At 43.7% G+C, this 492,407-nt stretch overlaps 3 protein-coding genes and 4 long non-coding RNA genes across 11 annotated transcripts; 5 read left to right on the forward strand and 2 right to left on the reverse strand.

Annotated features, from left to right (window-relative positions):
• Window positions 1-33,775: 33,775 nt before the first annotated feature.
• Window positions 33,776-409,111, forward strand: EXOC4 (exocyst complex component 4). Of its 2 annotated transcripts, none has more exons than XM_084525713.1 (18): window positions 33,776-33,890; window positions 51,350-51,539; window positions 54,620-54,814; window positions 72,465-72,649; window positions 74,834-74,958; window positions 84,318-84,561; window positions 91,784-91,961; window positions 130,422-130,567; window positions 134,585-134,673; window positions 208,228-208,324; window positions 303,924-304,143; window positions 343,246-343,382; window positions 350,992-351,147; window positions 361,176-361,354; window positions 379,708-379,849; window positions 382,494-382,672; window positions 384,574-384,733; window positions 407,856-409,111. In XM_084525713.1, exons 1-18 carry the CDS (start codon window positions 33,805-33,807, stop codon window positions 408,091-408,093), a joined length of 2,946 nt encoding a protein of 981 aa, XP_084381839.1. In that variant the 5' UTR covers window positions 33,776-33,804; the 3' UTR covers window positions 408,094-409,111. The 2 variants fall into 2 exon arrangements, with proteins under 2 accessions (XP_084381839.1, XP_084381840.1); XM_084525714.1 differs by having other exon boundaries at window positions 74,834-74,943.
• On the forward strand, window positions 42,239-44,406 carry LOC311430368. Its single transcript, XR_014688741.1, has 3 exons — window positions 42,239-42,353; window positions 43,086-43,283; window positions 43,814-44,406. It is a non-coding gene; the product is annotated as an uncharacterized lncRNA (long non-coding RNA).
• LOC311430098 lies at window positions 141,339-156,100 on the forward strand. 2 transcript variants are annotated; one of them, XR_014688559.1, is made up of 3 exons: window positions 141,339-141,850; window positions 144,118-144,238; window positions 155,028-156,100. It is a non-coding gene; the product is annotated as an uncharacterized lncRNA (long non-coding RNA). The 2 variants fall into 2 exon arrangements; XR_014688560.1 differs by lacking the exons at window positions 141,339-141,850; window positions 155,028-156,100 and adding an exon at window positions 143,614-143,976 and having other exon boundaries at window positions 144,118-144,561.
• Window positions 264,546-266,864, forward strand: LOC311431697. Its single transcript, XR_014689582.1, has 2 exons — window positions 264,546-264,649; window positions 264,739-266,864. It is a non-coding gene; the product is annotated as an uncharacterized lncRNA (long non-coding RNA).
• An 8,405-nt stretch (window positions 409,112-417,516) lies between the features above and the next one.
• LRGUK (leucine rich repeats and guanylate kinase domain containing) lies at window positions 417,517-467,412 on the forward strand. Of its 3 annotated transcripts, XM_084531145.1 has the most exons (21): window positions 417,517-417,759; window positions 418,883-418,990; window positions 419,670-419,751; window positions 420,800-420,900; window positions 421,699-421,780; window positions 425,127-425,251; window positions 428,259-428,402; window positions 431,203-431,283; window positions 433,664-433,750; window positions 435,269-435,375; window positions 439,561-439,680; window positions 442,717-442,813; window positions 443,962-444,075; window positions 448,069-448,270; window positions 449,214-449,327; window positions 452,426-452,583; window positions 455,317-455,405; window positions 460,435-460,569; window positions 462,493-462,519; window positions 466,027-466,196; window positions 466,604-467,412. In XM_084531145.1, the coding sequence occupies exons 1-21, from the start codon at window positions 417,583-417,585 to the stop codon at window positions 466,753-466,755; spliced, it is 2,472 nt and encodes an 823-aa protein (XP_084387271.1). In that variant the 5' UTR covers window positions 417,517-417,582; the 3' UTR covers window positions 466,756-467,412. The 3 variants fall into 3 exon arrangements, 2 of the variants coding, with proteins under 2 accessions (XP_084387271.1, XP_084387272.1); XM_084531146.1 differs by lacking the exon at window positions 462,493-462,519; XR_014696528.1 differs by lacking the exons at window positions 460,435-460,569; window positions 462,493-462,519; window positions 466,027-466,196; window positions 466,604-467,412 and having other exon boundaries at window positions 452,449-452,583.
• Window positions 467,413-473,082: 5,670 nt separating this feature from the next.
• Window positions 473,083-473,275, reverse strand: LOC311430233. The gene is made up of 2 exons (XR_014688625.1): window positions 473,158-473,275; window positions 473,083-473,127 (listed from the first exon to the last, which is right to left on the reverse strand). It is a non-coding gene; the product is annotated as an uncharacterized lncRNA (long non-coding RNA).
• A 663-nt stretch (window positions 473,276-473,938) lies between these two features.
• SLC35B4 (solute carrier family 35 member B4) lies at window positions 473,939-484,646 on the reverse strand. Its single transcript, XM_084506772.1, has 10 exons — window positions 484,452-484,646; window positions 480,726-480,839; window positions 479,733-479,835; window positions 478,758-478,807; window positions 477,821-477,902; window positions 476,907-476,967; window positions 476,143-476,252; window positions 475,674-475,749; window positions 475,265-475,340; window positions 473,939-474,474 (listed from the first exon to the last, which is right to left on the reverse strand). Exons 1-10 carry the CDS (start codon window positions 484,526-484,528, stop codon window positions 474,228-474,230), a joined length of 996 nt encoding a protein of 331 aa, XP_084362898.1. The 5' UTR covers window positions 484,529-484,646; the 3' UTR covers window positions 473,939-474,227.
• Between the last annotated feature and the right edge of the window lie 7,761 nt (window positions 484,647-492,407).

The following is a 492,407-nucleotide window of genomic DNA, read 5'->3' on the forward strand; positions in this document are numbered from 1 at the left end:
CAACAAAAGCAGGACAATGACACAGTTTTTATTGGACAGAGAAAGAAATAGAGATTTTCCTTAAAGACATTGCATTTCAGACAACGCAGCAGGGATACCAAGAATTAAAAGCATGAGCTGCCACCACTTTTGTAAGAATTAAGGATCCTTAGATGAGGCAGTAATAGGGTCAGAAGTGTCATGGGCTTCACACCTGCACACACATGTCCCTAGGTTGTGCTTCCACCACATTGCACATGAGGTGCTTGCAACCCTTCTCCCATGGAGCATCAGACCCAGGTCTTGGTTTATAATGCTGTGAATTCAGAAATAAATAAATAAATAAATAAATAAATAAATAAAATAAATAAGGGCAGATCTGCAAGGCTTGCCTTAATAACACATAACACCAAAGTGTTATGTGCTTTTCCTTTCTTTTTCTCCTCCTTCCTGCACATTTTTCCTTGCCTCTTCCAAGCCCCACTGCTGTGGTACTATATCAGGTTCTGTACATATATTTAAATGTAATAAGATAGATTACAAGAATTGATTTTCCCCAGGGTCGGGTCGATAAGACTGTATAAGCAGGGAATATACAATGGTTCAAAAAGAGCTTGCTGTAGTAGATTAATTAATGATATGCAGTATAGAAACATCCAAGTAACCATAGCTCTTCTCAGCTCACCTGAGCTATTAGCTGAATCTCTTGCGGGATTGAACGGCTCGCTGCCAACCTAACAATATACAAATTTCTCTCAGAGACATCACAGCAGTGCCAGAGCTTTTGAAGATGCAGAGGTTACTTTGCCCTTACTCTTTCAAGGAGAAATCACAGTGTGAAGTAAATAAACTTTTGAACAGCACAGCACTGACCTGCCTAATCTGTATTGCAATCTAATAGGGAAAATAAAAACCTGCTGTAAATTCTTATGCACTTTTTATTTCCCATAGATATTCAGCTTTTGGAGACAACAGGAAAAAAAAGGACACTGCTTTTTGGCAGTTTGGGAAGAAAAATATACTGGACCATCTGTATGGACTAATATATTTTTATTAGTTGGGCTTGATGAACTTAGAGATCTTTTCCAACCTAAATCATTCTATTAAAGTGGTCTGATGCTTAAAGGAGGGTTAGGAAGTGTAAGTCCAGCTCTAGAAAATACATGATTTACAGCTGGAATCTCCTGGAGGGAGGAGAGAAAGGTGGGGTGCATGCTGTGCCTCCGTCCCTGGCTCAACCTCCACTTCATGTGCTCAAAACCAATGGGGTTGCATAGCTCTAGGGCTGGGTGCCTTCATGGGTTTGTGGATCTGGCCCAGATCTTATGGTCCTTGCTCCAATGAAACAGCCCAAACAAGGGTCCTGGCGAGCACCCAAAAATGTTTAGAAAGGCTTGATTCTGTCAGAAAATTTCATAAAACATGGGTGATTTTTTTTTTTCAAAATGATGTTTTTCTGAAAATATGAAACAATGAAAATAAAATAAAATAAAATAAAATAAAATAAAATAAAATAAAATAAAATAAAATAAAATAAAATAAAATAAAATAAAATAAAATAAAATAAAATAAAATAAAATAAAATATCTTGGTGCAATCAACCTTACCAGTGAACCAAGGCATATAGTTTCCCAATTTCAGTGTGGCAGCAACTTTTAAAGACGCAGTGATTTTGAAGCTTCTTATGTCAATGCCAAATCACTTGCAGGATTTCTGCAAGATCTCATAAATATCACCTATCAATGAGTCTAGTCCAACAGTGAACTGCACTGGAGAGAGGGGTGAAGAGATGTAATTGCCAAAAGAGCTACAGCAAAGGGCAAGATCTGATATAAGATGCAAACAAAGAGATAAACGGTCGGGAGATGTGGGTTTGAACATGGGAAAGGGCTGGTGCTGCCCATGGTTGGGAAGGAGAAAACTGAGCCAACCTCCCAAATCCTGGAGAAGTCTCCCACCTTTGGGGGTCTCACTTCACTCTTACAAGCTTGGTTCCTAGTTCTGTCTCTCTGAAATTGTCTTTTGTTAAACCAACTCTTAAAATGCCACCTTTGATGGAGAAATGAAGAAATCAACAGCATCTAACCTTTCCTATTTAAATCTTAACCAGCATTTTCCCAAAGGTTCTCATTATATTTTGGTGGCCAGTTCTGTATTCTCACCTCTGCTGTAGCTTTTTTCCGTTCTTCACTGTTTTTTCCCCCAATAAAACATTTGTTTCTAAAGCTTTCGAAGTTGTCCATAAGAGGAAAAGGCGTGGAGCTTTTTCACAGACCAAAGCCTTCTTGTTGAAGAAGTTACCTTACCAACAAAAACGGTTTACAAGTTTTGCCTAACGTGACTCTGACAGATTGTGCAGTCAGGATTATTTCTGTATTTGGGAAGTTTAATTCAGGATTATTTCTGATTTCAGGAAGGACAGCGTGCAGCAGCATGGAATTGGGGCAGGCTGGACACGAACGAAGCACAGAGCTCTAACACTGGGTTTCCACACCAGCCCTGATTCAGCAAGCTCATTCACTGAGCAGGAAGATTTCCCTAACAGGTTGCTTGACCTTTTCATTACCATTATTTATGGGCCAGTAATGTGCAGCATCTTTTCAACTCTTAAATGAGCACTGCTGGGTGAAAGGTTGATATTTTAAGGGAACTTTCTTCTGCTTAAAGTTTATTATCGCCAAATGTAATGCTGTCGACATCTGACATTTATGGACGACGTTTAACCTCTAATAATCTCTGAGTATCTTGCAAATGAATGAGCCAGATGCTCAGCTGCTAAAAGTTTTCAGACCTTTACTGATATCACCGGAGCCATCCTAATTCACACCAAGTGACTGATGAGGCAAGGTATGTGGCAAAGCGAGGTGACAGCCTCAGTCAGAATAAGTGATTCAGCTGGAGGAAACAAAGTTTGGGACACATAGCTCCTCCTTTATGACTTTGCATGATCTCCAGGACAGCCGGGAACCCCCAAATATTTCTTGTTTCTTCCAACTTTCTCAGGTTGCTGAATAAATTCATCACCATTTCCTCTCCCCTCACCTCCTTCGTACCCTTAGTCACAGGAGCTCAATGCACCTAAGATAAATATCTCTGAAGTTTCTGCCTGCAGGAGGTTTGTGCTCTAGGGAGGGAAGCTGGTCTGGGATCAAAGTGTTTCTTCATGTATGGTGACAGGTTCAAACAAACAGGTAAATATTCCCAGAGCCTGGTTGTATTTAATATTAATATTTTGGATATAAATATACAGTGATTTTTGCTGTCTCCAGACCATGTAATTCATAAAACATCAGAATCCTTTTTCTGGTATTGATGTGAAAACTACTCTAACCCTATATGACAGAGGTTGGGAGAGCTTTGGGAAGACCCCTGACTGCTCAGGGCTGGTGGTCTGCAATTACATTTGCTACCTAAGAGAAAGTAAAACCAACTCCATGCCTGGGAAGAAGTAGAGAGGAAAAGGACTATCACCCACCACCATGCAGCATGAATCCTGTCAGTGAACGAGGTCCCAGCATCTTTCCAGCTCCTGGTTTTCACACATTGCCTGCTAGAGAACAGGCAAGCCACCTGCAAGCTGTGATCACATCCCCTTCACCTTGTGACTGTCTGGCTCACCTCACTTTTTGGATGAAGCTGTTGAACGTGGTATGTCTGTGGTATATCCCAATCTCTTCTGTCTCTCCATCGAGTCCTGGCACTGGTCTCGGTTGTGTTGGCACCCACAGCCCTGGCATTGGACTTCTCTCCGATGCCTTTCTTGGCCAGGGCTGTCTGGCTGTTTCATCCAAATTCTCCCCTTTGCACACACCTGAAATAGCTCTGGTGGCTAAAAACCATCCGTAAGGAGTTCCTTACTCAAACATAATCCAAACACCCTCAGACACTCTCACTCAGACATACTCAGGCATACTGCAAAGCACAAAAGCCCTACAGAGACGAGCTGTCATGCACTGTCTCAGTGTCGATGCCATCTCATGAGCTTGGCCGCAGTCTTGATCCGAGATGAAATCCTGATGAAATCTGACTTGTCCGCACAGGGAACCAGCTTTCTTGAAGCATTCCCATTTTAAAATGCCTTCTGACACATCCCTAGCCCCTGCTCTGGGGTCCCCTGAACAAAAAGCCGTTCAAAATCAATAGCCTCTTGGATAGGAATCCATTTGTAGTACTGAAGCAGAGCCAAGCGGGGGAATAATTTGTTGTCACTACTTTCCAGATGTAGATTATTGCCAATAGAGTAAAATACAGCATCTTGGAGATATGTGCAAGCTTGCTATCAGCAGTGCAGATCAAGGACCAGAAACACTCTGGCTTTTAGGGCTGCACTCACAGGTAGGTGTTGGCTCTCCATTGTGGACTCTTCCCTTGGCCATGCTCCAAATTTTAAAGCATCAGGCTCCTAAAAGCTTTCAAGTCTTGCAAGTAAATTGAAGGGGTTTCCTTTTTTCACCAGATTTCTGAAAGTGATCAGCGAGAGGCCCAGAAAGTTGGCTCTGAGATGCCAGTGGAAACATCTCCCTGGAGCAGCAGCCACCCAGGTACAAGCACTTTTTTTTTTTTTCTGCCAGATAATTGTGGTTTGATCCTGTTGGGTTTTTGCTTTTTGCCATTTTCCAATCAGAACTGCACAGACTGAAATGCACGTTACACTTTGACAAATGAGTGGCAAATCTTGCTGCAGAGGTGCCAGAAGTGCTGCCACCAGCAGTGCCCTCTGCCAGAGGACAACCACTGGAATCCCTTCTCCAGCAAAGCCGTGGTGCCCACCTCAAAATATTGATCACAATCCATCTCAGCCTTTCTATAATTTTGTCCCAGGCTAAAATCAGGCTAGGCACAAGCTTTCAAGGTCACCTCCAGTACATTGGTGCAATATGAACTTTTACCAGTCCTCTAGAACTTTCCCAATGCTATGAGATCTATGAAAAATCAACATTTAATGGTTTAGAGAGCTTTTCAGCTATTTTTTAATAATCCTAGGAGCTTGGTACATGGTCTGTCAATGTAAGTATGCCTAACTTTTATATTTGCTGTTTAATATGCCTCCTAGTTGCTCTTAAAATCAAAAGTATTTCCTCATTACACTAGGACATGGATATAAAATCTGACTTCTTTCTATTAAAAATGAATATTTATGAAACTTTTCATTTTTTCTGAATCACAATCACCAATTTTATTAGCCTTATTTGGTATTGCACATATCCTAAAGGTTTCATTTGTTTCTTATATCTTTACATTAGCATTGTTATTAAGACATCTTTCTGTCCTTACTTCCCCAAGCCATAGATTTATTGTTGATATCCTTAAATTCTCTTACGAGTTGCCAATACCTTCTAGCTGGTAATACATGCTATCGGCCATTAACTGAAACTCTCCAATTGTGCTTTTTCCCCAAATCCCAATATAAGCAGGGCCTTGCTACAATTTAGCATGCAGGATTTTGTGTAGTTCCTTGCTCTTTGTCCTGTTTTTCTCCTTGCATAGTGCTGGCGTATGCTCTCCCCATGGCATGTGTGAAAATGCAGTAGAGCATCATAGCGTTGCTGAAAGCATCCCCAGTGCTGGGTGCTGCAGTTTTTCAGGAGCTCAGAAATGTGTGAGTAGACAAAACCCATCAGACTTTGTTGAACACCAAAATGCCAATTACAAACTAACAGAATTCATTATCTGCAAGGAGGATTCATTAGCTGCCAAGGAAGTCTGTTCTGGTGCTCACTCGCAGAAGCAGGATATTGAAGAAGAAGCACTTTTAGTCTGAGTGATATTTGAGGGATATTTGTTCTTACATACTTAAGATCTTTTCTATGCACTTACAAAATGCAGGTCCTTTCATAAGTAGGAAGAGATCAAACCCCATTTTTTTTTTTCAGTGAAACAACCCAATTTTCCCAATTTTTTCTGCGTCTCTTTCCAACAGAGGCCTTGCAATTGAAATACACTTCATATTAAAGCCAGAGTCACAGCTGACAACATAAATTGGAGTAACAAAACCACTGGGATGCCTTTCGGATGGGGATCATTACAGCACATTTGATGCAGACCTGAGGTTCTTTACATAACATGCTACTCCATCTAGGAAACATTCAATTTTTCTTTTCCTCCCAAAGGTGATTTTACTTCGTGTTTTCATTCTGGGTTTCGAGAGCCAATGGTGGTAGCATGACATGAAATTTAGCAGCTGTGCATACATTCTAAGGTTGTCCACTTTGCTCTGGCTAAATTAATTATTCCCCACTTGCAACTGCAAATGGAAAAATAATTGTATATATATTATATATATATATAGCTGCTAAGCAAAAAGCTCCATTTAATTTGATTTATTTTATGTCCGTGTTGGACTAAGTGTACTTACATATTGCTGCATGTTCCCAGCATGTCACATTAGGGTAACACAGTCTGGTAGGCTGGATATTATCAGCTCAGGCCATGGTGGTATCCAACATGACATGTTATGACATGGAGCACTTCATTACGCACCGGAGTGTTTAACTTTGCACACAGACACGTCTCTATTTAGACCAGAGCACTCTTACAGTGGTTGTGCTATCAACAGGCACTCCTTAGCCACATCTCCACAGTAAACCAGGTGAGCTGGGAAGCTAATTTTTGTATTTTTTTTTTCTGCCAGGTGGAGAGGTTTCTCTAGCACATGGCTCAAAGCTGCTAACTAGCTCCTGGTCAGCATTGCCTTTGGGGAAGCCAGTTTTTCTCCACTGCCTGTAGGGACAGGCAAAGATAGAAAATGTGAGTAAATGCCCATCTGCCTGAACAATTTGGTATTTGGATCACAGAATTACAGAATCACAGAGTTGTAGGGGTTGGAAGGGACCTCCAGAGATCATCGGGTCCAGCCCCCCTGCCAAAGAGGTTCCCTAGAGCAGGCTGCCCAGGTAGGCATCCAGACGGGCCTTGAATATCTCCAGAGGAGACCCCACAACCTCCCTGGGCAGCCTGTCCCAGTGCTCCGTCACCCTCACCGTGAAGAAGTTCTTTCATGTGTTGGTGAGGAACTTTCTGTGCTTCATTTTGTGGCCATTGCCCCTTGTCCTGTCCCCATAAACCACTGAAAAGAGGTTGGCCAGATCCTAATCCAAGGAAAGTTGGGAAAAAAAAAAGGCACTGGCACCTCCTCATCGAAACATGCTGTTCTTGCTCCGACAGACACTTCAGAATTGCAGACTGAAATGGTTGCAAGGCAGATTGTCTAGGTTATACCATTATTACCTAAATTGCCCACTCGTGGAAGCAGCAAATGCAGTGCTGGGAACGTGGCCGAGGGGGAATTAAGTGTGAAACACCTCCTACACTGTGAGCTACCTGACTCCAGCTGGATGGAGTGCGAGTGGGAGCTATTGCTTTCTGCTAGTTGACATTTGAAATTATCACTACTATTTGTCACTCTTTTAGTCATAAAACAAGTTACTGAGCGTTTTGCAGAAAAGAGATGTACCTTGCACGAAATAGATACACTCGGGACGCTTGCAATGAAATCAGCAATCCATTACACGAGCGCTTTTCCCCGGCTGAGACTACCAAGCAGAACCTGTGCTGTAAAATTAAGCACGTCATAACCTGCTCTGTAGCATCTGACCTCCTCAGAAGTCATGAAAAGCCAGTCAAGCGTTTCAGCCTGGGAAGAAGAGGACACAGCTCAGGAAACTCCCGACAGCTCAGCCGCTCTGCATCTGTTGCGTACCTCAGCCTACGTTGCTCCGAGTGCCTTGTCACCGGTGCTGCGATGGCAAATTTTTATGGATTGATGAAGCAAAGATAGGCGGTGGCATATTGATTTAGGAAAGGTGGGAAGGTAATTTGGCTGTCAGGCCGAATGAGGGAGGGGTGGGATTTTGTGGCATTAAGTGGGATAGGGGAGGAAAGGGAAGTCAAACACGATCTTCAGCCGGGATGCAAGAAAAAGAATGGTATTGCTAAGTGTATTAGTTAACAGAGGTAATGGAAAGGGTTTAGAGAAAAGTGACTCCTCTGGGAGTCGTTTCAATCTGAAATGTACAGTTTCAGAAGTGCCCCAGTGGAAATTCAGATAAAGTTGTAAACAACAGCAAATGAGTGGAAGACAAAAATGAACGGCGGAATAAATGCAGCCCTGACTATGAGCTGAGGTCTGCAAAGCAGATAAATAATGCAAGGAGTTGGTGCTTCCCAACCAAAATAATGCTCAGCCTGGGACCTCAGGAAGGTGAAGGTGCAAGTCAGAAGCTTTGGACAGGGGAACAGAAGAGAGATGCCAGCAAGCCACTGAGGTACAGGACAGTTTTAGTCCTGCTTGAGACCAAAACTGCCAGTTGATAGGAAAAAATAAAAATAATAAAAATAAAACAAACAAAAACATCTGGAGAAAGAGTCCAAAATATGACAACAATGGGGAAGGGAATAGATTCAGAGAGAGAAGTACTCAGCACCCACGGAGGTGTCACCAAGTCACAGAAGCCAAAAGAAAGCAAGGACTCAAAGGGTTTGTGACGGGAGATGAAAATGAAGCAAAGTTTTGGACATTCATTCAGGTGGAAATAATTCCAAAGCAGTTTCCATGGAGACAGAGGATGTTGGATGGGAGTGGGTAAATGGGGAGGGAAAAATGAGTGCGGGAGAGGACAGAAAGAAGCGATGAGAGATGGAACCACAGCTGGAAAGGCAGATTAAGAATAATCTTTGTGGAGGTCAGGGTGTTCTGAAAGTGAAACAGAAGTAGGTGAGGGAGAAAAAAATGTTTGTAGAGCAGACAAGAGAGAGCCAAGGAAGTTGGAGCTGATTTTGAGACCTGAAAGTGAGGAAGTGTGAAAAGTTAATTAAGTTCAGACCAACATGAGAGCTGCACAGCTGCAGAAAGAGCATGCTGCATTTGTGCACATCCTGGCCAAAGTTTTAGGGAGAGACACATTTGCGCACAGATGAATTTTTCAACCAAACTCTTTTCTGGTTTATTCCCATCTGATGCCCATTCCGCCATCAGCTGACCATGGCAGTGTCTGCTTGCTGGCAGCTGTGGGGCGTCCCAAGTCCCTCAGTGCCCAAAGTGCAGTCCAGATTTTGTTTGGCGAGCCTGGGTTACCGTATGTTGTGCCCAGACAGAAAAATGAGCTCTCTTCTTCTGTGTGCAGCAGAAAAATGGGCAGCAGTGGTTCAGTAGCGTGGTGGCCGAGGAGAAGCAATCTCCCCAGGGCCTTGAGAAGAGAGGGGAGGACTTCCTGAAGGATGGAGAGCAGAATTCATCAAGGGCTTCCTCGAAGCCAGCAGGCAGGGAGCTTTCCAAGGAGGGGAAAAGCCAACCGAGTGGCCACCACCTCCCTCATTCCCCTGCAACTCACAGGATCGGATGGCTGGAGATGCGAGCCCTGAGACTACAACTGCTCCACGTGGACAACAGCGAGGTCTCAGCCAGGATTTCCCTGATCTATCCCAGCGAGGACTCCACACAGCAGCCAGCACGGACAATATTCATTTCACCCTGCCTGTTACCAAAAGCTAACACGCTGGCAGTCACTTAAAGGCAGAAAAGTGCCCCTTGGTGGCTTCCAGCTCTGGGGCATGGCCAGGATGAAGATGCTATGGGAAGAGCGTGCCACCCGTAAATCCCATTACACGCTCTGCGGTTAGCCCCAAGTGCCAACAGCGTGCCACGCGGCTCGTGCTGCCATGACCAAAGCAAGGTGCTAAATTGCTCTGATTTAGCTGAAATCGCTAGTATATCTGACTAAAAAATACATGATTATAACTGCTCCTTTGTGTGTCTTTCCATGTTCATTTGAAAGAAGTATGGCAGATCATAAAACACAGCAACATCCCCCAAGCCCAGAGGGTTTAATGAAGAATTAAGGAGATTGTAACTGCATAGCTGAAATAATAGGGAGGAAATTGAATTATTCCACCCATATTAAATGCATATATTCGTGAGCATTTCTGCCAAAATTACTTTGCTAACCCGTGGTGTGAAATACAGTCTGTTTTCACATGGGTGCATTAAACAAAGATGCCTGCTACAGTACAACAGCTTTGAAGAGAATGGAAAGGCATCAGGATGAAAAAGCGCTCCCGACGTATGGTTATATCAGCTCTAAATTGTCTCACAGCTGTTTCTAGCTCCATTAGATGGAAGACTGGGTAATTTATAGAAGTCATTTTTAACAATTTGATTGTTGGTATATATCTGCTGAATTGATTGGCTGGGGAGACAGATCTTTATTTTTATAATAGCAATAACATCCTTTGCAGATTACTGCTCAATTTATCCCTGATGTTAACGGTGCTAGCTATCAACTATCCATTTATATTATGCTGTTATTTCTTAATTATCAGTCTACTTGTAGAGGAGAGGTGAGTCCAGGGTGCGTGAGATTGGCTGGGCTGGACACGAAGCCCCAGAAGCCGGGCGTCTGTCTCGTTCCCTTTTGATATGCTCACAGCTCTGGCCAAGATCAATGGGAATTAAACACTCAGGCTCTCAGGCTAGGGCTTTTTTTCTTTTTTTCATGTAGAAGTTTACTAATCTTCTGTGAGCTAGAGTGATATTTCCCACCGAAGTCAATGGGAGTTTGGTTACAGACGAGAGCGACGTACGTAACGTACCCAGTGCTGCACCCAACAATCGTGGAGGCAATCATCCTGAAAAAGTGTTAGCTTCCTACTCAAGTCAGAAGTCTTTGATAATCTTTGATATGGGAATTGGTAATGACCAGAGCAGTGGGATTTGTAATCCCTGATATCCCTGATGGTGTCTTGAAGGGCAGCCAGTGGTAGTTGGCTCCCAAGAGGCTCAGCTGTGCCTGGGAAGAGTTTGCTCCCAGCCTCTCAGAGCCAGGATGTGGTTTGTACCTCGAAGCTTAAATACATATATTCTTTTCTGATCCCTTTTGGGAATGTGCGTTTATTTCCACTGCATATTTTAAATTAGCGCAAGGGTGTCAAATTAGAAGTGTTGGAGTGCGGATTAGCTATGAAATCTTTGATAACGTACTTCTTTTCCTCAGCGTTGAATTTGTTGGTTCTCGGTTTTGTCTCTTTGCTCTCACATGGTGGGAAAGGATGGGAAGTGTCACTCTGCTTTCCATAGACTATTTGGTTTTCTGCAGATTTCTCTCATCATTAAATAGATATACTATATAATTCTGAGGTACTCAGAACAGCAGAGATTTACTATATAATAATTCTGCTTTTTCAATCACTTCAGAAGAGACACCACTCTAGCCGAATAGATAAAAGCTCAGGACTTCCCCAAACACCAAGCTAAGTGCCCGTGTTTTGTGCTGCTCAAACTGCAGTACTCACAAGCTGAGATTCCTCTTACAGGTGCTACTTTTGAAAGCCAAATCCCAGGAATGGCGCTCCGTTTTTTCCTGACCTTGGTGAGTGTTTTGTTAAAGCAACAGGTTGGCAAGAGGTCATTCAGTCTTTATTCTGGCAACCAAGGGGCTCTCTGAAATATTTCACTTTTATTGGAATGAAAGGATGGAGGAAAGCAGACCCTCCCCCTGGGATGGCTGCAGGTAGATAGCAGACTTGCTGAAAATTAATGGAAAGAGGACAATTTGTTCTCGTTTGGGGCTTTGGAAATTGAGAAGCAAGAAGGAAGAGCTGCTGGACGAGCGGCCACTCATTCTCCATTTGCTCGAGGGATGAGTTAATATTAGCATTGTAGCGAGCACTTACAAATTCCAGAGTCATTTACCTTCCGTGCTATTTCTGGCAAGGTCTTATCCCTCCCTTTTCATGTCGCACCCAAGTTTCTTCTGCTCAGACAGCCAGTGACACCGCTAATTTATGTCATACAATCTTCATTCTCTTTCATCTTTTCCTCAAGGGGGGAGCTGTTACATGTTGGGATGTATTTGGTTTTCAGAGGTTTTTATTAACCCTTACATTTTTTGAGGATAGCCGGGAGCAGGACCAGAGACTTGCCCCCCCCCCTTTTTTTGTTTTATAAGCATGGATTCTCTTTCTATTAAAAAGAATAGTGTCCACAAAGCTTAAATGTCACCAAGCGCAGCGGGTTTATAGTGACATCAAAGGCTTGAATATACACACGGGCAAGCTCCCCTGGAGTTTATCAGTGCAAATCAAAACAGTCTCCACTCGGCTGGTAATCTGTGGCTTGTAAGTGATACTCAAATCCAATTTATTAAAAACACATTAGTTTTTCAAGCACACCGGATTCCTGATTAATTTCCAGCACCGTGGGTTATTTAATGCTGTAGGTTTCATTGTCATTTTTGATTTTCCACAGAGTGCCTGATTGATAGAAGCTATTGTGAGCCTGTTCTTTGAGCACATTGTTCTTGTCAAATAACAATACAAATCTTATTGATGAAAAGTCAGTGTGTCTTTTATATATGGCAAAATCATCATGCAAGCTCTGGGACCATGTGCTGAGCATATGCACAAATGAATGAAGGATGGTAAATTACGCCAAAAAAGTTTAATATTGTAGAGGAGTTGCCATGCCAGTTGAATAGCTGAATTCAGCTGGTGTAACGCACCCCAGCAATCCATGACTCAGATGTTAATCAGTGCTAGATGCTCTTTTTATTTTTATGCTGCTGCTGAATGTTGCAAAATCAAGTGTCTTGTACCAAGAGTGCAAATCAATTTTAAATTAAATTAGCCTTTTGTTTGGAGGGCACTTGGGATTTGTTTGGGTTTTGATAGCTGCCCCTAGCAATGGTTTTTTAAATCGCAGGTGGCAGAGGTGAAAATAAGCCCTCCCTCCTGGTCTTCTGGCTCATCCCTCTGCCCCCAATAGGATTGCACCTTGCACAAAACAATCTCTGGGCACCCCAAGGACCCAAACTCTTCCCATGTGCTCTTCCCTCTGCACTGAGGTGCCTCAAGTGAAGGGAGAGCAAATTGCATCTTGCAGGAGCAGTAAGACCCTCGAGCATGAAAAGCAGAACTGACAGTGGCTCTGTGTTTCTGTCAAAGTCACCTCGCCACTCCTGGGCTGTGACACTGATTTAGCTCGTCTAGCTGCAGATGTAAAGGTCAGGCAAGCTGGAAGTGGAGCTGTAGTCCTAGAGGAAGAGGTTTCTCCCATACAGAGTGCTGATGCTTTTCACAGGAGGGGAAGTTACCTATGGATATCAATGCACACTTTCCCAGGTCTGTCAGCTAATGATGTCCTACGAGCTACAGAAGTATTTTCCTTTATAATATATATCCTTTACCTTATCCTATATATATCCTTTAGGGATAAACACCAATGTATTGTTGAAAAGTAGGTAGTAAACTTTATGTCTCTAAAAATGGACAGTCAGCCATTGACACTGTCAGGTTAGTCCTAGAACAGGTATGGGGTCTATTTACCTCTTCCTCTGCCAGGTCTCTCACCCAGGTTAAAAATCTGTAGAAGGATTATTTCTGTTTTCAAATCAAATTCCAGAAGCTCTGCTCAAGCATTTGTTCTTGTCAAGAGCAATGGGTTCACACAAACAGACATGCAAACACAATTCAGTTTTCCATCCCCACTCTTGCAGGCTCATCTTTCTCCTGGCTTTGCTCATGAACTTTTGTGGATGTTTCTGCTAAGAAAAAGTCTAGAGTCCTTCAAATAAATCCAGTCCTAGCCTTTTATATGAGCCTCATGTTCATCATTCTTACCTTTTTACCAACCTATCGCTCTGGCAAGCAAACTGTCCTTTCTTGAGGCAATGCCAAAAAGATTGTACCATGCTGAAGGAGTTGCTGGAAGCACTTGGCACCAGGAGATCCTCTGCACTATGGAGCAGTGTCAGCTTTGTGCACAGGGAACTGCAGCCAGCAGCCCCAAGATAACTTCCAGAAGCAACTGTATGGAGATCACTGGAGAAAATGTAATTTAGCTGAGGATGAGGAAACTGAGAGATTGACTAACATTGCTTTCCAAAAATGAACAGAAAGAGAGAGAGAAGAGGAAATCTTTCCCTAAATGTGGCATGTTTTAGACCTGAGCAATTTATTAGAGGTTTTAGCACATGCCATGGCCTCTCTCTGTTTATATGCCTCAGCCTGAAGTTTGTTCATGTCAGAGACCACCTTGCTGGCTGAGTTAGGAAAGAAGAGCCGGAACCTGTCATAGCCAAATAGACAACAATGACCTCATGGGATGATGCTGCCAAAGTTATTTTATCAGCTAATAAAAGGAAGGAACAATTTGTCTGATTTCTATGAGTGGATCTATCTCAGCTTGACTTTTGGCAGTTCCTACTTTCTGACCCCCAAGACCCAAGATGAAGCTTTCTTGGCCCACCAAGCTACCCATGGAGGTGACAAAAAAATCTATTACTTCCACTGCTGTCAGCCAGGGCAGGCTTGTGTTTTGGAGCTGAAAAGCAAGGTTTGCTTCCTTGCTGCTTGGGTATACGAGGGATTTACTGCATCTATTTGCCAAACATGGGTTTGTTAGGAGGACGTCTGACTCAGAATAAGAAAAATGGCTGGAGCAGCACACTACCCGTGGAAGAAAATGGCTTAAACTTCATCAGCTACAAGTCAGCATCCTTGACTCCAGACTCAGCTCCTGCATGCAGATTCTGAACTTTCCCTTATGAATCACCCCCTTTCCACAGTTGCTTTAAGCTTTGACATGAAGTTGTATAAATCTCCTGCTAAAGTCCGTGATTTTCCCAGTGCTGGTAAAGGAAGAACATTAATTACCTGAAATTGTCTCTGCTCCACCGAGGCACAGCATTTGCCTACAGCATAGCTGATTTTCTGGTATGAAAGCAATTCCAGCAGATGCCTTCCTTCCCTCTTTACTGCTACCTGTGCTTCTCAAAAAATCCCCCCTGCATCCCCTAGCATGCAATCCCCTAAATTCTAGATTAATCAAGATATAAATTACACTCCTGAGAGAGAAAAATCTCCGTGTCTTGGAAAAAAAAAACACCCTCACCAGTGTGCTGCAGTCCAGTGCTTAGGCTTCGACAGGCATGCAATGAACTAAGACCCAACAGATTGCCTCCTTTTAAACTGAGACACAGCAATGCATCAAACATGCAAATCTGCTCTGTTGCTGCAGCTCCTTTCTAGGATATTTGCCCAAGGGAGCTCAGCAGCTGTCTGCCAGAGCCTTTGATAGTTTTAGCACAGAAAATCTATTATTCATCCCCACACACGCACACCGAACCAAGGATTAATTTAGCTTCAAAGTTGAGCAAGGATATTCCAGTGCTATTCTAAACAACAGAGGAATCGCCAGCTGAAAGAAGAGGGAATGGGCAGGGGCAGCTTTTAGAAGAGGCAAAGCTTGATGTCTGCTAGTGCTGTGCCACTTCCTACTGGATTGACGTCTTCCCAACAAGATGTTGATGCAAGTGTGCTGACTGCCCTTTGTTACTGGAGATGCTCCCTCCTTCCAACCCTCTCTGTATACATCTCCTCTTGATATCCCCAAGCCTTTTGCGTGTTTTCTCACCCAAGACACCTTTAGGAATGCCTTAGTCCCTTAGATCTTCATGCATTTCTATGCTGTCCATCCAGATGCAGATTTGGGTGCAGAGCTTGTGTCTACGGTTTTGAGCACTCTATGACCAGTCTATGTGAGTATTTCAGTGTTTAACCCATCTTTTCAGACCGGTTCCTTTCATTATTTCCCCAATTTTACAAACAGACATCAGTGAAACAGAAGAAATGAGAGTCACAGAATGGCTGAGGTTGAAAGGGACCTCGGGAGGTCATCAGACCCAACCCTGGTGTCTGAAGTAAAGAGGTGTCATTGGAAGTCTGGCTGAGCAGATGCCTACATCCCTATGTCCTCGGTCAAATTGACATGAGGGCCTCTACAGGGTTGCACAACACTTTGTTTTTTCATTTTGCAGTACCCTTATTTAGCCTGCCCCATCACACAGCTTCCCATATGCCCCTTGCTGTCTTACTCTATTTGAGTGGTGGGAGGTGTGGCACATAGAGGTGGGAAAAAGTGAGCTGGGACATGAGAGAAAAAGGTTGTGTGAGAGAGGGACACTTGTAGAACTACCTGAAAGTGCTTTTTCTTGGAGCTGGGAAGATGAAGGAGAAGGGTGGTGGAGCAGAGATCCCTCCTGATTAGAGCCATTTTCCATCTGAGCCATGGGAGTTTTTTGGCTAACAGAGATGAAACGGCCAATACCCCATCATGCTGATGTCCCCAAATAATATCTCAAATAATCAATGTTCACAGCACGCTTAGGCCTCAAGAAGGCACTTTGAGGTCACAGCACTTCAGGAGACCATGAGAATCTCATAAAACAAACGAGAATAAATTAAAAAAAGGCTGTGTGGGGTCCTCTACACTGGGGTCCTTCCTAAACAGGACAGATGAGGCTGGTATCTCTCAGTAAAAGCTTTTTGACATTCTGATGCATCCTTTTTAATTTATCAATAAAACCCTATTTATTTGATCATCTGAATTTCCCTGAAATCCTGATTTCCCCAGAGCATCTTGATAAGAGTACAAAACTAGACAAGGAAAAAAAAAAAAAAAAGGAGAACGCACCATTTTTTCTCTCTTTAATGAGTTCATTTGCTGGCGTTCAACTCACAGATTTGCTATTAATGTTAAATTAGCTAGTGAAATTAGCTAATTATGTAAAATGTGTACAATACTCTCCATTTGGGACAATTGGCAAAGAAAGGCTACTCAGCTAAACTGGTGAAGAACTACTTTTCGGACCAAATGGACTAGAAATACTGGCAATATTCAGATCACTCAGTGTCCTCCATCTTGCATCCCAATGAATATGTGGTTCTGAGGGAGCTGGATTCATATGTCATATATTTCTATATTCTTAATGCACTTGGCTACAGGTCATGCATATGTCTGCATCTACTTTGTACATTTAAGTAAATGTCAGAGTCCCTGTTAGTCCAGCAGCACGAGGGACATCTGGACTCTCCTGATTCTGCCACCACTCGGTGGCCCAAACCTGTGAAAGTCCTTGTGATGTTTTTATGTTTCTGCTGCCCTTGGTATCGATGTTTTCTATTTAGACTGCCAGCTGCTCAAGGCTGGGCATGCAACTCTCTTTAGGGGACATCAGCACAGTGTGATGATACAAAGATGCTGAAATGAGCCCTTGGGAAGCTAGAAACCAGTCCAAGAAGAACACCAGTTGATCAGGGACAACTGGTAAACCTAATTAGCTCTGCAGAAAAAGGTCATTTAGAGCCAAAGTATGTTTACCTGCCTTCACTGTGGCATTTAGATACCTGTATCTTACTCAACAGCATGGAAATCAGCATCTTACCTAAGTGCCAGGCTACTATACAAGCACCAGTGTATGCTGGGCACCCACAAATCTGATGTCCTGAAGATTTTGAGTGGCTCACTTGAAGCTCACGACTTCAAAAACTGTGGACTGGCATAAATGTGATGTATACAGGAGAAATAGGTCTCCTAACACTAAAACAACTGCTTCTGAAAAGGGCAAAAAGTGCTCCCAGAGTAGCAGAAAGGGGTTTTCAGCTTAGGCAAGCATAGCCAAAAGCAAGTCAATGTAACTCCTGGAGTTAACAAGCTGTAATGACTCACTGTATCCCTCTGTGTCTTTTGCATTCAGGGATGATACAGAACTTTGTTTGACTGGCATTTGTTGACATTTTAGCATAAATTTACACTTTCTCAAGTCTGTGAAAGCCAGAAAATCTCATTAAAAAACGATATTGATACACCGTTGTGCCACCTTGCTCAGGATGCAAATTCAGTTTCTCCTTGTTGCCGTACCCTGTTGAGCAAACATATGTCATGGCCTTTGAATATGAAACCGGCAGATGTCTAATTGACCTGAATAAATTTCCAGCATATACCAGAATGGGTCAATGAAGGTCTTAGAATCCCTCTCCCCCCCCAGTTCTAATCAAAACTAATGAGATGAACGAGTGAATGCAGAGATGAGTTACGTGGCACAGAAATGCAGGGAAGATTCGTATCTAGAACCACAGGCAATTAATTCAAACGTGGTTTTCTCTTCTGAAGCTCCAGAAAACTTTGCTTGGTTGCGTGGCAGGGAAGAGGCTGAAACAGAGCCATGTGAGCAGAGCCAAGAAGTTGTCCAGGTGGATCCCATCCCAGCAAAGGAATGAAAGATTTTTCTCTTACCTGTCAAAGAAGAAGGTACTGGAGGTAGACTCGTCATGAAATGAAGTTCCATCAAATATTTTATCCAGAAAGCCACTAAACCCTGCAGAACAGAAGCCTTCTGCTAGTAATGAGCCGTCTGCACTTGGGGGAAAGAAGAACCAGACATAACCCAAATGTGGTCGTCAGACTCTGGCTTCCTCTTGCAACCTCCAAACACGAATGTGTCCTCACAGCCCAGAAGACCTCCGAATCCAGATGTAGCTGGAATGTACATTGAAACATTTATAAAAGCAGCTCTGTCTTGTCAAACCTCAATACCAGACACAGGAAAATTAATGATGCAGTCATGTGAGGGAGGAACTGGATCCTGTGTGTGTGAGTAGAGATGGGTGAAGGCAACACACGTATTTTCAGTTGCATGGTTGGGAATGAGGGAAGGGAGAACCACTCAGTGTTTTCCCATTGTATTTATTTATTCCATCCTTAGGTCCAGCCCTGGGAGGCTGGTGGGATGCACAGTCCCAGCTCTTGGCAGGCTGAGCCTTGTGGTAAAACAGTGAGTGCAACAGCTCGGTGGCTTTAAGGGTTCACCAAAGGTGGATGTCTTGGTTGCCAGTCATCAGCTCTTCCATAAAACACTTATAGCATAAGACAGGAACATTAAAAAAAAAAAAAAAAAAAAAAAAAAAAAAAAAAAAAAAAAAAGCTTTGAGAGCATGGGCCTGGGGTTTTCACCAGCTTTTCACCACCTCTCACTACCTACACCCATGAGTGCACCCAATTCAGCCAAGGCCGATGTTTCTTCTTGGTACAGCAATACCCAGCTGTGTTGGCAGTGCAGAGCACAAAGCTGGACAAACTCTGAACACGTTTTCTGCTTGCCTTGAATAACTTAGTTTCCTTGGTAGCTGAAGAGACAACTCTGGACTTTCTGAAGGTCTTTGTGTGTGAGAATCAACTTATGTGTGATGCTGTAAAGACTCAGAGAGAAGGAAGAGAGTAAATATTCAGTTTATGACACAGATAACGGGCAGAAGATAAATGAGACCGGTGTACAGCGGGCTATGGGAATTCAGAGCATGGTGTGTGCTAGACAAGGAGGTACTGCAAAGGGCAACGCTCTTGTTAACACACCCCTGACACCATGGGGCTGAATTTTGCTACAGCTGGTGAGGTCTACAAGGAAATAGTGACAGAGCTCAGCAAACTCTGCATAGCTTTCATGCATGAATCTCACAAAAAATAGGAGTTTCCACTTGATGATTTTAGTTGCCAAGACTTTTTGTTGGTGGTGGTGGTTTTTATTTATTTATTTGTTTGTTTATTATGAAACCAGGCTGACCTGAATAAGTAGTTAGCATTTTATTTCTTTTTGTGCATCCAACATTTGTGGACCACGGCCCTCATACCAAACCTTAACCACCATGTAAATTCACAGTGCCAGATTGGTCATAACTAAACCATTAAACTTCTGAAGCATTTATTGTTTGGGTACAGTGCACCTTCCCAGCAAGAGTGAAGTCCAGTTCCCAAGAACTGAGCAGGTAATTCAAACAAAAATAGGAGAAACTGGAGAAAGAAGTGCTTGGGCAGTATAGGTTCCTGCTTCAGAGCCCATAAGGCATCAGCACTCAAGAAATGTGGGGTGGATCCTGAAGATGTCCCTCGCAACTGAAATCAGAGTATTCTCTGTAAATTCACAGCTTCTGCCAAATTTTATCAGGTTGAAGTGGAGCTAAATTTACCATTTCATCAGTTTTTCTTTCAGATGTGGGGTCCTGTGATTTAAGCAACCCAACGCACCGCAAGGTGAAATGTCCTCTGAGCCTGCTGGGAAAGTCTGCATCAACTTTTGACCACAAAATTTTGGAGCTGCCATGTAAGGTGAGTATGCCCCTGGGAGATTTAACCACGTCCTTTTTGTCACGGCTTCCAAAGCAGAAAGAAAAATTGGCCGACTGACAGAAATCTGCCAGGTTTGATCAGGGAGCCACGAGCTGAGAGATGGCAAAGCACATAAATGGGGGTGTTTTCTGTTTCCTGTATTATTGCTGCATTAGAAGTGTCAATCCAACACAGGAACTCAGAAAGCAGAGAGACAGCACATTCAGATTTAGCAAAGCCCATTACAGCTACAAAGGCTCAGGAGAGATGTCCCAGCAAGCCAGTGATGTAATAACTACAAGAAAATGTATTTTCAAAAAGATAGGCCCTTAGCTAAACTGTATGCACCAGGGGATCTCTCTGCAGAAAGCCTCAGTTATTACTTTCTTAAAATCCTTATTACATTTCCAGCTCTATAAAAACTGAGTAATTACTGTCTTCAATTACCTCTCGGCGCCAACTCGATTAATGTCCTTTATGCCGCTTGCTTTTTGAACTGTTGGAAAGAAAAGATGATCTGGGTCAACTCTATAAATGGTCCTTCCAACGTCTTGTTCGCTGAGAAGTTGGGACTTGAGTTTTCAGAGAAATGTCATCACTTGATTGCTCTCAGAAGGTGTAATGGATGGACAGAGGGAGCTGGACATCCAATACGGGGGTCCAAAACTGTGATGAGATGCCAGTGGGTCAGCCATGCAAGGTGGTTTGTTCTCTCTCTCCTGTTCAAATGCCCTTGCTCTAAACCTCTGAGATCTAGGCTAGAGAGATGGCACTAAGTGGGAGGATCAATGGTTGTCTGCGCTGGCTTTAATAATTAAAGCTATTGAGCCATTATGTCTTGGATCAACAAACAGGGCTAACAGGTCACTCTTCCCAGCCTTGTAAATTGATTATTTTTCAACAGACAATATTAGGGTCAGGGAGCTTGACCGACCTGCCTCCCAGGTCTTGGTATAAACAACAGCTGATTGGGACCATCTGGTCATGACTGGGCTCTGGCCATTCATTATTCTCTGCAGGAAAATACTGCTCCATTGGAAGAGAGCAGAGCATCAGCACTGAGCTTTCATTCCCCTTGAGAAGGTCCCTGCTCCATGGAATGGGGCAGTGTGTAGGATTTGTGGCTCATGGAGTTGTTCCCAACCTCTTAGGACTCAGGATCTGATATTTTTTTATAGTTTTAAATGTTGTCTTCTGCATAGCCTTCATTTTGGGAATTGTGAGCTGCAAATAGTGGGGCAAAATGCTCTAAAACTTCAACCTTTGGTCTCCTGCTTCAGTGGCCAGTGGTGATTTACTGAAAAAAAAGAAAAACAAGAATTTTTTGAATGGCCTGGAAAGGGGTGGGATGGAAGAGGACCATGGCTGCTCCACCAGCACCAGGGATGCTCCTAAATGACTCAATCTATCCAAAACAAAACAAAACAAAACACTGCAATGTGGCCACCTGCCCCATGGAGATCCTTTCCTAGCCCCATTGATATTTGGCTGGTTGCTGGGAGGAAAGCTGAGCCAAACACCTAAAAAAGCAAAGGATGAAGCCACCTGGAGGGTTGCCAGCTCCTTCCCTCAGCACCGCAGCAGTGATCCATGAACCACTTCCAGGATCCAGCTTAGGTCTTCCCCTCAAACTGCAGACTTCCTTCTTCCTTGTAAAATCAGCCAAGCAATTATCCTGCTTTCCCGATCCAGGCTCTTTCTTGGGCGCGCATCACTTCTCCAAGGGTTTCCATGCTGCTGGCTCCAGAGTCCCATGAGGACCCGTCTGTCCTCCACACACAAAAGCCTCCAGCTAAGGATCCCACTGCTTTATGCCAGCTGATTTTTGGAGTCGTCTGGGTCAAGATTTGAAAAAATGAAATGAAATGAAATAAATAAAATAAAATAAAATAAAATAAAATAAAATAAAATAAAATAAAATAAAATAAACCAAGAAGCTGCCCAGCTCCTGTAACACCAATCACCAGTAGCACTAATTGCAGGGGTTCTGCATGTACTAACCACTGCAATTTTTGCTGTGCAATTTTTGCTGTGTCTCAGGCAGGGTTTGCAGCTGGCACTGCAGCACTCACACTGTGGATGCTGCCCTATTCTCTGTCCCCGGGATAGCTTTTAAAGCTCGTACAGGCATACCTACATGGTCTGCAGCCACTCTCTGATTACAGCATCGATGTTTCCATTATAATACAGGCCTTTGAGACACATTCCAAAAAACCTGTGCCCTCCTCCTGCCTGTTTCCATGTGGCAGCAGAAGGTAAGCATAAGAAGTTCTTTGCAGCCACTGAGGATTAAAGTTGCTTTGTAATGCCACATCCAGATATGAGCTGCCAAAGGTCTTCTTTGCATAAAGGATTTTCAAGCAGAGACAATCTGAAATTTGCTCCTTGCGGTACAGTCAAACAATCCCCAGCAGAATATTATTCAGCGCTTGGGTTTCGTCGCGTTATAATTTCACCTGTCTGTATTTTGATGGTCGTTTCCTGGTGTTTAACTCACAGCTCCCTGGTACATTGGCAATGCTCTCATTCCTTCGTCAGCCCCCCAGTGCAACTTTCCGAAATCAAAGCTTTCCTCACCCCCCCTTCTCAGCCTGAATTTCCTCTCTTTCCCTTTGATACCTGCATGGGTTTGGAGCATGGGAATTTTACATGCCAGGTCTTAACTTTCTTGTTCATTCGTTTTGCTTGTTTTGACAGAGGACCCTTGTGAAAGTGTATTCTGCTGTCTTTCTGTTCTCCCAGGTAGCACAGGCAGGGTGGCACATTCACTACCAGGGATGTCAGCCTGGCATTTTTTGTTGCAGAGAGAAAAAAAAAAAAAAAAAGTCTATTTTTTCCAAATATTGCAAAGTCAAATAGAAAAGAGCTGTTGTAAAGGAAAAGCTTGGGTACATAACAAGCATGTTTGTGTTCTTCCCCTGCAGATCCTTAATAGTGCAGGTGGCATTAGTCCCTTCCCCAGCCCCAGCACCAGAGCTGCTGCCATGTGCGCAGCCCAGGCGTGCACTTCTCAGTCACCCAGCCCCAAGGAGTTCACCTAAATTCCTGGCCTGAGCGTTCAATCAGCTCCTCGGGTGGGTTTTACAATTCAAAAAACATCAGCCTGGGAGTGAAGAGAGAATCTTTCCTTCTCCTGAGCCCTCACAGACTTCAGTCTGGAGTTGGAAGTTCCCCAGGAGAGGAAGGGTTTGAAGCACTGCTCCAGGCGAGGCAGGGATGAGCGCCCTGACCCCTGTGCTACCACAGGAGACCACTTCTCTCTTTGACAGGGATTCAAGCAGTCAGCAGCCAACCTACGTGGTCATCTATATGTTTGTTGGATGGGTAAAGGGTAACTTAACATGCAATTTTTTTTAAGCGAGAGACAGAAAATCCCTTCATCCTGGGTGACAGCAAGGGCGGTGAGGAGCTCTGCTGGGATAAAAACGCTTCTGGACTGCAAAATGAAAACTTCATGTATTGAGGGATAGTTACTGGTGGAAATTTAGGCTCCGTACCTGCAAGGATTTTGAAGGTGAGATTTTTCCTGCATCCCAAGGGCCATCATTGTGCCTGAAGTCACACAGGGAGAACATGCAGAGGAGAGAGCAGGATCTGTATCACCAGAGGTCGCAGGTGTGTGCCAGCCTCCCTGCCCCACTTACCCTGCTGCTGGCTTGGTGATCCTGGAGACCCCAGGGCATTTGCTGCATTCACTGCTCATTCCCAGCACAGGGAGAGCTGAGCACCTGAGAGTGGCCTGGAAGGACAGGGAAAGGAAAAAACAAAGGAAAAAGCCTCTGGATTTGGTTTTCATTCTGCAGCATGTTGATTTATATTTCGAGCTGGGTATAAGATGGTCATAGATATTCTTGCCCCTTCTTGCCTCCATGACAGCAAAGGAATGTTGTCTTTGTAAGCACTGAAGGCAGAAATATATCGAGGAATATATCTACCCCTGTGGCTTTTCCTGCCGTCACATCCCGGAGATTTCTGGACTCACTGAACCAAAACCACTTCAGACAAATGGTTTCTTACTGAAAAGGCAGCAGCAGTTTTCCAAAGGTTCCCAAAATTTACTGAGCTTGTAATGACGGCAGCCGGTTGCTGAGACTGTGATTGAGCAATCAAGATGTTCATAACCCAAGGTTATGCACTTATTGCTTTTTTCCCTTGGAAAAATGAAAGTTGGTATTTGTTATACTATACCTTCTCCCATTCCTTTTTACCTTGAAGAGAAAAGCACACCAACAAAGGTTGTTCAGTGTCCTGGTCTTTTCAACTCTCTTCTTATCGTAAGCCTGAATCCATTCCACGTTCTGTCTCGGGTTTGTGTCATCCCCTGCAAGCCCACACACATGGTTGGGCTCTCCCTGGAAGGGCTCCCAGAACAGATTTGCCATGGGGACACCTTGCTAGGAACAAGGGGAACTGTAGAAGAGTGCAAACCTGGCCTGAATGCTTCTTCTCATCATGGCTCTCGGCAAGACATGCAGGTCCTGGACCTGTGGATAAAACATGGAGAAATTCATAGCCAGATTTGTCAAGTCACGTGCATTGCTTGCAAGATGCAAAGAGTTCGCCTCCTGCACTCTGTTCATCCAAAGCCAGGTCTGTATTTCATGAAGGTGTAGCATAATCCCCATTTTTTGTGAATATCCGGGACACCAGAAGGGGTTGTTGCATGCTGGCGCAGTGACATAGAGAATGTGAGCACCTTTGGATGAACCCAACATTTCATCTGCAATATCCTTCACATCACACGGCCTCAGATTGCATGGTGCAAGTAGCTACAGGGGCAGAAGGTGGCTGAGAGGTCTGGAGACCTTCTGGCAAAGTCAGATAACCCCCAGCGGGTCGTTGTGAGGGGTGGGGCAGTGCCCGGTGTGAGTTACACAAGAAGTTGGATGAGGTCATCCCGGTGTTCGCCTCTCACCTTAAGAGCAAAACTAATGTAAATCCCATAATTTACATTTCAGCCTCCGCTGAGGTGTGCTTTATTCCCCCAGTTAATTATATTACATAAATCTGCACTATACCAAGGTGGCCTCTGCCCTGATGAGTTTATAATTTAAAAAGATGAGGCACGTGAGTTTGAGAAGGAAAAGGAGATAGCACAGAAATGTGCAGCCAATGATCTGTAAATCTGAATTGTGACACTATAATTCTAAAAATATCGGTGGTGTTTAGTGGATGGGATTAGTAAAACATAAAGATGAAGGAAGAGAGGACACAACAGAAGATGAGCGGGGGAAGAATAGGGAATGGAGGGTTGTGTGACAAGTGAAAAAAGAGCAAAAGAAGCAGCTGAATGGGAGTCTTCAGCACTTGTGACAGATAGCTATTAGTTGTGCTGGCCTAATTTTTCACCAGATCCCTGGAGCTGGCTACTCCTTGAAACGTTTTTCTTCTCCAAAGCCATAAAAATAGGAGGAAAAGGTATCCCATGGATGGTTGGCCTTGCCTTTCCTTAAGGGAAATTGTCAAAAAAACAACACCATTCCCACCGATACCATGTTTAAAGAAGGGATGATAAAGTGTTTTTATTTTTGTTTGTATTTTTTTAGTTTGTTTTTGCTTTACATTTCACTTTATAGATGTATAATAGATTGCCCTCCATTTTTGAGCAAATACTAAATGAGCATTTAGTATTGCATTGCCAGTCTTTAAATGGGAATTGCAAAACCTTCCTGCATCGTTCAGAAATCACGTAGTTACACCACCATCTCTGGGAACTTTTCTGGTGCTTAAATTTCTCTGGCTTAAACCAAGCAACATCATAAAGCAAACCTCCAAGAGAACCATCATTTTTATTTTGCAAAGGCCACCTGTACCACATTTCTGTAAGGTTACGGGCTGGCTCTACTCTGCTGACATCTCTTAATCCATTGTCAGGTCTTCTGGTGGCTGCGAGAGCATTCAATAAACACTGCAAACTGCAGCGATCTTCCATCCTAACCCGTCTGTCTCAAGCCCTGCACCAGTGGTGATGGAGCTGTGGGGTTCATCTGCAAGTATCTGTCTTGCTGATTTTGTCCTTCTTGCTGACAATAACAGCAAAAATTAAAGACATCTATCTTCAGCCTTATTCAGTGCCTGCATAACAGGGCTGTACAATAAAGTTGATTTAAGTCTGTTCCCATAGATTTGGTGCTTCAGTTAGCTCTTTATCACGGTGCTTTCAAAGCTGCAGTGGCTGTAGCTCACTGAGCATCCTCGTTCCCTGACTACCCACCACTACCTCACGACAAGGCGTATTCTGGAGTTATTGCTACTGCCATCTCACAGACTGGTTGCTCCTGAACAGCTTCCAGTCTGTATTTTGGAGCTGCTGGATGGATATGGCCAAAGATTTCGGTTTTGTCCAGCCTGAGATTCGGGTTGGTGGCCACTTCTGGACTCCCCTTGGCCACCAAATGGGAGTGATTCAGAGGGATGGCATCACAGGTCAGGGTGACAAAACCAACAGAAGCTGACCGGCCCCATTGAAGGAAGCATGGAGTGTGCATGGCCAAAAAACACAGCAGTACATCTGGAGCAGGCTGCTGCTCTGGTACGGTGGTATTACAAGGCAGAAAACCTGCAGGTTTTTTCTCTTAGAGGACCTCTCCCAAAGCAACTGTTTTTCTCTCTGATATTTTGTCTCAGGATAAGGTCAAACACTGGGGACACTCAGATTTTGGCCATGCACAGCACTGTTTAAAGCCCTTACAGTGGCACCGACTCCCCGAAATGTCCTTCAACTTGGCCACCCTTCAACCGTGTTGTGCTGCAGACTGAGTCTAGATCATTCTGATTCCTTCTTCTCCTTGGCAGCAAAACTTTAAGACTGTAAGGTAAATGGGGCTTGTTGTTGTTTGCTTGATTTTAGTACCACTGGGTCAGAGCTTCTTCTGTAAAACGGGGATTATGATGTTTGCCAGTGATATATTTACTTTGTCAAAAGTGCTATAGAAGTACAACAACTGTCATATTATCCTTCTCTTATATCACTTCATAGTAAATTAAATTTGAGGCCAAAAGGACTGTTCAGCTGCTGAAAGTTATGCCCCATTTTCTGCAAGGGAAGCCTCGAAATTGGATGTCTGATGTCTCATTTTGGAAGGATTGATACCACTGCTGCTTTTCTTGAAAATACAAGTGCGTTGCTGGTACTGGGAGTTTTACTTACTTCAGTTCAAATTTTTGTTGTTTCTCTTGCCTGCAGCTGCTAGTTACACAAAGCAGAAAATATCCAAAGCTGCATTCAGTAGGATGAAATACTTCTGTGAGCAGTGGAATTTATGAAATCTTATCTCCAATGGGTTTGTATGCTTGTCTGGCTACAGTTTAATAAGGTGGAGAGCTGATCTAAGTTTTTTTTTTCTTGGGTTGAGGGATTTGTTACCTCTCCATCCCACGTGAATTTGCTGGAGAACAGCAGCTAAGCATGTTGTTCCACCTCAGTGTAGGCAGGGACTTTCATTTCTGTCTGGGCACATATTTTCTCCAAAACTGTAGAAACTTACCGGCTCAGTTATAACCTGAGGCAAGGGTTGACACACAACAGATCCAAAAGTCATTATGTGGAGACTGATGGTCAGACAGACATGGTGAACTTACAGAGCTGGGTCAAAATAAGGACCTCATAGGTAGGCTTTAGGAACTCTCTAAAGAAAAGATGGGGGAAAAAGGCAAAATTAAGCATGACAGAGTCAGGACATGTTGCTTTTCATATTTTTTACACACTCAGGCTTTCCATAGTTCCAAATGAAGATGAGGCTTAGAGATTTGAGTTTCAACCAAGCATCACGCAGCCTGCTGTCATTCACAGTATAAGGAGAAGGAGGCTGAAGACTTCTAATCTGGAAGGTAGCGGAGGACCACGGGATGCCAGACATCAAATGGGAGGATTGTCTGAGCAGTAAGAGGAAAGGCACCACCAGTAAGTCATGTCTAGGCTTCCTAAGCCAAGATTTGGGGCACCTACAGTACCCAGTAATGGTGGAAAACCTGATTTCATTCTACATTTATTGTCACTGCCAGAAAATTGTCTGTTTGAATAAAGTTCTCATGGAAAAGTATAAATGGTCTTTGCTTTCAAGCTCTTGGAATGTGAATGCACATGATGGGGCTCAAGTTTCACAGGAATTTGTAACTTTTAACTGTGTTAAGGCATAACTAGGTAAGAAAGTTGGTTTACCACCTTGCAATGTATTGTTTCTCAGGGACTGATATCAATTAACAAAGCAAGCCACAAAATTAATAACAAAAAATGATTATTCTGTATTCAATTACAGGGTTTCTGTCCCCACCTCATTCTGGTCAGGTCTGAAACTGAAATAAGGCACCAACTGCATGAGCAAACTGTCAAATTGTCTGCTTCAGTCTTGTCTCTCTGTATGATTACAGACTGTACAATTGCAAAACCAGCATTCCCTTAGTGAAGATAAATCAAATAAAGAGGAAAACATAAACCCCAATAATCTGTTTTTTAAGTTTACAGAAGGAGAACAGCTCATCTTCTTCTTTCACAATGTGTTACCTGCATATGAAGAGAAATACCTCACATTTCTGCTCTGATTTCTTCCAAGGACTGCATTGCCATAGGTTCTGTGGCTTTGACACTGGAAAAGCAGCAGTACTTTTCCACTTAGCTTAATCTTAGTTACTATTTTTTCCTGCAGCAGCAGTACACAGTGCAAATTGGGAAATGTCAGGAGGCAAAAAAAAAACAATAAGGAGGCATTTGAATCATATCTCTGCCTTGATTCCCAGCATTAAGCCAGGCGATGACTTCTCCTGCCCCATGGGTTGCTTACTTCTTATTCACAAGCCAAGACAGAAGGGATTGATGGCAGCTACGTGCTGGGAAGAGATACTGACTGTTGTCATATAAAAAAAATAAATAAAATAACCCGAAACACCTTTAGCTCAGACTTACATAATGGTAAATAGGAATAACAAGGTCATTCAGACAAATGACTAACTGTAGAGCCAAATCCTGTTGTTTCAGCACACTTTTTTTTTTTTTTTTTTTTTTTCAGTTCTTACTCACGCAGATTTGTAAAGACTGCTAAAGCTTCAGAAGAAAAAATAGAATTAAATATCTTGCAAGGAGTGGGGGTCTGGGGCCTAATTCTTTGACCGTGGACCAATTTCAGTGTAATGCAGCTGATGTCCGGGTGACAAACTCTGCAAGAAGAGGAAATATATTTTATTAAACTGACTGATGTATGCCAACTGAATTATGCTTGCTTTATAAAAGTACAATTGCTCCTACAGACTTAGATGGAAACTCTGGCCTTCACTCTGCTCCCATTTACACTGATGCAAGTCAAAGGTAATTTCATTATAACTAATATAAACGCATTACAGACAAGGAAATTACACCTGTAAGATATCGGTGTGAGCTGAACCCTTCTCTGACATTTCTAGTAATGTTTGAAATGAAATAATGATGTAAAATTTGGTATTTTTTAAAATGTTAAACCTGTGGATGAGGAGCCTGTGTGTACAACGATGCTGAGCACTGGTAAATCTGTTAGACTTAGGAATTCATAAGTGACTCCTAGAAAATACCGGTGGATAAATTATGAAAAAGATTGCAGGTAAAGCTGTCTTGGGAAAGGGGTAAAGCCATCCCCTAAAGTGACATACGTGTTGTGTGTAGAAGAGTTCTTTTGCCAGTGGAGATTTTAATGGCTATCTGATGGAAATAGACCATATTTGCAAAAGACTTTGTCTGTCTTTGCCTATTTAGGTTTCCTTTTGGCATAGCTCTCTGCCACTGCGGTGGTCCCATGGGTGACTGGCCCAGTGGATGCGAAACAACAGAGTGTGTGCTCGCCTCCGCACCTAGCCTTTTCGTTTTTATTCCTTACAATGGGAGGATAGGGAGGAGGAGTGAAGCCATCTGTGCTTCCCAGTTCATTTTGGTTCAGGGGAATTCTTTCCTGAACCCCTCTGCATTATGACACTGATTAGTTTATCATCTAGAAAACGTTTTGGCCACTTTGGGCTTTATTTTATTTGAGGACTCAAGGAATCACTCATTTTACCAGATATACCTCATAGTAGTAAAATGCTCTGTGAAAAAAACGTGAAAAGAAAATGTACATTTCTGATCCCCTACCTCCAATCCATTGCTTTTCAGGTTGAGATCTTTCTCACAAACTGTGTATAGAGAAAATGCTGTTCTTGTAACCCTTCATCCTCATTGTATCATATATTATTAATGAAGAGAGATCTTGGTGTTCATGTGCTGCATCAGGTCTATTGTGTCATTTTTTTTTTTTCCTTTTGTTTAAAGAAAACATAAATTTGCACCCATGCCTCTGTTTCAGTCAGTAGTGAATAGCTCATAAAAGGAACAAGGCTGTGGTTTGGCAATTAGAGATGAGGGCTGAAAGTCAGTAAGGTTACAGTTCTGGGGGAGATTTGTCGTTGTTTGTCCTGATGAAGTTCCTCCTAAATGAGGTGATTATTGTAGCTGTCAGGAATGAAAAGGCAGGACACATTGATTTCATCCCCACTGCAATCTCCAGGACGTGCCGGTACAGAGCAGTCAATACAAATTGCCAATTAACAAAAAAACAATATTGGCAAGTCGGCAGTTTGTGAAAAAACTCCCTCCAGCCAGCTCATAAAACTCACGCCATTCAGATCACCATCCTCGAGCAAAGGCATTAGCAAACCTCCCCAGAAAATCAACAAAGATAAGCTTTTTGGCATAGCTGGATTGCAAATTGCAGAGCTAAGAGCCTGTCTGCACAGGGGAAATGGAGCAGAACTGCTATAAAGGAACACACGTCACGTGCGCTACCTATCTTGAGATAAAAATCACTTTACTTTGGAGTAATTTTTCTGCTCTGAAAACACACCGGTTATTCAGGAATAAAGTACCTTTTATTTCAGAATTAAAGTGCCTGTGCTTGAACTTATTCTGCCATTTTGCTAATTAAAATAGATACAACCATTGATAAGATAAAGATTCTTCCACAATAGCTACTGTGGAAGAATAGCCCCTTGCAAATAAGCCCGAGGAATACCGTGCTTCCAATTACCTTATATTTCAAATCCAGTTTGCATAAATGGATACCGTCAACTTACCTGCAGACTTCAGCATTTTTCCTGCAATTAAAATAATTAATGTGCAGCTTTGGGCTGAAGAAACAGCTCCAGAATAGCAACCAGGAGTAACGTCTTTGACATGATGGAGTGAGCCTGGTTCAGAAAACACTTAGTGACTATTAGTACCTGGATAACTGCTACTGCATTTGCTAAGAAATTCCTGCCCCTGTAATGATAACCCAGGTCCTGAGTGGTGTTTTTAACACGGGCTCTCAAAGCACTTCACTGGGGAGATATCTTTAGCCTTCATTTCCAAACGGAGAAAGGCAGGCAGCAGTTGTAAGATAACTTTTTTTGACATCACATACAAAAAAACAACCTTTTTTTTTTTTTTTTTTTTTTTTTATTTTATTTATTTCTAACTCCTGAACACAGCAGCGTACACCTTGCTGTTTTTAAAGAGGGATGGTACTGTGGCAAGACAGGGAGCTTATGGATAGTGAAAGAAGCAGACCCGACAAGGAAGCTGGCCTTCAGTAAATGCTGAAGATCTGAAAACTTCAGTAAATGTCAAAGTTGTGTCAATTCCCTGCTGTTTTGTGAACTGACACTGGTTTGTCAGCTCCAGCTGCATGAAGGGGTGAAAATGCAGAAGGCAACATTGGTCTGGTTTCCTTTCACAGCAGGCTTCCCATCAGTACCAAATGCAAGATTGCCTGGGCTATTTCAGCTCACCACACCTCACTGCCTGCCTGGAAAAAACAGGGTAAAGCCATTTTTAAAAAGCACTGTGACTTAAATTAACTTACATGATGCTTTGGTAACCCCATGAGGGTGTCATCAGCCTGTATGAGGCTCTAATGCACAGCCAGTATTTGTAGTGTGAGCTGGTTCATAGAACCCTAAAACCATTAGGGTTGGAAAAGACCTCCAAGATCATCTGGTCCAACTATCCCCTGACCACCAATGTCACCCATTAATCCATGTCCCTAAATTCCAAGTTCAACTTTTCCTTGAACACCGCCAGGGGTGGTGACAACACCACCTTCCTTGGGAATTTGTCCCAGTGCCTGACTGCTCTTTCTGAGCAGAAATGTCTCCTCATTTCCAACCTGAACCTTCCCTGGCACAGCTTGAGGCCATTCCCTCTAGTCCTATTACTAGTTATCTGTAAGAAGAGGCTGACCCCCAGCTCCCCACTCCTTCCTTTCAGGGAGCTGAAGAGAGCAATAAGGTCTGCCCTGACCCTCCTCTTCTCCAGACCAAACACCCCCAGCTCCCTCAGCCGCTTCTCACAGGATTCCCCAGCTTTGTGGCCCTTCTCTGGACTCACTCGAGCACCTCCATGTCCTTTTAGTGAGGGGCCCAAAGCTGAACCCAGCACTCAAGGTGTGGCCTCACCAGAGCAGAGTACAGGGGGATGATCACTTCCCTAGCCCTGCTGGCCACACCATTCCTGATACAAGCCAGGATGCCGTTGGCCTTCTTGGCCACCTGGGCTCACTTCTGGCTCATAATAAAGCAAGCATCGACCAGCATCCCCATATCTTTTTCCTTGGCACAGCTTTCCAGCCACCCTGCCCCAAGCCTGTATTGCTGCATGGGGTCATTGTGGCCAAAGTAGGACACTGCACTCTCAGCAGCCAACACATTTTTTTCATTTTCATTCCTTCATAGGAGTGTAGCCACCTCATTTGGCTCACAGTGGATGTGACTGAGGCCAAGGCCACCTCATGCCACCATGTCAGGGGTTTGGGAGCACTACCGGGCTTCTGTCAGGGGGATGAGGGCAGACGTGGCCCTTTACAACCCCATTTTATGTAATTTTCAGGAAAAATAAAAGACTTCTGGGTTTTGTGCTTTTTGTGGATACACCTGTCAACCATTTTGATAATCTCCTGACTGGTTAATGGATTTTAACCTTGTTTAAAAGACCCTGTGCTGCTGCAGGTGCTGCCTGCCTGCAGTTTGGGGCAATTTCCGAGCGGTGTCTTTTTATTTTGGAAGCCTTCAGAGCTGTTTTGACAAAAATAACCATTAAAAAGAGGAGAATTGTTGCATTCAGGACAGAATTAGGGGGGGAAATGAAGTTTTAATGAGAACAAGGGGGACAAGGCGCGGAGGATGAGGTCAGCAAGTCACTGGCCTGCCCCATCCATGTCACCCCCTCACTACAAGAAGGACGTGGAGGTGCTCGAGTGAGTCCAGAGAAGGGCAAGGAAGCTGGTGAGGGGTCTGGAGAACAAGCCTTATGAGGAGCGGCTGAGGGAGCTGGGCTTGTTCAGCCTGGAGAAAAGGAGGCTCAGGGGTGACCTTATTGCTCTTTATAAGTACATTAAAGGAGGCTGTAGCGAGGTGGGGGTTGGTCTGTTCTCCCATGTTCCTGGTAACAGGACGAGGGAGAATGGACTAAAGTTGCACCAGGGGAGGCTTAGGTTGGATGTTAGGAAGAACTTCTTTACTGAAAGGGTTGTGAGGTGTTGGGTTGGGCTGCCCAGGGAAGTGGTTGAGTCACCATCCCTGGAGGTCTTTAAAAGATGTTTAGATGTAGAGCTTAGGGATATGGTTTAGTGGAGGACTGGTTAGTGTTAGGTCAGATTGGGACTCGATGATTTTGGAGGTCGCTTCCATCCTAGCTGATTCTGTGATTCACCTGATGGTGAACTGGGCCGGCTCCACGCCCACAAAAACTACAACTCCCAGAACACCCCGCGGCCCTCCCCGCACGGCGCACAGCACCTTGAATCCCCTTCCGCGCTTTCTATTGGGCCGCATCCCCTCATCCTCCCGCCCCCCTCTCCTCTCATTGGCTGCGCCGCGCTAGCGGGGATGGTTGCGTGCTGCTTTGAGGGGGGAGCAAGATGGCGGCGGGCGAGTCGGCGGGGCGCTACCGGAGCGCGATGAGCAGGAGCAAGGACCCCTCGGGGCTGCTCATCTCCGTCATCAGGTAGGGGCGGCCCGGCCCAGCCCGCCCGTACGGCTCCCGGGGCCGCTGCTGAGGGAGGGGACGGTCCCCTTCTGCTCCTGAGACCCCACCTGGGGCCTGCGTTCAGCTCTGGGCCCCAGCAGCAGGACAGGGATGTGGCAGAGAGAGGCCAGAGGAGGCCGCGGGGGTGCTGAGGGGATGGAGCCCCTCTGGTGTAGGGACAGGCTGAGGGAGATGGGGGTGTTCAGCCTGGAGAAGGCTCCGGGGAGAGCTCCCAGCGGGCTGCCAGGGCCTGAGGGGGCTGCAGGAGGGCTGGGGAGAGACTGGGTGTCAGGGGGTGTGGTGATAGGACAGGGGAATGGCTCTAATCTAACATAGATTAGCTAAAAGGGAGAAATTCTTACATCTGAGGGTGGTGAGGCCTTGTCCCAGGCTGCCCCGAGGAGCTGTGGCTGCCCCATCCCTGGCAGTGCCCAAGGCCAGGCTGGATGGAGCTTTGGGCACCCTCATTTTATGGAAAGTTCCAACCCCTATGGCAAGGGATTGGAGCTGAATGACTTCACATCCTTTCCAACCCAGACCGTGCTGTCATTCGTCTCCCATTTCCACCTTGCTGTCTCCAGCATCCTGGGGTCACAGGAGCAAGGCTACAGCAAGCCCTAGCTTTGTGTCCTACTGGGAGGGTCAGGGCACTGCTTCCCTACTGCTCTGGAGTCTGTAGTTGACCCTTGTCCACAGTCACGCAGCAGCACTGGGTGGAGTAAGGCTGGCTGGAGAAGTGAAAGGACTAGGAAGTACTTTGTGGAGATGCTGTCCTGTTTTAGGATGCGATAGTGGAAAAAGCACCACCCCAACAAGTCTTACTGCCTTGCAGGGGACGCAAAGAAATCAGTCGTGTCTTGTCCTGTTTTGGGAATTGATTTCAGTCTGCCCTTATTCCTTTACTATGCTGGAGGATGGCTCTGTGATATACTTGGATCCAAGCACGGACCTGGCAGTGTGTTAGTTTCCCTCTGTGCCTTTTTCAGCTGCTTACAAATCATTTTTGGGCTGCTTACAACCAGTGAGTTGGCGGCTGATTTCCCCCTGAAGCTTTTAAATGCACATCTTACACGCTTCAAATTGGGCGTAAGCAGTCATACTGCTCTGTTACTATGCATTGAGTGAACTTTCAAACTTCACTTCTCCACCAGAAACTGCTAGAAACTGTGGTTTTTCTACTACTTTGGAGAAGTTAGAGTGGTAATAATTCCGTACCTAGCACATTTCACGATCTAATTTAAAAGTATTGTGTGAGCCGTAGTGTTTAGGACAAAATCCCCTTCCTTTTCATTATTTCTGAAAACCGCTCTTTCAGATCTTGCAGAACTTGAGGTAGATGGCAAGGGAGAAAAGCGGGAGGTTCACATGACTGCTTTGCCTTCCCGGGGTCACCGCCGCAGCCTTGGAAGCGCGTGGTAATAGGTAACAAAGCATCGCGCTGAAAAATGAATGAAAGGAGATGGCTGGCACGGCCAGGCCTGTCTCCAGCTCGTTAGTTTTGTAAGAAAACCAGTTAGGAAAACAGATTTGTTTAGGCTGGAGCTGTGTGTACACGCAAGGCCAGCTTTCCTGCAGGTTGCTGTGTACGCTGATGTGACACGGCGTAAACGTGATAGCAGTGTGCTTTGATAACTTCTTACTTTTGATATAACAAGTGCTGAATAGCCAAGTATGAGGTTATTAAAATTTATATTTAGGCCTACAAACTCTCCTGGGTGCACTCGTTTATGAGTTCCCAAGGAATGCTTGCATAACAAATACCTGAATCGTTGTGAAAACTGCCACAATTTGGGCTTCCTACCTGGATCCTGAGCTCTTACTCTGCACTTGCACGTTGTAAGTGTACATAGTGTGGATTTAAAGTGTGGTGTGCTCGTTAATTCTTGGTCAACCTCAAGTTTGAGTGATCTGGAGAGACAAATGTGGTGAGCTGTTGATAGATTGCTGTATTTTCTGTAAATTAGGGTTATTTGTGGGTAGTGGAAGAATGAATTATGTAAATGCATCGTTGCAGCATTTCCTCTAGTCTTACTTTTTTTGACGTGTTTTCTGTAATTCCCAATAGAAACTGAAGAATTGTAAGGGCCACCTTTACATCTAGGTCTTGATTTTGATAAATCTTAACTCCTAATTTAATTTATGATATAAGAATGAGCTTATATGACTGTGTTCACCAAAAAAGAAACCATCTTTGTCTAATAATCTTTGGCTCACGGGCACCGAGAGCTGAGGTAGGTTACGTCCAGCGTTTGGGTGCAACCTTGAGGTTATCGACTTCATGAAATTAAAGTTGTTCAGTAGGCCAGCGTGATAATTAAACCTCCAAAATTTAATTAGAGCTTGCTTTGGGTGTAGTGCTTGAGGTGTCCTGCTGGGCCAGACCACGCGAGCCTGGAAGTGGAACATTTTTTGTTGTGTTCGTAAAATGCTGTTGCAAAGACATCGAAACCTTTCTCTTTCTTTATTCATCTTCAGCAAGATGTTAGGGATTTTAACAGCCTGCTGTTAGTTTGAAATGCAGCAAAGTTTTCTTTCCTTGATAATTTTGTTCCCAAACACTTTGCAGGGATTCTCCTGCCAGCCCTGGGAGCTTTACCCTTGTGTTTCCCTATTGAGAAGGCTGCTGAGTTCTCCTCGTGGCTGTGCGGAAGGCCCCTGGAAGAAAGCTGTGTGTGAAAAACAGCAAAACTTTGCATTCTTCTGCCTCAAACAAACCAAACCAGAGGGGTTACTTCAAGCATTGCTGTATTGTACTTGATTGTAGCAGAGCTGGCTGTGTTTTTCAGGAAGAAATGCTGTTTAGGTCAGCAATATCGAGTCTGTTTTAGTCTATAAAATGCTTTGAAACATGGAGATTGGTGTTTTATAAATACAAATGATTTTATTAATGAAGGGATATATTTTTATGTCTACTGAAACTAAGGAGCTCTCTACTGCAAGAGGATAATGAATTTATTTGCCTCTGATGCCAGATTTAGGGACTCTGAGCTTCCTAGGGGCAGAACCAGTCTCCTTTTCAGTGAGAGTATTTGGGGCCAGATCCTTGGCAAAGCCCTACCGTGTTAGAGCAGCACTGAAATCACGTGAGAAGTGGTCTTTTTTTGCAGGCTCTGATCTGAAACGAGAGCTGCTGCTTCAGGAAAGTCGACTGCGTACGAGCCCATGGAGCAGAGGGTGTCTCGTGGCAGGGCTGGGGGTTGCTCTGTTGCACCAAGTGGCCGTGCAGCCTTGAAAAGGAGCCTGAGGAAGTTTCTGACCTCCTCTGAGCCTCCAATAACGCTCCTAAAGTGTGTCTCTGTGCAGTGTGGGAGCTCGGGAATGTTCCCGGTCTCTGTGGTGTTGCTTTTCAGCTACTCTGAGCGCAGATGAGTGTGAGATGGAGGAGGAAGAACTGTCCCGCTGCCAGGCCCTTATCTCTCCCCGTGAAGTGTCAGCTTTTCCTGTTGTGCTGTTCTTTGGGAACTGTTTCCTGTAGGATTCCTGAAGTGACAGAGTTCACCGTGGTTCTCCAGTTACTACCAAGAACAGAGAGCGATTTCGGGTGGCTTGTGGCCAGAATAACTGTCTTGTAGCCCACAGGTGGGATGTTTTTTAGGGGAATGGTGCCACATCTGCACTCCTGTGGGGCTGCTGTCAGGGGGGAGCGATGTGCTGAGCTGTTCCCAAAGGCCAGGAGCTGCCGGCAGGGCTGAGTGGCGAGGTGGGGACTCTGTGGGGTTGCTGTGGGGTTACACTGGGTGCTTGGGCATGGTTTGCTTCTTCACAGAGTCACAGCATGGCTCGGGTTGGAAGGGACCTTAAAGATTATCCAACTCCCCTGCTGTGGGCAGGGATCCCACCCAAACTCGTGTTTTGGGGGAGAAACTGGCATTTCTCCTAAAGAAGATGTGGGTTTTGGAGTATGGCTGTGTTCTTAACAGTAAGTCTTCTAGAAATAGGGAGTGTTTGGGAAGCCTGATGAATATTTGCAGAGCATGCTAATAAAATCCACCTCTGCTGTGGCTTGGGCAGCCTTTGTCTTCTCCCTGTGCCCTTAGATGAGAGTGTGAGTTGTTGCTTCGGATTCCTGAAGAAAAACCCCCTTCGTAAGACCAAAAGGGACACCAGGAGCTTTCGGTGCAGTGCTCACCACGTGGGCTTTCACGCTGCCTTTCTAAAAAAGCAGCGCAAAGAATGGAGGAAACTCTGTTCATCCGCTCGAGGACAACCGAGGGAATATATGCATTAATCTCTCCGAGGACAGACACGTGTACGTACATTGATTTTGCTTAACCTTTTGTTTTGTTCGGAGCTGCTCGAAGCAGCTTTTGTAGTCTGAAACAAGCAAGCTGGCATTTAGCAAACGCTCATTTTTTTTTTTTTTTTTTCTGAAAGATCCTGTCAGATTTTTAATTGGTGAACGGCTGCCTTTTATTTATTGTTAGGCGTTCCTCCTCCCAATTAAAGGTGGCTGTTTTTTAAAGCTGGCCTTTAATAGCTGCTTTAATTGGGAGGAAACAAACTTTGGCAGTGACTCTGGAAGACCTTATTGAAATCTTGTAGCGAAGCTTTCACACTGGCAAACACACATGACAGATGTCAAGGAGAAGTAAAAGTGAGGCAGGACGTAGCGTGCTTCCTCCTTTCGTGCCTGCAGAAGTTGGAAGTGCAGGCAGAACCCTCAAACATACTTTATTTTTTCCCAAACAAAATTCTTCTTTTCCCTTTTAATAGTTTCTGGCCATTATTTTCATAACGTTTACAGTGAGCTTCGTTAAACGGCTTCTTCCTAACGACCTGGTGTTTGATCTTCTCCTTGTGTCGAAGGCAATAGAAGCGGTATCCCCGGTTGTGATGTAGAGCGGGGAAGATGGATGTGCAGCTGATGCCCTCGCTCTTACAGCTGGGAAATAGCTGCCACGAGAAATAAAGCCAAGTTATTCTGATCTGTGTGGATGGTAATGGTCTCTTAAAACCGCTTTTATTGCTAATAGTGTTTTCCAACGTTATGAAAAGCAGCAGTTCTACAAGATAAGTAGCTCAGAAACGCATGGAGAACAAATTGCGTATGGCAGAACGTGGTCCTAAACGATAAATCTTCCTGGAGTGGTCTTGGGACACTTGTGTGTAGTGTGTGAGTGGTAAGTGTGGGGCTGGGTGCAGGTTTTTGGTTCTGTTTAATGTGTTCTGGTTGTGTTTAACAGCAGGTTGGGGTGCCCAGTGTATGCAGGTGTGACTGTGCCATGGAAAGCTTGAGGGACCACCCCGTGCAGAGCTGGGGCAGAGCCTGCCCTTAAAAAACAGGGAAGCAGAAACGGGTGGTTTTGTGAATAACCGGTTGTGAGTCCTGTGGTTTCTCCTCTTTCGAAGACGTCTCCTCTGACAGCTCTTCCTTCCAGGGAAGTGCTGAAACCTCCAAGTTAATAAGGAAATTTCCAAAGCCTTCTATTTGTGGGGCTGCCCTTCTGCTGCTGGGTGGTCGCAAGGATGGCTTCATGGCACAGGGAGGCCAGCAGCTCCAAAACACTCACCTCTTCCTCCTCCAGGTCAAGGCAGCATTGTACAGCTTGTACTCCTGCAGATTTTTGACCCTGTTGGTGCTTAGGACTTCATTTTTCTCCCGGGAGCTGGTGGTTCACCTAACAGCAGTGCTGAATTTTGGGGTCGTAGGCCAATAAAAGGTAGGAAATTAGTACCTGATGCCCAAGCAGAGCAGTAGCTCCATCACTCAGCTCGTCCCTGGCAGTGTAACTGGATTTTGTGGCTGCCTGTCACTTCTCCAAGGTGGAAAATGATCCACAGGTGATGCTGGTTGGGTTTTGCCTGGGTGGGGAACATTTTTGTATTAAGATTCAGCTGCAGGAGACATGTAAAAGTGCGTGACTTCTCTTCACATTGTCATCCCAAGTGTCTGCAGTCTCTTTTTTTCCCCTTTTCCTTTTTTTTTTTTTTCGTTCTTCAGAAATCAGCTGATCGCTAACTAGACCCGCGTTGTTTGCACTGGCCTGGGGAAATTTGATTAAAGGGTGGTTAATTTAGCAAAATAAAGAAAGTCCTGATGATATTTACTTAGGTGGCTGTAGCTGCTCAGCCTCGTCGCCGCAGCTCTCGCGCAAGTCCTCGCTGATAAAAGATGATCAATTTCTGTCGAAAATGCTCTAACCGACTGTGTAAGCAGCATGAAAGATTAATAGGATGTAAGTAGAGGAGGAATATGTTTTATAATGCTCTGTTTACTTTCTGTGTTTAACAGCCTTTTGAAGAGACTCAGCTCCGCGTTGCCTCGCAGCGAAGGAGCGAGCTCCTGCCCTGTTTGCACAACAGAGATCTGTGTGTGGAGGCTGGAAACCCACCCAGTATGGCTCTTGGACTGTGCTGGCCTCTGGATTTCACTTTTAATTTTGTTTTAAGGGGGAGATCTGTTGTAATTTTATAATCAATTCACAACGATAGCCCGTTTGCCATACCTGTTGACTTGCACGGTGCAATTTTTGGCTACCTTCCTTCCAGCATCTCGTTGTTGTCTCAAAGGGAGGTTTTTTTATCTCCTGAGCCCTTTGATTCACTTCTTCAAATCCAGAATTTCTGAGGAGCAATCAACTCGCTGTGAAAACAAGGAGAAAGCATTTAGCGTGTTGTTACACAGTTAAATTTTTAAAAACCTTTTGGATTTCTTCTCCTTCCCAGAGCGTATCAGGCTGGGTTTTGTTTCATAGAGCAACAACTTTTTGCAGCGCCTCTGCAGAGGTTTTCCCAGCACGTGTTATCAGCTTGTGTGTTTTGAGGTTAAATAGTGCTGGAAGCTGTAGATCGCCCCACTTGGGACTCGTCTTTAAGACAACAGTTTTCAATTATAAAAGTCAAATAAGCCCTCCTGGTTTAATGAATGTCTGGAAATGTACAGAGAGGCGCAGGCAGCGGGCTGCTGGATGGTCGTGCTTGTCCCAGGGTGCCATACAAGCTGTTTTTGTCGTGCCTTGTAGAAATACAGCCACGTGTGGGATCTCGTGGGGTGGCCCACGGGCTGCGGCATGGCAGGCAGGAGGGGAATGCCCTGACGGGCTCTTTGCCCGTGCAGGATTTTTGTTTTTCTGTACACCCATAAAAACAAGGAGAAAGTGATTTTCAGAACGGACCAGATTTTGTTGTGTTTCCTCACCTGTTTTGTTCTGATTAGCTCAGAGCTTACAGCGAGTTTCACGGTGGCATCTTCAAAATGCGTGCTTGGTCTTAGGTGCTGCTTGGCATTGTCAGAAGCTTATCCTTGAAATAATCCCTTAAAATTCAAGGAATGATCCTTGAAATTACCACCATCAGCCCCCTGTGCCGTGTTCTGTTCCCTACTGCAGCTACCTGCATTCTGGGGGAGGAGGAGATAGGAACAGGTCGGTGCATTTTACCCTCAAGTCTTTCTTCTTGCAGAGCACTTGTGTTCATCTTCCACACGTCTGCGAAGCTGATGCTTGATTCTCCCAACAACCTGCACTCCGAGCTTGCTGCTGCCTCCATCCCGTGATAATTTACAACTTGACATTGCCCAAGAAGTGGCTGGTTACCCCTGCATCTGCTGGCCAGCTCTCATCTTGTTTATTTATTTATTTATTTATTTTTTCCCCCTTTCCAGCGCATCCTGACCTCTTATCTCTCCCTCACCTGCTGTTGTTTGTTGTCTGTCGGATTTCCTGCTGCAAAGAGCCTGGGTTGTCGTTCTGTGGGGCTGCTTGGTGCCTCGGCGGGGCTGGCCTGCAGGTGTTAGTGAGTAGAACTGCCTGGGAACGAGCCCAGTGGTTAAAACCTCAGTCATAAAGCAAACGCTGTAATTGCTGTGTGGCCACGGCCATCAGCAAGAGACGCCTTGTGAGAAGTAACTGGATTCTAATGGGTTTCTTTCTACTCTTCTTTGTGTATTTTTTTCTTTTAAATAGTGAAGTCTCCTTGGCGCGCTGCAGCCATTTCCTGCAGAGAGGAGACTGGTCTTCCTAGACATCCACAGCGCTCTGCTGAAATGATTATTTGTTGCTTCTAGCAACTGCTTTCCCCGTTTAACTCCAGAAGCGCTTTGTTGGTCAAAAATTGTGTTGGCGAAGGCCGTGCTTCGATTTTTTTTTTTGTCCCTGCATGTTACAGAGGCTTATTGTGTTCTGATTTGTGTTTTAGGCCCTTGGTATGGTGTAAAATGAAAAAAAAAAAAATAAATCCCTCCTCTCTGCTTCCTTCCTGAAGGGTGTTTCGATGTGTGCAGAGGATACCCCAAGCTCTCTGTATTATTGGGGCTTCAAAAGTGTTTCAGGGTGAGGAAGTGGAAGGCTTAACAAGACATGAGATCCAGGGCAGAGCCACACAGACACAGGAGGCAGAAAATTTACTGGGATTGCTGTTAAAATTGGAGCTTTGTTTGCTCCCCCGGGTGATGCAGCGCTCCGTTCAATTACGCTTGGCTAAAATGTTCATTTTCTCGATCAGGTGAGAAATATTGAAATTTGTTCTGCTTGCCTTTCTCCGTGGTGTTTCCCACCGTCTTTAATGAGTGTTTTCGTGTGAGTAAGCAGCACTGGGTGAAGGCAAGTGAACTGCACTTTTAAAAAAACTTGATCCAGACGTGATGGGAGATTGCTCCCAAATTTCCAGACCGTACCTGTACGTCCTGCAGTACTCTTACCATCTTTTAATCCAAACGTTTGCATGTGTCTGATCCAATTTTGGGGCGCACAGGAGGAAGGGGGCTCTACAGAGATGCTCAGATGCTGAAAACGTGCAGCAGTGGTCAGCTGTGGGGACTGAGCTCTCTTAAATAAATCTCGGAGCTCCCCACATGAGCTGCCCGGCGTGTTGCAGGTGCCAGCTTTTCATTAATGCTCTTTCACTTTCATTTAATAACTTTCATTTAATAAAAAAGAAAACCAACGACGGAAGCATAATGCCCCCATACAGCTACGGCAATGATCTTCCTGTGAAACAATTTCTCCAGCCACGAAATTGATGCTTAAGACTCCGTTTACTATCCGTAGCTGAGCAGTAATCATACTTAACAGGGCTGGCTTTAGGGTGGGTAAAAGAGGCAGTTCATCCACCCAGCCTAGCTGGAGGCATCAGAGAAAGCGAATTTGCAGAAATGAAGCAGTTATTATTCATTAGCATTAAGTTTTCTCCTAAAATTGATGCTTAATCTAATCCTGTCAGTGCTTTATTGGGCAGGTAGGAAGCTGACAGCGGGCTGGCGAAAGAAATTACCCCCCTAGAAAACAGAGGAAAGCTCCTGATCATGCAGAGCTCGTAGGGGAATAGGAGACTGATCGGTGTAAATGGAAATTCTCGTGGAGTCACAGATCTGATTGTTGCTGGAGCTGCGACTTTGAGATTGCTGCCTGGGCCCGTGAATGAATGGTCCTAGAGGTGAATGTTAACTTCTGTTTGCAGCGGTGCAAAATACGGGGATGACAAAATGCAGGGTTTAAGGGGAAAAAACAAAAGCACTCTAGCAGAGGAAGCTGCAGCAAGGGTGCTGGGCATCTGGAGGTGAGGAATTGGGGGATACCTCTCACTGGTGGTGGTGTTGGTCTCTGTGGAGTAAAATGGGAGCTGGGATGTGCACCCCTGCTTTGGGGCTGGAGCGTATTTGGTGCTCAAAAACGTGATTATAAAGGGAGGTGAGTTGCTTCATGGTTCTGTAGCTGATCTTCTCTGTCCTCCCGTAGGTACCTGTTGGGCCCTGTCATGTGTAGGACTGCTGCATTCGTTTGCTGCTGGAGAGCTTTGTAAACCTCCTGCTCTTTCAGTTCACAGCAACACAAGGAATTTATTAGCTTGGGAAGAAGCTGGCTCATTTTCTGGGCTTTTACATTGTAAAGCTGTGTCAGGTTTCTTGCAGGGCTTGAATGCTGGGAAGTTTGCAAGCCCTTTTTTCTTCTTCCTCCCCAAATTAGTGCATCACGCTGTAGGAGATTCACAGAAGAGGTGAGATAGCATGGAAGCTGTGCAGTCCAGGCACCTGCACAGCTCGGATTTGTCTTTGAAAAACACAAAGAAATAGCCAGCACGGAGTCAGCAGCGTGAGAATAACTTGGTGTGCTTTGGGTGGAGGTGTCTGGTGCTGCTGGGGTGCTGGGGCCAGGCTAATTACGTTGTTCTTAAACTAGGTTTCTTTTATCCCCGCTTAATGTGTTGTGTTTTCAAAGCACGGGATACACTTCCCACTGTAAATAAGATTATGGACTGTAGTATTTTCTGCATTCCAAAACTGAGCGTCTTTCTCAAAGCTCTTTAGTGTTTTAGTAGCAAAACTCTTTCGTTTTGTAGCTTGGGGCGAAAAAGCAGAGACTTTGGAGATGGTGGAAAAAACAGTTTTAATGAACCAAGTGGGGCTTTGCAGCTTGTAAGTACCACGTGGAGTGGTTCTGGGCAGCATACCTAGGTCAGAAACCCTGCCTCCCAGCCTTCTGAACCTCCCTTCAGCTTTTGATGACTGCAGCGTGTGGGATTGCTGGAAGCAACAGGTAAAAGGTGGGTTCAAACGTACTGCGGGTCCTGTTCCTTCATCTGCAGTGCCGAGGAAGGAGCAGGGCTCTTCTGGAGCTGCGGGGTTCCTGCGTTCAGCTTTCCAGGTACAGTTGGTAGCACAAATGGTAGAGCTGGCAATTGCATCTGCTCAGTGTGAACGCATTTTCTTCTGTATTTACTGTTGGAAAAAAGATATTCCCGTCTGATGTGGAGCTGCTTCAGGCGTCTCGCCGAGTGACGGTGTGTCAGGACTCCTCTGGAAGCCTTTCCACCTGCTCCCTGTGCTGGTTGTTAAGAGTTGGATGCAGGAAAGCAGAGATGAGAAATGCTTGTGATCTGAAGATCAAATTTCTCTGAAATGAATAGTCCCAAAGGGCTTTTTTTTTATTATTAATCTAATTCCAGTGTAAATTCACTGACCCTGGGGGAAGGAGCAAGGTTCGCTTCTTTCTTGTAGGAAACGTGTCGTACATCCCATGATAAAACGTCTTTGGGATTGTGTCTGATCTTCTCCTCTCTCCCGTCTTTCCAGGTGGAAGCGACTCGAGTGAATTAAGCATTTGGCATTCGTGTAATCTGTATTTTAACTATGTAAAATCAGAAGGCAATGAGATTTGGCTCAATGAATTTCTGTTTTACTGTAGCATAAAAACGGCTCTTAGCAGACGAACATCCAGTTGGAATTCTTCTAATCCTGTTGAGCTCTCGCTAATGAGACAGGCACATGCAGCCATCCAGCTGCCAAGTACAAATTGCAGGTATTCTACAGGAGAGGCGGATTCTCATTTAGCAAAATGGAAATGAAAAAACAACTGAACTGATGAGGGAACCCTTCTGGAGATCCTCGCCGAGTTCATAACCTGCACGTACTCGGTATCTAGGCTGGCGTTTCGTCTGTTTGTGATGTGTTTTGAAAGCTTTTGCTTTTCAAGGAGTTCCGAAAAGCTAATGTATATTTATCACCGTTTCATAATCCCGTCCTGTTTTGTAATTCCCCCTTCAAAGTTCTTTCTGCTGAGTTCCCTTCCCAAACAATTTTGATCCTTTCTAGTTGGCAAACAGTGTGTTGACTTTTCTTCTTCCTTACCGCACATTTTAATCGAACTGAAACAAGCAAAGATGCCCTTGGCTTACTTTTTTTTGCAGCGTTAGCAGGAACCTGTATAATCTCCAGAATATTAAGTATTCCTCGCTTTGCTCTTTGCTGTGCAGAGCAAGAAAAAGAAATGGCTCCCGTACCAAGGGGCTTAGGAAATTGAGGTGCACAGAGTAATTTCTCAGATTCAATGTGACACGATGCCTTATTTGTACTTACAGGTGCTGCTGGGCTTCAAGGATTTAATGTTGTGGGTTTTAAGGAGAAAAATACACGGTAATGAATTACGGGAGTAGAGAGAAGGGGGTGAGGTGGTTCTGGATGAAGTAGGTGAAACGAAGGCTCAGCAGATTGATGTAGTGACTTGGGAAGAACATGAGCAGCAAGGGCTTGCTGATGGCTGTAAGCAGCTGAAAGCACTCGTGCTCCTTTAAAATATGCTGTGGAAGTTTGTATCTTACAGCCCCGGTGGACAAAGAAGTAAGTTGTTACCTGGGAAAAGTGTAATACGATTTCTTAAAAAATCAAGAGGAAGCATTTTCAGTTTTATGGCACGCTTGGTTCTGACATTGTGGCTCAAACCAGCTTTATTTCAGCTTATTTATATGTTGCTGCTCATATCCTAAAAACGTGGCCTTTGCTTTTTTCTACGTGCTCTTTGGTTCTTGAGTACACGATCACGGGATGCATCACACATAAGCTGCTTTTCTGTTCCCCAGCCATTAATCTAGACACTTGTAATGACTGGAAACAACCAAGTCCTAAAACCCAAACCTTAACGTTTCGGAAACTTCACAGACTTTCAGTACTGTAAATGAAAAAGCCTCTGCTGCTCTGCTCCTTTTAGCTCTTGGGTTCGTATTGGTATTTTATTCTATTTATGAAAAAATCATCTACAGGTATCTAAGGCAAGCTCACGTGGGTGCAGAGAAGAACTGTGAGGTTTAATTTACTTGCTTAGTGTAGAGTTATGTATCCCTTTAGGCGTAATAAGTGGTCCCTTTCATAAACTAGACAGGAGGAGAGGGCCCTGGATGCAGGTAAATTTTCTGGTCAAAGTGATGAGTAGGGTATTTTGGTGGTGCTTGTTTCCACAATATTTTCCCCAAGCAGGTAATCAAAGCAAACAGGAGGTTCCCAGTGCAGGTGTTAATTCTGGGCAGATTTCCCAGGTGCTGCGGTCCGACGGAGCCAGCTGGAAATCTTGGAAGGTGGCAGCTGACGGAGCCTGAATCTGCCATCGAGTTCCACTCAGGCAGCACCCTTGCAGGTCAGGATCTCAGGCTGGAGAAGCGTGTGACAGGCTGCTAATGGGGTCGTGTCCTTGGTGAGTGCATCCCTGGGGTGTGCACACACAGCAGGGTTACACCATCATCTGTAACTCTTCCCTTCTCCCCCGTCCTGCTTGGTTTAACCTGGAACTTGGTAAGAGTTGGAGCACTGTTGCCTCGTCTTTGTGCGTATTTGGACCTCATGGTGTCCAGTGCCCCTTCTATTTCCCTGGTGCCCACAGGTGTAGGGTTAGGGGTGTGGGAGGATGCATTCCAGCTGATTTCCTTCAATATTTTTTGCCCTGTCTGTGAGCAACACTTGGATCCCTTCTTTGCAACCTGCTGGTGCTGTGAGATTTGTGCAACAGGATTCAGGAGTTCACTACCTACAGTGTAAGCACACCTACTTTATGGCTTTTTAAGCAGGTTTCCTGTGAGTTTCACCAAGTGCCCCTAGTGCTATTGGTACACGATTTAGTAAAAATTTGCTTTGCATTTGCATGATTCACCTCCTTTCTGATTCCTGCAAGCCTCAGATGCACACCTCCTGTCAGCCTTTCCTTTTCCAAACTCAAACCTCGACCTCAGCAGAGAATAGCAGCGGTGTTGCCTTCCTTGTTGTGCTTCCAAGACCAACTGAAGAGAGAAGAGACCCGAGCTGCACAGATCTCCCAGGCTGTGGGCACAGTAAGGTTTTATGCAGCAGCAGAGCGAGGCCTTTGTTGTGTTCTCATCTCCTTGGATTCCGGGCTGCTGCTGCGCTCATGTTTTCAGAAAACTGTAAGTGCAAAAAAGCCGTTGGCAACTGGATTCCCAGTGTGTGCTGCTGAGATTCCAGAAGTCTGGGTGGACAAACTGGGGCTTTGAGACCTCCATCTTCCCATTACCCTTGGTTTTAGTAAGGATTACTGATGTTTTCATGCCACTGCTGGCTGTGATGTGGTTTAAATAACGAGGTCTTTGGAGCCTAGTCAGTGGGTGTGAGAAGGTGAGTAGTGCTCAGCCAGATGGGCTTTTTTTTTAAACCCCTAAAGCTTCTTGATTCTGCTCAAGGTGACAGCAGATTTCTTCTATATATTTAAGAAGAAAAATAGCAAAATATCAACTAAAATTGATACTTTTAGTTGCTATCCTTACTTTGGTAGGATTAAACTTGTTGCATCTAATAAAGGCAAATATACCACCAAGGTACACTCGCCTCATCCTTTTTTCAACACGTTCTGTGGTTTCTAAGGTGTGGGTCCAGCTGTGACCTCACGTTTTCTTGCTGGCTTCCAAAATGTTTTGGTTTTGGGTGTGCAGATGTGTAGTGTTTTTAGCAAAAAGTAGTCATTCAACAAAGAGCAATTTCAAGTCAGTTGCAAGGATGAAGACAAGTGGGCGGCACTGTCTGAATCTGCTTAAAAGCATGAATACGACTGGAAGTTGTTAGGAATTAAACGTTAAAAGGAGCCTAAAAAAAGACTTGTGATTCCTCGGATATTACAGCGATGTAGCTGTAACCTTGTGGAATGGTTTTGAGCTCCTGTAGCTACTGCAGGTGGATTACTAAAGCCTGAGCAGCTCTGGTGAGTCAACAATTTTGAAGTTTAATTAAAACCAGAAACTTTACTAGCTGATGGTACAGGCAAAGTTGGTTCAGCTCGCGCAGTGTCTGCAGTGATCCACGATTCTCCGTCGATCCGTAGTGAGAGAGGATGGATGTTTTCATTAACCACGGGGACAGGCGATATTCTTCAGCTTCCAGCTCAAACGATACGTCAGCTCCTAAGGAGATACCTTTGTGTCTGGGGTGACCACGCTGAAGCACAGCCTTTTAGCAAAAATCAGCAGTTTTTTCACAAAGAAGGGGCTCATCTGCAAAAGCTCATAATGCAGTGAGATTTACTGCCAGATTCATTCTTTCAGTTGCTTTCTATTCATCTCTTATAGCATGATCCCAGACTTCTCTGCAGAATTAAACCATGTGTTTAATTCTGCATTCTGTGTGTGCTGAGCTTTGTTTTCTGCCACATTTTTCTACCTTCCTTTGTCTGAAGTGTTTGCCTGACCTCTGCCAGCAGCCTTGGAGCGTCTCACCAGTGCTCAGTGCCTGTAACCACAGCTCACAGCTTTGAGGAGCCCGTGCTGTGCGTTCCCCAGGTAAGGTGAAGAAACCAGGCTCCGAGGATCTGCCTGGGCAGCCCGGTGGCTGCAGGGCAGCTGTTTCCATTTGGACGTGGACGTGCAGCTCTGCAGCGTGGGGATGTTCTGAGCACCACAGTATTTTTCATAGGACAGAGGCTGTAATCCAGGTTTCTTAATCCCAGGTTGATTTTTCCAACCACCCCACCATCGTTCTTTCTTTCCAGGTCCGTTTTGCACAATCCTAAATCACTTTGCATACAATAGTATGTAATAGTATGAAGTGATTTCTGAGGCAATGTGATTTAATGCACAACCAGGATCAGAATCCTGATGCAGTAACACTGGAAAGCGTTCCCATTTCTACAGCAACCACAGAGCATGGAACTTGAAATCCTACAAACAGTGTCTGTAGTGCCTGATCAGCCCTTCTGCTGCTGCCAGCTGAAAGGGAAAAGATGTGAGAACTGCGTAAAACAAAACACAGCACCTGGGTGCGTTGTCTTTTGGGGTTTTGTACATTGTGGGCTGTAATTCCCCTGATCTCCTCAGTACTGGGGTAGGACAAGCATCTTTGTGGTCCTGTCCTCCATCTGGCGGTGCAGATTTGCTTGCTCACTTGAGTTTTTTAGCTGCTCTTTCTGGGCTGATGATCTCCTGTGAAATGTTTTTTCTTCTCCCTTTTTAAAGATGGAGCCCTTGCGTGGGTGGCACAGCCTGTTGTTTCTCTTTGTAGGCAAGAATTGGTCGCGAACTGGAGGTTTTGGCTGCGTCTCTGCTGCCTTTGAGGGAGAGGGAACGTTTCTTGTGTGCTCGTGTGAAGTTCCTTGTTTGCATTCATTTGGGAAGAGCTCTTGCACTTGAGCTCCTACTCCATCTGAGATTCGAGAATTCACAGAAATCTCTCAAACATTAACCCTTTGTGTGTCCCACATGTCACTGGAGCTATTTGTAGATACCCCATAAAGCAAATTTACCCTTCTCCACTCAAACTGCTTAAAAAGTCCTAAAAAAAATCAAGCAGTTCTCTATTTCTCCTAGCACGTGTCTTTGTTCCTACTGGCCGTGGGATTGGGAACAGTGGCTATTTCACTGTTTTACTCTTAATGCTCTTAAGTGTAGCACATGCATAATCTTAAAAAGATGCCTCTGCTTGGCTGAGGGCTGACCTTTCATAATTTAAAAGGAATAATGCTCCCTGGGCATTCATGCTCTGCTGGGGTTGTTTTTTAAGGGCATCTGGCTTCCAGCAAGTCAACGTTCAGGACTTCTTGGAAAGTTGTGCTTGCTTCACATTGCTCAAGTGTGTGAGCCAAAAGGGCTTGTATGTTTTTTTTTGTTTGTTTGTTTCTCTTATTTAACCTCAGAAGTTCTTTAAAGGGGTTCAGAAGTTTTCAAGAGAGCTACAGAATCCATCACGCTGGTTCTTAAGGCTGTGATACACCAGAGTTTGGGTCGTAACTACTGCAACTGATCCTAAATGACTTTTCTCTTTTTCACCATGAAATATCCAGTTTCCTCTTGCTGTATTGCTGATTTAAGACAAAAGGTTTTAAGGACTGTGCCTATCTGTCCCAGGGATAAAGGAAAAGGAAAATTCAGGGTGCCTTTTTTGCACGACCTAGCTTTTTGAGTGCTCTGTATGAAATAAGAAAGTGTTTTTCTTGCTGTTGCTGTCTCCTGGCCCTTTCCAGTAGTGCCACCGAGTTACTGCATGTGTGAGCTGCTGGATCTGGTGGCAGGATGGGTCTCCAGTGGGGGTGAGTGAGGTGTAAAGAGTGAGGGAGAGAAAATTGCACAGATCTTTGTGCAAATCTGAGAAATTTGGAGTGCTACCAAGAAACTTGCCCTCTCCATGCCTGGTTTGATTTCAAAATTTTCCATTTTCAAGCTGAAAAATTTCTATTGGAATTGAAATTTTCAACAGCTTCCTGGGAATCTCAAACTTCACGGCTTTAAAATAAAATACATTCTTAATGGCTGATGTTACTCAGGTTACAATCAGGAGGTGAGTGTGGTGGACATAAGGGCACGTGGCACTCCTTCCCTGGAGTGGTGCCATGTGTGAGAGCAGAGTGGCTGTTGGAAGGTGTGGGTAGGCTTTTGATGGGTTTCTGTCTGTTCTGGTTATATTCCTGGTGGGCTTTGGCAAGTAAGTAGTAGCTGCAGCATTCAGTTGCGATGGTCTCCAAGTCAAAAATAGCATTTCTTCTTTGTAGTGCTCTGTAAGTAATAAATCGGGATGTATTTCAGATGTTATAGTGTGCCCAGCCAGTAGTGCAGCGTAAAGAGAAAAAGCTCCAAAAAATCTGAAAATGGGGGAAGTAACAAAACACAATGCTTCATTTTTTCCTTAGTGCATTGTTCTTTTTTACCAGAATAGTTCACCAGAAATAATCTTCCCTCACTGATGTGTAAGAGGGATAGATAATTCCAAAATAACCCTATTTTTGTCCTCTTTGTGCCCGTAGGACTCTATCTACAAGTGATGACGTTGAGGACCGAGAGACCGAGAAGGGCCGCCTGGAAGAAGCCTACGAGAAATGCGACCGGGACTTGGACGAGCTCATTGTCCAGCACTACACCGAGCTCACCACTGCCATCCGCACGTACCAGAGCATCACGGAGCGCATCACCAACTCCCGCAACAAGATCAAGCAGGTGAAGAGTGATGCCACGTGTCTTGCTCCGTTTTCATTTCCTTGATAACCTGTACAAACGTGTGCAACTCCTCTTTTTTCCTGCATACTGTTTTTTTTATTGTTAGTGTAATGTGAGCTTACAATTTAACCTTTTATTTCTTTCCCTTTTTCCAGCTACATCCTGAACTGAACTAAAAATTGAATTGGGAAAGCTCTGCTAGCTACGAACTGTGATGCATCCAGTCCTAATACAGTGGCCCCAGCCTATCTCTTACTGGTAGTTTGTTTTCCATAGGATCTCTTCTTGTTCTCTGAGAGCACAAGTAATTAAAGAGCAGAACGGGAGGTGGATAAGAAGAGGAAAAGTTTGCAGTGCCCTCTGTTCATTTACTGTCTGGGCAAGTTGCTATCGGTTTTTGAAGTCTAAAGGCTGCTAAGCTAACACCTTGCCATCGAATCTGTTCATGTTTTTTATACGTTGGCCTCCAACAACCTCCTAAATAGCCTGGGTGATTCATCACCTTGCTTCTTGCTCAGAGAATATGAATTTTGGCACTATTTCCAAACTCAGTTCTGTTGTGTGAACGTACATGAACTCTGTGCCCCCGTGTATTTCTGTATTTTGAGTGCTCACACTTTAGTAGTGTGCCAGTAAATAACTCTGGCACTCTTTGTTGTGGACTTGTTCCATCTGCTCTCTCCCTGCAGCTCTGATTGCTGTAGCAGTAGATTAGTTTTTTGGTCTCCTGCCCTGCCTTTTACTTCCTGTGTGGTTTGCTTTACCTAAACTTTGCAAACTGGGTACCAGAATTGTTCTGTCTTTTTATTTTCCTGACCCTGGGGAGGTCTCAGCTTAAAACCTTTCACCGCATTGCTTTAGGAGCAGGAGGCTGTGACCCTTCTGGGGCTACGTACTGACCCTTCTGGCTTTTAAAATTCACTTAGCATTTTCAAAGAGAATGACACCATCCTGATGTTTTCCAAGGGTAAGAGTTCAGCCTAGGATTTATGTACAAAGCACAGCGCTTTGAAAGCACAGATCAATTGCACTAAATTTGAAATAAACTATAGCTGGTGGCCTGTTTTCACACAGTACACTAAGCTTTGCAGAGGTCAAAACAAACATATTGGGGGGTGACCTTTTGGTCCAGCGTGGAAGAATGACTGTAAGGGTGAAGAACCTTTTGGTATTTAAGTTTTCTTATTAGTTTTGGTCAACGTGTATTGAAGTAGCTTTGACCTAATCTCATGGGAGGCCCCAGATCTGGTTTGTCATCAATCTGTGTTATAGTATCAGTCTTTTGATCTTCCCCTTTCGTGGGAGGTGGGTGATTGCACAGGCGTTTACTCGCATTAGGACCTGTGGAGATGATAGATAGTCCAGATCCCTCTGTGTATCTGCCTTCAGTAGTTAATTCTTGTATGGGTACCTGTTGGGAAAGGCTTGCTTCTTGTCTTGGTTTTGAATCTAGCTTTCAAAGTGTAAAACTGAGTTATAAAGCAGAAACAATTGGGTCTGCCAGAAGGTTGGTTCTGAAAGATTTCGTTCGTTCCTTCCCCTTCTCCCAAAAGTAGAGAGAGTTCATCATCTTTCTTGCAGGGACAGGAGTAGCAATGTCCTGTGAGATTCCTTCTAGCCCTGCAATTGTTTTACTGACCCAGTTTTGCTCTGTGTTGCATTAGTCCACTGATGCTGGTGTGCTAGGTCAGTGAAACATTTTAAATTAAAGTATTGAACAGGGAGGGATTATGCCTGAAATGAGCTCTCTATGCATTTTAGTTTGCCTTTGCTTGTGCAGCGAGTTAGGACACTCTTAAATGAGCTTTTTTGTTGGCTGAGAGTTTTTCTGTGTTACAAACTGAAATGTCTTCCTGAAAAGAATAATGCTATTGTATTGAAATCTGAGTCTATTCTAACTCCAGATGGAAGCTGTCCTGTGTAGCTTAATTACCAGATGTTTGTATTTTGCTCTGTGTGTTTGGGATGTGCCCATCTAAATGCTGACTGCCTTGAGATGGACAAGGTAGGAGAACGTGCAACTGAAGTAGGACTTCTGGAGAGCTCTGAAGGCTGATTTTTTTAAAAATAAATTGCAAGGCCTACTTCTCGTAGCCTCTCTTCATGTGTAATTCAGTGAGAGTTCAGCCTGAGAAAAGGTTGGACCCTGAGTATTCAGAACTTCTCACAAAAACAAGGAGTGTGAAAGCAATGTGCGAAGCTGTGTTGTTAATTGCTTCCACGTTTTAATATGTGATTATTGGTTTGCATTATGCTATCAAAGTTAGGTGATAATGACCTTATCGGGGGGGTTTTGGGAGAACCTGAAAGCAGGGGATGTAAGCAGTGGATATCACCAGAGAGAATGGAGAAGGAAAAACTCCTGATACTTCTTATTAGGCATGGCAATGGGGGAATAGGAAGAGACTTTGCCACTTAGAGCAGCAGCTGACAGGTGATGGCATGAGGCTTCAAAGCAAACTGGATGGCAAACAGCAAGGTGCTTCTCATTGTTAAGTAGTAGAAATGCTGAACTACATCCTAACAGCTATTTGTTCCATCGAAACTGCATTTTGTAAAACCAAACTTGACACTGCTGAAGGTATTAGAGAAGTGGTTGTACTGTTGGATAATCAGGCTTCAAGAAACGGACGTGTGACTCGGAGAAAGGAGAAGACATGCCAGAAGATTGACTAGACAGATGGAAAATGTTTACAGCAGAAAAATTAGTAGTGGCTTATTTGCTTTCACTGCGAATCGGAGTCTTGCTGTATGCCAAAATACTGAATTGATTTTTGGAAAACCCACAAATCAGTCTTTGGTCGCAGTTAATAGGATTCTGTATTTGTTCATGTTATCAAACTTCCTTTAAATTTTCACTAGTGATGTGAAACTTGTACTAAAAACATTTAACTTTGAAAACAGTTCCCGTTTCTTGGAGCTAAAGGAGTAACCAGTAATTTTAAAGAACTTGCTTTTTGTTATTGTCTTATGATATCGTTGGAATTCCTAATAGAGTAAATGTGGGAAAGGGCTGATTAGTGTTAGAAGCACAAGTTACAGGGGCAGATTTAATTAATCTTTTGACATGTTGCTTGTAGGTGAAGGAGAATCTGTTATCGTGCAAGATGCTGCTGCACTGCAAGAGGGATGAGTTGCGCAAGTTGTGGATTGAAGGGATCGAACACAAACACGTCCTGAACTTGCTGGATGAGATTGAGAACATCAAGCAAGTGCCCCAGAAGCTGGAACAGTGCATGGCCAGCAAGCACTACCTCAACGCAACAGACATGCTGGTAAGATTTGGTACCTTATCCTGGGAAAGTACCCACAAGAAACATAACTGGTCAGCTCTCAGATCATCTACAGGCGGATCTGCCATCTGTGTTTTCTTTATTATTTGTTATTTTTCCCTGCTGAGCTCCTTGTTTTGCCACTTGCTGCTTTCTTGTACTGAAATTTCTGGTTTTGTCTTCATCCTCCTCGACTGGACTTCAAGTCACAGTCTCTGATCGTGTTCGACTATCTCCTCTTTTTGTGCTTTCAGAGCTGTCTGTACCTGTTGACTTCTCTTGATACTGATGCTTTCTATAACCAGCTGTTTCTTTACCCACTTGATCTGCACATAAGAGTCCTACTGCTTTTGGAGCCTGATATTTCTCTGTAAGCTTTTTCTCTCAGCTCTTTACTGTAGCTTTCTAAACATTCTTAAGTCTCCTCCTGAACTGATCTGTATGCTAACATGATTGCCACTGGCTGTCCTTTCTTTTAAAGCGAATTTCCCAGATGTCTGCCTTTATCATCTCCTTTCTTTACATCTTACCATTTTTTTCAAAACCATTTTTGGTATGGAAGAGCTGTCCTGTTTCCCTCCTGTTTCTGGGAGCGCATCTCCCAGAATACACTCACAACTCTGGTCATTACTCAGAGTGTTTTTCACCACTGAGGTGTGGTTACCTCTTACTATCTTTCTCTAGGTCTTTTATCAGGACTTTTGATCCCTTTTCCTCATATCCAGCTTTTTTTTCACTTGTTTTTCTCCCTTCCTTCAAGTATTTTTCCCTTCATTTCCATCTCTTTTACAAACACACCTTTCCATTCCAGTCTTATAGTGGAGGTAGGAGTTTCGTGAACGTCTGTAATAAATGTCTGTCTTGCTCTTGTTCCTAAGCTTAACAAACATGTTTCTTAACCAGGTCCTTTCTTTCCTGGAGCTGTCTCCTACCAGTAACTAAAAACTTCACAAGGGGAGTGATGCTCAGTCCTGACATTGGGTACTGAGTCCAGTTCTGGCTCCCCACTACATGGGAGAGAAAGGCTTACTGGAGCAATTACTTCAAAGGGCCGTAAAGATGGTTAAGAGGCAGGAAAATCACTCCTCTGAGTAGAGGCTGAGAGTGCAGGGACTGCTTAGTCTGGGGAAGAGAAACCTGAGGAAGATCTTATCAATGTTTATAAATATCTGATGGGAGGGTGCAAAGGAAACAGAGCCAGACTTTCCTCGGTGTTGCCCAGAGGCGGGATAGGAGACAATGGGCATGGGCTGAAACACAGGAAATTCTGTCTGAACAAAAGAAAACACTTTTTTTTCTTACTTGCAAGAATGGTTGAACAGTGGAACAGGCTGCCCAGAGAGATGGTGGAGTCTCCACCCATGAAAAACTTTTGAGACCAGAATAGATGCAGTCCTGGGCACCCTGCAGTAGCTGACCCTGCATGAAGAGTGGGCTTGGATTAGATGAATGGAGGCCCTTGCCAGCCTCAACTATTCTGTGATTCAGAAGTGAGGGCAAAAGGGATATGTCTGTTCATTTTCCCTTTTATTTTTATTTTTTTTTTTTCGAGAGAACGCCTTTATTAAGTCATCACCCTCTTTTTTATTCTCTTAGTCAACTTTACTGTCTTTTGTATTTCTCACAGCTTCAGTCTTAGCTGTGCCTCTTCACTTTTCTTTTTTCACTAAGCCATTATTCAGGATGAAGAGCTGGAAATCTTAGTGTTGTCGCCTCTTAATCCTAGAGCCCGAACTAGAACTTTAATTTCCTTCTTTCCATTTTCTCTTATTTTACTTTAAATAAGACTTTCTAAAACTCACTCTGTTCCTTCTGAAGTGTGTTCAACAGTTGGATGTCAGTCTTCTCATCCTTTTCTCTGTTGGCACGTGTAAGCCTATCAGGATTTTTGTTGTTGCTGTCATATTTTCTTGCCTGATTTCACTTTACTTTTACTGACTTCACTGATCTTCACCTTCCTGTCCTTTTCTGTTGCGCACGTCCTGTTTTCATGACGCATCTGGTGCAGTCATCTTTCTGTACTGTGGTCACAGTTTTCCCTTTTGTCCTTTTCAAAAGCATCTTCCAGGGACATGCTCAATTTTATTCTCCCTTTCTTCAAATTCTCACTTTCCTTCATTCTCACTTTGCTTCAGATATGAGCTACTGTCATATATCTTTCATACGTTCTGTAAGACATCTGGAATGGGCAATATATCCATTTCTGTTCTGTAATATTGTGTGGAATTTTGTGATACTTTACAAAGCGTACCATAAAATGCATTAAATTCCTCAAAATGAATCAGCAATGGAAGGACTGAAGCAGCATATCTGGGTGCAGTCAGGTTCTGCCAAAAGTTTCATCAGGTTTCTGGGGTAGATTAGAGTGAGGTGTTAGTCTGATAGCTTTAATTATGAGATGAAGAAGGAGATCTGAGTTAAGGGATTCAGTTTAGGGGGGGATGTAGTACTCAATGTTAACATTGGTATTGGTTGAAATGATAGTATGATAGCAGTTTTTGTTTGTTTGTTTTTTTTTTCTTTTTACTGATGGAGTTGACTTTAATCAGCATAAAAAGACAGGTTGCTTGTTGTGATTTTAAGCAAAAACTCTTTCCATAGGTAAGTTCCAGAAAAATAATTAAATTTCTATCTGGAATATAAGATAGGAAGTGGAAAAAGAGAAATAACATGATTTAGGAATATACTTAATCTCTTTCATAATCTTAAATATTTCAGAAATGTTTTGAAATGCACATTTATGATATGTTATCAGTTTGCAATACATCATGTGCAATTTTTAGGTGGATGTATACACACGTACCTGCATACACATAACTCTGTGTGTGTGTGTGTAAGTGAGTTTGCCTAAGGCCATGTGATACAGCCAGTATTAGGCCTCCCTAAGTACAAACTTCTTCAGCATGCCACTCTTTTTTTCTCCACAATGGAGTATCTGTTCTGGGAAATCAAATAATAATGATGCAAAAAGCTGCTGTTTAGATTTATTTTTTTTTTAAATCAAGGAATGCATAGAAAACTGAAGTGAAGATTGAACACACTCTTTCAACTGTTCATTTACCCTTGCAATTTTCATTTGAAGACAAGTGCACCTGTAATAAAGCAATGGTAATCTACCTGCCTTCGGAGCCTTTTCACGTACAGAAATTGCTGTGGGCTCATTGGTTTTTGCCATCTCCTGCTAACAGCACCTCTGCAAGACTGTGGTGCTGTAATCGCTCACTGGCTGCAGGATAATTCCTTTCTCCTTTTTTATGATAGGAATATTTTGTGAAATAATAAACTGTCGGGTGTGCAGAGTGTTTATAGATCTTGGTCCTTTTGTTTCTCTCCTCAAGGTATACAGATGCTCCTGGCTTATAAAAAGCCCAAAGTGATCCGACAATGAGCTTGTATCCCTCACATTGAAATCGGAGCACTGATTAATACTGTTGCCTGTAGCCTTGTGATATGTACAGTCTAAATTAGACCTTTGCAGCCGTTGTGCTGGGTTGATGCAAGCCCACTAATAGCATAATTTCTGCTTGCTGCATCGCGTTTCTGCAGTCTGTTCTTTGTATTCCACTCACATTAATTGAAGTAATTTTGCCACTGAAGCGTGTTTCAAACCTCTGCATTTAAATTGAAATTTTAATTCCCTTATTGTTTGGAAAAGACGGTTGAAGATGGCTTGTTACAGGTTTCATTATCACTCAAAACTCTCCAGCTGCTGGTTCTAATGTGCAATGACTGAGCAGTGCCGGGAAGAATTATTAATGTAAGAATGGCAGCTTTTCCCAGTAGCATGAACAAAATGCAAAGGTGTTTTATGACGGCTTACATTTGTATGAAGTTAAAAATTTTAAGTGGCTGCTTTTTTGTTGCTCATTCTCTGTCTGTCTAGGGTAGTGCAAATGAACTTCTAAAATCATGTGTCCTGTCTGTATGTTAGGCACTCCTGTGAGTAGGGCCAGTAGGGTTTACTGTTCTGTAATTGCAGATTACACTCTTTAAAAGCATCTGGTTCCAACCTCCCTTGAACTGTTAAGCTCTGGAGAAATTAGGATGGTCCAGAGCACACACAACCCCTGTTTGAGACTAAGTTTCAATTATTTTCAACTTCTGCACGTTTTTTTGAAGTATGAGTCTGTACGCCTATCTGTAAAGGATCTGTTTTGTGACACACATCATTGCTAGAAGTGAAATCCACTTTAACGTGGCAATGGAGTGCATGTGCACACGTGTATGTGCATTTTCTGTTTAACAAAACATGATCGGGTGCTGAGAAGACTTCTGACACAACAGGAGCTTCATAAGAAGGCGGCGTGTGGTCTTGAAGAAGAAGAGCAGAACTGGTGGTAGAGGCAAGTTGGGGCTGGGTTACAGCTTGGCACTTGGCCTGGAAGCATGAGCTTGGTCGCTGGAAGGCAGGAATCTGAATTACTCAGCTCTGAGGCTGGATGAGAAGACCTACACAGGCTACACGACTCTATAGCCAAGCCAAAACTTGAGGCAGAAGGCACGGCAGGATGGACAGCGGGCACGGCCAGAAGGATTCTTGCTTGATGGAGCAGTTCTAGGTCCAGTTTCCTTCAGTGCTGGGTTCTGTATTGAAAGGCAACGCTTTCTGGCGAGGGGCTTCGTAATTAACTCAGGTAGCATAGAGGTCTGTGGTGTTGATCTGGTAGTTCTGGCTCTGCTGTTGACCCATGCAGCGCCCATCGGGAGGAATTAATATTTTCCATTTGTTTAAGTAATCTAAGAGATGAAATGCTAAAAAACATTTGAAGGAAGAAATGTTGTTGAATCAAGTAATTAAAGGTCATATCATAATACAATTAAATGAAAATTGCTCGGGCTACTTTCTTTGCGTTTCCTGGCTTTTAAGTGTCTAGCTTTGCAATTTTAATGAGCTCATATCACTTTGTCAAAGTATATAGAGTTTTTTTTTTTTTTTTTTTTTTTTAAAAAAACTTAAGTCTGCTAGACCATGAAAAGCTTGCTCTGAACTTGATTTCTTATTGTCAGAGCACAGTTCCTTCGAGGGTGGGATCGTATTAGGTAAAAGATGGTGAAGCTGCAGAAATATATCCACAGGATAAGAGTGAGGATTACTGCCATACCCAGTTGAAAATTGTTATTTTTTTTTTTTTTTTATTAAGAGGATGACAAAGCAAAGAAGAGCATCGTGTGGAAAGAAGGAAGTATGAAGCCCACTGACTAGTGTTCGTTTCAGTTTAATATCCCACTTAGTTATGTTACAGAGCTCGGAGGTGACGTGGATGTTTTACTCATGAGCACATCCTTTTCCTTTAGTCGAGGCATTTTTGTCCAAAGTAATAAAAAGTTGGAGAGCGAGTAATTTGTTCCTCAAGAAGTAGGCCAGGGAACACTCCAACGACTCCTTTTCTTTCTTGTTTCCCTGTTAACAGACTTCTATTTCAGCTTCCTTCTGCGAGGGAAAGAGTAGAAGGTCTCCTGTTCTTCTTTCTGAAGTGAGTAATCACATCAAGCTTTGCTCAGAGCTGGCCTCTTTCTTAGTGCAAATTTGCATTGTTGCCAGTTTGTTCAGTTTCCTGAGCGGAGCGAGTGGCCATTATGATTGCTGCGTTCAATTAACTTCCCTCCAGCTGTACGGGAGAGGAGATGGGGCTGCAGGTAAATCAGGTTGCTCTCAGTTGCGTGCAGAGTTCGCCACTTGCATCCTCACCGTGTGTCATGCGCAGCTCTGCAGGCTGCTTTGTTAAGATCTGTAGGGTTAATATATGTAATTTTTTTAGAGTTTATTTGGTGTGACATCTAACCCTTATAGAAGGGTTATTCCAATCAAATCTAACCCTTGTAGAAGGGTTATTCCAGTAAAATCTAACCCTCATATAAGGGTTATTTCAGTCTAAACTAGAGATGCTGACCAGCCCTGATGTCTGCATGCCAAAGCATTTTACACAAAATTGGATATTTTCTTTTTTTCTGCCTGCAGAGCTTTACAACACAACTGGGTCACTCTAGTGTGTGAGAGCAAGGTCAGAATGAGAAGAGATTTTAATACAAAGAAACGCTGTGCAAAAATGATCGTAAAGCTACCGAGGCAGTCAGAAGGGCGAGGTGGCGTAGGGAAAGGAAATAGATGAGAAGTTAACCATGGGTAAGATACTTGGAGGATGGTGCATGAGGACAAGGAATTTAGCTTGCTGTGGAGAGGGGAGTCAAACAAGGAGCTTAAAACCTTGAACATCTCAGGATCAGAGAAAGGCTGTTGGGGTGTGCACGTACACAAGCACATGTTTGGCCTTTTCTTGCCCATCTTGTAGCGGATGTGTCCTTCTTGATAACAATTTCCCCTGCTGTTCGCATTAATCCTCAACAATGGTGTTTGGGGTGATTGACATGTTCCCAGAAAACATTGGGTGTTCGTAACCCGTTGAGGAAAATTTGCTTTTCATTATTTGAATGTGGCTGCTGCCTGTGGCTCTCCGTAGCGTGGGATGAGGAGAGGCTTTCAATTACAGTACGGTGCAGTGAGCTCTCTTCTGAGGCTGTAAGTAGTTTGGAATAATGACATTAAAAACATGCAACTGAGTTCTTGGTATGCATTTTATTTACCGTCTGCCTTTCTTTCAGCTGGAACAATGAAAATCAATAAAAGCAGTCTTTCATTTTGTTTCTGCATTTCTTATTGCAGTGCTGGGATCCAAGCACTGCTGTGGAAGAGCTTTATTTCCACTGAAGTCATTAATTACAAAATGTAAGAGACTTTGGGATTCTATAGAAAGTTTTCTATTACAAAACTTAAATTTTGGCCCTGCTTCAAATTCTTTCATTTGAATTGCAAAAATAGTAATAGCTTTCATTACTTCTTGCCTTGAAGTCTTTCCATAGCTAACGTTGTGTCTTGTCGTTGTAGACTCGATTGATTACAAAGAAGCCTTTCAGAAAACAGAATTGAGAAGATGGCACCTCAAGGGTTGTATCTGATTTTGGATTTGATGTGTGTCAGCATTTCTGCTTAAAGGAACTAATTTGTACTAGCTTGTAATGATTGGCAAACCTTACGATTTCTGTTAACTGTATGGTTGAGGTACAGAAGAGAAAGCAAGCAGCTTTGTTTTTCTTAAGCTGCTGCATGGATGGGATATGTTCTAGTGATTCGAGCACAAACATGGAAGCAGTGAGCTTTTTTCTCTCCTTCCTGCTGATTCATTTTGAATGCTGTACCTTTACTCAGATGACAGAGTTCATTAGCATTAGTTATTTGCCCCGAAGGAGCATTGTAAAGCTTAAGTAATTAAGTTTGGAAGAGTACTTGTAAGTTCCTTATATGAGAAGCATTGGTGCTATTTACTGCTAGAAGATTTTTCACCTCTATTCTATCTTTTTCCTTTTTTTCTAATTTGAAAAAAAAAAAACACACACCTTGCTAGGCTATGCTTGAAGACACTAGAAAATGGAAGTTTTCTTTCCCTTTGCAACACCTTATCATTTTTCACTTACTACGCTTATCAATAACTTCATCTCATTCTTTTCATCCTATAATTTCCATTATCCGAGGCAGTCTGTTGCATTAAACTGTTAGTGCCTAATAGTGCTTCATTTGCATTGACACGTGCTTGACCTCGGCCCCTCCGCTCTTAGTTAATGCACCAACAAGCATCGATACGTCTCTGGAGTATTATCCCGTGGCTGTTAGCTCAACTAATAACAACCATTCATTTAAGCTGATGAAAGTTTATTAAATAGCAAACACACGCCGTAATGAAGGTGGAATAGAGGTGTCGAGCAGCGTTTTGTGGTGAGGTTCAGCCACGCTGCCCTTAATGAAACAGGAGAAGTATTTGTAGTATTATGGTCTATGCTTTGGGGAATGGACGTTTCTGAACGTTAAGCTTCATCTTTCCTGATCACAGATGCAGTGATGAGAAGTTCTTTGCTCAAGGCAATTGTCCCTGCCATGTAATGATGCATCCTTTCTTTGGAGTGATCTCTTAACAGCTGGAGAGTTTTTGTGTTCTCGTTTACGCTGGCTGCCTTTTTACCTCGTGAACCTAGGCATCTTACTTACCTTCAGGTTAATATTTCTTTTGCCTTTGATATTGTTGGTAATTTTTATTATTGACGTATTTTATGGAGTTCATTCCGTGAGACATTTACATTCTTATTGCTTTATCTTTGAATATAGCTGATGTTTTTCCAGTAGTCACTGGTCTTTCCATGAATTCTTTTAACTCTGGATTGTGCAAACATAATAGTGAAACACTGCAACAAACACCAACAGAAATTGTTGGAAGACCTAGTGGGTTATGGAACAATATAAAATATAATCTAGATAAATTTGCATTTTTAATGCAACTTTAAAGCCAGTGAATGGTGGGTGAAGAGGAACAATAAATTTAGTTTTCAGTAAAGCGTTTGAAACACTTGGGGTGAATTTAGCCTGGAAGTCTTCCAATGAAGGAAACTGATTTATGGCGGGTGAAGTTGGCATAATGCTACCACGTAACCTTCAAAGTGGCATGAAAGATGAAACATCCTCGCGTAGACCCGGAGGAAAACTTATGCTGAACAGCTCATAAATGAAGATCTATAGACAACGTGCCAGTTTGAGAAGGCAGTGGTTGTATAAGACTACAGTTTAATGTTGCCTCCTGTGACATCTTTATGAATTCTGTAATAAAAACAAGTTAGTAAATTAGTAGGTGAAGAGCTAATTGGAAGGAGTTAAAGATTCCTTTAACAACAGAGCGATGGGACAGGGAGTGTGAAGGATTGGAAATGTCATCTTGAAGACAGCAAGAGATCAATTTGGGGAACTGCAGGTTTGCATTAAAAATAAAAGTCCTGGTGTTTTACTTCAGTGCATTAGGCCCTCATTGTTCTAGGCATCATTCATATAGGCAGAAGACGTTTGGGATGGATGGTCCTGAAAAAAAAACACATCTCTTAACACTTCTCTTAATTGCCATTAAGGCTGAATGAGGACGTATTAAATCAGACAAAATATGGAAGTGAAAAGTAGAAGGAAGAGCCTTTTCAGATTATTTTTACTGCTTTCACAGCACCTGTAACAGTATCTCCAGTTATCAACAGATCTCTGCCTCAAATTTCTGTCGTTTTTTAAACCAGTTTAAGCTTTTGGCCTCGGCGGTGTCCTGTGGCAATGAGGTATGGAGCTGAGCTGTGCGAGCCTCTTGTAGATGGTATCAAATCTTTGATTTGCTAATTGCAGCGGAGTGCTCAGGAGCTGCTGAGGATTCGAGGCACGGAGCTCTCGCAAGCACCCCGGCGATACGTGCCTCATCTCCAGCGAGTTGTCACTCTAATGGAAGACATCTCGGGCAGTCCTGTGATGCAGATAGAGGTACTTTGACTTTCCTGTTTCGGGGAAGTCATTTAACCATACCACTGTGGAGATTGCTTGGGTTTTGCTTTAAGGTCCAAGTGAGCAGTTGGATAATCCTCTCGTGGTTTTTAGGCAGCCTGTTCCTTGAGCACTGCTGCTGGTTTCAGCACTTTATTACTAGAAAGACATTGATGAATTACAGCAAGTAGAGGAGGAAGTAGAATGATTGATGGGTGACAGGACTGGGGAAAAATTGAAAGAATTAAATTTATGTAGGTGGACTAAAGGACAGCAAGCGAGGGATGTAATTCTATAAATATTTTAAGTTTGTAAAGGAAAGTAGTAAGTTAGCTTGGGTCACCACCATTTGCATAAACACTTCAGAAAAGCAAAGGATGATTGCACTTTGTACTAACGTGTTTGTAACAGGTTTGCTTTAATGCTTTCATAGGAGCAGTAGTCTTACGAGCAAAAGATAGAAAGGCAAAGTTTGCAAAATATAATTAAGGCAATACTAGAGCCACAGGGAAATGGCTTTGCCATATAATTGACCTCCTCCCAGCTTGTATCCGATAATATACAGAGACATGTTTTTTCTTTAAAGGAAGCAAGACCAGATGGGATGGTTGGTTCAGAATTGTGTACTTCAGCTTACTGGAACTTTATTCTGTGGAATACACTTCTGCTTTGTTAAGGCATTAAAAAAGTGTTGTTCCTCTGCCCTCACGGATACTTTCTTACTGTTTGGTGTTGTGTTGCACATTGGCTGCTTGCTGCCTCTTGTGGAGGTGGTTGCATTTCAGTCGTGTTAGGTGAATGTACAGGTGAGAATTTGGATAAAAGGTCCTACAATTTAGAGAAAACAAACCTCGTAAAGAAAAAATAGCCCTCTTAACCCATTTTATGTCTGTATTTATCCCTTTCTTCCCCCACTGAAGGAGCTTACAGTGAGTTAGGACTAGCTGTTTTCTTGCAACCTGAGCGTTGTATTTCGTGTGTAGCTCAGAAGCCATCAATCTTCTCCCCCTTTCTTCATCAGTGGTCAGCAAATCCTTTCACCTCAAGAAGGGAATTGACCTCAGCCATTTCCAAAATACTGCTGAAGGGGTTGCTTTCTCTATTTCTCCATCTCTTATAGTTCTTCTTATGCTTTTAGCTTGTTAATTCTTCTGAGATTGCTTAAAGGTGAGTAAAATTGCTAGCAATTTCTTCCATCATCTTAATATCCAGTGTGTTAATCAACAGTCGCTACTGTTCATCATGAGGATTTTACAGCTGTTCATTAATCCTCACATCCTGTGTGCCTTTTCCCCTTTTCCTGAAGGGGAAAGAGGCAGTGACAGTCAGGAATAGCTCTGATCTGTGCATGTTTTCCATGTTTGTTTGTTTGTTTGCTTTTTTTTCTTTATCTAAAGGCTCCCTGCTTTGGGACTGGGTGCTCCTGTAATTCCAGGGACATTTTAGCTGGATGATGCTGCCTTGTCCTGATACCACACTTTCTGCTGCCCACTGACCTGTGGCAACTTGATAGCAAACAATTGCCAATCCTTGGATTTCTTAAATGCAGCTTGGATGCAGGTTTTTCATATGTTCCAATATTTGGATGTGCCATCCTTAAGGACAGCAACTTATTAGCTTCATTCTAATTCACCTTGCTACCAAAATATGGAGCAAGTTTATGGATGAAATACAGTTTACTTGATAAGGCTTACGTCAAGCTTCTAATTAAAAACTATAAATGCAATTTTAGAGTAGGCTTAATCAGTTACTCATTATATGTTTCCAGCACTGGAGGTACAAAATACTCAACAAGCTCCTGCTTTCTGGATGTCAGAACCTTTCCTCCATCATCCCTGGAAAAGAGGAGTTTTGCAGGCAAAACAGGCTCAATTTGGGGAACTCTTGGTTAATTTATTGCCAGTTAACACAAACTCGTGATTGCTGATATGGATATTTGAGGTAGGGACAGAGGAAGAGGGGACAATCAACAAAAGCCATTTAAATAAACACATTTCTTCATTATTCTCCAGGTGCATCTTCAGTCAAGCAGCTTTACTCCCTTCCATTCTTTCAACTTGTTTTCTCCCTGGTGTATGCTCAGTCTGTCCCAATTCTTCCAGTGAGGCAATGGGTGGCACAGAAACCTGGTGTCGCCCATAAGGGCTTCTCTCTCTGAACTTTTCCCTTGTAGGTTTTTTCTTTCTGCTGCTTTGCTTCTTATGGGTTTCCTCTGCAGCACTTGGGTTCTTCAGGTTTTCCTCTACTGCTGTTTTCCTGAGGATGCCTGCTCTGACATGGGTCACCCCCATGCCACAGATCCTCAGAGCTTTGTCATGGAGTGCCTCCTCCAGGAATGTGTCTCCTGCTGCTAGCAGCTGCTCCAACCTATTTAAGAAACAGCAGCAGAGCCACGTGCTACCCCAAACCACAACGAACCTCTGCAAAATTCCCTGGGTCAGTTCCTTTAGACATGCATGCTTAGGGTTAGAAAGTTGGGGGATCATTTCTCCGTGTGCTTCTCAGTTTATTGTGTTAAATTCTTTGAACAGAGACCATCATTCTTAGGTCCTTTACCTTCTTGCCCAATGCCAAATCCCAGCAGATGAGCGTGAGTACCTTGCTGTTTCTTAGACTATGGCAAACGTCCCAGGTTAGGTCCTTATCTCACGCAAGTCAGGTGTAATTGAATTCACTGAACTGCTTGCTTAGATCTGGCTATACCCGTTTCAACTGTTTTGTAGTCGTTTTCCTTCCCTGTACCTTTTCAAAAGCAAGTTCCTTGTAAAAGCAGTAGATCAATTCTCCCTCTTTTAAATGTCAGCTTTGTCTTTATTCATCCGGTGAGGCAGGCTGCTGCTATTTGTTTGCTGTTTTATTCAGAGGGTTCAGCTTTTTCCCATTTGTCATACTGAGTTTGTGTATGACTTGACTTTTTTTTTCTCCTTCAAATTGTGACCTACCACATTGTTTTCTTTTAACCTTTCTCAGTTGTTTGTTCTTCGTGTTTTTGCATCTGGCATCTGAACTGAGAGCAGGCTGGTGTCCCGGATGGAAAGATTTCGGGTTCCTGGTTTGTATAACCATTATTCTGCTTTGCCACCATGAAGAAGCACCTACTTGAGGGCTTTCATTTCATATCTGCTTATAGACTTCCAAGATTGTGAAGGTCTAGAATTAAAACAAATAAATAAATCCTCTTTTCACCCCTGGTTTCCCATACTTTCTGGAAAACTAAAATACTGCTGAGAAACCTCTTAAGGGATCATGCAGTTTTAACTGGGAGCATATTTCCTAACTTTGGCCAAAGTTACTCAGACTTTTAATAAATATCTTGCTGGTACTTAGGTTATGTGTTGTAAAATGCTAAATCAAAACCTTCCAAATTGGATGTTATGATAGGCAAATGTTTAACTACATCTTCTTTTTAAGGCAATTAAACTCTGCTATAAACTGATTGTGACCTTTAAACAAGCTGCGTAATGGTTCTGGTGCCGTAGTTATTTTCTGTAAACTTACAATTTTTAGCTCATACAGATCAGAGCTCTTTTTTCAGGTTTGTTTCATTGATCCTTATTTTCTAAAGGGTCACTGTATACTACCGTACTTTAGAGATGAGTAGATTTTAACATCAAAGATGAATATCTGATTATCTAACCCAAATTCTATTTTAGTGCTGGCTGATTTTTTGTCTTCTTTCACCAAATACAGTAATTTTGTGTTTAGGTATGGCTGTCTATGAGAGAACCAGACTTCTTTCAGAGGTTAAAAAAAAAAAAATTAGAAAAAGGTGGTGGTGGGGCTTACCTCCCATTTCTTTTGGTACCATTTGCTTGTGGCAAATCAGCTTTTCAAAGAAGAATATCAAGATATTTGTCTGTTGATTCACCTGCCAGGTGTTCTCTCTTGCTGTAGCTCCTCTCGATACCCCTAGCAGTGCCAAAAGAAAAATGTTGAGTTCTGCACCTAAAATCGTCTTTTTGCACAGGTAGTGCATAGACTACAGACTGCGGTCTGATTTTTTTGGGTGTAATGTAAGTGGTACAAATAATTAAAGTGAACAGCTCCTGTTTGTGTCTGAGGACTCCAGATAACTGTAATAAATGAGTAGAAAAAAATCATACAACTTAAATACATATATTTAAGCTTCCTATTAGAGAAGGAGGGAGCCAGTTGCCTTTTAAAATGTAAAAAGCTACTTTTATGTTTGGGAATGGGGCTAGCAGTATAAAAGCATTCAACCCAACACTTGGATTTCTTTCTAGAGTGCACCTTTTTATTGATCTTTATAAGTAAGCAGAGGAGCAGCATCTGCACTAAAAGAGAAAAATCCAGAATTAAGAGTTTTTTCACCAAAGTCAAGGTTCTCTGTAACTGGGGGAATGGCTACTAACTTGAGAAAGAGATGTGCTTCTTGTGGACTAGTTGCACTCCGACCTGCTGTGTGCAGGCTGTCTCCTGCTCACCCATCTTCTCCTCCACACTGCAGTTTGAAATGAGGAAAGGTAAAGAACAACTGGTGGAAATGATGTGCCCAAGCTGAGTGATGAGTTGGTGATACAACAGGAAACAAAACTGTGATTTTCAAAGGTATTTTATCATACATTTGGGTTTCTTGCATAATACATGTGGTGGTGTGATACCAGCCGAGTGGGGGCATAAAATTCAGGTCTTGATTTAAGCCTTGCTAATGACACACACGTTGGTCTGGTCCCTGTCAAGGAGTTTAATTAAAACCACTGCATTTCTAGTCTTGCTGTCAGGGATGATGTGGGTCATCCTCGAGGCATTGGCTGTGCTCTCAGCTGGCACACCGTGGTGGCTTTCCAAGTCCCTTTGTAACCTCACTGCTTCTCCAGATGGCTGTCTGTCTTGTTAACATGCCCTAGGCGTGTGCTTCACTTCCAAAGAAAACTGATTGTAAATGACTTCGGTTTGTATTTCCAGGTAGTCAACAGAGCTCCTGCTCTTTCTGCTCATTCAGTGCTTCCCCTTCACTTCCATCCATCTCCGTAACTCTTCATCTCCCCACTTCTAGAGAAGGAAGCCTTCTTGGTTCAGAGCACATCAGATGCAGTTGTTTGCTGAAAATGAGTTGTGAGAAGTCATCTCTTGCAGGATAGGAGGGTGAAACAGGTTTGCCAGTGTGGTGGTTTGTTTTTTTTTGTTTGCAACAGCTGCATTTTCACATCTGCCTGCAGTGGTTTTTAAGTTTTGGGTGTTCTTTGTAGCCACCTTTTGCATTGTTTTAATTGCTTACGGTCCTGCTCTGGTAGATTATCCAGCATACAAATTAGCAAAGCGTTCTCATCTTGTATTCTTGTATTCAGGGATATAATCTAGGGTGGTGGTCTATAGCTTGCTTTTTGCCAGGATTTATGTAATCTTTAAGCAGGTAAAACTAAACAAGATATTTTTTTTTTAATGTAACATCTGTACTAGCTGTAACCTAAACCAGTTGGAGGCCTTGCTTTGGCTTCTGTGAGTTTGGATTGAGGCTGTAGCTACTTTCCATACCCAAACTGTTCTGAACATAAAAAAGCTTTTGTCTTGAGCTCTGTCTTGATAATTGGTGGTAAAAGGAAATGAAGTATTAGAAAAGAAACCAGCATTTATGTGAGCCTTGCCTGGAGTGGGGCTACAATAAGTAATGTTGAAACTTGCCTGTGTTACTTCCCAGTGTGGGTCAACCATTGGGAAAGGGGCATTTATCAGGGACATAACTTCCATCTTGCCTGACCCCAAATGCGGAGTGTCAGAAAGGACATGAAAACAAACAAACAAAAAAAGTCCAACAGCAAACCCTGCAAAAAAACAAACCTGCTTTTTCCAGGAGAAGCAAGTTTGGTACATAACAACGTGGGGTTTTGTTTAAGTGCACTAAATGATTGACTGTTCTGTTTGTTTCTCAGGAGGCATATTTGGGAGCTGCATGTTGGTTTTAATGATTAGTTTTGAGAGTAACTTCTTGTAACTGGGAAGGTAAAAATAGAGCCGAATGTTTTGAGGGGAAAGCTTTAAATTTTGCTGCGTGTGTTTTTGACAATACTTTTACTGGATGTCTGGGAACCTTTTTAATGCCATTTTCCTCTGTGCTTTCAGTTCTTTCCTCGTTGCATTTTCATCTCAGCTTCTCAGTTTGACAAATGTTGTTCCTGATTTTGCTCCTGCTTTGGTGAAATTGCTGACAGCTTTCAGGACAGCGCTGAGTGCCTGTGACTTCCCTGAAGTGACTGGGGCTTAAAGCACCTTTAGGATTGGGAAATTTGGGATACGTTCCCACCTGCCAAAGGAAGGAGATAAAATTAGCACTTGGGTTTACTTCTACTGAAGGTTTCCAAGCTGTGTCTGCACTTTTTGTTGACCCTTCTGTCTTTGTATGTCAAGCTCTTTGGGGAGAAGTGAATTTGTTTTTTTTTTTTTTTTTTGCTTCATCTGTGGTAGAGTTTTGTGGCCAAATGTAAATAACTGTTCAAAAATAGATTCTGAGGAGAAAGAGGACGGGTAGTCCTCTGCCATCCTCAGGTCAACAGACAAGTTCCTTCTCAAGGCTAGGAGTACGATGACAAAATGTCAGCTTTCAGGAGGCCTTTAACAAAATCATAGCAAGCTTCACCCCTGTGGGCTGCCAAAAAGCCAGCGTTTGGTTATTCCCTGACTTTTGTTGAGTGATATCGCATCACCTGGACATCCCCTGCCGCAGGGCAGGGCACCACTGCTACCACAGGCTCTGTCCTAAGGCTGGCAGCAGAAGCACACACTCAACATCCATGCCGAGAAGGCAATTTCATAATTACAGACTTGGTAACATTTTTCAGGAGGAAAGAAAAAGTGCAGGTTCCTCTTAGGAACTGCTCCTAATTTCAAAAGCCTGAGTGCCCCAAAGCTATTTCAGGGTCATTCCTGACTCGCAGGCAAGCAAAGTAATACTGCGTTGATGTATGTTCTTTCGGTATGGTTAATATTTACTGGTATTAAGGGACCAGACCTTAGCTTGGCTGTCTGCTTGCTGTATCTCCTTGCTTTTCATTTTTAATGTTGAGCTGACAGGTTCGCTATAAACTTAAATCCTGAAGTGCAAGCAAATGTCTTCTTTCACCAATAACAGCTTAAATTATTAGGGAATTATTCTTTTCTTTTTTAATTTAAAATCTCTGCTCTTCTCTGTGTGTCAGAGGCGATGCACACCTGAACAAGCTTTGCTAGTGCTGATATTCCTGGTTCCTTACAACATCGGCCCTGACGTTTGGGATGCTGCAGAGGGATGTTGCATCTTCTTAAGTAACTGCAGAAGAGCTCCGTTAAATATTTAGAAGAACAAATAAACTGGGAGAGATGCAAATTGAGAACGTTGCTTTAATGCACTCACTTGCCACTCCTGGTGCCTTTTGTCCGTGTTTGTTCCTAGGATACAAATGAAGAAGAGCCAGGTTTCTTGTTCTGGTGCATCCCGACTGTCAGCAGAGGAGTTTTACTCGTGGCCTGTGTGCATCCTCACCCCTGGTAGTGCCCAAGGCCGGGCTGGATGGGGCTTTGAGCAACCTGGTCTTTTAAAAGCTGTCCCTGGCCACGGCAGGGATTGGAACTGGGTGGGCTTTAAGGTCCCTTCCAACCCAAACCGTTCTGTGATTCTGTCATTCCTGTCTGGTAGTCTGTTGCTCATGTAAAATTATTTTCCTTAGTCTGAGACTTGCTAAACAAGCATTTGAACAACCACAAAAAACCACCTGAACTCCTTAGAGTTGAAAAGTACCTTTGAACTAGCAATAGTTCTCATTAACAGGTTGGCTATCTCTACTTAAATGTTGTAGTTAAGTGACTTGGTACTTATGTGGGCTGGAAGCTGAGGCTTCCTGAGTTTTTTTAGCCATACCATTACTTTACGAAAATAAAAGTTAAGCCTTTTTGTCCCCATCTATAGAAATGGGGATAGTATTTTGTTGATGTTTCTGTAATGAAAAGAATAAACAAATGTCATTGTCTTCTCTGAACGCTTTTCCACTTGATAATCTTCTTAGTTTGTTACCCTGTGCTTTGGTTTTATTTACCAAATGTAACTTTGGTAAATAAGAGTTTCCAAACCTATGGTTCAACATATTTGAAGGTTCAACATATTTGAAGAATGCTCGTTAGATTTCAGTTGTTTGGTTACTGATCCTTTTTTATGTGTTGAATTTCCTTTTAGGAGGAGAAGTAAAGAAATACTACTTAAGCTTTTGCTCCTTCAGAAGAATTTGTAGATAGAATTGTCCTGGTATTCAGACACTCCCCTAAGCAAGGGGAAAAGTCTGGAGAGGTGAACGAAGTGACCTTTAAAAGTGCTGTATGTTTTCCTTCCAGGTGTCAGCAGTGGACTCCTTGGAGGGTCCCCTTCTTCAGGTGGAGGGCTTGAGCGATCTGAGGCTGGAGCTCCACAGCAAGAAGATGAACATGCACCTAGTCCTGATCGATGAGTTACACCGTCACCTTTACATCAAGTCAACCAACAGGGTGGGACAACGCAACAAGGATAAGGGGAGAATCAGGTTGGTTTGGCGTGATGCTAACTCAGGGCAAGAGGTCTGGGAGGGAAGAGGACGACCTTCTCTCTGTCACAAGCAGAAACTTTCTTGGGAAGAGCGACATCGATTGAAACTTTCATTTTTGGAAGCAACTTTCTTGTGCTTATGGCTGCGAAGAGCATAAAACCCCTAAATATTTTGATGCACTTTTGAACCTGAAAGCAGTCTGTTCTCCTTGTTTTGCTTAGTGATTCTGTTGTTTTTTTTTTTTTTTTTTTTTGCTGCTTCCTACAGAATTATGATGAGGTCAGTTCTCCAGCATTCTTTCCCTTCTCTGAGGCATATACCTTACCCACAAATGCCATGATCGTGAGGCTCAGGTCAGGCAAAGGGAAGATCACAGGGGAGAACTGTTCATCTTTTCTAGCAAACTGCCAGGGTTTAGAAAACTTCCAGATAACCATAAGGTTACTAGCCGGAGGCACAATATTGAAGTGCCTGGGCAGTGTCTTGCCTCTGTAGCATTTCAAAGGTGTTTTAAAGATGTTGAAATTCTGTACCTGGTTGGTGCTTCTGATCAGTGGATTGGGCTCACGTATAGACAGGTGGCTATTTTTTTTTCCTAGTTTTGTGAATTCTAACTTTGATGGCAATAGAGTTTTTGGGAGGGAAGAAAGACGCTGTCTAGAAGTGAGAAAGCATTGGGAAGTGACTTTCGTAGAGCAGGAGAGAGAATACATAGTGGTGGGGAGCAAAAGGGGAGTCAGCATATGATAAAGATGCAGGGAAGAGATAAATGAGCATTTTGTTATGAGAAAGAAAGAATAAAAACATGGTTACCAAATATAAGAGGAGAGATAGTAAGTTTCATTAAATGAATTTATGAAATGAAGGATTGTTTGAAGTTGAAGTTTCCGGGAGAGAGAGTTGTTAGCAAGTCCTCAGTCTCTTCCTTACTCATCTCGTTAATTAAAAACAGACAAAAAAGCTTTGGTGTTCCCAGACTATGCAACTACTAATTAACTGCAGTTTTGTACGACTGCTACAGGGACCCCTTATCTTTTTCATGCTTTGTCTTTTTCCCCATTCCCTGTTATGCATCATTGATATGATATTAATATGAACACTTGGATCAAGGACTATCTTGTTGCTTCATTTTAGTGTGCTGCCATGGACTGGCTGTCAACCAGGACGCAATTATGTTGATAGTTATTTGTTGTGGTGGTTTTAAGTGTCTCAGATCTAACAATGCTGAGCTGGAATGCACAGCTAATCCATTTAAGTGTAGTATTGGAGCTGTGGAGAGAGTGGAGGTGGTTCTTAGGTAGGGTAGTAAGTTTAGCCCCTGTCTTTGCAGGTTTCTGTAAGTATTCTGATCTCTTAGGGAACATATGAAACTCGTTATAGGTGCCTTCTCTGCTTCAAATGATTTCTTGCTTTTGTTCCCCTGCCACATCCAGCTTTATGCCTTTCATTATGCATGCAGCTGAGGCAGCACGACACATTCTTGGCAAATACTCTGTGAATTTATTATGGAAATGACGAAGTCTTTCTGCTTTCAGAGGAAGAAGGTTCCTTTGGAGAGGGGTGCGTGTAGGTGTGCACGGAACAGGAATTTGAAGGGGAAGAGAAAGAGTGGAGGTTTCTAGAGGGTGCTAGGAAAGCTGGAAGGAGTAAGGAGTTGACTTGGGAAATGGGAGCGTCTCTTCGCCTTATGTAGTTTTCTAGAAAGATCTTAAAAATAATTCCATGTCCAGTTATTATCATGCTAGCAGGAGTTAGTTGTGCTGGAAGTGAATGTGTTAGAAACTGGACCAAGGTATGGCAAGCTCCAGTGGGCGTCTGCCCTGATCGTGTTGCTGCCACCAGTCAGACATGTCTGCAGTGCAGTTAAAATCAAAGCAGTATCCCAAATTTTGGGATAGACACCAAATACCAGATACCACATTTTGTCTTTGATACAAGTTTTCCCTTATCATTGCTTTTTGGCTTTTCCCTTGTTCAATCAAATGTATGTATGCACGCCCACTTGTATCCTTCTACGGACACGTGCTTTAATTTAGGTTTTGTAAACATCTTGTGTCAGAACTGTTATGTATATCTATGCTGCTTTTGCTTACACAATTAAGAAATAAATATGCTATTTGCCAAGAACTAAGACTGTAAATAACAGTAAACTGTTTGCTTTAATTCTCTCCCCTCATCCAGTTCACTTGTGAAAGATGCCTCTTCTGTACCTCTTATGGACGTTACCAACTTGTCTACACCTCGCAAGTTCCTTGAAACTTCCCAGTTCGGCACTCCTGGGAGCTCCAGCAGTGAGTATTTGTCAGGTGCATTCCTAAGAGGATGATTTTGTAGCTCTGTGATTCTTCAGCTGATTTTGCAAGAGTAGTAGGGATATTATCCCCTCTTGAGTGGGTACTGGTGGGGGTCTTGAGACAAAAAGATATGAAGTGATTTGCAAAATACTAGGAAATGAGTGAGTTGTACATCTGGGAGCAGAATTTGGTCATATCTGCAGTTTTCTCTTGGCAAGTCATCCTTCCTCATCAGCTGTAATTAATTACACTGTTTTCTCTGCCTGTCCTGATGTTGATCATGTTCTTGGTATCCTGGGCAGAAGATTTGCAGTCAGTTGAGTTTCCATAGAGGTCATCTCTACGTTTGTTTAATGTAGGCAGGCAGGTGTACAAAGATGTCACAGAAATATTCTTCTGTGGTGGAGCCAAAAGGTCAAAGCTTTTCCTCCTCGTAGCTTTGAGTGAAAGTCTACATAGACACAAGATTAATCTGGTGGTCATCTTTGTATACCTGTTACTGGAACAGATACTAACCAAAATATTCCATTTTATTGGTGCTTTTGTATGGAGCTTTGAAAGTACTGCACAGATGGGGAATTAATCCTTGTATTGTTTCAGTGGATTAATAAGTGGGGTTGTCCTTGTTTAACAAAGGAATACAATGAAGAATGCAGAAGTGACCTAAATCTCTCCTGCCCACACCCCTTTCAGTTTTCCTCAAATGAAGAGTCTCTCTTCTCATCTTTTAACTCTTTTGTCCTTCTTTTTGTTGTCTTGATTCTGTTTTTTCTTGACATGCTTGCCTCCTAGCTGTTGTTTGATTGTTCTTTTCTTTTGCTCATGTTTCTTGAATAGAAACCACGTGAAAATTCTGGACAGAAACATCAGAATCCTGCACTTTTCTTGTGTGATCAGTGAGTTCAGTTTCTTGCCAAAGATCACATGATTTGGGGAGCTGAGGAAATAAACCAGCAAAAATGAACCCCACTCCTACCACTATAAATGTTAACCTACTTCTGTAGTGAGTTCTTCACCTAAAATTTGAATCCTCCTAGTTGAAAAAAAAAATATGTCTGGAGTTACAGAGCTGTTGGGAGTCTCCCTTCATGCCTTGTGACAGGGAAGAGACAGTAGGAGAGGAGCCTGTTGAGAATGGAAATCCAATCTTTCATCACCTTCCTTGGTTGTTTTTTATTGCTAATATAATAATGACCTTAAATATGCTTTGAAAATGAAGGCTTTTTTTGTTTGTTTGGTTGGTTGGTTTTTTACTTTTGCACCTTTGAAGAGCCTAGCCTGTCCTCATCTCATCTGCTGAGATTTTTAAAGGACTTGTTATTATCCAGATCTGGCTAGGAGGCAAGAAAAAACTGAATCAAGCAGACAAAAATAAGGACAAAATTGTTAATAAGGATGAGAAGAGAAAGAAAGATTGTTCTCAAAGAAAAATGCAATGAAAGGGACTCATGGGTTGAGATAAGGACAGGGAAATCACTCAACAATTATCATGGGCAAAACAAACTTGGTATAGGGAGATTAATGTAATTTATTGCCTATCACTAGCAGAGTAAACAGTTAGAAACTAAAAGCAAACCAAAAACACCTTCCCCCTTCCACTTTCTTCTATGTCCTCCCCCTGAGCAGCACAGGGGATGGGCAATGGGGGCTGTGCTTAGTCCCTGATGCTTCATCCCTGCTGCTCCTTCACAGCCCCTCTCTGCCCCTGCTCCATGCGGGGTCCCTCCCGAACTGATCCTTCAGGGGCTTCAAGAGCTGCTCCCCCATGGCTCCATCCCACAGGGTCCATCCCCCAGGAGCAAACTGCTCCAGCATGGGGCCCCCACGGGCTGCAGCTCCATCCTGAGGCCTGCTCCTGCAGGGGCTCTCCATGGGCCGCAGCCTCCTCCAGGCCACATCCACCTGCTCCACCGGGGGCTCCTCCACCCATGGAGGGGCTGCAGCGTGGAGATCTGCTCCATGTGGGACCCATGGGTGCGGGGGGACAGCCTGCTCCACCAGGGGCCTCTCCACAGGCCACAGGGGAGCTGCTGCTGCCTGCCTGGAGCACCTCCTGCCCTCCTGCTGCACCCACCTTGGCGGCTGCAGGGCCGAGTCTCACTCCTCTCTCCCAGCTACTGTAATGCAGCAGGGTTTTCCCCTTCATTTTTCCCTTTCCTTTGCTCCCAAAGGCCCAACCAATGCCCCTCAACTTGGTGCTAGCCAGCACCAGGTCCCTTTGGAGCTGACTCTGATCTGCCATGGGGCAGCTGCTGGGCTCTGCTCACAGAGGCCACCCCTGCAGCCCCTCTGCTACCAAACCTTGCCACGTAAACCCAATACAACATCTCAGACAAGTTCTCATTTTATTTACTTTGTGCAATGCTGATGGCATTTACTATTACTTGTTTCAAGATCACCTGATAAACAGTTATTTCATGCTGTGCTTGAGTTAAGGTGCCATGGAACAAGCAACAGGTAGGAATACAACAGTGGTCTCTAAGAGGTAGGTTGTTTGTGAGCATAAAATGGCGTCACTTCTTTGTCTCCAAGCACCTGATAATAAAGGCCCTGTGGCTTCATCCTCAGCTCCCCTGAATTGGCATAGGTCAACTGAGGATCTGCCATGAAACTTTTTGTTTGTGCAGATCTATTCTCGCTGTTCATGCTCGTATGCACCAGAAAATCTTTCACCTGGGTTCTTGTTTCACATTCTGTTATTCAGCGATGCGCTGGCCAAGTGTCCCTCAGAATGGGAGAGATGAGGGATATAATAGAAACCATTTGATCAGCTAAGTGTGCATATGGTTTTGCTTCAAGTGCACAATGTACTTATGTATATTTTTTCCGGATAATTTTATTTAGAAGTAGCCTTTTCCTGGGCTGCAGAACTATCAGATTAAAAACTTATGTGTATGCATAACAAAAGCTGTTTCTGTCTTTAGTCACTTAAGTTCTTTAGCTTTTTATTGATGAAACAAAGTGGCCATGCATATTAATGCATGTCACTATAAAGCACTGACTCATTCAGCCCATCTCGGCAAAGAAGATGCCAAGATTTTGAGTCCTTTCTGCATTCTCTTCCCAAAGGAGATGTTACTTTGTGCTGTAGAATCTTTATAAGGAAATTAAAGCAGTTCCTGCTGCACTTAAAATAAACAAAACCTTCAGCGACGTTCACCTGAGGATTGTAGATACGACAGTTCACCAGTAACTTTCCCTTCATGCCAGTTCAGAGAAATAAATTCACGTTTAAATTATATTTCTCTGCTTGAACCTTCAGTATTCTGAAGAGTATTTATGACAGTTCCTGCCTTGCCAGGCTCTTCCTGGAACTGTAAAACGTGCTCACCAAGCGTGCAGAAAACCTGAGAGCTCCCTTTCCTGAAAACCTCTTGGGAACGCATCTTAGAAACCCAACAGAAGAGAACCTGAGGTGGTGACAGTGCGTGTTGCAGTTGATGGGATTTGTAAATTTTATGCTGAACAGAGCAGGTAATATTCTTCCTTGACCCAGATATCTTAGCTGCAAGAGAAGAATCTAGTTTCTAGATCCAATAGTATATGGTGGTTTCTAAAATTGTGTAGTTACTGCTCAGGAATGCAAGTCTTTGCAGGGGAAAGCACTTGGAGACCCGTGAAGTTGGCCCCGTGAAATACCTTCAGGAACCCCAGAGCTTTAAGGTCCAGTTTTAAAGGTGGCTCTAAAAATGCCACGCTGGTGTTCTCTGTTAGTAGTCACAGTTGCTGCAACTTTAAATGTGTTCAACAGATAAATAAAGGATGTTTTTTCTCTGGTAATGTCATCTGGGGACCTGCCCCCAGCAGGGTGATTTTTCTCGATCATTCCTAATACAAGTTAAAGGATGCCAAACCTGAGCTGTCCTCTTAGCTGCTTTGCTTTTGCACTGAGGACTTAACCAGAAGGTGGTGGGAATCCAGCAGTGAGTCTGATTCTTTCCTGCCATCATCGTAGAGCTGTGTGAAAAGCAGAGTTTGTCCTCATCGTCTTAGGGTACGTTTTTTGTCTAGGATATTTAAGAAGTCTGTTCCCGCAGTTTAAGAATGTTTTGCAGCTGTACAATAAACCTGAAAGCCTACGAAGGAACTTTTTATGCATCTTTTTTCAAGGCCGTGCTTCTTCTCACTGATCCTCGCTAATGGTTTGTATTGTGCTGCTTGATGCATTTAATCTGCGTGCGTTTGGGAAAGGAAAGGGGAAAATCAAGAGGATTCTTGGAATTAAATGCTGTTACAATAGATTTGAGAGAGTGGCCAATGCCAAATTAAAATGTGGCTGCTTTTGGAAGACTAACGCTCTTAAAGCTGTAGATGGAACTGTGTGAATCACAGCTTTAGAAAGAGGAGATTTGCCTGGGGCTTTGACGTTATTCATCTCCGAGACCTATTTTCTTGTGGGCTTGGCAGTAAGGCAGATCAAGAAATGTCCAAAATCTTTAAGGGACCCATTTCTAAAGGAACTGCCTATTTGTTGCCCATTGTCTGTACTCATGGGTCAAAGCAAGGCTTCTGCACCAGAAATAAGCAGATGAAGTTTCTTCAACTATCAAATTATGCCTTTGGGGCACTGTGAACTTGCATCCTTTTAGGGAAAAGGATTGAAGGCACAAAGGGTATAATCTGGAAGGACATAAATCATGGAAAATAGTACATTAAATTTTACTAGTCGCCCATAAATGCACACAGCTAATGAAATCTTCTCTAATAAGTAGCAGCAAATTTTGACCGTTCATTGGAATGAAAAACAAGACCCAAGAGTTTTCTTCAGCTGCTTTGCTTAAATGAGTTATCAACACTGGCTTTTCTGGGGATCAAACCAGTGCTATTAAAATGTCTCTCGCAGCAGATTTCTCTCTTGCGAAATGGCAGACCAGCACAAATGAGGGTATCGTCAATTGGAACAGACGTTTTTATAGGGCATCATCAAACCGGGGAGCTGTCAGGGAAACCTCCACCTTTCTGTCTGTGGAGGTGATGAATCGATGATGCACATGATTCAGCTTTCTAGAGGTTTAAACTAGATACGGGTTTTGGCTGCTGAAACATGGAGTTCTGTGCTTTCAGGTGCACAGCTCCCATGATGTGATACTTCTGAAAATGCCTCCGTATTTCATTAGAGAGGCTGTGGCAAAGGTGTTGCTCCTTTAGGTTGTTCTCAGGGGATCTTGGAGAAAAGGTGTTTGAATGTTCTGCTTCCTAAGCAGTTTCCAGAGATCATTTGGTGTCTTCTTTGAATGAAATTAACCATAAAAGCTGCGTCAAATTATTAGGCGATCCTGAAATTTGGTTGTCTGAAGAGGTCGATTTACTTAAAAAGACCTTAAGTCGTGTGCCAAACCACTATGGAAAAAACCTTAGTTGAATGAGCAGGCTTCACATAATCTGATATTTCTGTTGTTTTTTGTGGGCCCACACACACAGGTGTTGATAGCCAGGTTGGCAACTTGTTGGTTGACAATATAATGAAGCTGTGTTTAACATAAAACTGCAAATTTAAGTTAAAAGATATCTATGTAACGGAGATGAGAAAGGCAACAATCTAGACTTAGAAATGTTTATTTTTTGACATCCCATTTTATTCATTATGCTCTCAAAGAGGGTGGGAAAAGCCAGTAACGAGTGGAATACCACCGGCGTTTGCATCCAGTCCTGTTTAGTGTCTTCGTTAATGCCCTGAGAGATGGGGTAGGTGTAAATTCAGTAAATTTTTAGCTGATACGAAGTCCAGAGGAGCGGCTGCTGCACCCGAGGGCCATGCTGCCATCCGGAGGGACCTCAGCAGCCTGGAGCAATAGGCTGGCAAGCGTACCGTGGAGCTCACCAAGGAGAAGTGCCAAGTCCTGCCCCTGGGGAGGAGCAGCCCCAACCCTAGGATGTGCTGGGAGCACCCAGGTGGGAAGCAGCTCAGCAGAAAAGGACTTGGTGGGCACCGAGTTGAACATGGGACAGCAACGTGCCCATGCTGCCAATATCTGGGACTGTTCAGGCTGGAGAAGAGGAGACTCTGTGGGATCTGGAAGTTGCAAAGATGGACCCTGGCTCTTGACGGTGGTGCCCAGTGCCAGGACCAGAGGCACTGGGCACAACCTGGAGCGCAGGAGATTCCCTTTGCCAACCAGGTGTCCCCTCCTTGGAGAGCTTCAAACCCAGCTGGGCACCAGCTTGGGGTGGACCTGCTGGAGCAGGGTGGGACCAGGTGTCCTCAGGGGTGCCTCCAACCCTCAACCAGTCAGTGATTCTGTGCAATTTAGTTCTTGGTGTTACTATAAAAATCCTACTGTGTTCTTCTTTGGTGTTTTCTACCTTTATTTGCTTCATGAATAAAGCCAAGTTGTCTTTAATCGCAATAAGGCTTTTTTTCCTTCCCTTTTCTTTGATGAATAACAAAGGAGAAGAGGTTAACCAAACCGAATCTAAACAGCAGCCCCAATGTCCAGAATAATTAACAAAAACAATCCTTGCAAACATCCAGAGGATAATTTAATCTTTCATGGCTGCTCTACATAAAGCCAAGTGCTTGTGGCATGAACGATGATCCTCCCCCATAAAAGAAGGAACGGGGATTCTGCAGATGCCATTCAGGTGGAAACCGGTGTGTGGGGAAAGCGAGGAACAGCTTCTGCCAGTCCTGGGCTTTTGTCTTGATACCACTGAATGATAAAATCACTCACTTTAAATGCAGATGAAGCTTTCAGTTCTGAGAGGCGATCTGTAGGGACGTCTCCCTTCACCCCTCTGCCCACGGAGGGTAGCACGGGGCGCTCACGATTTGGAGGAAGATTGGAAGAACTTCTTTGTAAATGTCAGGCTGCTTTGATGTCTCTTTCCAAGAGGTGAGGGAGCGGTTCCTGGGCCAAGGCTTTGTGGTCAAATAACCCCTTGATGGCATTAAATGGTAGAAGAGGATGTTTGAAGCAAGGAAGACGCAGGAAAAAAAAATCTTCAGTTGCCCGGGGTTGGGATCTTGTCAGATCTTACAGATAAATGGGGCCCCGAAGCTACCCAGGATACCTGTTTAATAGGCAGAACGTGCAGGAAACACGGTCCCCACTGTTTTATCAAAAGACCAGATCTAACAAAACGGAGATAGCAGCGTGGTGCTGCTAGGAATTGAACCGTTCACCGTGCTGTTGTTTGTAAGAGATGCAAATCGAGGTCCTGGCTATCGGAGGGCGTTCCAAATTGGTTTGCTCTGTGGAAAATGGAAGAGTTTGTTTTCACGGGCTGGCAGAGTTCTCAGCAAGATTGCTGCCTTTGGTCCCCTAAATGCTGGCCACACATTTGGATATAGCACTGCTTCCTCCCTCTCTGCATCTTGTGTAATATTAGGAATAATTTACAGCCCGTTACAGAGGGGCTGCGGTGTGATGACCTCTCAAAGGCTGTTTTGGCTGCGAATGCCATACCTTGAGCTCAGAAAAACAACTTTTTCATTTCTTAGCTTTAAACAATAAGTGAAAACCTCCATCTAGCATTTGCAGTGTTGTTTTCCCCCCAGCTATTGTTGCAGAGAGCTCATTTCCCACGTTTGTGCCCAGCGTGCTGTGGTTTTAAAAGAACAGCAAGCGGCGTTAACAAAGCGGGTGGACCGCGTCCGCAGCGCACAAAATGCTTTGCAGCCTCGTGGGCTGGGAGGTGAGAGCCTGAACGGAGATATTTGTGCATCCAGGTGGGACTCTCTACGTGGTGTTATGGTTTGTGTGCATTCAAAGTGTTTCCTATATTATCATTCTTTTTTTTTTTTTTAATTTTTATCAGTGCATTCTGGATGTTTTTAGGTTGAAGTTGACACTGTAACTCACCAAATTGCACGTTTAAATAGAATTTAAGTGAAAAAAGCATGTGCAAGAGGGGAAGAAAGCACTGTGTGACCCCCAGACACTCTGCCCCGATGCTGATGACCTAAAACCCAATGCCACTCTGTGTTGTGGTGCGGGATGACTCTGTAGGGTCCCTTCTTACCTCCCTCTTACCTGGCGGTGCTGGTGGTGCTAGAGGCTGAAAGACGAGCGAGTGCTTGGGGTCACATACAGCAAGGAGGTTGGTGTCAGCTGCCACTGAAATAAGCTTTATCTGCTTCTCGTGGTGCTGTTTGTGAAGAGGCACCGTACAGACTCTTTGGGACGTCGTTTTCTTGATCTCGTGCTGACTTGCAGGGTTGCTCTCTGCGCAGAGTGCCACAGCTTTAGACGGCGACAGGGCTGCGTGCTGCTTGAGATGTGCCGTTTTTCATTTCTGCCATGCCATTTCAATCCTGCCGGTGGACCTTTTGATGTTTATTCAGGTTCTTGGAGAAGTTTTTGATTGAAGCGAAAAATCTGTTGAGCAGCAGAATCCACAGGAGTCATCTGTCATCCAACAGCCCTCACCAGAGCTCGGGACCAGGAAAACGAAGCAGCCATTTGGTTTCCATTCCTATTGGATTTCCATTTCCATTCCATTTCCATTCCTAGGAGCCTGTACAGTCGATGGCACAGCTTCAGCCACATCCTTTGGAGCCGATTGTCCAAGTACCACCACTCCAGCTGCTAATGAGCATGGCTGGGGATCTGCCAGGATGCTGTGGTCAAGGTTCCTCAAAGACACGTACTTCTCACTGGTGTTGCGATATATTTATTAAACTCTTCACCCAGGCTTCAGCAGAGGCATCCTTTTGTTATCTGTAAATAAAGAAATGTTGATTAATGATGGTACTTAAAACGAGCGTGGTACCAATTGCCTTTCCCCTCATGTCGCTTAGCAACAGAATTTCTCCCTGTGCGATCCCTGGGCCTTCAGGAGGGCTGTATCCACCACATCCTCTCTAATCCTTCTAGTTTTTCCTGTCTAGAAGCCTCACTAAAAGATTTGAGTAGCTTCATCAACCCCTTGACAGACGTAATAAAACAGAACGGGATAACATCGGGCAATAATTCACCTCTGCAGGGTAAACTTTGCTGAATTCATCAGAAGTCTGTTAGGCTTGATAGTGTTTATAAGGAAAATTTCTCTCTTGTGAAGAATCCAGTGAAGGGAAACAGCTGGGTTAGAAATTTGGAGGCTTTAGCTCCTTGAAACACATTTGGGGGGTTTGTAGTGATAGAACACCTCATTTATGGGTATCTTAATTGCAGCAGGCTTCCTCTGCTTCCTAACTAATATGTAAGACACTATAAGCTCTGTTTTGAAGTCTAACAAATGTACAGGCTGTTGTGTTTATAGGGAACCTTACAAGCAAAGTAAAACATCCACTGCCCTTTCCCACCTCCCCCAAAATCTGACTGGTGATGTCTCCTTGTTTATTCCTTGGTTGCTTGAAGTGTTTTGCGTGGTGCTAAGTGTGGCTTTCGTTAGTTTAAATCTTGGTTTTTGCTTTTTAAATTATATTGCAGTGCGAGAAACAAGCCTTCTGGAAATTAAGGAAGATATGGATCTGGATCCCGAGGAGAACAGCACTGTCTTCATGGGCATACTCATCAAAGGGTTGGCCAAGCTGAAAAAAATCCCTGAAACGGTGAAAGCCATCCAGGATCGCCTAGAACAAGAACTCAAGCAGATTGTGAAGCGCTCCACAACCCAGGTGGCTGACAATGGTTACCAGAGAGGGGAAAATATTTCCCAGGAAAATCAGCCTAGGTAAGGATATTTCGGTACTGAAATGAAATTTGGTTGCTGTAAAAAGAAGCCTGGAGAAGGGCGTCATGTCTGCTTGCCATTTGAAGGAATGACAATAATGGTTTTTGCAGTAGGAGAGATCCGAAATGCTACTTTTTTGAGAAATGCCTGTGTCTTGCTGAGAGGCTTGATGTGCCCTGAGCACCTGAAAGGCTTGGGAATGTAGGAAAGATACTCAGAAAGGTATTGTTGCTCTCAGCTAAGGTGGTGGGTAAGGGAGATGCTTCATTCTGTGCTTGGCTGTAGAAGAGAATGTTGTGGCTAAGCAGATGTTTGAAATGCAGATTTGAAGGTGGGAGCACAGTAGAAGCCAGCATTACTTAAGTAGTAAGAGGCATATAACGTGAAGCACTTGATTATTTTTTTAACCTTAACCTTTCGTTTTAAGCAGCTTTACAACAGATTGAATTGTAATGCTGTCTCAGGTTGCTGCTATGTATGATGCAAAGAACGCTTGGTGCCAAAACAAATATTATTTTCTTGCGTTGCACTGAATCATGACTTTACACTTGGTGCTGATGCCAGAGAAATTTTTAAGTTCATACGTAACAGAACTTTGAAAGAGAAGATTCAGCTCAGTTATTTATTTCAAGTGGAGCGGAGTCTAATTAAGCTGGTGCAGGTGCAAAGCTTAGAAATCATATATGGAACTAATTATATCAGTAAATATATGGCCAAGTTTCTAATTGTTTTGCAGCCCCATTTACATTAATAGCAAAGTGTGGAAGCCAACCAAGAGCTGTGTTTTTGCTCTTCGTCAGGAGTCACTAAAACAGGACTCTGTAAGGGCTAGCTATCATTTTTAGCTGAAATCTTAATTTGTAGTATTGCACATTGCAGTGATCACTGCCCGAAGGGAAACAGTGGAGAAGACGACTGAAAACTAAAATGTGTGTCTTCATTACACGTAATATTTATAATGGAAAGTGCTCCCGAGGAAAAGTTTAGCTTGGTAAAGAATTTTTCTTCAATTCCTAGCATTATCATTGCCACGGAAACAATTATGTTGTGAAGAATTAGTAGCCTTATGGTGCTGAAGAATTAGTAGCCTTACAGTACTGATATCTTGGTGAAACCAAGTTTTTTGGGTGGATCAGAAGGCAGAATTTTTGTCTCTGATATCATGCTGGAACGTAATGTATGCTTGACACTTGATTTATGAATTGGTCTTGAGAGGTGACATGGGTATTGGTTGCCCATTGAAATTGATAAAATTGGATCATATCATATTTTAATGATGTTAACCTGCCCAGAGGGCTAGTAAGGTGCAGAAAACTTTAATGGGTTTTGGCGTGTGATTAGTAGGAGTTTATGAGCCCTTAGGATGCTTATATTCCAGAGCTGGGGAAAGAGTCTTTAATTCATGTCGAGTAAGGAGATAATTAGAACAGTTTCTAAACCAAAATTGCATGAGAAGTTTACAGCAAGGAGGTAAATTCATTTATATTGAAAAGAATAAATTATAGCCTGGAAAAGTATACCACCCCTTAAATTAGCTACAATTTAAAATCAGAACTAAGTGACATTTTCCTGCTGTCAAGGAAAAAAACAAAGACATCACAACGAGGTCCTCCTGTTTCAAGAGAGCTCTGTAAGACCCCAAATTTGAGCGTGATGTAGCGCCTGAAACTACTTAACTGTTCATTAGCCTGTCAGCCACGATGCTGATTTGACCTTAGGATTTGGTGAGTAAAATGCTTTTCAGTTACCTGAAAACTAGTCACACATGAATGCCTCTCAGTCTGCTAACGCTGAGCTCAGTGCCTCTGTTCTTAAAGGATATCCATAAAAAAAAATCTTCCTTCTGGCAAATCAAATGACTAATGAGATGACAGAGGGGATCTGAGGGCAGGGAAGGTCGGAGACTGTGTTGAACCCTCTGGTGGACAGCCTCCCCTCACCTCGTTAGGTATGCACAAAACACCTTGGATGCATTTCTGTGTCGTTGTCTGGTGGCCCTCAAAGGTTGGCTCACGTCTTATCCCTGTAAAAAGGGTGATGCTTCGCTCCACTTGGTAATCTCTGCCTCTGGTGTAATTCTTTTGGGGTAGCTACATAAAAAAGGTAGAGCCCCCTCATTGTGCAAGAGCTGAAAAAGAGATCAGGCACCGATCTTCCACCCCTTTTTTTTTTTTTTTTTTTTTTTTTTTACTACCTTCTGTGTGGCCACTTTTTATATTTGTACATAAAAAACATGAATTGCCCCCAAGTTTTTAAGATGAAGAATATTTTTTTTTATGACTCTAAAGCAACAAGCTCCCAGGGAGGAGCAGTGTCTCTTAGGTACTTTCAGGTTTTGTCTTCACAGAGCAAACAGGCAGTGGGCTCTTGGTTTAGATCTTCAGAAGTTCATTGGGTTCGTCCTCTCGAAGTCCTGTAGCCCCTGTATACCTGCCAGGAGCAAACCTTGTCCATGCTGTTGGGTACTGGGCTTGTTAATAAGCATGTGCACATTAAGGATGTTTTTCACCAGCGAGCTCACAGAAAAAAGGTTTGCATGGTCTTGTGACACAGCTGATGTTCAGGTTTCCCAACGCACACAATTATCACAGAATCACAGAATTGTAGGGGTTGGAAGGGACCTCAAAAGATCATCAGGTCCAACCCCCTTGCCAAAGCAGGTTCCCTAGAGCACGCTGCCCAGGTAGGCATCCAGACGGGCCTTGAATATCTCCAGAGAAGGAGATCCTATAACCTCCCTGGGCAGCCTGTCCCAGTGCTCCATCACCCTCACCATGAAGACGTTCTTTGGCATGTTGGTGCGGAACTTTCTGTGATCCATTTTGGGGCCATTGCCCCTTGTCCTGTCCCCACAAACCACTGAAAAGAGGTTGGCCAAATCCCTCTGTCTCTCACACTTAATATATTTGTAAACATTGATAAGATCCCCTCCGTCTTCTCTTTTTAAGGCTAAACAGACCCAGGTCTCTCAGTCTTTCCTCATAGGGCAGATGCTCCAGGCCCTCTCCTGGACTCTTTCCAGGAGATTCCTATCTTTTTTTGTACCAATTATCCTTAGTCGGTGGTTCATTAGAACATAATACCTGCATGTTTAAAAAACCAACTCTTGGGTTGCAGAGGACAGGGCATCACAAAGGAGCCTGTGCTGCCTTAGGATGGAGTACTGCTATGTCTTAATGAATTTGTGGGTATCTCCTGAGGTAAGGAAGGCTGCTGACTTTAGATGAGTAATAATCCAGACACGTGCCCACTTGAGTGCCAGATTTATGGGACAGGTTTTTGGGAGAGATACATTGCCTGAGCCTTACTTGTAGTAGAAAACCTGACCAAAGACAAAGAGGTTTACTGATGATTTTGTACCTAAATCCTATTGATTGCATTCAGTGCATTTTTCCCTACATGTTTCTAAGACGTTTCTGGCCCTTTATTTAATCTCAAAGCCTTAAAATAAATATAGAAATTATACACGTGCCACTACTCTGACCAGGCAGAGGACATTATTGCTGCGAAGACACGTGGATTGTCATTAGCAACCTCATTCAGGAGTCAGCAGTCACTTTGCATCGATTCATTCTCCGTTAGTACCCAGACAATAGGAGTTGCTTCTGGGTGTGTGTCACTGTCTCTCAGCATATTTACCATATTTCTCAGTGAAGGGGTTATGAGGTTGCTTTGACAAATTGCCCAAGCCAGGCTCCTGTCATTGTCTGTATGTGTTCTGTGTAGGTCACTTGGTGCTGCAACCCTGTGTGCATAAAATCTAGGCCATATTATTTTACGCTGTTTTGTCTTGTTGGCTGTCTGACACTGCCTGGGTCTGCGTCTCTTTTGGGTCACCTTCTTCCAAAAACAACCTGATGGATTACTCACAGAATCATAGAATATCCCGAGTTGGAAGGGACCCATAAGGATCATTGAGTTCAACTCCTGGCACCACACAGCTCTACCCCAAGTTTTAGACCATGGGACTAAGTGCACAGTCCAAATGTTTCTTAAATTCAGACAGGCTTGGTGCTGTGACTACTTCCATGGGGATTAGTATCCAGAGAAGGGTTACAAAGATGGTGAAGGGCCCAGAGGGGAAGTCGTACGAGGAGCAGCTGAGGGCACTGGGCCTGTTCAGCTTGGAGAAGAGGAGGCTGAGGGGAGGCCTCATGGCGGCCTGCAGCTTCCTCATGAGGGGGAGTGGAGGGGAAGGAGCCGATCTGTTCTCTTTAGTGACCACAGATAGGACCCGAGGGATGGTGTCAAGCTGTGACAGGGGAGGTTCAGACTGGACATCAGGAAGAGGTTCTTCACCAAGAGGGTTGTCACGCACTGGAACAGGCTCCCCAGGGATGTAGTCACGGCACCGACCCTGTCGGAGTTTAAGAAGCGTTTGGACTGTGCTCTCAGTCCCATTGTCTGAATTTTGGGGTAGAGCTGTGTGGTGCCAGGAGTTGGACTCGATGATCCTTGTGGATCCCTTCCAACTGGGGATATTCTATGATTCCGTGATTTAGAAGACTTTTAGAGAAAATAAAATAAAGGTTAGAGGTGCAGGCTAATTTGAAAACAGAAGTTGGAAAATGATTTGGGTTGAGAACAGAGGATGTACCGCGGTGTTATGGAGGCCGAAGGACATGGCTGGGGGAGCTTCATTTCTGTCAGTCTGTACCACGAGAACAGGCAGATGGGAAGACCAAATAATTCTGCTCAGAGTAATACTATCTTAGTAATGGTTTCATAAATAAGCTGATAATGTGAGATGAAGCTCACTTAGAATCAATAAAAATGAATTTGTCAAACTATCAAGCTAGTTTGGTTCTGCAAATTCATCCTTTCCTGGGTCAATAATGAGGTATGTAGAGAATTAAATTTTCATTAGCAATGGGATGTTAGTAGAGCTTAGGCTTGTGTTGCTAATTTTTCTGAGTGGCAAAGAATCCATTTGACCCCACGAGGCCACCTTCTTGGTATTTCTATCAAAGCTGCATGTTGATTCCTCCATCAGGAAATTCTTCCTCTTTCCCAGTGCTTCCACCCCTGCTTTTCCTCTTCATGTTGCTGGCTTCTGGCTGAGCAGCCACCTGCCCTGGCTGCCTCTTCAACCCCTCTCTGGTACTTGTTGTGAGAAGCTCTACAACCTTATAGGAACTGTTGAAGCCATAGTCACCTCTCCCATGCTCCAGAATAGGTTGGAGAAGGTACTTGGATAAAAACGATGCAAGGTTTTTTTCAGGCAGCCTTGTCTGCACATTGCCCTGTCTTCTTCACTGATAACGTCGGTGATGGGACAACGGTGGTCAGGGAGGGTGGAAGTGGTATAGATCTTCCTTCTGTACGAGAAACTTCTCTGCCTTGGGCAGGGTAGTTGTTAGGCTTTATACAAAACCTAAATGGAGGAAAATGACTTTCCTTCCACAGCGAACTTCCTTGTATCACTTGTATGTCCTATACATTTGATTATCTCCTGACCGTCTTATTTAAATATGTAAAGACCTGTAAAAAATGTAATAGTTTTCTCTTTCAGTGCCAACAACACTTACTCATTAGGCATTTTTGCCTTTCCTAAATAAGAAAGAAATTGTCATACTCATCAGTTCTTTTGGATTGCTTAAATGTCTTAGATCTATAGCCACTTAAGGTATGGCAATATTAATGTCTTTGTGTCTTTTATGAAAATGGCAATTCCTAAAAACATCTTCTGTTTAATCTTACATACATTTTGACCACTTGACCTGATCACTGTACTCTCCAGGACTTATCCATGGGCTCTTTCAGTCGGATCAAGGTGCTCTTCTGCTTAACCATTTAAGTTGTATAATTGGTATCATTGGTAGGTGGATGGTCCACGTGAGATCCGTGGGAGAGTTACATATGTACAGCATTATATAGCTGTGTGTGTCTGTGTGAATATGTATTTATATATATGTATAAAATGAACTGATGGTTGTGGTTTTGAATAATAGCAAGCTTCTGTCCTTTGCAGACTGGAAGTTTAGGCTAAGGTAGGTGGTTTTAGCCACAGCATCGTGCCAGACAACTCCTGCTGTCTGGGGGTACCAGCAGCAAATGTGCAGCAGCTTCTCAGATTCTCCAGTTAACTCTCCAGCTCCTGGCTTAAATAGCTGTCAAAACTGGATGTATGCAGAGTATTTGCATACTGAATTAAAGTGTCCGAGGCACGGATGCACACCTTATTAGTGGTTGTTAACAAACAGAAGGCTGTAGTGTGATGGTTAATGAGTGAAGGTGGATCTGCTTTTCCTGCAGATCTTCTGCCCTCCTCTGGGGACAGTCACCTCTGCTGGGAAGACACACTTCAAGTGCATGGTAATTCCTAAATGGCTGTACTGAAATGTAGTGGAGCCTGTCTGTCAGAGCCTGAAAGTGCCCACCACAGGGATTTGGGAAGCGTTACCTTCACATCGTGTTGGGGTTACACGTGTACCTGCATTGCTCAAATGGCAGTGAAGTTACCAGAATGTTCCTTTTCCCAAATAATAAGATCAAAAATAATGAGTCATTGCCTTATCACAAAATATTTAGGACTTGGCAAAGGTATGTTAATCACAGTAATTGGGCAGTAAAGAAGCTATAGGAGCAGGTAATGTGCTGTACATTTTGATGAGGTTATAGCTGTAGCATGTTACAAAAAAACTTTATAATTGACACAACTGAAGAGCTTGATGGTTTAGGTTTCCTGTTGTTTAATCCTTTTTTTTAATCTTTCATGTTGTTTAAAACCTTCCATACTGCTTATTTGGTAATTTAAAATTAATAACTTGCATTCTTTTTGTATGGGTAAGTAAATTCTTGTCGAATTAACACCCTTCCTTCCTTCTGGGTGAAAGGCAGGTGGTCTCCATCCCTGTCTGCTGCTCTACCTGGGAACTTAAAACAGTCTCTACTGTCATGGTGTTGAAATGTTATGTGGTTATGAATATATTTGTCTTTCTTATACCCCCAAGTTGAACACACTAAAGGTTAAGAGACTGTGTATCAAGGACAGTGTGAAAAGGAAGAAGGTGCTCAGAAGTATTCGGGGTACCAAACTTGGGCTGCTAACAGCTGAAGCTAATCACCTCGAGCTCCCACGGGGTTTGAAGCTTCCCTGGTTGCGCAGAGCATCTGTCACAAAGCAGGGCCTGAAGTCACAAGCCTGTGACCCCTGCCTGCTGCTCAGATGTGCTGTGGTGTCTTCTGGAGAATGAGTGGACGTTTTCTTGGTGGTTTGCAGGTTGCTGCTGGAACTGCTGGAGCTTCTCTTTGACAAATTCAACGCTGTGGCTGCTGCGCACTCTGTCGTCCTTGGACACCTTCAGCAAACAGTGGCCTCTCCTTGCAGCCAGTACGATGGTGATATCAAGCTCTACGACATGGTTGATGTGTGGGTGAAGATCCAAGATGTCTTGCAGGTAAGGAGACTTCAAGTGGGCACACTTCAAGCTTGGGACAGCTTTTTTTCACCAGAATATCACAGAAAACAGTTCTGTCATGTTCAAGAGACAGCTGGGCTGGAATTTGTCTTGATTTTTGGTAAGTGGGCACATTTATAGCAGACTTTTAAATTCCAATGAGCTTAAATATCAGAAAAAAAAAAATAAATCTGTAGTTTTGTCCTTATAGTGTATGGAGAGGTTGATTCCTTTTGCCTACCAAGTGATTTAGCAGAAGCTTTCAAACAGTGACATTTTTGTTCCATGTTACCATGTCATGCCTGTCTTATAAAGTGTCACAGCTCTAATCGCTTGTCTTCTCTTGTCAGTGTGCCTTGGTTCTAGTCAGCTGAGACACTAGCTGCTAGCGTGTTTTCAGGGAAGTCTGATTTGATTCATATTCTAAGCCACAGCATACTAAAGCTGTACCGTGCTTAGGCTTTATTTGGTACCACGCCTATCACCTTAGGATCTGAGGCTCTCCCAGGCAGCAGAGCTGTCTGTCACACGTCTGTTCTCTCATACTTGTGAGGCCAACACACACTCTGATTACATTGTTTTTATTTTTTTTTTTCATGTATTTGTTTTGGAATTTCCCCTATGCCTAATACACAGGTGTACACCTCACGCACTATTTGCTAGAGGAGGTCGAAGAAGTTAGCCTGGCGTAATTTACAAGAGGTGGCAAGATTTATTTTGGTCATTCTACTTCTGTGCTGTTCCTGAAAAATGCTCTCTGGCTCCTACACTGACACACATTTTCATTGTAGGTCACAGGCCTGTTTTGCTGCTTCTCTAAAGGTTTGTGTGTCTGTGCAACGATGCACACAGGTTTTTTGCTTACACAAGTATGGCTGTGTGTGCATGCTGTGAATGCAAATACTTCTTGGACAGAAATAAAACTAAGTTCTGGGCCTTTTGATCATGCCCACTGTCTCCTTCCCCACTTGCGTGTCTTTCTAAATGAGTTGGTGCTTTCATTTAAAGAAATCACGATAAGTTTTCACCTTGATATAAATTTTCACTGTCCTTCAGTATTGTTCTTCAAAAAATTGATTGGGAATGTCCAGCCAGAGGTTAATGACTGGTTTTCTAAATAGAAGAGTATCATAAAATCAAAGATGTCTGGTCCTAATAAAGGAAACAGTTAAGGACATGAGGAAAGGGTTTGGCGGGGGGAGTCTCCAGCCTCCTTTCTGTCACCCACGAGGTCCAAAAAACCTTGAAGAGCTTTGAGTTCTGCAAACTTTGCTGTAGCAGGATAAAGCTTGGCACCAAGAATCATCCAAGATTTTATCTTCAGTGAAGCACAATGACAAGGCTGGTAATTCCCCGTTATCAGTGTGGATTTGTGATGGTTTTATTCCTCATGAGTGGCGCAGTTGGGCGTGAGTTATGCTGGCTATTACCAAATAACGTTGATAAAACTTTCTTACAGAAGCATGTGTAGGTGTGCACATCCAGAGAATGAGTGAGCTTCCTGTGTTAGGGAGAAAACACGTGGCCAAGCTTTCTGCAAGGAAAGTGCCAAGAAATATGAAGCAGCCCACTTGTAAAGATTTCATTGCTATTGGCCTGACAGCACAAGCGTCAGAGGGAGTCTGAACAGCTTCCAGAAGAGTCACAGATAGCTATTTCAGTGCACAAAAGCAGCACTTTAAACTCCATCATCTCTTGCTGTTTTAGGGTAAGAGATGAGCATTGACTGACGTGGAAAGGAGGAAATCTTCCATTTCTCTACTGGAAGCTTTGTGTTTTTTTGTATGTTAGTTTCATATGAGCAGATTATTATTTTTTTTAGAGTAGAATAAAACCTTTAAGCCCAAGACAAAATTAGTTCTATCCCGTGTTTTCAAAGAGGTATAATTTTTTGAGGGAAGATCTTACAATAGTGGCAGGGGGAGCAGAAAACTCAGGTTTAAAAGTGTTTATATTTAAACGCACCTGCTGTTGGGGGAGGATGAAAATCTGGAGGAAGTAGGTTAGTGGTGGGGCGCATCGGGGAAACGATGCAATTCCTGCAGATCCTAATGAATGAAACTTATTCATCACGCTTGGAGCAGCATCACGTGGCTCGGTAATTCACATGGGTAATCTTTGCCACACGTACATTGTGCAACCCTGCATGGGAAATCCGTTGCAGCGAGGTTATCTCTTTGTAGTTGGGCACAAAAGTAATAATGTGCGCTCGTGGTGGGCTGGAAATTGTCCTTTGTGGAAAACATGAGAGAGTTGTTTTGAGCAGCTTGTGTTTTTTTTTTTTTAAAGCTGGATTTCTGAATGCTCCCTAATAACAGCACAAAGCGCTGCGGTACGGTTTTGGATAGGTGGCACAAAGTCAGGCGATGTTTAGGTAGCGAACATGCAGATATAAGATATTTTTGACCTTCTCTGTGAATAGAGGAATAATACTGAACTCGTCAGGAGGAAGACAGAGTGACCTTTTCGAGCCGGCTGCCGGAGTGCTAGAAAACAAACAAACAAAGAAATCAGTTCATCGAAATATTAGGGCAGCCTTGTTCAGGAAAACACAGTTTGAAGTTATTTGTACCGGAGCCAGCCTGGCCTGTAGCTGTATCACCGTGCCAGCAAGAGGGATTTGGAAGTTGTTTAAATTGTAACTTGCTCTTTTTATATATGGAGCTAATTTAGCTCGTCAGCGTAGCAGTGGGTGGGATATCCTTCTGAAGAGCGTCATTATTGTAGGGCCATTATTGTAGGGTGTTACATTGGCAGGTGGAGCTGTACTGACACGAAGAGTTGCTTTGGGACTACGCAGCAGAGGAATTCTGATTTATTTTTTGGCACAATTCAATGTATGCATGGCATTCCCCCATCCCAAGTGATGACGTGCTGCTATTTAGGCTTTGTTACGTGAAAGGCAGAGCGATGGACGTGCTTGAGTAAAAGGCAAGTACGCCTCCTGTCCCATTGTAGTAGTGTCAGGGGAGCAGCAGCAGTGGGCATGCAGCTGATGCTCGCTGTGATGGCTCTCCCTTGCTTTTAGAACTTGGAGCAGTTCATTCACCTTTTTTTTTTTAGCACTGTCTTTTGATGCCATGAGGAGAAAGAGGCATCTGTCCCCACCGAATAATACCAGTGCTCATTCAGCTGCTTCAGAAACGCCACCTTCCAGTGACAGGGTGATCGTCCTGTCAGCTGCTTTGTAGGAGTGCAATACCCTGCTGCCAGAGAAAACACCCAGCAAATGTGACATCTCCGTGCGTACTCAGGATCCTGTTATCAGCTTAGGCTGGTGCTGTTTGCCTCCAAGGAAGAGATCTTCTTTTCTTCTGTAACAGCAGTAGTATTTGTGGTTGTAGTTCTCATTCTTTTTTTTCAAAGAAGGTGGCCGATCTCTATTTTCTTTTCAGAAGACAAGAAAAATCATATATGTGCTCCAGGACACAGATTGCATCTTCAGCAGCACCAGGGCGACGGAACATGAGTATTCAGGCTGTCTGCTGAGAAAACACTGACAATTATTACTGTCCTTTTTTGTGGTCCTCCTTTCAGGTGTTTTCCCCAAATAGTGTTATTTAGCAGTCTAACTATTGCTGAAACCATAAGAAAACTGTGGCAAGGGAAATTGAAGCCTCTTGCCTGCCCACATGCTAATGTTTTGTTGCTGCAGAGCCAGAGATACCAGAAACTGTTGAACAAGAGAGCTTCTTCTTGGCACGTGGAGCTCCTCTGTCCAGAAGCTGTAACGTTTTCTTCCTCGTGTAGAGAAATGGCACACGAGCGAGTTCGTGATGCGAGCAGGGGATGGAGCAGTTCGGCAGCATGCAGCCAGGGCTGCTGGCCAGCAGCGTGAGCGTCTCATTGAAAAGCTGCACTGAGTTGTATTTGCTCTGCCACGCTTCTCAGGGAGTCGTGCTAGAGCACTCGGGGATGTGCCTGGCTCTGCTGCAGCAAGCTCAGCCACTTGGTGACTTTGTAAGCAAGTTACCAGCAAAAGTTAACGGACCTTAAGCACACAAGTGAGCAGGGGAAAGGCAGTGGAGTCCAGCAGCCTTTGCATTCAATTTAATACACTACATCCACTGCCTGGCAGTCTCGCTTATTTTCCCAGGAGTTACCTCATTGGAGGGAGTTGATTTGGTCAGGTGGTTTTTGCTGGCTTCACTTTTTTGCTTGCTCAGGTCCTTGAACTACGTCTGTGTTGGTGAGAGCAGGAATGTGCTGCAAAGAAGGGAAGCAAAAGCTTTATCCTGGCAATTGTCATTCCCTACCTTACTCCTTGTGTGCTGGGCTGGGTAGCCACAGCTCTCTTTGCCAAAACTTCACATTTAAAGGATGAATTAACTATTTACGACACAGCTAATACTTATAAAGTAAAATAAGATTCTTGGATGAGTGTGTTAATATGTCAAAGATGCTGGTTGAAATGTCAGAGCGATGTATGAAATTGCTGTTGCATTTAGGAAGTTCACCAGGTGATGTCTTGAACCTGCAGCAGCATTATTTTTCAGAACGTTTCCATGTGGAAATTAATGGTTTCATGGTTGTCCTCAAAATAATGCGCTTGGCAGTTTTTCTGATCCCTTTTAAATGGTTTTAAATGCGTGGAACCGATGCCCTTGGACTCCTGACTGGTGTGTCTCATTAATGCTCATCTCTCCTTCAGCTGAGAGGCTGATGGTTGTGCAAGAGATTTTTCTGCAGCTTTTGAAAAATGCAGTTTCAATGTTGGGTGTGTAAAGGGGGAGGAGAGTGCATTACCCTCTCCAGGATGCTGATACTGAAAGTTGGAATTTAAAAAATTATGGAGTGGGATACTTGGCCTGTTTTTTTTTCTCCCCATTTCTTGGTGGAAGTGAGCTGAGAACATGCTTGTTTGTTAAGGAATCCAGCACAGTGAATATAACACAACTTCCTTTTTTTGCCTCCTGTACATATCTCCTAACAGCATGAAAATTTCAGTGAACATTTGCGGTTCAGGACGAATGTCACCTGTCTGAATCTGGGAAGGGATGAGATAATTTTGCAGGAAGATACGTCTTAAATTTGGGTCCTGCTAAGTATGCTTCAAGGGGGTATGTGATGTCCTTTGAGCTAAAACATTTCATAGCCTCGTTCCAATTTACATAATGATCGAAGTTGTCTCCTTACACTCAAAACAGAAAGTCATTTGGTACCTTCCCTAAGCTCTTAAGAAGATGCAGAAGGAATTCAAGGTGGTTGAAATTGCCCTGGTAAAGGTGAGAAAGTTTTCAAGTGCAAAGAGACTCCACAGCATAAGATGTATTATGCATTTGGAAGGGCAAAGAACAAGAGAGCCATGGCACACCTTCCCTTTAAAAAGCAAAGAATACGAAGCAGAAATGCCCATTGATCTGTTTTCCTTTAACAGGATGGTTCCTGCTGAAGTGAAGTGTGTTTAAAGCTAACTGAATTGCTTTGGTAACAGACACCTGGAAGAGGTCCAGAGCTGAGCTGGCTATCGACGTCGGATTATTGCCTGTCCCAGGAATTTAATTAATTAATTAAATCTCCCTCTTTTTAATTGAACTGCCGTATTAGCGTGGCGACATGGCAGAAACGTGCATGAATAATTCTGTTACAGCTTTTATTTCAGGAGTCGTTTTTATCCCAGAGCTGTTGATCCAGTGTATTTCATAAACACTAACGTTTGCTTTAAAGTTCAAAGAGATAAAGCCCTGCATAAGAATGAGTTGTTTGAACAGTGTACGATCACTCGTGCAGTTTATTGCAGAAGAGGTCACCGAGCTTATGGTTTGGGAGATTTAAAAAAGATTAGCTCATTTAATGAAATGTTTGCAGGTATGTGAGCAAGGCAAAAATCACCTTCTTCTGTCCACACTGTAGAGCCTCACGCTGCTATGGACTTGACAGGCTCTTGATATCAGGTGGATTTAGCTTTTAATGTTGAGTGTAGTTATGAATTCATAGCTTAAACTTTTTTTTTTTAGGGGAATTTATCCCTAAATATTTAAGTAGCTAAATGCATATATGTGAATTAAAAACGTATACATGTTATTTTCCCTAAAGTCTGCCTTCTACTGGAGGAAAAAGGTGCAACAAATACCTGTGAGGAGCCCCATCAGTAAATAATTTTCCCAAACTGTAAGTTACAGCAGAGGGCAACTTGGCTAGGGTGCCAGGTTGAGAGAAAGCCTGCTCTGAGTTTGGGAATGCAGAACAGGGGAATGACGTGTTCCCTGCTTTGATATTTGGCAGTTGGAGTGAAACCTGAGCCTTTTGGATCCTTGTCCACTGTCAGATGCTTCCTAATTTATCCAATTTGAGAGCACATCCATATTTTTTGCAGCTTTGCTCCAACGATGTCACTTAGAAGTCTTTCCTTTGCAAGTTGAAAGTCCTCTGAGAATGAGTGTGAAGGTTGTCAAGCGGCCACCACACCTGATGGGAAGTCTACGTTTCAATTGCCAGCAGCAACAAGGGTATTCTGAATAAAGGTGCTCAAAATGTGAATTTTGAAGCCTGTGAATTGCTCCTCAGCCTTCATCTTCTGGAATTGTTAATTAATTATGGGATGGTGTAGAAGAAATGGAAATTTGGCTGCAGACACGTGCGCTCCCTTTGATTTTGACCATTTCCCTAGATTCTTGTACAGTTTTATTAGGTCTGATGTGCTTTTTCTTTCCCTCCCCGGTTACTCTCGGTGTCCGCTGCACTTTATTCCTGCTGTCAGCTAGAATTAGGAGTCACTACAAGTAGTTCATCAGCATTTGTAGACATGTTTTATGGGACTATAAAACCACGTCTCTTTTGATGTGCTGAGCTTATTCACACTTGGTCCCTGTGTGAGGAGCTTTAAAGGCAGCGAGACGTACTCTGAGCAGCATCATAAAAATGCTGCGAACGGGAAAAGGCCAAATGCTCATCATGTCCTCGCTGCAAGGCGTCTAATCTGACAGCGGTGCAGGAGGGATTCATGCAGGCAAATTCCCGCTAATGTTAGAGAGGAGCTGATATCCTAGGGAAATGTTTGGAAACTGTTGTGCTTAAAAAGCCTTTCCGCTCCTGTGCCGTGTGCTTGGTGTGTTTAACATGCGTGACATTTACAAAGCGGTAAGGTAGAAGCCCTTTCTTTTCCTGAGGTTTACCAGCTCCCGCTGTTTCTTTCCTGATACGAAATCTCAGCTTTGTGTTCTTGGGGTGCTGAATGATTTTCTTCGGTTATTCTGTGCCATAGAAAGCTATGGAATTGCATTACCTAAAATTTTCTTAAATTTCTGTTATCTTCCTTGTTTTTTGCTCGTAGACGAATGTGTTTTGCAGGTGAGCCCCTGTCAGTGAACTTGTAGGACTGAGACCAAAGTGGGTGAAGAAGCTCAGCCTTCCTCAGTTAGAGGATGCCAAGCTTAAATACATAAGTTCAGAAAGGAGCTGCTAGAATATTAATTTCTAGTTTTCCTTCTCTTTCATTCTGCAAGCCGTACCTCCCTCTTACTGCTCTCCATTCACACACATGCATCCATTTCTTCTTCTATCTCCACCCCCATCTTTTTTCCTTTTACCAATTTCACTCTTTCTTGGACTTGCTCCAGGGCTGGAGCCAGATGAGAAGGTGCAGCATTTATGGAGATTTGCATGCAAGAAGCTAACACTGGAGGTAGGTAACAGCAGCTCCTTGCCACTTGTGAAGGCAACTGCAAGTCTGCTTGCATACACTTGGGAAGCTGCTGTTTCTGCAGCTCTGGACACACAGGCAGCACTTTGAAATGTGTTGTGTGTCACCAGTGGCATACATAAAACATTTTAGGAACATCGACTTCGCAGCATGCTTGTCATCATCAAAGTGACTTAGTCATCTGATCTCACCAGGGCGATGCCACGCTGCGTTTTACACATGGGGGAGCTAATGTTTGAATGAGTGAAACAAACGGAAGGGTTTGGAAATCCTGATTAGTTCTGGTGGGCCTGTTTGGAGGGGTTTTTTGTCACTTCTGAGTTTCTGAGTTTTTTGGTTTTCTTGACCTTATGATTGCCCTGCACCAGCGAGAATCAGGAAATGAATATGCAAAACAGCCAACACTCAAAATTTGGTGTTTTAATGTAAGTTTTTGATGACGGCCCACAGGCTTCAATATTCTGTTAATTTTGTACTTTCTTTCATGGTTTCACTGACCAGCTGCCTTTTCAAGTGGCTTTCCTTAGGAAGTCTGCAAATAGCTCTCAGTGTTTTCAGTAATGTGTCATCAGGTTTATATATGCAATATCTTTACAATGGTTAGTGCAAACTCTGGTGATAGATAATGAAGATTTGGGTCTGAAGTGGGAAGACTGTGATGCTGTTGAGGGCATGTACATGGCTGGGACACCGTGGTGAGAAAGTATTTAAACATAAAACCAACCTCAATATTTTCTCTTAATTAGTTCACGTGTTGTTTGGGTTGAGAAATTTCCGCTGCACCAGGCTTTGACCAAGATTAATCCAAAGGACTTAGCAGGGAACACAGTCTCCATTTCTATATATATTGTGCAAATCTGTATGCACAAACCACCAGCAAGTGGCTGATGATTCACTGGTGTGTTCTGGACTGAGAGACTGGAGGGCTGGAAGCCTGCGTACTTTGCAGGGAATGACAAACTCCCAACTTAAATTGAGAACAAACGACTCCTCTCCACCTCCAAATCCTTCTGTTGTGCTCAGCAGCATTCTGGTAAGGGCATTGTAAGTCAGCATTTTGTACATCTAACCAGGAACTTGAAACAACAGCAAACAACCCAGATTGATTTGTAAGAAATCAACACAGGAGCTGCTTCTCTCTGTTCCAGTAGCTAAAATGGAAAATTGGAGCTACTTCTCGTACCTCTGTTCTGTCTTGTTTTCTCTGTGGGAAGTGCTGGTGTCGTGCTTCAGAAGTGCCTGTGTGACCTAGACCCTGAAACGGGCTGAGATGTATTTCCCTATTGTACTGAGTTCATTTTGAAGTGAATGGAAAAGAAGGGCTATTTGAAAAATCTCACCAAAAATAATAATCTAGCTTCAAGTGGTTGCAACAATTAGTTGCTTTTATTTTTGTTGGTTTTATGTGCTTTTGGATTCTTTGGAGGAGGAGGGGATGGGTTTACTAGTCAGTAAATTAATTTTAGTGCTTGTTACGTGAAGGTACGATGGATGTGCCTGTCCATTGGACCCTGTTGTGAGTGGCAACACCAAGCTGAAGTTTTAAATGTGAAGGGTGCACGTTTCTGCCTTATGAAGTGGGATTCTGATTTGCATGACAATGTAATGGGTATTTCTCTAACCATACAGCGTGTAAATCTCCGTATTTTGGTTGTGCTAAGTGCCAGCAGCAGTTAATGGAAGTCCATGTGGGGATTTACATCAATTCTGAATAACTGGACGGTGTTTCTGGAAACACTGTGGACCTCCCAACCCATATTCCTTCACCAAACAGAGACACCGAAGTAGGATTTGCAGAGATCAGGAGGAAATGAGCTTGATGGCAACAGAAGATCCCATGTCCTGAACTTGTGGCAGCAGGAAAAGGGAATTGATTGAGTCAGTACTGCTCCCTTTCAAGGTACACAATTATTTCAAGTCCGAATTTGCTCCACACCAGCTTGTCTGGTACTCCAGAGCAGATGTGGAAGGGGAGAAATAAACCTGATGGTTTCCTGATGTCAGTGACCCTATGGGTTTGGTAGGCCAAGGAGCAGCGCTTTGTCTGAGTAAAATGTCAATTCTGAATTCCCTCTGCATAAAGAGGAATCTTCCCTTCCCTTCCCTTCCCTTCCCTTCCCTTCCCTTCCCTTCCCTTCCCTTCCCTTCCCTTCCCTTCCCTTCCCTTCCCTTCCCTTCCCTTCCCTTCCCTTCCCTTCCCTTCCCTTCCCTTCCCTTCCCTTCCCTTCCCTTCCCTTCCCTTCCCTTCCCTTCCCTTCCCTTCCCTTCCCTTCCCTTCCCTTCCCTTCCCTTCCCTTCCCTTCCCTTCCCTTCCCTTCCCTTCCCTTCCCTTCCCTTCCCTTCCCTTCCCTTCCCTTCCCTTCCCTTCCCCACAGCCCTATATGTAATTTCAAACCTTGCAGTGTTGAAGAGCCATTTGAGGACCACAAACAACCCCCATCTCTCAAAAAATGTAATATAGATGCAAAACTAACAGCCTTATTTATTTTAGAATCCACACGTTACTCGTTGTTCCTTTGCAAACAACTGGAGGAGACTGTAACTGTGTCCATGCTAGGAACCATGGAAACCTCTTTTCACCTGAGAAAAGGGGGAGATGAGGGAATTAGTTAATTAAATGTGGCCTGTATACAGTCGTCCTACTCCTGGTATGTAATTAAATACCGTGTATAACTCTTTGGGGTCCTCGTTTACTGGAAAAGGACTAAGAAATGTGTGACTGTTGGGGTACTCTCAGCGAGCTGTGAGCTGGAAACTGATTAAAATAATAATAAAATGTCTTGCATTGTTAATTCATTCTTTCCAGTAATAAAAGCCGGACTCCCTCTGCTTTGCATTTATAGCATAGGCTTGAAAAAACATCAAAGAGCAGCACTAGGAGAAGAGAATGAAAAATACATGTGTGCTTAGCTTCGATGCTGTGGTTTTGAGTGATGTGGTTGTGGTGCTTTTATTTACTGGAACATTGCCTTTTATTTTTAGTAATACAATGCGACTTGGTGTCACTGATCACTTCTTACCGTGGTGTCTGGGGGTGAAGTGTTGCTTCCCAAAGTTTTTTTTTTTTTTTGTGGAAAACTTGGTGGTAGTGCTGTTATTCACAGCGTTGTCGTGGCTGAGGAACCCTGTAAAGTTCTTCAGAAATAACTCGGAAACTATGTTCAGCTCATTACTTGCTTTTTCTGTAGTTGATACTGAGCCATCCCATGAATGTCTTTGATGGATGGGGTTTTCCGAAAGAGCCAAAGGCATTCAGGCTCCAACTCCCTTGGCAATCCGGTGGGACTTGGGCAACTAATTACATTAGATTCTTCTGAAAATCCCACATCTAATTTTGCATTATAATAACATGATTTTAGAGGGGTGAAACCTCCAAGAAAAATAACACGTCGTGTAACTTATCATTTATTTTTCTTTTGCTAGACAGGGGAGCTGTTTGCTTGGCCTTGCTGATGGCCAAGTCTCTTGTGTCGAGCCTCCTCTAGCCTCCTCATAGGACGAGGTGGAGGATGAAGAGCTGGTTGCTGTCTTGTCCGAGGGCTGACCTATAGCCTCATGCAACACCCAAGATGAAAGTGAGAACAGGACTCTTGTCTGCTGCTTGGCAGATTCGTTCCATCTACAGAAAGGTTAATCATGTCATTAGTTTTCCCTCCTCAGCTTAAGCAGTCAGAAGTTGTCGTATATGACAAGGAGAACAATCCAAGTCAGTTAAACCTCCCAACAGGTTGGTAAATAGATAAATCAGAGTGGTCCCTTAAGCATAATATCAAAATTCATCCCCTTTTTACTCACAAAGGCCAATGAAATAGAACGAGCAGCCTTACAGATGATTAGCCAGGACACAATAAAAGGATGAGCTCACTTTATTGCAATGATTTGGCGCTATGTTCCCTCGCAGTTTAATCAGTGTGTCACATGCCTGATGCCCTGTTAGAAAAAAACGCATTTCCCAGCCACGTTACCTGCCAAAGTGATAAATGATGGTGCCTTTGCTTTGTTCTCTCATGCTAACCTCTCCTGATAATTTGCCTTAATTCACGATGGTGTCTTTCCTTTAGAGCTTGTCTTGGTGCTGCTGGTGGAAAAATTAAGACGTTACCAAAGATCTGTGGGTGTGATGACTGAATAGAGTTCCTAAAACTTTTGTGATGTAACAGTAGAAGTGTTGCTCATATCTCCCTGTTAATATCTACAGTTTCCTTTCATTTGACTAAGCTGGCTACGTCCTTCAGTTTGTTTGCAATGTGAGACAGCAGCTCGACTACAGCGGTACCATCAGTGATGAGCAGCAGAGTTCGTGTTTGTACTGGTGTGCTCTTTGTAAAGCTGTGTGTAAAGCTCATAGCTCTTCAGTATCATGTAAGATGGTTGTTGTGTGTGTATATATACATATACATGTTGTTTTTCTTTGGATTATGGCCATATTTTCACTCTAAAACCTTCAGCTTCTTTCTACATTGAATAAGAACAGGTGGAATTGGAAAATTCCATGTTTTTCGGAGGCATTCATCTCAACAAAACCTGCACACCTTGCGGTTCTTCAATGCCTAACATCTATTGCCCAGGCAATTAGGAAGTACATTCATAAATACATTTCAATACTTTATGGTCAGAAGAATACTGAACAAAATAAATATTCCAGGGGATGGGACGCTTGTAGCTACAGTTGAATTGTGAAAATAATTTTCAGTGCACGGTAAGTGGGTAGGCCAAGGCCCCGGAAAACTTCATGTTGCAGTCTAAATTGGAACATCCGTCAGCTTCGTGGTAGGAAGTTGTATTGAAGGAGAAAGTCTTCTTTTGGTAACTTTGTGATTGGTGTGGTTTGGGACAGGACTGTCATTACCAGCAGCTGGTTAGCGCAGTGCTTGAAGTAGAACTGTGACTCTTTGTGCTTGCTAACCACTGTGGTTTTGAAATCTTAGTATCTTTTTTTTTTTTTTTTTTTTTTGAAGGATGAATAAAGCCTCAGTAACTGATTAGGAGATGCGATTTGTAGAAATTTCTGCAGTGACTTAGAAAGTCAGTAGTCTTCCCTTGATTGCAACTTTTTTGATTCTTTGAAATTCTCTGAGGTTGTAAGTTGTGTAAGACAGGTTAGAATTTGGTCCTTGTATTCCCAAATCCCACCTTCCTAGGAATCAGTCTTTCAGCATAATGTTTTCCGGTGTTATATTCTTCAGAGGCTGAGTTTGAGAAATGTCCCTTGTTGCTGAGGCATAATACTAGGTATGAAATATATATTCCCTGCACTTTATATTTATGTGTGTGTGTATATAGCATTTTCTGAAAACTGGCTAGATATTAATCTGAATTTTTGCATCGACAGGCTTAAATGTATTCTGTAGTCAAACATGAGCAGAAGCAAAATGATTTCCTACTTCTTACAGTCCACCTAAACATGTATTGACATTCTCTACAAAGTCATTTGAATGAAAATCCAAACATCAAATACCCAAGTGAAGGGATCTGCAGGTGCAGATGAGAATGAGATTATGAGACTTATCTCCAAGGTCACAAAAATGTGTTCTGCCTTTTGAGAAGGCTCTATTGTAATGTTGAGTGGCTTGTCTGGCATGTGCTCTAACTGGTGCTATGTGTTCCCAGCAGTTCAGCCTCCGCTGATCAGCAAGAGGTGCTAGCCTTATATTTTTTGTTGGCTCTTTTTTAAGGCCAGGGGTTCAGGTTGAAGGTTTTGTTAAACATTCTTCTCTTTTGCATTTAGTTTTACTGTAAGCCATATAATTAACAACTTCTTCAAAGTTCGAGTTAAAGGTTCACGTATTAATTAGTGGTGTAGAAACAGTCTCCGACAAAAGCTGTAATAGTTCTTTGTGGTCTGTTGTAAGATTTTTACACGATCTACTAGGAGTGTGTTCGTTTGTGTGCATAATATTGTGCTGTATTAATGATCATTGCTTTGTTCTGAAAGCTTGCATAGGATGAGTAGGAATCTCTTTGACTTCTCCCAAGAGCAGCCCCCTCAAAATTGTGCCTCAGTGTCTGCTACAGAGGTAAGTGCTGCAAAACGGAGCAATGCAGCCAGCAAATGCATTCAGGGTGGAGCAATAATACAGTAAACTATGGGGAATTTTATGAATCTAGTTTGTTCCCCAGCCAAATAAATAAAAATATATGGCTTTTTTAGCCTAAAAAGAAGTTGGAACGGTACAACAATGCCTTTAATAAGAGAAAGCAGACACACTTGGTTGTAAGAGTCTAGAATTTCCATTGAATGACCCCTGTGACACCAACTGCATCGCTGGACATGTTCCACAGCCAGCAGTTTCAGGCATTGGTCAGTCTTTTTGCTCAATATAGACCCAATTTATCAATTTCCAGGTGCCTCCTGTATGTGCACACAGACGTAGTTTAGAACTCGGGACAGACTGCTGGAGTTATATACAACCATGTCTGCGTTGGGCACTCTGTTTGGAGTGGGTGGTATTTAAGTGGTTGCTTTTTTTTTTTTTGTGCTTTTATTCTCCGAATAACTTCTCTAGTGCTCAATGATTTAATCATGTATGTATGGTCCCGTTTGCAATTCATCCAGCTCAGAGGTAATTCAGCAGAAGTACTTTTGTAATCCTGATTCTGTGTAACCCTCCTTAGTGGAATGGGAGTAGAGAAGAAAATTTTTGTGAAGAATGCCGTAAAAATTTTGCTGTCTTGTGGATGAAAGATCTTTTGAAGAGCTCTTCTACTTCTCCATTTTTCAATTCTTTTCTGTGTTCAGCAGGGCTCTTTCACTCCCCCAGCTCTCCCATCGTCTCGCATCCATGAATTCTGCTTGCTGAAAAAATTCTTTATCTTTTCACTGCAGTCCAGGCTAAAATAGACCGGTAAGAGAAGACTTCTTGAAGGTGTCTGGGGCATTGAAAATGCGTTTATGAGCACAGAATCAAAACTTCTGGAGCTTGGTTTCTGTTATGTCATCACCTGTTTGAAAAGGTCCTGCATGGCGTTGAAGGAGCTGCAGTGGCCTGGTGAAGATGTTTATGTTGCACTGACAGCAGTTGCAAGGGCTTCACAGTGCTGAATTCCAGCACTGGGGAATGATTGTGGCTGTCTGGTGCTAGGGCAGATTTTTTATTTTATTTTTTAAAAAACAAGACAACCAAAAACCCGCAATGGCTAGTCCATCCAAGGAGAAAGATCGGTCGCTTTGAGGTGAATGTGAACTTTTTTTTATGTCCTCTGTGCTGTAACTGAGTTCACAATTGCCATTTTTTGCTTTACTGAACTTCTGATGGCTGTGTTAAAATAACATCAGTCCCAGCACCTCAGAAAGATCCTGATGATGCTGGCATTTATGCACCTGCTAAATTTGGCTTGCGCAAGTAATCCAGCCACCGAGACTGCCTGTGAGACTTCACTTAAAATATGTGCTGGCTTAAGCAGAATAAAACTGACTTGGTGCTCTTAATGAATCTGAAAAGGTTTCCATGGAGTATTTGCTAAACCTCAGCTTATTTCTACAATCTTGAGAACAGCATATTAATTGATAGGAGACTGGCCATCCCTTTGGACAAAAAAAAAACATTAGGCCCCAAATTCTAGTTTCTCTTAAACCCAGCTGACCTTCTGATTTTGAGCTTCAGTAGAATGGTCCCACACTAGCCTTTGGGTTTAAGATGTTTGTTTTTTTTTTCCCTGCCTCATATGCCTCGTTTTTTGTCTCTGAGTTTTCACAGAATGGCAACAAGGCCTGGTGCCCAGGCCCATGTCCAGGTGGGTTTGAAGCTCTCCAAGGAGGGGACACCACAGCCTCTGGGTACCTGTGCCAGGGCTCCAGCACCCACACAACCCAGAAGTGTTTCTGGTGGGCAGAGGGAACCTCCTGGACTTCAGATTGTGCCCACTGCCTCTTGGCGTGGCCCTGAGCACCACTGACAAGAGCTGGGCTCCATCTTTGCACCTCCCTTCAGGTACTTAAGGACATTGATAAGATCCCCTGGGGCCTCCTCTTCTCCAGGCTGAGCAGTCCCAGTTCTCTCAGTCTTGCCTCGTAGCAAAAATGCTCCAGGCCCTTCTTCATTTTCATCTGGGCTCTTCCCAGTGTGCCCAGCTCTCCCTAATACTTGGGCCCAGAACTGGGCCCAGAGCCCCAAGCGCAACCTCCCCCCCCACCCAGTTTCTCCTCTGTGCCCAAACTTCTCATTGCTTCTCTGCCAGCTTCTGAACCATCCTTGGGTAATGAACAACGTTGTTAGGTTAATCTCTTCATGCTTTTAGGGATGTTACTATCCATTATCTACATTGTATATTACTGCAGGGTAAGCTCATACTCCTAAAATATTCATGCGTGTTGTAAATACAACTGTACAGTGACAAGCAGCTTGCTGTTGTTGCTTTCTTACATAGAAAGAGAAAATCTTGTATTTAAATCTTAAGGGTACAGTCTGTAAAATGCCTGTTTTCCATGTCACAAGTTGATGTTTATAAACCCTTCTCATCCAAAGAGGGACTTGCTGTGCTGGGTTGAGTCTCAGGCTGGGGGAACAGCAGGAACGAGTCAGTCCTGACTGTGTTTGGGTTTCTGTACAACCTTGGATGAGGTGCTTATTAGAAATAAGGTGGACAGTTGGCCTTATAATAATGACTGCTAAGCCAAAGACTGTAAAAGGCAGTAGAGGCTCTTGTGGTGCGATGTTTGAATTCTCCATTGTTTATTTACATCTCCATTCTACATTGTTTATTTACATCCTTTGTTTTGCTTTGGGGAATTGTTCTGCTGATATCCTTGCGGATCTTTATTCTCGTACGGTCTGGTTGATTAAACAAATGGCCATGTTATTTTCTGGGTGTGGGATGGATGCAGAGGCTGGTTCAGTAGCTATTTTGTTGTTTAGCTTGCTTGTTTTTTTCCATTCCCCAAACTCCTATCTACCCTGAATTTACTGTTTTGGTCCATCCTTACTGCTGCGTTATTGTCTGGAACATTTCCTATTGATTTTCTGTGTTGGTGACAATTTCTTCTTTTGAACACAGTTGTGAAGAATTGGATGTAATTTGGTCAGAGAAGGTTTTGTGCTTCCTAGGAACTAGAGGACCTTTTAAAATCTTTTCTGTAACCTGATTTGAAGAGGTTTGATATTCTTGTTTATTGAGTTGTCATTTTATTGAGGTCACTTTGTGCATTCCTTTCTTTTTTGGAAAACTTTTGTTTTCAGCACAGCATGAAAAGTTCCTTTTTTCCTTTAGAAAAACTCTTAAACGTGAAATGCATTGGATATTCCACGTTGGGGTTCCTCTACAAACCATATTTTGAAAGCGGAACAGCAAGAGATTGACTTCCACAGAACAAATTGTTTATAATTTCATCATTGTCAGCGAAACCCTTCTTGTGCAGAGTTGAAGGCAAACGGAACGTTTTGAGGTGGAAGGATATTTATTAGCGAATATTGATCTGCGAGTTCTGAATTGCAGAGATAAGTGATTAATCTGTCACATAATCTGTCAAAATCTGAATGTGTTCTTGTTAAACGATTCATTCAAACAGCAGAACTAGCAGTTTGGAAATTATCTGCTATTATCTGACGTTTAGAGGGAGCAGGAGCTGGGGAAAGGCTTCAAGGATGCTACTGGGTATTTTTTGTGTGGCTGAGATTTGCATGTGTGGGGATATCAGTGTTGTCAGCCAGGGCTTGATCTACAGCGTGTTGAGTGCTTTGGCCCTAATCCAGAAAAGCAATTAGATGTATGGCATGATTGGGACCCTTCACATGTTTTAAGTTGTGTGTTTGCTTAAGTGCTTTGCTGGCTAACGGCCAGGCTGCCCGGCACCTGGCAAGGTGAAGACGATGTTTTTGTAATAAGCTAAGGTAGAGCCTTTTCCAGAAGGTGACTGAAGCTTATTTCCATATCTTCACTGGGAAATGACCCAGCCTGAATCTCCACGGCTCCGAGTAGCTCCGGTGAGTTCTGTTTCCTGAACGTCTCCGTCACTTGTGGATCTTCAGGACACGAGGATAACAAATAATGTGGTCGTTTATATTCTGCTCCTTGTCCACTTGCAGGTGGAGTGATCTGTGGATAGCAATTCCGTATCTATTTAACAAAATCTGTCTTGTCAGGGATTAAAAATGTCATTCCTCAACAAGTGAGGGCTTCAGTGTATTAATGGCGCCAAGCACCTGTGTCAGATCCGTATTGTTTCCATATATGAATGGATAAAGATATTTTCTTCTATGCTTTCATCATTACCAGTATGAGTATGTAGTGTATATGGGGCATTGATTTTTAAGACATGGGCATCTCTAGTTGCCCCAAGAATTTGAATGTCCCTTGTTCATGCATTGTCCTCACCAAAACCGAGGCTGTCTGCACAGACATGTAGGGAAAATCCTGCTGAAATTGAATTCCTGACCTGCTGAACAGATTCCCAAGAGGCCACGGTCCTACCCGAAACCTAAAAAGACAAGACAAAGACTAAGAAGAGAAACACCCAAGTCGCTATGTAGCCAGTACTCGAATTAAGTGAAAGAACACCTTGGGAGAAAAGTTTAAAAAAACTATTTTTTTTTTAGTAAAGTGAAAAAGAGGCTGGTTCTCCAAACTAGCGGGCTCTTCCACCAGCAAGGGAAGACTTTCTGAGCCCAACGGTTATTCAGCTTCCGTGACAGTCGTCTCAAATTCACTTCAGAGGTACTAATCTTAAAAAGCCGACTTGGAGCACAGTACGGGTTGAGACAATTTGATTGAAAGGGAACTTTTTGCAGAAAAGTTGCTACAGGATGTAAGTAGGAATTAAAGGATGTGTAAGACATCTTTTTTTCAGTAAAATCTAAGGCGAGAATACTTGGTGATCGAACAGATTAAGGGCACTGAGCAAAAGATATTTTTTTTGCTTATAATTTTTTAGAGATACTTCTTTTTAAAGAGGAAAAATGAATAATGGACCCTTTCAGCAACCATAACTTAAATATATGATCTTAAAGATAGCAGGGCAGTGACAAAGAACACTGAATTCTACCATTTTCCCTTTTGATAACTTTACGAATGGAAATTTTTGAAATACGTGATGGCTCTTCAGTCAGTGGGTGGGTGAACAGGCTATTTTGTGGTTGCGTCTAGTTGTCATGATAATTCAAGAGGGACTGTTTTCTTATCCATATGAAAATTGGGTGGTGATAGATGTCAAATATTTGTCTTGAGCAGTAAAGTAAATATTTGCTGTCTAAGTGTCCCCATCAGCGAGCAAATCACTTGCAAACAACAACATATTGCAGGAAGGAGGATGCATGAAGTTACATAAAAATTAAAGATGAAGCAACTGAATGAAAAACAGATATCGAATAAAACGAAAAAGCAAGTTAAATAAAAAGTAGGTGCTTGGATTCCCGTGTGATGGAGAAAACCAAGACACGGAGTGCATTATGCAAAGGTGGCGAGATGACAAATGTCAGTGGAAATCTGTAAAGCTGTTTGCAGACTATGCATGGAAGACAGACTTCTTGTAGGAGGTGGAGGAACATGGCTTTATTTAAAGAATTCCTCTGTCTAGTGAGAGAAAAACTCAGAGTAGAGGGGGGACCACATCAAGGGAGGAAAATACGATGCTGTAAAAATCGGAATGTATTAGCAGGTTTTATGAGTCCGTGCACAGAGGAATGGAAAGTTGTTTGGAGAGAGGTCTGAGCCCAGCACTTGCTAACAAATTAATGGTGGCTGCCATCCTCCGTTGGTGATTTAAGTTGGGTAAGTGGAAGATTCAGAACCAGTTGGTGAAGCTCTTGACTGCTTCTTGTAGTGGCTGGCTCAAGAGCCATAGGAGGGAAGAGGTTTGGGGGCTAAATCACAGATTGCTGTTTGGCACAACGCGCTGTGGCTGGTTCAAAACGAGTAACTTCACGTAGCTAAGAGTTCTTCTAGAGCATAATTATGTTAAGCATCCAGAGGAGCAGCCGTGCATCAAATAATACAATTGACAGAAAACGGTGTTTGGCCTAAGGAACTTAAAATTTAGAAATCAAATTCTGGAGAGCCAATAAGCTGAAATATATTTTTAGAATAGGCAGGAGGAAGGAAGTGAAGATGGCCATCGTGGGTTTGGGGGATCAAATGTATTTGGTATATCTTTAGACCATTGAAATCAAGACGCCTGTAGAAGATGTGTTTTTGTCTGTGGTTGTGGGTTAACATGAGAAAACATGACGGGAAAGATGAATGATTTCTCTGAAACCAGTCTCTACTTCTTAAATTGCAGATGAAGAAGCTATCCTGAAACTTCTTCCTGATTATAAAGATGTAAAGGCAGGGCTAGAGGCTTTAAAAGGAACTTTGAACTTAAATTAAGCTCAAAGGCAGCGTGTCAGAGGGCTTTTTTTAGGAAGGAAAAGGATGAAGTCACCAAGATGCCATAAAGGATGAGCAGCCTTCCCTTAAAGCCTCCAGCTGTGGACTGGAAATGGTTTACATGTACAAAAGATGCCAGAAATGATTTGTAGGGGAAGAAATTAGCTCTTGCGAGTATTTTTATAGTTGGAAGGGGTAAAGAAGTTTGCAACGAATCAAAGTTAGCCTTTGGTTGAAATGCTGGCATTTTGTGTGTGTGTATGTGTATGTGAGCGTGGTTTTTGTTTTCTTTTAATTGATTAAAGAAATCCCCCTGGAGGCATAAGGTGGAAATGATCAGAATGATCAGAATAACAGTGGAAAATGATCAGAATGAAATGCAGAAAGGTTAACTCTTTTCCTGATAACCCTCGTGGTGGTTATCAGGCTTATTAATGGTCTTCTAAATGGTCTGTGCAGGAGGACAGCAAGTTCTGACACCTGGCATAAAATCTTCGCCATTATTTGGAACAAGCAGGGACTGATGAATCTGAGATGTTCAAACAAGTTAGCAAATGGGTGTTGGAGGGGAAAATAATATTATTTGATTAGCTTCCTTGGGTCTAAATTAGCCAAAGAGAGAAAAGTGGTTGTCATTTGTAGAAAGCTGAGTAGCAGCTCCACTTAATGTGCAAAGTGGTTCAGGCTAACAAGATGCTAGGGTGCATTAAAAAGGGCTGTCAAGCTAAATTTGATATTGTCTGTATAGAAAGGAATTCTGCGAGCCCCATCTCGGTCTCTGCCCTGAACAGTCTGTGCTGATCCTGAAGGATATTGCAGGACTCAAAGGGGTTAGGAGAGGGGCAGGGGCAGTCGTAGCTCACACACAAACTGCCGTCTGAAGAAAGGTAAAAGTTGGGCTCCTGTCCCTTAGGAATAAAATAAATTAGAAGGAAAATGGTAAAATAACAGGTTGGATGGGAAGGGTAGGTGGTGGTTCTTGTTTTCTCCCTGCTCCAGGAACATGAGAGAGGAGGGTCTTCGGTGTCACTAAGAGGCAGGCGATGGATGCAGAGCAGTAGGTTTTGAGGTGACTATATTAATCTAAGGAACTCCTGCTTGATTCAAAACATGCTCTGCTAAGGTCCGTATCTTTATAATTCATTATCTCCTTGAGGGTTTAAAATTTGTAATGAAAAATGGCCTAAAGAGTATGGGCACTTGGGCAGGCCTTTGGTCACAAAGGATGTTGCAGCAGTCCTCGTTCCCCACAAGCACGGGAGGTGCAGATTTGCCCATAAAGGAAACTAAAGAAGCTCCTTGTGTGCTCAATCTGACAAAGATCAAATTTAAATGGAGAAATCAAATTATATATTTGAGGTGTTTCTCCGTGGGTTCCAGTTTCTGCTTGCAGAGGATTTCATCCAAGCCTACATTAGCCTATTGTCCCTCTTTCTTCAGTACCATAAATAGGTTCATTGTGAAATCCAGTGATGGAGGACCCAGACAAAAAACATTTAATAAAACATTTTTAATGCTGGTTTTGCCTGCACCATCTTAAATGCTAATTGCCAGGCCCTAAATGAATGAAGAGAGGTCGATGGGGGCAGAGGGGATGTTGTCTTCTTTATAATCTTAATTCTGGAAGGTTGATAATACTGAATTAAGTGTTAGAGAAGTTCTCTGCACCAGGTTTGGCGTAGATACGTGACCTGGTTAGTGCTAGCTCTGGGCGAAAGACCGTGTGATAATAAATGTACAGAGGAGAGTGATACTGTGAATGACCTCACCATCGTAAAAAGTTCAGCCAGAGCTTGTGTTCTGTGATATGGATGAGATGAATCAACTCTGAGAACCAGTGCCACAGAAAACGAGGCTTCTCACATGCCATCTGCTAAGCAGCTGAAAAAGAAATGAATTCGGTATTGTCAGAGAAGTGTAAGAATGCATTCTGTTGTTACCAAATGGAAATTTGAGGGGTCTCAGAAACAAAATGCAGAATTCCGAGTCAAATGCATAGCAATTATGGATAACTTTTTTCTGCAATTCAGTAGTTTGAAGGCGAGTTACGTTTTATGGTATAAAAATACACATTGCTTCCACAATTCATTGACCTGTGTTTTTTTTTCAACAGTCCTATATGTTTCATATTCATCCCCTGTCTTTTTTTGTTAGGTACTGAATTCAGACCCCCAGTTTTACAAGATCTAACCAGTGATCGAGTTGCAGGAAAACTTTTCTGGGCATTTTTATTGGGTCTTGTCCAGTCTCCCTTTCTCTTCAGGAACCCTGCTGAATTTAGGTAGTGAATTAGAAAATTTTTGTGGTTCTTGTCTTTTTTCCCTTTTCCCCTAATATGCCCTTGGTCATTCCCATTATTTTCCCTTCTGCTTTGTGCTAATTATGGTGTAAGCAACAGCTTCATCCAAGGAGAACAATGCCTTTCAAAATCCCAGGAGATTCTGGAAAACCAGGAAAAGGGAAACTAGAAGCAGCCTTCTTCAAAGGAGGCAGGGACAGAACCCAGGGACCTCTGAAGCATTTGTTTTAACTCTGACTTCTAGGAAAAAAAAATAGAAACCCATAAACTGCCTAAATATCTAAAATCAGAGGAGGTATTGCTGTATATTAAGCATCAACTTGATTTAATTTCCTTCAGGGAGCTGGTGGCAGGGATTGCGGAGGAGGGAGGAGCAGTGGGTGGCCGATGTCCTGGCGACAGTAAGCCGGCTGTTAGCATTTAATACGCTTTTTCTCTTAACTGACTTGGGGAGCTGTGGTGTAGATAAAGCTGTAATGAGGTGGGGTAAACAACTGGCTGGGAAAGGAGAAGTTCTGAAGGGTTTGCCATTAAGGGATTTAGCTAACGGCCGCTTTGAGTGCTTTGTCTGGGGCTTGGCGCTGTTCAATATTTTTGTTAATGGCTTGAATAATGCAGCAGAGAATCGTTAAACTCACAAATACCGGGCTGGAAGGAGGGTTTTGGAAGCACGCTGGAGGACACGATTAGGTTTTGGAAGACCTTAATAAACTGCATTTCAAAGGAGAGGTAGGCATGGGGTTATTTCTGTGTATGTGCGTGAGGTGAGTCGTTGGGTAGGTCTCACCTTCAGGCAAAGACGTGCGTGGTGCACAGGGTCCCAAACGGGATGGCAGTCGGTATGGCACAAAAAAAAACACACCACAAACCCTCAAACCCTACAAAAAAAACCACAAACCCTACAAAAAGGATTGCCCTGCTGAGGAATAGAAGAGCATGGCCTGCAGGACGTCGGGAAATCATCCTGTTCTGGTCCTTGTTGAAAAGATTTCAGCTGCAGCTCTACGTCGTCTTTGGCCAAGGGCTCTCAAGGAAGAAGCCAAACAGTGAGGGAATTCGAAGGGGATCAACCAGCACGATCAGAGGTCTAGGAAAAAATAACTTGAGTTGACAGAGGAACAATCTGTTTGCTTAGAGATGAGAAGGCTTAAGGGGTGGAGGGAGTCCTTTGCTTTCAAATATATGAAAAGTGGAAAAGAGGAGGGGAATTGTAAGGTTTTTAGGGTATGATAGGATGGGAAGTGCTGAGCCCGAAGACTGGGAAGGGAGACTCAAACGTTTCCAGGCTTTATTTCTAACCTAATGGCCAGTGTATGTAAGCAGTGGATGATTACAGGGATGTCATGTTGTTGTGCAGCATCCTTAAAAACTAGGAAACATCTGTCAGGCATGACAACATAACTGGTTCGTCGGGGCACGAGGATGGACTGAGTGATCTCTTGAGGTCTCTTCCAATTTTCTGTGATCCCAGGAAAATGACCGGGATTATATCCTGCCATCCAGAGTGATGGATGAAAGGCTAGAGAGCCCCATCCACCGGCTCGCCGCTTCTCAAAGCTTTGAAACTTTACCTGTTTGATTTAGTTCTAAATGCTGCCTGGCACGTTGGGATTTGGAAGAACAAGGCATTGCAATTAAACGTCGAATTAACGAAAGGGGGGAGGGTGCGCTCTGCATTTAACTTCACACTTCTGATTTAAGTGCCAGAATTAAAATCATCAGCTCCCTGTGTGGTCCCCTTATTTGTAAGAATTCAAGTGACATTAAAATTGGATTAGTAATGAGCTTTTGGTTGAAGGACCAATATTAAAATCAAGGGAATCTGAAAGAGGAGGGAGGGGGAGTGGTGCTTTCCTTGTGTGAAGTCTTCATGGCCGTGGCGCGCTGTTTGTTGACACGGATGTGCACGCATCTGCATCGCCCTCTTCTTAAAAGCTTCAGCTCCCGCTCAGCCGTGCTCCAGAACCTGATTTGCCTGTTGCTTTATAAATTATTTACACTTGGACTGCGATGCATTTAAACTTTTGGAAAATAAAGGTGTATATTAGTCCTCCTTTTATGACTGATAGGATCGGGGGAAGAGCAGCAGACTAATGGAAGGGAATAAGGAAGCACTTGGGAGCTGCTGGCTCGTACTTGACAGTGATTTGTATGTCTGTAGGTTATTAAAGTGCTCACAGTGTCTTGTAAAAGTGTGCCTGTTGCCTTTTCTTTGTTTGACTCTAACCCACTCTCACCTAGCGTGGGAGGAGCTGAATTTGTAGGGGCAATGGCGGTCATGGTTTTTTTCTGCCCTTGGTGGGGCCATGTTTGAGGGGCATCTTTTCTCCATGCAGTTTTTCTTAACTGCATCTCCACAGTACCAAGAGAGCCCAGCACAGATTAAGTCCGTGGTACACTTGACACTGAACATATCCTCAGCGAAACTTCTCTGCTGAATGTTGCTTGAGACACGGGATGTTGGCTGTGAAGGAGAAGAGACCGAAGTAATGCTGCAGACGGGGACACGAATGGGATATGTGCCCTGGATCTCTTTGATTCCTGGTCCAGTAGCTTTGTTTCGTTGTGTGTGGTCTCTTCTGAGACTCTGTGTTGCATCGGTTGTAAATAAAAGTGACTCCCCATCTCCCCACAGTGCTCTTCAATCCAGTAACGTAACCTCTTCCATCCCCTCTCCTTCATACCAACTTCTATGAACTCCTTTTTGTTTTTTCTTTTCCTTTTTGCTTTTTTACATTTGAAAAATTCTGCTCACTGGAAGTTGCACACGCTGAAAAGGGGAGGAAGGACTCTTAACTAACAGCTTTCTTATCCACCGATGATAGATTGGTGTCACACATCAATAAATAGGCAATTCTCCTAGCTGCCAACATTATTAGATTGCAAAAGCTGGTAAATTTACAGGCTCCCTTGTGAGTCACAAACGTCTTAAAAACCCTCACAAGTAATTATCGGAAATGGAGACAAGTTAATGCAGGTTTTTGTCTGTTCATTTCTTCTGACTTTTTCCCGGTTAGAAGTCATTCAGCACTTTACTTTTCTCAAGCTCTACGCATTTGTTCAATGCACCGTAGGCTGTGTAGATGCACGGATCAACTTCTCCACAACGGCACTGCCGAGGCTGCCCTGCACGTCCCCCTGCAGTCATGCCTTGAAGGATAAGCTTTGGGATGGCGGCGTAATAGGTTTGCACAGAAGCTCAAAATGGTGAGATGAATTTTTGGCAGCCCTCTTTTCTCTTTTCGGGGTGTTGCAGGGGATGCACGAAGGTTGTTGTAATTATTCCAGCAGGACGAGGCGATGGCACGTGTCTCTGAGTAAATAAATTCCCTTTTAATCTCCAGAATCAAGGAGCAGGAGTGAAGTGGTGCAGCAGGGTTGGTTTCATCTCGAAGGACGGAGTTTGCCTTGGCAGTGGCAGCTTTTCCTTTGCAGAAGGCAGCAGGTAAATGGCAGCAGCGACCTGAAGCTGACGTTGCAGCCATCTGCTTTGTCTTGGCTCCACCCAGTGGCATGAGCCTGCCACTTTCCCACTCTGCAACCACTTCTGCAAGAACCTCGGGCTGCTGTACATTAGCAGGGAAGTCACGGTGTTGGTTTTTGAAAGGGTTAAAGCATTGCACAAACACACTCTGCCTTTACGCTCCTGTATCCCAAAGTGGGGCTTGAGTTCGGGGTTGATCCGTCCCGCTCCCTGGGCTTGGTGCTGCTCAAACCTTCCCATTCTGTACCCAAATGGATGTTCAGAGAGCCTGGAGCCAGGCTGGCACCTGCTTGCAGAGGTCCAGCCCTCTGGACCAGCTCTCTCACTGCCCTGACACACTGCACTGCTTTTCTTCCCATTCTCAGACCAAAGCAAGTCCCCACCTCTACGCAATCGCCGTCCAACTGAAGATCGGCGTCATTAAAAATTGATTGCATGGCAGCAGCCCAAGGATGTACACATCAGGTGGAATTTCAGTGGAAAGGCTCAGGCTCTGGGGGTTCCTGCTGAGGAAAGCAGGGATGAATTCAGGCCCTGCAGCGCAGAGAACAAAAAAAAAAGAAGTGTTTTGCAGGGAGGTAGGAAGAGTCTGGCTGGAGAAGCCGTGGCACTGTTCAGAAGGGGCTCCTTTCCGAGCAGCAGCACCGGGATGTTGTTTGCTTTAGAGCCTATAAAAATACAAAGTGTTTTTTTTTGTCAGGCTTTTAGCTTTAAAATGGATTCCTGTTGCTATTGCATTTACACTTCCTTTTGGCAATCTAAAGAAATGTTTTTTACTGAAGGAAACAATGACATGCATGATTGGTTTGGATATTGGAAGCCACACAGTGATTCCTGAAGCACTTAGGCTTTTCCGAGTAAACAAAAGCAACGGTTGCAGGTCTTGCTGGAGAAATTTTATCTAAAATAATTTTTCTCAGCTGAACACTTGCCGAGTCGAATGCGTTTCAGCAGGGCCTTGATGCTGAGAAGTGCTTCGGCCCCGAAGGTGGGACAGCAGGGAGTCCTCCTGAGGTCCCCAAATTGACAGAGAGCACCTCGTGAGCACCCGAAGGCCATGAAAGTGGACGAACAGAGCTCAGCCAGCGTTGCTGTTGGTGTGCTCACAGTGCCCTTGCCATGTCCCAGCACGGATTTTGGTGCTTGCTCATCTGCCCGGGCAGGAGAAGCCGTGATGGCAGCGCTGCCCTTCGGCACGGTGCATCCTTAAAAACTGCTTTTGGTGAGCAAAGAGCCCTTCAGACTGCCCTTAGGAAGGGTCTTGTAGGTTATGATGTGGTTATTGGTTTGTTTTCTTACCTGCCCTTAGTATGGGAACAGAAAACCTTTTGCTTCTACCTGCCCAAACCTCATCCTTATGCAGGAACTCGTTTCCTTCTTCCTACTGTTTCCGTTCAAAGCCTGGAGTACAAAATCTCTTGAAGGTCACATTCCTCCTTGAAGCTAATGATGGTGTTTTCCTAATCCCGTTACAAGGTCCCCAGTATCATTAGAGGCAAGCGTTGCAGTTGAGCTTCATTTGATAAGCTGATGAAAGGGGAAGGCAAAGGCTCCCTGACGCAGGAAGACATTCAAGTGTCTACTGTCACAGAACATGTTCAGAAACGTTATTATCTGCTTAACTTCGGCATCTTGGTGGCCTGGTGCCATGCCTTTTGTAGAGCAGCACAAAGGGCAGAAGGGGTGGCGATCCCTTAAAAAGGGGGAGTGGCCGGTGCACAAGAGCTGTGAATGACTCGAAATTTTGATGGTTTTACCCCCAAGCCTGAAAAAAGGAGTCTTGGCTATGCCATGAGCTCCCCCCTCTGGCATCAGGGTGGTTGTGAGAACGTCAAATAGATTCATCTGCAGATTCTGGAGAATTCATCTGTAGATTCATCTGCGGTTGGGTCTTCAAGGGTTTGGTCAGGTAGAAATGTCAGCATGGAGTTAAAAAGTCCAGGAAATATTTTTTTTTTGTTAAGTCTGGTGCTTGTTGCATGGAGCTGCTTGGAACCATCTTACTGTTAAGGCTCTCCGTGAAAGGAGTGAGATCTGAAAGTCTTCAAGTTAATTTGGACAAATGCTAGAGATTACCTATGAGCTTACAAACCGTGGGCTTTTCTAAGAGCGACGTCACAGCCTTGCCTCCCTGATCTGTGTAAAAAAAAGCCTTTTATGTGTAGTGAAGCAACAACACTGGGTTTAACTACAGCAGATTTTTTAAATCCTCTTTTACTTCTTCATATTTCTGCAACCAGCCAGTAAATCACTTGGCTGGGTAATGCCTCCTATTACAGCGGCGTGTTACGAAGAGGTAGGTGGAAGTTCCCTTCCTCCTCCTCATTTTTTTTACAAGTCACCGTGATGAGGTTTTTAATTGATCCGAAAGAAGACGAAGCAACTGGTGGCTGCGTGGTTCTGTTGCTAACTTCCTCTGAATTTCCCTGTTGCTTACACCATTTCTTTCCCACTGGCTGACATCGTTTGAAGGCAGGGTCTGCCTCTGCCTCAATTCCTTTTGTGCTTTGGGCTGTAGGTTTAATAGTCACCTCCATGGCACATGTTTTTCTTTGCTGATTTTCCTATCCCATGCAGCACTGTCGCAGTAACTGGTGGTGACTGTAGCTGCTGGATAGCTTATGGAGAAACAAATTCTCCTAAGATTAGGTCTAGTTTGTAATTATACAATGATGCAGGCTTGAAGAGCAATTCTAAATATTACTTCTGTAAGAAGTGAATGTGGTTTTGTATCTAGTTGTCCAAACATTCCAGTTTTCACGCATTGCCATGAATGTTAATTATGGAGATGTGTGCTCGTTTCCAATCCAGTCACAAACTGTGAAATGCACAGGGCAGTCTCGGAGGTAGTCCTGGGTTCATTTGTCTTCACTGGGATTACAGGTTGAGCCCCAGGGTGTACAAAATACTTATTTTGTGATGTTTTGGCATCAAAAACCGATCACAGATCCCATTTAGGGTGGATTTTCTCTGCCGTACGTAATTGCAGGATGCGCGTGCTGCTAACGACACCGATGTACCCGTGCAAGAGAATCGAAACCAGAGACTGGCATCCTAGCTAACTGCACTAAACCTCAGGTCAGTTTTCAAGTGACTGAAGCATTCAGCCTCTGTATTTGTTGTAATGAGTCAGGAGGACCCAAATCAGCGGGTCAGATTAATTAGCAGCAGCGGTGCCAGAGCCGCGCACCCTGGGAAGCACCGGAGCTCGGTGCTCTCAGCAGCATTCAGCACCAGCACCCAGCGCGAGCAGCTGCTCGCAGAGCACTCTGCAGACATCCTAAATTTACTCCGAGCACTGTGCAGCCGTACTAAATTTACTCCCACCAAAGAAGTTTTTATACTTTCGACTGGCGATAATTGATGGGGCTGCACCCTCGGGGGAAATAAATCTCCGCGAGTCAGATTTATGAGGACCCTTATGTTTATTTGTCAGCATGACACTGTTGTTACAGGGATAAACCGAGCGAACGGGAGAAAAGCTGACACGTTGAAAAATGGTGTATCCTATTTCTGAACCGGACTCCTGCAGTTTCAGAGCCATAAAACTTCCCGTCTCGTCGTTTGGGACGAGTGGCTTGGCGGATCTGAATTTGTCAGGGAGCCGAGGACCAGGAGCTGTGCAGGTGTTTCTTCAGGAAAGAATCCCGAGGCGTTTTTGTTCTTCTGTGCTGTAGGGATATTGCACGTTTTTGTCAAGTGCCTGATTAAGTTTGACATTTGAAAATAGAACTTCACGCCGAAATAAGTACTGTACTTCTGAGTATTTAATTAAGATGTTTAGTTCCTGTCAAGCCTGGTAGTTTCTCTTTCCTGTTAAGGGCAATACGTCTTCAACTGCTGAAATTTCAGAAACCTGTACTTAACCTTTAATCGTCATTCCATTTACATAGAAATCTGATTAACAACTTTTAAAGTTCAGGAGCTGCGAGTAAATGCAATTAAAGCCCTTTTGGAGTCTGTTATTAAGAGCTGGCATTTAATGAAGACTGAGGGCACACTACTGTTACCGTCTACACTGTAGCAGGATGTCTTAAGCAATTAGTCGAAGGCATGAAATACACGAAGTGTGCTGTGTTATCCAGGAGTTAACATGCTTGATATTTAAGCAGCACGCTGCCTTTTCCTCTTTTTGCTCTGGCTGCGTTGTCTGTGCCACTCGGAGAAGCAGAAGCTCAGGTAAGGTGGGTTAACCAACGCCGTGCCTCGTACACGTCAGGATTGCACATTTCTTTCCCTGGGAAAGAGGATGCTCTGGGAGGTGGGTGTGTAGCAGACACTGGATGTGAGTGAATACACCCTCTTTCTCTGTGATTTAAAGAAGTTTGGCTTTGCTTGAGTTATAAAATGTGCAGACCCACTGAAGGGTCGCTGATGTATAATTGGCAGAGCCAAAATCTGCATGCAATTACCTGTCCAGCTCCTCCTTGACCTTTTTCTGTGCTACCTGAACAAAAGAGAGGCCAGTCAAAGTGAAAGGCAGCGGGCTCGAAACCTGTGGGAAAAGGCTTCATGTTGTACAGTCTATGAAGCAGGTGGTAATTGCACCTTTCTGATTAAGTTTATTGCTTTTTGGGCAATTTGAGAGTACAGTTGGCTGCTTACCCATGCTCTGGGTCGTCCTGGACAGTGTGTGTTTCCCAGCTTCTCCTCAATCACATTGGAAGGACCATGCACTAAAGAGGTCTGTGTACATTTGTAGGCATACACAGACATTTTTACATGGTCATTAAACAGTCCTAGAAATTAGAGGTTACTGCCCAGAGGCCACTTGGGTTCGGCTGTCAAAAACCACAAAAGGCTTCTCCACACCACCAAGCATTTGCAGTCCCCATCCCAAAGCCCTCGAGGTGTGTAAATGTGGAGGTTTTGCTGTCTTGCAGACGCCGTGTCTGCTTTCCTATGGAAACGTGCACCAGCGTGTTGCTTTTCTTTGGAGGACGTGAATCATCTGCCTGACTCCTCGTGCCGCCCACCTTACTCCTCTTTTTTTTTTTTTTTTTTTTTTCTCTGTGAGTTTTGTTTTGGTGTCGAGGGCCTGATACTGAAAGGAGAAAGCAGCCTTGGATCATTTCTGCGAGCACAGTCTGTGTTTGCAGAGCAGCTGACGTGCCTGGAGAAAATGAAGTGCTGTCCACTTGGTTTCTGACCCAGCTCTTCAAGTTGACTGTCGGTAGCTGGAACAAACGCTGCTGGCAGATTGATGTCTCTCTCATTGAAATAAAAATGCATAAATAAGCAGAGCTACTGGGAAAGCTGGAATAAAGACGGGCCGGCTCCTGGTCCTTTGTGAAGGCCAGATGACTAAATTTCAGAGGAAATGTCTTAAAATTTCGTGCATCAGTAAACTGAAGATGACCTGCACCATGCACCTTTGTGTGAGCTGGTCCTGGGTTGTGTTATATGGCTGTTAAAGCCTCTAAAGGTAGAAAGCAATTGCAAAGCCACCCTTGAGGGCTTGGAAAAGAGGCAGCGCGCCTTCTGCATGTTGCAGGAGATAAACTTCTTGGCAGCTTTTTCTTTTAGCCGCTTGTTTTCGGAGCCACGAGTGTAAGTTAAGGTGAGACTTGTAATATTGATGCAGCACAGCTGAGTGGGGCTGGAGCTGGGAGCTGCAAGAAGCCTTTTATCCTGTGGCTATGTCAGGAGCAGGGCACAACCTGATGCTCTCGGCGATGCTTCCCTTGGCTCTTGCAGTAGGGACAGGGCTTCCCTTCAAATCTGTTCCGTTGGATAATGACGTGCCATGGGGGTGTTGATACATCACAGGGTTAATTAGCTAGCATTTGCAGAAAATACTGCAATTTAAATCATTACTGAACCAAAAGCCCTTTCTTGGCAGAGTGGGAAAACACAATGAAGGCTGCTCAGTGCTGGTTGTTTGAGGAGCCTCCAGCCTGGTGTCTGGCTGGGACAGCACCTCCAGCTTCTCCTTTTGCTGTACCAGCGACTGGGAAAGCCAATGTATCACTACACACATACTCAAGTGACTTCATATCTGCTCAGGAGACTTCAACTCATCCCTACATCAAGTGCAGATGGAGCTTGTGATGCTCAGGACCAGCTGTGTCCCAAAAAGCCTGTGAAGTGCAGAGGTAAATGCACACTCACAGGTCTCCAGCAACAGCTGTGCTAATTGACAATTAGCATCGATAATGAATGTGGTAGCACCAGCAGTGATAGCATTATCTCAATAGTTCTTGGGTAATTTTTTCACTTTTTCCCCAAAAATGCAAAACAAAAGAATTCTTGCTTCTCGTTCAGTAGCGGAGTTGGGCAATGCCTTGAGAGAATTAATTCTTGAAGGGTTTTTATTCTCGTGTTTCAGTTAAATTAATTTCACGGGCAACAAGAGGATTAGATAAAGCAGGTTGTGGAGCATTAACTGGCATTCGTGGCCCCTAAAACTTGTTTTTATTCTTTCAGCCTGTGTTGCGTTTGCCATTTGTGTAGCCAGCCCCTGTTGTCAGCATGGTATGACGTACAGAAAGCTCAGTGCTCTGAGAACTCAAACTGTTGCTTCTTTTTTTTTAATTTTTGTTGTTAAATCCATGATTTCTGCAGCCTTATAATTATTAAAAATGTCGATACTGCAAATTGCTGGGTAATGAGCTCTAAACCACCATCTCAAACAGGGTGCCACTGCTTTTTTTTGCCTTTTTCTGGCACTTTGCTACTAGTTTTGTCTAGTCTCCATCATCTCAGCAATGGTTTTGCCAGCGCGTGCTCTGCGGTGTGCTATCACCAGGCATCTCTGAGCATCCCCATTGAACTCAGCGATGTAGCGTAACATGAACGTTGTCTGCTGTTCTGTTTGTAACCAGCTTGTCACATTAAAATCCCATTAGGAAGTCCACTTTCCACTTTGCAATCTCAACTTCTTGCTCCTGGTGTAACTAAAAGGTAACTCCAAAGCATTCTCGGCAGCTGGTGCGGAGCAGGAGGAGCACATGGTTGAGCAGCTCCCGGTGTGTCAGAGCAAGAAGCTGCAAAGAAATCTTGCCTTCAATTGCCAGTGCTGCACAGCGAATTACTGGAGATGCAGGGATTGTTATTTCTGGGTTTCCTTTCCTTTCCTTTCCTTTCCTTTCCTTTCCTTTCCTTTCCTTTCCTTTCCTTTCCTTTCCTTTCCTTTCCTTTCCTTTCCTTTCCTTTCCTTTCCTTTCCTTTCCTTTCCTTTCCTTTCCTTTCCTTTCCTTTCCTTTCCTTTCCTTTCCTTTCCTTTCCTTTCCTTTCCTTTCCTTTCCTTTCCTTTCCTTTCCTTTCCTTTCCTTTCCTTTCCTTTCCTTTCCTTTCCTTTCCTTCTCTTTCCCTTCTCTTTCCCTTCTCTTTCCCTTCTCTTTCCCTTCTCTTTCCCTTCTCTTTCCCTTCTCTTTTCCCTTCTCTTTTCCCTTTTCAGCTTCCACAAAGTACAAGGGATATTTGCAGCTTCGTGCCCAGCAGTTACCAAAGCGAGAAGTTTCCTCCAGTGCAAACCTGTTCCCAAACCCAAACGTTAGCAGTGGCTGTTTTAATTTCCTCTTTCAATGGAGATGCTGATTAAAAGGTGCTGTGTAGGATTGGTACTTCAAAAAACAGTGGTTCCTTCTTGCAGGAGCCGGAGAGCTGGCCCTGAGTGCCGCGACGGCGTTATTAGGATTCCCAGATCATAAAGCCAAACGGAGCTGTTGTGATCCTCTCGCCTGACCTCTGCGTAAAACAAGCCGTGGTGCTTTCTTGAGCTAATTCCTGCTTGAAAGAGGGCACGTCCTTTAGAAAGCAGTCCAGTCCTGACTAGGGGAGAGAAGAAAAAGTCAGTGGCAGAGAATGCAGCGTAACCTTTGATGTGAGTGGTTAATTACGCTCTGGAAATGTATGCCTCGCTGTTACTCAGACCCCAGCCAGCTTCAACTTTCCAGCCTTTGGAGTTTTTTTTGTAATTCATTAGCGAAGACGTCTCTCCTCAGCTCTGTGCTCTCAATGTTACATGCTCGCAGACTGATCCAGTAACCTCTGAGCTTTCTCTTTGCCAAGCTAACAAGGCTGAGCTCATGACTTCTTGCTGCCTGGCCGTAGTTGTGCCTTCCTTTTAATAACTTCCAGGCTTCCTTCGTGCACCCCTCTGCCCCCTTTCTGCCTGCTCTTTCTTTGTAGGACTGCCAGGGTTTCCTTCGGCCCCCCAGATGGGTGACTTCCAGATGTGTGACCGACACGGAGAGTTGCTGCCAACTTTTACTTCTGACAAAGCTCTTTGCTTTATGTAGCTATTTCCAATTAGCTAATTAATCTCCACTGTCACAGTGGGAACCTCTCTGCTGCTTATCTTCTAGATTCCCAAATTTTCTACAGTCATTGCCTTCCACAACAGTCCTACAGATCCTGACTCATTCTTTTTCCCCCATATGTGTAGAGTTACATCTGGTGACAATGAAATTCTTACAGTAGCTTGATAATATTATAAAAAATAAATATAAAAAATATTAGTCTGTGTTATTTTGTATCAATGATCCGTTACTCGTATAATTTACCAATTTTCCCCAAAAATATTATCAGCCACAACCCTCCTGTAGTCATTATTTCCATAGGAACTTGAGCCAGGAAAGGTTCTGGTCCATTCAGTATGGAAAGCTGTTGCTTCAGCTGCTTTTGTCTGTGCTATCTGACGAAGTTTCTTCTACTTGTTCTCTTTTAAGAAAACAAAAATTTCGCCTGGAAATGAGAATTTCTAAGCAATCAAAAGAGAAGGGCTCTGGAACAGACTTGCATTTCACTTGGAATACGGATGACAAAAGGAAAGGAGGGATTTAGATTTCTGGGACCTAGCAAAAATCCACAATTTGTGGCTTCCTCATTTCTACGTGGATGCTAAGGACCTTGTCACTGTCTTACTGACTTTTACTGTAGTGGATGCTGTGCTTTCTGCTATCGTTTTGGCTTTTCTGTCAGATCCCTCTTGGAAATAACTTGCTCTCTCTGGGTTTATTTAAAACTAAATTTGACATCTCAGGTAGCAAGGATCTGTTTTCTGCAAGCCCATGTTGCTGGACATAGCATGCTGCTGTTCTCCCTTAATTATTTTTTAATAGAGCCGTCTATCATCTCTTCTGTGATTTTGTCCCTGATCAATATGAGGTGGAGAGGCCAGCAATTACCTCTTCATCCCATTTACTCTTGTAAAATTCACAGTATGGTGTTAGTTTCCATTTGAGCTCCAGGATGCCCCAAATATATGAAGGCATAACCAGTAGTGTGAGAGTATAAAGAGCTTTTCAGACAGATTTAAAAGTTCTTTCAGTGTATTTTAGGTAGCTCTGGACAGGTTAGTAACTACTATTCAATGGCATCATGCATCAGTGTTAAAATACTGAATTGCTATCCCATAGTAGTTGCCTGTAAAGAGCACACTGAAAGAGAATTTTGCACATTCTGCTTTCTTCCAAATTTTATCAAAACGGAAATGGTTGGTTTTGATGTAAATGTCTTGGGATTTAGTTACTTAAAGTATCTTTTTCTCAACGTCCCATTGGTGCTGTGATCAGCAGGGCTGCTTGGGATGGAAGCATCTCCAAAGAGAACCGATAACCGTAAGGTTTTGGGAAGAGATTCCCTGTTTTGAAATGGGATTTTCAACCGTTCATCCTGCAGCATCCATCTTAATTCAGAGTATGTGAGGATGCGAAATACCAGTTTGCAGCTTCTGTTGATGCAGTAGAGCTCATTCAGAGCTCAGGCCTCCCATCTAAAACCTCAGAAGAGGCACAAATAATGAATTAATTCTTCAGTGACTCTGTGGTCAGCCTCGTTTTATTGCCTATGCTTTGTTCATCAGCTTGCACAGCTCAGGGGGCTCAACCAAAAATTAAAAACACGGATCTGGAAAGTCTCAGTGGGTGCAGTGATCAGCCACAGAAGCAAATTCTTGCCCCGTTGTAGTTTGGAGAGGTAGAACAAGCTGTTACCAGACCGACGTGACGGACAGGATACACGCACTGCTCTGACCTTTTGAAATTTCAGAATTTAATTACGCCTCCAAATCCATAAATATTGCCTTTTTCATACAACATTTATATTAATTTTCATTTCCAAAGAGCAGCCGGGTAAAGAGTGCTTTGTTCTCTCGCTTTATGTACAGCTTTATTTGCTTGACATTGATATAAATACACTACATGGATGGCAGACCTCAACCATCGAACGGAAAGTCAAAAGTCCTTGTTATAGATGAATGGGATGTTGCAAACTTTGCAGTCACTCATAAATCTTGCCGTACGTCCATGTGATTAATGTCTAACAAGGTCTTTGATTGATGGCTTAGCAACTGCTAACCAGGTGTTATGGGACCCAATTGTCAAATCCCTTACTTCAGCGTTAAGGAAAGCTCCTGTTCACCTTGATAGGCAGGAAGACGTCTGCTTTTCCTTGTAAGTGGATTTCCAAATTCTCTCTGGCTGTGATTTTTGGTAAGTACAGGGTCAGGCTCCAACTAATGACACTGAAACGTGATGTTAGAATCGCCTATAGCCACGATGAGGGCAGAACAGTTGGGTAACATCGAGCTGGAAGGATTACGTTGAGGCCAATGATGATGGGTGAAGGCCATGGGTTGTACAAAGCAACAAGAAGCTAAAACTTCACCCTAATTTTTCAAGCAAGCAGCTGGCAAGATACGAAGAGCGTCCCACATATGGATAATATTGCTTAAAAATGTTAAAGGCTTTCATCTTCGTGCTGTAGTTAAAAGCCAAACGTACCGTGTGCTGGAGATGTCTCCTGTCTCAGCTTCTCTCCGGCTTGGCTACGTATTGTAACCTCTCATCCATGCTTCCAGTTAATTACTTGGTCCCAAAGAATCGGCGTAACTTGAATACAGGGCGCTGGAGCACAAAGAGCTTTGATCTGTCATGCACGGTTTCTGCTAGGCTTGGATTTTATAACTTAAAGATGAACTTTGAGAATAGTTATCAAAACCAGCAATTTCTGCTGCTCTTACAAGCCTTTGACTTTTTCAGAGCCTTGCGCCTTAGCATCCTGCTCGGCCTACCTAGCGATGCCATAAATGAACAATTTCCTCCTTTCTCCTAATCTGCGGTGTTTTCAGAACTCTTCTGAATATCGAACCACAGCTGATCTTTTATTTCTCTGTTTCAATTTTTAACTAACAGGAGCAATTCATTATACTCCTAGCACAAGCCTCTGTTGCCTTATTGTAGTCGTGGAGCTCGGTGCTGTATTACACACTTCATATTTTCCAGTCCTGCATATAAAGGGACATCAGAATCCCAGAATCCATTATAAATAGGTTTCATCCATAACATGAGAACAAATTGCTAAATGTTTTTCTTTCTTTTTTTTTCAAACTTGATTAAGTTTGAGGGTTTAATTACATTTTCGTGGCGATTTTAGGGTTGTTAATTCAAGTAGAGAAGATGAAATGCAAATATGCGAATACAAACGGATTTGGTAAATTACTGTTAAAAATTAGCACAGCGATTATTTTACTCTGAACAATAAGCGTGCATTTTAAAACCTTGTGCTCAGGTAAAGTTTTAATAGAGACATTTTAAGAGTTGGAGTTTTTATATTTTATTTTATTTTGTTTTTTTTTTTTTCCCAAGTAATCGTGAATTGTTTCTAATTAGGGGCATGATACCATTTGCCTGGATATTTATTCGTATGTAATTTGTTTTAACGTAGACAGCACTGCACTGATGTATTCCTTTCATTAAGACAACTCTCTTTGATGGGCTTTGACTGGCTAATTACTGAAATGGAACACATTACTAATAGCCTCCAAGTAGGTAGAGTTTTCTGAACATAAATAATGAATTTCTGAAAGCACTGACAAAAGTTAATTTTTAAGGGGTTTCTTTCCATTGCCAGACACAATGAAATAAAAAACGAGGGACTTTGAATCTGTTTCTGCTTCTGCACCGTGGAGTTACTTGAGCAGCTCCAAACACCAGACCAGCACTTCAGGCTGCAAGGGTTTCACAAAAGGACCCCGTTCACAAAGGGACCCGCCAACCCCTCTCTGAAGTTATTGGCCTAGAAGAAAATCAAATTTAAACTGAGTTTGAGGAACTGATGACTGTGGGAATTTATATTTTCAGTGGTTTTTAAAGAAAAAACAAAAAAAGCATCAACGGTTTGGGAGCTATTAAAGGGCAATTTTTGCAGCATTCCCAGGATTTTTTCCAACGGTGTTCGTGACCCTTAGTATATCCACATGAATTTACACATGCATGTTTTATATTTATATACGCAAATTTACATATGCCTGTACATTTTCTCCATATGTAAACTGTGTTTTTGTAGTGGATTATATCAGTATTCCTTTCAGGTGGTTGCAGAGAGCAATGAGGTCTCCCCTGAGCCTCCTCTTCTCCAGACTAAACAACCCCACATCCCTCAGTTGCTCCTCATACCTCTTTTTTCTTGTTTCTTCACCAGCTTCGTTGATTTTCTCTACACACACGCTCAAGCAACTCAAGATTCTTGCAAGATACCTTCAGTACCATCAGGGTTTTGTAGCAGGTTGAATTGGTCGAGTAATGTAGGATGAGCTTTTATCAAATCGGTGACAGTGGCGTATGGGTCACTAGGATCTCATTTCTGAAAATAAAGCTGAGTTTCTGTTAATTAAAACTGTTGATTTGTTGATGACCAGCCCTGTATGGTATTTAAAGATCCTAGACGTTCCGAGTCACAGTGCAATGCTGTTGTATCTCTAAGCACTGTTCCTCTTCCTTCTGCTCCCAGATGCTGCTGACGGAATATCTGGATATGAAGAACACCCGCACTGCCTCGGAGCCATCCACCCAGCTTAGCTACGCCAGCTCGGGGCGAGAATTCGCAGCGTTCTTTGCGAAGAAGAAACCACAAAGGCCTAAAAACCCTTTGTTCAAGTAAGTGCCAGGATGCACTTAAAACGGGCCGATAATCGCAGTTTCACATGGGAGTGGGGTGTAAGTTCGAGGATGGAGATTTAGTGCCCGAAGCTGAAGCCTCAGTAGGATCTCTGGTAGGGATTAATGGGTTCATGGCTGGTTTGTAGAGTGCAGCTCGTTCAGGGGCTCATTGCAGGGTTGGGATCTCCTTACATGAGCTGCTGCAGAGCAGGCAGCGATACGTTAAGCCTGTCTTTTTGCACAGTATGCTCGAGACCTGTTAAAAAGGGTGATAAAGGGGACTGGACAAAGAGAATTAAGATAACTCTCTAATTACCAGATAGACTAACTGGCTAATCCTATCACTTGCTCCTTTAATTCAAAGTGGAAAGAATTAAGTGGCTGGGAGGAGAGAGTAAGAGAGCAGATGAGAGAGGTAAGGGAAGGATTTGGGGTGCAAATTTCATGTGCAACAATGAGGGGTGAGGAGGAGTCATTGGTGAGCAGCACTGTTACGAGCGGACAGTTGGCCTTGCCAGTACACCGAGACTCAAGGGAGCTTTGCTGAAATTTTGTCTCGTTTCTTGACTACCTGTGCTGATCCATTCTCTTTGGCCCCTTGAGGATTCGGGGGAATGACCAAAATGTGCTCTTTTCACAGCAGAGGCTCCAAGTTGAAAGGTGATGGCTTTGATCTTATGCTGCAGCTCTGCCAGCGTAACTGTGTGGCTGCTCCTAACTCAGCACTGCCAAAATAATCTCTTTAATAACTTTTTTTTTTATATACAATGACATTGTTCTAAAGCGGCTGTTCAGGGAACATACAGGCTTAACAGTAGGGTTGAGGGAACAGCAGCAAGGAGAGCAGTGCTGGGGAGTACCAGCACCGTGGGGCAGTAACCTTTTACCCGTGCTCAGCTGCAGCAAGGGCAGCGTATCTGATGGGTGGACTCGAGACTACAAGCTGCTGCAGGGCTGAGCTGTCTTTCACTACCCATTAGCGAGGTATTTAGCCTTACCAGGCTTTGCTCTCCCGTGTAGAAAGCCCAAGTTTAACAAAATCTGCTGAAATGTTGGCTGGAGGGGGGAGCGATTGGAGGAGAGAGCTAAAATAAAGAGTTTCCCTCTTTATTTTGCTGGATATGGGTGCCCATGAAGTCTGGGTGGGTTTTTCTGGGTGTTTTCTTTTTCTTTTAATGTACAACATCCCATTTGTAAGTTGAGGTAGGTTTTTACGTGGTGGGGAGGTGATATGGGAAATTCAGTAATGGAAATGGCAAAGAGCGATGGGGCAAGTGGTTGGGGGAGCTTCACATTCCGCAGCCTCTTTACAGGTCATTTGTTGTTTTTTTTTTTACAGCTAAAATTTATTTCTTGATTACCCAGAGCTTGCAGAACTCCCTGTTATTTGCCCCGTGGGCATAGGCACGTAGCAGCTGTGTTCTCTTAGTACCCAAAGGCTTTTGCACTTCCCTCTCTCCCTCTCCCAGGATTAGCTGTCTGTCTAATCTTCTGCTATTAGAAGGTTAAATGTTGCCTGGAGGATCTCGGAGGTGTCTCCTGCCACCTTGACAGCCTGTGGTTATTCCTCCCCACCCTTTTTTTTAACACTCCCGTGGCTGTTTGGGCTGAGAATTACACTCTTTGAATTCACCCCGTCTTGCAGATCTCTATCGGAGCAAAATAGGGCCGCTCACCTTTTCAATCCGGGGCTGTTCTTGGGTGTGCTTGGGCCACTTAAGTTTGAGGAACGGGGATGCTCTGTTTCACCTACAGCAATTTCAGCCTCTATATTAGTTTGTCAGCGGAGAGTGAAGGTAGGTGTAATTGTTTAAAGTGAAGGTGCCTCACCTCGTCGGAACAGCGCGTCTCTTGCCACTCATGGTCTTGTCACCAAGTCATCGCCGGCACCACGGTGACAGCAGCACTTATTGGGAGCTCTGATTTGGTTATCTGTCTTCTGTCAGCTGTCACTATATCTATGGAAATCTCCCTTGAAATGGAATTTCTCAGCCCGCTGGGGGATGTGCATGTTTGATGGAGTGTTATTCTTGTCTCCTCTCCCATCTTCAGTGCTTTTTCGCGCCGGGCTGCGAGGCTTTTTCTTGCCCTTCCATTAGCTCTGTCCAAATCGGAGGAGCTATCCACTTGTCATCAGAATAGCCGCTTTTAATTTCTCACTTCAGGAGTCTCTTAGGGCAGGGCTCCACCTGGTGTTTTACTCGCAGCTCGATGCAGGTACCTGTGCCGTGCCCTGTGACAGCTTGTTAGAAGCTCATTTTCTAAATCTGACTTCCTCTGGTTGTGTGTTTACGTGAAGACGTACGATCTACAGGCAGTAGGAAGAATGAGGACTCTTGAATTGAGTTTTACAGTCTGGAAATCAGCAACTAACATCTGGAAGAGACTTGGAATCGTTGGCTCCCTATCTTGAAAAAGGGGTGGGGAAGTCTTGATGTATTTCATTGTTTAATGTTGGCTCAGAAACCAAAACCTTTGGGAATTCATGTAGCTTTTGCTATCATAAGCCTGACTTTCTTCTTTCTTCTTTTCCAAGAAGTAGCCACGTGCAGGTTGCTGTCTCCCTGAAGATCAGATTTGCTAGACAGAAATTGGGCATTGGTGGGGAAGGAGTGGCTTGTACCAGCAGGTGTTGAACACCCAACGTGTTAGTCTCAGGCTTGGTTAAAATTATGTGCAATTCTGTGCTTAAAACAAAAAATCAATGCAAGCTTTGCAAGTGGAGTGTCAGCATGGGTAGAGGCAGGGGTTACAAGAGAAGAGACATTGAGTGGAAATAGGAATGTGGGAGAACCGATCAAGGAAAGAGCAGAGGAGGGGAAATGAGAGCAGAGGAGTGAGACTGGATGGCTGTGGGGGAGAAGTGGATGTGCTGAGGTCAGAGTCACTGTCTCAAAGCCAGGTCTGGGGCAGCAGGAGGAGAATAAGGTTTGTTGCTGTAATTCATCTTAACCTGAATTCTGGGTTTAATGCCTGGAGAAGACCTCTGGGTCATGGTGATAACGTTGTGTTTAATATTTCACTAGGAGCAAAAGAGAGCACATCACAAATACAAAGCCAAGAGTTTGTCATTCATTTAATTACTCTGCTGCGTTTGTTAGATTTTGATATATGGTTATTAGCCCAGTCTCAGTAACGCTAACACTTGCAGTCCAAATTAAAGTAGAAGAGCCTCGTTAATACAAATAACCTTAAAATTGTTGCACAAGGAAAGCCTCCAAAGGCTCGGCCCTTCTTTGTAGGTTTGCAGCGTCCCTTCACTCTAAGGAGTTTGGTCATTAAAGACATCTTGTGCCACTTCAGCAATTTGCAAATGCCTTCACCCCTCTGCCTGCCCCTTCCTGGTCCCCAGTGCCCGTGGCAGAGCTGCCCAGCGCCCACCAGGCACACACAGAGCTGCTGTTTTTTGGGTGTCCCCAGCACCGAGCTCAGGCTGAGTCCTTGGGTCCCTCGGCCATAGGATTCTTGTGTCACAGGGACCCCCAGCTCAGCCCCCAGCAAGCTCAGAGCCATCCTGAGTCCTTTTTACTCTAAATGACCAAAGTCATGTTTATGGGGCTCTGTTAGCTGAAAAATCCCTTCTCTCATGTTGATCCTTGTAGAGTATTGGAGCCATCCAATAAATACTTAATTTACTACATTTTAGTTTCAGTGAGGGTATTAGTCTTTAATTTGTGGCTTTATGTATATGCCAGTTAACAATGTAATTGATACTAACTCGTCAATTTGGCTTGGATTTCACCAATTTTTTGGGGCCATTCCTGCTCGGAAGAGCATCCCCATGGTATGCAGGCAGGTCTGTGCCACTGGCAGCTGCCGACAGAACTGTGTGGACCCAAGGTGGCAAAATATGGTACATCAGTGCTGGAGTTTTACAGGAAAAATGTGCTTTTTGTCTGCCTCGGTCGTATTCCTCAACCGTGCAGGGAAGTGCGTTTTGTTCAGAGCTGTCTGGTGCTTACAAGAAGGCCAATTCTGTGGATGGTTAATTGACTTTTTTCTTTTTAATTACAGGTTTGAGTCCTCTTCCCATGCTATTAGCATGAGTGCCTATTTGCGTGAGCAGAGGAGGGAGCTGTACAGCAGAAGCGGAGAACTTCAAGGTGGGGAAATAGTGTGTTAGTTTGGGTAATTCTCTTCTGCAGGAGCTGAATCTCCTGTCCATGCTATGTCAAGGTATTAACACCTCTCTGGTTTGCTGCCCAGGCTGCCTAAATCTCTGTTCTTAAGGTCTGTTCTCTTATTCTTGCTCCGTCAAGCAACGGGGTTTCTTTTGATTCCCTCTGTGTGTTCAGATAAAGGTCCAGGTCCTAAAAAATAGTCCTGAAACAATGGATGGAGCAAACAATTCTCATTGTGAACCTTGCTTTTGGATACTTGGAGTTAACATTTACTTCTTTGTCTGCAATTTATTTCCCTATGTCATGTGCTGAATGTCATGCTTCTGGATTGCTCTGGGAGCTAAATTCGACTGTTTTGTATCTGAAGTCACAAGTTTCCGTTGGAAGTGACCAATTCTGTGTCTTTTGTACAATATTTGAAGAGTTAAGAGTGTTGCAAAATGGTGAGTTTGAAGTGTTGGACTGCTCTTGCTGGTTTATACTGCTCGTGACAAGTGTTGCATATACACAGAGAAGTGTTCTCTGGGCATGGCATCATTTCACGTTTTTTTGTGAATGGCTTAATTCACACAAGTCTTGCTTTTGGAAGCAACATCAGTGGAAGATCTTGAGGCTGTCATGTTAATGTATAGTAGGAATATTTTTTTTCTGTCTCATCTGTTGTGGTTTCTTACTGAGCTAATCATAAAAAGAAAATAATGTAAACTCTTCAGATATTACAGTGATGGACAAGGGTAAAAAATCTTGAAATCTTATTCATGGCAATTTTCAGATGGCTTTTATTTGAGGAAATTTTATAATTTACGTGAGAATTATCGGATGCCTTTGTGTTCCCTTCCTCCTTCTATAATTTAGTTGTTCTCAGCAAGAAGTGAGACCCAAAGCAGTGAGGTAAGAAGCACTGAGAGATGTACAGTGTTCTTGTGGACCGATTGCTTCACTTGTGTAAAGAGGATCTTCATGTTGATGATGAAATAGGCAATGATGCACTCTCTGACCAATATTCAGGTCCTTCTGCATGGGCTATGAAGGAAGAATCTGAGATTAAAAGATGTACTGAAGTTGACAGCTGCCCACACTATAATCTAACAGCCCACGGGAATAAAATAAGGTGAAGATCCCTGTCTTTTACATGATGGTGTTACCCATTATGCACGTTTGGGAGGTGTGCAGCTCACAGCTCTTCACCTTTTAAGACTCAGGTTCTCACCTTCACAATCTGTCACGTGTACCTGGGATCAGCTGGAAGAAATCTCCCAGTTCGGCAGGATGTTGTTTCAGTGTAAGCCATTTTATGGCACAGTCTTTTTTATTTTATTTTATTTTAAATACCAATGGATAATAGGATTTGAGTAGTTACTTCTCCACAGTAATTACTCTGTTCTGCAGCCTGCATGGGGCAACTGGATTCAAAGCCAAGAATTTGGAAGCTGTTGAGGGCGTTAAGTTTAGGATAGGGATGGGGCCATCAGGGAGCTCGTAGCCCTTCCCTCAAAAAAATTCAAATCTCTTTGGCAGTAGTCCCATTGCCTTTTGTTATTTCCACTTGCCCTCACGCCCTGATCTGGCCAGTTGACCTTGTTCCTTTAAAAACACAGAAGACAAAGATATTAAGTCTGCCTCTTCCAGATACACCATGGCTGAGATCGGGGTGGTTTTGGGCTGCGGTTACCGCTGCTGTTGCACTGAGCTGAGGAGGTGTTTTTAAAGAGCTCCTTTCTTTTCCAGGGTTCAGAACTCCTCGCTGTGGGGCACAGGAGGGTTTCTTGAAAGATCAACCCCTTCTTGATAGGAGGCAGATCCTGAGGCGGCGTTTGGCACGAGCAGGAGGCTGGGAGCGTTTTGCAGGAGAAGAGGGTGCGAAAGAGCTCCGCAGACTTTCAGCTGCCGAGCTGGCGTGGGGTTGGGAAGAACAAAGCTGAAGAGCTGACAAAAGGAGTAAAGGACAAAATATAAGAATTAGCGTGGCTAGGGCCAAGATGCTATTGCCCTTTATGGATGAATCGGAAGAGCTGGGACGTGATGCAATAGGTGACAAAAAGTCAATGTAGGGAGTCAATAGGGACAATAGATGAGATGACTTTGCTAAGAAATCTTTGCTGTTTAACCATCAAGAAAAGTTTCCCTTTGAACTTTATGTTAAAAATGTACTATCCTCTCTTCCTATTATAAGCTGCTGTTCCCTTTTAGGTAGCTCATTAATCTTCCTGAATCCCAGACCACAGCAAGATCTGCATTTTGATTTTTTTTTTCCCCCCTTTTAAAGAGAAATACAATTTAATTGTTCAATCAGGTTACTGGAAGGCAGGCATGTGACACTCTCTCTTCTGTGAATGCCACACAGTTTCTCTTCCTGACAGCCTTATCCACAGGGATGATTTTTTCAGTGGCAGCAGGGGGAGGGTGGCTTGTTAGGAAATCTTTTTTCCTGAAAAGGTCTTCAAAGAAACATATGCATTAAAAAAAAAGAACTTATAAAAGTTTGGCTCTTGCCAACTTTTTGAAATAAGAATTTAATTTAAATAGCCTTAAAATGTGTGAAGATCAGAGTGATGCTTTGTCATTAACCTCTCTCGTTTGGACTGAAATAGTACAGTGCATAAGGCAGACGTTATCCCTCAGTGGGAGAAAGGGACCGGCTGTAAGTGCTTTCGAGAAGGAAGGATTCATTCTTGCATCTTCTGGCACTGAAATCAGAGGAGGAGGACTTAGGCCGTGTCTTTTTCGCTTTAAGTCAGACACAGAAGTCGTTTGGCAAGTGTCATTAAAAAAAAATCAGAAGCAAGTACGTAAGTGAAATATCTCCTTCTAGACTAACCGAAATGTGGTGCCCCGGGATGTTTCCAGAAGCACAATGTCAGAGGTGGTTTCTTCTATACAAAACCCAAACCCAAAGATGATTGTCTCTTTTTTTTTTTCCTTTTTTTTTTTTTCCCAAGAGTACGTCTTGGCTAGCTGGGGAATTTACATTTTCCTTCTCAGAGCCCTTCTGCCATTTGTCAGATATGATGATCTTTTTATAGATGGCCTGAAATAATGGAGGTACATTTAAAAAGCAAAGCTATTTTGCTTTTTTAGCAAATTTTTTAGCTATTTTAGCATATACCACGAGTGGCTAAATGACTGCAGCCTGGGTCATAGCAGATGCGTCCTGGTCTCCCTTAACACTTCTCTTTCATTAGCCACACTTCTCACCATGTCTCTCCATCGCATTCATCCCCCTTGCTTCCTTCCTGGCACCCCTCAGCACCTGTTTGTGTCCCCAAAGCACCCACCAAGCAAAAAGCAGCCTGTGCCACGGCTGGACCAAGCAAAGTATGTCCCAACCAAGCAGCTCTGCACCTTTGAAGCAAGCATACTGGTAGGTCCAGCAGCATGGAGAGCTAACAAGTGCCTGCTGATGCTTTTCCTTCTGTGGAGGCACGCGTTTATCCCACCTTTGTCTGTATCCACGAGACCTCTGAGAATTTACTGCCTTTAGGATTTATATCTCTGTCACCTTCGACTGAAATTGGCTCTCCAGCTCAGCTGTTGTGAGGATGGGACAACCAGTCGGACAGACAGAAGATCAGATAACTCTTTTTTTTTCTAGGAAACCAGGCTAAAACATTGCTGTATTTCATTGCAGAGGTGGCTGCTTGTCATTGAGTAGTGGAATGAATCCCATGCATGCCCCTTATTTCACTCCACTGCTGCCTTCAATTGCCAACAGATCCTTGGGAACAGAAGAAAAATGTGGCTTCTCCCTCTAGAAAGGGGGTCAGGGACTGCAAGAGGGATGGCAGATGGTAGGAGATTGTCCCTGGGGCTGCACGGTAAGGCAGGAGGCAGTCTGCAGGAGCTTTTGTTTTGTTTTTCATTAAATTGGATGTGATTGGTATCAGGAAAACACGGCTTCAAGAGAGAATTAAGAGGAAAAACCACTGCTCTTTTAGGTAGTGTCCAGGCATGTCTGGGTTTCTGAATTGTTATTTTGGTAATAGTGTCACTGTACCAAGCATGGTACACACGCTCCGTGCATTTTACATGCCTGGAAGCAGCCTTCACCAGCACAGCTGCACTGCACAAGGATTATGAAGTCTGCCTTCCACTGGTTTACCTGGCTAAATTTTGTGTGCTTGTGGCAGGAGCACTTCCTCCTACTTTATAAAATTGGGGGGAAGTTGCCTTTGCTTCCACTTTCTGAAGCTTCTTAAATTTTAGTTGGCTCTTGATAGATGTTCAGACCTTGGGTGGATGATTCAGCCGTAATGATTGGCACCTATAGTAAATAAATAAATAAATAAATAAGCAAGGAAGCCATAAATGAGAAGGGAAAGCTCAGTGGATGATAACTTTCATTTCAGCAGGTCCCTAACCCAAGTTAGTTGTTTTCTGACCTGCAGGTAGCCTTGTGTGTCTCACCATGCTGCTCGCTGCTGGCTGCTAATTTCAGGCGTGGTGTTACTTCATCAAAGGTGGTGTCGGTTATGGGCTCCTTCTCAACACGTCAGGTCTTGTTTCAGAGTCCCGTGGCCGTGGGGAATTAATGCAGGTGCGTTCCGTGCTCACGGTGACTCCGGCCTCGGCTCGGTTTATCAGCAGAAACAGTAAAAGGCGTTTTTATACGCTGCAAAAATCTGAAGAGCCTGGAGGGTGCTGATCAGCATGGAAAATAGCAGCCAGCTGCTGTTATCTGTGCGAGCACAGGCCCTGGTAGTTCACAGCGGGGTCAGCTTTGCTCGTGTTGTACATCTGGGCCGGTTTTAAGAATGAAATGTGAAGTGCTCCCAAGCAGCCGCTGCTCCTGTGGATGTTAATGGTCTTCACAGCTGCTCGGCACCTCTTAAAATCGGGGCTCCTGATTTCTTTCCCCCAAGAAGCTTGGAGCAATTCAACGTTAGTAAACCTCTCCATGCCTTTGTGGAGCAGGATTTTTATTTAGGGTGTAGCCGTGCAAGTTGAGGTATGAGAGGAATCATCCCAGGAAGGACGATGGAAGCAGAATTAGGCAGGTTTCCAGAGTCACCTTCCAGTCTTCTGTACGCTGGTTGAAGTCTGAATGCATTAAGGCAGTCAAGGTATGTTAATATAATGATGGTTTAGGCACACTTGACACAGCCACGTGTCGATTGAGGTGGCTCTGCAGCCCTGGGACTGCTGCTGTGCCAGCTGTGCATGGTGGTGGGAGCTCCTGCACAGCACCCCGGGAGAAATTGCTGCCTACGAGTGCTTTGTGCTGTGTCAGAGCATTGGAAATAATCTTGTATTGTCACAGCGCTTTTGGGGTTTTCCTTTTTCCTTTTTTTTTGTTTTTTATCTGAGAAATTTTGTCGTCTCTGCTCCTACGACGTGGGTGTCCTGCAGGTTTTCATAAGTTTGCGCTCTTATTGCTACCAGAAGGCAGAGCAGTGCTTGTTGGACAAGGCAGGCGGAGAAAAGCTACGTGGCTTCACAGAGGAAGTGTTTAATAGAGCAAAGAATGAAATCCGTGCCCCAAAGCAGTGCTCCCCCAACTACTGGGCACGTTTCATGTGCTGAGCTGAAACAGCGAAATTCTGTATTGCTTTATGAAGTTATTTAAGCAGTTTCCTTCCAGGAGCTCCCCGTGATGCAGTGCCCTTCCTTCTTCTCCTTCAAGATTTTGGTTAGTTCCATTTGCTTCACTTTTCATACGTTTCAGTGGGCTCCTGCTAGAAGTTTGGACCTTGGATGAATGGTTCGGGCATGACCAGCAGTGCCGAAAATTGCCCGAGTTGTGCAAGCTGCAAATCTCAGGTGTGCTCCAAGAGACTCGGTAGGAGGGCTACAAGAATAAAAGGCAAGTCACATCCAGCTCAGACCAAGGATGGCAATTTGAGCCTCTTGCAATGAGGCTACAGATACCAGATTTATTTATTTTTTAACTTTATTTCTTACAAGAACCTCCAAGAAATTCTCCTTGTTGACCAGGTGAAAAATAAAACTGGAAAGCGGCCGAACATCACGGATGATACAAATTGAAGGCTGGGGATGGGTTGCTCACCAGTATGCTGTTCAACTATTCTCCCTCTCAGACAGAAAATTTCTTACCAGAAGGTTTTAAGTAATTAAGGAAATCAAAGAGAAACTCTGCTAATTAAGATTTTGACGCCAAGAAATAGCGGCGGAGGCAAATGGTATCGGATCTGACAAGGGCACCGTGTAAGGCCAGGTCCAGGGAAAATGCAGTTATTTGTCGGTGCCTTGTTCCATTTGAATTCACCAAAGGGCTGCCGGAGGGAGCCAGCTGTGCTCACCGATGACAAAAACGAATCTTGACACTTTGGGTAATGAAAATTCGGTTCAGCACCTTTTAGAGATGGGTATGGCAACGCGGCGTCAGTCGGAGGCAACGGGGAGGGGGGGAAGCGATGTAATTCTCCTCTGGTTAGAGGAGAGGCTGTGACGAGGGGGCAGTCCCGGTTAAAAATACCCCGTAGGAAGAGGGATAACCCGTCGAAGAATCGGAAAGTTGGTTGGGTGAAGGAGGGGGAAACAATTTGATGTCAGGAAGCTCCCGGCACGCAGCTGCTTTGGTCTCCCCCCGGTGCGGAGGATCACAGTTTGCTTTGAGCTTTTGGGGGGGGAGGGAGGAGAGGGGAGAGAATGGCTTTTTTGTGGTTTGACAGTATTAATGCAATCATCTCGTTCAGACCTTGTAAGCCCACTTATTATTTCCTCTGCGTGTGTTTTTTCTAGTTTAGCGGATTAGCTGCACTGTCTCTTCAAAGGCTATCCAATCAAGAAGGGGTTATTAAAACTGGGGCGCTTTATGACTGAGAATTAATTAGAGCAGCATTTTCATGCAAAACATCCAATTTTTTGATTAGCAATGGAGCAGGGCCGCAATTAACACTCTAGGAAGCTTAAATTTCCAGCATTTTGATTCTCAGGAAATGAGATTATCAAACTGGGGTCAGGCACTTGACAGCAAAAGGGGGATTATGTGTAAGAAAATAATTTGTTTCTTGATTTTGCCTCGGAGATTGTTATTAAAGCGACGGTGAATTCAGAGGGAGGCGAAGAGTGGGAGGAGGAGACACCTAAAAATGGGAGCCGGAGGAACCCTTTGCCTTGTTCGCGTCCTCCTCGCTGTGCCAAGGGCTGCCTCGGCCCGGTGTGAGGGAGAGGATGCTCTGCGTTGGATTTACAGCAACAGGTTTGCATTGCTTTGTGGAGGGAGGCTCGTTGCCTTTCCTAATCAGTGTGTTGAGAATTCTGCAGTGGTTTGTAAATATTCAGAATATTTGTATCCCGAGGAAGGAGGCAGTCCTGGAGACGGGCTGCTTTGTCTCCATTCCTTTACCCAAATACACGGCATGTTGTTTTTCTTTTTAAACTGTTTTTTGATCCACTCCCAGTGTCGGAGGACGTACATCACTGCTTAATAGAGGCTGAGCTCTGCCAGACTTCAGGGTAGGTGGAACAAGAAGGGGTATCTCTGTCCCTCCAGAGAACACGGAGGGTTTGGGGCTTCCATCTCCCACTTCTCGGGGAGGTGCAGGGTGTTGAAAGTCAGCCCTGGGCTGTGAAATCAGGTTGTGTAGGGGACTTGGAGCAGGCTAAGGCAGTACGAGTCATTTCACAGAGTCACAGAATCATTAAGGTTGGAAAAGATCACCAAAATCATCCGGTCTAACCACCCCCTCCCACCAATGTCACCACCAAACCATGTCCCCAGGCACCACGTCCAACCTCTCCTTGAACACCCCCAGGGTCAGTGACTCCACCACCTTCCTGGGCAACCCGTCCCAGTGCCTGACTGCTCTTTCTGAGCAGAAATGTCTCCTCTGATAGCTGATCAATACTTGCTGGGTGTTGGGGGACTCCCAGTTTGCATGTCCTCAGGAGAGCTCTGTTGGCTCTGTGTCTGCCTGCTTTTGCGTCTTAAAACGACCATGCAGTTTGATGGCTTTTTAATTAATTGCTCGATTATTTCTGAGCAAAATAGTTTGTGAAAGCAGGTATTACGAAGCTGCTTGTTGCTAGCCACATATTAGCCACATTCTGGCTCCTAGGTCCTACTTAGCAGTGCCCACAGCTCTTGCAGCCTTTGCTGCAGCAGCCACGTTATTGAGGGTGCTCGGTCCCAGCTTGCACCACCAATGATGTTCAGAGGTTGAGCCTTACACAAGTCCAGCAGTGTGCTTTGCTCCGTGATGTGGCATGGCAGCACGCTGCAATCTCCTCCTTCAGTATTTGCCTTTGGGTCCCTTCCTAGGATTCCCAAATAAATTCTCATTCTCAGCTTCAGGATCTTGTTGCTTTAGGCTTTGCCTCCGTACGCTGCTCACTTCAGAGCCAAAGGACCTCCAGTAACTCTACCATGTAGATTTGCAGGTGCCACATTGTCCTTTTTTAATATGAGAAACCAAAATACCAGGGCATCAAGGTGTTGTACCAGTAGAGGAGCTTGTCAAATAAAGGCTGAAAATCAAAACTGATGCGATCAATTATGAATTTCTTCAGGAGCTTTAATTTTTCTCTCTGCATCAACTGCTAGTGCTCGGCTTCTCTCCCCTCTTGATATGAGGAAGGACACAGAGAAAAGCACTCATTTTTTAAGGATTAAATAATCCCATAGATGGATGCTTCAGTCTTACTGGTATTGCTGGGAGGCCGCTGTGTCCAGGTCTGCTTGGTGTTTTGTTGTTAAACTTCTGGGCAGAGGCTTTCAGGTTTCCTGAGACTCTTTCTGTCTCAGCATCCCTTGTTTGGAAAGCAAACATTGCTTTTCCAGGTACTTCTTTTCAGCTCCTTTCCAGCTCTGAGTTTTGGATTACTGGAGAATTCGGGGGCTTTGTGGTGCATTTACAAAGACGCTGTAGAATTATCTGGTATTATGCAGATTAAGGTGGAATAGGTAGGAAATGTTTATGGCTGTGAACTGTAATATCCCGTTTTGTATCAATTCTAGGAGGTTTTTTCATGGGGACTAGGCTTTTGGAGGCATTGAGCCATCTCAGCTTGCTGCAGTGAGATACACTGCAAGGCTTGATATTAAAACCAGTCCCTGTGTTTTCATACGTTTAGTTTCTAATTGGATCTAACTTCATCAAAATGAACTTTATTGGTGTTTATCGGTGAGTATCTGCTCTCCTTTCCGCTCTGTCAGCCAGAGCACAGCTTTCTGGGCTACTCTGTGCTGGGCAGTGAGCCGTGCTATGTCTGCATAAGGTGTGTCCCAGGCTGGAACAGATGAATCCCACTTCGCTTTTCTGAAGGACACTGGAAACATTTCATCAGTACAGCCAGCAATAAAACAGCCACCATGCAGTCGAGCAGGTACTCCTCTTACTGTGATCTAAAATAATACATTTTTCCTTTCTCTCCGTGTGAGAGCTTCGTACTCTCCTGGAATTTGTGCCTTTGTGTCAGGTTCAGTAGTAAACCATGTATTTAAAACTGCTCTGTCTTGCTGCTTAGGATCAAGATTCTCTCAGTTTGGTCTGAGGATGTCTGGTTTCTGGTAATCTACTCTGCTTTGAAGAGAGATCATTGTGGCACTGGTGGAAGTTGGCTGCAACAACCTGAACGGATGAAAAAGGTTCTGTAGGTTGAGTGGATGCTACTGCCATTGTCTCTTTGAAAATTGTAATTGTCTGAAGCCAAAACCCAATTTTTGAGCTCTGGCTTCCCTTAGGACATTATTTCTTGCAAAGTCATTTCCTTGACTAGTTTAAGGAATATTTTTATGATGCTCCATTGTGGTTTTGGTTTGTTTGTTTGATACCAGGACACTCCAGTATACCTTTGGTACCCCAGACCTAGATTCCTACACTTATCTTCTATTAATGCTAATAGTGTGCATTCCTTTCAATCAGAGTATGGCAGAGTATGTAGAGTTAGGCTACACACAGTGAAAAATAATTCGTATAAAATGAAAAGCAGATTGTCCAGCGGGAATGTGGATCAGCTGAGTACAATTAGCTGGCCTGGGATTTGTCTTGGCCAATGTGAGCCCCGGTAATCCTGTTCTTCTGGGAGCTCTAATGACCAGGTTAGCCCAAACTGTGACATGTATCCTTCAGGATGTTGTATATTTTTGGAAGAGATTTGTACGCTACCCAAGTGTACTTTCTAAAACACTAGCTTTATTTTAAAACCTCCTTGCTGGCATTGCATATATCTTTTGTTTGTTTAATCTGGCCTGGTTTGTTTAATCTTTAATAGGGTAGATTTCTAAGATGCTCTGAGGTGTTTGTGTTTTGTGTTGAAATCTTGCTAACATTGGCATTTTTCAGTAATTTCCTATATCTTTTTGTACTGCATTTTGTACAGATCCTTTTTTTTTCTGCGAATCAAGTTCTTGTTTACTTGTCTGTGATTTGTGAAACCTCTTTTTCGCCAACTTAATTTGCAAGATAATAAACACGTTGCTGAAACATTGCTTTTATTTTTCTTGCTTGATAGAGCAGCTAATCTTAATAACAATGAAAAAAAGCCAGTTATCTGTCAAGTCTGAGCTGCCGTCTTGCCTTTTCTGCTAACTTTATACCCTCCAAGCTGAGACATCTCAAGAAAGCAGCGAGGTATCACCGGGTATGGCAAATTCCAACACACACCTTGAGGAGGGTGAGTGTGGAGGCAGGACCTGTTGCTCTTGCCTCGTCTCGTACCTGTTCAGTGGGTAGAAAGTGTTTAATCTCTGGCCCTGTCATTCCTCTAATCTGTATTTGACGTCCCTACAAATGTGCAACCATTGTTTTTCAAGCAGCATGAAAAATGCACCGGGGACAGCTTTATTAGCATTTGGATTTTCTCCTTTGGCTTTGACTGATGGATATATCCATTTTTTTTACACCGAAGAGTTTTTTATCTTGATAATGTTGAAATGAAACTTTACAGTGACAAAGTAGTGGGCAGCTTTAGAAAGCCCCGCTTTCAAGTCGGGTTAAAACCATTTAGGTGAGCATGAATTAACATTTCCCTTGTCTTGTAAAGGTCACCCTTTAATTGAGATTCACCACGCTCAGTCCAAAGCCTAGGATCCAGGAGACCTCTCTTCGCAAAGAAGGCACAAATTGGCAGCATAATCTCATCAGAGGCTTAGGTTATATGGTAATAAATCATTCAATTCGAAGCTAAAGAAGCTGCCACGGAGCATAAAACACGCCAGATGCTTGAAAGACTTTCGTGGCTTAGAGTTTGAATAACAGTTGGAGGATCTGTAGATGTCTTGAGATCCTTCTTAATAAGGAAGAACTGTTGGGAAGAAACTGATTCTTACCTAATTAAAGGATTAAAATGTTACAGGCTTGCTTTTATGTTAGCTGCTATTCATTCTGTCCAACATATGAATTTAAGGTGTGGCATTTCTACCCTATATATCTTTTCGCATGCTATTTCAGAAATTATTGTAAAAAGTTGCCATATTTTTCATGTATATATATTATGCCCTGCTTTTTCTAGGGAGATAAATGTGAGTTGAGTAGGGGATTCCCTTCTGCAGAATAAAAGAGGTGGCATTAATCAATAAGGTGATGTGATTTAGGGCTCTGAGGATACAGGGGCTAAGAGTTTCTGAAGGGTTGTTGGGATTAAGTGCATAAATTGTTGTTGATTTTTTTTTCCTAATATTACATGTACCGTATTAGAATGTTTTATTACCAGAAGATAGAAATATCTTTCAGGTGGGCAGGGCGAGCATCACAGGAGAAGGTTTTTCTACCAGAAATAATGTGAGTAAACGGATAGTCAGAAGGCTATTTTTGTGGAGGTTGGGGAAAGAGAATGCCCTTGAGAAGCACCACAGCTTTGAAGCCTCCTGCCAGTAGGGTAAATCTCTAATTTTGTGCCTTTTTGTTGCTGTTTATGGAGCCTGAATGGAATTGTCCATTCAGGAGTGTGTGGCTGCCTCCACCTCCCACTGTAAGGTTTGGGATAGCAGGAGGAGTGCCCCTTGTACGCATTACAGTGCAGAGACCTGGCACTGAGAACACATGTAGAAATATCCCAGTTGTCTGACTGAAACGTGGCCTCTTGTCCCCTCCTCAATTCACTTCTCAGTGTGTTTTTTTGTTTGGTTTTGGTTTTCATAGCAGCTCAGCAGATCAAGGTTGGTATCACCTGGAAGGACCTGGCCAAGGAACTGAGTACAAATGCAGATTGTCTTGGTTTTGGTTCAGAGTTGAAAAATTGTGTTTTCTGTCTTCCCTGTTGTGACCACGTTCTTTCAAGTCACTGAAATTCAAGTCACTTGAATTTTGGTTCTGTTACAAGGGCTGCCAGATGAGGAGGCTGTAGAAGGATACAATGCGGGTGTTAGGTGCGTCCTTAATAGGAGCTTGTTTTGGTGGTTAGTCTAATTTAATTTGGCCTCAAAGGTCTAAAATTGATTGCATTAATGGAAAAAAGATTGAATCACAAATTGACTGCTGAGAAAACTGTCTTCCTCTCAGACTGTACCCAACCATCTCTGGCCAGGTAAGTGTACTGGGATGTGCACAGGCTCCACGAGCGGTGTTTGTGGTCAGCTGTGCCGGCTCTTTCTTTGGGATGTGTCCTGGGCAAAGTCATCATCTTATAAAAAAAGGTAAAAGGGGGTCACAGGCCTCAATGGCTATTTTTGGACCCTGTAAATTTGCTAGTAGCTTTGCCTGTCCTTTGACTGGAGTTGGAGATAAACCGAGGATCTGAGCCTGCAAGCTGCTTCCCCAGGGATGTGAGGTAGTTGAAGCAGGAGGAAAGGAGCAGTTTGCTCCCGATGGATGAACCCCATGGCACTGTTCTAGTCTCCTGGTGATAAGCAATAAATTACATGAATCTCCCTATGCTGAGTTTGTTTCCCCCATGATGATAATTGTTGAGTGATCTCCTTGTCCTTATCTCACCCTGTTAGCCCTTTTTTCCCACATTGTATTTTCTCCCCCTTTTTCTTTTAGGAGGGAGAGTGAGAAAGAGGTTGTGGTGGTGTTCGGCTGCTCAGCTGGGTGAAACCACCACCAAGGGTGAGCCCCTGTTCCCTGATGGTAATCAATCTCGTCCTCAGTGGGCTCACAGTTTCAGCAATATTGCGATCAGAATTAATTATCTTCATTTGGGATAGGACTGTGCTTGTGAAGCTTGCCTCTCATGAAGTCACAGCTTGAATGGACACCAAACTATTATGCCACATCTGTCTCTCATTTCATTTAAAAAATAAGGGATGAGAGGGAAACCAAGCTTCACACTCGAAATGGACTTTGCAGTTTCTCCCACGTTGGGGTCTGAATTTCAATTCCTGCTCTGAATACAGATTTCCCCAATCGTCACACATCTATTACCAGTCTCTTGAGCCATGCAGGCTCCCCAAATGCGGAGTTGTTGTTGAAACCAGATTTTTGTCTGGGTTTTCTCCATGAAAAAACTTTCGCAGCTGCTTGAGGGAGGTTGTTCCAAATTTGCTGGAGGAAGGCAGCCTGATTCTTTTCCCTCTAAATAGTGGGTACAGCAAATACTCTGAAGATCTCATTAGTGTTTTCAAATTTCATTGTAATTACTTAATAGTATAATAGCAAAGACTTGATGCTCAGTAGCGGGATTCTTTTACATAATATCAAAAATATTCTAAGTGATTGGGGGCTTAGAGTGCATCTGTGCTCCTCTTTGGGAATTTTAATTGCACTGATCATGTGGCTGTGTTTGACTTAATTGTCATCAGTACTTATTGGATGAGATCCCTTGCATGAGCACTGCGTTTGCTGCACCTCGATGGCATCTCGAAATGTGTGAACAAATGTAACAAATGGCACTTTCTTTGTCTGCCTAATGAATATGTAAGTGATTTCAAATGGCCTCTTCCCGAGACTCTAACTGTAGATTTCTTTATAACGGGAGATCTGTTGATATTCTGGGGAAAAGCTGTAATTCCAGTAATAATTGGTTTATAGCCCACTTAGTGCTTTTCCCTCGGCAAGGTAAGATGCCAATTTGGCCTGACCCCAGGTCAAGTAAGGGAGCAGCACGCGCCCAGTGAGTGGTTATAGGATCTCATGGTGTGTGGGGTCAGCAGCCACCCATGGGGAACAGTGCCTTTATAGCGCTGCTGAAGTGTGAGAATTTGATTATAATTTAAAAAAAAAAAAAAAGTTATTTGCACCATAAACAGGTGAGCTCTAAAGTCTGCAAGAGTTACGGGGCCACAGTGTTAAATAGTTTTGTGGTGTGTGTAACCAAAAGGGCATTCCCACATTTTAAAGATAATTACTGTACAAAAATGGAAATGGTGTTGTGTTTTTTTTTTTGTGTTCAGTTATTCCAGCTCAGGAGGACCAGGCAGTTTCTCAGTGACGTTGCAGAACCCTAAAATAGAGAAGCACTCGAGTAAAACTTACATTTGTGAAATCCACGCAATATGGGATACGAGGCAGAGCTCAACGAGGAATTTTACAGCCAGGAAACTGAGCACGTAGATTGGGTTAAGAAACACGTTGTGTCCCTGCATCACTCGAGCACCCCTTTGTTGGGATCCTGGTCCTGTTAACACAGGAAATCTGGAGGTAGCACCTGCCAAAAGCACCTTGTCCGAAATATCTTCTAGAGGGCTCTAGGTGGGCTTACCCAGTGCTTATAATGGAGCGTGTCTTGAGCAACCTAATCAGGAATCTCCGTATTGAATATGAAATTGGGCCTGAACCTTGGTTTTCGTGCCCGTGTTCTCAATATTAAAGTACCTAGAGCGGGATTTGGGGAGGATCAGGATTTATAGGCAAAGGAAGAATTTCCTAATGGTGAGATTTATTGGTATTGAGAGGAGGGGAGCGGAGAGAGGAAGAATTGCCGACATCTAAATGAGCCTGCAAGGTACAGCTATTGCACAGTGCATGGGAAGCAACCTCCTGTTGCCAGAACAACGAGCTGCATCACTTCATGTGCTGTTTCTTCCTCTTTTTTTGGTCTTGTGAATTAGTTTGTAAGGGGAGCGTTGTGCTACAGCAAGCAAAAATTAAATAATTCACCAACAGCGATGCCGCGCATTATTCTCCTCTCTGACTTCACCGGCCATCAGATATCCCTAAATGCCACCCTCACCTCGGGATCTGGGTAACCAATGTGCTTCTTGCAACCTTTTGCTTTCAAATTAGTTCCCTGGAAGAGAAGTGCTTAGGGCTCTATTAACGCTAATAGCTGCTGCATGTGTGTATTAAGAGGGGGTGATGTAGCCCAAGATACGTTTCCACCTACATATCTGACACTTCTAGCGGTGCTAATATAGCTCTGTTATCCCTAATTGATGAGTTTGCTGCTGTGTTGGGTATTCCACGTATCTGGGGGGAAAAAAAAAACGAAAGACTTTTCCTTCCTCTGGCAGCTTACTTGATAGCTGAAGGAAGTCAAATGTTTATTCAGAGGCGCGATAAGGAGGTGCACCTCGTCTGAATACCCAGCTGCATTACCCTTCCAAACACACGTCAGCCTATAATTCTTCGTTTCAATAGACCCGTTTAGTATTATTACATGAACCATACCAGATCGAGCACTTATCTCTCCTGTTATATTGCGTTTGTAATTATACAGCGGCTTCTCATACCGCTATATTCTCCTAGAGCCTGGTTGGAATACAGAACAGTGCGTTACAGATAAAAGCCAAGGATGTTTTCACCGACATTATTTATAGCTCTTTTTTTCCCCTTGTTGTTTTAGGAGCTGACTTCATTATTAAAGTTTATATAATTGCTTTTAGGGATTATCTTGGTTGGTGTTATAGTTAAATGCTCTGTATTCTTTCTTATTAATGATCCTCAGTGACTTGATCCTGGTTTTTGGAGCCTACATTTTTCATCCAGAGATAATGACTGGTTCGTGCATTTGTGTGTCTGAATCATTCAGCTTCAGACCAAGGGTGCTTTGTGTTCCTGCTGGCACGTGAAGTTTGGGGCCGGGATGACCTGAGATGCTGGTACTGTGCCATCTGTGCACCTTAATTTCACCCGGTATCCTGCAGGTAGGAATGATTTGTCTAGCTAAAAGCTTTATTTTAAAAGCCATTTTTTGTAAGTAGAGAATCCAATTTAGGAATTTAACAAAAAAATCACCCACTGTAGCTTGGCCTTCACCTTTGTATGACAAAAAGCACTTACCCTATTACAGGTGCTGCAGCTACAAAGAAAAAATGGGAGAATAAATGTTATTTTCTCTTGTTGAGTGGGGATAGGGATCTGATATGCAGAGAAAAAAATCTGCCTGAGGTAGGAGACAAAATGCAGCGTCTCTCGTCTGGGAGCTAAAAGAGCAGAGACCCCATTCCCAGTCAAAAGCTGCTACAGAAAGCAGATGGAGGAGTGCCACATCCCTGAGTCCTGTTCTTCCCTGCTGCTGCTTTTACTTTGCAAACCTACAATCCTTGCACAGAAACCTTGGTGTTATGTTAAAAAAATGATATTCAGTGCCCTGGATGTCTAGGGCACGATGCAGAGTAGGCAATATCTGCTGCCCTATATACCTGCAGCGCAGCTGGCGGTTGACCAAGCCTGGCTTCTCTCCTACACATTTCCACTAAGCTGTGCTCCCCTTGCAGTACCTCTAGACCTGTGCTATTTGCATGATGTGCTGCCTTTTACACAAGTGTATCTATTTCAGTCTCTTTTGATATAGTAATGGCTACCTGCACTAATGCTAACACTTTGTAATTTCGTGATTGGAAGAGTGCAGAAAGCACTGCTTTTATGTGGTCCTGAGAAGCCCAGAAAATGGGAAGAGAACTGCTATTTATTTTGTATTTCATGCAGAGGCTGGATTATCTGATGTATTTAAAAACGTAAAAAAAAATAAAAATCACAGAAGAGAAGTTGCTGCCGACAACTGCTTCGAGCTGGTGAAGACTCAGGCTTGCATGGAGGTGCAAACCACACGTGGTCATCTTGGCACACGTCTGATTACACCGTGCACTAGTAAGAGGCAGAAGGGCTACGTGGCTCTGTGCTCTCAGTTCTTGACAGAGGACCAGGTGAAAGAAGTGCTCAGTTCATAAACCGTGTGGCATCTCATGTATCCGGCCTGAGTGCAATCTTGGTGTGATTTTAGAAATTTTAGGTTACCCCGGTGCAGACGTGGTAGAGTCCTCTGACTCTAAGCAGAGGAGCAGAGTGTAAAGCTGGAAAGGCCATAATTACCCGCCTTGGTTTGTCAGAAATTTAGATTACTTAGAGGTATTCTGAGAGCACTGCAAATCCTGTAATAAAAGACCAGAAGAAAAAGAAATTGGAGATTTTAGCTGAAACTGTATTTTAGATTTTTGCATTCCCTGGCGTATAATATAATATCATGGTCCCTGTGACCTTCTAATTTATCGTAAAGTTTAGTTAAAGTCTAATTTCAGCAGGAGACACATGATTTCTTGCCTTCTCATCACTAGGAAACTATGCCAGGCTTTCTTTGCTAGCTGGTTTAGTAACACGAAGCTCACCTCTGATGGCTAGACAGAGCCAGTCTGTAGGTGAAAGCCGTGATTGTGGGGATGCTTTCTGTTTTTAATGTCGACTCTGTATTAATAAACGCAGGAAATCATGTATTATTAAGTCACAAAAGTAGCATATGAATTAATTTCCATCCTCACCCACTAGAGTAAATGAAATCCACATCAGTGCCATCTGGTTTCATTTTCTGACCGTTCTGGTAGGTTGTTGGAAATGTTCTGGGCACAGTGATGTTGGTTTTAAGCATTGGATGATGCACCTACCAGTTATTTCTTGGATTGTAGGAAATCAGGTGTCTGTTGGGAGTACAACAACACAAACTGTATTCACACTACAGGAGATGGTTCGTTTAATCCCTTTTTTTCTCTTTCATTCAGTCCTTTTTCCTTTACTGGCTGTTCAAGCTTCCAAGTCAGTCTGAACCAAGCATTAACCATCTCTTATGCACTGAGAAGAGTCATTAAAGCTAAGTAATGCCATACAATTGAATTAAATGTAGGGAAAGAAGATTAAAACCTCTTTCTCTCCATTTTAATAGGAAGTTGATGCAAATGGCAGCGGATAAGCAAATTATAATACATTCTGATGAAAAAGTGGCAAGCTGGAATGATAGGTTTGATTGTCTAGATAGGGAGTTAATGACGCAGCTCTGGAGCAGAGTGAGGGGATGGATGTGGTGGATGTAATGCCAGTGAAATTAAGCAGGTTAATTCCAGGCCTCGATGCAAGACTCCATTACTCTGCAGCCTGAGTGCAGATTATTACAGTTATCTAATGTATTTAACTCACTTAATGCTCTCTGATCGTGCATATGCCAAAAAAAAAACACAAAGGATGGAAGTATTTTGACTTGGTGTTTTTCCTTTCTTCTCAGAAACATGGGAACTGTTTATCAGAAAATAACCAGAAATGGTGCATTCAGTGCTCAGTCACTGGTGTTCCCAGAGAGCACAGCAGGGATTTGACCCGAAAGATTTACCTGAAAAAACATCCTGGATTTGACTTCCAAACTGTTTCCCAATATGGTCTGCCTTATTACGTTTGGTACTAAGGTTTTTGTTTCTTTGCTTTTGTTTTCCTTTTTAAATTTTTTTTTCTAGCAATATGTTGGAGGAACGTCTGTAATACTTCAGAATACAAAGTAAGTGGAGGGACATCTGTTTTGCCTCGTAGGTTTCAGCCCTCCCTGCACACCCTCCGTGGTTAATACCAGCAGGATAACCTCCAGTCTTCGGCATCCTGGTAAGAGTGAGGCTGGTTTGACCCTACGTGAGCCTTCAGTTAGTTGCTGGCATCACTTATTCAGCTGCAGGCTCTGGTATTGACACTGAAGCTAGGCTATAATCTTCTAGGATGGCACATGACTCAGTACAAGCAGAACTTCTTATAATTTGTGGTCCCAGTGGCACTTGGGAAGCAAGCAGGAGCTGTGCTGTTAACCAGCCCGCTGGAAGCCCGATGTTTTCTGCTATGTTGCTGGTGACACGTGCACAGCATCATTGCTTTTGGCAGACTTGCCCAGGTGAAACAGATTGGGAGTTAACAGGGGATCGTGTTGGTGCTCGGAAAGAATAGAAATAGTCTCATTTTCTCTTAGTTGTACTGGTTCAGCGTGGCTAAGTGACAAAACCAGTGATGGTACGTCTGTGTTCTTAGGCAAAGTCAGTAGGAATCCGAATTTAGCAGAGGATAGGACCGTTAAAGCTTTACCAGGTTTTGTCTAAATACTTCTCAGTGTAGACTTCGATATTGAAAATATTTTCTCATTTCAGGTAGCATCAGTCACACTACATGGAGCAACAGGGGGGACAGTTGGACAGATAATCTTGGAGGTCTTTTCCAACCTGTATTAGTCTACGGCAGCATATCAGAAAGCAGCCAGTTTCTCTGGAGATTTGAATAGCTGAGTAGTCGTCTTCTCATTATCTATCTATCTTAGTTTATTTGGCAAGTTTTATAGGACTAAATCCCAGTTCATTTTACATTTTAAAAGACACTTCTGTTTCTAACCTTAAGTAGCCTTCACGTTAACCTTCTACTTAGCTGCCTATTAATTTTAACTGTTTTCAGATTATTGCAGCTCAGTAGATTCTCCATCATTTCCTTAATTTCCTCACTGGTGTCACTAGCAAGACCCATTTCAGGATGTTCTTCAGAGCATCCTTTGGTGGTTCCAGCTATCCAAATTTAAAGAAATAGCGCTCACCAATGCTGCTTATAATTTCTTCATTTTCTGGGTATTAGGACAGACATTTTATTCATTAATTTATCAGTGCTCTTCCTTTTATGATGTGGCTTCTCTTGCTGAGAACAAAAATAGAGAAAGTGGATCTGGATGCATCGTTTCTAGAGACTGGAAGGCCGCTGGTTCGAGAGTGACTGAGCTTCGAAGCAGACTTGGGCTTCACCTAAATGAAGCCACTCTCTTTGTATGCTGAAATTGTAACGTGCGATAAAAACGTAACAAGCATCAAATGCAGGCAGAAAACACTAATTCCACAAAGGTTTTTCGCTCCTTTAGTGCAAGTTAAATAAGCAGATGGGAATAAGCTGCTGTAACACAATTACAGTGCCGGACAGAACGAGCCTTTTGTAATGACTGGCTGCAGAGACATTCCTTTGGAAAGAATAAACACCTCCGCTAATAATAAGCCAAGCGTCTGATGCTTAAAGAAACAAATAATGACGTCTCTTTAAGCTGGGTGTAAAGTTGCATTACTCTGACATCGGGTGGAAAAGGGACTTTTTGACAAACACCCCTGGCTAAGATCCGTTTTGTGGGCACAGCCTCGGATGCTTGGCGTAGTCCCTTGGGGTTTGGATGGACCGGGTGCCAGGCAGAGGCAGTGCTGGAGCCGTGAGCTCCCGTTATCACCACTTAGCCCCAGCTAGCTCCGTGGCTGGGTGGCTCGTACCACCGCTGCCTTTTTTTTTTCGCAGAGCAGCCAGGAAAGTTGGTCTCTTCAGGCCGATCGGCACAACAGATGGACAGACACGGGAAGAACAGAAAGCAACGCAACAGACAGCACATGGAGAGAAAAGGGAAATGTCTTCAAAGAACGTCACGCATTAGGACAAAATGCAACTTGCCTTTAATAGTTAGGCTGCCGCTGATATTTTCTGTCACCATTTTTTTCCTCCTCATTTGATCAGCCCGTCCCCGGTTGAGAACTCCTTCCCAAGGCTTTGAAAATCATCATTTGGAGAAAGCGAATGAATGCTGAAAGTTTGGATGCAAGCTTTTTGTCCTTTTTTTTTTACTTCCTAAGTAGAACTTGACTTTCAAAGTCACTTAACTGACCTATTTTACTTTCCTTCCCCTTCTTGGTGTATCAGAAATGTCACAAAACATGCCGTGATGTTTGTGTTCAGGTTGGGCTGAGCCCTTGGTTGCTGGAGGGATGAATGGAAAACAGCTTTCCTCCAGTTGTGGTGCCTGATCTTTTAAGAAATACATGTACAGTCTCCGAATTTCACCGAGCAAATTCTCCGAGTGGTAAAGTAAAAGTAGAGTTGAATAATTTTCACCTGAATTTCTCATGTCTGTGCGTTAATTACATAAGGACTGGAAGGGAAACAGGGTGTACTTTCCTAAGATACTGAAAAGAGGGATATTCCTGAGGAATACAGAGAGTTTTTGAGTTATTTGAAAGATGTGTGATGCTGATGAAACTATTGCTCCTCAACAACACGGGAACATTGGCTTAGAGCAAAGCTCTGTAATTCTGTCTCTGGCAGAAATACCTTCCAGTCTTTTAGGAAACTTTCAGCATCTTCAGTTTTTGGAGGTCTCTACCTCTCTGGTACATTTTTTTGGAGGGCACAAAAGTGCTGCCCAGAGAAGCTGTGGCTGCCCCATCCCTGGGGGTGCCCGAGGCCAGGCTGGATGGGGCTGGGGGCAGCCTGGGCTGCTGGGAGGTGTCCCTGCCATGGCAGGGGTTGGGATGAAATGGGCTTTGAGGTCCCTTCCAACCCAAACCGTTCTGGGATTAATTAGCGTTAGGAGGCTGGGGTGCCCAGACAAATAAAAGTGCATCAACCTTGCTTTCCTTAGGAATTCACCTAAAAGTGGAGGATAATGAAAAGTGGAGTATAATGTTGTGGTTTTCTTAATTAGTTAACAAGTTTTATACCTAAACATACACTTGCTTAACTTCGTCTCAGCACTCACAGGAGAAGTGGAGATGCATTCAAAACAGAAATGTGCTCTAGGGTGAGGATGGAGAAGAGGTGGCTGCTGGAGCTGAGCTGGTTGCTGAATCAGGCTGCCTACAGAGCTGGTCGGTCATGCAGTGCAAGTACTGGGAAGCCTTTTATATCTCCTGGCATCTATTCTGCACTTCTCAAGGAACTAGCTTCAACAGAGCCAGAGCCAGATTTCTTCTAACAAAGCGGTTTTGAGTTAAATTGCTCAGGTACTGCTGTTAGGGCTTATTGGGGAAAATACAAACCTTCATAGCAAACTAAGCCACAGGGCACAAACAGTTTAGGTAGCAGTACAGCAGACTCCAGCCTTGTTCTATAATTATTTCAGCTAGTGCTGTACTCTGAATACAGCTGTCAGGAGCACCTTAACTGAAGCATTTAAAAATAACCTGATCCACGTAGGCGGTGGTGGAGAAGCTGCGTGTGTTTTGACCATGCTGTTTTCTGCTCCCGGTAGATACCCCAGAACTGACACTTCGATTCACTGCTTGACCATGATCTCAGCTTTTCCTCCTCACGTCAAATTAGCAGCACTTTGGGTTTCGTAGGCTTTCGAACAGAACTTGTCTGCGAGACAATCAGTGCTACGCTCTTTCAGAGAAGTCTTTTGCTTTTTGAGCACAGCTGCTGCTGTTAGGTTAATGTTTTCACAGATCAAATCAGCTGTGGAGAATTATTTCCCTGGTGAGACCAAGGCACCTCAGTGTTTTCAGCTTTTCTCGGAAATTTCAGGGTATTGGAGGGAGGGAGAAATAATCTGTTCTTTGACAGGACGAGCAAATGTTCGTGGTTTCTGAGAAGCAATAACCGTATGTATTTGCTTGGTCCTATTTCTATTTGATGCTTGCATCTGACATTCTGGACACTTTGGGATGCATTTGCTTTGTCTGGCTTTCTAAGGAGACAGCCATCTGGTACTGTCAGTGTTATTGTGTTGCCCTTCCAAAAGGAAAGAGAGACTTCGCTTTTCATCTTCCATTTGAAACAGCTCATTAATTTAAAATAAATAATTGAGAAACAACATAAATCAAATTGAATGTGCAGTATAGCTCGGGTAGTATAGAGGAGGGCCAGGCCACATGGAGAAGTGAATGAGAGAAGTTCAAACCTTGCTCAGCAAAGAAGTAAGTCTGCGAAATCCTGACAAGTGCTTTACATAAATAGTTTTGTTGAGAGGGGGAAGGAAGGAGAGGTAAAGCTTTCCTTCCAATTTTCTTCGCTTACAATCGTCTGTACTGCATCATGAGCAGTACATCATTTCTAACTGAAGGCAAAAAAAAAGCCAAACCTCTTCATCTTCTGTTTCTCAGGCTTTCGTGATGGGTCATCTTACTCAGCTGATTGCCTTGACAGCTTCTCATCCAGCTGATAAATGAGGGTTGCATTGTTTTTATTCTACTCCAATATGTTGTGTACTGTGCTGGTAATGGTTCGTGGCAGGAGAAGTTCCTGCTGGATCTAATGCAGGGAGTCACTGAAGGATCCAAGAGGCCCCAGAAGCAGATGGGAGGTATCTGATTTTCTCTGCTTGTTAACTCATATACAAAATATAAAACCCAATCTCTTTGCTTCGGAAATTGCTGAGGTTAAAGCTGTGTATTCCTTCTGACAGCTGGCAGAGAGGCTCTGCAAATCATTAATGAAATTGGGAGCCAGGCTCCTCCAGCATCGCTCATCGTGCGCCTTTAGGGTCATTTATAGGGGAACTAAGCGTGAAAGGTGGTTGCTCTTTTCCTCATGTGGGAAAAAGACTCCTTCCAACAGGAGATGTTTTGTATTTCTCTCCGAATATTTAGATGAAGACTAAAGACACATTTTCATGGCAAGGCCTAAGTCATGCATTTCTCTACCCCTTGTCTTTTCAACCTCTTACAAAATAGCTTGTTTTGGGAACCTTGGGGCTCAGCCTAGTTCACTTAAACTAATACCTTCTCACATTCACCTTTTCTTTGCCTCTTGGTACTCAGTTATCTCCTATGAATTATGATAACACGATAATTTTCAGCAAAGTGCATCGCAAAGATTTGCAAAGCTAAGGTGCTGTTACCCCTACCTATTTTACAGATGGAAAAAATGGATATGCATAGTTTATGCTAATATTCCTTAAATTAAATGCTAATATTCCTTAAATTAAGGCACTGATGGTTGTCAAGTGCTGATAATTGAGCTCTGCACAGAACAGTTTAGACTGTTTCCAGCTAAGTTCTGTACTCCCAGCTGATCTTCCACTGTTGGTCAGTCGAGAGTGAGGATTTGAAATTGCTACCACTGATGTTACTGCAGCAGTATAGGCATTGTTTTTCAACCAGAAAGATTTGGCAGATCAAGAAAACAAGTGCATGCCTGTCCTTCTTACTTGCAATTCTTTATTACCTGTAAGTACTCCCCTCCTTTTTTTTTTTTTTATTGAAAGAAAGAAAACTCACCAGATTTGCTGTTCTATCTTGTAGTAAATTTAAAGGAATATTGAGCTGGCCATTGCTAAAGTCATGTTCCATCTACCATTAACATTTGCCTTTTGGTTCTCTGTACTCACCTCCACCTAATGTCGATGTTTGTCGCAGGGTATAACTGCTCTTGGAAGCTGAGCCTCCAGCGATGGTTTTAGCCACCTGGTTTGCTGTTGAAGTTCCTGCGTCCATTTTGTCCTTATGTCACTTGCTGCACCAAGTACAAAGACATTACTTAGTTCCATTTCATCTCCTTTATAAAAAAGGACTCATGGAGTCCAGTATTGGAGTCAAATTGATATTAAAAAACATATTGTTCACATTGCTTGAAGCTTATCAGAAGGCATGTTTGGAAATACATGCTCTTAGGGCAATGAATACATGAGGGACCTTGCTGGAAAGCTCTGTTTTTTCCATTAGCAGGAGAAATAACTATGTTGCATGTGCCACAGATTTTTAAATGGATTGATTTCTGTTCTAGGTATGTCAGGTGGACTGGGTCCTTAAACATGTATATCACTAATTGCCATTTTGACTCCACTCACCCCGCATCCATTCTCGTCTGGTTTTAGTAACTTCTATTGCGAGAGCCACTAGAGCTTGGTATCAGTGATTTATATCACCTGAAAGCAGCTGGGAAACCCTGTTTTCACATATTATAAAACATTAGCCTCTGACCCTATACATTTGTGATATATTAGCTGTTAAAACATGCTGGAGCTGACATATGTAGGGGAAGGAATGTAAGAAAGTAATCGAAGCGATAGAGTGATCGTATTTCATAGCTGGGTTGGCAACTGATTTCCAAACAGCAGAGCTCAGGGCATTCTTGGGAGATTTTCAAAACTAATAATAGTGAAATAAATGGGAAGGGATAAGTGATACCCATGTTGATGTGTTTGTTGTGTATTCAGGTTAGTGTGGCATTTGCTATTTTGGAAAAGCGAGAGAATGCAGGAATCCCAAAAGCACCAACTCTTGTAAAAACATCTAAGTCAATAGGGAATTACCTTATTTCTAAATAATATTTTATACCCGCGTGTGCAAAGATCTGAAATATAAATATTTTGTATTTGTTTCTCAAGGTGGGAAGGTTGGTTGCTCAGGTAAAACATAGGATTAATTCTATTTCCAGCTGACACCAGCTTCATGTGTGATGTTAGGGTTAGTGTTGTATCTCTGCCCTGTACCCCTTAAACCACTGGCCACCATTCAGGGCTTGGAGCTTCCCAAATACCCACCCAGGCAGATGATGGTACATGCAGTAGCTTGATTGAACAGCCTTCTATGAGCTTAAGGTAAAGTTCTGGATTTGTAAGGGGTATTTTAGCAAGGTAGAGCTATGGTTGTATTTCATTGTGGCGCAAAGGCTGGAAATAGTCATAGAGTGAAGCATTTTTATTAATACTCTAGTGAAAATAGAAACTTAGATGCTTGCCAAAAGCAGACATTCATAGAAAGAGAAGGTATTGGGCTATTTGAGGAAACTTTTAAGTGTTTCAAATTCTGTATTCTCTACTATAAATGTAGTTTAAAATCTAGTGCACTAAAAATGAATCCTGTCACCAACCTCTAGAAACATTTCTCATCTTCAAGCAGTTTTATATTTCGTAGAATCACAGAATAAGCTGAGTTGGAAGGGAACCCACAAGGATCATTGAGTCCAACTCCTGGCTCCACACAGGACCACCCAAAAACCAAACCCTGTGTCTGAGAGCATTGTGGAAATGCTTCTTGAACTCCATCAGGCTCGGTGCCGTGACCACGTCCCTGGGCAGCCTGTCCTAGTGCCCGACCACCTCTGGGTGCAGAACCTTTCCCTAACCCCCAGCCTGACCCTCCCCTGTCCCAGCTCCATGCCGTTCCCTCGGGTCCTGTCGCTGTCCCCAGAGAGCAGAGCTCAGCGCCTGCCCCTCCGCTCCCTTCGTGAGGGAGCTGCAGGCCGCCATGAGGCCTCCCCTCGGCCTGCTCTGCTCGGGGCTGAACAAACCAAGGTTCCTCACCCATTCCTCACACGTCTTCCCCTCCAGACCAATTATCTGTATCTCTTTGTGATGGCAGCCTATAGCATAGACAAAACGTCAACAGAGAGAGACATCCTGACTGGTTTTGGAGAAACAAATTAGATCAGGTTCTTTGCTGCTGTCAATACTGACTGATGAGTAGAGTTAAACTTTTTGATTTTCATGGAGCATGCTTACTCCACGAGTGTATATGTGCACTAAAAATTACCCTATTCATTTGAAAAACAATATTCGGGAGAAAAAAGCTGCTCCATTTACTTGTTCTGTACGCATGTATATGTTTGTGTCTTTTTGCATTCTGCAGTTCTGTGTTCTGGGACTGTGATTACACTGGGGCTGCTGAAGAAGATCTCGAATGCAGCGAGCACAAGTCTAATTATTTTGTTCACTAGAGGCAATAATTGGCTTGTTCAGAAGTAATGAGATAATTCAGATGTAAATTCATTTTTGAGAGGGGAATTTTAATAATGGATAATCTAGGAAATTATATCATGAATGAAAGAATATTTTGTTTATAAAAGGAACAAGTAATGTAACTACAGAAGGTTAGGACCATTTCAACTAATTCACAGCTGGAAATGAAATCTGGGAGATTGCTTTTGACTGCTGTGTAAATGCTATATGTTCTGAGATGTTAGTATTGAGTCTTTAACAAGGCTATTATCCCGTGGATGTGTGGTTCCAGTGTTCCCAGAACTTTGCTGTGGATGGCGTTGGTGTTGGTGGAGTGCGTAGAGCTGAACTTCTCAATGTAGCTTTATTAAATTAAAGCCTTGCCACAGAAGCACACAGAATGGTTAAGGTGGGAAGGTCTGGACCTCTGGATGTCATCTGGTCCCAACTCTGCTCAAGGAGGGACACCCGGAGCAGGTCCAGGTGGCTTCTGAAGCTCTCCAAGGAGGGGACTCCACAACCTCTGGGTACCTGTGCCAGTGCTCTGGCACCCACCCAGCACGGAGGGAACCTCCTGGGCTCCAGGTTGTGCCCAGTGCTTCTTGTCCTCGTGTTGAATACAACTGAGAAGAGTGTGGCTCCATCTTTGCACCATCCCTTCAGGTATTTATAAGATCCCCTGGAGCCTCCTCTTCTCCAGGCTGAACAGTCCAATTTTGCTCAGCCTCTCCTTACAGCTGAGGTGCTCCAGACTTTTAGTCTTGGGGGACTAAAGCTAAGTCATTAAAGAGCTGTAAATGTGAGTATGAGGTAGGATGTCTCAGTACCCACCTTCTGCCATCAGCATTAAAATCCTCACTCAAACTCGGTTGTTAACTAAGGGATTTGCATGAATAGAGACGTGTTTTGAGGTGACAGACCTTCAGATGGGTAGGAGACCATCAAGTGCATCACTTAATGAACTAGTTAATGGTAGTTTGCTGGTGGTACACTGACTCTTAGTGGAGTGCAGACAGAAGAGTAGAGGGGGAAGCACCAGCTGGCCGGCGGGACCAAGTGAGGAGCATTTCCTAGAGTTTCGGGAAGGCAGATTTAAATAGGGAATATGCCTTAGTTTTTGTGGGAGCATGCAGACAAATCAAGAACAGATGAATTGAGCAGTGGGAAGAAGGTTCAAGGTGATGATACTCACTGAAGGATCCAGGATTTGATCTGAAAACACCTTTTGTTAGCTACCTTTGCTACTTTCCCCCCACATTATCCTTTGCCTCTTTTCCTTTTGCTTTGGAAGTATTTCAGCTGCAAGTTCTGTGTCAAGCCCTTCTGTTTTGTCCTGTGCTGAAGAGCTGTGGCTAATTTTAATCAAGCCTGAACTGTCATTCCGGTTCATCAATGTCACATTAGCGTCATTCCTGTTCATCAATGTCACATTAACAGTAAATCCGAACTCCCTGATTATTAAAGTGGATGGAAATCACTGCTCTGTGTGTGGCCAAATAGCTTCTCATCAGCTGGGTTTTTGATGGGGCCTGATAGTTTAATGCAGGCCTTAATCAAGGGCTTGTAACTGTTTTCTCTGCTCGTTTTTATCCTCGTGCCATTGAATTGCATTAACACGTGCACATTGTCCCTATTTTTCTTCAGCCCATTGTATGAGGACTTGAACAGAAACCTGGTTTTAGGCTGAAGTATTGCTCGTATTAACTGCTTAGGCCCTCAGTGTTAACGAGACAAAGTACCTAAGAATTGGTATTTAAGACTGTGAAGATTGGGAAGGTGGGAAATCATTAAAGGGAGAGAATGCGAACTGAAGTTTAATGCAGAGAACCATGTGTCAAAGCATTTCTTGTTTTATCCCTGGGATAAATCTTCGCTGCATCATTAACCTGGGCATTGCTTGGTTATTGCCTCTATTTCTTCCCTTTTCTCTCTGTTTTCTACCTTCATGCTCACTTCCCACCCAACCTAGTGCTAGTGTTGACCAAACAAAGAGTCCAGTTGTGTGTACAAACTGTAGTGATGTGAGAATTTATTTCAGGATGATTAACACCTTGCTCTGAAGGTACAGGGTAAGGCTTTTGAGTTTCCAATCTGACCTTCCCATCATTACTTCGGTGGGCTCAGAGGACAGATGAGTGCTTGCACAATTCGGCAGAAGGGTCGGCTGCTACGTTTTGGCAGAAGCGGTGATGGGATTTCGGAAGCACAAGTGGTACCCAGATGGGTGCAGAACTGCTGGGAGGACTCAGGCTCTGGAACTGAATGCTGATGCCTTCAGCCATGGATGTGCTTGCAGAAACACAGCCAGGGCCTCGCATTTCTATTTCAAAAGTCGTGTGTGGCTCTGTTCACATACAGGTCCAATATTCCCTCCTTACCTTTGATAGCCAGTGAATGTCTTTAGACACAATTTTGTATAGAATGTGAAATTGAAAATGTTTTATTTTTGTGGATTATGAGCATAAATACAAAGTACTATCATTAAATATTGCTGCTGCTGTTACTCACCAAGTCAGTCAGTGCCCTGTTGAATCTGGAGGAAGCACTTACCTACCTCTAGGCCGACCACGTGTCCTCTTAAGAATAATTTGCTTTTCCCAAAGTGACATTTTATTCGTTTAACTGTAAGCACAAGAGGTTCCAGTCCAGTGCTGGGAGCGTTCTGGTAATTTATTAGCAATTAGCCAGAATTGCAAGTTAACCAGCAGCAGTGCCAGTGGCACGACAGGACTCAGAAGTGACAGAACAAAGCTAGGCAGGTGCTGGTTTCAGTGCCTATGTAAACCTCTAAATTTCTCCACGCTACGAAAATACATTTATTCTAGATTTATATACACGTATGCATACAAGTGTGTGCGTTTAAGATGCAAAAGATAATTAAGATAATGCATTTTCTGCACTATTGACCAGGCTCTTTCTTGCTCGTGCACGTGAGCGAGGCCTTGTTGAGTTGGAAAGGGCACACAAACAACTTCATTTCCAAGGCATATTTTCCCCAGTCCCTCCCTCAGCTGCGCGCAGTGCTTTCTCAAAAGGTTTTTGCCCAACTTTTGGTGTTAGGATTGAGTCAGGACTGGCATTAGACCTAATTAATGACAGCCCATACAAGCCTCGTTAAAGCGAGGAGAAAAGACTGTCGTGCGGTATTTGTCAGGGGCAGATCTGCCTTGTCGAGGAGAGTTACAGTTAACCTTTAACCAGTTATGATGGCAGCTAAAAGGTGCTTCCATCCCCTTTTGCTGTCACCAGACCTGGTTAAAGGTTAACATCTTGCTCCTGGCACCAGAGGCCTGCCAGGGCGCTGTTGTTTCAGCACAGCCTTCCCAAGAGCCCACCCGACCCCTGGGCTGATTTCCTAGCTATCCCCTCAAAATACAGCATGGAAAAACAACAGAAAAAACAAATGCAGGCTCCCTCTTAACAAAAACAACAAGTACAAGAGCATACACGTATTGGAAACAACCTGTTCCCGCACGCAGCCTTCATTAGTGAGCCCAGGATTTAATTGAAGTCCTTAAAGCAGAATGCCCTGGTGGCTTCTTTACCCTGGTGTTTTGCTTGCGGCGCTGACATAGTCAATTGTCAAATAAACCAGGCTTTGGAAGTAAGCTCAGCCCTTTGTTTCCTCCTGTGCTTTTTTCCCCCTTTTTTTGGCCTGTTTGTGAAATGTATTCAAAATCACATCCAAATGATGTACTACCTGGGATGAGCCTTGACGGCGTTCAGCACCTCCTGCCTCCAAATTCTTCCGTCTGAAGAAGCAGATGAACAAGAGCTTACAGCGCTGGACAGCTGGAGGAAAATCCAAAAAGGGGTCATGGAAAGAGACCTCGTGTTCAAAATGTGCAGTGCTTAACACAGAGGCAGGCTAAATGGAATATGGAGTAAGCAGGGATGGCAGGAACTTCTTTATGCTCTGAAGTTTGTGATGGCTTGGAAAGCATTTGGTCTTCAGATCCAAGGTAAATTGCAAGAGCTGCTTGCAAAACCGAAAGGACTTCATAATTCCAGCGTATCTTCCAAGTGGCCACAGCAGCATCTGCAGGTGTAAACTTCATCCCAGAGCTCAGCAGATAAAAAGGTTTTAGGGGAAAAGTTCAAGTCTGGTTCTGAAAGCAGCTTAGGTTTTGGGTTTCTCAGCTGCTGACCTGCAATTTTAAGGCTGTGGCAGAGTCTGGAAAACACAGTAGTGAGTGTAAGTGTGTCCAAACCCGGAGGGACCACCTAAGGACAGATGTATGGCAGTCCCATTTTTCAGCATCTTTTGTGTTGCGAGGTTTTATGGAGATGTAGTCATATGGAAACCACTAGAACCAAAGGAACATCGGTTTTGTACGGATAAATAATGTGTTGGCACCTGTCTAGGGTTTTAATAGAACCCCTGATCCCCATACAAGTTTTCTGGCTTCTCAGCCATACAGGTGTGGCATTCTGTAGGCTTCTTTTTTGTAAGCTGTATCGCACTTCTAGATGAAAAGAAAACAACCAAGAGCTATTACCTTTTTCGTATTATAGCCACATACGGTAGCAAAAGTGTTGGGTTTTAGGGTGTGTTATTTATCATCGAGTTGTTGCTGAAAATTTCCTAGAACCGCCACACAGGGGAAATGAAAAGCAATGACACAATTTACAAACAAGAGTAATTTCAGCTGTTTATACACAATTACATCTCTGCTCCCCGAGGAAACTGTTGGAGGAACATTGTAAGTTTAAGAACAGCTTTATTTTTGTAAACACTTTTTTTTTAATTGCTGAGTCGAAGTTGTGTTTATTACCAAAAATTCCCAAGGCTTTTTCTGCAAACAGTTCAATCTCCTTAACACAGGCACAATTTAGTTATGTATTTTCATCCCCCCTGGTTATATTGAATTTTTTTTCATCTCTTTTTTAAAATTCATTTATTCTCTGAGTTCCCGTATACCATACGAACTGTCCCTGTCTTCTTTGGACCGTTGACAGCCTTACAAGTTAACAAATACCTGAAGTTAACAAAAGCCCTTTCTATTAAATACTGTCATCACGGAAGGGCTCTTAAAGTATTTTGCAAACACTGCTAATTTGTGTGAGTCTTGTCATATGAAGTCCATTTTACAGAATATTAAAAGAAAAGGCAGAAAGAGGGTGTTTTTTTCCTTCATTTATGTGCAATACCAAAGGCTGCATTGCATAGCCTGACTCTTCTAGCTGTCTTGCTAGGTGCTAATCCACAGCATCCAAGTGTCTGGTCCAGAATTCGTAAGGAATTGTCGAAACCCCCAGCTCTCTGCATGGGTCACACTGCTTCTATACGTTGTTGGGTACGGTGTCCTTCATTTTGGGTTGGATTACTGTGCATTTACAGACAGTTATGCTTTGCTTCTCTGGCTTTTGTTTCATTTTACTATGTAAAATTGCCTTAGACAAACAGGTCTTTGCCTTCTGTGCCTATTTTTTTTTTGGTAGGCTTTTTGCCTGAGCAGTGGAAGAGGATGGAACTGAAAGGAGACTATTTTCTCTTGAAGTTCCACCTAGCAGCTAGCAGCCTTCCCTCTCTTGCTCCATTCATCTAATATCCGAGTTTCCCATACAAGGATTAACCTGTATCCCAGGTTAGTAGCAGAGGAGGAGGAGAAAGAGAAGAGAAGGAGGACAGGACAGCCCAGTGCCACCCAGTAACACAGCCTCCAGTACTGGAGGAAGGTCCCTGCACGTACCTGATCCAGCAGACGGTGAAGGGATGTGAAAGGACAGACTCCCCTGCCTGAACACACAATTTCTTGAATTCCCTTTGAAACCTTTCCCAAAGGATTCACTGATACTGTGACCTATTTCTGATATCGCTGTCTTGAAAGAATCAAATGCTACTACCCATCGGTAATCTAGGAGCTATTTTATATATAGCCATGCAGGAAAATTCAGCAGCTGTGATATGCTTTTCTTCCTCACTTCTATTCCCTTGCCCCAAATATGGAGAAAAGTTGAGTACAAACTCATGTCTGTGTCCAGGTAACAATACAGGATGTTACCAACCATTTCAGGACCAGTGACAATCTCTTAAATCTAGAGTGACCTGAAAAAAAAACCAGCCTCTTTGTGTTTTCTTCCTCTCTCTTTTCTTTTCTTTTTTTTTTTTTTTCCTTCCCAGTCTGTAATCCTTTCAACATGTGCATAAATGGATTTCTTGCACAATGCTTTTTGGTGCAATGACCTATCTTAGAGATTTCCACCAGACGCTCATTACCCCTTTGTGTGACAGCCATTTCCCTAAATTCCCTTATTCCAACATCTTGATTTTTGAGTGCCTGTTTCTCTCTCTTTTTTTTTTTTCTTTCTTTGCCATTAACAGGAATTTCTGAATACATCTCCCTGCAACAAATTAAATGAGGTTACTGCTCGGTGTCCCATCTGTACAAGAGCTTCAGCTCTGCTTTGTGTCTTGAATCTTTGAACTTTGGCTTTGTCCTTTTGGTTGTTGTTCCCTGAATGCTTTGGCACGAGGACAAAATTAAAAAGCACTTTAGCTGTTGCTGAATGGTAGGTGATGTTGACCCAGTTCTTGAAATGGAAATTAAAGCACCATCTTTTTTACATTCCTTTTCTTAAGCAACAGGATATTGATCCGCTGGGTTGAAGTCTTTAAAAAAAAAAAAAAAAAACACCTCTGTTATCTTCCCAGTTTATTTTTCTGGAGGAGTATGTTTTAGTTATCTCTGCGTTTAGCGGTGGTATGAAAGAACACGGAGATCAGATTTAGGTTATTAGGGGGATAAATCTTGTGCTTCATTCTGTGCTTTCTTATTCTGCCTTGTACCAGTGATAAAAGCAAGGGGATCTGAAGCTGAGCTTTGTCTGAAAGTTTTTTAGCTGTGAAAAAGCTTCCTGTTAAATGCCTATTTGAGATTAAAGTGAGATGCATGAAAACCATTGATGCGTTAAGCCCAAGCAAGCAAGTTTAGCTCCTATTTTGAGTTTCAATGTGTTGTATTACAGTTCGGCACAGATCTTTGTGCAGGATCTTTGTACAAGCACCGTGCCAAATCTTACCCATAGTCATATTCTTCTGTTAGCTGATACATGAGGATGAGGTGGGAGCTTGCAATACTTGCAAGTTGGACCCATTTTATAAGTTGTGGTGACCTTCTAGTGGCTGTTCAGAGGTCTAGGAGCTGGTATTTGCATGGTATTGTTGCAGAGGAAGCAGCCAACTACTTACTGTTAACAGCACGTGAAAACTCTTTGGGATTTGGCTCCGTCACTATCTGCCCAACTCACGTTAAGTGAAAGAATGAAAACTGGCTCCCCTACACTCGGTGCCTTACGCGGTGTTTCGAGTGCCTTCTGCAGCACGGGATTTAAATTGAAATCCTTGAGGTCAGTCGGAGAAAGAAGCAATGCGGCGTCCCTCGGTTCTTCTGCGGGCTTCTCCTAGGATTCTGTCACATGCTGATGCCGTGCCAAAGCATATGGCTCTCCATATGGTGACTCTTGCTGGGTTTCCACCACCTGTAGTCAAGCTGATTTGCAAGCGCTGAATTTGCCCAAGAGATAAAGCAAAATGAGTACGGCAGTGAAATAAGATGGCAGTGGTAAAGACTGAAGGTTTATGTGACTTACTGTTGTTACAGTAATTACCAGAAGAAGAAGATGAAGAAGAAGAAGAAAATAAACAAATGGATTTTAATGAGCATGTCAGTAATACAGGAACAAGTGTTTCCAACACCTCATTAGTGGGGGCAAGGTGGGCTCCATACGCTTTCTTGTCTCCAAAAAGACAGAATAATTTTTGTTTTGATTCAGCTTCTGTGAGTAGATGGAATTAAAGGAGTTTGGATGTCTTTAAAATAATGCTGCTAACTGGTTTAAATGTGTCTTCGTGGTGCAGAAATAATGGTGTAACGAGTAACATTTATAGTTCTGAATGATGAAAAAGCAACAAAAATACATCCAGTAGTTTTATTCTTAAGGCCAGATAAGGCCAGGTTCTTTAATATTTATATACGTGTGTGTGTGTGTATACACACACTCACAAATAAATACAATAACCTTTAAAAATCTTGTTTTCAAGCAGTTGTGTTACTGCTTTGGGTCATGTAAAGACATGTAGCTACATCACGGTTAATTGTAGGACTGTTTAGCTCAATAGCTAGGTGATGGGGTAAGTTCACACCAGAATATGTTTTACTGGATTTGATCCATCTCCTTGATGTCCTAATTCTTATAGGCAGGGTCCAGAGGAAAGGGACAGTTGTTTTGGAACATCCCTGTGCCATTATGTGCCTCCCAGGTATTAACAAGCAAACAAACAAGGCTGGTGCTGCTTCATCACATCCTTTGAACAGTTTTGGCCATCCCACCATCAGCAGGTAAATGAAACACCCTTCTGCAGCGCTGCAGGGTGGATGCCTTCTAGGCATGGAGCCTTCCTCGCTGTGTGGTCAAATCTATACAGCCTGTCCAGTGCTGCGAGGAGCATGTAGCTGTGGCTAGTGGGACCCCACAATCTTAAAAAGCCAGTCTCAGAGGACACAATTTTGGCCTGCTTTTCTTCAGTGAAATGTTTTCTAGTGCTTACAGCTCTGCTCTAGGTAGGAAGACCTGGAGAAATGCCCTCTCTTTTTTATTGTGGTACCAATGCACTACTTTCTCTCCTGCTGCTTTCCGAAGATTGCTTTTCTCATGCTGTGATAACATGGGCAAGCCATAGGCATTCTGTGCTTTCGGGACTGTCTTCTGAAATTTTCCAGATGTTAGCAGCCTGGTGATGGGTGAGAGTGGTGCTGCCCAGCTTTGTGAAAATTCTTCCAGGTTCATCACGGGTGTTTTGACTACACGTCTAGATCCTTCCCAAAGTTGGTTGTGGTTTTACCTGCACGTCTGGGATAAGTAACTTGTAACCCTAATGAAAAAGTACCTAAAGCTGCTCAAAACCTCTTGCCGTATCTACTTTTCCATTCTCTTGTAGACAGAGAGAATGTCATTGGCTTCTTTTAAAATAATTGTGCAGTTGTTTTGGATGATGCTCTGAGGCTCTGTATGGTAGGGAGCAGGGCTTTAAAAAGCCATAGCAGGGACAGCTGTGATAACCATAAAGCTTTGGTTGGCATTTTTGTAGGGAATTCTGGATGGAAGCTTTCCTTGGCCCATGCAACTGAGGTCTCCTGTAGGCAAGAGGAAGTTAAATTCAGCAGGGTAGGTGTAAACCAGAAGCTGGTATCTGCCCTGATAGTAAGCGTTCGATGTGACTGAATTAAGGGAATCTTGCTAGAAGCTCTTTACACTCCTGCTGTGGCATGATGCCATCTTCTTTCTGTCTCCCTTATAGAGACAGTGAGTGTTGGGGCTCTGAAATAAGAGCCTGTGGGTGCAAGACCACCCCAGTCCAGATCCAGCAAAAGAGGTAGGCACTCAAGAGAACTACAGAGACCTGTTGAGTATGCTGTAAGCTCTTCTAGTAATCACCCACCGTCTCCCGTGGTGCTTCTTTTGTTACCCTTTGTCTTTATTTCATGTCTTTTCTCAGTGAAGGATACTTATTTTGTGGGTCAGCTTTAAATGCAGAAGCTATGAGAAGCTGTATTTTTGTTCAATGAAGTACACCTCATCCATAATGTGTGGATCGGGGATCCCAGTTCTTTTATCAGACCTATTTTGCTTCTTGTCCAACTGAGTTTTTCACCGTGGAAGCAAGTTTAGAGTAGGGATAGGCAGGATACCTTGAGTAGGAGAAGAGCCCATCCAAGTCCTTGTCCTTGCACACCCAAAGGAAGCTGGATCTGGAAAGTCTTGGAACAAGCAGAGCTGAAATATAGGCCTGTTTCTGCCTGAATATATGTTTTGGCTAACAAAGGATATCTGTGCTGGTGCTGTTACAACAGAGTGTTGCAGGTGTTGAACTGGTACAAGAAGATGAGCAGTGGGATGGATGTGAGCTGGCTCCTGACTTACTGCATGGATTTGGAATATATTCTATACATCATTTTTAAAACTGTTTTCTTAAAATAATATCATACGTGATTTTGCAATAATCTGTAGTTTTGTCACTCTATTATACTTCTTAGGTTTTGTTCTGGCATCCGGATTGCAACGAGAGGGAGATGTGCAATATTTTATAACCCCAGGGAAGAAGCATTGGAGATCTGAAGTCTTGGCCTCTGCTTTCCAGGAGTGCTTGTGGCTGGTGTTTAAATCATGCCACAGATGCTAACTGCGTGTGGCAGATACTTGTCTAGATAAGTTGGCTTTTAATGTGTATTTGATGGTGTTCAGGCTCTAAACGATAAAGGTAGTTTAAGCAGATGTGATAGGTAACAACGTCAAGACAAATCAGAAGAGATTCACATTTGCTATGCCTACACAATTATTTTGCAGGGGCCTTTTTTTCCAAATAACTGCTTGTAAAATGGAAATATTCAAACACAGGCATTTACTTTGTTTCCTCTTAATCTATTTTAAAGCCCCAGCTTTTTAGTTCAGTTCCAGCTAGAAGCCCTACAGACTCAAGATACAGTGTTTTTGACAAATAAAGGCAGTCTTTACAGCTAAGGCTTCTCAAGGTCTTTAGGATCTATATTTAATTTCCTGCCTGATGGAGAAAAAAAAAAAAAGAAGTGCCATGAATTGAACTTTGCGTTCTCTTTCCAACCAGCCTGGCAAATAGACATCAGAGCCACCTTTTCAGTGCAGAGGTCGGTATCCTCACGGTGTGTAGAGGACAGGTTTTAATGTACCAGCCCAGCTTCGGCGTACCAGGACGTGTAGTTCTGCTGCAGGGACGGGGCAAGTTGTTAAATTTCCCAGGAAGAATTTACTGGATGTTCTAGCTGCTCATGATTAAAATGAACACCGCGTCTCTGAGGAAAATCCCAGCTGAGGTGATTCTGTAAAAGCTGCTGTGTGTGTATGTACAGCGGCACATAGTTAAGTCATTAAAATACAGTTACCTGCACTCCTGAGCTTGCGACCAGATACGGTCTTAATGGATTGTTGTAGCTTTAATGAAATCCAGTCTCGCTGAATCACTAAACTTTCTTTCTCCTGGAAGGCTCTTTACAGGGACCTGACAGATCACCTCTCCAGTGCTTCCAGACGTCCTGGCTCTCTAATTCTTCTCCATAACGAGTTTTGTGCTGCACGATAAAATATTCATGTTAAAATAGGTTCTAAACTAATTATCTGCAGCCAGCAGTTGCCGGTGTAGTCATTTGCTGTTAGCTTGGCTCAAGTTAATGGCTTGTATTTCAAATAGTCCCTCCTGGCTGTTTCCTGTCACTGATTCTTATCCTAAATGGAATTTCCATACGTGTGTGGAGCTAATTCTTCTGACGTCCAAAGGAGCTTTCTCCTTCTACTTCTGCAGCCTATTTCTAAGGAGGAGGCTGCGTTATGTATTATGCAGTTGCTGCGACTGCTTTTTGCTCAGAAGCAATCATCTAGTTGGTCTTTTCTCTGCACAGTGTGACTTACACTCTGAGCTTTCTTTTACCGTCTGCATTTTTAACGACAATAGAAAATAGATGTTCGACATACGGCGACCATTCTGTTTGGGTATTGAAGTCACACAGGCTAAAAAAAAAAGGTTATCCCATTAAATCGGCATAGTTAGAAAACCCTGACCACATTGTTTTGGAGCTTAAAAGTGCCCTTACATTGGCCTAAAGTGGATGACAGTAGACCAAGACTGAATAAAATGGAATTGGGTCTCATAAGAGCTAATGACTTTTTTAGTTTTCAATATGAGCTGTATGTGGCAATCAAAACTCCAAGTTTTTTTCGTCCTCCTTTTCTCAGAGACAAGCTTGTATTGAAAATATTGACAGATTTTAATCTCTTAATATTGCCATATGCCCACATACTGTAAAAATGTAAATGCCACCCAATGTATGGAAGTCATTTTGACTAATCACATGTCTGTATGCCTAATTATTTGTGGGATCAAGGCCTGTGAGTACTAACATGGAAATAATTCAGAAGTCTTTTTTTTTCGTAATTTTTCATGTTTACAGCAAGTAATTTCAACAGCTTGGAGGGACAAAAAATCCACTCCAGCCTACACTCCTTTTTCCCCGTATTAGTCCTAAAGGGACTTTTACAATCTGACACCTCTAAAATACTCATATTCAGATATTTAAACTCACTATACAATTGCAAGCGTGTATTACAGCAGTGAAGACAGACTCTTGCTATAGGTGTTAAGGCTAATTGATAACCAGAATGTTTCTGGCATTTTCAATTAAACTTCAAACCTACGTGGACTTCGTGCAACCCAGTTGACTGGAGTCTTCAGCTTCATATGAGACCCTTGTAAATGCGCCCTTCATGTCATCTTGGGAGCAGAGGGGATTCACCCAAGATACAATGGAAAGGAAACTTATGCAAAACGATTGCAGCATGCTCAGAACCTCTCTGGAGCCTTCATGGTGCAGGTGCAGAGCTGTGGTCACTCCATCTCACGTGAGATCTCGTTTTCCAATTAAGTTTATTTGTCGCGACATTTTATGGTGCATCTAAGGTCCTTTAACATGTCTCATTTGTGCATTGTGAGCTTCAGTTCAACATGAATAATGATTTATAACTTGAAGCCTCTGAGAGCCTCATCATACGGACAAGACGATGCAACTTTGAGATATTTTCCATGGATGTTTATCATATGTATGGGCCTTAGTCATCAGTAGGCATCAAATGACAGGAGCGTCCTGTTGCCATAAAGGGGTTGGGGAAGGTCTATTGAGATTTTATGGGTGACTTATGCATCTTACATGAATATCAAATCTCTAAGGATTTGGGAGGAGGTAAGCAAAACAAATTCATTTTTTAGTGTGTATGTTTTCCATGTAGTGTAGTAGTGCATACTCCTACAGTGCATCTGAACAGAAGGCAGAAAATATACTTAACTACATACTCTGAAGCTGTGGAAGTTTAATGAAGTTTTACATCACATAGTATGAGGAAATTTTTACTGCTTTCAGTCTGTGCTATATTGATGCTGAATTTTGCACATCTTCAATATTTATGAAATTAAGAAGTGGTGGTTATTAAAGGGAAACTGTTCCCACAGCAACGCAGATTAGTGTATGCGTGATTTTGTGATTTGTTTCCTTTTCTCCTTGACATTTTTTTTCCCAAGTAATCCACATCTCTGTAGAGTGTGGATATCCAGAAAAGCATTCAGTGATGTGACTTGAATCTGTCATGCCAGGAACCAGAGGAATGCTCTCATATAATGGGACTTGAGGGAACGAAAATGCAAGTTCTTCCCATTTTCATATTTTGTATTCTCAAATGCTCTCGTGTTTCATCAATACATAGTTTACTGTATGCTCTTTCTGAAACGCACATCCCTCTCAGAGCATTGCCGAACTGATAGTTTTCTGCTACATGAGAGATAACTGATGGAAGGTAGAAATTGATATCTTCATCATGGTTATGCTTTCAGGTATTTGATCTCCAGTATATCAATGATAATTTCTTCAATATCCTCTAGATTTGGGAAAAATAACCCTGTCTTTTTAGAAATGAGTGGAATGAATACTATCTTACAAAAGATGAATGTAGATTTAAAATTCAGTTGATAGCAGCTATATTATGGTTTTAGCTTGATTTTCTAGGAAATGAGTCCTATCATAAAGGAAATGAGTCCTTTATGATCGTTCTGTCTGTCCCTCCCGCTGATGTGGTTGATATCAGGCAAATCTGAAAGAAGCACAAGGTGCAAAGATGAATGCAATTCATGGGGAAAAAAAAAGTTATATGTCAGCAACTGAGCTGAGGAAACAGTGAGGGAAAAATAGGTAAAACTTGGCTCTTCCGTACTCTGATTAGCAGAAGCCACTGCCCAGGGATGAGACACGGAGTTGCAAATAACATATTTGAGGGTGCCTCCTGGCAATCGACATGGCAAATGGAACATACGGAGATTTATGGGTAGTGCAGTGTGGAGTGTGGAAAGAGCTTAAGGGACAAAGGAAATAAAGGGCTCTTCTGAGTGCTGAACCTTAAAAGATGTTTGGAACTGGAGGTAGAAATAGCATTTAGTTATTACACAGCATCTTCATTATGGACTTTGGCCTTGATTTTTCTTACGTTGAAGATTCTCTGCTGTACTCAAAGTAAAAAGTAAGAGCATTCAATATGTTTGAAAGCAGTGTAACTTTAATTTTCTCAGGTCTGATTTGATTCCTTCATACATGCTTCTTTTTCCCTGCATTAGAAACATGATTTCCCACTAGCCTATGTAAAAATGAAGTTTTACTTCTTGAGAAATGAATAACATAGAATCGCAGAATGGTTTGGGTTCGAAGGGACCTTAAAGATGATTTAGTTCTGACCCTCTGCCAGTGGCAGGGACACCTCCCACCCGCCCAGGCTGCCCCCAGCCCCATCCAGCCTGGCCTTGGGCATTGCCAGGGATGGGGCAGCCACAGCTCCTCTGGGCAGCCTGGGCCAGGGCCTCACCATCCTTGTGGTAAAAAAAATATAAAAAAATAATGATCTTTTTAATATCTAGTCTGAATGTAGCCTCTTTCAATTTGAAAACATTACCCCCTGTCCTATTGCTGCAGGCCTTGGTGAAAAGTCTTTCCTGTAAGCCCCATTTCAATATTGAAAGGCCACAAGGTCTTCTCTTAGCTGTCTCTTCACAAGACTAAACTAAGCCAGCTTTCTCAGCCTATTCATCGGAGAGGTGTTCCAGCCCTCACGTTGTTTGATCATATCTTGATTTCCAAAGCCTTAACATGAATATCCCGAGGCTGCTGAGGCTGCACGGCGTGCTAGTGGTCTTTGAAAGGTGGGGGCAGCCTGGAGACATTCAGCACTGCTGTTGTACACCTAAATGTGTGCCAGTGGAGTATTTGGTAGGCAGTTGTGAGGTGACTTTTTGGCTTTGAGCAGATAGGAGTTTATCATGGGGTACGGGCAAGAGAAAAGTTGTGTGAAGTAGCACAGTGTGCTACCGAGGTTAATTAGCTCTAGCTCTGGTGAGATACAGAGTGCATTAAAACTACGTTTTGTGTTTTGCTAGCTGGGTAAATGTGAGTATGGGTAACTTATTTAATATGGTCCTGGGGGTACCTCAGGCACTGCCTGGCTTGCTAAGTGAGGGGAGAGATTGTCCTGCTCTGCTCCATGCTGGTGCGGCCTCACCTCAGGCACTGTGCGTGGTTTTAGGCACCACAATGTAAGAAGGACATAAAACTATCAGAGAGTCTCCAAAGGAGGGCTACAAAGGTGGTAAGGGGTCTGGAGGGGAAGACGTGTGAGGAATAGGTGAGGAACCTTGGTGTGTTTAGCCCCAAGCAGAGCAGGCCGAGGGGAGGCCTCATGGCGGCCTGCAGCTCCCTCACAGGGAGCAGAGGGGCAGGCGCTGAGCTCTGCTCTCTGGGGACAGTGACAGGACCCGAGGGAACAGCAGGGAGCTGGGACAGGGGAGGGTCAGGCTGGGGGTTAGGGAAAGGTTCTGCACCCAGAGGTGGTCAGGCGCTGGGACAGGCTGCTGAGGGACATGGTCACAGCACCGAGCCTGATGGAGTTCAAGAAGCATTTCCACAATGCTCTCAGACATAGGGTTTGTTTTTGGGTGGTCTTGTGTGGAGCCAGGAGTTGGACCCTCATGGGTCCCTTCCAGCTCATGATATTCTGTGATTCTGTGCTACTAGGGTCAATGCCTGGCCTAGGTCCTCCTGAGATTTCTTCAGTCTGCATGTTGTCTCTGTAGGCATTCAGCTCATCTCCTCCCTCTCCATGTGCAGTTTTTAAGAGGCTGTGCAGAAACTGCTGTGCTTTTTTCTCCGAGGTGTGGGTTTTGTCAGGGTGCTGCCTCAGATGCTCACCAGTCCAATGTTTATTCAGACTGGAGGAGGACAAGACTTTTGCAAACGTGGATTTGTAAGGGAAACCAAAAGCTTCTGCTACATAAAATAGGCAAACAAAAGCTGCTGCATGGGGAATATTCTCAGTTTTAAGGGGCATCAGCTTTGAGCAGTCATTCCTCATTAGACAGTACAGTTTAAAGCAAGTTGAACATCGGCTGCTTTGGTATTTAAGTCCTGATGATGTTTGCTGCAGTACACATGGGGCGCTCTGTAGTGTAATATTTATTAATAATGATCCATCTCGGATATGTGAAAGAGCCTCGGTCTCACTTGTAGTATTTCCATGAGAGTCTTAAGAGGGAGGGGAAGAAAGTGAAGCTCAGGTGCTGGGTTAAACTGAGATAATCCTGGGTGAGTTGAGCAGTTAAAGCAGGACAGAAAAGAACAGCAGTGTTTATATGGGGTGGTTTGGGTAGTGCAAGTCATGATGCACCTCCGTTGTCATACTCACATAACTGCGTAAGGAGCCCAAAATAAAAGGAGTTTAGTGCACTGTTATTGTTACGCCCCTTAATAGGGGTTTTTAACCTTAATTCCTTGAGTCATCTTTTTTTTTTCTTTTTCTTTCTTTTTTTTTCTTGCTTGTTGGCCTCCAGTGGCCTAACTAACTCCCTCCCTAATTAAATTCAATAATAGAAAGAGTCGTTAGCGGGGTGCGTTGTTCTGCTGGGAGAAGGGACGGTTGTGAGCGACGTGAACGACAGAGAAATGATTTCTGGGGTTTCAGCTGAACTTCTCCAAACTCTGCTGTGGGAGAGGAGCTCGCAGAGGTGCCAGTGGGGAAGGGGTTAAGCTCGGAGTTTGATCTCCTCTTTTCCAGGGAGTGTTTCCTGGCATAGATTAGAGCAAAAGGGGGCTGTAAACTTTAGTTGGAGAGCCCTAAAGAAAAGTAAGCTTTGTGTACCAAGTCCCAAGAGTTTTTAAGAAAGTGGATCAATTTAGTTAAATTGTGAATGAGTATTCTCCTGTGAACATCTGTAAACTGTTGAGTTTAATTGGCCTACAGCTGGCTCTGATTGTAGGTTTGGGGGGGATTTTTTTTCTTGGTATCTCATTTCCTTTCCCCTATAGTTTTCTGATGTCATTTGTTCTTTTTTTTTTTTTTTTTTTTGACATGTTATGAAGTAAATAATAACACATACTCACATAGACATCCCTTTCAAAGAGCCCTAAAGAGAAGTGGGCTTATCTGGCAGAGCATCCTTTTGTAGGCACCTCTTACTGGCTGAGCATCAATGGGTTCCAGCTGGCTGGGGGGATGGATGGTGGGTGGAAAGGTGTTTGTGAACTTGGTTTATTGGATTTATTTGCTTTATGCTGCAGTTTTCCCATTTTTAGATATTTTTTTTGAACCAGTTGGCAGGCAGCGTTGGATGGTTTGAATAGTGAAAAGGGAAAGGACAAACTCTTTCAGTTCATTTTTCTTTTGTCTGGCCAAGATGTGAATGTAACAGTGTGTGTTTAGCACTTCTTCACTCATCGTCCCAGGGAAATAATATAAAGAATGAGTTTGGCTGTCATTTTCTTGTGGTCTCGGTATTGTCCACTGGCAGAGATAGCAAAATTAACTGACAACAGGATGGTGCAAGGCGTGATTGAGGCCTTAAATTGACCTGGAGATTCATGGTTTCCAAGTATATAATCTACTGAATGGCCTAACTTGTGCTTTTTATTATTTCCTCCATAAATCCACTTTTTTTTTTTTTTTTTTTCCTGGCTACCAATTAAGTAACCATTTATTTTTACAATTTCTTGAACATTACAACTGGTTGTGCAAGCTTTTTTTTTTTTTTAATATATTTTTTTCAAGGTTAAATTGTGTTGTATTAGAAAAGAGCTAGAAATATATCTAGCTCTTTTTTCAATATTAACATGCATTAACATTGTTGAAATCACACATCAGCCGTAAAAATAGTCACATAATCAGTCTTGAATTCTACAAAACCCGAACTGGAAAATTTAGCAAGAAGCACTTATAATTATTAGAAATATTTTTAGAAAGACTGCATTGTGGGGAAAAGCTCAGGGGGAACTACATGGAGAGCACGCCAAATATTTATACATAATATTAAAAACCTAACTACTAATAACATTTGATGAAACATCTGGCAAAGTGGGTGGCATTCTTGTGCCAAAATATTTACCGTTATAAAATGAAAACAAACTTCTGTGCGTTTCAGGGACTGAACTATAATTGCATGGCAGAGTGGAATTTAAAACATTATATAAAACATTGTTAACCAGCTTCTTTCTTAGAGATGGATACTTCTAATTAAAATTGCAGGATTTGGAGGGCTGCCTGCACCACCGAATTCAGCTCCTGCATGGTTGTAAGGCAGCAAAATCTTTGGGTTTTGTAGGTAAACTTATCAAACTCTATCACAGAGCCGGTCAGGATGTTTGTCCTCGCTGCTCCTGACGGGCAGAAGCTGTTCTCTAATTTCCAGCTGAAACCTGTTAATGACCAGCTTTGCGACCAGCTTGTTCTTCTGCCAGGAAGGATTAAGCTGTTTGTGGGAGGGACGAAGAACAGCTGGTGCTTTTTCTTTGGAAGCGGCAGGTGATGATACGGGCTGGAGCAGAGAAACCTGAGCTGAGGGAAGCTGGCACCACTTCAGTGGAGGAAGCGGTTTGAAGGCATCGGATTAGGAAGTCCAGCGTGCTGGAGGAGAGCTGCTCTAAGTGGTGGCTGTTCACTGAGGTGGGACCGAGGAGTGACCCCTTCAGCAGCTGGGTCACCGTGGTTGCTGGGTTCTGTGATCTCATAAGAAATTCCCCCGTGATGGAGGTTTGTACTGAATTTTGGGGCGTTTGGGTTAGTCACAGCCGGCGTCGGTAGGAGGCTGCTGGCAGGTTCGTGCAACTCCTTTATAGGAGGCCAGACACTTGTGGTTTTAAAGCATGGCAGAGTAGTTAGATGAAAACAAAGAAAATAAATAATAAATTAAAAAAAAGAGCATGGGGAGGATGGGACTGGAAGAAATTGAGCTTGAATTAATGTTTGACCTTTTTATAGGCCATGTGTTTCTTCTAATGGGAAGGTAAGGGAAGGAAAAGGTGTGAGATGGTTGTTGTGAAAGCAGTCTGCGTTAAGGCACAGGTTTGTTTAAAAGCGGAGAGAAGAAAGGTTATGGGATGAAGTCAAGAGAATAAAATGATGCTGAGCAGCCTGGAGAAGAAGCAAGAGGCTTTAAATGTGTTCAAGTGTACATTAGATGTTTTTCAAATACAATCTGCAAATACTCCCACTGTTGGGAGAAGATGGAGGCTTTGGGTGAAAATAGTAAAATATCAATGAGAATGGGGTTTATATTTAGTAAATCATCATAACAAGTGATACAGTTTAAGCTTTTTAAAGGAAGATGGTGGAACAGATGTCAGAGAGAGAAAAAAAAATCTTAAGGGTGGAAGAAAAACGTAGAGAAAAGGAAGGGTGCACCAGAACAGGTGATCAGATGTTGCAGGCTCCTGAAATCTGGCTAAATTTTTGAAAGGGCCAAATTGCGAAGTGTGAAATGAGGGATGGAGCTGTGCCAGTCAGCAAGAGATGGAAACCAGACTGACTTAATGCTTCTGAGATAATCAGATTTTTTCGGTGGGGGGTGGTGGTTTTGGAACAGTAGCTGTGCCAAAATGCAAAATGGTAATTTTTGAATTTTCAAACATGATAAGGAGGAAGAAGAAGGAAAAAAAATGAATTAACTGACTCAATTCCTGGTAATACTGTATTTTATTTTAACATTTTTAAGGTGTTTTTTGGCTTTTGGCTGCACAATGTGGAAATGTAGGACCTGCGGGCAGAGCAGCTCCGTGGTAGAGCCGATGCCTGGCGATGGGGACTCCTGTTCCATGCTGCTCTGTGCTGAGCACCACTTTCCACGTGCTATGGAAAGCAAACATGTTAAGCAAAAATTGGTTATTTATAAAGATGAGGAAACGTCAACCAAGATAGGTATGAATATTCGGAATCCGTTTCAAAAAAAAAAACAACACACAAAACACACAAAACTGAGAACTGTTTATAAATATTTATGAGTGGGAACGGTACCAGTGAGGAAGCAAAGCCGTCTCGGAAAGCTTTGTGTCAATCAAAACACCCCGAGTTGTTCAAGGTGATGTAAATTCAGAAAAAGGTGGATTGCTGCAAACGGATCTTACGTTTGCAGCGAATGGGGGCACGAAGAAGCATCGAGGTTCGGTGTGGGGTTTTTGTGTGTGTGATGACTTGGGGTTTAATCGAGCCTAAGAGCTTCTTGTAGCGTCACTCTGGGAAGACGTGTGAAGGTGGCATACGGCAGGAGCTACTCCAGCATGCAGAGCATCAGCTCAGTGCTTTCTTGAATGAAAAGTTAACAAATAGAGGGAAAAAAAAAAGCTGGAAATGGAATACTGTGGCTTACGAAATGATCAAAGTAGTTTCTTCGATACTGCTGTGGCTGAGGGAAAAGAAAAAGTGATTTTTTGCTGCGATTAGGCATAAAAGGGAATTCAGGAACACGCCTGTGGGACCTTTCACTAGGAGCAGACACTCAGAGGATGCCCCAAAGATGTCCTAGGGCTCTTCTATGCCCTGGGACATGGTGGCATTCATGGGGACACAGTTTGGGGAACCACATTTCAATCTTAGCTCCTTTGTGTTGAAATCCATTTCTACCCTATAAGTTTTCCCAACTTCAGCCAATCAGGCCATTAGGTTTTGGCACGAAGGCTGGGCGGTTTTCTCAGCCACAGAAGGGGAAAAGGCTTTTGTGAAGCTCTTTGGTTGCTACTGAATCCATGCAGGTTTGGTTTATTTGCCTTTTTTTTTTTTTTTTTCTTTTAACAACTTAAAAGTGCTTGAGGTGGTTTGGAAATGGCTATCGCAATTCTTTGTAACCATAGAGCTTGTTTTTGCTGCTGAAAAGTAGCAAAAGCGTTGTCAGAACTTGCACAACCCTTTTAAATTCGTACAAACCCACATAAATATGACTTGGCCCTTAGTGTGTGACGTCTACCTCTGTGGTTTTGCTGTGGTTTAGACGGGACTAAGATACAGAGCTGAAAATGGACTTGCACCAAGATTTGAGAAAGAGGAAAACTGGGGTTGAGATCTCACCCCTTGTGCCTTGAAATGGGCTTGAATTTGGAAAGAGATGAGCTCCGAGCACTGAGAGAGAGAGAGACAGTTCTCCAGCCAGGGAAGGTGATGACATTTTTATTTGTTTTAAAGGAGGCAGGATCTGTTTGGACATTTATTAGCTATTGGTGTGCTGAGGGCAGTAGTTACAGCAGCTAGCGTGTTTTGAGAAGGCAGACTAAACAAATGCCGGGTACTGGAGGGGATGGGAAATGTTGCAAATCACAGCTGGCTTAACTCAAAGGAGGAGACGGATTTCTTGATGAGCCCGTTTTTGTCCTAAACTTTTCTCTGTTCCCGATGAATAAAAACGATGATCCTCGCAGTCCTAACGACCATAGCTTTCTGGAAATGTAAAATTACCAGATCTCATTAATGCTGGGCTAGATCATTCATCAAAGCACTTCTTGTGCCTCATGCTGGCTCCTTTTCTCTCCCCCTCTTAATCTTTCTCTCATTATAACGATGTGTCTGCCCTTTGGACCTATCTGCTTCCAAGGAGTTGACACCTGCAGAGATATTATTTGGGGAAGATTTGTTAACTCTTTAAGAGGTGAAACGAAACGCTGAGCTGCTGGTGGGAGAAACCCAATCTGCTGGAAGCTTCTTTGCAGAATGAACACGGCCGTAAGTACTGGGGGGAAACAAAGACCGGGCAGGTGATTGTACACCGAGGAGAGGAAATTGTTTGTGCAACTGTGCGGTGCATCCTTCTGGTAAACTGCTGGTCTGTTTGTCATCAGGTCGTACAAAGGCAGTTAATGGCACCAGCTTTTCTGCTACAAAGATATTACAAAGATTTCCCGGGACTTTAGAGACTTGCTCCCCACCTAACTATTTTTTTTTTTTTTTCACATGTGCTTTGTGTACTTGGGTGACTCAAGAATAAAGATTTCAAAATAAGGCTGACTTGCCATGAAATTAGACCTCGCTGGGGACAAATGATTTTGACACATTCGTGGAAACCAGTTCTCCAAATGATACTAATAGCTCTGTAGCTCCTTTTATCTGAAGAACTAAAGCACTTCGCAAACACTCATGTTGCAGAAGTGCTGCACTGATCAGGTATTTTAGCCAAATAAATACTGTTTATAAAGGAATTTTCAAAAGAGCTTTCAGAAATACCTGTCACTGTTTCAGCGTCTTTATTCAGTGACTGAGGCTCTTATCTCTCTCAGTGGGGGATGCCAATTTACTGATGTACTCTTCGGTTCGAATCCAAGTTCCATAAGGCAGATTAGAAAATGCAAGTCTCTTTGGAGAAAAAAAAAAAAAAAAAAAAGGATTTGAAAGTTGTTTTAAAGTCGATTCTGTAACAAACGAGCCAATTTTAGATGTATCAGGTGCCACGAGAAAAAAGAAGTCATTGGAAATGGTTGGGTCTGGGTTGTTCGAAGCTCCCCCAGCTATCATGCGAAGCAGCTGAGAGTTACCATGTGCATCCTTCCTCCTCTGTATCCATCTGTTCTTATCCTAGATTATGTTTCTGCTGTAAACTCTGTGGGGATCATGTGTGTTTTTGTCATTACGCGATGATGAGCACACTAGCGTTACGATCAACATCTAGACTCCCAGACAGAGATACCACGGAACGCGATTGTTTTTAATTACTTAATTAAAAAGCATTATTCCTCATTTAGTATTTGCCAAGCTACTGACAATATTTTGATAGCTGATATTCCGGCTGACGTATCATAATAGTTGTCAAAGAATAATGGCTTAGAAAGGTGTAACGAAGTTCTGCAGGAGTGAGATTGGATAGGGACTATTTGGGATTTCCATTAATTGCTGCCCAATACAAGAACATGGGATTGGAGAGGCCGCTGAGTTAGCCCATTCTGGTCAACAAACTACAGAAGCAAAGGGACACATCTATTAAGACCAGTTCTTAGCTCTTCCTGCTCCTGAGAAGCAGTCCAGAACCTCAATGCTTTGACATTTGTAGACATTACTCTGAGAGCCCATCTGGATTTACTGTGGTCCAAGCACGTGTGGTCTTTTAATACTGCCTCTAAATAACTTGTACTTTTTCCTCTTGCTTACACCCCTGATGTTTTTATTTGATTAACCAAACTATCCACTTCATCGCGTAGGATGTGCTGATCGTTCTCCTGGCATCCAAACAGCTTTTCTGTTTCTGTTCTGCTCTCCCCTTTGTTTTGAATTGGTTGTTCCAGATGATGTCTCAAAGGGTCCTTCGTTATGGACAATATTCCCTTCCTGACCTCGCTGCAAATAGCATGCCTGCTGTATCTGGGATCGTGCACCAGGGGAGTTTTAGGTTGGATGTTAGGAAGAACTTCTTTACCGAAAGGGTTGTTAGACACTGGAACAGGCTGCCCAGGGAAGTGGTGGAGTCACCATCCCTGGAAGTCTTCAAAAGACGTTTAGATGTAGAGCTTAGGGATATGGTTTAGTGGGGACTGTTAGTGTTAGGTCAGAGGTTGGACTCGATGATCCTGAGGTCTCTTCCAACCTAGAAATTCTGTGATTCTGTGTTTGCTTTTATGGCTGCATCCTCTGGGTGGCCCCTAGTTCTGTGACTGACCAATACACCTGGATTCATCTTAGGAAGTTTCAAGCCATGCAGTCCGCACCTCGAGGAAAAAAGGATCAGTTCCTAAACACACTGAAATGTGCAGTATCAGATTATATTATATTCCTCCAGTGCTCAAGGTGTACTGTATCACAATCTTCTGCACCTTGGTAACAACTTCCAACTCTGTTTTCCTCAGCAGCTGTTTTTGCACACTAACTTCTGTGAAGTTGTGATTAAAGAATCGGTAAGAGGCGTCCCTGAACTTGTCCTTAAACAATTTTACTGGTAACCTTTTTGCAGACCAAAAATTCTTCCAGCGTAAGTAATTACTTTTCTGTTGTAGTTCATTAAGCACTGCTCATTCACGTTGCTGGTTTCCATCTTCTCCACCCTAGTGGTTTCCTTAATTACTGTATACTTCATTATATCTATCAGGTCCATTGAATGTATTTTATTTTTTAAAGAAACTTTGTTATTTGGGCAACTTGACTTCTTTCTGTTTCAGATCCATTGTTCCCCAAAAGTTGATTTCTGAGATTTCACAGTAATATCAGCTTTGTACTGCAGTACAGGTAGTTTGTTCAGAGCAGGATGTGTTACACCACAGACCTCTCGTCTTCATTCAGCCTTTCTCTCAGAGCTCTGCAGGTTGGAGGGGGCTTCCAGAAGTCTTTGGTCCCGTGCCCTGCTCAACTCAGGGTTACTTTTCAAGGTAGATCAGGTTCCTCCAGCCTTGTCGGGTTGAGTTTAAGATCTCCAAGGTTGGAGGTTCCAGTGCTTGCCTACTCAAAGACTCATCTCTAAATATTCAATCAGAATTTCCCTTGCTGCAACTTGTGATTTCACTCCTCATGCTTTCACCTGAGGAGAGTCATATATATATATATATAGGGAGCACCAGTTGGAAGGTCTCTTCTTTCCAGATAACTTTTATGCAACTTTTAGGAGGAGTGCAGTGTTTCTCAGGATCCTTGGTAAAGTCTTAAACAAAAGCTGGGAGTGGATTCAAGTACTCATGAGGGAAAGCTTTCCTGGGTGGCTGGGTACTGTGTGCTAGCCTAGCCTACTAGGTTCTCCGATAAGTTATAGCTTCTGTGTAACTACACTACGTTTAATAAGTTTGCTTAGGCAGTTTACTATTTAATTGTGTGTCCTTACAAAATATAAAGTGGCTGCTGATTTAAATATATATATACATATATTGCTGTGGGTAGATTGCTAAACCATGGTGCAGAACAATCTGGCTCCTTGGTGAGCTGTGGTCTGTTCAGACAAGCTTTGTGCAACCGAAGTCAAGGTTTTAAATGTGGGAGGACGGAGACAAAACCACTTGTTTCTGAAATCAGCATGTCTAAAGAAGACGAAGTGGCCGTACTGATCCCGTGCCAGGACTGCTGCCTGCGCTCTGTAAAATAAATAGTGAAAATTTGGCAGATACAGAGAACTAATTATGGTTGAAGAATACAGAAAAATACCATTTACAAGAGTAAACACAGTCTCTATACTATCCCAAGGAAAAAAAAATAACGAAGAGAAGATGAAGTACATCTTCATCAAGGGAGAAAATAGTGAGTATTGAACGGCCGGGCTTGTTTTGGTGCACAGTGTTGTAAGAGAAGAGGGAGCTCAAAGCTCAAGTGAGATATATTCGAACTGGATGCAGTCTTTAACAGTGAGCTGACAGCTCTACAACACAGTTGTAGGGGAGAAGCAGATTCTCTGGCTGGATCATCTCTGGATGTTAGGTAGGCATCTAGTTGAAAGCAAGCCATGGAGTACAACTCAATGGACTCTTACCTACGAGAGGCCAAAGCAAATAATCTAAGGATCCCTTTGAACCCTAACCTCTGTGAATCAGTTCAGCTACATGAATTTCCACTAGGAAACGTTTGGGATTTTCATTGTGTAGAGGTTCGGGACTTATTTAAGGGGATCGTTCTATGGGCTGCAGCATTTTGTTCTCAATGTGATTCAGCTCAGTCTGGCGAGACACAAATTAAAAGCAATTAGAGCTGTCAGCGGTGCTCGTTCTCATTAGAAGGCTTGACAGCTCTCTGCTGTCACAACACGTCCCTGAGCATGTCGGTGCAGCGCTGCTGAAGGTGAGGAAGAGGAGGAGTCTTTCTGGACAGTATTTTGGTGGTCAATTTGGAAGTCCTTAAGCCAAATTCCACACTAAACTTCTGAGATTCACCATTTTGAGCTGCTTTTGATGCTCCAAGTGACCTGTCAATGCTTTTGTAAACTAACCAAGCCCTTCTTGCCTCCATCCTCATGACAATCTTTAGCTTTGAGTTCGGTTCTGCAGGGTTTGCTTTGCCTTCTCCCACTGTGAAGCTGGGGACGGAGCACCAGACATGGGCACACAAAGACGCAACGCGCAACCTGGTGAGTGCCTGGGGGCTGTCGCGGGACTTTTGGATCCCAGTTCCCTCCCAGCCACTGCTCACCTGCTCAGGTGGACCCTTTCCATCTCCCATAAGGGCAATCTGCTTGCGTCGTCCTCAGCTTGATTTCTCTTGGCAGCCGAGCTGGATGTGGTTGACAGATTATGTCTGAGAAGGGCTCCGGTAATTGCTCGTTCTGTTCGGTGGCTCTGCTGGTGACAGATGGTCACACTGAATGTTGAAAATGTTCGGGACCTCTGGATGCTCCCCAAGCTTATGAACACCAAACTTTGCCAACGTTTCTGTTGTCTATTAGCAGAAGAATTTAAAATATTTCCTTGAATTACTATTTTTTCCCTTTGCATCTTAGGCATGTTTTGCTGGGTTTGTACTTCCCCGAAACATTCTCCTTTTCTTTTTTTTTTTTCTTATTAAAGAAAGTCTCAAGATGTTAGTACAGACTGGCATAAGTAAGTGCCAACTGCTCTTGCAGACTCGTTAACAAATTTATTTTTTGCCTGAGAATGGCACATATGGCCCAGAACGGAAATATTAGGGTCTGTAGTCTTTGTGAGGGCTGGCAGATATTGTCTGAAGAAATAGCGTTTGGGTCAGGCATAAATTTCATTTTTATTTCTGTTGCCGGAAGGACGTCTCAATTTTTTTTTTCCAAAGTGATGGTCTTCAATCATTTAGCAGCCCTGTGACAGCTCTAGAGATGCAGAAAAAAAAAAAAAAAAAAAAAAACAGAAGTCAGGAAAGCAGCCAGTTTATTTATGGCATCCCTTTATTGCAGCTTAGTAGCTGCAGACAGGGTAAGTCAGCTTATGTGCCTGAATTTCATGGACCACAAATTGCCTGCAAACCTTGGTGGAGGAGGATGGCTCGGCTGAGCTGCCAGGTGTGAGTTTGGTGCTGCGTCAGGGTTTATAGGTTTTATAGGACCTGGAGAAAGCGACCTGAACAGGAGTTGTACTCACACGTACACAGTGATGATGACTTCTTCCTTGTAGGTGCTTTGAAATGCTGACCATGCTCTCTTTTCCAGGTAGCTTCATCATCTCACCACCTCTGAGAGCCAAGCAGGGAGCTGTAGTACAGATTCCTTCATCCCCCCCTTGCTCTGATGAGATAAATATTGTGGCTGCGTGTCACACCTAGATGCATACACAACTGAAATCTCATCCTGTACCTACTTGTCGGTAATATGGCACAATTTATGTTTGGAAAATGCTTCTCGTAGTCCTTCAAAACGCATCAGGGCTCTGGCTGCAGAAGGGAGGTGTCAGCCACCGAGCATGGACTAAGATGTGCAAATCTTTTCGCTGCTGTCTCGGGTTTTTCATGCTGGTTTTTTAATCTTCAGCAAGTTTATTGCACTCGGTCACGTTTGTATATTTAGCCAGGATATGTGGCAAACTGCCTTAAAATGAGTTTCTTGCTGTTGTGAGCCATTCTGATGGATGTCTGGATAATTGTCCTATCTGCATACGTGAGAAGGAGAAGGAAATGATTGCATCCCCAGCCTTATTTAACGGCGTGAAGGTTGTTCTGAAGATCTAGAGGGAGGAGATTGACGCAGCTCGGATACATTTAAATCAAATCAGTAAATTAATCAACATCTTGTTATGGTGGTGCAGTGTGCTAGGCTTAATTATGGAAAAAATGGTAGCTGCTACATATATATACACACATATATATACGTTTGGAGGAATAATTCAGTGTGGTTGGACTTTGTATTGCCTGAGATGCACAAGGGAGCAGGCCAGAGGCTGGGTAAGTTTGCCATCCATCCATCCATCCATCACCTTTCAGTGGGTTCCCAGCTTGGGATGCCTGGCATCATCGGCAGCTCGCACTGCTTACCTCTGACACAGGGTCTGTGTGTGTGTTTTGGGGCATTTTGCTGATTTTGAGAGGTCTGTGGCTGCTTTTCTCTGTTTCTCACTTAATTTCATCAATGAATTCATCAGTGCCACTGCTCCGTGTCCTTTGCCTGGAACTTTCAGTCCTTTTATTTTCTTAATTAAGGTAACGGGGCAGGTGGAAGTGATCTTCTTGTGCTTTTCCCCAAGTGCTTTTTTTCTCTTTTTTTCCTGCCTTGAAGCTAAGTTTTGGAAGTGGAGGACTCTGGATCTCAATGTGGCTCCTTTAGGAGTGCCCCAGTCCAGAACTGGATGCTTACAGCAGCAACAAATGCATAATCTGAAGGAAATCTTGCTGACGTCAGCCTTGAATTAAACACACTAAAAGATGACATGGAGGATCTTTTTGTGTTTTCCTGGTGTTTCACAGCTTTTCAATCAGAATTGGTAAATGTATGGGTGCTTGCCATTGTCGGTGAACGAAGGGTGCCATTGAGATGCTCCTCGCTACGCTGGCACGTGGATGTGGTGCAGTGCAGCCAGGCAGAGCTCCTGGGCAGACCTGGAGAAACAAAACAGCCTGGACATGGCCCTTCTGCTTCCTCCCTGTGAGCCAGCTTCCTTGGTGCTCCGTTGGCCATCTCTACACCCAGGACAGCAAAGCTGAAGCCCACTTCTGTGCAAGCTCCTCTGCGAGAAGGCTGAACAACTCAAAAGTCTCTTTTCATCACTTTCTCCAAGATTTCCATATGTGCTGGGATTATCAAAGATGGTATTAATGGTTGGGGAAAGAAATACTGCATAAAAATACTAATTTGGGGGGAAAAATCTGTGCAGGTGTGGAAAACAGTGCTTGTCTGAGATGCTCTGGGGGGAGCAGTGATTGTGGGGCTGATAGGAAAGCCAAAGCAGGCACGATGAGGCTCACCAGGCGATGTCTGAGCGTGCCAGCCTCAGCAGGTGCTGGCCTTCTTCCCTGACGTCCACGTGAAGCATCTTTGTGTTGGAAGGGAGTTGAAAGCTCTGTAAATGCTGCTGGGAAACCCTCTGAGGTTTGCTTTCCTCAGGTGCTTGTGATGCTCTTTTCTTCCCCAGCACGGCTGCTCCAGATGACTTCATCTCCTGTTTTGGATACTCGGTTGTGGGATCGACGCAGGGAAGTCAGACTTCCAGCAAAGGCTGCTCTGCTTCAGCACTCTGCTCTTTGCTTCCGAATGTGGTTGGAGAGCATAAGTACCTTTGAAAGTTACTTTTTTTCCCCCTCTTTATTGAAACGAAACAAAACTAAGGAAAGAAGACAGCTGCCTGCTTTACCTTGCAGGATTTCCACGCAGGTTGAGTGTAGCTGAGAGCCTCAGCTGGGACAGGGTGGATGCTCTCCTGGCTTTTGGGGCATCACCTTTTGCTTTGAGACTTGCTTGGTTTTAGAAGCAGAAGTACTTTTCAGCTGTAGCTTGAGCTTCTTGCAGTGCTGGTGTGGTTTTTGGGATGGTTTCCCTCTGTCAGCAGCTGCCTGGCATGCCGAGTTGTCCTTCCCTTGCTGGCTCCCTGAGGGTCTGCGATTCTGTAAGAGATTGCACTGTGCAAATCAGCAGAAGTTGATGAAAAGTAGCTGAATTTGTTCTCAGGTGGTGGTTGTATTCAACGGAGCGTCTGTTACCTATGTCTTTGTCAGCCTCAAGGACTCTGCTTTCTCGTTAAATTAGTCTTAGGAAATATTTTAATGATTCTTACTCCTCCATCAGTGGCCACTGATGATGCTGAGATGTCCGACAGAAGCTGGGTGACCTCAGGAACTGCAGCAACAGAAAGGGGATGGAGCTGAGCAGTGCTAAATGCGGGGTTCACGCGCTTGGGGATTGGTACAGAAATCTCAGCTGCAAGCTAGGAGCTCATCAATTGGAAATGACGGCGGGTAGGGAGTGGTGATTACACCACTGGTTGATTACAGAAGGACTTTGAGCTGCCAAAGTGATGCTGCTCAGAAAAAAAAAAGGTAAATGCAACCCAGGCAGGGTATTTCCAGCTGAGATTGGAAAGAATTCATGTCGCTGTACGTGTCTTTGGTTAGATGGCATCTGAAATACTGGGTGCAGTTTTTGATTAACTCTCCTGGGGGAAAAACAAGAGTAAAGTAGTTTGAAAGGTGATACAATTGTTTAAAGAAGGCATCAGGCTCCTAAAATGGGGGTAAAGAGCTGTTGGCTTTAAACAAAATCAAAATAGTTGCCACAGATAAGAGTAAACAAGCCAAAAATACACCTGGAAATTAGAAGAAAGTTCCTAGGAAGTAGAGAAGTGAGCTCTGAACAGTGAAGGCAAGAAACTTCGGGTGTTTGAGCTTGAGATAGCTACGAAGGGGGAGATGCAGGAGCCTGTACTCAGAGCTCAAGGGTGAGTTTAATGACCCTGCAAATCCTCTCCTGTTTTTTGCCCTTGTTTGATATGTTTCAGGTTTTTAAATCAGCTTGTATTTAAATGGGGGACTTTGAAAGCAATTCCAGGGAAGGCTTGCCAGGTTGCTGTTGTTGGGGGTAGCTGCAAATGAAAGAAATGTTCCATTTATTGTAGAAAGCAGCTGCTGCTTCTGCCTCTCGTAGAAACCACATCAGTTTTGTTGTTACTTGAAGTCTGAGAAATGATGAAATCTTTAATAACTCGCTGCTTGCCCGTGTTCTCCTGGGCTTGTGGCAAATATCAGGTGTTAGAGATACTGGTGAAATTAGCTTGGAAACAGAAGATGTATGATACTAAAAAAAAAAAAAAAAAAAAAAAGAAAAAAAAGGTACTGCTAATAAAAATCCTCCAAACCCACCAAAGTCAGGAGGGGGAGATGACTTTGGAGTAGTTGTAATTACGATGCCTGTAACTGAGAAAGTTTTGTCTGCAGTCAGTAGCTGTAGTTAGTCTGGAAAGGAGAAAAAAAAAATGCAAAAAGAACCAGGATTACATAAATAATGAAAGAGCTAAAAATGCCTTGGTTTTGTAATGTAGATGAAGGCAAGGTGTCATGACAGGAACACATTTACATATTAGAATTATTTAATTATCGTATCTTGTCCTCTAAAGCAGCAAAACGGTCATGAATATTCATGCCTTCAATTAAAATATTAATGACAGACTGATACTTGGGTTTTTAGGTCTCCAAACACCCATAAACAGTTTTATTTAAATGCAGGAAAGAGTGGAGGGAGAGCGGAGGTCGAAAAGGAATTGCCTTGTTGTTTTCAGGACGTGGAGAGTCGAGAGTTCTCCTTGAAGGCAGATGATGTTTGCTCTGAGCCAGCTCTTTAAAGGCATCCTTTGGGTACCTCTGCCATGCCCACACATGTGGCTGGAGATCTTTGCATCCCATGGCCTTGCCGAGCACTTCAGGAGGTCGATTTGCCCTTAAATGCAAGCCTGAAACCTTCAACATACAGCTTGGCACAGATTTTTGATTGTATTTTCAGGCTGTAGGTGCACGTTACTGCATCTGCCTTGTGGTCCCTGTGCAGCGCAGCTTTTTATAGAGCTCTTGGGGCTGGAGTTAGATGATCTTTAAGATCTGCTCCAACCTGAGCCAGTCTATGATGATCTGCAGTGTCGTCAGTTGCACTTATTTCACTTTTCAGATATCATTACGATGAGTGTGCTTTGTTGTCAAATTAAGCTAAGCCTTGCTGGCCTTAAGTTAAGGAAGCTGAGGGTTAAAGGTGTAAAGGTGAGCTCTGAAGAAGAAAGTGAAAGTCATCAAGCATTAAAACGTTGTGAATCATTGCTCCAAAATTACTCAGCTCGCCCTTACAACAGGTTGTGCTAGTAGAGAGCAATTCCACAAGGATAACCAGACAGAAGAGATCCAACTTTTTATTATTTATCATCTGGGAGGAGAGCACATATTTCATTTATACGAGCACAAGTGCTCAGCTGTTCAGGATAAACAACTGACTGCATGGGTGCAAGCCTTTTGGATGCTCCTTTGTGTGGAGCTCAGTGTGCTGTAGAAATAACCAACAGCGTGCTCATGTGTGTTGAAGTGAGAGGCTGAGGATATGTTTCAGGTAAAAAGAGACCTCGGGAGGGTTGGTGGGGAGGTCAGAAGTCTGAGGTTTGGAGTTACCATGTAGGCTCGTGATGACCTTAATGTCTTAAAGGAGTTTGGGATAGCAAAGATTGAGCATACCATGGGGTGTCTGTGCCTTTTTTGGGGTTTAATAATCTGTTAATCAGCAGCTCCCTATCCGATGTTGAATCTTGCATCTTGTTTCCTCTGTCACAAAAGCCCAGATGCTCTGAGGACCGACCGGCTAAGATGAGTGTGTAATCAGTCACCTCCTCTCACTGTAACATGGGGAGCTAATTCCTAACCTGCTTGAGTTAGACGTTTATTTACTTCCTTATTTTCACTTGTTGTGGTTAATGCTTTCATTTGCAAAACATCACCCTTCGTTCTTTATTCCCTTACACATTACAAATATACATACAATTGGCACAGCTACTGAAAGAAAAATCATTTCTGTATTTGAGTGTGACAGTCTGACAGCGCTGCTGAGCAGAAAGGAGGCGAGCAAGATCCCGAGGCTAACACACGAGCTCCGTTTGCTCACCTGGGTGTGGAAGAGGGACATCGAACTCCAAAATCTTTATGGTCACTGGTTTGTACGGACCTGATTTGTGTACAAGTTCTAGGCTTCTGTCTCAAAAGGAGTCTTGTAACTTCTGAAGCTCATTTTTTAAGAGTGTGGGTGGAAGATACAGGCACCTTTACTGGGCCAGGTGGGTATCGGTGTGCGCCCTGCCTGAGCTGGCAGCCCTGTTCCTCCTGTAGGGTCTGTGTGAACCCATCCACCCCGGTGTGCCCATGAAGAAATGAGTTTCACATGAATCAACACCAGCTTCTGCAGTATTTTACCTCGTAAAATTGATGTGTTGTATTTGAAGTATTGGAAGTATTCCATCGCATTAAGTGACTGAAGGCCGTGGTCTTTTGTATAAGTACTCTGGCTAGTAAGCAGTTGCAAGTACTTGCTGTTCCTGAGACTGTTTTCACTTTTTAGAGTGTTTTGGCTTATGCTGTAGGTCTAAATGGTGTGAAACACCCCAATATCTGAAGATTTGGGGTCAGCGAGCCCTTGGTGTGCGTCTCCTTTGTTTCACTCATTTGGTGTGTGCTTGGGAGAACTCAGGGCTGTCTGCATGAAGGCTCACAGAATGGCTGAGGTCAGAAGGGACTTCTGAAGGTTGTTTTAGCCCATCCTGTCCCTGCTGAGCAGGAAAGGTTTCCCACATGCTGCCCTATGGCAGCAGCAGCCAATCTGGCAGAAGGTTTGCTTTGCAGCTGTGCTAAAGGCATGGGACAGTGCCTGGGATGGAGGTGTCCAGAGCAAAAAGTTTCATGGGATGGGAAGCAACCTTACTGCAGCTGTAAGTCAGTGACCGTTTCTCCTAGGAATCCACAGGTGTATTTAAAAAAAAAAATAAGTCTGGCAGAAGCATGAGGTGCCACCACCATGAAGATGATGGACACCACCCAAAATGATTGCGCTGCAAAGGCTTATGGAGGATTCAAGAGCGATAGGAGAGCCTTTGGGTTTTCTAAGCAACCTGTTGGGGAGCTTTTGAAGAATGTTTTAAAAGACAGAGGAAAGTTGCCGCAAGTGCTAAATGTCAAGAGAACACTGAGGTATGTTGAGCTGTCTCAATATTGAGATACGGAGGCATTTCGTGGTTCCTGGTGGTGAAATTCAGAAGAACCATGTGCTTGTAAAGAGTTAAATGCAGTTCCTGACAGCGAGGGCCTGAGTGCTGCATAGCCACTCTTGCATTTGTTTTGAACTTTAAAAAAACAACAGGCTGATTAGCTGGAGCAGCTTTCCCCCGAGGGAAGACTATAGAGTGTAATTTCATTACAAAATACAGTGCTGGGAGATGAACTGGAGTTGGATTTATTTTTTTTTTCCCCCACCCTAAGGGATTTGACATTTCTGTTTCTTGACATTTCTCTCATTGTTAGGCTAGCTGCTTTGTGCTGCGCTTTTTTTTCCTCCCCTGGCGAAACCGGAGCTGTCTCCTTGAAGCTTGGAGCATCTTTTCTTGTAGGTAAAGCTGGTAATGGTTTGAATTAGCTCAACAAGCAGATGGTTGGAAAAGGAGGCTACACTACGGGGTTTAAACGTGTAGCACTGGGACAAGCGGTCTATTGCCAAAAGAAAGCATTAAGCAGTAGTCCCTTGAACACGGATACGTTTAAAACTGTCATTAGGAAAGGATGTTACGTGGTAAAAAGGGATGTAAAAATAGCAACGGGTTACTCAGAGGTCTGGCTTAAGGTGTGTTACCCGTGTCAAAAGTAGCAGCTGCGGCGGTTTTGTTCTGGAGCCTGTTATTTCAGGAATAAGGGGTATTTGTGTGATGCTTTTCTGACTTCAACCTCTTTTCTCCACTGATCTATTCTGCAATATTTGAGTGTTAGCATAGCAGGCCAGCTCATCTAATGCGTTGGAAGCCTGTCATTTATTTGTAGGGGAACAGCACAGGTATTTTTCCACCTCCACCCGTGACAATCCCGTGGCAGGCACGTCACGTTGCCTTCTGGTGATGGGCTCCGGGCTTCTGGCAGAGTTGATGGCATCGCAGCTACTCACAGATTCCTGCCAGCACAGCGATGCTGCCTGGGGAGGTTAACCTCTGCAACCAAGTCCCTGCTGTAATCCTAGCTCTCTTGGCAAAGCCATGGTCTTAACTGGGTATTTTGTGGCTTGTTTAGAGAGTGTAGCTTCGCTGTAATAGCATAAAGCTGCTTTACGTTAGGTCTGAATTTTCGGTACTTGGGTAATTTTGGAGTAATTCTGCTAATTGTTGATAGCCTCAGCAGCAGAGGTCATCATCTGAGCCTGGGTGGTTTCCAGCCTGAGTTTGATTCCTCCTAGTTTGATTTTGCCTACTCAAGTCAGACTGATTTTCATTTAGTACATTCAGGACAACTGATTTATTTATTTATTTGTTTATTTGGTAAGTGCTGGGGGAAGATCTTCACTCCAGCAGCTGGCTGGTGGTGAGAGGCACGCGGTCATCTTCCCTGCCTAAACCTTTCCATTTTCTCCGCTCTGAAAAAATCCTGAAAACCAAACCAAACATCGTCTATACAAAAAAAAAAATCACAGGATTCGAAAGGACAGAAATTTCTCCTTCAAATACAAAACCAGTTTTGTGCTGATTCTCTAATTGCATTGATCTTTATCTAATCTCATAGGTTGGAGCGAGGGGTAGCGTGATTGCCAAGCACAGCTCGGCTCGCTGTTTGCTTTTGGGGTGCAGACCCCACTGAGGATCTCTGCCCGTGGTGCCAGCAGAAAACTTTTCTCGAGGCCCTACAACACGGCGCCTCGCCTTAAGTGTACGGTACAGCTCCTGAAATTCTGGGGGAGGTGGAAACCTCTTAGATCTGCCGCTGCTCCTGTGTTGTGGGCCCCTTTGTATTACCGAGTGTCGCTCCGGATAACTCAGCTCTCTTCCTCTGTTACAGTTTGGCTGCTTTCCTCGGTTGTAAGTAGCCCTTGGAGGGGGAAAAATAGGGGGGAGAAAGTGCTGGCTGAGTACTCCCTCCATCAAATAAGGATTCTTCTGCTTCTGATTTTGCCTGATGAGCAGTAGCTTTCAAAGTAAGTTTGGTGGATGTTTGAAGCTGAAAGGTTAGGACCACAGCAGAGGGGGACCTCTGAACTCGGTACTCCTTTCCTCCTTTCAGATGCAGAACGGCTTACATCTATTTTTAAAGAGCGATGGATTTCCAGACTGCAGTTCCACCTGGTACACCACGGCTCAGAAATCCTGTTGTCTGGGCTGCCAGCTGCAAGAAGCAGCCTCCATGCTCGGGGAATGCATCGTGTGGCATGGCATTAACTGTGGTTTGTGCCCATTCCTCTGCCTTTTACAGCATATGCTTGGTGCCCAGTTGACTTTTGTGGTGTGAATGTTTGACCCGATCTGAGGACACCAGCTGCTGAGCAGCCATCGGGCTTCATTCAGTCCTTGGCTGGGTCTGGATCACGTCAGTAATCCATACAGGCAAGGGTGTTTGTGTGTCCTATTGCTAATCAGACCTTTCAGAGAGGTCTGCCCACCTGCAGACAGTACAGAAAAAACTTCTCTTCCCTTTTCATCCAGCACCAGTTGATCCATAAACACAATTTCTAGCCGCTCTGGACTAGCGTGTGCGCTTCTGCTTCTTGTGGCTGAACAAAGAGCACGTATTTGTATGACCTGTGAAACTATAACACAAAACATTCAAAATTACAGATAAAACTCTACTGAGCCAGTGACTTTCTGCTCATAGAGCCTCCCAAAGCAGCAGGTTTGGTTCTGTTTTGTTTTTTGGTTTTTTTCTGGTCAAATTGAAACATTCAGATCTTACCTTCTTTACCCCATGACTGTTGAGTGCTTTTAAATGCATTTTAAAAATAAGAGCATGGCTACTGCTTGGATTGTTTTTTAAACATGTGTCTTTTGTGCTTTTCCTTTCCGCCTGCACAAGAGGGGCAACAAATAAAAATAGAAAATAATTTGGAGAACTCTCAAGAGATTCCTGCAGCGCAGGGCAAACAGGAGTCCTCTGGTCAACGCTGAGCAAAAGCATTAAGTGGCATCTCTCTGGAAATGTATAGAAACACGCCTGGAAAGGTCTGGCCACTCCTCTTCCTGGAGTTTGGTATATTAGATACAGCACGATTCTGACACATTGACTCCTATGAAATAGTTTTTTATTAAAGTCGCCAGGTTGTTCTTCTGCTAGCAATTGCTTTGATTAAGCACTGCATTAGGGTCATATCCTAGAATAACAGCGTTTCGAAATCCTTGGCCGCGTTTGAAAGAATGGTGATTAAAGTTCTGGCTGTTTTCCTGCTCTCGCTGATGTCTGCCGAGGGTTGAGTTACCTCCTGTTTATTGGCGCTCGAGTTCGGTTACAGCCCCGTGTGGTTTCGTGCCAATATCGGGGACAGTCTCTGGGGGGGAAGTGGTTTTGCATTAAAACGCAAGAAGTAAAAAAAAAAAAAAAAAAAGCTGTAGCAAAATTAACACCGGGGTTTAATAGCCGCAGCCTTGGTTTGTTTTTCCGAAGTCTAATTCATCTTTGATTGAATTTCAGGCAAAACAAAGCGAGGAGGATAAGGAGGTGGGGAAAAACCCATCTAAAAGAGATTATGGATGAGCAGGTTGAAAAACGCTGCCTGGCAGGTCGCACTCTGAGCAATCGGAGCGCTTCTGCCGGGGCTGGGAGTTGGTTTGTGCATTTCATGGACAAGGCGTTTCGGTTCCCTCGGGGAAAACCCGGTTATTAGTGGGGATCACCCTGTATATTGCTGGGAAATGAATTAATTCACACCAGCGTGCGCACAGGCGAGGCGTAAAGACGTTCTTTTGTTGCTGCGAATTTCTCGCGGCGTTGCAGTGTTGAATAACCAAGCAGGGTGTATTTTGCCTCGTCTCCACATGCCAGCTTCGTAACATTTTCAAGACTTGTCAAAAGATTGGCAAACTTATCTTCATTAGAACTGATGCAGTCATTAATATGCAGAAAATGAGTCTGTGATGGCTTTCTTGGACGGCGAGGCGGTTGCTGTCGTCCTTGCCGTGTACAGTTGCTGAGTCCTCAGTTTCCTTCTTGTGTCCTGGTGTTAAAAAATGAAACAGGCGTCTCCGTAGATGTATAGTTGTGTGTCTGTAATTCTAGAAGACCATACAATGCTTTCATTATTTCATTATTTCTCGTAACAGGCCCATGAGAGGTGGGTAGCAGGTCTGAAGAGTTGGGTGGGTTGAGGTGCAGCGTTGTCCAACATCGTCCCATGAGCCTACGGCCTCGCCAAATATCTCTGTTATAACTCCCAATTCTCTTCTTTAAGGTGGCCACGAGCTTTTAGGTATTAAAAAAAAAGGGGGAGGGGGTGTTGAAACGTGGGAGGTTTCAGAGTTTGAACGTTTTATAGGAATATAAAACCATAAATGACTGGATGTCAAGTCATACCTTTGTCTTATTTCGCTTGCTCTCTCTGTTTGCTCACTTTTTTTTTTTTTTTCTTCTGACATTAAAACTGAAAGAAAACATGTCACGAATATAAAAAAAATTCAGATAGGAGGCACTTACCACTACAGGAGATAAGATAAAGAAAGAAAGCTTGGAGAAGAAAACAGTCGAAAAGCGAGCGCGGGGTGTAAGCAATCACAGTTCATTAGCTCGAGCATGTTTCCTGGCTTTGGATAAGGATTTGTGCGGCAGCCACGCTTTGGAGGAGCTTACATCTGTACGCAGGAGTTTTAGGGAAACCGACAAAATGGTAAATATGCAAGCTGACAAATACATTAATCAAAGTGCCTGCTGCTGAGCTGCGTGGCCTGGGAAGAAAAAAAAAGAAAAAAAAAAAACAACGAGGGGGGGAGAAAAGTATGCATTTAAAACAAATTCTGTAGCTGAAAGGAGACTTTACATATGTGGCTGACACGCTGATCAAATGATAAAGTAGAGTCAAATTGAACCTCAACCTTTTGTACAGGCTGTGAAAGTGAAGGCACGGTGCAGTTTTTCAAGGCAGATGGAGTGTGAGCAACTAATAAATCAGGTTTTGAAACATTAAAGAGCAACTTATTTAAATGCATATGGTGTTGGATCTCAGACAAGACAGTATAGGAGAGAGTAAAAGGATTGGGCATGGGAACATCAGCAGAACAATATGTCTGTGCAGCAGCTCTGTGCCTGCATCCAAATCAGCTCCTTGTGCCAGAGCCCGGTACGTAGCAAACGAAGGGTGATGGCAAATGGTCAGGGGCGAGCAAAGAAAGAGCTGATCGGGGACAAATTTCAGGCAATGAGTGGGTGGTGTGCTCCCAAACTACCAGCAGCGGGTTGTTGAGTTGGAGCCACGTCCTCTGCTCAATGGAGAGCAAGGATTTAGGAACGGGGAATAAAAGCTTTGCTGTAAAAGGTGTTGTATGAAATTTGGGTTGCGCAACCTCCATCAGCTTTCCAGAAATTGGTTTCTGGGTTGATATTGAAGGTGTTGATAGCAACGTGTGTTCTCATGGGTGTGGATTTTGTACCAGGACCGAAGGAAATGCTGTGGTCAGGGTGTTAAGGCTTGTGCTCCCTGTGGTCAGGGAGAAGCAATGTGTGCCAGCACGGCCTCTCCTGTTTTGGAAATCACTTCTCCTTCAGTATGATTTGAAGCAGCGTGTGCTGTACAAGCTTGACCACAAGCTCTGGCTCTCAGCCCTTCTTTCCCAGTTTTATAACGGAGAGGAATTGGTGCTAATCCAGCCATCAGACTTGACTTCAGTTGGGATTTTAAAGTCTTTGGATTTGTGGGATCGTTGTTCTGACTGTCGTGTTCCCAACCCCAAAGCAAGAAATGCTTCTTTAATAATTCTAAAAGTTGATGCACGTTTTGGAAGCCCTGGCCTCCTCTGTCTGCCCAGGACCCCTGGCACAACAGCCCCATTGCTCTGTGGGGCAAACCAAGAACCAGCCAGGAGCCCTGCCCAGATTTCTGCAGATTTGTCCTTCTCCAGCAAGAGCTTCTGAGGCTGGAAAGCTGTTCCACAGCCCATGTTAGGGAGCATCACCCCAAACTCTGCTGCTGGGAGAATTGCTGAGATCTTTTTCAGTGAAGGAAATAGTACAGAAATGAAACGTGATGTACTTTATAACCTTAAAGGTCAGTTTTCTTGTTGCTTTTTTTTCCCCTCTCGCTTCACATCTCTCTTTCAACTCCCACCCCGCCTCTCTGTCAAAGAAGAAAAATATTCGCAAGCCAACTGGGCAGACCTAAGCGCACGGCCCCTGCGGGTCTGGGGCAGGATCTGTGCCTGGCTCCAGCAGCTCCGGTATCTCCTGTGCAGGATTTAGTGCCAGTGACAGGTGATGGACAGACGGGAAGCTGGGAGCAGTCACGGCCCTTTGAGGCAGTTAATCATCAGAGAGCTCCTTCCTACCACCGCAGAGCCCTCGCCCCAAGGACTGACAGCCAGTATTTTGCAAGTAGTTAGCCACCTAATTCCCATTGATTTTTTTGGATCTCTTCTAGTGGCAGCGTCGTCATCGCTCCGATCTGTGTTGATTTCGGTAGAAGGTAGGGTGCCTACGTGTTTATAAACCTCATCCCTTGCTCCTGATGGTCTGGTCTATAAATTCACAGCTGCCATGATTAGGAAAGTGTGTAATTAAGAGGAGCAAATAAGAAATGCAATTTTCCCTTTGTCAGAAACCTTTCTTAAATTGTGTCTCCCTTCAGGCAAGGAAGTAATCAAGTGTTGGCCGAGGTTGTTCTTCTCTAGCTTGATAAGAAAGGGTTTTTTTTGTGTGTGTGTTTGTTTGTTTTTTCATCTCACCTCCCTCCCTCTTGTTGCAAGAGAGGGAACAGCATCTCTACGTGCTATGGCAGTGGACCAGTGGCTCATGGTGAGAACTAACAGCTGTGTAGTGCTCTCTCTACTGTGGTTTGAAGATGAGGAAGGCAGAGGCAACATCTTTGATCCACATCAGTAGACAAAATCATCTGCCTGAACTAATCCACTAGATGCCACTAGAAGTTGAGATCTCTCGTTTGGTCCATGGAGTCCTGAAGTGGTTGGTGTTGGAAGGGCTTTCCAGGAGAACTTTGCATCGTTCACTTTATGCATAACCTTTGCTGCATTATTTGTAGTGCTGAGTTTCAGTTCCAGATGTGTTGGCAGCCCCATCGCAGCTACCTCGCACGGTTCACAGGAGTCCAGCAAGGAGGGAAGAGAACACGGCTCAGAAACAGAAAGCATTAACCTCACGTTGACCTACACCAGTGGGAAAGTGCCATGTTTCAAGGCTGTCTGTCAAACGGTATTTTAAATAACAGTATGAGGTTTCAAAGGTTTGTTCAGAAGGAAGGTGCTGTGGATTTGGAAGTTTTCTCATTGTTTTCTGCAGAGCTGGCATTGGATCACAGGGGATGCTCGGAGCACGGGGCTGGGCACTTCTGGGGTTTCTGGGTTGTTCTCCTGGATAAACCTACTTGGTTTTAGGGAAGACTTGCCTAGGTTCTGCCTCTCTACTTATAGGACTGGTAGTCAAGGTGCTTGAAGCTCTGACAAAGCTTACTTTAGGTGCAGGATGCCCTACGTGCTTCCTTCCCCCGGGGAAGGGCGAAGAGATGGGACTGGAGATGGAAAGGACGGATCAGATCCTGCCCCATCACTTCCCTCCCGGTGGTGCAGGACAGTTAAATGCCTCGTTTCTATCCCATGGGAGAGCACAGGGCAGGAGGTGGCTGAGCCCTTCAGGCCTAAAGCAGGTACCTTGGAGCAGTTTGAAAAACTCAACTCACGTTGACTCAAGACGTGCCAAAGAACTGCAGAGAAGATAATTGCGCCTGTTTCTTTCTAAAACCAACGTGAAGACGGCTGCCAGCCCGTTGAATCACCGCTGTGAATCAGGGGAGTAAAAAGGGAACTCGACGCTCGTGTGTGGCTTTTTTTCAGGAGGTGCAGTTGTGAGACAATTGAGCCCTAATGCACAAAAATATGAAAAAGGAGGAGGTTGTTTATGAAGCTCTGCTCTTATTGTTCCGTAATAGCACTGATCAATCGTTCTTTTCTGTTGAGCTCTGTCTTCTAATAACCTGCTTTGCTGTCTTTGGGCTTTCTTCCCTTTCATGCGGAATAAAATTTTTATTTCCATACCTCGAAGATGATACCCAGGTAATAGCTCTGCTGTCGATCTGCACGTAATCAAGAACTTCTGGGAAGGACCGTACCATCTAAACCGCTTCCTTTTCTCCTATAAAAGTTTGCTCAGATGCTCAGGATGGAGGAGGTGGCATTGATTTGCAAGCTGTGTTGATTGCTTGATTGTTGTGGCTTCAAAGCCTGTTTTTTGTTTTTTATTATTATTCTTTTTATGGTTGCATAGATTAACGTGAAGTGGCTCGCTAGGAAAGGCACTTTGATCACAGAGAGGTGCTGAAGAATTGTTCGCTACGTGTCTGGAACTTGTTTAGCTGAAAAATTTGCACTTGCAGAGAAATGAATGAAGTTGTCCTGTGCCAAGACCAGGGGATAGGAGAGGAAGAGAGGAAATAGGAAAAATTTGCACGGGTTAGTTAATGGTTCTCATGGGTTTTAGGTGGCTCCTTTGAGACTTGATTAGTATATTCTGCATGTTTCAGACTGGGATTACTTACTAAGCATCATAGAAGTCTTTTTTCCTGCTAGGTTTTAAAGTGTTTTAGGGCTGAAGGTGAAATGCTTTAAGACAAACGTGGCTCCAAAACAATTAGGTAACATTTTATGGTGCTCTGCTGTAATGTTGCAGAACACAAAGCATAAGAAATCTCACCCTCTTCAAGTACTCCTATTAGAGGCAGAGAGAGCTTCCCTACCTTGTTTAAAACCAACAAAAAACAAACCCACCAACTTTCTTCCTATGAGAAGAACTGATTTTACAAGGTGCAAGGAGCCTCTTCCCAGATGCTGAGCTCCCTCCTCTCTGATGTGTTCATGTCCTTCAAAGAATAAGAGAGTGAGGGGGGTGCGACTCATCTTCAAACGTACTGTTGAAGAGTAATAACTTCCATTAAATCTTGGACCTTTACGGAGAAAATTGTTTCAATAATAAGATTTTTTTTTTTTCAAAAAAAATGTTTCAATGAGAAAAATAAGTATAAACACTATTATTTCCCTTTTCTGTTTCATAGAATCATTAAAGCTGGAAGAGCCCTCCAAGATCAAGGTCCAACCATCCCCCTATCACCAATGTCACCACTAAACCATGTCCCCAAGCACCACATCCAACCTTTCCTTAAACACCCTCAGGGATGGTGATGAGAAACGAGGGAATTGCAGGATGTCTGATCTTTTCTTTTTTTTATTTTCAAGTTAGGATCAAGTCTTTTCCTTGAACATGGCAGTCCTTGGTTAGAGGAGGTAACCAGCATTGCACTGATTGCAAAGTTGTGGGGTCAGCATCAGGGAGTGCCAGGGAACCTCTTGCAGTGTGAGTTGTGAGCCATCTAACATAAGGTACGGCTTCTTCACCACTTCATTGTACACAATAGGCATTAGAATGCCAAAAAGTACTTTAATGCATTTGCAAAGCACATTGAGACGCTTCCTGAAGAGTGCTATTAATCCTCAGCATTGTTAGCATGGGCTTCAGGATGTTTTCTGAAAAGAGTAAATTAGGGAAATAGAGGTAGACAGCTTTTGAGCTGAAGTAACTTCATGGCAGAAAAAACCTCCCAAACCGGTCAATTAAAAATTATGTGTGTGTATATATATTGATGCTGAAGTGTTTGTGTTGCCATAATGGATCACCAAAGTGTAACATTTCAGGGAAATTCTATAAATATGTGAATATTTTCAAGAATTTGCCATACTTCATTCTTAATTTAATAAAAATGTCTTCTTCCTTTCACCTCTCTTTCTGGATAGAACGAAATACTCTTTGTTGTCTTCCTCTTCCCTGGATTGAGAAGCATCTTGCATCTTTCTGGGGTGAGGAAACTTGCCATTATGATTTTGAGACCTGCCATGTCTGCAGATAACAAGGTGTTAGCAGTAAAACTTGGGGGGTATCCATGGCGAACTTTTCCCCCAGAAAGTTTCCCCCAGAAAAATACCAGGTAAAATGGAAACTTGAAGCAGCATCAATGTTTGTTCAGACTCGAAATGTGTGCAGAGTTTCTGGCTTTCTTGGTAATCTTCTGTTTTTTTCATAGTGAAGCATGACATTTTCGGCTCCATTTCAGAACCGTTCAGCTGCGCTCCTAATGGCCCCGTCTCTGACTCCCACTCAGTGGCATTCAGGTGGGCACACTTCATTGCTAGCACAGCGTGAGGATGTCATTAGCTCCATGACAAATCTCACTTCACCTCGACGTTTTTCTTCTTTTTTTTTTTTGTTCTCATAATTTATTACCAGACAGATTAAATCAGCAAGCCGGTGCTCTTAAGAAGGAGCAGCTACAACAATAGTACTTTGTGACAGCTGTGAAACATTTAGTGTTTTTTTTCTAGTGCCTATGAAATGTGGCTGATATAATTTCTTGCCTTAAACTGAAAAAAAAAAAAAAAAAACACACACAAAACAGCCCTGCAATCCAAATGAAAGACTTGTGTTGTGTGGCATTGCTGAAGCAATGATGTACGCCTGGTCCAGATGGTTCTTGGAGAGCTGCGTGCGTCGGGATGTTGTACATCAGCTGAGCATGGATGGTTAGCCCTGTAGTCAGTGCTTATGGGGAGCTGTCATGGCAATAAAGCTCAGTGCTTACATACAGCTTAAATTCGTCAGTGCTCCCTGGGAGTTAGGCTATACAGCTCCCTTTCCCTAATGAGGTGGATCGTTTTCTTGGTGTCTGCTCGTGTGGACGTGGTGTGTGTTTGGGACAACCCAGCGGTACAGTGTTTGTGTGCTTAGCTCTTGTTTGGTCCAGAGACCAAGCGACCTGCCTGGCTGATAACCATCTTGAAAAGGGGAAAAATACTCCAAAAAATGAGTGTTATTCCTCCCTCTTCCTTCATTTTCTCCCTCTTTTCTCCACAGCTGGTAGGAAGTCATTGGTTTCTCCATAGGTCGGATGAATGATAATTCACCTCCCTGCAAGAGATGTTCTTAGTAGGAATCCACAAGGATGAAGGGATATTAACAGTGTATTTTTTTTATGGATGTGTCTGTTGGGTCTGCAGCACAGAACTTGGTCTGGGACATCATCTGCATGGGAGGTACCACGTTGGTCAGTCAACATTATGGCACATTTCAGCCCTTGGTGCCAGTAGGCAGAGCCCTCACTAGAGATTTTCACCTGAACATGCAGGCGATACCATCCTAAGCTCTCTTTTGCTCTGATTTGGGCTTTTCTCCAAGTGCTATCATAACAAAATGCAGTAAATTAGGGTAAACAGTAGCACTGCACTGTGTGATGGCCAGGTAAGGCTGGGGCTGTAGCACATCAGGCAGCCAAGACACAATTTGGGGTCCGTAGGCGTGCGGTGGCAGCGTCGAGGGGTGTTAAGGTAGGTGGTGCTGTGCAGGCTGCCATACCTCTTGTGGTGTTACTGGTACATATGGGGCATAATTGGGAATAGGATTTCCATCTCTGTGTGATTTTTGAGGTAAAATATTTGAATGCAAACACAATTACTTTCCCTCGTGGCTTACACCTACATACGGAGCCTTCGTTATTATTAATTGAAAGCTAAGAGCCGAGAAGATCCAAAGCATATTTTTCTGTCAGGGCTGGTGTGCTGTTCTTCTCACATCTTGCATAATGTGGCCAAGCAGAAAAGACAGATGGCTTCATTCCTTGCTAAGGAGTTGGTGCCAGTCAATAATATTGATTAGCGCGGGGTGACTTGATGTAACAAGAATAACACCCGTCCTTAATTTGAGCCCGGATTTCCTACTTCCTGCCTCGGTAGTTCATGCTTGGATGAATTCCTCAGTAAGCCCGTTAAGAGACAGACTCCGCTGGAAATTGCAGGGTGTGACGTTAATAGGGGAAGCGGATAACTTTCTTTTCCTAGAAGTTTCACTTCTTTTTTTTCCATGATTAAACAGTCACATTGTGCAAGTTAACTTTTTTTGGATGAAACTGAAATTCTTGAGCTTCCTTTTCTTCCTTTTTTGAGATCTGCAGTCAGTAAAGTGTTATCAACTTGGTCCTTAGCTGTTTCTTCATGTTTCTTGAAACCTTACGTTAACGTGGCAAATACCAAGAAGCCCCATATCCAAAATGCATGCCCGGGGAGCTGTCAGGTCATGACCACACAGCGAGCACAGGTACAAGTGGTTTGCCTGGGGAGTGCCTTGAAGCAGCCTTCACGTCCACACGACCACAGTGATCATGGAACAGGGTAGGTAGGGCACTAAGCTCAGCTTATAGGCTGGTGTCTGTAGGAAGACATCCCCAACCTGGCAGTTACGAAGCCCAAGGAGCTGCTTCTCCTCACTTTTCATTCAGTTGGTGACCTCGTCTGGTTGATTTGTCGTCTGTGTCCCCTGGTTTCTTCATCAGCTCCACAGGGACTTTAATCTCTTCCCCTTACCAAGGCACAGAAACAACATCTTTGGCTCTGCATCAGCTTGCACAGAACAATCCTGACCTGGAGGGATCGTTTTAGGGTATAGAAGAATTGGTGTAGATGACCAATCCTTGCTGTGAGGTTGATAACAGGAGAGCCAATTAAATCAACTCATTGAGGAGGAGCTTTTTTTTAATCCTTTTTCTTTTTCCTGTAATAGATTGGTTGCAGATAATGGCCTAAAGTGCATAAACTTCACTTTGAAAGAGGTTCGGAGTCACTTGGTGGTTGTGTTCCTCCTCTCACGCTTTGCAACTTGAAGACATCCTTCTTCTCATTTTGAGGCAGACTGATGTCAGGGTCAAAAAATTCAATAATCTGTTGGTGTTGTTTTGATTTCAAGTACTTTGTCATTTTCCTGCCTATAAAGCTATCATAGTAATGTGATTAGGTTCTGTATTTATTATTATTCAATCATTAAGGAGAGTTCACGTGCAAAATAAAAATGGCTTAATAACATTTGCGATAGAGACTTTGCCCAAGTTTGTGTTTCATGTTATTTTGGGGATTTTAGTCCAAAAATGTAGCTGATAGGGTTATTTGTCAAGATGATACCAGCAAGAAGATTGTGACAAGGGAATTTTACCAAAATACAGGGGCACTGGATGGTGAATTGCTACGAATTTGAGAATCAGATCATGTTTTTATGCTTATGTGAGAGGCATCTGGCCTGGTCTCTAAAAAATGTGTCCTTCTGGAAGGACAACAAGTGGTCTTCATTGGTCTCAGGAGATGCAAGAGTTCTAGAAAATTGAGATTTAGAGGGATTATTAGTTCTCCCCCCTTTCTCCTGTCTCAATATCCTGATTTAGAGTATCTTGGTGTTAGAAGCTGCCTGTGGAAGTGACTTTGTTTCTGCTGCGATGACGTGAAGGTGGCTGTTTCATGCCACTTGAAACCCTGCAGTCTGAGCCTAAGATATATAAATTATGCTCTCAGAGCTTGTTCTACTTCCCAAGAGTGTGCCAAACACAACACACTTATTTTTCTGAAGCTGAGAGCCTGTTTGTATGCAACTTTTGCTTGGGCAATGGAGTCTTCTGCTAGGAAATTATGAGACTCGCTGTAGGAAATGGACTCTTGAGAGCCCCAAATGGACTCTTGAGAGTAGTGTTAAATATAATAACATTTACAGACAAGTCTAAATGTTTAATTATCGCTTAGTATCTAAAAATCAAGGGGTGTTCAGATTCTGTTAAACAACTTGTTACGTGTTTTCTTCCAGGAGGACCGGATGATAACTTAATTGAAGGTGGAGGATCCAAGTTTGTCTGCAAACCAGGAGCCAGAAACATAACCATCATCTTTCATCCACTCCTCAGGTAAGTGAGACTTTCTACATAGTTCCACTGTTTCTACAGATGTGAATAATTAAAATAAATGGAATTAACTTACTTTATTTATGGGCACCATGTGGGTTCTGTGGTAACACCTCCCAGCAATTTGTGTATGTAATTTTGGGCTCGTAAAGCTGTTGTGCACGTGTTTAAGAAATATACGCTAGCTGAGGTTGTCACCAGTGCTTGTTTCATCTTTTTCAAGATTAGCTAGAGCTCCAGTGGGACTGCTTCCCAGGGCGACCCCTTTCCATTGAACAGTGCAATTTATTATTGGCCCATGCAGGGAAAAGTTTAGTTGCATCCTGTCACAGGTTATCGCTTATCCATTTGTCCATGATGCTTATTAAAAAGTCAGAAGGATACTTTATGAACGGCCAGGTAAGTTCATTCTTTGATAAACAATTACGGTCTATGGACTTCAAATTAAATGCCTGAAGTGCTGTGCCAGTTACTAAAATCACAGAAATTCATAGCCTACCAAGGACTGCTGGAACTTTAAACAAGTCTGTAACACGTCTCCTCTCACCAAGTCACTCACCTCTGGTGCTTTAATTTTGCTCTTTTTACTTTGCAGTCTAGCAGTCCATTTTCTTAGTTTTTGCTGGAATTAAATAATATGACTCTTGCTCAGTTAATGTCAGTCTTCCACCTCTGCTTTTTCCTTGCGTGGCTTTTCTTTATCATCAGACGTGTCCTTTCCTATTCGGGGCTAGCATCTTCAGAGAGCACTTCCCTCCTTTGCTCTGTTTGCCTTACTCATTATCATGAGTCAGTCAAGCAACAGGGCATTTTTTTTCTCCAGCACTAAAAGCAAGCAATAATAAAAGAGCAATAAAGACAAGAAACCGGAATCCGATTGTGAGAGCAAGGTTATTCTGAGTGTCATCTCAACAGCTGAGAACTGGTCAGTTGTGACTTCTTGTGACTTAAAAATACAGAGAGAAAGTGCATTAATTCTGCAAATGTAATTTTTTGATGTCGTGACACCAGATATTTCAATAATCTTTAAAACAGCACCAGTTGTGAAGACATCAAAACATGTGAGATACTAAAATTCGTTACGGTGTTTCAGATCTTTCCTAGAAAAAAGGGTTGTGTGCCCTGTACGCTCGTCATTTACTGATGGATGCCTGTAATGATAATTTCATAAGCGCATTTTATTTCAACGCCCATCTCTTTTGAAATGAAAGAAATGTGCTGAAAATTAAATTCCTAGACCGTAATGTATGTTTTTCAACTGTTTTATTGTGAGAAAAGGAGTGGTTAAGATGCACTAAGCTATTCAAGATGACCACCGGGATATAGACTTTGGTCCCTTCATCTTAAATGAATTTGCAGGTTTCTTTCAAGCTCAGAGGGGGTGGGGATGCTCTTATTTTTATTGATGAGTTGCTTCACATTGATTTAGAAACTGGCAAGATGCTTTTTGCTTTCTGTTTGCTTCCCTGCTTCATTTTTTTTTCTGTTTTTGCCATCCTAGTCAAACATGAGTGCTCTGCTTTAAATAGCACTCCTCACAAACACTTCACTTTCAATACCAGCTTGCAAGATAGGCAGTAGAAATAATTTGCTTCATAAAAAATAATTACATCAAGATTAAGGTATTTGTGTACAATATATTTTTCTCGCTAACCATCTGCAACATCTTAACTTCCGTGCGTTGAGTGGTGCATCAATAACTGCAGGGAGAAAAAGAAAATACTCCATGACCCAGCTTACCTTTTTCTCGGTGGTGAATGGAAAGAGCTTGGCAGTAGGTGAAGAATGTAGAAACTTTGAAAATGTGATTTTTACCTGCATTAATCATTGACAAAATTTTTTTTTTTATGGGAGTCTTTGTTGTATTTCTTTTAACTCATGGTCTGCATGTGCTGCATGGGACACGGTGTATTTGGGACGAGCATAGCACTGGACTTCTTTGGTCAATAATTGCTTCCAGGGAATTCAGTTCCTGATGGAAGTCACTAGCAATGACCTGTCCTACCCTGCAGACTGGCATAACCACTGACTCCTGTTAAAATTGCCTGTATGGTGCTGGCTGTCACTTGTAAATGCTGAGTATGGGGGATTTGCTAAAATATCGATATGTGCGATAATTTCTGTCACATCATCTTATGTGTCTATTGCTTCTTGGTTAGATCTTTGTCACCCTTTTCTAGGCATTATTGTATTAAGTGTCAAGCTCTCCGGGAGGTAATTGCTGCAGAGGTGTGAAGTTTTCACTTGCTTTATTTTCCATTTGTTTTTGAGGCTGCCTATGGCCTGTCTCAATCATCTTTCATCGATGTTGCCTGTACAGGCTTAAAATGAATCTGTTTTGAATTCAAAACGATCGATATTTTCTTTAGAAGATTTTTTTTCTTATTTTTATCAAGTTCACATAAGTACGTTGGCGGAGAAGTTTTAACACTGTATGGACTAGCTGATTTTATTAGGATGCTGAGTGCTTCTTAAAAGTATTAAGCTAACTAGATCACTGGGAAACCAGACATCGGTGTGATGATTTAAAGCCTGAGCATCGCTTTAAGTGGTGGCTTTAAAATGTAATTCAGCACAGTAATGTGAAGTGGAGAGTTGTAACCAGGGCATTCATATTCATCAGTCTGAATTCATCTCTTTGTGCTACTGATAGAAAAGTGTCATTTTCCATCACATCAGAGAGCTGCAGAACCGCAGAGCTAAGTTTGCTGGTTATAATAGCCTTGTTTTTATAGCCTTTTTCGTTTGCAAACTGAGACTGAGCTTGGATCCAGACCCCTTTGAGGAACTCAAGAGTCGGCAGACATTCAGTGGGCTGCACGTCAGCATCTGTGTCTCCAGTAATGAAAGTTCATTTAGAGAAACTCTTACCTACAGCCACGGAGAGTCAAAGGGCAGACACATCCAAGTAGTTTTCAAAATCTGCCTTTCCTTGTATTCATTTCGAGCAACAAGCCGGAGTTGGGAAATGAGTCGTTATGCCGTTTGGGATGTGGGCCCCTAATTTCCACTAGGACAACTGAGATTCACCAGGCCCCAGATTAATTACCAGGATTTAATGACACCACCACACACATAATGAATGAATAGCGGATTTTTGGAAGACAAGTGGGTATTCTAGTGGAGATGATTCCTGGGAATAGATTTTACTAACTACATATGAAAACTAATTGCATTTACAAATTGAAGAGGAGCGCACATCTGATTCTCCTTAATTACATATTGCGGGAGGTGTCGAAGTATAAAAGTTACCAAAAGAGTCCAGTTGCTTTCTTCATCCTTCACTGCTACCCAGCATCTGCCCGGATCGTTAAAGCACTGGTGTTATTGGTCTGTGGGCTGACGTCTCCCGTTGGAGGAAGGAAACGTGTGGGACCAACGCTGAAGCCCTTACGTTGTAGAATATTGAACAGCCTGAGTGATGTCTGTTGTAACATTTGTTTGGTGGTTGTTTTTTTTTGTTGTTGTTTATTTGTTTCAGCTGGCATTTGAAAGGCACTTGGCTCTTCAGGGTAATAATCATTTTACATATGCTTTATAGAGTATGTTTATTACCAGACAATTGAAGAACAGATGTCTGCAGTCTTGAGGCTTGAGGGGGAGGGACAGGAGGGGGTGGAGATGGAAGGGATGATGGCGTTTTGAATCGTGAAAGCACCGCTGATGCTAATGCGGTTGAACATTGTTTGGATATTGGGTATTAAAGCCGCAAGGGTATCTATTTATTAGTATCAGCCACACTTCATTAAGATCAAGCAGCAATTAAAAGGGTTGTGGGATGGAAGAGAAAGCAAAGAGTTCATTGATTCGGAAGAAGCAATCATTTCTTCGTGAAACTGTATCCTTGTGAAGAAGGGCTCTAGAACGGCTAAATTGACTTGGCACCCTTTACCTGTCTGTCGTATGGGCAGTTCTGTCACACAGCACTTCACTCCTTGCCAGATGGGAACGAGTGCACCATGTCAGCACTATTGTAATCCCTGCCTTCATAGGATCTTTGATTTCAAAGCCTGCACAGTAAGAAAGTGAAAAACGAAGCGTTGATTCGAGTACCAAAAAAATGCAACCAAACAATGACAACAAAAAAACCCTACTGCTTTCACTCCACTGGTGATGTTTGAGATGCAAAGACTGAAGTTTAACACTCGGTCGTGTGCAGTGCTCCAAGGCACTGCAAAGTTTGCCAGTTCCTGGTATTTCCGACTGCTCAGAGGTCGGGAGTAGGGGGGCAGGCAGCATAGAGTTTGACAATTTAATTTAACAATTGAATGATTATGTTCATTTAAACTGGTTGGTCCTTGTCGTTTACAGCAGTAGCTTTTCAACTGTTCGCATTTTTGGAGTTTTATTTTCTTTTGTCTGTATTAACATTGAAAAAAGAGTGATTGCTCTTTTAATAAATAAAATTAACGCTTTAGGGAATAATCATGGAGAACAGTAATTCTCCTTTGCTGCTGGTTGATACCAGTGTGCTCCTCACCAGCTGGTGGCAATCTGCTCTGAACTGCTGAAGGTCACATTTCAGACTCCACTGGTAACCTGCCTTTGGGAGGGATGTACATGATATACAGGATATATACGTACATGCAGGTACACATGTATTAACAGTGATGTCTTAGCTTTCCATGCTTTAGAAATAATCACGTCAAAGCTCCTACTTAATTCAGGATATGTCAAGATGAAAGGTACTGTATGCAGAGTTTAAATCCTCTGTTTATTTTCAAAATGTTAGGCAGCAATGGCAAAGACCTTACCAGCTCCCAGGGGACATCTAAGTCCTTTGGCCTTTGCAAACATCAACTGCTGCTGCAGTTGAGCAGTGTTCATAGCTGCATACCTGTAATTGATACAGAGCTGCGTGTATAATTAAGAACATGTGTATGTCACTGATAATCCCTCTTATTAGTTAGTTTTACAGCTGTAATAATAAAGAGTTTAATTTTAAAATATGCTGTAATATCTTACAGTGATGTACTATAAAATTAATATTTGATACTGCAGAATGTGTTACTTTGGAAGCAAAAGGAGTGTGAGAATTTGATTAGTTTGTTAGTTACTTTTAGTGTGTTGAGGGCATGTTAAATGATAGCAGGATTGTTAAGAAAAATGTGTGGCATTTTATCAGTCTAAGAGTAATATATTATCATTGAAGTAGGTGGAAAATGTCAAATACTCTTAGGGTGCAGATAATGGTAAATAATGAGAGCTGATGTTTTTAGCTTCTTGAAGCAAAGTACTCGATTTTAGAGAAATCAATAAAACTGACTCAAGGTGGGAGATGGAACTTATAAAATAATACTGACTGACTGAAGTCTGTATTTCCCAATGAATAATATTCAGAGGAGAAGGGGTTAAGAAAAAATAAAAAAAGATGTAAATTCAAGATGCTCTTACACAGGAAAACATAATTAGTGCAGTTTTAATGCCAATGACCCCTTCAGACTATAACTATCCAGGTTTCATGAATGGTTTAAAGTCTAACATTCAGACATGCCCCTTATCTTCAAAAAGAGGGGGAAATACCACTTAGCTCATCTAAATCTTGCTTCTGCAAGGTAGGCTGTATTCTCTCTCTACTGAGCAAGGCTACTGGGGCAGGGAGAAGGTGCATTCCCGCAAGCTCTGCAGTGCATCAAGGCAAATGGGGCTCAGATCAGGTCTCGACTGCTGCTTCTCATTATGATACCAGGAGTCATCGTGCTGCTTAATATTCACGTCTTTATTTTGGAATCGTTAATACTCGTACTTGAACATGACAGGTGCTCGATGCAACTCTTCATACATTCACTGTTTACTTCAATTGACCTCAATCGCAAGCAACAAAATCTTAAGGGAGCAATTTGACACCCACCTACTGAATTATTTTTTTTCTCCCCCTGGTTTAATGAGTGTTTAGAAGACATTTGGTTGACGAGTTCCTCGCTGTTGACATTTAGTACTTTATATCTGTCAACAGCAAGAATGAATGTTTCTTGCAGGCGAATCCTAACTCTTTTTCCCTTTGACAAGCTCTCATAAAGTCTGCGTCGCTGAATTATAAAGACACATTTCAGAAAAGCTCGCTGTTGTGACACTGCTAAGAAAAGGTTTAGTTCTGACTGAGGCCATCGCAAAAATGGGGCGCGTGCACGGGAAGGGGATGGGGAACAGCTTCACGTTTTGTGCTTTTTTTTTTTTATTCCCCCAATGCCTTATGAGAACTGACAGTCCTACTGTGTGTGTCTGATTAAAGATGACAGTTTATAAAAACCTTAAGGTAAGGCTGTTCATTTTCGATGACAGAAAATAAAGCGATCCCCCCACCTCCCACACAAACAAAAACTCTTACACGCCAAAAAAAAAAAACTCTTAATATGTGATGCATTGATTTTATATTGTCTGTCAGAGAATGTGCTTCAGCAGATCAGTCAAGTTTTGAGTTTTCAAACATGCTTCATCCATACAGGAAATCAACAGCCTGTCAGAAATTTCACATCTCTCCAGCTCCTCCTTTCCCTCGGATGAAATACAACCTGAAGCAACATAGAAATTTGACATTTGCAAGAACTTGTACTGAATAGCTGAGAGCAGCATTCATTCGTTTCCATGATAGCTAATTACTTCTAACCCATATTATGTTCATCAAGCAAACAAAGTGGTTTCAGCTCATTTCTTAATAGAAACACTGGCTAGGTTTAGTTCTAGCAATTTAACTCATGTTTTCATGGAGTAAGATTAGAGTTCCCTATATTGCTGAACACTGTTATTTTCATTGTAGTATAAGTAGAGATTTAGTCATACGCGTTTTCAGTGCCTTATTTATTCCATTTGAATACTGCATGACAAGACTTGAGTCATGTCCTGACAGCAAGTCTCGAGATACACCAGCAAACCTTGTGTAGATCTGTTCCTCTGGTGCGTTATCAAAGAGATGATGAGCATCACTGCTGAATGTGCGTTAAGAAGTTGGAAAAAAAAAAAATGCTGATTGCATACTGGGCTGAGTATAATGATGAGGATTCCTCCAAGTAGAAGAAGTGATGTTGGGCTGGAGAAAGGCTATTTTTGATGTTTTAAGCTTGTTGTAGTGTTACACCAAAATTTAAAATGGGCAAAAGCCAGCATGGTTCTATGAAGATGTTAATCTAAACGATGCTTTCACCAGCACTTTCACTTACGGTGAAATCAATAGATATAAAACGTGGATGCATAGACCAGACTATTCCATTATTACTGAATCCTCTTCAATAATTTAATTAGCAATTACATACATAAGCTCTCTAGTATCTACAGCTTTCTTTGGTGTCAGCTAGCCTTTCCAATGCATTGTTCAGGTGAATTGTCTTCAACTCTGCTGAGAGGTGGATGTTCATGGTAGAACTTCCTTCTTCTTGAGTCTGCCTGTTGTTTTTCTGTCCTGTCCAAGAGTCTGTATCCAGCACTTTCTTGTTATGGGTCCACAGATTCTTCTTTATGCAGTGACCACTTAATTTTATTACACCATCACGATATATTGTATAAATTTTCTGGGGAAAAAAAATGATTATTTAAACCCAAGGTGAAGCTACAAACAGGTTAGATATTAATAATCTCCCTGTCAGGCAGCTTTGTTGCTGTTGAAATAAGCTTGAGCCAAAACAAAAACATATAAAGTTTTATACTACCAAGGGTTTATATGATCTTTGGCCTGGAAATAGCAATGGCAATGCTGTATTTCCTGTGCAGTAAGTCTGAAAAAAGGGCTAAAAACGTTGAGAAGCACTGACTAAGTTGAACCACATCTTTCTACATCCTGGTGTAATGAGCCACCAGAGAAGGCAGAAGGCAGAGTGACTCCTTGTCCTTATGCAGTCAATTTTTGTTACTGTTAGTGGTTGTGAAACAGTTTCTCTCTGCTGATGGGTTTTATTTTCCTGCACTGACTTTACAAAAAAAAAAAAAAAAAAAAACTTTATTTTTAGCTCTGGTGTCCATAATTCCCAAAGGGAATACATAGGCCAGAGCTGATCTAGTTTTTCTGATACTGACAGCTTTTGACTTCCACTTTTGCTGTTTCCATAGATCATCATTTGATGCTGAAACTTCTGCTGCTTTTGTTCTACCTTCTACAAATACAGTTCCTAGCTTTCCATTTGAGTTCCTGTTAACAGCTGAGGTTAAAAGTCCAATGTTCTCGGTTACAACCTGGCCTCTTCCAAGCACCAACTAGAAACCTGAAATCTCTTCTTTAAATATTGTATTTTTTTGTAGGTGATAGTAGCTATGATGACTGGAAGCGTACTGGATTTTAGTAGGAGGATTTGGGTTTTTGGGGTGGTCTTTTGGAGGAGACCAAGGGCTGTCCCATGTTGGTCATGGCCTGTTGCAGACAGCTCCAAAATGGCTCCCCCTCAGGGCACAGCTGAGCCTGTCAGCAAAGATGGTGGCACCTCTGTCATAGCATAGCTAGGAAAGAGCAAAGTGCTGCACAGGAGTGAGGAGAAATTGTGAGAGAAACGGGCCTTGTGAACACCTAGGTGAGAGGAGGAGAGGGAGACAGTGCTCCAGGCATGGGGCAGAAGATCCCCTGTGGTGAGGCCCATGGTGGAGCTGCCTGTCCCCTTGCAGCCCATGGAGGACCAAAGGAAGGACATTCCACAAGGAAGGAGATAGTTCTTATTTAAATTCATTTAGTGCTTCTTGTCCAATACCAGACCTAGGAGGTAGTCAGGGAATTCCTATTACACTTCTACACCATGTCATTATAATGGTGTATTATAATGACCGATAATTCTACATCAGAGCATTTCCTTACCCATCAGCCAAACAGTCAAAGCCTCTGAGAGGCGATCCTACTAGGACGTTTACCAGTGTATTTTTCTTACAGCCCGTACAAAATATGTGTATTTTTCTTGAAGAGAATTCGATATACATGAAATTCTTTGGCTTTTTTAGGCTCTGTTTTGATGTAAAATTTCGTTTGCCTCTAGGAAAAGTTATTTTATTCCTTTAATCCACACCTCTCCAGTACAAACACCCAGGCAGTGACTGCCTGATTTGCTGTTGGTGCTTTACCCAGGCAGGCAAACAAATTGGTGCGGATTATTGTAGCGGGGACCCGTGAGGTGAGACATGTAAAATGCATAGCTTGCTTTCTAAAGAATCTCGAGTCTTGTGCGAGTTCAAACTGGCTGTAAATTATAATCACCCAATGGCACCTTGTTAGCAGGACAGGTGCAAGAATGTGATTAGAGATGGGGAGTAACCTTCCTTTGTCACAAGAAGGTCATCTTTTCAGATTGCAGCTGAGAGTCAAGGAAAGGAGCTGGTACAGTGGAAGCCTGGACCATGGATCACGTTTTTAGTTATTTATTTTTTTAACCGGTTAAGTGTTAAACTGTTACACAGAACGTTCTGCAGAAGTTTGTAGGTGTTATATTCAAGAAATAGGAGATGAAATGTGATTGAAAGGGGTCTTACGTGCACTGAAGTTTACAGATTTTTTTCTTTCTGCTGTTTATTTTCCTTTTTCTCCCCCAACCCCACCCTAGAACTAGAAGCATAAGTGTTTTTTTTCTTAGAATCACAGAATATCCTGAGTTGGAAGGGACTCACAAGGATCATTGAGTCCAAATCCTGGTTCCACACAGGACAACCCAAAAATCAAACACTGCCTGTGAGCGTTGTCCAGCCGCTTGTTCCCAGTCTGTACGTATCCAGAGTTGTCCGATCCCAGGTGCAGAACCCAGCACTTGCTCTTGTTGAACTTCATGTGGTTGGTGATTGTCTGGCCCTCTCATTTTTCAACATCTCTCTGCAAAGGTGTCTCTGCCCTCAAAGGAGTCTGCAGCTCCTCCCAAAAACGTTCTGTTTAGGAAAGTTGGAAAGGAAGATTGGATCCATTTGTTTAATTTGAGGATATTAAGTACAAAATGGCATAAGCTTGGAATATTTTAGGGATCCTGAGTTTTCCTCTGAGATGCATATTTAGTGCTTTGGCTTCTCAAGGTGTATGAAACTGTTCAAGCACAAGGTAAGGGTCCCCTGTGCAGGAGTCAGGGCTTTTCTGGCAGCTCCTCTGGCACTGGGGAATGAACTTCGACAGCAACTGAAGCTTGTTTTGATGTCACTAGTTTTCATTTCCAATGTAATAAGTACCTCTCTTACACTTAAATAGTGTGCAAAACAGCAGAACTCAAAAGGTGTAGCTGGCAAAGAAAAAAAAAGGCATTTTTTTTCTATTCCCAAAAAAGGAAGCAAGTTCTAGGTTTACAATCTGTTTATTAAATACATCAGTGAGGGCTTTCCCTGAGCATAGTAGAAGAAATACAAGGGTGAAAACCTAATGTGGTTTAAATCTGACTCACGGTATGATAGTCCTGAAATGTTTAGGAGAGCTAATGTAGTTACTTTAATAAAGCTTTATAAATTTTTGATTAAAGTAGAGTAGAGCTATTTTGTGCTTAAAAAAAAAAAAAAAAAAAAAGTGATTTCTGTGTTTTGTGCTTGCCTTTATCAGTGAAGATACAAAACCCAGGGTGACAGCTTTTGGGGTTCCATTTCCCCTACTGAGAAATCAGAAGAATGCACAGCTGAAAGGAAAGGCTTTATATTTTTAATTTTTAAATTAAATTTATTTCACATAGATGACACGTTTAAGGATCTTCTGGGAAAAGCCTTTGGTAGTGTATTGGTGTTCTTATGTACAACATAAAATTCTGTAATTTGGGGAAGTCCAGCAGTTATCCCAGAGCACAGAGGGGAAATTCGAACACCTCCATGTATATTAACAGGGGAAAAAGAGAGATTTTCAGAGTATTTAGTTTCTATCTATGATTTCACTGATTGCTGCATGCTGCTGGGGCAGCAGGAGAAAAGTCCTTGCAGCACTGCAAGAGCTGCCTTGCAGGGAAGTCATCTCATGGAAGAGCATGCTTTCAGCCATACCCAAAACAAGCTTTTGGTGGAATGTTCCTTTGGGGTTTCATTTAAAACTCTGTAATTTTTAGCAATCTGCAGAACAGTCATAAATAAAATTTGCAGGAAAGAAGCGGGCCTTTATTTTAGTTATTTTGGGTTCCCCGGCATCTTGAACACTGGATAGATTAGCAGTAATTGCACATTGCGTAATACCACTGCTAAGCACTTCTGCAGCCCCTTTCATCTGATAACTTGCAAGCTTTTTATAGATGTCAATTCATTAACACCTCAGCGTGAAGTGCATTGCTGGGTACCTGGAAATCCTGGCTCTGCGACAGCCAGGGATGAAGGCGCTGTGGATGAAGCAGTGAGTTAAACAGTCATAAATCCTCCGTGGGTTTGGAATAGGTGGAACGGAACTACAAGTCATAAATTCCCACTGTTATTAATCAAGGTCCAGACTTTTCCATTTTGTTGCAGCTTTGCCTCTGAACAAATGGGTTTTGCTCTGGAGGGTGTGACAGGGCTGTGACAGCTTAGTTTGGCTGGGAGAGCGGTCCTCTAACCTGGCAGTGAAGGCTGTGTGGGCAGGGTATGTATAATGTGGGTGATATTTGAGGACTACACCTGGTGAAAAAGTGGTATGAATGCCTCATGCAGGCTCTGAGCAGCTTTCTGCACATCTCTCTAGCCCCGTCCTTCTCCCCTCTGTATATTCCTTATTCAAATCCATCTTTGGTTGTGCTCCCTTTTCCACTGCTTTAATTACCAATTATTAAAACAGCTTTTTTAGCCATTTCTTTCTATATTCCCCTTCCGACCACGTTTCAAACCACTTCTTCTGTCTCTGCCTGACTTCCACGCCTGTAAAACAGGGATGTTCGTCCTGCACTGCCATGTGGGGTAGGAGCAAAAGGTGAATGAATCACCTCTGAGATGCTGAACAAATATCATCGTGAAGGACATTAAATAATACTGGTAGGCTGTGACCAGACCTGTAAGCTCCTTACAGCAGAGATAGGAACCTCTCTGTGAAATGCAAGTGAAACCTTTGGATAACGTGTATTAGATATTGGATTCTTCATTAAAGTTTTAGTCTTTTAATTTATTTACTACCTCTGTGAAGTGGGTGCCTATGAAATTTCCACTGTGATTCATAATTCCTGTGCAAGCAAACTCCTGTTCAACAGCACCGTTAGCTTCCTGATTTCTGATTTAAATCCATTCAGTCCATTTAAATATACTATTTTCCTTGCTTGTGTATGTACCTCTTCTCCTTCCTACCTCTTCAGCTGTTTGAAAAGTGCCTTAAAGCAATGTGACCTGGTGGGAGTGGGAGCAGGAAAAGGATGCCCTGGCTCTGGGGTGGGTTCCTGGGGCACATGAATGCACCCAGGATGAAATAAATTTACAATAGCAATTTCTGCTCTTGTTTATCCACCACCGAAGTGTCAGGGCTCTTGGGTGATGTGGTAACTTCATTTCATTCAGTGAATTTGGTATTTTATTTTTTAAAGAAGCTGTTGGAACAAGCATGCTGCATATAACCATAAAAAAGAAAGAAATAATGCTAAATGTTGAACTGAAGAAGTCAGCTGGGAAATGCACGTCTGCTCCCCCCTCCCCTTACCTGTAATTTAAGTAAACAAGTTCTTTCACCTTTATGCTTTGGTTCTGACATTTTAAAAATGGAAGGAAGGAAAGAAGGAGAAAGAAAGATGTGTTCATTTAATTTAAAAAAAAATAAATGTATTTTGCCCTTGCTGGTAGGATGCTGGGGTCTGGTTTTGACCAAGTAACAACACACAGTGACAAGGCTGCTGCAATACATTTTCATCTGCTTAAACAGAAGTACAGCAGGTTTTCCTGAGCAGCAAACATCACCAAGCCCCACTGTAGAGGGCTTTTAGTCCCTTTTATTGATTTTTATTTTATTTTTTTATTGTTGGCTTGTATTCCTGAAAGCCAAATTTTTATTTTGGCTTTGGAAACGAGAATATTCCTTCTCGAGATGGTCTGAAATCTGGAGCACCTGCTGGGAGCCTCTTAGCACAGAAGTGGTACCCCCCTCTTGCTCAGGGGCAGCAGAGCCAAGTGGAAATGCTCTCAGACCTCAGATCCAACGCCGTTTAATCACCTCTGCCTCTGCTTCCTTATCTGCAAGTCGGAGATAACGTTTATTCCGTGGGTCTATTGAGTAGTTTGTCATCTGTAGATGAACAGCCACATCAGGCAGCTAGCTGTGCTGCTGGTTGGGGGGGGTTTATGGTTGGTTAAGTGATTCTGGGCTCAGCCATGGGGCATTAATAGGAGGGCACGAGGCTGGGTTTCTGCGGAGGTAGGCTCCAGGAATCACAGCTTGTCCGAGCGTTATGGATGTTGGTTTGAGTGGATGGACACCAGTAAATAGTTTTGTTCCTGGAGAACATCCAGGCGGTGACATACGAGTGGGAATTGAACCTTGGAAATGGACCTGCAGGTTCAGGTGCTGCTCATGTTAGAGGCAGCTTGAGGTTTTGGGAGCCCAGTGGGACCGTTTGAGGCCATTGCCTTCGTTCTGTCTGTACCTTCACGTTGATGAGTTTCTGATTTATTTTTATATATAAAAATAATTAAATGTTACAAAATAGCAGAAGCTAAAACCATCTCTTTTTGAGCCTTTGTTGTGACTTAAGAATCAATCCATGGAATAATAACTGAAACTAACATTATATCATTCCAGATTTTATAATTTCTGAACAGAAATGCTCTTATTTATGTTTCTTAGGCAGTCCCAGTTGATTCATCATAGGAGAAAAAGCCTTCAGAGAAGACACAGGCTGGCAGTGCTATGTGTGCAGTAAAATTTAATGATGGCCAGGTACTGGCTGAGTGTCCTAGCGATTTTAATCATTTTTCTTGACCTTTTTTCAGTTAACTCGTTTCCTCTGCAGTAACAGTGAGTTTTGTAAAGTTAAAAGCAACCAAACATTTACACTCCATAAGGTTAAATAACGTTGCTGAATAAGTATAGATCCCTCAGAAACTGTTGCTTGGATTTGGGATACCCAAGTTTATAATTTCTAGCACTGCAGCAGGTAGCTAGCTCAGCGGACACAAGATGTTACATCGATGTAATTGTTTAGAACATAAAGGAAAATTTCAGACCTCCTGTGAGAGAAATAACACTAAATACACCAAGGAGGAAGAAAGACTGGGAAATGTCAGATTTGCTTCTCTTCTAATAAGTCTCTTGGGCTTACAGAGGGTGGAAAAAAAGTCACCATTCGTCTGCATCTTGATGAAGATGAGTGACAGCCGTGATCAGGTCTGGTTGATGGCCAGATAGATCACAGTGTAGAAAGGCAAACTGCTACACGGAGAAGGAAAGCTTAAATTTTCTGAAATTTTATAATACTACAGGGAGGAAATAACATCAGCCTCTTCTCCTTGATCCTTACAAATGATGGAGACTAGTCTTCAGGCTGAAGCCGTTCTTCATTTGGTTTTACAGGGGTGTGTAGTTTATCACTGCGATTCATTGCTCATTGTGAAAAGCATCCCTCTCGGTACACGCCGCATAATTGATGTTAATGAAAATGGGGTTTGCAATTCACTCAGAGAGTCAGACTGGGCTTGCGCTTCTTGCAAATCAGTAATCTGAACTGAAAGCAAATTGTTGTTTAAAAAAGAGTAATAAAAGTTAATTAATTGCAAGGAATCTCTAGATTGTTACTCGCTATTTTCTTAACATCGCTATTTCTCTCCCTCTCCTTCACCAGGCTCCCAAATCATTGCTCCATCTCCATCCCCAATAGCATTCTTCCTACTCCTCATGGCACTTTGAGTATTGGGGGGGTATTTTCTGCTGCCAATTCATCAGGGTCCATCTTCCTTCTGTAGAAGAGGTGCCAAAATTGTCACCTATGTGATCTGCTGATAAAACAATTCATCCAACCTCTGCTCGGCTGCTTTTTTCCCCGATGTCCCTTCTGCACCCTCCCCATCACGTCCCCAGGACTGAACACGGGTGCTGCCGTGTGGCTGCTTGCACAGGCACGTGAAACACACGTTTTTCCTTGTATGATGGGAGGAGATCAGTCCCATGCATCCCTCCAGAGCCTCCTAAAGAAGATGTTTGGCATCTCCTCCATATTAAAAAAATAAATAGAAGTTGTCAAGGATGGAGAACTATTGTTAGTGTAAGCAGAATGGGTACTTATTATCAGTTTTAGATACGCCCAGGCCAATAGTTAAATGTTTTTCTCTGGTTAGTTTGATGAAAGGCAGTAATAGATTTAATTGCTGGTTGTCATTTATAATGTGGTATATGCAGTATTTGAGTTATTCTGATAATGCGTTGTAATTACCTGCCATCAAGCGTTTTACAATGTTAAAAACATGATCTTTGAAGAAATGTAGCTAAGTTCTTTGAATTGAAGGCAATAGCTATTGAGAGTACAATATCATTTAAAAATGTCAATCACGTAAGTTAGGTAAACAAAAAGAAGGGTGGTTGGCGGTTGTTGGTTGTTATTTTTTTTTTGTAAATTCTTCCAGTGCCCTTAAACCTTCCCAAAAGCTTGGCAGAGTAAGCAACGTGCCTGGAGGGCTGATAAATAAAAGCTATTTCAGAGTCCCCTGCGCACACACCCAGGCTGGAAAATGTTGTGTGCTGTGCATAAAGCACGATCCAGGAAGCCTCTTTGTGTTGAAACCCAGAGGGATTGCTGCTCATTTCACCTTTCTACAGTATCAGCTAGGAGAGAAAAACTCTCTCAGGTAGGGCTGCCCCAAATTCTGCATGAGGAAAGGTCGTGGTAAATGCTAGATGGGGCAAAATTTTTGACAAGGCAGAGGTTTCAGTCTGCATTGAGCTTTTATATGCACACAAATGAATCAACAGATGCAAGCAGAACATTGGTGGTTGAGCTACCAAATTTGTGTCCTCAGGTGGTTCAGTCGTGTGCCTGGTCTGGCAAAGGATGAGGGAAGGAGAGAAAAAAATCTCAAGTCTGCTGAATACAGGTGTGGCTCCCGGCAAGCTTCACCTACTGCTATCATCTTGATGCAGAACACCCAAATTCCTGAAAATATTTAAGCAGCAAAGTTGGATTTTGTTGAAACCCCATGCTACAGCCCTATTACCACTGCAGAAATTAATTATAATCCCTAGCAATGCCGTCCATTTGTGAGGATTACCACTGGTGAGCTGGCACCTTTACACATTCTTCCCCTTTTACGCTTTGCAAAGCAGGCTGTGAGGTGGAAGCATCCCTGTGTGGACAAGTTCAACTCCTCACCTCTTCACATACCAAATTTATTTGCATAACAAAGCATCCCGTGGAAGACGAATTAAAACACCACATACATATTACACGTTTTTAGCCAGATCATTGATTAATAGATGTAAATTGACTGAAAAGTGAGCCTCTTTTTTTCTGCAGGGAGGTGGATGGTACATCTATGGTTTCACGATGAGTTTCATACTGCAAACCCATGGACTTTCCCCTAGCCCATGGCATTTAAGAAGTGATTGTTCCTCTAATTTAACATATGTTTCCAGAAAAAAAGGTGAAAAGACCAACAGAGAAATTTTTCTTCATCCAAAATGAACGTGAAATAAAATCTTTCTTATGGCTCTTTTGAATTCCCGAAGCTCAGATAGGTCTTATCAGAGACATTGCCCATGTTTTAAAGGCATTTTAAAATATATTATTTTCCTTTCCTTTTGATATGAAATCAAACTGGGATAACTGGGGCTGACAGCGGATTTTTACAGAGCTTTATAGACATAAATCCCTCTCTGGATGGAATTAGCATCTGGCACGAGGAGAAGACAACGTGAGTGTCGCTACCGGGCGTTTTCTGAGACTTCCCTGCATCGGGTGGCAAGTCCCAGCAGCTCAACACCGCAACGAGTCAAATTGTCAGAAGTCATTAGTGGTTGTCACTTCACAGCCCTCAAACTGGAGCTCCCCCGTTGGAATTCCAGGGGAAAGATTTTGTTGTTGTTGTTCTTTAAGTAGGACAATCAGATGTTGTGCATAAACGGCTGGGATTTAACCCATTCGTAGCTTTTTTTTGGCTCTGGTTGCAAAGAGACGGTAAGTTTAGGGGATTGAGGTTTGGTTCCATGCTCAGCCAGGATTTTTGCCAATTTATTAAGTCTTTTTGCACTCAAATCCCCAAGGACTGATTTTGAAGCTCGATCTCAACAGAGATACGGGCCTCTTGGGTGTGGATAGAGGAGCTTCGCTGGAAACTGTTGGTTTAGGAAGTAGCAGCTTCAGCACATTGGGGCTCTTTGTTCCTTGTCATTCATTATTGCTTTCCCTCTGTTTTTTTTGTTGTTTGTTTTGTTTTTTTGTTTTGTTTTGTTTTGTTTTTTGGTAGTATCAAAATAATATTATTTTACTGAATTAGCATTTTAAATAAATTGCACGAGGAGAGAGTGTAGTTGCTGTGTTCCCCTGGCTCTGTACAAAACAAAGCAGGGCAGTGCTAAGTGATGCTGTTTGTCTCTGTTTATAAATGGGTGCCCTTTCCGTGGGTTTTATTCCTTAGTTTCTAATTGGGAGCTTTTTGATTGTTAATTAAGCCAGTTTGCCTGATGAAAGGAAAGAGAAGACTGATTAAGCAGGATGTAAATAAGCTAATATCTTGTAGCGCAGGGTTTGTCAGCTAGGTCTGTCCTTAAAGGCTGCTTCTGCACATCTATTTCAGCTCGTAAATGTTCTTTACCCCTCTGATTTAGCCCTTCTAGCAAAATCCCTCCAGAGCCATGGTCACTGGCAAAGATTTTCATCTTCTTCTTGGCTTCTTCTGCTCTAGGTCCATGTTGTAGCTCTGCACTCTAATTCAGCCTCCTCCAGGACATTTGCTGCTCCAACACAACCACTGAAACAAAAGAGGGTTTGAGAGGGTTTGTTTTTTTAAAAAAAATATATTATTCTATTCCTTTCTCTAATAGAGGAGGATTTGGGGAACTTTATTTAGATTATTTTTTTCCAGATTCTCAGATACAAAGTGCTGCCACTACCCAAGGGCGTCGAAACTGGTTCCTAGGGAGTTATTTTTGTAGAGGATTTTTTTTTGCACATAGCCATACAGAAATAGAAAGGTTTCGGTTTAATTTATATGCTTTGAATTCCCGAATTTAAAGGACATATCAGTAACGGTTTGGTGCTCTAATTAAATACCTAATTATGTTGAGCTCATTTTACATTTATTTTTTTTTTTTTTGCCAGTTTCTGATGGCTTTTACTGTAACAATCTTTGTTGTTTATGCAATTCAAAGCATATGTTTGAATTCTTCCGTCTCCTGTGTCTTATCATTTGGTTGCTCTTTTTTAGAACTGACATACAACTTTAAAAATAATTGCACAATAAGGAATGCAGTGCAGTTTTTGAAAGGTACGGATCCAGGAGGCAGCCCCTGAAGAAAAAGAAATAGAGAAGCAGAGTGCAGCTGCAGGTGGGCACAAAACAAGGAGCCAGCTGGTTTTGTGAGCAGCAGAGTGGTTGGGGGCACGCAAGAGTCATTTCCTTGTAGCTTTTGGTTTTATAATTGTGAATTGTGTTACCCATTAGATGCAATGTGTATTGAGGGGTATAAAAAAAGAAAAACTAAAACAATAACATGAAAATCACCTTGAACTTGGGCCAGAGGTGCTTTTTTACAGTAAATCTTTTGACGTTTTTGATATCCATGTCATTACAAAGTTGGAGTGAAATTCCCACCTTGTATGACAAGCCACCCCGGGGAGCCCAGTTGTGTCACAGGCCGTTAATTTTCATCGTTACAAAGGACACCGTGGCTTTTTCCTTTGTTGAGGTCCATCACGATTTATCTGGGAGGTAGGTAGAGGTGGCCAAGGGGTAGAGCAAGATGTGAAGCTTCAGGCTCGGGGACTGTCTCTGATGTGTAGCATCTCGAAATCAGCCCAGAAGGCTCATACTGAACGTTGGCAAGGGGTGTGTGACTTCAGTGTCACTTTGGTTTTAATAGGAAATGTTGCTTTATGGAAATAGATGAAGCCTGCACGCTTTAAGGAAGCCTTCTGGGGCAGGAGTTAGGGTTGGCTGCTGCTGGAGTGCGCCCAGGACACATGAGTGCGTGTTCGGATGGTGTCCTCAGGCCTTTGCATTAGCACAGCTTCCCTGTGGTGCCAGCAGAACTGGTCAGTGCTCCTCAGCTGGAAAATCACTGCCTTTCACAAGTTACTGTACTTAAATCCTGCTGAGTTTTTCCTTTCTTTTAGCTATTTGGTGTGTAACAAACAGCACACTGGTATATAGGACAAAAATGCCCTCTCTTTTCACGTGTTCCCATCTCCCCCCTCCCTTTTTTTTTTCTTTTGCTATTTCTCCAGACTTTTTTCTCACTTGCACCAAGGAGGCTATTTAATCTTTGAAACAATGTAAGTGCTATCAGGTACTTTTTATTATTATACAGGTCCCTACAGTAGCTAAGTGCTGGTGTAGCCTGATCTATTTTCACAAAATCTAGCACAAGATGAATTAAAAACCATAAATTCCTGGGTTACTGGGAGGTGTTGAGCTTTGCTGGTATATGAGTCAAGCCAACTTTTCCCTAAAGTCTTCAAACAGCAACACCATGATGTATGTACTCATTGCAACTGGTCCTTTTGACTGGGTCACCAGTCCTCAAGGACTATTTGAAGCGTTCGTAGGAGATGGAGGTGGCTTCAGTGAGAGCATCACTCACCAGTGCCGGGTTCTCCTCCATTCCGTTGCTGCTGCAGAAATTTAGCAGAAAACCAGCTCGGTAAGAAAAACCACAAAATTTAGGTCAGAGAGAGAGAGAGAATGGGAGAGAGAGACCCTGGAGCAGGTCTGCATTTAGGTCTGCCCAATTTCACAACTGCTTGGAAAGATTAGACCTGAGAGCTGTTTCTCTTCTCTCTATTCCCTCTGGATTTTAACTGATTTTCTTAACGTTACAGATTACAAAGACACAGAGCTGAAGTTCATGCCTTTATTTGTAGTTTATGAGACCTGATTGCTGATGCTTTGAGAGTTTGTTTGCCAACTGCCATCAATTTCCAGTGCCACAGAGCCTTGCCTTTTATTTCCATGTGTGAGCTTTAACAAGGGCTCATCAGCCTGTTTGCTGGACACTTGTCCTCATCTCGTGCACAAGAACAGATCTAAACTCATACTGAAATCTGCACGTTTGCTGATAGTATATTAATAAACGTGTTGAGAAATTCGCTCTCGCGCTGCATGTCAAATAGGTGGGAATATCTATTCCCACAGTTCAATTCTATCCGTGGGTAAGTGCAGTATGAATATACTCCTTCAGCTTCTGAATTGCATATAAAGAACACCATCTGATTCTCTGCTTACTAAAATAAATGTCAGAAAGGACATGACCTAATTATCTTGCTTCCCGTTTTCCATCTACACGAAATCTTTCAGCTTTGTGGGTGGTTTTTGAAACCTCTGATTTTTGTCATTGATCCTAGAATTTCCATAATTTCAGTATTCACTAAAGAGTGCAAAGAAGTAAGCATGTCTTATAATTATGTGATGACATGCAAATAATGTCTCCTAGGTAAAGAATCAAAGTTCTATTCTGATATTGATAAACCTTAGGGGGGAAAAAAACAAACGCCCAAGTCTTTGGTTTAGCTCAGACCATGCAAGTTCCAGGGTAATGAGTTACCTTGGTTGAAGTCCCTAGGTATCCTCTGGAACATTAATAGATATTTATCTTTTACCTCAAACTTCTCCATCCCATTTCTCCTTCCAGCACTTCCTTTATTGCCTCAACACCAAATTGATGCTCGTAGTTCAAGGGCAAAACACACAGCATTTTGACGAGCCGGTTTGCAGAGTGTTGAACAAAATAGACTGAAATGTTAATTGTATGCAAAGGAGCCTTGAAAATGTCTAAGAATTTGGGGGAGGCTTGAAGTTTAATGAATCTAGTAACATTTACATCATCTGGGGATTGTGTGCATTTTCTTATGTTATGTTGAGGTCGTGTAGAGTTTTTTGTCTGTCCAAATAATGAGTTTGTAGCGTTCATCTAGATGTGACACTTGTGGGGCCATGGATTGCTATTGAAAGCTCATCAGAGGATTAGTGCAGTGAACCTCATGAAAGGATATGGACATTTGTCATTAATTTTATTATATCATAATGCTTTCAGTCTCCTTGAAAACAGAAGCTGATTTTGTTTTTACCATAACATACATCTAGTTTTAATGGAACTTACGGTCTTCTTTCAAGATCACATGGAGACTCTTCTCTTGCATCCAATGCCAGTTAATTTTTTCAGAAAACATTTGAATATAATAAAATGTTTGTATCTGTGGCGAAGGGGAGACTGAAGCACAGAGAGGAAAAGCTAAAAATGCCCGTTAAGCTTTTCCTAAATAATTTAAATGCGGAAGATCTGACAATGCTCGTGGTGAGTTTATGGCTATCCCGTAGACTTCTCTAGTCAAAGCATTAAAATATTCAAAAATACAGAGTATTTATTAGAATTAGTAGGCTAATTTATTATCAGAAGAATGATTTTAATTATTTTATGCTTTAAATATGTTTTAAGTGGTATATTAAGGTGAAGGTGGACAATTTTTATTTCTCTGGGCTGCATTTCACAATGGTTAATTACAACAAAATTGCATGTGGGAAGAGGATGCCGTCAAGTCCAGTAGGGCTGAGACATCTAAGTGTGAATGAACGGCATCCCTGTATTGCTGTTTCCACTCCATTATAATCTTCTAGAAATCTTCTAAGGGAAGATGTGGAGTGCGCAGGGTTTTAGGTTTGAGAACAAATTGTGTGTAGCTATTAACGGCTGGCAGATGCATGCTTTGAAAAGATTAACCTGTTATCAAAATCAGCTAAAATGGCACCATCGCCCTCTGTCTCTCCCTCTCCTCCAATGAATTTGAGCATCTGAAGCCTTTGAGGTGTCAGCAAGACCTGCACCATATATTTTTTTTGCCTTACAAGCTCTGATCCTCAGGTTTAACCAATTGGACACCCTCTGTTGACAGCACATGTCATCTTCGCCCTGCGACAATCACTGAATGATCAACAAAAATAACTCCCTCATTGAAGGCGAAGCAAAGCCGCTGAAGGGTGAAGGTAACAATCACAGCCTTTCAGCCCGGGATGCGTGCGTGGTGACGAATCTCGAAATCCCTGCTACTTGTCCTCCTTTATAGTCGAGCTTCAAAGAGGCGGGCAGTCTGATCCTTGACTTTAAACACGCTTTAATAAGTCCTTTTCTCCCCTTCTCTGCTGTTGCGCATCGTGCATAAATCACTGGAATTTCACAACACTTTTAGTGATTGCTTACTCTTATTTTTTAAGAGCTATCCAGCTTTGCAGACTGGTGTCACGATCCTACTGAGGATTCGTTTCACTAAACTTTCAGTTACTTTGCTGCCGCATCAGAGTGACCAGACTGAAAGGGAGGGGGAAGCAAACCTTGTTGCAGCAACTAATTCACTACTAGAAGAGTTGCTGTTCCTCCGCTCTTTAATGTCAGTGCTGTCCCACGGTGACCCGATGCTGAGATGTATTCGGTTCCCCCCGACACATGTTACAGAAAATGCTGACCTGACCTTTAAAAAAATTTTATTAACATTTATAAATTTTATTTTACTGTGTCATGTTCAGGGAAATTGTTTCAGCTAGACAGGAGGAATGCTTCCCACAATGGCATTGCTTCACTCATTTGTATAACGACATATTAAAGCCACATCTCTTTTCAATCTTAACCTGACTATCCTCATCTCATCTACCCTTTCCTATTTATTTTGTGTATATTGGCTGGTTTTTACAGGCAAGCTTTAATAAAATGCTTTTTATGATATTATCTGCTTACTGTAGGCACCACCTAGCACACGCTCAAGGTAAATCTTAGTGGTATTTTGGTTAATTTGGGCGTTTTGGGGACCACTTTAATTGATGAGTTTTACTGGAGTGGTAAGCTTCTGATGAAGGTATGTGTGTGCCCGATGGGACCCATCTGTCAGCATCATGGCTCATCGCAGGAACGACCTGGCTATGTTTTGGATCTAAGCTGAAGTTGTCTTTGGAAGAGAAATATGGATTACAAGCCCACTCTGCACTGGGTTGGCTCGATAGCAGCAAACTCAAAATTTCACTTCTTGCCTCCTCTTCTGAATTTAATTAGGAAACAAAATGAAGTCTGAGGAGAGGGATGTGGTTATTATCTGTGTTATTATCTATAAGTGTACCACGTGAATTAATGCTGGAAGGGCAAATAGCCACTTTGGCCAATGTTGGCTGAGGAATTAATGGGTGTAAAGACACAGTTTGTCATCTTACTTTTTTCTTCTCTGCTTATTCAGACATCTGCTGGTGTCAGTCTCGACTCTTGTTTATTATAGGTTGTTTGGTTTAAGAATCTTTTTTGATCTAATAACATAAATTAATCAAAATGGCACACAAGACAAAGAGACATCATGCTGCTGTCTTGAAAAGACAGCTCATCTTATCTAGAGCAGTGTTGTGTGGAGTAACCTGTTCTGTGCTTTGTTTGCTTAGCTCTTAGAGGTTTACAATAAAATTAGAATGAAAAATGAAATGTCAGTTGCGTGGGCTAAGTAAGGTGTGTTCCCCAGAGAGAGTGGGGAAGGGATGTAGGCATCCCAGTACCTAATTCTTGGTACCTAATTCATCCTGGTACAATTCTTGGAAGAGCAGCAACATTTGTTGAAGTATTACATTTACTTTAAAGGTGAACAAGTTGCAGAATGTCTTCATGCTTGGTAGATGGAGCTCTAAATAGTCTGCTCTGGAGATACATATTTTACCTCGGTGACTTGTGTAAGTTAAGGGTAATTAAAGGAGATGTTAACTTTATTTTGCAGTAAGTGCAATGCAACAGCAGGACCAAGACATTACTCTCTCCACATTATAGTTTTGGTACAGTTCAGTTTAGTTTTTTAGTGGAAGGAGCAAGTTTATTTGTTCTTTGTAAGAACAAATTTTAGAGGAAGGCAAACACTTGATGTCAATCAGATGCTTTTATCGAGGAAATGGGACCCCACTCCTCCCTGGTCTTAATCACAGATCTCCCACTGCTGCCGTGCCTACCTTCAGCACAAATTGCTTGGCTCTGTCTGCTTTGCCTCACTGCCCTGTGAAGATTGGATCGCTTCCTACCTGCTTCCACGGCGACTTAATTGCATAAAGACCGCAAAAAAATTTGAGATGAAAACGGTTGTATCGCTGCATGACCATCGCCATCCTTCTGTTTCCTCCCAGTGTGTAGGATTTTCCAAGCCCTTTCTCAAGCAGCCAGGCAATCATTGCTTAATATGCATGCTCTAATAATGACTGGAATTAATTTCATAGAAATGACACCAAAATAATTAATACGGCTCTCTTGGGCTGCATGGGATAGACGTGATGTGAGGAAGTGGAGATATTAAAGTGTCAGTGTCCTGCTCCACACATGTGAAATGTCATCAGCAATTCGGAGCAGGCCTGCTTTATTACGGCCATATTACAATGAATGTTTTCCACATCTTCATAGAGTGTCTATTAACAGCATTCCCTTCATTTAAGAAATGGCTCCACTATTCTAATGCAACCCATTTTGATGAATAAATTTAGCACTTTAATGCTATTTATTTACTCCACACTATAAAATGTAATAAGATAAATAATGGGTCCCACAGGGGCACGGGGTAAGTTGGTGATCATCCTCTCAGCAGGCAGTTGAACATAGCTCGAGTAAAGAAATAATGATCAAAATTCACAGTGCTCCCTGGGATGCCATTTATATACCTGAATCTAATAAAGAAAGAATTACAATGCTTAACAACGTGCTTAGCACCGGGATCTGAATGTAATGAGGCCGGCAGTGAGGAATGTACAGCCATATGAGCTCAACCCGAAGCGTCGAAGCAGAGGTGAGGACAGCAAGAGATGTGAGTGGAGTGAATGTCCCTCGGTGCACGATTTGCCAGCTCTTGGGATACCCGTGCTTTGTTCTTCATTGACTACTAAAATCCACTCCAAGGCACGCTTCCTCCTCTCCAGTCAATGTGGTTCATGAAAAGAAAGTCCTCTGTCACTGATCTGACCTCCTCCTATGCTAATATCACCCACTTACTGGATGAGGGGAAGGTGGTAGGTGTAGTTTTTTGGGATTTTGTCAAGGCTTTTGCCACTATCCCTCACAGTATCCTTCTGGACAACTGCAAGAAGAGCAGGTACGTGGTATTCTTGTTGAAGAACGGGCTGAAAGGTAGGGCTCAAAGGGTCGTAGTGAATGGGGCTCCAAATGGCAACTCCTTATTGGTGTTCCCCAAGGCTTAGTCTTGGAGCCAGTTCTGCTCAACGTTTTTATCAGAGGTCTAGATGCATGAGTTGGATGCATCCGAAGGAACTTTGCTGATGATACAAAACTGGGAGGTGCTGTTGACTCCCTGGAAGGACGAGAGGTCTTGCAGATACTTCTAAATACATTAGAGCATTGGGCAATCATCAACTGCATGAAGTTCAACAAAGGAAAATGCCGGGTGCAGCACCATGGATGGAGTATCGTACAGATTCGGAAGCAAGTGACTGGAGAGCAGCTCAGCAGACAGGGACCTGAGGGTACCCTGGCATTTGCATCTCATCTGGTTTTGCACTTGCTTTTCAGAGCAGATTTCTACTCAACAGGAATTATTTAGGAAAGTTGCACTCTATTTAGGTTGTAGGCACAGGAGGACTTTAAAAAAAATACATTAAAAAAAATACATAAAAAAAATACATTAAAAAATACTTAAAAAAATACAAAGTCAGAGACTTTGAAAATAAGTTTGAAAAAATCGCAATTCAGATACTGTTGCTGTAATACATGCAGTCATAATTTCGGCATAAAAGTAATAACAACCTGTCTGGAGACTCTTCCATCTATTTCTTGATCAAGCGTTTGAAAAGCACAAAGACGAATAACAGAATAAAGTAGTAGAATGATAATGGAGTGATTTGTACTTCAATTTTTACCTGCTTTTTAAGCTGTCAATAATCCAGCACACCCCATGTTTAAAAAATAATATGTGTTGGTTTTTTTGTAATCGTGGGTCTTTGTAAGTTAACTCCTGAATCCCTTTGTTGCTACTTTTGATCTCCTCCAGGAACAAATGATTCTGTCCCAAGTTGTTCCTATTTCAGTAACATTGCTTCTCTTTTAGTTTCTCAGCAATACCGTTCAGCCTGGTCAGAGGGGGATATTCATGGGAAATGAATCCTATACTGTAAAAAAAGAGGGGGAAAAATAACTCAGTTTTGTATCTTGGCTGGTTTGACTCTTTAGGGTTATAAGGACGTGGGAAGGACTCCAAACATCCTCCAAACATCAGCAGTGGCGTTGGGAAGTTGCTAAAACTTTCTGCCCTGTGGCTGAGCCACTGTAGAGCATCATTAGGAGGATCTGTTGGGATCAGATCACGTCGTGGAAGACACGATGCATCAGTTGATGGGAAGTAGTTAAAAAAGAAAAAAGGAATCAAGGCATGTTGGCTGAATTTCCAGTTGACCGAAAGGTTTCCATTTTCAGGTGCGAGCGTTCATTTTCAGCAAAACATCAGGTTTTCATGGAGAAAATGGACGTTTCGAGTGAAAAGAAAACCATTTAGTAGAAAAAACGAATCCCACAATTTTGCAAGAAAATTTGTGCCCACCCTTAGTCATCAAATCTGGTTGACTACGCAGGCACACACACAGCGGATGCATTGAACGAGAAAGGGGCTGGTTTTGACTAGGACCTCTTCCAACTAGGCCCACACATTAAAAAGAGGAATATAATTTACATATCATTCAGACGGTTGGAAATCCCGGTTGTATGGGAGGATATCTGTCTTCTGTTCGGTTGCTTTTTCATTTTGGTTAAATAAATCCTTTCCCGTGTGGGAGAATAAAGCTTTCTGTACGCTTCGGTATGCAGGAGCTATTTCACATAACCTATTCGAGCAAGCACATGAAAGGCGTCTTGCAGGAATAGCCTCAATTGGTTATTTTTAGGAGGGGGAGGATGGCATCAGCAAACCCACTAGAGAGATCTCTTCTGCCACCGTGTACACATCTCTGAATAAAAGAAGCCAGTGGCTGCCTAATGAAAAGAGAAATTGGAAACCCCATGCAGGCTGATTACAGTCACACAAATGCTTTTGCCAAGATTTCCACCTTCCTGGGCAAAATTTGTTCTCTTTTCTCTGCAGAAAAACCTCTCTTATTAAATAATTGTTGTGCAGGGGAGGGGAGTGGTGAGGGGGTGCAGAGGAATCAACTGCTGGACTAAACAAATTAGGGCAGGGGCATCGCGTGCTTCCCTAATGGCACGTTTATGGATGCTGGGTGTTTTGGGAGGAATGGGGATGAGCAAAGTGTAATTGCTCATCAGGAGCAAGGCGATTTCTTTGTATCTGTGTCTGCCTTCCTCTCATGGTGGAATTGCCTGTTGTGTTGCAGCTAGGACCATGGGTGTCATTCTAATAAATGTAACTTGCTTACCCCAGTATTACCTGAACACCAAAAGTCCTGTAGGGTCTGCTGAAGGAAATGCATTTCCAGCAAATTTGACTTTAGATGAGGTTTCGTACTGTGTTTCTGTTTGGGAAGCAGAAGGTTGAGAGAGGGAAGAGGTTTATTTGCCATCAGAGGTGAAGTGAATCTGGAAACAAGACTGGAAGGCGATGAGGCTGGAAACGGATCGAGTGCTGAGCGTGGGATGCTGTTGTACATGGCCCATTCTTGGGTGTCTGAGAAGTCTCGAGTGTGCAGGATCTTCCTCAGGTGACTATATATGAAGACGTCTCCTTGTGTTGAACCAATCTTGGCTTGTTTGATTGCTTGTTGTTTAAGAAAGGGGGAATTCTGGGGGGAACAGGCCCCTTTTTCTCGTCTTTTTCCTTTGGTAGGTATCTCTGATAGTCCTCTGAAGTCCATATAATCTATGTTTCTCTCATATCCTAGTTAAAACCAAAAAAATTAAAAAGTTTTATTCTAGCTGTTCGTGATTACACACTGAAGGAGACATCAGGTTTGCTGTTTGTGTCGCTTTAGGATTAGCTTTGAGTTCAGCTCTTGCTACTCTAATTGGGGCTGCAAGCTAGAAGGTGTGGACCGCGCTCTGCAGACTTCAAAAAATAGAAACACAACAGCTCAACACAACTCTCACGGAGGAGAAATCGGTTTAATTTCCCAGCTTTTCCTGCTCAGATCTGCACAGGCTGGAAATACATCAAAGGTCAAAGAATGATGTCAGAAAGGGGAAGCAATTTTGGCCTGTACACGATTTTCTGCTTTCGCCTGCTCCTGCAAGTTAGTTTCTCTGTTCTTTAATAATGTTGTTTATTACTGGAGATCGGTTATAGACTTCCGAGAAATAAAACTAGGAAGCAAATGAAAACTTTCCTTTTAACAACTTGGCTGAACGGCACCTTTTCAGCTCTGCTTCTGGCAAGAAACGCATTAGAAAAAATCTGACTGTGACCAGTGAACCAGGATGGGAGAAGTGAGGCTGTAATGCCTTTTTTCCAAAGTATTGTGTGCTTCCATGGGTGACAAACATCTCATTTTGGGGGGAGAGCTGGTTTTCTCTGAAGCCTAAATGCCTCTGCAGATACTAACGATTCACTTGGTTTGATCCAAGGAAAATATTTAGTAATTTGACCTAAAGCCTATCGAAACCAACAAGCAGTTTTCTGTGAAATCCCTTGAGCCCCCCAAGTGGAGTGAGCGCTGTCTTACGTAGCACAGTCGTGATTCTTACTCATCCTGTTTAATAATCTACGTGTCTGCAAGGATAAAATCTTAACAAACGCTCCTCGGGAGAATGAGATGTATTCAGGACTTCTCTGGGATCCCCTTTATACCTCACTGCTAGGAAGAAAAGCTTTTATCTAGAACTGTGAGGAAAATATCCCATTAATCTCCATACAAGCATCACATTCTCGTTTGTGTGTGGGGAACATAATTTGCTGTAACAGAAAAACAAAGTACTTGGGGAAAAACATAACGCACTGCAGAATTTGAGGTATTGGATGAGAAGTATTTGGTCTGGGGATTGTGTCACCTTATACAACTTCTTATGCAAAACTTTTATAGGCTTAGAATAGGTTTTGCTGTGAATTTCTGTTATTAGAACAACTAATCCTTAAAAGCTTTTGGTATTTACTGTGAAATCTCTTTTAATTTTGTGATCACCGGGGTATCGGAACATTTTGCACTTGTATGTGTGTTAAAACATGTACAGATTACAGAGTTTAATGCTTTTTTCTATTGAGACAGGGACCTGAGCTCTGTTCAATCTGCACGTTATAGGTAAGGAACGAGAACAGGGAACAATAGGTCACAGAAAGGAGCACTTGAATTGATCAGGCACCTTTTACAAAGACAAATCCTCTTTATTTATGCAGATTTTCCCTAACCCATCCATTACTCTGTCTTCTAATGTCTTCATAAGTGCAATGTTTTCATGCTTTTTACTCCTCTGTTTAAATTTAATCATTCCAGGGCTGGTGCCTTCTGCATAATATTTCTGTTTCTAATAAGCCATTATTTAAAAAAACCATGGGCTTCCCAGTTTTGGAGTCAGTCGCTGAGTTTCTGTGTGCACCTTGCTTCTCCCTTGCCCCCATGATGATTGATGTTTACCAACTAAGGTGCCATCTACAAAAAAAAAAAAATATCGTTTTGTGCTATAGGTTTCATCCAACTTTATCTTCTGAAATATTTCTCTTGGGTGGAGAGATTGTAATTTCAAAACACGTATCTTCTGACCTGATACAAAACTCTTCCCGAGCTGTGGGTGTAGAGGGAGCACGGATCAAGTCCTTCAAGTCCAGCAGCGGTTCCCAAAAAGAGGATCTGGGTGTTAAGTGGATTTAGGACAGCAGCTCCTGGATGGTGTGGGCCCGTGCTTCAACGTGGTCTTCTCCAGTTTTGATTGGTGCAGTTCAGTTCACATCAGTGTGAATTAAGAAGATACTTTACCTCCTCAAGACATTTTGGTGTTGATGCTGGGGGAGAGGAAGGATGTTGACCCACGTAGCTTTGAGGTTGAGTTTGCTGCTAGGTGTTTTCCTTCCTTTTGGTTTGCCATGAAAGAGAGAAATTTTTTCTCCATGAAAGAGAGAAAATAAGGAGCCCAATTATTCATTCCTGAAGCAAAATCCAGAATGAAGAGGGGAGCCTCAAAACCTTCCCTGCAGGTGAAATAAAAAGGGGCTCCAATGGATGAAGAAGGGGCTGAGATCTGTATCGAGACCCTCCTATGAAATGCATGCAGGCATCAAATTCCTCCTTCCTAATTTAAGAAATTTACTCATAAATGGTGTTTGCTGATGGCTCAGAAAGAGAAATAATCCGTGCGGTAACAGCATCAGCTGCCTAGATCTGCTGTGCTGCAGTCAGCCAGGTAAATCTGGATGGAAAATCCCTGTGTATAGGAGCAGAGGAGACACCATGCTTAGAGCACAAACCCAAGTGGACACAAACTGAAGAGAGGGCACGTTAGAGCTGTGATACTTGGTGGAATACCTTCAGAAACAGGTAGGTGTGTGTCTGCGTGGGGAAACTGTGGTGGTTTGCAGTGGGGATTGTATCTGAGATGCGATGGCTGCTCACTCAGGTGCCATTTCTGAAGTGCATGGCTCTACAAAATAATGATGAAAAAATCTTCAGAGATATTCAGGGTCGGGAAGGGGGTGTAGCCTCACTTTTCCAATACACTCAGAAACCAGAAGGGGATAGGAAGAATAATGAAGAGAAAAACGCAAGCCTGAGCTGCTGGCTTGCATGCTGTGCTTAGAAGAAATTGTGGTTTCAGGTCCAGTAGGAAAATAGCTCTTTTAACTGCTCTTATCAGCTTTGTTGGCAGCAGTGCTACTCTGTAGCCTGGGAAATCGCCATCCTCCATCTGTGCATTTCTTTCCCAAGATGGGAGAACCTCATGACACACCAGAAACACAAGCTGATGCATCTTTGGTTGCACTGTTCTCACGATGCTGAAGATCCCTCCACACTGGTAATTAACTCGGGGCCTTTCCTTCCTCATTTAAAATGAGTTTTGATGTCCAGAATTGCCTTTGGCTACTGCTCGAGCGAATTAGGATTTGAACATTGTCTTGTATTTGCTAACTCACAGTGGAATGAATTTGGAGTCAGATCGTCGTGGAGTTAAAATAAATGTCCTTGCATGGTATTAAACAAATTTAAACCCATGGATGGTTTGGCCAGGGGACTCGAAGAGGCTGTGTGTTGGATTATAATGAGGAAGAAATGTGTAATGAGGTTGAGTTTCAAAGAAGGTTATACCAGGCTGGCTTTGTACCTAGTGCCTCGTTTTCCTAAGGCGTAACAGATAGGAAACAAATTAATATGCCAGCAAATTGGAGGCTGGGAGGAGAAGAAATCACCGACACAACTTTCAAATGCGTGTTCCTTCATTTCCAGTGGGCACTTGCAGCTTATCCTTTATGTGTTTGGTGTTTGGGCCTTGTGAAGAAAACATTTCAATGCAGAAAAATAGATCAAGGCACGTTTTCAAAGTCAGCACTTCCACCAGAACCTTTCAATCTCCTGGTTCATTTTCTGTGCACCGTGACCCTCTTGAATGTCATCTGCTCTTTTCCAATTGTAAAGCCTTTCTGCCTCCGCTCCTTCCCCTTGCGGATCTCATCTCTTCTGAGCTGTCCTTTCTTCCTTTGTGAGCCTTCTCCTCCTCCTCCTCCTCCTCCGGCTGGCTCATTCGGGCTGACACCTTTTGTTAGTGTTATCAGCCAGATTAGAGGGCTAAGATTCGGGGGGGTACTGGTGCCAATTCTTCTGGGTCAACACCTTCATTCCCAATGAGAGCGCTCTTTGATTGCTCAGTACGAGTGATGATTGATCGATAGCAACTTTGTGGTTAAGCCCAAGATCTAATTAGTGTGGGTTTAATTAGCTGAATACTGATTGAGAGGGAATAGGGTTTGAAGAAAGGGGGAGAAAGGAGTTGGGATTGTGTTTTTTTCTTCTTGATGGACCCAAACCTTGTGTTTGTTGGGGCTTTAATAGATAGACTTTCTGGGCAAAACAGGGTAAAAAGTCATTGCAATAGTCAGGTCAGATGCTTAAAATTTTGGCAAAGAACCTCCTTTAGTATTGGCTTGGCCTGTGATTCATTCTGGCTCCTCCAAGTTACTCTGCCAATCCACCACAGACCTGTTCTTGTGGCCGGGAGATGCCCCTGGGCTGTTCCTACCATGTTATTCTGTAGGCTTACTGCTTGCCCGTCGCTCTCCTTGTGTCTTTACTGCAGGTGTTGGAATGAATTTTTTTTGACTTTACACTAAAGGCCGTGATCTTGCTGAATTTAATTTTTTTTAGTGAAACTTTTTGGTGTAAGTTGAAGCCAGCTTCCATTCTTCACTTGTAGCGGAACACATAAAATATGTGTGCATAAAATTTAAGTGTCAGAGATATTACAGCTTAGGTCCTGGCTGTTCAAAGCAAGATAATCTGTGCTGTGGATACATCTGTTCGTGTCATTGCTGAAACCCTGCCTATTTGCAAAAAAAAAAAAAGAAGAATCGGATCTTGTTTGCTTTATCACTTTATTTAGTGCAGCTTAAAAAATGAGGTTGCTACAGAATCTTTCATTTTGCTGCGTTAACGAATGTTTGTGGACTGCATGGACTGGGTAAAGCCATTCATGCTCGATTCACACATTCATGGCTTGGAATTCAATCCATGAATCAAGTCATATAATACAATAGCGGCGTCTTCAGGCAACTGTGCAATTTAATAACAGCCCTCAACAAAGTAGGTTTGCGTTAGGTCTGTGCCACGGTTCATGAGAGGTTTTGCAGAAAAATCAAGCTCTGTTTATCCGTCTGGCTCATTCATTTCATGTTGCGGTGTCGGCGGGCTTAATAACGTCTCAGGCTCCTGCAGGAGAGAGATGGATTTTGAAAAGGGAAGGAAAAAAGAGTGGGCAACAGCAAAACAATCTCCCTGTGTGTTTTACTCGGAGTCCCAGTGGATTAGCGATAGTAGTTTGCATTAGCAATGACAGTATAGAGATGATTACTCTTCCCCGGGGACTGGCAGGGATGGAAACGGTGCTCCATTATATTGCTCATTATTATTCTCCATGCTAAGTGGCACGGGGACCGGGGAGCCAAAGGGCAGAGCTGAGGCAGTGGTTTTCAGCTAATAAAGTTGTGTGAAGCAGGAGATGGGATGGCTAAAACAAAAGCTTTGTTCCGAGGTGTTTGGAAGCTTGTTTTAAATTTTAACAAAGTTTAAAATGTGGATTTTTTTTGTGTTGGCTGTGCTTAGTTTAATTGAAAAAAAAAATACTTTCCCTTTCATTAGCTTTATTGAAATAGTATATAACAAACTCGAATTGCATTGTGTTAGAGGACGTTTTCCTCCCTGATTTAGGTTTCTGGTCCTGTTTCTCTCCCCTTTGAATAACTGAAATGATGGAGAATGGGCCAGTTTTGAGGATTGGGTTGCACTAAGAAAGTTCACAATAATCCTCTCTCTGTAAGCAAATCAGTGACCTTCCTACCTCTGAGCAAGAGTTCCTCGAGGCTTTTTCTTCCTTTTTGCGTAGTCTTTGCATGGAAAGCAGGTTTCATGGTCTTAATTCCATCGTTCTCTCCCTATGTCATTGTACAGTTGTGTTGCCTCATTGTCCTCTTCATCATTCCCAAATGACTATTGTCATGTATAATTCATCTCTGATGTTGCAAAACTTTACAAATACTAGTAAATAACATCCCACTGGCGTGATTTTTATTTTATTTTTTTGTAAGTGGACCATGTTGTGGGTAAGCAAATGGAGATAAAATGGCAAAATCATGAAATCGGATGTCAAAGCAGCACCAACGTCAGCGAGCTATGAATTTTTGCCAATCAGCAGAGAATAGCAGCTCTGAATGGAAAGGTAGTCGGGATATCTGTTGATTTATGGAATAGCAGGTGAGAGAGGAGGTCTATTAAGATCATTTTTTTATCTATGTATTTTTACTTATATATGTATTTTTATTTATCTAAAACTGGAACATTTCACATTGTGTTAAATCAAGGCAAAAAAGAGTTCCTCAGCAATTTTATAATACATATCTCTGTTTAAAGCATTAAATTTTGTTACAATTGGTCTAATGTAGTGGCATCGCTTCAAATTTCAGTTACCTTTCATAAGGAAAGCATGTTTTCCAGGACCAGAGTTGAGCTGCAAGATAACACGTAGCTTCATTCATGCCTGACCACACGACAACGTAAGTTTTGCCAATATTTCACTGCCATTAGGTCCACAAAGTAGCTGATTATTTTGACGCAACTGTGTGAATATGCTTGTGACCAGCCTAATATGTTGTGTGAAGACTGGCAATTTCCTGGACTCTTTGAAAAAGGAAAATAAAGGTTTGTGGTTTGGAAGAGAGTGCCCAGTTCTGTCATTTGGTAAAAGTTGTGTGTTTTCAGTAGGGCCACATAGTTTGCCAGAATTTTTATGCTCCAAGAAAGATGGCGTGAGGGCTGTGGCTGTAGTCTGTCCTGTGGATCTGTGGTGCTGTGAGCTGAAGAAGACATAAATATATAGCTCACCTTCAGTAATATATTCCCAGTAATAATTCACAAAAGGATTTGGCTTATTTAAGGCACTGCATATCAAGGAGTAGCCAAAAAAGCAGTAAGGTTCCTGGTCCCATAACCAGGACGTGGTTGGGTTTGATGTTATCGACTGGCCAAATATGATTCCTGGGTTCCTTATAGTGGGGTAAAACAATCCTTATATAAGACATCCGAGACACCCCCATGTCTCAGCTGGGTTTGGTGGGTGTGCTTGCTACTCTCTGCTCATCACCTTCCTCCCCCAAAGCAGCAAGCACTTGGCAAGCTCTCTAAAGCCAGAGCACATTGAGCATCCCTTCTAAACTGTAAGAATTAAACTCTTTTTGGTGTAATTACTAGGAGCTTAAATTCTCATTTGATGAAACTTTTGAGATACGAAACTGCAATGTTTGCAATTTACTCTCACATTATACGTGGTGAAAAAAAAGAGTGGGTAAGAGAGATTTTCTTCCTGGCACAATGTTAGCGATCATGGCAGGTGATTTATGAACTGATTCAGAAATCGTTGTGTTTTGTTCTCATTCCGTGAAATGCTTCCCACCTTGTCTGGATTTTGAAGCTGCCGTTGAGGTGTCTTGTCCCTCCGAACCCAAAGGAAACTGTTTAAGTCCTGTACTTCGAAATCTGTGAATATTTGCTTGATAGGCACGAGGCAGTTCTGTTGTTCTTTGCAAAAGCTCTCAACCTCCTCGCTTATGTGATCTGTCGTCAGCTGCAAAGTCTGTGGCCGTATTCCCAATCCTATCAGCAAAGCCTAATGAAGGGGCAGGATTTGATTGTTTTTCTGAGTCTCTTCGGGTTGCTGGCATTCTCCATCAATCACAAAGCTGCGAAGGAGCCTGTTGAAGCTGTGCCAGTCCCTTTTGCCCCAAACCGCACGGCAAGCTGCCAGAAATTTGCAGGGAACCTCCAGGCACGCCAGCTCGATGAAAATGCAGATACGAAGCCGGTGTAATTTAGAGTGCTCGGGGCAGATCTGGGCAGCGCTCACGCTCGGAGTGCAGATGGGTGTTTTCATCCCGGATTAGGGTTTTTTTATCTGCGGAGTGTCAGAACCCACTGAGCGTTGTAGGGTGTCTTTACAAACCCCGGTGCACGGGTGTGTATTTCAGAAGAACAGCCAAACCGGGGTTCTCTTATGTAAAGAAGTAATACCCAGCCTAGACATATGTGCTCATTGAGACCCAAATCATCCAGGTTTTGAAACAAGCTTCAATCCTGTCGCTTTGCAGTAGTGGCACTGGGGTCGGCACCCTGGAAGGCAGCTTCTCTTTATTTACAAACTTGTGTCGAATCGACAAGTTTCTATTAAAAGACAGAACAGGCAAAGCTTGCAAATGCTGTCCTCTGCCTTTCTGAAACTCTTTCTGGAGCAATACCCTGCAGCATGTAAGGATATGAAAGTGAGATGTGTTAGCCAGTGACGGAGGTTAGAATGAGCGCCGTAGATTTTGTGTTCTCTTGCAGCGTGTACTTAAAGGGAGTTATTACGATATTAAATCTTTTAACTCTTAAACTTTATTCTTTGCATGCTGCAGGTAACAGGATATATTGTTGCGGTTCAAGTCTTTATCTTGGCTTTTATAATGCACCGCGTGCCAAGCTGCAGCACCAAGGAGTAAACACTTTTGATCTAACTCTGATCCATGGTGCAGTTTACATGGTAAAAAGTCTGCTGTGGTGTTAACTGCTCTCATCTTTATTCATGTCCCGGGATGATTCAGCCTGTGCCATATGAATTACCAGCTCAGGAGCTCTTCCAAAACTTGTCCAAGTTTACAGCAGTGCCTGGAGCAAGCAGGGGGGTTGGTTTAGGGTCTGCAGAATGGGATCGTCCTCATTCATCAGGCTTGGTGGCAGCACCAGTACAACTGGGGGGCTGCTGGCTCTAACAAACTCCTGTGAATGCTGAGAAGGAGCTACGAGGTTATGGAGCTGCCGGATTGATGCTGTCTGTAAGCCTGAAGTCCCGTGTGAAGCCAGAACAGAGCGGGACCAGCAGCTCCCCTGCTATTGGGAGTAGCAGCAGGGCCAGGAACTGGCCCCTCTCCGAGGCGTGCAGACGGTAATTGCTGCATTAAGTTCCTCGTGTTTGTTCGTTCCTACTGTAAATTAAGAGAGGAAGATTAGGGACTTGTCTAACGTGTAACTTGATGAGGTTTGCAAATAGACACGCGTCTTCAAAAAGTCGTTTAGGGCAATTATTTTAGAGCAGTTCTTTGCTGATGGAGACAAAACGCACCATTTAAAAAAAAAAAAAAAAAAGATAAGGCTGGTGCAGCAGTTATTTGCCTAATGCACTCCAGTTTATGGCTTTTTAGTCTCAAATGGCACAAATCCCCAGTTTCATAGAACTATTTTGCCCTATTAGCAGTGCTTTGGAGTTGCTGGACCCGTGGCTTGGCTGCTGCAAAGCTCAGAGCAAAGGTTTGGGCTCTGCTGTCAGTGCGTCTTTAGACTGATTTTGCTGCCTGCGATGGAATGACTTGAGGTCTTCATTTCACGACTTCAGCGTGCATTTTTACTCTTAGAAAGGTAGCCTTTTACCTAAAGGAATCGTATTTCCACGAGGGACACGTGAGGCAGCAGCAACAGGACAAGGTGGCTTCCTACAGGCAGCAGGGGAGGTTGGATATGTGATGCGTGGTCACACCAAAGCTAACGCGATCCCCGAGAGAGAGAATGCTTCTCGGTGAGTCTTTGCAAAGAGACCATGGCAATTTATCTTCATGTCAGTGAAATGACATAGAAATATAGATTGTTTTATTTGCTTCCCTTCCCAGGGAGGCTGCCCACTCCTCTTTAATTCACTTTGGCTGCGTCCCCCAGGGGTTGATACCTTTCAGACTCCAAAACCAACCCTCTGCTGCTCAGGGGTTAAGCAGTCATCGCTCCTGGAGGTCTGCACAAAAGCAGAATGCACTCGTGAGCTTCCAGGGATCCCTGAACAGGGATCTGAACACGTCTGAACGGTTTGCAAAGGAATCAGGGATCCCTCTTCAATCATGTTCAGATCCCTGCTCAGGGATCCCTGATTCCTTTGCAAACCATTCAGACGTGTTTTGTGATGACTCCCTGCCCTCCAAAGGAGACCTGAATTCCTCTCTGTAGGGCCACGAGTGTCTGTGGCTTTCTGTGAGAGGCTGCTAGCTCTCTTTTTCCTTCTTTTAGGTCTTGCAAAGTGACAGAAAAAATCTTGAAGGCTGAGTTTGAAGGAACTAATGACTCTGTGCCCTTGGTGATCAGCCTGGTGTCTGTTCTGTTGTTTTAACTCTGCCTGTTTTTGTTTGTTAAATACTTTGGGATACCTCTGGGCCTGAGCACCAGCAATTAAACCTCATTTTTTTCTGTTTTTAAGCAAAAGTGAAGCCCTGTTTGCAGTGCACATCAGCTGGCTGTACCGTGGTGTTCCCACGGGGCTTGCTGGTCCTGCTGCCATCAAGCTTACCTTGAGGTGGAGAAGGAAACAAAAGCTGGTCGTTTTGAATGCAGAACCGGAGAAAACTCTCTGCTTTCATAGGGAATACCACAAAAATCTAGGAGAAAAGGATCTGATTCGTCCAGATGTCTTTGTAAGTGGCGGAGGTGGGTGCTTCTGGCTCCCTGCCACCCAGCTGGGTGTCTGCTAGGACATGTCACAGGAGACTTTCTAATTTTCCTAAGCAGGTTTTTAAACCAAAGTAACAGACACACATTTGCACTTTTTCATGGGTGATTGAAAAAGTGACAAAAGACTTCAGCTGCTCAACTTTTGTTGTCTTTTTGTAATTACAGCCAGAGAGGGACTCGAGCTTTGAGCTGCTCTCCTTGTCGTCAAAAAGCAGCTGGAAAAAGTAGCAAAAGCCTTTGGCTGCACAAGAGGCTTCTTGCTTTCCACTCTATAGCTTGTATTCCTACGAGTACACTGCAGATCTCATCCCTTGTGTCCCTCTGTCCAGCTGCTTCTCATTTAATCCCTGGAGTGCCCCGTCCTGGGCCTGTGGTGTCCGCACATCACAGGAGGAGGACAGTGCATTGCGATGTGTAGAGATGTCAGAAGGCCACGGCAAATGTGTTTTTTGTTTTGTTTTGTTTTGTTTTCCTTAATAAAATTGCAACGTTAACTTAGGATCTACTTACCATTGCGGTGGGATTCTGGAAAGCTGCTTGCCCTGTGCACGTGGGTAATTAAACCAGAATTTTGAGCTTCTGATCATTGCTTTACTCATTTAACACCCTCCACCCTCCCCTAAATGGCTCCGTTTGCCAGCTCGCATGCCTGGAGGTGTACATCAGTGGGACTGCTGCTGCTGCCACGTATTGTAGAAACATCTTCGGGTGTTTTACACACACGGATTAAAATCCTGTTGGAAAACCTGCATGCCAGGCCACACTACCAGTGGTGTAGGACACCAGGTGGAATTTGAATCCGTGGCTGTGAAAGCAAAGCCTTACATCAAGGTGATGATCGTGTCCTGTGGTTAAGCGCGGCGATTTGGAAGCCGTTTTCCCGCATTAGCCAATTCCTACAGCCTTCAGACGAGTGCTGCAGCGTGCTTTTCTTCACACAAACAGGCCTGAATTGAACACCTCGTCATGTTACAGGATGTTATTGGCGAGTTTTAAAGATGTACACGGTTTTAAATGGCGGAGTCATCAGTCTAACAACATGATATCAGAAGAGGAGATGAGGAAAAAAAAAATATTAGCCGGGTTGTTGATGAAACAATGGGAGATAAGGTGTACAGCAATGTATCTATTGAACAAAAGCAATCGAAAATGAACTGTATTATTTCTCACTCACTTGTTCTGTCACTGATTGAGGCATTTCAGAGCACAACCAGGAAAATAATAGGTTGCTTTCACAATGGTAGAAGTTTAACAAATGCTCAAAATCATTCATCCAACATCATTGCTGTCGTCGGCGAGAGCTTCAGCGTGTGCTATTGATGCCTTGCTTCATTCGTATTGCTGCTTTCTTTTCAGATCCAATCTCCCTGCAATGGAGGACTGAACATTTCAATTTGCTACCTGTAGAGTCGCGTTGAAATGCTCGGGCTGAAACGAGAGAGGTGATGTTGGGTGAGGCTGAAAGCAGAGGCTTTGTGGAAGGCATTCCGCACAAACCCTCTGACAGGACCTGTTTTTGGCAGTGCGTCCCCTAGCTGTACGTGACACAAAGCCAGCAGAGGGTGTTTGTAAGTAAAATATTCTTGGTGGCTATTGATAAGCACTTCTGCATTGTGCGGATGTCTCAACCCGTGTTATCCTGACGTTCCCTTTAAGCCGTAAAGTTTGATGTCACGCTCCTTGTGCTCAGCAGAACTTTGTCTTTGGGCTTGGTGCACATGAAGGAGCTCAGTGTAAGCTGTTCATTCAGCTCCTCTTACACGAAATCTCGAGGTTCATCCAAAAGCTAGAAACAGGGTGAGTAGCCTCTTAAACACGTGCTAATGATCCTGCGAGTTCACAGCTCAGCTGGTTAGGCTGCTGGCATTTAAAAGAGAGGAACCTCTTTCGAAGGTGGCTTCAGTCTGAAGTCGTGTGTTTTGGAAGGTTCATTGTTCCAGCTTTGTGGATGGAAAAGCAGAGGTGTGGGAGAAGCACTAAATAACCTGGTACGGCAAGAAACAAACCTCTCATCTCCCGGTCCCTGCTCCCTGGCTCTGACCTCTGCAGACCCTCTCCGTCGCAGTGTGTCTGAAGGCTTCTTGAGACTTTGAAAACAATCAGAGCAATAAAAGAAATAATGTGCTGGTTTATAGAGTGCGTGAGGGGGAATACAGTCCATTACCCAATTCTTTGTCCCAGAGATGACCTTTCTATTTAGCTGTGAATGTAATGCCGGTAACGTTAGGATCGTTTTCTCTGCCATATGTCCTCTGGACTCTGCCTCTTAATTTCTCATGCAATTGTAGGAGGCATAACACAGAACACAGGAGCAAGTTTTCTTTCAAAATGGGACTATTTGACGTGGAGGGTGGAATGAATTGGAAAGTGCTTTGGCTGCCATCCATATGATGCTGTAAGTCCTCAGGATGGTGCGTTGCCTTAAGGGCAGCAGCAACAGTGGACAAGCAAGAAAATGAAGCTAAGGAGAAGTGAACGAGAATCACCTTGATACCATCTTTCCCCAAACTGTTGGGATAATACTTCAGTCATTTCTGAAAAAAAACATCAGGAAAAAAAAACATCTTATAACCAGAAACCCACGTTTGGTACGGCTTGTGCAGCGGAAGTGCAGCGTTCCCAGATATTGTAGGGTGCATGTCCAGATTTTAGCCCAGCCCATCCTGAAGTGGGCTAAAACTAACTGCTAACGGTAGCCAGAGAACAGATCCCATTAGCTGCCTGGTACTTAGGCTCACCTTCAACCTGGATTCAGTCCAGGATCCTAGAGATTAAAGGCTTGGCATGTTAAAAGCCCATTCATTATCAAGATAAGGTACAGCCAGTTCTTCAAGTTCTTAATCAGCAGCAGCATAATTTGGCCCGTTAGAAACAGTAAATACACAAGCTATCGTGAGCAGTCCTCTTCAGGGTTCATTTCTATTCAGAAATGTCATCAATTAGTTAAACAAATGAAGCTTGCTTGTATTTGTCAGGAAAGAAGAGCGTAACATCGCCTCTTTGAACACAAGTTTCTTCTACCTCGATCTCAGTGGACCCGTGAGAGGAATATTTCAGATTGCTAGAAACGTTTTCTCTTTTTTTTCTTCCTGCTCTCATTTATATTTTGTATTCCTGTGGCTCACTGCACACAAATCAATATAATAGCTACTTGGTCCTGATTTAAAACTTTTAGCTTTGAACGCAGGCATTAAGTTATCCTGAAGAAGCTGCTTGAGTCTCGGTAATTCGTAGGCTTGTTGCTAATATTTAACAGGTACAATTTGTGCTTTAACACTTTGCACTTACTTGCTTTATCTTTTTCCAGTGATCTTTCTCAGTGTCTCCTTCCTGGACTTTCGTGCCCCTCAATAACATGGCCCAAGATGTCATTCATCCGGTAGCTTCGCAGCATTTGCTCCATCCTGGATGAAGCCAGGAGGCTTTCTTATGGTTTTCTCTGTCCAGGAGTCATCGGCAGCAGATAATTCATAGGAAGGTTTGTGCTCCTTTCTGCAGGATGGAAGCACTCGGGCTTTCTTCTCTGTCCTTGCCCTGTGGCTGTGGGCAGCATCCTGGGGATTTTGGCTGCCAGCGGGGCCCCTGCCATTCCTCTTCAGCTAACTGAGGTTTATGCTTCCCCTAAAATCCTGCTCGTTAATTAATCCTCCTTCCAGCTCAAGGGTGATCCCTGGAAGTCCTGCTCTTGTACCCATCATAGATGCTGGGGTGTGACTGCAACAGTTCAGCTTTCAGGCACACCAAGAGGTGTCAACGGGCTCCCTGTACCCCCGGTGCTGCCTGTAGGTCTCAGAGCAATAAATCCCCAACACCAACATCTTTAGGGTCTGATCTGAGCCTGGCTTGCTCCTTCCACAGCACGCTCAGCTGATTTGGGGAACAGAGATAGAGCAGCTGCACGTAAAGGTGCTGTGACAAAAAGAAGCTGTCATCCGAGCAGCCGCAGCAAAAACGGTGATAACCTTTTGTTTCCTATCACAACAAAAGCAGTGCTCTAGAATAATCTCATCGGTTGAAAGAGAAAAATTATGGACTTTCCTCTGATATATTATCTGCAGATTGCTTGCCTCATTTGTTATAAGTCAATATTTTGCCCACTTGCTGTGGAAGTCTTGCAGAACATGGACATTTAATTCTGAAGCTGTTTCCATTGGCATTTCTTTAATAAACTCTCATAATTTATAGACTGTGTTTTACATCTTCTCCTCATGCCCCCAGAGTTTGTTCTAGCCAGCTATGAAGAAATGAGATATTGAGTTGTTACTCTTCGTGATTAAGTCAATAAAATCCATTTGTCTTGTTAAGTGAGTAGCTCCGTTCGGTGCATTGCGCAATCCCAGGTCTTACATTTTGGGGTGAAAAAACAATATCCAAGGCAATGATTAATTATTTGAAAATCGGAGCTGACCATCCAGGACTTCAGCTCAGCTGTGCTCGCCCCTGGCTGTGGCTGTACTGTGTTGGTAGGGCTGCGCAGTACAGTCAGCACGACAGCTTTTGCTGCAGTTTCAAGGTGATGATCTGTAATTATTAGATGATGATTGCTCTGATCACCGAAGAACATTTTGTTATTTTTAGGTGACAGAACTTCTCTCTTTCTTTTCTTTTTTTTTTTTTTTTTTTTTAGATAAAAACATTGCATCACCGTGAAAGTTACGTGATGGTAAAAGAGAAACTTGATGAATGAAAGGGTGTCTGTGGTTTGGTTAGCACAGCGCCTTTCCTAAGAAGCAGCCTGGGTTTTGCTTCGTCATTTCAAACAGTCACACTCCTCTAGCACAAAGCCCCTGGCTCTTTTGTTCTGATTTGAAGCATTTGAATGTCGGTGACATTCTGGTTTGGAAGTGTCAGCGCCCAACACTGAGCTGTACTCGAAGCATTTCGGGATCCTGCTGCAGCTTCACCCAGCCGTTCCCATGAGGACTGAATTCAAGCTGCAGAGAGAAAACTATCCAAATGTCAAAACCCCATTGTGCATTCACATTCTGCTTCCAAAGTCTCCATGTCCTTTCCTAAAGTCATTTTAGATCCATGTTCTTTTCTCCATAACTGCTTTAGCTTCCATAAAGATGACACCTGCAGAAGGAGCAGCTCTTCCAAGCTCAACAGCAGCAACCAGTGAGTCCTCTGAGATGGACTTTTGGGGTATGAGCTGCTCTGGGACTTCCCTATAATATAGATCAGAATCTCTACATAGAGTTTTCTGAATATCACCTGTGTTGTTGTGGCTATGACTAAAAATAAGCATTACATTCTCAAATACGTTGACTTTTCAGATCACCAAATTGAGGGAAATAGAGGGTGAGGAGTTTTCAGGAGAGTTCTGGTGGCTGTGCAGGCAAGTTGTATTGTGAAGAGCCCTACATAAGAGTTTTCGCAGTCTTCTGTCCTAAAAAAAAAAAAAAAAAAAAAGGCAAAAATTCAAGGTAATATTGGAAATGTTGGATAATGGGCACTGCTGTCCATCTGAAAGAACCAAAAGCGAATCTGATCAGGATTTGGCCTATGCACACTCCCTGTCCACAAAACATTATGGTAATTTAGGTTAATTTTGAAGGAGCATGAAACCCACATTTCTCTGAGAATCAGCATTTACTTGAAATACGGCGAACGGGAGAGGAGGATGGATTTAGAGGAACCTGGGGGAAATCAGGGCACTTTGGGACCCCCAGCTGCTCCACTGTGGATTGGGGCATCCCACCTGCCTGGCTTGTGGAGCCTGATCAGCTTTTCCAACTCAGCTGATAGTTTTCTGATGCTCAAGACCATTTGGAAGACGAGGACAGAAGCACCCAGTGCCAAACATGTAACTCCCCAGGGAAAAAATGAGGAGCACCCGTTATTTTCAAGGGAAATAAATCAGTCAAAGAGTGAATCCGATCAAAACTCAGGATGCCTTGCTGTCGCTTCTTCCCATGCTTTCTGCAGGCTTTGGCTTGCACGTGGCTCTCATTAAAGGGAAACCAGGGGACGTGGAGGATGAGCCATGCTGCAGCCCATTCTCTCCGTCACAGCACATCACAGCCCCGTGATGGGGTGCAGGCAGGTTGCACACCTTGCATCCCGATGAGGAGAGGCATCCATCCTCCCTCTGTGCCTTTTTCCTGTATCACCTTGCAGTTTGCTGCTTCCCTCAGCTCGCAGGAGCTTATTATAACCCAGCTTTGCAATATGACCTAGGCCAGGCTTTTTATTTTTATTTTCACCTGCTGTGATTTTCAAATTACACCTTTAAGGGCCACTGTCAAGGGTGATGGTTCCAAATTTAATCTAGCTTAATATTAAGTGTCTGTCTATTAACTCTCTTCCTGATCCCAAAAAGCTATTAGGCTCCCTCAGGAGAGGAGTGCAATGGTATTAAAATCCAGCCTCTCCGAAGATCCCTATCGCTCTTAATTCCTACTCCAGGCCTTTGTTTTTGGCTTGTTTGATATCAGTAGCTCCCAGAGATTTGCTCAGAGTTATCTGCGTGCTGGGTTCACCACAAGCAACCATTGCTAAATAACTCGGGCTGCAACGGGAGCCTCCAACTTTGAACCTACAGTTAAGGGAAGTCTCCTCCTGTTTGCATGCACTGTCAGTGAAATTTGGTAGAAACACTTCTCTTCATCACCTCAAGTTTCCCAGCTTTTTTTGAGCCTTTCTTTCAAGCTGTTTTTCTTAATTGCATTTTAAATAAAAGTGGTCTTTTCAGTTCTCTCCTGTAAGAGCAAGGTGTTCCTGCCTCGGTACAGACCAGACTTGGTGCAGTCCCCTCCCAAAAGCAAAGCATCGCTGCTGCTGCAGAGTCTGATCTGCACTGGGATAGCAAGGAGGAGGTCAGCGAAGCTTATCAGGATCAACCAACCTAATCTAAAGCTTTCTTCTCAGCCGTTGCATCATGACTTTAAGACACAACGTCATGCGTGCATGCTTAATTCTTTCCTATTGATACACCCCTCCATGCAAACTTCAAGTTTTACATTAATTGCCAACATCAACCTCATTTCCCATTCCCTCCTGTATCCACGTACAGCACAGCAGATACTTCCAGCACTTATGGGTGCCCTTCTAATAGCTTTTTAATAGACATTAATTCTGCTGTTGACCAGGCAGTCTGTGTGATTCGGGGGCTCGGTGGTAGCTGTGCAAGGGGAGCAGCAGAAAGGAGGATATGGAGGGGCTGGAGACATTTTTGATTTATTAGTCTGTAGCAGCAGATTCCTTTGAGTCTTGGGGAAGCAAAAAGCTGTCTGTTAAGGGAACAGCATCCCAGCTTTACTAAAAAGTTTTTATCCAGCTTTGAGCACTGCCAAAAGCATCACGCTTGGTTGCCAGTAGCAGCAAGGATGTACCTCCTGGTGAGTTACTGCTGGATCTGTTCTGCTTACTGCGTGGTGTTACAGCTCTCAAGCAAAAACAGCATGGGGAGACCTGCTCTCAGCTGCATCACAACAGTAAAAAGCATAATTTTGGCTGTTAAGTGTGATTATTTGACATGAGCCAGTACTGACACTGCAAAATGGGAAGAGTTACTGAAGAGAGAAGTCCTCAAAAACTTCTTTTAACTTTGGAATCTCTTTCAGCACCTTACGGGGTAAATTCCCAAATCCCCTCTGGATTATAGTTGCTTCAGAGCTGTAATATTTTGGGATGGCATTGTTTTGCAGCGCATTTGCAAGTGCTGATTCACAGAGTAATAAACCCCCAGGACTTTGATTTTAATCTCTGAAAACAAATTGGCATATGAGAAATGGATTTCACCTTGCAATGATTAGCTCTTAGCAAACGCACGCTGTCTTTCCGGAGACATTTAGAGTCAAACTGCATCTGCAGAGACAATTCATCTTTCTTCCCATTGAAACTGCAGTGCTGAAATTCCACTGTAAATCAATAAAAAAAGTTAGTCGTTTTGCTTTAGTTGAAGATTTTACATCAGATTACATTTTTAGCCTACGGTTCTGTCTGCTTACCGTGTAATCATCATAGTTTTTAGCCAGTTGAACCAGTGGTAGGTGGCACAGCAGCATCTGTTAAGGTGTGATAATTCAGTGCTTGCTCTGGCTACAGAATCTACAAAAGCCAGAGGTGAAGAAAGCAGATGAGATTATCCAGCCAGCACAATATTGCTGTTTGTTATGTGTATTATGATAATGAGTCAGTACTTCAACCGCGACCAGGACCCAGCGGTGCATAGACGGAATAAAAGAGGACTTGATGTAACTAAACATGGCAAGCAAGGGATGAGAGAAGAGAAGGATAATTACTCCCATTTTACAGATGGGGAATGAAGGCCTGGGAAGATTAAGGGATAGATCATGTCGAGCTGTGGACTCCTCTGGCCTTGATACGGCAAATGGCTTGAGCATCTGCTGATCTTTAATTACAGGAGTAGCCCTGGTGCTTTAGGATGAAAGCAGGAGTTGAACCAAAGTTTCCCAAGTCCCTGTTCTTCTCTTTAAGGATAAACCCATCCTCTGACCCAAGCAACGGTTTTTATTCCGTGTTCTCTGCCATTCTGTACAGCTTCGGTAATGTGTTTGGAGGCAGCAATCAAATGTATTTTGTAAAAGCGATGCTTATTTCAAAAGGGAGAGAGCACTATTGTTAAAGCTGCATTTAGGTAGTTTTGTGTTCTTATTGCTCGTCTGCCTTTTAAGAAGTCTTTCCAGTTCTGCTTTTGTCGGTAATAAAACCAGTGCGGTAAACAGAGATGATAGCTGCTGGACTATTTAACACATTTGGGGATTTGGGAGTCAGAGGGAAGGGGGAAATCTATGAACTATCAAAATGTTGCTGGCTTTTTGTGGCCTGATCAATGTAGGATCTCTCAGCACATCGCAATGCAAAATGGTGCATAATATCGCGGTCCTAAATTGTCCCAAATTGTGCCCCAAATTGTGGCATTTTTAAGCCAGGCTGGCTTTCTTTAAATAATGGCTTTGCCACGTAAACTGTCTCATTGATTGGATTACATCTGTATGTCATAGCAAAAAAAATGAATTTGTGTCAGGCTGAATTACAGGTTTACATATATTATTTAAGCATTGCTCTTTACCTCTCCCCCTGTCAATCACCATCTACTTCCAGATTGCTTTGTTACAAAAATAGTTCTCGAAGTCCAAGGTTGTTTTCTTCTCAAGCAGCAGCTTTAAACCAAATGTTATTTTAGCAATGGCATTAGCAGTAATTAAAAATAAGGTGTTTATGAATGCACGTGTTACCATTTCACAACAAAGATGTCCAGTGCACACTGAGTGGTCCAAGAACCTAAAGCAACCTACTTTGGTGGTTTATAGGGAACAAATCCTTAACAGTCCCTATGTTTGCTAATCGGCTGTTTTTCTGCAAGAACACCGATGTTGTCCTTCAGTCTGATGAGCCTTTTGCTGTAGGATTAAGGAAAAATAAAATAAAAATAGCAGCACACAAATGCAACTGGAACTGGAAATAAAGGGTTGGAAATGCAGAGCTGGAAATCAAAGCTCCTGCCAGTGGCCCTCCACACCTTGGACCACTTATTGAGAGCTTCTTTCTCATTTCTGCGGTTTTATGAGGTCCCCAAATAGCCCGTTCTGAATGTACTATGAAGTACCGCTTGTCTGGTTCATCAGCGGAGCCATGCTGAGTGGGAATGAGCTGGAGTAAAAGTCAATACTTATAACTTTTTCATCAAACCTTTAAACGTTGCATTAAAAATGTATTGGTTTAGGTTCAGGCAGGGGAGGCTGCAGAGAGTGCAAAGCTTCAGTAAGTCTTCAGATAACAGTTTGCAGACCTTGCTCAAAGGGGAAACAATTCATTCGTATTTGCACAAAAATTATCAACCCCAGCTTTGTTCCTATAGGGATCTAGTACGTGAGCTCAGATGCAGGTGGATGGAGTGTGTGTGTGTGTGTATACGAGCATTAGGGATTCTTTCCCTTTATCTTAGGCTGAGTTTACAAGATTTCTCCCAAATGAATCTCCACAACCAAGGGACGTGGGAAGGCGTGTGATGTTCTTATTGTTTGATTCACCTTGCATAATAAGGTGAAAAGGAAAGAGAAGTTGCATTTTTATCCTGAAAAAAAAAATATATCTATATTCCTGAAACCTAAACCTTGCTCCCAAGACCGATATCTTTCATTTCATAGTAACAACTCTGAGTTTTGCCATTTTGTTCCTTTTGAAACTCGATTTCTCGGTGAGGGTCAACAAACTCCAGGCTGTTTCTCGCTTAGATCTATCACTTCGGGGAAAGTCACGTCTGGGTATTAGTGGAGGTTTGGCAGCTCCTGTGTAGGATGGAAATGCAGCCACGTCCTAAATCTTGCTTATGCCTTCACAAGAGATGAGAGGATGGAGGATGTGAGATGGCTGAACTTTCCATCAGTTGGGCTCTTGCTAACATTGGCCATGCAGGAATTTGTTGTGCCGGCTTCACTGAGGGAATCACTGCTCCAGCAGATGGGATTTACCTCTGACAAGGTGAGAATGAACAGCAAGGAAGAGGCTTTTGCCACCTGCTTCTTGGTCTGCGACCAGAAGATTCACCAGGAAGAGTTCAAGACAACATATTTCTGAGAGCAGCTCTCAAGGATAACATAAATAACCCTCTGTCAGACCAGCAAGTGAGGGAATATCTGTGTCTGTCATGACTAAAAACCCATCCTGCCACCCTATTTTTGTTAGAAGAGCAACGTGAAGTAGGAGTAAAAACAGTTTTGAAGCCTGAGGTGCTGCAGCAAGATGGGGCACAACTGGTGCTGCCAGCGAGGCCTAACTGGGCCTGCCAGGACACAAGGGGCAGATCGCTCCTTCTGACCCATGCTAACTACCTGCTGCTCTTTAGCATTTACAAATACTTCAATGTTAGGGATTCTTTCTGATCAGAAATGCTGGCAAAATTCACTTTTTTAACCTAAAAAGCCCACTATAGTTGGAGCAAGGTCAATGTGTGAACACACTGCCTGACCTCCAGTGCCGGCCTGCGCCTGTCGATTCAGCGGCGTGCGTTTGGGTTTGCTCAGCTAACACAAATTACAATCTTTTGCGGTGGATCGCGAAACAAGCGTAGTACTTCATCCTACAACGTATTTGCAGAGGGTGAAATTGCTTTGTATGGGCTTGTGTAAAAGCGCTGAGGACTTTTTGCGGGCAAAAAGACTTAAATGGACTGTCCACTTTCCTTGTTCAGTTTCACAAAAAAAAAAAAAAAAAAAAAAAAAAACAAATCTAGTAAATAACTGAGTTAAATTCAATTTTAGTTTGGTTTTATAACCAGAAAGAGCAGGTCAATATTTGTGAAACAGAGGAGAATAATCTTTTTGGAAGAATTTTTCCATCTTAAAAGAGTTTTATTGTGAAGCCGGATTATTTAGCGCTGAATCTAGTGAAAAGTTATAAGCTCGGACATTCCCGTCCCCTCCCTTCAATTTAATACCTCTGAATAATCCTGGGTAGCCCACTGCAGTTGTTAATTACCCCTGCATAAACTACTTAGATTATTTTGCCTGCCCAGTGCCAGACCTACAGTGCCACTGCTTCCATGTGCCACATCCCCATCCCCAAATGCAGAAGTGAGAGAAAAAGTTAATTTATTCTGTAACGCAAAACACCGTATTTTCTTAAATAATACTGCAGAAAGGTGCTTATAATATGTGGAAACCTGGTATTATCACTTCTGCTTTGAATGAGAGTATTAAGTATTGAATGAAGGGTGATTATAAATGAGGATCTTTGCTTCGTTAATAGGCACTCAGGTGATACAGAGTGATGTTTCGGACTAAGAAGGCATAAAGTGGTTGGGTTCATGGTCCTTTTCTGACCTGGTTTTGCAACCCAATGCTTGGACTAAATAGCTGTTGGAAGGACAAATGTTGATTCTCAAGTTTCTGGTCTGTTTTTGTTTGGTTGGTTGGTTTGTTTTGTTTCTGTTTTTTAATTTGCTTTAAGAAACAAAATGATAAAACAGGGCTGGAAAAGTATTACATTTTATACTCTGGCATTTCACTGGTGGCTACAATGGGACTTTTTACTGCTGATTGCATACACAGACTATTCTCTGTCATCCATGGTCCAGGTAATAAGTCTCATTGCTTAAAATGAGTAGACTCAGTTACAATCAGTCCTAAATTATTAAAAATGTTGTATTTTTCCTCCAGTGATGCTACAGTGTTTTGGTGTGTTTTTACCCTATGGCACACAAAAAAAAAAAAAGAGACGTATGAGAACTCTGTTATTTGAAAGCTGTAAAAATAGCCTGGGAGTGGAGTGAATTTTAGTTTTCAAGAAGAGCAGCTGCAGTGCAGGTGCATGTATGCAACAGGGGAAACTGTACATGAGTATGTGTGGGTTTTTTGGTAGTTTAGGATCGTTATCTTCACATGAAAGCAGTCTGACCCTCAGGTCAGTCCCCATCTTGCTGCACTGACGGACCAAGGGTACAACTGCCAGTGCAAAAAGGAGGCTTTTTCCTCCTTCCACCAAGGGGTTTTGTGCTCCTTCACTAAGTACGGCCCTGAGATGCTGGAAAATGAGATACTGAAATCTAGTTCCATCTGATCTTGGAAATTGCCAAAGTTAACAACTTTGAAAACCTAAAAATAAGAAAGGGCCATTTTGCAAACCCCATAATTGACATTCTGTCAGGGCTTGCATTTTATTTCATTTCTGTGAATTCAATATATGGATTTTTATCCAAACCATTTACCAAGCGCTGGTGACTCTCTCCCTTTGGTTGATCGAAGATGAGCGTGTGGGAAAGGGGGGAGAAGAAGGGCAATATTTTTATTTATTCACTTTTGTGTTTTGTGAACTGAACTGTGGCCCCGGGATGACTCCCATCAGCTGCTCAGACAGCACTTGAAACCGTTCCCCAACTCCCCATCCATCCTTACAGGTCACTTAAAGGTTTCCAAAGAAAGAAGAGACTGAAATGACTTTCATCTTCTGTGGTCATTACTGTGTTACTTGTGAGGAGGGCATTTTATAGATTGGATCTTCCAGAAGGATTAAACAAGAAGTGGCACATTCAAAATGAGATCTTTGGATGGACTGTACTCGATAATAATTTACTGGCCTTTCTGCCTGTGTGTAATTGATACTCTCCATGCACAGTTCTGGCTTTGTCTTCTGGCTTTATCCAAAGGTACGGGTATCTTAAGTTAATTTTGACTACAGAGAGAGGAAAGATGAGAAACAAAGTTAAGGGAAGGGTGATTTATTTTTCCTCTCTCTTTTTCGGTCATACCCCAAAGCTGATTAACAGCATCCTGACTCAGGACAAGAGCATGAAAATCTTCTCAAAGCACACTGGGAATTCTTTTTAACTGTCTTGAAGTCATTCCTAAGTGGTAGGAACCTCACCAATGTCTCATTTATTTAACATCACTGGGATCATTCCTTGGCTTGCATCAGCCTTTGGGGTCTGCATAGTACCTGGATCCATCCACCAGCATCCTGCTTGGCAGCAACGTGCAGTTTCTGTCCTGTGGCAATGAAATCACCAAATCTTTGTTGTTTTTTGTCATTCTGTGACCACAGTCATGCAGACATACTTCTGTATTTCTCTATTTGTTAATGCTATGTTGTCTTTTATAGCCAGAAAAAGAGAGAGAGATGATGACTGCAAACAGGGGCTCAGCATATTTGGAAATGTCAGTGGTTTATTCATAATATTGTGTCTGCATTCAGATTGAATTGTAGGGAGCCATTGTTTTACTTACATCACTTTATAACTTAGAATTTGTGGTAATTGAAAGGCTTAGAAAATAATGCAAATACCACTTTTTTCTTTGACCTGCCATCAAGAGTGGGTTTTGAACAAAATATAGTCAAAGCTCAGCCTGGTTCAGAAGCCACAGTAGCTCTAGTGGTGGTCTGAGTAGAAAAGAGTTTAAATGCAAAGAATTCATGTCTAGTTTATTCTCTTTAGAAAAATCATTACCAACTCTTCCCTGGAATGAAACACTGATGAAGAGAGCAGTATCTGCTAACTCAGTAGTTCTTCTCCATTACTTACACTTATCATATCTGAAAAGAAAAAAAAAAAGAAAAAAAAAAAAAGGAAAGAAATCAATTCCAGCAATCCTTAGCCACGTAAAAACAGCACTTATCTATGTGAGCCTAATAGAATTTGCCTTGTCTGTTTGAAAGCGTATGAATCTTGGGGGGCAGAATATAATTTCTTTCTCGTGTTAGACTTGCAGATGCTGCTACGGGATAGAGAGTTTTATCCACCAAATGAGCGTGATAAAAATTGCTCACCGAATTGTTCCAATCGAAGCAGCTTTTCAAAAAGTATTTGATGGTATGGACAAAACCCAACTGGATGGCCATTTAGCAGCCAAAAATAAATAAGGTTTTGTTTTGTTTTAGTGGCTGGAGGAAGTGGAACAGGCCAAAGAACTAGCGTGGCTTTGTTAGATCCAGGGGAAAACTAAGCACCAAAACAAAGCAACAAAAATTCATTTGGCCACAACATATTTTGGATGGATCGGGGTTAATGTGGGAATCAGTAATGCCAGGAAGGCCAGCCAAGAGATTAAACGGGATGAAAATAAGAACAGGTTACAATGCATGTGATGTATTGCACGGAGAGGAGAACTGCTGAGTTCTGAGCTGTGGTTTTGCAAGATAACCAGTCGAGGTTCGTGTTTGTGTTTTAAGCTGGTTGCCTGGATTTAAGGACTATGCATAAGCCGTTATGGGGATTGTGAGCTCTCAGGGCAAACTTTGCTAGGTATGAAAGTGGGAGATGGCCAGTCTATCTGAACATCATCGGAGCTAGTAGGTCTGGGCTTTGGGTCATTCCTTGGCATTATGGAAATAAATACAGGCATGCGGGTAATGTAGGAAATAAAGCATCTTGTCCCCGTTTTTTCGACAAGGACACTTCTTCCAAGCACAGAGAACACGTCCGTGGCAGGCACAAATGTACACGAATTTGTGTACACACATTTCTTCCAGGCTTTCCCTTCCTTCCTTCCTTTCTTTCTTTTTTCTTCTTTCTTTCTAATCCCAAACGTTCAGCGGGATATTGGGGTGCCAAATTGCATTTTATTTTTCTCTGGCTGCTGTTCTTATCACAGCAGCACGAGGCTTTGCAAGTTCAGTCAATACTTGTGTATTCACGGGAGGTGATCGATAAAAAAATTAAAAAGGAGTCGTGGTAATTAGGCTAAAGCTGCCGCTTATGAGTTTTCAATAATTACTTTAGCTTCCTCCTTTTCTAACGTCTCAAGAAAATGGTGTCTGATTGAAGGAGGGGATCTTGCTTGACTGAGGACATGTCAAAATTCGACAGAGCCAAGCAGGAAGGCAAATTACCGCTTTTTGTTTTAGCACATGAAGGGGGCTTCACGTGGAGGCAGGGAAAGAATAGCCTTGATTTTCGCGTGGCTCCTGCTCACAGCTGTGGCGTTTTCTCTTACCTGGTTGGCATCGTTTGCCTGCCCTGCAACGTCAGCTCCCCTGGCAGGAACCCAGGGGCTCTCGCATCCCTTGGAAGAGCTCTGGGGAGAGGTGCCATCTGGAGGAACAGAGGAGGTTTGGAGGAATGTGCTTCTCGATGCTCTTGGCTTTGTCACAGCCATGTGTTTCTGAGCCCGCTTATTTCCTACGGCTGTATTTTGGATATATTTTTATAATGTATTTGGATTCATTGAACCCATAAGGAAGAAGATGGCTTGAAGACCATGCTATGTTCACATTAACCTCATTATTAAGGGAGAAGAAAATCCCTCAAGTCCTGCTATGGCTGCGTTTAGACCTGACAGCTTCTTAATGATAAATGTGACACAAACTAAACATACATGCCGTGTGCATGGAAGAGTGGGTTTGCACAAGAGAAAGTCCTTTCATGCAAATGAAAGACATCTCAGAGCATCACGCTGCTCTCCTGAGATAGATCTCTTTCATCTTTGGTGAAGCACAGGAGAGGTTTTGTATCCACACCGGCTTGCCTGTGCTGTAGGTAGCCAAATAATGAGCATCTTCACGTGGCGTGAGACCTGGGATCCTCGACGTCTGCTGGGTTTTTTCTCCATCCTCCTTCTGGAGACTACATTATCGTTTCTGGGCTTCGGCACGTGAAAGGCACTCAGTGGTCCTTCCCTGGTGAGATCGGTACACATCTGTAGTTGCGTGGAAGAATTAAATAAAAACACATTTCATTATCTTGCACCACCTCTGCTTCTACAAAAACCGACTTGTTACTTCAGGGGGTAGAAAAGGGTCTGTGTCCCTGAATCGCATTTTGCAAAGATGCTGAGCTGTACGAGCAGTGTTGTGCTGGAGAGGAGCAGACCAATACCCAAACTAATTCAAAAGGGGCCCAGAGCCCTTTTCATCCTTTCTCTCCATCATTTCAAAGCCATGGAAATGGAGCCCGTATCTTCCCTGTCTTATTCACGCATCCAGAGGGACTAGACTCAATCCCACACAATTTTGGTTTGGCCCTGAGCAGCAAACTCTTATCTACCAGAGCTCTTACCAGTCATTAAAAAAGGCAGAAAGGAGCAGGATTTATTTTTTTTTTATAATAGCTGAATTTATCACACATTCTCTCACTCCTGTTTCCAAAAGTTCTGCTTTTTGAGTGGGAAGTGTTGGAATTAATTTGAAAGTGTTAGTGAGGATTACTGGTAGACACAGCTGTAAAAGCACTAGGACCTGCAAAAGCCCCCAAAGAGCTGTCAGAGCTTGGCTCTTTGTAGAAAAATGGAAGATTTTGTGGTTTTTTTTCCCTTCAAATGTACAGAAGCTTTTTGTCATTTCTCAAGATTCGAGGCAGCTTTGTAAAACCTTGATTTTTTCTCCATGTTTTGGTGGTGTGTGCTTGCTGTGCTGCCATATGGTGATGACCCAGGCTTCCCTGCTTGCTGTCAGTCTCGTTACAATGCCGAGGGGTGGGAAAAGAGGTGAAAACACGAACAGCACTGGCTGTGCAGCCGGGGAGCATCCCTTTCACCCCCCTCGTGCACTAGCCAAGGCACAGACCATTAACAGACTGAATGCCTCAAAGGTGGGCTGCAAGATTTTTGGGTCGCTCACTGTGATTTCTGAGCTTCTCGCATAACTGCAGCCTTCAATTTTCTCCTGTTGATTTATTTGGGGACCTGGAAACGTTAATCAATCAAGCCGTAGTGTATGTAAATGCTTTCTAACAAAAGAAAACAGATGATCCCTTCTCCCAACCTCACAGCTTGTTATATATTGGGTAAGACAAATTTTGACAAATAGCCCAGACGAGCTGCAAGAAGAAATATTGGCTCAATATTTTTTAGTATTGCGGCCACCGATCCCCAAATTGTTGAAGTTTCTCCCAGCTCTCTTTGAGATCGTCTTCATTTGCTGTTGGCCATGATGCATGAGAATAAATGTCATTCTCCGGGGTAAAATTCCCTTGCAGCCCAGTGCTACAAGACCAGCTGGCACGGAACCAGGTCAGAACTGCAAAAAAAGGCAATATCAAATTTTGTCCTAAGAAAGGAAAGTTTCCCTGAGCTGCCTGTGCTGAGAGATTGGGTTTCAGGCAGGAGAGCTGAACGGGCAGGAGACTTGCGATGTGGAAACTGCTGGGAAAAATGTTTTCCCTAGGGATTTAGTGACTGCCTGGAGGGAAGGCACCAAAGCCACCTGGATGAATCCCGAAAAGGGTTTAACAGGGATGAAGGGATGCTGTGTGGTGTTAGGAAAATGCTTGATGAGAAAAGAAAGATACCAAAACAACATGGGAGAACTTTGCCAGAAATGAAGCCAAGCTAAATGTAGACAAAAAAGTTCACCCCAAACCTATAATACCAGGACTAAAGCTGAAACAGGTCCCCAAATAATATCTAGCTTAAATAAAGAATTGCCTTGTATGTTCAGTAGCAGGGACCAGATTTAGCAGCCCTGGGGAATCCCTTGTAGTCCTGCTAGGATTTAGCAACGGTCTGAAGGCAATGTGCTTGGTTATTGTCTGCCTTCTCCAGCAGTCACGCAGGTAACCTTGGTGAACTTAATCAATGGAGAGATATTGGACACGTAATATTATGTCATTGATAACAAAGGGCATTGTCAGGATCGAACCACTCCTAATTTCAAGATGAATTGTGTTTGTTTTGAATTTGGCTTTGCTTTACTTCCCTCGATGTGGTCAATGCGCAGAGGAGGGAGCAGAAGGATGGAAGCTGTGCGAGCTGGCAGAGTCTGATTCAACCCGGGCAAAGCAGGACTGGGGCTCGTTGTGCTTTTAAGTGAGATGGAGCCACTGTGAAGGTAATCTCTTCACCTGCATTCAGCTCTGGGAAAGGATGACAATTCTCACAGTAGCTTTCACACTGACCATGAAACCTGGTTCTCTGCAGTGTCGCAGCTGTGCGTAATCACATTACCCAGGAGTGGGTGAACCACGGGGAAAATAAAAGCTGTTGGGTAATGGAGATTAGTTACAGCTGTCTTTTGAAAAGGTAAGCTTTAAGTCAGCTTCTGGGGGAAAATACGATGGCCTGAGTACACAGGAGGCTGGGTTAGGTGGTTGTGGTGGTCGCTCAGGGCCTCAGTCTGAATTTATGTAAAAGGATGCGCATTGATTGAAAAAAAGTTTCAATTCTGTCCCTGGAGATGGCTGTAGCAGGGCAGGACTAAGCCTGGATTCCTCGCCGCAGGAGGATGTTTGGGACCTGAAAATGGTGAAGATTCACAAGCACCAAGAGCCGATGAGCTGCCTGTCCGCTACTTGTTTTGGAAGCAAGCTTACTTCCAGGACCTGAAGTGCTCAAGCTGATTAATACTCCTAATTAGGCAATGATCTGCTTTCTGATACTCACAAGTTAGTTTTACACGGTGCCTGCAAGTGTTGCCCTGCCTGGAGTTGCTGCTTCTAGAGGCACAGGAGTGCTACAGATTTATTTATTTATATGTTTTTGAGAACAGGCATGCTAAATGTTTAAAAAACAATGAAATGACCCAAGTTCCTAAGAGAAGAATCAGAGTTCATGTTGCAGATGCCACTTAATCTGTCTAGGGAATACCCTATTTTATTTTGTTTTTCTAGTCCTAGTAAATATATGTCCCCACAGACCAGCAGATGGGATGCAGGATCTACAGAAGACCTGGGTCAGTCCACAGTGGGATCTGAGCCAGGACAGAGACACTTGGGGGCATCTCCATAGCATTTCTTGCCCAGGCAATGAGTTGTCCTGGCAGCTGGGCTGAGCTTGGATGTAAACACCTAAATTAAGGTGTCTGAGTCAGCAGTTAAGTCTTGCTTCTGGTGGCAAGTTGGAGTTCCTGGGTTAAATCCTCAATTACAGAAGTACAGGAGGAGAAAATGAAATGAGATCACTCTTAGGTATCATTTAAGATCTTGAAGGCAGAACACAGTAATTCCTTTTACTTTTCTGACTGAGGCTATGCCCGCATTAGCAAGGAATTAATCTCGATTTGGATAGATCAGTAGATTAAAGCGCTAAGGCCCCTGCTGCCGTACTGCGTGTGGTTCGAGAGCTTCTTGCTGGCCTGTTTAATCTGGTTTCGTGTATTCATGCCGATCTTCCCTACCACGAGTGCTTTGCAGACGTGTGAAGGACCAAGCAACGATTCAGTCCTTGACAACGCGTCCGTCCGGTGCAAATCTTACAGGTTAGTCCCCAAAAGAAGTGTTTGTGCACACCCAAATAACTCAGCGAGCGGGACCCACGCAGGGCTGGGGGATGAGACGGGACTCGCTTCAAAACCACGTAATGCTAATGTAGATGCTTTATCTTGATTACCACCTTCCAACACTCCCCTCCCTTTGGAGTGGCTATCTGATGCAAATCAGGTTTCAAAGCCCACCTCGAGATCCTGCAGCTTCCCTTTTCATGTAGTGGACATGCTGAACTGCAGCTTTGTTGTGCTCTCTGCATCAGCAAGGACACAGATGAAGCCCTTTTAAGCTCATCTCCAGCGATTCCCCTTTGATGTGGAAAGAGGTTTTTTTGCCATTGTTGTTCCCTTGTCATGTTTCCCTTTCCAGCTCAGGAAACCGACTGAACTGCAGCTCTAAGTTTGCGTTAGGACATCTTGCAAATCGCACACAAAGAAGGCTTTTAGAGTCGCACCTGACAATAACGAGATGTGGGATGTAGGAATGCATCTGCCGAGAGTGATCTTCCCCTCTCTGCACACACACGTTGTCACATTTAGCCAGGGAGAAATACCTTTTCTCCGTGGAGGCGAAGGAGGAGTGATGCTATCAGAAACGCTAAGGGAGATCCTTAGCATCGGCTTTTTAAGTCAGGGAGAATGCTGTGATTAAATGCCAGCCCAATCCATTGTATAATCCGTCCTATGGTAAATGCCCTAATACATTTTATAGATTGCTTTCCTGCTGAAGGTTCTGTAAGTGCTTTGGAAATAAATGTGCAAAACCAGACGACGTCTGAAAAGTTGGAGGTAATGTAGGCTAGAATATCCTTTCTTGCAGGTGGCTTTGTCTCCCTGCTCAAACCAGCATCCAAACTGCCTAGGGCAGGTGTTGGAGACTTGTACTGCCTTGAAATAGCAGGGGAATCACACCCAGCACACAGTGCACTTAGATTCTGGGCAGGTTGCTGCTCGTCTGCAAAAGTGCCACCGAATCCACAGTGCCTCGGGTTTTGTTCTGGGGCTGTCGAAGTCTGTTGGTAAATCAGAATAATGTAAGGCACCAGATTTATGGGGGATGGGGTTTGCTCTGCTCTGAGATGCTGCTGATGCTTCAGCTGGAGTAGCTGAAGGGCAGTAGCAGGACCAACACAGATAGGAAGGAGAGCAGAACCAGGCTTCAGATGACCAAATGACTTCACAGTCAGCTGCAAAATCTTCTCTTGGTGCTCACAGGTGCTGCACTTCTCCAACCACTTGCTTTTCAAAGGGCTTGTGTGTGTTTGAAGCTCTTAAAAATGTGCTGAACCTGGTTCTGCTGTGCTGTGAGGCTTTGTTTATGTTCATTTGTTTGCATTTTTCCCCACACGTGAATGTCTTCTTGCAACTTCGCCACGTGGTGTGCTCCCCCCATCAATTGTTTGACGGGGCTTGACTTCATCTGCAAATAAAACCATCAAAATGTTTTGAAGGCCAGTTCAGTTTCCTGCTCACAGAGACCCCTTTAATTGCTCCCGTGAAGTATTTTCTTGCTTTCCTCCATCCCAGCAGAGTGGCGTTTATTAGCATTTGTATGGTTGTTATTTGTAATTTTCGTTGCTGTTCCTGATGCCTGCGCGTTATAATTAAATCATTTCGGATTGTAGTTACAGTGTGCAACAGCTGCACCGAAACACAGCTGAAGACTTGTGCTGGAGATACACAGCTCCAATTAGCGAAGTCTCTGGGACACGGTGAGGGTGAAGGACCCAAGCAAACAAAAGGCTACAAAAAAGCTGCAGCCTTCCTGCCTCCTACCTGCCCGGCTGCTGTTTGCAGCCCTCGTTATTTGCATTTTGAGATATCCATCCTGCTCTTTGGCATTGCCTGCTCAAAAGCTGATTTCTGTGCTCGATTCCATCTCTTCTGTGAACTCCTCGAATGCAGAAGTGGTGGGTGCCTGGTGCAGGGCAGCTCCTGAGCCCTTGGTCAGAGCATGCTGCAGGCCGTCCTCTTGCTCCCACTGTAAAGGGACATTGGGAAGAGACTGTAGGGAATTGAGGTTGTTTAATCTGGAGAAGAAGAGGCTGAGGGGAGACCTCTTGGCTCTCTGCAACCACCTAAAAGGCTGCAGCAAGGAGGCTGACGGTCTCTTTTCTCAGGTGACACGCGATAGGAAGCAACAAAACGACTTCAAGTTGTGTCAGGGGAGGTTTAGGTTAGACAGTAGGAAGAATTTTTCATAAACAAGGTGTTCAAGCACTGGAACTGAGTGCAATCAATGCATTGGGTGCTCAAGCGTTGGCTGCCCAGGCAGTGCTGGAGTCCATGGGGGAATTTCAGAGATGTGTGGACGTGGCACCAAGGGACGTGGTTCAGTGATGGGACTCAGCAGGTTGGGTTGATGGTTGGAACTGATGGTCTTGAAGCTCTTTTGCAACCTAGAGGATTCTGTACTGGAAGCCCACGGGGTGGTTTGCTGCTTTCTAGAAAGGGCATAAGAAGGACCGGCCTTCTGGCACTACGGGAACCCTCACTGCTCCTTAATGGGCTTCACAGTCATGGGTAATGCTTCGGTGTGGTGTGGTGCTGCTCTCCATCATGCCTTGCAAAAGAATTGGTTGGTAATTAACTTAAAATAAAGGATACTGCAGATGGGCTCTGTCCCACCTGGGTCACTGAAAATACATATTAGGGTAATTGCGCACATTAGCTTAGGTTTTGAGGTGGCACCATGCTTGTTAAGCAAAAATTCCTTCAGATTTCCTCTGTCCTTACAATATTTCAGTCCCAAAGATATTCCACTCTTGGTTCCCTAGGCTGTTAGAAGTGAACCACCGCAAAAGTGAAGGTATTTATGTCCTAGCCATCACGCCACTATTGCATTTTCGTGATAATGTTTCTCTCCACGCTCCCGTTAAAAGCTGTTGTGCAGGCTGAACAATAAGCTGCGTTGCTGAGTGTTTATAACGCATTTAGCTTCTCACTAATCTGTTCTGTGAAAGCTTTCACACGGATGTAGCAGGGTTTCATCTGATTGCATCACTCCAAAGCGGTGCTTTATCCAGACAGAAAGCCATTTATCCCACTCCGTGATCATCTGTTTATGTGCAATAGGTAAAATAAAAGGCTAAATACATTCCCATAAATCCTTTGTGCGTTTTCTTAAACGTACCAGTGTTAAATTGCCTGTCAGAGATTTCTCCCTGTGTACACGAGAGGCTAAGCAAGTGTTAACGTCCTGGTTTAGTTCAGGACTTTCTTCCAATATATCCTGCTTCTGCAGGAAAGGCGCTGGATCCTGGCTGCAGAATTGGATTGTTTCCGAGGAAGGATTTGATTCGGCCCTAAGTTATTGAACGTAATAACATTTTATTGCTCTGCTTAAGCAGCTCAAGATTTCTTGCCGTGGTTTTGAAGGAAGGGAAGGCGAGAAGAACTCAGTGCTATAAAAGCTGCGGCGGAGGGCTCACCAGGTGGGAACCACGGAGGAGGAGAGGGATGTGGTGTGTGACGATCACAAGGTGACACTGAGCTGCCAGGGGGTGTAGTTGTGAAAGAGGCAAATGCAATTCAGGAAACATTTTCATTAAGAAATTAATGAAGTATTAATGAAAAGCGTTAATACCGTTGCACTGGGCATAGTTGAAACCTTCCCTGTGATAACCGGGACCAATTCTGATTACCCATCTTCAAAAAAGGTGCGACAATTTGCTTCCTCCTCAGGGTCTAATCCTCCCTCTCCATTTTGTTTTCTCCCCTTACACAAAAGGCTTTTTTGAACCAGCCGCAATCTCTAGCTGTCCTCAACTGGAAGAGGACAAATCAAGGCCAAGAACTGGAGAGCCCCCACTCTGCACTCGGGTCGTCATTACTGGATGTAGCACCCAAAATGTGCAGAACACTCTCCAAAATTAATGTTATATGTGTGAATCTTTCGACACAGTCCTCAAAATTGCCCAGCTGAACCTGTGCCCAAGCCAAACTCTTAATTTGATATCGACTCAGTACATGTTTCTGAATAGATCTTGTTTGGTGTAATGTCCTTAAATTCTGTATAGCGTTTTAAGCTCTACAGAATAGGATTAAAGTCAGAAAAGAAAACATCTTCCAAAGATTATATTGCCATGAGATTGCACAGTTTGAATCTTGGCCTATACTTGGAAATGTTAATGCTAAGTAGCCCACTTGGACTTTCTAATACCATGCCTGATGGAGCTGAAAAAGGATAAAGGAGTCTTATATTTCTGCTCTTGTTCTAGTTTAATCTGAGAAGTTCCTTTCTAAGGCAGCACTGAATGAATGGCTGCACCGGCATTTATATACAAGCCAATTTCTGCTATTAAGAAAGTCTGCATACCTTGTACAAAATCCAATCTTTATCTTTTTTAATACCTCATTTCTTTAGGAGACTTGTTTCCAAGATTGTCTCTTTCTTTTTTTTTTTTTTTTTCCCCAGACCAAGTTCCTTTAAAATTTCCTTCATCAGAAACTCCCTGTCACAGCTCATGGGTTTTGTTTGTTTATTTTTGAAATCTGCATCACTATCAGATACTTTGCAATGAAACAAACAGGGTTAAAAGAGAGCAGCTACATGAGTATGTAGGTGGTGAGATATCCGTATTTGTGAATGGGTCTGGTTGCAAAGATACGAGAATATGACAAGGAAAAGATGGTCTCGTTATGAGATGGGACTTTGGAGACCTAGATATTTTATTTATTTTTTTTTTCATTGGGAATAGTTGGTTTTGACTACTGTAAATTTCTTTGAGCAGTAAATAATTTTATTTCTCTTTACTCCTAGTTGTATGAGCATGGGCTACATAACATTAGGGGTAAGAACTTGAAGCCTACTGGCACTTCTGCTTGTCTCCATTGATACGCACGTGGCAGCTGTCCTCTTTGCAGCAGAGAAGCAAAGTAGATGATTTTGTACATGAATACCTCAATTTGCCTCACGGTAACTTGTCTGGATTTGAGCACCCTAAGACCAAAGCCTCTTGGACCAATATAATTCCCTGGTGTTGAAGTGTGTTAAGACCCAGCCTTATTGGGATTCTGTAGATGCAACATGGAACACAACTAAAACAGCAATTTCCAGAGTCTTTGCCTTTCAGATAAGTGTGCCTATCTCTTGCTTCAGTTCTCCAGTGTGTTGTTACTCAGCGTGCTTATGTTCATGTACAGTAGCCCTTAATGTCAGCAGGTTTTTACATTTCATTAAATTGCCTACAGATTCTCCAATTCTGTTAATCACAAAAGAAGATGCTGACATGATACCTGTGGCAATCAAAACATGAGAAACAAGTTAAAGTAAGTAGCAGGCAGCTTTCTTGCTGCGGATGTCAATATCTTTGACAAGCAAGTGCTTGGGTTGTGACACATGGTAATAGAAAACATCCTGTTGTGGTAAAACAGCACTAACACCTTGAGAAAAGCACGGTGCCTGCAATACCAAATTACACGCCGAGTTTCCAGAGTCCTTGTTCAATGAATTTGATGCCAATAGGAAGCCTGATCCTTCAGTTTATCATTAGGGGAAAAAAAAAAAAAAAAGAAAACCAAACCACTAAATCAGTGCACTCCAAAGCCTCCAGGCACTACGGTAATACAAATAATAAATTAAGAAATAATAAAGTGCAGAACAGTAGCATTCAGCTTTAAGCTGAAAACAGGACTGATAAGCAGGGAGTTTAACATTAACAAAACATCCTTTGGGGCTTCAACCTTCACTGATTGCAGAGTGTCAGGAAAGAAATTAGCATTTTTGTTGTTGTTGTTGTTTACCTCTGAAATTTAGGAGTAGACAGCGAATGAACAAAAGATGCTCCAAGGAGCCCTTCTGGAAAAAGTCCAACCATTGCAAAGTTACACAGATGAATTGATTTAATTAGTCTGTATAATACCACTTCTGCTGCAGCTTTTGAAACAGACTCATAAAAGATATTAACTGATGCAGTCGGGGTATTGCAGATTTGTTTCAAAGATGCCCATGACTCTTCCCTACTTCCTTGGTCGTAAAGAGCTGTGCAAAACACATAGTTTCCTTGTATTCCTTTCCCCCTCAATTTTCTGTTTTTACTGATTGAAGATGTCTGCACTGTGACTGGAAATACTTAATGGGGAACAGAGGCAAGAATCCTCTTTCCTGTGGGGTGGCTTGTAGAAATAATTCAGGAGAAAATTTCAACCCTGTAACTATGTACAAAGCATTAAAAAAAAAAAAAAAAAAAAATGGTGGAGAAAACAAGGTTTTAGCACCCAAAGATGTTTTCCCCTTCATGGAGGATCGGTGTCAATGTGGATGGCCAAGGTGTCCACCCAAAAATTAATGAATGTTTTAGAGAGTAAAGCATCGTTCTTAGACTCTTGGTGACCTACCAGTGGCTAAACTCACTGATATTTGTTCACGGGCACAAGAACTTTATTTCAGAGTATTCTCATCAATTTTGACCATCATCTTGCTCTTCACAAAAGCAATGGTTGTTAAACTGAAAATCCTCATCTTGGTGAAAGTGCAGAGTGAGACGGATAATAGGGCAATTGTAGGCACTTGCAAACCTTGAGATAAAAAATACTGAAGCCATTGAAAAGCCTGTTCTTGACAGGGATTTAGGGATACTTCATCTAGTAAAATTGGGGGTAAGTTTTGAAAGAGATTCTTTTACTTCTTGTGCAAAAAAAAAACACTTTCAGTTGATCAGGATGGCCTGTCTTTGTGGGGAGCTGTCTTGGGGCTTGGGGTGGTTAGGAAGACTTTTCATTAAAGCACTAAAGTACCTTGAGAAGACCACCATGTCAGCCACACTGTATTAGAAGAATTGTAGAATCCTTTTTCACCTGGATTTTGTAGGCTTACTTGTCTGTCAGAGGAAAAAAAAAAAGGGAAAGTCTGAGGTGCTCTGAGCATGGTAATGTAGATTTTGTACCTGCAGTGGGAAGGTGTCATTGAATTGAAGGATAAGATATTCCACTGAAACATGAGGAAACTTTTTTTCTTTTACTGTGGTGTTGTCAAACGTTGGAGCAAATCGATTGGAGAGATTGTGGACTCTTTGGAGACAGCCAAAACCTGCTGGAGATGGTCTTGGGCGACCTACTCTTCCTGTGCCAGCTTGGGCAGGTTGGACTGGGTGATCCTCCAACCTCAACTGCTTCTAAGCTTTATATTACTTTACCTTTTCCAGGCCATTAAGACAAGATAAAAGGTCAGGGATGACAAGTTTGGCTTTTGTATGTTGTTAATGTAGGGAAAAAGGATTTCTCCGTAGTAATCCTTAAGGCCAGCACTGCTCAAAGTGCTCATGTATGTAACTTCCAGGTCAAAGACAAAATGCATGGTGATTAAACAGACAGTGCAATCATTTCTGACATGCGCTGGCTTTATTAGGGTCTGTGCATTTTAGCAGGGCTACACAGAGCCTGCTTTGCTGCTCTTGTGTACCCAGTCTTTGGAAATTGTTTTATAATCGCCATGTAAAAACTTTGAAGTAGTAGAGACTATGCTGGCAAGACATAGTACGATTACTTTGTTATGCATCTTGTTATGTTGGCATATTTGTTTAATTAAATTCCTTGCTAATTAGAGCTGTATGTACTTGCGTTAATTATTATTTGCTTAACACAATCAACAGTGTAATTCTTTTCAGAAAAGCGGCACACTTTCTAGTTAAATTAAATTACCGATTTTGTGTGCTTTCTGAAAGAATAGTTGCTCCATTTTTGTCAAATGATAGGTTGCATTCTTTAATGTGAAAGAAATTCAATTTAGACTAACTAAAACTTAACATAATATATTATATTTTTAATTGGTGATTAAGCAAAGAGAGGAAAAACTAGTTTGATTTGTACCTCCGCACGAAGATGTATATTTTTTTTTCTTACTGGATTACAAAATTGGATGGGTCTGCTATTTATCACCCGCCAAGACCTTTCTCCATCTGACAAAGAAAAAGTACATTTGTCTTATGTGTCGTGAGACTTTGGAAGGAAACTACTTTCTCATGCTTGAAAAATGTAGCCCGGTGGAACTGCTGACCTTTTACCAAGCTCTTAATTACTTTTTAAAACCTACAGTACTATAAACAGTAGTATACAGCCAGGGACCTATTTATTTCTTATTTCTATGCTCATTAGCTCTTGTTTTGATCCGCGACTTTATATTTAGGCCATAAAATTGAAAGGAAAGTGATGACAAATATTTTTAATCGTGTTCAATAAGGAAGCTAATAACCAAGTTGGTAATTGTTTCTGAGGCTGGAGGACTGGATGCTGTACGGCGCGGGTAGAGCTTGTGTACGTACATACACCCACACGCATATGTGCCGTCTCTCTCTCTCTGTATGGCAGATTTACTGCTCTGTCTTCATAGCATTGACTTCCATAGGTAGTTTCTCATTTGAGCAGTGATCAATACCACAAAATGTGTTTAGTATTGGGGGATCATTGAACCGCAGTATATTAATGTATTTATGCTGAGAACCTCAGCAAAGCAGTACGAGGGAAGCAACTTAATAGAGCAGTGCAGTAGGAGCAGATGGGAGAAATAATTCTTCTAAGGCAAACTATAAACATGGCCAGGATTATGTAGCAAGATAGAAGGGATTTGCTCTCATCCCAAGAAGGGTTAGGAATGTTTCTTTGCATTTTTCAAGGCGAAATGTGCCGTTGAATGAGGACCTTATTGGTGGAAGAGCAGAATATTAATAAGCATAGTGAGCCTACAGTGGAGACACCTCGATGTCTCTGCAATCACCGAAGTAAAGCCAGGCAGATAATGCAAACACTCCCAAGGTCCTCCCACAGATTACAAAGGAGCAGTGTCTGTTCTTCCGTATTCACTAATTTTTGTCGGTCATTTTCAACTATGTCACAAAAACAACAGAATGGAAAAGATTTTTTTTTAAAAGCACGCGTGCAGAACTTGATGCATGGTTATGGATGGATATATCCATCCAGTTATGGCATTTTTAATCTTTCATTTGAATGCTGGTCTGTGACTGAGATATCTTGGGAATAAAACTAGTAAGAATTGCAAAGTGTTTCAGTGCCATGTGCTTAAATGCTGTTCTTAACAGTGGTACATTTTTCCAAACCAGAGTTAAACTTCTCTAAGTGCATCTCATGTTAATAATCACCATCGTTAACCTCCTGGGAAATCAGTCTTTTAAAGAAATGAGTGATTTACTTCTCCATGCAGAATGAAGGGCAGAAGTCCTCTGTTACATATTGTAATTGAAGAATCACAGGAGAAAAAATAGAGAAATGGAAGAGCTGGCAATAACATTAATGAGAACTGCTGGAAATGCCTGCTGGTGGCTCTGGGCACCACTGTTTTGGGAATAACTTCCAGTTGTAAAGGAGCACCATTGCCATCCCACACAAGGAGAGGAGCTCAGAGAGGTGAGCCCAGTTCCCCAAGCCCAATTTAATTCATTAGAGGATTCTGCTTTACAGCAGTACATTTCCTTGCACAGGTTGTGTGAAAAACATCAGCTTGCCTGCTTGTCTCTTTGTGCTTCTGTTTTCTACCTGGAAAAAAGGGAGTGAGAATATTTCAGTTTCAGCATGAAGAAAAAATTAAAGATGCTGAGGACTTCATTGTTGCAGACCCACTAAAGTTACCCTCCAAATGCAGTGACTGCAAACAAGTCCCAGAGCATGTAGTAGTCGGGTCCAAAACTTCTCATAGTCATCGCCAGTCTATACACCATGTGAGTGAATCGCTAAAATAGGCAATTCACTCCCACCTACTCATGGCACTTCACAAAATTGTCAAGAGGATTGTAAATTTGCTTCTTTTTCAAGTCAGGACAAAAAACATAGCTACTAGTGGCACTACATGTGAGTGAAATTGGTGTGAAGAACCAAACTGTGTATGTTGAAGTCGTTCTTCCCCTGTAGTCCATCGCAAAACCTCAGTCAACTTCAGTGGGTCCGTGGCTTTGTGTGGAGCCTTTCATCTGCGTGGGGGAGAGTTCAGCTCTGATGTACCTAGCAAAGGAGCGGAGATGTTTTAGGCTCAGTGATTTGTGCTGGTTTAGTGGCAGCAGATAAGGCAGAGGAATAAAGAGAAACGTATGAATGAAAATAAATACGAGTGAAATAAAAAATGAAATATGTGACTGAGGCAACCTGAGTCAGGTTTTGCTTTAGTGAAGCAGAAGCACAGAGATATATTTCCTCTCAGAGAGCAGAAACTAAAAAGGTAGATAAAAGCCATACTATATGTGTTTCCAAGAATTAAAGAACCCCAAGGAGACTGTAAATTCTCTACCTGTTCTTTGGACTAGACTTACTGGCAGTGCTTTCCACACCTAAAACGTTTTTTTCCAGGAATAGCATTTTTGTAAATGTCGTTTTAATTTTCATGCAGGACGCATGGGAATGGCACAAAGATGCTCCAGGGGAGGTTCAGACTGGACATGAAGAAAAATTTCTTTACCATGAGGGTGGTCAAACTCTGGGACAGGCTCCTTAGATTGATTGATGCCCCATGCCTGTCGGTGTTCAAGTTAGGTTTGGACAATGCCCTCAATGACATGCTTTTGGTTAGCCCTAAAGGGGTCGGGTCATTGGACTCGATGATCTTCGATGGCCCCTTCCAACTGAACTATTCTATTCTAAAATGTCTTGCCTACTGATGTCTACGTGGACAAGAAATCTGAACCAAGGTCGCTGACATCTTGGGTTGGTGCCATAATGACAAAAACAGGTTTTTCGTGGCATTTTTGCCAAGCTGTAGGAAATGGAGGTACATTTACATCGCAGTTCTGGAAGCTGGAAAATAACTCTGGCCTTCTGCCTCGAGAACAGGGAGTTTGCAAGGCTCTGTTGAAAGTCTGGATGCAAAAGGATGGTGTCTACTGTAATAGTGTCTGGAGCAAGTGCTGAGCTTGAGAGAATGCTGGTGGGTTGAGTCTAGGAAATCAAGCTCTTCAGCATCAGCCCTTGGGGCGCTACAGCTACATTTGATATCAAGCTTTAACTATAGTAAGGTACTTTATTTACAAACGCCAAACAGAGATGTAGAGCAAGGGAACTTCATGCTTTAATGATTAATGGACTCTGATATCCCCTGAGTTGGTATTTCTCTTAGATTGGATCTTCCTCTCTGCCTAGAGGCTGTGTCTGAATTTCATTCCATTTCTGAAACTGGGCTGCAAACACCTGAAACACACTGCAGTGCTAAGGCACATCACACCATCCTGTGGATCGGGGAGAGTATTGAACATTTCTGTAAAGAACGCTTGTTTGGGCAGCCTCTGTGCATTTCCATAAGGCTCAGTTCTTCCTCGAGGGAAATGCACAATGTTGAAATGGCTAATTCATTGGGTTTGTTATCCTATTTTGTCCCAGGTGATGCATGCTCTAGCTACTTAAGCAGCATTAGAGAAAATCTAGTTATTTGAGGCAATGATCGCATAGGACCTTTAGATTATGATAATAAGACTTTAATACTAGGAGCTATTTTCTCTGCACTTTTTGTTGCATTATCACAACATCCTCTAATGGCACTGTTCTCATTGGTCAATTTTTACCTCTGGGAAAGAGAAAGAAGGCTAAATTGAGAAATATTCATGGATTATGTGTTTTGGAGCATCTCATTCCAAATTTGGCCTGCCCTGAGAGTAAAGGTTATTTCCCAGCCTTCTACAAATTTTTACTGGGAATATTCAGCTCTTCGTTTTCTTATGACAGTTGTGTTCTACAAAGGGGAAAGAAAGGTCTGCAGTTTGCAATGGTAAAGTGTAATGGTTTCTCTAAAAATAATAATAATAATAAAATTTAAAATCCAGAATCTGTAATTTTTCTGGAATTCCAGGAGTAATATCTTCTACACTCCAGAAATATGACTTGCAAATAGGTTTATCCAAAACGAAAGCTTCCAGTTGAAGTCTTACCACTCTTAAAGCATGAGATTGGACTGGGTTACATACTCCAGTTACATCACACATTGTGCTCTTGGCATTTTCCCCAAAACTGAGTAGGAATAATAGGTTGTATGCACATCAGTCCACAATCAACTGCTTTTATCATGTTGTGCTGGAAGAGGGATGAAAATCCCATTAGCTGGCTTATGTCCCTTCTGCTTTACCCCACTAAATCCATGCCTGCCTCCACACTGACAGTTGTCATCTTACCCTGGGTGACTTTGTGCAGCAAAGGGATAGATGCCACCAGGAACTGGATGAGGAGGTTTCCATCCAGCTCCTCCACTCTGCTTCTCCATGTACGTAATGCTTGCAGAAACGAAGACGGATTAATTTATGCTTGCTCTCATTAAAAATAAAGAACTAAGGCCTGCCTGTGCAGTGCGCTATGTAAAAAATAAGCTCCACAAGTAATTGTGGTGGTTGTTTAGATATAATTGTTTCATTAGTCATCTAATAGTTGTGCAGACAGCTCCCACTTTCATGTCATATTTGTGTTCTAATCCTTCTCTTTAAGGCTGACTACAGTAAGGAGGAAGAAAAGAAACAATTTTAATCCACCATTTGTTCCAAATACTGAGTACCGAAGAGGAAGGAGGCTTTAGGAATGGGGGGGGGGGGGTTAGGGAATGTTTTATAAGACAACAAAATTCATTCACCAGCTTGTTTCAAGGGGATTTTTAATATTCTGGAGCTAAATTAGACAGCAGATCCAGCATAGGCCCCGGGCTTTGACATGTGTTTTATAATGACAGTTAATTAGATGCTGTCTGCAGCAATCATAGGCTGTCATTTCTAATACACGTCTCGTAACGTGAAGGACAGAAGAACTTCCTCCCCCTTCCTTGCCCTAATTGAAATCAGTTGCCAGAATTAACTATGAATATATGAGACGGTCGGTTGACAGTTAGCGTAGCCTTGCCCCACGCGCCGCGAAGCAGGACTGTAGCTCCTCCTGTGCTCGGCGTGGTGTGGATGTCTGTGGGTATTGCAGCAAAGTGAAAGGGATAGGATACACCAAGGAACCTTTCTCCATTCCTCCCATTCCAGCATTTATCAGAGATTACTTGTTGGGAGCCTGCTAACATTGATGAGATGTCTACTCCTGCACATCGCCTCCAGTGGGGCTGCTCTCCTCCAGCTCTGGCAGTCCCCACCTTAGAAAATGTGGGTGAAGCTCTTAGAAGAAGGTAATTCTGTCATCATTCAGGCATGCTTAGGTTCCCGGTAGTTTCTGGTGCTCACTGTGGTGCTTCAGAGTAGCTGTAGCATAGAATTAATGAGTTACGGCAATGCTCTTGAGGAGCAGTGTTTGCATCTGGACTAGAGCCCCAGGTTGCTGGGCTCTACATGGGCAGTTGGGCATCATTATGATCTCAACACTGATATTTCTATGTAACACAATGTTTTGGGCAAACCTCATTTGTCCTGGCTAGAGTGCAAAGCTAGAAACAATATTCAGGAGCTATATTCAGGAAATATTCAGAATATTATTGAGAATAATATTCAGAACAATATTTAGGAGCAATAAACCACCCACTGGCATTCATGAGCTTAGAAAGGATCTTAGTAGAAGATCACATCAGTCCTTGTTACCTGTCATGTGTCTGGTTTTTGCCAGTAGAGCAGGACACAGCACGTGCCACCACGTGGTTTTGGAAGCTGTGCTGCTGGGCCATTATTCTGCCATCGGCTGGTGGCACGCGACCAAGGACTTGTGTACCAGAATAACTCATTACCAACAAACTGAGCCAAAGTGTCCCCAACTCTGAAGATCATCATGATCATACTTTTCAGATGGGTCACCTAATTATTGTTCTATTAACCAGTTGTGCGTGGTATTTCAGTCCTGGCCTTAAAATTCAATGAAAGGCCATCATTGAAGATGTTCCTTTGGGTTTAGCTGATGTATTTTTATTTTCTCCTTGTCCTACCTGAGCTGAGACTAACAGTTCTTTGGCTGTTCCGTCTAACATCGGTGATAAAGATTCGGTGGGGTAAAAGTCCTCTTCAGTTAATGCTTGCAAGGTACCAGCATGGCCTTCAGATACTCTTTCAGTGAGGCCCAATGTGATTTCATCCTCAATTGCTTTGCACGGTGAACATGGACGAATCCTAAAGTGGGTTCCGTTGGGTTTTCTGTTTGTTGGTTGGTTGTTTTTTTGGTGGTTTTCTTCAGTTCTTTTTTACAATAATTACAATTTACAATAACTGAGTGAAGCCTTTTCCTGTGAAGCTAATTTTATAACCCCTGGTCTCCAGGTGAGAGTAGGCCTCTGTGCTGTCCTCTCTGGCTTTACCCTTGCTTAGGTCACCACAGACATGTATTTCTCTCTCTTTTCTATTACTGTGGTACATAGACAGCTACAAAAAGTCTTCTCCTGGTTGTTTTGCCAACCTTTCTTTCCCATATTGGCCATTTTCTGCTGCGATTCAGCTGTGACGTTGAACTTCTGAGTCTGTAAGATGCTGAACTGAAGAGTCTGCTAGGAATTTCAGGGCTTTGGGCAGGATAATTCAACTGGTTTGATTTCTAAACTTGAGACGCTCTCTTGAAAACCTCAACACTTTGCAGGTGTCGTGCTCTTCAAGAAAATTTGGAATTGTGGCTTCAAAGCACAGATGTCGGCGAAGCTTGTGTATTCGCATCATTGAAAAAAAAAATCCTTTGCTGTAATTGCTTCGTCTAATCCCTTATTAGCCTGTAATATGGTTCCTGTCATGTCAGACTTTTTAAAATTTAATTTAAATAAAATGCTAACAATATTTTGCTTCTAATTTATCCCCATCCTGGCTGCTTCAGAGACTTATAAGTAGATTGTTATGGCGTTAATTATGATTTCATGGTCAGGCCCTGTTCCTCAATAGGAGTGATGCAATTTTGCCCCCACTGCATCTTCAAACAAGGAATCTACAAACAGCCCTATGATGTCTCCCACTGCTTTAAAAGATTTGATATAATGGAGGGATGATAAAGCAATCAAACAAATCCTATTTACGCATCCCTGTGACTATAATTCATGCATCAGTGAGCACCATCAATGGAAAATTACCTTTGGAGTCTAAATTTCCATTCCAAAGTTGCATTATAATTTTGTTTTTGTAGGCTACAAGCTTTGCCTTTTCAAGACCATGAAATTTATATCCAGTTGCCATTTTCACTGTACAGGCAGAAAGCTTAAGTACAAAATATGTAATGTACCTGTCTATAAATTGATATTTTTTAATAGTTTACTCAATGCTGCTTTTACGTTTTGTCTCTGGTTTCTGAATAGCTCAGACTTACACTCCTGTATGTGTGTGGGTTTTTCTTAAATCTAAATAATGAAAGCAGCAGCTGGAAATTGATTTCCTAGGGACTGTTCAGGGTCCTCTCATCCCTGTGTACTCTTTCAGCACCGTCCAGTTGGGGCTTTATTGGAAAAAAAAAAAAAAAAAAAAAAAAAGAAAAAGAAAAAGAAAAAAAGAAATTAAAACAATGCCAGAAATCCTAGCCTTGATTTGTTGTCAAGAACTAGTGTGAAAATGATGCTAAGTGCACATCAGGGGTTTTCTCCTATTACCTTGTGTGAAACTGTGCCTACCTTTTATTTCCAAAATCAAAGGGATGCCATTCTGGTCCATCTTCTAATTCCAGCTTGAATTTTCCATAATTTGTATCGTCACTTCATCTCTAGGAATTTGCTAATTACCTGGTTTAGAAGCTGCAATTTCTTGTATGGGCACACAACATGTTCAAGGTATGCGTGCTCCATCACAAGTGTAGACTCCAGGAGATAAAGATTTGGGAAATGTATGAGTTGATGCATTTCTAAGGAACCACAGCTTCCAGTGACAGTAACTTGCTTGGGAGGTGCCCGTTACACCCATGTGATGTTATAAGGGGAGATGCTGGGTCTTTCATGCTTCTTAGTTGTAGGTTTTTGTTTATTTTTTTATATTGTGTTCAGCACTCAGCATCTGCACCATACGGCATCATAGTCTGAGCTTCATTAGTTCCTTAGTTTTTCTAAAAGTCTTCAATTCATAAGGCGCTTTGGAAAGCAGGTAGCTACTGCCCACATTTTATGAACAGGGAAACCCACCTAACTCTTTCCAAGGCTCGTTTCTCCCTCTGAACTGGAGCAGTGCTGGCATCTCCAGGCAACACATCCCATAACGTCCCATCCTGCTTGCGTGGATTGTGGTCTGAGAGCAGCTCTGGTGAAAAGGAGCCTCTAAGGGATCACAACAAGCCAACAGAGGTAGTTTTCTAATTATTATCGTCTTCGGTCATCACTTGTGGATGGATTTCCAGAGCGTGAGCCTGAAGAGGTGCCCTTGGCGCCACTGCTCTCACTGCATCATGCGTGGGAGCCCGGGGTAGGAGTGGAGTTCAAGTCTCCCCAAAGGAGGTGTGTGCTGTGAACAGGTGCTTTCCATCTTCATCAAAGAGCTTTTCAAATCAGATTTGAAATTTGGTGAAGTGTTGAGAAGAAATTTCCTTTTTTTCCCAACGTGTGTCAGCTCTCATCAGCAGCGAAGAATTAATCGTATAACTGCTTTTTGTTCAGAGGGTGGAGTAGTGGAAGGAAACGGCATTTTTCTGAGCGTGCCTTTTCTTGTGTAACTTCAATCATCCTTTTTTCTCATTAGCTTAATTTTTGGGCCCTCAGTTCTTTAAGGTCAGACGAAGGAGGTGAAAGAGGAGAGCAGTGAGAGGGATGAAATAGAAGGGGCATTATTATTTTCTAATTAACTTTTCTTGATTTCACTCAGACACTACTCTACAGTCAACACAAGGCTTTGGAAATCTAAAGAGTGATGTGGATTTTCTTGGGTTGAGATCAAGTGTCAGCGCCTCTTTAATGTTGAAAGCATCTTCTGTTGAGCTATAAATCCCTTACCTTCCGATACACCAGCCTGTGATCCTGGTGTGGGGTTGAATGAAATAGGTAAAGAAATGCAGAATTTTTTCTTTATTCCTTTTATCCAAAACACAGACCAAATCCAAATGATTTCCTTCAGGAGGTGAGAGGTCCACCACAGCTCCAGGATTCGCAGTTTAGGCTGATTTCACTTAAACTTGTGCAGTTTTAATCAGTGCATCCTTAAACCATGCGTGTCTTTAGGTTCCACTTGGTTTTCCTAAATGCCATTAAGCACTTTTGGAGGGATTAGAGGTTGAGAATTTGCTTCTCGCACCAGTGTTCTTCCATTACTTCAGTGTATTCAGTATTTTGTGTTCCAACTTCTCAGTCTGTTTCTCTTAGGTCCAGCTTCATGTGCTCGCTGCAGGGTCGAGGCTTTTGATGATTAATGGGTTTCTTTCTCCCATTCATATTACTGTACAAGATGCCTAGAGGCAAATTTGGGGTACCTCTCACAGGTGATGGATCTATTGGGAAAGACGAGGTCCATGCAAACACACTCAATTCTTCCTTGCCTTCACCCTTTTCCCTCCTCTTGTTTTTCCTCCATAATCACTACCCAGCAAGTTAGCGTTGTGTTGTCCTTTATTCCTATTTCTCCTTTCTCATCCCTTCACGTCCTGCTTCTTTCTACTTTTTGCTTCCATTTAATACTCCTAGGGAGAATGCATGACTTCAGAGTCATCTGCTCGGCTTTTACCGATAAGCCGATCTGCAGGTACTTGGAGCCTATCTCAAATAACGTGGGTTTGCCATACGAAAGAAAAATAAATCAGGGAATCCACTGAATTGACAGAATCTTGCATTTATGTAAACTTTTCTGTAGGCCTGTCTGCTGCCACCTGTGTACTTCTGCTTTGCTATCTGTGCAATTACGATTATATTGATAAGTGAACGTGTGTGTAAATAGAGAGGAGGGAAGGAGAGAGGAACTGAGAAGAGACTAATCTCAAGCTATTATTTCATCGGGGCTGGATGCGGCATTTTAATGTTTAAGGGGAAAAAACGAGCGAGTGATGGGATTCCTCTTCCCAGTCCCCACTTTCCCCGTGTCGGCGTTTGAGCCTGAGCAATATGGCATGGTTTGTGACTCCATCTGGAGGGCTGACAGCGCAGCCTGCTTCTAATAAAGCTCCCAGCCTTCTTCCCCAAGTCTGTAATTAAATGACATCACCGAGTCTTAAATGCATCTGCCGTAAAAGTCAGAAGGCTAAAACATCCCATTAAAGGGAGGAGAGTGTTACTGAGTGTTAGAGAAGCTCAAGTGTGGAAGTGCTCCAGGAAAGCTGTTTGGGACCCACTGGAGCATGGCTCAGTGGAGGAAGAGCTGTACCCTGGTAAGTACATTTCTGGTTCAAGCTCTCAAGGCGATGCTCGCAGGTCAAATTTGACCCCAGATGTAGTTTTGAAATAAGCCTGCTACGGCCGGGGAGGTGTGTGTGTGTGTGTGTACGTAGACGTTTCTTTGCTTGCAATCTCTGTATGCTTCTTTTTAAGCAGGATGTACGAGGGGTGGGGATGTGCTAAGCATTCTGTGTGTATTGCTTGGGCATGGGTCCAAAGAGAGCAATTTCTGAAGCGTGAGTGCTAAACGGTGAAACTGCGGAGAAATGGAAGTTGACACCAGTAAATTTATTTTCCTTACAAAGCCTGAGAAACAGAAAGAAGCTTTTTGAAGTAGTGATAAGTAATTAGATATTTTCTCTCTCTTTCCCGTCTTGAAACGTTTTTGTTGACATCAGAAGTGCAACTAGGAAACATTTTAAAAGTATATTGCTTTCAGTATGACAGTGCCTCCTAGACAAGCAAATAAAATTTAAAAAAAAGTGCAAAAAGTGATAACATGAACTTTCAAATCCAGTCATCCCATTGGAAGGATTCCTTATCAAAGTACCCCAAATTTCATCTCAAAAGAGCAATTTGATTAACTTCTCCTGTTTCAAAAGTCCTCAGATACCTGAGAATAAAGTTTTTGTATTCCTTCTCTCTCTCTCTCTTACTTTTTAGCTATTAGGATTATTGATTCTGCAGTGGAAATTTCTAAGCTCCTCTAAGAGGAAGCTACCTAGCACATTTTCTGGCCACGTTGGACCTGTTCAGCAGATAGAGATGAAAGTTTATTTCCAGAGATCAAGCTTGTACTTGTAAGATAAAAACCAGATCTATGGAGTAGGAGGGTGCTGCTTTATCACGCGGGAGGATTTCTGGCTGTCGCTGCACTCCACATTTGAAGCACTCAGTGCTTTCCCTTAACCCGGGTCAGCACTTTTTGCTCATTTCCTCCTTTCATGTCCATTCTACCTGGGGTCGTCAAGACATGCCACTGAAGGAAGCAGATGATAAGGACATCAGAAGTATGTTCAATAGTTACACAGGCTGCTGTACTATATTTTAAAGTATTTAATCATATATTTTTCCTCTCCAGTTGCTATCAGTTCCCAAGCTGCTCCTCTCTCTGAACTGTTTCTCTCCTTCTGCCTGGTTCATCGGAGGCTGCCGTGGTCCGAGGTTTTGTGAGCTCACCCTCCCCTCTGCATGCCCGTTGTGATGCTAGGATGTGCCACACTGTCCAGCTGCAGGAAGAGTTGGCTTTAGGCAGGATGACTGCAGTTTATGCACAGATAAGCAATGGTAATCTGCAATTGTGGGGAAGGAGATTGAAAATCAAAAGATATCTTAATCCGCTTCATATAGTGTTAAGTAAAGATCCGAGTTAAGCTTTAGCATGTGCTGCATCTATTTTATGTCCCAAAATAGGTCAGATGCTCTGTGTTAATTCATTGGGGAAATTACCCCCTATAACTCTAATTTAAAAGAAGAACAGAATCCAAAAGCTAAGCAACCCCTGGAATTGCAAAGATACGAACAGATAAGGTTGTCCTTCTTTTCAGCAGAAAGGAGCAATCTGCTTACCAAGCTTAATAAGTCTTGCTTTCTGGCTGGCCGTGCATTGTGCATGCTCGTGGCAAAGACACGCTCGCTGAAAAAGAAAGGATCTGCGAAAAGTTTGGGGAATTTCAGAGGGCTGACTGTCATTCAGCACTCAAATCAGGCAGCGCCAACCCAGAAGGGACTGTGTGTATGTTGGGAAGTCCAGGTTTTTTGCCAAATTGGAAATAACGATGAAAATAAAATAAAAATAAAAATAAGGATATGATTCAGAAGCAGCAAACAGAATACACAAAGCAGTTGCTCTGCATGTGGGTTGGCAATATGATGCTCAGTGAAAAAGGGGGAAAGCCAAAGTCCCCCGGGGGTTTGCTTATGTTGGCACGGGCCTCCAAGAGACGAGGCAGTTCTTGTTCAGCAGTACGAGCCAAGGGATGTCTTCTCCTTGCAGGCACTCTGGTACAGATTTGCCTTAAAACAACAACTCATCAGCTAGGAATTTGGGAGAGGGAGGAATACTCTGTCTTCTTCGTTGTCTTGTAGTCTTCGTGCCTGTGGAAGTCAGCTTGAAAGTGTGACTGAGATGAACCCTAAAGCCTCACAAATAGGAAGGGAAATTAAAAAATAAAAAGCCTATTTTTTAATTCTTACGAATTTTAGATTGATTTCATTTGAGTCTGACTCATTCTTTTCTGCATGTGATAGGCCATATTGTACGTCTATGGAGTTGTCAAGTCCAGCGACGCTCCTGTGTACTTAAACCTAATAGCAACATTTATTTTAGGATAAATATTAAAGGAACAAATCATGATACCACAGACCCATTTTTTTTCTCCTTGTCCATGCCTGATGTGAAGCAACATTTCTTCTTGTTAATGGCTGTAGGGAATGAATGGGATAATTTTTCGTTGGCGTCTGCTCCAGTCATCAATATTGAACGTCCAAAGGAGACAAGATGTGGCAGACAGAAATATGTTCTCCCTCTTCATTTTGTTTATTTTGCCTATGAAGATAGCAGGGTTGCTAACAGTAGATGATGTTACAGATGCTGCAGTGATTGTAGTTGTTCTCTGCTAGTGGACTTCAGAATGGGCCAACACCTCCTGTCTTGTTTGCAGTAGCACAGACCAATATCCTCCAGGTGTTCAGCTTGAGAGACATCATTCAAATATCTCCAGAGAAGGAGACTCCACAGCTTCTCTGGGCAGCCTGTCCCAGTGGATAAACTCATGTCAGTGGGGGAAAAAAACATCTTCAAGCTTCCCTCCAGATAAAATTCTCTGTATTCTTAAGGAGCAGACTACTGAAAAATCGAAAACCTTTCTGCATTTCACATCACTCTAGACCTGGGATGACTCAGGAGCGAGTTGTGGGTAACTGAGCTGTGCTTTGAGGCCGTGGTTTTAGCAAGGGACTGGGAGGACAGGAGGCGATGAAGAGGCTGTGACCCCCAGTCCTACACCAGGAGCACAGCTCGATGCCTCCTGAGGTATTTGAAGTCTCACTAATGCAGGGACAATGCTCATTTCTCTTTTTCTGTGTTTATATGAACTCTGAAGTTTGAAGGTAATGCTTCAGTGCAGCATAGTGGTTACTACTGGTGGGGCAGAAAGCAAGGCTTCCAGGCAGGAGAAATACATCATCCAGTACAGACGTAATGAAGCCAATCGAGGCAGCATTGGAGAAGCAGAAAGGAAAGGCTCTTCTCAAACAGATCTTTCCACGTCAGGATTTCACCATCAGAGCACTTTAGCATAGGCGTTTTCAAATGCAGATGGTGATTTAGGGCATTTTAGTTTAGGATGTTTTGCCCAGAAAGCTTCATTCTCAAACCGCAAATTTAAAAAAAAAATAATAATACTTTGAGGTGTCACTTGTACATGATACGTAAAATTGGCGTATTCTGGAAATGTATTTCTTTACAGTAATACAGGAATTAATTTGGCGGCCGCCCCTTGAGGTATTATTCACACCATTGAGGCACTATTCACGGTATTTTGTAGAGAAAAAGAAATGCAGGGGGCTGAAACGATTCACGCTGGTTGGCTGAGTTGCAGCAAGCATGAGGATCCTGATTCCTGATCCAGTTTTTACAGTGCAGGGAAAGAAGATTACTGGGGGGAAAAAATCCAAACTAAAACTGCTGCAACATCCGTCCTGTCATGAAGTTGCAGAAATTGCATTCTCATGTTTTACTGTATTCTTATGTATTACTGTAACTGGGCTAAGAAGGACTCTTTTAGGTGTTTTGATGGCTAGGTAGGAGTTACCTAGGCTAACAGCCTCCTGCTCTCCTTTTGCCCGTGGCCAGCTCGGCAGCGTACCACGGTAGCCCAGCGCAGCACGGATTTTGGGGGAAGATGAGACACCCCAGCGCTGCCATCCCATTTCAGCTGCAGTGGCAGGCTGGGTTCGCCAGGGATGAAAGCCTGGTATCAGCCCATCTGTCGTACAGCCTTAATTAGTGCAATTCCCATAGAGCCATAAACGGGAGATGCCCATCCTGGCTGAAACTTAGCTCATTTCAGAGTTCGTCTCCCAACTCCTAACACCACAGGAGACCTCAGAGAAGAAGGGAAGCACAATCAGACCACCTTAGGCCATCAAAACTGATTTACCCTGTGCATTTCCATGCACTGATGGTACTGGAAGGACCAAGTCATCCACAGAGACCTGCTGGCACTGTCAGGCAGCTGGTGCCCCAGGCTGTGGGGCAGGAAGGCTCTTACAACCCCAAAATCATCCTGCTGGCCTCTCCCTGCCCTATGTGTGAGCTTGGAAAGGGGTATTGCTGGTCAATATGCTGCATTCAGTCCTCTTGCTTTGTGTCTGTGTCTGAAGATAATTCCCACTCTAAAACACAGGTCTTTTAATTTAATAGTCCATAGTCAAGAGTCACGGTGTGCCTTGGGCTGTTCTGACAGCCCTGATTTACAGTCATATGTTTGCAGAACTGCCTGCACTTCCTAATGCAATATGTATTATCTGTGCAAAATAATGATAGTGTAATAATGCATGCGTACATACACACATCTAAACATGAAATGACATGTACTAGGGTCAGAAACTAATTCTACCAATAGCAATACGGCCCTTATGTGTTTATGCTGTTTTTTACAGCAACTTCACTCACTTTATTAAGCTAATCAGTGATGTGTGTTTGGTAAGGATCACTCTATGGCCAGAAACCAGCTGTCTGGGACAGAAGACATCGTTGGTCTGTGATTCTTTATGTCAACTTTTAAAATCAAGACTTGAAAAAAATGTTGTGCAAAACTGGAACTACATAGGAATTAGTTTTGTTTGGTAGACTAATTCCTGGTGTCGGAACTGGTTGAGGACATTGAAACAAATACCCTCGCTCTATGGAGAATAGGAAAGAGATCCTTAATGGTCCAACTTGTCTAAATTTGCTCAGGTCTGCTACGATGCAAATCTATTTCCCTGATAACCATTGGTTGTTTGCTTGGGCCAGGCCCTGGCTGCAAAGCAAGGCAGATGATCGTCAGCAATTCACTCACCTGCTCTTCATCTGTATTTACTCTGGAAGCTGGTTTTGTTTTCCTCTACCACTTTCTGCGAGCATCTCTGCCTGCGTAACAAACCCATTGAGCCTCCTCTTGGCCCTTCAGAGAAAGAGCAACAGCTCCTGAAATTGGGGTGTAATTTCCCTGCTGTAAATGCCGTCAAGGGCAGCTGGTAGACTTTCCATCATTCCTTTTCCTGCAGCTCTGGGGGCAAGGTGCGCACTTATTAATGTTTAGGGCCTGGAGCACAGCTGGCTTGTTGATCACTTTTTCTTGCCTTCCTCAGTAGTGATTTTTGTGTGCCCCAGTTGAGTTAAGTTCTTCAGCCAACTTACTAATGACTGTGATTAGGTTGCAACTGCATGTAGCTTAATGTTGCCTGCCCTGATTTGTAATCTAGATCCCAAAAGCATGGTATGTTTACACTGGCAGCTATTTTTATATGGGATCTTTGTGTTCCAGTGCAAGTAGCTGTAACTCAGCATCGCGGGCACGGCTACGTTGGGTGCCACATTCATGGCATGAACGGCAACGAGCTTTCTTCCATGGTGGTGCATTCGTGAGGTCAACGAGAAGGTGAAGTAGTTGTGCTCAGACTGTACACTGCTACTCATCTGCTTGCTTCCCCTTCTCATAATTTCAGTGTGATTGGGGTGAGGGAATACATTTAAAACCCAACTCGGCTCAATAGCATCTCAAGTCAACTTGTATGCGAAAATCAGTAGGGCTCCTGTTCTATTACCTGTAAGTTACTTGCACAAATGGTGGAAAAAAATACTGCTTGGCATTATTTGATCCCTTAATTGAGGAATGTCAGGAGCTCTAGTAACTGACATCTGCTTGGAGGTCCCTCTGAGTCAGGTGGAGGAGTACCGAAGGAGCTGGCGCATCCTTTTGTTGGTGATCAGTGCATAAATTCTCTCCCTGGGGCTGTCAAACCAACAGCTTTACCCATTTCTCAGTTCTCTTTGCAGCACGCCAGGTATTTATTACTACAGGCTGATAAGGAACAAGAATCTTCAGAGAAGGCTTTGTATTTATTTACTCAGTGCTCCTAGTTTTGACATGGCCCTAGGCTTACAGTGTTTGTCCTCAGAAGAGGGAAATAATAGGAGCAATGAGCTTTCTGCAGCTATTCCCTAATCAGTAAGGAACAGAATAATTTAGAAAAGATGATGCTCTACTTAATGATTGTGTTTTTTCCCCCAAACCATGGCCACAAGATTGTTATCCTCGTTAAAGAGTTGTAAAGTTGCCTGCTTAAAGTGGTTCAGCATATTAATGCTTCCCCATTTCTAGTGCAATCACCCCCCGTGGTCACTACAACTGGGTTTTATGGACTTTGGTGCCCTCTGGCATCACTGTTCATACGGGGAGGGCTGGGACTCTCAAGATCGTACCCAACTGAGCTCTTACCTGCAGTGATGAAGAAGGCAGGAGAGGAGCCCAAGTCAGGCAGTCTTCATGTTTCTTAGATACACTTGTGACTTGGTTACAGAGGTGCTGTGACCTTAGGAAGGCTTTTAGGTTCTTATTTCTACACCTGTTTGTTGTACATGTACATCCTGTTCCCACATGTACAGTGATACCTACTCTTTGCCTCAGTTTCCTTATAAAATTCACCTCTTTTATACTTAGATTAGTATTTTTTACTATGTGAGTAGACTCACTAGTGGTAAACTCAGCTCTTAGAGAAACAAAGAACAACTTCTTTGATTTCTTCTCAGAAAGAGCAGTCAGGCATTGGGACGGGTTGCCCAGAGAGGTGATGGAGTCACCATCCCTGGGGGTGTTCAAGGAAAGGTTGGACATGGTGCTTAGGGACATGGTTTAGTGGTGACTTGGGATCTTGGAGGGCTTTTCCAACCTTAATGATTCTATGATTAGCCAAATATTGTCCCATACAGATCGTCAGGTTAGGCAATAAGCAACCTGGAAATGATCTAAGATCTGTGTTACTCTTCCTCATCTGATGTGTTTCGGGGCAAAATCTTTCATGGCATTGGGTTCAGGATTAAAATGGGGCAAGGAAGGTTAAGGAATGAACTTCTAGGTAGGACAAGGACTGGGGCGCAGAGCTGTATTTCTTTGCCTGGGTGACACGGTCTTATTTCTTACTGAGAAATGGCAGCTGTGTTGGCATGTGAAGAAAGCAAGGTTGCCCACACAACTGCATTTCCCAAATCCTTGCAAGGTTGCGGGCTGTGAGCTGCAACCATCCTTCAGCAGGTGGTTACAATGGGCCTCCTGGCCACTTCTCCACATCAGCTGAAAGGAGAGCCAACTGCTGCAGAGAGGACAGCCAGAAATGCTCATCACCCTTCCCTGGAGATGCCAGCACAGTTGTGGTGGGTACATTGTGTGGCTATGATGGGATATCTGCATGTGGCCATGAGTGCTCCTAGAGCCAGCAGCTCCATCAAGCCCCTCCACTTTGGGGCATCCCAGGGTGGGTTCTGGGCTTCCGATCTCCTAGATTGGGCTTTCCATTTACCCCAAGTGGTTGGTTTTTTTTTTGGAATAACCCCTGGTTTAATTGTTTGGCCGTACCCTGGTACGCACACCGGAGGCTAATCAGCCAGTTGGATGCTAATGAAAGATCGCGCCATCTGTCTGCTTATTTAATGGAGTGTCAGCACTGAGCAAATAGGAAGTAATTGGATTGACAGACACAGAGCCAGTTATTAGACTGTTTGCTGTCTGATCAGGAAAAGCAGAGGAGCGGAGAGGTGCAGCAAAGCTAATCTGATGGTGTCTGTTGTCACAAGTGCCCACAATCTGCCACCCAACGTTCACGGGCTCCGAAACCGCTGGCTCGCTCGAGCTGTTGCTGGTTTCCGTCCCCTCCAGAATCCATCCTTGCGTTCGTATTACAAATCATTATAATGCAATCTAATAAAAAACAGTTTGCATAAAGACAGTGCCCATTTATAAAGCTGTCACCACAGCTACTCTATTAATAGAGCCATTTTAAAGATTTATAGTCAGCATATGTTACTTTTTACAGAAGCCAGATTGAGAGCTGTGGGGTTTGAGCACGTTGAGTGTGCCACCAGATCACATTTAAAAATAATATGAATAATAAGTTAATTTTTACAAAGCTGTTGTGCTTCGGAGAGAATGTGAAGTTCAGGCAGGGGGTATCACTATTTCAGTGATGGTCAACAAACTAAATGTAATATGGCATTAAAGGAAATAGGATTTAATAGGAGAAGCTGAAGTTAGTGAACTCCATATTTCAGATGGCTCTGTGTAATAGGAAGACATTATGTGATGGTTCTGTTAACATCTTTATTGATGCATGATCCTAAAGCGTTTTAGGCACATTTAATGAAACCTCACGATATTTCTCTGCAATGGGCAGGAATTCATTTAGAATTGACTGTCAAGATTGTTTAAAATTATAATGCTTCTTAAGCAAGGCTGCGTGCATTTTCTACCTTGCGCAGGACCGAAGGCATCAGCAGTAGCAAAGCCGTGCTACCTCTTGTGGTGCTGTGGGAAGCAGAGCACTCTCCTTATCGATGCAGCAAGTCACAAACAGGCAAAGCAATGGGATCCTGTGGATTTTACTCTCCCATGGTCAGTGCTGGGCTGAAAGGGCCTCCGGGCATACGCATGCCCCGGGTTCACGTAAAAGAAATGCATCACAGAACTTCTCTATAGAGAGAGATTGATTGAGCATGGTTAGTACATTTATCTTCTGGCTTCTGCAGGATTGGATTTAAATTACAAATGGATCGACAGTGGGTAATTTAGTTCCGTGGTCATTTTGGATTATCATCTCCATCATGAAGCAATCTTGTAACTTCAAGGCAACTGGCAGGCTTTGCTCGACAGCAGTCTCATTTTGGGCTGGAAGCTGGTGGTTTCAGGGACTGAAGAAAAGAGATTTGATGGCACAGCTAAAAGACAAAAGGGGTGGCTGTGTATAGGAGCAGTGTTTGCCCAGTTTAATATAAACTTTAAAGACATAAAATAATATTTTTTACATTTTTCTTTCAGTGACAAATGTTCAAGTAGCAGCTCATCAAAGCCATGTTTCAGGCTGATGGTGAAGCCCATTGGTTGGCTGCTGAGCTGCACACTACAGCTCCTTGCTGTCCCCGTTAGCTTTACATCTTCCTCTTACCTGGATGTGCACAGCTGTGGCGTGTTGGCATCTAAATGAAACCTTCCCCTCTGTAGCTCTGAGGATCTCATGTTTTGCAAACATTCATCACTTACTGTCACACCCATGTAATCACATAGCATTACTTCCATTTCATTACAGGGAAAGTGAGGCTCTGTGTATCGAATCAACCCCACAACATTCCTCAGTAAATGGGGAAGAGACACAAACGTTTGGCCACAGGTTTCCCACTTCAGCCTCACATTTGAAAGAGCAGGCTCAACAGGATTAAAAGGAGGCCCATGGCATATAGGGACCAAAGCTACTTTTTATCTGTTCTCAGATTGAACTCCAAGGCCTCACAGCATAGTTAGGAGTCTGTAGGGGTTTCATGGAATAAAAGTGGAAGTCAACTCCCAAAAGAACCCGTGTAGGTAGGGCTGATAGGAGGCTGCACACACGGACACACATGTAGCCCCCCGAAATGCGGCCTAGTGGAGCACAGCGAGCCTGACGCCCCGCTCTGTGGTGACCTTTTTATCTTGGTGCTGCCGGGTGATAACCCATCTTTTACCAAATATGCCACAGGGGGTCTTTAGGATGTGAACAGAGCTCTAGTTTTCGAGGTTTGGTCTGAAAGACCTCTGTCAAGATGTGGAACAAACCGCACAGAGCATGAGGGGGATGGAAGGCCAACACCAAGGGATGACTCTTGTGGGGAGCCACAGGCATTGCTTTTAAATCCCATATTGTGCTAAAGGTACTCAAACTACCATTTTTCCCTTAACACTGAGGTGCTTTCCAGGAGAAGGTGTGGGTTTATGGATTTCTCTGATGGGGTATACGCCATGTAGGATAAATAAATTGCTCCAAAGTGCCAGATCCCTCCAGTATTTTATGTGGACTGGGAGATCAGAAGGGAATGAAGAGGCCAAACAACAGCTGCAATTTGCTTGTAGAAGGCAGGCAAATCTTCTCTTTGCTCTGCGTTTATTAACAAGCATCGCCTGCTAGTTCTTGTTGCTTAAAACATAACCTTGGGGTGTTTTTTAGGTTGCTACCAAGAGTCACCTCAGAATTAATTCAGCCATGTCCCAGGCAGCGTTATCGTCGGTAGTTAGGATTCTTGTTTTTCTCATTATTGTGAATAATCAAAACATCAAGCAGTCATTCTGCCTCTGACATAAAAAACGAGGCAGTGCTGGGCAAATTAGAGCAGTTACTGGGCGTTTCTTCAGCAGCCATCGCAAAGAGGCAGCATGGTGGGAAAACCTTACGGAGAGCAGCTCATGGACTGCATCAGGACACGGCAAGGTGAGGAGAGGTCCGACTGGAGGTACATTCATAACAACCAAGTTCTGATGAATTATTGCCTCCCAGCCACATGTTCCTGGCCCTTTCTGCATGCCAAATCAACCAAGGGCTGTGCTTTACACCAAGGACCAGGACACATCCAACCACTTACCATGCCTCAGTTGAGATGTCGTGACTCAACGTTGGAGATCACCTCCCTATACCAAGCAGGTGGAGATGATTTTGCACACACTGAGATGCCACCTTGGCCTACAGGGGACAAGTTGCATTGTGTGATGTGCCCTGTACCCACGGGAAGGGAGGCAAACCCCCTCAAACTTCACCAGCAGCTGCTGCTCTGGGAGCACCCATGATTCTTATTATAACGTCCACGTTAGCAGATCAAGCTGATGGGATCCATGCTCGAGTTATTCCCCTTTTGCCTGCCTTCAAAGAGAAGCAGCTGTGCTGCATTTGCTCTCCGAAGGAGCTGCTCTTGGGTCTTCCAGATGTATAAATTCATATCTGTGGCACCGGTAATTGCTCTGTTTCATCTGCAGAAAGGGAAACAACATCTTTGCAAGAACGGCGTCTAGAGGTAGAAGGGGAATAAAGACAGATTTTCGCCGCTGTAAATTCACAGGCCAAAAGACTGCTTTTTAACTCTGCAGAAGTGAGTGCCAGTGGAGCTAATGCCTTTAGAAATTTATAACAAGTATATAAATACTTGTTATAAATACTCAGAATATACCCAGAATCTATTTCTAAGCAGTGTAGCGTAGCTCCCTTCCAGTGGTCTGTACAGTACATTTCACGTGCTTTGCCTAAGACTGTGATGTTGCTGTGCATTTCCTAGTTTGCATTTCATAGTCACAGCTCCAAGTTTTGCCATTTTGTTCCTTTTGAAAGTCAGTTTCTCAGTGACCACCAGGCTGTTCCTCGCTTAGATTTACCACTTTGGGGAAAGTCACGTCTGGATTTTAGCGGAGGTTTGGCAGCTCCTGTGTGGGATGGAAATGCAGCCGCGTCCCGAAGCTTTTTCCTGCCCTTGCAAGAGATGAGAGGATGGAGGATGTGAGATGGCAGAGCTTTCCATCAGGTGGGCTCTTGCTAACGTTGGCCATGCGGGCATTTGTTGTGCCGGCTTCACTGAGGAAATCACTGCTCCAGCAGATGGGATTTACCTCTGACAAGATGAGAATGAACAGCAAGGAAGAGGCTTTACAGCAGTGCCCCACGCTGCCGTTACACTGCTGAAGCAGAGCAGAAGGATGTTTTGAGCCATGCCCACACTGGAGGCTGTTAATGAAGGTGTTCAGCAACTGCCAGGGCTCCAAATACAGCGAGCTGAGTGCAGTCTGCAACAGCAAAGCTTGGAAATTCGGTCTTTTCCTCACCTGGCCGTGCTTTTCTTTCCCACCAGCAAGCAAATGAAAGCAGCTTTAAGACTGTGAGGAAGGGTATGGAAAAGTGGGGTGCTCTTCCAATTATGCAATTGGGAAAGTTGTAATTAACCCATTAAAATTTGCCTGTGAGGTTCCATCTCTGCACAAAAATCCTCCGTGGCTTTGCTAATACTGCTTGTGGTTCTGGCTTGGTGGCTTGGAGAGAGGCTTGGAAGCTGCAGGGTGTGATGTCTATTCAAGCTCGGATACACATCTCTCTACATGCTGCAACTTTAGATCTGATTAGTTCTGACTCTGCATCTTGTGGTCCAAACACTAGCCAACATTCCCCTCTGGAGACATCACAAGAAATTGCACTTGGTCTGTCTGCTGCTTGAAAGTCCTGTGCTTCAAGAGTTAAGAGAGCACTAAATAAGCAATATTTTTAACACGAGCTGACTGTTAAATAATAATATTATATTTTTCTGACTGTGTACTGTTTGTAGTACCTTGGAGGCGATGACATACTTATTTTTATATTACACCTGCATGGGAGAGAAGTGTTACTTACCTCGATCTTGTGGATGAGCACCTACAAGACCGAAATAAATTCTTTAAACCTCATATTTTTATAGCTGCTGTTAAAAAAGTGGTTCTAGGCTTTTTCATCTTCCAGAGCTAAAGCTGTCTGCTCTGTGGGGACAGAAGCTTTTATCACCTAGTCAAGCTAATTTTGAGTGGGGATTTCTGCTTGCACAAGGGGGGACTGGAAGGATGGAGAGTGACTTTATAATTTGACCATTCACCCCAGACCTCTCGTCAGTCTCAGACTGATGTGGTCACCAGTCTGACCAGTACTGCCAGTAAGTTCCTTCAAGCTGAAAGCTTAGTATTTTAGTGAAAAATGCTCCAAATGTGTTATTCTCTGTTAACACTAGTGATTTTTCCTAGTCATTGCCTTCTTGGGTGTTTTCTACACTTTATAATATTTCAGAATATTTCAAAGTCATTTGTCTGTTTTTGCTAAGGGTTTAAATGCACTTTGCATAGTTAAATCACCATTGAGTGTCCCAGCACTGTTTATACTTTTATTGTGATTATAATTGAAATTATAATCACATTTTGGGTCACCTAGAGAAGAGCTAAAACCTTTTTTCCTGCTGTTGTCCCCTGCACACAGCTCCCTTTGTACTAACTTTGCACAGAAGCCGCTCTATTATCTTGTTTATAGCCATGATATTTATCAGCAGCATGCTCCTCAGAGGAATATCAATCCTGGGGTAAGTGATAATGTAACCAAAATAATTCCCTATCGTCGAGTTTTTACACAAAATAATGAGCTTTCTGTTACTTTAGTACCTACCGGATTGATCTTCAATAAAAAAATGATCTCTGGTCTGTGAGCTGCAGTGGGTGTTTTAATTTAATTGTATTTGTAGCATTCTGTACATATTTAGAGGTCAGTACCTTTTGGTCTGGGAGCATCGGTCCTCTCACTTTGGCAGAGAAGAGGGGTCAGAAGATGGACCACGCTGTGGGATGGAGGAGAATTAGGTTTCATTCCAGCTAGATCAGTCTGTGAACTAGTGGCATGCTGAAATAATGACTTAAATCAGTAGTACCAGGTTGGTTGCACGGTTATTGAGATTATCTCTTTGTGTGGCCATGTTATCACAAAGGCAATAAATGAGGAGTCAGAGCTGTGCCTGTCAAAGAGTTTGGCAGGAGAACATCCCTAATGGGGTACTACCATCCCTAATAGTACGCCTGCCCACCCCCTAATGGGGTACGCAGGCTTTCTCAACAGGGAATGACCAACTCAGGGTCTTCCAGGTGTCCTCACACCTTCAAGAACCTAAAGTCTTGGCTATTTTATCCCTAATTGCCTCGGGTCTGAGCAACCAGTTTGGGATTTGTCATTCTGTCCATAACCAGTGTCTACTTCGAAGGCTTTCAGGTAGTTCCTTGCTTTGTGGAAGCTCACCAAATCATTCATTCTGGCTACTTGAAGCTTCAATCACCGAGGGAAAAGAACAGTTATAGTGTCACATGAAAATTAAACAAGCTGGAGCATAAATTCAGGCAGAATGTCTGAAAGAAAAAAAAAAAATCTTAATAAGGTTTTGGAACTTCTTATTTTTGCTGTCATTCATTTGTTTGAGAAGGGAATTTCAGGTCGTATTATCATCATTAAAAACAGGGGTAGTTGATGTTATGCACTTCCAATGACATGTCTTCAGTTTCTTTTAATGGTATTTTAGAGGAGATCTGATAACAAGAAGACAGAAGAAAGCCTAGGGAAGGTGAAAGTTGTAGGTTTCTAAATCAATCCATATAGCTTTTTGAGGCTTTATGTTCTTTATTGCGCACTTTCAGCCCAGGTAAGACAGTCCTCATAGGCAATTAAGTTGCGAGTTAGAATGAATTAAGTTTTGTGAAATGGTTTGCCTTTTTTTTTTTTTCTTTAATCCAAATGACTGTCATTTACAAAGAGATACTTCATTTTACTGAAAGTGCTTTTCTGTCTAAGGGGAATGCTTAATTGCAGCCACAAATCACCTCAAATGCTTTCATAGGAAGATAAAATAAGTTAAAAATTGTGCATCATTTTGAAAATGCAGGTTCTGAATTCAATATAAGATGCAGATTTCTACTTTTTAACTCGTCTGCTTTCTTCAAGAACTCTAACCTAGCCAGACATTGTGTAAAAATCTTCTTCAGGACATCCCAACAAGCTTTTTTAGGGTCCGAACCAATTACCAGGACTGTCTACAGTGACCATTATCCAAAAAATGGTGACAAACCTCTCTGCATTTTTATTCAGATAAAGCATCTTTGCATTTTGTAGGTCTAGAAACTACGGTAGTTATGATAAATAAGTGTAATTGCTCAGAATTAGGGGAATATTCTATCCCAGCTGTGCCACGTGGTTCACTCTCAGGCATTCAGAGAATATACCCGCACAGTGTGTTAACCTTTATAGGCTTTTTTCAGTTTTCATGTGCCGGTGAGAGATGATTTTAAATGCAGTTGTTGATACTGTTTCAGAAACCCTACTATATTACAACCGAATGGTTCTTTTTCTTGCAGAATCATCGAAGCAAATGAAACGTGAATAAAGCTGTTCCTCCAAGGCCTTCTTTATGGCCTGTTTTTACAGGGAGCCTTATCTCAAATTTCACTCTTCGGAGAGGAAAGAGAAAGGAGTAGGGGATAAAAGTCCTGCCTTTCACCATCGTGGTGAGGTTTTCGTGGTCATTTGGTTTGATGCATGTGCAGATACGTCCACAACCCATTTGAAGAGCCATGCATGCGTTGTGTGTCCAGATCTACCTCCCTTGGTGCTCCACATCATGAAAATGCTAAGGTTTCACCGCTTTTATTTTTACTCACTCTCTCCAAGAGTATCGTCGACAAAAGTGTGATTCTGTATCAGGTATGCTGGTTCACACACGGACATAAACGTCGAGCTCTGGGATAGCCATGGGTCAAATTGCTTTTCTGACATCTTAATAGTTACGTGGCGAATGTGTGTGAATAAATGGAAGCATTTATGGAAAGTACTTTTAGGATATTTTTCTTAGATTCTGGCTCTTAAACATTATTTTTTCTTTATAAAGATTAAATTATGTTAGGATAAGTTAACCAGAAGTATTTGAATTTTAAATAAATAAATAACACCGCGTGTGACTGTGAATGTGTCTGCGAAGCAGAAAATAGAGAGTATCTGTTAGGTCTTTAATGCCACCCAATGCTTCCCATTTATAAAACTTCACTTTCTTGTAATCTGGCTGGTCTTTAATTGCCAACTGGGGCTAGATTTAATTTTAGAAAAAAAGAATCTCTAAAATACTTATTCTTTCTGAGAAAGAGAAGAATTACACTGCACATGTTAGCAAATTCTGGTGACCTTTTCTTTGGAAAATCTTCAGGCTGGGAATTCGCATCTTCACATTTCTCAGGAAGAGCTCTCCTGTAAAGGTTGGGCCTTTTGCCGTTCCTCTGAAAGCACACCAAAATTTGGCTGAGTTACACAATTTTGGAGAAGTGCAGTGCTCACACCCTTGTCAAAAGCTTCTAGTTGATGATGGCTAAGCTTCTGGATGGGCACAACTCTGCTGTACCCAAAATGGACCGAGCTAAGGGCAAGGACCTTGCAAAGGTGCAGGCTCTGAGCCAAGGGATTTTGGGGCTCCCATACCTGCGGGGCTCTTGCTGCCCAGAGGAGGGTGTTGTCTGCTCTAAGAGCCAAGAAGAGAGGAGAAATATAGAAGTGTAGTGGTTTTGGGATTCAGGAGAATAAGAGAACTGGTGGCCAAGTTCACAGAAGCAGGAGTATCCTGAAGAAATGGGAGGGAAGAAGAACGAAGCTCGGTGCCAGCAGCTTGGTGGGACTCAGCAGCAGAAGTTTCTCGTTTCACATCACAGGGATTTGCTGCTACGTTGCTCCAGCCATGCAGTAAACGGCTGCAGAGTCCGAGCCTGGTGACATTCCCCCATTGAACACTGACCTTCAGGTTCCTGAAACAAGACAAGGATCTGCTGATGAGAGCAGTAGTGTGCCACTATGTAATTTGTAATTATACCACAACATCATGCACAGCAGGCCAAAATAGGGTGACACAAGTCACTCCAATCCTTTCTTTCCCAGACTCTTCAGTGTTCGATTTTGCATCCTTAAATCTCTTAAGAAATGCATAAAATCAATGTTTTCCAATAAATAATCTATTTCTGATGGCAGTCTGTATAATCCTGCCAATGCAGAACACACACAGTGAATCACTGCTGCAATGTAAAGTGGTAGGAGGATTCTTGGTGCAAATCTGTGCATTTATATTTGGATATTTATATCTTTTTTTATGTATTTATATCTTGCTCAGCCATCCTGGTAATGTGCTCGAAGGGGTTTTCCCCCTTGGCAGGGTGCAGGTTGGAGCTGAGCAGTCGCTGCCTCGAGTGCTGTGTTCGCTGGGAACCCCTGCAGTTAGGACCCCTGGCTGGTGAAGATGTGATGAGGACGGGTCATCCTTCAACTGCAGCATGTCACAGCAGATAGGACCCTTATCCTCCTCCTTTTTTTATGCTGTACGAAGTGGTAACGTAGTTGTACCACTAGAGTATGAAATCTCTGAACTTTTAGGGCTCTTCCCCACTGCAGGAGATGCTCAGACATCCATATGCTTTTCTTTACCTTTTCTCTACGTCCATTTTCTTCCTTGGAGATCTTTTGATTAAATGAAGACCTCAGAAAGTGTCTGTTTTTCATTACCATTATCATTGAATCGAGCTATCCTTGAACATTCAAACTGAAGGTCTCTCACCCATATCCTCTTGTCCTCCGTGCCATGCACAGCTTCATTCTTAATAACTTTTTCCTGCTATCAAGTTGAAATCTGCTTTCCTAAGCTCTTGACCATTTGTTCTTTATCACAAGTGTTGCTGAGCACTCATAAAATCCCCTCTTGCAGAGTCATTGCCATCTAGTAGCTTTCTCCTAATCTGTGATTACTTCGTGGTTTGTACCAAGTGAAATAAGGATGTATTTTTTGATCCTTACCAGTACGAAGTGAACCACGGTTGTCTTGTTTACGCCGAGAAATTAAAGCCTGTTAGAGCACGTCAACCACCAGGAATTCGTTTTTCTAATGAAGATAAAGTTTGCTGGAGATCAAAGCGTGGGTCTTTAGGAGAGATCTGAGCTGGTGATTAATGCCAGGCACTGGGAGCCCAAAGTTCCTAATTACACCTTTTGGTAGCACTGACCTTTCCTACGGCCTCGTGCAAGCAATTCACTCTCTGCTGTGGGGAACACTTAGAAACTCCATCAAGCTATTACGGGATAAGGAGTTTACTGTAGGTCAGCACGTCCAAGCTCTTCTAGTTTGCTGGAAGTTTGAATGTGGCCGTTCTCCCTCTAAAAGTTGCTTTGCATTTGTGTTGGCTTAGCCATTTTTAAGCATTTTAAAGGATTATAGAACGGCGAGCTGTTCCCTTCACTTTATTAAAAGTTGCTTATTTCAAATTCAGGTTGCTTTGTCTCGCCTTTCCCATCTGAAAGAGACACGGTGGTATTCAGCTACGTGGTGCAGGTATTATAAGAGTTAATTCACTTTTTTTTTTATGAGTTCTGTGCATCAAAAGCGCAGTGTAAATCAGGTTACAGAGAAATTGGAGTATATTACAAATTTGTTGGCAGACACGGAAAAAAATGCAGTAAGTCAGTTTAATGTGGCTCCATCAGCCGTGACAGCAGTCCCTTAAGAGCATCAGCAGTTGTCACCCAGAGCTGGTGACATTAGTCCTATTATTTCAGAGATAAGCTCAGGGGTGGTCGCTCTGCTCCCTTCCCAAATGACTCCACAGCTTCCCCGTTTGATAAAGCCTAGTCACATTATCGATCTGTGAAAGCCAAGGAGTAAAACTGCCGTCCTCTGCACTTCTCTCCATGCAGCATCTCTCCTTGGAGAGGTGTTTTTCAGACTTGATGTGAAGGGTCCCTCTGCCGAAGCAATATCTGCGTCGCCAAAATGCGTCGCTCTGGACTGATGGAGTCAACACCGCAGAGGCTTTAGGGAGCAAGTTGTTTAGATTTGAAAGAAATCATGCTGCTGTGATGGACAGGGGCTCTGGAGTCAGTCCTTTGAAGGGAAGCTGCCTCTGGAATGCTGAACGTGGAGATTGAAAATTTACAGGCAATGAAACAACTCGTTGAAGTTTGGGGGATATGGTTATTCCCCAAAAGTCATCCCTAAGTTAATGACTTAGCGAGGTCATCCCTAGTAAATGCTAGCCACTCTGAAACTGTTAGAAATGTCTCAATCGACAGAAAAAAATCGGCTGTAGTGAAGAAGAGGTGGCTTTCAGGGTGCAGAGGGTGATGCCACGTACATTGGGACATCCCGGTTCAAACACTTGCTTCTGCTACTGATCTGTAAATCAAAGATGAAAACAATCCCAGCCCATCCAGAAGGGGAATTAAAATATAACAGAGAGGAAAGCACACGCATGCAGTGATGACAAAGACAACACAATTGCCATCCATGTTTATCTCACAATATCTCAGTCTGTTAAGACCACTGATACTCAATCCCTAATTAGTTAAATAGATACAAATTTGAAGGGGAGACTTATTTTGTTGCCTCAAATGTAAATGAAAGACCTGATGGGGTAATTTCTAGTAGAAATTCCTATCTGGTAAACAGATGGCATCACTGAGATAAAGATATTTTGCAGGAGGGGATGGCAAACGTTTTGTGCTAAAATATTCCCGGAATCGGTTTGGTGCTCTGCACACGCAGGAATGGGATCCTAGAATGGAACAATAACACATAATAAAAATATAGCATAATACAGACAGACATAATGCGGTATGACAGTGGCATAATATACATTGCATTGCTTCTTTTTTTTTTGTGGTATCTCTAGACTTCGAACTAGAATATGTTCATTTTAGAGATGGAGAACTCACCTGTGGGAATTGAGTGACCAACCCCAGAAGGACATTTGCCTTTTCAAAGTGATTTCTGACATCCTGATTATTTTGGGGGGGTTATTTTAAAAGAAGAGGTCTTTCCAGTATGTCTCAAGTAGAGCAAAGCCAGTGATTTTTGAACTGATAAACAGGAATCATGTGTAGGGTGTGGATTCTTACTAGTTCTTCATTTTGTCGGTTCTCCTTCTCCAGCCATCGAGTCCGTCTCACCAGCTATTGGTGTTTTATGGATATTTTGATGGCCACCTTATAAATCTTTTCTACACCTCACGCCTCACATCATGGTCTGTCTCGTCTCCCCCAGTGCTGGTGCTTGGCTCTCAGATGTAGGGATTGGAAATGCAACACGAACACTTTTAACTACGTGGTTGAACTACATTGTGTTCTTCCTTTTGTGTTTTCCAGATTTATCAAGGAGATAGAGCACGCCATGGAGCTCGGCCCGGCCAAACAGTGCCCGCTCCGTGAGTTCCTCACCATGTACATCAAGAACATCTTCCTCAATCAGGTCCTGGCTGAGATCAACAAGGAAATCGAAGGAGTCACGAAGGCATCTGATCCCCTCAAGATCCTGGCTAACGCAGATACCATGAAGATCCTAGGGGTGCAGAGGCCTCTCCTGCAGGTAGGAACTGAGATCTGAGTGATCTCTTCCTGTCCATCTAACCACGACCCAGTTGTGTATCTGACACAAACACACAAAATTTGTCTATTAATGTTAACTGCAGTCTCTTGCAGTGTTACTTCTAATATACATAGTCTTTCCTTTTCCACTCTCTATACACAGGTGCGTAGGTGAGTGTGTCTCTCTTGATAAATATGCCAAATATGCAACTAATGGAATCCTTACATCTTGCCTGACACATTCCATTATTAAAGCACCTGGCTGCCATCATGATGACTCGTTACCAGCCTTAGAGCCCTACAAAAAAAGCTAATTTTCAAGGTTTTTGATGATGTGTGTCTCCCTTAGAAGTTCTGGGGATGCTCACAAATCACAGAGCTGTGCAATTGGACTAAACACACATGGCAAACTACCAGGGAGGAGCAGAGACGAGGTTTTGCTGCCTCCCAAGCGCAGTGTGTTTGTGATTTATGTGGTGCTGGTGCAGCGAGGCAGCTGTATTGCTTCCTCAGCCAGATAAGAGAGATTTGAGAGATTTTGCTTTGAAGTCAAGAGTATTTATATGAGAGGTCTCTTATGAAACAGATTTTAAAGCTCTGATGTGGAGCAGTGATAATAGCAATAAACACACTTCTCAGCCTAACTACATGGGTAACAGGACAGTTCAGAAGCCTCAAAAAAATATTCTTTTATTATACTTGTTGCATGGGACTGAAAGGAATGAATTAACTGTCAGCTCCGACTCTTGCTGTGATTTGGGTCAAGCTCTTTTAATCCTTTTAAATAATTCCCTCTTATCTATAAAATCGTCTCCTCGGGGATCGATAATATTTACAATGTTCTTAAGAAACTTAGTGCATCTCCTCAGATTTGTACAGCTGCTTTCCACCTTAGTTTATATCATTAAAGTATGTGCATATTTTAATGATATCTAATAACAATAATAGCTGTTGTTAGTGTTATTATTTGGGAGAAGTCCCTAGGTTTTCTGCATTTATTAATGGTTGCTAAAGCCGTGCCTATCTGGATGCTTTGGGGATGGGTATAGGATGGTTCTTTCAGAGGCAAAGAAAAATTAGATTCCTTCTGAGAGTTTTCAGAAGTCTGTAGAGGGGAATGGGATCCTTAGAATAGAGCCAGAATCTTCTCTACATGGTTTAGAAAATCTCCACAAATTAAAATGATGTCTTGGAGCAGGCACAGCATCCCTGGACTAGTTTCTTCCCAAGATACAGCTTTAACAGCGTTCTCAAACTCCACTATCAAAACTGAGAAGTGGATGAATAAAACCCATTGTAAACAAAAACCAACATAAAAATTGTTTCAGCCTCGCCGTTCACTGAGCATGCACAATGTTTGCAACAGGGCATTGCAACGAGAGCAGTTTATGACTGGATGTCTCATGTTGAGCCCTCTTGTGAGCTGAAGATGGATTTGATGACATTTGTCTTTTTTTTTCCCTCGGCACTGCAAAAGTATTGCCAATCAGGTGTAAGATGTTATAGTAAAATCGCAGCAGGAGTGGTTATGAAACAACAGCTGAGTATTGAAAACAACTTTAATGAGAACAGAAGGAGTTTTATAGATCAAGAACTCAAATGCGCTGGCTGGGCAGGGATAGCAGAGGCACAGCAGAGAGGGGAAGAAATGACAAAATACACCCTTGTTTTGCAGTTATCTGCAGTGCTAGTAATCCCTCACCACTGCAAGTGCCTAGGAGAAGAGAAATCGGCCAAATCTGTGACACTTGTAGAAGTCTTCCAAACCTTGATTTTCAGAACGGGGTAGAAAAAAAAATAGGGCAGTTCAGGCTTCCACAACAAGAAAACAATCTAAAGATTGAAACTGTGAGTTAGAATAAGAAGCAAAACTCTGCTTATTCATAGTTTGAAGGCTCCATTGTGGAAGTTGCTTAAAGTTAATTTGGGGATAATAGAAATAATTAGGTGTATTCTGCTGTACTGTGTGTTGTTTGCCTTTCTTTTGTTTTGTCTTCTGAGCATCAAAGCGGGTGAGAGCCTGAACTCAGCCTGCGCAGGCGTCTGACCTTACTGAGAGCTGAAAGTATTTTACAGTAATATTAGCATGTAAGCTTTGGAGCAGGACCATGAGGGCTGTTAACCTTACAAATTTGTTTTGGGTTCTTAATGCAATAATGTATTTCTGTGGACTGTAGCTCCATTGGTAGCCAATGACAATGTGTTATATCAATACATTTTCTTAAAGTTCATTTGGGGTTGAAGAGACAGAATGGGTTGGAATTTTCTCGTCCGGTCCCTATAATTTACTTCTCATGATGGATGGAAATCATTTTGAACTGGAATTATTCTTGGTCAAAATGTACATGGTCAGAAGGTCTGCCTGTTCCCGACATTATAGAAGGGTAATTTTGTGAAAGAGAAGAAAAATTGCTGCCTCTTTGAACCAAGTCATCCAAATAGCTCCCTAAAATAATTTTATTGATTTTACATTAAAAGAAAAAGGGCTATTACTACATTGACAGTGCTGGAGCCTGAAATCTTTGCCCTCATCGCATCATGGGTACAATGAAAATATGGTGTGTAGCATGAATGATCCTTGCACCTCTCTCCCGGGGCTGTGTTACTTTTTCCTGCCTCGTGTTGTTCGTGGAGGGGTTCCTGGTTCAGCCATCCCACTCCTTTCTATCCTGAAGATCTTTCAGAAGCTTCTGCAACAGGAGCTAGAGCTGTGATTTGAACACGACTGCAGGGATTTATCAGTTCCCACTGCACAGGCTGATAATAGCTGCTTTTTGATAACTATCAGCACATGTTTGAACTGAATTAGCTTAGAGATGAGAGGTTTTCTAGCATCCTCTGCCATCGTGTCCTCACAGACGAATCCAGTTCTTTAAAGATTATGCCCCCCAAAAAAAGAATTCAGCTGCCCATTGTAAATATTGCAGTTAAAGAGGAGGATTGTTTTATTTTCCATTCTTCCAGCTTTACACGTAAAATATTGTAAATCCGTCTCCTTTTAAGAGGGACTGAATAACCATGAAACTAATTTGTTTCAGAATTATTCCACATTAAACTTTATGCTGTAATTGTTTAAATCAATACCAAATTAGGCTACAAGCAGCTCGACAGCTTCCTCTAGCCTGTTCTTGTACGGTTCGTGTCGAAGTGATAAATCTTTCCAGCTAGGTGGGCGCTATTAGCGGTGGCCTTGGACGTGTCGTACCTCGTCTCCATCCAAAAAAAAGTGCACGTTGCTTCTATCATAAAACTCTGTACCAGCAGAGTGGGATTTTCCCTCAAAACATCAGCACGACCATTGTTTTTTAGCACAGAATTGCGCAGATGACGGGCATGAGAGCTTTCTGGCAGTGCTCCAGCGGCTGAAAACCCAGCAAAAAAAACCAAAAACAACTCCTTCAGAAGTCAGAGCGTGCAGCTGTTTGCAGGATAATGACTTGCTGGAGCTAATTACCCCATCGCCCACACCGCTTACCCTGCACACAAAGTCACTCGCCTGTGACTTTCCAAGGAGATGTCGCTGGTGGCTTTGGCATGTTTTCTTCCCGTCAAATTACTGGGTATTAAGAAGAAGAATGGTCACAGTGAGTGGCATTTAAATGGCTCACCAGTAGTGAGTGGGTGCATGCTATGATAGCAAGTAGATGTTATTATTTATTAGTGTAAACAAATTAGTTGTCTTTTCAGGCTGGCTTCCAGCGATCAAAATCCATTAAGGCCCAGGCTTGGCTGATCAATTGGATTTTTCCCATTCAAGGACAAGTTTAGCTTCAGAGGCATCACCTGTGGTTCTGGTCCTTGCATTTCAACTATTTTATGGTGAGGTAGTGTCTGAAACAGTATGAAGTGCTTTGCAGGCATTTTCATCTCTTGCGTGGTGTGTTCGTTTTGTTTGTACAGCCAAAATGTCAAGAGGTTAAGACTGACCGAGTCGGTGGCAGGGTTTCCAGCTGAACCCCAGAGTCCTGAATCCTCTTTTTCATTTGGAAATGAGAGACAAAATTATCTCTCTGTGCGAGTCTGAATCTCCCTATTCCTTTAAATATTTCTTTAGATAATTCTTCCTCTAGGGGAAACATTTAGAGTAGTTACTGGCTTTTGTGGAAGCTTTTACAAGGCTCCCATGTAAGTCATCTGCAGATGTGTAAGTTCTCCACTGAGGCTGATCATGGAGCTGTAAGTTACATAAAAGCAATTGCTAGCTTTAGGCAAACCATTATGGCAGTGCTTCAATTTATTTTAAAAATCAAGTTTAACATGCACATTCAGTAAAGCCTAGGTAGGAGATGGCTTTAAGTTGCACATACTTCTATTGCAGCAAAATTCCTTGCAGGCAGTTTTCTTACTCTCCAGGAGCAGAAAAGCAAAGTCAGTTTGCACAAACCATGCTAAAGATGTGACACAGGTTGGATGTAAAGGAAGCAGTTGTACATCTGAGGTCTCTGTGGCCTGTTACTAATCCCTACAGTACCTGGGTGTCTCTTCCACTGGTAGGTGCAACGCCGCATTGGAGTTGGCCAGAATCCATATAACCCCACTTTGTAAATCCAGGTTAATATGCCATGTATCTCATGACCTGAGACTCAACACCAAGCTGCTCTTGGCCATGTGATTTTTATCTACAACACATGAGAATCGCTTCCCCATTGAAACAAACTTTCTGAGAGCAAGTAAAATCACGGCTGATCTACCTGGAACGTGCTCTATTAGAAATTAGCAAAGCAGAGAAATGTAAAAGCCCAAGTCCTGATCCCAAGCAGTGGAAGTTGGGTGCCAAATGTGATCACCTGAAACCACCTACTTGTTCTGTTCACCTCACCAAGTATCTGTTATATGATAGATATCATTACCAGTATTTCCATATATTTAATAACCATTTTTGAATATGTACATACCCAGTATCGTAGGATCATAGCAATGTTGGTTGAAAAGTTACCTCTAGAGGTTGATCTCATCTGTCTGAACCTCCAGCCCAAAACTAAACTCTGGCCAACACCAGGTCAGATCAGTCAAGGCTTTTTCTCAGAATCACAGAATGTTTTTGGTTGGATGGCATGCCTAGAGGTCATCAAGCAGGACCATGCGAGCTGCTTGCCCAGGAAGCACGACTCTCAGTAAGTCTTGAAAACTTCTAGAGATGGAGATTCTCTGGAAAATGGTTCTGCATTACTCTCCTGATGGAAGGTTTTTTCTTAGGTCTAACCTGAGTCTCCTGAGCCACATTTTTTGACTTTTGTCCTTCATTATGTCATGTGTATGATACACAAAACAGACCAAGAATCTTCACTTAAATGATGTAGTATTTTTGCTTTGTGGAAATGCGAAGCCTACTACACACAGTTCAGCTCTTGCATCTATGTAAAACATACTGTAGACAAATACATAATACAGTGAGTGAGCAATGGGTAAATGAGTCAGGCTCAAAGGCTCGTAGTAAGTGGGGTTACATCAGGTTTGCAGCCAGTCACTACTGGGGTTCTGTAGGACTGCATTGTAGGGACAGTTCTCTTTAATGTTTTTTTTTAAATGATCTGGATGCAGGACTCAAATGTGTACTAAGTTTACAGACGAAACTAAATTAGGAGGAGCTGTTGAAGTAACAGAAACCTCGCAGAGAGATCTTGGCAAACTCTAGGACTGGGAAATCGCCAGCTTTATGAAGTTTAACAAGAGGAAGTGCCAGATTCTGCATCTGGGACAGAGCAGGTGTGTTCAGTCCCAAGCAGAGCAGGCAGAGGGGAGGCCTCATGGCGGCCTGCAGCTCCCTCATGAGGGGAGTGGAGGGGCAGGCACTGAGCTCTGCTCTCTGGGGACAGCGACAGGACCCGAGGGAACGGCATGGAGCTGGGACAGGGGAGGGTCAGGCTGGGGGTTAGGGAAAGGTTCTGCACCCAGAGGTGGTCGGGCACTGGGACAGGCTGCCCAGGGACGTGGTCACAGCACTGAGCCTGACAGAGTTCAAGAAGTGTTTGGACACCGCTCTCAGACACAGGGTTTGGTTTTGGGGTGCTCCTGTGTGGAGCCAGGAGTTGGACTTGGTGATCCTGGTGGGTCCCTTCCAGCTTGTGATGATTATGGCTCTACATGTATGTGTCAGAGCTCCATTAAATGTGAGGCAAATCCAGTAATCCAGCGTCCATATTACATCCACTTCTGCCTGTGGTTGTTTCTCGGTATAGCTGATCTCTGGTTTAAATTATTCCAGTGTAATTAAAGTATACCTCCCTGTTTTGTGCTACTAGGGTCAATCTAGCTACAGTGATCTTGACAGTACTAGAGATGAAAGTGTCTATGGAGGGGTTATGAGTCTAATCAAAAGATGTCATGGGAAAAATAGACCAGTTAATAAAAAGAGATCACCCAGTCTTGTATCCCTGAGCAATTACATCGGGCTTTTCATCAGTAAATCTTAAAGGTTTTTTCAAGAATTTAATTGGTAAAACTTGCTGTTCAAAGACTGCCTTTCTAGCATGGCTTTCTCTCTAAATCTTTGTGTTTGTACTACATGAACTAACATCATTCCTAGGATCCAATACTTCATGGTGAATTCATGTCATTAGCTCCACTTGCTCAGGGCTTTGTCTGCTGGGTTATTTTAGAAGACGACCTGGGCCAGGAAAGCTGCATGTCCAACCATAAGCTCTGGGTTTGAGAAAAATGATGACCATTGCTTTGAATGTCCTTGGGAACCAGCAGCTTCAGGTTGGAAAAGCACAACCTCCTGAGCTGCTGGTGCCGAGAAACCCAGCAGGAATGGGGTCAAACCTCGTGTTTTCAGGGCAGGTTGGAAGGTGTGGATCGGCTGCTGTCTCTTTTGATCTTTCGGCTGCAGGACTTTTTGGTGGACAAGCAGGAGAGAAGTAATGGTTTCTGACAAATCTGCTGACAGGGATGGAACCACATTAGCGCTCTGTCAATCTGATCTTCCAAGAGCTGCCTTTTTTGAGACGTATTTGACTTTACCAGCTATCAAAGGCATCATCAGTTTTTGTTCTATATGGGAAGCAGCAGGAAGCGAAGGGAGAGATGGATTGCTGCATGGCCAACACGAAGCTGTGGGGATCAGCTGCTCGCAGGGAGCAGAAGGGGCATCAAGCCCTCAAGGTTACCCTGGGAGCTGGAATGAGAGCAAGGAGAGGTTGTCTTTGCCTCTGTGAATTTTCTGTGTCTCTCTGTTTTTTCTGGTCATTAGTCTGATAAGCAGGACTCTAGCCAAAGTGGAAAGGGAAACGTACTCCAATTCTCGCACAGTGGAGATGGCAGAAATGTAAAAGAGAGTTAAAAAAAATAGCTATCACTGTCTTCTTGGCCTCGAGGATGGACATCTCAGTGTGTCCAGTCTGTGTCATTGCAGTTCCCCGTACAGCTTCTGGATTAATGATTAATCCTGTCTCCATAGATGCAGTTTCTATTGAGCTGGAAGGGTTTCCCATTTCTTTTGCTCCTGAATTAACTTTTTTTTTCTTTTTTTAGGGTAATGGGAGAAACTATGTGCATTGTTTGCTTCCCTCTTTCCAGTTCCTTTTGACAGGATTTTAGTTTAAAGTGCTGCACTCATCATGCATGCAACTCTTTCTGTCTGGCCAGAAGTCAGTGGGGATGTGCAGTGATTCAAGTGTATGGGATGTGCCAGTATGGTACTGGGAATGCCTCCGAGATGCTGAGCACATCAGCTCTCATTGATGCCAGTGGTACACAGAGAAGCATCCTCATCTTGCAGGATTAACCCTTTTAAGGGAACTTTGCTGCTGTGGCATTTACTGTGTTCATCCTCACCCTGGGCCATGTGGCTGTTTTTCAGTGGCAGTTCACCAAGTAATTGCTGGACTGATAAAACTGCTACGATTTCTCTATGCTTTATTTTATTTTGTATTTGTTTTCTTCTTGCAGTCAATTTTTCCGTAAGTTGGGACTAAAACAAATGTACCTTCTCCAGCTACGGTCACAGGCTTTGATTGATTATTTTAATTAGCAAAACAGCCCAGACAGGCTCCTTCACCAGTAGTATTGCGCACATAAATCCTCATTTTGCCTCACATGGCTGAGCCCACATAGCTGGTGTCAGAGACAGCCCCTGTTATCTTTATGTCCAGAGGAGAAGCCATTTGGCTTGGCCGCACTCCTGTTTGTTTAAACCGTCAGCTGCACATTTCTCATTTGTAACCTCGTTAAGCGTACAGTGCCCATGGCAGGAGGGCATGTCCCAGGGCTGCAGAGGCAAAGCAGCCCTCATTGACCCATGAGTGCTTCCAAAAAGTAAGTGTGAAAGCTTAGACACTGCAATCACAAAAGCTCCACTTTACCCAGCTTCTCTTCTTTCCCTCCAGCTACCTTTTTTCCTAGGTGTTTCTTCAATTTTAAATCAGTGTTTTGACTTCACGAGGGTTGTTTCTGTGATGGATGACCGTATCTGCAGTGTCCAGAAGGCTCTTAGCATCCACTTGTGAGTACCTACAAAGCCAAAGTGTGATGAACTGCACTTACAGGAGACATGTATCTCTCTGTGGCCAACAGCCCACCGAGATTCTCTTTCTTAACCATCTTTTCACGAGCAAAATTTAATTGCTTGCTTTTCGAAACTTGGCTCTGCTAATTTGGGGTGGTTTTTTTTTGACTGTCCATGCACAGAGTGGTGTCTCTTCATCCCAACAATGCATATTTTTTTCTCTTCCCTTTGCCTGACTTGCTTTGTGAATCCCAAATCCAATCTCCCACAACATACTTTATAGACAACTTTAAGAAAATAAACTTTCCTGCATTCTTGCTGGGCTCACTGAAAGTCACTTTTTTTTTTTTTTTCCCTTGCATTTGAAGCCTGAGCCCATTTCATTTAGGAAGAATAACTCTAATTTCTAATTTTTTAAATGTTTTCCTAATCAGAAGTGCTGTATGAGAAGAGCCATCGCATTTTAAATAATTGATGGCTACTTTATTGAGTTGTCAGCACTAATTCATCCTCCTTTTGAAGTGCTTGGATGTTCAAAGGAGTAATCCTTTTACAACATGCTCATTTTTTGAAGAAAAGTTCATTTTTATAATTACTTTTTTTTTTTTTTTTTTTCCCACCGTGGAGTGTAATTGTAGCTGTGCTGTGAGGGGGAGGGATGAAGTACCTTCCAGCTCATGCAGGCTCTAAAATGCCTTTATTACTACTTTTGCTGCTAATTTCTCTGCCTCTTTCCTTTTGCAGAGCTTTAATTATACCTGTTTAAAAAGTGCATTTTGAAATATGACACCTAGTTCTCATGGAGAACAAAAGAAAGATTAATCTATTGTTAAAAGGAAAGGTAGAAAGCTATTTTTTTTTCTTCAAGGGCCACCCCTCCCTGACAAGCCCCATTCAGTGGGAGGACCGCAGAGAAGTAGCTGTGATTTTGAAGGAAGGGACTTGTCAACAAGAGAGCTGAAAACCAAAAAACAGATGCACGGATGCTGTGATCAGAGCATTCCCTCTTGCACAGCGGGTTTCCCTTCCTTCCCTCTGCTGGCAGAGGGAAAGGTTTTTGTGAGAGCGTATAAACTTTGCTAGCAGTTTAAAGGTTAATAGCACTCTAACTTACATCTGAAAGAACTGAGGGAAGAGGGAAAATTAAAAATTTCCCCTCCTAGAACTAATCTGTAAATAGAACCTTTCTTTTCCAAAAAAAAAATAATAGTTTTGCACACAAACAAAGCAGAATGGTAATTTTTTTTTTTCTTTTTTTTTTTTTTTTTTATGGTAAATGATCTGCTTTTGTGCTGTGATTTTTACCTTACAGAGGGCAAAAGCTCTTCCCTTGTGTTACCCACTGGGCTGCTCCATCAAGCTGCTGGGTGGTGCCACCTTCTGCAGCCCCCGTTGTGGTCATTGTGGGCTCGATCCAGGGCTCGCTGGGGAATTTCAACCATTATTCCTGGCTCTTCTAATTAAAGCATTTGGGGACTTTGTGCCTCTCTAAGGTAAACTGGTACATGGAGTGAAAATAGAGTAAAACGATATAACTCTATGGGAGAGCCCCGCCACGGGCTGTGTTCTATTTTAATTAATTAGGTGCTGATTATAGCTGCTGGAAAAGGTAAAGATGAGAGAAAATTGAAGAGCATTGAATTGTGTGAAGATGGAATCCCAGATTCTGATCTCAGCTGACCTTGAAGTCAATGGAGTTACACTGGATTTCTTCCAGCACAAGTGAGATGAGATCTATCCCATTAACTCTAAATAATGTCCGAAGTCAGTCATTTTAAACATTAAAGGACAAGAAAAGATACAGTCATTCAGCTGCATCTGACTCCCATTTGTGTGAATAGCGTCAGCCTCAATAACAGGCTTGAAGATGAAGCAAACCAAACATTTCAGGCCACCAAAGAAGCTCTGATTGTTGCAAAAGGCTTCTAGCAAAAAGGCACTGAGATTTCTCTGCTTAACGGTCCATTTTCTCCTTGAAGAGTTACGTCAGAAAGTGTTTTAAGGGCAGCTTGGTGACAGGTTGAACACCCCTTTTTGGTATTAACATGTCATTTTGTATTTAATTCCTGCTATGTTGTTTTCCACTGCACTTTGGTGGAAACAACGCAATTCCAAATTTCTGCAGCAGCTCCCCGTCCTGTGTCCAGCCACTGTGATATTTCCATCCACGACAGGGGAAACCTGCTCACCCTCAACTAAAAATGTCACTTCAGTTTTCCCTGCTTTATTGCACAGATGTACCTGCTTTCTACTCCATTTGTCCCCAAATCACTGCAGCAGTTTCTCTGGAATGAATGATGACTGACAACATTTGTCTGTATTTCTTCCAGTTGAAAGACAGCTGGGAAAAAACAAACCTTTTGTCAAAAGGAAGACTTAGTTTGCAGCGCCTGGGTGGTCATTCGGCACATTTTGGAGGTGACCACAAATTAGAAAATATTCTTAATCACCTTTTTTTTGTGGTTAGAAACTTCCAAGTAGTGAAGGTTGACCTGTTTGCCTGGAGGTTTAGCTGCAAAAACGTACACGAGCTAGGGCGTTAGTGCTCACACCCAGGTGCTAGTCAATCACTGACCTGAAAATAAAGCTGTATGTGTCTTGGGTCTTCCTGGAGTACTAGAAGAACTTTACCTAGGGACAATTTGTGCCACTGCTTTTGCTGCTGGTACAATGGAATACAGTCTGCAGACCATCAGGGCACGATGATGGGTCTCCATGGTTGATGTAGTGAAATGGTGCCATGGTGTAACAGCTGCCACTCCAGGCTTGTAGGGACGTAAGAAATGTTTTGAAGGCCCCACTCCCAGATTAGCAGAGGCGATCTAATCACAGATCTAATCAAAAAAAAGTCATATCTGAAAGATATTTCTTTGGCCTTTGCCTGCCTCTTTATCTAAAGCCCTTTTTCTCATTCCCAGGTTCAAGGGAGCAGCCAACACTCACCATTTATTTTGTACCTTGGATTTCTGCTGGGTTAGAAATTACGTTTTTACATTTGTATTCATTCCTTTCAATATTGCTGGGGATCTGGGGATTTTGAGCTGATTCTTAGTTCTTCCTAACGAATTTGTGTACAAGATGTGCTTGTTTTCTGGCTTGTAAAAGGCAAAGTGTGAAATAATCACAACCAGCAGCAGTTTGCATAGGAGCAGCCAGAACGTCATCCAAATTTTGGCTGTAGAGCTCAGCCAGAGCTCGAGGAAAAGTGGCAAAGCAAATTTCTTTCAGTAGGGGAGGCTGAGTGGTTGAATTTTCTTATTTTAGCAGGTAGGAAGATTTACAACCTAACAGGGGCACGGGTGTTGGAAGGGTGCCTGAAAGAGCCCTAAGTTTGTGTTGGTGCAGTCTCACCTCGAGCACTGTGCACAGTTTTGGGTGCCACAATATAAGAAGGGCATGAAATGATTAGAGAGTGTCCAAAGGAGGTCTACGAAGATGGGGAAGAGTCTAGAGGGCAAGACGTGTGAGGAGGAAGGTATGTTTGATTAACCCAAAGACAGTGACCAGCAGAGCTGTGAGTATGCCCAGGGTTTCGTAATTATTGCCTCTTCAAATCAGTGGAGCACATTACATTTCTGAAGTGTCCCTGCTCAGAGCAGCACCAAATGCTTCTGGTCCATTAGGAAGATTTTTATAAATCATCTCCATCTCCTTATGAATCATAACCACGGGAAGTGGAATGGGGCTCACAGCAAGTGCCATGCCACAAAGCAGAGACTCTTCCCAACTATCCAAAAAAAAAAAGAACAAACCCAAAAACCAGAAAGGAAAAGCGAGAGGAAGTTAAGATTAAGCATCTGATGCTCTGAAAGCAGGAACATGGTAGATGAGGGAGGAATATCCATGACAAACGGACTCAAGCAAGCAGGATGTACCCACTGTTGAGTGGAAACCAACAAGTAGCTGGAGGGTATCGGGGCTGACTTCAGTCTTCTAGGTTCTTAAAAGTAATTTGGCAACACTTGCATGGTTTGTCAAGCCAAGGAAATCTCATTTAATTGAAATGAATTGCCTGCGTGTCCGTAAATGCTTACTGAAGTTTCTGTATCATAGCCTCTAAGCGGTAACACGGCCTGAGCATTTCTTAATTGCATTCAGCGTTGCATTTCACAGCTGGGCTGAGGAGCAGCCAGAAACGCTGCTTTCCATCAAGTCAGGTATCAAGCGAGGGGGAAGAAGTCCTCCTGTTAATTTTTTACATTAATAATTCACCGCAGCCGTAGCACTGGAGATACAAGGAAGAGCCGGCTGAAGTTTGGAACAGGAGTGAGACACTTTCCGAATCAAAATGTTGATTTGACAGTGAGCTAATGCGAAGAGTTTAACACGGGAGCTGATATGCTCAAGCAGATCCATTTGGGTGTCTGGGAAGATGTGAGCTTCACAAATAAACTCAATTTTTGATATAATGGGAATAAGAGCTCTCAAGCATTAAACAATCCAGCCTTAAAGAGAGGAAGGCATTTATCAGCACCTTCAATTCTGTTTTTCTGAATGTTGCTCCCAGCCTGACATGTTTTCATCAGCATTAAAAAGAAAAAAAAAAAAGAAGGAAATTGCCCTAATGGAGCCAAGAAAGCACAAATTCCTGGATAATCTGCAGCTCTCTAAGTTAGTGCTCTTACTCCTTTATACTAAAATCAGAAGAGAAAAGCTTTGGGCAGGGCTCACATGACGATGCCAGACCTGCAGCAGCACACAGCCCTCAAAAATGGTTTGAAATACACATGGAACCATAAAATCATAGAATATCCTGAGTTGGAAAGAACCCCAAGGATCATCGAGTCCACCTCCTGGCTCCACACAGGACCACCAAACCACATCAAACCACATCTGAGAGCATCATCCAAATGCTGCTTGAACTCTGGCAGGCTTGGTGCCTGTGCACATCTATACACATATCTATATATTTTATACTATATCAAACCCCAAACTCCCTCTTATGGCATTTCTGTGTGGGTATCAGCTTGTGGTTTTTTTCTTTTAAACGCGTTTCCACCCTGTGTCATTTTGCACCGATCCATATTTAAGTAATGAGAGGTTGTTTTCCCTCTGATGAAGGAAAATTATTTTAAATGTTTTTCTTCCACTAGATGAGCAAGTGTTGAAATTGATGTAATGAAATAATGACAGGGGAGCATCTCCCCAGGAGCTTACTGTGGTGGTGAAAAACATGCTCCTTGGCAGACTTTGGGGTTTCCTTCTGCATTTATTCCCTCTGCACTTACTCTTTTGCTTTGCTCTTAGAGATGTCCATACCCATGGCACAGGGGTGGAATCAGATAGGCTCCGAGGTCCCTTCCAACCCAAACCCTTCTATGATTTTAAGATGAGGATGGCTTGGTTGGCCGTTGGGGGCTTTTCCATTCATAGGAAATCATGAAAGTCCAGAAATTCTGTTGGAGGGAGCAATGATGTGTCCAAGATCTGTGTTTGCACCAGAGCAGGAGACAACACGTAAGCAGGGCTGGCAGGGAGCAGAGCAGGGCTGGCTTAGGGAGCTGCTCCGTTCCCAACCCTACCATTGATTTATTTTGCACGTTCATCTCTTTTAAGAGGCTACGAAAACTCAGCTCTGGGTCCACGTTGGGAGATAACCTTCTCTTTTTATGCTGAACTCCGGAGAAATGGAAGGAAACTCTGGAAACAGCCAGTCGAAAAGTTCATATCAGCAGAGGCAAGGAGCAGGTATTTACAGAGCAGCTTGACAGCTCTGTTTGTCATACAGGCTTGGGTCAGAATCCGCTCGTCTGTTATTTTTTTGGTTTGTTTGGGGAAAGGAGTTTGATTTTTGATTTATTTTGTTTTGTTTTTTTCTCATCTGATGTAAGATGCTGACTTTGAGTTGCTGGAAAAAAAAGGAGCTGGTTTGCTTCCCTTTGATATTCTGATGGCCCCACGGAGCTGCTCTTGTAGAGGAAGTCTGACGTGGAAAAAAAAAAAAAATGTGGCTGAACTTTATGGAAATACCCTTACCTCTTTGCTTTTGGGTATTCCCACCCACAGGTGAAGAGTTGAGTTGATAGGGAGGAATACAGGGACATTTCCTGAGACAGGTAGGAGCGGAGAAGGACGTTATTTGGGAGCTGACAGCCTTCTGCTGGTTGGCTTTCAGTGGGAACATCTGCTCCATAACGTGCCTTTAGCTGTCCTGTGCCTTCTCCCTGCCTCTTCTCCCACCTTGCTGACCACATCAGGCAACAATTCAATCCACAGCTGTTTGCTGGAGCCATATCCTTGCAATAATTAAACACAAAGATCATTTATGATGAGCATTAGTTCACGCCCCCAAATTATTTTTCATTTAATTACATAATAAAGCATTTATGTTTAGGAGAAGTCCATTTTAAGCACCTTTATTATGGTAAAAGTAGCAGTCATGCCACAGTTTGAAGTATTTTTCCCATTTGTGATCCATTCTCTTCGATCAGATAACTGTCCATATCTGCTCTCTCTTAGCTTTTCTATCAATTTATGATCGCGTGAAGCCTCCAGCTTTCTTCCTGGTTTATTTCTGTGTACCATGCTCTTATGAAAGGAAAATGAAAATAGAAAGAGCAGAGAAACTTGAATACTGTAATTGCTTTTTGAACCCATTTTGGGGAGCTGCCGCAGGAACAAAAGGCAAGAACATTTTAAAATACGTTTAGGTTATTAGAACATTTTAAAATATGTTTATTGCAGAAAAATGCTCAGATACCTTTTCTGACGTTTTCTAATGTAGATATATCCTTGGCACACCAAACTATTACATGGATGGTGGGAATATTTAGGCAGGGCAGGTGGAAATTGGTCAATAAAAGCATGCTTTCCTCCGACCCTTTTGAGACCTTTCGTGTCCTTCGCTGTAAATGGATTAGCACCATTTTTCTTGGTTGACTTTTATAAATTGGTTCCATGCGAGATACACGGGGTCACAACACAGGGCGAAACCCTCGCTTTCTTTATTCAGAGTTTGTTCTGGGATTTTCCTTAGCAAAGGAGGTCTGCGAAGACAAATATCAGGATTTGTCCTGTTTCCAGCATTCGTGGGCAGCTTTGTTTAATGGCAATAAACAGGTTTAAAGATTGGGGTTTTGTGTTAGGGGAGAGAGTGGAAGGGATTGTATATTTGTGCAAGGGGTGGATTGCAGCCCAGGTCATGGTTGTCCATCTGAGACTTCCCTATGATAAGGACATCCCAGGGATGGCTTGAAAACTTGCATGTTGAAAGTTACACCCCCAAAAAAATAGAGATTTTAAGCAAAAGTAAACTTTCTAATCCTGTAAGAGATGTCTACTTTGGGGGGGTCATTAAATAACAAATTCAGAAATCCATCAGCAGAACGTACTGGTGGTGGTTGGGGCTTGATGCTGGACCCTGGAAAGGGAAAGCCAGGGAAGACGCAGAGCTTCAGGACTGAATTGATGTCTGCTGGGACAGCTTAAGACTCAAATAATCGAAGATCTGTACATGCCAAGCAAACGTTTGCTCAAAACATGCCTGTAAGTATTATTTTTGTGAGAGCTTGCATCCATATTCATTTAACGCAAGGATAATGAGATTTCTGTGTCTCCTATACATCCTTCACATTTAAGTCAAACATGTCAGAAAAAGAAGATTGAATGCATTGTAGTTAATGTGGCTACATTTTGGGTAACCACACAACTGCCGAGCGGGGCTTTCAGACTCATGTCATTCTGAGTGATTATTATTTAATGTATTTATTAACATGGAGATGAAATTTCTGCGCAGCTGTTGGAAAACATTTTATGGAACCGTTAACGCCGGGGTTTGTGTGAGATGAGGTAATGAGGTAATGTTTTGTTTTCGGTTCTTCTGATTTTTATTAGAAACAAACTTGAAAAAAAAAAAAGAGCTGTGGGTTCTGTTTGCATCTGTCAAGAAAGAATGTTCCTGTGCTGCACAGTTCAAATAACACATCAGAGGAACAGCCAGGGGGTCTCGCTGGAGGTAGGACGACCTCTGGGCTCCAAGGGGGACTCAGTGTCATAGGATCCTACGATCATTAGGGTTGGAAGAGCCCTCCAAGATCATCTGGTCCAACCATGCCCCTACCACCAATGTCACCCACTAAACTATGTCCCCAAGCACCACGTCCAACCTACACATCCAGTGAAGGTTTCGGGGCAGATTCACAGGTAGGTGAGGTGCCCCCAGATTGTGCTGCTTGGTGGAGTGGAGGAGATTGCTTAGCCAGCTGATTTTAGTTGACAACCTCCACTCTTAGAGCTTCTCAAGATCTTGAGAATGTCCATGGTCCGTGTGGCATTGATGGGAGCACGACACAGCTCCTCAGAAGACCAGGGCTGCCGTATATCCCATCCTAGGGGTGGTCAAATCAGTGTCCTGCTCACTCTTCGCCAGCCTCTGAACTTTTAAGAGGTGGTTTTTGGCTTCTGTCCCCATTGCTTGGGCAGCAGGTGGGTCTGTATGGCAAACATGGTGCAGTCAAGATCCAGGGACTTGATATCCCTCCTGATATTGTCTGAGCTTTCACTTTTTTCCAGAGGTAGCAATTTGGGGAACATAAGAGCAGTGATAAGGAGATTTACCAAATCTTCCTTGCCATCTTGGAATGGTCAACAAGAAATACTATTGATCCTACCAGGAAAAAAAATAAAGACTGGGGAGAATCTGAGAATCTCTCCTATTCATTAGGCTTCATCACGGCCTGTGATAGTTCAGCTCCATCCCTAACTGCTGCATGCAATTTCCTTTCCAAATCACATTAAGTCTGACAGCTCTGGATTGCCTTGATAGATGTGGAAACGCTCGGCCCCGTAGTGCAAGCTGCCGGCACATGGGCCTCGCTGATACCTCCTGTCACCGAATCTAATGGTGTGCTCTCGTGGAAGTGAATCCTAAGCTCTCATTACACGTCAGATGAAAACTATCTGCTTGTTTCAGTTTTGAATCGATGGTAATTAGCGTCCAGCAAGGTGGGCAGTAGGTCTGAGGGCTGCATTTTAGACGCACAGCTCTGGGAGGGACCTTGTGGGTCAGGAAGTCCTGTGCCTGCCATCGGCTGCACAGCATCGTGCAAACACTTCTCATTAACGTACTAAGTCTGTCTTCAACGTAGTATTTTAGTGCTTTGACATCTGATTTCTAGCCCAAAAGGCTACTGAATATGGTTCTGAACTGAATAAGCGGTGTTACCTGGATTAATTACTGCTTTCTCGCTGCCTCCAAGGGGGTCTGCAGACCATTTAACATTCCTGGGCCTCTGTTTTCTCACCTATAAAATCGAATTAAGGAAATTCCATTCAGAGGCATTATCAAGCCACTTTCATCAGCCTGCTTCATGCTTCTTGGATGGAGGACGTGTAAACGCAGAATAACTCCGTGTTGCAGTAATGCATCTCCCCTTTTAAGCATTTGATAACAGAAAGACTCTTCTCCCTCCACAAATTCTCCTATTTTTGCCTGGTGGCACTCCCCACGTATCTGAGTGCCTCTTGCCCCGTGCAAGCTCCCACGTGTCAGATTCCCATGGGTTTCCACCAGCCTCCTCCTCTCCCATCCCAATTCCAAAACCCCCCAGTGCTCCAGCACCCTTGATGCCATGTTCCCCATCAGGTCAGGCCGTGGCTTTCATGAGAAAAACATTCCTCTTACGCAGGAATGGAACAAAAATAAAGAAACGAGCATTAACTGAGGTGCTTCAATTCGCTCCTTCGAGGTGGAAGCGAGGCAGATATTCTGCCACGAATTGCAGCAAGGTCTTGATGCTGCAGACAAATTTCCCCTCCACAATCCCTGCGATCCAAACGCCTCCCCCAGAGGCAGAAGGACAGCAGGAGCGATCTCGAGTGCCACCTGGCTTCCCGATAAAGCTCACATCTCCTCTGCTTCTCTCGTCAGGGATCTGGCTCCTCGCAGCAGCACGGCACTGCCAGGGAGATCTTTGCAAATATGACAACACTGGAGAGACAAATTATCTCCGTTCGGAGCTAATTTCTGTTTCCCAGCAGGGCTCCGCCGTGACCCCGCTGGGCTTGGAAATGCCGCTGTTTGGTTAATAGATGAATGTTTTGTGGATGACTGTATCTTGTGCTCTGCTGGTGCCAAGTTTGGCTTCCTCTGCTCCCTCGCCTTCTCACTCGCAGCCAACATCACGAGGCCTAAATGGATTTATTCACAGGACAATAACTTGACTGTCATTAGCGCGGGGAAAATAACGTATGAGCAAGCGATGAAACAAAATGCTCATTCTCTGCCATCCATAACTGCCTGGGAGGTCTCTTAAAGACGTACTGTAGGGAGCCATCTGCTCGGAGGGGAGATGGGGCTGTCAGGAAATGATGCACAAGTTGGAGATGGGAAGGGAAGATCTATAGTATCATCCAGACCATTTGCTGAGCAGGACTGCTCATTACTGCTCTGCCCGCGCCGGCTGGGAATTGAACAATGGCATCTCGGCTGTTATTAGACATCTCTCATAATGAGCTGACCCACTGGGTCTTTCCTTTCCCAATTGGATCTTTTTTTTTTTTTTATTTCCTTTGAGAATGGGATTTTGGGGGAGAAGGAGACGACTTTCTCAATGCCCTCGTGCTGCATTTTGGAAGCAGGGTGTTGCGGTTGCACCGCGCTCGTGGTTTCTTTGCCGTGATGGAAATCCTGAGTTATGAGCAGAGAGCTACCAAACTGCTGGGTAGTTCATTTAACTCATTTTGTTCCCTGCAGGGAGTACAAATATTCATCACATAGCGTGGAAAACTGTGAACCACAACTGAACACTTTTGTTTCTTTGAGTTGAGTTTGGGATTTATTACCGGTCTCTGGGCAGAGCGTGATAAAATACCCTAAGAGTATAGCTGAGGTCTTGTCACCCTGGGTTTTGTGGCTGTGGAAGGGTGAAGGTGGATGAAATAAGAGTTCCCTTGACATGTGTAATTCAGGTTTTATCTACGTGAGTGTTTCTCACCCCATCACAATTTGACTTTGTGACGCCTGGCAAACAACCTATACCTAACACCAATACTTGCTGCAGAGCCTGGCCCCCAGCCAGACCTTGTTTTCTCTTGGAAGGTGTTGAGCGAAGCTCTACCAAAGGTTTTCCTTTTCATTTGCTCTACCACGCAAACAGGACGGTGAAATTTGCTGCCGTGGTGGTAGCTCTGCCCCGTCCTTGTGAGATTCCCTGCAAATATCCGAGCACTCCCATTTCTTCGTGCTGTCTTAACCCAGTGCAGCCAACTGTTCCCACTGAAGGTGGTCAATCAGAAAAGGGAAGTGCTCAGCAAAGTGATGCCATTTCCCAAATTCCTCGCAGTTTTCCAGAAAAAAATGGTAGTCTGAGTTTCCATCCTTACACCGATCCTTGAAAGCATCCTGCTTGAGAAATGCAACCCTGCATGGACCCATCACCATGTGGGGTCTGAGAAAAGGCAAGTAGCTGTGTTCGTGCAGGAGAAAACTGTTCCAGTAGTGGTTTAATCCTTCACCCAAGTCTCATTGCAATTGCTGCCTCTCTGTGCACAATTCGAGGGCTGGTGGTGTCTCTTCTTCCATCTCCTGAGCAGAAGAGTTTGTCCGAGTGGATTCTCCAGCATTTTGAAGTGGTCGCTCACTTGTGATGAAGGCAGCATTAATGCAAACTGTTGGGTACTTGGAGCTGCTCACAGTCTCCATGCATGAGAAATTTCCAAATAATCCTTTGGAGACGTCCAGGGCCAGCTCTGTGATCTCCTTAGTCTTTGATGTGTAGAACACGGGGCTTAATTTATTGAATGAATCACAAGTGATGCCGTCAAGTGCGCCGCACGGGTTTTCTCCTCTCTGGGCTTTTTGGGCAGAGGGCTTAAAGCTGCAGCTTCCCTTGGACTGAGGTGCTGTGCCAGGGCAGCCTGTGCCACCCTGAAATGGTCAAATCAAACCCGAGGACTAAATGCAGCAACTTAACAAAGGGAATAAATGAACATTTAGAGCTATTAATGCCCCTGCTTCCTTCCTTTTGCAGGAGACGAAACAACTGATCCTTTTGTAGTTTCCATCTTGGGAAGCTGTGCAAGAAAGCTGAGGTTTTATAAAACTAAGGTTTCACAAAACTAAGGACATTTTGATTCTTTTTTTCATCTCTCTTGTCCCGGAGAGCCTGGTGGTTAGAGCCTTGGACACTGAGACATTGAAGTTTGAGTCCTTCTGCTGACCAAATGGCACAGGAGAAACATTTTACTCCTTCCTGTTGGTTTCCTAACCACCGAGAAAAGCAGAGGCCAGTTTTGTCTATAAATGTTTCAGCACTGCTCAGTTCTAGAGGAAAAGTGAAAAAGATCACGATTTCACCCATACTATGGGGGGAACCGAAATTAGAAACATCCGAATTTGCTGTGAAACCAAATTGTCATCCTCCGGTCATCTGCAGCACTCTTTGATTGCACTGGGGTTTAAATTCCCCTTTGAAAGGGTTTTTTGCCCCTTTTTAAGTGAAGTTTGACCTCAACTCTGCAGAATCCAAGAGCTCTGACTTGGGGCAGCTCACCAGGAGCTGCTGGCAGTTGTTGAGGTCCCTCAATTTTGGCTGTCACAGGCAATGCCCAGCCCTGCGAGCGCGGGGCCACGGTACACATGGTGACAAGTTCCCACTAAAACTCACAGAATAGGGGTTTTAGCAAAAATAGAGCCACTAAGTTGCAGAAATCCATCTCAGGTTCACTGCTGGTAGGTGGCCTTTGGGAGCATTTTGGAATATTTGAGATTTCTCTTCTTTAATCTCTAATTCCACCATTTACAAGACGGTCACCTACAGATTAATTCTAAACCATTGTTTAGGGGAAAAAAGGGAGTTTTTTTCTTACAAGTTGAGCATGCTTAGACAAGCTGGGTTGGTCTATTGCTTTTTATAACAGCTCTGCAAAAAAGGAAGCGCGTACAATCCCTGTGGTTTAGCTGCTTTTTTTTTTTTTTCATCTCTGCTGCCTTACAAAGTCAAACCGCAGAAAACAATGCAGTAATTTTAACTGTCAATTTTAATATACTTCTGGATGTCTCGCTAGGAATTTAATCTGTTGTATGGAGCTAGCTGCACCCTCCTGTAGGACTTCTGCCTTCTCCCGAGTCCCCCAGAGGCATATATCAGAAAAAAAGTGGGAACATGTTCAGAAATACAGCGTTCCTAATCTAATTAATTGTAACTTGATAATTAAGAGTAAGAGACTGTAGACAGGAACATGAAATGAAGTACTCCGGGGTTGAGGTTTGACTCACCTGTGTCTTTCGGGACCCACCCTACACTGGGTGTTACCTTCTAGAAACCCGCTGGTGACATCAGTCTTGTCACCCTGTGATGTCACTTAGCCCTACAAATGAGGCTTTTTGACACTTGCTCTGAAATCTGACAGATGGTCTTGTAAGGTCAGTGAGATGGCCTCAGTCTGGTCCCAGAAGCTCCCCTAGCAGTTAGAGCTCATCTCATAGAGCTGCTACTATTTTTTTTTGACCATTTTCTTTCTAGCCATCCCCCACACTTTGCATTTTCATCAGCTCTCATTTAATTTAAATTACAGCTGTGCTCTGTACAGGTAGGTTTTTGTATTGATGTCCATGTGCACAGCATAAATCCGGGGCCACAGCAGCTTCTTTTTGGGGTTCAGTCCTGCTTCACCATTCCCTTTTTTCCTGATTTCTGTTTCTGCATCGGACCAGCTGCCCTTGCTGCGGTCACTGTGCAGGGACATCTTCACATGGGGCATGCACACACCCCTCCTCTCCAGACAGAAAGTTTTCACAGATAAGAGCACTTTTAATCTTCGGGCTCCAAGATTGAAAGAAAGAGACCTCAGAGCACATAGAGTATTCATAAAAATAATACGGATGGCTCTTTTTCTCCAAACTGGACTAACCATGTGAAAACGTTTATTTAAAAACGAGGTTCACTCTGCTTCCAGAATTGATGCCCTGCTTCTGAGCATCATTAATTTCCCGGTCCGTGTTCAATTTGTGTCGTGCTGCAGGCTGCTAATGATGTTCTAGAGCGGCTATCACAAAGGAGAAGGAAACCTGCCACTCAGTGCATGGGAAATAAATCGCCACCTTGCCACGAGATTACCTGTAATTGGGAGAGTTGTGTAAAATCCTAAGAGCCACTTCTGGGAATATTCGGGGGGGGGGGGCTGAAAATGTCAGGGACTGGCTTTTGAGCTCCTGCCGTACAATCTCAGCTCAAAATAGCTGAATGTTATTCCTTTTCGTTGCAGCCTTGCACAAATGTCTATTGATTAATAAAGGGAGAGCGTGGTCTGTGCCTGGCACTTTTGAGTGATAAACAGTTATGCAGCAGTAAAGAGGGTATATTAAAGGGTAAGAGCTAATGACTTTTCTTGTGTGTGTAACACATTAAAACCAGCGTGAAGCTACAGCTATTTTATCAAGCCGCTAATGTCCCTGACAACATTCACTTGGTGGGAGTGAATGAATGGAAATCCATTTAGAGAAGTAAATTAAAATACCTTAAAAAATGTCTTTAATAATAGCGACAGAACTCAGCAGGACCAGAGAAGTGAGAGATACAAAAGACCTATTAAGTTATCCAGTCCATCTCCCTGCCAAGGCAGCAGTATTCCTTATTATGCAGTCACTGCTGCATCGTTCGGTGCAGATTTCAACGTCTCAAGTGCCGGGGGCTCTGATGGGAGGGTAATCTAGAGGCTGGAAGATCAGACTGTCACAAAACTCCCGTGTGCAGCCTCGTTTTTCCTTCTCTGCTTGTCTCCCGTGCCATGCACAGGTGCGCAATGGGACTAAATGGAAGAAAATCCATTTTGGAGCTTTAACTTCTGTCTTTCCTGCCCGTGACGGTGCTGAGCCAGCAGGATGCTCGCTGCTGGGGATGCCCGTGTGTCTGAGGACTATTGCAAGACGTCTCCTCAAGCAGATGCTCAGATCACTCAGATTTGTCACAGAGGTGTCACAGAGGCGGGGGGAGCTCGGTGGCTTCTGATGGAGCTGCTCCATCTTCAGTGCCATGCCACCCACCTCCTGGGCATTGGCTAAGAGCTGACGTGCCAAAACTTTCTGTTTCATGGGGAATTTGGGAGATTTTTAATAGGGGAGCTTGTTCATTCATAAGCGTACCTTGGGCATCTTTTCCTATGGGATTTATTTGAGCTCCGAATCGGAATAAATGCATCCGATTTCCAGCATAATCAGCCCTAGAAGCTCACCCCGTAATTTCTGCATCGAGTCCATAACTCCTCTTTGCAAGTAGCTTACCTTGTAGAAAAGCACCTGTGCTTGATTTAGAGCCTCACAGAGGTGGAGAATCCAGCAGAGGCAATCGCAAGCTGTTCGAGTGCTTAATTACCTGCGCTGTTAAAAAATGTGGAGCGCACTTCAGCTGCTATCTGCTGGATCTTGTTGCGGCTTTTTGTGCTGGTCTAAAAGACTTAAATAAAATAAATAAGGAGCTTGAAAAAAATCTCCTAATGTCGTAGGCATTTGGGAGGTGAAAAAAGGGGTTTTCTCCTCTTTTTGTGCACAGCGATAAAAAGCTTTTCCTAGGGAGTTACCTGCTCACATCTTTCTGTCTGGGTGGCAGCAAAATTGTTTTCTGGGGGGGAAAATGAGCTGTGGTCTCCTGTGTGAATGTCAGCGTGCAGCGGTCACTGAGGATTGGGAAGAGTTGAACTGCAGCCCAGATGGGAAGTCTTCGTCCTACAGGATGTGAAAAAGCAGGTGGTGGCTGATCCTGAGCTGAGTTGCTGTAAGAAGGGCCTTGCTTTAATCCAGAATTGGGGAAGTCTTACGAACACAGCTTCTCCTTGCTCCGAAGTGCGACCTGGAGCAGAAATCTGTCTCAAATTTGGACAAAGAGCAGTAGAAAAACTCTCATCCAGAAATTCCTACAGTCCAAGTGGCTCCTCCTCAGCTTTCTCCAGCTTTGGCCTCACGTACTACAGAAATGACACGTGCAAAAGAAAAGACTGGGGGCTTTTGTTCAAGTTACAGGATCTATGATTATCACGTACCCTTTTTTTTTAAATTGTTGCAGAGCATAGTTTGAAAATACTCCTGGCAAACTCCTCTTCTGGTGCTTTAAATAGCTGTGATTCATTGGGTATTTACCGGGCTTCAGCAGGGCTGGCTGCAGCTCGTGTTAACGTGGTGTAGAATAGGGACTCGTGTGTTTAAATCCCGTGCTCTGTGAAATCCTAAATAATGAATATAGCGGTTAGAGGAAGAAAACAATTCTTCTGCATGGGCAAAGGTAGCACAGTAATAAGCAGATTTTACGGTACGTGTTTTCTGTTTGTTTTTTTTTTTAAAAAAATGTATGTTTTGCTCTTCATCAATATTCTAGTTCACTGGAGCAAATGTTTTCTGCATCACACAGTTCCAGGTAAATAAGTGTCGTGGTTTAACCCGGCTGGCAGCTAAACACCACGCAGCCGTTCGCTCACCCTCCCCCCTCCCTCTCTGGGACGGGGGAGAGAAATGGAAAGTGAAGCTCGTGAGTTGAGATGAAGACAGTTTAATAAGACAGGAAAATAATAATAATAATAATAATAATAATAATACAATGATGATAATAGTACTACTACTAATAATATGTACAAACAAGTGATGCACAATGCAATTGCTCACCACCCGCTGACCGATGCCCAGCTTAACCCCGAGCAGTCCGGCCCCCTCCCCCCGGCTAGCCACCCCTATATATTGTTTAGCATGACGTCAGATGGTATGGAATACCCCTTTGGCTAGTTTGGGTCACCTGTCCTGGGTCTGTCCCCTCCCAGCTCTTACTGCACCCCCCCAGCCTGCCCGTTGGCAGGACAGAGCAAAGGCTGAGATGTCCTTGGCTTAGTATAAGCACTGCTCTGCAACAATTAAAGCATCGGGGTGTTATCAGCACTCTTCTCATTCTAAGCCAAAACACAGCATTCCACCAGCTACTAGGAAGAAAATTAATTCTGTGCTAACTGAAACCAGGACATCTATCCACCCCTTATTCCATACCATTTATGTCATGCTCAGGTTACACTCTTTTCCATACATTCTAATTAGTCACCTATAGTAATCATGGTAGTGATAACATACAGTATAATATACTATTTAACATGGTGCAATTCAGTTCATGGGCTATTCTCACCCAGTATTAAATCTCCTTGAGGTACACACCGGACCTCTCCGTTCTTTTGCATCACCCACCAAGTATATCCAGGTCCCTGAGCGAAAACAATTCCACGAATAGGTTTGCCTTTTCCTGAGGCAGGAGTAGCCCAGACTGTTTTACCCAGCATATTTTTTACATGCACTACAGGAACTTTATCCCCATCTACAGTACGTAACAGGTTTGATTGGGCAGGTCCAGCTCGGTTGGTAGATCCCCTAGTATTGACTAACCAGGTGGCCTTTGCCAAATGCGTATCCCAGTTTTTGAACGTCCCAGCGCCCATTGCTTTCAAGGTAGTCTTTAACAGGCCATTGTATCGTTCAACTTTCCCGGAGGCTGGTGCATGATAGGGGATGTGATACACCCATTCAATACCATGTTCTTTGGCCCAAGTGTCTATAAGGTTGTTTCGGAAGTGAGTCCCATTGTCTGATTCTATTCTTTCTGGGGTGCCATGTCGCCATAGGACTTGCTTTTCAAGGCCCAGGATGGTGTTCCGGGCGGTAGCATGAGGCACAGGATATGTTTCCAGCCATCCGGTGGTTGCTTCCACCATTGTAAGTACGTGGCGCTTGCCATTGCGAGTTTGAGGGAGTGTGATGTAATCAATCTGCCAGGCCTCTCCATATTTATATTTCAGCCATCGTCCTCCATACCAAAGAGGCTTTGACCGTTTGGCTTGCTTGATTGCAGCACATGTTTCACAGTCATGAATAACCTGTGCTATAGCGTCCATGGTCAAGTCCACCCCTCGATCACGAGCCCATCTGTATGTTGCATCTCTACCTTGATGGCCTGAGGTGTCATGGGCCCATCGGGCTATAAATAATTCACCTTTATGCTGCCAATCCAGGTCCACCTGAGCTACTTCAATCTTAGCAGCCTGATCCACCTGCTGGTTGTTTTGATGTTCTTCAGTAGCCCGATTCTTGGGCACATGAGCATCTACGTGACGTACTTTCACAGCCAGGTTCTCTACCCGAGCAGCAATATCTTGCCACAATGCAGCAGCCCAGATAGGTTTGCCCCTACGCTGCCAGTTGTTTTGCTTCCATTGCTGTAACCATCCCCACAGGGCATTTGCTACCATCCATGAATCGGTGTAGAGATAGAGAACTGGCCATTTTTCTCGTTCAGCAATGTCTAAAGCCAGCTGAATGGCTTTCACTTCTGCAAACTGACTCGATTCACCTTCTCCCTCAGCAGCTTCTGCAACTCGTCGCGTAGGACTCCATACAGCAGCCTTCCATCTCCGATGCTTCCCCACAATACGACAGGACCCATCAGTGAACAGGGCATATTTCTTTTCATTCTCTGGCAACTGGTTGTACAGTGGGGCTTCTTCAGCACGACCCACCTCCTCCTCTGATGATATCCCAAAGTATTTGCCTTCTGGCCAGTCCATGATCACTTCCAATATTCCTGGGCGACTGGGGTTTCCTATTCGAGCCCGCTGAGTAATCAGTGCAACCCACTTGCTCCATGTAGCATCAGTTGCATGATGCGTAGAGGGGACCCTTCCCTTGAACATCCAGCCTAGTACCGGTAATCGGGGTGCTAGGAGGAGCTGCGCTTCAGTACCGACCACCTCCGAAGCAGATCGAACTCCTTCATATGCTGCCAATATCTCCTTTTCAGTTGGAGTATAGCGGGCCTCAGATCCTCTGTATCCCCGACTCCAAAACCCCAGAGGCCGACCTCGAGTTTCCCCAGGTTCTTTCTGCCAGAGGCTCCAGGTGGGGCCGTTCTCCCCGGCTGCAGTGTAGAGCACATTCTTTACATCTGGTCCTGTTCGAACTGGCCCAAGGGCTACTGCATGGACTATTTCCTGCTTGATTTGTTCAAAGGCTTGTCGTTGTTCAGGGCCCCATTCAAACTCATTCTTCTTACGAGTTACTTGGTAGAGTGGGTTTACAATCAGACTGTAATTTGGGATGTGCATTCTCCAAAACCCCACAACACCTAGGAAAGTCTGTGTTTCTTTTTTGTTAGTTGGTGGAGACATAGCTGTTATTTTGTTGATCACATCCATTGGGATTTGACGACGTCCATCTTGCCATTTTATTCCTAAAAACTGGATGTCCCGTGCAGGTCCTTTGACTTTATTTTGTTTTATGGCAAAACCGGCTTTCAGAAGGATTTGGACTATTTTCTTCCCTTTCTCGAAAACTTCCTCTGCTGTGTCACCCCACACAATAATGTCATCGATGTACTGCAGGTGTTCAGGAGCTTCCCCCTGCTCTAGTGCAGACTGGATCAGCCCATGGCAAATGGTAGGGCTGTGTTTCCACCCCTGGGGCAGCCTATTCCAAGTATATTGGACTCCCCTCCAAGTGAAGGCAAATTGTGGCCTGCACTCTGCTGCTAGAGGGATGGAGAAAAATGCATTAGCGATATCAATTGTGGCGTACCACTTGGCTGCCTTCGATTCAAGTTCATACTGAAGTTCCAGCATGTCCGGCACTGCAGCACTCAGTGGTGGCGTGACTTCGTTCAGGCCGCGATAGTCCACTGTTAGTCTCCACTCGCCATTAGACTTTCGCACTGGCCATATGGGACTATTGAAAGGTGAATGAGTCTTGCTGATCACTCCTTGGCTCTCCAATTGACGAATTAGCTTATGGATGGGAATCAGGGAGTCTCGGTTGGTGCGATATTGCCGCCGGTGCACAGTTGTGGTAGCAATTGGCACTTGCTGTTCTTCGACCCTCAGCAACCCCACAACAGAGGGGTCCTCTGAGAGACCAGGCAAGGTAGATAATTGTTTAATGCCCTCTGTCTCTAAGGCAGCAATACCAAAAGCCCACCGGAACCCTTTTGGGTCCTTGCAGTATCCTCTTCTAAGATAGTCTATGCCAAGGATACATGGAGCATCCGGACCAGTCACAATGCGGTGCTTTTCCCACTCATTCCCAGTCAGACTCACTTCAGCCTCCAATACAGTCAACTGCTGAGATCCCCCTGTCACTCCACAAATATAGATGGGCTCTGGTCCTTTATAGCTCGATGGCATTATAGTACATTGTGCACCGGTGTCTACTAAAGCCTTATACTTCTGTGCGCGTGATGTGCCAGGCCATCGAATCCACACAGTCCAATAAACTCGATTGTCCCTTTCCTCCCCCTGGCTGGAGGCAGGGCCCCCCTAATCCTGGTCAGAATCTTCCTCGTTTCTGTGTTTGAAGGACTGTCTGCTGGAAGTTGGAGCAGCAAACTTTTCGGAGAATCCCTTTTTCCTGATTGTTTTCTTTTGCAACTCACGTACCCGTGCCTCTAGGGTCGCGGTAGATTTTCCATCCCACTTTCTCATGTCCTCTCCATGGTCTCGTAAGTAAAACCACAGGGTGGCACGGGGTGAGTACCCACCATATCGTCTTCCTTGTGTGGGTGAACGCCTACCCCTGACAGCTGAGACACTGCTTTGTACAGGTGCGAAGGAGAATAATCTCTCTTCAAGTTGGTGAACCTTTTCAGAAAGTTTCTCCCAAGTGTTCTCCTTTGGTCGGTGGGCACTGGTTGGTTCAGGTGGGGAGGACAATAGATTCTCTTCAAGTTGGTGAACCTTTTCAGAAAGTTTCTCCACAGCTGAGACGCAGGCCTGTAAGGAAGAGGAGAGACTTTCTTCGTACTGCCGGAGTTGTTTAGCCGCTTCACCCACTGTGGGTTCCTCATCCTCTTTCCAGGCCATTATTGCCAATGAGCTGGCATATGATGATGGTGCACTCCGTACAAACTTCCGCCACATGGGTCGTGTACACTTGACTTCATCTGGATCTGTGGATGTTTGTTTGAGGTCTGGATCCTCATAAATCACTTCCCGTACGGCTAATTCCCTCAGGTACTGGATTCCCTTCTCCATAGTGGTCCACTTGCCTGGTAGACATAAAATATCTTCCTTGAAGGGATACCTTTCCCTCACAGCTGAGAGGAGACGCCTCCAGAGGCTGGTGGGTCGTGCTCCATCTGCAATTGCTTTGTCAATGCCGGCGTCTCGAGCAAGGGATCCCAGCCGCTTGGCTTCCCTGCCGTCTAATTCCACACAATTGGCTCCAGAGTCCCAGCACCGGAGCAGCCAGGTGACAAGCTGCTCACCTATACAGCGACCAAAATCTTTTCGCACATCTCGTAGCTCGCGCTCGTTTAGGCTTCGGGTAGTTACTGTTGCTCTTTCGGCATCCTCATCTTCCTCCTCCTGAATCCTTGACGGCCCAGCGTCGTCATCATCTTCGTCATCTCTATACTTAGTTTTGGCAGAAGCCTTACCTGGATTGGCAGAAGACTCTCTGCGTTCTAAACGACTTGAATTTCTATACCATATTTTCACCTTCTCTACAGGGGCAGCTTGCACTGCTACTGCTCGTTTCTCTGACTTTGTTACAGGGTCTGCCACAGGGGTTGGAATGCCCTCTGCAGGGTCAACTTGCACTGCTACAGCTCGTTTCTCTGACACGGCCACAGGAGCTGGAGCGGCTACAGGAGCTGGAGTTGGAGCTGGAGCAGTTGCAGGAGCTGGGACTGGAGCAGCAGTAGGAGCTGGAGCTGGAGCGGCTTCAGGAGCTGGAGCTGGAGCGGCTTCAGGAGCTGGGACTGGAGCAGTTGCAGGAACTGGGACTGGAGTAGCGGCCGGAGCTGGAACTGGAGCGACTGCAGGAACTGGGACTGGAGCAGCTGCAGGAGCTGGAGCTGGAGCAGCTTCAGGAGCTGGGACTGGAGCAGTTGCAGGAGCTGGAGCTGGAGCGGCTGCAGGAGCTGGGACTGGAGCGGCTGCAGGAGCTGGGACTGGAGCGGCTGCAGGAGCTGGGACTGGAGCGGCTGCAGGAGCTGGGACTGGAGCGGCTGCAGGAGCTGGGACTGGAGCGGCTGCAGGAGCTGGGACTGGAGCGGCTGCAGGAGCTGGGACTGGAGCGGCTGCAGGAGCTGGGACTGGAGCGGCTGCAGGAGCTGGGACTGGAGCGGCTGCAGGAGCTGGGACTGGAGCGGCTGCAGAATCCACCGTAGGGGTCACAGTGGCCGTTGGATCTGTCACAGGGTTTGGAGTGGCCGCAGGGTCTGTCACTAAGTTGACAGCAGTATCAATGGCAGCTCGATAGGCATGAGCCAGGCCCCAGCACGTTACAATGATTTGTGTTACTTTGGAACTGCCAGAATCATTACACCTTTTTTTCAAGCATTCTGCCAGTTTTTGAGGATTTTGCCATTGTTCAGGGGTGAATTTCCAACACACTGGGGGTGCCAACTGCTCTAGATGCCTGCCCATATCCACCCATACTCCCTGCCACCCACAACTATACTGCCTCCGGGCAGATCTCCGGATGAGCTTCATAAGTAGTTGTTTAACTTTAAGCAGAACCTGAAGTGCATTCAGGAGGCAGAACAACAGGACTATGCTGGTCTGAGTATCCCAAGGATATTCAATATCTTGGAGAGCTATTGTAATAAACTCGGAGGATAAGAGGGTGGTGAAGGAGGAAGGGAGAGTGATCAAGGAGGGTACAGGGGTGGTGAAGGAGAAAGGGAGAGTGATCAAGTAAGAAAAATTATCTTCCCCTTTCCCCTCCACAGATTGACTCCCTAATGAAAAAAGGCAACAGATACAATTGCTAATAGTTTCCAAAATACAGTTTCCAAAGTATAGAATCGAAGATGTTACTGAGTACAAATACCAGGTTAGAGTCATGGCCAGATATTTCATCATCTCATAAGCCACTGATACAACACACAGTACCATAACGGTCTGAAACCAGGGCCCGGAGAGGATAAACAACATGACAGAGAGCACATACGGAAAATAACGTGCTATAATACTCAATTTGGAAAACAGGCGCAGCACAGTTGAGATTAAAGCAATCAGCATTATGACAAGTGACTATTAAGCAGGTCTAATACTTATACCAATTTTAGTTTAACACACTCTGGTCAGATCTGCCGTTATCTCAACCTTTCGAGCCCCACGTTGGGCGCCAAAAAGACTGTCGTGGTTTAACCCGGCTGGCAGCTAAACACCACGCAGCCGTTCGCTCACCCTCCCCCCTCCCTCTCTGGGACGGGGGAGAGAAATGGAAAGTGAAGCTCGTGAGTTGAGATGAAGACAGTTTAATAAGACAGGAAAATAATAATAATAATAATAATAATAATAATACAATGATGATAATAGTACTACTACTAATAATATGTACAAACAAGTGATGCACAATGCAATTGCTCACCACCCGCTGACCGATGCCCAGCTTAACCCCGAGCAGTCCGGCCCCCTCCCCCCGGCTAGCCACCCCTATATATTGTTTAGCATGACGTCAGATGGTATGGAATACCCCTTTGGCTAGTTTGGGTCACCTGTCCTGGGTCTGTCCCCTCCCAGCTCTTACTGCACCCCCCCAGCCTGCCCGTTGGCAGGACAGAGCAAAGGCTGAGATGTCCTTGGCTTAGTATAAGCACTGCTCTGCAACAATTAAAGCATCGGGGTGTTATCAGCACTCTTCTCATTCTAAGCCAAAACACAGCATTCCACCAGCTACTAGGAAGAAAATTAATTCTGTGCTAACTGAAACCAGGACAATAAGAGATACCCAAGACCTTGTTGGTGCACTCACGTGGCTGCTGCTGCACCACTTTTCATGCTAAGAGGGAAACACGGAGTATTATGGGCTCCTGTTAGCATCTGTGCTACGGAGGCACTCAGGACTTCTCCGAATAAAGCCCGTAAAATGAAAAATATCACCTGCAGAGAAACAGGCAGAGATGTAGTTTAAAAAAAAAAAATATCTCCCTCCGAGTTAGGAGCATTTGGGAAGCAAAGTTGCAGAAGGATGTGGTATAACCATAGTAACGGGCAGGATTCTGCAGAACTGATACTGGAATAATGAATTTTGCTGAAAAAAAATAAAATAAAAATGCTGGATGAGAAAAGCAGGCTATCAGATTTGGAGACCGTAAAAAGAGTTTTGCATTTAAACATGTATTTGAATTGATACATACTAAAAACCCCAGCCCTTTGTAAACCCGGCGTGTACCGCAGCAGAAAACAAATTGCAAAGCCCCCTTATCACTCAGTGTGAAATAACCACTAATCAGTAAAATGGGCAATTTAGACTATCATCTTCCCTCTTTTAGCTAAAAAAAAAAATAAAAATAGGTTGGTTCAGGGTTTGGTGTTGCTTTTTTTTTCCTGTTTTAGTGAGAGTAGCTCCATGGATGTAGGGGTGCAGGTTGGTGCCACGCAGCGGGGGCAGAGCTGGGGCAGTTTCCTCGGCCAGATTGTCCCAGATTTCCAAATAACCGAGACAATTTCCAGGTTCTCTCAGGTATTTTTCAGACATCAGGTAGGTTTAAGCAGGCGTCTTACGGCAGTACTCAGGGCAAACTGGGTCCCCAGCTCCTGCGTTTCATTTTACAATGATTTCCATCTCCAAGTCTGCCCCACCGACACGTAGCATCCCCAGTCGTGGTCGTTGGCCTTGTGGGATATCTGTTAAACTGCCAGAATTTGGGCAAAGGGAATGAATCCATTTTATCTCCATCTCCCATCGCCGTTCAGAGTGCTGGCAGCACTTGATATTTCCCAGCTCCCGAGAGCCCCTCCAGGTATTTCTGCATCTCGCCCAGTTCCTGGGGCTCTCCCCCTTCCCAGTCCACACCAGTACAGCGAAGCCCCTGCTGGAGGGGTCACCACAGAGCTCCCTTTCACCCGCCCGCAGGGTGACAAAGCGTTATTAATTGACAACAGAGGAACCAAATTGCATCTGGCAGCCTGACGCTGCCAAGCATCACGGGTCACAGCCCGCGGGAGGCGGCCTCGCAGGTGGGGGGCACGGCACAATAAGATCAAAATAAATAATATGAAATAAAATAATACGGAATAAAATAATATGAAATAAAATAAAATAATAAAATGAACTTAAAATAAAATAAAATAAAATAAAATAAAATAAAATAAAATAAAATAAAATAAAATAAAATAAAATAAAATAATGATGCTAATAGATGTCATAAAATTAAGCCTAGATCCTAGACCCTGGGTTTCAGGTATTTGGGGAACTGTGCATCTTGATGCAGAATCCTGTATACCAAGCCAAAATGTAAGAGCCCATCGAGCTTAGCTCTCTCTCCACAACCCCCGTTATGTGCTGGAGACACTTTATTGCACCTGATGGCATTATGCTGGTGTGATACTGGGCCTCCCAGTATAAAAGAGACAGGGATGTACTGGAAGGAGCCCCATTCTGGCCTGGCAGCAGATCAGATGCAGCTGCTGAGCAGAAAGTCAGTGGAAGAAATCAAGAAATCCCAGGTGGGACTGGTGAGAGCTCTTGGCCTGAGCCTGCCCTGCTGCCAGTGCTTGCCTTGGGAAACGAGGAAGAGTGAAGTTATGAGAAAAGAAGCTGAAATACGCCCTTGCTGGATGCTGTTTCTTCATGGCCTCGGTTAAAGAGGGGGAATTTCCCTGCGTGTGGCTTCTTCTGGCACACACCACGCAGTGGTGATGGCACCGAGGCTCCTGAGCTGGGGCAAACAAGCAGCCAAACGCCCACAGGTCCAACAAAAAAGCAACGCCAGCCTTCCAGCAGGAGAGGAAACACCCCAGGGTGTCTCCTTCTCACCCCAAGGAGACCTCAATCCCAAGCACCCCGCTTTGGAGTGCAGCCCCCACCTCCTGGGGCCATAGGAAGAACCGGAGCCTCCGTGACCCTCCTGGCTGATTGCACAGCATACGTGACAGGTGAGGTTGCTTCGAGAAGAACAGATCCGTATGGAGGATGTTTTCATGCTGGGACAAGCATAGGTTTCCTCCCCCGACGTGTAGATTTCTATATTTGCAGCTCTTCCCCGAGGAATAGTGCCCCCAGCGTGGGTCATTGGAGCCCCCTGCTGAGCACATCTCAGTACCAGCAAAGGATGAATAATGTTTTGGAAAAACGAACTGAATGATTTTGGGGGCAGCTGAGAAGCTGTGATTTTTAAAAAAGGCAAGAAAATATACAAATAAACGTCACGTGTCAAGGCATCAGTGTGAGATTTAGCCACCAGTATGTTTTGGAAGGCGTCCCAAACCCAGAGCTGGGGTCAGCGCTGAGGTTGAAGAGGTTTGCAAAGCTTTTGTCTCTCCTGTTCTGCCTTTAATTACAGCTGTGCTCCGTATAGCACTTCTTAAATTGTGGGGTGTCAGCTATATTCCAGCCTAAAAATTAGATGAGGCTCTATTTATTTTTTCCTTCCAGGCAGCCACATCCTGCACTCATCTGGTGCCTTCCTCTGCCAAGACATCTCAAGGAGATTTAAGTGATGGGCAATAATATACTCATCACCAACAACCTTTACAGTGCCAAGGTCTCTTCCTCCATCTGCTGCATTTTCAAGAGCCCATCACATGCTGAAGACGTCCCTGCCCAGGGAGATTCCCATCTTCACCTTTCATCCCCCAAGAAGTTGAAGAGTTTGCAAGTGAACGTGCAAGCGAGAATCTGCAATTTCTGCAGAAAAAAAATACTCGGGTTGAAGATTGTTCCTGTAATCGAGCGCTCATTGCCAAAAAGTCAGAGAAAACAAAATGATAGGTTGAAAATTTAATTTTTGTGTAGGCTTGGCCTGTTGCTTTGAACTTTTTCTGCGTCTTGGGGACTCGCTAATCCCTGTTCTGTTGTGCCGTGCGCCTCTGCAGCTGCCACAGGGACCCTTGGAGACCCCAGCTGCGTCGTGCCATCAGGTGCCCTCTTTCTGTAGAGAAATTTGGTCATTTTTAAAACATAGGTGGGGTTGCACAAGTTATAAAGGTGAGGGAGAGTTTCAGCAGTGAGGAAACAGGGCTTGGGGAATGAAGCAAATTTGATTTTCAAGAGAAGGGGGCTGTGAAAAGGAAATCCCACGACCTGTTGTTGTTTGTTTTTTTTCCTGTATTTTTTTCTGCCCCATCTGTCAAACGCAGGGATAATACCTCTGGGGCTGCTTATTCTTCTCCATCATTTGAGGCTGGGGAAAGCAGTACGGTCAGAGCGTAAATTATACGTGCCCTGGAGCTCCCTTGCGTTATCTGAGGCTTTGGCACAACTGAGAGTAAGGGCTGTATCAAGGAGCAGTGATAAATGTTTGCAAAATACATTAAAGATAAAACCCACGGTGTTAATAACGACCGGTGCTATGCTGTTTTATCATATTACATTGACAGTAGCTAATGGACAGGAGGTCGTCGGAAGGAATTTCTCTTTATTTTTAGTAGCTGTAAGAAGACCCCTTTGAAACCTTCACCCCGATGTGCTGGAGGAGTAATGAATCACAGCCTCGGCATGATGTTAGGATTCAGCACCACGCCGTGTTTTCAGGTGCGAGGCGATGAATATTGTTCGGCGGACGCGTTGCCTTGTTAGTGTGGGTTTTTTTGAAAGGGTTCATTGAAGTGTCTTGCCATAAAATTATGCTTTGATCATATCCATTTGCCGTTAATGAATCCAGATGGGTTAGCGGCAACTGGATTGTAACTCTCTGATAATACACGCGCTGCCTTTCATTTCCTCGCGCAGACTTTTAGAAGATCCTGCGCCGGCCCAGCTAACGAGTCCAGCTGTATTAACATGGCCTAATGCATCCTAATACACAGCATCCCCAGGGACACATGCAGATGTGTCAGGATTGCTTTGGAAAAGGTTAAAATGTTAGAGAAAAAATAGCCTATATGTATCTAGTACAGCCTTCTTTCATATGGTAATTGTCCTTTTTTTTTTTTTTTTAAGACATGCAAGTAGCTTAGTATTCTCATTAAATCAAAAGACCTTCTTCTAAAATCAAGATATTGACAGGAGCTTAGCTCTGATTTTAATGTTGTTGTAGAGAGGAGAAAGTAAGTGGGAGAAGCTCTGTGGAAACCAGCAGTAGCCTCCCTTTTAACGTATGGTCTTTGGGTTTTTAAGTTGTTTTCTCGCATATTGAGTTATGAAATGAAATAGAAATGGGGCAGGTTGAGAGCAGCTTTGATTCCTCTTCATGTGGTTGCGTGTCCCAGGCATGAAGTTCACTGCGATGGGAGGACACGAGGAAGGATGGATCCTTCCCCTAATAGAGAGCAGGTAATGGCACGGGTCTCCGAAAAGCCCACCCGTCTCTCACCAGTAAAATACCAGTGGAAAACAAAATGATTATCCACACAAAGAGGCAAATCGTTGCTTTTGGTTTCCAGGTTGCTACACAAGTTACGAACTTTGGGGTTTTCTTCTTCCCTGTGCAATTTCCCTACGTAACTGCCCCACTGTAAAGGGTCAAGATCAGCCCCAGAAGGAGACGGTTGGATTTGGACCGACAAGGCAAATTCTTTATTTCCCACGTGTGCAGTCAGAGATTTCTTGTGACTTTTGTAAGCAGGTCAGAGAGCCACCTTGTCCTCTGCTGAGAGACAAACGTGGCCGTGGGAGCACATTTAAAGCTATTTTGGTGCAAAGTGAGTTCCTTTTACAGAACCCCCTTGCACTGAAGGCGTAATTATGCCCTAGTGGATCCGATTGATCTAATTTCCCCAAATTAACACGTAATTTTCTCACCTCACTTCCCAACCCAACCTACATGGTTTAGGGTTTCCTCTCAACGGAAAGGAGCCGGATCAATGTCTCATTTTAGTGAGATTTGGGTGAAGTCTTAAAAGGCTTCTCTTACCCTCGCTGGGGTCAGCTCAGTGTCCCAGCACGCTGGTGGCCAACCAGTGGGGGTGGAGGCACCTCTGGGTCCATCTGCCCTGTGGATCTCCCTTCAAGTATTTATGGACATCGATAACACCCCCCAGAACCTCCTCTTCTCCAGCTCCCTCAGCCCTTCCTCATGGCAGAGGTGCTCCAGGCCCTTCAGCATCTTAGTGGGCTCTTTCTAGTACGCCCAGGTCTCTCTTGGACTGGGTTCTTGTCCAGTTCATTTGCTCGTGATGACCCCAGGTTGCAAATCGTTTAGGGTTGGTTGGCCTGACCCATGGGCACCAAGTCCAGGGTGGGATTGAATTTGTTTTAAAGCACAGCTAATCATAGTAACAGGAGAAGCAGCATAGACACAAACGTCTGAGAGGTGGCTGTGCCAAAATACATTTTTGCTTGGACAAAACAATCCCGAAGTGTTGCTAGTTGTGATATGAAAGGTCAATGGTTTGCTTAGGAGCAAGTTAATGCAATATGAGGGTGACCGAAGAGGAGTTCCCTCCTCCAAGTGCAGTGGAGAGCCAAGGACGTCTCAGGCACGGCACGGTTGGTGACTAAGCCTTCATTTAACCCCCCCCCCCGCTGCCCTCATGCTAAGGAATAATCCGTGCTCTGACTGAGGATGAGGTCTGCAGATGGTTTTTTTTTTTTTTACCAAATCAAGGCCAGGTAGCAGAGCAGAATCAATTCCTGTCACTCACGGGGAACTCTGGAGGAGCAGGATTATGGAGCAGGGCGATGCTGCCGCGCTTTAATCTGGAAATCAATACAGAGAAGGAAGTTGGGCTTGTGGGGATATTGCAGAGACTGTGATTTCGGTTTTGATGAGATTTTGCTCTGCAAACAACTGAGTCACTAACTCCTCTTCACAGCCTGATTAATACAGAGAAAAAGCTAAAATCAGCCTTGATGCAGCTCTCTGGAAGTCCCTGGAGTACTCCCGGTATAGCTGGAGTCCAGAGTTTCTCAAATGAAGCACGGCTCCCAGATGCTTCAGTCTCCTTCTTTGCCTTTGTGCGTAGCTCAGGAGCAGCCCTCCGTTCTGCTGAGCCTGATATTAATACAATAGGTGTCATTCTGGGACTTTGATAACCTTCCTTCTCGGTTGTTTAGAGAAATAAAATCAAATACAGCAGGCAGGTCACCTCGGGGTGCCTCAGAAATCCCCAAATTCATACAGGGTGCTGTAAATCTGGGATGCTATCAGATGCACAGTACCTCCTTCTTCTGCGGTCTGTCAAAAGTGCCTCAACCATAGGCTAGGGAGCAGCATTTTCGGTTTGCAGCTTTGCCCTGTTGTTCCCGTGATCGTAATAACACCGCTTGTCATAACAAAAGGATGCCAAGGTGCTACTTAACCCTCAGCCTCAGCAGCAAGCTTGTCCCCAGCACGTACAGTTCGTGCAAATGTGAGCCGTGGGTGTAATCCCCTGGTTGTTAGGATGGTCTGCGATCTGGGAGTCCAGAATTACTGGTCAGGCTGAAAGGCTCAATGTTGGAAAGCCCAAGCAGAGCCCAGCGAAGCTGCAGGTACCTGATTCCTCTAAAAATCACGTCTGAACTTTGAGGCTTCACCTGGTGAACAAAAGACCCAGAGAACTGCACCGGTCCTGAGCCACTGGCTCAAAAAGCCAATCTCTCCCAGACCTGATATTCAAAGCCCTAAGCCATCCCTCTCCCTTGGTTTCTGCTTTTTCGTCTTCCGTTCTGCTTTCCATCACTTGGTGACACGGGCTGTTCCAGCATCTGCTCGGCGTCAGGGAGAATCAGCTGTACGGTTGCATCTGTGACACTAATTAGCACAACACGAGGCAGCTGAAATTAAGATATCCGTTTAACCTCTATTCACGCTCGTGCTTGCCTTTCTCTTCCAGAGCACGGTGATCGTGGAGAAGACTGTCCAAGACCTGATGAACCTGATGCATGACCTGAGCGCCTATTCGGATCAGTTCCTCAACATGGTGTGCGTGAAGCTCCAGGAGTACAAGGACACCTGCACCCTCGCCTACAGGTATGGGCAGGATTGGAGGTACTGCCCTCGTGCTTTTGTTGCTTGACATGAGTACAAAGGATCTACTTCTGGAAATATCTCTGCTGGGACACTCAGAAATAGGTTTTTATAGATGGAGGGAAAATCTGAAATCGTGATCGTTGCCGTAGGAAGAATCTTGGTTTCCCGGGGACTTTTGGCACACCACGCTGTGGTTTAGGCTTTTTAAACGTGGATGAGAGTGGAAGAGTGCTTAGAAACCACACGGTTTTTCTCTTCATCGGGTAAAAGGTGGCCTCAGGTTGGAGATGGAGTATAAGGCATTATATTTGACTTAACCACTTGTATATATCTACTGCTTGCTTGTAAAGCAAGTCAGGTCCTTCCATTTCGTCAATTCCATTCTTTGCTCCCGGGAAATTCACAATTATATTTTAATTAATTATATCAATATTGTGGTATTCAGATCTCATGACAGTGCTGGAATTCATAACCCCAGCACACCATTTTAATACACACACACCGGATTTTGTGGCACTTTTCCCAAACCTTCCCGTAAACTTAGTCTTTCGAGGGGCCATCAAATGCTCTGTCCTGGGCTGTTCATCAGCATTTTGGGGGGATGGCTCTCTGACTGCTTCCCAAACCATGGCGTGGAAGCTAAACTCAGCCTCCGGACACGGGCTTTGAGTCCTTTGGGCACTTTATCGCAGATTGCCTTGGTAACCATTGCTAAATAACTTATTCTCTGTACATCTCAGCTGCCCATCTGTAAAATGGCCCTCCCTGGAGAGGGGGGCCAGCGACGTGCCCCGCACCGCGGGGATAAATACTTGCATTGAAAGACACTAAAGATGCCGTGGCAATGCGGGCTATAATAGCTGCTATACATAATCTCCTTTAATAGCTAATTGAGGCTGGCGATAGCAGGGGAAGCTGAAAAAGCCCCTTGTGTTTTCTGACCAAAAGCATTAAGAAATTATTTCCTATTGCCTGATTTCATTCAGAAGGAGCTTCATCTGGCGAGCGGCTGCGTACGGGCTCATTATTATTATTAATAACAGCAACAATAGCAGTGAGCACATATGTGGGCTAAACGGCGTCCGAGCGCTCGTGGAAATCGGTAGCTGTGTGTGTGCCATTGTCCAAAAGGCTCGTGTTTTATGTGAAACTTCACTGACTGCAGCCAGACAATGGATATAATTTCTCTGGCTTGAATTTACAGGTCCTTCCTTCCTTCCTTTCCTGATACCATTCCTGGCTTTGGCACCTGCTGAGGCGTAATTAGGACAGCCCTAATTTGGCAATATCCTGATTACAGCAGGAGGAAAAACAGGAAATGTTCTAGTTTTGCTGCTAGCAAATGACTGACTGAAATAGAAATCCATATACATTTCAAATGATTTCGGAGGAGTACAGCAGCCACCCCGCTCTCCTGGGCGAGCGGTTCGATGCACGGGGTCAGCATGCCCTCTGCAGGGACCTCGCGTCGGTACGGCTCGGCACAGACCACAGCTTTCCTTCGGATGGATAAATCTCGAGTGTCCTCACGCTGATAAATAAAGTTAGTGGAGGAATGGCCGTTTACAGCCGCCTAAAATCGGGACGCGCTCCTTAGAGCTGAATGCTGATACGATCAGGCGAAGCTGTTGGAGCAAGGAGTGTGTGTCTGCTCTTGAGATGTCAAGAATTTGGGGAGCCAGGGAGATGGTTTATGCAAGATTTGCACGTGGCATTCGTTCCTTCTCCATGTGCAAGCTGCCTGAAGGGGAATAGGAACAAGCATGGATTAAATGTATTCAGATACAGGCTCCTCAAAGCAGGGCGGCTGCACTCGGAGTCCTTCACAGCACAGATAGCTCCGTCAGGACGTCAGTGCTAAGGCGTGCAGAGCTGAGATTTTTCTTGTTTGATTTCCACTTGGCTCTGGTTTTCTAGCAAACACAAAAACTAGCAGGGCTGGATGCGAATGGATTGGGCATTTATATAAGTAGCAACTGTAGGTTTTCTTGTGCTTTCATCGATGACAAATTTCGGAAGTGTATTCTGTCTGAGCTAGGTGAGATGTCTTCAGCAAATCACGTGTGTGTAAGAAGTTCAACACAAACTGTTTACAAATGTGAGTTATGCTTTCTGACGACTTTATGGTGGGGAGTGGGAAATCAGGGATAAAAATTGAAAGCAAAAAAGGGAGATAGAGCCACAAAACCTCCTGCTGTGTTAGCAGCGTCATCCCAAGTCTGTCCATCCCACATCTAGCTGCTTCTTCAACAGATTTCTTTGAGAACAGTTCTACTCAGGAGTTAAACGAGTAGTTAAACCATTTTTACTGGGCTTTGGGAGGTACTCAAAGGCCACACAAGGAACTGTAAGGATAGGATAAAATCTGACCAATTCAAGGTAGCTATCTCTAAGATTAGCCTTTCTTTTTAGCCTCTTGCCAGCACCCTTCTCAGAAAAGCTTTGCTATTTTGAGATCTAAAATGAATCTCTTTCTGTGTCCTTCTCCAACAATTTATCCCATTTCTAATGAAGTTCATGTTGAAGTTATTTTGTTGTCCAACCTTAGGCTCTGTCCTGTGTGTCCACCTGCTTTTTAGCAATCTTTCTTTCCCATGTCAACTGAACAAGTATTTTCTCATGCTTTTTTCAACCTGTTTGAAGAGTCTGAATTAGGTCCCCAAAATGACTCTCCAGTCCGCAAAATGAGATGCACACCTCCAAAGAGTGAATCACGTTAATTAAAACATGGCTCAGCTGTCTGGAGGTGAGCAGCAGCCCCTACCAGCTATGAAGACAGCTTATGGTGACCAGCCTCCTGGTTGAACTGTCTCAGCTGAGTTTGTGAAACAAGGTGGGGTAAAACAGGATAAATCTCTTCAAACGTGGGAAAAAAAAATGTTCCTACTTTCCAGCCAGCCAGCCAAAATAAAACTAAATTTTAATAGATAAGGAAATGAGGAGCAGATGGATTCATCCAGGGTCTGCAGTCACAATGGGATTTCTCAAGTTCCAAAGACTCACTCTTTCCACACAGTTTAATACTTCTTACTGGCATCTTCTTCTTCTTACGTTAACTTTTTGATTTCTAAGTGTCTTTTTGTTTCTAGAAGCTTTTCCAGGCAGGGGTCTGTCTCCCTCAGGCCACCAGGTACCCGGCACATGCTGAGCATGCTTCTTTTAAACTCTTAGCTATGCGAGCAGAGCTCAGCATGGAAAAATCCCCCGGGCCTGGGAAGAGAAAAAATCATTCCCAAATACCATTGGCACAGGGCAATGGAGTGAACAGAGTGCAATTAGCTCCTGTGGCCCACAGATGTTTTCCTAATGAAAAGCCTTGATCCCCAGCTGTGTCTGGAGACGTTCCCCATCACTCAGCCCCCAGCTTAAGGGTCAGCGGTGCCAACCTGGGACCATTCCCACCAGCAGATGTTTTCTGGATAAAACCCACTGAGCCGTGGAGGGGCAAAGCCTCTTGCACATGTGCCATCACCCGTGAAATCGTTCACCTATTCCCTCCCCACTCCCGAAAGCTGGGTACAAACAGATGGCATCTTCCTTGGCCCGTTGAGCTGTGAATTAATTAGCTGATTATGGCGCTGGTGGCAGCAAGTAACCCTATTACAGCAGCAGGAGTAATTGTGTAGGATTTTGGGAGAAAGGGGCTGTTTGGAAGGAAGTACTCTGAGCTGTACTAAAACATGTCATCCTACCTTGTGATAATTGACTCGAGGACCCGAATTAGGTTGACATTGATAGGAAGTTACGGAGGCAGAAAACTGGCTGAGATGTTAGAAAGAAAAGGTGGGGGGAAAAGGTGTCTGTAATTGATGGTGAAAGCTGGGCTTCTAACGGAGATCAGGGTCTGTTCCACCTTGTTTACCATCCTTCTTAATGAGGGGGTGGTTGGAGTAAAACCAACCTGTCAATAAATATTAGGAGGTGTCACAACTGTGGGAAAGAATAGGGAAATAATCCAGAGGGACCCACGTGGAAGTGACAGTGTCCCAGCACTGATAAAGTAGAAGCACCCGTTTGATTTAAATGGAGAGCTCTGCCAAGGTCTCCAGTGGCTCATGGTCCCATGAGTAAAATATCACCAAAAGGTGAGGAATTGTGTGAGATAGGCTCTTGGAAAATACTGCCCTAGAAAAGCAAGGGCACCCAGCTCAGACTGGAACTTGCTATAGCAGCCAAACGGGTGCCTGTCTCCCCTGACACCCACTCCAAAAAGCAGTAGGGTTTTTGAGGACAGCAGATGCTAAAGATCATAAAACAGAGAGGTAGCTCTGCCCTCTGACTCCATCAGAAGACTCCCAAAGATGACTTTCATGCGTAGACATCTGAAGGGCTACGATACCACTGTAAATAATTGACTATGGAGGCTGAGTACTGAGGCTGCTATAAGGGAAAATAACAGGGAGTAATGGGACGAAACTGAGTAAAGTAAAACATGAGCACAGTATTGGGAATTTTTTTTTTTTTTGTCCAAGAGTTAGACTTGTTCATCTGTGAAATAGACTCCCAAGGGAAGGAGTCTATTACTTCAGTCATTTAAATCTGGAAAGGACAAAGCACTGACTAATATATTCAGTGGAACAGTTGTCCTGCCTTGGCGGAGAAATGGCCAAATATCATCAAATTCAGTTTTTCCAGCTCAGATGTCAGAGATTCTGGTGGAATGTGTTTTTTTTTTCCAGGGTGTTGAGCAGAGCCCTTTTTTCATAAATGGAAAAACACTGAGCTCCTAATAGCAGCAGAAGGCCAAATTGATATTTTGATGCCGAGGTCTTCTGTGGCTGGAAACAGAATTCATTCTTCTCTGTCTGTGGCAGATTGAACATGAAATTTAAAGATAAGGAAAATTCATATTTAAGTGCATGTGACAAATTCATTTTCACAAATCCTGTGTACTTACTGAGCAGAGGTTGTATTCTTGGTGGCAGGTGAAAGGAGTGATAGGTTGCTCCGTGCTGGTGGGAAAAGAAGTCATCTCGGTTTCACGATAGATCAGTGTTGGCTCAGATCTCGATGCCATTTTCACTCTTTTCCTTTTCCAAACACATACACTCAGTGTGTTGTTGCTTTTATTTCTATTTATTGACAAAACATGCCTTTCAGTTGATTTAAAACGAGACTGGTTAATCCACGTAACCGTTCAGAAACCTTCAGGGTCGGTATTGTACAACCTTTCCCAAAATCACCACCTGAATGGCAGTGAGCTCTGACTATCTGTGTACCCCATGACCACCCTATGACCATCATGTGTGTCATCTAGAAGTGTGCAGCCTGATAAATGCCTCTGCGAGGTCCAGATTAAGCTGACGTGGGTTGAGCCAGCACAGACACATTCATACTACAGCACCCAGTGACTCTCAGCTGACAGAGCCAGCCCTGAATCTCTGTATCTTTTCCATCCTCAAAGTTTCTGCCTTCTTTGAAGAAGCCAGTTCATCTGGGGGACAGCAATAGAAAAACATCAGTCCAGTGTTTGCACCTTGTCAGCCCCTCCCATTGTAGGACACAGCAAAGATGCATTAATTCTGGATGCCTTGAGCAAGGGGTGGTGGGTGTCGGAGGGGCAAACACAGGTCCAGGGTGTTTTCTGTATTTTTCCTTAGTAGAAGAAGATCCATCTCTTAGAGTATGGTGGAGATGCTTATTGTGTTTTCAGTCTGCAGCTAAGCTTCTTTGTAGGAACAGGACTTCTGAGACCTTGTCTTTTCAGCTGCTTCGTCTGTCAAGATACTCTTTTTTTTTCAGTGGGTTTGCCATAGTCCCATTACAGAAGGCAAAAAAAAAATAAAAAATAATCCCACTGCTGCCCACTGCAGGGAACATCTGCTTCTTCTTGGGCTGGAGAAGCAGTCCACTTGGTCACCATGAGGCTCGCCAGTGAAGGAAACTGGTGATAGGATGTAGAAGGAAACACCAGTACCCCTAATTCCCACTTGCCTTCTCTAAGAGGGTGAAAAACACTTCCCAGATCCTTGCAGTTTACTGAAAACCCAAGAGAGGGAGAGGATTCTCAGCTCACTGGTGTGCTGGTGAAATAGCAAGCATGGAAGAGCACTATGCTGTGTGTGCTCATGGTTGTTCATGAGCAATCCCAACTCAAAAAATAGGCAGCTAATTGACTCCTCCACGCAGAGCATCCCTTTTGTCTCCTGCAATTGCCGGTGAGGATTTCAGACCGCTTACATTGCCAAAAATATTAAACAGGGGAAACCTTCATAATTGGAATATGCTGTGATCTTTGATTCGATTTCACACGTACATACGATTAAGCTGAAAACTATTATCAGATGTTTTGGATGGCCGGAGAGAAGATTGGGGACCCTTTGTTTCCTTTCCTTGCTTCAGACCTGCTCCCCAAGCGGGGCCAGCTGGTGTGCGGTGAGCTGGTGGCTTCCACCCAGGTCTGCCTGGGCAGGTTTCCACACTGCAGGCACAGCACAATCAGCAGCGGCTGGCGGGCTCAGTTGAGATTGCAGAGAAGAAATGAGCTGTAGAGAAACTGCCTCTTCGCTCTCGTAGTGCAGGATGACCTCCTCTGGTTGTATAAATGGTGGTAAGTTGGGTGATTTTTCAAAGGAGGGGACAATATGGCCATTTATCCCTTGAGGGACTCTATCAAAGTGCATCAAGAGTTGTGAGCTTGAGAGGAATTTGTGTCATAGAAACATAGAAACATTAGGGTTGGAAAAGCCCTCCAAGGCCATCTGGTCCAACCATCCCCCTACCACCAATGTCACCACTAAACCATGTCCCCAAGCACCACGTCCAACTTCTCCTTGAACACCCCCAGGGACGGTGACGCCACCACCTCCCTGTGCAACCCTTCCCAGTGCCTGACTGCTCTTTATGAGAAGAAATATCTTGTAATTTCCAACCTGAACCTCCCTTGGCACAACTTGAGGCCATTCCCTCTAGTCCTATCACTAGTTATCTGTGAGAAGAGGTATCGTGTCCACTTGTGTTGCTGTGCCTTCCACCTATTTGCTGAATTAGTTTTTGGACCCATTCTTTAATACTGCGTGGTTTGCACGTTTGTATGTGACAACGATTTTAATTAGAATCACGTGAAGAGTACAGTTTGCTATATAAGGACATGAAATTATTGAAGAGTGTCCAGAGAAGGGCTACAAAGATGGTGAAGGGCCCAGAGGGGAAGACGTACGAGGAGCGGCTGAGGGCACTGGGCCTGTTCAGCCTGGAGAAGAGGAGGCTGAGGGGAGGCCTCATGGCGGCCTGCAGCTTCCTCACGAGGGGGAGTGGAGGGGAAGGAGATGATCTCTTCTCTTTAGTGACCAACAATAAGACTCAAGGGAATGGTGTCAAGCTGTGACAGGGGAGGTTCAGGCTGGACATCAGGAAGAAGTTCTTCACCAAGAGGGTTGTCACGCACTGGAACAGGCTCCCCAGGGATGTAGTCACGGCACCGACCCTGTCAGAGTTTAAGAAGCATTTGGACTGTGCTCTCAGTCCTGTGGTCTGAATTTTTGGGTAAACCTGTGTGGAGCCAGGAGTTGGACTTGATGATCCTTGTGGGTCCCTTCCAATTCGGGATATTTTCTGATTCTGTGATTCAGTGCTTTGCCCTGATGTGATTGCTGCTGGTTTCCCACAGGAGCATCGTGCAGTCGGACGAAAAGCTGGTGATCAGCGCCTCCTGGGCTAAGGATGACGACATTAGCAGGCTCCTGAAATCTCTGCCCAACTGGAGCAACATGGCTCAGCCCAAGCAACTGAGACCCAAGAGAGAGGAGGAGGAAGACTTTATAAGGTAAAATATTTTATAGCCAAAGTTGTTAAAGGGTTTTAAAGACAACAGCAACAATGGTAAAATGTTCTGGAAACAAAGTAATTGCAGTGTTTGCATGGCTGTTGTGTATCCAGGTATGAGAAGAGTTTGAGATGTGTTTTTTTCCTTGAGTGGAATAATAAAATTTAAGTCCACATGCCTTTATGTGGAAGCACCAGCTTTGCCGAACAGAGAATTTCATGCACGTTGCCTGTGTTTCGTTCTGCTGATGGTAACAAGAAACCATTAGGGAAATGTGCTGGTTTGGAGACGTGTCTGGGCTCTCTTTATCGGCGCCTGTCTCATGATGGATTGATAGCTAAACCATCCTGCAGCTCTTTATCCTTCAAGAGAAAGAAGAAAGTGGAGCTTCTGCTCTGATGCAGCAGGAACAGAAGAGAGGGAGGCCACGGGTCAGCAAGGAGGCTTCAGTGGCAGCTCCAGCTTACTGCTTTCCTGCACTTCTTGACTAATCCTGCTTGTTCAGGCGCAGCTCTTTGAAGAAATGTGCTTGTGAAACAAGTCAGGAAAGTGGCTGGGATTGGGGAAGGGATGAAAGCGTTGTTTTTAATTCAGGCAGATCCTCATGGTGCTTGATAGTGCTACCCTGGTGACCCATGCAATGCAGAGAGCACCAGTCTGTGACCTAAGAGTGGGGACAACTGACTGTGCTGGGCAGGGATTCCCAGAGCTGGTGTTGTCACCACAGCTGCCCTCTGTTTGAGCTGGGACCCGGTGGTGTTTCACCTCCACCCTGAGCCCAGCAGCTATTAAGGAGAGCCAGGAGTTCACCGGTCTTGAAAAGCAGTGGTAGCTCCAGAGGGGATTCATGCAGAGGCAACTTTCTGTATCCAAACAAGATTGTTTCATCCTTTTCTTTTTAGGCAAGTGGAAATCTGTACACGGGCAAATTGCCTTTCCTTGCACACTGTAAATCTCTTAGTCTTTGAATCATTGGCTCATCCTGAAGAAACGGGCCCTTTTTGTCATTCCAGCGAGTCAAAAAGCTTGTCTACACATCCCCATCACTATTCATCACATCCTTGATTGGCATTTGGCTATAAAACAGTAGGAGTAAGTGAAGCTGTTGAAAATTAAAGTCTAATTTGCCCAGATTGTCATTTTACTTATTCACTGACTGCAAGCACAATAACATAAAGATGATGCAGTCTAGAGAGAGGAACGAAAAAAGTACAAAATACATCTAGTCGCAGAAATGCTCTCTTGTACTGCTGTGGGTACTGCAGTAGGTATGGCAATCAGCATCACCAGTGTTTTAAAAAGTCTTCAGTGACACTGGAAGAATCATACAATCACAGAATCATTTGCAAAGCCCTTGAGGTCTTTGTGTTGGTTTGTTTGTTTTTGTTTGTTTGTTTGTTTTTTGAGATTTGTGGATCTGGTTCCAACTTCCATCTTCGCCATCAGATTTCTCCTTTGTTTCTTGGCATGGATGGGTGCTGGGATGCCCTCCTGGCTCCTTCTGTGATTTCTGAGCCATCAACATGGGACAACAGAGCTCCCATGGATACAGAGCTGGGTACTACCGCCTGAGTGTAACCTGCTAGCATAAATTCCTGGCCAGGCTAAATCTGATGGCCAAGCTCAGCCTGATGATAGCAGTGCCAGTATTTTGCTCCTAATGTGCATTTTATTCCAATATTGTCATTTTACTATCCATTAATTGAAGTTTTTTTTTGAAGTTGTATCAGAGATGTTAGAATAGAAAGCCCTGTTAGGTCATCTACATTGAATTCCCTGAGAAAAGCTCCTGTACTCTGCCTTTTTTTTTAGCCTAGATGGTAGAACAAAGATCTTTTCTCAGTATCTGTTTGCACAGAGCATCATGTATTAAGCCCCAGTTCCTCAGAGTGCTGTTTGAATGCTCCTGTAGCATTAATTTAAATGATAATAATTGGTCTGGGCCAGTTTTAGCCATTGATGGTAAGCGACATGGCTTATAAACTTCTTCAAGAATCTGTGCATGGTTGAATAGGTCTCTCCCGAAAGCTTCAAAAATAAAATTAATTGCTTGTCCAATTTTTTGTCATCTTCTTTCCACTTATGCACACTTTTTTCAGCCTTGCTCCTAATACAAAGGAACATGATTTCTTTGCCGCTGTTGCTTCTTTCTCTCCCTCTTGGCACTGCTGAAGAATTGGGAATAATTCTGCCTTAGCTATCACTACCTGAAGGCTGCTGCGGAGCCAAAGGGAAATGGGTCTTGCCCAATTAATATCTCAGTTAGGGTCATCTCTGTGATGAGAGAGCCTGGGAGAGCTCATTTCGTTCTCACTTGAGTCATACAATCTACTGAAAACACTGACACGTAGAAACCCACCTGCATTCACCAACCCAGCTCCTCAGCTACCAGGGACAGGACTAAGCATCCTTTTGCTGGAAAGGAAGGTTTAAGCTTGGTGAAACGAGGGAGCATGTTCTGTCTGGACAAAAACAGGGCTGACAGCAGGGCTCGAACTACTCGGCAGCATCCTGTTATGAACGTTGCTGAATTAAATAGGTCCTGAAAGTTTGCCACGAGTTTTTGGATCGTGGCAGGAGGAGCCATCAGTGCACTGCTTTCTTCTCCTCCGCCTCCTCGGGTTTCCTGGAACTCATTTGTTTAATTAAAAGGAAGAATCCAAATGCAGTGCCTTTGCGAAAAAAAAATCCTCATGCATATCTGTGTTGACAGTGATTGATTCTGTTGTCTTAACCTGCCACTATCTCTTTTGCGAATAGATGTCAAAAGGCAGAGTAAGCTACTAGCAGAATCTCTCCATTAATATTCTGGTGTGGTTGGCCAGACAAAGGGACCTGATTGAGCATATTATAGTAGCTCGGAACTTGGCAAGGGGAGAAAGGAAAAGAAAAGTCATGCCTCCATTCGTATAATTAGTTTTTAAAGCTCTGAAGGCTATTTGGCACTGGGGCGAGTGTGAAATATGCTGCCCTTATCGCTTTATAAAGGTTAGCCTTCAGTTCATTACTGAATCAGATATGTTGGTGATAAAACCCAGAGATGTATCATTTCCAGGTTTGCCTTTGACGAAGGAAAGCAATGTAAAAAGAGCTTCAGATCTGGTCACACTTGAGTTGTAGCAGAAATTCCTCGTTTTCGGTGCAACTCTGCAGCAGAAGGGGTGGCAGGGGCTAAGGACATGCTGCACCCAAGGGGAGTTACGTGTTTGGGGAGCTGAGGAAGCTGTGTTGGCAATTCATGGGGCAACACATCTGCCTGGAAACCCCAAGGTGGTCTAAACATCACCCCCCAACGCAGATTATTATGGCTGCAGATCAGAGATGCCAAATCCGTGTTAGGAGGAGGATGGAGTGATTCCATTTCATGTCACCTTTTGACTCCAGCAGGCTCCTGAACACCAAACTTGGGATCACATTCTCAGGCTACAGCTGATGTAACAATCTAAAAACCCCATTCCCAGTGTTTCCATGTACCACAAGCCTTTTCTTTTCGCTGCTTTTCTTTTTCTAATGGGGATAACCCTGCCTGCAGAGTGCTCCAGCTGCCTGCTGCATCTCCCGTTCACCTGCAGATGCTCATCCTCAGTCGCTCTGCACCAAAAGGAAGGGGGGTGTTCAAACAGTGTGAAAGGATACCTGTGCAACAGCAGATCCTTCACCAAATTCTCCCAAATGGTATTGCTCAGGACAGTTACACTATCCCTGCTTAAATAGGATCTCTTCTCTTCCCTTGATTTAGGCAATGCTGACCCCTGCCAGTGCTTCCAGTGTTAAACTGGAGCCTGCTTGCATATTTGGGACTGCATTGGAGATCTTTCACTGTTGGAAAAGACAAAAATGTCAGGCCTAAGAGAGGCACAGAGCTCAGGTCCTGCCTTGGGGTAGGGGGCTCTCCCCTTCTTCCACCTCTCTGGCAGCCAGGAGGCACCGGTGAAGGTTTTAGTCAAAAGCTAGATCTTAGGTTGTTCCACCTGCTGTCTGATGTGTTTTTTTTTTGTCACATTATATTTGGAGCTTTCCGTTATTTGTATTGCCTTTTGATGCCTGAAGCCCTGATGTTTCATGGATGAATTTTCCCTTTCTTTACCTCTCATTTTCAATTTCCTTCCCATTTTCAATCCCATTTTCAAATTTAATTTCCTTCCCATTTTCAGCCATGGCTTTCCTGTCTTTCTTTCCTTGTTCCTTTCTCTCTCAAGAATTAAAGGCCTCCCTCTCCAACTTCCCAGGCTCTATTTATTGTATTCACAACACTTCTAAAGGGGGAAAGAACGGTCTTGGAAGATTGGCAGCAGACTTTGTAGACGTTTTTCCTCTACTGGGACGATGAATCTGGGTGTGCCATAGGTGTGAGTCATTTCCATTTGATGACAGTCTGCTCCTTTCTATGAAATGAGTTTCTAGATCTCTTCTTGGATCTTAAGAAAAACATGACCAAATGGCCTCAGCATGAGCACAACTGACACTAAATCCTGTTGCTGTCAGGAGTTTTGTATGAGAGGCATTAAATAAAGTGAGCCCCTAGATCTTCACAGGATCTTCCCTTTGTCTTATGAAGACAAAGAAGTTTGGGGGCATTTAGGTTGGGTTTTGGGGGTTTTGATTAGTTTGAGGAGGGGGCAGTTGAGGGTTCTGTGTGTTCCAGACCTGAATCCAGGAAGAATCTCCCAGCTTCAGATTGATTTATCCTACAAATTGCAATATCTATTGAAATATTGAAATATACCTCAGCTTTGCCAAGGTCCCTTTCCGGGTACCCCTACACGGCGTGGCAGGGATGGAGAGGGAAGGCAGAGCAGAGACGTGGGAGCTCCAGCTCCTTCACAAAGCTTTAACACCAGCTCCTGCTTGAACAAGATTTAATATCGTTAAATCACATCATTAGAGCTACACAATATACTCCGAGACACTTCCCTGTCTGCTGTGATAAATTATATAATACAAACCTAACAAGACCAGAATATTCAAATAAATTTAAGCGAGACGATGGCGCGTGGTGCTACAGCTTCAAATTGTCAATTAGCGCTGTCTGCTTTTCGACGGTGTTGCGACCTCTCAGCAGAGATTTGGAGCTGCCTGGGAGTGCTGGCGCCGATCGCTCCGGTCCCTAATAGAGATGCACAAATTGTTGTTGAGGCTCTGCAAATCCCGGCGAACCTCAAATCTGGGTCGTTTTGAGGCTGGGCTAGAGCTTGAGTCCTTTAAAACGGAGCACCGTAGGTTGGCAGCATGAATTTATATCCGCCGAGGATGCTCTGCGGCATCTTTTCATCATGGCTACAACGCTGTTTGGATGCGCTGCGAAAAAACGTCCTCGCGTGCTGAATTTTTAAAATACCTTCAGGTGCTGAACCTTTGAAAGGAGTGAAACCACAGCTTCTGTAGAAATACTGGGCCGGGTTTATTGTTCTTGCAGCAGCGAATCATTTCCGAGGGCTTCCTTTCCGCAGGGAAAGCCCACGTGGGTTTATTTGTTTTGGTGCTCGCGCAATTTCTTGATGAGTGTTGAACAAATTCTGGTGCGAGATGAAGAAACAAACCACTTCTTTCTCTCTTTCTTTATAAATAAGAACATAATAGGGATTTCTTTGATTTGGTTCAGGGGAAATCTGTCTGCCTGTGTAGTTCCTTATCTGCAGTTTTTAAGCACAATCCCCAAGCTGACTCTCTGGCTAAAATGCAGGGATAGAAAACAAATTATCTTTGTCCTGTTCGCAGCTCAACAGATAATTTGAGGATGTTTCCTATACAGGCATAGCTCTGCCTGCTGCTTTCAGCTGTGGTTTAAATCCATTTTGTTGCTTCTCCTCTGCAAGCCGGTGCTCAGGGGAAAGGATCCCTCTGAGGTCTGTGGTCTGAAGGGTGTGAGAAAGAACAGGAGGTCCTCATCGGGTCATTGTGTCCCTGGGGGGACTCCTAGGAGGATCTCTTGCTGTCCTCCCCTCCCCTGCAGCTCCATGTTCCCTCCCAGTGATCTGTGTCCTCGGCCTTATTTGCAGAAGGGATAATTGAAGCTAATTTCTTGGCAGAGAAAAAGGAGAGGAGCAGTAAGCGAGCATAAAGCTGCTGCCAAGGGTACCTCTGAGACCTCCTTCCTCATTCTGCAGTACTGATGCGGACACTTGGCTGCTTTTCAGCCCTGCTCTGGCACGGGCAGAGGGCCTTAAATGTAGCCCAGGTCATCCTCATTTATCCCATATGCTCTTCCCTGGCCTTTCTGCCCTGGTGTACGAGTTTCCCATCCTCGCATGAAATAGAGATGAGGGGAAGTCTCGTCTATTGCCATCAGTCCCTGTGTTTCCAGTCAGTTTAGCTCAATAGGTCGTTTAATTTTATCAGCAACTCATCCCAAAAATGCATCAGCTGTGCTTTCTGGAGGAGAGGAGGGGGAAGCCAAACTGTCTGCAGAAGATCCCTCTTGGAAACCAGGACCCCGACTTCTCCCCATCCCTGCTGGTACCAAGGATGCGCTGTGCATCCCAAACAGTATCCACGGGAACAGAACGGATCTAGTGCTGATAACGTTGCTGGTCACTGTGCTGGAAAAAAAAAATATAGAGAAATGGATGGCTTAACAAAGGGAAACAAAATGAAGTGCTTTGTTAATCCAAGGACATAGCTGGCGCAGCTGGCCTTGTCTGACAAAGCAGAGATTTAAGAGTGAACCCTACTGAAGCACGAATAAATCCCATGGGAACTGAGACCAAAAGGTGATGAAGTGTTGTGGCACTAGCATCAAATACAGTTATAACAAAGAGTGGGCTCTGACAAAGGAGCAGCTGGACAGCGAAGAAATGTGCTTGAATTTTCTTCATTCACGGTGTAGTTGATATGTAATATTAGCCAATTAACCAACATTAACCTTGAGCATCAGTATGTACATACCTGAATTACCTGCAGGAGCGTGGAGCCTTGCCTTTTCTTCCAGTTCCATAAAACACTCCATCATGAACCACTCGGTTGTGTGGGTTTCTTGCTTTCTGAAATACGTCATCTCCACAGCTCGAAATTTCATCCTTGAGTGCTCAACAAAATCTGAAGGATTTTTTTTTTTTTTTTGGGTCTTTTGGAAAGCTTTGGCAAAATCCAAAGGATAGTTAAGGTAGTTAAGGTAGGATGGGATCTGGGTTTTCATAATCATCGTAATTCAAACCAAAGGTACCCACTGAGCTATCAAAAACTTGTAAATTATATGCGTAAAGTGGTTACAGATGAGTTCATAGGTTCTAGCTCTGTCTTAGATAGACACTTACAGGTATAAAAGTGACCAGAAAAATATGACGTAGGGCTGAAAAACCATACGGGAATCAAAGGGCTGAAGATGCTATCCTAACATGCAGAGTTAAGGTTGGATATTCAGATGATTTGGTTTTGTCATATCCTTACCCTTAAATGTTTAGCCTTGCAAATTTATAGTGAGTAGTCACTCAAGCATGCATCCAGAACAGCAACAGTTTGCTTCAGGGAGGCGTGTGCTAACAGCAGGCTTCAAGTTAAATTCTTGCAATTCACGAGAACCCCTTAAAGTCATCTTTTGGAAGAGAGTTACTTGCTGAAGGTTGTCTCCGGTATAGATGGTCGTGCAAAAGAGGGAGTTGAGGTTTCTGCAGTCAAGGATGTGTATTTAAAAATATATATTTTTTTTTTCTGTCCTTTTGGCACAAACTTGTTGTCGTTTGAGACTGTCAGAATTGCATTTGTCGCAAACAGCGTTTTAGAGTATCGCTTTCCCTAGAAACCCTGATTTGTAGGGGAGTTAAAATAGGAAATACACCCTGCTTTGTGTTATATAGATTGCAGCCTGACGGCAAGCACTGTATTATTCATGGCCAGGCATCCACCCAAAGCAGTGCCAAAACCTTTTTCGGCGTGTGGGAAGGCAGCAGAGCCGTCCCCGTGCTCCAACCCAACTTGTAATCGCGGCTGTGGGCAGCGGCGCGCTCGTGACTCCGCATTTCACAGCTCTCGGATGGTGACTCACAACCAAGTGCTTTCTCTGCTGCATTTTGTATTGGAAAGCCATGTTAGCGAAGGTAGAAATCCACCAAATGTTTCCTTGCTTCACTTTTCAGGGCGATTAATGCGGTTGCCAGTGGGATTTGGCCACGGAAGTCAAGAGGAATGGTTCAGCTTGGGTGGAAAAAGCGTATCTTTGACATGTCTTCTACTCCCCAGGAGCAGAAGAGTGTATCTGGGTGTCTGTAGGTGGGCAGAGCTAAATGAGCTGTTTTGTGGCCACTGCGGAAGCCAACAGCACATTTTGCTTGAATGAATGATAATGAATTACAGCAGAAAAAATGCTTAAGCCTGGCTATGAGCTTGGCCACGCAGTTCAGCCTTGGGTTGGGCTTCGCAGCAGTCACTCAGGATGCCTTTGCCTGGAGCCTTTTCACAGAATCACAGAATCACAGAATTTCTAGGTTGGAAGAGACCTCAAGATCATCAAGTCCAGCTTTATTAAGTTTCTTAATAAAGAAACTTTTCTTAGTATTTTCTTAAATATTTTCTTTCCTTTTCTTAATATCTTACAAGTGCCCAAGCAGGGAAGTTTGCTAAGGCCTTTCCTGAAGTGCAGAAAGGACTTCAGCTATTTCCAGTAGCCAGAACAGATCAAAATTAGCCCCAACTAGTGAAGAGGGAGGCCAGCTGAACTGCCACTGCCCTCTTCCATGGAGCTGGAGATGCTCCTGTGGCTGAGCTTCAAACACGACCACGAGGTAAGGTTGTTCCTCTCAAACCATGGCACCCAGGACACAGCCTAAGGCAACAAAGTTTGTATTGTCAAGACGAAGAAAATCCTCAAAGAGAATTTTTTTTAATGAAGACTATTTTTTTTTTGCCTTTCATGACTTCCATTGAGCAATTTAAAACCATTTCAGCGTTGTTCTTTTTTTTTTTTCTTTTCTCAAGTGACAGTGAAGTCCCACAAATCTAGCGAGATGCTGGCAATAAAGCTGCTTAGATAGTATATAAAACGCCACTGATGGGATTATTTTGCTGCAGTTCGTTGCAGTTATTATGCTCAGCAGCGTGATTCCTCATTGTAAGTTCATAAAAGAGCTAATGACAGGAAGTGGAGGTTTGCAAAGTTGAATGAAAGTGGAATGCAAATGCGTAACAAAAAGAGCAACTAATGATGGGAACAGGGTACCGAGGACCATGGTAAATGTGCCGTCGCTTGGAGTCTTTCAATAAAATGCACTTGGCTTCATCCAGGAGTTATTGTAATCAGACGTAGGGACCATTGGGTGATTTTCTCTGTCCTAATGGCACTCAAAAAGCCATCCTACCTACCTACCATCTCCTACCTGCAAAACCATTTGGGGGTATTTGCCATGCAAAGAGTTTACCAAAGTAGCTCTTCGTGGACATGAGAATTGGGAAAGTTAAATCTCAATGCAAAAGATGGAGCGTGAGACTGGAGGGAGCATTTACACTCCTTGAAAGAGATTTTTCATTTTTATGGGGTAAGCACGTTTATCTTGGTCATCATTTCTCACCAGGTGCTATCTATAAGCGAAATAACACACGGGCTAATGTGCAAAATCATTTATTTGTCTGTTGTGATAAGCCCTCAAGTTTCACGTGAGATTTCTTGTGATGCATGTATAAACAAATTTGCTTCAGAGATTGAAAGAGATGATTTACAAGGGAAGATTAAAAGTACTGCATATCTGTACATACCCCAAGGAGACACGGAAAGCAGCTGCACGCCTGGGGAGGGTGTAAATGGCGGGGGAAAGAGCTGTGGGGATTGACTGGGATCAGGTTTGTAACTGTGGGAATGAAATGAAATGCTGAGATTGTAAATGCAGGGGGAATGATATAAAAAAAAAATCCCTGAGATAGTCGTGTCATGAACTGCAGCATATTTTATTCACTTTGATGAGACTTTCAAAACTCCACGAGACAACCAGCTCAAGATCCTGCCCTGGAGCAGTTCTGCTCTGGGTGGTTTGACCTTCTCCATCTCCCCCTTGCTGGCCCTGTGCTCTATTTCTGAGGCTGGCTTCGTTTTTGCATTTCAGGGCTGCTTTCGGCAAAGAGTCCGAAGTTCTCATCGGCAACCTGGGAGACAAGCTCATCCCCCAACAGGAGATCCTGCGGGACGTCAGCGACCTGAAGGCCTTGGCCAACATGCACGAGAGCCTGGAGTGGTTAGCAGGTCGCACCAAGGCAGCCTTCTCCAGCCTCTCAGCCACCCAGAGTAAGATGGAAACCAATATAATTATGCAACTGGAGCAGGCGTGGGCTTTTCTTCTTGATTTCAAAGGGTTTCTGTCAGAGGAGAGCAGAAAGCAAAGCAGCTCCATCTCTTTCTTCCCAGTGAACGCCGTGGTGTGACATCTGCTCGGGCTGTGGTGGGGGGCACGGTGCGATGGTGCCAAGGGCATCACTTCCAGCAGAAGCTCTGCTGGGTCTTTCAAGGCTCAAGCTTTTCAGCAGTCCCTGCTAATGACACTCCACAGGAGCAGGTATCCATGCTGACACGGGTTTCGCTTTCTTTAAAACGTTGCTCGGTCGCTGAATATTTAAAAATATAAGTATTATAAATTCAGCAGAGAAACTGAGCAGCTCTTAATGAGGAATGCCCTAACGTGCGTGTCACTGGGGCGCTGATGCTCAGCCTGCAGAGGCAGCCCTTGGTGAACCGAGGTGCAAGGAGGGCAGAGATGGGAGAGCCTGGAGACACCGCTTCTGCTCCTGACTGTCAGGGATCACCCGCACTACCTTTGTGAGATTGTTTCACTTCTCTGTGCTCCAGCTTTCACTCCTCTCCCCTGAGAACAGTGATTTTTTCTGTCTGGAAAGTGCTGGAGACGTGATTAGTGTTGCTTCTCCTTTTATCACTGTCGTTGGTGTTGTCTGCCCAGGGTCATGTTCAGAGGAGGGCTGTGGCTGTGCCCCAGAAGCAGAGCTTGGCATAAAGAGCCCACAGCTCCTCTGCTGCCTGACTGAAACCTTGAAGCCTTTCTACTAAAACATATTAAGCTGTTTTAATCATGCAAAATGCTTTTTAAGAATAATAGGCCAGTTGCAACATGACAGGGCTGCTGTTTGCACGTCGCTGGGTGCCTCAACACAGTGAACGTCAACAGATCAGAACGCGTGGCATACCAAAGGTGGTGTCTTTGACCTGCTGGCTGCCTCTGTCACGTTGCATAGCAGCAGCAAGGCAGTCCACGGCATGCAGCTAAGTGTGATTATTGCTCTTCTCCATTGTTTAAAATCAGTGGCTCATCAGCCCTCCAGCAGTGCACTCTCCCAGCTGTGCTCCGATTGCTTACAACAGACTTAGATAAGAGAAGGACACCGAAACCATACCAATACCACATCCTTGTAGTCTTACCACTTTCAGAAAGTTTTGCTTATGTGGCCAGCAACAGGTGCCGTAAAGAATTAGACGATGCACGTGTAAATGTGTGCCATCTCCTTGCATCTCTTGGCACCTCTGCTTTTATTAACTCAGCTGGCACAGAGCTGAGCTTTTCACAAGGCCAGGGATTTGCACCTCACATTCCCAATAGTTGTCCTGCATCTGAGCTGACCCTAGCGAGGTGGCCATGCATTTTTAAGAGCAGCAGGGCCGGGGGCAACCACATCTTCTCAGCTTCTGGGTGGATTTTGCATCGAAAAATCACTTCTGCCCTGTTTTCTGGGGAAGCGATGGAGGAAATTTGCTGGTGCTAAATTGGAAAAGTCTTAGTGTTACATCTCGGTTAAAATAGTTGCCCCTTGACAACACAGCTTCTCTTTAATAGTATCGGGCTTCATTTGACTGTGTAGGAGAGCAGCAGCATCATCTGGGTGACTGAGGGTCAGTCCTTCTTAAGGCTTATAGCTGCTCTAGAGCACGACCTCTGAACCCTTTGATCCAACTGTCCCTGATCCATTTGTTGGGCTCCAGTAGGATAATTAAGATTATACAATCAGCAAACAATTAAAGATGTAAAATACCACGGGTAGCTTTAATATTTCTATAACCCTTACTGTGAGCTCTGGAGGATACCTGAGTGACAAGAAGAACTACTGGGCTCTCACGGTGTGTACTTTACAAGATTAAAATTTAAAAAAAGAAAAGAAAAGAAAAAAGAAAGTAAAACCCAATGGAAAACGCTATTAAAATTCAATAGGCAAATACTTATTCCCAGAACTTTAGTAACCAGAGGAGTTTTGGGGGCTGAGGAGTTACGCTCCAACAGTCAAAGTTGTTAGAAATAAAAACATCATTCATAATTTCAGTTCTAGTTGAAACTCAATTTTTTTCAAAAATCAATGTTTTCCAAACATAAAAGGGCATGAGCATGACTTTCAAGCTTCTGAGAGGACGTTACAATGCAGCAGTGAATAAAAATAAAAGTATAAAGTGTAATACTTTACTTGTCAGCATCCTCCTGACAATAAAAATTCATCTTCCTTTGTAATAACTTCATACCAATGCGCTAAAATGTCTGTACACAAATGCCAGGAATATCTGAAACAGGAGGAAGAAGGAGCCGCGTTAGAAAATGATAGAGGCTGTTGACCTCCTGGTTATAAATGAAACCTAGTGGAGTATTTCTCGTAAATGAAACGTCAATAGAGCTGACTGCAGTCTGTATGGGAGAAGTAAAAAGTGATGCTGTGGGGCAGAGGTGGTGGAAGTCAGAGGTATTTACAAACCCAGCCAGCTCCACTGATATACAGGGGAGTGCGATTCTCCGGGGGAAGCGTATAAAGAATAAAGAACAGAGGCAAAACGAGATGAGATTTTTCTTTTCGTCCCACCTGGACTGAGCAGGAGGAGGAAAAAGGCAAACCAGCTATTGTTTCCAAGGTTCATACAATGTTAATGCCGTAACGCTCGGCTGTCATGCGAGTTACTCTGTTCTTTTCTGGGCTGGTTTGATCATCTGAATTTCTGAGAATCTGATTGCTGCAAGCCACAGCATATTAATGAGGGTGAGGGGAGAGGGAGGGAGGGAAATAAAATGACCCAAAGTAAAGCTAAATGAAGGAGTTTTCTGCCACTCACTGAAGCTCACCACATTCAGACTCGGGTTGCCATAAGTGGAGCCAGCTTCATCATTTCGGCATCAGTAACTTCGATTTTAAGGCATACCCACGTGAAACCCAGGTATTTCAGTTCAATACAACTGGAATCCGTGGTTTGTTATACCCGAGCTGACAGGCCATTAGTCACCTGCAAAGTCTTTTCAGTCCCAACAATGTGAGGTTAAATCTCAGCCCCACTCAGGGCATCATCAAAGCCCTCAGTGAGTGACCAGGACCAGGATTTTTGGTGCATTGCCAGAAAAACCATAATCCCCAAGTCCATAACACAGTAGTAGTGGCTTCGTTTTTCTTCCTTGTAGAAAGTCAGGATCATTCCCAGCAAAGCTTCCTTGGCAATTTATGGCCATAGCTGCAAATATTCAGAAACCACAAGGCAGAGCTGGTCGGGTGTGGAAGTGTTTGGGGAAATCCTAAAAAGGGTGCTATACATCTGTGGCTTTTTGGTTCGGCTGTCAAAAGGCCCCTTACTACAGATAAAAATTCAATAACCTTTCGCTGTGGATGTGCCACAATTATCACTCATTTAAAAACAGTCTTGCTAATAGAGTGTTTTATCATGCTGGGCAGTCTCTGCATTCTTCATTATTTAGTGTTTGCTAAGCTGATGGCTCTTCCATTGCTCTTCCCTTATCTGCACTGCTTCAGAATTGGATTTTATATTTTCTGAACCAGTCAGATATGACAAAGTCATTTTCTTTTTCTCTTGTCTTTTGAGGGAATACAAACTTCTTTTTTTTTTTTTTTAACAATAACAATTTAAGGATTAAAGTTGCTGGAAGTGGATGAATTTAACTGAGGAAGTCACGTCAATTTGGAGTCGGTTTTATGTGAAAATGGAAGTCGGGTTTCCTCCCCACTTCCTCTCCTGCTTCTCTGCCTTGCCCTGGGCAGATACAACAAACCCTCAGCCTTTTCTCTTCGGGGAGCTTCAGCCTTCTGAAGCCCTGTGAATATTTTACAAAGAGTGAATTATTATGCATGATGAAGAAGTTGGGCCAATCTTTACATTTTTAAGGTGGTTGCCTGCTGTGTGCAGGTAGGAAGATGAAAGATTAGCCATTAGCCAGTGGAGCTGCAGCTATCCTTTCACATTCAGCTGGCTCTTGGCATCTTGTGACTTCAGATGCCTGTAGTCAGCAGGTACCGACTGGCTGCCTTAAACACTGGTTTTAAGATGACTTTCTTCCTGAGCTTACACGAAACAAGATCATCTTTCTCTTCTAGATGGCTTATTGGAAGTAAAGTCTTTGCACGTGTACAATGTGCCTGCAAATACTTACAGATAAACAGATTTTCTTGCATCCACCCAAAGGTTGGTCAGTGTATTGTGTTCAATTTCTGTGTGTGCTTTCTGTTTCTGATCCTTAATGAAGAATATCTTTAATGCAATTTTAGTACCTTGGCAGCTTGAGCTACAAAAACAGGACTCCAGCAGTAGTCTCCAGAAAGACATCTCCTCCAGTCATGTCCTTAATCTACAAATTAAGACTCCTTAGAAATGGATCCTGCAACTCCATGTTCATTCAAAGTAGGGAGGTCCAGCAAAGAGCATCACAAGAGGAAAAGCTGGGTCAGGAATGTGTTGAAATGAAGACAGAAATGGGAAAAAAAAAAAAAAGTCTTGAGTGTTTTTATTCTGTGAAGTTTGTTGTTTTTTTTGTAGCATCCCGGGTCTGGATTTATGCAATTAAGTGAGAATCTTGCTGTATTTGAAAACCACACACATGCATGCACATTTATCCTTTTTCTTAGCAAAAAGCTTCAAAAGCATGAGGGACTTAAGACATACTGTTTTTAACAACAAATCTAAACCAATGATTACGTCAAAGCTCTTGGTTTTCAATACCAGCTCCTCTTTGTCTCCTGTTGCCCTTCAAAAGTTGGCACAGAAGCAAAGCTTCCTTAAAAAGCAAAGAGTCAAAATCTTCTGCACAACCCTGGCTTCAAATAGACTTCAGGCTGACCATTTGTCTACAGTGGCAGAAACTAGAAAGTGAACCCTACATAAATCAAGGGCAAACGTGAGTACAAATTCGGAATTAACGCCTGCAGCCCATCTATGGGGGAAGCACCCTGGTGCTAGGGGGGATGCACAGGAGACCTTTAAGATCTGGCTCCATCACCGGGACATCCAAACCCTGCTGCTGTCCGCAGAGCTGAGTCACAGCAAAGCCAACAAGGTGAAGCTGTTTCTTCCCAGACATAAATTGCAATTGTTTGCTGGCAAAGCCAGGTCTCCGCTGCGACGATTTGCATTAGACACGGAGCTAATTACTCTGGTTGGTTAAGCCAGCTGCACGCGGGTTTAATGAGAGATGGGGAAATGCCACGCTCCCTTTCCGGATGGGGTTTGCACAGGCAGTCGGAAAGACGTGGCTTTGCAGTTCTCCCCTTGTTTTACACGAGCTGTATTTGGGGGATGCAGATTCACAGCTCCGGGCAGGATGCTGCCTCCCACCTCCCACCCAGCCCCTCTGCCATCCATCGTACCCCGTGACAGCCAAAGCAGCGTTTAAGTGATGTCAATACGTCAAAATGATGCACATGCCAATATGCAGATTGGTAGATAAATGTCTCCTGTTCCTCCTCAGGAAATCCTTTCCCATTGGATTCTTTTTTTTTTATTATTTTTATATTTATTTTTACATCCACTCTAATTGAAATTGTGCCTTACAACGTACAGAAAGGTCACGTGGAGTTTCTTGTTGCTTTATTCAGTTTTCCTGAAATTCCCACTGCCACGTTGCACTGCCATCCCCTGGTTTCCAAACTTCGTCTTTTGTGGGTTTATGTGCCAGCCAGATTCAATGGCAGAAATGCTTAGAAGTAAAATCACAACGAGGACATCAATAATAAAGTTTAGGAATCGTCGGCTTGCCATGGCTCTTGCCTGGTGGCTGGGTCTGGTTAGGAAGCTGTCAGGACGTAGTTTGCTCTGTCACTTGGGTTTTAGGGTATTACAAAATGAGGGGATTTGTGTAGGGGCATTGCAGGGTTGGCAAGGAGAGAATTTGGCCCTTCTAAGGTGCCTACAAAGGCATTCAGGCTCTTTGCTTCCTTATTGCAGATGCTTCCTAAACAGGTTGTTTTTTCACCCATGTAGGGGTGATTTCACCCCAAAATCAAAAGGCAACGTGGAAAATGCCATCGCCACTTCTGTGGATGGGCAGGGCAGCATTTCACCCTCCAGACTTGCAGCAGCCACGGTTTCGTTCAAAAGCAGGGGGCAGAAAAATGGGTTGTGCAACAGCTTTTTACCAAATCCCGCAGATTTCTGTCGCTGGCTGGCTCTTGTTAATGATAATACTAAGCATTTGCATTGCATTTTCCAGCCATAGATCTCAAAATACTTTGAAAAGGTTAGTGAAGGCCATTATAGGATCAAGACTATCCTGGAGCACTTTGCACCCGAGAGGTCAGCCTCCCCTTTGCCTGGCTCAGCGTGCCTCCTCGTCCTGAAATAGGCTTTGATAGCTCACAGAAAGCATCCCGCAACACTTGAGAAAGCGATGTCTTTTAAAATTGATGGCAGAGCCCCTTTATACCACTCTGCCAGGGGAAAGGAGCTGTAATTTACACTTTAAGGCCCCTTTCTGCTGACGGAGTGGTGCAAAGGGGTCTCAGCACAAATGAAAATCAGGGCCGACACGGTGGTAAAATTGATGCCTTTCATTTCATAGTCAGGCCACACTGCGGTGGTGAACTCAGACGGGGCTTTGTGTTTAACCCTGGCGTTTCTAATGAACTGAATTCAGCTCTTAAATGTGCCTATATTTCTCTCCAGTTGGAGCTTATTTTTTCTGTCATTGAGCTTGTAACACATCTTGCTGTATTGATTGCTCAGGGAGAACTTTTTTTTTTTTTTTTTGTAGAGATCTATTAATAGAGAACCTTATTTAAAAGCCAGCTTAAAGGTGATCAACACGTGCCTGACCTCACACGGGAGAAGCGAATGCTGTTGCGTTATTATTTTAGCAAAATTGCATTTCTTTCCAAAGCAGAAAACGCTCCAAATTCCTTCCAAATGTAAAACATCTGCCATTAACTTGAAAAGATAAGTCTTGCGTGCTTGTATCATTTGATGAATTCCAGTTGCTTCAATATAACTTAGTCTAAATGACAGCTTTCCAATTTAGCTTCTTAAGCAGTCTCATTTTCCAATACTGTTTTTTTCTCTCTTCCACTACCTGAGCAATTAGTGCTGTTCTGGAAATGCTAAAAATGGGACCAAATCCCATTCTCACTTGGTCTGAACCATCATAAAACAGTCATCCGTGGGGTCTTTCCTATCTCATAGCTGTGCACACGTTGTCTTAAGGGAGATGCCAGTGTCCTGGGGTGATCCCTTCCCATCTCTGCCTTTCAACCTGTTTGATCAGGTTAACTCGTTTTGTGTCTAGGATTTGTTTTACAAATCACAAGTTCATTCTTTCCGTATCATGAGCTGGCCACATGTTATACAAATGTGGCTTATCCTGAAATAATTTCAAGATGTTAAGTCCCTCTTCTGGGTAGCGTGTGTTAATATTGTCTGGGAACAGCTGGTTCAGATTGGTGTAAGATGTTTTCATTTGGGTCTAGGAAGTTCAGGGGAGAACCAGAGGCAGCTGATAGGAGAAGGTCTTCTTGGCCATCTCATCTACATCACCGTGGCTCAGATCCACACATCTCCTTCTTGTCAATCCCATGGCTCATCGTGGTCCTGTGCTGACATCTCTTGGATATTGCAGAGATGACCAACGGTATCTCCTTACTACTACAAATCCCACTGTTGTACACGGTGTGCTTGGGGCTGGTATTTAGAAATGAAACACTGTCCTTGAGCCCCGGGTTTCCCCAAGTGGGACACCCCTTGAGCAAGGACAGGAGAACTTGGCCTTCTTCAAGCACAGGAGAATGTAAATCTGTCAATTCTACACCAAACCATCTATGATCATCACATTAATCACCATTTTTAGCTTTAGGAGGAGTTACAAATTTACTTTAACTTCTGGGAAGTTGCTACATACAGGTCAGAAACTCCTAGGTAATATTTAGACCTTAGGTTGAGTAGATACGAGATGCTATCTAGTTACTCTCCACTGAAAGTTAAGAACCTAATGGAGGAACCAGTGTCAGAGAGCAGAGGACTTTAAGAATACATTCAAGGAGGTAATTTTATGTATCTGGCAATATCCTGAAATACAACATATATGAGCCTCTTGTTAGTGACCCCAAGAGCCATCAGCACTTCTAAACGATGTGTTTTCTCTCAGAGAGCCTCAGGCTTCATTGGATTGACTTAACGTAGCAAAATTGGATTTTTTTTTTCCCCTCCATGTGCCAATTCAGCAAAGTTGTCTTGGATCCAAACGCCAAATTATGCCTGTTGGTCTCTTACCACCACCTGAAGCAGAAAAAGAGCTGAGCAGAGCAATTCCAGCAGGGGACAAGGATCCAGCTGGTACCATCTTATCCAAGTTGGCTTCTGGAGGGCCAAAACCACTTGGTTGAGGACAGCAAAGTGGTTAAGGCTACCTTTCCAAACCAGCCTGGAACCAGTATCCTCATGAAGGCACAGTGCTTGTTTTGGTAAGGCCTGAGGTGTTAAGAGATAGTTCTGGTTTATTTTATGATTTTGGCTATAAAATTTCATGGCTGAAATATAGGTTTGCTTTGCTGGTTAGCAGGGAATAAAACCACACAGCCATCAGCCACCTGAGACGTCTTGCTTTCGTGTCCAAGTGATCTCCCAATGCCTTTCACTGCCCTTGTTCCCTTGAATGTCTGCAGTGAAGCTGCTCTTATGGATTAGTGGTTACTCCTTTCCCCAGCCTCGGTGCTTTACATCAAATATTTAATGGTTAGAAAATGAGACGTTGTTTTTCTGACCTGGATGCTCAGCATTTATGGTTCTTTATCTCAGACAATAGGCACACCACCGGGATGCAGTCCCAGTATTGATCTTGGGGCCTTGAGGTCAACACTTAGCTTACCGTCATGATTACGCTAATTACTCTTGTTCCTGCTTTCTTTCCTCCCACCCACCGGCCTTAAACGCAGGGGATTGTCATGTAAATAAGTGACCTAATTAGCAGTGCTTTCAAACCCCTTTTAAAATGAGGATCCCTCATGAGTAATACCAGGAAATCAAGGTTTTTGTGGAAATAACTCCGAAGAGCCTGCTGTCCACACCGCTTGGATCACGCATTAGGATGTGTTTATCTCTTCTGAAGAGAATGACTCACTGGTGGCAAAGATTAATGGCAGTAAATCCACCTGCTTCTCCCTGGGGTGTTAGGGGTGGCAGCATCCTCTAGGGTAGAAGGGGCAAAATCCTTTCCAGAATGAGGTGACAGGAGTGTGGTCAACCATTGACATCACCACTGAGTCACTTTGCACAACGCGTGGGCTGGAGGATTGTTCTCATCTAACCTGCATCTGTATTCACGTGGGACCTGGAGAAAATGGCTCTCCAATAACCAGGAACAGAGGAGAAGTCGAGCTGTGAGGCTGCTACAGCTGATGCAAGATGGAAACGATGTTCCTGCTGATGTGATGCCCTCTTCGTGCCCCTCGTCTTTCCCGTGAGGTCTGTCCTTATGTTTGAAAGCCCGTCATGGTTCCTGGATATTCAGATCCCCACCTTCCTCTATGGTCTCCTGGAAAAGCTGCGTTCACTCCCTTCTGTCTTCCAGCACAGAGCTCCTTGCTACTCCTCTTCCTACTTTGCAAATCAGTTTATTAAAAAACAGTCCCCAAAACACTTCCATCTACAATTGCCAACACTTAAAAAAAAAAAAGAGAGAAGATCCTTAAGGTATCTATCTAACCGTATTTATTTTCCTGACATTTGCCTTACCTTGTCCCCACTTCTTCCAAAGAAGAGTAGTTTTGCAATCAGACCATCAGCACTTCTGTTTCTCACTCTTCCAGTGCGTCCAACACTGAGAGGTTTAAGGTCCTTTTAGAAATTCATCCCTCTCAGGACACCTTCTACCCACAGAAACTCTGCAATGATGCTAAAATTTTCAGGGCATTTATTGGCAAGATACAGCATGGTATCAGGGAGGGAAAAAAAAAGGAAAAAGTTAGGTTGCTTCTTCTATTTGCTTTTGGACATCTGAGATGGTTTGCAGCATCAGTGCCTCTCCTGGCCAAGCTGACCAGTCCCCTAACAAAACATCTTGATCTCTCAGTTTTTATGTCAAGGCATAATTATGCTGCTTTACAAGCATCCTAACACCAATCACTGATTCTTTTTTTCTTTTCTAGCTCTGAGGAAGCGTTATGAGCAGGTTGACATCTCTTTGCTGTTGGTTTTTGTTGGTTTTTTTTTGATATTAACCAAGTGGCCAACACCTGTCTGTCTCCTTATTCTTTCAGCTGTCAACAGAATTAAACATTTCAGTTTAGGACACATCCTAGCAGCGGTGTGGGGAGAATTGAACATGAAAGCAGCTCATAAAAGCCTGCTGGTCCTCTCTGCTTTGCTTCACATCTTCACGCAGATTTTTTGCTGCAGCTTTCATAAACGCCCAGCGTTCCTGCCCGATGCCTGCCAGTGAGTTAACGGCCGAGCCGACATGCTCCGAGTCAGATACCATCGAAACGTCGTTAATTTGATGATATGTTCATTATGTGTGTTCTGAGTGCTGGGAAGCATTTGTTATTAACGGCTGAGCTGAAATCATCTCCACCAGCTCTAAGGATGCGGTGCCTCTTGCAAAGCAGCTGGCCTGGAGCTTTTTGGTTTCCTTCCACTCATTTTTACCCCTCAACTCATAAATGTGGACAATTCTTAAAAGGTCTTCTCTCCCCACTGAAGCCCAGTAACAAAGCTCTTGCTGAAGTAGGAAAAGAAATTAATTTGGGGATGAATTTTTAGCCTCATTAATGGAAGCTGATGTCAGTGGAGCTGTGGTTTTGCTCTGGTTTAATGAAAATGAGGCAAAGCACGTGGCTGGTTTTGGCTAGCCAAGGACGGAAAAGGGTACAAAACTCTGAAAAGGCAAAAAAAATGCTTTCCATAACTCAAAAGCAGATTAATGTGGGTTTTCTCCCTAAGCTTTCTAAATCAAGTTTCTTCTCTGATAAAAGAAACAAGCCCTAAAAATATTTCTATGGGGTAGAAAAGGAGAAAGTTGCGTTATAAATTACTGAAAGCAAGAAAATTTAACACAGAAGAGTTGTCTTAGTTGAGGAGCACTGGAGCAACAAACCCTGGCCTGTTCAAAGAGATCGGGATTTATTCAGTCTTCAGCTGAGATAGCTCTCCTGCTCATAGCTGCATCTGCACGATTTTGCTTCCTTTAGGGAAAAAAAAATAATAATAATAATAATAAAAAGCCTGCTCCCTTTTGACTTTTTAAATGAACCAAGCATCTCTTTTTTGTTGGTTTTCTTTTTTCCCAAGCCTTTTCCAGACTTGAATGAAGAGTATTTAAAGTAAAGTGTTCAACAACCAACCCAACCTTCCAGCCAGCTCTGGTACAATGGAGCTAGATGGAGCTAGACCGTCCCACCACGCTTTTTGTCCTACCCTCCAGCTCTTTTTTTTTTTTTTTCCCTTACAAACCCTTTCTCGAGGCTGCATATTTGCAGAAACCAATGGAAAACAAACCACTTTTAGAGGAGTTATTGCCTTTTTAAAAGTGGTAATTTCCTTGCGAAATTTATGCCTGCCAGCAGAGGCAGACGAGGAGCTCTGCAGGCAGCTCTAACGAGACAATTCATTAACTAGCGAGTGTACACACGCCATAAAAAACATTAATTCACAAAATGAAAAACTAATAGAGTGTTTAGCCTGTTCTTTATCACTGGTGACAGTCTGTGCTCTCCTCATCATTAGTGTTTACTGAACTGATGGGGGCTGCAGCCCAGCCTGCTTATCACCACTCATCGCAAATGAGGTCGCGATGCTTTTTTTCCAGCACGGTTACATTGTCCCTCTCCTGCACTTCAATTTTAACATGGAGTGGGCAGAGAGACATGGAAGGATGTTCTCGAGACCACCCTTCAGGTTTGTCTTGCTTTTCTCAAGCTTGGCACACAAAGTTCCCTTTCCTCCTCTGTTCTCATCAGAACCTCAAGGAGATTCGGAAAGGGAAATCCCTGCCTTAAGGATCTTCCGATGTGATCCCAATTACCTCTGCTGATGAACCAGGTTCGTTAGTAGGAACAGGACTCTGAAGTGATCATAGCATGTCACATTAGTATGATTTATGTCAGTGGGAAGCTCTCCTTGAGCTTGCTTGGTCTTTACCTCTGCTTAGCCTTTAAGCGTTGACATAACGTTGCCCCTTCGGCATCGATGAGTGGTTTTGCCAATGATCCCTGTAAAAGGTGAGCCAGAGCAGTGCCGAGTACTGAGAAAATTCCAGCCCCGTATCTCTTGTTTGAAAGGTCCTCACCTGTTAAAGTCTGTCCTTTCTTGGTATTTGCTTTATTTTAGCAAGAATCCCTGTTTCTTCCCTTATTGATCGGTACGGTCGGCTGCATCCCCAGCCTGCCAGCACATGGGAGATGTTCTCCAGATCTCAGAGCTCTGCCCAGGTCCGGGTTGCTCGCTTTATTTCACAAAGTGGGTTGCACCCAGTGAATGGAAGACTCTGAATGACTTAGGTGGGTGCTGAGTGCCCTCACCTCTGCTCGTTGGCTCCTGCTTTCATCTGTAAGCCGCTCGGCTGCGCTTGGTGACAAGAATTAACCTTACCCAACCTCATGGAAGGGAAGGTCAGCACACTGATGTGCAGAGCCAAATCCTTGCCAGGACAAGCTAGGGAATCCCTTTTGGTTCAGAGTCTGTGTGAAGAAGACAGCTGACATCAAAAATTCATAGGTGCCAGGTACGTGGAAGTCTTGGGAGATGTCATTGCTCATCTTGATTTTCCTCCCTATTTAAAATCTAGAAAGAGAGAGATCTAGGTAAAAGATCTTTGCAGTAGCTGCAAAAATATTTGAAATAGCCACATCTAGGAGTCCCAAAGGTTCAGACACACCTCTAAAAAGGAAGGGGAAGGATGGCAAAACAGCATCTAGCTTTGGTTCCCAAATCCCTGCAGCTGTGAAATAAATCTCGTGAAACTCAGAAAAAAACAAAATCCAGTTCCAGATTTTGTGGCTCATTCCACTGCTTTTCTGCAGAGTTGCAGCTCTGAGCTCCCCAAACAGAGCCAGTTAAAGGCAGGCAGTGAGTGATCTCTGCCTTAGAGCTTCAAATAATACTCTTGCAGCCAGAAGCCGGTCCAAGTGGCCATATGGGTTGCATATAGTTGTTGTTGTTCATTATTTCTCGAGCACCACAGGTGTGCAGAGCGCTTTGCAACAGGATAAAAAGAGAAGGCCCCTGCTCCTCGGAGAGCTTAGACTCTAAATTAGATCGAGGCGGCATCTCAAGAGCAATAAGAGATCAAAGTGGGAGGAAAGATGTGTAACCACAAAAAGAAAAGCGGCTCGAGAGCAGGGTCCTGGTAGTTTTTCCCACGGAGAGAAAATCATTTGAGTTGATTTGCTTTGTCTGGCTCTCTGTAGTTATTTAGGATTTTTCATCTCCAGCAAGTCCTGATTTATCTCCCAGCTCCCGTCTCCGTAGCGCTGTGCCGAGGCGATGCCCCAGTGCTGTTTCCATCCCATATTTTGGGGCTGTAGGCATCTCAGTGATGTTCCTACTGCCCCTTGAAGCCCTTCCTCACCAGCACCACCACAGCAGCAGCTTTCCGGTACCCAACCCTAGCCTCCATCAGCAGAGCATGGCTTAATAGGAAGAGAGGTGATTTTTTGATGGTGACCCATTAGAAAAAATGTTAGTTTTCCTCCTGTCCTTTGGCTTCAGGGGACAGAAGTCTCCTGGAATATGTCTGCCTTCAGAAATCGTGCTGAAATAAGTCCTTGGTGTTGCACCTAGTGTGCACGCTGTGCTGCCACACTCTTATCTCCTTAAAAAAATGTATATATAATATATTTGTATACATAATACACAAATCTAATTCCTCCTAACTTTATCTAGTGCTTTTTCTTTTAAATACACGGAAAATCTCTTACAACGGCTGATTTGTCTCCCAGTGACAGTGTCACTTCGTGGTGCTGAAAGCTGTAAAGACAAGAGACACGGAGAGCTTGGAGTCAGTTTGCAAGGCAGTGATGGATAAAGACAGAGGAGGAAATCCCAGGTTTCGTCCACTGAGAACTAAAGCATGGAGAGAGCAAGCCCAGATCCCCAGAAAAATCTCCAGCAGAGATGGGAATTAACCCCGAGTCTCCAAAGGCATGGTTCAGCACTTGATCCATCCCAATTTCCTTTTGCATCCGTTTATTAATGATTATTTGGGGGTTTCCTCTTGCAGGGAGGAAGGGAGCAAGAATTAAAGTTTAAGTAGGTGTGAGCTGCTCCTTAATGTTACCTGTGGGACACAACGAAGGTTTCAGACTGCGTCTCTTTTCCAAGTAAGAGTTTTTCTCCCAACAGAGCTGTAAAATTTCTCCGTGAGCCTTTCCCCTTTCCCCGTTAAACAAACACGTACAGTGCTGTATGGAAAGCGTGAGCATGTTGCAGGTTTATTTCCCGGGTTCGGGCTGCACCGGAGCCAAAGCAGAGCCTGTAACCTTAGATTGATTTTTCTCCTTGCGCTATTAAATCATTCAAATCTGTTAGCAGTCGCTCCGCTCGAGCAGGGAGCGGGCAGGACGTGCTATTGTAGACCTTGATTGGTTACAGAGGTTTGTTTATGGGCGCCGCGGCAGGTTTTGTTTAATATTCCCGAGGTCTGGGAATTTACATCCATCGATTTACAAGGCACGAGCTGTCAAGAGGCACCGGCATCGCATCGAATTGCAAAATGATTGAAATCATGGGCGACAACTACTGCGTTAAGTTTATTTTTCTCAGGTTTGCCGGAATGAAATGCGCCTTCTCCTTGGAGTGAGGTATCTTGGCCAGGCTTACAGCAAGCAAAAGAAATCCCAGGCAAAACCGTAATTATTATCCAGCAGCACGGGAAGCCGACGTAAGACAACTGAAATTCATCTGTTTGGGCTGCAAAATGATGAGGGGCTGTGGAGCCAGTTGTTGGCTGCTGCTTACCCAACCGCTGGGTATTTTCTTGGCTTGGAGGGCTCATGGTTGACGTGGTCTAAATGGGCCAAGGCACTTAAGAAAGGGAAGAAGAAATAGATGGCTGAGAATTTTGTTTTGTTTTATTATGGTGCTGCTTCTCCAGCATTTCAGCTGGAGATACCTCCTTCGGCTCTTTGGGTCCAGAGGCATTCTGGTGGGTTGGAGGTCCATCAGTGCAGGGTCAGCCTTCGATCGTGTCTGCCCAAAGAACTGGCCACCTCCAAAACCAGTTCCAAATTACATTTTTATTCAATACCCCGTAATATTTTAGGCTCTGATTATCTTATGCAGCTACAACTCCTTCTGTGGGTTCGTGTCTCCTGAGCGAGACTTAAAGAAATGGGATTTTCTCCTTGGCTAGCACAGCAGTGGGACGATCCTTCTGGGATCTGCAAAGAAGGAGAAAGGACAAGTGGTGGGCTCGGAAAGTCTTTTAATCCAAAAAAAGCAAAGGTACACTTCAGTGCTCTCATATTGCAAGGGAGAAATGGAGACAGATGCCCCAAGCCAGCACTCGATCTTCCTCCTTCAGTGGGGGCACTGAACACCCATAAAAACAAAGCCAGGAGTGCTCTGGCTTTAAGCAAGGCACAGATCATCCCCGTCTCCCTCCTCCTCTTAACTCCGCTGACAAATATAATTACGGCTTCACTTAAATTGCTGTAAATGAATTCTGGAGAGCAGAAAAAAAATGTGTGTCTATCTCTCCCGTGCAGAAATTAGCTGACTCCTGCATTTCGGTTGATGGGTCCATCCATCTCCATCGCTTGCAGGGAAGCACTGCTGGAGCGTTCCTGCGGCGTAACAGCAAGTCCAGCTCCAGGAGCAAGACCCCTAGAAACCTGTCAAAATTTATTTTTTTACACTAAAAATAATTTTTTCCCCCACCAGAATATAGGGAAGGTTTCCTGCCTTCTGCTGTGACCTGATAAGGACGCTTAGACCTGATGCTGCTTGATCCCAAAGTCCCGCCACCCCCAGGGAAACCAATGTCACTGGGGGGCTTGAAGGGTGGGTGGCAGCTGGGCAAACAGCGCTTCCAAAGCGCCTCCCCCAAGTCATCTCCCAGCGCCGTTATCTGGAAGTAGAGGCTGTGTAAATAACTCATTTAACCCACCGATAATTTGATTTTGTTTTGTTTTCTCACCGAGCAGAACGATGCTTGGGGAAGTGTCGGAGTGTGCCGGGGAGGAATCCTTACAGTGAACGGATTATTTCTCTTTAACACTCCAGGCCAATTAATTATTTTCAGCCGTATTTGCCAAGCTCTGAATTTCTTTGCCCATTGCTGCCTCTTTGTTAGGATGAAACTTCATGAATATTGCTGCGATTGGAGGAGTTGCGGAAGGAGGCAGCTTCCCGGAGTTGTGTTGTACTCAGCTTTGTCCAGGCAGGGTTTTCCCTGTTGTAATTCACAGTAAAACTAGATGCACAATTAGGCACTTGTACTCCAATTGGACTTGTCTGTCTTATATGTTTACCTCTATTTCAACCTGCTTCACACAAAAGAGATTTGAACTTTTTATCTCTTTGTCTTGGTTTTGCCTTTCAGGCTAGATCTGAAGGGGTGTTTAATTTTAGGAGCGAATCCAAAGCTTCGCGTAGGTTCCGCTTTCAAAGCAGGTCTTTGGCTATACAAACAGAGCCAAGTGACATTTATTTAATCAGTCTCCATCACAATGAGAGTTTGTTGTCAACAGTTCCTTGGTGAGGTACAAATCCTTCCTGCGCCGAGTTGCGTTGGTGGCTGGCTGAGTGTTTGTCATGTACCCAACAGCAGTGCAAGGAGAGGGAAAACAACAAATTTCTCACTGCCAGCAAGTACCTCCGTTATTCAGGTCGATCACAGAATAAATATGAGCTGAAAATGCAAAGCAGTGGATAAAAAACAGATACCAGAGCAAAAAAATAAAAGTATTTCTGAGGGAAATGGGAAAGCTCTAGTCCCGTTGTGGCAGTAGTAAGAGCTCGAACACAGCACACAGCTGTGGTCACTTTTGCTCAAGAATATATAATTGAGACTGGAAAGGGTGTAGAGAATTGCTTTTGGGTGAAGAGGGGTTGGAAAGCCTTTCTCAGAAGATAAATCAGGTTGCTTTGCCCACCTCTCCAGGAGTTTAGCATGGTAGCATACCAGAAGCTAAATGCCGGCGATGGCAAACTCCACAAGGCAAAGAGTAATGCTGGCATATGAAGAACCAAATATATAACATCAGGGACTACGTTTAGGCTGGAATTTAGTTCCTAGCCTCCAGCTTCACTGCCAGAGGTTTTTCAGGAGCCACCAAGGGAAGCAAGGAAGGTAGAGACTTGAATGACTTCTATATGGCACACGAGTTTCTATTCAAGGCCATGGGACACAGCACTTGTGGGGCCAGACGTGGTGACCCAGGACATCCCTTGCCATCACACTGTTTAATTCAGCTGGAAGGTGCCTAGGCAGGTCTGCTTAATTTCAAACATCACTAATCACCCTATGCAAGAAGTCATTTCTAAAGGGTTACTTAAATGAGGATTTGAACTCAGATGTTTGAGATATTTTTCCTGTAATTAGGGTAGGATTTATGATAACTGTGATTTAAAGAGGTCTCAGTGGGAGGGATACGGATGTATCTGCAGAAGTTAGCCCTGGTTAGGCCATCGTTGGGGATGGTATTTGCAGGACAACAATCCCATGGCCAAGCTACTCTGCTCTTCTTTGCTGCCCACACAGCAGAAATACCACTTGTCTCATGGCTCTCAGTGGGGTGGTGAGAAGTAAATGATGAAATGGCTCCGCTTTCTAGGACTTTTGTAAATGTGGCACGTGCTGAATAAAGAGGGTTTTTTTTTTCCAGTTGTCTGGTGTGCAGGAACAGCACCTTTCTTCAGGTGTCAGCTTTGGAGACAGCTCCAAGAGCAACTCATATCTGTTGGCTGCTGTTTGCTTCACTGCATTAAGAGTTGTGTTTTATTCACAAGAACAAAGAAGGCTTCCAGATGCTTGTGGAGGGATGGGTCAAACAAAGGTTTACTTGAAATTCTCCTGGGGAAGTCTGAGGTGACCAAAAAGGACCATCTGTGCTTTCAGTGCTGTGCTTTGGCTCCAGAGCAGCTTTTTCCTCACCCCATGCAAAGTAAGATAAATGTTCCTGGATTTTGCAAGTGCAGAAATACTCATCACAGAGCAATATCTTCCAAGCAAATGTATTCTGGTGGTTGATTAAACCCCTCAGATTCATTTTGGAGTTTAATCAATTGCAGAAGCAGTTTGTTGCTTCTCACGCTCCCGAATTACAGACTTCATTGCTCAGCCAAAGGTGGACGAGAGCAGGCGCGCTGAGGATGGAAGCAGTTGAGACGCTGTAGCTGCTAAAGCCGAGTGGTATTGATGAAATATGTCACAAATTAATCCTGTCTTCTCTTGCTAGCCATGTCTCCTGGCCAGGACAGCCACGCCAGTATGGAGCACCTCCCTGCATCCGAACAGATCCTGCAAACCCTGAGCGAGCTGGCCAGGTCTTTCCAAGAGATGGCTGACCGCTGCCTGCTGGTCCTGCATTTGGAAGTCAGGTAAAAGCCCTGAATTCGGGGATTGTGAGTGAGCTAGCGAGGGCTACAGGTTAGGATTGTGCCCAGGGAACACTTTATGGCACCTGAGACAGGTATATTTGCCTGCTGTAGCATTGAAGACATCAAAGGTGTGCCCAGAAATGCCAGGTCCCATCACCGTGGATGGCCAAATGAGGGACAGAGGCAGGATACCAAAACTGGAATTTCATAGAGGGGTCTGCATCTTGTGTCAAAAACTAGGAAAAATGGGTTTTCAGAGTCTTTGTCCTTAGATAATTGCACAGTGCTTTTAAAATCTAACAGGTGTCTGCATATTTATCAGCCATTGAGCTTTGGCTTGCAGATAGGAGCTTTTCTTGCTCCTTTTTCAAACAGTAACAGAAACTGGGGAAGAGGAGGCAAGCACCAGCTGGATTTTCTAAAGGGCTGGATAGTTTTATGATGTCTCTAACTACACATGCGAAGATCAAAAGCAGCAAAACCCTTTCTTCAGGCTGCCAGCTGTCCACTCCGGGGCTGGGACGACATTTGTCCCTTGTGCGTCGTGTTGGCCAGGTGTGTTTTCATTGCTTCCCTTCCTCTGAAGCATCAAATGTAAGCGGGTGTCAGAGACAGGCAATGAGACTCGATGGGCCGTTGGTTTGTTCTGCTTTGACATATCCTGAGCCATAATTGCGTCCTCCTGTACGCTGGCAGAGCTCTCGTGAAGGAGCTTTAAAAAAATCCGCATTAGTTATTGTCAGCAGCCCTTCACCCTGCCATCCATCACCTGCTGGCCACTTGGTTGCAGGCATCACAAATGAGCTGGGGCTTGAAGGATTTGAGGAAAAGAGTGTTAAAGTATGGAAATGGAGCAGCTTTCCAGCTGCGATGTGGTGCAAGGTAACACAGCCAACCTGGGCTCATGGAATGGGTTTCTGGCCACAGTCCTCTGTGGAGTTCCCTCACAGGTGGGTGAAGCAAAATAAGTGCAAGTGGAAGTCAGGACAATTCTTGCTGGGATGTTGGAGTCGACCTCTGCCATCCTCCTCCAGCGCTTCTACCAGCATCCTAAATTTGATGCTGTAAATACACCGTAGCATGTAAATCCTTTCAACGGGTAGCAAGGAGTGAGAAGGAGAGATGCTGCACCCAGGAGGATCCCCAGCAGGGCGGGAGCTCCCCTGCATTCATCACACCCCATTCGCAACCCCCTGCAGCAAGAGAGCAAAATCCCAGTCCCTCTGGTGGCTGCTCAGAGCAGATTTCTCTGCATTCCCACGCCAACTCCCCAGATCTGTGCCACTTGCAAGGTGCAGAGCACAGCTTGTGTTCATCCACACTTATCTGCACTTATCCCCTTGTCTTTCTCCTCCCATAGGACCCCTGTTCGTTCCCAGCTTTGCCAGATGCTGGTTGGCACCAGCCTGGGGTTGGTTTCTGCTCCTCTACTGCCAGCTGGGCATGCCCCGAGGACAGTGGTCACCGAGAACCTGCTCCTTAATTTCGTATCTGCTTCCTTAAATGAAACCTATTGGCATGTTCAGATCATTTACCATTTGTTTTGTTACAAACAACCGTGGAATTTTAGATTATTTAATCTATTACACTGTTTTCACATAAAAACCAAAGCTATATGGCATTACACAAGGACATTTTCCAAGAGGATGGGGACATGAAAGCCAGAACATACCACCACAGCTGTTTGAGCCAGCCTGGTGTGAATTTTATGCCTCGGTGTGCTGATCCTGATGGAAGAGATGGTGTCAGGGCACGTAAACCCACTACAGCACGTTGTCTCCAGGCCACCTTGGCGGGCAAATAGGAAAGAAAAAAGTTGCGGTAGTGTTAAAAGTTTGGGAATAGGCACTGTCTTGGCCTGCTAATTATCAGTTAATGTCCCCTGGCTCACTCTTTTTTTCCAATTTTAACTGCTCTTAGGGCTTACAAAGCCTGTAAGAAGTTGTCATTTAGGCATCAATATTAAAGTGCTGCTGAACCAGCACATGCGAGGCTGGAGAACCTGGTGAAAAGGCACTTGGCATTTTACTTTGATGGTGTAGGTCAGATCTGTTAATAAAGGGTCCTTTGTATTCACCTCTCGAGATAGGACGATGACAAGTCAAGAGGAGGATGCACTTAATGCAGACATAACCACTCATTTCTTAGAACTACTATTTTTTATCTGCTTGAACTTCGGAAGGAAAATTGTAAGATAACACTTTGCCTAAGGTGCATTTAATACAGTGTCATGATCAAGCAGCGTGCTTGGTTTTTGTTGTTGTTAGGTTTTTTCATTATTCCCAAAATAAAAGATTTATTTTCAAGAGATCTTAACTACTCTCAGTAGCCCTTCTGTATTCCCACAACATCTAATATATAAAGTTTTTGCGCAGTGTAATCAGCGATGCTTTCAGAAGACCTAATGGCAAAGCCACATCAAGGTCGGCACAAACGTGCTGGTATTTGGAGGGAGAAACAAAAGGAACAACTGTCCTTGGCAGCCTCAACCTCCCTGGAAATGTTGTGGCAATACTGCTTATCAGATATTGCTTGGGGGCTGGCCAATGCATGAAAATAAAAAAGAGTTAATTATTTTTAACACCCGCCGATATCTTAATGGCGAGCTTGTTGCAGTGTAACATTTCTTTTTTCTGTCTTGCAGAGTTCATTGCTTCCACTACCTGATCCCACTGGCTAAACAAGGGAACTATGCCATCGTGGCCAACGTGGAGAGCATGGACTACGACCCCCTGGTTGTCCGGCTCAACAAGGACATCAGTGCTATCGAGGAGGCCATGAGCGCCAGCCTCCAGCAGCACAAGTTCCAGTACATTTTCGAAGGTCAGACATTTGCCAACGAGCTTCTAAGAGTTTGGTTCATATGAAAAGATGTTTCATTATCACCGCAAAGCTCTGAAGTATTCTTTTGGGGGGTAAGACATGTCTGGTATTGTTGCCATCTGTGAGAAAAACCTCAATAATTTTCTCAGACAGGGTCTTCTGTGAAGCTATTTTTTTTTGTGATTGCAGTGGCAGGCATCCTGCGAGCCCAGCAAAAGTAGATCATAACCCTATATTCCCTATTACCTGACGCCTGATTCCTCGTTGGCTGGGTACTACAGGTTCACAAACTACTCAATGCCTATTACTATACCATATATGTACTATTTTTTTGACCAACCCTTAATTTCTCCTTTTCCTTTTTTTCCTTCTCTCTTGACCAGAGTGCCCGTGATTTTTTGTTTTTACTGATTTCGTTCTGCTTGTCCTATTTTTCTTAGCTATCCTCCTTATCTTGGGACAGTGGGACCTTCCCCTTACCTGCTTAACATACTCCCCACTGCCATGCCCTTGTTGTCTCTGCACAATCACTTTTGAATGTGCAAGGTCAGTGGAATTTCCCACTGCAAAAACACCTTCTCCTGCAAAAACACAACTTTGTCTCTCACCCATCTACAGCAAAGTGGTAAGTGCAAACGTGCAAACAAAGGACAGTCAAATCTTGTTGCTCCCATAGCATTTCTGAGTGTATCTGACCAGATTCGAGCAGTGGGCCCACGCGGAGCAGGAAGGCAGTAAGGTGATGTACATGCAGGACATTTTGTGCTTGGGAAGCCGGAGGGTACGTGCATATATTACAAGTGCAGTGCTATTATGGCACAGTTCCTACCCAAAGTGTAGCTATTCCATTACTAAAATTAAATTTCGAGAACATTAGCTCTTCGGATGTCTCATCTGTCGTGATTACCTTGGAGAATATAAATCACGTCTTGGTTCATCTCCCCTGTATTTATTTGTGGCGCTGACGCACGGTTGTCTTGCCTGCGTGCCGGGGTGCGCGTCCTCCTACGTGGTGGCTGACAGAGTCAGGAGAGAGGGGGCACTGGAGATGCACCCGCTGCACAGAATGGTACTTCAGCAGGGATCAAGGCTTTGCAAGCCTGGTTAGCTTTCTTCTGGCCACCACTGGTCCTAAAAGAGGCTCTCAGTATCTCTGAATGCCCCCCACAAACCTGTGAGGCTCCTGATGGTGCTTTTTTTAATCAGGTCTTTTTATCAATGTCTACTCTCGTACTAACCTCTCTACTGAGTAAATTGGGCTGGGTTTTTTGGGGGGTTTGTAGTGCAACATGAGCAGTGGATACATCATTCTGGGGCTGACTTTGACTCGTAGCAGCCAAGCTCTGTCCTTTAGCAGCAGAGGGGAGATGGAGACATCATTCAGACTCAAGAAACTGTTCAGGACTGATCAGAGGGAGGCTGCACATCGAGTGCATTGAAATGCAGCTCACTTCTGCTCTTGCAGAGAGTGTACCGTGAAGAAATACCACTCCTTGGTAATAGATTAAAATATTAATATTTTGTAGGAGCAAATAGCGGTCCATTGATGGGACTGAGAGGGACTGAAAGGGACATTTTGCAAAGCCTGATGATAAATCTGGCAGCATCCTGTAAATATCAATGGCTATGATAATGCAACTTTGTTTTTTTTTACTATTATTATATGCTTTTTTGTTGTTTTTTTAAATATATTTTTGCTATCAAAGGAAACCTTGAGAGAAGTCCTACTAAAATTCACAGGGAAGGTGAAGGCAATTTCCAGATACAGTCTGGCAGATCTCCTATTCCAGCTCACATGCACCCCTTAACAGTGATCACTCATGGGTTTTACAGTAAATTACCATTACTAAATATCTTCCTCCTGTGACTTTATTGTTTGATTTTTTTCTTCCCCCTCGCAGGTTTGGGCCACCTCATCTCCTGCATTCTGATCAACGGCGCCCACTATTTTAAGCGCATCAGTGAATCTGGCATCAAGAAAATGTGCAGGAACATCTTCATCCTGCAGCAAAACCTGACCAACATCACCATGTCCCGTGAGGCTGACCTGGACTTTGCAAGGTGAGCTGGGGACCCTGTTTTGTCTTCGTTACTATTTTGATGCCCTTGTGCAGGGTGGCAGCTCCTTCCAAAGGTTTCACCACTCACTGTGTGTGCAACTGGATGAATACCATTAAGTTAGGGGCGCAGAAATGTTAATTGAAATATTTACTTTCCTCCTCGTTGGGTGGGAGATTCAATTGAGATGCGTTCAGAGCAACGTGGGAGTTCACCATCAGCTCACAGTGGAGGTCCCACCAAAGTGTCTGTGCCTGGGGCTTCCTGTTGGTGTGGTTCCCTTAAGACCTAAACCCAGGCAAAGACGAGTTTCTAGGTACAAGTCCTGTGTGGAATTTAAGCTGGTTTGATCCAGGGTCTTGATTCATGCCCAGGTGAGTAATACTTTGGTTTGTCAAAGGCTTACATTTTTAGCCACTCAGAGTAGTGTGTGTGAACCTCAGGGGTGCCAGCTGTTGTCTCCCTTCAAGTTCTGTTGCTCTCAAAATGATAGCAATACTAAAACAACACCAAAACTGGTCATGACACCTCCCCTGAAAGTTTCTCATCTTGTCCTGCTGCTTTATTCACTGAAAGAGCATCTCTTGAGGACTAACCACATGCGTAAAAGCAAAAACTAAATGGGACCATCAGCAGAGCTGTGTTGGCCAAGCCTCTGTGGCCGCAGCTGGCTCAGCAATGGGCAGCTGAACCCAAGGAATAGCCAAAGGAGGAGGCTGGAATTTGCCGTTTAAGGCATGTAGATCAAATGACAAAAGTTTTGCATGAGGCTCAGCTGTGACCCACCACAAACACTGGAAATTGTTGGTGTCACCGCTTGGCCATCACTCACGGAGACTGAATTACGAGCGGCGTGACTCCCTCAGATGAGGGAGAGTAGGTATGGCCGAGTGCCTCATTTACTTGGGCTCTCATATGGGGAATGATCTCATTATTGAATTAGTCTTTTCATAATAACATTGACATGGGGAAGTTATGAATGCTGAGGCCTGGGGGAGAGACGGAGAGTGAGAGTGCTAGATCCATTACCAACTCTCCAAGGAATAAAGTTCCCAAATTCAATCTTTCCTTTTTTAAACGATTTTTTTTTTTCTCCCTGATCCTTTGAAACGTTAAATAAATTAGCCCAGTTTTTTTTTGGCAGGCAGAACAGGGCTTAAGCACGTGCTGACAACAACTGGCACCCAGATAATGAGCTGCTGACCGAGCGCTGCTGGGGGCTGGTGTGATGTGGCCAGCCCTTCTCCGGAGGGTCTTTGCCATACGGGCTGAACAACCACGGAGAGAACAGAGCTGTGACTTGCAGAGCTGCATAATTTGACGTGGAGTTTGAAGGGAAGGGCGAGGAGGGAACGTGTTCCCCCCTCCTCATCTTGCTTGATGGATGATGTGCCATACCGGCGGTTTTCATGATAGCGAGTGCACCCGTACCAGCATGCCTGGGCTGTAGGGTGAATAGTTTTTCTCCTGGGCCATTTGGGCTGCTGAGGGCCATCACAGAGAGCTGTGGAGCTCACACGAGATACCTGAGCTCTCTACACGGCTGCATCAGCTGATTTGAGGTACCTGCGATGCAGATTTCTTCCCATTATACAAATTCAACTTTTTTTTTTTTTTTTTTTTTTTTTAGCTTTCATGACTGCATTGCTTCCCTCTTTCTTTCGGGGCAGGTTTCTGTGATCTGCAGAAGATGTTTTATCCTTTTTGTTCTTCAGCTGACTCCTGAATGCTCATTATCCAGATTCCCCTTTTACATAAACAAGGTGTTTCACGCATCCGAACCCTGCCCTGCTCACCTGAATTTACAATTACCCGAGCAAGTTCTCCTGTTACCCCAGGGATTCCAGTTACCGAGGTCGATTCGAACTATAAAATAAACAACTGTTCACACCTAGAAAGCATAAAATAGCGTCAACGTAGGATAAAAGTGGTTCGTACTTCTATCATATCTCTCATGCAGAAATCTGTAAATGCTTTGTGTGGTAGCTGACTGTCAGTTTTGCCTTTTTAAAGATGAGGAATGCTCACCTGCTCTTCCTTTTCCCTACACCTTGTGTTAACTGGACTAAATTCCTTCCCTGCCTTAACTTTGCAGAGAACTGGGTGATTATTATGGAATGGGAGAGGAGATCTAACCCAGCTGGTGGCTCTCTGCACCATCTCTGGCCTTTGGAGGCAGTTCCCCGTATCCAAAATAATTCAGCTTTCAGGAACTTCATCAGAAGTCCTTGGCTCCTCCAAACAGGGAAAGATGTAATAGGTTTTGTGTCTTGTTTTTTTCTCACACACACACAAAAAAAAATGTTTTTCTCGTGTTTTTGCAGAGCTCTTTGTCCTCCTGGCTTGATCTAAGCCTCAGCACCCCTGTCCTTTTCTGCAAGTGAACACATTTAAATGGCATGTGCTCGAGTTTATGGCAGAAAGCAGACCATTCGAGTAAGGGCCTCAGGACTTTCAAGATTTCCCTGGGCATTGTGATTTTGATTTTGGGTTTGTTGTTTGTTTGTTTTTCCACTTTTGGTATGTTCTTCAAGGCTTTCTATGGGGCCCAAAGAGCACTGGGCATCCCCTTTCTTCTCTGTCTCAGCTGGTGACTTCTCAGAAACCCCAGTCAGGGAAGGTGGATGGGAAAGATCTTCCTCCTCTGAAGCTGAAATCACACAGAGGATTCACGGCAAATCCTAAACCATGCAACACTTGCTGGTTCTGGTGAGACTCTTGCTGTTTAAACCACATTCTTCAAAAGATTTGTAACCTGCAGGTGACAACAGGCTCTGGCAAGATGTGTGGCTTTGGGAGCAGCACCATGGCAGGGGGGAAATGTTTCAAATGAATTTTGCTTTAAGATTCTCAGTTTAAGGTGGAGCAGGGCAGGGAAACTCAGCATAGCATCACGAAGCAGAGGTAGAGCACGTTTCTGTTGAAAAAAAAAGAGAAATTACCAACTTATGTGAGCTCTAGGAAGGAGTTTCTCCACTAACACACAAAAAAATGGGTAAAATAGGCTGGTTCTGACTGCTAAAGCATCACAAAAGGATTTGTATCATTTGCTAAATTTCCTGCAAATATGAATAGGTTTTTCCCTTATATGTGTGTTCAGTATCTAGGCCAGCAGAAATGCAGGCAATGATTAGGGCATCTGCTATTGTATTAAAGAAAAAGCAGTATTTTCTTCCTGTAATGGTACCCAGTCACACACTGCCAAGTCTGCAATTGAGCCTGGATTCCAGATACCTCCACATTTTGGGAGTTTCAGACCCAGAATTATATTGATGCCACTACAGGGATGAAAAAATCATCTTAAAGTCCGGATTCCAGTTCAGGTCTTTTCCTTTCTGCTTTCCTTCACATCCCCTTTATCCCCTCTAAAATACAACTATGTGTTTATGCAGAGATTTCATTGGAGGTATTCAGAAAAGACTTGGTTTTGGCTTCAGCCTTATCCTTGAATACAACATCAGTCAGCTTTTAGATGTTCATTTTCCATAGGAAAAAAAAAAAAAAAAAAAAAACCTTTTCCAACACACAGCAGTGATAAAATTGCCCTTTTCTTGAAAGTTAATTGAGTTGGTTGTGAGGGGAAGGGAGGGACCACTGATGAAATGTGGCCATTTCGTACAAGGCAATGTAATTTCGACCTCGGAGATAAAGGGGTTTGAGTGGTGCTCCTCTTCGTTATGGGCTTTGAAAATGTCCTTCATTCCTTAAATAGTTTGCAGCACGGAGATCCAGAAGTGGCTGTGAGCCTACGAGTTAGATCAGAGGTTTTCCCTGCTGCTGCTGCCATTCAAGTTAGCAGCTGCTTTGGCCATCCACCCTGCAGGGACCAGAAATCTCTTTTCCTGTGGCTGAAGACCTTTATTTACCAGGGCCCTTGGCTTTGACCACGTCCTTCTAACAGATGCGGCACCCACGTTGGCACTGCTGGAGGATCCCGGCTGCTTGGAGAGGTCCCCAGTGGCCAGGCATGGGGAGAAGGCATCAGCATGCTGGGCAGTCGTCCTCAGATCAGACACAAATCAGCCCTAGCAGTGTAGAGCAGATGCCTGGGATCAAATGTGTCTGTCTGTATACAAATTCTGCTCAAATTGTCATTGTTCACAAAAGAGAATTGACCTCTGCTTCCTCTCCCCGGCCAAATACAGCTGCAGCTGCTGCTCTGACCCTGTTCCTTCGTGTCCCTGCTCTCCCAGCGATACCCGTGATGCTACGATGTCCGTGCTTGTCTCCTTACATCCTCGGGGCAAACACCCTGCACCCCTACAGCCAGCAGGAGAATTGGGAGGATTGCACCAGCTCTTGTGCTGGTTGCAAAGTGGGCGAGCACCGCCAAGGCGTTTGGAGGAAGCTGTGGGTAAAATTAACACCACTTAACCTCCATCAGGTCCTGGAAGCACGCCTTGCCCCAGAACCTGTCATTATTTAGGTGGCAGGGCGGTCCCATCCGACTGATTCTTGCACTGGGAGAGCTGGAAAACGCCCGCTAATCCCAGCAGGAACAGCCTCGAGCCGCAGCAGTGGGATTTCGAAGGGGGCTTTGTTTCAGAGCACGGCTCTGGCTTGGATGCTCAGCACGCAGGGCTCCTTCCCTGCTACAGCCAGCAGGCAGGGAATGTTTTTTGTGGGATTGTGCAGGGGCAGGAGAGGTTTGTGCCTCTCTCCTGATGCACAAAGCTGTCCCAGGCAGGGCGAATAAGCAATAACATGCTGCCATCTACTGGGTGCTGCAGAGGGAAGGGGAAGCCGGTGTGCCTGAGAGATCCCTCAGCCATCCCAGTGCTCTGAAAGAAGTCCTTTCCGTTGCCAAATATTATTTCTCTTTCCGATTTTCTTCTTGATAGATAAACAGAAGGCTGTGCTTCCTGCCTGAGGGTGCAGCTGGCCGAAGGAGGCCTCCTTCAGGAGGTTTTTTGATGCTGGTTTTGTGCGTGTTGGACCCCACTTTCAGGTGCTGGAAGGATGCTGCAGATAGAGCTGGGCATAAATGGGGGGCAGACTGCTACAAGGAAAGGCCATGGCTCATTTCCCATGAAATATTAATCACTGAGGAAGGGACAATACATGGAACCAGACACTGGGGCACGAGAGAAAGAGTAGAACAACTGAGGTCTGGCTGTGGTGAAGGAGCAGCTGCTGCCTGAAGTCCTGGATCCAGTTGAGATACATCCTCACCTCTTCTGCAGGTCAGGTGTGAGGAATTTGGGGTCCCAGCTACACTGGAGCCACTTCCATCGTGAAAGAGCCCTGACAGTCTCCCAGATGTTCTTTTGCTATTGAGGAATTTAAGGATTGGGGTGGGATTTCACCTCATGAAATCAGAGAATCAGAGAAAAAGTCACCACCACTTCCCAGGACGGATCATAGGCAGACCCTTCCCTGCAGAGGAGCCAGGAGCAGAAGGAAAGCTGGAAGAAAATCTCTCCTTTGCTGACAGCGTGGGAATGATGTCTTATCTCCATCTCCACGCTGGACTCATGTTGTGTATCTGTGGAGCACGGCCTCATTTTGTTTTTGCTGTTTTTAATTAACAAAGCTGCTTTAGTTTTCAATTAAGGACTTTTGGTTACAACAAAATCCCTATTTTCTTCTCCTTTCTTTTCTCTCTCGTTTTCTCCCCCCCGTAGTTTCCACTGAGCTTTGATCTCAGTGCAGGTTTAATTAGCTGTAATTAGTGGTTTCACTGCATTAACCAAAAATCCCAACTACAGAGGATTAAAAAACGCCCCTCAGCTTGACGGCTCCCTCCCCCTTCCCTCCCTTGGCTTCCCCTATGTGCTCTGGGGGATCAGAGACTGCCTTCCCATGGGGTCCTTCACCAGGTGGGTGCTGCTGAGCGATGCCCCGTGCCCACTAAAACTCCACTGGAAGAACCCACCCATCTGTGTGGTTTCATTTCCAGTTCAATCTGCAGCTGCTGGGGGTTTTAGGAGGGCGTCAATTTATGCCTTCACGTTTTATAGAGGTGCTTTTTGGGGTTTCTGACTGCTCTCTGCAGTACAGGACGGTTACGGTAAGGTGCCTGCTCAAAAATTCATGGGATTTTGGTTTCTTCATCCCTACACAGCCTCTGGAAGCTACAGTAAGGCCACATCCTTTAGGATGTTGGACTCGATCCTTATGGGTCCCTTCCAACTCAGGAGATTCTGTGATTCGGTGATCCTCTGCTGGAGCTGCCCAGCTCCTCATCACAGAAACACGAAGGGGTTTTGGAAGGGGTGACAGTGATCTGGGGAACCCAAAGCCACTGCTCTGCTCCCCTCCAGGGAAATACATGAGAAAATGTGGGGCAGGGGGCTGTGTGGTCCAGCTGGTCGATCCCCAGACACTTGTGTGTGGGAAAAGGCCTCAAACTGGAACTGGACAAGTTCCCCTGACCAGCTCAGAAGCTTTATGGACATTCATGGAGACGGCACTGGCTGAAAAATGCAGCGCTCCCAGCAGCTCACCCCAGTGCCCATGAGTGGAGATCACAGGTGGGTCCCTGTCCACTGCGCATCAAGCATTTCTCCTTACCACATCGATGTGAAAATCACCTCTTTTCAGTCATGTACCCCGTCTCCTGACAGTGCCAGGAGCCAAAAGCCTCCTTGTGCCTTCCTCAGTTCCCCAGGGTCAGAGGTTGGATCTGAGCTTTGCATCCATCAGGGTTTTACACTGATGGGCCTTGTGGGTCCCTTCCAGCTCGGGATATTGTATGATTTTGTGATTCTCTGCCCCCAAAACAGACTTTCTTAAGCCTGACATGTTTTGATGCATTTAGAGATGAGGTCTTTATGTTTTCTCTGGCTGAAGTCTCTCCTCTGAAGTCTGAGGGCTCAAAATTCCTTCCAATTCCTCATTAGTGACTGCAGATTTTGCATTTATTCCCAGGATAACCTGGATGAGGGGTTTGCTCTGGCCTCTCTTCTGTCGCATGGGTCCTTTCAGCCCTCTTCCTTTCTGCAGGATCAATAAGCCCAAAGTGGGTGAGAGCTTCTGGAGGGGCTTTATTTATCCCCTCCGGGACATCCTGACCGACATCAGATGTGAACAGACCCGAACACCCCTCGTGCCGGCCTGAAATTCTCCCAGCACAGCCCTTGGGGCTTTTTCTGCCTCACCTGGAAAACTCCCTCCAAAACATGTTGTATTTTGTTAACCAGGTGAAATGCAGAGCCTGTACCAATAAAGGATCAGCAGCTCTTGACATCACTTTCAGGAAAGCATCAGCCAGCCCCAAAGGCGCGGTGCAAATCCGTGACAGCGTGCACATGGACCCCACGATGCCGACACCTCGCCACATGCCACCTTCTTCTTCTTCTCCTCCTTTTGGTCGTGTCAGCACAGCGGGCACTGATGCGACGCGTTAAATTAGAGCAGGGAAATGATTCAGCCCGGGGAGAAGGGCTATCGTTTGCTTTTTGCATCTTTTTTTTTTTTTTTTCCGCTTTTTTTTGGCAGGATCAGCTCCCCGGTCTGGTTCACAGCGGGCCTTGCAAACAGCTGTGCTGGCACAAGTGAAGGAGAGGGAACAAAGAAGGAAATGAGCTGTAATGCTCTGAAACGATAATGTTCCTGAAAATGGAACTGCACCTTACATTAGGGTAAGACATCAGGGCGAGTAAGGGAATCGCTCGAGATAGCAGCAGAGATGAGGCAGGAGCAGCAAAGGCGTCTTCGCGCAGCAGGCATCGCTCTTCTCTTGCCATCTTTGGGCCATTTGGCCTCCCTCCAGCCTGAGGACGGACAACTTTTGTTCTCGAGTTTGCTGAGCAGCACATTTCTTATTCACTCGGCGTGCCTGGGAGATGCCTTGCCTGCTGCTGCTTCTCCACGTTAGAAAAAAAAAAAAAAAAAACCTCCAAGATGGTGATTTGCCAGCTGTTGGGAAGCGAAGGGCCCGGCTCTTGGGGGATGACATTTCTCCCGTTTGTCCTGAAGTAATTTTCGTCTAATGAGAGCACTTGAGCCCGTGAAGATGGGAAGAAAGTGGCTGACCCACCGGGTAGTGACAGCACGTCCCTCCCCTTCCTTTGGTGGCCGCGTGGATCGTAAATTCCTCAAGGAAGGGATAGGGCTGGCTTTGCAATTAAAACACACACCAGGCATTTCGCAGAAAGAGAGGCCATGGCAGCCCAAAGGACACAAATTCAAGTCCAAAAAAGTGTTCAAGCCCCAGTGTAACTTTCAGATCCGTGCCTTGACCCATTGTAAGTAGAGGCCCACCACAGTCACATCGTCATTAAAAGACAATTTCATGGTTGCCCTCGGTTCTTCACAGCAAGTAACGAGATGTAGGTACCTTCAGAGTGTGATTTTTTTTTGGTTGGTTCATGTATTTTCTTTGAAACGAGATGCAGGACCTCCTCAGAGGCCGTCTAGGGTCAGGAGGTGACTTTGTACATGGGCAGATCCATCCGTAAGCACCCTTGGTAGTATTTTACACCAGGTAGCAGCCCCCTACTAGGGGTTAGAGGGTTGAATTTGGCAGTTCCTCCATCCTTAATGTCCCAACAAGCCGTGTTGTGTGAAACCACCTAATATCCACTTGTCACTGCTGTCATTCCATAGAGCAAAGGAAACGTCCTAAAATACCAGTAGGGTGCTGGAAGGCTCTGGCCCTGCCCAGGCTTTCTGCTCTCGTCTCGAGGCTTTCATTTTGCTCAGCCATTTCGCTTTTTCCCGGAGGCGCTTTTAATCTTCGCACTGTAACCTTTAAAGATATAGGTTTTAGTGGCCTCTGTAATGATTTCCGTTGCCTGAGCGTGGACGTCTGAGTTGCTCCGAGTAAAGAGATTAATTCAATTTTCCTAAACTGGAAATGGACTGAAAAACAGAGAGGCTTCATTGACTTTTCTTCGCTTGGCTCTCGGTGTGTTAGGGAAACAATCGATGGAGGTGAACTTCTCAGCCAGCCAAAGCCTGCGTTCACATTTCCAGGGACGCAAGCTGAGGAAGATGCAAATAAACATTTTTAAGACGTGGTTTTGGCTCCTAGACTTGGCCACAGCACGTTCCCGCTCTGCATTAGCAGCAGCAGGATATATTCCCCTGGAAATGAATTACAAACAAATTCCTCATTTATCCCCGAGGTGACAGTCTTTTGCTGATATGTGCTTTCTTGAGACTAATAAGTTTTGAATGTCGTTGGGAGGGAAAAAAAAAAAAAATCAAAGTAATTACTTCGTGTTCCCAAGCTCCTTATTTGTGTAGGTGCATGTGTGTTTATCTCTTTCTGTCATGCTGCATTGCTAATGGTAATTAAAGGGAAAGGATTTTTCTGTTTCGAAGTTTTGCTTCTTACTTTTTACCTTTGGTGACTTTGGTCTCCGTGACAATAGTCACTGACCAGCTGCTTGCAGAACTGCAGTTGCTTTAAGTTCAGGAAATTCGGGCTGCCCAGCTGGAGCTGAATAGTTTTGTTTAGCTGGGCATGGAGCACCTGGGGTAGGTGTTGATTTTCTTTGCAGACCGGGTTTTGAAAGCACTTCTTGTAGGTGCGGGTCTTGGTCCCCACCCGCATCTTGGGGGTGGTTCTTGCAAATTGTGGAGTACACATCAGTGTTGGTTTGGTTTGGTTTGGTTTGGTTTGGTTTGGTTTGGTTTGGTTTGGTTTGGTTTGGTTTGGTTTGGTTTTGTCTTGTTTTGTTTTGTTTTGTCTTGTTTTGACTGTGCAGGATTTGGTAGTGTGGGTGTCAGCAGCAGAAATTCGGAGCAAAACCAAGTTGTACGGGGTCAGCAGTGGTGCTGTGCGCGCTCACCGCCTGCTTGTGGCTCCCTGGTAAGCGTGAAATTCATGGGCTGGACCAAAACCTCAGCCCCATCACCACATCCAGCAACTGCCGAGGTTAATAGGGCCCTTCTTGTCCCCTAGAAATACAAAGCTGATTGTGAAAGCTCATTTCCAGGGCCATGTAAAGGACATAACGCACGTGATACACCACCAGCTTTAGCCACGAAGGGGCTAAGGAGGTTTTGTGTGCACAGACTGCAACTTTATTCACTTGCTTTAAATCTGCCTTAGGAACATCTTAGCAATCCTCTTCTTCTGCTGGAGGCCAAGGATCTTCTCCTCCTTCCTTCACTCGATCCCCTGCACATCTCCCGGCTCTCCTAAGGGACTCAGGAGAGACCCGGGAAAGGGAAAACCGCTCCGCATTTTCAGATCTCAAGGGACAAAAGTCAATTTTGCACGGGCAGAGTGGTGCCAAAAGGGAAAGCAGCGTCCTCATCCCCCCCTTCCTAAGGCCCACAGCATTTCTCAGTTTCTGCTGGCGATGTCCCCTGTCCTGCCTCGCACGTTGGTGGCGGGTGGCTGTCATTCAGCTGCGCGTGGCTGTCACCTCCGTGGAGCAGCTCGGCTCTCCTGCAGAGCTACCACATGCCGGTTTGTAATTCAAAACGCAAGCAGAAGGGCTAAAAAGGAGGGGCGGGCATGGAAAACCGCCTGCAGCTTTCCTTCGGGGATCTGGGGAGGGCAGCAGAAGTCAGGAGAGATGGGAGCAGAGGTTTGAGCCCAGAGGTGGGATGGAGAGGGACCTCAGGGGTTGTGTGAGGTGCAGAGCTCAAGAAGAGGAGGTCCCAGGCTCTTTTTGCTCTCATGGTGTCCGTGAGCATATATTTGCACCCATGGGTGTGCAAATGACTCTACCTGGAATTATTCCAGAGGTTATTTTGACTGCAATTCAGCCTAATTATTTTTTATGATCATTACTGTTTTGTAAATGATCGCTGATCGGGGATAAGCAAGGAAGGGAAGAGGGAACTCAGCGGGTTTCACTCTTGATTCCGAGTTTTCTTTTCCTTTATGGCAGCGAAGAGTCGTGCTCACCAACACAAGCGATGGGCTCGGTGGATCTTCTGCTCTCGTTGGAGCAACGTGCTCCGTGCTCTCCTGTGAGCTGCAGGAGCTGCTGAAACTTCCCTAAGGGGAGCTGAAAGGGGTGGCAGGAGGAAAGACATTTCAGTTCGTTTTAATCTGTTAACCAGATTGGGATTAACAAACAAATCTTCAGTTGTCTTATATTTCCTAAAGGCTCAGGTAACATGGAGGTAGTTCGGGTTTGAGGTGTCTCTTGGACTGTCATGATTGATACCATTCAGCTGAGGTCAAAACTTGACCTCAGACTCCAGACAGAGCCTAAAGAAATGTTCAGAGTCACCCTGCAGGACCAGATACCACCATGAGCTTACATGAACTCCATATCTGAGCTCTTATATCCTGCTTGGAGCTCCTATTTGCTCCAGAAGCAGCTTTTAGAAATTCCTTTCTGCTCCCCTGCTCTGCCTGTGCACCGACTTTGCATGTTGAAGGTTTGCTTGCTTTTTAGGAGCTCCCACTTAAACGCACAGCAACCAGCTGTTAAAGGACAGATATTTTAAGAAGGGAGGTTGGCGTGAGACATTAAAAAAAAAAAAAAGGCAAGGAAAAGAGGAACCATCAGTGTGTGAAGAACAACCTTCCCAGGCATTTGTCTGCAGCTGAAATAAAGGTAAATATTGGATTGTCAGCTTGAAATGCATCTCTATTGCCTAGCTCCAGCCTGCAAATGGAAGCAATTAGAAAAATGTCCTGCCTTTTTCACAGTAGGCTGCTTCTTTCTAGCACAAGCCCCACAGATAGAAAGACACACGCAAGTCCTTAAGTAGCAGATTGGTTTACCCTGTCAGTCAGCTCTCATTAGACACTGCAGTGTTTCATACCCAGTAATCTGCTCAGAAGCAACAGATATTGGCGCCGGGCGACAGGTTTTTAAGAGTTACCACTCATCCTTTTTCCATGCATTGAAGCCGTGTCCTTTTTTTCGAGGCCCTTCTCTTAATTAGGTTTAGCTGGGCAGTGGAGCAAAGCAACCCGCTGGTGCAGGGGCACCCAGGAATCAGAAATATTTAACTCAAAATGTGGACGAGCTGGCTGATAGAGGACGGGCTGGGATGTGGCCAGTTGTGGAAAGGGTGGAGGTCAAGGTCACGGCTGAGGACAGGAGTGAGGACAGAGGGGCAGAGAATAGCAATGACACGGGGCCAGTTCCTGCTAAAATGTAGGGAGGAAGAGGGAAAAGGAGCAAAGGACAAAAAGAGCACATCTGAGGGGTGTGACAGGGTCAAGCCATGGCATGGTAATAGGGTTAGGGCAGAGCAAGACATCTGGGCAGTGGTGTGCAGTGTAGAACCCGTATAGCAAAGCTTAGGTTATGGATGGAAAGCTCTCCATGGCCAGGAGCCCCAGGACATGTGGCACGTACCCACGGAGGTCAGAGCACTTCTCAGGGTGTCCTGGAGGCATCTTTTTGGCTCAGCAAGTCCCCAGTGACTGGGGGGAAGGTCTAGAGGAATTTCATTGACCTACTCCTCACTGTTGGCCATAGCTCGAGGTGGGACAGCAGGACATGGACTTGTGGTGGACCACGATGTGGCCTGCAGGAACCGACCCTGCACTTGTCTAACGGAGGCATCTGGGAGCCTTCCTCACTCAATGGTGCTGAAGCACTGATGATGAGCGTGGAATTTGTCCTCCTGCTAGAGAATGTGCTCACCTCCAGCTGATTTCCTACTGTACTGCCTTCCTCTAGAGCAAGGGACCACTGATGAGTAGGCAAAGAAGCCCCAACCTCGCCGAGAGGAGACCAGTGGCAAGCCCAGCTCCTGGTCCCTTTACCCATCTTCTTACAGGCTGCATGGAGCACGTTGCCTGATGTGGAAACAAGGTTTTTACTATGGAGAAGCAGCTCCATGATGTCCTTTTGCCCCGTTCTTCTGTCTCCAAGCACATGCAGAAGCATCCTACCTTTGGTGTTCAGCCACCCCGGTGCCTTTCACCATGAGCTTTCCTGGAACTGGTGTGGTCCCTCTGAGTTGGATTTTGGATACGAAGGTGTGATTGCCATAAATACCCTCTGGCTTCCATCCTATGAGACAGGAATGCTGCCCTCAAATGCAAGCTGTGACTTTTGCAGCTAGATCAGGAAAGTATGGAGCAAACCAAGGTGATTCTTCAGCTGCAGAAGGGGATGGGCTGCAGGGCACGAAACTCAGTCCGAGCGGGGAACTCAGGTCATGCAGACCCTGTCTATATGAGGTAGTCCCTCTGGTGAGGCTGACATTAAAAATTGTGACTCAAATGCAGGAAACATGGAGTTAAGGAGGTGAATTATTGATTGAGCACAACTATTACTGTATCTGACAGATGGAGACTGTCTGAGAACATTTTGCAGAGTGGCATCTGCACTGCGCCTGATTGGCGTCCCTGAACTTTCACACATCAGATGCAGAATATCAACACACAAACTCTGATGTAGCAATTAAATCTGTCCTGTAATGAACCTGGGCTTGGTAGCCAAGAGAAATCTATATGCTTGGTTACGGACTGAAAGTCTCAGTTCTCGTATTTTGAGAAGGTATTAAAATAATTACATCCAGACCGCTGGGTTTGAACCTACACTTCTGATGTCAGCACACGCGGCCATGCATCACTTTCAGGAAACGATCTGCAGTGTGTAATCCCTTGCTCAGATTTTATTGAAGGCTGTAAAGCTTGCCTTGCTTTTACAATTTGTATTCCAGATTTGAGATGAAATAATATGGCCAGGATGTAAAAATACAGATGACGTCTCACGTCGCCTAAGTGCATTAACATCCAGAGCTGGAGTCAGTCCCTCGAGAGCATGCAGAAGAGATCCATCAGATCCGTACTCCACATTGTCATGTGTGCAAAAACAAGGAGAAGAAGAAGAGAGGTGCAAATAATAGCAAGCTTTCCTGAAGAACAGCTTGTATTATGAAAAAGCAATATGTAAAATACGTCTTTTTTAATAAGATTCAGTGCCTTCGTCTTCCAGGTTGTTTTCTTAAGCCCAACGCAACTTGGTAAATGATTGCAATTTTTTGCAATCTGTTGACTGGTTGGCACGCTGGGTGAATTTGTTCTCCCTTCACTGGTAGCATGCAAATGTTCTGAGCATTGTCAGGAAAATGCATTTTTTGTTGGGTTCAGAGGTCAGGACCCATTGGGAAGCTGGCCCTGGGAGGTTACAGCATGGGGATGGCCTTTCCTGGGCAGTACTCAACCTTCAAAGCCTACAAAGACTTCAACCTAGCCCTTAATCTCAACAGACCTTCATTTTCTTAACCGTAAAGCAGCCTGTTGAGAAAACAGAGAAGCTCTGTACGTGGTGTTTCTAAAGTGCTTTGAGATGTACAAATGGGAATTGAAAGAGAAGGTTAATGAGTTAATATAGAAAAAACAGAGGTTTGGTCCTCACAGAAGAATTATTTTGATAACAGGGAGGTTTTGTACAGTGAGAAGCATTTTGTAAATGAGATAAAATTAATGCTTCAGAGTGACTTTCTTGGTTTTGTGGGGCTGGGACCACTCCATCCATTTAGAAGCAGTGCTGGGGTTCTCTCCTCGCTTTTCAGGGACCAATTTTGTTTCCCTGGAGCCACGGTCACATTGCCATGGAGTCTTGGGTTTGCAGCCAAGTTCGTGTTGACTCAAAAAGTTGAGATCATTGGAGGTGAACTTACATGAAGAATGGACAGAAGAGGCCACAGTTGTACTGCACACAGCAGCATCGATGCTGACTTAGGCTTAAGTTCCTGAGTTCTTGCCTTCAGGAGCAGGAGAGTTCAAAAGGAGCAATTCAAAGTGGCCTTCTTGCTTTGCCTACTGCAGCAATACCTTGGAGAGACTATGGCTTCCCTCCCTAAGTGTGTCTTTTGCCCTAGATATATTAGAGAGGGAGAAGCAATTTAAACCAAAAGTTTTGTGGCAAGAGCAAATGAGTAGCAGTAGATGTAATTACATCTAGCCAGAAAAGCTGAAGGTTTCCAGGCATCATAATTATGGAGGCCTGGCCTCCATAATTATTTATGGAGGTGTGTGTTAGGTGTGACAAAAGTTTTATGTGGCCAGTGGCCAACAGAGAAGTCCTGGAGAAGAACGTTGAAGGTCTTAAGTGTTAATTCCTTCATCCAGGAGCCACACAGGTCTCTGTTGAAGTCCCCAGCTTCTGGTCCTCTAAAAAGTTGGCACTGAACCCATGCTGGCTGCCTGGTTTCTCTCTAATAACCGACCTCCATAGGGCACTTAACCCAATATAACTACATATTTTACTGTAGAATGAATTGGCTTCCCTCCGTTCCTTGCCCGTTCATAGGTGGGAAATCATTGCTGTCGATCCTTTGAGTCGTGGTGGTGGTGGTAACCCCTCACTGATGAGCCAGCGGGTAGGGTTTGAGGCTGCTGCACTGTTTTGTTTTCTTCCTGCTATGGGTAGATCTGCATCCAGCACTGAGCAAGTGGAAAGCCGTAGGATGCATCCCCAGCCTCAGAAGTTTCTAGGATGGCACAAGGTGAGGAAGGAGAAGAAGGAGAAGAAGCAGTAGTGCCATGAGGCAAGGGCTCTTCCATGAGAACCAGCAGCACGGTCAACATGGTCAACAAATGGTGACGTACTTATTGATGTCAGCTTGGCCACAAAAGCTGGCTTCCCTAATTATTGACGCCACTGCAGCATTCAAACCAAATGAATAAAGGTATTCAGTAAAAAAAATAATCATAAATCGGAGTTTTCAAGAATTATTGGCAATTTGCCTGACCTCAGCGAGCCGTTCAAACCTCCTCCAAGCACCAAGGGTCAACCCCAGCCTACTACAGGTGGACGCCGGCGTGATGGACCTCGGACTTTCCTATCACAATTCACGTGTTGCATCCTGTTCTCTGTCAGCAAGCAGATCCCGTCGGATGTGTCCTTCACCCATCGTGAGCATTCCCGTTTTTATTCAAAATCAGCAAACACGCACCACTAAACACCTCCTCGATTACAGCACCGGGCTTTTTTTATCTAGTTCCAAGCCACTTGATCCTAAATAAGGCTGTTGGGTGTTTTTTTTTTTTTTGCCACAGTAAATGTTGTTCCCAAAGGATAGCTAAAATTGTATTATTTTTTGCTGACTGGAGCAATCTTTGCAGTACTTTCCATCGAACTGCTGACTCTCTCTTCTTTAGGGCTACATTCATTTCCACATCTCCTCTCATTTATGCATGAGGCAAGGGGAAAAATTGCTTAATATTCTTTATAAACTGGCATATGGTATAGATAATTTTTTTTCTCTTTACTACGTGCAGTAAAAATGCAAATGCGTGTGGCTTATTTGCAAATGCTGGCATTAATAACTGATATTTAAACAGAATGGATTAGCATTTTTACTGATATATTAAAAAGATTTTTTCCAATCATTTGCACACTCAAAATCAATTTTAATACAACATGCAAATTGAATTTAATTTTTTTTATTTAAAATTGCATTTATCTGCTTGAACCATTAAATTTACTATTTAATATGTACTTTCCAGCTCACTTGGTTAGAATTTCATTGCTCTTTATCTGTATAAATTTAATTAGCCTTGATATCATCAGTATATTATAGAACTAATTAAAGATTTAGATAAGTGCTGAGGGTGCTTGTTTAATACCCTATAAAGTCCCATTTGGAGAGGGAGAAATTCCGTCCTTCGGAGCATCAGCCAGCATGGAGCTACGAGGAGTGGCTCAGACGTCGTTCCTGAAAAAAAAAAATTACTTAATGGGCTTTAATGGATTTATCCTTCCTTTGAAAAGCCGTGTAATTACCGCGTGTCGCTGCGCAGGGCAGGGGTGGTTGCTGCCTTGCAGGGGATGGTTTGTGAAATATCCGGGCACGTGTTCCCCTCGTGGTGACGCCGTCTGCTGCGTGGAGATCCCCAGCAGGGCACGCTGGTCCCAGGCACGAGTGATCAACTGGGGGAAGAAGGGAAAAGAAAAATGAGGAAATGCCAAGAACAAAGCTGTCAGATAAGGCAGAGCCAGGCAGGAGTTAGGGGGAAAAAGGAGGAGAGGGTAAAGGGGAGATCTTTTGGAAGAGCAGTTATGTTCTGCGCATATCTCACCTGTTGCTTTCCTGATCATCTCAAGGCTTTGCAGGTGTTTTTTCATCTGTATTTTACATAAGGGCATGGAGCAGGGAGAAAACCAAGTGCTTCAGTGACACAGAGCTGCAGAGAGCACCCAGAGGGGGGTGATTTTGAAAAACAGATGTTAAAACAAAGCTGCTTAGCCCGTATAAAGGCCAACACGTAGGTGAGAGGATTTGGTTTTGGTGCTTTGTACACTGTCTGGGTAGTTTTATTTTTAAAAAGGAAAGTAATTGGTGTGTGTAATTTGGTTGTCTTCAATTAAGACTCCACTTTTTTACCCTCCTTAATAAATAAAGCGCCTTTTGTTGCCTGGCTCTGTACCCTGTTCAGGTTTCTATGCCCTGAAATCCCAAGGAGGGCACAGGACTGCTCAAGGTGCGAGGGCTTACCACCTCTGCCACTGCTTTCTGCTTTGGACAAATTATTTCATTTTTATCTTGGATTTTCTGGCTGTAGACAAACAACAACAAAAAAAAACCTGCAACAATCCTTACCTCACAGCCCTGATTTGTGGGTTTATTAAGGGCTGCAATTTGCAGAAGCGTGGAGCACCATTAAGGTATAAATTCACTTTTATTTCTTCCTCTCGTGTTTTCTTTTCTCTTGCAAACCATTTCACGTCTTGCATATTTTAGCTTTTTAAGTGCTTTTAATGTTCTTGAGGCTCTCGTGCTGTAGGAACACAGCTCACGGCCACCTACTCCTGCCCCAGATTGTGGTCAGGGGGCATCTGCTGGTGGCCTTCCGAGAGGCTGTGAACGAGGTTGTCCCCAGGCCACCTGGAGAAGGTGTAGATCATAGCTGCACGCAGACGTTTTGGGCTGGTCTAGCCTCATTTTAGGCTTTCTCTCCAGTCCATGGAGACCAATAGGTGCTTCTTGGCCATAAGTCATCCCACCCGAAGCTGAGAGGAGAGATCCCTGTTTCTTGATATCTAAACCGTGTGAAGTCCCCCTAAGTGTTTTGGGTTCTTCAGCAGGCAGAAAATGGACCGTACGACTGTTGTCCTGAGAACTGGTCCAGGTTAATTAAAAATCACGAAAGAAATCTTAAAAAAAATGATGATCAGGGTGTATATTCCCTGGTGGAATAGTGTCCTGAGGGTAATGATATTCCATCATATGTTTTAGGGCTGTGACTGCGTACAGGACTCGAAGGACATGGTTTAAGGCAGGCAGTGGTTAGAGAGTGGCTGTATGATGTGGCAGGTACTTCCATCAGCAGTTTCTGTTTTGGTATCTTAAGCTCCTGAGATGGAAAAAGAGCCAGAGACTCCTGCTTTAACATGCTGCTCACTGTGTGCAAACATCACTGCAGTCTTCACGAGGTGTAGGAATTACAGTAATTGCTGGGTTAGGGGGATTTCCCTTGGCTTGGAATTTCAAGTTTTGGGAACTTGCTTTGCAAAATCCCACATGCTACTGGTTCTCACTCCTATCCCATCTCCGGGAACAAGTAACCCTCAGCTCCATCCTCAGCTCTTTCCCGTTCCCACCTTGACGTCTCGTGCTCCACAGACAGAAGAGCCCCGTGGGCATCTCTTCTCATTCAATAAGTGCTGGAAATTGATTTCTTCTCTATTACACAAACCAAAGGTACCTCATTTCTTGCTGCAGCATCCGTTTCTGCACTCTCACCTCCTCCATGTATTCAAATGGGGTGGTTCCACCAAGCTCTGCCTGTACCAAAATTCAGTGACTTTAAACTGCAGCTTTGGTCTTTTTTCCTCTTCAGGTGCACGTTCATTGTTCTCTCTTGCATTTTTTGCCTAGATTTAGTCTGTAAGTGCTTCATACTTAACCTTTTTTACTTTCTTATTGAAGTTCTTATTAGAACATGGTAGAAGTGACTCCCTAATCCCCCAAAAGTGTGGGAGGTAAAGAAAGTAAGAATACTTTTTTTTTATTATTCTTTTTGGGTAAATCGGCACCCAGATCTAAGTTCTCACCTCGTGAATCTCTTTTCTGTCTGCATCATTACGGAATGGGCACCCAGCTATATAATGAATGAATAATTAAAGTCAGACTCTTTATTCTGAAACATCACACTGTTCATCTGAAGGTCCCTCTCTTAAGACGAGATCAAGTCATTCGCAGGGAAATCAGAATTTAATTTTGAATTCACCTGGCCATCTTTTGAAAACTTTTCTGTGTGCAGGCCTTGGGTTATAGGTTAACATTAGCATTTAAATGGAGAATGGTATTAATAGCCCTCAGAGGAGCTTGTCTTGTCCTGATTGCCTTTTCAGAGATTTTTTTTCTAAATGAGAGAGCTTCTTTATTTTTGTTCCCTTTCTCCAACGATAGCGCTCAAGAAACCATCTTTTTTGATACCTACATACTAAAAACGCATCCTTGCAAAATGGATTCGTTTTTGGCAACGACATTTTGTTTTATAACTGGTGTAAAAAATAAAAAAGGTGGTGTTAATTGGCTTCAACACTTTTGATATGCCCATGGGTGGTTTTTTCCTTGGCCTGGGAACCATTTCCACCTGTGATGTTTGGCCTCGTTTATTTGCCTCATTTATTTGCTGTTAGTAGGATGATGTTGTTCGCGTGGTGGTAGATCTTCTGAGCCTGCTGTAGTCAGCAGAAAGAGGACAGTTGTATTTGGGCTTTGGATTAGGCATTATTTGCTCTTAGCTGAGTGTTTCAAAAAAGCAACAAGAGAATTCACAGGGTGATTCAGAAACTTTGGACCCGATCTCGTTGCTGTCAGACAGATGAACAGGTTGGTGGCTAGGCTGGTGGGCTGCTGGGACATGAGATAGGGACAGGCAGGAACATTGAAAGGATGGATTTAAAAAAAAAAATTAATTAATTAAAATAAATCTTTGTCATGCAGGCAGTCAAAACTGGTTTATCATCGTGTATGAGCAGGCTAGTGAGGATTTTCCTGGTGGAGGCATCATTTCCTCTTCATTTTTGGACACCGTAGACCGTCCTTTGCTCCTCACCTGCTCAAAACATGGCCATCAACCCCAAGGGTGGTTATAGGGAGGGTTTGGCCAGGTATTTACCCACCTAAAGAACCAAAGCCTGTGTTGAGGCTGAGTGGATCTCACTGCCCAGGTGATCTGGTTAGGATAAATCAGCCTACGTGTGCTGAGCTGTGCTCACATGGAAGCCAACCGAAGGCTTGGAAAGCTAATATTTTTTTTAGATTAGCTCTGCTAATCTGCTATTATTATTTATTAAGCCATTTGTCAGATGGTAAAATCAACTTTTGATAAATATTAATTCTTCTCCCTGGTTTTAAATCTCAACTTTAGAACCCAAAGCAATCTGCCAGCATTGCAGTGCACAGACATCTCCCTCACCTGTCCATTTATTTCCCCCGTCCCTTACTAACTTGCTTTTCACAACCTCTTCTCGATAATCAAAAGAGCATTTATAATGCCAGGGACAAATACACTTCTGAAAGCAAAATGAAGAGCCTAAATAAAAAATCACAGAACAAGAGGCTCATCCCACTCACTCTTTCATATTTCATTATTTGATAACATCAGAAGATGAGTCCATCAGAGCTGCTTGGGCAAAGGCAAACAGGAGTGTGTCTGATCAATATTTATTAATACTTTCAAAGACAAGGGAGGCAAAGTTGAGCAGACTTCGTAATGGAGTGAATAATTACTCATGCAAATAGGGTTTGGCCGAAGGCGATGCCATGCCAAAGCGGCAGGTTTTTAATTGCACCCAATTAAAAATGCATACCTTTTGCTCGCTCGTCCAGTCTCGCTCGCTCGTCTTTTTTTTTTTTTTTTTTCTGTATTATTTTGCAGGAAATTTTTAATTAAAAAATAATCTGATCCTGAACCGAGTGACAGATGAATCCTGCGTTTATGAGGTGCAGGATAATGCAGTGAGCCAGGATTTGGGACAGGCTAGCGGAAAGGCAGCCATAAGGACGGTGAGAGGATGACAGACCTGCACTGCTTGAGCTTGGCTGATGTTTGGCTTTAACACCCCAGGAGAGGGATGTGGTGTTGGGCACCCAAATGCCCACTGATGTCTTGACCAGTCCTACACTTGGCCTTCCCACAGCCTGAAGAACCAGGGCCGTGGTGCACCCAAGTGTTATTTAGCAGTAGAGATGCGGGGTCAGATGGAGAGATGACCAGAGGGGCTGTGGGCAGGTCGTTTCTTCTCCCTTTTGGTTCCCCACTCGAGGGAAAACCAAAATACTGAGTCCACGCAGGGGTGGAAATGTTCTGGGAGGCTTTCTGAAGGACGCTTCCCTTGTAGGAACTGGAAGCTTCAGCACATCAGAGGCAAAACTGGTAGCACAGCCCCAACCTCAGATTTCCTCCCTGTGTAGTTGTGGTGTTGTTTGACATCTTCTGAGGTTAATATTTGCCTCGTGGGGAAATAATTAGGAATATTTCAGGTAGAGCAGCTCATGCACCTCTGAGAATATGCTTGGGGTTAGGTGGTAGCAGGAAGGATGTGTTCTTGCTCCTTCTTTTGAGGTGGTTTCTCACCTCGGAAGGCCGAGTCCTGGCCTTCGAGCAGAGCCTTGCCACCTCTCAGAGGGAAATATGCCCCGGCCAAGATAAACCCTGTCATTTTTTGAAAATCCAGCCAGAGCTGGTAACAGTAAAACCTCTTTTCACATCTGCTCAGTATCAGTTCTCTCAAGGTGATCGATGTTCCCTAAGTCGCAGTGTTTACTCTGGCAGCTGGTTTTTCTCTATGCTGTGTATAACCGTGCTTGAGATATTGCCAATAGCCTCCAAGATAACCTTATATTCGATTCCTGCCTGTGCATTGAAGCAGCTTTATAAATACCTTGATCTTTTTAGCCCGTTGAGGCTAACGGTGGCTCCTGGGCATGCATCGGGGTGCCAGGATGCTGCAGGGCCCAGTGGTAGGCAGCCACCAGGCAAATTTGGGCTCTTAGTTCCTTCAGCATCCCAAATCCAACTTGTTTACTGTGCTGAATTCAAGCATAAAGGTTATGGGACTACGACCCAAGGGAGGAACTGAAGTGAAAACACAGCAGACCTGTCCTTAGACCACTGACCCACGGGGTTTTGCCTGTCCCTGCCTGTAACAGGAGCTGTTTTAGTTGAGGAATGAGCTGTGTTTTCTGGCTGGGAGGGAAGTTATTGCAGTGCCGGGGTTAGCCAGACTGGTGCCCCTGTCACCCACCACCCCACTGATGCTTGGAGCTGCCGGGTTTTGGGATCCGAAAGCAGTAGCTGAGGAAGTGTGACTCGGTGTGACCCAAACCTGATGAGGTTGTGGTTGTCGGGATTACCCAAATGCCTTCTGCAAAAATGCCTTCTGATGACCTGGCCCTCCTTCAGCACCAGGAGTTTCGCAGCCTGCATCTCAGCTGCACAGAGCTAACAGCCTGATTGATTTTTCTGTTTCTTATTCATCCCCAAAAGCTAGTTTTTATTTGCTTCTTATCCTTTTTATTTTAATGCAGGCAAAGAGCAGAGAAAGGGAAGGAGGTGATCACTTCTCCTGGAACCCCTACTCTTGGGTTTTAAATAATTTATTCCACCCAGATCTAAGGATTAGCCTGCAGCCTGGCCCTGTCCTCCTACAGAAGCAGGGGGCAGTCGTGGAGGTGCTGGAAGTGACAGGATTTGGTTGAAACAGTCCTTGCTGCCATGTGGTGCAAGAAAGGAATCTTTTCACTTCTTCCTTGAGCTTTTCAGACCCTTGTTTCTTCACAAGAGTCTGTAACACCAGTATTAAGGTATGCAGTTAGCCAGCTCCTCTAGGAACAGGGGTACTTGCCATCCATACACCACTTTTTTTGGGGATTTGAAACCCCAAATAGACCTGAACCTCAGCCAAGCATCACCGCTTGCTGGAGCTTAGTGCATTGGAGCTGTAGGGGAGAAGCTTCCCCTAATCCCTGACCTTATCCTAGGCTCTGCCGTGCACTTCCCATACTTTGTGCTTTAGATGGAAGGATGTAGGAAGCAGGGAGAGTGGGAGATGGGCTCCCCCGTGCATGTACCTCTCCTGGTGTTCAACAGCATCATCTTTGGGCTTCCTTTGTACACCTGGCGATGCCTTCTCTGCTCATGGCACCACCGAATAAAAAGTAAGAGCTGATGGTGTGCCACAGAAATACCCTACAGGATTCTGCCATCCTACAGATGGTTTTCGTGAACATCGAGCCTCAGTACTCACCGGGGTGTTTTTTTTTTTGTTTGCTTGCTTTCCAGGCAGTATTACGAGATGCTCTACAACACAGCAGACGAGCTCTTGAACCTGGTGGTGGATCAAGGCGTGAAGTACACAGAGCTGGAGTACATCTACGCCCTGAACTTACTGCACCGGAGCCAGACAGGTGTGGGAGACCAAACCACACAGAATATGAGGTTGCAGAGGCTGAAGGAGATCATCTGTGAGCAAGCTGCTATCAAACAGGCCACCAAGGACAAGAAAATTACCACTGTTTAACCTGCTCGGTCACTCGCCTTCAGTGAGCAGCGGGGGCTGTCAGGTTGCAGGGCCAAATTTCTGCCTTTCTGTTAAAATCGGTGGCAAAAGCGTGAATCTTCTGGGTGGTGGCCTGCTAGCGAGAAGGGAAATGCCGTTTGAAATTTGGTTTTGGGGTTCTTCGGGGGGTTTCGATGTGTAATCACGTAGTGCTTCCTTAACGCCTTCTCCCAGGAGTGATGGCACTGCAGGAGGAAGAGGCTTTTTGGCGGAGATGTGGGTGGGATGCTGGGCTTTGCTCTGTCGCTGCTGCTTTGCCTTGGGACGCAAGGCAAGCTGCTCTCTCCGGGGAAATGGGGAAAGAGATTTCACTGGGTTAGGCCAGAGTCTTTGGTGCAAGTTCAGACCACACTAAATAAACAGCACTGTGAGAATCAAGAGCAGACCTGTTGATAACGTGGGATCTTGATGACTTTGAAGCTGTTCCACCACTGTAGCCACATGGGAAGCCTATTTCAGCTCTGCCAGTACTAAGTGACAGTCGTAGATGCGTTTAGTTTTCTGCTCTTCCCACTGCAAAGAGATCTAGTTGCTTATTCCTCCGGGTAGTAATAAGCCAGTTCTTGCAGTGGGAGGTGACGTGGGACCATTTGTTTCCACTTCTCCTTTTTCATTATCACGGAGCCAGATGGCATCAGTTCCTGCAGCTCAAACTGCACTGGATGGTGGTGGATGTGGGAGAAAATTGCCAATAGAAGGCAACAGCAGAACTTAATTCTCTTTTTTCTGAATATATCTTTTGAGCATGCTTAGCTCAGAAGATACTTTGTAGTCGCCATTTGATGCACTGGAAGGACATTAGCCCAGTGCTAATGGTCAGCAGGGGCAGGAGGAGGGTAGATCCGCACTTGTATTTGGCAGGTAAATAGTCAGCCCAGCTGGGTTTCGTGTCCTGAAATAGGTTCTCTCTCAGCTGTTTAACTGCTTCTGCATCAGTCTTGAAACTTCTGAAATAAAGGATATTTAAAGACTCCTCAAAGGCTCTGGTGCTTTATTCCTTTAAGATATTACTTTTGTGATATTTGAAAGACTCTGTTCTGAGTCCAAAGTCATATGGTGTCCTTTGAGGTTGCAGCATTATGGAACTGGTCTTCTGAATCACTCAGCCTAATCCCCAGCTACCACGAGCCAACTGGACAAGAAGCTTCTCAACCTCCACGTTAAAAGAAGAACACATAAGTTCTAGTTGTTAATGTTTTTTGTTTTTGTTTTTTTTTTTCTGACTTCTGGTCTCATTTTATTCATGAACCTGTTTTTTCTATGCCAGTATCAACCATTAACTCCAAGAGTTCCTTCCTTTCCTTGAGGAATTTGCATGAGTGACAGTGGATAGCACCATCATGGCCAGGTGTGATGATGTGGGGATTCCCTGGGGTAACACATGAGGAATGTATTCCCTGGCCTTGGCATCAAAGAAGGCAGCCTTTTCTGCACCAGACATGGGAGGATGGAAAAGAGGCTGGCTGGTACTTAGAAAACAGATTTCAGACCCTTTGAGGTACAGAGGGGATGTGTGAAGAGCTCTGAATCCAGACTGGGCTGCTGTGGGCTAGAGTCAAACTTTTTTGGATTCCTTTTGTCCTTAATTGTTAATAAACTGAGGCTCTGCTTCATCTTTACATGGCTGATCTCGAGCTTTGCAGTCCACATTTTCCACCCACCGAGCAGCTGTGCTGGCGGGTGCCATGACAGATTGCATGAGAACAGAAAAATTCAAACTTGGGAGTCTGTTTTCTTCCAAAGTAAATTATTTAAAAGAATCCTCTTTGAACTGCACATCACCTTGTCCATCACACCACCACAGGCTGTAAATACGGAGCCCTGGGTCATGTCCATGCATGCGAGAAGGTGCAAGAAGGAATTTGCTGGCCTGCGTGGTTCAAGAACACCGTGGCATGACTGGAGAGAGGAGAGGCAAGGACTTACCTAGATCCTGGTGTAGAGAGATGAAAAGGATTTGCAACTGAGGTAATCACAGCATATAATTAGCCAGCAGCTCCTTGAGTGTTCAGATTTGGTCCTCTCCAAATCTTCACAACAGAAGTTCATATTATTCAGTCTGTATCTCATCTCACACTGAGGGTAAAAAAGGAGTGCCTGAGGCCACAGAGAAACACATGAGCAGCGTGCGGTTTGTCAGAAGCCAAAGCTCAGGCACCTTATTTCAGCCACCCGTTGGCACACTCTGCACAAGCTTTCTTGCTGCACCACAAGAAGATGCTGCCAGAAGGAATCCTCATCAACCTTTGCAAATCCTTGCTGAGTATTTTGTCCCTTAAAGATAACTTCTGAACGCACCGTGCCAACAGGTGCTTCAGGAGTATAATGTACCCAGTGAAGGCTGTGCCTTTGAAGCAAAGAGGTCTCCAGATAGCTCACGTTTAGGCAATGCACCTAGTTGTGTGTGTGTGTTTTTAGATCACCCCCTGTCTGAGCTGCCTTCCAAGAGAGAGCCCTACATGAGCAGCGGGTCCACCCTCTGTACCAAAACCACCTCGCAGTGAGTTCCCTGCCTTATGTGTGTATCCAGACAGCAGCGATGGCAGGGCAGCAGCCCTCTTCCTACCACACACCTGAGCCACGTGAGCACTGAGGGGATTTTTTTTGGTAGTAAGCCCGCCTGGAACAAGTGAGTCCCTATTGCAAGAGGTCTGCTTTGGCTGTTGGCGTTTGTTGCAATCCTCTCTCGCTAATGGGGTATGGGGAGCGTGGGGGGGGGGGGGAAGAGATCTTTTGGGAACATCTTTTGTTCATTAAGCTGTTATCGTGGGTAGTTTCAAGCTGTTTTATTTAATAGCAAATAGCTCTTCAGACAACAGGCTGGCTTATCCTCTCCCACAGTCCACACACACACGGTCACTCGGACCCATCTGGAGCCCCACGGGTGCTACTCACGCACCAGGAGCTTCTCAGGAGGTGTTTGGAAAGCCCCTTGAGAACATCTTGTCTCATCGGGCGTCTCGATAACCCTGTACTCAGCATCTCCATATAACAGCCACCCTCGTGGGTATGGTCCAGGTCACCTGGCCCCACTGATGTGTGTGCTCGTGGTCCTGTGCAGCGTGGCTTACCCTTCTCTCTCCTCAGTCTGGGGCTTTGTTACGGGACCATGGATGTCAGCGCCGGTTCTTTTCTCTCCCCCAGTTCCTCCCTACCATGGTTTCACAGTCCTGATGTGACCCTGCAAGACACGCACTGCTTTATGGCCAAGGCCATTTTGTTTTGTAATGCAACATGAAATGCTGCCAGCGCTGCCAGCACTCAGAAAGTAATTGTGATATGGATGTGGCCCTTTGGTGCTTAAAGAGACAAGGAAATACTCCTCCAGACCGCAAAATGAAATATTTCCATGGGAGCTGTAAACGTTCATGAGGGTTTCACAATTTCCTCTTTACAGCCTCGTAATCTTTACTGGGTTTTAATTATCGCACTGTTTTGAAGCCTGTGCCAGACGCAGAAGTGGAAGGTAAAGTAAATGCCTCCTGCTCCTGCCACGGTTGTGTATCAGTCACCAGCTCGTCCTCTCCCAAGTGCCTCCTCCCCCTTGACAGCTTCTTAATTAGGGATGGTGTAAAGCTGTCTGATCGACAAATACGCATACAACTAGATGTGTGCACACATTTATATACCTACCTGTATATAAATAAGCCCCTAGAGATACCATGGTGTGGGTCCCCTCGACCCCATAAGCTGCCATAGATGTGGCGAGCGCGGCCACTCAGGGGAAGCAGCGGCTGGAAAGGTTTGGGAGGAGTTGAGGAGTTGTTCCACCGAGGCTCTCTTTCTGCCTTTTATTGGCCGCGTTTTATTTTATGAGCACGAGTCATAATTGCAAATTTCTTTTTCGATGTGGCACGTGGCAATAAAGGGGAGGGCTCTCAGACAGGGAGCGGGGGAGAGCTGCCAAGAGGAAATTAGCGGTGCAGTAACGCCAGCCCTATTGCTCTCGGGGGAGGTTTTTTGAGGTGGTGACAGGGAGCTGGTCATTTCACCCAGCTGAGATACAGAGACATCACACAAATGACCAGCAAGCGTGACGGATGATAAACTCGAAAGGAAACCAAGATGCAGGGAAGTCAACTGATGCTCCCCAGGCCACAATCCCTGGAGGATTGGCCCTGCCGTCACTGCTGGGCAAAGCCACCTCGTAAATCCGAGCCGGAGCTGCCTGTGCCCTGCAGTTCACATCTTACCTTTCCTCTTCAAATGGGGAGCGTGCTCAGAAATGAGGCATTTTATTTTATTTTATTTTATTTTCCTTCCTTTGCTGATTGAAACTAACAACCGAGCCAGGCATCCAGAATTAGGTGGCGGCGGCCAGCATATAATCATTACATTTGCTTTTGGATGATCCACGTGAAATTCATCAGGAGCGATTTATTGGGAAGTTCATTGCATCGGTGTTCATTATTTACTTTGTTAGGCTCGGGCACAGTGGCAATCAGCGAAGAAAATTGGACAGTTCAGGCCTTGGACTTTGGCGTTTGTAATTTCCTCCGGCGAGTTGCGGCACGAAATATATTTGGCGCAGACAAATCACTCCTCTGTGCGTTCAGGGGACGTTCAGATATCGGGGTGGCTCTGAGAAACGAAGAGGCAAAAGCAGGTTTGTGGAAAAGAAAAGGGAAATAAGAAGCAAGCTGGATCACAGCCCAGGTGCTGGGTGCTTCCAGAGGCCTGTGGTGACTGTAGGCCCCAGCCATCAGCTGTGCTACCTGCAGTGCTTCTCCAGCGGTGTTTGCTGCCAGTGTCTTCGTTCCCCTGCACTCGGGGGCAGTCTGCCAGGCACCTGAAGTCCCCCGTGGTGTCTGTCCTGTCCCCAGGATGGTGGCATGTCCCTGCCAGTCAGGCTCTGAGCGTCAGCTAGGCGAGGAGCTAAGGAGAGACAGAGAGCTGGGCTCCTCCAGGGCCCCCTGAACCCACCTCGAAGATGCTTTAAGGCCACGGCCACACCTCGAGTGCTGGGTTCAGCTTTGGGCCCCTCACTACAAGGACATGGAGGTGCTCGAGTGAGTCCAGAGAAGGGCTATGAAGCTGGAGAAGGGCCTGGGACACAAATCCTGTGAGGAATGGCTGAGGGAACTGGGGAGGGTTTGGTCTGGAGGAGGTTCAGGGGAGAGCTCATTAGCCCAGCCTTAGCTTAGCCCAGGGCTAAGCTGACCAGGAGGTGGGGATCAGGCACACACCTCTCCCCCATCCCCATAAAAGCCAGGGCTTTGCAAAGTGCTGCCCGAGTGCCAGGGCCGCCCGTAAATCTGCTTGGTACGTGGCACATAGTTGGGAGCTGATTGTTTTTATAATTGAATTGTAAATCAATGTATTTAAGGGCAGCGTTTGCCGGTAACGCTTCCGAGTATGAAATGCTCTCCCTGTCGATATTGGGAAAGTTTTATTAGGATAATAACTGCTGATTTAGAGATTCAGTTCTGGATTATTTTTTTTCACATGCTTAGTTCAGTGTTTGCTGTTCCAGAGCCAGGAGGATTTGGGGAACGGTTCATGCCACCACCCCACACCACCACATGAGCTTGGATGCGTGGGGGACATCTCGCACCCTTTGTGCCACGTCAGGCCCTTTGGGAACAGCACATTAACGAGTTCTCCTTCGTTAGCAGAACTGGGTCACCTCCCAGCTGGCCGAACCACTCCAATCCTCTCCCTGAGCTTCAAGCTTGGGAAGCTGAGTGCAATGTCTCCTTTAGACGTGCTTTTGGTACCGTGGCCACCTCAAGCAGCTGCTCTTCAGCAGGCCAGGCTGGCCGTGATGAGGGTTTCCCTTTGTTTTACCCTCCTCCATCCTCATTCCCCTGGTGGAACATCAGCCCAGAAGATTTACCTCTCCTTGGTGCACCCAGAAATCCCCCTTCTCACACAAAGAGCAGGAATGTGTCGGAAGGAGGCTGTGAATAACAGAGCCTGCACCCTGAGCCGTGCTCATGAATCACTCAGAATTGAAGGCCAGGCATTTAGGGGAGCTGTAAAAGTCCTTCATCTGCATGATTAGCTCTTTCCCAGGTGATGACAGAAGGACACTCTTTGAACAGCTACCGTGTTTTTAACGATTCCTCAAACGTGAGTCGATTGCCCCAAAAAGCACTGGGCAAACAGACACAGCCCCTTGCGCCAACCACCCCATTTCCTCTGGTGGATCAAGAAAGTCCCAAATTCTGAGTTCACAGAGGTCAGATGAGGGAGACACAGAGATATCCATGGGTACACCACTGTCACCGCCCATGGAAGGGTCACCGCTGCTGTGTGCAGGCCTTGGAGGATGGAAAGGTTGAGGAAAAGTGTTTGGGGCACTGAGATGGCAACGGGAGGCCGCAGAGGACTCCTTACAGGTGAAGAGGAAGCAGAGGGAAGTGCACAAATCCTCAGCATGGGGCATAAAAATAGTTTCGCCTGGCAGAAGATGGACAGGCAGAGTTTGGCCATTTGGGACGGTCGTGCTAAGTTGTTAGGGTGCCATTTGCTCTGTGTGATTTCTGTGGGAAAAGGACAGAACTACCATTACCACCTAGGCATTTTTTCCCCCAAATCTGATTCTTTGTTTCACAGCCCCATTCAGGAACAATTTGTCTCTGGCCCCAAATACATAAGGCTCATTTTGCTCCCATCGCCGTCCCCCATGGAGAGGGGTCTTGAAGGAGCCATTTCAGCTCAGAGCACAGGAGCAGGCAGCCGGTTCCTGCACTGCCAAGCCAAACAGATGGGGTGGGGAGGGGACAAGGAGGGAGGACAAGCATGTTTCGGAGGTTTTAATAATCCCTTCTCCTGCCTGAATCATCACAAATCCCAGTGGAAGGGCAGGCATTTTCCAGATGGTAGGAAATAAACTCTGGGAGACTTCCACGCAGAGAACTCATTAGCCCTGCTGGCTCTGCTCCAAGCTCGATGGCAGCCCGTGTAAACTGTACTTGGACCTGCCCTTTTTTTTTTTTTATCATCTGTTCCCATGAAATCTCCAGCCCCATCTTACACGGACAAGCTGCCCAGCTAGCTATTAATTTGATTACGTGTGGCCTTTGCCTCTCGGAGAGCTTGGAGCTCAGGCAAGTATCTTCCTGCAGACCTGCTGCACACTAATCCGAGCATCTCAGCTGCCTTCACGCCTCCCGTCTGCTCGCCTCTCGTCTGATGTTAAGCTGCCTGTGCAGAGTCGGGGGAACAAAGAGGTTTTTGGAGTGAGGCATTGCATGCACGTGCATGCAGAGGGACTTAAGCCCAGCCACAGCCAAATGCTACCACTGTGCTGCAGTGGTGGTCTTGGTTGTGCCACACATCCCCTGCACCCCACAAACCAGGGTGTTTCTGCTGCTGTAGGTGTTTCTGGCTGCATTAGTGACCCGGCTCGGCGGGTAGTGTGCTCCTCTTTGTGTGGTTGCTGGATGTCAGCCAGCCAAAGTTGTCATCTAGAGTAACTCAGCTGGGTTAAAAGTGTCCCACTTCCCTCAGGGTTGACCCAGGTGCCCTCTGTTTTTAAAACATTGCAGGCAGGGTACAAAAACCCTCATGCCAGTTGAAAGAGATGGCAGGACCGTCCTGTTTCATTGCAGTAGTGCTTTACACCCAGGAAGCTGTTCAGAAAATGTTTGTGCATTATAAGGCTCCATGTACAAAGTGGTGTTTTTCAGGTTTGCAGTGAGCAGCTCTTTGTACAGCCTCAGCGTTTGCTGTCTGTGTTGGCTGACCATAAAATCATTAAGGTTGGAAAAGCCCTTCAAGATCATCTGGTCCAACCATCACCCTACTACCAATGTCACCCACTAAACCATGTCCCTAAGCACCAGGTCCTGATGGTGTTCCTGTGCTTGTTGGATAGGGATGGCAGCAGGCAGCCAGGTCACAGTGGCTTGCCAAATAGGATTCTGTCCTCCTAGGATACAATAGGGTGGGATGGGATGGGATGGGATGGGATGGGATGGGATGGGATGGGATGGGATGGGATGGGATGGGATGGGATGGGATGGGATAGTTCAGCTGGAAGGGACCTTCAAAGATCACCAATTTCAACTGCCTGACCACTTCAGGGCTAACCGAAAATTAAATAATATTAATGAGGGCATTACCCAAATGCCTCTTGAACACTGACAGGCATGGGGCATCAGCTGCCCCTCCAGGAAGCCTGTTCCAGTGTTTGACCACCTTCACTGTGGTCAAACATCTCCGGCTGCTCTACTCAAGCAGCTCCTGCTCGTCTTTGAAACTCCAGTGATTCCAAAATTGTTCTCCTAGGTCACAACAAACCCAAAAGGCACCCAAAACAATGTATATTCCTGGTTAGAACCCATCATTCCCTGTCAGAATTTTCCCTTTTCATGGTCTCTCCACCTTTGCTGCCCTCCCCTGAGCACAGTCCTAGCCATGCCCCATCTGGAAAGGAGCCATTTTAGGGCAGTTGCCGTGCCCAGAGGGCTCTGGGAGGAGGCACAAGGCGCTTAGTGGAAAAGGAGTAAATCTCATTAAGGGTTTTAACATTTATGGCCAGTGAGATAATGAAGGAAGGTAATTTGGGGTAGCTTTATTGCAGTTATCATAATGTTTCCCTGAAGCACGGAGATAAAAGTCAGTGGATGGTGTCCATAAGGAGTTTTTATGTCCTCTCTTTTTTTTCCTTTTTTTTTTTTTTTCTTCTTTTTAAAGCAAGAACTGGTGCAATCAAAGATGGGTGTCCTTTGATGAACACAGGTGGAGAAGGCAATGATGTGACACCAAAATACAAAATTACAAGGCTCTCAAGGCTCAGCTGGCTGTCATGACCCACATTAGAGACCCACTGCAATCAGCAGGAATCTGCAGTCTCCAACATTAAATTGTTTTGCCACGAGGAGCTGTGCTTTCCTCGTGTTTATCTCACAGCAACCTATATTTGCTGACATCCTGATGGATTTCTCTTTCTCTCCTCCTTTTCTTTATGGGTTTACTTCATCATTTTACCCCGTTTTGCAGCATAAAAACACGCAGTAGATGACAGATTAGGAACTGAGGAGGAATGAAATGGGAAAACAAGTAACTTTTTTATTTGAAGTTGGAGTCAGAAACACAGTAGCCACATCTAAACATGCCACATCTAAACACTCTATTATATATTCTTGTTATAACACATTGAGCCAAGCTGCCATCTCAACGAAGGACAGAGAGGGACTGGGGCTGTGTGAGGAGGGCTGAGGGGAGTGCCTGTGAGGCGGACTACAACTCCCATCATGCCCCGCAGCCTGGGTAATAGGGCGAGGCAGGCGCAGAGGACTACAACTCCCAGCGTGCACCGCAGCACGAGCCGCTTTCTCATTGGCTGGCTCCCGGAGGCGGGAACGGCCCTTCTCCCGTCTCCTTGGCAACGGGCGAGCAAACAAGATGGCGGCGGCCGGGGCCTGGGGGTGACGGGGCGGGCTGGGGGGCGAGGCGCTGCTCACGGAGCCTCCTCTGCCTCCCCCGTCCTTCTCTCAGCTCATGGTGGGGGACGAGGAGAAGCGGGGAGAGGACGGCCCCGGGGAGCTGCCTCTTTCCTCTCAGGAGCCCTCCCACCCCTCAAAGGGGGTCCCCGAGGGGCCCGGCCTGCTGCAGCGCAGCTCCCCTCACAGGGAGGAGGATGAGGACGATGAGGAAGAGGAGTCGCGGCCCGCAGAGGTTCTGCTCGGCGCTCTGAAGCTATTTGGGGAAGGGTGTGCGCACGGGGGGGGGTGTTCTTCCCCTCCCTCATCGCTCAGTGTAGTTCGGGAGAAGAGGGGGAGGTAATGGGGGCACAAGGTAACGATTTCTCACCTCCCCAGAAAGTGAGTTTGGTGTTTTTGTCACTTTTGCCTTTTCTTTAAGGGTCCCTTCAATCCCATCTATGTCCAGAATAGTTCTGGATTGCCTTATTCTTCTCCCTATCCTATAAAGACTAAGGGTAAACTGACACATGCACCACCAAATTCACCCCCTTTCCTTTGTATATGCTCAGCCCTGAGGTTCAATAAGCCGCAGGTGAATTTGTTTTACCTTCTCTACTGGGCTCTAAAGTGTCCACTGCCACAGCATTATCACCTCATATTTTTACCTAGTGGAGCTATCTCTGTGGTCTCCATTGCTGTAATATGGAAGTGTTATAATTTAGATGATTACCATTTGAAACATTATTTATCCTGGTCCCTAGATTAGCAATTGTACTGTGACTTCTCCCGGCTCCTAGAAATTTCACAAGCCATTGGTTTATTTTCTCATTAAATCTACACAGTGGTTCATTAGTGCCATCTGTCAAGGTAGCCTCTTTGGCAAAGACTGCTCGGTGAAGCGCTAGCTGCTCGTGCTGAACAAATTTAAAGGGCCTCCAATAACGTAGGTGTTGGGCTACAACGCTGGGGTTGTGCTGGTGCTGATTTGCTGAGATGTTAACATCCATAATCAACGTGAGTTTCACAGCTCAGCATCTCTGAGAGCAGGTCCTGCTTAACGCTGTGCACGTAAACCAGGAGGTTAAAAAAATACCGATGAAAAACGTTGAAAAGGTTGACTGCGAGCGTTTTTCAGTGTCTAGAGGTAGTACGTAACGTGTTTCTATTTATCAGTTTTGAGGGCTCTATTCATCATTCTTCCTAATGTGTAGTGCCTTAACAAGGCGATGGAGCACTGAAAGCAGCACTTGATTGAGGTCTTCTATTAAACTCTGTTCCCAGTTGCATCCCAAGCAGCTCCTAGATTCTATAAAGTGGAGTTTTATTTCAAAAAATCACCTCTAAATCCATTTCTCTCCCTTCCTGGTATGTTACAGGATCAGCTGGAAGGAGTGCTGGATGAAGACACTGTGGCTGAGGGTCTCCACAAGCTGGGGCGCTCAGCCTCTGGTACTGAATACGTTTATCTGAATTTGTCCCTTTCAGTAAGTATAAGCAAAGAACATCATTGTAAAGTGGTTTTCTGCTCAAAGATTTATTCCTTGTAACTACAAATAGTTGTCCTGGCAAAATAATACTAATAAAATAAATAAATAAATCAGATTTTTGGTCTCTACCTGTTAATGTTGTCTCATGTTTGTGGGACTTTTGACAAGACACAGGGTGGCTCCTGCTGACAGCTGCTCTATCAATACTGTTTTTTTTTTTCACTTTATAGCAGTAGTAAGATTTTTCCATACCAAATCTTTAGGTTTGGGTATATTCCTGCTTTAGTCAGCTAGGGGAAAAAAAGAGGAACATGCTAAACATCTAAGAATGCTGCATTCAGTGTCTTCTGGTCAGAAAGTTAAAACAGTTGTGTCTTCTTAAATAGTTCTTGCTGCAGGGCTCTTTTCCTGGAGCCCTGATTTTCTGGCATTTTTCCTGGCTCCAGCTATCGCTCATGGTTGTGTTTTCAAGTCTTTTGACATCATTTGCATTCATGGCTGGTCTACAGGTCTAACATAACTTTCAGTCTATGTCATCCAGCTCTGACGGATCCAGCTGGAGGGACCTTGTGGCACCTCTTCAACGTTTCTATATCATGCATCTCCCAGGAGATCTGGGAGAGCAGGGTGAGGTATTACAGCAAGTTATTAAAGTCTCTTTGCATTATTTTTCCAGGGTCGTGAGTTGAGTGACATTAACATTCTCTCCAGATACGTTCACCTACAGAAGTTGGAACTTTCATATAATAAAATTAATGGTATGTAGTAGATACAGTAGTAAACTCTTGAGTTGTGAAATCATTTAAGATGAGGAATGCAGCGTACCATGCAGGCTTAATATCACAAAGCCTGGTCTACGATTTAATGGGATAACTACTCTGGCTCTACAGACTGAGGCAATGGCTAGATCTTCTTGAGAATGATGCACGGACTGTTCAGACAGCTGCACCAGCATATGCTGATCAGCAGGAACATGGATACTGTTGTCCAGTTTATTATCCAAAACTGAAATGCAAGCAAGCATGTCAATACAAGATTAAGGTTGGGAACATGGAAATGTCATAATATGTAAAATTATGGCTGGTACAGTTTTGCAAGCCCTGAGCTTTCCTTCCCAAAAGTTTTCCATTAATGGCAAAATTGTACTCTGAGTTTAGAAAAGTAGCTAGTGGAGACTGCAGTTAAATCCATCCTTTTCTACTCCTTTCCTCTCCCTTGTACCTCCAACTCTTTTTATTTATTTATTTATTTTAATTTAACTTGATAAGGAATGAGCTGTGGTGGCAGCCTGTTAAGTTATTCCTTTCAAGTTCATTTTGCTTGAGGTGTGTGAGTCTGGTCATAGCAGCACTTCTGTAAGGCATCACATCTCCGTGCTCATTTTATTAACAGTTTGTCTGTGAGGGGTAGGTCTGAATTGAGCAGGGATTTTTCCTAACAACTAGTTGTTTAGTCTTCAGTAGTGACTCAAATACTTTTCTCCTGTAATTAATAAGTTAGAATGCAGATAGTATCTGTGTCACTTTATAAAGAACTAGAGTATACAACTAAATAGACAAATCAGTTTACATAATGGAAATTTAATGTAGGATTTGAGTGTTTATTCTTCATGTTTTAGTAACCATCTTTCTTCTAGTACAGGGTAATGATATACCTCACTTCTGCATTTCAAACACTGCTTTCTAAATGTGTAATCACAAGTTGATTTCTGATTGCTTTTTGCCATAATTATCGCATCTTGACATGATGATCTCTGCATTTACCCATGCATTCATGTAAAGGATTTGGCATTTGTTTTGTTCTTAGATCTTTCTTGTATCAGTCAGATGCCTTACTTACTACAACTGAATGCTTCCAACAATGACTTGACCACATATTTTGGTTTTAAGCCACCAAAAAATCTCAAGGTAAGTTGTAAAAAATAAAATAAAAAAATATGCTATAGGTTTAAATTCAAAATGTTTTTTTTAAATCAAACTTAGATGTTGTATTTGGATATGTGGAAAAGCCAAGTTGTAACCTTTCTTTTTTTTTTCTTCATTGTTTCTTTCTTTGACATTTTAGTACCTTTTCCAAATGTTTAGGTATTTTCATTATTTATTTTTTTCTTGTTATTTATTATTATTTTTATTTCAGTCTTTTATTTTCTTTCACATTCTGAATCCCAGCATGCCCTGGGAAGGTGCATTGTGCAGCTGACTGTTCTAGGCAGGGCTACTCTTAGCCAGAGTTTTTTCCTTGCTTGCCAAATTCATCAGACTTCTAGTGGGATCAGTTCCTGCCTTTCAAACTGACTGGTGCCAATTGCTAACGTGAAACATGTACTTAAAGTGTAGCTTTATGCTATTCTTCCCCTCGCTGTTGTTTTTTTGTAGCCCACTTTGGTTTATAAAGAGCAGGATGTTATTTTGAAATACAGCCTTTGTATATTCCTGTCTTCTCCATCATTTTTTAATATGTACACATAACTGCAGGACCATTAATAGTAATGTTTTTGAAAGATAGCACAGTTTTGGAAATTCCCAAAATTTGAATTCTCTGTGTCAGAAAAAAAAGCCTTTCTGTTTACTTTCCAACATTAATATTAATGTTCCTCTTACTTCCACACCCTTGATCACAAGTCTAATGTGACAGCCATTTAGTTTCACAAGACAGCTGTAAGTGCTGAAGAAAAAAAGTTACTTTCTGTCTCCTTTTCTCCTCAGGAGGTAGATTTTTCATACAATCAAATACCTAAAATGCAGGATTTGTCAGCCTACCAGGCACTTACCAAACTCTTGCTGGACTGTATCCTTTGTGTAAATTTGAGTGTAAGAAAAGTTGCTTGCTTGTTTTATTGAACAACTTTTTGCTTCAAATAGATACCTGTGTTCTTTGTATTTTTTTTTCTTTATGTCAAGCGTGTCTTGAGAAGTGACTTTAAACATGAGGATGAAACTGATCTCAATTTCCTTGAGCATGCATGGTGTTAAAGGTGCTCATGTATATATGTAAGGTCTTAACTTGCCAAAAGAACACAGAAAACCCTCTGCTTTGGTGGGTCATGTAAAACTGAGAATGTGACGTGTCACACCGTCTTTGCATAGCAGAGATAATAAATAATCCCAGTATTTTTTTATATAAGAAAGGTTAATAGTAAATCAGCTTGGAACACTAAGCTCCCTTAAATGAGAAAGGTGCATGTTGTTTAATTTTAGACACAGGTAATTACTGAAGGCCTAAAGAGGCTTGGTGGAGGACAAGGCTGTTTAACAACAGTGAAGAGAATCTAGGTGAGGGGAAACTTGAGTTTCTTGCACACACACAGAGGGATGGTGCTATGCTGCACACCTTCCACACAGTCACCACAAGACCTATTTTTTGGGGTTAGAAGTGCTGTTCTGACAGAAATCAGATAAGTGCGAACGTGCAGATGAAGTTTCTTCATCGCCTCTTTTTCTAAGGCTGTCCACAGTGCTCTTAGTCTGCCTGCCTTTAGATTTCCTATGCTTTTCTGAAAGGTCTTCGGCAGCTTCACGTTGATGTGCTGCCTTACTTACAATTGCTTCCTGAAGGCTTGCGACCCTTCTCTCTTTGCTTCATAAATTGCATCTTGATTTTCTGCTCTCTGAAAAGGAGAAGACAGCAGGCTGTTGCAGTTTTTTTTTGTCTCTTGTTCTTGAAGTAGCCCATTACCAAACGATATTAATACAATGCCTTTTTCATGTAGGAGCAGATAAAGCATTTGCAGGGTGTCCAGGTTACATTATTCACACGCTTTAAAAGGTGTGCAGGTGACGTGATTCTTGTCAGGAAATGGCACTGAGACACTATTCCTTTGCAATTCTAATTTTCTGTCTCGGAGCAAAAAGCATATGACAAAATGAAAAAGAAAAAAAGGATCAGAGATTTGTATTGTGGATCGGAATCTGTATTTCTTCACTTGGTTTGAATGCAGCAGTGTGCTGCCTTCAATTTCTTCATTTGCACCGATGCCAATGTAATGGGGAGAAAAACTGTTTCACTCATACAATTGCAATGGGACCCTCTGAAACAGACAAAAAAAAAAAAGTGCAGAATTTAGGACAGTAAAGTGGCACTGTTCCTAACCCATGTCAAGCGCTCCTCACGGAAGACATGGCAGACAAAACAAGCTGTTCTTTGTAATCCATAAATAAAAAAATAAATATCACGCACTAGTGGCAATGTTTGGCATGTATTTCCTCATTTACAGTAACTAAGCATTTCTTACCATATTTAAATTAATTACAATGCAGATGGTAAGGTCATTGCAACTTTCTTTCTGACAGGTGCTCGTACAAGCACACCTGACAAGATTATAAATGAGTTTTCAAGGAGGTAGCTGCCCAAACCAGAGAGGGAGACAGCTTGGGCAATAATAGCTTACAAGGCATTATAGCGGGCTGTTAGAAGAATAAAACTGATTATATTCGTTCTTAGTGCCGGGCAATTTGCTGCCTCATATTGATGCTTGTGGCTTAAAGCTCTTTGTCTCAAAACAGGCTGGTGCTTGTGTTTACTGGCAGTACATGATTTGTTGATCTCATTCATACTGACCCAAATTCATTGCTCACCCAATTTTTTCCTCCTCAGTTGAAAGAGGAGCAGTCCCATTCTGCATGCAGATCGATGAATATCTGTCAACTATCAACGCCTGTGGATGGCTTTGGTTTCTTTCCTAAATGTCGGAGACAGCCTGGAGTGAGGTCCTTTGAAAAGATGAATCTGTGCTTACCAGCTCATTTCTCCACCTCTCCTTTCACATCTCAGCTTGTGAGTGTGGAACATAGAGGAAGAGTATAATTAAGTTCCCATGTAAGAAGACAGTTAGGAAAAAAAAAAAGAGTTAGGTCACAGTTATTAAAGAGGATTATATTGGCCCTGACTAAGCTTACATTTCATTTAGATTTCCGATATCATTCAGACTGAAGGAAGAAAATCCAGATAACTTGTCCACTGCCTGATAAGAAACATGAATGAGAACTCGTCCCTTTTGCAGGCAGAGTTCATTATCTCAAGTCAATTAAAAATGTTTTCTTCTGTGATCGCCTAAAGGCATTTCTCTGTCCCCTGCATGCTCTGGCTATTTTTCTCAGTTATATTTCTTGTTGTTTTTATATAACTAGTTCAGTTTTGGACTTTTACAATAGGAGTACAGTTCTTTTTGCCTAACTTCAGTCACCAAACAATTAAGTGCATGATTTGAGTTGTCTGAGTTCAGAAGGATGTACAGCTGCCTCTGCAGTTCATCCTGTTCTAAGAGCAATCCGAGATTGTTGTCAAAGGAAATATGTTTTTTTTTTTGTTTCTGTTTTTTGCTTGTTTGTTTGTTTTTGTGTGTTTTGTTTTTTTAAGTAATCTGAAAAATTAAAGCTGACCGTGTTAAAGGTGACTTTGAGAGGAACCCTACTGACCTTTACTACTGCTTTTGATTCTATTGTTAATTTAAAACACATTTTCCCCTTTCAGTACAGGCAGCCAGTGTAGCACCAGTGTAACTTAGCATGAAATAGCCCAACCAAGTACAAGCATCCATTATTACTTGGATAATTTGTGTATGATGGTTGGATTTCAAAGTGAGTTTGGAGCCATACTGAGCTAAGTAGTCTGCAAACTTAAAAAAGCCAAGCCCTCCTCTGATGGCTCTCCCATCTGCCTGTATTCTACAGCTGGCTTACAAGGACTGGTGCCCAGTTGAAGGGTCAAAGGTGTAAGGCCCTTTTGTTTTACCTGCACATGAGCATCTGATGAGAAGAACGGTGATTTGCAGTGTGGCTTCACAAGATGCTGACAGAAGTTCCTTCCCCCCATCATGCTAGGCTGTGCTACAAACCAGGTCACAGAAACTGAGCTGGAAGACCCACCAAAAAGGAGGGGAGGATATTTCTGGCTGGATCAGTGAAGTCACTTACCCTGCAGCCCCACAGGAAGCTGTGTCATGCAGACAAGGAGGCAGTGTGCTTCAGAGTAGGGCCGGGTGTGAGCAGCTGGAATCTGAAATGCTTTAGCATGAAGCATTCGATGTCCAGCTCCCCATACTGTGAACTTCAGCCCCACTATCTAACTAGCTGCTAACTCATGTAAAGATTGTTGCATCCAGTTCTTTTCCTTGAATTCCAAACCCTCTGTATAGTTAACAACATAGCGGAGATAAAAGGACTGGAGAAGTGTCATAGCCTGACTCATCTTAGTTTGTCACACAACAGACTCACTGCAATCGGTGGCCTGGAGAATTTACCTCTCAAAATACTCAATCTGGTAAGAAAATATTTCTTGTTGTTTTCCTGTCAGTCTTCTATCAATATATTAATGCCTTAATAAATGTGAAGGTAATAACATAACAAATTTTGAAAGATGTGTAATGTGGGACACACTTTTTTGTTAATACAGAATTAAGGGATGATATGGGTTAGGATGGAGCACTGAGGGTCATCTGATATCTAGGGTGCATCTGTTGACATACAACATTTCTAGGGTGTATTTCTAGATTTTTAGTGGCAGTTACCTCATCTGGCTTCAGATTTTTTTTAGCGTAGACCATGGCATTTGAGCTCATTCTCTGCCACCTCATAAGTCAGTGGAGAGAAGTGGATACTTAGGGTACTCCACTATTCTGATCCAACTGCTGACATCAACATTAACACAAGATGCATCAGGCCTTGGAAGTGGCTGTTTCTCTCAGTTATGAAGATTGCTGAGGATAACTAGCCCAGTACAGATGTCTATTTATCAATGCCTACACTTGTTTGTGTGCATCTTGCTCTTTTACAGGCCTTGGGAAGGCATTTATCAGTGTTCCTCAGTTCCATGTTAGTAAAACATCCCTAATAATACCAACCCTTTCTTCTAAATCATTTCAAGTGACTTTATAGGAAGGGCTATCAGTATAGAGGTTGCAGAGTACTACAGGCAAGAACTATTTTTAATGCTGTTGAGTTGCCATAAAAATACAAGTCTACATCTCAATAGGTTTCACTTTATAACAGCAATTTAAAAATATTTAAGTGGAGTTTGAAGCTGAGGGTGAAAAAGCTATACATAAAAATACGTTCATATTTGCTACATTAGTGTTAAGCACCTACATAAATATTTTAGGTAAAGTGAATGAATCTCTTATTCAAGAATAGAAATGTTCTTTTTCAGTCCTTTTAAAATTTTAAAGATTTTTTTTCTGTGCTGTAGTAATTGGTGTAGAAGGGCATAAGTAAAGGCTGTGCCCGTCAATGCCCGATTGTCCCTTGTAGTTCTTACCACTTCGATATTCTGTAAAGCTATTCACATTTAAAAGTGGGCAGTAGTATGTTTTAAATAATACATTCCAAAAGTGTTCAGCAGCATATTTTTAATACTTTTATATTTCAGCTTCCTAATGACTTCAGTGGGAATAAAACTGATTTATTTTTTTTTTATTTTATTTTTGATGGATAAGATTAACTCAGATTCAGGCAAGATTTTGCCTGAAAGTTCTGAAATGAAGAGTATAAGAATCTAAGCTGCCGGGAAGATCTGTTCTCTAAATACTTCCTTCAGTAGAACTAAAGGAACCCACTTAACCATTGTGCTCCTTGATTTCCTCATCTGTTAACAGGCCTAATAATAATTCTGTTAGTAATGGTTATCTGCTTTGTAAAATGCTTTGGAGATCGTGTTAACAGCTAAGGCTTATTAATATGAACATGTTCTTCAGTTTTGGTTCTTACATGCTGATATGATTATTTATCCAACTGCTTGTCTTTTTTAATTAGCAAAGTAGATAGTCATGTGGAAATTATGTAAATAGACAGATTTTAGCATAGCGTTTTCTTTTACTAATTAGAATAAGATGCAGTTCCTCTTTTTCATGGGAGCAGTCATCCCCCTCTCCTCCCATTGATTCAGCTTTCCTTTCTATTTTCCCTTGAGGTTTCTAGGTTGAAAAAGTAGTAAAGGTCTGAAGTTTGGAAGAAAGACTTCAGAAACTGTAAATACTGCCTAGCTATACCAAAAAGCCTCTATTCTGCTTGTGTTTGCAAAAAATAACAAGTGCAGCTTTAATGAACTGGACTCTTAGGAATTTTATGCTTAGCAAAACAGGGTCTCTGCACAAATCCCTTTTGTTCACAAAATTTTGTGTACCTCTTGCATAGCATTTTGCAACTAGAGCTCTGAGCTGTATCTTATTAAAGAGGTGTAACGAAGTACAGGAAGGGAAGAGAAAGCTTCCATGCTATTAATAACCTAATTAAACATTTAAAAGTCAGGAAAAATGTCAAGGACAGACAACTGGATTAACATTAGAGTCAGCTGGCTTATTTATTTCAATAGTTCCTAAATATTTATTAATAGAATATGAGGCTTTGAAGCTTTCAGCACAAGGTGATGCTGATGGAAAAATATAAAACTTGCAAGGTTATTCGGAGAGAATCATGTTGAGAGGCCATCTGGGTACATGTGGCCAATGGGACAAAGATGAGTACAGAACCTAGCATGCTATAACTATTTGGACTTCATAGCAGGAACGAGTAAATGATTTGTGAGGCCCTGAGAAATGAAGCCATCTGGTGTCCAGTGATTAATGTAGGCCTTCTATCTTGTACCTTGTTTGGAAGGAATGTAAAACAATAATAGTCAGTTATGAATTCTCAAAGGCTTGGTCATTTCTCTTGTTAGAGTCTAGATGAACTTGCAGTAGAGATGGTGTTTTTCTGGAATATTTCTGTGCATGCCATCACCAAATGTAAATAGTCTGCCTTCATTTATTATGTATTAATGAACTTGTGTATCCTAGAGGTATTTTATAGAGTGCCTGCAGTCCAAAGAAGACTACTGTATTGTTCTACCTTCATATTTTCATTATTTATTCTGTAATCATAAGTGTAAATATAACCATCATTACAGAGGGAAATTGTATGCATGTATGTATATGTATTCTATATTTTTATGTGCATATCTATTTCCTAAATTTTGAGTTTGATATTGGCAAGAGTATCCTTTAGCCAGTGTCAGCTTTAAATGAATGCTCAAGCTCTTTTTATTGATGTTGTCTCTTGCTGTTTGTTATTCAAGGTAAGTTGAAGGTAAGTTAGTCCGAAGATAGTTGATTCCTTTTTCCTTGAGCAGAATGGAAAGCTGTAGTATGTCATCTCAAGATGAAGATGGGGCTAATGCACATAAGACCTGCTTGTAGTAGGATTCTCCATAATAAACAAACTCATTTCTTCCTCAGAAATGTTGTTTCCAATCTGTAGAACTTTATCAGAATCCACATTCTTTCCTTTATTCTTAGAGCTCTAACCTGCTCGAGAAGATAACTGGGTTGGACAGCTTGAAAGCTCTACGGAAGCTGGACCTTTCTAACAATAAAATAACCAGTCTAGAAGGCTTGGAGGAGCATGATCTGCTAGAGGTGATCGATCTAGAGAATAACCAGGTAACAATCTTATTACTGATCTCAACTTCTTCTGAGAATGCATCCCTTTTTCCTTTTTTTTCCCTAAAACCTTATCCCTTGAAGACTTAAAGAAAAAATCTTACACTGAGAGCCATGAATATTAGGAAAGGTGACATTTTTTCCTTTGGTGCTTCACTCCAGCACTGTTTCACGTGTTGATTTATAGTGTATTCCTCAGGCCTTATTTAATATCTCTAGACGGGATTATCTTTATGTAAGTAGCACTTCGGTAATATTTAGAGCTCACATATGTAAAGAACTAACAGTACTCCCTTGAGTGGATATGATAGGGATGAGTATGTGGCTTTTTCAGCTTGATTATTCTTGAGGATCTTTACTTACATCACAGCTTTTCTACTGCCAGGCCTCAGGAGGGTATGCTAATATCTCTCAGCCCAATTTTATGACCACAGATTCTTCTGAGCTCTCAGCTGGAAAGTTTCTGTAAGGCGGAACGGTGTGTACTCTATTATAAAAGTGGCTTTTGTTATGCAGCAGAGTTTTCACTGGAATTACAATGACACAATCCAACTCATTTGTATTTGAGTTTTGAAACCCCAGCCATATGTACCTAATCCTTTTGATATTGAGCTTCCAGAGTCTCTCACTGAAAAGACTGTCAATTCATGAATCATTTTGACATCAAAGAAAGATCTGCATGAGGAAAAAAAAATCGAAGAAAATAAGAAATAACAATATAAACCAGGAATTGAACATTTTCTGTCATTTTTCCCCATTTGCAAGATAAGTTTACAGGAGTTAATACAATACGCTCTGAATTCTTTTTCTCTCAGTGCGTTCAGGTTGACATTTAAAGGCACATCGATGTTTAAAATTGCACAAGACAGGAAACTAACTAATGGCGTGGTTGTTATTAGCATTAATAACACCACTTCCATCACCTCTTATAGTTTCCACCGTTCCTTGCGGCACGCCAAAGCTATTAATTTTGCCTCATCAAATTTTACCTCTGTTAATGATGTTATTGAAACCGTTTAATGAGTCACAATTTTTGAACATTTCTTTCTGCAGAATAATTTAAAGAGAATATTGGCACAATTGCTTAAGCCTCAATTTTCATCTGTCTGAAATAGCTGCATTAAGCCTGTCATTGGAACTCATTGTTCCCGTGTAAAGTTAGGTTGCTCTGCCCGCGTCAGCGGTGGGAGTAAGATGCCAGCTACTCGGTGTCTCTGGAGAGCTGGGTGGATGTGGTATTCTGCAGGTCAGAAGGGCCTGGGAGCAAACACAGGACAGAACGCTCAAATTTTTCTTCTCTCCTGCATGCACAAGGTAGAATTGTCCCTCAGCCTGGCACCATCCCACCTGCTGTCTGTGCTGGGCCAATGTGCTGTTTATTTTTCCTTTTTAGCTGCTAGTAAGGGGCAAGATGCCTATTATCTAGGCAGTGCTATGTATGCTGTGACCCACCAAAAATACCCAAAACACAAAAGTTCTAGGACTAAAACTACATTGCTAAAGCAAACACAGTCTCAGTGATGAATTAAAAATGTCTGAATTCAAAAAGTGTATGTTTTTTGACCCCTGCATAAAGAGAGAAGCTAAATGTTATTGCAGGTCCTGATGTAAAAGGTTTATTGAACTCTGTTGGAGCTTTTTGTGTAGGGAAGTAATTTTCAGAGTTGTAATAATCTGAATTGTTTCAGCTCACCACCATCCAGAATGATCTCACGTGCTTGATTTCTTTCAAAAATTGGCACAATGGGTTTATCTGCAGAATGTATCTCTCACATATCTATTCGGTGATTTTCAAGTATGGACTGTTAGTGTTCAATGACTTTACTAGGAAATCCACCCAAATGACACTTAACCTGGTCAAAATTGTTCAGCAACAGGCTTGTTATCTCAAAAATAATATTGTCTAGGCTATCGTTAAGGTTTATGTTCCTAGACACCTTACATAAGCTGACTAGAAGTTAGGGGTGGTTCAGTCTTTCAAACAGGCACCTTTACAAGGCAATTCATCCCAGCCTAGCATGGCTCAGATGGTCTCTGGAACTGTCTCTCTGCACTGATTATAAAATCATGGTAAGTGGCTGATCTGGGCTACCTTAGAGGTGGCTAAAACGAAGCAACACGACCCATTTTGATCCATTTTGTTTCAATTGCTAGCTGTACAACTATTCACTCAGGGTCTGGTATGAATGCCTCTAGTCTGACTTTGCTTCGGGCACTCAAACTTCAATTAACACACAACTTCTAATAACTCACTGAAGTGGCTGAGTGCAGATATTCTTTGTGCACGAGTCCTTAAGTGGGATGCATTACTCTCTGGACGTAAATAGAGGCAAGGACAACTCTGCTGATGCTTTTCAGTTAAGTGCTGAAAGTTAGGTGGGATGAACTGGAGCTCCAGTGAAAGGAAACTCTTCTTAGAAGGAATTTTTTGCGCTAGTCATGAAGCGCAAATATAACCGCAGAATTGCCTCACTTAAGCACATCAGCCACATAAAAGCTAAATGTGTTATGGCTTGACATTTGAAAGAACTGGAAAAACACAGGTGGTTCGAAATTACTGTCTGTAATATTGCTTCTGCAGCTAACATCCGAGTTGTCTGCCTTTTGTGACTCCAAGTGCCTTATTGAAGGCAGTTAACATGTATACCCATTTTGTGAGTATAATGATATTTTTTTTTATTTCCAGATTTTAAGAACAAGAATCAGAAAACTTCTTTTTTTTTTTTTCTTTTTTTTTCCCCCCGTAGTTATTGTGGATTCTGTTGCTGCTAATTTATGCTCTGTTTCTGTCACTAATTAGATTGCTGAACTGGGTGAACTTGAATATATTCAAGATCTGCCTTTCCTCCGAGTTTTAAATCTTTTAAAAAATCCTGTACAGGTAAGAAAGGAGTAAAGACAAAGAAAAAAATATGAATCTAGAGCTGGTCTTTTGTATCCCACCATAATCCATTTAGCTTCCTTTTGTGTCTCTGAGAGTGATCAGGACATCTAGGAATGGGTATATGAAACAAGGCAAGAATGAAGGATGCTTCCCCTGGCACAGTTACCCACCTTTTTTGGGGAACTTCCTGAACAAATGCTGCATGTGTATCATGTTTAATATCCATGCAGTAAATCCATGAATTTGATTAATCCTGCTTGTGAATCCATTTATACTTTTGTATTCATATTATGCAATTATTTTTATATTTCTTATTATTTTAATTATTATTGTTTGGTAAGAGAACCCTCTTTCATTTGCTTTGAAGGTACGGACTTGTTAGTGGGAAAAGCTCAAAGGAACTTAAGAATAACCATCTAAAAATCATGTGTCTCTGGAATCTGTATCTGCTTTTCTTCTTTAGGATTTACTCAGTTCTCTTTTATGGCTCCCATGTTACTCTTCAACCAATGAATCAAACATCCATTTTATCAATGACAGTGACATTTACACAACATCAGAAATACTGACTGCTAATTTGTCCTGAATAGCCAAAGATGATTCTGTCCTGACTTCTGTAATTTCTAAATTGTCTGAACTTACGGTGGGTTGACCTCAGCTGGCCGCCAGGTGCCCACCAAGCTGCCCTTTCACTCCCCCTCCTCAGCAAGATGGGAATAAAATAAGATGAAAAAGCTCATGGGTCAATATAAGGACAGGGAGATCATTCACCAATTATGATCATGGGCAAAACAAATGTGACTTGGGGAAGATTAACTTATTGCCATTTAAAAAAAAAAAAAATGAGTAAGATACTAAGGAAAAAAAGAGAAAACATCTCCTCTCTGCCTTCTTTCCTGGTTTGACTTCACTCCTGACTCTTCTTTCTCCTCCTCCTACTGAGGAATAGGGAACGGGGGCTTGTGGTTAGTTCATAACATCTTGTCTTTGCTGCTCCTTCGTCCTCTCAGTTTTTGCCCACTCCAGCATGGTGTCCTTTCCATGGGGTGCAGTCCTTCAGGGACAGACTGCTCCAGCAAGGGTCCTGCATGGGACATAGTTTCTTCCAGGAATTTGCTCCAGCACGGGCTCTCCACGAGATGCAGGTCTTTCAGGACACGTAACCTGCTGCAGTGTGGGGTCCCCCATGGGCTTCGGTGTGGGTTTCTGCTCCATGCAGTCCTCCACAGGCTGCTGGGAACCTCTCCCCCAGCACCTGGAGAAGCTCATTCCCCCTCCTTCTTCACTGATCTTGGTGTCTGCAGTGTTTTCTCTCGCATTTCTCTCACTTCTCTCTCATAACTGCTACACAGTGTTTCTTACCCTTTCCTATATATTAGCACAGAGGCATCTTTAGAGTGGCTTCAGTGTTGGCCAGCTCCATTTTGGAGCCAGCTGGAACACTGCCCTGGTCTCTTCTCACAGAAGCCACTCCTGCAGCCCCCTCGCTACCAAAACCTCACCATAAACCCAATACATTTCACCCCTTGCCTCCGTGAAATGTGTATTTAAGAATTATTACTAGAATATGTAATCATCACACAATCTTCACAAACCTCACTCAGAGATACTTCCTGTGTCAGAAGAAAAATGTTAAGGGTTTAACTTCTCCTTCCTGTAACTGCCAGGTTTATGTTGACTTTCTTGAGAATGATCTGTTGTGGTGCACGATGAAATTAGCAGGAAAAAAATGCCTGAAACAGGCTGTCCTGGGCCTCCTCCACAGTCTGAAACCCTTTTTCTGTTTAGGCGACCTCCTCCGAAGCAGATTCTCGTCCCATTCCTTTAAATTACTATTTTAGTAACGTACACAAACATCATCTTAATACTGCCATTTGAATTTCAGTTATCAGTATCAGCTTTTTATTTGCTTTTTAATTATTCTTTTTTATTGCCTCAGACTTAAAAGCATATATCACAATGAATTTATAATGCAAATTCCCTTTTAAATTCCTATAGTTCTTCAAAGGTCAAAAGTATTAGATATAGTTTATTACATAGCCCAGTATAGATAATGTTTTTTTGTTCTCCAGCAGTCTTCCTTGGTGTTCTAGTGTGTATGGTGGTGTGTTTTTTCTTTTTCTTTTTTTTAATTCCCATCCTGACCTTTTGAACAATGTAATTGCAGACTTTTGAACAGCTTTTAGGTTTTGTTGTAGAAGTAATGCTTATGGGGGGAGGGAGAGGTGTTCTTGTACAGTGTATTGACATCCCTCAGGGTAAAAAGCTTTTTATATTGCAATATATTAAGGCCAATTTAACTTTGGCCAATGGAAATTAAATATTAGCCTGATGAAGTTATGCACTTTTATGTCAAAGTGGAAATTTTTTCCTTCAGGAGCAAACAGATTACTGGCTCTCGGTGATATTCATGTTGCCACAATTAACAGAACTGGATCTCAAGAAGATTTCAGTGGAAGAGAAGGTACATAACCATTTCCTTCTGGAATTTTTCTAAATAAAGAATGTAAATACAAAAAAACAATGCATGTAGGTCAGGTTTGTTCACATTTGGGTGTCACAAATCTCCCTTCTTTCAGGCTACAAGACAGACTACAAATTCAGAGGCTTTTGCTTCTAAATCTAGCTGTGTATCTACAGAATTTCTGGAGCATTTGTAGCATGTAAAAATGCAAAACTTAGTAAAAGCTTTGTTTCATAAAGAAATATTTATTTAGCAGCCATTATTGAGCAGTTAGTGAATCTAAAGAGGTAGCTGTGCTCATGAAATACTATGGGGCAACCTCTAGAATACTGTTGTTCTTTTTCAATGCTGTGTACTGCAGAGTGAACTCTGAAAGCTACAATGATGCTTGGTTCCAATTCTACTCCATACAGCTTTCTCAGTCAAATCTTTTTCCCCCCAGAAAAAACTCCTCAGACTGCTTACAGTAACATTCTGTTCTAATAGAAACCATTTCCTCTCGTGCTGTTTTTAGTTATAATTTGGTTGCTCTGTGTAGCATTTGGGAGCCATGCTAGAGTTGTTGGGATTAAAGGTTGTAAATTGGGGCTGGCTATGAAGGAAGTATTCTCAAAAAGTGGCCCTTCAAGGGAATTCATCACTCCTAACTTCAGTTGCATAAGTATCAGGGTTCTTGTTTAGTGCTAGGCTCTTGCTATCTTGAGCACAGAGAATGGATGATATCAGAGAGTAATTTTTCCCTCCTATCCGAGATGCTGATCTTATTCTTTCCTATGTGTCAGTCTGCATTCCTTCCAACAACATTTTGAATCCATTAAATAAATCTTTCTTTTTGGACTGTAAAAGTAAGCCTAGATGACTGATCTAGACGAGCATTAACTTTTGGATGATTAAAGTTATTTCAGAAAATCCTCTCCTCAGGATATTCTAGGAGTGGATAACATTAATAATAAAAATAAATAAATACAGCCCAATAGAGGTCAGTACCCTCAATAGAATTTTAAGAGAATGAATGGGGAGAATCCTTGGAGTTTGAATGCTTTTCCTCCCTGGAAAGACAGAAGTGCATTGTCAGGAGAAAACTGCAGTTTGCTTATGTTATTAATGCCCGTTCCGTTCCTCTTTTAACGAATAAATGAATGGCTTCAGTCCCTAAGGATTTTAGTTTGGCATCTTCCACTAGCATGAAAGGATGCAAATTAATGGATAATTAAAACCTAAGCAGAATTACTTTATATCTTGTGTAGCATCCTGTTTTCTTTCCAGTAAAAGGTTGAATATATTAATGATGGTGAGATACTTCTGGCTGCCTTCCACCCATCTATCAAATTGTGTTTAAATCTCCTGAAAAGATTTATGTAGCAGAGTGCTTACAGACAAGCCAAATATGAAGGCTGACCCTCATAAACATGAGGCCATCGTTACTCATAGTGATCTGAGAAGCATATTACAGCTGGGAACAGTTACATCACTACTTTTCTTCTTTTTTTTTTTTTTGCTCCTAAACTCTTGAAACAGGTTGATGCTGTGAATAAATACGATCCTCCTCCAGAAGTTGTCGCTGCTAACGACCATATGACTCAGATTATGTATGGCATGCTGCAGCCCCAGCGGATCTTTGACAGGTAAACTTACCTCCACTTCACGTCTGCTCCTGAGGGTGGCACTCAAGTAAAGCAGAATGTGTTGTCATATTTAGAGGGACATTTTTCTGTCCCTCTCCCACCTTTAAATTAATCTAATGAAGAGGAGATGTTCCACGGTATTTTTATTTTTTTTAGCAGTCTGGAAATTAGGCAAATCTTGTTTGGTTGAAATTGATTATGAAATGAAGTTAGTCATTCACCTCTGAAGTCTGAGACAGATTGTCCACAACTCTATTTCTTTTAAACAATCTGTTGAAACAGATGGTCATTTGCACCATAAATGAAAGATGGAAAATTTCTATCAATACCCAAAGGCAATTTGAAAGTCTCTTGAGAAAGAAGAGAGCTGTAAAACATTTCTTCCTATCCTGCTTACTCCTCTTCACACTACTGGCATCCCGTTGTGAGCAAAACGGCTTTATTTTGTGGCTTTGGGGCATGTTTTCTATTCATAAGGTGAAATTTCCAAGTTTGTACTTAAGGAAGTCCAGCGACTTCTTGCCTATGGGAGGCGAACATGCTGGCTGCTATTTAAAGCACAGAAGGGAGAGACAAGTCAATGTTCCCTTTCTGACATTGCTGTTGTTGTGGCAGGTGACTTCTCTGTCTCATTTCTCATCTAGAAGACGAAAGTCACCATACTTTGCTGCTCTGCAGATGAGTTATGATGTTTGCTTGGTAAAAGTTTGGGAGGTTCTTTGACACACCGTGATGGAAGATACTGTGACGTATTTGTGGTTTGTAATTATATCAACTACAATGGGCGTTGAGATCAACTTTTGTGCCCAACGGCCTGTCTTAGCACCATTTAGAATGCTTTGGGTTGGAAGGGACCTCAAAGCCCACCCAATTGCACCCCCCTGACATGAACAGGGACACCTCCCAGCAGCCCAGGCTGCCCCCAGACCCATCCAGCCTGGCCTTGGGCACTGCCAGGGATGGGGCAGCCACAGCTCCTCTGGGCAGCCTGCACCAGGGCCTCACCACCCTCATAGAAAAGAATTTCTTCCTTTGAGCTAATCTAAATCTACTTGCCTTCAGTTTAAAGCCATTTCCCCTTGTTCTATCCCTACACCCCCGACACAGAGTCCCTCCCCAGCTCTCCTGCAGCCCCTTCAGGCCCTGGCAGCCCACTGGGAGCTCTCCCTGGAGCCTTCTCCTCTCCAGGCTGAGCACCCTCTGCTCCAGTTCCCTCAGCCCCTCCTCACAGGACTTGTGCTCCAGGCCCTTCACCAGCTTCGTAGCCCTTCCCTGGACACATTCCAGGGCTTCGATATCTTTCTTGTACTGAGGGGCCCAAAACTGAACACATCAGATTCATGATTAAGATTCATGATTTAGCAACTCAATTTAAATTTTTAGAATATCTGTATTGCATGGTTTGTGTTTTTTTTTTTTATGGGCTTGATGATGAAAGATAGATACCATCCCTGTGGCAATGATAGCTTCTAAGAAGGCTCTTCAGCCTTTAAAATAACGCCAAGCAGTTATTGACTGTCTTGCAGGATTGGAGATTTCTTTTTTTCAAAAACTAAAACACAACAGTTTTACCTGAAGGCATGGATTTTTGGCAGTGCAGACACAGCCCCTGTTTAAATATTTGTTTATTGGATTGTGTTTGTGCATCTTCATTGCTGGAAAAAAAAACAATTCTGTGTCTTATCAGTGGTGCTGTGTATACAAACATATAAACACGCAGACCAGTATTTATGGTACTGACCAAAATTGTTAATGATGCCTTGAATGTTTGCCCATGCTCAGCTGGAAAACACACAACACAGTCATTAATGAAATCATCCTAATGATGATGAGTTAGTCTTCTACACTATAAAATGCCTATTGGAACCAGATTGGTATAGTTCATTTGCATCTATCTCAGATGAGATTATAATTAATTCTGTTTAGTAATATTTCCATTAAAAATAAAGACTGAAATCAAAGGAAAAAGTGATATTGTTGCATACCCCAGTCAGAAAACATAAAGTTTCTTAACCGTTTCCTCTCTTTCTGTGCTTTGTGATTCTTTAATTGCATGGCAACACATCACTGCACAATATTATGTAGATTTTACCCCAACTATAAATGCATGTGGCGTTTAAAAAGAGGTTGACTTAGTTATAACTGCTACGTGGGGAGCAGAAATGAAATAACAGTGGGCTCTTCGGTCTATCGGGCAAGCACGTGAAGAGGCTTGGTATCTGGCTATCAAGGATGAATTCATTCAGCGAAAAAATAGGACATGATTGTTAAAAGTTACAGAGGTAATTAAGTAGTGGAAAAATTTACCAGGGGTACCAGAGAATTCTCCACAACGGGAACGTTGTAATTAAAATATGCTCTAACAGAACCCCAGGTATCAGGCCTGAAACAAGAACCAACTTGGGGAAATCCTGTAGCCAGTGCGATGAGGGGGGCTGACTAGACGATGGCAGTAGTCCCTTCTGGCCTTGAAACCTATTAATCTTGCACAGCAGTGTGTTGTTCTACTCACCAAAGTCAAGAAAAGTTGAAAGATGAACATTAAATGAGCCAAGGACTCTTTACCACAATCTGCTTACAAGTTATAGGAAAACCAGAGCTTTTAGGTTATCCTGACAATCAGTAAGCGGTGATGTAATGAGAGGTTGTATTATGTACGTGTTCTCCATGACATAATAAACCCAAGGAATTTGAGGATGTGTTCCTCTGTTCCAGCAATGGGAATTTGTTTAAAAGGGGATTAGAATCCCAAGCATATTGTGCTAATGAGCTTATTGTGCTAATGCTGCCTGTTGTCTTGCAAATGTCACCAATTGGCATAGTAAGAAAAATACCTTCGATCTCCCAATGGTTCTGCTGCTGCCTGGCTTTAAAATAGTCTGGAGAAAGGAACACTGGACCGTGATCCGGATTCATTTTACAGTTTAGTAACAGCACATGTGCACAACCTTCAGCTGGTCAATTTATTAGGTGTGTCTGCTATTTCTTCTGAGAGAATAGCACTTACCTGCTCCATAGGAATTAGGAGACTGAATTGCATTATTATCGTAGTGCTTCTGAAACATCAAGCCCTATTATGTACATATAATCAGGTAGAAAATGGAGTTGTTTTGCTGCACCTAAAATAGGAGTAAAGCCATTACTGTGATTTTTCCCCCATGCTCATATTGGATGATTATCATTATTTCTTACAGAGCTAGGCACTTGTAAGAGAAAAGTTAAAAGAAAGAAAATCTGTTTTCAGGAATTTACGTCCACCTGTTTTAAATAACATTAAATGTACTCTTAGTGCGCAGAGGTGTTTTTCTTCCACTTTAACATTTAAATCCAGTTAAAGCTACTCATTAGTTAAAATTAAGTGGTTTTGAAACAATTCCAACTATTTCTGTCACGTCATCAAGTGGCATGATCTTACAGTCTGGCTGAGATTTAAAAATGAGAATCCAAAGTTGCATTCCATTTTCAGATGCCTCAATTGCTGGACTTTCAGAAGTGCAAAAATGCCATTTATTCTGGTCTTTACAGCTGGAAGTGGAAATTCGGTGATCTAACCATCTGCTCAGCATGGAGAAAATGGAGCCTAAGTGAAGGCTTTGTATTTTTGCAACACTTTGCTTTCTTTCATTGTAGTGTTATTTGTGTTCGGAGGAGTTTAAGGGTCTTAGTGTCTCTCATTATCCTGAATTGAAGAGCTCTTTACAAATTGCCACCTTCATCTGGCAAGGCCGTGGAAGTCAGCAAGATTATATGCAGGAGTGCATAAAGGTGTGTAGGATTGAGTCCAGGTTCATGCCAGGCTTATTATCCTGATCATTAAAATATTACCATCCCCGCAATAGAATTGGAAAACTCTTAAACAAAACCCAGCAATACCGTAACTGCAGAGGGAGCTTTAGAAAAGACTATAAATCAGAGAAGATTATAGTACACATAGCATTATTCCTTTGGCAAAAGAGACCCAGGGGTCTTTAATGTGGTATTTTGTGCTATTTTTGTGTTTGGAACATATCAAACTGAGCACATACTTCTCACAATTTTTGTCTACGCTGCGAACAATGCGAACAGTGTGATAGACAGATGAGATTAGTAGAAATGATGATGAAGCCTCCACAGAGGCTTTATACAAAGTTGCTGAAGACTTTATTTGGACCTGATATAATGGCTCCTTGTTTTCCTTTCTTGTAGCACTCTACCTAGTCTTGATGCTCCCTACCCCATGCTGGTATTAGTAGGACCTCTAGCCTGTGGTAAAAGAGAGCTTACTCATAGGATCTGCAGACAGTTCAATAATTTCTTCAGATTTGGGTAAGTTTACTTCTTAAGGTTAAAAGAACACAGTGATAAAGGCTGAAATTGCTCCTGTTTTTTTCTTTTTTTTTTTTAAAGAAGTTAAAAGTTAAAGACAACCTATAAACGGTTGTTGCTATGCATTTAATCTTTTCCCGGTGCTTGATTGCCTGAAGCCATCAAATACTTTCTTAAAAAGAAAAGCCGTTTAAATTATCGTGTTCTTTTCAAAGGTGAACAGCAAAGAAGCAAACAAAAAGTGTCATTTAGAGCTCCTTTTATTGATCTGCTCTATCTCTGCTCACATATGCCCCTCCACCTAAACATCTGCTTAGATATGTATAGATTTCTCTTAATTTTTGGAATGTGCCTGGGTGTAAACACATTAGCATGCACGTGCACGCTGCATCCTGAAGCTAGGCAAGGAAGCAAGCACAATTGCTGGACCAGTTTATTATCCTGCAAGTAGTGTTATCAAAGTAAATAGCACCTTTCAGACTTCACCACCTGCTGGGAGGACTAATTTTCCCCCTTGGAAAGGCCTGAATTAGGATCCTTGCAGCCTTGGGCTTCCTGGGTATTTAGTGGTGAGAAACCAGCTCTTTCAAGGGAAGATTTTCCCTTTGTGAAACACTCACCTGAGCTGTATGTCTATTTTCAGTACGCGCTAGATAGCAGTGATCTAACTTAGCCAGAATTCTTATCTACCACCTGAAATTAGGTGGTGAAAGCTGTTCCTCGTGTTTTCCCATCCCATTCTCCACAATACCTAACTGTTGTAGGTCCTGCCTATGATGCATGTCTCTGATCTCAAATCCTGTATTCTAATTATTTTGTCTCCCCTCTATTTTCTCTTTTTTTGTTGTTATTTTTTAATAATTACACAATTCTATCCGTTTTTATCATACTTTAACCATGCTTTCATATGTATAATAATATTTACCACATCTTGGACCCCTATTTGTGCGCTCCTATGTACTGAATAAGTCAGTTGCAAGAAAAGCACCATGGGCTTGTGTAATTAGGAGAATAATTCCTCAGAGTTCCTAACATCAGGACCATGACCTACATGTTGATGGGATGTCTCGTAGTAGCCTTCTTCTCTAACCTAATAATCCGCAGTGAAGAAGCCTACATGTCTGCGGTGTACTCAGATTATACCCACATGCAGAATTAAGTCATTACACTGGCAAAACAAAAGGACGTTTTAAGAAAAGATCTGAGAAGCTATGGGACTGGAAAAATATCTTTTTGCCTTTCTTTAAAGATACTACTGTGTTTTGAATGACTAGACGAGAAATTACAAACTAACTGAATGCCAATTGAAATTTTCCAAGCACTGTGTGTGTTTTTTTAGGAGCATTGTTTTTAATACTGTGTATTTTATTTCCTCAAAGTTTTATGCATGAGGGGAAAAGAAGGGGATAGCGACAGAATCTTAACAGAGCAGAAAATTGCAACCATAAAGCAAAGTTGTATTTTAATTATTCAGTGGAGATTTAAGCAATTTTATGGCTTACTCTTTTAAATTTCAAACATTCCACTCATTAAAAATGTATTTCATGCGACATACCCTGGCAGTTTGAATGTAAACATGGCCTTGCAATTAAAAAGGGTTGTAACGTTTAGAAGTGTTTCAAAAAATAAAGTGAAATTGGACCCTCAAACCATCTGGATAGTACTCAAGATTGACCTTTAAAGGTGGATGCATTCATAATGTCTTTAAAAAAAAAAAAAAATAATCAAGCCTCTGAAGTGAAATTTTACAGAGTCCATGAGTAGCACACTGTCCTCATTTGCCATATCTTCATGATTAAAAAAAAAAGTGTCACCCTCTAATGCTGTGATAATTAAGATCTGTCAAGCTCAATGTTATAGACTAAAATTCTTAGTGGTTTACAACTCAGCTATCTTAAATAAATGAACCAGAATTAATTTGTTCGCTGTTAGATTTCAATATAAAGGGGGAAAAATGAATAAGTTGTTTTGTTTTGTTTTTTGTTTTCTGTTGGTTGTATATGCTTCTCCATTTTCTTAGGAAAATTCTCAGAATGCAAGAAAAACAGAGAAAGAAATTGTATTTCTGGAAGTCCCCATGCTTTGGGGAGCAGGAAAAAGCATTAAATAATTGTATTTTCAATGTAGCATTATCATCAAGCAAAAAATGTAGCAACGTAGGGCAAGCCTAGTAGGTGGGATACTAGCAGGTGGGATATAGATATTTTTTCCACGTTTTCCAGGGTAGTCCAACAAAAGTCAAGGAGATAAAATGTTCTCAGTGTGAATCAATGCTAGAGTTCCCCATCACACTTCTGTTCCTGGTATCCTACAATGTAAAAATTAAAAACAAAGTCAAACCAGAAACGATTAGCAAAATATTATTTCCTAAGAATATGGGCTACTCAGTAGTTTAATCCAAAGTTGCTACGTGCACTGTCTTAGCCATTTTGTTGTTGTTGTTGTTTTGGTTCTGTTCTGTTTTGTTTTAGTGTTTCACCCTGGTAATAAGCTCACATATCTGAGCTTTATCCTATTATCCTTATGTGGTGGCAGGCAATTACTTTTCCTGCCTTGTGCCCCACTTATCTCCCGTGTTTGGGGATTGTTTCTCCCCTTAATAATGGGGCGCTATTCAAAGATTGGACTTTATATCTCTTTCTTAACCTTGGAGGTCAGTCTAACTCCTAGTCTCCTTTTCCATATTTAGGGTTCTACTTTATATCATTCACAAGCTGACATCACTGGAGAAAAATGGTTTCGGCATTTGTCTATTACAGGGCCCTGTGACAGCTTCAGCTCAGGCTATCCCGGGTTGGAGGGGATTTATAGCCAAAACGTAATGTTACATTTAAACTTTTTTTTGTGTATTTATGGGTTAATCTTTCAAATATGCAGCATTAGGGGTATGATTTGCACCTCTTTATATTTCTCATATTTCTTCTCTTCTTAAAAATAAAATGATTTGTAGTATTCTCCCTTTTCCCCCCTCCTATTCCATAGCTGCTTCTATGATTGAAAACAGGTTATTTCTTTATTATGCTATATATTTTCCAGTCCCTGTCATACCACCAGGGCAGCTTACTTTGGTGAAGAAAACAGACTTGATTACTATTTCGTTTCTCAAGAAGCATTTGACAAAATGTTGAGCACAGTGAGTACCTGATGAGTATTCAGCTAGGCCTGTTTCCCTACGGTCAGTGTGAACTCAACTTTTCCATCCAGCTCTGATGTTATTGTTTTATTTTTTGAAGTTTGTGTCTTTGTTTGCCCTTTCACTCACAGTTATGTGGCTTAAGCGCATACACAGCAACCAGAAATTCATTGTATGTTTATATCTCTTTTTTTCTTCTGTATGCATATATAGAAACCATTAAGTTGGCATAGTGGTCAGCAGGAATTTTTAGACAGTATTATAATGTAGAAATAAGCTTATTTGCTTATGCAAGTATCTAGTGTGGGTACCAGAAGCAAAAACTCATGAAATAACTGCCTTTTTTTTTTTTTTTTTTTTTTTTTCCCCAATCTTCCAGTAACCCTGCAGGGAATGCAGTCTTTTAAAGTTTAGCAAATCCCCCCTTCTGTCCCCCTAAAGGCATTGTCTTCCTCTCTGAAGGCGGTGTGCCTCCAGCTACTGTTTCTGATGCTTTTTGCTGCCTGGAATAAAACTTTGGCATGAAAAGCCACAACAGAGCTCATTATTTGTATATACACAAACAGGGGAGCCAACTCAGTGTTAAGCAACTGATCTGGTTCTTAACGGTAACTCTCAGCAATTGAAGAGTTTAAAATAATATAATCTGCCTTCATTTCTCTAGACATACTACTGGGAACCAAATTTTCAGTTGTCAGTTATTAACTTTGAAATTTTTTGGCCAATTATGCATTCTCCGTGCAGGATTGTTTCTGTCCTCTTTTCTTTGGCGTCTTCTATTTTACATGGCGTAGCCATATGGTTTGATGTAATGTCAAAAGAAGGATGCCCCTTTTGCTTTAGATCTCGCTTTCTTTACAGCGTGACTGAATAACCAATGAAAGCTGTAACCTGTCAGCAGCTTGTTTTCAAGGCGCTGATGTTTTATTATCCATGAACAATGCACAAGCCCATACCCTGCAGGCCCTTCTCTGCTCTTCTCTGCAAATTTTGTGCTCCCATCGGCCTCATTAGTATTGATGATTTGGGCAGGGAGAAACTTTGCTGGAAGAGAAAGAGAGGAAGTCCTCAGCGATTACTCTCCTTTAAGAAAGTTGTTTTCATTACAATATTTCCTTTGTCATTGTGCTTGCTGTTTTGAATTTCAGGGGAAGTTTATAGTAACCTTTAAATACAGTGGCTATTCCTACGGCCTTGGAAGAGACACTGTGGAATCAATTGCCAGAGAGGGCCTTGCAACGTGTGTTCACTTAGAAATAGAGGTAAGGATTGCATATTGCTTAACCATTTTTGAGTAAGTCATTTTGTGAGAACTCTGCTGGGGAAAAAAATCATGCACTTTCACTAAGGTTTGCTTCAGCAGCCTAGACATAGCAACTTAGTGACATAAGAGACATCCTATGCCTTCTGCCCAGCCTACCACTGCTGCTGGTAGATTTGGATGCCTTGTGTGGGCTGCCTTAGTGTCACTGGAGATCACAGTATCACAGAATTGTCTAGGTTGGAAGAGACCTCAAGATCATTGAGTCCAACCTCTGACCTAACACTAAATACAGCTGTTTAGTCAGATAAACTGTATCTGTAATTCCTCTGCATGCATCAAGTAGCTCTCCATGGTCTGTACATCAACAGTACCTAGCATTTCCTTTATAGATACCCACATTTAGTCAGATGTGTCCTTCAGATGGCTTCTTAAAATTTCTTGGTCAGATTTTTCAATTTCAGTAGCCTTATCTCCCCACCACGTCTCCAGTATTTGCATCACAGTACCCTCAGCTCTTCATCCGTGTTCTGTCCACCTCTCCCCAACTTTTAGGTGAATTACTCAAGAGCTGCATGCCTACTAAACCCCACATAAAAGGATGTCATGCTTCTCCTTTCCGGTGAAACAGTGGAGGATGCATGCAGGCCAGAGGCAGTATTTTGGGCAGAACTGTTAAACGATGCAGTCTCTGTGAAGGATTGCTTTACCCTCTCTGAGATTTGTTGGGTGCACATGCACAGATGGCAGGATGTCAGGAGTCTGTGGTGCAGTAGGAAACGATGTCATGACAAAGTATCAAAACCTGTCTGCTGGAATCCCCAAAGAATAACTTTTTAGCTAATTTTCTAATTAAGTACTTCTCATTATCTTAGATGAAGGCTTGCTAGCTAGGGATTGAGGTGACAAAAATGAAAGGCAGGCTTCATTTTTTTCCAAATTCTTCCTACAAAATAAGCTTCATCTATATGAGCTTTTAGAATGAGACACTCTGTGGAGTGCCCAAAATATGATGCTGATTGTTGCTGGGCTTTGGTGTGTTTGCAGGGCTCAGCTCTGGGGGTTTACTACAAGTCTGTAGATGCTACTGCACTCCTAGATAGATGGGGAAAAATAGAGATTTTTAAAAGAAATAAATGTAGGAGACTGCAGTTCTGACTTAGGTTCCTAAGTTAGGGGAAGGACTAGGGAGACTTGAGCAAAAATTGATATTAAATTTCATTCATTGTAGGATGATTAGTTCATGAAACTGATGGTTGAAAACCTAGTTTTTAGAAAAGAACCTGAGTGTTTGGAAGGAGTTTTAGATCCTTTCTAAGTCAAGAGTCTGTACGTGTTTATTGGCTTGAATAGGGACATACAAATAACTGAATAGCAGCATGTCAGGGACAAAAATAAACAAACTAGTAGCTCCTTGCTCAAATGGTCAACAATTTAGTGCTGCAGTCCTGCTCTTAAGGGCCTGTTACTTTGAATCTCTGTGTAGATCCATTTCTTCTTTCCCCCTGTCTTGTCAGAACTATAGATCACCTTCAGTCTCCACTGATTGCAATAGGCATCGAATATGTTTGTTGTCTTGCCAGGCAGACCCTGAATTTACAAGGGAAGAAAAATAGGAGAAGATGAAATATGATGGAGTGGGGTGCCTTTTAAAACTGTCAGTTCTTCACAAAGTAGATGTGCTATCAAATAATTTAGGAGAAAGAATTTAATGGAAATTCATGTTTATTCATAAGGAGGTTAGCCCAGTGACATGGACAGTGTTCATATTTTTTACTGGATATTACTGAAGCTGTTGTCGTGGACGGACAGCTAAGAAACTCCTTTGTCAATGAAGTTTCAGGATCACGTAGTCATTATGCACAGTCTTGTATCACTCTGGACTCTGCTAGCAGATTGGAAACAATAATGGTGAGTTATGTATGTGAATAGAAGTTATCCAACTCCATTATCTTCTGCTACGCTCATAACAAAAGTGATTTAGCACTATTAAAAGAAATTTTAATTATGGTCCGTGGGTTGAGACTAAAAATTTAGAGCTGTTCATTCCCTTTAATCTACAGTATATCTTTTACCGATAAAGGAGACTGACACAAATTCTAACAGTAAAATCTTGCTGAGTCCACACTTGCAACTTGTGAAGCTGCTGCAGTTCTGACACAGTTTGTACTGGAGAAAGCACGTTTGCAGTGCTTTTCCTTTGCTTGTCAGGCCATGAATATCTTGATAGAAACTGAAGGATCTGCATGGTCCAGCCAAGGGTGTAGTGACAGAGTGGCTCACGTGGCTCATTATGCTTCCAGAAATGTGGGTACACCGTGGCTCCTGCCAGAAACCACTCTCTGTTACTCTTATTGCTGGTTATCCAGTCATTTGGGCTGTGGAGTCAAAGGAAGCAGGATAAAATGCTAGTTGCATCTTTTCTGTTACCCTGTGTTGTAAACTGAAGAGATGGAGCTATGGTAATTAGATGGGCATCTTCAACTCAGGCAGCCCTTTGATCATTCGTGACCTCATATTCAATTTCAGGAAACTCAGATGTACTTTTTTTAATATTTTTTTTCCAGCTATCTCTTTGGTTTCAAATAGAATCAGCTCCTGCGTTTTCCTATTCTGTATTCTAAGGTCACTTTCTTCATTTCATGTTAGACAGTCACTCATTTTTTTCCTCCTCCTCAAACCATCCCAAACTACGGATGGACTGCCTTTCCATTCCTGTGTAGATCATACAAATCATTTTTTTAATTATTTCTTGATCAGAAAAAGAAATATCAACTGTCTAATCATTAGTAGTCTAGGTCTAATTATTACAGGAAGAAGTAGAATAATTTAGAGTATTTATACACTGAAAAAGTCACAATTTGTAATACAATTAAAACTGTAACACATACTCCTTGCTTTCTGCCTGTTTCCCTGGTGTTGTGCTCACCCTTTCACTGCCCCTTTGGGCTCTAAGGTTGGTGGTTTCCCTCTGCTGCTGTTACTGGGGGGGGAGTTCCAATGAGTTGTGAACACCCAGGTCCTTTGCTGGAAGGATATTTGTGTTGATAGTCTTTTCTTTCTCTTCCCAGGATCCTCTTGGGGTCTTATTTATACATTTGGTAATGCACATTTACACCTTTCTCATTCTCCATTGGTCTGCAGCCCCAGGTTACATCTGAATTTATTATACAGTGTCTATTATGCCAGTTACTATTTCTTCTTGTTTGCCCTAAAACCAGTTTTGTCCAGCTTCAGGTCCGTATTTTTTAACTGCCCCTTACTGACATGTTTACAGCTGAGGTCTCTGGTGTCAAGCCCGTGCCCCTTCTCTTATCGTTCCATGCCTGTACTCCTTTACATCGTCTTGTGTCTCCACTTCTCAAGGTCTCTGCTATCGTGCCAGGCCTGGATTTATCCACACTAAGTCATAAACACCTCATTCTACCTGGAACAAGGGCTTGTTACAGCTATCTCTATAAAACTATGGCTTTACCACACATAGATAAAAGTAAAACAAATTAGATAAAGACACCTGGTCAACAAGAGGAATTGCTGGCACTGCTAAGCCAAGTAAAACAAAGATACAGGCAAGTCAAACAAAGAAATTTTCAGACAGCAGGACAAGGCTGAGTCCTGAAGCCTTGAAAACTTGGTGGGAATCTTGTGGCCTGTCACAGTAGTGGTGATACCATGTTACAGGGCTACATGATTGCAATGTTCTGTTTTGTATGTACAGAGGGAGAGAGAAAACATTCTTCAAAGCATGAGTTGGTGCAAAGGAAAACTTGTAAATTCAGGATTGGTACCATTATGTGCATCATTTAATAAGAACTTGGCTTTTGAAGGTCCTAGCACGCAGACAGGTGTCCTTTTGAACTTGCTTCTTTTATAAAGTTGAATGCCAGATGTGAGACTTTGCATTCAGGACAGAGTTGTCCAAAGCTCAGCCATACATTCAAAAGGCACTCTGGTTCAGGAACAAAACACTGCATTTTTCTGTTTGATTTTAAAGGGTGTGCGCAGCTTGAAAAATACCTACTTTAAACCCAGATATATCCTGGTGGTACCAATGAACAAACAAAAATATGAGGGACATCTGCGGAGGAAAGGATTATTCAGCAGGCCGGAGATTGAAGAGGCAGTATCCAGAGTGGACATGTACATCAAAATAAGTCAGGATTTTCCAGGATACTTTGATGCAGTTGTGAACACGGGTGAGTTAATCTCATACTATAAAACTGACCCCTAAAATCGCAGCAATAGATGGACTTTTACAGCAATAGATTGATTTGCCTTGTTAATTATTGTCCCAAGAATCTAAAAGCTCTGTAGATCTCTTAGGTCTGAGTTACTCTGCTATGTCCAAGTTATCTTAAAGTCCATCTAGAAAGCAAAGCAAATAATTGAACTCAGGGGCTCGAAGTATTGTCTCCCATGAGAATGTTAATCAGATGTTCAGTGCTAATTACCTGTTGGTTTCTGGACAGAGGTCAGAAGTGCTTTTGACCTAACAGGTCTAATTATCTGTGGAGCAAATAGGCTCTTTTCAAGTTTGGAAATGACAGCTGATGTGCAGCCTCACTATAAAGGAGAGGCTGCTGCAAAGATTTTGTTCTCAGGACTCTTCCACTTAGTAACTTGTTCAAATCCCCCAGCCTGAGACAAGGAATGTGCGAGTGGTCAATATTTCATTAAAACCAATGTTTGCTTCTTGATGTTGAGGGATTGAGAGTAACAGATGGTGGAGAGGAGTCTAATTCATTCTCCTTGTGCCCTTTTGAGGAGGTGATTTTGTGGTTCCTCACAGTGATGGTGAAATATGTATATCATTGTGGTATGAAAAATACTATTTATAGTTATTGCTGAGGGCATTTGGATCACAGAATATGCAGCTTACAGTTTAAATATAGCTTTTAAAAATAAAGTAAAACACAGTAACGGTAACACAAACTGTAGGAGAATATTTAGTTGAGTGCAGAAAGCCAGAACTGAGCTGAATTTCAGATTATTTGCTTGAATGTGCTGTTTATGACTATTTTTCTCCCAAAGAGTTGAGCTAGATGACTTACAAATGCATTTCTGTCTCAGGCTTCTGTGCTTTCTGTCTTTGTACTGAAGAAACGTTGATTTTTGTGAAACTCTTATCCCCTTCTGCAGATGAATTGGATGAGGCATTCACAGAACTGAGGTTCCTGGTAAAGGCCTACCTGGGTTTGGAGCCACCTGCAGTTTCTGATACCAGTCAAGACTTGAACAGCAAAGCAGGATCAGGTACTGTGTCTGGGCACATACTGCTACTGCTTCTGTCAGTAGAGCATTCCAACTTATTTGTTACAAGAATTAAAATCTGGGAATGATGCAACCTGTGTGAGACTGCTTGTCTCTGAAAGCTCTCTGTGCTGCTCTGTAATGGGTCTCCTGGGCTTTTTCTTCCCTGGGATGTAAATCTTTAATGGACATCTTTCCACGTATTTTACAGCGCTGTGTGCCCTGAGGCAATAATATGTAGAAAGTGAGTTACCTGACTCTTGTGAGGATGCTTTTGGGCCGAGGATCTTCCATTCATTCTAGATGAATCACAACCCAGATGTGTCCCTGGCTGAGAGCTTTGTGCCTATCAAACTCTTGAGCAGCAAGAAAAGGGCATGGCACTCAGAGCTTTCTTGTCACTCTCCCCCAGGAGAACCAGAAGCATAAAGAGCTATATGAAAACAAGGATAGTAAGATGAATAAAGGCAGCTTAACAATTCACTCCAAATACTTTTGGGGCTACCCAGTGTGGTGTAAACCCAGCTGAGTAGCCTGTGGTGTAAACCAAATGATTGGCCCTGTGTTTAAAACAACCCTTTCACTACCTGAACCACCAAGGTTGGAGCCTCATGATTACTTTAGCCTAACCCAAGCACATGCTGCTGCATAAAGCAGTCATGGTCAATTTAGCTCATATCTGTCCATTTCTAGTCTCTCCCTTGCAGCATAACTAAGATTAGCTTGTGAGATCTAAGAGAACTCAGCTCTATCCCATGTATTTATTCCAGACAGGGCAGGTTACCAGTTAAGATAAAAGCAGAATACGGTCTCTAAAATATGGAGGAAAAAGAAATAAGAAACTGATATTATAGTTATAAGATATTGCACATCATGGACTAACAACACACTCATTTATGTGAACTCTTTCCTCTAAGAGCCTCTGTGGTTTATGGCTGTCTTGGTTAGATCCATTGCAACCAGAGAGTAATTAGTTTCTGAAGTAGCATGGAGCCAATACTCATGACCTTCTGTGTGGCTCAGACAGCTGCAAATAAAAGCAGATGAAGGGAGGGCAAAAATGTCTGAAAATGTTAATAAAGGATAGTGCAAAATTCATCAGTTCATCAGTTCAGGTAATTTTGTATCCTGAAAGAATTAATAAATACAGATTTCCCAGTGGAGAAGAAAAAGCTTCTACTCATATTGTGGCACCTCAGTGCCACAGCAGTGGGTACTTTTTCTGAAGAATCTTATTTAATCTTAATCTGTGTAGATTTTATTTTCATATCTAGAGCTAGCACATTTGTTTGAAGTCAGGAGGAAGAATTCCTTGCCTTAATGACTACAGTCTTGTTACTTATTTGTCTTAAAACCACTGGAGATGTTTTGTCCTGAGAGGCAATAAAACCCACCAAAACCCTAACTAGATTATCAGGAAAGAAGAAAAAAAGGAGTAAAGATAAAAGATTTGTGTGTAATTGTGGTGTTTTTAAAGATATGTATGTACATACCTGAAGTTCCTTTAAAGGACTCTGTGTTCCTCAGTAGCTGAGTTATTTCACTGAGTGGCTTGTTGCTAGTTAGAGAAACTTCATTAACAGCACTGGATTTTGGCAATTCTGCTGTCCATGAAGTAACTTTTAAATTTACTATGCACCATTAAATTCATTTAGAGCTTCATTTATAGGTGTTTAAATAAATTTAACTGTCCTATCTCTAGCGATCATTCCTTCTTATGGACTGTGTGAAATAATTTATTTTTAAAAACTTGCCTCAAGGTTGTCTTTAATATGGACATTTTTAGTAAGATAGTAGCAGGGGAAAGATTGGTTCTGCGAGATTATGATAGGTTGTTAATTCTTTTTTTAATGAGCTGCTCTGCAAGATCTTTCGCTCGTGTATAGAGTAAAAATACTGGAGAAAATAGATAAGTTCTTTTTTACAAACTTTTTATAGCCGAAATTTAATATATTGCAGAGCTGATAATGCTTTGTACTTGCATTAGCAGCTTTCATCCACAGAGCCTGGTACTATGCAACCATTAATTATATCTCACAGCAGTCCTGTGGAGTATGCGTTGCTATTTGTATGTTACAAATGAGAAAAGGGACATTTATGCTAAAGACTGATTATTTGGGATGCTGGGCACCAGAAATCCCACTGAAGTTTTGGCAGTGTGAAGCCCTGCACCTTTGAAGGTTGGGCTCTGCTACTTACTCAATGTCAAAATGGGTAATTTACCGTGACTGAAACAGAGACCTCGAATCTCAAGTCCTGTCTCCTCTTTACTTAACACCAGGTTTCCTGGCAGCTACAAACAGGTATATAATGGTTAGGCAGCAAGTCATCTGAGGACTGTTGAAACTATTTTTTTTTTTTTATAAATGCATATAACAAGAAAAATAACCAGATTTAGTGTATGAACATGCATATGGATTGAATTGTCTATTCCCATTGTGTGTATCATGTGACTTCTTAGTCCTATGTGATTTGACACACAATGCACTTAAACCTTTCTTATGATTAAATTTCTGCAAAAACTATCATGTAGCAATATTTATAAGAGTGTACTTACAAGTATCTTACTTGTAAGCTTACATTCAGGTTTGATTCCTTGCAATCCAGCAGCGGTGCAAGTCTTTGCATTTTTTTGTTCACTGAAATTTAGCTAAGTAACAGAAGGAAAGGCTTCCCACTCCATCCCCCGTCAGGTTCTAAGAACTCTGAGGAAGTCAAAACTCCTAAATAGGCAGACTGCAATGAGCTTAAAGTCATAAGAGTGGGACATGTGAGAGTATCCATAACAAAATGAACTTGTCTGTATGGTTAAACACCTCTTCCTAATCCATAAATATAGCGTGATGGGTTTCTTCTCAGATTTGTCATTGTTTTCATTTGCCTAAGTATTGAGGGACTACATCAATTGTATCTGTGAAGTTTAAAAGGTTTTGGGGGAACTGAATAGTTTATATCCTTTTTAACTTTCATGGTTATGTTGTTCAAATCCAGAATGGTGCCAAAAGCCAGCTCACGGTTGCAAATGCAACTTTCTTTCTGCTCTCTGTAAGCAAAATGCTGCTTGGAATTTTATGTTTTGAGAAGTGTCTTTTCCATATTAGGTTCAAGAATGCGTCTCTTACAGGAGCAATCATTGTCACCCAGCAGACTAATTGCTGGCACTGCTCAGTCTTCCTCTGTCAATGAGTTCTTGGACTCTTCTGTCAAAAACTGTTCAGGAGGCACCTTGGACAAGTTTGCTGCACAACTGACCTCTGTGGTAAGGAACATTTGCTCTAACCTTAGGATGGAAATAAGTTCTGTGCAAAAACTACATCAGACCTTTATTTCTCTGGGGAAAAAAAAAAAAAAAAAAAGACTCTTGTTGTTTAGATGTCTTTTCTTTCAACTATTTACCCGTTCCCCAGAGTTCAAGGCAGATGAATGAGAATGAAGCAGGTAAGCTCAGTTGAGAGGACAGGCTAATTGTTCTGCTCAATTTTACACCAGAATAAGTCTATTTATCATAATGGGTTTCATCCAATTGTGTGCTGGTGTAAGGGAGCTGAATATCATCTCTCTCTGTTCTGCTACAAGATATTGAAACTTCCCTATTCAGAGCAAATAGCTAGATGCAGTTAATAGGACAATGAAGATTACTTATGAACGCCATCCTGTGGCAGTGGAAAAACTCATTCGGCTGAGTGGTTCACAGTGAGTGCTAGTGATAACTGCAACAGATCAAATTTGAGCACATTTTTCACCTGCTTTTACTTTTTCACTCAACAGATTCAACAATGTGCTTGGATTTCAAATAACCTCTTACAACTTCAGCTCCATCTCTCTCTTTTTTTTTTCTTCTTCTTAATGGTGTTTTCCCTCAAGGCATTCATTCTCCTTGCAGGCAGTGGGGGGGAGTTGGGGCTATGAAGCAGATGTGTCTAATGCTCCTTTTATACGACAGCGACAAGAGAAAGAGAAAAAGAAAAATGAAAGCTTTAAACTTTGTTCCATTCCAAGGTTATGATGTCATTGTGATGAATGATGGCTTGGCAGGCATGACTTGCTGTACGATTTTGTAACTCTCTCTGTATTTGTAACTACCTCTGATGTTTGGAATTAGTGTTCTAGATGAACCAAAGTAGAAGACCCTCTACCCACCCCCAGCCTGTTTCCCAGGATTTAAAAAAGGCTTTCTTAGGTGTGGAGAAAGGTACGGTTGTAAAATGGCTGGCGTAAGTAAGGAGCCTCATGTCTTTCAGTTTTCTGAAATGAAATACCTCCTTTCAAGCCATGCAGATCTCAAAAACTGTCACAAGTGTCGTTGGTTTTCATGTTCCTTTCATCCCCAGTTTTGTTAGTTCAATGTGAGAGAGAAGGCTGAATTTCTCTTACCTTGGAGGCTCTCTGCCAGCACTCTTACCCCCAGCAATTTATTTTCCTCATTTTTTTTTATTTCATCTTTTTTATTTTTATTTTGAAAGTTTACATTTTGTCAAGTCAGGGAGAAGTGGTTTATGATGAAGGAGGCTATCATTTACCATGGGTTTAACTTACTTAGGTGCTGCAAGGCTCTCTTTCTTATTAGTTGCCTTGTTCACTGCTGCTAATATCTTTTAGTTATTTACTACACTAAGTTTTCGATATATTTTCACACGCAGAGGAAGCTTTATAGCGTCAGCTGAAGTGTCAATGTAGTAAAACCTTCAAGGTGAAACACAGGTGCCTCTTGGACTATATTTAATGAGAGGAATATAAATGTCTGTGGCCTTTAAAGTCAAATTTTTGCACTTAAGGCACCCAAATAATGTGCTGTCGCTGCAGTAAACACATTCTACTCCCATCATGTAGAACAGGAAAATAACAAATATGAAGAAATTATAGGTGTGAATTTTCCACAAGCAGAATAAGAAGCAGAGCCTGCTCCTTAGGGAAAGACAGTAGATCAGATTCCCTGCAGCCTTATCCCTTGTGAACGTGCCAACCCTGCACCACTTCTGTGCAGTTGTAACAATACAAGATATGATCAGAAAGGAATCTACACCTGTAATCCCCACCAAAAAAATAGGGGACAGAACTGTCCAGAAGAAAGCACAGCATAACCCAAGCTCAGCGAGCACTTAAACAGACCTATACTTAGCATAAACAGCGAGGGAAAGTGCAGGAATTCACCATAGTCATAACTTGATCTGTTAACTATATTCTCTTTCATTTCCAATACCATGACAAAACGCTTCTCTTACAGAGGTGATTTAGCTATTAAACTGATAACTATCAATGGCTATCAGTTGATAACGAAGTAGGATGTAATAACTTTGCTTTGAGATTTACATCTAAGCACACTGTAGTTCTGCATTTGTCTGACCTGCGAAATTACATTGTGCTACAGCACGTGTTAATTAACAGACCCTTAAAACTCGGGACCGTATTTTCCAGTCTGCTGAGATTGTAATGTGTTCATTGTTCAGTCTTTTTAACCAACTGAAATTTGCAGAAGGTAATCCCTTCTCTGAGAGGGGAATATTGGTTGATACAGAGTTGGTCAGGCAGGTTTTCAGCATTGCTGGAGCAAGGAGGCAAAGCCAGTGTATTTGAAATGTAGCAGAGGCAATTTTTTTTGTATTCGGACCCTTCCTGGTGAAAAGAAGCTGAAGACAACGGCATAACTAGAATTATCCCCGCTCTAATATGCGGTAAGGTTGGGATGCATCAAAAGTGGCTCTCTGCAGACACTCCTTCTACGTCCTGGCACATTTTGGCTCTTATATGAAGAAATGGGGCTTCACTGGAGATGATCTTCATCGTTCAAAGCTGGCAAGATTTCAGACCAAAACTTGGTTTGCATAGATCATATTTTGCACCTTTTTAGTTACAGTACTGCTCTGCTGTTTTCCCAGAATATATAAATGCATATACTTTAGGGTCTTAACAAAAGAGAGGAATATTACAAGCAATTAAGTTACCAGATATGCTTCCAAGTCACTATACAAATTTGGTTGTATTTCCTTATCAGGAAGAAGCTTCTCTCCAAAGGCGCCATGCTGCAGCACGTCAGGCTCTGTCAGGGAAGGCACCTAGTGCATATGTCCAGCTGTTTCAAAGGTAATGTAGAGGAGTTTCAGCCAAGTCCTTCACAACCAAGTGAAAAATGCTCGTTTTAGATTTTTGCTCTGCTATTCTTAAGGGTGAATGATTAGGATCTGCCAGGGACTGCAGGTCTCACAGACAACTGTCCTTTCTATCACGTTTAAATCTCGCCATACAAATATATCTCACACGGTCTGTCTTTTGACTTAGGAGCTCAGCAGTTCTGAAATGTGTACCAAAAACGTATTAGGTAGAGCCATCCACAAGCAAGTTGTCTAAAACTATGAAGTTATTACCTGTTTCTTCTCCGAGAAAGCAGAATAAGATCCTTCTTCTGGCAGCTCGCAGTCTCCAACGTGTTTTTCAGTGCTACTAGTGATAAATGGACAGTCAGAGCCTTGCTCAGCACAAGGTTGTTTGCAATACACATCTGTGGATAACTCTGTTTAAATCAGAATTTCTGAAAGCAGACTTTACTTTCTGACATTATTTTTTTTTAATTTTGCAATTTGTTTCTAGAAAATGCATTCTATCTTTACTGTCTCTCTTCTTTCTTCTTCCTCATAGTCACAGCCCTGCAAAATGGTGTTATGTCTGTAAATCCTGGTGTGCCTTCTTTGGTTGGTCTTTTGTGGGATCCTTGACTTCACTTGGTAAATACTGGTGTAAATCTTCCTAATTTTAATTTTTCTGTATGCTTTTTTTCCTACTTGTCTTGAAAAGGCTCACAGTGTTGATGTTTAAAGTCGAACATGAACCTCCAAGTCAGCACTCATCAAAATTAATAGAACAGTTCACACCTTTCATCTTGTTTCAGGCCTCTACAAATGCAGTCACCAGTTATACATACCAGCTTTTCACTGACAAAGACTGGAGACTGACTCGATAAAAATAAATAAATAGGGAAATTTAAAAATCAGTGAATTAAACTGTCATTAGAAAAAACAACGGCAGAAGCCTAGAGCCAGAAATGCATAATTATGGTACATTTTCCAAATCTTTACTTAGATAAAAGTTTAACTAGTTTAAGGAAGACTTTTCTCTTCACTCGTTCATTTTAAACTACGTTGTACTGAGAAGAAAAATGGAAATCGGTGTTTTCTTTTGCTGTATGTTTTGGTTTTGATTTAGTGTGGCAATGTGAACTGTTCATCTGAGTCTGCATTAGTCTGCTGCTCTTTGCACCCTTTATTCCACAATACTCGTTCTGTGGAAGCTGATTTTGGAGTTATGCATGGAGCTGTTTCAGCAGAGCTGTCAGGCAGGTGAGAGAAAATCCTGTCACCCCCAATCAGCATTTGCAATTACCAGGCCCCGAGGGATGGATGCACTCGGCGGAATTGGAGGCAAGAGTAGACAACGCACCATTCCATGCAAGAGGTTAAGTCAAGAAATGCCGTAAATAAGAAAGTATTAAAATGGTTGAAATTCTGCAAGAGAATCCGATTCCTGGAATGTAGCAATTAGTGGAGAACCTGCTAGGTGTTGTCCAGTTCAGTGCTGGTGCATGGTTGTTCTGTTGAAAGTTTTTATTTGTCCTGGATCAAATTAAGTTTTAAATGCCCTTAAGAAGGGCTTTCACCTTGCAACAGCTCACCTAGGGGTTTGATGGCTCTTTCTTTTAATGTATAATTATGCTTAAATTTACAGTAACTTCAGAAGTTACCGTGTATGTCAGCTCAGCTGTGGTAGTAATCTTTGTGTGTGCTCTTAGCCCATAGGAAATGTAATGTGATGTGGCTTTTTTTTTTTTTTTAGCTTTTATCAAGGGCTGGGCAAGGAGCTTGGGCACAGATTGTGCAGCTCAGCTCGAGCCTGGTAATTGTCTTATTTATAGTAATATTACTTGTACCATCCAAATAATGTAGGGGTACTTAAATTGTTATCTTGTTTTATACCTTTCGATGATTCTCTTACACTGTATGTATTGTAACATCTTTCTGTGCAAGCCTGGCCTTACTAAGTTCAGTAGTGTTACTAGAAATTCTCTCTAATTTGTTAATTAATTCCCAAAACTGACCAGAGTATTTCAAGTGTCCCTACAACAAGAGCTGACAAATAAGACAATAGCCGGTCTGCATTTATCTTAGCTTCAGTGCTTTCCAGATTTCTCTCTCCTGTGGAAAAATACTTTTTTTCAAGCTGTATTTTATTTAGAAACTCTAATTTCTCTTTCTACCTGGCTACATAAATAGGACAGAGGTCATGCCTGTTTGAAATCTGGTTTTAAAAACTCTTGCTGTCTAGTTTTTGCCCGAATCTTACCAGCTTTGTTCTGAATATTTTATATTTAGAACATGATACACATTTTCTTTATTTTTGTTGTCAGCAACAGTGCATAAAAGCACTTGGTCCACTTAGTTGTTTATTTAAAAATGAGATTTCTTTCACTGGTAGTACATCCAGCCTTACAGAGGCTTTTAGCTAATGAATCTTGATGTAGCAAACTTACAGCCATTGCGCTCTTCCATAAAGGCACTTAGCAAGTTTTGCCAAGCAAAAAGGTTTTCTTTTTTCTTTTTATTTCTTTCCTCAGCCAGATCAGTTCCCTAATCTGTTTCACTCCCTTTCTGAAGGGCTGCCTGTGCTGGCATCAGTCTGGGAGTGTGAGCGAGTGGCCGTGGACCCCAAGTGGCAGAGGACAGAGGCAGCTCAGCTTGCTTCTGAGCAGTGCTGCTGCAGAGAATGAAAACCCTACGTCAGTTAGGAATGAATCTAAATCCTATGAAATATCTGAAACCGATGCCAAAAAATGATATATGCAGAAAGTTTCTGAGGTACTAGATGTTCTGAATTTCTCGTGTATCAGTAAAATATTCTTTAATGCCTAATGTCGTCGTTGCACGTTCTAATCCAAACTGAAATATATTGCTCAATTATCCTGAGTGTGTATTAGAAAATTTTAAAAGTGGTGTCACACAGGAATCTAACCTGCTTTATTTATTGCAGCCCCACAGGGTTGTCTACATAAATTCAGGTTCTTAAATCCAAACTACTGAAAACCTGTCCTCTTTATTTTTTGCCCGTGGCTGTGTGCAGGTGTAATTAAAGCCATTTTGATGTCTCATTGCCTAATACAATGAGGGCAACGTTCGGTGGTTTGAGCTGAATAATTTCACCGGTTGTCTCTGTGTCTGAGGGCAATAAATAAGAGGATGGGCTGAAGTCTCACTCCGATCAGGCCTTTAGCTAACGATTAACTTGCTGATTTTCTCGGAATGCTGCTGAAAGAACTGAAGTAAGCAAGAGCAGACATCACCACGAGGAGGATTTATAACGTGCAATCTCACTTTTTCTACGTTGGAGAAAATTTATGGACTTGACAGTTTCACCAGAGCTCCCTGCCAGAACTGGGAAGAGAGAAGGTGCACGGTCCACCTGTGGCTGAGAGACTCTTCAGGCTGGATTTACTTGCTCTGAGCACAAGATTTGCATGTGTGTAGTTGCATACAAGTCTTGCAGACCCTCTTGTCTGGCCAGCCTCTGACTTCAGTGTAATTTCACTTTTCAGTTTTATTTTTAAGCCTCTATTAATGACAAAACTAGGACGTTGTCCTGAGCTACGTGGGTGTGCCTTTCCACAGGGCGCTGTTTAAGTTATCCAACCTCTTTTCCTTTTTCATTTGAGCTGAGGCCCACTAGTGCAATCAGAATATAAATCCCTCCGACAACAGTACAGAACTCAGAGGGAAATGTGAAGAAGACACATGGCAGACACAGGTAGAAGGTGGAAGAAAATCCCTCTCACCTTTTAAAATGCCTGTTTTTATTAACTGTCTGGCAAGATGTTTTCTTTTTCAGCTGAGATACAGCTTCTGAGAGTGGGTCACAGGTTGTGAACGCCAACCTTTGCTCCAGGGAGTAGGGTACATTTTCCCCTAGCAACTTAGCCCTGAGAGGGGTGGCACTGAATCCTGCCTTCAGATTTCTGCCTTGACTCTTCTAACCTCTGTTGTCAGGCTCTGTGTTTCTGAGCAGAATTACTCAAAATTTTGTGTATTGAGCAGAATTCTTTGTTAAGAGATTATTGTTATTATTTTTACTGATTTACATGAACTGATTTCTGAGAGCGCTCGGGAGCTCTGGGGGCCATTAGCAGAATCAGACCCTTTCTTTTGTACTTTGTTCAGATTTTGATCTGAGCCTACAGTGAACAAACACCATTACCAGCCAGCCGGCAGTCACTTGATAGAGAAACAATAACAGCTTGAGGCCTTACATATGGGAAGCTTTATTTATAGGTATTAACAAGAAGAAACTTTTAAAAGGAGAATTTGAAGATGAGCGGTTGATAAACCTTGCTTACAGAGACAGTGTGCTGGGCTAGGGAACGATGTCTGAGTAATGAGTCTTAAGAAAAACTATTATCCCTCCTTACAGCATCCAGCAGTTGCTACCACAATTAAAAATGTTCTTGACAAACTTATTAGGGAAACTAGAAAATGAGGGCATGCACAGAAGTTGAGTAGGCTCATGGCCCTTAAATTATCAGATTCCTTTGGAGGTCAGTGTGGCAGGTCAGTGGGATGGCTCTGGTACAGGGGGTAGATGTATGGAATCTCTCAGGAGCTGTGATTTTAAGTTACGGATCTCTCACATCTGGCAGTCTTCAGTTCTGCTTGTGTTTGGTTTTAGCTCTGTAATTTGTCTGTAAATAACGTGGTGTCAGTACTGCCATCACCAGGAATGGGATTTTTAGGTGTTCCAAGTGGCTGTGAAGATGAAACTTCTCTCCTTGTGAGTTAGCCATGAGGGATGGGGTTAATCTCACCTCATTTGGAGTTTCTTTAACAAAAATGTCTCTGAGCAAGCTATCCTACTCTGCTCTGTCTTGGTGGAGAGGGATTCATCCAGCCTGCTTTAGAGCTCTGCTTATGCTTGAGCTTATTCATACTGTAGCTGTGACAGAGCCAGTGGAGAGGAACAAAACAGGGCTAGGACTACTAGCCCCAGCTGCTTAGTGTGAAATAAGCACTAGCTATGCTGTCACAGAACATAAAAGCCCGTAAGAAGCCCTTTTTATTTTCTTTTTGTATCGTTTCAGGGACCTAGCAGTCACTCCTGCACCAGGCAGCTCCCGTCAACAACTACTGGAGCCAGCAACACATCCTTCTCTGGTCTCCGATGGAAGGAGTGTCACCCAAGAGCACAGCTTCCCCTTGAATAACCCAGAGAGCCGGTGAGTTCAGTTTCTGAGACAGCAGATCAGCGCTGGGTGGAACGAAGGTTAATGCTGCAACGTGCAAGATCTAAAACCATTTTCCAAGCTAATGCAGTTGTCTCATCTGTTCCATCAACAGCCTTATTAAGCATGTGTCACTATATCATAAAGCAAAGTCTCGTCTTTCGTAGGAATGGTTTCATTTAGACACCATAATTAAAAAAAAAAAGAAAAAAAAAAAGGAATTTCAAACTCTTTCTATTAATGGGATATTTGAAGGGAAAAAGACACTGAAAGAAACTTGGTCCAGGTAGAGAAAAACAGAACTGCAATGATAACCACAGGGTGTGGCAGGGAGGCAACTCCTGTCTCATTTAAAGCTTGTAGAGAGGTGAGGACAGAAGACAACTTGAAAAGGCTACATCTTCATTGTCTTGGAGGCATTCAGCTCGGAAGGGAGCTTTATTTTCCTGACTCATTTTACAGGTCCACGTTGCCATCCTGCCAAAATGGCTGTGACTCACTCTACTTGTCCTGTTCCCCAAAAATGTCTGAGCTCTGGCTGCCAACAAGCCTGCCTGCTATTGTGGCAAGTGACATTGCAGCCTCTCTGTGCAGAATCCTAGATCAGCTTTTTTTTTTTTTTTTTCCCCCCTCTCCTGGCCATCTGTTGTAATCTCGTGCCCAGATGGGATACGCAGAAGCAGCCGGATGCCACACAGCACGACCTAGTGAGGTGTAACACGCCAGATTCCCCATCCACACTTGGAAATAGGTGTGTGCTCGTGGCTGTGCTGTGAGCCACTGTGAGCTGAGCTCTTCTCCCTCTCCTCAACCTACAATAAAACTCATCCAAAAACTGCACCTGAGAAGGAGCTGATGGCTATGCCATATGGCAGTTGGTAAGCTTGAGTTTGATCACAGGTTCAGTCCCATATCTGATGTTTTGTTGTCATTCCATACCAACCAAGGTACCTCTCCCACTGCATGGAAACATTCATAGCATGATTTTTTCCACTATTAGTTTTGAATTGAATAAATTGCTGTGTTAAATGACCTCCCAAACACACATTAAACATCTTTTCACATAAGACAATGAGGAAATGCTGACATCTTTATAAGATTTCAACCCATTTGCTTCATTCCTGATCTGCTAAAGCAGAATTCTTAGATAAACTTGTTGGAAAAAAAAAAAAATATCTGTGTTCCTTTTATATCCTAGAGAGACTGCCAGTTCCCTCTCCATGATGTGCTACCTGCCACTGTAATTACAAGTTGTTAATTAGCATGCTGTAAAAAGGTTGAAACCATAGGCCTCTGCAGATTCATTTGTCCTGAGTATTTGTGCCACCGTGGATCGTGCTGGAGGGGAACAGAGTGAGCGTGTGAGAGAAACTGAGTGTGTAATAGGTTGCAGAGGGATTATGCATCATCTGTCCTTCCCAGGAAGAGGCAGGACCTGTAACTCAAATGAGTGTGAAGCTACGAGGAGTTGTAAAGGTCTTACCCTTCACATATGGGAATAAATATGTCTTTCCACTCCACCACATTTTGGTGTTTTGACTTTAGCAGTGTTTTCATTTAGCACTGTTAATAACACAGTGGAAAAACAACTGTGAGGAGAGAAAATGCAAACTGCTAATCGGATTCATTCTCTGTGCATGCATCGTGGCCTGCGGCAAAATTGTATGGAGTCATGCTGTCAAGCCCTTTTGCAAGGGAAATAAGAAAATTTCTTCCAAACTTTCCTTATAGGCATGATTGATGGAATTGCTGTTGTGTAGATGCACTTGAAATACTGGTGGGGAAAAAAAACAACAACACATTTCTGAAGGATTGCAGCAAAGCCTGTTGTGATTTTGCTTGCCCGAATTTTGAGGTGCTTTAATCTTTTCTTTTGCTTTCTCCCCAATTTTATGCTTTCAACATTTGGAATGGAAGAAAGAGTAAAATAAAATCCATCAAGGGGTAAGAGCACTAATGTTTTGACCTCCAGGCACAGGCAATGAAGCAAATATTGTTTTCCAGGATTGGGTCTGCAGATATGAGTCTGATGTGTCACTGGACAACTCTGTGTCCAGGTCGCATATTCTTCACATTATTTCTTAAATCTGGCAGCTTGAATTGTGATGGAAATTCCATCACAATTCCATCAGGTCGCTGACACCTGTTGGATTCAACTTCTGAAGTTGTTCTGTTACCTCTGGTTACAAGTAAAATTGATCCTGATTGCATTTACTCCATGAGTAGAAATTAAAGGTTTAGTTTGGACATCTCTCAACTGACCTGCAGTTTCCAGCCAGCCAGTTTCTAATTACATCCACGGCTTCTTTTCATCACTAAGACCATAGCTGTGGTCTTCTCCTTGGAAGTAAACTACTCACCTAGTCCTTCCCAATTTCATAAGAGAAAACACAGTGCTGGTTTCTCTTTGAAGTTCTCTGCTGGGCCTGAACTCTCCTGCACGTGAAGGTGTGGATATTTTTTTTGCCCAAAGTTCCCTTTGTTGTCACATACAGGCTTAAACAATTTATCATTGCTTGTGTTGAGTAGCTGTCCTTTAGGGCAATTTATCTTGCAACTGTACTTTAAAGGGCTGCTAGTCACCACAGGCAGTGATAAATTCTTTACCTCCTTGTCTGCTGTTTTTCATTTCTCACTTTTACCAGTAGAGGTGTTTGTAAGGCTGTAGTGTAAACCAGACATGGAAATGATCTGGTTACAACATAGCAAGGGGAAGAGAAGAGAGGAGGAACAAAGTTGAAGCTGGAAACTCATGAGTCAGAGAGGGGAAACTTCTTAATATGTTCCTATACCCTTGCTATTTACAGGTCTGAGGGTGGAGGCAGAACCTCACCTACCACTGAGCAGCACCTTTAGCAAGGAGCTATTGCAAAACACAGTCAAATGAAAAATTTCTGTCAACCAATATGTTATACCGTCGTATGCAATGATGTGTGTTAGGGTTTTGCTGGCAAGTGCAAGATCTAAACAAAATCTGTAGCAGTCCAGGGCTTTACTCCTCAACTATTTTGTATTTAGTGCACGTAGACTCCATTTATCTCCTTATTCCATGGGATATTACTCTCTATTTTTATTTTATACATTTATTCTCCATATAACTGATAAGAAAATAGAAGTAGAGGGAGTAAAGTCAGGACACGTGCCTGCTCCACTCATAATAGTTCTCTTTTTTTTTGTGCTGGGGCTGTCAGGGAAGGACTAGAGATAGGTTACCCGAACTCATTTACAGATCACTTGGTGAAAGCAGGAAGGAGAGGTACGTGCTCAGCTCCTGTACTGCACCCCTCACATGTACCTTGGACACCTAGATGGCAGGGATTGCATAAGCTCTAGTTTCTCTACTTATTTTTGTTGGTTTTCTCATCCTGATTAGCTTTCCTTACTCGTTTCCTGTGATGTTTGTAGTAGAGAAGCCTTTTGGTGAACTCTGTGCAACTAAACACTGAGAAGAGTATTGCAATAAAGCCTCACGTCGAGGTTTATTAAAATTCACAACTTGGCCAAGACCAGAATATAACAGCGAGGCATTTAGTAAAACACCAAGTCTTCCCCTGTGTCAGGTAAATCACAGCTGCTGCCACAGCTACCACACTATAAACTATAAAATGTTAAAACTGCTGCGTGTCCTAGGAAAAATGTGCAGGTCTGGTGCCACAGGTAAACATGGGTTAAACTTGCAGGAGTTGTCATTGTAACTTACACCACTTCTCTGGGGGGAGGAAGGTCCTGCATCAAACACGCTTTTACCCCACAGGGAAATCACATAACCAACACAGGATCATCTTATCTCTGTAATTTGGCTTTTATTTTGTGAATTGCTCCCTTACAAGCTCGCAAGGTACTGACGGAGCTTTCTGCTGCAGCACTGAGTTGTGGGGTTCATGTTGTTAGGCTACCCGAGTGATTTTCAGGGGAACTTGGGTACCTACCACACCATAAAGTGGCGTGTAAATTATTTTCCACTGTTTACCTTGTCTTCTGCCCTTTTACAAAGGGACAGTAAGGGAGAAAGCAGTGAGGATTTTTCTTTAACGCCTACTATGCTGGGCTTTGATGCAGTGCATTCATGTCGTTGTGCCCAGATTTCCGCAGGGGTTAACCCTAACCATGTCATTATGGTCAACTTTTATCCTTTATTAGTAGGTGATTGCACGACTAGACGTTCTCTGAAGCAAAAGCAGAAGTAGTTGGCCTTTTAGAAACTGCCGTAGACGTTGTTGAATTGTCCATGCTGCTATTTATACTGAGCCTGGTTTCACTACTCCCAGTAATTCCTTATCCCTGCCACGATTATGTCTGATGCACATTGCAGGCAGCTAAAATGCGATTACAGCTAGGGTTAAGCACACAGCAAGAGCATTCAGCATCTGATGAGCATCCTCAGATGCAGCAGAGCTCGGAGGAAGATGTGAGCACTCAGTTCATTACAGAATACAATATTCCTTTGCCTTGAAGGCAATAGCAAAAACCTCATAGACTTTCACAGTACTTCCAGTGAGAAGATAATTACCTGTTTCTTAGGGGAGTACCACGCTGTTTTATCTCATTATTCGTGATCCCTTCTTCTTACAGTACGGTTTTATTAAAATACCACTGAAATTCTCGTTTTATTCCCCAGAACACTGTAATCACAGCATTCTCACAAGGTAAAATGCTTCTTACAAGAATTAGAGGATGGAACTCTTTTGGCCTGCACCACTGATAAGGTCAGGGTGGATAAAACTTGAGCTTCTTCCTATATTCATAAGCCTGTGAATCGATTTCTCCCATATAGACCAGAACAGTCCTTTCCATATGAAGACAGACATTACGAAACATCACGTTCACGGATTATTTGCTTTAATATGTAGGGTCTCAGACCGCTCAGGCTTTGGCTTTGGTGAGGTTTTCTGCAAGACACCAAACAGGTCAGAGGTGCCCTGCTTACCACTCGCTGGTAAATGGCTACTTGTGGTCCTTGCTGTCACTGGACTGCCACAGAAATGCTTCTTTTCAAGGCAATTCCTATTTTCTTTTACTCACTAAGACACAAATTTAGAAATAAGAGGCTCCGAGATCCCAGATTTGCTATTCAAAAGCCATCAGGATGTGGTCGTGGGCAACCTGCTCTGGGTTGGGGAATTGGAGCAGGCGACCTCCAGGGGTCCCTTCCAACCCCAGCCATTCCGTGAAGCTGTCTCACTGTGTGACACAAACCTCTTTACCTGTCTGTGCAATTAATGAATTAAATCAATAAATGAACACTGAGAGAGGTAGTAGTTGTGTTGGCTAGTGCTGGAAGTTTTGAGAGAATCTTAATGTGCAAAAAAGCATCGTGTAGCTGATAAGCACTGGCATTTCTTTCTGACTTTTGATTGAGTTATGCGATTGCAGCATCAATAACGCTATCAGACTTGGTGCGTCTGCTTTTTTTCTCACTGTTTCAAAGCACGAATCATTTCTCCTTCTCAGCTGCAGAGGATCTGGTCCTGCCAGAAGGCTATTCCTAAACTCCGCCGGTGCACCTGCTGCTGAAGGCCTGCCTGTGCTCACCCCTGCTCCCCACACTCGTCCCACTGAAGATGCCCAAGCTGAGCACCAGGATCCACGGGGAGCTGAAAACGGAGCGGACAGACTGCAAGGTTTGAAGCATATTCCAAAGTACCAGTTTTGCTCAGGCTGTGCATCGTGCTTACCATAATGTTAGGAGCTTTGCTTGGCTGCCAGGGCAGCTTCTTCATGCCTCTGATAATGACGCTCTTACAAGAAGCGATGTTAAAATGTGGCAGAATCAGTGTGGCGTGAAGGAAACATGCTCAGTACAGCAGCTCTCTCTCAAGGAACTTCAGGAGAAATTCAAAATAATGCCTGCCTAGGCGTGAAGCTGCTCTTCTGCTCACATGAGCTAGAGCAGTCACTAGATTACTGAAGACAGCAGTCTTTTTTTTTCCCCCACAAAACATGGGATGTTGTGGGGGATGCGCTTCGTGGTGAATTCATTTAAATAAACACCCTCTTAAGTCTCTTCACTTATTTATAATTTCTGCAGAGAATGAACTCCACCGTGACAGTCTTCCGAGGAAGCACAGCAAACCCAAGGCTGGTTCTTCTCACGTGCTTCAGCTCAGCAACTGGCCCGGCTCCCACTCCAGACCTGTCCTACCTCCAATCCCACCCCGGAGGAAGAGCACCAACCCTTGAAGGCCACTGCTAGCCAAGTCTTCATCTCGGTCACACCCAATCCTTCTGCCTAATGGGGATACTGATTTTGATAGATTTTGCTTTTTTCAAAAGAAATTATATCAAAGATTATTTCTAAATCCCTTTCTGATTAAACCTCCAAAAAGTTATTTATTTATAACTTTATTAAAAAGTAATTTCTGCGTTTCCCAACACTAAAAATGATTTCCCCAGGCATTCTCAGCTGGGAAATGGTGTAGAATTTTTTTCCTCACAGCCACAAGTCCACATCTTCTATTAATTTCTTTCTTTCCTCCCCCTCCTATTTTATAGATTTAATTGCCGTGTGGAAGCATTGGGGCTTCTGATAATATCCCCGATATTGTAGGACTAGTGAATTCTTTTGAAGAGGGATTTCGTGAAATGTTCAGTGTTGTTGGGAGTGAAAACTAGTTGCAAGTCTATTTTTAATAAAATGTGGGGTTTTTTTTGAAGAGCTGAGACCATTTTTTCATTTGCATGTGTCTTTAAACAAACAAGCTAATACGGAGTCACCAGAAAAAAAATATTACAATTTCAGAGAACTGGCTGAAGCTGTAAGCACCATGTGAAGACTTGTTTGTTTTTTTTCTATATGTGGAACAGAGCTCTGACAAGTAAATAAAACTCTCGAGTCGATGTTTGTCCTGATTAATTTTCATTACCATCCATTTAGGGAACAGATCGTGGGGCCCTTTGCCTGAGCAGCCTCCCCCGAGGAAGGCTGTTTGCTATTTTTGTTACAGCGAGGGTCCCGAGAGGTCTTTGCGTGCACAGGAGACAACGTGACTCGTTCCCAGAGCGCGGGGCTGTGTCCGTGGGATGGCTCTGGTTTACCTCGTTGTGCCTGTTCGCAAGGTGTTCGAGGGTTTTCATTGTTTAAATGGGATGAGCTGAACAAAGCCACGCAGCTCTTGGTAAGGGATAGGTTCAGATAGCCTGACCTTAAATTCCAGTGCAGCCTGTAAAACAGCTCAGCCTTTTATTAAGCCGTTTCCTTTCCACGCTGCAGCTGGCTGGATCCTCGAGCTGAAGAACAACAGCTCTGCTCAGGCACCAGCTTTTATCATTTTTTTTTTGGCAGAACAAAAAGCGGGTTCAGCAGGAGTTCAGGCAGCTGAAGCTGCAGCCTGAACCTTGGTGGCTTTGACCACAGCATCTGAGCGAGGTGGGTGCCGGACCCAACGCTTCCCCAGCCCCTCAGCTTCTCCAACAAATCCCTCAGTGCCTCTTTGCCTCTGCAAACACCTTCAGCTTTGCCTCTGCAAACAACTTCCCAGCTGTCAGCCCGGCTGGCACGGCCGGCTGCACACTCGATTGATGCGGCCGCTGATCAGCCGATGGGTTTTTGCTGTTTTACAGGCACGAGGAGCTGTGCTGGCAGCGTGGTTAATGAGTATCTGCAAGGTGCCCGGTGTTTCGTGGTGATCACAGCTCCCAGCTCAGCCCGGTGACAGAACTGCTTGCATAAGGAAGGCGCTGCGGGCAGTGCACAGGGATCAAAAAAAAAAAAAAAAAAGCCTTGGACATCTTCAGCAAGTGAGCACAGTGATGCTGAGTGCTCGTGTTTACAGCAAAGGTCTTAAACATCGAGCTCTCCAGTGCAGGAATTGCCTCACTGTTTTGATTATGCAGGTGCAGTATAAATATACTTCTATATTGCTCAGCTGGAAAACCAAAAACCTTCTGCCATGATGAAAAACGAGCACATGATCAGGATTTTGGTTATCTTACTGCACTTGTAGCAGACAATTAATGGCTGAAGAGGCTCTCCCAGCTTGCAACCAGTTCCTTGACCCTGAGCTTTCAAAACCCACGTGTGGGGTCACTCATCCCTGGTGCACGAAACACCTGGACAAGCCTGAAGGCAGAAGATTTCCAACCCGTAACATTTACATTTCTTTTAGCAGATTGGGAGGCATCGCCGTTCGTCATTCTTAGTTCAGGGCGTTTATTTCTGGCTGAAAGCTCCGTGTAGCTCGGTGCCTTCATATTTATAGACCGGCAGATAAAAGCGGGGCTGTTTCGGGGAACTCTGTTTTCACTGGCAGGAAGCGTGTTTGGATTACAGCAGGGTAGCACCTAAAGTTACTCATAGTCAAGCAAGTCTCCGAGCCTTGAATTTTACGGAGGGGGGCACCACAAGCTGTTTAATTTCCCTTTTTTAAAGTTAAACATTCAACAACAGCCATAGCTGTGGTTTCTTCAGCGTGAACTGAAATGGCTTTACCAGCCCAAAGAGGGACAATTTAGGGTCTCCAGCCCCCACTTCACAATTTAGTCAGCTGAAGACGTGAAAAAAATAAAATGAAAATGGGTGTAAAAAGGTTTGGTTTGGTTCTCTGACCTTCATCTCCTGCCTCCCTTCTTCACTACCCTCACCAATATGGACTGGACTGGTCAGGGCTTGACTTGTGGGTGAGATCACTGCGAATCCAGCAACTATTTCTCTCCTTCTCCTTCTCCTTCTCCTTCTCCTTCTCCTTCTCCTTCTCCTTCTCCTTCTCCTTCTCCTTCTCCTTCTCCTTCTCCTTCTCCTTCTCCTTCTCCTTCTCCTTCTCCTTCTCCTTCTCCTTCTATTCTCTTCTCTTCTCCTCTTCTCTTCTCTTCTCCCCTATTTTTATTTTGTCTTATCTTATGATATTTTTCAGCATTTTCTGCAAATAGATGGTGCAGAGTTGCCAGCAGTGACCAAAGTGCTGCTCATTCCCCTGCCAAGCGCCCACACCGGTTGCCAACGATCCCCTTTCCGAAGCACCACGCCGCATCCCGGCAGCGCCTGCCTGCCCCCTCGGGAGCTTGTCTAATTGAATACGCCGCGTAACGTGCTGCTAATTTGGCAGCTGTCAAAATGAATTATAATTTGTGTTGTGTTTTTTTTTTAACAGCACAGCAGCGGGGGCGAGAAGTGCTGCCGCTCACCATGATTCCGCCAACTGTGGCCGTGGTTCTCTTCCCATCCCTGATGCAACCAAGAGCTGATGAAGGGTTTGAAGGGGACTGGTTTGGGCTTTCTATGCTCTCACCCCACACTTTTACGGTGTCACTGCAACAGCTTTGTGTCCCCTGGCCATACACCAGTTGTTTTTATCCATCGCCCACCCAACGGGAGCCAAGCGCCCACTCCTGCAAGGCTGGAGCTCAAGCAAAGGCCTCCTGGTACCTGGCGTAGGCTCTGCAGTAAATCTTGCTCCCTGGACGTAGCCTTTTGGTAACCCGCAGGAAATATTTCAAGCTTCCGAGATATTTGTTGTGTCTCCTGGAAGGAGGAGGGAGAGGAGCCTGAATTTCTTTTTCCTGCAGGGAGGAGGCGGCTCCTACATTTTTATCATCGTTCGTGCGTCGCCCCGCTCATACCTCGGAGCAAGTAGGAGCACGAAGGTGTAAATCAACATCAACTAAAAAAAAAATCCCCCGTGCTGAAGGTGCTTCCAGAGGAGGCCCCTTGAGGCCCAGCTTGGGCCATCCCAGCTTGGGGTGACCCCGTGGAGCTTCCAGCAGCTCAAGGATGGGTTCCCATCTGCTGGAGACCTCCTGGCCAACAGGGATCCAAGGGGAGCTTTCGGAGAAGGAGAAAAGGGAGCAGTGAGCCTGGGCCACGCTGGGGGCAAAAATCATGGTTGTGCATCCTCCGAACCTCCCGAATTTCCCCGTGTCAGTAAATGGCATCTTCCTACACTCTTGGGCTCCTGCTGCTGATTTATGATCACTGTAATGAAAGGTGCTGAACAGGAATGAACTGCGTGGCTCCGAGTGATTTACCGAGACATCTCCATCCCTCTCCTTCCCCTCTCATTTAATTTAGTGGCGGGAGCAGGTTTTTTGAACACCTTGGAAGTGACAAGGATTTCATTGACGTCCCCAGAGGAGTTCGAGGCTTTCCCTCTTGCTTTAATAATAATAATAATAAAAAAATCTCTTTGTTTTTTCCCAAACCACCAGGGCGAGCCGAGCTGCGGCGCGCCGAGGAAAGATTGAAAGCATTAATAAACCCCAGCCCGGATTTAATGAAAGGCAAAAGATTTTGAACAGAAATCTCCGAGCTGATGAAAGCGGAGCCCGGACAATGAAGATTTATTAAACAAAAGGCTGCCAGGATCTGGGGAAAGATGATTTCTTGAGTTACATCGCTATACACACGCGGTAACTGCTGAGGAATTGAGTGTGCCCATTAAAGCCGAGAGCTTTAAAGGCGTGCGAAACGGGAAGCGATGGCCAGGAGTTTGCTGCCATGTCATCAGCACCACATCATCGCTTTTGCGGCGATGGAGATGTCCTCGGGGGGTTCTGGGATGACTGCAATAATCACTTCATTCCTGGGCCTCTCTTTTAAGTCAAGTCCCATGCAGGAGGCTGGGCTGCGGGTTAATGGGTGAGTGCTGATGCCACGAGCGGCCGCGTTTGTTATTCCTGCACCTCCTGGGACAGCAGCAGGGCAAGTGAAGCAGAAAAAAAGAACAGTTAAGTTTTGCTTGGAGCCCCCAAATCCTGATGTTTTCCCCAGTACCAACAACTTTGGGATCCTGGCTCGAACTTCTGCCCTGGGTCAGGTCCCCCCCCCCAGTCCGGGGGCAATTAGAGGCTTTCTGCAGCACGTTAATGGATATAATTTACTATAAATGCAATTAAATAGCAGCCTTCCCCTCTTTTACCATCCTCTACCTCCTGTGCTCACCCCAGACCCCAGCTCAGAGATAAGGCTGAGCTTTCCCCTCGAAGCCTGGGAAGGCTGAGCCATTTGTACCCTCTCTCATATTAAAGGGAGGATAAATCGTGTGATAACTTTAGAGCCCCAGGAAATTTTGGGCAGCAGAGCACGAGTGGAGAAACAAGAGGAGCAGCCTGCTTTGAAGAGGAGACGTTTATTTTGTTTGGAAAACAAAACAGACAAAAAGAAAGAAAAACAAAATGAACAAAAAAAAAAAAAAAAACAAACAAACACAACATCACAAGCACCCTAAACCCAAGCAGCCAACCCAAAAGCTCCGTAAATCCCAAACACGGGGCAGACAGCACTTTGGCTCATCGCTTTGCCAACCTCTGCTAAAAACATGTGTGCTACCATTTCTACAGCCAACATAAAACCCGAACTAATCAGTACCCCTATTTTTTTTTTTTGGGGGGGGGGAACCTGGGTTCAAATCCTAGTTTTGGCTATCGGGGTGCTTCTGCACGGACCTTTTCTCCACCTCACGACCAGAAACAGCATCCAGAAACACCCAGCCCACACCGTAAATGGTTTAAAAAATTACCCTAAGAACAAAAAAATAACCCACAGTGGACACCTGCCTTGCGTGAAGACCGAGAAGAGCACATGGGTCGGGAAAAGAAACCCAAATATTCCCAAATCTCACAGCGTCACAGAGATTGGGACATGCAAGCTCGTTGAGACAAAGGGCGGCCCAGCGAGGGGGCTATGTACAGTATGGTGCAGTCCCTCAGGCACCTGCTCAGCTCTTGCTTTGCTAAAATCCTCGACCCAGGCTACAAAAAACACAGCCACAGCCCCAAAGCAGCTCCTGCTGCCCAGCTGTGAGCACCCCAGAAGGGAAACCCCTTCACCATCTGGGAAGGACCTGAGCTGAGGGGCCCATCAGCGTGCTGCTGGCTCCAACAGCCCCAAAACAGCAGCAGGGCTCACACCGATGCCTCAGCTATTGCACTTGCACAGCATCGAGGCCTCTTTTTTCCCCTCTCTGCCCCCAATGTGCACAGGCTATGGACGGGCAAGAAGCTGGCACAGCCAGGATGGCCGCCCCAGATAAAAATCAGCGATAAAAACGGAGAGGAAGGGGTTTGGGGATGGTGGTGGTTGTTTGGGACCGCTGGCATCGGTCTACCTGGGAGGTGGTGATTGTCTTTGCACGTTTGTTTTGCTCATCCTCTTTCCTGTGCTTATTAAACCACTTTTAGCTCTCCCTATAGACACAGAAATTGGAGACGTAAATACCCAAAGCCATGAGGATGTTGGTGGAGGAAAACCCCAGCTCAGCCCCTGCCCTTCCTTGGCCAAGCTCGACACGAATCAGGGCGATGCTTCTGATCCGAGCTCCCGCAGGCTGTCCGAGCACCGGGAGAGAGGTGGCACTCAGCAAAACTGTCCCCGTGCCTGGGGGATGCTGATGGGCTGCACGGGAATGCCACGAGTGAAGCTGATCCCCGAGGAGTGGGAGAAAAGGGGAGCAGGGTGAAGGGACAGGAAAATCATCCCCTGTCCAGCAGCAGAAGTAAGTTCAGCTGGACTGGCCCTGCTCAAGTTCCTTGGCATCATTTGTACCCTGAGGTGCGTAGTGACACAAGGAGCAACTGTTTTAAACTAAGAAAAACCAGATTTTAATTAGATAAAGGAAGAAACTCTTCCCTCTGAGGGTGGTGAGACCCTACCCAGAGGAGCTGTGGCTGCCCCATCCCTGGCAGTGCCCAACGTCAGGCTGGATGGGGCTGGGGGCAGCCTGGGCTGCTGGGAGGTGTCCCTGCCATGGCAGGGGGTGCAATTGGGTGGTTTTTAGGTCCCTTCCAACCCAAACTGTTCTGTGATTCCATGAAGGGGTGACCCAGGGGGGACCACAAACGTGTTGGGGGCTGAGCGGTTTGTCACAGCTGACAAATGGCCCTGTGACCACACTCAGGTGAAGGAAAAAGGAGGAAAAAGTGACTGAAAAATGAGCTGCACCGAGGACCTGACAGAAGCAGGAGGAACCTGTGAACCCTCCGCATCATTTGAGGGCTCAGCTAAGCCCTGACAGCACTGCACCACCTCCTGAGAAGGCCGTGAAGGTGATGTGGTGGCGTTTTGGCACCTTGGCATCACCTCTTTGTTTTCCTCAGGCTCCCAGCTGGGTCTTGCTCCGAGCAATGGGGGCTTGGTGGAGGTCTACTGGGCAGACTGGAAGGCTCTGGAGAAGGTGACAGCTACAAATATATCCAATGTCCTCCCAGAAAAGGGCAACAGGGACTCAAATTAACAGCCAGGCCTGGCATTTCCAGTGTAACTAAAAACCTGCTGCACAAGCAGCAGTGCCTGGGGGGCTCCCAGGGGCTCACCTGTCTGCTACAGGGATCTGGATGCTAAAGGACGGCACCAAACAGGCTCAGGGTCCAGCCCACCGAAGCTGGGAGGAGTGTAGAAAAGCACCACGACATGATTGGGCTCCTAGCAGAGAACTGGGTCAGCTTTTCAATTAATTTAAATGGAAAAGAAAAAAAATAATAAAATAGTGGGGGGGAGCAAAAGGGGTTGCATAAAAAAAAAAATGCAACCTTGCACAAAAATAACTGCATCCTCCCTCCGTGATCCATCCCAGGCAGGTTCCTGGAGGAGGCTCTGTGATTCCCAGGAGCTTGGCACAGCCAAGGCCTCCCCTGTTATAAAAACAACCCCTCTCCGGGAGGATCCCCTGCTGCCCTGCCCTATAAAACCATAAAAAGCTCCCTGCAGAGAGCCCCCCCGGCCGCTAATCCTCCTTCGGCCTCTTCCTCCAGCGGGCCAGGAGGGGCCCGAGGCTGTTCCAGACCTCGGTGTACATCAGAGTCCCCACGAAGACGAAGGCTGTGCCCAGCCAGTGCCAGGCCGTGAAGGGGTTTCGGAAGTAGAGGATGGAGAAGATGAGGCTGACGAACTTGCGCAGCGTCACCACCAGCGTGACGGTGAGGGAGGTGCACTCCGTGGTGAGGATGAAGACGCCGCGGATGCAGACGTATCTGGAGGAGAGGGGGGAGGTAAGGGGGTAACGGGGCTGAAAAGGGAGGGTGGCCCGGTTTTTGGGAATGTAAAATTTGGGAAATGGATAACCCGAGTTTGGGAATGGAGGAATTTAAAATCCTTTCTTCACGGCTTGGTGTTTCTGCAGCTCTGAGCCCCGGGGACACCCTGAATCTCACAGACTTCTCCTGAGTCTGCTCTGGGACAGCAGCAAGAGTTGATGCTTAAACAAAAAGTTACTGGCGTGCAGCTTTTACAGCTTTCCTAGCTCCGTGGCAGGTGCTAAAACCAGATTTCTCCCTTTACACCTGGCAGCGGATCTGCAGAAGTCCCCTCTCCTCCCTGAGGGGGCACAGATTAAAGGAGGAGGAGCGTGAGCAGCAACAGGGGACAGCGACCTCCCAGCAATGAGAGAAAACTGTGAAGAGGGGACTTGGACTGAAGGGTTCCTTTTTCTAGTGCATCTTGGGTTGATCAGACCTGCAGATCTGTCCTCACTGCCTGGGAGACTGCCCACGGATAGAATAGCTCTCGATCTATCCTAGCTAGCAGAAACACTGAATTTTTACCAGCCAGACTGCCCGTGGGGAGCTGGTGGCAGAATTCCATCATCCTGGAAAAAAAATTAAGCCCCAGGTTAAATCCCACTCCATATTTTCCAAGGGCTACACAAACATCAGCTCCTAAAATGCAGGGAAGGCTCCAAGGGCACAGGATCCCTTGCTTCCCTGCCCCATTTCTCCTCTCCCATCCTGCCAGCTTGTCTCAAGGTGCACATGGGAAGGATACTGAGTGATGACGTTCATGAGGAGGTAGAACCACATGATCGGCATTGTCAGCCCAATCACCGGGATCTGGAAGGGCTCTGTGGAGAGAAAAGACGAGGAGATCTCTCAGCATCAAGGATTTCGGGAGAAAATCTACCTGGATTTCAGGAAAAAAATCTACCTGCTGTAGTCATGGCTGCCTGGACATGTGTGTGAGCTGGAAAGGAGCAAATAATGCAAGAGATGCAAGGAGAGAGGAAGTTCCCTGCTACTCACAGCTGATCACAGTGGGATTAGAGAATTTGAAATGTGAAAATTTGAAAGGTTTGAATCTCTGACGTGCACAACTTCTGGTCTGGAAGCTCCCTACAGCGTTTTCCAGAGGACAGAAAGGTCCAACAAGAGCAAGGGTCCTCCTGTGCAACACTCACCGGACTGGCTGAAGAGAACAGCGTGGTGGTAGATGTTTGGGGCGAGGAGGAGAAAGCCAGGGAGTGGTAACGCATGCTGGAAGGCAAGGAAAGACACGACGTTAACAGATTATGTGAGTCCACAACACTGCTCATCCAGGGAATCCAGCCTCACACATCTCCGTGGATGACAGCACACATCTCACAGCACGATTTGGATTTCTGCCCCAGGATTTCTGCCTGTCTTTAACGTGTCCCACGCACCTACAGCACCAAACTCCTTCCCTCTGGGGAGCAAAGGGGAAGGATGGGACCAAAAGCAACCTCCTACAGCCCAGGAAGGGGTCTGCAGGCTACACGGAGCTGAAACCACTGTTTGAAGTGGCTCACAGAGCTGCCCGGATGGATCTGAGAGCAGGATGGGAGGGAAAGGGGCTCTCAGCAGCTCTGTCTGCCCAGTTAAAGCAACAGAAGAGACCCCGTGACTCACGTTGTAAAAAAGGGCCTCTTTGGAGTGCTTCCCGAACCGCTTGTACAGCGTCTCCTGGAAAATCCCCATCCTGGCAGACATGAGGAGGGCGAAGGTGAGCGCGGCGATACCTGGAACAGAAGCACAGCCTTATAGGATTGTTTCAGCACGGCATAGCTGGTGGTAACCAGCTTGAGGATCCCTGATATTCGGGTTTCAGTGAAAGAAAACGGTGGCAGAAGCCAAAGCACCCAGAGCTGGCAAGATGGGCAGGAAACTGATCATGGTCTCGGGGACACAGGTCTCAGGGACAAGGGCTGAGATGCCAAGACAGTTCTGCAAAGGATCAGCTCTTAAAAAAAAAAAAAAACAAGGACTCAGCCCTGGCAAGCAGAGTTGGTGGGATACCAGGGACGCAGCTGTTGGCACTACTGACAAAACATCAGGCCCAGGTTCCCTGAAAAACCACCAACAAATTGCTTTTGAAGGGAGAAATACAGAAGGTATCTGCAAAGAGCTTCCTTCCTTACAAGAACAGTTACTTTGCAGAAGCCCTGCAGGTGCTGCGTGTGATTTGTTGGCCAAATGAAGTGTCTTTGTACAATGGTGCAAAGGACTGCCACAAAACCCCATTCTTTGGGGATCAACACCCACTAGAAGCCAAGTATCAGTGCAGGGACTCACTCCACAGCCTGTTTAGCACAACCCACATGGCCACGGACATCAGAGAGCAACGTTTTGTCCATATCCCATCAGGGCTGGCCGGAGACAAGGAGCTCACATACCTAGCAGCCACCACAAGAAAACGTGGAGTCCGTCCTCTTCGTTTAAGCTGGAGTCAGATGCCTGGGGGAGGGAAACACAACACGGTCATCGTCAGCTCCCACAGCCCTGCAGCTCATTCAGGCCCACCTCTACCTTGCTTTCAGCTTGCTTCTGCTCCAAGCAAGCCCAGAAAGCAAAGATTGCCCAAGGTCTTGCATTCTCCAGTCACTTCCCCAGCTAAACAGAGGTGGTAGTAACTACAGCACACTTTGTTTGCCACCCTGTTTTCAGGAACGAACCAGATTCCAGCTGGAAGTGTAAATGTCTGATCAAGAAAGGAGATTTTCTTAAAGAAACGCCCCGGTTTGGCCAGAGATTGAACTCTTTAACAATAAAATAATCAGTGTTGCTTAAAGATGGCCCGTTAGCAGATTTCCCTGTCCTCATTTCAGGGCAGGCATGCAGGGAAGAACAAGCAAAGCCCAAATCCACGGTGTTACACACGGATTTTCTTCGCTCCCTCCTCTTCTCCAAGCACACATAACTTTATTTCAAGGCTCACGGAAAGTCACATTGGCTGACAACAGGTTTGGAAAATTCCGAAACCCAGAATTTTCTCTCTTCTAGGATAAAGAGAGCAAAGAATTGAGTTCCTTTAGGAGTTTTGGTTAGGATTCACCTGCTCCTAATTAAAAACCTGAATAACACAGGAAAAAAAGGCATCAATAATTAAATTAAACCACACAATGTGTGTCCTTTTCCTCCAACCCACAGAGCAGGAACAAGTGCTTTCAGGAAACAGACCAAGAGCTTGGAGACATTTCGTCTCACCATTAATAATCAGTCAAAGGAAATTACTGATGAAGGTGCCCAGGGCAGCTCCTCCTGTCAAAAAGGTTCACAGCTGTGACCTCAGGCCCCCTCCAAACCTTACCACTTGCTTTGCAGACATGAAAGTGCAGGTGAAGATCCCCACGGAAACCAGGGCTATGGAGGTGTACTTCGACATGCTGTACCTGCGTGGAGGAGAAGAGAGATGTCAGGGACCCAGCCCAGCCTTGCAATCCTCATTTCCTTCTCCCTTGCTTGGCATTTTGCTCCATTACACCAGTATAAACTTGGGATAATTGGCATTTATCCAATACCTAACACTGCTGGGGACAGAAGGCCAACTTATTCCAACTGCACCAAAAAAAGAAGCTTTTGGACCAAGGTCTCTTTGTGGCTAAGAACCCACACACCTCCTCCCACAAGCATGGGTATTTTAGAAGCCAAGGTTCCCTGACCCTCTTCTTCCTCTATCCTGGTTTCTCCTGCTGTGCCCTATGTTATATGGCACAGAATATCCCTCTAGCCATTTGGGGTCAGCTGTCCTGACTGTATCCCCTCTCAAATTCTTGCCCAGCCCCATCCTGCTCACTGAAAGTGGGGCAGAGAGCAAAAAAGAGAAAGCTTTGCCACTGTGTGAGCACTCTCCAGCATTAGCCAAAACGTCTCTGTCACTGGCACTGTTTTAGCCACAAATCCCAAACACAGTACTCTGTGGACTGCTACAAAGAAAGTTAACTCCATCCCAGCCAGATCCATCCTCAAGGAGCAGTACTGGGGTGAAAAAGGACGGAATAGAGCTAACATTCTTGTCTGTAGCCATGTTTAAAAGCTCTTTCTTCAATCTTTAATCTTTAAATGAAGGAGTGAGGAGCAGTGGGAGTGCAGAAGAGGGAACTGCTCAAGTCTGGGCACATCTCTGTGCCCCAACCTCCCCATCAGTCCAACAAGGATATGTACCAGGAGAGGGTAAGGCTCTAAACAGCAGCCAGGATTAAGGCAGTGGCACTGATGTTGGTGTAAGAAAGGTGCTGGTGATTTACCTTTTTTTCAGAATGATGATACCGAGAGCCATGCTGGCTATGAGAGAGCCCTGGGAAAAGAAGAGAGGAGGGGAAAAAAAAAAAAAAACAGGTCAGCAGGACAAAATTCCTTGGACTGAGTGCCTGCCCCAGAGAAATACCATGAGCAACTAACGTAAAAGCACGAAGAGAAATGCCAGAACAGGTTCAGGGAGACTGACAGGGTGGAAGGAGCCTGGCTTTGGCTAGAAGGAAGGGAGAAGTGCAGCTGGGTGGCTTGGGAACAAGGATGCTGGAGCAAACACCCTGTCTAGCGTAGTTCTTTTTAAGCTCTCTTGGCTGCTGGTATCTCAACCCTGTGATATGTTGTGGGTGAACAGCCCCCCCCCCAGAAGATTTCGCTATTCCCAACAGCCAGGACTCAGTTGTCTTTGGTTTTATGGACGTTTCAGCCACTCAAATGCAAATATTTAAGTGAAGATGCACTTTAATAGCATCAGCCAAAGCAGAGGCAGTAACAGCTCAGGTGGAAGGAGGCCAAATCCATCCTCTCTGACCTGAGACACATCACGAAGGCTCATACACCAGGACATGAACCGCTTGGACTAGTCACAAGGTGAAAGGGAAAACTTGGTCCCTTTGGCCAGCAATTCAGCCCCTCCAATGCTGACAGCCAGAGCTTTGCCTTGGTTCTGTCACTGTTACTTCCCCATCACTTTGGGAAAGATGAAATCTGTTCCAGCTTCAGTTTCCTCATCAATCCAGGGACATTACGTTGACATTTAATGGTCAACACTGTGAAATAAAACTTGAAGCTGAACCTCCACAGCAAGGGCGCTCTCCCTACAATTGAGTTGGAATTTAGTTTTGCACAGGTTTTTGCTGTCCTCCGAGGAAAAAGAGGGTGAAAGAACATATCCATCAGGGAAAGCGTTTGCAGAGATGATGGGAAGAGATGTCACGTGAGATGGGACAGGACAGCACGGCAACACTCACCGATCTGAAGATCATGTGCAGCGGCATGGCGATATTTAAGTTCAGGGCATAGTTATTCACCACGCTGACAGTGAAGAACATGGCCACCATGATGAGGTAGTACCTGAAATACAGAGTGGGGGTCAGCAGAAGCAGCTCACGGCTGCGCACGTAGCTCCCTGGGTGCTGGGACACACGTTACAAACAGGTGAAGCGGCACAAAGAGAGGTCTGGAGCTGAGCAGGAACCCACCTGGCTCTTGGGTGTGTGTTAATGACTCACGAGGAGATTGATCCAGTTTGGATGTAGCAGGGAAGCCCTTAAAATGGGAAGTGGACTGACACACACTGGCTCGGTTTGTGCTAATTGCAGAAGCAAAGGGGAACCGAGAACACCCCGGCTGGAATCTCTTAGCATGGGCTTCCCCCAGACCTCTCTTTCCTAAGGACAGTGGCATAAAACAAGGCTTGAATTGAAAGAATTCAATTTTTGCCAGCTGGCATCACAACCCTGCATGAAAGAAGCCATTCAAACCCACGCTGAACACCTCCACGGTCCCAAACCTCTCCTACAGAGCTCCTTGCTGTGACGCAGCCACAAATGGCACTGAACTTGGCTTCGGCTTTACCAGGGAAGAGAGCATGAACGCACCAGGTTATTGCCAGGACAAGGCAAGCCCTGACAGAGAAATGCAAAAGGAGATTTCCAGTAAACCTCTCCCTCCCACGCCCATTGCAGCAAGCCCCAGAGAGGCTGCAAGCTCGTCAGACTTAGCAAACTGTACAAAACATTGCCCTGTGCCTTGGACAGATGCAATCTGAGGGCAATTTCCTATTAGGCATTCTCAATAAACCAGGAGTTCTCATTTTAACAGGAACGACAGGTTCCCAGCGAGGCTTTGCGGAGGGGTTTGGACAGGATAAACGGATGAGGCGTTTTATTAAACACTCCTTGAGATAAATAACAGATAGGTGGCTGATTTGCAACAAGCCAAGGCGTTGAGATCCACCGTACCTCATGGGTATGGCCGGCCGCTTCCTCCCGAAGTTGGCTTCGAAGATAAAACCTTCCACGGCGATAAATAAGAACTGGGAGAACGTCACGATGTTCCCGCATCCTGGAAACTGCCTGCAGGTGAGGAGAAAGATCACAAGGATAAATACAACGTCACAGAGAACACGCGGCGCGCTGGGCTGGGATAACAACAAGCTGGGCTGCTTGTGGTCCCACAGTCGGCCTCAACCTGGGATTTTGCTGCTTTATCCATCCAGGTTTTCCTGCTGCTCCTGTTACATGCCTCCCTGCAGGGATTTCTTCACCCCCACTCGTCTGGGTGCGTGTGCAGCAATCCCAAAAACATCCCCGGCCGTTCCCAAAGAGGAAGCAAGCAGCCACTCCCTCCGTGGGGCGTGTGGTGACACGGGTGAGGAAGCGAAAGAGGAAACTGCTCTGATCGGGGTCTGTAACTTCCCACCACGGCACAGGGTGTGAACACACAACATCAAGCACCCCCATAACCATCCTGGGGCTGGATCTCCCTTTTTCTCATGAGGTAACAGTTCTGCAAGGGCTCTCTCACTACCTGCAAGTTGCTGGGCACGGTACAGGCCAGGTGAAACGATGGTTTTGCCTGGGAGGAAGAGAGCAGGATTTCCATGGGATCTTTTTTCCAGGATTTCCCACAATATCTTGGGCCCGCTTTCAATACACCCCGAGGGCTCAGAGGAAGCTGTGACATGTCAATAAATCTGAAAGCTCGCTATTATTTGCAGCGGGGGGCACGGCACCTTTCTGTGGTGCCCCAGCCTGAGCGCCTCCCTGCTACCCACCTGCCAATTTTCGTCTTTCTCAGAGATTAATTAACCCCAGAGATCAATTAACCTCAAGATTTCAGTGCCTGCAGCGTGGTTACGGGGTTCAAAAGTTATGTGGGGGAAGAGAAGAGAGACTGAACCGCAGACAGGGGCCAGGCCACGGGACTGTAAACCTTATCTCTGTAGGAAAACAGAAAGCAAGAGTAAACTTGGAATAAACCAAGACAGCTTCCACGCACCAGACTTTGTTTCTTCCCAACCCACAGCCCCTTGCATCCAGTCACTTGCCGTGTCTGTGGCCTCACGTTATCAGGAGTGTTGACAGAGGGTTGTATTTTGACTGGTAATAAAAAGGGCAAACAAAAAAAAACAACAAGGCTGTGCCTGCCCGTGCCTTTGACTCATAATCCTAACACTCTGACAGCCTTAAATGCCAAAAGGCTGCATCCATCAACCAAAGATTTGCTCTCGTTGTAGATAACTGATGGGGAGCCCTCTGGAAGCAACGCAGAGGAACCAGGAGGGAATTGGCTCCTGGTCACATCGGTGGGGAGCAAAATGGAACAACCCCGCTCCTGGGCATCAGTTTGGGTCATGTTAATGCAGAATGCTCTCATTTGGACCGAGTTCAGCACATCTAAATTGCTTTTCCAAGAATGATTTCTGTAGAAGACTCCAGATTTCACACAGAATGCCTTCCATGGCACCTGCAGAAGAGCAAGACACCCCCCAAAGTTTGCACCACAAAGGGAAGAAACCCCACTGAGCTCCATCACGCAGAGCCTCAAACATCTTTGCAGCGAAGATATCTCCCAGGGACACAGCTTCAGAAGGCCACGTGCACATCGTGGGCTTTCTAACCAGGCCTGCATGCACACCCCACAAAGCTCTGGCATCACAGCTCCAAGACAGTCCCCAGGGTGAGCCAGGAAAGCACACCAGAACATATAAAACCTGATTTTTTTTCCTGCTTTCAACCCCTTCCATAGCAATAGAAGCCCATTGTTTCTTGTCCTCTCTCCAGAGCCCAGCAGAAAAAAATTATTTTGTCTTGCCCGCAGCCGTTCTCCACGCATTTAAAGCCTTTTGTCTGTCTTCAGGCACTTCTAGACTAAACAGTCCTCATTCCTTTGCTCTTTCCACATAAATCCTGAGCAAATTTCTTTCAATTACCTTTGTTATTCCCCACTTGACTCTGTCTGGTCACTGCCTTTTCCTGTGATCCTGCTCCAAGACTTTCTTTGTTACGGGCAGATTCGTTTTCAAGCGGGACTTCCCCCTCCAGACAACAGCAAGACTCAAAGAAATCAGCAGTGTTGCCCCATTTTGGGGACTGAAGGTGAACAAAGGCAAGGGTGGGGCACAGGAACTGGGGAAATTTCTAAAGCAGACGTGAGGCAATGCTCAGGAGATGCTGGTGTGTGGAAAAGCAGCTTTTCCTAGGTATCTGCGATTGGACTTTTGGGGTTTTGATACCTAATTGGGACTTTGAGCAGAGCCAAATGGCTCGTTTTTGTTTTAATGTCTGCAGTCTGGTGGCAAGCAAATGGATAATCCCCAATCCAAAGCTCTCTTTAACTTGTGGGGGGGGATATTTCATCTCCCTTGCTGAGGCTGAAGCACAAAGCAGGCAGGAAAGGCACAAAGCTTAGAGTAATCCCCAAGAGGAACGACGTCTTGTCAGGCATGGCATTTCCCTGCAGGATCACAAAATCATTAGGGCTGGAAATGAAGATCTGCTTCTTGATTTCGACTGCGGAGAGATGTGGGGCCTCACCTCACAGGACCCGCATCCAGGTCTCCCGCTTTGAAGCAAGTAACCCCACCGCTGGCTTGGCACATCCAGGCTCTATTTGGCACTCCCTTTTTTCTCTCAAGATCTCTAAAGATCTGTGATGATCGCCTTCTCCAAGCTGCACTGGCCTGTGTCCGTCGGGGTTTGGAAAGGGATGTGGTGCCCACATAGACTCCAAACATCATCCCCTCTCGGTGCTCAGGCTGACCCCAAATACCATCCCCTCTTGGTACTCAGCTAGACCCTAAACATCATGCCATCCTGGTGCCCAGCTGGACCCCAAACATCATCCCCTCTTGGTCCCCAGCTAGACCCTAAACATCATCCCCTCTCGGTGCCCGCATGGACCCCAAACATCATCCCTTCTTGGTGCCCAACCATACCCCAAATACCATCCCCTCTTGGTGCCCAGGCTGACCCCAAACATCATCCCCTGTTGGTGCCCAAGCTGACCCCAAACATCATCCCCTCTTTGTGCCCTGCTGGACCCCAAACATCATCTCCTCTTGGTGCCCAACTAGACCCCAAATACCATCCCCTCTTGGTACCCAACTAGACCCCAAACATCATCCCCCGTTGGTGTCCAGTTGGACCCCAAATATCATCCCTTCTTGGTCCCCAGCTAGACCCTAAACATCATCCCCTCTTGGTGCCCAGTTGGACCCCAAACATCATCCCCTCTTGGTGCTCTGCTAGACCCCAAATACCATCCCCTCTTTGTGCCCAGATTGACCCCAAACACCATCCCCTCTTGGTGCCCACACATACCCCAAAAACCACCCCCTCTTAGTGCCATTGACCCCACCAAGGAGCCCTGGGGTTTGGGCCCGCTCCTCAAGCCGTGAAGGTCCCCAACCACCCCCTGAGGGCCACAGACCCCCTCAGGCCGTCTCTGGGCCCCCCTAAATCCTCTCAGAGCCCCCAAAATCCCCTCAGAGCCCCCAAAATCCCCTCACAACCCCCCGGGGGCTCCGCAGCCGCCCCCTCCCCACCCCAAAGCCCTGAAGCCGAGGTCGCTGCGGCCTTCGCCCCAGGGGACCCCCCTTGCCCCTCACCACCCCTCCTGCCCCAAACCTCGCTCCTTTCCGCCCGTTTTACCCCAAAAACCTCTGCCCCCCCCCTCCACGTCACCTGGCCAGCAGCTCCAGGAACACCACGTTGCTGCAGCAGCCGCCGAACACCAGGCACACCGCCGCGGCCGGGTGCATGGTGCCGCCCCGAGCAAGGAGGCACCGACCCCGGCCGCCACCGCATCCCGGTCCCGGGCCGAAGCCCCGCTCCTGACGGTCCCCGGCCTCCTCCTCTTCCTCCCGGGAGCCGGTAGTTCTCTCCCCGCCCGTCCTCCGTTTAACGCTACCGAGGATCCGGCGCGGAAAAGACTACAAGTCCCAGCGGCCCCCGCGGCGCCTCCCCGGTTCTTCCCGCTGGTGGTGTGGCCGCGGGGAGTGATGGGAGTTGTAGTTCTGAGATTGGGGATAATGGCGGAGCAGGGCCTGATGGAGGGAGGGGAAAAGGGGGGGAGGCTCAAACGCCGCTGAGGAGGTGTCGCCGATGGGTTTTGGGTTTAAATAAAAAAATTATAGCTTAGATGAGAAATAGGTTGCCTGATGCCTGTGGTGGAGCCTCCCAGGAGGCCTGGCTGTGCTCCAAGCCCACGGGCAGCCCTGTGAGAAACGTGGGATTTGGGTACAGAAGTAGAAGAATTGGGTCTGAGGAAGGGAAAAATTGGGAAGGGTCCAGGGAGAGGAGAAGGGGGTAAGAAGTGGGCAAGTGGTGTCATCAGGGTGGCTTAGGGACCAGCCAGGACAGCGGCATCGGGAGGTGCCAGCTGCTTCACGAGGAAGATGGAAAATAAAAAATAAAATAAAAATTTTTGAAAGAAATAACCAGTTCTGCTTGTATTTGTGGCCGTGACCCTGCACACGTCGAGGTGGGAGAGCAGGGCATTGCGGTGCTGGAGGTGCAGGGTTTGGGTGGGATAGATACTGGTGTGGGGACAAACTGCACCCAGAGGTGCCGTGCAAACCCCATCTGCAGTGATGAGTTTATTAATTTGCCTTCATGTCTTGGCACCTCAGCTTCAACAGGATGAAGACACTGTTGTGTCAGTCATCATAAAGCCAAGAATTTAAACAGCACGACCACTCCAAGGATCCTGCCCCAATATATGGACTCTCCAGTCTGACATGGACTTCTCAGTAGGACCTAATACAGTACCTATGGCACCTTCAGTCTTTGTCACTGATAGATTGTGTTGTTGCCCTATAACTCCTTATCCCTGCACCTAGAGCGTGTTTTTTTTTTTTTTTGCATTTCTGCACTTGGAGCAATTTGAGTTTTCTTTTAACAGAGCTACGTATCAGTCACGGGTGAAGGGTCATTCCCAAACTTGCGTGGAGCTGTGCTGAGTGTGTACCAACATCTGTCAAAGCCCCCTGTGATCACGAGAAGCCAAACTGATCAAAAAGCAGGATTGTCATGTTTCATTTACTTTTTAATAAAGTTGTGATCTGAATCAGACCCCTTTTTTTTTCCTTTAAATACCACAAGCGTGAAATCCCGTGAAAACATTGTGAAGGACTATAGCGTGTCCAAAAATGAAGCACTTTTCTTACAATTTCCAGCTCTTCTGGGAACGTGACAGTCTTGGCAGTTTCTCTGCTGTTAAAAGCAGCTAATGACAGTGACGAAACTGCCAGGATTGCCCATTTCATTTGCTCACTGTGAGAGTTTCTAGGCTCCTTGACTCCACAAGCTAAAGATCCAAGGATTTCCATGCTCTTTACGTGGAGGCTAAGCTGAAAACCAAGCCTGGATGGAGTATGTGTCCTGTAAAGTCCTCAGGGCTTACAAGAGCTATGCCTGGAAGCCTGGAAATGATGGCAATGGCAACCAGGAATCCTTGGGTTTTGCCTATGGATGGAAACCCTACAGTCCCTTGATAAAAGCACCAGAGACCCAAGGAATCTGGAGCCAATCTTGTGATCTTGTGGTCCAGACACTCTCTGGACCCCAATGATTTTGCTTGGTTCTTGCTCTGCGGTTGGCAGAAGTTCATTGTTCCCCCTTTTCACACAAAAATAAAAAATAAAAAATTAAGTGTTTTCCGACCTCGCTCCAGGTAGAAAGGCTTTGACTGACTTTCTTGAGCTTCCCATCAAGTCCTTTTAAATGGTTTATATATTATTAAAAAGCACCATGGTTCATTAGCAACAAACAAAGGAGATTGCTCAGGTTTGCTGGCTCTCTGTAACGTCTCCTGGGTTTCCTGCTTCCACATCCTCAGCTGCTGCACAGGTCAGAATGATCGATTTTTCTATTCCCTTCACTAATAAGCTTTTGCTACCTTGGGTGCTCACTTCTGCGCCTTTCATTTGCTTTCTTTGTGCTTCAAAGGGTAGGGGGGCTGAGGTTGTTTTTCTGCCACAGTAAATGTGCTGCACCTTGGTTCCTAAATGCATTAAGCCACAGAACAAATTGCCTCTTTTGAACTGCTCCAGCGTAACAGTAAAACCAAAATCTCAGCTCATAAAACATTTTGAGCTGTTCATTGTAGCCTGGCACCTCTGGGAGGGCAGTTCCGTCTGGGTTAGTGAGTACTTAACATCCTTTCTGATGTTATAACTACGAGGTAGGTTCTGGGATGAACTGTCAGGCTGAGGAGAGTTCATGGTCTAATTCTTAGGAGATGGGGGCTCGTATTTTTTCCAAAACTTCCAGGTCACCTCAATGCAGGGCTGGAGGATGTAGTTCCCAGACTTGTCCTTTGCCTTTGCGTGGAGTGAGATCAATTCATCCCAGCTGGACCACCAAGCTCCTTGTTTACAGGTTGGTGTATACCTTACAAGCAATCCCCGTCACAGATCTAAGAGCATATTTCTCTCCCATTAAAATAGAAAATTCAGTTTATGGAAAATTCAGCTCATGTGAATTGTATGATATTGAAATGAATGACAAATAATGTCAGAAAATAGAAAATATGTATATTACCATACAAAATTCTATTTCAGAAGTCATTTCAAATTCAGCCCACCTACATTGTATTGAAAAAGCACAAACCCAGTGATGTCAGGGTAAGCACCTGATGAGCAGGAGTGATTTCTCAGCCCCATTTCTCTACAATAATTTGTTGACAATGCAGCCAAGTTGTCTTGCATACTGGACAGCAATGCTCGTGGGGCCATGTTCTTGCAGTTGGAAAGGTCCAAGCACGCAGACAAGATGAGGTTTGTAGGTTGAAATAATATAGCTGGAAAATTAAATAAGCTTTCAGCTATAAGACAAAAGCCTTTCTTTACTGCCCTGGGCTTATCTGCTTTTTTTTATTATTTTTTTTTCCAACAAGAGCAGATGCTCTCGTAAAAGATATTACTTCTACCTACAAACATCATCTTGCTCCTGCCAGCATTATTTTGATGTTCTTCAGAGATGGCTGAAATAAAACAAAACACGTTTTCACATCATGGAAACACTGGGGAGTCTGTTTCTGCCTGGAAAGCAGGCTGGCGGAGTGGGGGGGGTGTTTTCTCTAGTACAAATCTGTAGCACTTCAAGGCTTGAATAAGGCCTGGCAGCATTTTGAATTCCTGACTTCTGAAATACAGTTCAAAGCAGAATTGTGGACTCTTAGGATGCAGGGTGAAGGGGTTTGTGTTGTCTTCATGAATACATCAGAAATCTGTCCTTCAGCTCTGCCTGTTAACCGCATTGAGAGCAATTGCCCACACGTCAGGAAGAAAATGAGAACAAGGAACTTAGGAAACCTGTTTTGTTCAGAGGTTTGCCATTTTTTCCAGCCCCAGTATGCCAACAGTCAGGCCTTGATTCTCCAAAGGGACACAGATTTTTGGTCTTTGCTTTGGGAACAAATATAGTGATGGGCAAAACCAGACGGAGCTGTAAGCTCCTGCGTGAAAGGTTCTTGTTTCATTTCCAGAAAGAATTGTTTTGAGCCTGTTGGGTATGGCAAAATCCGACAAAACACCAGAGATTTTGACATTTCGATATGGGCGAAATCTTGTTTCTCAAAGCTGTGCTTTCCCGGAAAGGTCTTGTCACTCTTGTTTTTTTAAAGCATGGCTTTTTCTGAGAATTAAACTGATTGAATTCTCAGTGCATGGGAAGCAAATCAATCAAACCATTTTCTCCTGTTTTCATAGCATGTTTAATTCAAGCATCTCTGAGACGGTGAATTCTGCAGTCCTGGCTAGTCCTTAGGTTTTGAAAGGCACAAACAGCACGCTAAAAAAATGCTGATTTCTAACTGCATAAACTACAGTTTACATTGTAAATTGTACATTACATTTACAAATAATTCATTATTTCACCACAGAATTCACCTTTGGCTTCATCTTAGGCTATTTCACCTTTGACTTTGTGGTCAGATGGAGATGGCATAGGTAAAGATAAGTCATTTATCATCAGTACGAGTTACTGAAAGTGGAGCCATTAACAGGTTTTAATAGATCTGAGCTCCACCTTGGCCTTCCTTTATTAACCTGCATTTTTGGTCAGTCTATATATTGCACTGTTCATTCAAACCTCTCTTCTCCCTTTCAGGAATGGTGTCTGATGAAACGGAGTGTGATGTATCATCTCTAACGATAACGTCCTAATGACAACGGTAATGATATTTTTTCCTGGTGGACATTCCAGAGAAGAGATTCAGAAGCAGCAAGCTGGGCTGTCTCCAATCAACCTGGACTTCTGTTTCAGTGTTAAGGACATTTCCAAACAGTGGGAAAACTGGTGAAGTGACAGACTGCTCAGTGGTGATGGACTGACTGCCTTTTAGCTGGCATCTGAATGAGCTGGACTTCTCTGCTTTTCTCTCTCTGCTGAGGTTCATTTGGATGAGAGAAGAGCTGAGATGCCTCTGATGGTTTACATGGTTTTAAGCACGTTGGATATTCACAGGGTGGGAGGAGGGCACCAGGCTTAGGGCTTTGGTAGTAGAGGGGCTGAATAATGCAGGGAGAAGCACTAGACACACAGACACTTACTGGTGGCTCTGAAACCCCTTCATGGTTCCTGCTGAGGTGAGGTGCCTCATCTGCCTTCTCTCCTCTTCATTTGTGATCCTGCTCATGCCAGAATCAAATCCTGCTGTTTCTCCTACTAGAAGACGAAGAACTCTTGTGGTATTTGGCTGTGCTGACAGGTATTCAGTGAACAGGCTTGTGATGAAAAGTGGTGGAAATAAACCCAAGAGTTGACCCTCTGCATAACACCACCCAAATTCTCAGAGCTATCATTGGATCAAAACCTTAAATCTCTTATTTATTTTGCAGGGAATTCAGTTAGAGGGAACAACTGCCTGCAAGAAAAAACAAGTCCAGCCTTGTCAGCACAGCCACGTGCAATAGATAGACCGACCAAAAATGCTGGTAAAAAAAAAAAAAAAGGAAGGCCAAGGTGAACTTGCCATTCATAGTTCTTGTGTCTGATAGTGCCTTTTCTCAGCAGATTACTGTTATTAATCCCATTTTCTGAAGGGGACAGCTAAGCTGCAGACACAGGCATAGACTAGATCACATCAGTCAGGGCAAAAGGAAGGAAACAGATCCTGGGAGCTTGATTTTTCTTGTCCAATATTATGTATCCCCATGGTAGGCAGCTATTTGTTAGATGATATTTAAGGTCCCTTCCAATTCGAGCCATTCTGTTTGTGCGAGAGGAATAGAAAAGAACAGTTCCCTTTTGTATGCTTGAAACCAAAATTTATCTAACCCCAGTGTCGATGAGTGCTTTGGGAAGAGAAAACTCATGTCCTAAAACAGTTGTTCTGCTGGCAGCTCTCTTGTTGCTGTGCAGCTCTCCAAATCTTTCCATCTCGGCTCCTTTGCCTTTGTTTTGAGAATGTGCAGCAACAGAAATTCAAGAAGTGCTGCTCTACTTTCACCAGCTTTGTTTGAAATGCCCTCAACCCCCAGACTTTTACAGCTTTGGTCATGGGAGGAGTCTTTTGCTCTCTGTTGGGAAGGTTTTTGTGGTAGTCAGCTTAAAATTTCTGTTTCCTTTGTCATATCACATCTCTTTAAAAATAACTAAAATAAATCACTGATGTATTTTTAGGTGCATTAGAAGGGGTAGGTCTCTCCCCTCTCCTTAAATTTTCACATTCCTGTGTTTTATGTTTTCCAGGTCCCCCAAATATCCCTCCCACTCGCTCCTCAGTAGATATTTTCTCAGCAATTTCAGGTATTTGGTAAATGCATTGCATCTCAACAACTTGCACATTCTCACTTCCCTTACGTTTCAGAAATGATCGCCGTTTCTCTGAAAGGAGCAGGAGACATTCCTGCTGTCTCAACCATTTCATTTTCAGTGAGGGATGTGAGCTGCTTTTCTCACTTACAAATGTTTCTCTGGCATGCTCAGAGCCTGCCACTAACTAACAGGGCTCCGTGGGCAAAGAGGAGATGTAAGAAATTGCTCTGCTGAGGATCTGGCCTTCTTTCTCCTCTTTGTCACTTCTTAAACTCCCTCGTTTTTGTTTTTATTTTATTTTTTTTTCCTCTGCCAAGTTTTATTTGGGTGATTTCCAAGGCAGACCTCCTTGATCAAGTTGTACTGGTGCTGGAACTGCCTATGTGTGTTACTACTTGTCAAAAATGGTAAAGGCTAAAAACTCCAGGCATATTTTGGGGGGAGAAAATAGAAATAGCTTCTTTCTTTCTTTTTTTTTTTTTTTTCTTTCTCTTTTTCATCCCTCTCCCCCTTCCTCCTCCTCATTCCTCAGGTTCATTAACTTGACATCTCTTTACATGAGCTGGAAGAACTTCAACCTGAAACAGTTTACCCTTCTGAGAATCTCCCCGCATTGGAGATGTCTCTCAATGCTTTAGGCGAGCGCTGAGCATGACTTTCCAGAGGTGATTGATGGGATCTCGTAGAAATATTCTTTCAATTAAAATAACCCACACACACAAAGAGGAGAAAAAGAGTTGTTGGTGTTGTGTTGTTTTTTTTTTCCTACCCTTTTTACTATTGTCCAGGAAGTGAATCAGTTAGCTGTATCGAAACGTAGGCATCTTTTTTTGCCTTCTGAAGCCTCGCATTTAACTGGCTTCCCTCCAAATGCTTGGTCCTGAGCCCCAGCACCAGCTGCTCAAATGCACCTTGCCCCTGAAAAGCAGCACTCCAGTGAGCTCAGCTTGTCCTCCCCACTCAGGCGTGCCAACGGGTCTCCTTGCACACAGCTGCTCCCTTTCTGCAGCGAGAGGGCTGAGCGTTCGTGAAGGGTTGCAGGCATGGGACCGTGAGTGATAACCTACAGGACTCGGTTTTTGTATGATTTAAGACCGAGTTTGGCCCCCCTCGTGCCTTGAGATGAGGAACGAATGCACTAATTCTCCATACCCTAAAGGCATCAGAGAATCATTATCATTAAACATCTAAACTATGCATTCAACCGAGGTAGAGCCTCTTGCTTTAAAAGCCTTCAGACAGGGAAATTAAAGGGAATACATCTTGAGGTACTAAGGAGCTGTGCAAGCTGTGGCCTTGCAGTCCACCTCCCAGACCTTCATTTGTTCAGTGCTGTGTTTTTCGTTCAATGTACTGTAAATTTTGGACCCAAATTCATGTTTCCTTCAATAAAAGCCAGGAGGATCACCGCTGACATGTCTTTATCTGAGTGTCATGTCCATTATTAATGTTCCTTCAACCTTTGTTGCTTTTGCATCAGGGGCATTAGAGTTCCTCCCAACCTCGTGGTGCCAAGCTGTAGTTTCAGTGCACTGAGGGACATGAGAGATTTGAAAATTGGATGCGCCATCTATTCTGATGAAGCTTCATGGTCTAATAAAGGACTTTAAAACCATGCCACTCCCTGAGTAAGCTGACATGACTCCACATGAGCTCCAGCAAGGTATTGGGAAGTTGTCCCAAGATCCCAGCTGAGAGGGCTGGAAAGCTTCTACTACCCTAAATTTTTACCACTTGAAATATATCCATGTCTTATTCTTACCCATCCATTCATATATATTGGTCTTCCTCCCCCTTCTCTGCTTTTACTGGCTCCAAGAGTGTGTTCAGAGAATAGATGTGGTGTTTAGGTCCACTCTCTTTATTATTTCATCTGTG

This window comes from Aythya ferina (genome assembly GCF_964211825.1).
Source record: "Aythya ferina genome assembly, chromosome: 1".
Lineage (NCBI taxonomy): Eukaryota > Metazoa > Chordata > Aves > Anseriformes > Anatidae > Aythya > Aythya ferina.

Coding starts and splice junctions, on each gene's coding strand:
- SLC35B4 (XM_084506772.1), bottom strand. CDS start 484,528: ATGCACCCGGCCGCGGCGGTGTGCCTGGTGTTCGGCGGCTGCTGCAGC. Junction 478,808..479,732: donor TGCACATGATCTTCAGATCG/GTGAGTGTTGCC, acceptor TTCTTTTCCCAG/GGCTCTCTCATAGCCAGCAT. Junction 475,341..475,673: donor TGTTCTCTTCAGCCAGTCCG/GTGAGTGTTGCA, acceptor TTCTCTCCACAG/AGCCCTTCCAGATCCCGGTG.
- EXOC4 (XM_084525713.1), top strand. CDS start 33,805: ATGGCGGCGGGCGAGTCGGCGGGGCGCTACCGGAGCGCGATGAGCAGG. Junction 54,815..72,464: donor TCAACGCAACAGACATGCTG/GTAAGATTTGGT, acceptor TTTTCCTTCCAG/GTGTCAGCAGTGGACTCCTT. Junction 343,383..350,991: donor ACCTGCACCCTCGCCTACAG/GTATGGGCAGGA, acceptor GGTTTCCCACAG/GAGCATCGTGCAGTCGGACG.
- LRGUK (XM_084531145.1), top strand. CDS start 417,583: ATGGTGGGGGACGAGGAGAAGCGGGGAGAGGACGGCCCCGGGGAGCTG. Junction 431,284..433,663: donor TTTTAAAAAATCCTGTACAG/GTAAGAAAGGAG, acceptor TTTTTCCTTCAG/GAGCAAACAGATTACTGGCT. Junction 452,584..455,316: donor CTGCACAACTGACCTCTGTG/GTAAGGAACATT, acceptor TTTCCTTATCAG/GAAGAAGCTTCTCTCCAAAG.